The sequence below is a fragment of the Panthera onca genome, chromosome F2 (assembly GCF_046562875.1).
Source record: "Panthera onca isolate mPanOnc1 chromosome F2, mPanOnc1 haplotype 2, whole genome shotgun sequence".
Lineage (NCBI taxonomy): Eukaryota > Metazoa > Chordata > Mammalia > Carnivora > Felidae > Panthera > Panthera onca.
In genome coordinates, this window is record NC_138356.1 from 36,950,959 (window position 1) to 37,514,287 (window position 563,329).

Consider the following 563,329-nt stretch of genomic DNA (forward strand, 5'->3'; position numbering starts at 1 on the left):
ATTCAAAATAGAAAGAACCCATAGTTATTTTACAGGGCCAAGGTTTTAATGCACCAAATGAAAAATAAACCCTAAAGGGAGGATGCAAACTAGCCCAGAGAGAAATCAGTCATATCACTCATAGGTGGTAATTGGATTTGACTGGTGAAATTTGAGTTTGAGAAGTGCTATGTTTTTTATTATGTAAGTGATCACAGCAACTTGAGACCAGATTAACTTTACCGAAAGTTTCTCCCCTTACAACTCAAATTAAATCTGCAATAGTGGTTGGGGAAACTGCCACATATACCCAAATGCTTTGTTCTCTCTGCATATCAGTCGATAAGTAAAAGCATTTTGTAAACCTACCTGGAATGCCATCTATGATAGAAAGTGCCATTGTATCTAGTAAAGGACAAAAATTATCCTTGTTCATCAGAGACCTCTGTATTGGAGACAAAAATTATCCTTGTTCATCAGAGACCTCTGTATTGGAAACTTCTACAGAAACTTACAGTTTTCTCCACATTGGAGTGGACCTCCATTCTTGAATCACTAGGTAGCTTCCTGAAGATGGGATCATGGTGTGTGCAAATGAGTATTCCCTAGATGCCTAATAGAATGACTTGCACACACAGAAAAAGTGCTGTGTGTTGGATGAATGAATGAACAAATGAATTTTCTGGTCTAAATTGTGTTTATATGACTCAAAGCATAGTGACAAGAAAGGTTTGCATTAATTAGTAAAAGCAATACTCTTCCTTTCACTCTGCCCTAGTGGCAATAAGATACCCAGACTGAGATGACCTCTAGACTGTCTGTCTGACCTTATGTGTCAGCTTCAAATCACATCCTCCAAATACTCAGAATAATAAGGGTCTGCATCCGACTAGGAATGTTGAAGGAGATAAAAATCAGACTAAAACTAAGTGAAGGTTTCCGTGAGTGGTTCTTTTTTTAGACAAATAAAGAAATTCAGATGGAGGGGATACACTTATGTTTACAGATTCTTGTTGCCTGCCTGAAGCGTGCAGAATATCCCTTATTTTCTTCTGAAGTCATCCTGACATCAATAGCGCTACCCTCAAAAAATGTGAAACCTAATTTGAGAGAAGATCTACCAACACTCATGGAATATAATATAGCAATGAAATATAAAGCAACAAAGGGGGTAGCACAAAGTCATGGAAAGCTTAATCAAGGAAGGAGGGTTGGGTAAGACCTTGAAAATAAATAAGATCTGAGTGAGCTGGGATACATCTGAGTATAGTCCATGTAAACAAAACAGTCTTTAGAAACCAAGGTTTTGCATTTGCTCCGTTCTACATGCTTCTAATAGTTTCTTCAGTCTCATTCCAGAAATTGAATCTTTATTATTTCTGTATCCCCTCATTTTATGTCCCATCTGCACTGGGAAAAAAAAAAAAAGGCACCTCCTTCTCCTGATACCTGATTGTTCTAAGGTGCTTCAGAGAGTTTTCAAACTGTGTTTTAAGCTGATGCTTCCAAGATAAACAGGACCTCAGAGATAATACAGTTTAATCTCTTTATTTTACAAAGAAAGAAAGAAAGGTCTAGAGATAAAAGGTGACTTTTCCCAAATCACATAATAATTAGTGGCAACTCAGCCTAGAACATAAGTATCTAAAATCTGTTTAGTGGAAAAGTGTAATACTGGCTGTTCAGAATCCAAGGCTTGCTATCTCCCAAGATCAAAGAAAATTCAATATGGTGGCTTATAGCTTTCTTTTCTCTTACTAATTATCATTGTTGACATCATGAGACAGAGCAGGGGCTGGATTAGAGTCCCCTCAACCCTAACCACAAAATCCAGCATTCCTCAAGAGCTGAAACCCAGTGCCTCTTGAGTAACATATCTTGCAGGAATGTGGAAGCAGAATGTTAACCAAAGGAGGAACTCAACTACAAAGACTGGTGGACCGCAGGACTGACGTTTCCTTGATGTTCTCTGTATTATAATACTGAAAATTATGACCAGGGGTGGAGTTTAACAGGCAAATGAGGCACACAATGCATATTCTGTCTACTCTGCCAGTGCACCCAACTTCCTGTATTTCTACCTGTCCTATATGCTTAGATGTCACTCTTTTCCTGCCTTACTAGCTTCTTCAAATTTCCCAGGCCTTTGTTCTGAGAGCCAGCATGAAGGACACTTTCCTTTATGCTGTCTCCTTTCTGCTGCTTTGCCTGGAAATTCCCTTTTGGCCCCAATTTCTATTGCTTGGAGAGCCCAAGGACCAGAGTAGGTAACAATTATATTCTGATAATATAAGTACTATGATTATTGTGTGGTACATATCAATTGCTTGCAATTGTCCCTTCTCTAAACTCTGTATTCTTTTATCAGCATACAAGAATAAAACTTATAAATGTCTAGAGGTTTTAATGTATGTTCTTCAATTATGATGTGATTTCCATAGTTTCTCTATGTCAATTGCATAGATTAATATTTCAGGCATACCCTCTGGTCTCTTTATTTTCTTATGTCTAAGCAGAAATGATTACATTATTTAACTAGCTTCATCTGTCTGTGAGTTTTCCCATGCCATTACCTTTTTGTGTATGCCCTTTGCCTTACTCTGTAATTGTTAAAATATATATAATTGATTGACTAGGTTTTATATAATTTTTCACTTTATTCCTTACCATTGCTTGTCACATTAATTTGCATTTTCTTCACTTAGTCCTGGAATATTTCTATTTCTTCTCTGCACCTGAATTGAATACTATATGGATTCAGCAGAAAATAATATATCTGTCTATGGAGCATCAACTTAAAAGCTTTCATGTCACCCATCCTTACCAAAGGATGCCAATGGAATCCTATGAAAGCAATTGGAGACTGTGTTTCTATACCAGAGCTGCGTAATTCAAGCAGGGCATGACCTATTCAACAATGAGAACAGCCTGATTCCAAGGAACTCAAGGGGAAACATAATTATGTTCCAGTAACCAGTCACATAAACCAGATATTGGTCCCAGGGTGGCCAAAAGCACACAACATTTTCTACTTATTAAAAAATTATATCTGGGGGAATGATTTGAGTGCTCATATTAGCTGCATCAATTTTTTTTTAAAAACTTTGAGAAAAAAAACATAGACTTTATATAAGAAGGAAAAAAAAAGTCATAGAGATGTCTTTCTGGTATGACAGAGATAGCCATATACATGCACTGAAACAAGAAAGCTACAATTCTCCAATCCCTTCTTTATTTAAAGTTTAGAGATAATATTTAATGAGTCATCCAGTGGTCAATGGAAGTTCACCCAGTCTCTTATCTGCAATTCTGATATCCAAAAATCAGAAAATTGAAAAAATATATAATTAATTTTGAGGCAGTCTGAAACCCCTATGCAGTCTGAACCCATTTAACCTCACTTACATTGATATAAACTCATTTATAATATTTATTTGTCCTACCTAGTATGAATATTCACAAATGTCCCTGCAGAAATATTTTATTAATGTGTTTGATTATCCAATGGCACTATTCTTCTCTGCTGTTTGTAGTACATAATAGACTACATTACTTTTCTAAAATGTAAAGATATTTGAATTCCAAACACATCTGGCTATACAGACATATATTAATATTCTTAATGTATATAGCAATATATAGCTTTCAAATCCTTTTCACATGTATGATTCTCTATCCTCTTGAAAACGTTGAAAGTCATAGACACTTTCAGATTAAGAAGTTGAGACTTGGGGTAGCTTGGTGACTTCTCCAGGATTATGAAGCCACAGCAATAGCCAAGCCTTGAACTTATGACTGAATTAAAGTTCAATCATTTGATTTAACCTAACGAGTGCCTGCTGTTGAGTGCCCACTGCACAGTAGGGTTCTCTCCACTTTCCCAAATCTGATTCATTATCTGAAGTTGTTTAGTATTTGAAGAGAAAAGCTATTCACAGATTTTAAGGAAAAATTTCTAACTTCGGCAAACATCAGCAATTATTAAATGTAGGTTCAAATATCATAAATGAAGCTGGTATCCTTTCACTTTATCATGCAAATGTTGAGACTCATACATTGTCTACCACTCAAACAATCCTACTACCTATTGAAATCTCTCTTCTTTATGAATATTTCTGATGGTTTTAGTTAGCAAACAAACTAAATCCTAAAAAACAATAGTTTTCCAATTCTGAAATGAATGTAAGATTCATTTTAAGAAAGTTCTGTATAGTCTGTCTTTGTAACTATATCTCAAATCTTGCTTGTGTTTCTACCTAAGATAATGAGAACAGCCTGATTCCAAGGAACTCAAGAGGGAAACGTGATTATGTTCTAGTAATCAATCACATAAACCAGATATTAGTCCCAGGCTAGCCAAAAGCACACAACATTTTCTACTTATTAAAAAATTGCATTTCAAAGTATGAAAGTTCGTTTTCTTGGCTCCTGTAGTTTTTCTTCTTTGTTAATGGAAAGGATACCACTTAGGCCAGGCATTTTTGTGTAGTGACCACTAAAAAAAACAGTTCCAATCTAAACAGTGAGTGGATCAATTCACCAAAGACGGCAAGACATTCCTCCAGAACAAGTGTCCACCTAACACTTAAGCAGTGTTTCCCCTTTCTTGTTCCACAAGTATGGGTAAGGCCAGCTGACTGCTAGCCTCTGCATCACCATCACAGAATTCCTGAGTTAGAAGTACCCTTGGAGAACACTGACCTTAATGACCTTATGAACAGAAGCCCAGAGAAGAGAGGAGTCTTGCAATTGGTCACATAAACAAGTCACTAAGTAGAAGCAATTGAGTGAGATCAAAAAAACACCCACGCCAAGAACTTTTTGAAATAAAAGCAATTGTCTTCTGAACCCAAACTACTGACTGGAGTAGGGTGGGGAGGGGCACCAAGAATGGGTTTTTCGTAGAGTAATTTGGGGATTCCTAGGACAAAAGACAAGAAAAATATTCCTACCTCTTTCCTTGCTTTCTTTCTAAGAGAAGCAAGCTGATATATAAAGCATAATGGGGAAATAGAAAAATTTTTAAATGTTGTCACTCTTAATGAGCTAGCTATATCAACTAACATATGGGTGAGGAAAAAGTAGATTAAAAATGGATTAGGTTTAGAAGAAACCATGCAAAGTTGGAAAGTAAGAAATACCAACCTTGAGCCCATGAATACTTTCACCACAAACCTGTTTTATTCCAGTTGCCTATATATTCCACAAAATCCGATTCCGTAAAATCTATTCTATTACTTTCTCCTTGAATCTGTAATTTCTGACCAGTGTTTGTACCATTTTTTAACCCTACAAGTCAGGTATCCTTCTTGTATTTTTGGTACAGTCAGCACACATTTAGATTTACCAGTAAGCCTGCCATCCTTGAACTGGTCCCCTCATTTTCTGCCTGGTGCCTGGTCACATGACTGCCCTGAAGCTGAAAATTTAACCTCACACAAATCACCTACATCAAGACAGGGGCAGGGGTGTTTTCACCAGAAAGAAAAATCACCTAGATGCTGATACCAGAGAAAAGGGAGAATGGATTCTGGGCAGGCAAATAGAGCAGATGTCCACTACAGATGGCCTGGCAGAGCTGAGCAGAAGCCCCTCTCGCTGCCATTCTCTACACCACACCTAGATTTAACCAGAGCTGGTCTGCCACTCTCATATGAAGCACCCAGGGTGTTTTAATTTCAGGAGTTTTACAAGATGGGAAAAGGAGACCATTTTGAAATGACTAAGTAGAGGTAACTAGCCCAAGCGGGACTATTATAACCACAATTCCAACAATTTCATGAATATCAAAACAAATGGCAAAGCAAAGAAATGTTCTGGAGGAGATTTAGCAGGTCAGCAATTGGTACCGGTGTAGGCTGGCTTAATCAGCTCCTGCCACCAGAGAGGAAATAACAACAGGCTGTTCTTGAACAAAATAACGGAGAATTACAATTGTCTAAAAAGCCATCCAACCTGGTAGCCCTGAAGTGTCTCCTTTAGTGAATTTCTCAAGTAACAACCCAGCAGGCAACGGGAAAGGGCTGTTTATCTCCCAAGGTTCTGAGCCTTGTTTCTCAGCTGGTCTGCCTGTGGGGGCTTTGCCTGTAAGGTTTGCCTGAAGAAATAGGGTAATGTGATTTTGAATGTGCTGAAACACGTATTCATTAGAGAGAAATAAAATTGTCCGAAATTTTTTAATGGGTATTTTCAGAAACTTTAAGATGTTTAGCCCTTGCCCAGCGCTGGCTTCTCGCTGTACTGCAGAGAAGCTATTAGGGAAATGATTTAAGCACTTTTGGGTAATGAAGGTTTTTGTGTCTATTAGTGTGCTTCTAATTGCATATTTAAAGACGGAGGTACTTGGAGTGATGGTGCTACATACCCAATGACCAAGAAAAGAGCAATAGAGACAGCACGGTCTGTTGGATTAAAAACCCACAAGGTTCTACCATCCACCCCCTGCTACCAATAGAAAGTTGCTCAGCTGTGCCACACCGGAACTCCTCCATCTGTAGGAAGGCATAAATTACTGGTAACATAATGACAATAGGAATGTCATCCACGGGATGTAGACATATTATATAGATATATACATATTTATTATTTATAGTACCCTTATGTGACTACATCAAATATGAAAATTGAATAGGAAAAAATATGTGCTACTCGGTAACGTGGGCTAAGACTGAAAGTCTGAAGCATGATTATTAAAGGAAATGAAACATTCTACTGCTACAAGAGAAAGGAATTGAGAAGATAAATTATGGCCATCTTATGAACAAGCCTAGAATTAAAATGTCCCAAAATTCAAAACACGGGACTCTAAAGGGAACTTGCTGTGCAGGTTGTCTGAGTCAATGAATTTGTCATTGTAGATACATTCACTGCATAAAATGTGAGCCCTTTTAAAAAGGGGAGCTGAAAATACAATGGTTGTTGCTTACCTGGCTCATGCAATGGCACTCTTCCCTGTTACTCCATCTACTCCTCTGATCGGCCTTTATTAATAATTTTCTACTCCTCTGTCTGGCCCTTATGGGCTCAGGATTTTCCTGGGATTCCATTTTCAGGCCACTTTTCATACCGATCTAAACACTTTCTTTGAGGCAATGCCAGTCATCCGTGATTTCAAATCCAGCTCTTTGCTACCTGTGCCCCAGGTGAATACTCCAGATCCAATTTGCCAGTTGCCCACTTGAACTGCAACCCTGAAAAGGCTCAACGGTACTCCACATTTCATCTGTGTTCAATGAATCTCATTATTCTTTTCCCTTCTTCCCCCTAATTTATTCTTCCTATAACTACTAATTTATTAAATAACAGTTCACTCAAAGCCAAATACCACTTCCCTACACAGACACTCTATTCACTCTCAAGGTCTATAAGTGGTATTATCAAAACACAATCTCCCTCGTTTCTATTACAAATGCCTTAGTTAAGGATCTAATTCTTTAAAATTTTTTTTAATGTTTAAAAATAAAAGTTTTTGAGAGAGAGAGAGAGAGGCAGAGTGTGAGTCAGAGAGGGGCAGAGAGAGACAGACAGACAGAATCTGAAACAGGCTCCAGGTTCTGAACTGTCAGCACAGAGCACAATGTGGGGCTTGAACTCAGGAATGGCTAGATCATGACCTGAGCCAAAGTCAGACGCTTAACCCACTGAACCACCCAGGCGCTCCATGATCTAATTCCTTCTTACTTACCCCTCCACCAATGGTCTCTTCTTTCCAATCCACATCTATTTTCCTAAACTGCAAATCTACATCACTGTCTTTATATCTAATATCTTTTCAATGACTACAGAAAAAAAATCAAACTCTTTTTAAAAGGCATTCTATGCATTTTCATCTAGCCCAAGCTGATCTCTGTCTTCAACATGTCACCTAATTCTTTGGACAAATTTCCTCTAACTCTGGGCACAGCATGTTTATCGATGCAGCCATGATGTTATTCCTGGTGTGCTCAGATTCCTTCCCTCCAACCTTCTCCTTGAAGAAAGCTTATCCATTGTTTAATATGCACATTAACTAATACCTCCTTTCCCATGACTCCGCAAATGATTGCTTGCTCCTGGCTAGATTCCTGTTCGTAGTCTCTGTTACTAGTTATCAGGTAGCAGTGAAAGTGTCTGTCAGCTTCCGCCATCTCTTCCTGTTCCACTCTAAGCTCCTCAGTGGTAAAGATAGATTTTATTCATCTGCTATGCACAGACCCTCTCACTCAGTACTGGGTAATGGAATATTAAATAAAAAGCAAGAGAGTTAAGCCAAATACATGACTAAAACAAAAAAAAATTAAGTAAATCAGATCATCTAGGTTTATGTCCTAAATCGTTAACTACCTTAATGATCCTGAAAAATAAGCTTTATACTTCTGTCAGTATGAGTTTCTTCATCTGTCAAAAGAGGGAGTTGGACTAGGTGTCTGACAAGTTTTTTCTCAGCACTTCTATCCCATAACATCCATAATTCATAGTTGAAGTTTCATGCCTAATTTTTTTTAAGTTTTATAGAAATTTACCATATTCACTCATGAAAAGACAGTATTGCAAAGAGTCAGTGCCCCGCCCAATATCAAAATATTTTGTAAAGTTTTAAAAATGTAAGCAGTGTGATCTTGCCATAGTACTAGACAAATAGATTGCTGGAACAGAATAGAGAACTCAAAATTGATCTATGCATAGGTGGTAAGGAATAACAGAATAGGACGCACTAAGCAGTGGTTAAAGAATAAGCTAGTTAAATATGCTGTTAGGAAAATTGATCATCCCTACGGGAAAAATAAACTTATATGACTATAATACAACATACCCAAAAATATATTACAGATGAATTAATGACCTAAAATATGGGAGATGAAACATTTAAATGATTATAAAATAATATACTTCTATAGTGTTCGCTATATCTTAGACACTCTTAAGTGCCATACGGACATTAATTCTATCAATAACCCTAGTAGGGAGGGAAATTCATTTATCATTTTTTATTATTCAATTTACGGAAAAGGATAATTATGGTACAGAGAGGTTAGTAAATTTACTGATAATAAGGGACTGCATTAGGATTTGAATTAAGCATTCAAATTTCTTGCCTCAGAAACTGAGCTCTTAAGCAAACTGCCAGCAATGAGACAGAAGGCTTTCTTTTAAAAGAACTGAAAAGCACAATAGCAAAGAGAAAGACATGCAAATGTAACTAAAAACTTTTTTTTTAAGAATAAGTCAATTTCATGTTTTAAAACAAACCAGCCTGGGACAAAATACTTGCCTCACAAATGACTTGTAAATAATTGCTCTAACCCTACATATAAATAAGAAAAAAAAAATCACCCAACAAAAAAGTACAGACAGTACATGAACCTACAACTTTAGAAAATCTAATCAAATTCTAATAAGTAAATGAAAAGACACTCAATACCACTGATAACCAGATAAATTAAAAAAAAAGGAGATAATATTTTTGTCCATCGGGCTGGAAAAAAGTCACTATAATTATAGTCTAACTACTGACAGATACTCTCCCTAAGAATGGAAATTGATCAACCAATTTGTAAAGCAATTAGGCAACACATAAAAAAGTTCAAAATGTGACTACTGTTAAAAAAAAGTGACCTAACATCTTCTCTTGCTAGTATCTATTCTAGAGAAATCACCAGTACATAAAATAATGAAAATGTACATAGATATTCATTGCTACAATGTTTGTAATAGTAAAATATTGGGAACACTCTAAGCATATATCAGAAGAAGATTGGGTAAATAAAAGATGATATAGATAGATAGATAAATCTAAAAGCAATTTTTGCATAAAAATAAGAGTTGTTCAATAGAGCAAAAACAGAATTCAATTGATATAAATGTGTAAATCACAAAAAACAATATTATAAATTCTCTATGCCAACATATATGTTCATTTACAAGTTTATTTTTAATAAAATAATATATACCAGTTAAGATACGATTGTATCAAAAGAAAAAAGAAGTGGGTAGGTAGAAGCTGGTCAGTTTTATCTCCAATGTTATAATTTTCTTTAAGTTATTGTGTTTGTATATTACATAATTTTGAAAAAACATGAAAAATAAACTATTTTCTTTAATTATGACACAGATCGTATTATGGAAACCTATAGAAATTTCAAGGACTTTCAAAGTTAAATCTTAACAACCAGGTTGATGCAAATTATTGGAATTTTGAAAATATCAAGTAGGAAGCAGAAAGGGATGAAAACTTAAGCAAACATTTTTTTTTCCCATCTATCATAAGGAAGTGTCATTAAATTATATTTTAAGCTACGGAAATGCTATTACAGATATAAAAGCAATCTGTGGTAACTGGAGGAAAAATACATATCCACTAGCACTCTGATAAACTGCTAGGGTTTCTGCTTTTTTATTTCTTATTCTTTGGAAAAGCATAAAGGAACTGATAAGATGGTTTAATTAAAAGAAGTAGAAAAAATAGTGTCCTGGGAGATAGCCTAATAATACTGCCATTACTTCCACATGCGCTCAGCTCTAGGTCTTATTGCCTATCTGAAAGAATACAGCATATTATGAAGCAAAATTCTTTTTTCTCTGTGTTACTTTTATCCCTGAAACATACATAAGAGAAGAAAGGTAAATTTCCTTTTCTGCTCTAATTTTAAAAAATTCTGTTTGCAAGATTCACGTATTTGTTCTAATATAGACACTATGTGTAATTATCTCATCAACTGAGCAAACTATTTACAATCTTAAAAACAAAGCCTTATGCATAATTTTATTTAAGTCAATTTGTGATTCATTCATCTGTGAAAAATAGAGGCATGACATTTATTTAACAGCAGCTAGTGTGCTATGGGCCATTTTTCCTCCCTTGGCCGGGATACATTTTTCTTGTTTGGAATCTCATTGCAGTCTTTTCTCTGGGTAGAGGTGCAGTTTCATATTCTTTTATAGAATTCAGAGTTTGGTCACATGGCATAGAAATATCATTCTAGTTCATGCACCGTATCTTTGCTCCAATATTCCTGGTGATCAGTGTGCGTGCACAGCTCAGTTTCTCTTACGATTGGCACAGCAAACACTTTCTAATTTAGAAATGTCACAGCCAGTTGATATGACCCATCAGTGACTACATCCTATAAGTCAATGTAGATTACCTGATTACATAGTGTAAACACACACACGCACATGCACACACACGCTATGCATATAGTACACATATATATGGATGTATATATTCATTTATGTATTTCCATTTGATTACCGAGTAATCATTCTTACTCTATACTCTGCACACACACACACACACACACACACATACACATTCTTGCACATTTATGGGGTCTCAGGTGGAGTAAAGCAAGAACTGACACAATGAACAAAGCTGAAAGAGAAAAATAGGCTAATTTTATAATTATTTTTTTATATTTATTTTATAATTATAAATATAATTATATAATTATAAATATTTTATAATTATTTATAATTATTATATTTATTATTAGGCATAATTGAGGCTTAAAGAAATTAAATGACTTTCCAAATGCATACACTATACATCTACAAGGCCCAAATCATTCTTCCTGGAGTTAAATCCACATAGCCAATGTATAACCTCTCATTTTATTCTTTATTCAGAATTCTTTTTTAAATTTTTTTATGTTTATTAATTTTTGAGAGACAGTGCATGCTCAAGCCAGGAAGGGGCAGAAACAGAAGAGAACAGAGGTTCCAAAGTAGGCTCTGTGCTGACAGCAGAAAGCCCGATGCAGGGCTCGAACTCATGAACCCTGAGATCATGACCTGAGCCGAAGTCGGATGCTTTAATGACTGAGCCACCCAAATGCTTCTTTATATGGAATTCTTAATGTAGAATTGGGTCAGAAAAACAGCGGGCTCCTCTAATGTTCCTCTGACTTTGAAGGAAACAGGTGAGGGAAGAAACGTCATATCCACCCAGACGGATGAAACAATTAGAAATGCCACAGATGCACGTCAACCTGTGTATTATTTACGTATGGCCATATAATATATCCAAGGAATGTTCAGATTCAAACTGTATTACAGCTATCCTTAAAATTCTTACCTCAGGCAAGTAAGTGGCTCAGTCGTTAAGCATCTGACTTTGGCTCGGGTCATAATCTCACGGTTGGTGAGTTCAAGTCCCACGTCGGGAGAGCTTGACCCTGCTTTGGATAAAAACATGAGCCCTGCTTCAGGGCAGCCCCGCTTCTCTGTCTCTGTCTCTCTCTGCCCCTTGTGGGATTCTCTCTCTCTCTCTCTCTCTCTCTCTCTCTCTCCCTTTCACTCAGTTGCTCTCTCTTTCCCTCTCAATAAATACATACATACATACATAAAATTTTCACCTCATTAAATGTTTTCATCTTTACATGATTCTCTTTCCCAGAAAGACAAAGCAAAGAAAAAATACAGATAAGAAGAAATGATTAAACCACCTGATGTTGATTTTCTTTTATACTGTCTCTTAGACCCGAGTTTACTAAACACAGTTTCAACCAAAATGTTACCATTCAGTATTGGGGTTGAGATTTTGTTTGTCTATAATACTAAAGCCAACTTTCCAGACTCTGGCACAATTGGTGGCAAGACCTCACAGTTGGGCCCCGGGCCTTAGGTAGTACTTGGGACAGAATTTTAGAAACTCTAGAAAAAACTTGAGTTACTTATTGAGAAAGAATCAAGTAAATATTAAATGTTAAAGCTTCCTTTTCTCTTTCTCTTTTTCTTTGAAAGTGAGACCAAGAGTTGAGTTACTAATAAAATCATAACCATTAGCCTGCTCAAATTTAATATACACATTTTCTTGTGGTCTTGGACTTGGAGAGGTGACTTAACACTCACGAGGGCAGAATTTTTCTTTTATTGATGTGGAACATAGCCTTAAACATAGTATATATGCATATAGTCCAAATTAAAATTCTTATTTTGATATGAACACATATAAAAACTAATATTTTGCTGATATTTTTCAGAATTGTCTTCATTGTCTATGGCAAGAGAAAAAAGAGAACATTTTTTTAATGTCTATTTCTTCTTACTTTCACTAAGGCTTTCAACATACTTCCAGAGAATTTTATGGCTGATTTAATGCTGAGGAAAATGTTATCTTATATTTAGTTGAATAAATTATTATGCCCCCAAATAAGCCTTTCCTTTTCCTTTAATTTGCAAACAACAGTATAATAACTTGTTACAAACTTGCAGCAATTTCTTCTCAGAAATTCGGGAGGAAAGTGACCTCCCTCCTGGTAACTATAAAATTTGTTTTGACAACCTCTGAACATGGGCATTCCATAATCTGGAATTTTTGATCATCTGAACTCTTCCTCTCCACAGAAAACATTTCCCAATTGTGTGTTAACTTCCCTTGTACACTGAGCAAAAACAGACCTCAGTATATCCAGAAGCATCTTTGCAAGGATCTGGAGTTTTCATCAGTGATTTTTGTTTATCAAGTTCAACCCGGATGGAATGCCAGTGGACTAGTGTATTATTTACTAGAATGTACTCAAATAAGTATATATGTGATGTCACGAATTTTCCACGCAACACCTTTTCACTGCCAACTGCTTGTCAAAATATTTAGAAGTACAGGTTCCACCACCAATTTCTCAGGTGGCACCAAATTACTTTAGGTAGCAAATCCTTAGCATTAGCAAAGAATGTGTGCAAAAATCTTCTAGAGGACCTGCTTTCATGGCTAACATCATAGCCTACTGTATCATTAATTTCTATATCTGAAAAAGAAAATAATAACACCAGAATAACACAGTTCCTATGAGGTTTTCATGAGGTCAAGAGGAAGAGCTGAGATTTCCAGATGGCAGTGAAACAGAGTCCCAGGCAACCTGACAGCATCTGCCCTCCAGCCCCAGAACAGCTGCTTCTCCAATTTGTTCTTCAACCAAACTTACATGACTTTACCTGCTTAAGGTAATCAAAAGTCAGAATGTTAAATATATGAATACAAAGATTATACTCCATTTCCCTTTTTTGCAAAAATCCTGCAGCTTGTAATGAATGATCTTTTATATACTTCACCTCCTATCAGCTGGCATGTAAGGTCCTTCATGACTGTGACACGATCTCTATCAATATCCAGTAACATTGATTACCTTGCTCTCTTGCAGACACGAAACCTCCAATAATCACGGAACCCAAAAAAAGGCTGGATTTCCTCCTCTCCTACCACCAACACCAGAAGCAACAACAAAAATAAAATACCTTTTATTTTATATATCAGTGTCTCATATCTGCATAATCTTTGCTTCCTTGTTTTTTATCTCCTACTATTCATCATTAGCCTTGCAACATTATCTACAAATATATTTTAAATCTTGCTACTTTTCTCCGCTGCCTTTCAGTGCTAAGACCTAGAGTTTCAACCCCCTCCCTTCCCTGGATCAATGCAAGACTTTGAGTTGGGCTCCTTGCTCCCATTGGCATTTCCAAGTATTGTTCATGCACCTGAAGGGGCACCATTCTTATAACAGACATGGTATATTTGTTTATTTATTACAACACTTTTCTTAGGATGGAAGAATTGTCATATTCTGACAAAATCTTAATAATATGATAATACACATTTTCTGACAGGTAGAAGTGAAGTGTCTTAATAGATACTTTTTTCTAATTTACAAGAAAGCATTATGTGGGTTATTGGCATCTCTATTTCCTGCCTACAATCTATTCTCCACACAGCAAGCTGGAATAATCTTTTTTTAAACAGGTGCGAGATTATGTTAATCCTCTGTTTAAAACCCTGCTATGATTCTCATTATATCCTGAATAAATTTCTAATTCCCCACCATTGCTCCTCAGTCCTTAAAGAACTTGACCCTGGCCTATTTGCACAAGCTCGTCTTAAACCTATCTGCCAAATGTTCATCATAACTTCAGCCAACCTGGCTTCCCTTCATTTCCTCGAACATGAAACACTTTCCCTCGTCAAGTTTTATGCACTTGCTGTTTCTTCTGCCTAGAAAATTATTTTCTCTTATCTTCACATGGCTGGCTCTATTTCAATCTTTTCATCTTTGTTAAAATATTACCTCTTTGGAGAGGCCAACAGCATTAACTTTCTAAAGGAGTATTCTTTTCCCTTCCCAGTTAGTCTACCTTATCACCCTACTTGTGTATTTCATAGAATCTGTTGTAAGCCACAAACACACTTTTATTTAGTGGCCATCTTTTAATCTTTGGCCTTTGTCCGATAAAATATTAACCCATGTAATTAAGAATGTCCCACAATTATCTCAAACACCACAAATGGTGTTTGGCGCTTAGCAGGCATTCACTACATTAAAAAAAAAAAAATATTCTAATTCTTTTGGTCTTTTAGGTGACTTCTATGAACTGAATTATTTACCCCTAAAATTCCTATAATAAACCTCTAATCCCCAAAATTTGGATCTTTAGAAGATGATTAATGTTAAATGAGGTCATAAGGGCAGGGCTCTAATCTGACAGGTCTGATGAATTTATAAGAAAAGTCTCTCTCTCTCTCTCTCTCTCTCTCTCTCTCTCTCTCTCCACACACACATTCAGAGGACTGATTATGTGAGGTCAAAATGGCCATCTTCAAGTCAGGAAAAGAGCCTTCAACAGAAAAGGAGCCTTGTTTGGGGCATCTGGGTGGCTCTGTCCATTGAGCATCTGACTTTGGCTCAACACATGATCTCACCATTCTGGAATTCAGGAGCCAAATCAGGCTCTGTGCTGACAGCTCAGAGCCTGGAGCCTGCTTCAGATTCTGTGTCTCTTTCTCTCTGCCCCTCCCCCACTTGCACTCTGCCTCTCTGTCTCTCTTTCAAAAATAAACATTAAAAAAAATAAGAAAGAAAGAAAGAAAGAAAGAAAGAAAGAAAGAAAGAAAAAGAAAGAAAGAGAGAGAGAGAGAGAAAGGGAGCCTTGCCAAAACCTCAATCTTGGGTTTTCCAGCCTTTAGGGCTACTTGAAAATAAATTGTTGTTTAAGTCACCTAGTCTGTGACTTATTATGGCAGGCCATAGTCTTATTATGGCAGGCCACACAGATTAAGAGAGTGACCAGTGCTAAGCACTGTCTGTATGCCATCTGTGTATTGAAGCATAGAGTTATTGCCTAATTTTTTTCCCACTGTATCCCAAGTGTCTCACTAAGCCATAATAGGACATGAAAAAACAAAATGTGCTTTATGACCATATTTATGATCATATTTGATTTTGATTTCGATTTTGAAAACATTAAATTCTTGAGAACTATAGAAGAAATACAGTCAAATGCTAGAGAAGAACTAGGATGAACTGCTGGTTCATGAGTAACAAAATTTAGATAGCTCTGCTCTCTTCATTCTCACTTGTTGACATGCTTTACATTTAGAGGATCCAACTCAAGTATGTTCTCCTTCTATCCTTCCCAGCACATTTAATTAGCCTTCTTGCACCCCCTAGGCCCAACGCATATACTCTTCTGTGGTACTGATTCAATTCTGCCTTGTCGTTAAGTTATTAGTCAATACCTGATCTCTTCCACTAAGTTGGAATCTACTTTGGAGTCAGGGATTTGCTGTGTCCAGAAATCGTCCTCAACGATTTTTATTTTAAAGTGAATGAGTGAATAAACAAAATAAATGAATAAGCAAATGGGGAAGAAAGAAACACTGATACAAAAGTAAGGCAATTCCTCCCAATTGTTGGAAGTTACATCCCTGAAGATACCTCATTAGCATGCCTGAGATTGGCAAATTTGAAATTCCAGAAAATAAGTAACAAAAAAATATATATATGTATGTTTTCATGTATGTATACATGTGTGTGTGTGTGTGTATATATATATATATATATATATATATATGTTTATATATATGCATAATATGTGTGTATATATGTTATGTAAAATTTACAGTGATATTTTCTCACTCTGACCCTCCTGTCTCCTTAAGATAACTCTTGACTACATTCGGCCCACCCAGGGAATCCAGAATATTCCCATCTCAAGACCCTTAACTTAATCACATCTGTACATTTCCATTTGCCACTTTAGAAAACACATTCACTGATTCTGAGGATTGGGATGTGGACATCTTTCAGGAGCCACTATTTTATATACCACACAGCCTATTGGACAATAGTAGCAGAGCTTGTGACCATGATTTTTTGGAACTGGCTATCAAAAACTAGTGAGGATATCAATTTCTCATGATCTAGAGAGAGTGAGGGCAAAAAACTTTTTCATGTTCTCTTTAAGAGCCTGCACCAAAAGTATATAAATATCAAAATTTAAGTTAGTTTGCAAATATTAAACTGTGTTAAGTTCAAATAAGCATTGATTACAGATACTTAAAAGAAAAAAAAAAAACAAATCCTAGGACTTTAAATAGAATAACACAGGGGTGCCTGTGTGGCTCAGTCAGTTAAGCATCCAACTCTTGATTTGGGCTCAGGTCAAGATCTTGCGTTCGAGAAATCGAGCCCTGGATCACACTCTGTGCTGGGAGTTTGGAGCCTGCTTGGGATTCTTTCTTTCCCTCTCTCTCTCTGTCCCTCCCCTTCCTCTCAAAATAAATAAATTAACATTTTTTTAAAGTTAAAAATTAAAAATGGAAAAACATACACACAACTGTTTAGTTAATATTTATTCAGTATTTTCTGTATTTTATATATACATATATATGTATATATACATGTATATATACACATGCAATATATACAAATATATTCTTTATATATATATGGAGAGAGAAAGACAGAGAGAAATTAACTACAGAAATCTGCTGACTGCAAGCTAGAGAAAAGTCACTGGTGTAATTCAGTCCAAGTCTAAAGGCCTGAGCAAGAGTCCAAGTCCCCAGTATTAGAGGGCTGTGGGAATAAAGCACAGTCTGAGTCTAAAGGCCCCAGAACCAAAAGCAGTGATATCTGAGGACTGAGGACAAAAAAGATGGATGTTGCAGCTTAAGCAGAGAGGGCAACTTTGTCTTTCCTCCACCTTTTTGTTCTGTTCAAGCCCTCAGCAGGTTGGATGATTCCCATCCACATCAGTCTACCAATTCAAATGCTAATCTCTTCTAGAGACACCCTGACAGACTCATCCAGAAATAATGTTTCACAAGCTATCTATCTGAGCATTCCTTAGCCTACTCAAGTTGACACATAAAATTAATTCTTGCAAAGTGTATGTACATGTGTATATTGTAAATCCTTAAAGAAAATATAAAAGAAACAATGCAAAGATAATTAGATAAAATGCCAATCGATGTTTTAAAATGTCAGTAGAAAAGAAATGGTTATATTTGAATAACCAAAAAGAAAAAAGAAAAAAAGAAAAGAAAAGGCAATAACAGGGAACAGGACAAACAAACAAAAGAGATGGGAGAAACTGAAAATATATAAAATTGGTAGATATTAATCCAACCACCTTATAATTACATTTAATGAAAATGGTCAGAACAATTAAAATTCAGTGACTGTCAAATTAAGTAAGAAGAAATCAAGATCCAAGAATATTCTGTCTCCAAGAAAACCAATTTAAACATAATGACATATAGGTAAAAAGTGAAAGGATGGCAACAAATTTAATGATTAAATACAAATCAAAAGAAAGCTAGAATAGCTGTACTGATGTCAGAAAAAAAAGTAGACTTCAGAACAAGGGAAAATACTGAGAAAAGGGGCCAATACATGACTATAAAGGGTCAATTCATTAAGAAGAAATAAAACTTCTAAATATATATGCACCTAACAACAAAGCTTCCAAACTCAAGAAGCAAAAATTTAATAAAACTGAATAGTTAAAAAGACACTTATACCTAAAGACTTCAATACTTCTCTATCACAGATAGAACAATTGGATGGAAAATCCTATCAACCAGCTTGATCTAATAGATATTTATAGATCACTATCCAACAATAGCAAAATAGATATTCCTTTCAAGTACATGTGGAACATTCGCAAACACAGACCATATTCTTAGACACAAAACAAACCTTTATATATTTAAAAGGATAGAAATCATACAAAGTATTCTCAGGCCATATAGAATTAAACTGAAAATCAACAATAGAAAAGCAACTAGGAAATTCTCAAATATTTGGCAATTAAACAACATAATGTAAGTAATTCATGGAACAAAGAGGAAGACTCAAAGGAATTAAAAAATATTTTTAAATGAATGTAAATAAAAATAAAATATCAAAATTTGTGAAGCTAAAGTAGTGCTTGCGGGACATTTGCAGCACTAAAATATCTCTATTGGAAACAAAAGATCCCTGTGGTAGTTTAAAATACATTGTCAAATTCTTTGGTTCTCCTCCCTTTCAAGAGGTGAAGCTCCTTCTTTGAGGATAGACTAACGGTTACTTGATTTCATGATGTATTACAAGGTCACAGTAATTAAGACAGAGTGGTATTGGTGTCATGATAGGCAATCAGATCAAAGGTCCAAAATATAGTCTGGAATTAGACCCACAGACATATACAAATAACAATTGTGACAAAGATACAAATACAATTAGGTAGAAAGAGCATAGATAGCCTTTTTAACAAGTAGTGTTGGCACAATCGGACTTTCATTCATCACAAAAACAATAAAACTTGACCCATACCTCACTCCTTTTACAAAAATTGGCAAAAAATAAATCATACCTAAAGAACTATAAAACTTCTTGAAGAAAACATTGGAGAAAATCTTTGTGACCTCGGATTAGGCAAAAAATGCACAATATATAGAGGCACCTGGATGGTTCTGTCAGTTGAGTTGACTCTTGGTTTTGGCTCAGGTCATGATCCCAGGTCATGGGATTGAGACCCACATCAGTCTCCATGCTGAACGTGGAGCCTGCTTAAGATCCTCTCTCCCTCTCCATCTCCCTTTGCCCCTCTCCCCTCCTTGCACTCTCTCTCTAAAAATAAAATAAATCTTTTAACAAAAATGCACAATGTATAAAAGAAAACCATGATTAAATTTTACCAAAATTAGGAACTTTTGTGCCCTGAAAAGAATGAAAAGAGAAACCATATGTTTGACAAAAGACTAGTACCCAGAATATGTAAAGTGGTTTCAAACTCAACACTATGGTGACAAACAATACTGTTTTAAAAATAGGCAAAAGATTTGAACAGACACTTCACTAAAAAGGATATATGAATGGCATATAAGTCTATGGAAAATTGCTCAACATCACTATTCAGAAAATATGAATTAAAATCACAGTGAGATATCATTAAAGGCTCATTCAAATGACTGAAGTTTAAAGGGAATAAAATAAAATTAACAATAACAAGCACCAGTGAGGATATACAGCTATTGAAACTCTCATACATCGTTGTTGGGAATGCAAATGGAACAGCAATTCTACTCGTAGGTACTCATCCAAGATAAATTAATTTTAGTTCATACCAAAACTTGTATATGACTGTTTAAAGCAGCTTCATTCATAATTTCCAAAAACTTGAAGTAACCCATATGTTCTTCAACAACTACATGAATGAACAAACTGTAGTACATCTATAGGATGGAATACTCAGTAATAGTAGGGGGAAAATGAAGAACACAATGTGGATGAATATCAGACGCATTATGCTAAGTATAGGAAACCAGACCCAGTGTGGTAGGGTCCCCTCCCTAAGGAGAAAAAAAAAAACAAAACAAAACTCAAGACGCCCTGGCTATATGTGTACGTGACAACATCCCTCATGATCTTATAACAGGAGACCAGTTAATCAGACTGCATTTTTCTGTGTGTTAACATATATGGGAAACAAAGAAATATAGAATATATAAAAAATCTATGCCACATGGCGTTCGGGACTCAGTTCTTCGGGTACAAACCCAAGTGAGCGGTGCCGGCACGAATGAAGTTGCTTCCTGGAAAGAAAAGCCTCAGTGTCACAACACTCTGTGTCAGAATCCTGCTACACCAGAGGCTGCATGAGACGTGATTCCATTTAGAAGACTTTCTAGAAAGACAAGACTGTCAGTACAGAAAAGAGATCAGTAGTTTCTAGGGGATATGAGGTAGGAAGAGAGGTTGTTTACCAGGGAGTACCCCGGGGGAACTTTTGGTTGGTGGAACCATAGTCGTAGACATTTGTGACAGTATGAACTTTTCAAAATCCATAGAGAAATCTGTGATGAAAACAGCTTTCCTTTTCTTTTTAGCAAACATTTCTTTCACAGAACAGTTACCATTGAAAAATAAATAATTCTCGAAGCAGATGCATACACACACACACACACACACACACACACACACGCCGTCATTCCTTATTATTCATGGATTCCATATTTGCAAATTTGCCTGCTAGCTAAAATTTATTTGGAACCTCAAAAGCAGTACTTAGAATCCTTCATCGTCATTTATGGGCATGTGCATATACAGTATTTTGAAAAATTTGAGTCACATGGTCTGCACCTTCCCAGATGAGACCGAACAAGACAACACTTTGCCTTATTTCAACTCTCATACTGTAAATGAGCGTCCTTTGGGGGGGTCTATCTAGTGCCACATTTTTCACATTTTTGTGCTTTTTGTTGGTGATTTCATTGTTTACAATGCCCCCCCCCCCCCCCCCAAGAATACTGCTTCAGTGCTGTCTCATGCTTCCAAGGCTGGGAAGTCTGTGATGTGCCTTAGGGAGAAAATATGTGCATGAAATAAGCTTCATTGAGGCTGGAGGTACAGTGTGGTTGGCCATGAGTTCAGTGCTCATGAATCAACACCATCTAGTACACCAAGTATCTGTTTACAAAAACACACATAAAACAAGATTATGTACTGATCATCTAATGAAAATGTTGTGGTCAGAGGCTCCGAGGATTCGCCCTAGGAGAAATGGTTCAGTATTCATTATGTCAGTGTTCACAGTGACAAAGGACATAACCACTGTGGCTAATGAGAGCCAAGTGTATTATATAGATTTATATACATGTATAAAAGATATACATAATTATATATTTGAAATAGCATTACATTTAATTCTAAATCTTACAAAAGTCAATAAGTGACCATTTTTTAAACTCCTAGACTAGGTTTCATACTTGTATAATCTTGTATAACTTGTACAATGCTGAAATCATTTTTGCAGTCATATCCCTTCTGGAGCTTATTCTCAGTTCAAAGACTTTATGTAATAAAGTTTGGCATCACAAGTCACTTTTCTGTGGTCTTCTTCAAATTTCAAGTTGTTCAGTGATTTCCAGAGGGAAGGGTACAGCTTAATTCCCTCTTAGCGGTAGTGTGATTGCAATGGACATTTTGTTCAATTTACATTTTATCAGAACCCCGAATCTAATCTCTCCCTCTCTCAACCAACAGAAAGAATGAAAAGATGAGAAAAAAAAGTCACATATTTCCTTCTATCTAGTCTCTGCTCTTAACTTTCAATAAACAAAACCATATAGTGTTTCTACCTGTATTTTAGGATCATGGTTATCATCATTTATTCTATAATTAGAAAAGCATTATTGATTAGTCTTTCTTAAAAGTAGAGAACTTTTCTTTATACATGAAAGTTCAAGAATTTAACTATGCTCTACAGGGGTTACTTGAAATACACTCACATCTCTCTTAAAAGCTGATGTTGCATTCAGCACCAGTAAATACTTCCAGGCTTCGTTAGTTAAAGGGACAAACACATCTGCGATGGAAATTTAAACATTTAAAGCCACTGAGGTTTTTTTAAAAGGATATTTAAAGTGTTCTCAGAAAATCAATTACAATTAAACTGTGATAATGTTTGAGGAGGTGGCAAAGAAGAGACATCAAAACCAAAGCCTTCCCAGGGAAATGAAACATAGTTCCTTTTTCCTCCCTCCTTCCCTCCCTCCTTCCTACCCCCTTTCTTCCTCCCTTCTTTTTTCCTGCCTTCCTTCTTTTTTCCTTGTTCTTCCCTTCTTTTTCCCCTTTTTTCTTCCCTTCGTTCTTTCCTTCTTATTTTATTCATTTACTGAATGTTTATTGAGCCCTTTGCAAGTTTATATTCCATCCAGTTCAGTCTCTCTAACTTTATTTTTTATAAGCATATTTATTAGGACTAGTTCTGAACCAAAATGGGAAGTTTGTCTTCTCTGACTCTCCCCTTACGGTACCTACAACAGGTATCTCCCGCACCAGACTCAGAGAATCTCTTTTCCTCATGGCAGCCAAGTAGTGTACTTACAGCTTATCCAAGTTTGAAGGAGAAAAATCACGCTGTACATGCTTTTATTTTTCCTCTGTGATGATGATAATACCTTTGTAAACTTTAAATAATAGAGCATTTGTGATCTTTTAAAATTCTGTTGTAATTTCTCTAAGGACTAATGATTGGGAGCATTGAGTCTTTTGGAAATACTAAAAGAGTTGAGAAAAAAAATCTTAGGGAAAACGATAAGGAATTGCTTTGGAAATATCGGAGTACTGAACAGCTCTTGCTTATAAATTGGAAAAGACTTAGGAAATTCCACGGAGATAGAATTGTTTCTGGCTAAGGGCTTTATGTAAGGGATTTACACATTTTCTACTTTTTTTATTGTGAGTCATGGAATACATATCCCGTGAAGAATGCACATATGGGACTGAAACACTTTTACGTGCGTGTCTGGGCGGCACTGGAACTCTTTCAGAAAATGAATACAAACCAGTGAAAATTGTCAAATATTTAACCCATTGTAAAAATGGACCTTGGGGCTACTGAACACACATTGGGAAAATAGCAAGATTTGGCTTAGGACTCAGACTGTGGGAGGAGATGGTCCTCTGTCCAATTTTACATTTCCTGGTAGGAAATGCTGGGGCATGCAACTTCAAAGGCCTTTTGTAGGGTATTACTCTATAAAAGTCCATTTCCAGCCATGCTATTATATGCAGCTATTGAAAGCATGTATAGAAGGGTTTTAGGGGAGAAACGGACACCAACTAGCTCCTTTCACTCTGAATAAAGGTTTGTTAATGCAATTAATTCAACAGATTTTTACTAAAGGACTCCTGATGGAGGCATTGCATTAGACACCAGGAGAAAATGATGAGAAAGCAATGGTCCCTGTCCCTACCAAAGAGCTCATTGTTTATCTAGGCCAAGACATACCAAAAATAAACAACAACCAAATAATTAAATGGCAAAATATATGCTATGTTATTAAATTGATTCAAACATATGTGCTCACATTCATACACGTACTGTGGCTCCAACTAAATTTCACAATCATTTGGCTTAACTCCATGTTAACCAATATGCTTTGCTTTTATCATCAATATACTGTAGCCTTGTATGATAGTTCATATCATCAGAATATGCCATATTTTGAAATCTGCTATAATGTCATTCTGCTTTTTCCCAAAAAGACTGTCCATACTATTATGCCCATTACACTGTAACTTTGATTTAGTAGCAAGAGGCAGAATTTTTCACAGAGTATTAAACCACAGATCTGTAGGTTTGACTTCTAGGCTCAGTCATTCATTCTTGGTATGATATTGACACAATCATCTAATTTTCTGTGGCTTCCTCATCTGTCCAGTAGGAAAATAATACTTTCCCTGCTAACTAAAAATAAAACAAACATAGACAAAAAATATTTATTAACCAATAACAAGACAAAGTAGCAAATATCCTTAATTTTCACACTAACATGCAAAAACTTCTTTTACCAATTTTCTTACCTTGAAGTGTCTGCTTATATTAATATTTGATTAAACAAAATTATATAAATAAATTTGATAAAGAGGTCTCAAAATTTCACATTAATGTGCCCAAATAAATTTTAAAATTGAGAAGCAGGGGTACCTGGATGGCTCAGTCAGTTAAGTGTCTGACTCTTGATTTCATCTCAGGTCATGATCTCATGGTATATGGGATCAAGCCCCTCAGGGGGCTCTACACTGGTGATGCAGAGCCTGCTTGGGATTCTCTATCTCCCCCTCTCTCTCTGCCCCTTCCCTGCTTATGTTCTCTCTCTCTCTCTCTCTCTGTCTCTCTCCCTCTCTCTCTCCCTCTTCCTCTCCCTCTCTCTCAAAAAAAAAATAAGAAAACATTCTAGAAAATAAAAGTTTTAATAAATAAACAAAATTGAGAAGCAAAGATAATATGTAACAGAAGTGACTTTTAAACTATGGTGCTCAACTTGAGATCTTTATCAGAGATATTTTAATTAGTGCCATGAAGTCATTATACTTCATCCTATAGCTTCCCTCGTGTCAAACATGTCAAAGTGCTTTTAAAAGAAAATAGAGATTCAATTCTATCTTTCAAGGAAATATGATTTTATTTTTATGCCAAACTTCTCAGAGCTTATTAATAATCCACAAAGGAAATGCAGAGCCATAAAGCATTTTCACAGAAAGCATCACCTCAGATGCAAAGGAAATAAAAAGCCACCTGAAAACCCACAACTTTTAATGGCTCTTCTTTAATAATGAAAAAGCATTCAATTCTCTGCTCAATAATCCTATTAGAGCCACCACTTTGAAAATTTATACCAAAATAATCAGTTTAAAGTAAACGATTTTTCTCAGAAAGCACTTTTGGTCTGAAATCATATTTCTCCAGTTTTTATCTAGTATGATTTTAAGGGCCAATCCTAAGGCATGATAATAGAATGCTGACTGATCCTTAATCAAATATCAGCTAGTCACTACCGCAACTGTGAGCAGTTCTAATAAAATGTAATTTTGTACTCTCTTTCTCATCTTCTTTGCAGAGAAGGTTGTTACTGCATAGAAATAGTAAATAATGGATTATCATACCAATTGTCCCTAAAGATTAGTGTGTGAATTAGGGAAATAAAAACCTATCAATCCCTTCTTTTTAAGTATTTTTCTGAAATTGAATTTGACTGCAGGACTTTCTAGCTATACAAAACAAAGATTAATTCTTAACTCTTATTTGTTCCATCAACTACAGATCAGGTTGTGTTTTACTTGATATTCTTTCAAGGCCTGACCAGGAAATATGATAAGGCAGAAATTCTAGTAAGCTAAGAAACTGGGTTTGCCAAAACAGCTAAACAATCAGGCAGGGAAGAACATCATGTGCAAGCTGGGCTGGGCTCAGTCAAGATGCTTAGGAGAGAACAGGAACAGCTAGGGGAACATTGGCATACAAAGGGCAAGTACAGAGAGCAAATTTGGTTATGCTTCACATTGGTTTCTATGAACTCCATTTAAAAGGTGCAGAGAGAAACAAAAGGCAACCAAATTGGCAAAGAAGAAATCAAACTTACAATATTTGCAGATGACATGATACTCTATGTAGAAATCACAAAAGACTCCCCCCAAAAACTGCTAGAACTAATACATGAATTCAACAAAGTCACAGGATATAAAATCAACATGCAGAAATCTGTTGCATTTCTACACACCAGCAATGAAGCAGAAGAAAAAAAAATCATGGAATTTATCCCATTTTCAATTATAATAAAAACAAGAGGATACCTAGGAATAAACCTAACTGAAGAGGTAAAAGATCTGTATTCTGAAAACTATAGAACACTTATGAAACAAATTGAAGAAGACACAAACAAATGGAAAAGCATTCTGCACTCATGGGTTGGAAGAAGAAACATTGTTAGAATGTCTATAATACCCAAAGCAATCTATGCATTTAATGCAATCTCTATCAAAACACCAGCAGCTTTTTTTGCATAGCTAGAGCAAACTATCCTAAGATTTGTATGGAATCAAAACAGACACCGAATAGCCAAAGCAATCCTAAAATAGAAAAACAAAACTGGTGGCATCATGATTCTGGATTTCAAGCTGTATTACAAAGCTGTCATCGTCAAAACAGTATGGTACTGGCACAATAACAGACACATAGATTAATGGAACATAATAAGAGAACCCAGAAATGGGCCCACAATTGTATGACCAACTGATCTACAAAGCAAGAAAGAATATCTAATGGAAAAAAGACAGTCTCTTTGGGAAACAGCACTGGGAAAAATGGACAGTGACATGGAAAAAAAAAGAAACTGGACCACTTTCTTACACCACACACAAAAATAAACTCAAAATGGATGAAAGACCTAAATGTGAGACAGGAAACCATTCAAAATCCTAGAGGAGAACACAGGCAGCAACCTCTTTGAACTTGGCCACAGCAACTTCTTATTTGACATGTCTCCAGAAACAAGGGAAACAAAAGCAAAAATGAACTATTGGGACCTCATCAAGACAAAAAACTTCTGCACAGCAAAGGAAACAATCAATAAAACTAAAAGGCAGCCTGTGGAATGGGAGAAAATACTTGTAATTGACATATCTGATAAAGGGTCAGCATCCAAAATCTATTAAGAACTTATCAAAGTCAACACCCAAAAAACCAAATAACCTAGTTAAGAAATTGCCAGAAGACATGAATAGATATTTTTCTGAAGAAGACATCCAGATGGCTAACAGACACAGGAAAAGATGCTCAACATCACTCATCATCAGGGAAATACAAATCAAAACCACGATGAGATACTACCCCACACCTGTCACAATGGCTAAAATTAACAACACAGAAACTCCAGATGTTGGTTAGCAAGGATACAGAGAAAGGGGAACCCTCTGGCACAGTTGGTGGAAATGCAGATTGATACAGCCACTCTGGAAAACAGTATGGAGGTTCCTCAAGAAATTAGAAATAGAACTACTCTATGATCCAGCAATTACATTATTTGTTATCTACCCAAAGAATACAAAAACGCAGATTTTAAGGGCTGCATGTACCCCAATGTTTATAGCAGCATCATCAACAATAGCCAAACTATGGAGAGAGCCAAAATGCCCATAGACTGACAAATTAACAAAGAAGATGTGGTCTATATATGCAATGGAATATTACTCAACCATCAAAAAGAATGAAATCTTGGGGCACCTGGGTGGCTCCGTCAGTTAAGCATCCAACTTTGTCTCAGCTCATGATCTCAGTTTGTGAGTTCAAGCCCTGCGTCAGGCTCTGTGCTGACAGCTCAGAGCCTGGAGCTTGCTTCAGATTCTGTGTGTCCCTCTCTCTCTGCTCTTCCCCAGCTTGTGCTCTATCTGTCTGTCTCTCTTAGAAATAAATAAATGTTAAAAAAAAATGAAATCTTGCCATTTGCAATGACGTGCATGGAGCTAGAATGTATTATGCAAAGTGAAATAAGTCAGGGAAGGAAAAATGCCATATGATTTCACTCACACATGGAATTTGAGAAATAAAATAGATGAATATATGCAAGTGGAGGGAGAGAGGGAGGGAAACCATGAGAGACTCATAATGATAGAGAACTGTAGGTTGATGAAAAGAGGTGGGAGATGGGCTAGATGGGCGATCGTACTAAGGAGGGCACTTGTTGTGATGACCACTGGGTGTTGTATGGCAGTGAGGAATCACTGAATTCAACTCCTGAAACCAATATTGCACTCTATGTTAACCACGTTTTTTTGTTGTTGTTGTTAAAAAAAAGTAATAAAAAACTAAGTAGAAGTTGCAGAGAGTAAATGTGCACAGGCGAGGGAAGGACACTACTTTTAAATCCGCTTTCCTGACATGGATTTAGGAGGAGAACAAAGGGCAACAAGTAAAAATAGTAGAAATGTCAAATATTTATTAATTTAGACTGCCGATTCTTCCGCTGGTCTTCACTACTGCCTTTTCTTTCTCCTCCATGTCACTTCCCTATTCAAAACCTTGAAGTTGCCTGGTTGATAAAGTCCACGATGCCTGAGTTTCAGACTCTCCTGCTTACGTCTACCTACTGATCTAGTCTCAGCTCTCATTACCTCATGCTTCCTAAAATACAGTTATTTAGTCTTACTTCTAAAACTTCCACAAACCAGACCTAAAACTTTAGACAAACTAGAGTGTTCACTTCCCCAAACTCATTTGTTTCCTCACCTCTACACCTTTATTTACACTCTATTTTTCTGCCTGGAAAATCTCCCTCATCAAATGCCATCCGTACTCATAAAGGCTCTGTCCAATGTCACCCTCTTCCAGAAAGCCTCCTGAAATTCTTATCTCAGCCCCAATTCATTTCTGCCTACTCCTCGCATCCACAGTACTACACTATTCCTTTTATTCTAAAATATATAGCATTCTGCACTCCCTCACAGTTACTTATACGCCTTACAACCGGAGTAGTATAAACTACTTGAGAGTAGAAATCCAATGTACACACTTCAGTTCTCCACAGTGGTTAAGAAAGTGCTGTCTTGTCTTAATAGGTTCCCGTGCCTGTTGCATAAATTAAGTCTTGTTCAAAATTATCTCCTCTGAAAAATAAAGCCAATGGACTATTAAAGGAAATATTAGGAAAATAGATGGGTGATAAAATTTTGGATGGGGAGAAAAATATGGCTGCTATCAAAACCAACTACAATTCCCAGGGAATTGTTAGCTCTTTCCTCCTTGGTTTCTTAGGCAACTGAGCCAGACAACTTTTCTATGTGATACGTTTGTTATACAGTGTATCTCACACACTCTGACATTGATTAACTGCTTAAAACTTTACTTTAGAAAGAGGAAGAAATAGCAGAATGCATTATTTTTGGTTTTTAAAATTGCTTAGCATCAATTGCGTGAGGATATTTTTTATGGTAACTACCAGATAAAGGCGAGTGCATCTAGAGTGGATGGATGAAAAGAGAAATAGAGAGAGGGAAACAGAGAACACAGACGAGAGATGGAGATTATATATAGTCATGGTTGACAGAATGACTTACTTGTACTTGCTTCAAGCACAGGTAATAATCTTTCATTTCCCATTGGCTAGAAAATATATCAACTGAAACTTTCCTTTACTCATCTTCATATATTATATATATATATATATAATATATATATAATATATATATGAAGAATATATATATTATATATATATAAGAATATATATATATATGAAGAATATATATGTGTGTGTGTGTGTGTGTGTGTGTGTGTGTGTATAATCTCAAGGCCTTATAGCAACTGTGTGTGTGTGTGTGTGTGTGTATAATCTCAAGGCTTTATAGCAACCAGAAATATCCTACATTTTAAAATATTAATAAGTACTTTGTTGTCAGTACATAAGACAAAATATATAGAATACATACTAAGACTCTTAAGAGCTATAGAAAATTTTAATTCATTGGAAATGAAAGTGTCAAAGCCACATTTTTATTTTTACGTGTTGTACCAAGAACATTAACTTCTAAATTTTCAAATATTTCTTTTTTAAAATGACCAAATGTTAATATTCATTTTGTTGAACATTCTGAATCAATAGAAGTAATAATAATTAATTACACTCCTGAAAGCCATCACCTGTTAGTATTTCTGTGTTAAGTTGCTCTGTAGGTTACCTTCATACTCTAAATAATATGCTTACATGGCTATTTCTTATCACCCTTAGATAATTTCCATTGATTTTCAGTCATGATGGATGAGGATTTATTTCACATGATTCCAACCACCCTTCCTCAATTTTTCTAGTTAGATTGTTATTTTTAGTACCTATGCCTTTATAACATATATTACACTTAACTTTTAATTTTTTGTTCCATCAACCATGAACTATATCCTTGGACTCCTCACTTTGTAAAATGATGCTACATAAAGTAAAATGGTCAAGTTTTCAAATCACAAGTGTAAGATCAAGCCTCTTTTGTTTAATAAAGAGAAGGAAGGAGACTGTGTCCCTACCCTCTCTTCCTTAGGGTGTCACCTTGAAAACCTAATAACTCTGATAAGATGTCAGATCTTTTAGTCCCTACAATGCAAGGTTGTGGACTGCATGATCCTTGAAACTGTGAACATACATGTCCAAGATTAAGTGAGAAGTCTCTGGCAAGTTATTCAGGAGGCAGCCACAAGGTTATTCCTCTTATCTCTCAAGGAGATAAGAGAAGTTTTCATTATTCTCTCTGACTTTTCTGTATAAATCTGTGTGAAAGTCTGTCCAGACTTTGTAAACATTTCCATACTGCCTTTACATTCACATCAGTCTCGCATGTTTACTCACTGATAAATGCATTCTTTCTTTCTCCTATATTGGTATAAAGAGATGGGGGAGAGGGATGTCTTTTCTTGGCATAATTATTTTATCTCATCTTTCCAATAGTTAGGAAGACTTGGACCCTTCCTTCTCCTTCTCCTAGTCAGTATAACTTCACTTTTTTACACTGTCAAGGCTAATAGAATTCACAATCTGTGTTTAATCAGAATATTTCCCATACATTGTCTGTAGGTTGATTAACATTGCAAGTCAATACAATAGTTTAAACTGTTATGAATATGCAGATATTATTCATTACCAAGTAATAAAATGATAATACATATTTTTATGCAATTCAAAGGAGAATATTCATAGCATCAAGATCAAAAGGTCTATCCTTCACGCCAAATTATTTTCCATGTTAATCTACCTCATATTTGACATTTTAGTTTTCTTATATAGTTTTGAGGCTGCTCCTCCCTGTTTTGTTTTCTTTTTGAGAGAATAAACATATATTCTTTTTAGGATATTCCTGATGTCTGTATCTTCCCACTTATTCTGTCTAAATATCAAAATGCTTATCACTATTGAAGACATTATTCTTAGAACCCACTGAACCATTCTAATTTGTACCAAATTTCTAAAAAGAGACCAACTGTTACACTGTGATTTTTTTTTTCATTTGATGCCTGAATCGATTCCACTATTTCTTGTATGATGTATCTTTTTTTTTTAATATCATTTTATGGAATATACCCTCAAATCACTTTGTCATAAAAAATGCATAGATAATTAACTTTCCCAATTCAACATACAGAAAAATGACTTCATCTAAATTGATTGATAATTTGATTGAGATTATAATTCTAATCTCAGAATCATTTTCACTTAGAACTCCGAAAGCCTTCCTCTCCTATATTCCCAAACATGCTAGTTGTGACTAATGAGAAGTCTAACATCATTTGAAAAATGCTCTTTTGCAGGTGGTTCTTTTTGCTGGTGGCTTTGGGTTTTGATGATTTTTTAATCCAGGCTCCCTTCATTGCAGGCATCCAATCCCTGACGTCTTTGTCTCTACTTCATCTGTTAGCTCTCTCACTTTTTATCTTCCCAGGATTTTTTTATGATTGCTAGTGAAGAAAAGGCCAACAATTTGGCCTTGGGGAATCTTTAAGGGCCCAGCCAAAATAGAAAAGGTGCCAAAAAGATATCATAGAAAAGTCGAGGAGGTAAGATGAGAACCAAGAGAGAATGGTTTGGGGGAAGCCAGAAAAAGGGACACCACAGCTGTGTCAAAAGTGAATGAAATTGTATATTCCCCAACTTTGATTTCATCTCTAGGATGGTGAAAGCATCGCCTCAGAATTCCTCAAGGTTTTCCATGATTCTGTCTCTACTGCAATCCAGGAACTCTTATGGCTGCTCTTAGATCATATCTTCACAGAGAACTACTGCACTTCTGAGCTCCTCTAGGCCAATATTCCAGTTTCTGACCACAGCAAAGGAAACCTCACATACTAAGAAATTTTTTAATCCTCTATGTATCTATTGGTTTACATAGGAAACACAGACACAAGAAATAGTCTAACAAGCAGTGAAAATAATACCTACAAAGATGTAACCAATGCTGTTTTTAAAGTAAAATCATAGATTTATTTATATTTATTTTTAAAGTTGATTTATTTTGAGAGAGAGAGTGCATGTGTGTGTGAGCAGCGGAAGGAGTAGAGAGAGAGAGAAAGAATCCCAAGCAGCCTCCATGCCCAGCACAGAGCCCAATATGGGGCTCGATCTCACAACCTTGAGATCATGACCTGAGCTGAAATCCAAAGTTGGATGCTCAACCGACAGAGTCACCCAGATGCCCCTAAATTTACAGATTTAAATAGTCCAAATACTATTTTCAAAGAAAAAACTAATGCCCTTAGTCTTCAGGACAACTCAGAATCTAGTCTATGAATCATCTTGAGTTATTTTTGCACTACATGATCATAGAAAATGTTTCAAAGTAGCTACAGATCTTCTAGATCCCTCTTGGAAATTTAGAAATCGGCTACACGCGAAGTCCTCTTTACCACCTTGTGATTTGACTCAGACACCTACCCATTAGTCTTCATAAGCAAATATATTTGTGTTTAATAAGGATATTCTGCCACTTGGAAAACATAGGCAGCTGAAGAATTTCCAGGATGAGAACATCTTTTTAATAAATGTAACCATTAGAAAACATAGTCAGAATTCTGTGTATGCATTCTAAACAGGTTACCTAAAATCACAGAATGCCTAGTTAAATTCAGATTTCCAAAAACAGCAAATAATTTTTAGTATAAGTATGTCCCATGCAATCTTTGGGATATCTTTCTACTAAAAAAAGTACTTGTTGTTTATCTAAAATTCAAATTTAAATGAATGTCCTTTTTTTTTTTAATTCGGTGACCTTAGTTCTAACACAATTAACATATATTCAGTCAAAATATAACTTTTATATTAATATTGTAATTCTAATTTACCCAACAAACTATGACTACCTATGGGGGTGGAACCATCAAAATGACTTTTTGGAATAGCAAAAGATAACAAGGACCAGTGTCCTAGATTGTTTCATGGATATAGATACACACACATACACACACACACACACACCCTCTAGAATTTCTAGAAATTACTATAAGGGACTGGGATTTCTAAGTGAGCAAGAAGACTTTAAACTAGAGGTAACTGAATATTAGTATTTATATAACTTCTATTTATACCCTTGGGTTGATGGGGCCTATAACCTTCAAGATACCTATATAGTGTTTTAATGTCTGCCAAATACAACCAATATACACCCTATTTTAATAAATGGCACCCCCATCCACCCAGTTATTCAAACTGGAAATTGTGGATGCATCTCTGATTTATCTCTATTCCTCACCCCTCACATCATGCTAAGTCCTATCAGTTCTACTTAAGTAGCTCAAAATCTGTTCTCTTTGTACACTTGCCACTATCAACACCCACAATGAAGTCCCCATCCTCTCTAACACAGACTTCTGATGAGAGCCAGCTCGTTTGCCTCCCTCCATCTCCTCTAACTCCCAATCAATCCATTTTCTACATTGCCATTGCAGTAATCTTTTAAAAATGAGGTTCTGACGGTGGCCCTTCCTTGTTTGAGGCCCTTTCATGTTCTCTCATTCTTCTTATGATATAGGCCAAAATCTTTAAGCTGGCACTGCATGATTTAGGCTCTTTCTTCCTTGCTGATTTTGGGAAAGCCTTATTAGCTTTACTAGTCACACAGACAAGGATAAATCCCATTATTCCACATTGTCTCAGTACCTGTTTCTCTCCCTCAGGGTCACATCAAATCAATAATTAATTATTTAGGTCATAATGTATGTCATATGTTTGTGTCATTATTGTTTGATGTCTGTCTTCCCTATTAAACTGTAAGCTTCTCATAAACCTAGTTGTTATCTGTAGTTCTCCCTTACTACATTGCCAGTGCCTAGGCAATGCCTATATTTATGAGACAGAAGAAAAGTATTTATTATATAAATAAAAGAAAGAAATGTGCAAATATTTGTAGATCCCCCATAAGTAGCTATTACAATGGGGATTTGTTCCCACCTAAGGCACTTGCATTTCCCAGCAGGGAAGAAGTTGTATTAAAGAGATTTAAAAAAAAATTTTAAGTAGATTTTTATATCCTTTCTAGGAATATTCATTTGAATATTCACACGTTCTTCTCCTGCCAACATGTCTCAAAGTCACACACTGAGAAAAAAAATTCAGAAAATTCTGAGAACAGCTGGTTAGCATATTTCTTGATTTTTTAAAACTTATATAGAAAATAAGTAAAGATAAAGTCATGAAGATCAGGCCTGTGTATCGTCTTTTCAAAGAGGGAAACTGAATATAACCCTTTCAGTTGAGTTTGCTTTAAAGAAATCAGTACGTAACAAATTCTAGAAAAAATCTCCTTAGGGAAAGGTTAGAGACTGTCAGGGGACCTCAGTTCCTTTTCCGTTGTTCATTAAGTGAGCTCAAACTAAGGCTATTGAAAGCCATTCAAGCTTGGTGGACCCTGACCATGATTCCAAAAAAGTGGAATTTGTGCACCGGGGAGGAGGAGGGTAAAGAGTCCTATGCTATTTTCAAATCTTGATATTATACTCCCAATTTCTTTGGTTTTATTGCTCATCAGGGCAATTTAAAAGACAAGAATGAGTAAGCAACAAGGCACTGTTTAAATAGATCATTCAAGCTTACGATAAAATCTAATCACTACATCTAATGACAAAGAAAAGGAAATCACTAAAGAAATTATTTCGTGTATTAAGAATAATACAATATGCTAAAAGTTAAACAAGTGGCTGCCATTTTATTGGCACTATTTGAACAGATGTAAACAAATAAAACATCTGAAAAGGAGGAAGGCAGTAACTTCTGATACCTTAGACCGTCTAGCATAAAATATATGCTGCCTTATATAAACGGATCTAAAAGAAATTCAGCTAAAACTACTGAAATTAAGACAGCAAGTATATTCATTTTCGAGGGCTACCATAACAAAGTACCTCAGACTGGGAGACTTAAACAACGGAAATTCGCTTCCTCTCAGTTCTGGAAGCTGGAAGTCTGAGATCAAGATGTGGGCAAGGTTGATTTCCTCTGAGGCCTCTCCCTTGGCTTGCAGATAGCAAGCTATTCTGTGTCTGTCTGTATCCTAATCTCTTCTTATAAGAACAGCAGTCATATTGGATTAAAGCCCACCGGTATGACCTTCTTCTACCTTAACTACCTCTTAGGAATCCCTGTCTCCAAATACAGTCACGTCTGAGGGACTATGGGTTAGGATTTTAGTGTTTGAATTTTGAAGGGACATAGTTCAGCCCATAACAATGCATATCCATTAAAAAAAAAAATCTCCTATTGCCCTTCTACTTCTATTTTTTTTAATTGAGGCATAATTCACATACTGTAAAATTCACCCTTTTAAAATGTACAATTACGTTTAATAGGACTCCTTGGGATGAAAGTCTACATATATTTGCTTCCAGAAGGAATCTGAGTTTTCTTAAGTATGGTTTCATGGAAACCCAGTAGGTTTCAGAAAATGATAAAAGGAATTTAGTTGAGACACTGACAAAATTAAGAGGTGCCATGTATTTTTAGCAGTTGAATAGAATTTTTATACATGTATCAAATTTCAAAATGGTGACTTCTATTATTGCCTTTTAATTTGTTACCTCTTCAAACCAATGGTTTATTTAAAACTTGAAATTCATATATAAGAGTTCATTTGCCAACTCAACCAGATTTATTTAAATGATGGTGGAGCATGGCCAAAAAATTCCCCATCCCCCCACAAGCCCTCCATAATGGGAAGATGGCACCTGAACAGCTTTCTTCCAGAAGGAAGTACACTGAGGCACTCGTGTGTGGAACTGAACCCAAATGCCCCTAAGCATTTGTTTCATAATGATAGGTCCCTGTCCCCCAACTAAAATATCTCTTTGTTAAAACGTAGCTTTTTCCTTTCTCTCTGTGTGATTTGTTTGGAGGTTTCCTGTTCTCCTAAATGATAAACTTTGCTTTTTCTATAATAAAAGAAGTAATATATACTTTCTCCAACAGGAAATCAGATAGTCTATACTCCTTACCCCACCACACACAAATACACATAGGGAAAGAGAGAGATATGTACATTTAAGGAGGATAAATACTCAGCCTATACAATGATTGTAATCTTTTAAAGAAAAATAGGTACATTACATCTACCTGTAGTAATCTTAAAAAAGTTGTCTAATTTTTTAAATGAAATATATACTCCATTTATATTTGCTGTTTGGTTTTATTAACTGTAACATTTCCATATCTGATAACATTTTGCAGAAAAAAAAAAGTTCCACCAAGTAAGTTGCTCTTACTAGAAAATTAGTAAGTCACATCATAATTTTATTGAGAGTAAAATATATTATTGTAATTCACTAGAATTGCCTTTTCCTTGGTCTAGAAACAAGCTATTACATAGCAGCATCCAATTAATATTTCTTTGTATTTTTCCACAGGCTGTTGGTATTCACACAAGAGTAAAAAGGGGCACTTAAATCAGTGCTATTTTTCTTGATGGCTCCATTGATCCAAAGCCCAATGAAGTCAATAGGATTTTGTCTTTAGCAGAAATGTTGCAATGTTGCATTTACATTATCTCCATGGGAAAATACAGCCAAAAAAAAAAAAAATCTCTTAACTGGCCCAAATGGCTCAATTACTTTCAGACACCCAGCCTGGTTTATTTTAAAACATATTAGAGGTTTCACTAATCTTTAAAGCGAAAATAACAATTTTAAAATAATTTAAGTAAAGCTTATAATAGTGCTATAATGCATCAAAAACTCGACTTTTTTTGATATTTTATGAGTTTCCTCCCTTTTTTGAAATATTAATTTTCTTTGGCTTCATGTCAACTAGTTTCCTTTAAACTGATACCATAGTTCCCCAGTACTCCTGGCTGGGAAATAAAAATAAACCAGTCCTGAAGCCTTTCTTCACTGATTGTCAAGGCAGATCTGATTACACTAGAGGCCTTCCTTCAGTTTCAGGACCGAAGCAAATGCTTCTCTACGTGGAACACCAGTTAGAGTGGCACGCATTTCCTCTGATCTGACTCATCGTCACCGCAAGGTGAGACTATAGGAGAAAATAGGAAATGTTCAGAGATGTTTTCTTCTTAACAGCTGAAGTCTTAGTCTTCAAATGATTATCCTGAAGGTCTATCACCTCACAAAAACAATCAGGTCCAGAATCCCACCCATAAACAGGTCTCTCATTTAGGCATCTGGGCTGTAGAATTAGACACATTCCATTTTTTTTCTTTCTTTGGAAAAGTTATTTTCTTTGTGTCTGTCTCAGTATCCTAATCTGTATAGCATCTGTAAGGACTGCTGTGAGGATTAACTACAATGAAACTTTTGAAATACTTCACACACAGTAGCTCAAAAAAAAAAGAAAAAGTTATTTCTAGAATAACTTTACAATTTGTCCTTGCATAGATAAATCTTTTTTTTTTCTTTTCAATGTACAATAGCCCGAACAACTATTGTCACAGCAACATTTGTTTTCCAGAAAGCCCTTGGTTTAGGGTAATTAGATATTTATTAAATATGACAGTCATCTCTTAACATACACAGAGAGTAGACAATATCTGAATTTAGACGATTAGACTCACTCAAGAAGAGAACACTACGTGTCAAAAAATAACAGAATATAGCAGAAAAGACCTTGTAAGCTGAGTTTGAACCAACATTCTCAGTGTAATCAGCTAGGTCAAAAGAGAAATAAATTTCATTTTTTTAATCTAGAAACATGTCAACACTATTGCTCATATGTTGAGTCATATATTTAATTTTTCTCTGCTTTTGGAAAAAAGTGTTTTGTTTTCTTTATCACTGTACAATATCTCTTCCCTTTTATTTTTTTCATTTTCTCATTTTATTTACTCACCAGATAAGGCACTAGACAGAACTGAATTATGAAGGTTTTTAGAAGGGACCTCTGTCCAATGAGGAAGGCAGATAGATAAACCTACTTCCTTAGTGGGGACATACACATTGTGTCCTACTGTTTGCCATGGTTTTTATTTCTAATTGTTTTGCTTTGTTTCTCAAGTCCCAGTTTAAAAAACAAACAAACAAACAAAGCTGATTCAATTGTGTTTAAATCAGAGAACAAACTCAGGGTCACTTACCCAGTCACATATTACTATTCTAGTGCTTAGTCAAAGGTTAAAATTGATTGAGGCTGTCAGGACAACTATTACCACTCCAAAAAATAAATTTCCAAGGATTCCTTTTCAGATGCTAAGGAACGACAATTAAATTATCGATGGCACCATTTCCACCCTCAACAACCATCCCATACCTCAATGGGACTCCTATGTGGCCAATGCATGAGGATCCTTATTCCACTCTTACAGTGACTTCTTTCATTAAAGCAAGTTTCTATGCCAATATACCCTATAGTAGATATTGAGGAGGCTTTAAAAAATGAGTACAATTGGACATTTTTCACAGCTTAGCTACATTATGGCTTATATGATCAGTAGTGTTTAAAACAGGCTTTATACCTTTAAAAGCCAATTCCTTTTTATAAGAAAAAAGAGAAGCAAGATAATATTAATGAAATGCCAGTCCAGGCATAATATATCTTATAAGAAAAAGTGAAGACCAAGACAAAGGTCAGCAAATTGTTCTGTAAATTTAGAGCTAGATAGTAAATATTGTAGGTTTTGGGGGCCACACTGTCTCCGTCACAACTATTCCACTTTGCCATTGTAGCATAAAAATAACCACTGGCAATAAACAAATGATTATGCTGTTGTCCAATAAAACTTTATTGATGGACCCTGAAACTGGAATTTCATATAGTTTTTGTGTCTTGCAATATTCTTCTTCACTTAATATTTTTTCAACCAACTTAAACATGTATACACTATCCTTAGCACAGAAGGTAGAATAAAAATAAGAGGCAGGCCAAATTTGGCCACAGGCCCTCCTTTGCCAAAGCTTGACCCGAGATATAAAGAATTTGCCCAGTCTGAACACAATGAGATCCCTCCTTTCAATAGTCTCTTCATCTTACCTACACCTCTTGCTAGTCCTCTAAAGAAGAGAGATACAGACAGTGATGCGAGAACAAATCATGGGGAAATTGGAAAAATTGCAAGAAAACCCCTAAGAACAAAGGGTACATTTCCAAGTTTCAATGCCTCTTTGGACAGATACATAGTCACAACAGTTAAGAGAAATTGGATAGGTTTTAATATTTGGGTTCAATTTAGTTTGGAATCAGGTGGAGAATAGATAGGAATCAAGTCTGGATCCAGTAGTATGGATTTCAGCAGGAATTACATGTAAGTACAGTTAAACTATAAATTCAGGAACCAGGGTCATCACCTGTCACCTCATTTTTATGCCACCAGCATTTTACCCAGCTGCTACCCATGCCTATATTTCCATCATCTCCAACTCAGATTCCTCCCAATTTTTAAAAGCCATATTAAATACCACCTTTCCATGAACACCTTGTTTCCTCCATACAGAAGAAATAGTTTTCCTCTGTCCTTCAAAATCATCTTACATATTAGTGGAGACACATTAATTCTTGAGATATACAAAAGCCAGGTAGCAGTTAAGCCCTTGAGAAAGAACATCCAAGTGGAAATTAGAGGGAATCAGTACACCAGTGTGACAAATCTGGGTTCAGAACATAAGCTGTAGGTAAGTACTGGAAATTGACCTGAGGTCAAAATATCCCAAGGAAGTTACAAGTTAAGGAATGTTTCAATCAATCTGGATGTTCAGACTGCAGGTGTGACAATGCACTAATAGATCTAAGCCAAAGCTACAACTCCAAAATCAACCAGCCTGCAGCCACAGATCCAGAGATTTTGCTCTTACTAGATAGTAAATAGAGGCTATACAGAGACTATAGTACTAGGCCCCAAGTCATGAAAACTGAGAATAGGGTTCCCAACCAAATAAGGAGTAGTAATTACAATCAAAGAACTAGAACAACTATTACTCCTACTGTTAATTACTACTAACAAGAGTCTTGTGGATTTACACCACGCCTAACACTAAATTAGGTGTTTTATGTACATTAGATCATTTAATCGTCAAAATAATTTTATAGGGGAGGTACTATTATTAGCCCAAATTTACGTATAAGAAAACTAATCCCAGAGCTTCAGTGTCTCTCCCAAAGTTAAACCGCACTGGTGTGCTGGAGAAACCCAAGTTTCCTATAAGCCAGTGGAATTAGCCAGATAAATCTGCCCAGGAGAGTGAATGAGAACTGAATGTGTGGTTTATCTCTGATTCACCAGTTTTCAGATGCAACTAAAATGAAGCATTGGAAGAACCTCAATTGTTTGATTTGTCCCAGGTTTTGGCCATGAATCTTCATTTTCTAAATCCTATTTGTAAGAAAGCCTGGAGATTATGATAGGCAATTAAGATTGGCTTAGAAATTACACCAAACAGGGCCTACTAGTTTGTCCAGTGGGAAAGATTGATATACAAATGAAAGGGAACAATTAAGTAACTGGAATTAAAATAAAAACTTAAAAGAAAGGGAACAATCGGGGCGCCTGGGTGGCGCAGTCGGTTAAGCGTCCGACTTCAGCCAGGTCACGATCTCGCGGTCCGTGAGTTCGAGCCCCGCGTCAGGCTCTGGGCTGATGGCCCGGAGCCTGGAGCCTGTTTCCGATTCTGTGTCTCCCTCTCTCTCTGCCCCTCCCCCGTTCATGCTGTGTCTCTCTCTGTCCCAAAAATAAATAAAAAACGTTGAAAAAAAAATTTAAAAAAAAAAAAAATAAAATAAAAGAAAGGGAACAAGACAGGGTTGATACATGAGATGGGTGAGGGAAAGTAAGTATCAAGGGATGGTTTGCAGATTTCTGGTTTATAACATTAGATGAGTAGCAGAGACTTTTAAATGAGAAGGAATAGTGAATAGTTTTACATTTCTGAAAGATGCTAAGTAACACAAGAACTGAAGAATTAACATTGATAGCAATTCCACTTCTGGGTATTTATCCATGAATACACAATTGAAAACAGTACTTCAAAAAGATATCTGCATCCCCACATTTATTTCAGCACTACGAACAATAACCAAGATATAGAAGCAACCTAGGCATCATCACTGATGGCTGACTGCCTAAAAAATATATACTAAAATATATATAAACACACACACAATGGAATATTATTCGGCCACAAAAAAGAAGGAAGTCTTGCAATTTGTGACAAGGATAGAGCTTGAGAACATTAGGCTAAGTGAAATAAGTCAGACAGAGAATGACAAAAACTGCATGATCTCATTTTTATGTGGAATCTAAAAACAAAAACTCATAAGAAGTTATCAGAAGTGGAGGGTGTGGGATGAGTAAAATGAAAAGGAGTCAAAAAAATTAACATTAACATTGAATTTTTCCAATTAGAAAGTCATTGGTGACCTTGACTTACACTCTTTTAGTGGACTAATTGGGCCAAAATGCAGAAGTAGTGTGGTCGAAAGCAAAATGGGAGTGGAAATAATGAATAAACTCTCAGAAAGAAGTCTCAAGAATCATACCCTAGGCCACATTTTCTCAAAGTGGACAAACAACATTTCCTCAACGTAGACACTACTGAAAGCAAATATGAGGTTCCTAAGATATTTTTGTTTTACAAATAAAAGCATTCAGAACACATACACTAACTCTTCTACAACTGTGATGTCTCAATTTAGATATTAACTCTTCTAGAAAACCGGTGCTAAGACCTACAAGACTAAACCTTGCTAAACCTGCAAGACCGTTGGGAACCCCTCTCATGTATTCCTACCACACCCTGTGATTTACAGCAGTTTAATGCATACTATATTTCATTGAAATATCTTATATCTTTTGTCTCCTTCATAAAGACAATAATATTAATGGTTTCATAGTGTTGCTTAAAAAATAACACTTGGCCCATAGGAAGCACCACATAATGTCAGATGCCTGCTATTATCATTTCATCATGATTACTGGCTGAATGTCAACTACCCTGAAGGAGGGATAGTTTTATCCACGTTACCTAGAAGAAGTATGAGTTTTCAATAAATTTTTGTCAGTTGTTGATGAGCGGGGAAGCAAATTTACAAACTATCAATTAATAAATACTATAAAGATAAAGTTTGAAGTTGACTTTTGAGAGTATTTTCTACTTTCTCAAAAGGAAAACCATTAGTGACATATAGGATTGCAAAGGACAATATTTCTCACTAGAACTATAAAAATCTCTAATGCTCCCAATATCTGTAGAAATTAGGCAAAGGTAGAAGTAGCCATTAAAACATTTAAATTTTTGCCACTAGAACTTACCTTATCATGAGAAAGCTTCTTTCACAGAGTGGAATTTCTAAAACACTTCAAAAAAAAAAGTAGGTGGTTTTATGAATATCTTAAGACATAAACCTTCTGAAGAACAATTTAGCAATATTTATCGGAAGACTTAAAAATGCAGCAATTCCTTTCTAGAAACATCCTCAAACAGTAATAAGAACACGAATACATGTTTGTTTTTAAGGATAATTGTAACAACATGATTTGTAATAGTTAAAGACAGTAAACAGGGACACCTGGGTGGCTCAGTCGGTTAAGCATCCAACTTCAGCTCAGGCCGTGATCTCACGGTTCGTGAGGTTAAGCCCCGTGTCAGGGTCTGTGCTGACAGCTCAGAGCCTGGAGCCTGCTTCGGATTCTGTGTCTCCCTCTCTCTCTGCCCCTCCCCCACTTGTGCTCTGTCTCTCTCTCTCAAAAATAAATAAAAATTGTAAAAAAAAAAAAATTTAAAGACAGTAAAGAATCTAATGCCAATAATAAGATTAAATAAATTATTCCACATTTGTACTACGAAACACTGAGCAATTATTTAAATTGATATTTTTATGCCATGTTTATTATAATGAAAGATTTTCATGACATGATAGGCTACAAAACAATATGTAAAGAATAATGCCATTTTTGTTTTATCGAGAGTAGCAATAACAATAGGGAAAGACAAAGAGTATTAGTAAAATGGTAAGCCCAAAAGCTGATAATCTTTCTGGAGTACTTCTCTTTGTATTCTATCCATCATCTGATCCTGTCCTTTCTATTTTTTAAATGTTATCTACACTTACCATTCTCTTCATCATTATTGTGATAATCTTCACTTAGAAATGGCGTTATTTTTCCTGTTTTTGCAGAAAAACTAATAACTGATGTCTCTGTCCCACTGGTACCCTTCTCAAGCCCACACTCCACAGGGAAGGTAAGAGAATGGTCTTTCTTAAATGCCAGTGTGAATAGCGCATGATGTTTTCAAGGCAAAGTCTATACTCTTTGGTGTCACATATTCAACAATTAAAACTATGATCCCGACCTACTTACCTCTGCAACTCATTTCACATGGTTGCTCTGTCCCTTTACCAGGTGAATTCAAACCAAATTGAACTATTGGCATGTTTCCAAAGTTAACCATGGTCACTTCTGTACGACCCAAAGCAAGATGCTTTATCCACCAGAAACAAGTTGTCTCCTTATCCAGTGGCTATTCATCCTTTGTAGATAAAATCATTGCTGTGTAAAATCTAACTGACTATAGGCTGTTTTGCTAATGAAGGCATTCATTTCAATGATAAACCATAGCTCCACATTCAGAAATGGATAAGGGGCATGGAGACTAAAACTTCAAGGGCTCTGCGTGCTTTTCCATGAAGCTAAACAAGAACCAAAATGAATCAAGCAAATAACCCTTTACTGAATGAACTCAACACATTTCTGATCCTTTGGGTAGGCAAAGAGAGTCCTTATTTGAGAAGGATATTGAGAGTCGATTGTTTTGTATAACATCAAATGTTGATTTGCACTTAGAACCGATAGGACTGGCCAGAAATTGGAGAAGGGAGTCTTGAGAGAAAAATGGAGGTGAGCACTATTGCAGAAGGCCAGAACCGATGGAGGAGACTGACCAGTGAGAAACTGCCAGGTCAGAGTGACCATAGTAGAGGTGGTTGTGTTCTACTTATATCCCCTCTGACAAGAAGATGCAGGTGCTCCCACCCCCACCCCCACCTCTGTGAGCATTGGCTGCTAACAGCTCACAGCGGCACCCTTCTTCTGAAAATCGCCTCTTAATTATGGTAGCACCAATACAGAAATGCCTGGGAAGATATACCCTCCTCTCAGAGGTAGCCTGCAGCTGACTAGCACAGAGGTACAAAAAGACTGGTCCTTTGTCCTCAGCAAGGACAGTAGTGTAGTACCATTTTGGTTCTAGAGCTCACTATGGGGTCAGTTGAATCCATGTTTTTGCCTAGCTTTTCCCTTTGTCCTATGTCTTCTTTCCCTATGTCCCTTGCTTCTTTCCTGTACAAATTACACTGGAGCCTCTCCCTAATAAATCATTGCCCAGGAAACCTTGTCTCAGGCTCCACTCCTAAGGAACCCAGCCCAAAATAGCGGCCTATGACTTTTCAAGGCTAAGAATGTGAAATACCAAATTTTAAGATGTTTTTATTGCAGAGATGAAAACTCTTCCACTGACCTCATCTTATGAAGATTGTGCTACACACACATACCCATCAAAAGGCACCCTACAAAAATGCCTTCTATAAGTTTTCAGAGGAAATTGAAGATAAATGGCCAAGTTCCACATAGGGTTGGCACAAAACAGAAGGAAGAAAATAGCTACAGTGAAATGGTTCACGGGAGTTAGGAACTCAAAACCAACTAAAAGCACTGGGAATTCATGAAAATTATAGGGAGGGGAAGACTTCACCCAGAAAATGGGAATTGTAGCCCATGCATATTGATACTTTCCCCCATATCCCTTAGGCTCACCTCAATTTATCTGCTGCTAGTTCCCAGCATCCTTGCAGCATATGGCTCTTTTAGTCTATCTGAGGGCTTTCTCTAGTACCACAGAAGCTTGTTCCACCACACACAGGTGAAACCAAGAAGTGCAAGGGAGATAAAGTTCCAAGAGGCAATACTCAACCAAAAAGGGGATGGATAAATACTCTGGCCTCCCTGGCCGAATAGGCGCTCCAAGAATCACCAATAGGACTAAGTCTCAGGTGCCCATACTAATTAACTCATTAACACATGCTCTATTGTTTTTTTTTTTCTCCCCATTCCTGTCTCATTTCTTCCACTCCGTCACTTGTGCTTCTCGGAATTACCTCCCTAATTTATTTAGGAGGTAATAATAAATTACTGTACCCAAATCCTTGTGTCAGTGTTTTGGGAGAAAATAAAATTTAGGTAGAAATCAAGCCAGTTTTATTTAAATGTGTATTTCCTTGAAGAATTAATTTAAATATCACTTCTCTAGGAAGATTTCTATAGCCTGCTCTCTTCAAAACCTGTGCTTCCTTATTACTCCATGAATAAGTCTAATACATTGGAATAATGTGTGTGTTCTCTCAAGGATTGTGAGTTCCTTGAAGTTAGGAACAGTGTTTTATATCCATCTATATCCTCAGTGCCAAAAGCAGTGCCATTAATTTTGATGACTGTTCCAGTTAGAATGATTTCTTCGTTAATAACAACTTAAGCCATAAAAGGAGTAGGGGGAGGATTTATTGTATTAAATAAGTAAGGAGTCCAGGCGTAGATATTCAGGCTTATTTTCATTCAAGGCTCAACTGACAAATGATGGCACCAAAAGTCATTTTCTTTACTTCTTTGGAGATGCTACGTTGAAGTTGGCTCCATTTTCCACCTGATTTCACAAAGACTGCAACAGCAGTAGTTACTAATCTTCTAAGGTACATATCCAAAGAGAAAAACAAAGACTCTTTATCCTAGCACACCCAGAAGAAACATCATTGCATCTTACTGACACTCAGATCACACGACCATCCCTGGCCAATCACTATAGCCATAGGAATGCCATGTGTTAATTGGCTGAGATCTGTGTCGCTTATTTCACGGTTGAACTGGAGGAAGAGCCCCACATAACGCAAAGGACTGAAAAGGGATTGGAGATATTTCCTGGAGGAAAATCGGAAAGTTGTTAGCAGAAGAGAGGAAAATATATGCTAGAAAGCAAATAATAGATGTTTAACTGCAATAAAATAAAAAATGATGAATGGTATTATATTGCAATACCACAGAATTTCTCTGTGATTTCCGCAATTGTATATCATATTTGTATGTGTGTGTGTGTGTGTATACATATGTACATATATACATGTATATATGCATATGTACATATATATCACTTTACATAATAATATGTATAAAGTGGCAAACTAAAAGAATCATTTTAGTCTGGAAAGTTCTATCTTGCTTGATTAGAGCTTTCTTTGTTTCCTTACTCAGGCTCAGTGCTATCGTCTGCTTGAGTGGATAGGAACATTTGTTTTAATAAAAACTTGCTTAATACTTGGAACTATGACAACATATTTAAATTTATTTCTCGGACAAGACTGGGTGTAACCTCCAGGGAATAGATTTGCCCCATTAACTAGAGCTCTCATCGACTTCAAATATGGAGAGAGTTGATGTTCTGAGAATGAGTGTTAATAGGTGCTGAAAGAATGGGCACAATTTAATGTTTATAACAAATACAGGAGACTATAATGTGAAAATGTGTCCAGGGAAATCCAACACTTCCTCTGCGGTGTGTATTTTACCAGTTAGAGCATTAGAGAAATTAGTATTGTAGTTAAAGTGGAAAATAAAATCTCACCTTAGTTATAGTCCCCATTCTTTAGATTTCAAAATTAAATGAAAAATTCTTATTGGATAAAATAGTATTCAACTACACTATAATCTCATGAGATTCTTGTGGACATGGAGAGAAAATGGCAATTAAAAAAAAAAAAAACAAACACCGGGGATAATATACATTGGATTTGTTAAAGAAAGACTTACAAAAACAATCCTAAACAATAAAGAAATCCCTTTAAATAGCAAGAGGCCTAGTACAGTTTAGGCCATGTATTATTCTTATATTTTTCATATATATATTCTTTTCAGAAATGTATCCTAAAATACCCAAAAGTGAGAGTAATGAAAGAAAACTTAGCCTGTTTTATGAGTTTCACTCATGTCTCCTTTTTCTTCACCCCATAAGTGCTGGTAAGCCTTCCCACACATTCCTGGAGTGCAAAGCTGGGTCTGGCACTTTCTGATTCCATATGCTTCTATGCACTAAAAATCAGCAAGGATGAAGCTTTATCATCTTCCGCATAAATTAGGGGTGTGATTTGCCAATATGACTGGGCACTAGTCCAGCTGTCTTGAAAAATCAAGAAAAGGAAGTGAAGAAAGTTTTTTTTTTTTTTTTTCTATCTCAACCTGGGAAGGGAAGACACAAGTTCAAACTAAATGGAATCATTTAGTATTTCAAACCCAAAGTACTAAAGTATCTGTGACTTTATGGGAGAAGGAAGAGATCCTTGCTTAAGTTATGGCCACTGCTGGAGATCATTTGATGATATAGTCTATGCCTTGTCAAGGATATTGCCAAATTTTAAACCCAGGTTTCTTGGTCATTGAGCAGAGTAGGGTGCAGAAAGTGAAGGAGGAATGTTCAAGATACAGCATCATTCTCCCTTTGGTTTTTGTATTCCTTAAGCATTATGCCCAAATATATGCATATAAAACTTAGGTAACCTATCACATGAAGAGTCAAATATAGCTGTCATTGAGGACGAAGTCCTAGATATGGAGCACAGGAGAGCTCTAAACCAGGAGAACCCAGAGTTGCGGGCACAGAAAAAAAAAGCTAGTAGATTACTAAATATAACACTGAGAAAAGCTGTTCTCATCGCCAATATTTTATTCATGGACCTAGGAATCCTAACTTTGGAAGAAACAACACCATATTATACCAGTGAATCAATCACTGACTCCGAGCATATACTATAGCCTACAGGACATAATTCCAGCTAGAAAGTGCTGCCACACAGCTGATTGTTCCAAAAAAAAAGCCATTTAACTCATCTATCAGGTCATCTGTGTTCCAGTGATGGGGAACATGATAAGATCAGTTAATTCCATAGGCATGAACCAATCTCATATTTTACTTCTTGTAAAATGAATTCCCATTTCAAAAGCAATGCTGTGTGAGTTACCTTGACAGTGAATAAAGGCAGTCTAAATATTCATGGATGGTAGATTTTGTAGAAGCATTTTGGGCAGGGGTATAAAGTGTATATTGAAAATATTCCAAAAAGAAAAAAAAAGAAAAAAAAAGAAAAAAAAAAGCACTGAGCTTTCCACAATGGAAGTGATCAAATGTAATCAGTTTTCCATAGGTAACTGATCCTCCTGAGGAATAATGCCATATTGGAGCTAAATGTTGGCCCCTGCTATCGGCAGGTAGGGCACTCAGCAACAGCTCTAACCATATTGGTTTCAGTGAGTAAAAATCCAGTTTGCTGAACCCATAATGATTTTATTAATACATCTATTGGGCAAGAACAAGGTAATGGGTGAAAGAGGATGACTGACATTCACAGAACAAGTGATCTTAACCACCTGATTATTAAGATTCTCCTTTGTTAAGAGTACTCTTTACTGAGCATTCACTGGGGATACAAATATCTTCATACTCTGTGCCCACATGGAGACATTCATCCATATACCACTTATGCAGACCACCTCAAGACCAGTTTTCCAATCGTGTTCCCTCTAAACCAAACTATTAGTCATTTCAGATAGTGTCAGCATGTCATACAGGAATATATGTAATCCAGGACCAGAAATATTCTTCCTCACTATATCGGTCATAAGGAACCTCCCATTAAATAACCATAAGTGTGGGATGAGAAAAAAATTTAAAAGTGTAGAAGCAATAGACACTATGAGAATCTGTGTCACTTGTAAATGCAACTCGCTTATGCCTTTAGGACTTGCTCAAGCCTGATCTCATATAAACCACTACCACTTAATGGTGGAATAAAGCACCACGTACTCAAATTTATGGCTTAATAAGTCAGACAACACCTGACTTTTCTGATGGTCAGATCAGGTTACATGATAACTTGATAACCCATGACAGTAGTTCAGGCTCTTCTAGGACCCAGTAGCAAGCTAGAAGTTTCTCGAAAATAGAATTGTCATCTGAAAAGGGTGGCGTGGCATATTCCAAAATCCTAAATGCTTGCACTGTGATTTACCTATAGGTCCTGATAAAAATTCCGTAAAACTTTTCTGTCTGCCACAGACATTTTAAGTACCATTAGCTCTGCCGGGTCATATGGTCCATGCACCTGAATCTTTCTCTGGCCCCCACTAAAAATTGCAACCTTTCCAGTTATTCAATAGTGAGATCTATGTTATCTATATAATCTAAAGAAGCTCTTGAGATAGAGACATTGAGCTTGTTTTTCCACAGAAGTTGCCAGACACAGCAACCTGTCCTTATCTTAGAATGACATATCTTAACATACCCCAGACCATTTTCCTGAGGTACGCTCCTTTAAAATTTTGTGGAAATACAATTACCCTCTGATACACATGTATCCTGCCAAGATGTCTAGGGCAGTTACTACTTTCTGTTCATCAGGTACAAGCATTGATGTAGTGGAGGAGTAGGATGTTTGATGAAATGCAGAGACAATCAGAGTCCCTACAGACTGGTTACAGCCGAGAGCTGGAAGGTTGCCATAGCCCTGGAAGTAGGATGGGGAAGGTGCATTGCTCGCCATGCCAAATGAAAATACACTGTTTTAGGGGGTCTTTAGTAACAGGTAGGAAGACAAAAACGTGTACCAAATCAATAACTGTGTAATAGAGGATGTTTTGATCTGCTCCAGTGAAGAAACCGTATCTTAAACAGCTGCTGCAATTGATTTACCAGATGATTAATTAATTCTCTAACATCTGTCTTCTTCTGCACAGGCCAAATAGGAGAGGTGATTTGGGAATTTATTAGAAATGATCGTTTCTACAATCTTAAGTTTCTTACGGTGGCACTAGTCTTGAAACCCTTCCGAGAATGAGGTGTTGCCATTGGTTTACTATTTTTGTAGCTATAGGTTATTCTAGAGGCTTTCTCAAGTCAAGGAACCAATATAAGTATTCTGGCAATTTTTTAGTATGTCTATTCCAATTAGGCATTCTGTAACTGGGAAACAGCCACACGGTGTATTTGGGGATAACCCTGCATGAGACAAAAACAACCAAAACCTTATTAATATTCTGATCTCCAAAACTCTCCCATCTAATTGATGGGTCACAGTGGCATTTTGTGTCTCTAAGAATTATTAGCAGTTCAGAGCCAGTTTCAAGCAATACCTGAATTGTATGATGACTTTCCCTTTCTTAAGGCACCTGTCACCCTTAAAAAATGGCCAAAGATTCTTTTGGGGAAAGCTAGAGAAAGATATACTGGATGAGTTTATATGCAAACTATCCAGCTAGAGCCACACCTGCTTTATCTGACCTACGTACATCAGGAGGCAGTACTCCTCTGCCTTAATCATCCCAGGCTCAGATACCAGACAACTACAACTCACCCTTAGAGTTTAGAGCCCACTGAAATTATTCCAGCTAGCCAGTCCTCAACTGTTTACATTGCACTGCTTTGCCTTTCCTACAGAAACCCCAATAAAGGCTCTGGCCTAAACCTATCACTAGCTTCTGCTTCCCAATCAAAACTTGGTGTTCCTCCCGTGGCTCTGTGTGGCAAGCTGTGACTCTTATTTCTGGGGGAACTGTGAGTAACATTAAGCTTTTAATGGCATTGACCTCTTTGCAACTTCACTCAGTCTCCTTCATAAATTAAGAGCTGGGCACAAAATACACTGTAAGTGTGAACTGGCACGGGAGTGGTAAATGATTCTTCATTCTGATGATCCAAGTCAAACTTCTATTCACCGGACATAGAGCTTTTCCATCAATTACAAATCAAGTAAGACTTGAATAATGTGCCCGTATATTGCAGTCTTGGGGATGCCGTGATCAACTAGCTAAAGACGATTGTCTCTGTGGTTGAAATCCTCTTCCTGATTACCTGATTACCACTTCAAATGTGCTACTCATAGTAATTCCACCTATATTGTCTCAGTTAAGTGCTATCACTTGGCCTCTGCCACCTTGACACCCCATCATCCCAGCTGAATTCAGAGATCCTGTTTTGATGGCACCACTTCTTACTGTCATTCTTGGCCTGCAGGGAAAAGCTACTGTAGAGATTTTTAAAGACAACGGTCCTCCTTTCATCAATGTACTTCTCAAAGCCTTCCTAAGAGAAATGTCTTCTAGACATATATAGGTAGGTGAGCCAGTCTTATGAGATAAATAGAACCCCTCATTCAAATATCTATAAGCCTTTCCATAGTGTCCTCTATAGGATATCAAAAGAATTCTGGCAACTCAACTTCATTTTAGTCAACTAACCAAGCCCAAAGTTGGAACTACTTACCAGCCACGCAAAGTACACTGAATGAGAATCTCTGCTTAGTGAACAAAACTCAATATATTCAAATTGACCCAACATTACATTCTCCCACCCTGATCCAATACCTTTTCAATCCACTTCCATACATATTCCCAGATTTCATTATATATGAATATAAATCGTATAAATTATTTTGGTGCGTATAGCAGTTCTTTTTCATATCATAATTTTCCTCTGATCCCCAGAAGCATGCCAGAATCTGAGTCTTGCCATGGATCTAGAAAGAAGGAAGCAGAAGTGGTGAGGTATCTTTAAGGAGGAGATCAGCATTATCTGGCAAATTAAGTTCCTCAGGCTAGGACAGTTAAGTTCTTCAGTCAAGGGGAGACTAATTTTCCCAGACTTGGGACAAAAGGTGCTTCTACTGGCAGATGAGGCTCAATAAAATGTAAAGATTCAAGTTCCTCTACATCGTCAAAACCAGCCCATGTATCTCCATCCCAATATTCATGGCCCTACTCCTTCCCAGTCAATGCATTAATTCTAATATAAGAAACCCTGAGAGATTAGATTTAATTGTAATTCAGCTACTCTGCACATTAGACTTTGATCGTCAGAAATTTTGTAGGAAATATGGATTTTTCTTAGAGCATTCGTAGAAGCTTTCTAATCCATTACCCAAACTTTGATTTGGGAATTTAAAACCCTGAGCTCATTTTCATTCTCCACGGTTTCTAACACACTTAGAACCAACCAGCCAACCATTATATTTATTTTTATTAGAAGTATTCTATAGCAGCAACTACTTGGTGACTCAAAGCCTTTTTTTCTATAGTCGTTTGATTATAAGTGAAACCACAGGTGATAATTTAGGAAGCCATTTTACCACAACATGTCATGGACTGTAGGTGTCCCCTTTGCTATTGGCAGCAAGAACATGAATGTCTTTAAATCTAATAAGACCAGAGAATCAATTATAAATTATCATCTTTGGGGCAGCTGGGTGGTTCAGTCAGTGAAGCGTCCGACTTCGGCTCAGGTCATGATCTTGCAGTTTGTGAGTTCTAGTTCTGCAACGGGCTCTGTGCTGACAGCTCAGAGCCTATAGTCTGCTTCAGATTCTGTGTCTTCCTCTCTCTGCCCCTCCCCTGCTCATGCTCTGTCTCTCAAAAATAAATAAATGTTAAAAAAAATTAAAAAAAAATAATCATCTTTAATGGTCTGTTTTCTCAGAACCAATTCTGATACCAATAATTGTAGTAATCAGTATTCAATCATGAAAGTAGAACACATATGACTCATTTGGAATAAGAGATTTATTATAGGAATAAGATTCTATGCAATTGTTGAAACTGAGGACACAAGTTGCAGGATTAGAGAAAGAGACTTTTGGAAGCACTGATGGGAATAGACAAATTGGAGTTCTCTGAGAAATCCAGATCTGGTATATCCAGCTCCTAAAATGGGACCACAAGGATAGACGGTAGAAGAGAGAATGGAAGCCTTTTGATTTTGTATTTGTTGTCAGTCTGGAATCTCTATTGTTCAGGAATGGCATTTGTAATGGAGTTCTTAATATGTACAAGGGACTTGAGGTCACATTTGCAAAACTGTCATTATTAGTGACAATGAAGACCTCTAGCTCATAATGGCTCCTGCTTCCCTTCCACCTTCCAAATATCACAAAAATTTCTCTTTGGGCCAACTTTAACTTATAACCATATGGAAAAAGGAATTCTGGGAAATATAGTTTCAGCTTAGCCAAGTTGACAGTATAAAAATACCACAGCATATTTTCCATATTTAAATCCTATTAGACTTAAATCATGTGCCATTGGTATTAAATCATGGGCCTGTTGGCTTTTAAGTTACGTGCCAACTCTGACTAAAGAAAAATGGTATGGATTATGAGTTTTTTTGGTTGCAAGCCACAAATATTGGCTCTGGCTAACTTGTGCAAAAAGAGAAAAAAAAAAACCTTATTGGAATAATATTACTGGGAAACTCACTATTTTAATGGGAATGCTAGAGAAGATGGTTTGAAATTTAAAAATATTTTTAAAAATAAAAAGAAAGCAGGAAAGCAGCAGGTAACTCTCTACTGCCTCATGTAGCTTTCTTGTCTGAGAGGAATGTACAGTTTTGCTTTTTTTTTTTTTTTTTTTTTTGGCATGGGGATGGGGGTTGTTGCTCTTGATTTTGTTTTCTTGTTTTTTAAATCCCAAATAGCTCTGTTCAAGATTCTAACTCCTTGGAAAGAATGTTTTTGTCTAATTAGGCTTAGATCACATGTTCACTTCTTGGTACTATTGAGAGTATAAGATCTGGCAAAAGTATCCTGCCACAGCCTTCAGGAAGCTCTTCATACTTCATAACTAAATTGTTTTATATAGTTTATGGTTTTACCCACCTTGTGCAAAATGGTGGCAAGGTAACTCCTCATAAGGAAATAGGACTGATGCTAAGAAGGAGGAATAGTTATGGATCAACCAAAAGCTTCTAATGAATACTTCCTAATAAGGGCTTCGAGGCAATGTGCAGAATGAGCAAAAAATTGCATATGATCTATCAGCACTGGCTTTCACAGTTGCAAGAAAGAATACTAATAGCAAGATGGCTGAACATTTTGCCAACAACCCTTGGTTTTGATACAGCCTCTTCAATTCACAAGACAGCTGAAAGAAGGTTATGATTACTGAATGGAGAATGTTCAAACACTTCCTCTGCCAGACTTTGAAGGCCTGTCATAATCTAGATCCAGGTTTATTTTCATTATTTCAATCTTACATTCCACCTGTGGCACATCAGCCCATGGTGGAGAAAGCGATCCTTCAGAGTTGGGCAAAACTGGATTTGAACACCATCTTCACTCTGTGACAGCTGTGTGGACTTTAATGTTTTCTTAAAATTTTTGGCATCCGGTGTCCTCAGCTATCCACTTGATAGTGTCAGTGACAGAATTAAGTGGAAAATCAAGCTAACAAACACAGTGTCAGAGTCAACATGGCGCTTAGTGCACAGGGAACATTCCATATACACTAACTCTTTCTGCCTTTGCTCCCATAGTACCCCTTTCTTAAAAATCTTCTGTTACTTTTACCTAATTGAATCATGCACTCAAAATACAGCTCAAATGTTATCCTTTTCTTGAAATTTTCCAAACAACATAAAGTTTTCAACCTCCATATAGCTTCTTATATGTTGTATAGTATTTATCTATAACTTATAGATAAACACCATATAACTTCACATATAAGTGCAACATTAGGCACTTCATTATCTCTTTATTTTTAAGTTGTTATTAATTAATTATTTTATGCATTATAGCATCTCCATGCTGGGTCATTATAATTTTGAATATCCAAAACCTTCTTAACACTCAACATGTGAATGTTTTTCCTATTTGCTATTTACTATTTGCCAGGTTCTGGCTTGGAAATTGGTAGCACAAAAATAAATAAGGCACTATTGGTGCTTACTAGACACTCACAGCCTAATGGGGGAGATGACTAGGCAAATAGTCAAAATCAAGAAATATTCAAGCATCTACAAAAGAAGAAAAAAAATTACTGTTGGAAAAACTGTAAATAATTTACTACGACTGGAAGGTAGAGTGAGAAAGGGAAACAGCAAGATAAGAGATTAGAGAGGCCAACCAAGGAGCCATCATAAAAGGCCTTCTATATCACCCAAAAGGTTAAGACTTTATCTTAAACTCAGTGAAGAAACACTGAGGAAATTCAGCCAGAAAGAGTTATAATACGTATCCACAAAAACAATAAGAAGAATAACCATAGTAATAGCAGTAACCAAATACTGAGCACCATTTAATGCAAGCACTGTACAAGATAGATAACTTATTTAATTCTCAAGACAATGCTCTGATGTAGGTATTATAGTCCCAATTTACCAATGAGGAAATTGAGGCTTAGAAAGGTTAAACAGCTTGCCCAAAGTTACAGTTAGTAAGTATTGGAACGGGTTATAAATCCATGTCTGTCTCATTCAAGAACCCACAATCTTAACCACAATGTTAAGATTTATGTTTTAGAAAGATCACTTTGGCAGCAGTGTAGAGAACTGATTGAAGGAGGCCAAACCTAGAGGCAAAGACTCCATTTATGACTACTGCACAAATACAGCTTTAAAAGGTTAAAACCCCATTTCCAGAGATAGTAGCACAGATAGAGAGAAAGAGATGAATTTAATAAATGTGAAGGAGATTTCACAGGCAAGAGTTAGTAACTGGCCAGATATGGGGATGAGAAAGAAAAATCAAAGGTAATAACCAAGTAACTGAGTTGATGTTATATCATCAATATACACTGTTTGGGATAGAGAAATTGAAAGATAATGAAATAAGTCTGAGGTGGGGCAAATGCAAGATGGCAAAAGTCAGTGTTGAGATTGTGGCACTTCGAGAAAATTCATATCCAAGTAGGTATCTAGGAAGAGATCTGACAGGCCTCAGGACATAAGTTGTGGACGCAGCCGTGGAGCTAGAAAAAAATGAACTCAGGGAGAATCTATAGAGTAAATAAGATAATGAAATGAAGATATAAAACATTTGAAACATTAATATTTGAATGTATTTTGGGTACAAGATGAAAGTTTAGCAAAAACTGAGAAGGAACTTCCACAGGATTATGAATACAACCAGAATAGTTTTTTAAAGTGGGAGTTGCAAATAATTTGAAAAGTTGTAAATAATGGCGAAAGCCACAGAAAATAACTTTTCAATTCTTCATGGAAGAGTTACAGGTGATTTTATATTATTCTTTATAAGTTACTTAAGTATATTTTTAAAAATACAGATTTTTCAATCGTAGAATGAAGCATTTCTCATAAAAGTTAGCAACAAGATCACTAGTGTTCATGCAAGAGAAGATTCATTGAAGTGCACTGAAGACACAAAGACACATGGCAATTGATGGAGGAAAGGAAGAGAACAAAAGCACAGTTATTTTTTAAACTAAATAGAAAGGAGAAAGAGAGAGACAGGGTAAGAGATGGTCAAGAGTATCTAAAATGTACAAAGAGTGAGTTTTGTGTTTAAGATGAGAAACACTTGAACATACTTATATTGTTAAAGAATAAAAGGCTGGCAGATAGAAAAAACAAAGCTGCATCACTCTGCTTGCCAGCCAAGAGAGAGCAATCTCACTCAAGAAATGCATTCGAATGAGACTTCCCTAACTGAAAACAGAAGGTAGAAGGGGGAGTCGGTTCTGTATTAGGAGGAATTCTAAGAATGAGGAGAACATTGTCAAGCGTCCCTTGGGTTTGGTCATGCTCTGTTATATTTAACGAAAATATGGGCATGATAGAAAGGCTCTATCAAGGTCAGAACCAAGTAGGGACACTCTCCCCCGAGCATGCTTGGAATTGGCAACTTTTCCTTTAACACTATGCTGAGGAGCCAGATTTACTAGATATGAAGAGGTAGAAGACAGCAGAAAAAGAAGCTGACTAACGGAGCCAGGTTCCTGGCCAGAAGCTTTTCAGTGGATTGGACAAGAAGTTGAGAAATTTTCCGTTTGATAGCCTCTATTCTCTCTGTGAAGTAAGAAATTAGACCCTTCATTGGAAGGAAGGAAAATGTAAAGATAATGTCTGATAAGATTAGGATAACAAATACATTCCAGTTTGCCTGGGAATTGCCTGGCTTTTGTACTAAAAATCAATGTCCTCGAACCCTCTAGTCTAGTCTTGGGTAAAGTAGGACACTGGTCATCCCAGATGAGATTGTCATCAGTTATAGTTGTTGAAGAGAATGAAGAAATAATTAGAAGATAAACTAATAATAAATAATGATAAATAATTAGAATCTAACTAAGGCTGGAGATCAATGATTTATAATCATTCCAATGCATTTAGTCCTGTGATTTAGCAATTTCCTGTGCTCAGGTCTGTTTCAATGCATCCCAAATGGTGGAATAGAAAGGCAAATATTTTCAAGAGCTTTAAACACCAAATATCCTTGTTGTTTCTAACTTCTGTACTTCCTGAAGACGAGGTAGGACGAGCTGGGGCACTCAGAGGGAATGAAAGTAGATTCAGAAATTCTGGTGTTCTGTCTTGCCTAAAGGGAAAGGTTCTCATGGGACTCTCTGATGCCATGCTGGCCCTAGAATTTCAATTTATGTTTTCCAAAATGATAAATCACTTATTTCTTCCTCCCATAGGAAGCAAAGCCAGATGAGACCGGTTTTAAAGACTCCAATACTATTGTGTTATTGCCAACGGAGTAGATAAAGAAAGAAAAATAAATCTTCCTCTGTCTTTAAATCAGAAGTAGAGAACAGAAGGACATTTTAGCAGAGAGGCCTAACACTTCAAGATATACGACTGCATCTCTGAGTCAAAACGGCTTGAGGTCATCAGGCATGGTTTTAAAACCTAGCTGTGTGTCTGAACCACCTATGGAGCTTCTTAAACAATTACAGGTGCCCAGGTGTACCTCAGACTTCCTGCAGAATCTCCGGGGGCTAGGCCTTGAAATCAATACTTGCAGCAGGCTTCCTTGGAGTGGTTCTGATAGACCACCAGCATCAGCGTCAAGAGATCTAGGGCAAGATCCAGAACAACATGCAACACTTGAAAGCTGCAATGGGAGCTCTATGAAAGTTTCTGTCCCTAGAGATGGCCCACTCATAAAAGAAAAATAAATTAGAACCATCCTCGAAATGCACTGGAAATAGATTTCTTTCTTCCCTAATCCTTTTTTTTTTTTTTACAATGGGTTTCATTTTCTCATACATAACTGATCAACACTATTTTTAGTTTTGCTCTTTCAGTGGCAAGGAATGGAGACTAATTTAATCTGCCTCAAGAAGATGAGAGTTTATTTTAGGAATATATGTAGACTAGGCCTGGAACTAGACAACACTGAGGAACTAAATCTAAAGCAGCTCTAGGGACCAACTATATAAGATTGCTCTCTAGGGGCAGAGAGACAAAGAGCTATGTGACATAAAATGTACCTCCCTAGAAACAGAGCTTTTGAAACGGGTAGTTTTCATTAGAAGGGGATGTGGGTAGTGGGGTGCAGTGTGCATTTCTAGCACAGATATCTATGCTGTTTTTGTAAAATATTTTTTTACAGTAGAAAACTGAATCATGTTTCCATCTATGTCTTTATAAATACTTGAAGACTGTGTTTGTTTTTATTTTTATTTTTTTCCTAAATGTGCGTCAGATTCACCTTATCCCACATGCATCACTCCTGCTGGGACAATGAGAGCTCTTTTTACAAAATCTTTAAAAATTTCCCATTCAAGAGACTATACTTAAGCAAATCAAACTTACTGGAACGTCTGAGGCATATGCCCAGGTAGATTGTAAAGTACTTGAAGTCAGATTCCTCCCCTACTTCCCCTAAACACATAACTATATGACTAGCACAGCCAGACCAGACAACCTCTTAGGATTTTAGAAATGATAAAGGAAAGCCATAGACACTAACCCACCCACTGTAATGGTGAAGGATGACTATAAAACAAGTCTTCTGTCTCCATAATGGCTTCCTACTCCAAATTACCCATAGAATGAAAATTGATTTGAGTAAGACTCCAAACTTATAGGGCTTCCAACTAATCATATAATAATTTTAGATTTGAGGGCAAAGAGATTTTAATAAAATATTATTTGATCCAAATTCTCTGAAATACAACTAAAAACATTGATTTGTTTGCCTTGTTAAATGGCTGAAAAATTACAAGCTCAAGTAATTTTGTACTATCTACAGATTAATATACAGATTAGCTTTTTGGCTTGTTCTTTAGGCAGTTCCCCTTACATTGCTATTGCTTGAATCTGTTTACTCCCCTAGTTCTTTATCCTAATATCCTCTCAGAAAGCCAAAATATTCTGCCAAATTCAACCTAAAGTCATGTCTTCAACAAATTACTATTGGGCCTATGAATGAGGTAATAATGCTGAATATGGTCTGTGCTCTCCAGGTACTAGCTGTTGATTTGTTGGGAAAACAAACACATAAACAGGTAGCTACATTACAATGTGAAATGTACAATGCTGGGTATTGTAACAGCACTGTAGAGGGGACACTTGCCCCAACGTGCAGAGGTCAGAGAAAGCTTCCAGAGGTATGTGACATAGAACTGAATCACAAGACTTTTTTCTGCTCGGTCCCTAACCTGTGTTAACAGCCTTGTGTCTTTATCGCCATCAGCAAATCCTGGTAAATACATCTTGATTCCATAAATTTCTATAAACTACCATTATTTCTTACCTAGACTACTACAATAGCCTCCTGCCTATTTCTCCCAATTGCATTTTTTATTGCTACATATTTATTTTCCACATGGCATCCAGAGTAATCAATAAAATCATGCTACATGTTTGTTGAATTCTTTCATGACTTCCCATCACATTTCAGATAGCAACCAAATGTCTTCCTGCAGCTGAAAATCTCATAGATTAATTTGGGCCTGCGTGTGTCTTTCCAGTCTTCTTTCCATTTTCCTTCCTCACTACCCTCCAGTCCCACTGACTTTCTTTCAGTCTCTCAAACAAAAGTTCTATATCCCTTCAGGGGATATGCCATTTGCCCTGTTTGAGACACTCTTTCTCCTCTCAGCCTCTTTTTTCCTCAGGCTACTTTTCAATTTTCAGGTCTGAAGGTAAATCCCTCCCCTTCAGAGATTTCTGATTATCTAAAGTAGACTTCCCTTGTATTCTGCCTCCAACCTTTGTTTATATCTTCATAGCACCTATTACCACTTGAAACAGTATATTCATAGCTTGTTTATTACTTGCTGTCTGTCTCCTCACCAGGTTGTAATTTGCTCCATAAAGGCACAGACCAAATCTATTTCATTCACCATTGTACTCCTAGAATATGGCATTAGAACTAGGCATTCATTAAGTTTTTGCTGCATGAGTGAATGAGTAAATTCATGCACTTTTGATTCAGCAAACCTTTGACCACTCACTATTTTTTAGTTGACTTCACTCATGCTCCCACCTCTCTCATGAATACCCTCCACCCAGGCACTGCTTCTGCCGATTGTTGGGGACCAATTCAGAATTCCACTTCCTTCATGAAATCTTCCCTAATTTCGCCAACACCACTCATCACTCTTTTCTATGAACTGTGCATAGGATTTCTGCTTCTTTTGTGCCTGTTTGCATCATAAATTTTTGTGTACTTGTCTATTTCTCTTACTAGATCATAAGTCCATTAAAGCCAGGAACAATGTCTCTGTCACTTTGAATCGACCATAGCACCAGTTTATCTTTACCAGCAGTGACAACTCTGTAATGGTGATAAGTAGGTCAACTAATAAAATAATTTTGGGATAAGTTAAAAAGAGAGACCTTTCTGGAAGTAGAATTTAAAGATGGAACTTAATATGGCTCCAGAATCATTTATTATAGGTCTTAGGTGAGCTTTTGTCACTTCTTATGTTTTGTATTCACTCTTAATATTGGTATCTCGATCACACTGTGTCCTTTTTCAGTGAAGCTGTCAAAACCCATCTGGCTGGTCAGCAAAATGTTGGTGCTGCTGTGACACCTTGTCAACAATGACACTCTCCATACCTGCCATATAAAAAATAAAATAAAATAAAATTAGTGTGTTATACAAAAAGGAGAATGGCGTCAAGAGTAATATGAAGGAGTTGTTACGAAGAAGACTTTCTGTAGTATCTGGGAACAGCCCAAGATAGACAATATTCTATAAATTCCTATGATCAGTTCCACATAATTTGTTTTCGCATAAACACTGAACTCAAACCCAGGTTTCGATAACTAGAGACGCTAAGAGATATTAGCTTTAGCTTTAAAAGAAACCTCAAAAAGGGATTTCAATTAAAGAGTAATATGGTATGTACACGTTTTCAATATAATTCATCTACCACCTACCTTACATATTAAAATCCAATTTATACAATTTAGATTTCATGAAATAATAATGCTAGCCACAGTTATTTGCAGCACAATGAACATTGTTGAAAGTCTAAAACATGACAGTGACCTTTATATTAGTCTGTATTACTACCCAGAAAAGGCAATTTTATTTCATAGCCTATTGAATATAGGAGCCATTTTCAGATACATCTAGTTTAAGTGGCAAAATTACAGAAAATTACACATACAGTATGATAGCTTTTTTCCTACTCTAAGGAAAGCACCTAAATGCCTTCAAATTCTGTAAAATCATTGCTCTTTTAGAATCAGTGGTTCCAAAATTATCAGACGCTGTCAAATTTTGCAACCATATGTGCTTAGTTTATGGTTAATATATCTTTATTGATGACCATTGATTTAACATAGATTATTAGGACTATTACGCTGGACCTAAGCAAACCTCAGACAATAACATCCAGCATCATTCTGTTGAGACGAGAGGGGAAAAGGATGGTAGGAAGTGAAGGAAAATACGCCCCATGAGATCATCAGCAAGGAATGCCTGGAGGAAGACCAGGCCTTAACCACTGTCAGTTCCTAGACACTTACGGGTCTTTCATCTCTAAATTTATCTAAAGTCTCTAATTTTATTAATGTATACTAGTTACATATGTTCCTTGATGGTTCTCTAGAATTGTGATTTGTATGTTTGACAGATAGCTCATAATTCTAATACTGAGAGTTTGAACAAATCTCCCTGTCACTCCTTTTCACTTTTGTGATTGGATGAATGTTGGTCTTCTTTCTCATTCATCAGCATTTGACTTTTCAGACTGGAGTTCAATATTTCTATTCCATCATTTTTCAGAGTTTAGAAATCTCCTTAGTCATTTAAATTGCCCTTCCTGGGAGCTTTCTAGCTGTTTTAGGGTGTTACCATTCTTTTTAACTCTGTCAAAGCCAGGTCATCCCTGCTATTTGAGATCTAAGATTTTAATATCCCAGCATTTAAAGATTTACGCATTTTCTAACAGATGCAGAAATCAATGGGAAATCTCATGAGATCTTGGAAACTATAAATTAGAAGTAACCCAAGGCTCACACTGTAGATAGCTAGGCAGCTAATATCTACCTGGTGGGCTAGTCTTATTTCAGTGTATCAGAACACCTGTCTATATAAAAAAGTCTTTTCTAACTTGTTGTATACCGTGCTATTTCCCATGTTAAAACTACTCCTTAACATGCTAAATTTACCTATCTAGGGAAGGAAGTATATTAGTACATTGTGATCTGATTTAAAAATAAACTATTCTTCAGTCCTGAGAGATTAGTGTGCCAAACAGGTAAAATTTAATGGAATAAGGGTGTCAAAAAGTGGCTGAGTTTAAAGAAATATATGCAAAAGTAGGCCTGGGTAGGGTTTCTCGGGAGCTAAAGTATAATTATGTGTAAGCATCCAGAAAACAGGTCCTCAGAGATAGGGACCTGAAAAGAGGGGTAAAGGTAATAGTAGCAGATGCAAGTAGGTTTAAAATTAGTCCCAAATAAAACATTGCAGTTATCTTAACTCAAATGGCACAGTCGTATAAGAGACAAATTGAGTCTATAATATAATGCACTAAGTAGCTGCATAAATATAAATAATTACTTTAATCTTGATTGTTAACCCTTACAAACTGATAACACATTAAAAAATACTGGCAAAGTAGATCTTCAGTTAAAAGACATAGAAATTCATTCTCTTTTTAAAGGTCATTCTTTATTTTTTAAAATTTACATCCAAATTAGTTAGCATCTAGTGCAACAATGATTTCAGGAGTAGATTCCTTAATGCCCCTTACCCATTTAGCCCATCCCCCCTCCCACAACCCCTCCAGTAACCCTCAGTTTGTTCTCCATATTTATGAGTCTCTTCTGTTTTGTCCCCCAAATGTCTATCAGTGGATGAATGGATAAAGAAAATGTGGTATATATAATGGAGTATCACTCGGCAATCAAAAAGAATGAAATCTTGCCATTTGCAACGACGTGGATGGAACTGGAGGGTGTTGTGCTAAGTGAAATCAGTCAGAGACAGACAAAAATCATAGGACTTCACTCATATGAGGACTTTAAGAGACAAAACAGATGAACATAAGGGAAGGGAAACAAAAATAATATAGGATTCATTCTTAATAAAAAAAAAATTTGTGCAAATAATCAAACTCACTATTAAACAAAGATATACAAATTAAAATAAGAATAGAAGATATTTTTAACCAACAAAATGGCAAGAATTAGAAAACATTATCCTAAAGACAGTAGCAATACACCTGGTAGGAATATAAATCGGCACAAACTTTCTGGGAAATACTTTGACAATACGTATCAAGGTCCTCAATAATACCATAGTGTTTCAGAAATCTCTCCTTTGGAAATAATCAAAGATGCAATAAAGGACATATTACCAGCATTACTTGTAGCAAGAGAAACTAAGAAATAGATCGATATTATTATATAGATGCATAGAAGCATATCCACAGGGTTAGATAAATTAAGGTTGAAATATAAAAGAATATTATATAACTACTAGACATTGTTTTTAAAAATACATAACTATGGGGGGTACCTGGGTGACTCAGTCGGTTAAGCGTCCGACTTTGGCTCAGGTCATGATCTCATGGTTTGTGAGTTCAAGCCCTGAGTTGGGCTCTGTGCTGACAGCTCAGAGCCTGGAGCCTGCTTCACATTCTGTGTCTCCCTCTCTCTCTGCCCCTCCCCCACTCACACTCTGTCTCTCTCTCCTTCAAAACTAAATAAACATTTTTGTAAAAAATGTAATTATGGGGAAAATAGCTGTGAATCTTAAGAAGAAAAGTGTGGAAGAGAACATTAAATCTTATGTGAGATTTTCTCTGAATAATGGAATTGTACTTGATTTTTTACTTTCCCTATACTTTTCTGTATTTTCTACAGAATGATGTACTCCTTACCTATTCTGAGGGAAGGGAGAGTCACATTTGTAAAACAAATGAAACTCCAAAGGAGAACTTCTTAGGTCTTGCTAGTAATAGTAAAATGCTTCCAAGAAAGTAGAATCCAGATAGGAACTGAAGTCTGGACACATTAGGATAGTATCAATGCTAACTTTTCTCCATAGTCTGAAAGTAATTTGAAAGACAAGTGCTTGCATTATTACCTTACAATTTTTAATCTTGAAATTATGGATTCTAAAAGACAGTGTCCCTCTTACAGAACAAAAACTTAAAGACTATTAACCAGAATTGATCGAATATTAAATGCTTTACCTGTATTAATTTTTCTTCACAACCCTATTTCTTCAGATGAAGAAACTGAGTGCCAAAGAGACTAAAGGACACATGGTTGCCAGTAAATAATAAATAACACACAGTTGTCAAGCAACAGAGACAATATTGGAACCCAGGAAGCTAGACATCAGAGCAGATGCTTTTTTTTTTTCAATTTTTTTATTTAAATTCATGTTATTTAACATGGGTAGTATATTGGTTACAGGAGTAGAACCCAGTGCAGAATGCATGCTTTATCCATTAAACTATTCCACCTCTCTGATGGTATTGTGCCTCTTAAAGTTTCTAATTGACTAAATCCATTAGTTGCAATGGGCAGTGATTTATTGCTGACCTACTTACTTCTCTGTGACTGTATTCACCAGGGCTACAGCTTATCTGGTTCCAGGCCCCTGAGACAATCATTTGTGCCCATATCATTTGCATGAGAAGTTTACAAGTGAAGGAGTGGGATGGGGGTGGTGTTAAAAGGGTGACCAAAAAAGAATACTTAATTTCATAAAATAGTTTTAGGTTATTGCACCAATCAGTTCTTTCATTGAGTTTTCAGACGTAGAAGGACGATTGGCTTCTGCAAAAGTCCATATAACACACCCAACACGAGATTGCTTTCCCCTTATCACTTGCTCTATGGGCAAGAGTCTAAAATTCAGGGTGTAACTAACATTTTAATGAAACACGTATTCCTTGTGTAGCTTCAATGTTATGGTTGGTTTAAAATTATTAAATTCTGAAACTGTCTGATTTACTTTGTCTTCCAACTGGACAAGAAACTTTTTCCTATAACTAGGAATCTGCCATTTAATAGCTGTATAAAAATTCAGTTGTCAACAAATTCTCCATCAAAAGCTCTCCTCAACCATCCTATTGCACTTTTAAATAAATCAGAAAAGCATTCTACTTCAAATGAGAAGCAGATTGAATATGCAATAAATTCCTTCTTTTATGACAATTTTCCCTGGAGCTATGTTTATCAATACCACTGAGATGCTGCAAACTTTTGTTGTAAGATCAAAAAATAGAAGATTTGATACAATGACCATAGAAAGCGTTGTTCTCCTTTGTTTGAACTTAACAGAGAGAATGTTGTCATATTTTAAAATTAAAATAAAGGAGATAGGACAACTGGCTAGTCAATTATTTAAGAAAAAATAATAAACCAAGTCTTTTCCTCAGGCCTTCAAAAAAGAAGAACAAGAAGAAGAAGAAGAAGAAGAAGAAGAAGAAGAAGAAGAAGAAGAAAAGAAGAAAAAGAAAAAAAACAATCATATAAAACTTTAGCTGGATTACAGATATAAATTGAAAAAATAAAACCATAAATAATAGAGAAAACATGGTCACATTATTTTATAATCTGGAGACATGGAAGGCTGTCCCTAAGTTCAATATAAACCAGAAGCTATAAAGGAAAAGACTGATATGTTTTATTGCAAACAAATAAAATTTTTTATCAAAACAAAGTCAAAAACAAAGAAAAATGAGGGAAAATATCTTCCAGACCTGTGAACTACATTGAATTATGTCAATTTTTTAAGACCACTTAACAGTAGAGTGGAAAGAAGCAGGATAGGTGAAAGAGACTTCCACATTTTACCAAATAACCTTCTAAAACAGGATGTTTGCCACAAACATGTATTTTTCTTAAAATTCAAAAGTAAAGAAAGAGTGAAAGAGCTAAAAGAAGAGTGAAGGAAAAGAAAATTTTAAATATACCATATTTTCCGTACATATCAAAATTGCCATAGTCTAATATCTTCCACCATTGAATAACTAAAAGAGGCCACAATGATTTCCAGGTGCAAACACATCTGAATTCAATCAACCAGAATGACATTTTGGTACTCTTGACATTCAGAAGTCATATGCATGTTGCTTTTTAGAATTTTAAACCAAGTACCAACCATTTTTACTCCACCTGCTGGTCAGAGTATATGTCATAAAGATGCATTGGCATAAATTATTGCAATTAGGATTTATATTGATTAAATGAGCTTCTTTCAGTTTGTAAACTATACTTTTCCTTCATGACAATGTGTTTTGTTTTTCACTCTGCTAGAAATTGTTCTCATATCATACTTATCAGAGAAACAACGGGATTCTAAACTTTGTAATCAACATTGAAGAGGGCAACATACCTGCCAAGATCAAATTTCCCAATGACCTCCAAAATTCATAGTCACAGATCATAGTCCAAGCTTTGTAAACAGTGTGTATCAGCTACAGTCCGTGTCATGAGGAAGAATAAAGAGATCAACTAGGTACAAAACTCTGTTTTTTTTGTTTTAATATTCTTTTCCTTGTCCACTTACTCTTCGTACGTGTCTTGCAAATGCACAGTATCGTGCTTATTTTTTTAAATGTCTATTTATTATTTTTGAGGGACAGAGAGAGAAAAAGTGAGAGAGAACACACACCCTCGCGAACAGGGGAGGGGCAGAGAGAGAGGGAGACAGAGGATCAAAGTAGGCTCCTTCCACCCTGACAGCAGGAAGCCCAATGCCAGACCCTAACTCTGGAAACAGGAGATCATGATGTGTCCTAAGCCGAAGTCAGTTGCTTAGCTGACTGAGCCACCCAGGTGCCTCCCCCCACAGTATTGGTTTTAAAAATAGCAAAAGAGGAACACATGGCTTTACAAATTTTTATAGTTCGTGAATTTATATTGACTCTTGCAAAAATACAAAAATCAATTTGTATTTTTGAAGCATAAGTAATGCATTATATTAATTTTTAATTTTTTGTTTACATTTATTTATTTTTGAGAGACAGAGCACTAGTGGGGGAGGGGCAGAGAGTCAGGGAGACAGAATCGGAAGCAGGCTCCAGGCTCTGAGCTGTCTGCACAGAGCCCGATGCTGGGCTTGAACTCACAAACCGTGAGATCATGACCTGAGCTGAAGTCAGATGCTTAACTGACTAAGCCACCCAAGCTTCCCTATATTAATTTTTTAAATATGATTCTATGAAACCAATATTATCTTAATCCAGGATTAAATATGGAACAAGATTTATTTCCTCTAGGGTTAATTTTCAACTCTACTAAGAGACATTTCTTATTTTATTTTATTTTGTTTTGTTTTATTTTTTTTAATTTACATCCAAATTAGTTAGCATATAGTACAACAATGATTTCAGAGGTAGATTCTTTAATGTCTCGTACCCATTTAGCCCATTCCCCTCCCACAACCCCTCCAGTAATCCTCTGTTTGTCCTCCATATTTAGGAGTCTCTTATGGTTTGTCTCCCTCCCTGTTTTTATATTATTTTTGGTTCTCTTCCCTTGTGTTCATCTGTTCTGTGTCTTAAAGTCATCATATGAGTGAAGTCATATGATAGAGACATTTCTTGAACAAGATACATATAAGATGAATTAAGGAAAAAAAGTCAGAAGATTGGTTTAGCCATGTACATGAAACAATCTTAAATGGCTAATTTTATAACACTGTTGCTGCATCATCAAATTCTGGTTATATTGAAACAAAATTCCAAGCTAAAGGGATTAAGTATTTAAAATGTATTCTAATGACGAGTATCCAGGATCTATAATTCTTTTCTTGAAAGAATGATAAAGATTGTCTTTTGGAAAAGCTCCTTATCACATTTTTTTAGAAACATCTGAATTCAATTTACATCTAAAGAGTAGACCTCTCTATTCAGTAGATCATATTATCAAAACAAATTTTCATCCATTGAAAGATATTGATATATTATTCCCACTAATACCCAAAAGGAAGGTAAAACTCTTCCTTTCCAACAAGAACATTTAGATTAAGAGCTGAAAAAACCCATCCACTAATATGGCAGCTGATCAAATGCATGATTTTTATTGGAATCTTTTCCCCACTCTGTTGGAAAGTGTCTAACATTGTAGCAGATATTTCCTTTGAACTCTTGCCCAGAACTGGATTGCTAATATATATATTAGCAATGTATATACATAGGCACCACTGACTTTCAGTATTTTTGCTCGAAGACTATACAACATGTTGAGAATTTTTTTTCTAAAAAAACTTCTTTACTTACACCAGGATGTGTTGCATCTTACTTGTAAAAGTGTTGACACCATACCAAAGCTACCAACGATGAAAATTCTCTGACCCTGGGGAAAGCAATCAGTCCGATCACATATTTGAACTGAGTAGTTAAACATGCCAAGGCTCTTCTGTCTGTTTATGCTTAGAGCCGCAAATTTAGAATAAGAAACTACCCAGCTTTGATTATTCAATAATAATTTATTAATAGTTGAAAATAATACCGGGAACCTTGGTACAGATGAATAGAACTAATTCCTCTCCTTGAGGAGCTCCTATTATACAATCCACCCTAGTCTCACCTTCCTTAGGTGTCCTGGTGTGGATCCATGAGGGGAAAGAGAGAAAGCTAGTTGGGGGATGCCTTCGTTCCTAGAGTTACCCTCAAATTTGATGTTTCTCTAGATTAATTCACCTCAGTTTTCCAAATTAATGCCTTTCAGTCTAAAAAGAGACATTCACCCTCCTTTCAAATTGTCCACATTAATCCCTTTAACTGAATAATGGCTAACTGTACCTGCAGGATACCCTCTCTAAAACAGAAAACATTTGATTCTCAGACTGAGGTAGGTTTGTGACAAGTACGTGTGAATTTGCTCTGAGAAGTTACTGGTGGTGGTTTTTCAAAGTGCAATCCTAGCAGTGTGTTGAAGGAAAAAAAAATCTTTTTTGTCGATGATTCAGAGGAGTTCTCAAACTACATGTTCCTGTATTTTAGGTGAGAAGAAACCCACAATTTATTAATTATCAGGTGCTTATTATGGGTTATTTCACATAATCCTCAAAACAGTCTTATGTGTTGGTGTCTTTAGTCCAATTTTGCAGAAAATAGAAAGTTAAAGAGGCAAATAGCTTGCCTGAGGAATTCTAGGATTCAAACATAGGTCTATATTGCTAAAAAGTATGTTTTACTGCTATTATATCACAAGGCCTGAACATGAAACAACAGGTATAAATGCATGTATCTTGAAACCATTTCCTTTAAGGTGATAAAGCACAGATAATGAAGACCACTCTGAACAAAAAAACCTCTGAGCTTATTTACTCACCAGACAAAGGACGAGAGTGCACACAGGAGTGAAGAAATTCTTTAAGTTGGTCATTTAAGGAGAACATATCATGGTGGATGAGGAATTCATGGACTCCTTGTTCAGTTAAGTGCATTGTTCAGTTATCCAGAACTCTGGATAAGACAGAATGAGTCCATAAATCTGTGTGCTGTTGGTTAAAAAATTTCTATTGCATGTGGTCAGGAAAAGGTTTTCAATAAGAAAAAAAGTTTCTGCAAACGGAGAACTCAGAGTTTATAGTCATTTACCAGCTTCAGGTGATTATAACCAGTTATGGTGAAAAGTAGTATTCAGGTTTTTGGTTGTTGTTTGTTTGATTTTTAAAGACGTTAAAGATTTTTGTAATATGTCCATGAGGGAATTAGCAAGGTGGCAAATCTGGTTCAAAGGAGAAACACTTGTATTTATAGCCACTAAAAGAAAGAAGGCTAGGATAAAATTGCTAAATTATGTGCAAAACTGGTTAATGTCCTCTAGGGCAATACTGTGAACTTTATCTTGTAAACTCTTTTACATAAAAAGAAAATACATTTGCATATCTACTAGACAAAATTTATTTGCATCATTGTTTATTGTAGCATTTGCATCATTATGTTTTCTGTGAGTTAACAGCTAAATATATAGAAGGGTAAAACACCCCAATCAACAGTAAACAGTAAGTCAGACAAACCTACATTTTCCTGAAGAATTAGAAAATTCTTAGGTGGACATATAAGATAATGCCTCAGTAAAACATTGAAAAATATGTATTTATCTTTTTGTCTCTTTCCAAATTTAGGTATTTTTTCCTCAATACTCCTCCTTTGTATTAAAAAATGATCACCGATGAATTATTTTGATCACAGAAATGCTGAACACATATGTTTTTGGCTTGCTGTCTGGACACAAGATTTACAATATTTGTTAACTTGTATAAGCCTCCTTATATTATGGCCAAGAAATGCAGAATTAAATGGTAACTAGCAACTACTAGAATCAGGCAATTATCTTCTATCTGGAGATTTTATAAGGAACCTAGGATGGTTTTCACAATGATCTCCACCATCCAGAGGTGTTTTGGTTTTTTTATTTGTTTGTTTGTTTGTTTTTTGAGTAACTTAGCCTTTATAAAGCCGAAAACGAACAAACAAGCAAACAAAAACCTAAAGCAGTAGAGGATTGCCTTACACCAATGGCAAGATATGGACTGGAAGGTTAAATGAGAAGGTATCAGGTTAGGATTTCAACATATGAATTTTAAGGGGACACAGTATTTAAACCATATCAGACCACCTGTTGAGTCACAAAACAGGTATCAGTACATTTGAAAGGATTAAAATCAAATAGAAGATATTATCTGATAACAACAGAATTAATTTAGAAATGAAAAATAAGATAAATAAGTATTTGGAAATCACACCATACACTTATAAATAACTCATCAATAAAAGAAATCCCAAAGGAAATTAGAAAATATTTTAAACTGAGTGAAAATGAAAACATAGCATATCAAAATTTGTGATACACAGTTAAATGAATGTTTACAGGAGTGATTAGGTTTAATATCTTATACAAAGAGTTAAGGTCGAAAATCAGTGACATAAGTTTCTACCTTAAGGAACTAGGAAAAGTAAAGTGAACCTGAGGTAAGCAGAAAAAAACCAAAAAACAGTAAAAATAGGAATGGATGTCGACTAAGTAAAAAACAATCTGAAAGAGATAACTGATAAAGAAAAATTTGTTATTTTAAAGGATTCATAAAAATTGGTAAATCCTGATTAAACTGACCCCAAAAAAAGAGTGATAATTACCAGTCTCGGGAATAAAAAGAAGCTATCACTACAGATTTGATAGACATTAGAATAATATTCAGACAATACAGTGAACAACTTCATGCCAATAAACTCAACAAAAGAGATAGATGGAAAAATTCCTTTTCCCAAGAAACAACTTGATCAGAATATTGACAAGATAGGAAGTTAGAAAAATATGAGTAGTATTCAATCTATTCAATCTATTAACGAAATTGAATACATATTTCAAAACATTGCCACAAATGACTGAACTAGTGAATTCTATTAAATATGTACAGTGGAAGAAAACACTAATCAAACAGAAAACTCTTCCCAGAAATAGAGGAGAGTACTATCCACTAAATTTATGTTTAGAATTAAAAAAAAAAAAAAACACTAATTAAACAGAAAACTCTTTCTAGAAGAGAGCACTATCCACCAAGTTTATGAAATCAACATTGCCGTGTTTAAAAAAAAATCAAATAAGGTCATCACAAGGAAAGGAAAATATAGACCAATATCCCTCATGAACATAGGTGCAAAAAATCCTTAACAACATACTAATATATCTCAGAGATACTGCAAGTTTAGTTCTAAACCGCCACAATAGAACAAATATTGCAATAAAGCAAGTCAAATTAACTTTTTGGTTCCCCAGTGCATATAAAAGTTATGTTTACAGTATACTATAGTCTATTAAGCATTCAATAGCATTGTCTAAAAAAAGTGTACATACCTATTAAAAAATATTTTATTGCTAAAAAATGCTGACCATCATATGAGCTTTCAGCAAGTCATAATCTTTTTTGCTGGTGGAGGGTCTTGCCTCCAAGTTGATGGCTGCTGACTGATCAGAGTGCTAGTTGCTGATGGCTAGAGTGGGTGTGGCAATTTCTTTTTATTTTGTTTTTTTTTATTTTTGTCAATTTCTTAAAATAAGACAATAAAGTTTGCCACATAGATTGACTTTTCCTTTCATGAACGATTTCTCTGCAGCCTATCATGCTGTTTGATAGCATTTTACCCACAGTAGAACTTCTTTCAAAATTGGAGTCGAGGGGCGCCTGGGTGGCGCAGTCGGTTAAGCGTCCAACTTCAGCCAGGTCACGATCTCGCGGTCCGTGAGTTCGAGCCCCGCGTCAGGCTCTGGGCTGATGGCTCGGAGCCTGGAGCCTGTTTCCGATTCTGTGTCTCCCTCTCTCTCTGCCCCTCCCCTGTTCATGCTCTGTCTCTCTCTGTCCCAAAAATAAAAATAAAAAACGTTGAAAAAAAAAATTTAAAAAAAAAAAAAAAAATTGGAGTCGATATTCTCAAACCTTGCCACTGCTTTATCAACTAAGCTTATGTAATATTTTAAATCCTTTGTTGTCATTTCAACAATCTTTGTAGCATGTTTACCGGAATAGTTTCCATCTTAAGAAACCACTTTCTTTGCTCATCCATAAGAAGCAACTCCTCATCTGTTCAAGTTTTATCATGAGATTGCAGGAATTCAATCACATCTTCAGGCTCCATTCCTCCTTCTAGCTTTCTTCCTATTTCCACCACATCTGCAGTTACTTCCTCCACTGAAGTGTTAGCCCTTCAAAGTCATCCATGAGGGTTGGAATCAACTTCTTCCAAATTCCTCTCCTTGTTGATATTTGGATCTCTCCCCACAAATTACAAGTGTACTTAATGGCATTTAGAATGGTGAATCCTTTCCAGAAGGTTTTCAATTGACTTTGATTAGATCCATCAAAGGAATCACTATCAATGGCAGCTATAGCCTTATGAAAAGTTTGTTTCTTATATAATAAGACTTGAAAGTTGGAGTTACTCCTTGATCCATGGGCTACAAAATAGATGTGTTAGTAGGAGAAAAACAACATTAATCTCATTGCACTTCTCTATCAGAGCTCTCAGGTGGCCATATACAATGTCAATAGGCAGTAATGTTTTGAAAGATTTTTTTTTTCTCAGCAGCAGGTCTCAACAATGGAACTAAAATATTCAGCAAACCATATTGTAAACAGATATGCTGTCATCCAGGATTTGTTGTCCCATTTTTAGAGCACCAGCAGAGTTGATTTAGCATCGCTCTTGAAGGCTCTAGGATTTTTTGAATGGTAAGTGAGTACTGGCTTCAACTTAAAATCACAAGATCCATTAGCCCCTAACAACAGAGTCAGTGTGTCCTTTGCAGTTTTAAAGCCAGGCATTGACTTCTCTCTAATCCTAGATGGCATCTTCTTCCAATGTAAAGCTGTCTCATCTATATTAAGAATCTGTTGTTTAGTGCTAGTGTTGTTGTGTAGTGTTGCTTAATTGAATATTCATTAGCTATTATTATTAACTAAATTTTCTCAATAACTTGCTACAGCTTCTGCATCAGCATTTGCTGTTTCACCTTGTACGTTGATTTTATGGAGATGGCGTCCTTCCTTAAACCTCATGAACCAACCTCTGCTAGCCTCAAACTTCTCTTCCTCACCTCTTGCAGTCTTCAGAGAATTGAAAAGAGTTAGGGTCTTGCTCTAGATTAGGCTTTACTAAGGAAATGTTGTAGCTGGTTTGATCTTTTATCCAGACCACTAATACTTTGTTCATATCAGCAATAAGGCTGTTTTGCTTTTTTATCATTCATGTGTTCACTGGAATAGGACTTTTAATTTCTTTCAAGAACTTTTCCTTTGCATTCACCACTTTGCTATTTATCACAAAAGACCTAGCTTTTGGTTTACCCTGGCTTTTGACATGCCTTCTTCACTAAGCTTAATTTTCTTTAGCTTTTGATTTAAATTGAGAGATGTGTAACTCTTTCCTTCACTTGAAGACTTAAAGGGCACTCGTGGGATTATTAATTGTCCTAATACCATTATTGTTGTATCTCAGAATAGGGAGGCCCAAGGAGAGAAAGAGACGAAGGAATGGCTGGTCAGTAGAACACTCAGACACAACATATATGAATATAAGTTCTCTGTCCTATGTGAGCACAGTTCATGGCTCCCCAAAACAATTAACAATGTAACATCTAAGATTCCTGATTACAGATCACCATAACAAATATAACAATAATGAAAAGTGTTGAATTATTGCAAGAAGTACCAAAATGTGACATACAGACACAAAATGAGCAAATGTTGTTGGAAAAATAGCAGTGGTAGGCTTGCTCAGTGCAAGGTTGCCACAAACATTGAATTTATAATACATAGTATCTGAAAAACACAATAAAGTGCAATACACTAAGGTATGCCTATTATGCATACCAAATCCAGCAATATGTAAAAAAAACATCATGAGCAATTAAGCTTTATCCCAGGAATGCAAGTTTTAACATCTTATAATGAAGGAATATAATTTAGAATATTAAAAATAAAGTAATTAAAAATAATAACAAGAAAAGAAAAAACCAGATGATCACCACACTTTATAAAGCACTTTTAATATTCAATAGTCATAAAAGTGGAAAATCTTAGGAAACTATGAATAGAAGGAAATATTTCAGCTGATAAAAAGGACTATCTATGAAAAATATAGCTAACATAATAATTAATGGTTACAAATAGAAAGCTTTCCCCCAAGATCAATAACAAGACTGCATTATCTACTCCCACTTTGTACTGAATTTCCTAGTCAGCTCAAGAAAGAAATAAGGAGAGAGAGACAGAGAAGAGAGAGAGAGAGAGAGAGAGAGAGGTAGCAAGAGGGAGAGAGGTTAGAATGAAAGAGAAAAAGTAAAATTTTCAGGGCACCTGGGTGGCTCAGTTGGTTGAGCATCCAACTTTGGCTCTGGCCATGGTCTCATGGGTTTATGAGTTCAAGTCCCACATTGGGCTCACTGCTGTCAATACAGAGCCCTCTTGGAATCCTCTGTCCCTCTCTCTCTGCCCCTCCCCTTCTTGCACTCTCTCTCTCTTAAAAATAAATAAACATTTTTAAAAAAAGAAAAAGTAAAAATTTGTATTTGTCAGTCAACATTAATTACACTCACAAAATGCCTAAGGAATCTATCAAAAAGATACTGGAACTAATAATAGAACATAGCAAGGTCACAGGATAAAAGGACAATATTTAAAAAGTAATCACACTTCTATATATTAGTAATAAACAATCATTAAGTGTAATTTCAAAATACAATTTATGATAGTATCAAAACCATTAAATACTTAAGGAATAAATTTTTAAAATATAGAATGTACAAAATAGTGGTAAGAGAAATTTTACAAGACCTAAATAAATGAAAACATATATTGTACTCATCAACTGAAAGACTCAATATTATTAATATGTCCATTATCTACATTTGGATCTATATATTTGAAGTAATCTCAATACAAAAATAAATAAATAGTTCTAAATCTCATGAAACTGCAGAGGACCCAAAATAGTCAAATCAAGGGGTGCCTGGGTGGCTCAGTCGGTTGAGCATCTGACTTTAGCTCAGGTCATAATCTTGCAGTCCATGAGTTCGAGCCCTGTGTCGGGCTCTGTGATGACAGCTCAGAGCCTGGAGCCTGTTTCAGATTCTGTGTCTCCCTCTTTCTCTCTCCTCCCCCGCTCATGCTCTGTCTCTCTCTTCTCAAAAAATAAATAAACATTAAAAAAAACTTTTAATAAAAAAATAGTCAAATCAATTTTGAGGAAAAAAAAGAAGGAAAGAAAGAAAGAGAAAGGATGTATGCTACCTAATTCAAGACTTACAATAGTAATTAAATCAGTTTGTATTGGCATAATGATGGGCATGGAGATCAATGAAACAGAACAGAGTTCAGAAAAAGACCCACATGTATATATGTTAAATTGATTTTTAATTAAAGCTATTGAGTAAATTCAATGAAAAAGTATTTTAAATAAATGGTACTAGAACAACTGGATATTCTAACAGGGAAAGACAAAAATTCTTACCTTGCCCTCTGCCACCCACCATACACAAAAGTTTATTCAAAAGGACTCATAAACCTAAACATATAAAACTATCAAACTCCTGGAAGAAAATATGGAAGAAAATCTTAATGACCTTGGATTAGGCAAAGATTTCCCAAGACACAAAAACCACAAAACTTAAGAAAAATAATTGATGAGTTGAACTACAGCAAAACAAATACATTCCTAGCTTTGAAAGATATCAAAATGAAAAGACAAACTGGAAAAAGAGAAAAGATTCATGTATGTATATACGACAAAAGACCGTATCCAGAATATAAAATAATACAGATTGGAGCAAAATTAAATGATAGAGAATAGTAAAATAATAGAAAATATTAACAATGCTAATAATTGTTTTTTAAAGTTTATTTATTTATTTTGAGAAAGAGAGAGAGAGTAGGGGAAGGGCAGAGAGAAACAGAGAGAGAGAATCCCAAACATGTTGACAGTTCAGGGACCAGTGCAGAGCTTGATCTCATGAACCACAAGATCATGACCTGAGTTGAAATTAAGAGTCAGACGCTTAGCTGACTGAGCCACCCAGGTGCCCCAGGAGTTGGTTTTTCAAACATAGACAAAATTGACAAATATTTAGCTATACTAACTGCCAAGAAAAGAGAGAGGACTCAAATAAATAAAATTGTAAGCAAAAGAAGAGATGTTACAAATGATATCAAACAAGTAAAAAAATCATGAAAAATTATATGCCATCAAGTCAGACAACCTAAAGAAATGGATAAATTCTTAGAAATATACAACCTATCAAGATTGACCCATGAAGAAATAGAAATTCTGAACAGACCAATAATAACTAAGAAGATTGAATCAGGGGGTGCATGGGTGGCTCGGTTGGTTGAGCTTCTGACTCTTGATTTCAGCTCAGGTCATGACCCCAGGGTAATGAGACCAAGCCCCATGTCAGGCTTCACACTGAGCATGGATCCTGCTTGATATTTCTCTCTCTCTCTCTCTCTCTCTCTCTCTCTCTCTCTCTTTCTCTCTCCTTCTGTACCTCTCCCCTGATCATGTTCTCTCTCTCTCTCTAAAAGAAAAAAATAAAGGGGCGCCTTGGTGGCTCAGTCAGTTAAGCACCTGACTTTGGCTCAGGTCATGATCTCAAGGTTCATGGGTTCGAGACTGACATCGGGCTCTGTGCTGACAGCTCAAAGCCTGGAGTCTGCTTTAGGTTCTGTGTCTCCCTCTCTCTCTGCCCCTCCCCTGCTCACACTGTGTCTCTCTATCTCTCTCTTAAAAATAAAGAAAGAAAAGAAGAAAAAAAATTAAATCAATAATCAAAAATCTCCCAACCAAGAAAAGTCACCACCAGATAGTTTTACTACTAAATTCCACCAAACATTTAAAGAAAACATAACAACAGCTCTTCTCAAACTCTTTCAAAAATTTGAAGAGGAGAGAACATTATGAAACTCATTTTATAAGGCGAACAATTGCCCTGATACCAAAGCCAGATAGGGACACCACAAGAAAAGAAAATTATAGATCAATATCCTTGATAAATATAGATGTAAAACTTTCCAACAAAATATAAGCAAACCAAATTCAACAGCACAATGAAAGGTTCACACACCATGATCAAGTGAGATTCATGTCTGCAATGGAGGATAGATCAACATATCCAAATGAAAAAATGTGATATCCAACATCACAGAATGAAAGATAAAGATCATATAATCATCTCTATAGATGAAGAAAAAACTTTTGACAAAATTCAGCATCCATTCATTGATAAAAACATCCAACAAACTGGATATAGACAGAACATACCTCAACCCTATAAAGACTATATATGGCAAGTCCACAATTAACATTAAATTCAGTGGTGAAAGTCTGAATATTTTTCCTCTAAAATCAGGAGAAAAAAACAACAATGATGCCTACTTTCACCACTGTTATTCAACATAGTACTAAAAGTTCTAGCTAGACAAGGAGGAGAAATAAAAGGCATCCAAATTGGAAAGAAGAAACTAAAACAGTTTGTGTTTGCAAATAAGATGATCTTATATACAAAAAACCCTAAAGACTCCATGAAAAAAAAGCTGTTAGAAATAATAAACAAGAGGTGCCTGAGTGGCTCAGTCAGTTAAGCCTCTGACTTCATCTCAGGTCATAATCTCATAGTTCATGGGTTTGAGCACCATGTTTGGCCCTGTGCTGACAGAGCCTGGAACCTGCTTCAGATTCTGTGTCCCTTTCTCTCTCTGCCCCTCCCCTGCTTGTGCTCTGTCTCTCTCTGTCTCTCAAAAATAATTAAATGCTAAAAAAAATAAATAAATAATAAACAAATTCAGTAAAGTTGTGGGATACAAAATCACCATGCAAAAATCAGTTGTTTCTATACACTAATAATAAACTATCTGAAAAATAAAAAAAGAAGAGAATAATCCCATTCACAATAGCATTGAAAAGAATAAAATGCTAGAAATAAATTTAACTAAGGAGGTGAAAGACCTTTACACTGAAAAACTGTAAGACATTGATAGAAGAAATCGAAGAGGACACGGATAAATGGGATGATATTGTGTTCATGGGTCAAGAGAAATAACATTGTTAAAATGTCCATATACCCAAAGCCATCTAGAGATTCAATGCAATATGTATTAAAATTCTAGTGGAATTTTTCACAGAAATAGAATAAACTATACTAAAATTTGTATGGAATCACAAACAACCCAAACAGTCAAAGCAATCATGAGAAAGAAGAACAAAGATAGAGGCCTCACACTTCCTGACTTCAAAACTACACTACAAAAGTATAATGATCAACACAGTATGGCACTAGCATCAAAATAGGTATGTAGACGAATAGACCAAAATCGAGAGCCTACATGCATACATGGTCATCTGATATTTGACAAGAGAGTCAACATACTCAATGAGGGAAAAGATAAATCTTCAATAAATGGTGCCGGTAAAATTGGATATTCACATGCAAAACAATGAAACTGCACCCCTATTTTAGACCACTCACAAAAATTAGCTCAAAACGGATTAAAGTCTTGAATGTAATACCTGAAACCATAAAAGTCCTAGAAGAAAACATAAGGAAAAAGCTCCCTAATATTTATCCTGGCAATTTTTTTGTATGACACCAAAGCACAAGCCATAAAATCAAAAATAAACAAGTTGGACTACATCAAACTGAAAACTTCTGCACAACAAAACAATCAACAAAATTAAAAGGCATCCTACAGAATGGGAGGAAATATCTGCAAATTATATACCTAATTAGGGGTTACTATAGAGAGAAATACTTGTAAATCATCTTTCTGGTAAGAGGTTAATACATATGGAACCCATACATCCAGATGGCCAACAGGTACATGAAAAGGTTTCCAACATCACTAATCATTAAGGAAATGTAAATCAAAACCACAAAAAGATATCACCTCACACTTGGGAGAATAGCTATGATAAAAAAGCTAAGAGATAACAATTGCTGGTGAGGATGTGGAGAAAAGGGAGTCCTTGCGCACTGTTGGTGGGAATGTAAATTGGTGCAGCCACTAGGGAAAACAGTATGGAGTTTCCTTAAAAAATTAAAATAGAACTATCATATGATCTAGCAATTCTACTTCTGGGAATATATTTGAAGGAAATAAAATCACTATCTCAAGGAAATGTATGCAGCTCCATGCTCATTGCAGTGTTCTTTTTTTTTTTTTTTTTACAATAGCCAAAACATAGAAACAATCTAAGTATCCATAGGTGAATGGCTTAAGGGATAAAGAAAATGTGATATGGAATATTATTCAACGATAAAAAAGAAGAAAAATCTGCCATTTGTAACAACATAAACGAATACTGAGGGCCTCATGTCAAGTGACATATGTCAGATATGAAAGAAAAATACTATATTATCTCATGTGGAATCTCAAAAAAAATTTAATTTAGTTTAGTTTAATTTAATTTAATTTAAAAAATAAAATAGTAACTTAACCCTGCTAAAGAGGCTCTATCTCTTTTTCCCTCATCTCATATCTATATATGTCACCAGATTATAAAGTGATTTCAAGATAAAAATATCAATTTAGGGTAAAAAATATCAAGACAAAACAAAAGATCAGCCTGAAAAGCTCTATGAGGTAAGTATATTTATAGTACTTAAAGAGATAAAGGAGGATTAAAAATTCTAACAAGAGAGTTCATTATGTTAAAAAAAGGCATATTTATAAAAAAGCATAACTTATAAAGGGACAAAATATAACATAGAAATAAAAAAATAATCTTTGGAAATGAAACTTTGTATTAAATAGCAGATTAGGGGCGCCTGGGTGGCTCAGTCAGTTAAGCGTCCGACTTCAGCTCAGGTCACGATCTCATGGTCCGTGAGTTCGAGCCCCGCATCTGGGCCATCAGCCCAGAGCCTGGAGCCTGCTTCCGATTCTGTATCTCCCTCTCTCTCTGCTCCTCCCCCGTTCATGCTCTGTCTCTCTCTGTCTCAAAAATAAATAAACGTTAAAAAAATAAATAAAAAATAAATAAATAGCAGATTAGTCATATCTGAAGAGTAAATTAGTGAGGTAAAAGGGTATGAAAACAAGCAAGAATGCAAAACAGAAAGACAATTTAGAAAATAGGAAAGCGTTGTTAAAATGATGTGAAATATTCATCCAGAAGGAATTCCAAAAATAATATGAAGAATTGAAAAATGGTAAGATTGACTCCATTAATATCCCTAATTGTTTGCCACTCCCTGTACCATATTCTTTACATACGATTTTGCTGTTCCTCCCATAAAGAGGTTGAAAATATCTTCCTACCTTTCAATTCCGAGGTAAGCCATATGGTTTGATTTAGCCAATGGGTTGTTAGCAGATATAACATGAGCAAAGACTTGAGAAGTCCTTACACTTCCTGCTTATCTCCTGAGCTCTGTGAATGCCAAGAGAACATGCATGACCGGCATCCTGGAAGATGAACAATATGACACAGAGCCAAGTTACCAGCCATCCCAACTGAAGACAACCTAGATCAGGTGGCAAAGTGCAGATCCCAAGTATGGGAGTAAACCTAGCCAAGATAAACAAAGATGCCTAGATAATCCACAGCTGATCACATAAGCATGAGCAGCCTGACCAAATCAATCAACCTTAACCCAGATCAGATGAATCCCACAGCCCATCATTTAAATTAACGTTCATCGCTAATCAAAACACAAGTTTTGTCGATGTTTGTTATGCAACATTATTGTTACAACGGAGAATGCCTGTAAGAAGATAACCCATATTAAAAGAACGGTGAGAATTTTCCAGAACTGATGAGAATGCAGCACGTTAAAAAATGTGACATCTTGGTGAATTCAGGAATGGAAACGTTTAGTGGTCTCGATTTAGAGGAAGGATGCCCAAAGATGTCTCAAGAAGTGTGAACAAATTTTTAAAAACAGGACTACTCTTACTTCACTATAATTTAAAATATATTAATATCAGCCATGCAGTTCTTTGAGGTAGGAGAATAATACCATAAAATCAAATTGTCCCAGGTCTGATATGGCAAATGATTGACAGGCACCAACATCTCTACCTTTTCACCACATACTACTTTCCTAGGGCTGCTGTAACAAAGTATCATGAACAATGGACAGCAATTTATTGTCTCACAAATCTGGAGATTAGAAGTGTGAAATCAAGCCGTAGGCAAGCCTGTGCTCCCTCTGCAGTCTGTAGAGGAGAATGAATTTTCCCTTGCCTCTTCCAAGTTCTGGTAGCTTCCCAGCAATCCTTGACTTTCCTTAGCTTGCCAGCTGCACCTCTTCAATCTCTACCTCTGTTATCACATGGGTGTTTTCCCCCTGTGTCTCTTCTCTTCCTAGAAGGACACCAGTCATATTGGATTAGGGTCCACCCTAAACAAATGTGACCTCATTTTGACCAGACTATATTTGAAAAGACCATACTTTCAAGTAAGTTCACATTCACAGAATGAGGCTTTGGATTTCAATGAATCTTTTTGGGTGACACAACTTAAAACATAGCAAACTCTATTTCCAAAGCTCATAAAATGCATCCACGGTTCTTACGTTGCATGTGCATTCTAATGTGCTCAAAGATCATGTGAATATTCTAAGTGTCAATTACATGTACTTGAGAGTAGCGTATGCACGCTATTAGTACATGCTGGTTCTAAATTAAAATTAATGTACTGTCATTCACGACTATTAATCAATGAATATGAAATCATATTCTTTTGACTAAATTAGCTACAAGTATTCAAGATACATGAGATGAAGTATTTTTCAGAATGTGACGGAATTCTTGGGATAAGATTGTGAATAGAGGTGGACTGTAAGGCTTTACATTATTGGATTCTGAAGGATCATAATATTCTTTAAGATGCTTTTCAAAAGAAGAACTTTTTCAACTAAGAATCAACGTTTATTTTTACATTCCAACCAATTTGTGTGCGTAATAATCGAGATTATTATGAATAAGTTTTAATAAAATGTCTAGCAGAATTCCCACTGACTACATTTAATATATGTTAAATATTGCCTTTTCTGTTCTTGGAGTTAAGATATTTTTAATCTTTGTTTTTGTTATAGAGACAGAGTTTTAGATTGAATTCTGGTGGAAATGATTCATTCCTTTTTAGTCTTGATCTCTCATGTAAACTTTTATAATTATTTATATTCAAAATACTTGGTGTTTTAAGCGCTCTGTTTTCTTTGGGAAAATAAATTTGTAGGAAGCTCAGAGTTCATATTCTCACTAATGACCACACATTTGTAATTAATCAGAAATAAAATTGTTAAAAATTTTGAAACAGAAATGTACACAAAAACCCAGAAACTTCCTCCATTGTATAAGATAGATGTTTGCTGTGGCAATGCCAATAGACATTCATCTGACAGGCACCAACCTCAACTATTTTAAACATACTTCCTAAAATGTTCCATGATAGTAAAGCTCCTTTCCAATGTGACATTATTAAAACATAGAGTTTAGAGAAATAAACCTCAGCATTTCTTCAAAGCCAATTTCCATGAGGTAGCTATTCCAAAGATATCATCAAGAACTCTGTTCTTAGGAGTGGAAATGCAGATGAACAACACAAACAGATTGGACAAGACTGGCAGATCTTGCTGCCACTCAGAGGTTTTGCTAGCTAAAGATGATTAATTAAATACAGAATTGTCTCGGTAAGCAATATGGTAAACATTAATACCATGGGCATCTAGAGAACATTGTCATTTCTTTAAAATTAGTGTATAATAGTCAATAGTCTCTAAATGGATGACAAGTAATTAGCAGGATTTTAAGTGAACTGATCTCTATGTACCAGATGATCAGATAATTTGTTAAAGTATTACAGCATTCCAAGTAGGAAACAATAAAAATGAACGATGAACTTAATGCTTTGTGGGTCAAGCCAGGCCAAAGAATGCTTATTGCTAATAATTTCCTAGAGCACCAGAAAGTATTGCTGAATTTGCCACTCTTGAAAGCTAGTCAGCTCTTTGTTTTTGCGCAGCATTGGTTTCCTATTAGAGGCACCAGATAAGAGTTTACATTATGTTGAATGGTTTTGTGGCTGCCTGTGTTCCAAAATTCTATGTAGTTCTCATTCACCTGAATCGTTATTCATAGATTTATTGAAAGGACAGAATAGCTTTAAGAATGTCAAAGAGGAGGGTGATATCAATCTACAAAATAGACATTTTCCCAGGCACGGTTGCATGATATATTTTAATGTGGTTTATCTAATGTTTAGTACCAAGTCTTTTAATCAATGAATACCTATTGAATGCTTGTGATGAGTCAGTTCATTATGCTTGGTGCTGCAGATAAAATACAGAGTAAAATCCAGACACAGTTCCTACCTTTAGTGAACTTAAATTCAGGTGATGACATCATCAAATCTCAGAAAATGTACACGTGTGCAACTCTGAGAAACGCGAAGAAAGAGAGGTACATCGAGCTGAGAGCATGTTTAACAATAGGAGCTAGCTTTATCAGAGAAGACAAGGAAAGCTTCCCTGAAGAAATGATGATTGCACAGAGATTTAAAGGATATTAACCAGGAAACTAAGAAAGGAAGAGCTCCTAGGCAGATAGAATAGAAAAGGTCAGGAGAAAGCAGTTGTGACCAATGAACCAATGTCAGGAAGACCTACCTTCCTGGGGAAGTCTTGGAGGTAAGTCAGACACATGAGGATTGGTTAGCAAATAATAATAAAGGAGTCTCAGTACAATGAACTAAGAGATTCTATTTCATAGGTGACTCACAGATACAATCAAGGCCTCTGTGCCAAAACTAGAGGCATTCTGTACCATCTCACAAAAAGGATACAAAAAAGAATAACATGTTGCTTAGGAATTGAGAAATATTGAAAAATTAGTACATAAAGGCACAGACCTTTAAAAATAAAACAAAAATGTTTAAGTCATAAAAACAATCTAAACAGATGAATACCAGTGATGTTCTAGCTGTGGAAATTCATTATGATCTTCACAAACATGGCAAATCCTTCCACAATTGAGATACAGTCAAACCAGGAATAAACCATTGGATGAGTGGTATTGGATCAATCCATGGAACATAATAGAAAGTTCACAAAGAGATCCTAGTGTTTATAGAATGATCATGAGTGATAAAGTCAATATACATGCTTAAAAATTCCAGATATATTATAGATTAAATTCATGTATTCATATATTAATTCAAAATTTATTGGAGACCTACTGTGGCTTTTGTAGGAAGAAGGAATACAGTGATGAAAAGATTGACTAGGTCTCTGCCTCGTGGAACTCGGGTCCAGTGTGGGACAATAATTTGAGAAACAAGGAAATCTATAAAATCAGGTGCAGAGTTACTACAATAAAATAACCAGAAGAAGCCTTTCTGAGGAGACACCATCTGAGCTGAGTCCTGAATGAAGCGCATGTGAGAGCTCTGTGAGCGACTAGAGAAAACATTTTCACTAGGAAAAAAAGGAAGTACAAAGGTCTGAGGAGGTGTAAGCCTAGCATGATTGCAGATCAAAAGACAAAAGTGGTGGCTGGAGGGAAGAGGGAGCATGATCTGGGGAAAAGTTTGAGAGGAAGACAGGGGCCCAATCATGAGACACCTCCAAAGCAAAAGTTTGGATTTTATGCCAAACGAAAGGGGAAATCACTGGAAGGTTTTGAACTGTATTGTATATGATTTACATTTTGTAGATATAATATTGGAATGTCTATGGAGGACGGGCTTCAGAGATAAGAGTGCAAAGTGGGAGGTCAGTTGGGGGGTTCCAGAAGCAACGTGATAGCCAACCAGCCAAGAAAAGAAATGGTTTCAAAAATGAAGGAGTGATCAACTCTGTCAAATGCTTCTGATGGTTGGGGGGATAAAACTCTGATGGAGTAGGTACAAGAAAGTAAGTGTAAAACAATTAAACAAATATTTTTGGAAGAAATATAAGAAAATATATCCAGACACTACAATGAAAGATTGAAATAGTTCACAATGGAAGAATAAAAAACAAAACCTTTCAAAAGCAAAAGATACCACACATTTAGTCAAAACAAAAATAGATTGCAAAAATATTTTCAATAACATTAATACGTGTAATGTAAAAAGAGTTTTCACAATCAATGAGAAAAGGCAACCAATAGAAAAAAAACGGATAAATGTTATGCATTGGAAATTTATATTTGAGGTAAATCAAACATCTATGAAACAAATGAGAAGATTCTCATTCTTACTGATGGTGAAACAGCAATGAATATACAATGGTATGTTTTTGGTAGGAAACACAATTTTTGAAAATAATCTGATACTGTCTGATAGAATTTAAAATACACTAATCTTTGGCACAGTTATTCCAGATCTAGGAATTTACCCCATAGGGAAAGAATGCACACACACACACCAGGAAACAATCGAATGTGAATACTGATCAAGCGGGAAATAATCGGACCAACTTCAGTTCATATACCCACATAATATCCTACAGACTTTTAAAAAATGTTAGATTGATATCAAGGGACCTGGATTTCTACAATGTATTGATTGGGGAAAGCAAGATGCAAAGGAGTTTGTATAACATGATTTATATACAACACGATTGTGGTACTGTCACCAAACTATTAATGATACTTCTCTCTGATGAGGTTTCTAGTGATTTTCACTTTTTTTATATTTAAGAGGAAAATTACTAAAACACATTCCAAGTATGATTTGTCACAAAAATTATAAACGCTAGTAGTAATTGACCTTAATTTCTATATTTATCTAATCGTGTATTTAGACAAAACAAGCATTGAATTTCAGATAGGTACCACTTACCATCTAACATTTATATTTAATCCTTTCTTATTTACAACATTCTCATATATGCTATTGAATTCTCACAATCTCTGACTAGCATCATTTCAGATAGAAGAAAAATTAGACTTGGGGAGGGCAAGCATTAAGTGATTTGTAGGGTCCAGATCATTTAATTCGTAAATTAATGCTTTCACATTAATTTCACATGTAAAATTAAACTTACTAGTATGGATTAGAAAGTAAAGTAAAGGCTTGTCATCTCAAGTCTTATCAAGTCTTAGACTTGAACTAAATGATTAGCAAGGCAAAAAAAAAAAAAAATCCTCTTCTAGCAGATGCACAGGTAAAGTACCCCCTTGGTAAAGTGTTTTGGTTCAAAACAGTGATCTGTTTTCAGTTGGAACTCTAGTCCTCATATTGCAGTGTGGAGGAACTTTCCCCGAATAGTACTCTTGACCAATCCTTGCCTTTTACTCAGTTGTCCCTGGCAGATCAGGAATGACGTAACTGACTGGGGAGTCCTAGAAAAGAAAACAAACATATAGGTCTGAGCCACTCTGGGCTCTCCCTTGTCAGTGCTTGCTTGAAGAAAGGGAACACTCAAGTCTTAATCTTGCAGGTAATGGTCCCTTTCTCCATGATGTCTGTCAAAGTTAGTGTAAAATACTGGAAGCCAAAGAATTAAGTCAGGTTCTCTAACCAACTCAGGAACAAAGCTGATGTTTTCTTTTTTCCTGCCCATCTTTTAATTGTATTCAAGTAAGGGGAAGGAAAAACAACAACAGAAAGTATTACAGATTGGTCCCCTTAAACTTGAGTATTTGATTATTTGGGCCAGGAAATTTGCTAATCATATATAAGCCCTGGTATGTGAAGAATAAAGTAACATCTGTGGAGACTGGCTGTTTTTGGCCAGGATGCATGGCTTTAGGCTATGGGCTTATTGCACAAGGCCATAAAAGTTTTCAAACATAGTTGTTTGTAACACACTGTATTACATTTCATAGTTGGTTTATACTTTGTGCATATTGCTTTTATCAGGTACATCTAGGAGAACACCTTCAGTCTTTGGCTTTGTAAGTATGGGCGATACAGGAATTTAATTTTGTTAGGTCAATTTGTCCAAAGGTGAGTAGCTGTTCTAAATAGGCAGGGCTCATGTTAACAGGGTCTTAAACATAGGAGTTCAGATTTCAATATGTATCCTCAGCTGTGGCAAAAAAAAAAAAAAAAAAAAAAAATAGGGAAAGAAATTCTTCTAGCATTCAAGACTTTTAGTTATTAAGACACAAGAACATTTTGCTAAGTCTGCAAAGCAGGCCAGATTTTAAACTTCATAGGCAAATGATTTCTGCATATACTACATACACTAACAAGACTCTAGATTTAAATTTTAGTGGCAGCCATGAAAGGCCATGCCAAAAAGCCCATATTGCTGGATTTATATACTGAGCCTCTATCGTCATCACTCTGCCTTTTCCTGGGCCCAGAGTGTAAGAAATGGGATGAGCAAGGATACATCAATCACATTGTCATCCTGATCGTTGAGTGCCTCCTCTACAGTGAAGGCTTCTGGGGGCATCTAAACACATAGAGCCAACTCCTGAAGAAGCATCCACATACCTTTCCTTCACACGATTTGCCTCCAATCTTTCAATCTTGTTTCTCTCATGTTCTGACCAACAACCATCACTTCACCTCTGCCCAAGACTACTGCATGCATATCTTTACATCAGACAACTTACCCCTCCACACAAAGTTATTCAATTGTTCCTTCCACAGCTCTTCCCAATGGAAAGATTTCCCTTTGCCACTGTTCTCTAGGACTAAAAAGGAGGTTTTATTGTGACAGTAGTCTGTTTTTTCAGCTCATGTCAGAATACTGAGCAAACCTATGAAAGGGCTACACCTGAGTTTCTTCCTGCTGTAAGCTGGTCATAGGGAATGCTCATAAATAAATAGCTGTTGGCTGAAAGAGAGGCATTGACAGAGTTAGGTGACACGTAGGACTAAGCCACTCGTTTATGCATCTGACACTAGTTCACATATCTGAATCACATACTCTGGATCTAGTCAGGCCCAACTCCAAATGATAAACCATGATGGATTGCTTTTGTGCCCACCTGACCTATGACCATAGTGGATCTGCCAGATCCCAGGTCATGATAGGCAACTCATTTTCACAGTAATTTAATACCCGATGGTCTGGTTCTCAGTTGCTACTGGCTCCCAACAGCATGGCAGAGATTGCTTTTCAACTAGATCACTATTTCTCTTCTGCATAAGGCATGGCCACGCTTTATAACTGACGGTAGGACCCTCTCAACCTCTGGGCTCCTCTCAAAACATCAATCAAAGTCACTGAATAAACGGATCAAAGAAGTATTCCTCAAAAATACAAAGAATGAAACAAATACGTTCACCTAATTTTTTCAGTGGTAAGAAGTACAACGTGAAATAATGTCATTCTCTTCAGAGAATTGTTTTAGTATGGCCCCAGATCGTTGGACCCTTAAAATCTTCACTAATTTTATCCATCTTTGAATCATTTTAGGGGGTGTTCCCCATCCTCTGGCACCCATGCGTTTTACCAAGGCATCGAAGAGAGGAAAATTAGTAGAGAAATTGAAGGGTTTTTTTTCAATATGGTAGCAAATTTAAACTTTTAAATAATTTCTTTATATGCTACCATTTGAACTTTCTGGATAGAGATCTGGATATCCCAGCCTACACTGAGTTAGTAGTTGGGTAACCCTCTTAGCATGCCTTTTTTTTCTTCACATTATCTGGAATATTTACTAAAAGCTATCTAATTCCAAAAATCTCTAAAATGACCATTGCTCCCACATTTTCCCATGTGCTATATATTGCTTGAGCCACTGCTTCTATGTCTACTTGTACATTATCCCAATCCACCAAGAAGTGAGAGTTTAAATGATTGTGCTACTGCAAATCACCCACTCACCAACAAAGGGTTTCTTGTTACCATCTGATGGACAATAGTTGCATTTCCAGGATTCTAGTCTGAGGGTGTGCTCTCTAAGGCAACTACTAATACAAACTGTCTTAATTTGGGCTACCCACCTCCAAAAAAATAGTGGGACAAAGAGCTTGGTTGCAGATAGTTTATGTAGAAATGGTCTCATGAAGCACAAGTGAAGGCATAAAGAAATGAGACAGAGAACAGAGAAAACCCAACAAATTATACATTAATGAGTGGAGCCATTAATGTAAATATATGACTAGACTTCATTTTCGCTAAGGACCATCTGACAACTCATTTTGAGTTTGCTTCAGAATTTTCTCTCAACAGATGAGGAAGCTGGAATATTTATCCTCACAGTCTTTTCTCTTACCTACTAAAGTGTGACTCTTAGGACATTAAATCCCTCACTTACAGGCTTCCCTGTGCATGGGCTGCATAAATTTTTATAGCACTACAGAAAGCTCTCAGGCTGAGAGGCACAGGAACACAGGCCCTTAGAGTCAGCATATGTGTAAGATGGGACGGACATCAACAATGTCTACTTATCTTATGACTTCCACATTATTTTTCTTCCAATTAAAAATAAAAGAAAATTCTATTTACACATAATTTGCCCAGTTATACCCATAATTGCACTAGGCTCAGTAGGCATCTGTTTGTCCATATCTTTTCCCCAGAATTGGTATCTCCTTTTTGATACCAAATTTCCTCACATAGCTCTAAAGGCACTTCGTCATATGCCTGGCAACTACTTTTTAGCATTCCTATCAACTATAGTCTTCTACCCAATGAGACATCATGTCCAACCACTCATAATTTTACTGATATGCTCAGAACCATGTGTCTTTATTCATAGTGCTCCCTAAGTCTGGAATAAAATTGAAATCCTTATCCTCCAACATCCAATTCCATCATGAAATCTGCCTGTACACTACCCCTGTAAGAATTAATTGTTCAGCATCTTCTCGTTAAGACATAATTCAATTTGCTTGCCTCTATTGAGGAGGCAAGTTTTTAGAAAATAACTTGTTTTTAGAAAACAAAATAGTCGTTTTATTCTATTGTATATATTATGTCTGCCTCTCCACCAATTGGGACGTTAGGTCCCTTTTTACATTTCCCCTCTCTGCGATATCTAGCGTGGTATACTTCAGATGAGAAGTACTCAACAAAGCATATATAAATATGTATTGAATGAATGAAAGGCAAATCATGTTTTCAATGGGGAAGTGAATAGAGCTGAGAGCTGTTGCCATTTGTCCTGCTGCAGGCACTCTTGGGTCTTTGTCTCTGTCATCAGATAGAGGGCAAGAGAATGAACAACAGTGATATGAGGAAAAGAAACGATGGCGATTGTCACAGGGGGTGCCACTAGCTTGCAAAAGCTAGTTTGTACTCAAATGCCAGAAGAAGCCATTGGGCCTGTTTAGGTTACAATATTTTCAACTTGCTAGCCCTATGGTTCTCATCATGCAAGACAGACTGACATCTTTTAGTAATCAGAGAGAATTGGTTTACTGAGGGACCAAATTTCCTAATCACGTGGTGAAAATTTGTCCAAATCTTTGTTTATAAAAGATGTCAAGAAGAATCAAACAGGAGGATAATAACAACCAAGTGGGGAAGCAGAAGACTACTTTGCAAGCTGAAAACTACAAAGGAAAGTGTGGTGGTAGTTTTCACCAGTTTCCCGTTTTCTCTTACTCAGTTAAAAACAAAAAACTCAAAGAATCTAGGAACTGTATATTATATTTGAGGTACACAAAACATTTTGAAACACAAGAACTCATTAATTAACAGACAAATTGAATTTCATCAATTTTTTTGAAATTCAATTTACTATAAACAATTAAATATGAAAATGCTCAGTACAAGGTAAGTGCTCAAAATATGTTAGTGTTTAGTTTTCTTTAAGTTTAGAAACATATTTAATCTAGTTAATAATATTGAGTTAGCAAAAGACTAGCTCTGTTAATATTTCCACTACTATGTAGATATAGATAGTTAAACACAGATCTAGATCCTCCATTCAAAATTCGTATATTTAGTGTAGGTAAAGTCATGACAGCAAACATTTACATCACAATTATCAATTTGTTACATGTAATATCCAGCTTCCTTAGGGAACTAAAAGAAGCTAAGTCCATTATCCAAAATGTTACATCAGAAAAGAATCCAAGAGATACCACTAGATTTGAAAGAGTATATGTAGGCATCTTATTGTGGTAATATTGACAAGACTACAAAAAAAGGGACATAAAATACCCAGGTTCCAACCCATTTACATATATATATATATATATATATATATATATATATATATATACACACACACACACATACACGTATATATATATATATATACGTATATATATATACGTATATATATATATACGTGTATACACGTATATATATATATATATATATACATACACACACATTATTTTAATTCTAGAATGGTCTCTTACACATGGAATTCACAGGTACCACAGAAACCACAGTTCATGAATTTCCAACGTTTCCCTAAGGGAGGTCATTTATTCATTTCTAAGAATCCCAACAAATTTTTTGACAAAAAGGAGAGGAGAGAGGAAAATATTTCTAATTATAGCAAATTAAGCTTGGAATCTGACATAGCAAAAATAACACAAAATGTTTACTCCAAATAACTTAAGTAGCTGTTTTTATCAGTTTTCTTCTTTCAAATGGAAATATAAAAGTAGGAAAAATATAGAAAATGGTCCATGATAGATTAAATCAAATGATCATCCTTGTTCTCTAACATTAAATGATTTACTGAGATCTGAAATTACCATTATGACTGAGATTTATGTAGGGAAGTCATTAGGCTTTAGGCTTATTTACTCAGTATTACAAAATTACTCTGTAGGTAAATTCTCATGATTCCACATATCTGCACAGTAAATCTCCCACATTTGATTAAGAAGCAAGTGTACAGAGCATAATTTGCCCAAGGGTCCTTCAGAGATGGACCCGCAATTAGAAACCAGTTCTCAGTATCACCTACCAGTCCCTAGCTCCTTCCACTCATCAAGATGATTCTGAAAAGAAATGGTCTTTATATATCAGAAGCATAGTTCTAAAACTTCATCGATGTTTTGTTTTTTTAAATGATAAACCTACAAGAATACCTTTTGCATGTTCCTGATAAATAATGAAGACACATGAAGTCTAATTTTTAAAAATGATCATGAATATAGGGCACCTGGGTAGCTCAGTTGGTTAAGCGTCTGACTTCCACTCAGGTCACGATCTCAGATTGTGATTTTGAGCCCTGCAATGGGCTCTGTGCTGACAGCTCAGAGCCTGGAGCCTGCTTCAGATTCTATGTCTCCCTCTCTCTCTCTCTGCCCCTCCCCCATTCGCATTCTGTCTCTCTCTCTCAAAAATAAACATTAAAAATGATCATTAATAAAAATTTTGAAATTAAAACAAACAAAAAAACAAAAACACTTCCAACCAATCTCTTCAATGAATTTTGAGACACTGATTTCAAATTAAATAATTATTTACTCTAATTAACTGTGGGAATAGTAAATTACAATAACAAGACACAAGTGGTGACATTTTTCTTTGTTTCCTTCCCACTTCTACTATTAGTCCTCAGCCACCACCCCCTCACCCCCCCCCCCACCCCCGTCCATCTTCTATCCTCATGACCACCACGGGCATCTTTTCATAACCTGGCCCTCTTCTTGACATTAACTATCCATAACTGCTCATGTATATTATCTAATAATGCTGCCTATTTAAATTTCACACAGGAGTCTAAAACAAACAAAAGTCATTAAGACCCAAATAAATCGGGGCGCCTGGTCTGACTTCGGCTCAGGTCATGATCTCACCGTCCGTGGGTTCGAGCCCCACGTCGGGCTCTGTGCTGACAGCTCAGAGCCTGGAGCCTGTTTCAGATTCTGTGTCTCCCTCTCTCTGTGACCCTCCCCCGTTCATTCTCTGTCTCTCTCTGTCTCAAAAATAAATACACGTTAAAAAAAAAAATTTTAAAAAAAAAAAAAAAAAGACCCAAATAAATCAACCTGAAGTGGTGCCAGTCTAACATAGTGACACTTTATGAGTATATTTCGGATGTAGGGTTCTATGAAATACCTCTTATTCATAAAAATGATAAGGTTATGTGTGGTATGAAAATGTGGCAGAATAGTCATTCTCACAATTTGTGATTTACCATGTAAAAACTGGTAATGCCTTGCGTTAAGTAAACTCATCCATTTAAATGGTAAATACTTCCTAAGTGTTAGCTATTAGCAATGACATTTGTTCACACCTAAAAGTCCTTCAAGATTCTGTTGGTTTACTTTTATTCTTTATTTGGAATTATAGTAGTGATTCCTGCTTTCTGTAAATATTCAAGGCAAAAAAGAAACATCTAAAGTGAAAAAGACTCTTCACTCCTTTTATCGTGTGGGATAATATCAAATTCATAGATTAGTAAAAGGAAAAAGAAAGAATTGAAATTGACATCTATATTGTGTGGCATCTTTTTATCCAAAAACAAGAAGCATTAAAGTATTTTCCATGCATTCCACACCTCAGTGCAGTAGAATTATAAATAATATTTTTACAGACGTCTATACATTCCTTTTAAAAAATGTTCTTGCTTATTTTATGGTTTTTATTTAAGCAGTATATTTTCTTCTATTTTATTTGTTATATTTCCTTTCATTATATTTGCTAGCAGTATATTTTCTTCCATTTTTTTAAACAGTATATTTTCTTCCATTATATTTCCTAACAGATTTTTGTTTGTAAATGGGAAAACTGTGGTTAATTTTTATGTATATATATTATGTTTGTACCTGATCTTGTTTCTTAACTTTCTTATAGTGTGTAAAATGAATTTTAGTCAAACTTCTTGTGTGATTGCATATAATATTATCTCTTAGTAATATGTATGCTAAAGGCTTTGTATTTTTCTCTGAGGACAGATTTAGTCATATAACATAAACTATGATATTCAGTGTTTTCATTACCCTTATTTTCTAGGTATTTCAAATATTCTGTTTTGAATCTTTGTTCAGAAAAAAGTTGAGGGGCGCCTGGGTGGCTCAGTCAGTTGAGCCTCGGACTTTGGGTCAGGTCATGATCTCACGGTCTGTGAGTTGGAGCCCTGCTTCCGGCTCTGTGCTGACAGCTCAGAGCCTGGAGCCTGCTTCAGATTCTGTGCCTCCCTCTCTCTCTGACCCTCCCCCGTTCATGCTCTGTCTCTCTCTGTCTCAAAAATAAACATTAAAAAAATATATATGTTAAAAAAAAATGTTGAGAAGTTTATCATTTAGTTCTTTTTCTTCTTAACTTTTAGGTAATTGAAGTTTTAGGTTCCTATTTTTGATGTTTAATTTACTGCTACTTGTTTTAATGTTCATTTATTTTGAGACAGTGCAAGCAAATGCATGAGTGGGGGTGGGGCAGAGAGCGAGAATCCCAGGTAAGCTCCACCCACACTCAGTGCAGAACTTGACATGGGGCATGATCTCAGTAGTGTGAGATCACGACCTGTGCTGAAATCAAGAGTACGATGCCTACTCGTGCCCCGATTTATTTCTACTTCTATTCAATCATGGTCTATACCATTTTTACTACTGAAATTTACTGACATTATTTCGAGGCTTAATATTTGGTCAAATTTTGCAAATGTGGTTTCCAAGAAGTTTGCTGTCTGAATTGAGGATACAAATTTTGGTATGTTACTAGAGCTACTTTATTTAGTACTCTATATTCTATATTCATAAGTATTTTTGACTACCCTTGCCATATTTTTGTATTTATTTCAAATTTCCTAAAGCTTTTGCTTTATGAATGTTACGCTATGCTGTGGGACATTAAGATTCATGACAGAGCTCTCTTGTGACCCCTCTTTACCTTGCTGAATATATTTTGTCTTGAAGTCAACCTTGTCTGATGTTTGTCTTTGTGTTCATCTGGTGTATTTTTGGCTTTCGTTTTCATTCAACCTTTACCTTACCTGACTTCCTGACTTTATTCACTTTACCACACTCTATCCTGCTTTATTCTTTTGAGCTCTAATTTCAATTAAACTATAGATCCATGAGGCTTGGTACAATATCTTTTTTTCACCACTGCATCACCTCACAATTAACATAGTATCTGCTGCTTACTAATCACTGTTCAAGACTTTGGAGGCACTTTGTTTAGATGTAGCTCTGAATAAGCATACAGTTGAATTCCTTTTAATCCAATCTTAGAATCTTTTGAACTGATGAACATCCTCTTTTTTATTGATTGATATGATAGATATGTTTGATCAATATTTTGACACCTAATTTTATGTTGTTTTTCCTGTCTTTAACTGGCTCTTCATTTCCTAGCTTTTACTCACTGGTTTCTATTTTCTTGGAAAGTGTAAAGGAGAATTTTCCTTCTATTAGTTAATTTACAGCCTATATTAAATATTTCAGGGGCAATTTCTATGACTTTTAACAACATTTTGGTATCTATTTGTTGATTTATTAGTATTTGAAAGTAAATACCATGAAAGATAATGAAACTCATGCATTTGTATTTCTATTCACCTTTTATTCTGCTTATTGTAACTCACATATATATTTTACATGTTCAGAGTACATTAATTTTATAATATATTCTAAATATATCACATCCACAGTTGCTTACTTCTGTATTTAAATTGATTGATTCAATATAAGTATTCAATATATGACTACTTATCTTTTCACATTACTACACCTGATTTCTTGAGCTTTTTATGTTTCCCCCAAAATTTTTACTTGGAAAAATTTTAAACTTTTGGACAGATAAAATAATATACCAATAAATAGCCATATACTCTTTACTTAGATTCACAATTATGTCCCCACAATGATTTTAGTAATATATACTTCTTTTGCTAGCTATTTATTTCCATTATTTATTTATTTATCATTTATTTATTTTAAGGTTTTTTTTTTGTTTTGTTTTTGCTTTTGATCTTTTTTGAGACAGAGAGAGAGCAGGGGAGGAGCAGAGAAAGAGAGAGACAGAAGATATGAAGCAGGCTCCATGCTGAGACCAGAGAGCAGACACAAGGCTCAAACTCACCAATTGTGAGATCATGACCTGAGCCAAAGACAGACATTTAACCAATTGAGCCACCCAGACACCCCTATTTATTATTTATTTATTTATTTATTTATGACACAGTGATACTTAATCCTAAATAGTGTATCTCCTAAGAATAAAGAATCTCCAACATAGTTACAATGCTGTTATTCATAATATTTAATATCCAGTCCATATTCTAATTTCTTTAATTGCTTCAAAATAGACTTGATAGTTTCACCGTTGTTGTTCTAGGATACAATCCAGGATCATTATGTCCCTTACTTCTCTTTTATTCTAAAGCAGAAACACAACTTGTTTTAGTAACATTGACTTTTTAAAGATTCATGCCAGTTTTAGGCAAAATATTCCAGGTTCTGAACATATCCAATTATTTCTTCTGAATATCATTTAAATTGTTCTCTTAATGGATATTAAGGAATGCATTTGTTGTGATGAGCACTGGGTATTATACGTAAGTAATGAATCACTAAATTCTATACCCAAAACCAATTTTGCCATATATGTTAACTAACTAGAATTTTAACTAAAAACTTGAAATCTGGGGCATCTAGGTGGCTCAGTCGGTTAAGCATCCTAATTCAGCTCAAATCATGAACTCACAGTTTGTGAGTTTGAGCCCCACATCAGGCTCTGTGCTGACACCTCAGAGCCTGGAGCCTGCTTCACATTTTGTGTCTCCTTCTCTCTGTGTTCCTCCCCCACTCTCACTCTGTCTCTCTCTCTCTCAAAAATAAAGATTAAAAACAATTTTTTTAACTTGAAATCAAAATAAATAAATTGCTCTCCTATCCTCTGTATTCCAATAATTTATTTCTACAGAGTTGATTTGATTCAGATTAAAAATTTTTGATAAGAATATTTTATAAGAGATGTTTTGTTTTATATTACATCACATTAAGAAGCACATGATGTTACATTGCCCCATTATTTTCATCACTTGATAAGGTGAATTTAATCAAATAACTAAAGTTTTTTTCTTTTTCTAATAATTCATAGGGTCTTATGCATTTGAGAATGTGTCTGTTGCCATTTTATATGTGTATGTTTTAATTATAGGATATAAATATTTAAGTCATATCTTTTTTAATTCAGACTTTTGTGGACGTTGGTCTACTATTTTCTGGTTTTGTGACATTTCTGTGATTAGGTGGATGCTAGTCTGATTTTTGTCTCTAAAGGCAATCTGCTTTTAGTGCTTAGAGAAAATAGTAATGAATAATCAGAATTTAACTTGGTGTTTAGCAACTATTATGAATTTTTCTTGTGATTGCTGCCACTTTTGCTCTCCCTTTGAGTGTGAAGTTTTGGGGAAGGTTTTTTTTTCTTTCACATCGTTTAATACTATCTCTGTTTCATTTGCTATTTCTCTTATATAGTACTATTTTTTTTTTATTTGAATAGAGTTGAACTACAATGTTACATCAGTTTTAGTTGTCCAACATTGTGATTCAACTTTTTTATACATTATGCTATGTTCACCACAGATGTAACTACCCTGTGTCACCATACAACACTGTTACAATTTCACTGACTGTATTTTCTATGCCATGCTTTTGAGTCCAGGGACTTCTTCATTCCATAACTCAAAGCCCATATCTCCCACTATCCTTCTGGAATACTACTGAGTATATTACATAGTCTTCATCATTCATAGTAATCATTTTCTTATTGCTGGGAGGCAATTCTCCATGGATCTCTCATATTTCTGCATGTATTATAAGCAGAGTTATTAACTTTCTTTTCGTTCCAGACTATTTTCAAGAATACTTATGTAGCAGAAAATGTTGGAAGATAAAGACAGTCTCCCTGCAGAAGAGAAGACAGATTTCGTTGATATCTAGTCCAATAAGGGTACTATTTCCTTCTGGAGCAAAGGTCAGGCAGATTTGGTTACTGCCTATTTTAAAAGATTAGGATTAGTTAAATTCAGCATTCCTCAAACGTGATGTAACCCAAAGCATTTGCAATATCCAACTGAGCTAATCTCAGGACTATGGGTTAAGGTCACACAAAAATAAAGTTTGTACTACTTACAAGGCTGTAAGTAGTTAAGTCGTTTGTCTCTGAACCAAAAATCTTGTGCTTTCTGCCAGCATCCACAAAAATATGATGGGCCAATTAACTTGCAAGAAGGGTAATATCTTGGACTTTTCATAGTTTTTGACTCATCCATCACTTTTATCTTTTTTTTCTCTTCCTCATGTTTTAAATAATTTTTATAACAGTTTTCTAAGACCCATTGTTTTTTAATCAGGTTACATAATCTCTGAGTTTCATTTTTCTTATCTGTAGGAGGACAATAATAATAATTTTGCTTCATAGGGTTATTATGAAGATTAATTTAGATATGTGTCACTGAGAACAGTCATTGTTACATTGTAAGTATCCCAGAAATAATTACTGATTATTTTATGATATTCTCATTCGTATTTTCTACTTAAAACTTCATATCTAATAGTTTCATTTTTCTCTTACATTTTTTTTTATTCTCAAGCAGTTTACTTTTCTTATCTGAATATGTCTTATAACTTGGTAATCTTATATCTGGTTTTGGAGTTATATGTGTTTTTCAATTTTGAATTATGTAGATGTTGTTGACTAACATTTCTTTGTGATGCTCAGGACTAGATATCCTGATATGTAGTCAGAAGTAGAGAGAGTATTCAAAGCAAAGAAGAAATGCTGAAGGTTTTATGGGGGAAAAAAAAAAGAATAAATGAAGATAACTGTATAAAGCATTCTTATAGGAGAGAAATGGAAAATAATGATGAAAAATATTATATTTGAGTTGACTGTGAGATGCCTTCAATCTAAAATGACAAATTTAACTTTAGGGGGAAAAAAAGTAACAATAAATAAATAAATAAATAAACAAATAAAATGAAAAATTTAAACTTTGTCCTGTTAGCAATGGACATACTATGTGGGGTTTTTAAATGTTTATTGCAGAAACAATTAACTAATTAACATGGCATTAATGTATATTAGAACTTCCCAACCAGGATATAGCAGCATACTCTCGCCTTCAAGGCTTGTGTTTCGAAATAACTTTTCCAATCAGCCCTCAGAATGGATGGAACTTTCTGAGCCAGTTGCTGCCAAATGAGCAGCCTCCTCTGTTTATCTCAGGATGCTTTACAAATTTATTATTTTCTATATAAGCCAGGAAGTAAAAATAATTGGGAAGCACAGGTTTGAAGGATGGTCGGGGAAGGGATAGACTAAAGATAGGGGAAACAATGAATAAATAATAAAGAAATAATAAAGATGGGGGAAATAATACATAAATTAATATTTATGTGAATGATGATAAAGGGACAAACTGGTCACAGGCCTTCAGAATGAAGAGAAAAAAGCTAATTCTGAAAATGGATCAAAGTTGAGCTGAATTGAACTTGGTGATTGAATAAAAGAAAAGACGGAAAGCAGATTAAAATTGTACCATGGATTTCCTTCCTGGGTGATCAGTTGGATGATAATACCTACCAGCACGTCAGGTATTAGAACCAAGAATCCAAGAAGAATGATTAATCTAACTATGAGACATGCAAATAAAATAAAAGACGTGGCACTGTAAGGACTTGGAATGAAGAAAATCACAAAGATGGACACGAATATCTGCTATGTGTACATATTCCTTAGGCGAAAACAGGACTCTCTAAAGATATGTAAACCTAACAGCAATGACCAGATGGTCCTGTTCAAATGCAAGTTACCAATCTAAACCAAGTGAAGTACCAATGCAATTTGAAAGCGATTTATTAGCAATGCAAATGTCAAGCTAACTCTGATTTTCCCAAAAGCAGGATAAACAAAATAAATGAGCCATTAGGCGGCACAGGTGAGACACTCAGGCTTCAAGGACCCTGCTTTGATTGCTTTGAAAGGCAGAGAAAGGCAGCATAACAAGTTTCCACTTGAACAGAGTGTGTTTATTCAGCTTGATGCAAGTCAGAGGAAATAGCCCTAATAGTTTCGAATTGCTATAAAAGGTTGCATGCACTTGTCAAATTTATGCGTTTAGGCCATAAAAGCAAAAGAGTCTTACAGAGGCATTTTCTTAATTAAGCAATTTATGTATAAATTCACGGATAGAGAAGAAATGCAAGCTTCACATACATCACAGCATGTGCCCCAAATGACCTCTCTTCCATTTTTCAAGCATAAGATTTCCTTTTCAGTTTTCAACACTAGCTCAAAGATTTCTGCCTCAAGAGAAGCATCTCCTGAACACCTCTGCCCATCACTTCTGCCAGCTAATGACTTCTAGCAACTTGTACATACTTCAGTTGGAACAGTATTTTCTTTCATAATTATTTTTCTATCTCTCTCTCCCCCTATTCTGTGAGTCTGTGTTCTTGTTTTCAAAGGCAAACATTGTACACGATTTGTGTCATCAAATCTTCCACAGAGAGATTCTGTGTCTACTCACAACCAGAATCAAAATAGAAAAAAGATGATCCTTTCCTTAATTCTTTAAAGTTCACTGAATTTTTATTGAGCTCATAATGGCTCTTATAAATTTGATAATAGAGTGCAAGATAAGTATGTTAAAGGAAAATTGTCCATAATGGATAAAATCATGACTCTCAAAAATATATAGTAAATACATATTAATTATTTTATTTAACTAATTATTAACAATGGAATCAGGTAGATACTACAACTGATTCAAAGCAAGTATACGGGGTAAAATTCCCCAGTAAAGAAATGTTGAAATGAATTTACAAATGGATGCAAAACTACCTTTTTCCCGTGGGAGGAGACAGGAGGAAAGTCAATTGAACCTCCACCAGACAGAATTTATTTGCATGTCTAAGAACAAGAATTATTTTGCATTGCTGTCAGTTATCTACTATTTTCAGTGTTGTAAAATAGCTCAGAGGCAATGAAATCCTCGGCTCACATAACTTAGAAATTGTGCTCTAATCTAAACAATGCATAGTTTTCCACTAGAGACATTAGTGATCTTTTTTTCTTATTCTAAATTTCCTTACAATTAGAAGTATCATCTTAAAGATGGAGTGAGGAATCACATGTTCTTAGATTAGAGGATCAATCTTTGATCAAAAATTGGTTTCCTCAGTTTGTAAGAAAATATGCCTAACCTCCTCACAACACATTGAGTTCTATCATTAGCCTTTCCTTAATAACAACAACAACAAAAACAACAAAATAGCATTAATTGAGAGCAGACTATTTTTCAGGGAGTGTGATGAATACTTTGCCTACAGAAGTCCTTCAATTCTTGTGTCAACCTGATGAAGTAAGAATGTTATTATTCTTATTTTATAGAAGAGGAAACTGAACATTAGCAAAGGCTCTACATTGCATAACCAGCATGTACCAGTCCTGAGTTCTAAGCAGAAAGCTCTAGATCTCTACTGTCCATTGTGGCATCTCATTGCCACATTGAACTATTGAAACTTGAAATGTGGTTGGTCTGAACTAAGATGTGCTATAGATCTGAAACACACACTGGAATTTTAAGACTTAGTATCCAAAAAAGTTTTGAAAGATAATAGTTTGGCCATGTACAAGAAGAAATGTTTTCCCTCTACTTCTCTAGCTTTGATGGCTAACAACAAGCAGATTAATAGAAGAAAAGGTATGGAAATTTATTAATTTTTAATATTACATGCCAAGAGGCAACAGGAAAAGAAAAAGTGACGACTCCAAAATGTGATGGGATTTGAGAGGTTCTATACCCTCTTAACAGGAAAAAAGGGAGGGGATGTAGGCAACTTAGGAGAGAGTCAATAATTTTTAGAAAAGGTGAATGAACTCTTACAGGAATAAATGGAAAACATAATAGCTGTGACAAGTTTGTGTGGGTGTGGTATCCAAATCCAGTTTCCTCCTCTGTGATAAGACCCAATCCTCCCAAGTTGAGATTTTTGCCAACTGAATTCCTTTTGGAGGACCTGTCGTTAGCAAACTTTTACCTGAATATGTTGTTTTTCAAATGTTGTCTTCTCACAGATACCATATGTTTTCACTCTTATGTGGATCCTGAGAAACTTAACAGAAACCCATGGGGGAGGGGAAGGAAAAAAAAAAAAAGAGGTTAGAGTGGGAGAGAGCCAAAGCATAAGAGACTCTTAAAAACTGAGAACAAACTGAGGGTTGATGGGGGGTGGGAGGGAGGGGAGGGTTCGTGATGGGTATTGAGGAAGGCACCTTTTGGGATGAGCACTGGGTGTTGTATGGAAACCAATTTGACAGTAAATTTCATATATTGGGGAAAAACAATGTTGTCTTCTCAGAATAATCAATAAAGCACAGCAGCATAGTTTAGGGTGGCATGTCCTGAAATTTTTCAGAAAGATTGGATTAAATAAAGTATATTATTAACGTTACCACCTATTTCTTTTCATATTTTTTTAATTTTTTTAAGTTTATTTATTTAGTTTTAGAGAGACAGAGACAGCAGAAGTGGGGGAGGGACAGAGAGAGAAAGAGAGAGAGAATTCCAAGCAGGCTCCACACCACCATCACAGAGGCCTATGTGGGGCTCAAACTCAAGAAACTGTGAGATCATGACCTGAGCAGAAGCCAAGAGCTAGACACTCAACCAACTGAGCCACCCAAGTGCCCCATATTTTCATCTTTTTAAATACAGCTACTAGAAATTATATAATCACCTATGTAGCTCACATTATATCTTTATTGGACAGCACAACTCTAAAATCTGCATTCTTAGTAGCAGACTTGAACAACAGAGTTTTGTCAGCCTTAAATATAAAATAGTCAGTTTACTAGCAAAATGAATTTATTCAGGTAAGCAGACGAATTGCAGTTCAGGACATGCAAGCTATGATGAACCATAGGCAAGTCAGAAGAGAAAAGGAAAAGTTCAGCTTTGTTAGAAAGGAGGAAATTGGGTGGGTTATTTTAAACAAAAGTTCATTGGAGAAAACAAGAGTTTCAGGTTGTGGCAGTTTTTTATTAACTACAACTGGTGGTTAGTGCATTGTTGCTAGGACAGGGAGGGATCTTTCTAAATGAAAAATGTATTCTCGTATCAAAATAACTCTTATCTTCCTTTTTCCTGCTGGTTATGCAAGCTGCAACTGGTACTGTGGTATGTGCATGAAAGCTCACCTTGCAAGGTTTTCCAACTCCATTTTTTTTTAATTTTTTTTTTACGTTTATTTATTTTTGAGACAGAGAGAGACAGAGCGTGAACAGGGGAGGGTCAGAGAGAGAGGGAGACACAGAATCTGAAACAGGCTCCAGGCTCTGAGCTGTCAGCACAGAACCCGACGCGGGGCTCAGACTCACAGACCATGAGATCATGACCTGAGCCAAAGTCGGACGCTTAACCGACTGAGCCACCCAGGTGCCCCTCCAACTCCATTTTAAATGAATTTACTTTATGTATTTTCACAGTTGCCAACAAAAATCATATAAGTTCCCTTTTTTGAGCAATTAGATGGGTTCTGGTTCAAGATGGCAATGTAAGAAGGTCCTGAACTTACATCCTCCCATGGACATAACAAAATCAATAGCTACATATGGAACAAATTCTTCTGGGGGGAAAAAAAAAAACCAAACACCTGACCTCAATCAGAGCAGAAAAATAGAAAAAGAAAAAAGAAAAGGAAAAAAGTGAAGATTGCTTAAGCGACTTATAGTACAACATTAATCAGACCAACATTTATACTTTAGGTGTCCCAGAAGGAAAAGAGAAAGAAAAAAAGACAGAAAAATTATTTGAAATAATGGAAGGTGGAAACCCATTTAACCTGGGGAATAAAACAGTCATCCACATTCAGGAAGTCCAGAATTCCAAATATAAACTAAAAATACCCATACCAAGACACCATATAATTAAAATATCAAAATTTAAATACAAGGAGAGATCCTTAAAAGCAGCAAGAGAAAAAAAAAAAAAAAAACCTTGTAACATACAAGGAAACCTCCTTAAGACAATCAGCAGATTTCACAGCAGAAACTTTGCAGGCTGGAAAGGAGTGACATAATACATTCAAAATCCTGAAAGAAAAAGCCTTCCAACCAAGAACACTCTATCCACCAAATACTCTATCAATAAGATTTGAAGGAGAGATAAAGACATTTGTGAACAAGCAAAAGCTAAAAAAGTTCATCAACTATAAACTGACCTTATAAGAAATGTTAAAAGAACTTCTCTAAGCTGAAAACAAAATGGTGATAATTAGGGGCAAGAAGACATATGAACGTATAAATCTCATCGGCAATGGTAAATATATATTAAAGATAGAGGATTGATCACTTATAAAGGCAATATAAAGGTTAAAAGATAAGGCAGTAAAAAATAACTGTAACTACAATAGTTAAGAAACATGCAAGATAAAAAAATGTAAAATATGACACCAAAAACGTAAAATATGGTGGTGAGGGAAGAATAAAAATGTAGCACTTTAGAATGCATTCAAACTTAAGTTGTTATGAACTTAAAATAGATTTATAAATAGACGCTGGTATAAGTGGTATAAATAAGCCTTATGGTAAGTACAAAGCAAAAATGTGTAACAGATATAATAAAGATAAAGAGAAAAGAATATAAGCATATCACTAGTGAAGGTCATCAAACCATAAAGAAAGAGAGCAGGAGAAGAAAGGAACAGAGAGGAAGTGTAAAACACCCTGATATCAATTAACAAAATGGCAATAAGAATATACCTATCAGTAATACTTTAAATGTAAATGCATTAAATTCCCTAATCAAAAGATATAGAGTGGTTGATAAAAACAAGACCCATCCATGTGCTGCCTGTAAGAGACTTACTTTAGATGGAAGGATACACACAGACTAAAAGTGAAAGGATGGAGAAAGATATCCAATGCAAATGAAAATATAAAGAAAGCTGGAGTAGCTATACTTATATCAGACAAAGTAGTCTTTAAAACAAAGATTGTAGGGGCGCCTGGGTGGCTCAGTCAGTTAAGCGTCCGGCTTCGGCTCAGGTCATGATCTCGCGGTCTGTGGGTTTGAGCCCCGCGTCAGGCTCTGTGCTGACAGCTCAGAGCCTGGAGCCTGTTTCAGATTCTATGTCTCCCTCTTCCTCTGACCCTCCCCTGCTCATGCTCTCTCTCTCTCTGTCTCAAAAATAAATAAATGTTAAAAAAAATTTTTTTAATAAATAAATAAATAAAACAAAAATTGTAATAAGAGACAGAGAGGGTTATTATATAATGATAAAGGGATCAATCCATCAAGAAGATATAATATTTATAAATATTTATGCACCTAACATATAGGCACCTAAATGTGTAAAGCAAATACTAACAGATCTAAATGGAGAAATTGACAATAATACAATAATGTGGAGAAATAATACAATAATAGTAAGGGATTTTAATACCCTATTTATATCAATAGATCATCCAAACAGAAAATCAATAAGGATATATCAGCCTTAAATGACACATTAGACTATATGGGTTAAACAGATATATACAGAACCTTTGTCCAAAAGCAGCAGAATATACATTTTTCTCAAGTTTGCATGGAACATTCTTTAAGATAGATCACATGTTAGGTCAAGAAACAAATCTTAATAAATTTAAGAAGCTTAAAATCACATCAAGCATCTTTTCCAACCTTAATGGTATAAAACTAGAAATCAATTACAAGGAAAAAAATGGGGATTCCACAAATATATGGATATTAAACAACATGCTACTGAACAACTAAGTCAAAGAAGAAATTAAAAGAAAAATTTTTAAAATACCTTGAGAAAAATGGTAATGAAACACAATATATCAAAACTTATGGGATGCTGAAAAAAGCAGTTCTAAGATGGATACTTTTATTGATAAATGTCTATATCAAGAAACAAACAAGAAAATCTCAAATAAACAAATTAACTTTATACACAAAGAAAAAAAACTAAGCCTAAAGTTAATGGAAAGAAGGAAGTAAATGAAATAAAGACTAAAAGAACTACAGAAAAGATCAATGAAACTAAGAGTCACCACTTTAAAATGATAAAATTGAGAAACATTTAGCAAGACATGCCAAGAAAGAGGGACAACTCAAACAAATAAAATCAGAAATGAAAGATGCAACATTACAAACATTACCACAGAAATACAAAGCATCATAAGAGACTTCTATGAAGAAGTATACACCAATAAATTTGATAACCTCAAAGAAATGGATAATTTCCTAAAAACATATAAACTACCAAGACTGAATCATCCAGAAATAGAAAATATGAGCAGAAATATTCTACAAGTAAGGATATTAAATCAGTAATCAAAAACCTCTTAACAAAGAAAATTCCAGGACCAGATGGCTTCACTATTGAATTCTACCAAGCATTAAAAATAAATACCAATACTCCTCAAACTCTGCCCAAAAATAGAAGGAACACTTCCTAACTCATACCAGCATTACTCTGATACCAAAACCAAACAAGGAAATCACAAGATGAATACTGATAAATAACCCTGATGAACATAAATGCAAAAATTCTCAACAAAATATTAACAAACTGAATTAAATAATTCATTAAAAGGATCATATAGTATGATAAAGTGGAATTTATTTCAGGTTCAACATCCACAAATCAATCAACATGATATACAACATCAATAAAATGAAGAATAAAAATTATATGATCAAATCAACAAATTTGGCATAAGCACTTGACAAAGCTCAAAACCTATTTATGATAAAAACTTTCAACAAAGTGGGTACAGAAAGAGTGTAACTCACATCATACATGCCATGTATGACAAGCTCATAGCTAACATTATACCCAATGTTAAAAGCTGAAAGCTTTCTTCTAAGATCAGGAATAAGACAAAGATATCTACTCTTGCCACTTTAGTTCCACATAGCATTGGAAGTCCTAGCCAGAACTATTACACACACAAACACACACACACACACACACACACACACACACACACACACACAAATACAAGGCATTCATATTGGAAAGGAAAAGGTACCTCTATCACTATTTGAAGATGACATAATATTAAATATAGAAAACCTTGAAAACCTAACCAAAAAACTACTACAACTAATAAAGAAATTCAGAAAATTGCAGGATACAAAATCAACATGCAAAAATGAGTTGCATTTCTTTACACTAATAATAAACTATGAGAAAAATTAAGAAAATAATCCCATTTACAACTGTATAACAAAGAATAAAATATATAGAAATAACTTTAATCAAGGAGGTGAAAAACCTATGCACTGAAAATCATTAATAAAAAAACTGAAGAAGACACAAATAAATAGAAAGATATTCTATACTCATGGATTAAAGAATTAATATTTTCAAAATGTCCATACTGCCTAAAGCAATCTATAGATTCAATACAAGCCCTTTCAAAATTCCAGTGACATTTTCCACAAAAATAGAACAAACCACCCTAAAATTTGCATGAAACCACAAAAGATTCCGAAAAGCCCAAGCAATCTTTAAAAAGAACAAAGATCTCTGATTCCCTACTATATTACAAAACTATATTAATCAAAACAGTATGACAATAGCACAAAAACAGATACAGAGATCAATCGAACAGAACAGAAAGCCTAGAAATTAACCCATGTATATATCATAAATTAATTTGCAACAAAGGAGCCAAGAATATACAATAGGAAAAAGACAGTCTCTTCAATCAATAGTGCTGGGAAAAGTGGACAGCCACACACAAAAGAATGAAACTTAACCAGTATCTTACATCGTACACAAAAATTAACTCAAAATAGATTAGACTTGAACATAAGAACTGAAACCATAAAACTCCTAGAAAACATAGTAAGTTTCTTGACATCAGTCTTAACAATGATTTTCATCAACAGCAAAGGCAACAAAAGCAAAAATAAACAACCACATCAAACTAAAAAATTGCACAGCAAAAGAAACACTCAACAAAATGAAAAGGCAACCTACATGTTTAGAGAAAATATTTGCAACTCGTATATCTGACAAAGGGTTACTATCTAAAATATATAAAGAACTCATACAACTGAATAGAAAAAAAAATTCAATTAAAAAAACAGGCAAAGTATCTGAATAAACATTTTTCCAAAGAAGATATACAGATGGTCAACAGGTACATGGAAAAGTGTACAACATTGCTAATCATCAGAGAAATGCAAATCAAAACCACGACGAGATATTACCTCATACATCTTAGAATGGCTAGTATCAAAAAGAGAAGAAGTAACAAGAACTGAAAAGGATATAGAGAGAAGGGAATCCATGTGCATTGTTGGTGGGAATGCAAATTGGTGCAGCCACTATAGCAAACAGAATGGAGGTTCCTTAAAAATTTTTAAATGTAACTACCACATGATCGAGCAATTCCATTTCTGGATATTTATTCAAAGAATACAAAAAGACAAATTTGGAAATATATATATGCACCCCCATGTTCATTATAGCATTATTTACATAGCCAAGATATGGGGTGGCAGGTGTGTGGGGGGGAAACCTGTGTTCATCAATTGATGAATGGATAAAGCAAATGTAGTATATATTTACAATGGAATATTATTCAGCCCTAAATAGAAACCTTGCCATTTGCAACAACATGGATGGATCTTAAAGGCTTTATGCTAGGTGAAATAAGTCAGAGAGAGAAAAACAAATACTGTATGACCTCACTTATATGTAAAATCTAAAACAAGAAGCTCATAGACACAGAAAACAAATTGACAGATTGTTGGTTCCCAAATGTGGGAGATAAAGAGATGGGTGAAATGGGTGAAGAGAGTCAAAAAGTTTAAACTTCCAGTAATAAAATAAATAAGTCATGGGAATGTAATATACAGGAGGGTGACTAAAGTTAATAATACTATATGAAATGTTGGAAATTTGCTAAGAGAGTAAGTCTTAAAATCTCATCCTACACACACAATTTTTTTATAACTATGTATGATGACAGATGCTAACTGTGGTAATCATTTCAAAATACATACAAATAGCAAATCATTTTGTGGGGCGCCTGGGTGGCTCAGTCGGTTAAGCATCCGACTTCGTCTTAGGTCACGATCTCACAGTTCGTGGGTTCGAGCGCTGCATCAGTCTCTGTGATGACAGCTCAGACCCTGGACCCTGCTTCAGATTCTGTGTCTCCCTCTCTCTATGCCCCTTCCCCACTCATTCTCTCTCTCTCTCTCTCTCTGTCTCTCAAAAATGAATAAATGTTAAAAAAATTTTTTTAATTAAAAAAAATCATTTCGTTACCACCTAAAACTAATATAATGTTATATATCAATTATACCTTAATAAAAAAAAGTTCATTTATAAGCTTTTATTCCACTTACATCAATTTAATTCACTTGTTCTTAGAATTGTGTTTGAATGTAAATTTATTAAACAAGTTTATTAAGCAAAAATAGCCATTAAAATTTATTTTTTTTATAAATCAGGCAAGTTTTAAAATATTATAGAAGCAAAGAACCTAAAAAGTTAAACATATGGCTTTTCTCTTTTGCTTTTTTTTTTTTTTTACTGCTTGGTATAATATACATTAAGCAATTTATTTTTTATTGTTCATCTCAGTTTATTCTTAGTTTCAATTTACAATTTTATTATCTTAAACATCTAGTAGAGATAATATAATCTTATTCAACTAGTAAATCTAACTAGAATAAATGTATGCTCATGTTACACTGAATGTTGATAACTCAGAAGACATATCCATTTTTATTAAGCCAACAATATTAAACTAATCTTACTTCTCAGAGATTTACCCACATCACTTGTGAATGTAAAAAAAATTTGGGTTGGTTTCTATATTTCTAGGAATTTTAGAAATTAATTTAAATAAGTGGCTGTTTATCTCTAATCCAAAGTGAATAGAACCCCTTTAAAAGATTTTATAAAGTAATTTTTAAATTCTCTCTGGAGATAGAAAAATATTATATATACTTAACATATATGCATACATACACACATGCATTAACATATAAACAGATACAAACATGGGTGCCTGGGTGGCTCAGTCAGTTAAGCTCAGCAGGTTAAGCATCAGACTCTCGATCAAGAGTCAGTAAGGCATAGTAATATAAAAATCACTGATTTATCTCTACTTTATCTTGTTATCCAAATGGTGTCTCTGTCAGAAACGTGATGAGTTTACCTATTAAGTAAGGTATAAGTTCTTTTACCAATATTTGTGAAGACTTTTATGACTTTCTTTTGCCCTGATATATAATCTTTCAATGACGCCATAGACTACCTTTTAGGCTGAGGACACAACCAGTGACTGTCTGGATGTCTCCGAAGCCATCTGAGTGGATAAAATATTCAGTCTATTTCCAACCAAACTTTTGGCGTCAAAAATTTACTTCCCTTAAGAGTTCTTTAAGAGACCCTAATGGGGGGCCAGGACCTAAAATTCAAATGACAGAGGGGCTGGAACAGGAAGCGAAACATTCCAGCAGGGTACAAAAAGGGATGGAGGTAAGGGGTTTGAAGGCCATATTAAAGGGTTCAGGGGAACTGGAGGGAAGATCAAAGGCAGCAGTAAAAGGAAAAAGAAGGAATAGAGGTGATAAGAAGAAAGAGGTTTTAAAGGAGCCAGTTTGTGGTGATGACCTTGTTTCTGAAAGAGGTTACTTAAGTTCCAAATTATCTTTAGTAAAACCGTACCAGCAAGAAAGGAAGCAGAAAAAATTAGTTGCATATATAGTCGGTGGGGTCAAAAAGGAGATTCTCAGACGACTGAGAGGCTCCCATGTTCTTAACTAACGGTACCTTTATACTTACGAACAAAGAAACTTGGGATTTTTAACACAGCTTCTGTTCCTTGCTGTGGAACAGAGTCTTATAAACAGACGCCTAAGATTCTAAAGCAAATATTATAGACAGTTTCTTGCCTGAAACTCTAACCCAGCCTTTTACAAACAGAGAAACCTAGAAAGCTAACTCAGGCTCCATTCACCTGGGACTCAAACCCAGCTTCTAGAGTATACTCAGAATCTTAGAAACCAAAATTGTCCTTACCAGTTTCAATAGACATTTGTCCACAGCTATGGTTTAGGAGTTGGACCCACCAGTGGATCCCTAATTAATCAATCAAGAATGAAGACAGAGCCTTCAAACGTGCCCACTTAAGGTCCCGAGTGAATGATCCAGGAGTCCAATGATGAATGTGATCCTATCTGAATCATAGCACCAGAACTTCCAAAGACAAAAACAGAGGTAGACAGTTATGAGGTAAAAACAGATTTTACTGAAGAATAGTATGGAAGGGGAAAAGAAACCCCATAAGAGAACTAAGCTCAATTCTGAATACAGAAAGGGTAAGTGGGAATTTATGGCCAAGGAGCAGGGTTGGAGGCCAGTGGATGAAAAATTACCAAAGAGGAAAAGTTAGAGGTAAGGAGGATTCTGGAAGAACTGACCCTAACAGGATCAGGATTGCTGAAGACAGGCCAGGGTGATCAGACATCAATCAGCTGGGATATGGTGTAGGATGAGGAACCTGATCAGACATTGAGAGTGATCAAATAGCAGACAGCAATGGAGGGAGGGGGTCCTTGCTAGGCTGACTTAGCAGGGTTCTTGCTAGAACTGGATTTTATAAGGAAGTGCACAGATGAGCCTAGAAGTTTCTGGAGCCTGAGTGAAGTTTGTTCAAGCAAAGCATCTTGGTCAATGATATGATTAAAATGTTTATTCCTCAAAATATCTGTTACCATTATATTAGCCACATGTGATTAGCAGAAAATTTTCTGCTTAAATTATAAAATGTTTTAATAATTTCCCTCTCATACAAGAATAGACAATTTCACATTTACTCACCCTGAAATAGCAAGAGCATTATTAACACCAACGTGGGTAGCATGGGGTTTGACATATATTGTAGCAGGGAATAAAGTGTGTACCTGGGTAAGAAGGCCTGACTTCACGTCCCAGCTCCATACTAACTAACAAGTAACTGCCTGAACTATGATTTCCTCGTCTATAAAAAGGAAAACATTTAACTTTGAGGTCTTTTTAGCCAAAAGAATTAATTAGTTCTGTAATCATTCTGGACCTTCACCTGTTACCTTCTGTAGCAAGACTTAGAACAGCTGTTCTCAAACTCGAGCATTAGCAGAATTACCTGGATGGTTGATAAGCTTCCTGTCACAGGGCCCCACCTCCAGAGTTCCTGATTCAGTAGATCTGGGGCAGAGCTAAGAATTTACATTGCTAATAGGTCCCTGGGGATGTTGGGGACCATACTTGGAGAACCAGTGTAATATGGCAACATCACAGAGCCATTCATGTGCGGTGGTACCCCAGGGGCTTCAGGACAGAGTGAACTAAATCCTATTCAAGAGGTTAACTGAAAGTTAGGGATTTCTTAAAGCTTTTTATGGAGAGTGATTCTTTTCTATATGTTCCCATCCAGGAAGGAGAGAATTTAGACCAATAATGCCATGAACGATTATGTTTCCTGCTGGCATTTTGCCTTTCTTTTAAAGAATTATGCGTTCTAAATGGAAGTGTCAGATCAGGTTCTGAATTTTTTTATTGACTTGGTTTGAAACTCTATTGCACTTCACATGGGTGGTGGGCAAAGTCTCCATTTACACTATTACAAAACAGACACACCTAAACCCATGTTTCTATTAATGAGCTGATGTACAATATGTTACTTTCAAAGAAAGGTCAATGATAAAAGGAATAAATTTCCCCCCTTATTTGCTATTTAAAATTTTTATTTATTTTTATATTATCACAAAGTCTGCTTTGTGCCTTTCAGGGTAAAGTCAGCTTGTTCTAATTACATTTATAAAATAAAAGCTTCCTCTGTTCCCCTAATGTTTCAACTTTTATTGCTTCGCATCTGGCTATTTTTAGGGCCTAATATGCAACTTCATGGTTCTTTGAGAACACCAACTGACTGTGCAAATACGCACTGAAGCTGTGGGAATGTAGGTTGCCTTGTCCAGACAATGCTGACAGAAGCACTGTGCATAGGAGATGGCAAATACGATTTTTAAAATCATAACAATGGCAAATGCATTTACCTAGCTGGGAAAATAATGTGGATTGTTTTTGTTGTGGTTCTTTGTTAGGCTTCGTTTTCATAAGTTTATAGCTATTACTAAACGTGCTGTGGGCAAAAAATCTGCCTCAGTTTCTTTAAAAAAAAAAATTCAACCTAAAATTATCTATTAAAAATTTTGTATTTTTAGGTTAATTTCCTCTTAGGGACTCCAGTTAAACCTGATCTTTGTGAGAAATGAAATTAGGAGATATTCAGATCCTTTTTTTTCTTTTTTACCCATAAGTTATAAAGTGATTGTGATTATCCTTAAACTCACTTATTTGGAATTATCGGGAAAATGACAAAGTCAATTACCCAGATGGCATAATGTAGTTAAAGTACCCAATTGACAATGGATTTTGTTTTGTTCCTATTCTTTTTCTGAAGTTTGGTTTATGTGGATATATCTATGTCTCTGGTATGATTGATAGTTCAGCCATTTTAATACTTATTTTTAGGCTTCAGAGCTTTCATGATTATTGTCCCCTATCCTCGTCATTAATAATAGCCATCTGCACTTCTTTTCCTTTAATGAGTGGAGTGATTTTACTTTATCATCAGTATGTTCTGGGAATAGCACCGTTAATGCTATACTCAGACAAAAAAAGTGCCCGAGGTAATTATGGAACCCATCTGAAATTTCAAAATTAAAATATTTCCCCAAGCTTTGTAATATTCATTTCAGGCATAAGCTCACCACCATTTTTAACTAACAAATATCCAGTAAAGCACTTCTATCAAATCAATTCTTTTTTGAACCTGAAATGAATAAAATCAGTGAAAAAATTAAAGTCGGCTGTTCTAATGAATGGTGTTATTCTAACCAGTGCCCCAATTAGAGCTAAACTTTATTACTTTTTAAAATGTCTCTTACTTTTCCTCTTTTTTAAAAATTTAAAGTAAACCTGAAAGTAAAAAGAAAAACTGAGTCATAGTTGCTAATTAATAATACCTAGTATCAGGACTAATGTCTACACATTTTGGCTATGTCTGCACAGTCCTTTAAAGGTCACAGTTTCTTAAAAATCTGAATTCTCTAAAGGGTATATTTTTGTTCTATAGCACCAAATAATGATTTTGGCTCTGTACTTTCCATTGTCTTAAGTCTTTTCATTTATGTCCCTTAAGATCTATTTCTTTTTTTTTTTATGTTTATTTATTTTTAAGAGAGAGAGAGACAGAGTGCAAGTGGTGGGAGGGGCAGACAGAGAGGGAGACACAGAATCAGAAGCAGGCTCCAGGCTCTGAGCTGTCAGCACAGAGCCCAATGTGGGGCTCCACCCCATGAACCATGAGATCATGAAAGCCAAGGTCGGACACTTAACTGACTGAGCCATCCAGGTGCCCCTTAACATCTGTTTCTACTCACAGCAACTCTGACACCAAATGTGTAGAAGTTTCCTTCCACGTCAACCAATTTTCCACCTCTGTGGAAACCAACTGGTTGTCTTACAATTCAATTCAATTCTGACACTTACTACCTGGAGTTAAAGCATACACCACAGGTTAAGGGCTCAGTCCCCACAGGATGGTCCCCCAGTTCGTATGCTACTCATAAATTCTCATCACACTTCTGAGCAACTGCTTATAAACCAAGAATCCCCGTGACCTCCTTCTCAGGTTCCATACCTTGCAGAAAGGCTCACAGAACTCAAGGAAACAGTTTACTTACTATTACCAGTTTATTATAAAGGATACAACTCATGAACAGCCAGAAAGTGACGTACAGGGCAATGGGCCCAGAGCTTTTTCTGCCCTTCCCAGGGGCACCATCCCTTCAGCACCTCCATGTGCTCTCCAACCCAGCAGCTCTCCAAATCCTGTAGTTTAGGTTTCCTATGGAGCTTCCATTACATAGGAATGACTGAGTAAATCATTGGCCATTGGTAATTCCCTCAATCTTCACCCTCTCGCCACTCCCTCGAGGTCAGGTGGGTGGAGATTAAAGCTTTAACACTACTCACATGGTTGGCTGCTCTGCTAACCAGCCTCCGTCCTAAAGGTATCTAGAGGCCCACCAAGAGTCACCTTATTAACAAGAACTAGGTATGATTGAAATAGGCTCCTTATGAATAACAAAGGACACCTCTCTCACCCTATCAGTAAGGAAATTCCAAGGCTTTAGGAGCTCAGAGTCAAGAATTAGGAATGAAGACCAAATACATATTTCTTATTATGTCATACTATCAGTCATCATTAAACTTTACAATTAAGGCATGGATAGGTTACAAATTCCAAATTGCTAGTAGAAGACACCCAAATCTCAGAATTACATTTGAGGAGTAGCATAATGAGCCCTGTAAAGTCAAGTCTGATATGTTCATCCATTCTCTCTCATCAATCAAGAAGTTCTAATGTAACCAACTTGATGTCATATCACACCGTATTATCTCAAAGTTAGTCACATTCAACTAATCAAACATGTTTATTGTTTTTGTTTTTCATTATTATTGCTATGAATATCATCACTATTCCTCTTACTCAAGATGTCACGCACAGTCAGTGCACGATGGGTACCAGACAAGAGTCTAGTTTCCATTTGATAATAGGCACTGCAGCCTTAAGTGAGACTCAGAAAAAAGAACTTGGAACAGTGCATCCAGATAATCTAGAAAGCTTTTAAAAATTGGCACTGCGTAATTCTAGTGTCTTATAGACAGAATCTATGCCTCTGATTATGATTAGAACTACAGCTCTTTCGTTACTCATTTTCAATGTTCCTATCTTCCATGATTATTTTCTATGATTCTGCTTTGATAGGTCTGGGATGCGGCCCAGAAATTTATAGCTTTGAAAGCTCATCAGGTGATTCTTCTGTGCAATCAATTTACAAACTCTTTAATCATATAGGTGGAAAGCTTAAAGCCCAGAAAGTGAAGGGACTTACCCTGTTAAGGTGCCTGAAATTTTACCATCACAATTTTCTACCTCAGAACTTTAAGACTTCTCAGTCTTCAATATTTAAATGGAAATATTTTCAAGGAAGTTTGTGTCAACCATATGACAGTAAGATCAAGGACCAAAACCCAGTATATATAATTAGGGAGAGTTGAGATTCCTAGGGAAACAAGGACACTGAGATTACATTCATTTTCACTTACACTATTGCACTGAAGAGTGCCAATGACCCAGGAAATAGGTAGAACAGGGGGTCTTTGCCCTGTTGTACAGGGATAATGGAACTGGAGCTCTGAAAGTTTCAGTGACTTTCCCCAAATTTATACAATGTTATGCCAGAGCTGTGGCCTAAATCCCAAGTCAGGACCCCATACTCCACATTCTCTCTGCCATTTGTTGCCGAGTGATTATCTAATTTCCACTTTTATTTCAGGATGACCCCTGTAGTGGGGAATAGGTGCATAAGGGAAATCATAGTTAAAGATTTTTTTTAAATAGTTCTATCAGTATCATGCACAAATCCTAACATACGATTAGCGATCAAAATTATTTTATATTTATAGTTGTCAAAATAACCCATAAATGTTTTCATCTTGTTACTTCCCACTTATTTTGCCATCTTTCCTTCAATCGAGTTTACTTAAAATTGTAATCCTGTTATTTGACAGCTTCACTTTCCATATCATAGATATGGATACATCAAGATCAATCTTTGTCCCACTGGTGTGTCATAATTTAGAAACGTAACAATAGGCTAAGCATAAGAATAAAGGAGTAAAAAGTTCTTTCTTGTATTTTGTTTTATTTTGTTTTGTTCTTCAGCAGAATATACCAAGATAGAATTTCTTTTTTTTTAATGTTTGTTTATTTTGAGAGAGAGAGAGAGAGAGAGAGAGAGAGAGAGAGAAAGAGCATGAGTGGGAGAGGGGCAGAGAGTTAGGGAGAGCCAGGATCCTGAGCAGGGTCTGAGCTGTCAGCACAGAGCCCAATGACAAAACGTGACATCATGACCTGAGCAGAAATCATGAATGAGACGCTTAACCGACTGAGCCACCTAGGCGCCCCTGAGGTAGAATTTCTGAAAGAGTTCATAGAACTTCTTAGCCAAAATCCTTAACCTGAAATTCAAGCCCTCTGCAATCTGACCTAGTTATCTTTTTTTTTTTCCCCCAAACTCCTTTCTCATTACTCTTCTCACATCTGCAACATTCCCCTAATGTTATGGAGAATGTGTGCCCCCGCCCACCCAAATTCATATATTCAAGCCCTACCCTTAATGTGATGGTATTAAGAGGTGGAGCTTTGGGAGAAAATTAGGATGAGATGAGGTCATAAGGGTGGGGCCTTCGTGATTTAGGTTAGTATCCTTGTAAGTCAGGAAAGCCTGTCTCCTGTCTCTACTCTCTTCCCTGTGAGGATGCAACCAGAAGTCATTGGTCTGCAACCAGTATAGGGCTCTCACCAGGACCTGACTGTGCTAGGACCCCAATCTTGGATTGCTAGCTTCCAAAACTCAGAAATAAATCTCTGTTATTTATAAAACACCTAGTCTATAGTATTCTGTGATAGCAACCTGAACTAAATCACTTCATCTGAGCAAGCCAGTGTCCCCATGTAGTTCCTGTTCTTTCTTACAAAAGTATTTTTTTGTACATTCTGTTTGCCCTCTCAATTTCTGGGGTAATCATATGCTACCTATTTCCCTTAATGGGAACAATTCTCTTCTTCATATGTGTTACACTTATCATTTCTACTCCAAACGGTAGTTTTTTCTGGTCATTGTCTCTCCTACAGGACAATGCTTTGCCCAGTTGTCAATTATTCCATACACAAATGATTGAATTGATGAATGGATTATTGACCAGATCTTTAAATTTAGGACTTAATTTCAACTGTTTTTATTTTTATTGAGCAACTTAGTACAATTCACATTTTCCATGCCCATTAAAAACAACAATAACAACAAAGCACTGCAAAAAATAAATCTATATGATTCCTAAATACATCATTTTAAGTCTATTTTTTGATGTGATTACTGTAAAAGTCATTGGTACCTACTTACAATTGAAGACTATTAAAAACAAAAAGGAGTAATTCTGTTCTCTCCTTGTATACTTTTGAGTCAATATTCCCAATTCCTTTTTCCCATACTCACATCCAAATTTATAAAGATAGAGTGATCAGGGCACCTGGGTGGCTCAGTCAGTTAAGCATCCGACTTCGGCTCTGGTCATGATCTCACAGTTCGTGAGTTCAAGCCCCGCATCGGGCTCTGTGCTGACAGCTCAGAGCCTGGAGCCTGCTTTGGATTCTGTGTTTCCCGCTCTCTCTGCTCCTGCCCTACTCACACTCTGTCTCTGTCTCTCAAAAAGTGAATAAATGTTTAAAAAAAAATTTTTTTTAAATAGAGTGATCCCTATAAAATAAATAATATTTTATTTAAGATAAGAAACTGCTGCCTTAAGAATTATTGAAATGCAATAATGATTTGTTAGGGTTTCATCTTAAAAGAATCACCCCAATTTAATTAAAAAAGAAATGTTGAAAAAGTAATTACTTATTCTAAATAACGTGAGAGGCATCTGGGTGGCTCAGTAGGTTAGGTGTCTGACTTCGGCTCAGGTCATGATCTCATGGTTTGTGGGTTCAAGCTCCGCATCAGGCTCTGTGCTGACAAACCGGAGCATGGAGCCTGCTTTGGATTCTGTGTACACCCCCCCCCGGCCCCTCCCCGACTTGTGCTGTCTCTCTCTGTCTCTCAAAAATAAATGTTAAAAAAAATTTTTTTAAATAAACAAAAAATTAAAAATGTGAGGGGCACCTGGGTGGCTCAGTCGGTTAAGCATCTGACTTCAGCTCAGGTCATGATCTCGTGGTTCATGAGTACAAGTCCCATATCAGGCTCTGTGCTGACAGCTCAGAACCTGGATTCTGTGTCTCCCTCACTCTCTGCCCCTCCCCCGCTCACGCTGAGTCTCTCTCTCTCCCTCTCTCTCTCTCAAAAATAAATAAACATTAAAAAAAAAAGGAATAGAAAAAATGTGAAAGAAATTTCAAAAACTTCAAGCTGTTTGGGAGCATTTTCTCTGTGAGTTTTCTTAAAGTGCAGTTAAGGGAGATAAGTTTTTCTAAACTAAATATGACTTAATAAGTTTATGCTTCTGCTATTTAACAATTAATCATAAAAGGGAATAAAATTATGAGGTTTATGGGTTTTGCCTAAATATCTTAATTATAGTTTTTCTTTTAACTATACTTCTAAGAAATTCCATGATAAAAGAGAATCTTAATTTTAAATGTAGAATACTAAAATAACAAGGTAATCAGGATATTAGATAATAGGTTGGGTCAAGAAAATGACATTAATTCATTTCTTAGACAAAATGTTGTGACTTTACTCTTCAGAGTTGGTAAGGAGCTTATTGTCCTGTATAGTGAGGATTCTTGCATACTTTTCAGTTAAATTCAGATTAACTGATGGAATGATGTGAGCATCTGGGCATACATTAGAACAAAACTGTTGATGGCTTTGAATGAAACTACAGTTATGTGACAGATTCTTCAGTAATATTAATACATAATGAAGGAAATGCAAACGGACCTTAAACGCATAAAAATGCCATTTTGTTTCTACATATTTATTCTAAAGAAATAACCACAAATGTGAACAATGATTTAGCAACTCAGCAATGTTTATAAACTCAGCAATAAACCCTGTTTACCACAGAGAAAAATTAGAAAAGGCCTGTTTCTAAGAAAGTGAAATCTTTAAATTATGGCTTATTTATACAATGGAAGAGTATGAAAAATGATGTAAAACAATGTAGTGGGGTAGAAAACTGTTGATATACTAATTTTATTTTTTAAATTTTATTTTAATGTTTATTCATGTTTGAGACAGAGAGAGAGAGACAGAGACCACGAGCAGGGGAGGGGCAGAGAGGGAGGAGACACAGAATCTGAAGCAAACTCCAGGCTCTGAGCTGTCAGCACAGAGCCCAACGCGGAGCTGGAACTCAAGGACTGTGAGATCATGACCTGAGCCTAAGTTGGACTGACGCTTAACCAACTGAGCTACTCAGGGGCCCCGATATACTAATTGTAAAATCAGATCGTAAAATGTAACTTCATGATCAGATTTCAAATTAAATTAAATTAAATTAAGTAATACAATACAATAAAATAATTCTCTATTTGTTAGGTACGAACCAAACTGCCGTAACAAAGATACCCCAAAACACAATGACTTAAGCAAGATAAAGGCTTATTTTTCACTTATGTAACATCCATATGAACTAGGACATGCAGTCACCTGATCCCCATGAGGATCTTCAGGAACCCGATATTTCTTCAGTCTTGACAATTCATGAACCCTAGGGCACAGATTTTAATTTTTTCTTTTGAAAATAGGGGTTCACAGATTTGATGAAAGGTTTGAACCCTCACCTCAGAAAAATGTGCATGTGTTTGCCTGTGTTTATGTGTGCATACACACACACACACACACACACACACACACACACGCTTCTACACTGTTTCAGGCTGTCTTCAGGGGTTCACAGATCTCTTACTAGTATCTGCATGGCTGAAGCTAGCTTATGAGCGAATTTATTTAATTCACACTGAAGGAAAGCTTGAAGGGCAGCTGGAAAATGTAGTCACTACTTGGGTAGCCATGTGCCCTCTTAAAATCTCAAAAGAGAGTGGTGGTCTATTTCTATAGGGAAACAAGGAAGAAGAAAATGGGTTCTGGGAATATTTCGCTGCCTCTGCCACAAATTGCATAAAAATACTAAATCTACATATCAGATACTAATACTACGTATATCTGGATGATGAAATAATGAGTTATTTTTAAATTTTCTCTTTCATTCATTGTATGCTTTCACATTCACTTTATGATATTGGACATTTCCATACTCTTCTGAATTCCTAAAGACATCCTTTGTAATCTAGTATGTGAAAATAATTGTAAATGATTCATATGTGCTGTTGAAAAGTATGTTTTCAATTTACAGGGTTCATACATATCTCTTACATTAAGTTTGATAATGAGTTCTTCAAATCTTCAGTTCCTATACTAATTTTTGCCTAATGAGAGAAGAATATAAAAATCTTCTAGTATAATTAGGAAACATTTAAATGTTTTCCTTGCAATGAAATAAATATTTGCTTTCTATATTTGAGACTGTGTTGTCTTTGCCCATAAAAGTATCATTTTATACTCGTGGTGAAACATTTCCTTTGTCATGTACTGACACCATTCCTGTTAATGGTTTTGCATTAAATTGTATTTTGTCTGATATTTATATTGGCACACCAGCTTTCTTTTGCTTAGTATTTCTCAGCAATTTTTTTTTAATTTCCATATTCTTAACATTTCTGAATATTCCTTTATGGATATCTCCTGTGCATTGCATAATTTAATTTTCTCTCTTATGTAATCTAATTTCTGAATAATTTTACTTTTACCATCATTAATTTTTTGTCTTTTATTTACCATTTTTGCTTATATTTTCATCTTTTCTACGATCTGTTGGATTGAGTTTGCTGGGGCTTTTTTAAGTGTTCCAAGCCACCTTTATTTAGAAATTATGCACTCTATTTTTATTCTTTAAGTAGCTAACTTTAAATTTTTAACATGGATACTTAAAAAGATTTAACGTTAATCAATATCTCTATTCTCTTCCTGAATAATTGAAGGGCCTTAGAATACTTCAACTCTGATCTCTCATCCTAAACTACTTCTATATTATTGTAGTCTAATGATCAACCTAATACATAGCTGAAGTGAAAAAGGGAGTTTTCCCAGCTCAGTCTGCCATGTTGACATGAGATCTATTTTAGACCTTTTATCCCATAAATTTTTATACCTCCATATAACAAATAAGTAATAATAAATAATAAATAAATATTTTATATTTATAAGTATTTACATTTATTTAATAATTATTAAATTATTTATATTTATATTAATTTATATTTATAATTATTTAAAATAAATAATTTAAATTTTTATACCTCCATATAATAAATAAGTAATTATTTTACAGGGTATTTCTAGAGAGGAGAGCCAATTAAGTGAAATATGATTCTGGAATTAAAATATATTTTACTGGAATAAAGAGAATATAAGGCAAATGACTAAATATCAAAAACAATATGAAAGTTCAAGTCATTTTTCCTAATTTAAGAAAAAAAAAAAAGCAACTTACGCAACTGATCAACAGCAAACAAGTTGAAGATACAAAAGTTGAGGATGTTTTTGCTGAGAGATACCGTCAAACTTCTCTTTCAGTTATGATCATTATTCCATCCTTATTTCATGATTTTCTTATAAGAAGTAGAACTTTTAAGCATGATTTGTAGATATCAATGTCTAAAGCTGTAAAACATGAAACATACTGAGCTTCAAAAATGAGGAAGGAATTAGAAACTCTGCACCCCTATCTCACCTCTGCTGTATTTTCATCTAATATTTTAGGCATAAGTAAAGAGGTGAGTAATAAAGTGGCATTATCTGAGAGGTGCCAAAAGTTCTGCCTATTCCCAAATCTTCCTATTTAGCCTAAAAGTCTCTAAAAAACCACCAAAAGAGTCACCTTCAGGTTTCAATCATTTTGTTTCAAAAAAAAAAAAAAGATATATGCACAAGTCCAATATATACATTTGGTTGTATTAATACATAAAATACAACTCATGAATTATGTAAATGTTTTCTACTTATCTTCATTTGGTTTGAATCAATGTATCCCTTTTGTTGTTTTCTAAAATTCCTTATCAAAAACAACAGACCACGGGGTGCCTGGATGGCTCAGTCAGTTAAGCACGTGACTGACTCTTGATCTTGACACAGGTCATGAACTCTCAATTCATGAGATGGAACCCCACATCAGGCTCTGTGCTGACAGCATGGAGCCTGTTTGGGCTCTCTCTGCCCCTCCCCCATTCGTGCTCTGCTCTCTCGCTCTGTCTCTCTCAAAATAAATAAACTTAAAAAAAAAAAAAACTCTTAAAAAAACAACAGATCAGCTAGAGTACACTATGATAGAAGTCAAGAATGAGTATACATCTGACAGGTAGGTATATTTATTAAAATCAAGAACCTAAAATACAATCTGTTTCTGGTAGTCTATGAACTGAGGTTACATAAATGGCATTTACCCTTGTTGAGTCTAGAATTCAAAATAAACTTCTAGAGGCGCCTGGGTGGCTCAGTCAATAAAGGTCAAGTGCTCAACTCTTAATTTCAGCTAGGTTATGATCCCAGGGTCCTGGGATGGACTCCTGCATAGGACTCCGTGCTGAGTCTGGAGCCTGCTTCAGACTATTTCTCTCTCTCTCCTTCTGCTCCTCTCCCTTGCTCCTTCTCTCTCTCTTTCAAATAAAAAAAAAAAATAAAAATAAAAAAAAACTAAAACCAAAACAAAATAAACTTCTAGATGTCTCAATGATAATGATGATGATGATAGCAGCACTGAGAGTCCTCCCTGTATAAGTGATTCACATAAACAACCTCTTTATATTTATCACATTCCTATGAGACAGGTAACTATTATAAGGTCATTTCACAGGTGAAGAAACTGAGACTATGAGAGAGTAATTAACTTGGTCAAGTTCCCATATTAAAATATGGTAGACCATATTTTGGGTCTACCTGCTTATTTAGGTCAGGCTGCTTATTTTCAAAGCTATGCATTTAACTATTAAACTAAGAGTATCTCCTGACTCTGCTATGTTTACACAGCATCTATACCTTCCCTTGTTCCACTCTTAAGAGGCCCCCAAGTGTCCATACCATTTCTTTGCTTTCCCTATGGTAAATCCATATGGCACAGCAAGACCTACGAGGTACAATTCTCACATACACTGAAACATGGGTACGATGGGGAAACCTGCTTTAATTATTGCCAGCACCCTCTCAGGGACATTATTCAGTGAAAGGTAATGTTGAAATAAAAGTTGTCCCCAGGTATGAAACAGCCAATTTTGTAACAAGTGTAATCATGAACAGTCAGTGACTGTTCTTGGATGTTGTCCAGCACATGCACCATGAGAATGGCAATTCTTTGTCTATTGCTTATTTTAAATAGCAGCCAGTGAGGATTTGGATAGTGACAGGTTGTTTAGTGTTTTCTTCACATGTACTAAGTAGAAAATGCCAGCACACTTTTTCACGATACCAATTTTATCGTCTTTAAAAGACTGAGATAGCCCTTGCTTATTGTTGAAATCATGTTTGAAAAGAATCTCCAGCACTCTCAGTTTAAAGAAAAAAAAATGCCTGTTTGTTTGTTTTTGACTTCTTATGTTAAAAACATATTGCGTGAAAAGATATGATTTCATCATCTCCAGACAGACTGTCTTCTGCCTCTTTCCCAAGTGTGTTAGCAGAAATCAAAATGAACGATATTTAAAAGTAAAGTTATAAATATTTCTAATGGAGTGAAGAAAAACATCCAGAGAAGAGCTGCTTTCTAGAACTACAGTGACCTAGATTTAGGACCCACTGGGTTCTTAAACTCTGTTCCCACTGTTATATTTACCTTGACCGTCTATTAGTCTTTTAGTACAGTGATTACATAGCATATTTCCGAATAAAAGACCCATGTATACAAATAGTTGGATTTCTTTTACTTTCATAACCTATATTACACAGATGTTCAAAGAAAATTCTATCTTTAACTTCTCTTCAGAAAATGTTTTTACTTCTCTCCAGAAAATGTTTTTAAGGATTCAAAATAAAAGTAATGCCTCACTTGTAATCTTATATTGGAGACTGATGACACTATATCATCTTTTCTCTTATGGATAAAGGACAGGGTTTTTTCTCCTTTTAGCATTTAACAACGAACAAAGGCATAAAATAGCAATGGAGTGTTATAACTCTTTCACACAGCATTTTACTCTCATAATACATTTGTTAGATTGGTAAAGATTAAACAAATTTTTTTGTAAGCCTCATTTTAAGAAGGTGGCATTATCACATAAAATGCTTCAGTAAAATAGTGTCCTGTAGTTCAATGACTGTCATAATATTACAGAACCTTGTTAAAAAGTAGAGATAACCAGAAAGTGTTTGCTAAGGGGAAAAGGTAACTGTCCAATTAAATAGTTGCTTTCATAGAAACAGAAACTTAAATAGTCAATCCGTCTCTTCTAATAAACTTCTTCCAGTCTTAGCAAAAAAGAGTTTGTGTGGTCAAGCTTTCTTCCTGTATTTGGAGAAATTAGAATATGTTCTGAGATTATGCTATAAAATATGGTGAAGAAAATAAGAGAATAAGTAAAACATCAACCAAAGTATAGCACATGACCTTGGGGTGCCTGGGTGGCTCAGTCGGTTAAGTGTATGACTTAGGCTCAGGTCACAATCTTGCAGTTCGTGGGTTGGAGCCCTGTGTCAGGCTCTGTGGGGACAGTGCAGAGCCTGCTTGGGCTTCTCTCTCTCTCTCTCTCTCTCTCTCTCTCTCTCTCTCTCGCTCCCTCTATGTCCTTCTCTCCTGCTCCTCCTGTGTGTTGTCTGTCTTAAAAATAAATAAATGAACTTAAAAAAATAAAAATAAAAAAATGAAGCCCAGCACATGATCTTAATCCAGCATATCCATAGCCCTCTGCACACATAAGCATACCCCCTACTGCCCCACAATTGAATATGAATCTAAAACTCAACTAACAAATACATGCATGTCTCTGGGAGTGGACCTTTGGTAAATCATTATAAAAAAGCAAAGAAAGTAAATAAAATGTTAATTGTTAGTGATAACTCACAAATGTAACCAATGAAGGAATGAAATACCTGACACACTGATGGCTACAAAAATCATGCACATGTATGGGAAACAGAGTTCAATGACTAGCGAGTATATTAGTGACTCATGATGCTGTGTACCTAGATTGTAGAAAGATGCAATGACTTTGAAATGATGCAAAATAATCAGCCTGCAACCCTTGTGATGTCTGTTTCTTTGCAAAAAATGTGTGAGAGTTCAGAAAAGTGTATTGATGTCCATTTAGCTCACCAATGACGCAATCCAGATGGTTACTAGGCAGTAAAATTATCTTCCCAAGAGACAGTTGCACAGATTGTCTTATCTGCTTCTGCAGTCTGAGTTATCTGTTCTCAAAAGTTCTCGAAGTATATTCTGGTTGAGAGGAAAGTTGCCAGCCTTTAAGGTAAAATCTGATGGAATAGTTCACGGGAGAAGATTTTTAAAGGACATTCATTCACTTAACATACACAAGAAATTGCATGTTTTCAGGAAATAGCAGTTGAATGCAAAATGTTAGGGAATCTTCAGAAGATATTGCATATAAGAAATGGCAGTGCTGACCCTTTAGGAATGTGTCTTCTTCTGTATCGTATGAAATGAAGTGTCTACTTTGCCATTCTTCAGTAATTTGATCATGAGACTGTATTGTAATACCCATGGAGATGAAACCTGAAGCTTACGTTTTTACTCTTGGCAATGACTCAGACACTAGAACTGAGAACGTTCTGACAAGATTTCCGAATGATGCCAAGCAATATCTCTATGTGACAGACCTCGATATAAATATATTTTTCTTTTAAATCACTCACAGACTTTTTAATTTAATTTTATATTTAGAAAAAGTAAGAAAGTCACCTCCTGAATGTTAAGTGGCAGAGCAGAAACAAGTGGTCAAGGTTCTGATCTTTCATAGGAAAAGAGTGCACAGCTTTGGAGTCAAAGTTAGGGTCTAATCACAGCTCTGTCATTTACCACGCATGTGATACTAGGCAAGTCTGTCAACTTTATTGAACTTGTTTTCTTATCAATGAAGTGGTAATAATACATGACTTATAGGACTGTTGTGAGGGTTCAATTAAATCACAGATATGTAGGGGCGCCTGGGTGGCTCAGTCGGTTAAGCTTCCGACTTTAGCTCAGGTCACGATCTCGCGGTGTGCGAGTTCGAGCCCCGCGTCGGGCTCTGGGCTGATGGCTCAGAGCCTGGAGCTTGCTTCCGATTCTGTGTCTCCCTCTCTCTCTGCCCCTCCCCCGTTCATGCTGTGTCTCTCTCTGTCTCAAAAATAAATAAACGTTAAAAAAAAATTTAATAAAAAAAATCACAGATATGTGATATGCATGGTATACTGTCTTGTACAAACTCCTCAGATGCATTCATAGTATAGAAAGAAAGTCTAATTGTCTTCAGTACAAATATAAGGTTATACCAAGACTATACCTGAAGTCCAACCAGATATAAAGGGAAAAATTGAGTATCAGGATTGCTCTTGTAAGGCTTGCTTGATGACAAATTATTGGTTTGACTTTGTGCCTTCATTGAACCGATTTTGACTGAGAAATCAACCAAAACAGTTCCTGAGAGCTATATATATATTTTTAATTAATGTTTATTTACTTTGAGAGAGAGAGTGAGTGGAGGAGAGGCAGAGGGAGAGAAAGAGAGAGGATCCCAAACAAGCTCATGCTGCCAGCAAAGAGCCCAACGTTGGGCTTGAACTCAGGAACCGTTCAGATCAAGATCTGAGCCAAAACCAAGAGTCAGAGGCTTAACCAACTGAGCGGCCGAGAACTGTGTTAACACAGATTTCAGTTTTCTCTTTTCTAGGTTCATCTAATATACAAAGGTAAATAAGACCAAAACCCAATATGTATATTGAATGCTTAAAGTTTCTATGAGTTGTAGTATTTATTCAATGAGTAGTCAGAGACAAGGGCTACTCAGCAGATGCCAAGAAGATAACTACCTTGTCTTTTCCAAATTGCACTATTATATTTTAGAGCCTCATCAAAGCCACATGGTCAGTGTTAAAAATTCCAACCATGGCAGGAGGTTAAGGAACAGGCTAGTTAAAAAGGTAGTTCTTACAGGAATAACACTCATTTGAAATTACACTCTAGTTTAAAAAATAAACTCTAAAATGCAGTACAAAACCTCACTATGATGGGCAAATTTTTGTGAGCCTGGAAGAATTTTTGAACACATGCTTTAAAAAAATGATTATGGTCACATCAGTTTAAATTAGACTGAGAAATAGAATACTCAGCTTTGTTCTTAGGAGGAGGCAGTCAGGCAAGAGAAGTACATTTTAGTTAAATGTCCTATTCAGACAATACAATTAAAGTATCTGAAAATGAATAAACATCTTCTTGAGTTTCAGAAGAATTGGGCATAAAAACTTTTGCAGGATCCTGTTGCTAACTAAGATATCAGATTTCAAAATATGCATATTAAAATTAAATGGTTCTTTCAAAACAGTGAAAATAAAAAACCATTTGTATACAATCGAGACAGGTAATGATGCAAAAAATTGCTCCATAAATCAATCAGCTCTCTATACTTGTTTCATTAAAGGATAATATACTGGGATATCGTTTCAGCAACATTGCCAAAGCTTTCCAGAATTTGATTTCAATCCAAAACTTTTAGCAGAACTCAGCACTTTAGAAACAAAGCAACAAAGGGAAAAGGAAAATCCAGTGCACGTGTACATTTCCATGATATTTAGTGTGTAACAGCATAGTTGCAGCATAGTGGTCAACCAGTCCCCCTAAAATACTAAAGAAACTTGAAGGCAAGCTGAAGGGTTCTGTTCAATCCTCCCATAGCAATATTGTAAAGGCCTTAATATTTGTAAACAATCCATTAGTTTCATGTGCATTTATAGTTATGTAACTGCATCTTTCCACAAATTTTTGAAAGTCTGGAAGTAGACTGTGGGGGTTGGAGAGAGGCAATGTATTACTCAATCATCAAATACTTAACAATATGCCCAACAAACCATGAGGCTATTTGAGTGAAACAACTACATCCTTGTCTGTTGTTGCTTCTAATCAATTATCAGGATTCACTGACAAGATACATACACTTCATCGTGTTACTTTTTCAAAGAGTCACCTACATATACTGAATTTAACATACACAATGATGTAAAAACTTAAAGAACTAACAAATGTATCTGAAAAAATAAAGCCTCAAGAACAGTTGAGTGTCAGTATAGCATAAGCAAACACTCGGAATTAGAGAATACTTAAAATCTCAGATCTATCACTTACTAGAAATCAAGTTGAATCTCTGTATTTCTTCTGTTTCATCTATAAAATAAAGGGCATAACATTGAAATGGAATGTCCCTATGCCTTTATTTTAGGGTATGATCATTTCCCTAGAAAATTTAAGGTAATTAATGAAAATATTCAAAACTAATAAGAACCCAAGAAAAGCAACAACAAAATAAATGATTTTCCAATATTCCAGCATGACCTTTGAGAAAAATATAATTAAAAAATATTATGCCATTAAAAATTTTTTAATAAAATAAAAAAATACTATGCTGCAAATATTGAGTATCTAGGAATAAAGCCTATTAGAATTGTATAGGACAAAAATGAAATACATCATCAAAAATTTACTGAACAATATGAATATTAAAGGAGACTAGAAAAAATGGAAAGACCATGTCCCCGATGAAAAAAAATTCAGTACTTCCTAAATTAAGTTTACAAAGTCAAGAATTTTAACAAAAACTCCAACGGAGTGTTTTGCATCTTGACAAGTTGATTTTAAGGCTCATGTGCAGGAAGAAAATGCAGAAGGAAACTGACCAAGACCACCTTAATTTCCCCTCAGCTTAGGCAGGTTCCTTCCTGATTTGAAGACTTCCCCTCACTTAGATCATTTACTTTAGAAAATTTGAAATTATGAATTCTTACTCTGCCATTCTGAGATATAAACAATTTCCTCCAAGCCTCTTGCCAGTTTCACATCCCAGGAATGTATTTGTCAAGAACCTGGAAACCATCCTTTTGAAACATAATCATCAAGTAAGGCAGTACCCTTTTATCCCAGTCTCTGAGGGGAGATAGAGCCAAATTTCCACTAAGCACCTAACAGCAGATACAGGTGGTCTGGTCACATTGACCAACCTCCCCCTCATATCCTGGAATACTTTTCTACCAGCTCACCCCAGCACTTAAAGGTGCTCCCATCTTTTGTGTCAGCACAATGGAGTTCAATCTCTCTCTCCCATTGCAACAGGTATGCCAGTCTCCTAATGGGGTCAAAACTTGGAATCCCCTGGAGAGGTTTTTAAACCACAGACTGCTGGGTCCTACCTTTGGTTTCTGAATCAGTAGGTCTAGCAGGGGCCAAGAATTTGCCTTTTTAAACTTGTTCCCAGATGCCACTGATGCTGCTATTTTGAAAACCAGATTTTGAGAAACGATTACCTAATTTTCATAACGCCACTGTGTTTATACAGTGGATCCTATTGTGTGTCAGATGAAATGTATTTTATAAATTATTGTAATGAGAAGGTACCATGGCTGCTTCCATGTTATTACCGCATGGCCAGGCAGACATTGGCAATCTTGGTGTTGCATTTCCAAAAATATCCGTGATCTTGGATTATTTTCTATTATGCTCTATATTAGTTTCTTAGGGCTGACAACCTAAAATACCATGAACTAAGTGGCTTAAAACAACAGATTTTTTTTCTCTCACATTTCTGAAGGCCAGGAGTACAAAATCAAGTTATTGGCAAATTTGATTCCTTCTGGAGACTGTGAGGGTGAATCCGTTTCATGTGTCTCTCTTAGTTTCTTGTGGCTTCCAGAAATATTTAGGGTTCCCTGGTTTGCAGATCAAACATCGCTCAAATTTCTGATAGCCTCTGCCATCATGTAGATGTTCTCTCTGTGTATTAACTAATCAAATCTGCAAAGACTTTGTTTCCAAGTTCTGAAGCTCTGGGTGGACGTGAATTTGAGGGGACACTATGCAATTCAGTATATGCTCTCACCTGGAGTTTCTTAACTGCTTTGTCGTCCATGATGGCAAGTGACAAAATATGGTCTCTGGTTTTTTTTAGCCTTCAGAATGGCTGGGAGCAGTGCAGGGCAGACGGAGTCCACATCCTCGGGCACTATATCAAACCTCAACTGAGTATTCTGTGTGCCATACAAACATGGTCATTTTCTATGTATGCCACGATAGGAAAAAGATTGGAAAGCGCTATAGCCAACTGAGCTAAATAAATACAAAGAAATGAAGGTAATAATGTTATACTCCTCTTTCACCACAATCAAATCAAATTATGCCAAGTCCTCCTAGGAAGTAAGAAATCCTGTAGGAAAGAATATTAGTCCTCTTGTACTCCCTTCGTGGAGAAAATTAAATGGTCCTACTCCAAAATGGTCTCATTGGAGTTTTATACTCCTTAACAGCTTTGAGGCTCCATTATGTTATATTTCAATAATTGGCAATCTTGCAGGAAACATTTTTTAAACTACTACTATGTGTCCGACTAAGGATGCAAAGATACTATATCAGCTGAAGGAGCTTAAAAATTCAGTGGGAGATGCAATTCAAAAGAGATAATTACAAAACAGTCTGTTAAATTCAGATACTGAGATCTACGAAAGGAGCTGCGCCTTATAAAATGTGTCCACACAGATCTCATTTATTTCCCCAATGCCCTGTGAGATACGCAGAGGAATTATTAAGCCCGCCTTAGAGATGAGGAAATTGAGACTCAGAGAGGTTAGGGAATCTATCCAGGGTCATATAGCTAAAGCAGGAACCCAGGTTTTAGCTCCTCCTCCATTGCTGTTCCACTAACACCACTTTATCCATCTCGCACAGAGGATTTAGGAAACCACAGCAGGGTTCTTTCCTTCTCTGTACAGACAGGGAGGGGAGGAGGGTAACCTCACCAGTGCAGAGAATCTTGCGCGCTGTTACCAAGGCTAAGCTTAAAAGCCATAAATTTATGACAGACATAAATATATAAAGAGCTAAGTTTCTAAGAACAGTAACTTGACCTAGCAAGAATATAGTCCTCTTTTGCAGACGACTGACTCGAAAGTCATCCGAAGAAACCCTGTCTTATTACTGAGTACTCTCCATGGTCTTTTATTCGTCAGGTTCAGAAACAAAATGTTACCACTTCAGGAGTCCGCAGACAAGCCTTTTTGGAGCACCAGAGCCCCAGTCAAGATCGTAGTCCCAAGGTCCTCTGAGGGCAAGTGGTGAAGCCAGGCCACACAGGACTAAAGAAAAGACAGGGTCAACCACAGCACTGCAACACTTTCAGTCTCATTTCTCCTCAAAACTGGCTGCAGTTGTGTCAAATTCCCAGATAGTTCGCACACTTTCCATCCTCACACTCATGCAGAAACAAAAGCAAAAACAGAAACGCTTCTTTTAAATACGTTCCCTATGCAAGCAGAGCTCCTTCCCCACTAGTCCACAACCCCAAACAACTCTGCATTCAAAGTTTCCAAGGAGCAAATGAAGATTTCCCCGAGAGCTATAACTGCTAGACCTACAAAAGAGGTGTGTGTGTGTGTGTGCGTGTGTGTGTGTGTGTGCGTGCGCGCGTGTGTGTGTGTGTGTGTGTGTGTATGTCTGCCTTCCTAAACTCAAACCAGACATGGGAGATGAAGAAAACATAAGGGAGATGTTCTCACTGCTATTAATAACATTTTCACTCTTTAATGTCAATAATGTATGATTTGATGCTTATATAAAAAATTCAAAAAACAGATACCTCAGGAATAAATCCAGAGCGTCGCTGTTCTGCATGCCCACAATCCCAAGTTCTCTCCCTGTCCAGTGGCCAGGCTTTGTGTTCAGCCTTTTGTTCAATTCCTATTGTATACATTTGCATACATATGTGTGTACTTATACATATGTATCTTTGGGGTTTTCTTTTTCATGAATAAATCATCTTTACAAGTTGCTCTGCAACTTGTGGTTTTCAATTTAACAATGTCTCCACAATTTTACTTGTGTCAGGGCATAGGGAGCAATCTCATTCTTTTGTAAAGACGGCTTGTTATTCCAGAGTATAAATGACTCATAATGTGTTTACTCACCGTGTTTACCCTGCAGTGCCACTGCAAAGTTTTTCCATGAAAATCCCACCATCTCTGGTGGACATCATTCCCGTTCTCTGCCTCGTGACTGGCCTTTAAATATATTACACACCAGTGCTTGATATTTGGAAAGCATCCCAGTAAAACAAGATGGAAGTTTATATTTCTTATTTTCAGTTTTGTATAGAGCTACAAATTTATAGACTTGAAGTCTGTGACACCTGAAAAATCAGCCAATAGAAAATCCATATGTTTTAATACAATTGATTCCTATTTTCCATTAGAGTTGCATATATAGAGAAAAACCAATATAATGATCTCTTCTTGAAACAGCACTCATAAATTACCATTGATGGAAAGAGTTTTATTGCTAAAAAGATTACAGAGTATGTAATTTTAAACATTATAAACAATGCATTCTCCCTAGTGTTTAAGTTTTCACATTTTATAAAGTTCTTAAGCACTCCCTCAGAGCCAAAACAGTCTGATCGGGTATTTCTTTGAGAAATTGTTTCAGGATTATTTTTGTTTTCAAGCATCTGTCTTCAGAGGGAAATGGCCCTCCAGCCCCAGGAAACAGTCACCTCTTGAAATTACTATGCAAAATTCACTAAATAGGGATAAATTAATGATTCACAACCAAAACCCTAGATCACTCTCTTTCCAGTCCACAGTTTACTTCTAAAATCTCATCCAGGGGCACCTCAGTAGCTCATTTGGTTAAGCGTCTGACTTCAACTCAGGGAGTTGGAGCCTTGGGTTGTCAGGCTCTGGGCCCACAGCTCAGAGCCTGGAGCCTGCTTTGGATTCTGTGTCTCCCTCTCTCTGCCCCTCCCCTGCTTGTGCTCTGGCGCGCTCTCTCTCTCTCTCTCTCTCTCTCTCTCAAAAATAAACATTACCAATTTTTTTAAATAATAAGAAAATAAATATCATCTAAACCAAAGAAAGGTAGTCCTCTTGCATTGAAGAAATCTTCAAAATTGTATCAGAAAAACAGGCTTTTTGAGATGAGAGAGAGGATTGGTTGAGGATGTACTGCTTAACACTTAGGAAACAGAAACAATAGACCACAGGATCAGATGAACTGATCTGTCACTGGCCAGGAATAAATGGCCTTATCGCTCCACAGGGAATGAAAAAGTCACTGGAGATGGATCTTGTTTCACTGGCCCTACTCTAACTTTGCTAAGGATGATGCTGAAATAATAAATCTATACTTAAACTTTTGTTTCAGTCATATTAATGAGAATCTTAATACTCCTCTGTTGTCATATTTCCAAGAAAGGCATGATCAAAACTGAAAAAAAAAAATGAATGTATACTATCTCCCTCCCTTCTTTCTTTCTTTTTAAATTTTTTTTAAATTTTTATTTCTATTTTTGAGAGAGAGAGAGGCAGAGTGTGAGCAGAGGAGGGGCGGAGAAAGACAGACAGAATCTTAAGCAGGCTCCAGGCTCTGAGCTATCAGCACAGAACCTGACGCAGGGCTCGAACCCAGGAACCATAAGATTATGACCTAAGCCAGAGTCGGATGCTTAACCGACTGAGCCGCCCAGACACCCCTCCCCCTCTTCTTTCATTCCTTCCTCCCTTCCTCTCTCCATCCCTCCTTCCCTTCCCTTCTTTTCTTCCATCCTTCTATCCCTTCTGCCAGCCTTTCTTTTTCTCACCCTTGTTGGGCAGGGTTTCTCAACCTCAACACTACTGACATTTGAGGCCAGATCACGCTCTCCTGTGGGGTAATACCCTGTGCATCACAGGAAGTTTAGCAGCCACCCTGACCTCTACCCACTAGGCTCCAGCAGTACCCCCTCAGGTTGGACAACAGACATGTCTCCACATATGGTCAAATATACCAGGCAAAATCATCCCCTTTGGAAATCACTGTTGTAGTGTTTGTTAATTATGACATTTACTGCTGCAAATTCTTAACCCAACCTACTCTATCCACACACGTTGTCAGCCTAGGAACTGATGTTACTCCCCCCCATGCCAGGTAGTGTCACCTCACGCACTATTCTCAACATCCTGCTCACCCCAGGAACAGCAACATAACAGAACTATTACAGTAAAAGTAATTATCAGCTTCTGTTCTAAGTGCTTTAACATGTTTTAACATAATCCCTGTGTGATTCAGTTTCCTCACCTGTAAAAAGGAAATAGTAATAGTAATTACCTGCACGATCCTGTAAGAACCAAACAAATTAATGTATGGAAAGCATTTAGTTGGGTCTGGCATTTAGTAAATGCTGCCTTAAGCATTAACGATCCTTACCTTTATTGTTATTGTTACCATCTTGCCAATTCAGTCTCACTACTGCCCTGGCAAATGGGGGAACTGGGATGTAAACACGAATCTACTAAACCCCCAAGCCTGGGCTCCTAAGCATTGACGCTGCCTTAAAAAGAGAAGCACTAAAAATAACGTACGAAGAGGTATATTTGTAATTTGTAATTTTCTAGGATCAAGATTTTAGGAGGTAAAGAAAAACAAGAGAAAGTAATTTTATGTTTTACTTTAACCCAGTGTATCAAAAGTATCATAATTTCAACATGCAGTCAATATAAAACATCAATGAAATAATTTACATATGTATTTTTGGTACCAAGTCCTCAAAATCTGGTGCTTACAGCTCATCTCAGTCTGAACTAGACACCTTGCAAGTGCTCAACAGCCGTATGTGGCAGGACTGTTGTATTGGACGTACAGGGTCAGACTCAGGACAGATCAAGGAAACTATACATGTGAAGAGCCCCCTCCGCATCATGTGCCAGTCATGTGGTTGAATGTCTTGACATCCTCACTCAATGGGATCCTCTTTAGTGAAGTGCCTATAGCTCGCTAGTCATTGTATAGCACACACAATTGGAAGCGCTTGATGCTTATTGAACAGAACCATGGATGCAAAAATGAATAAATGCATGAATTTAGGACAGAATGACATAACATAAAAACCAAATAGCAGGCTGCATATATATTTTTTTTAACCTTAGAAAGCAGGCAAGTTGGGAAATTCAAAACCTCTATTGTAAGATTCATTTGGCTGCTGAGAGAAAAGTGTCAGAACTATAACAGATGCATCACTCAAGTCTCCTGCTGTCAATCTGATAAAATCCTGAATTTTTTCACATTAAAAATGCACATTAAATTTTTTTATGTATTCACATCCCGCCTGTAGAATTACATGATTGTATAAAATTCATTTTAAACTCTCTTGAGGATAGAATGTAAGTAAAATCTCTTCAAAAAATTTTACAGAAATACCACACAAGAATGGACGGTTGATAGGAATGCCAAAGTCTGAATTGTGGCTAAATAACAAAAGTAGGAACCTCAGGTAACATGCTTTTCAAAAGTGAGTAAATATTCTCAGTCATTTGAGCTATTTTGTTGAACACGATTCCTTATTCACTTTTTTCTTAAAATATGGAGCCCAAGCCAGGCATAATATTCCAGATCATTGAACAAGCACAGGATACAACGGAATTATTAACTCTTTTAATACATTTTGCAATTATAAATCTGTTCATCATACTAAATTTTAAAACCTCTGCTAACTCACTTCTATGGGTCATTTTCTTTTTTTTTTTTTCCAATATATGAAGTTTATTGTCAAATTGGTTTCCATACAACATCCAGTGCTCATCCCAAAAGGTGCCCTCCTCAATACCCATCACCCACCCTCCCCTCCCTCCCACCCCCCATCAACCCTCAGTTTGTTCTCAGTTTTTAAGAGTCTCTTATGCTTTGGTTCTCTGCCACTCTAACCTCTTTTTTTTTTTTCCTTCCCTTCCCCCATGGTCTTCTGTTAAGTTTCTCAGGATCCACATAACAGTGAAACCATATGGTATCTGTCTTTCTCTCTATGGCTTATTTCACTTAGCATCACACTCTCCAGTTCCATCCACGTTGCTACAAAGGGCCATATTTCGTTCTTTCTCATTGCCATGTAGTACTCCACTGTGTATATAAACCACAATTTCTTTATCCATTCATCAGTTGATGGACATTTAGGCTCTTTCCATCATTTGGCTATTGTTGAGAGTGCTGCTATAAACACTGGGGTACAAGTGTATGGGTCATTTTCATATACAGGCCCACAAATCAAACATTGCCCAACCTCTGCATAAACATATGTAAATGGAAATGCATACTACATAGATACATAGATGTAACACTAAATTTTAACAGTGTCACATGAGCTCCTATAACATGTAATCTTCTTCGATTTCAGTCATAGTTCCAGATTTTTAGGTCAAAAATCATTTTACTCTGATGTCTACCACATTAACTAACTTTTCTAGCTTTCTGGCAATCACAGATATGATCAGCACACCCATATCTTCATTCAAATATTTATGAAAATATTAAACAAGGCAAAATTGAGGAGGAAGTGCTGTGGGGTGGCACTAGGTGCAATAGTTCTCACATTTTGTGTGCAAAAGAATCACCCTGGGGAGCTTCTTTAAAATGCAGACATCTGGGCCTCTCCTTCAGTAATTCTGATTCAGTGGGTCTGGAGTAGGGCCTAGGAATATAAATTTTTAAAAAGCACCTGTGGAAATAAAGGAAGAACACCAAATGAGAGCAAGCAAAGGCTATTTATTCCGAGCTTGCTCTAGCAAGGGAGTTAGTCCCATCTCTTGCATGTGGCAGACAGGCAGCGAAGCAGAAAGCCTTTATTGGGGGGGGGGGGGGGGCAGGGATAGGAACGAAGGCTTCAGGTGCTATGGGCTGAATTTTTGTGTCTCCCTCCCAAATTCAAATGTTGAAATCCCGACTCCCAGTGTCATGATACTAGGAGGTAGGTCCTTTGGGACGTAATTAGATCATGAGGATGGAGTGCTTATAAAAGAGACCCCAAAAGCTTTCTCACCCCTTCTGCCATGTGAAAACAGCAAGAAGGCTGCCTATGAACGGGCTCTCACCAGACACCAAGCTGTCAGAACCTTGATCCCAGCCTCCAAGATTGTGAGAAATAAATGCTTATTGCTTAAACCACCCTTTGTTATAGCAGCCCCAACACCTGAGAAATCAGATATGACCAGATTGAAGGCTATCGGCATGGGAAAGCTGCAGGCAGGCAAAGGAGAAGGGGGACATTCCATGTGACTTGTTAGAAGAACGTATTTGGCTTTCTCCCACTAACCCTAAATTGGAAACAGGGGTAAAAATGAGGACACTTACGGTTATTAATCAAGTCCTGACACCTTGGGGCCAATTGTTATAGGGGTTATTTTTTGGCTTCCTGGGCTGTTAGATACAGATAATAATCTGACTTCCTGCACTAGTTACTCTTCCCAGTAGGTTGGCTTATTAAACTGGTTGCTACAATTTATAGGTCAGAGTTCTATTCTTATATATAGTGTGATCATTGTCTCTGATGCTCCAAGAAATTCTGATGCAGGAGGTTCTCACACACGGCATGCCAGATGTTTAAAGAGCTTATCTTTATCTCCCTGTTTGACTCTGGTTAAACCAGGCTCTCCACCAGTTGACAGTTCCCCAACTGGCCCCAGTCCATACGGATATTAAGATAAAATGACCAGTTGGAATAATAACCACTTCTTTGTGTAGCCCTTCACAATTTACTATTTTTTACATTCTTCTTCACATTTAGTCTTCATATCACCTTCATTTATAAGGGGCATGATTTTATATTTCAAACTAGTGGAGCATGCGTTCCCAAATATTGCTAGCAACAATGAGAAATGGCCCAGTCACTTTGGTTGGCTTCCAGTTGGGAAAACTGTTTCAAAGTTTCTTATGAAGTTAATATTCATCGACCATATGACCTAGCAATGCTACTACTGGATATATACCCTACTACAATGAAAACTTATACTCATGCAAAAATCTGTATGTGAATATTTACAATAGCTTTATTCATTAACGCCCAAAACCAGAAACAACTCACATGTCTTTTAAAATGGGTGACTGGATAAATAAACTGTGTCACACCCAAGCAATGGAATACTACTCAGCATCGAAAAGAAATAAGCTATCGATTCAAGAAACAACATGGAAGAACCTTAAATGCATTTGCAAAATGAAAGGCTACATAGGGTCTGTTTCCATTTATATGACATTCTAGAAAAGGCAGAACTGTAAAGATGGAAAACATCAATGGCTTCTAGTGGCTTAGGAAGTATGAGGGAAAAGTAAATTACAAACGGGAAGCACAAGGAAATTTTGAAGACGGTAGAACTGCCCTTTAGGGAACAGTCATAGTGGATACATGACTCCATACATTGGTCAACCTTCATGGAACTGTATTGCACAAAGAGTAAATTTTACTCTTTGTCAACTTTAAAAACTCAGCCAAGATATTAGAGGAATCTAAAATAGAATGCAGCCTGTGACAAAAGAATTTAATTGTATGAATAATATAAGTACACAGAAGGGAGTGGGTAAGAAAGGAGCTGACCTAAGTTTGCAAAACAGTGACTTGACTAAACACTATAAAGTTAAAGATAAAAGAACTATATACAAACACAGGACTCTAGGTGGTAAATTTGTTTCTCACTGGGGTATGAGTTAGTAGTTCTGACACCACTATATATATATATATATATATATATATATATATATATATATATATATGTGTGTGTGTGTGTGTGTGTGTGTGTGTGTGTGTGTGCATGCAATGAGTCAAACAAATATGCAAATAAATTACAAATAATGGAAAAAAATGCCTGGAGGCCTTACTCTTGAAAAAAAAAGGCAAGGTTTATAACATAAATAAAATATAAAATTGTTTGGGTCCAGGACATGGTAAAAAAAATGTTTGTAGCATGAAATTTGAGTCCTAGAGAATAACACATTAATACAAGGGAACTGGGCATTTCTAAACATGATACAGAAAATACAGCCTGTATTTCTTTCTGCTTTTGGTTTAGAGCTTATCTATAGCAAGAGTGGTCAATGATAAGATAAAAAATATAATAAACCGTTACAAGTATTTCAAAATAGTAGCAATAAGTAAAATCATCAATCAAAAAAATTGAAGGCTTTAAACCACCATGTAACATGATCCTATTACTACCTGTTATTGAAGTCAGCATAGTGATTACAAGAGATAACAAAATATATAAGTGCCAGATGATCAATGGTGATGGCTTTCCAAAGATTGTGCTTTGTGAAATGAAAATAAAAAACTGCTAACCTATGATCAGAATCAGTTTGCTTCTATGTTTTTCAATGGTATTGGAGTATATCAAATGAAGAATGCTGTATGGTAGGATCATTTTAAACCTATCATAGGTGAGGAAGACCACTTCCCTCATTTAACCTCAAGTTTCAGAGATGGGATCTGCTTTCCACGACATTTATTTACGATGTACACTCTCTGGGGTACTGAGCACATTCACTGAATTTTGTGAGCCATCTAGTCCATTTTGAGTCACTGTGACGCTCATTCAATGACAAGATTGAAGCATGTTTTGCCATTCCATGAGAATTTTGCTGTGTAAATACTATGGTCTTCATCAGAAAGGCAAAGAGTTCAGTAAGTAAAGCAGAAAACCTTAAGCGCAACTACCTTGAAATCGGAATTTTGAGTATCAGTCTTGCCACTTCCTTGTTGTAGACAAAGCTCTTACTCCGGGCCTGTTTCTTTGGCTGCCAGATCCTGATATTGATCCCGTCCCTGTTCTTTCCACAGGCCTGTCAGGAGGTCCAAATGAGATTGTGCAAGCATCAGTGCTTTGTAACCTCATTACATTCATACATAGGAGAGTTGCCATGATGACCATAACTATTAACAAGAAAATTCTTGACATGAATGAAAATTGAAGAAAAACTCTTTTTAATGACAGAAACATTACATAATGAGTGATTTTTACATTGATCAAATGATGTCATTCTGAAAATCACCAATATGACCATTAAAATGTTCTTCCAATTATAGAATGTTCAATGATAAAGAAAAATACAAGAAAATTATAATGTAGTAACTCAAACAATTTATGAGTATCAAAAATTATGGGGGCGCCTGGGTGGCTCAGTCAGTTAAGAGTCCAACTCTTGATATAGATAGGCTCAGGTCATGATCATAGGGTCGTGGGTTCAAGTCCCACGTTGAGCTCTGTGCAGAGTGTTGAGCCTGCTTAAGATTCTCTCTTTCCCTCTCTCTCTTCCCCTTCCCCCCTCAAAAAAATTATGGTTTCTTTATTTTGGAAATGGAAGTCATGATACTCCCCTTCTTTCCTTGCTTGACTTAACTAAGAAATAAATAAAGCATGCAAATTCATTCACACAAAGACATTGGAAATTTTCCTCCCGGGTGTACCTCTGTGATAAAAGGTTGTGAAAGCTGAATATAAAAGGAAAGAGTTATTGATGGTAGAATCCTGTCATCAGGGAAAGATTGACCTCTTTTCAATCACAGGAGATGGCAATTATCTGTTCTTACATAAAGCTAGATCTACTTTTGTCAAGTTAATGAAAGTAAATAAAACAAGGATTCTTTTGTTAATCCTGGAGATCAGATGATATAAAGAGAAAACCCTAGAAAGAAGATCAAGAGGCCTATTTCTAATCTCAGTTCTCCCCTGTTACTAGCTACACTGAACTTCAGATTTTTTCACCAATGTAGTAACATTACCCCACCTACTCCAAAGGGCGAGTGCAGAGAGAGACAGAAAATAAGAAAAAAAAAATGTCAAATGAAACAAATGTGAGAGTGCTAAACAGTGGAGGTTATCAAGAGTGAGATTACAGTTTTCCATTTGGGAACTAATCGTACCACTCAGTAAACTCAGTGCTTAAAGTAAGAGTCTGCCCATAATCGAAAGATCAAAGTCTTAAAGACTAAATTCTTGGGAGTGGTGACGAATTTAACTTCTATCATTTCTTAAAAACATCAGTTCCTTTTTCGCAGGAGCACTGTGTCCCACCAGAGAGGCCGTTGTCCTTACCCAGGGTCCACCTCTGCTCCTTAGTCTCAGCCTGACTGAGAAGAAGTGGAAATAAATTTGTGGAACTTTCTCTGTCAGCACCCTCTCAAGAAGTTGAATGTTACGTCCATTGCCCTGGGACACTGTGGCAACTACCTGTACACTTTTCCATAGGTCCACTGCTGAAACAGGACTTAGAGACTTTATAGAGCCATGATCACTCTCAGCCTCAGTTTCCTCACCTGAAAAACGATATTATGCTAGATTATATCTTTGGTCCCTTTCTGCCCTAAAATTTCATGCTCATGTTCCGAATTGACAAGAAAGGAACCATGCTTACTTGGCTCCCAGTGGGAAACACTCCTTTCCCTGCAGAACACGGAGCCACTGTGCAAAGAGGCTTCTGAGTCTCCCAGGAGTGGACCCAGGATTTACGGGGCCTGAAAGTCATACATCTGGGGTGGGGGATTCTGCAAGCAGAAGAACACAATATTTTGAATATAAAATTAAATAAAGAAGACCTGTTTATTTACAATGAGAAAAGGAATTACAACAAAATTATAAATTTTAAAATGCTGACAAATAAACCGCAAAATCAAGACAGCATGTTTTTCTTAATTAACTGCTGATATACCTCATAGGACTTTTTCCTAGTTTTTCAGCTGTGTGCTCTTTCCTTCTTTGTATGATAGTGGTATTTACAATTCTTACATAAAGAGAATAAAATGATAATTTTGTTTTTCCTCTATCGTGGGCAATCCAAAGTTGTTTTTTATTATCGATGCTTAAGATGCATCAAACATGTGACTGCACACACACGTGTACTGTTTACACTACTGCTACCAGTGTGTGCCCTGCAAATGCAAGGCTCCTGAGAACTTCTGTATGTCTCATTACTGTGAATGCTACAACATTTCTGTTGTGGTGAGGCACTGATAAGAACCAAATTCTCCACTTACAGCTTTGCCCACTGATGAATAAGTATTTCTGGAAGCTATTCTTGAATTAGCATAGCTAGCAATAACTTCACTATACATGAAAGTGGCTCCAAATCACATAAATACATAGCACCGACCCAAATTAAGTGTATCCTTAATTCAACTTTCATTAATGAGTTCCAATGCCTATGGTCATTCCAACACCATGTGACAGGAGGAGTCATTTGTAGGGAAAGTAGCATTGGGGAGATGCAGAGGACCTCACAAATTATACCTGGAATGTCTAAATTTTGAAACTTTACAAGGAAAAAAAAATGTCCTCTCAGGGCTTTGGAAAGCACAAGATGAGAGCTGCTGAAGGTTATATGTCATTATATTTTCATGGAAAATCTTCCTCTGTCTCTCTCCAGGTGGCCTCAGCCTGCCCCTGTCAGCAGCAGCCTGGGTTGGAAGGAGGGAGACTCAGATTATTATCCAAAAGAGGACACCTGGGAAAGTCAAGAGAAGGAGCAAATTCTAGAGTATTTGGAATAGCTCCTAAAGATAAGATGGATGTAGTTTGAAAATAGTTACTGCCTCCATCTTGCATGAAGGACGGTAGGAAACTAGACAGCTGCTTTCCTAGGTATAAGAAGAGGAAATGACCAAGACTGGGTTAAAACTGGATTCTGCCAAAGGGGCCAGAGCATTTGTGTGCACCAGAGGCTGCACCAGAGGCTGCCAAATGTGAAATGGGGTAAGAGTGTTGGGAGCCACGACTGGTTAGTGATATCTGTAGGGCACTGAATTCCAAGGTGGTACCATTTTTTTATAATTTTTTTTAATATTTAATTATTTTTGAGAGGGAGAAAGGCAGAGTGCGAGCGGGGGAGGGGCATAGAGAGAAGGAGACACAGAATCTGAAGCAGGCTTCAGGCTCCGAGTTGTCAGCACAGAGCTCGACGTGGGGCTCAAACCCACAAACCGTGAGATCATGACCTGAGCCGAAGTTGGACGCTTAACCAAGTGAGCCACCCAGGCGCCCCAAAGGTGGTACCATTTAATCCAGATATTCAACACCCCCGGCTGGATATGTCAATCCAAAGCAGAGAACATGAGCAAAATGATTGGAGATAGTATATAGAGATTCAAACTACATTCAAACTACTACTAGTATGTAGAGATTCATACTACACATTATGAATATATACATGTACACACATACACACACACACACACACACACACACACACACATAAAACTGTAGGCACGTAAGAACAAGTAGAGAATATAGCTCAGGTGGAAAACACTATGTCCAAGTCAGATACACGTGGGGAGAAATTAAAAAATACCATAATCAATGAAGGAGAGACTTCCCTCCTTCCCTCTCTCCTGGTTTTCAGCAACTCAATGGTATGAGCAGGTAAAAGCAGGTAGTCACGTTCTGTTACGTAAGCCTAAGAAGGGTTATTTGCAACTCATAACCACAGCACTGCTAGAAGAATCTGGAAATTTTTCTGGTTCGCCTAGATAAAAAAAGATAAAACACAATCTCTGCCTTCCCAGTGTATATGTTTACATGGAAAACTATATTAGGTCACAGAACCTGACTTGGAGATTTGCTTGCAGCAATCTTATGGGGAGCGCTCTCAGGAACAGTACCAGTAATGAAATGAGAGTAGCAGAATTGGGCAGAGAGAAGTCAAACCATAGTGCAGTTTCAACAGAGCTGTTCAGGCTATTCCCCAGAATACGCTAGAGTGAGAATAAGTTTTCATAGTTGCCTTGAAGTGAGGACATGAGGTCTTTGTACCCCTCCAGTGGGCCAGTCATTGGATGGAGGTTTCCCTGGGGAGGGGTGTCACCTTGGGTGAAGCAGCTCCCTTCAGGTCCAGGGTGGTCCCCAGAGGGAGGCTCAGCTGTGAGTCCTTTGCAGCCAGCACTCCCCATAGCCAGTAGTATGAATGTCATCATCCTGAACAAGCAATCTGTCCAGCACATCAAAATGTACACTCCAGACGAAGTATGAAAAGAAACGAAAATAAGCTCTAAAACAGTAGTGTAAGATCTGGAATTTAGTCCTGGTTGATGAGTCAATTGCAAAATGAGTGGCATGGACAGCAGAGAGCGAGCATCTTTCTGATCATTCTCCTCTGTTTGAGTATCTTCTCTGAGCTGAGATTACATGTCTCTCACACCTTATGTTAAAATGTAATGAGTCCCTTGAAAATTGTGAGGCACGGAGCTAAGACACCAATGACCACTGGGAGAAGAGAATAAAGATAGGTGTGCTGGGGCGGACCGTGCTGTGAGTGTTCTCATTGGAAAATCACAATGGAGGACCACAGTGCACAGGAGGGCATTTCAAGGGCAACAGCTACCCTCGAAAAAGACGGCAAACTGCAAGCCCTAGGGAGAGGGAGAGAGCTTTTTAAGTCGAATTTGCTATTTCTTCCTATTTTACTAGCCCCTGCTGCTCATGTCCTGTTTTGAATATTCTATTTCTGTTTAACTGCATTCTGTAATTCTGTCCCCCGACAGCAGCTGCTCGGCACTTGGCAAACTCTGTGGGCAATTCAAGGATTTGTTTACCTTTGCTCGGAAGCTCCATGACACTTGTTCTTACATTCCGATAGAGGCAACAGAAGGAGAATAAACGCATAACATAGAGAACCAACTACCGTTACCTCAAAAATAGGCTGGCTCGATGTGTGTTTTCCCTTAACTGCAATTAAATATTTTTTATAATAGTGAATGCCAAATAAGTGCAATGGTCCAAGAGAAAATAGAGAAAACAAATGCTAACAGCCGCCATGTGGCAATCCCAGTTGTATTTGGATATAATCATTAACTTTGATTCTCAAGAATTTACAGGGAAAAATAATGTTATTCTCTCACATTACTCAGGAACCTTGCAAATGAACTCTCTGTCAAGTGATTTCAAGATTTGCACTTGAAAAATGTGGAAAAGGATTAGGAAGTTAGCAGGTTGGGATTGAGGGATATCTTTTGTTTTTCAAAACATACCTAGCCTGAGCTTTTAAAGAAAAGTGGCTAGTGCAGGATAGAAACCTTACAGTCAATAATCCATGGTTTTATAAGGATGGCATTTCCTTGGAGACCATGATTTTGAACGATATTATTTTTATTTTATGTACGTTAGCTGAATTCTTGAATCAATTTTCAATTTCCAGACACAGAGAACCACTTATTTAGAGTACTAAAACTTCTTTTCTCTTCTTCCTACCATAGTATCTTTTTATTTTTACAGACCCAACTAGATCTGCTAAGGCCCTGAATTCATACATACCTGTGGCTTGCTGTTTGACTTTACTGATCTTCATGAAATAAGGATCGCTTTCCACACTGTTTGCATTGGGTTTTTGTTGTTGTTGCTGTTGTTCCTGATAAAAAAAAATATGATGAGCAGTACCTTAAGTGTTTCTTTCAATTTACTTTTATTATTCTGTTAAGTATTCCCTTCCTAGAGAGCCAGACGGATATTTTCAAAAGATTTTATCCACATGACCCAAAATTAGGTGATTTTGTTCAGTCTGGGAAATCCTGATTATCATTTTATATCCTGGGTCATTTTATATTTCACTCCACTTGACTTTTTTTTTGGGGGGGGGGGGCTGGGCGCCTTTCTCTCGGAGTAGATGACAATGGCCACTCTGGTCCCATTAGGACTTTAAGCAGAGCATATACACTGGGGCGCCTGGGTGGCTCAGTCGGTTAAGTGTCCGACTTCAGCTCAGGTCATGATCTCACGGTCTGTGAGTTCAAGCCCCGCGTCGGGATTTCTGCTGACAGCTCAGAGCCTGGAGCCTGTTTCCGATTCTGTGTCTCCCTCTCTCTCTGACCCTCCCCTGTTCATGCTCTGTCTCTCTGTGTCTCAAAAATAAATAAACATTTAAAAAAAAAAGAGCGTATACACATAACAGTTACCCTAAGATTAAATAGGCACTTGTAATATAAAATTCCTCTGTCAATTATAACTTCCCCTTGTGGTTTGTGAATTATTTTATATGTTTGAAGTATGTCCCTACACCAAAGTCAGTCCTTACAAGTTCTTCCCACTTCCTCTTAAGTATGGAAATTAATCATTTGGGACTATAATTAAACATAAGATTCACAAGAAAGGAAATCTAGCACAGAGAGTTTCCTACAGACATGTTAGATAACACTTAATGGAGCATTTTATACCCTGTTAGGACTTTATGCCATGTAGTCTGTGTATAAAGTGGTTATTGAAATGGTTTTAATATTTTAAAAATTATATAATTCCTCATCTAAATAACAAAGTTGGGAGTGACACTATAAAACAGGCCACAGGCAAGTAATGTATGATACTTGTTACTCTTAGTCATTACATTAATATTAATAATACTTATAAGGAATTAAACTATTAATTTTTCATAAGACCTAAAAAAAGTCATATTATTGCAATAATTCAATCACAGAAAACACAAAGGGTGCAGGATTCCAGCTGAATGCAAATAGAATTTAAATATGTATGTTTCAGTTTAACCACATCAGTATTTGCTGTAGATGTGGCTTAGTTTTTATTCTAGCTACGTAAAAGAATTCAACCAACTTTCTTCTTTGCATACAAAGGAAATATTTTTTGCAATATGGTTTTCTGCTTCCCTGAGCTACAGAAATTTCTCCTACCCTGGCCTTTCATCCATCTTTTGAAACATATTGGAGCCTGTCCTGAAGTGAATATCATTCTTATAGAACCAAGATTCTTGCTAACTGAGAAAAGACAACTTTTTTGTGCTTACTCTCACACAATCTGGAGCGTTTGTCATTAGAGAGAGCTGCTAGCCTTACCATAGACACCCCAATCATACCCTCTTTCTTGTAGGGATTATAGTTGTGTTTGACGTAGCTTTTTCTGCCTGGAAGCAAATATAACTGAGTTATCATACCCCTAATTGTGAAAGGGAGGATTGAAACAGCAACACCAGAAGTCAGTTGGTCTCAAGGGTAATTCTTCTCACTCACCTCTGGATAATGCTGGGTGGTATTCACTCGCTATTTCTTTGGTCTGTTTAAGTCATCTCTATGCTCCATTTACACATTCCCAGTGTAGGGTCTGCCTCCAGGAGTGTTGGGACATGCCAAGTGCCTACCTCCTAAGTCAGTAAAGAATTTCCTGACTATATTAGTCAGAACGGGCTAGGCTGAGCTCCGGTAAGAAATTAACCCTGAAATTTCAATGGCTGAACAATACAAAGATCTCACGAAGTCTGATGGCCTCCTGCAGTGACTCAGCGATCCAGCTATGTCTATCTCGTGGTTCTGCTTTCTCAACAATTGCAGAAGAAGGTGTCACCTAAAGATCATACAGTTGCTCGTCCGTGTTGTGGCCCAGAAGTGACACAGGCGCTCGCACCCTGAACCTATTGGCCAGAACTAGTTGTACAGTGTTTCATCTGCAGCCAGGGTAGGTGGGCCAGGGTGGTTGAATTCTTGTTGTACTCACCTTTTTCCCAGTATAAAAGAAATTGTGGGGACATTTACACAGATCAATCTCTTCTGATCCTTTAAAAGAAGAGAGGACCAGGAATATAGGCCTTTCTTGAACTGATTCTTTAGTTTTGATATTTATGAAACAAGCGTAGCCATTAGCTTAATAAAATCTGAAACTTCAATTAGATATAAAATATTTTATAGGTCATTTTTAAAATACTTTTACATTTTACTTTTAAATTTACTTTTAAATTCCACTTAGAAATGCAAAGACTAATATTAGTGGAGAGACACTGATGTTGCAATGCCTCTTTAAATTTTTTAAAAATTTTTTAAATTTTCTTTCTTTATTTATTTGAGAAGGGTGTAGAGAGAGAGTATGAGCAGGGAGAGGGCATAGGGAGAGAGACAGAGAGAGAATCTCGAGCAGGCTCCACACTCAATGCAGAACCTGACACAGGGCTTGATCCCATGATCCTGGGATTATGACCTAAGACAAAATTGAGTCAGACGCTCAACCGACTGAGCCACCCAGGCACTCCTGAAACTTTTTCCTAGAGCCCTGGCTTCTCATCTTTGCACTGGCAACATGACTTTATCATTATTGATGATTAGTTTACCAGTTATTAATTTATTATTAATGTCTATGTTGTATCCACCCAGTCAAGCTGCGAATCAAGAAGGCCTCCTGCTCCTTTGTCTCATCCTTCATATGCAAGTAATCATTAAATTCTGTCAATTCTACCTCTTCAATATCCCTCACATCCATTCATTTCCTGGCTTCTCCACTGTCACAATATCTAATTTCACATTCCTACCATCTCTCCCCTGCATTTCTGTGAAAACCTCATAACTGGTTTTCCCGAATCTCATATTGTACACCTCCAATCCGCTTTCTGCCATTCACCTAGATTCTATAAATAAAGCATTGTATGTGTTTGTGTATTCAAATGTGGTCATATCATTGTTATCACTCACTAGATGAAGTCAAACACCCAGCCTTGCCATAGCAAGACATGATATGTCGTGCTGACCACTCCGGATTTATCACCACCAACCTCACCCGCTGCAGCTACTGAGATCAACTTGTTTTTTCTCTGGAACGCTCTTCTCTCATTATTGGAGAGTCACATGCATCTCCATATGACCTTATGGCTCCCAGTTCTGACATTTCTTTTTATTCTCCAGGACTTGATTTAGCAGTAATCTCTAAACATGGGTGAGGTTTTCTTCCTTCAAGCTTTCATGCCATGTGCTAGCCCCATCATAGCTCTTGTTGCACAAGATGGTAATTTTTCCCTTGATGCGGGTCTCTCCAACTATATTGGAATTGTTCAAATTAGAGTCCAAAGAGCACCTTTATCTGAATCATGTACAGAGCTTGTTAAAATTATAGATCCTAAGATGCCACTCTAGATCTACTGAAACAGAATGCATGGTATGAGGTCCAGGGCTCCATAATTAATTACCCAGATTATTCTGAGGCCTACCAGTGTTGAAGAACCATTACTGCAGGCTATAGGTCCTTTCAGAGACAGACTGCTTTGGTCATTTTCTCCACGTGCGTCTCTTTATGGCTAGCACAGTGCCTGGCATGGTAGGCAAGCAAGGATTTAATGCTAGAATTTAATATTAGTTGTATTCAAATGACCTGATGTTTTCATATTTATCACTAAACTCTTTTACTAAGTGTTTCTAATTTAATCATTGTTTTCTTTATGTTTCTATTGAAGTTTTATTTCTAATATTATTTAACATGTGTGAAATTTTAAAATAAGTTCTGATTTTTTTTCTTCCTAGAATTATTTTATATTTTCCTTAGCACGAAAAGGTGACTTCTAAACATATTTAGAATTTCCTTTCAAAAAGCTCCAATAAAGTTTCACTAAATGGGCTTCATAGGTAACCTGTCTCCAGATGGTTCAGCTATTCCTATGTGTATCTCTAAGATTCATTTATTGGATGAATATTAAAAAGCTCTTACCACATGTCAAGCACAGTGTTAGACACTGAGTATACATTGGTAAATGAGAGACATAGCCCTGCCCTTACAGAGCTTGCTTGTATTATTATTGGGATACAAGCAAACAAATACATGTGTTGATGGAGAAGTCATGTGTATGTTGGTGCAATACAAAATGTTAAGTTCTGGGAAAGAAATAAGTAGGGTGTTACACGGGGATAATGAGATGATGAGTGTGGGGACTTATTTAATGTCCAGTCCAGGCTTCTCTGGGGAAACAGGCAAAGCTAAAGGGTGAGTGGAATCATCTATGAGAGACGAATGCTCCAACACAGAAGGAACAGCAAATGCAGAGCCCCTAGGGCAGGAACTTGGGTGGTCAGGAGCCTGGAGGAAGCCTGAAATGTCTGGCTTAAATCAACAATAATTGCTGATGAGTTCTATGGGGAAAAGTGGGGCAAGGTGGAATTAGGGAGAAAGGAAGGCAAGTTCTGTCTTTAATATTTATGGCATCATTTACTGCTAGCAGAAAGCCTAGGAGAGAAACAAATTGGGAGTGGAGGAGGCCACAAGAGTTTGGTTTAGGAGATGCTAAGCTTCAGATGCCTCTGAGGCATGTAAGTAGAGATCTCAAGTAGGTAGTTGATTAATTCATATAATATTTAAACCACAGAGGAGGCTGACAATGGTATTAACTTTAGGAGTACTTCCATTTTCTTTATTATTATTTTCTTAGCTATCTGTGACCACTTTCACAATTCATGTAGAGATAACCTCTAACTTTACCTTTCTACCCTGCTGTGTCGTTCTGCTCTGAAGAAACTCAGAAGACAGAACAAATTTATTTAAATTCTAAAGTAATTTCATATTTGAACTGGAGTAAAATTATCATCTATATTTAACCCCAAGACATGTCTGTGAACAAAGTATGAATAAAAGAAATTGGCCTTAGAATTCAAGAAAATATATGCATTTATTCTCACTTTATTGTTGAATAATCCTAATGTCTCTTCTTGCTGTTTTACAGACTCTGAATTGACTATAAATTTGCAATGATAGCTGTTTTACATAGGAGAGAATAAATTAGTCACTGAGCTCAAAAAGCATTTACTGAGCAAAATCTTGATGGCAATAGATAATTTCTACTAAGGGGTTACCAAGGTATAGACACCACTGTTTTTACATATAATTTTTAGTTTGAATCTCATAAACAGTCCAAGAAGCAAGTACTATCATAGTCCCTATTTTACAAGTCAAACCGAGGCTATACAGCAATTACATATCTTTCCTTAAATCTCAGGAAGTAGCAGAGAGAGGACTCAATATCGTTCACCTGACACCAAAAGTTCTATTAAGAAATTTTCTATTAAAAACTATGAACCATATGAAAGAATATAGTGCATTTAAATGATTTATAATTCAGTCAAAGGAGGAGAAAGTGAGACAAGGGATGCAATTCGTTGAGTGACTACACCCACTCTGTCATGTCTAAGGCACAGAAGAAACCTTTCTTCCTGGTGAAACCACCTTCCTTTTCCCCTCTGCTCCACATACAAGCATATAAGTAGGGAGCTGTATTGAGCGGCCTCTAGAGCCCTATGGAGGCCATAGTTTACAGAGTTGAGGCTGGAATCCCAGGTGAGGCTGATTTCTAATCCCAGGCTGGACACAGATGGAAGAACCAAAGCAGACTGCTTTGGTGTCAAGAAATTGATGCCTATGAAACTTAGGGAAATGGAGTGTTCCATGTGTATGTGCTCAAGCCTCACTCATTCAGAGTCTTTGTTGGCATTTAGGAGTAAATTTCAGTTGATATGTGTTATTTTTACCTTGACTTCCTTCCTTCCTTTCATATATAAACATTATATATATATATATATATATATATATATATATATATATAGAGAGAGAGAGAGAGAGAGAGAGAGAGAGAGAGAAACCACGAATGGGGGAGAGGGGCAAAGGGAAAGAGAATCTTGAACAGGCTCCATGCTTGGAGTGGAACCCTATGCAGGTCTCAATTTCACGATGCTGGGATTATGATCTGAGTCAAAATTAAGAGTTCAAACACTCAACCAACTGAGCCACTCAAGTTCCTTATTCTTCATTATCCTTAATACTTTTGATGTGTTAGGACTTTGAATACAGTTTATCCTTTTCTTCACAGAGATTATTTACTTTGAAAATATAATTGTGCCTTCTATGATGTGAAGCTCATAATTTGAGACTTCAATAAGCCAGAATTTAAATTTGCCAACTCTGCAAGATTCTTATACACTCAAAAACTACCTTCCTCTAAATGAACACCCTGTGCTAGGGGTGATTGTAGGTATTCTGTAGAGTTAAGAAATAGCTTATGGTTTAAACCCTGGCCTACTAAGTGCATAATTTTGAGCAAGTCACTCAACTTTTCTTTCTTTCTTTCTTTTTTCATCCAAACTTTCTGGGCCTCAGTTACCATAGATATAAAAGGAAAGTGATAGGGCACCTGAGCGGGACTCAGTTGGTTAAGCATCCTACTCTTGACTTCAACACAGGTCACAATCTCGCAGTCTGTGGGATCGAGCTCCACATCAGGCTCTGCGCTGATAACATGGAGCCTGCTTGGGATTCTCTCTCCTTCTCGCTCTCCCCCTTTCCCCTGCTTCTCTCTCACTCAAAATAAATAAATAAATAAATAAATAAATAAATAAATAAATAAATAAAATAGATCAACTTTAAAATGAAAGTGATAATAAGATCATGGTAAGGTTCGAATGATATATACACTGGAATGCTTATACCAGATAATACTGACACACAGTAAGTACTCCAGATGCTAGATCCCATTGCAATATATCCTTTTGCACTTTTCACAAAACCTTTTACCTGCAATTACTAACCTACTAGATATTCTCTTAATTCCTGGACTATATCCCCTCAATTTTCCCTATGCCACTGAAATACACAGCATAATCCATAAAAAGAATATCTATTGTGTCATTTTACTAAGTCTTTGCATCTCATTTCGATGTCTCTCATTTTGATCCATTTTTTTATACATTTTATATTTTATAAAAATTATCCACCTCTATTTCCCATGGTTTCTAGGTGATTCCAACTCTGCACTGCCAACAGCATTTTCAATATATCCCTTTTTCATTTTATCCTCATAAAAACGCTTCAAGATATGTTTTATTATCCCCATTTTACAAGGAAGGCAAATACATACCCAAGGCTGTGTATTAAAAGAGTCACCACCAGGATTCAGATCGAAACTATGCTGTTCCCCAAGTTACTCAGAAAAAATAAACTAGAAATATTAGTTATGTGTTAATTTAAGGGGTGCTTGCCTTGAGTGCAATGTGATCCTAAAAGAGAAGCCCAGAGAAGGTACAATTCTATATGGAAGGCTTCAATGGGAAAGTGAGGCCTGAGTTTGTCCTGAGGGAGAATTTTGATTAGAAAGCAGATTAACGGCAGCATTGCCTAAGCAAGTACATAGAGCCTGAAAATAAAAAGTGGCAAATCCAGGATACCATGAAGAATACTTACTTGAACAAAAGTTGACTCTTGTGAAGTAGAAGGAGATATGGATAAGTAAAAAATGGGCCAAGATGCAGAGGGTTATAAAAACTAAGTGAAGAATTTTGAAATTAGTAAAATACAACTTTTCATTTTTGATAATTTTTAACATTTTGCACCTCTACTAGTACCATGCTTATTCTGCTTGACTTCATTACAATTCTCTTGTATCCCTCAAATTTCAGCTGAAATGTTTTCTCCTCTAGGACGTCTTCTCCAGGGGAAGTGAAGCATCCTCCTCCCATAGATCTAAGCCAGAAGAGTGTAGCACTTCTCCCATTAATACAATGATTTCTCACCTATTTGTGTCCCCCACAGAATTGTGGAAGCGCTGGAAGACAGGAAGTGTGTTATATGTGTTCTTGGATCCCCAGCATTCCGTCCTAATGTCTAGCACACAGCAGGTATTTAATAGATTGTACTTCCAATGCATTGTGTATTACATGCTTTTGCTGAATCGCTGTAATCATACAAGAGTTTAATCCTGTGACCCTGATTCTCCAGTGTTAGCCTATCAAAATCAACAGTGGGAAAAAATACTTCAGTTTAAATAGATTTGACAAACGAGGCAAATGTGATTTCATGCAAATCAAAAGTTATGAGGCAAAAATTTGTGAGCAATTTTTCTAATGAGGCTCATATTCATATGATTCAACAGGAGGTTTTAGAGAATTATTGTTAAACTAAACTGTTCATAACTTTTGGATTTCTTTTTCATAAGCATAGTCTAGAGCAATAATTTTAATTCACCATGGAAAAGTACACATATTTATAATCTATAAGTAAGAAGATTTTACAGCATTACAAGACCACAGTGTCCTGTATCTATTCCTTTTACCCTTTCTTGCTTAGCATACAATGTACCAAGGAAATCTAGCATTCTTTGTGGAGGAAAAAGAAAAAAGAGTAAATTTCCATTGCCTTATTTCTAACTCTGGCCTTAAGCAATGGAAGATTTTGAATGTGCCAAACAATTAAAAGTCTCCATTACATTAAATGAATTGGCCTAAATGAAATTTTATCTATCGTACCTGGTGAAATCATTGCATTGCCCTTCCTGAAGAATGATCCAGTTATTAAGAAGAGATTGAGTGTGGATTCAAGTTAAATTTTATATTAATATTAAAATATATTTCCCTTTAAAATTTTGTACATTTATTAAATCATTTTTATAGGGGAAAAAGAGGATAATTTAATTGATTTCCACCATTGCTCAATGAATACCACCAGCTGCAGGCAAAATCCATTAGAAGAACATCTCTACCAGAATGAAACACAAATCCAATGAACACTTATATGCAACATTTGGAAATTCAGGCTTCAGGCTGATGAAAGTGATTCAAATGACTGCCCCTCATTAAATGTTGAGAGCAAAACAGAGCTGATATGCCACTCTAAATGAGCAACTGTTTCAACTATTATAAAGGGTAGTATAGTGAGTGTCTTACACATTTCTTTTTTTTATAAATGAATTAACCTAATAGTCAATGGCATAACTCAACTATGAATGCATAAATTACTATATCCATAACATATATTCCAAAGTAGAAGACAAATAAAGAGAAGTCATGCTGCTAAAAATAGAACTAATAAATGCCATATTTTTGCTCACAGAATCACTCCCAAGTATAAGTAAATCTAAATTCATTTTTGTTGTATTAAAATGGCATACTATTTGAGAAAAAGATTGCTATTTTTAAATTGTGTGCTTATTGCATTGGTGGAAGTTATTCAATACATCTCAAAGAATAACACTTTAATTCATTTTCCATTTTGAACATTTAACCAAAAAATCCTCTGTTATCTTTTAGATCATTTCAGGAATATTGAACTCAATTAGTCTGGGGAAAAAAGATGGATAAAAATTGGTTAGCTCATACATAAAGAGTAGTCAAAGAATCACTAAATGCCAGAGATAGATTATAGCATGGGTTTTTCAAATAATGTATTTTCGTGTCTGTCAACAAACAGAATTAGAAAAGAGAGTTTTTCCTAAAAGAACATGGGGAAGGAATGGAAGAGAAAGATGTAGGAGTGTTTTGACAGCTGTGACCACTAAAGGGAGTGGTAAGATGAATGAGAATGAAGAAAGGAGAGAAACACTCCAAAAAGGAAAAGGATCAAACAGAGTGCTCGGAAAGTTCACCCTTCACCTCCTGGGATTCTCCCACGCTATATATGGGATACAACCATACCATATCAAGGTTTAACAATTCTCTCCATCCTGGGGACTTTGCCCTTCCCATTTTTTACTAATATTCAATAGAGTAGTTCTTACCAGTGACCCCAGCTCTCCTTGCTCCGGCAACACATGCTCCTCTCTTGCCCCTTCCTACCTATGGGCAGTAATGCTCCCTCTGTGGTCAGTCCCTGATACTTCAGTAGAATTGATCATTCATTTAACCCCATCTACACCACAGTGATCTGCTCATTAACTTCTCCTTAGTTAAACCCACCAAATGTGCCTTCTCTTGACTTTTAGGACCCTTATACAGCCCAGAAACAGTTCTATATTATACATCACATGCTTCTCCCACAGAAGTTCTCGGGCAGTCAGAGAATTGGTTGCTCTGGAAGGGTAGAGCTAGAAACAACAGGTCTATAAACATCATCTCACCTTCTACTGACCAGGATCCACATACCTGAGAAATTTGTCAGAATGATTGCAAGTAGCCCCAACACCTATCATATATGTGATTGACAAAGAAGAGGATATTGCTAATAAAATACAATGGGTTATCAGGGGGTATTTAAAATAAACAAATACAAATATTACTTACAATCTTCACCCCACAAAAATGTTAAAGAAATATTTCCTTTAAGGTCATTCTATGACAGTTCTATGTTTCTTTCTCACAATATTACAAACTATAGAAGTTTTCTTATTTGTTTTTGTTTATGTCTGTCTCCCTCACTTCACAGAAGCTACATGATAGCCCATGTCTGCATCTTTGTTGAGTCTTTCCAGTGTCAGAGCAGAGTACGTGGTACAGAGCAGTAGCCCCAAAAATAATGTTTATGAATGAGTTATTGAAAATAGGTTTTCCTAAATGCTTTTTAGTTTAAAATGTATTTGTTTTTGAAAGAGAGAGAGAGTGAGTGTGTGAGAGGCAGAGAAAGAGGGAGAGAGTAGGGGAGGGGTAGAGAAAGAGGGAGAGAAAGAGAATTCCAGACAGGCTCTGCACTGTCAGTGCAGAGTCTGATGTGGAGCTCAATCCCATGAACTGTGAGTTTGTGACCTGAGCTGAAACCAAGCGTCAGAGGATTAACAGACTGGGTCACCCAGGCACCCCTTTTCTAGGTACTTAATAAGCCCTGTAATAAGAGCTCTCATGGAGCTCATAGCCAAGAGGAAAAACAAAAAGTAAACAACTACAATAGGGTGTGATAAATGTGAGGTACCAGGTAATAAATTAAGAAGAGAATTTCTTCTTAATAAATTAAGAAGAGAATCTCCAAAGAAGAGAAGTAACTTGCCTAATTTCACATAGCTAGCAAGTAGAAAAGTTGAGATTTGAGCCTATATCTGTCATCTATGTCTCTATTCTGTTTTAAGGAAGCTCTGAGTATTCATTCATCAATTTATTCAGTTAATATTTATATAATGTTTGTTTTATACCATACACTGTTTGAGGCACTAGACATATTGCAATAACAAAAGAGAAAAAGCCCCTTCTTTCATTGAGTTGACATTCAAAGTTGCAAAGACAAACAACGAAAACAAATCAATAAGGTATATAATAAAATATCTGAGTCATTGTTTTTGGAAGAAAACTAAAGCAGAGTGAGGGGATAGAAATAGTCAGCAGGTTGCTATTTTAAGCTGAGTGGTCAAGGAAGACCAATCTGAAAGCTGGACAGTTGCATTATAGGGCACATTTGGGCATTTTCCTCCAGGCATTTGTAGCCCTTCCTGGGCACCAGCATGGCTCCCTGTTTCCATAGCAATTACCCTAGTCCTCGTTTTCTCACATTTGATTCAACTGCAAGAGTTTTCTGATTTGTCTGTCTACCTCTTCTGTCCTCTGCTATCAGATTAATCTTGCTTATGAAACCAAACAGAGGCTACATTGCAGCCTCCAATCTTATCCAGGCAGCTATGCCTAAGGGCCAACTCAATGCAGTGGCCTGTTTGAGGAAGGGATGTTTGACCAAAGCCTTGACTAAAATGAGAGACCAAGCCATGAGGACATGTGATGGGAAGAGCAATTAAAAGAAAAATTCCCCTAAAACGAGTGCATGTTTGGCCGGTTGCAGGTAGAACAAGAGCAGTGTGGGAGTAAGCAAGAGGAAAGTATGAGGAAAAGAGATTGGAGACATAGCCCTTGTAAGCCTAGTATGGACTTTAAATGTTATCCTAAGTGTAAGGGAAAGCCACTAGAGTAGGAAGGTATTAATTCGCTCTCTTAGCAGGAAAAAGGTTTCACATAAGGATAAGGAGGTAAGATTTGGCCTGAAGATAGGAGAATGAGTTGGAGTTGTCTCATGGCTAGAGTGTCCATGTAGAAGGAATCTGCAAGGTTGGACGGCATGATCAGAAATAAAATTGTTAGACTACCTAATCCTTGCTCCTGGAAAATCTTACAAACCAGCAGCATCAGCATTACCAGAGATGTTGTTAGCAGCGTAGAGTCTCTGGCTTTTCTCCAGATCCACTAAATTATAATTTGCATTTTAAATAAGATTAGGTAAATTATAAGCATGAAAAGGGATGGTGCATAAGAGGGAATAAATAATAAGTGGTCTGGTGTTGCAAGATTCCAGGGATTAGGCAAGAATGGGAATAGAGGCCCAAGGGGCTGGATAGTTAGGTTGGACCCAAGGGGGAGGGCTTTAAGTACCATGATTAAGAGTCTGGAACATTCTGACAAGTGAAAACATTTCCAGATCACCACAACATAATAACTGCCTCACAATGACTGGGTACAACCATCTGTGAAATTCAATACTTAAAAAAAAAAATTAGAAAAATTCTTGTATTATTTCAAATAAAATCAAGTGGATTAAAAATATGGATAGAAACGTGTTGTTTTTCTTTAAACAGGGCCACATTAACGTCTAATTCAGATAAAAATTGTTATCTGGTTAAATACGGTTACTCACCCCATGTTAGTTTATATCCATCCCTCAGAAGCCCTGAAATATGCTGAACAAAATGAGAAACAAAATAGCCTTTGTAGATGTACATCAGTGAGTTGTTTATTCTTTTCCTTTCTCATGTTCCAGAGGGCAGGTTAAATTGCAAATGTGTTCTTTCTAGGAATGTAAATGTGATCAATTACAGGGCTTTTCCCCTCTCTGTTTTGGTACACAGGCTGTTCCACTTTCTCTTGCTTCTTCCTAAACATGATAAATAGGAATATTCAGAATTCACCACAACTGGAGAAGGGGTCAAAATAACAGAGAAATTGACAAATCCAAAAAAAATGACTTGAATGTTAATTTTACTGGAATAATGTTTTACAAGATGTTTTTTAGTTTTCATTGCTTCTTTTAATATTTTTCCTTCATTGTTATTTCAGCAAGCTTGAGCTTTAAGAAGCATCAGGATGGACAGATAGACATAGTAGATGCCCAAGGGCCTGAGAGCTGCCCAGAGGGAAAGTATGAAATGAAGGGCACCGTAAAAACAGGGAGCTTCAGCCAGGCCTCGTAGACTTCAGAGATAGATGACATCAAGAACTTGGCAGAAATTCAGTGTGCAGGGACAGAAGTTCACTAAGGGAACAGAGTCGAAGGCAGAGAGGTAATTGGGAGCCGGATCAGGAAAGGCCTTACATACGTGATGAAGAGGCTGTGTTTACCTTGACCCCTGAGCCATATGTATCTCTTCTTCTACCCCCTCCATCCAAGTCATGATCAATCCTCATCGACAATAGCTTCCTAAATGACTATATCACTTTCATCTTTGCCCTATCCTAAGGCCCCCAATTTAATCCATTCTTCACAGGGTAGATAGAGGGTAAATCTTGTCACTCTCCTGCTAACAGTCCTTCACAGACTTCCCAGTGCACTACAAATGAAGTCTGAATTCCTTAGTACTTGGTCCAAAAATCTACACACTGGGGCTACCACTCTCCTTCTTGCTTATACAGTGGCCTCTGATTCCTCCAATGTGTCAAATTGTTTCCTATTTCAGAGCATTTGCATCAAAAATTCTCTCTGCTGACATGTCATCCTCTATTCCATCCCAAGATTTCTAGCTCCCCTCTGTCAACATAACATCTCCCCAAGAGAGACCTTTCTTGATTGTTCCATTTAAAGTAGCCATGTTCCATTTAAAGAAGCCACAGTCTAAATTTTCTATAATATCACCTTATTTGTTTCCTTCATGTGTTAACCCAATTCACACTCTTTATCTGTTTACCTGCTTGTTATCTTTCTCCCCGTGTTAGTTTTCTGTTGCTGCAGAACAAACTTAGCAACTACAAACAACACACAGTTGTTATCTCACGGTTTCTGTGAATTAGTAGTCCAGGCAGGCTTAGCTCCATCCTCTGCTAGGCTGCAATTAAGCATGTCAGCCAGGACTGGGGTTACATCTGGAGGCTTGATTCGGTTTCACTTCTAAGTTCACTTATGCTGTTGGCAGAATTCATTTCCTTGTGACTGTAAGACTGAATGAAAGTCGCAACTTCTTGCTGTCGCCTAGAGATGATTCCTTGCCATGTGAGCCTCCTAACATGGCCCCTTCCATCTTCAAATTCAGCAAGGGAGGAAGTCTCTAAAATAAGTCTGCTAGCAATATGGAGCTTTTCATAACATGATCACAGCATAACCATCCTATCACCTTTTCATATTCCATTGGCTAGAAGCAAGTCACAGGTCCTACTTACACTCAAGTGGAGGTAATTATAAAAGGATGTGAACACCAGGAGGTGGGAATAATGGGTGCCATCTTCAAGTCTGTCTTCCATAGTCTGTCCTTTGGCCCCCAATGATTTATATCCATTCCACATGCAAAATACATTCATCTCCCTACCAAGGTTCCTATTATAGCATCCTATCATGGCATCCTAACATAATGTCAGTTCAAAGGCCAACATCTCCTCATCTAAATCAGGTCCAAGTGAGGATGACAATCCTAGGTATAATTCATGAAGTGCAGCTTCTGAGACACTATTTCTGTCCACCTATGGATCTGTGAAACTAAAAGGCAAGTTACTCCAATACTGCCTCCAACTGCCTCCAATACTGTCTCCAATACTCTCCAGTTAGAATCTTTATTCTGTGAATGTGGAGATTAAGCCAATCTTATTCTCTGCTGTATCTTCGAATGAGCTCTATACCTAACTCACTATAGATGTTTAATAAATACTGCTTAATAATGAATATATAATAGAAATCTCAGCAAGCACACAGATCCTGGTCCTGAGGTTTGATAAGAACCCAGAGAATGAAGCTTGAATCTGAGAGTAAATTAGAACTAGAACTAGAGAGAGGGAGAGAGGAAGAGAGAAAGACAGACAGATAACAGGACTGGAATATATGATCAGAACAAGACCAGTAACAAAGTGGATGCCACTGAACCAGGTTCTTATGTTATTTCATTAATCCATTTAATAAGCATTTATATGGCTCTACTACAATGCTAAAAATGGTGGTATCAGAGATACGATAGAAAACAAGATACAGTCCCTGCCTTGAAATAATTTACCGTCTAGTGGGAGAGACTCGATACAAAATGATAAATGTTGAAATAAATAAACAGAAAGTTAATGAAATACATGGGAAGAATAACTACTTTTTCATGGAGGGATATCAGAGAATCATCTGAGGGGTAAATGACCTCTAAATGTAGTCTTGAAGGTTACATAAGAGTTACGTAACAGCTAACTCAACAATTGCTCCCTGGATTATGCAGGAAAGGGGGAAAAAATGATGTCCCAGGAAGAAAAGAAGAATGCATGTTAAAATCCCAGCAGTGAAAGAGAGTGTGGCACATTCAGGAAACTAAAAGAAGGGCTCTATAGTAAAATGAGGAAAAGTGTCAAAAGGTAAGGCTAGGCATTTGATAAAAGGGGACCAGATCATGACATGAAATTTGTACTTTATTTTGACCACAGTGGAGAGGCATTATAGTGTTTCAAATAAGAAGATTAAAAAAATCCAACTTATGCTTTAGAAAGCACTCTGAGTTCAGTGTAGATAACCAACTGGAATGGGAAAGACATAAAGACAGCGACTAGCTCAGAGAAAGCTGTTGCTGGAATGTAAGTATGACATGAAGGAGGCTGGAATGGTAGAGTCAAAAAACACAGAGGAAACAGGTGAGCCACACTGGGGGAGTAGATGGATAGAAGAAGTTAGCAATCATTTGCATGCTGAGGAGGGGAGTGAAACAGTAAGGATATGAGGATGAGTTCTAGGTACCTGTCTTTGAAAAGTGGGTAGAGAGTGATACCATTTGCTGAGGTAGCCAATAAAGCAAGAGAAGAGGTTGGGTGCTGGATAGGATGGGGCTAAGTCAAGCTGGAATATTTTAGTTTTGAGTTGTCTCTGGGAATTCCAAGTGGAGAGGACTGGAAGGCAGTTGGATATACCTGGCTCTAGAGCTCAAGAGAAAGACCTCATCCAAGCTTTCTGACGTCCTTCTTCCCATCTCTCCAGGTGAGGGAAAAGATTAGCCACAAAGTCTAGGTACTAAGGAATGACTGTAATGGAAAAATGAGACATGCACGCTGCCTGTTACGTAATTCAGAGGGACTTAGAGACAAGAAATCCAGCAAATAGTTTCCTAAATATTTCTCCACATTATAGTAGGTAGCTCATCAGTTTAAGACTTCTACTCAAACATGGAAAATTGTGTTTATCTCTGCTCTCAATGGAAATAATATTAAAATATAAATACTGTTTTTAAAAAAAAAAGTATAAATCCTAACGACAAAGAGAAAATGAGCAGGAATGAAAGTGAAAAAATGTCAACAAACGTTAACATGCAGAAAGGAAATAGTGGGGTGGCAGCTAACCTAGTGGGTAAAAGGAAATTGAAACCTAGGCCTTTATAGCTGGAGCCAATACTAAAAAGCAGGTTTTCCCCTACAGATTACTGGAGATTTGGAACTTGAGACACTAGGCATATTGACTGGCCATAGTGAGGGATGGAGCTGGAAATTAGTTGAAAAAAATCTGTATATGGAATAATCAGACATCCTTCTTCCTATTCCCTCAACCTCGTCCTGCACAGCCAAGTTAATGGCTCTTTGTAACTTTTCCAGAAAACCAGATGTTTAGTCTCTGAGAAACTGATCCTTAGGGACTCTGGAATGGAGGGACCAAGAACAATAGAATATGATAGTGCTGAAGTGAAAAAGGAGGATGAAGTGAAAACATACATTTCCAAATAGTAATTTCTTATAAACTTTCCAGCATTATTTCATTTTGAAGTAACATAGAGGTAATAATTCAATAAAAATTTAAATTTGCCTAATAAGAGACTACCAAATCATTCAGGAATCCTTCCTCTGGTAATGTTTTGTTTTACTTTTATTTATTTATTTACTTATTTTTGAGAGAGAGAGAGAGAGAGAGAGAGAGAGAGAGAGACCAAGCACATGAGTGTGAGCAGGGGAGGGCTGAGAGAGAAGGGGAGAGAGAATCCCAAGCAGGCTCCATGCCCACTGCAAGCCTGGAAGGGCTCAATCTCACTACCATGAGATCATGTCCTGAGCTGAAACCAAGAGTCAGATGCTTAACCGAATGAGCCACCCAGGTGCCCCAAGGTAATGTTTTACTTATTTATTTTTTTATGAAGGAAGAAATAGGCAAAACTATTCAGATCTTGAGACACCAACACACCTTAGGACAATGTTCTTCACTTTGCTTGTGATGTAAGGGAAAGAAAACAGGACATCAACTTTGGAATCAACATCTCTACAACGTGGTCTCCTGCCTGATTCTTCTAGGACTAGGAGTATTGGAAATAACAAAAATATCAGCAGAGACTTGAGTCCCTGGAAAATTTGAATGGATCTTCTCAAGTTCCTCATCCCTCCAGTAGAGGATTCTTCCAGTGAAAGGATGTGGGCAGTTCCTTAAATCTGAAGATGTTGGAAGATTAGTACAGAAGAAGAACCCAATCCTGCTCTTCCATAAGGGCTCCAATTATCTGCCCTCAGCTGTTAGAGTCCCTGCTGCATCACCTCTCCTGGGTTCCCTCCTGTAAGACATGGGGAGTGCTCCTGCATTGCCTAGTGATTCCAAAGCCTGCCATACCCCTATTTTCCCAACACTAACTCAGAGACTTGAAGTATGAGAAACACCTCTTTGTCTTTACCCTACTAGCTGGAATCTCTGGGTGGAACCTACTAACCTATCCAAATCCAATTGTTTCACCCCATTGTTTCTCCTCTCCTAACCCAAATCAGCAACACTGCAACAGTGAAATTCTTCTCTAGTATCATGAGACAGAGTTGAACATCTGCTGCTGGTTCTGTGACCCTGAACTATTCAACCACTGTTCTTATACCTTCCTGCTCGACTTCAGAGACTTGAAAGAAAACCCTCATTTTTCATAATGGAGAATTCTAACTCCTGTCCTTGGATGAAGTCTTCTTTTCTTTTTGTTTAAATGCTTTTTTTTTGTTTGTCTTCTTTTTAATCACTTCCCAATTGTTTCTTCATCTCTCCACTTAGATTTTTCTATGGTCCCATTGTTTTCCTTTACCTCAACTGATCCTAGTGACAGTTCATTTTAGCTTCTTCCTTCTTCCTAATCACATGCTTCTGAAATTATATGTTCATGAAAACACACACACACACACACACACACACACACACACACACGCAGAAGTGCTCATTCCCGGATGGCAGTTTCACTGTTACCATAGAGACATATCAGTTTCCTATCAAGTGAGGGAGATGAATCATGACTCATGAATATTTATTTCATTTTATATTTGATTATTCCATTTTTAACATCTGCAGCAAAAATGGATATTTTGTTTTCAATATCTTTTCAGTTCAACTTTTTTCTTTTAAAGATAGCACTTTATTCCCACTCAAAAAAAAAATGCAGTGAAACTGTCTAATGCTATTTGGGCCATTATCATATGAGTTAGTTTCTAAATAAGTTGATAAAGGTTTAATGTGTATAAATTTTGATGTACCACAGAGTATTGTTTTACATTGTATATTTGTTAACCAATATGCTCACTTGCAGAATTATACAGTATTATTAAGGGCTCTTCTAATTAATCACAAGTGTGTGTGCCTGTTGCTTACATAATGTAATTCCTGTGACTTATGTTGATGAAGAATCTTAGAAAATATCACTAAATCAGAGTATCTGAGTAACATTCACCCAGTCTTGAGGGGATTCAGTTTATACATTCCTTTGCATTTCTGGATCATTTTTCAGTTTTCCAAGCACTTTCACATATGTGACAGGATATGAGCATTCAACCTGATTTATTATAGAAACGACTGTTTTGCTCATCTTTCTTTTCTTCCATGCACTTACTTCTCCACACTTCCTAAGAGTGTTTGAAGTTTGAGATTTCCTTGACTTCAAAGAAACGAGACTAGTTTTTTGTTTGATACTAATTCTAACTCTGAGTTTAATGGACCATCAAAGTCTTTATGAAAGCAAATGAAAATAGGGGGTGTTGGTCAGGAGCAGGATTCATGTGATAAAATAGAGAGTCTAGTGAAGGAATTAGAGAGGAGGAACAGGTTACTTTGATGATCAGATGGGACTCTGGGAACCTGAGGAGAAAGAAATGCCTTGGCTCAAGGAAAAACAGTGAATGGACTCAGCTAAGGACCACAGTAAAGGTACTATTGAAGTGTAGACAGATTTATCAACAACTGACCATCAGGAAGGATAACTTTATAAGATACTTAGAACATCTCCAAACCCATATCCCAGAACATCCATAAACCCAAAGAGGGGTCCCTAGGACAAGTGGAAGAATGGTAGTGTGGAAATCCGTGGTCAGTACTTTGAGGGCTAACCTCAATAAGCTGCAGTCTTGTGTGCTGGGATGGATGTCCTAGGTTTGAAACACTGTGTTGATTATTTATTATCTCACCAAGCTTCACAAGAGTACAGTTAACTGGGTTGTGCAGGACTTTGATACCCACCTTTCTATAGATGAAGATAAAGTCACATGACAACATGGTTAGGAGCACAGACTTGGAGGTCAAGGAGATTTAGATTCTGAGTCTGACTTTTCCTCAGGAGCTGTGTGTCGAACACATCACATCTTATTTCTATAAGCCTCTCTTTCCCCATCTGAAATAAAATGAATAAATAGGAAAAGCAACTTTATAGGGTTTTTGGCATGATTAAGTGAGCCCATGAAAGTAAAGGTAACCCCGAGGCTGGATCACAATATGACCCAGTAAGTATGAACTATTACTACCATTAGGTAAAACACAAAGAGATCAAGTCATTTGCCCAAGGTACGATAGCTGGGTGATAACAGCATCAAGGATCCTTCCATTAACCCCTATTGTTTTTCAGCCATCAACAGAATATCTGGAAACCGGAAGCATCTCCTGGGAGCTGGAAGTTTCTCCTGGAAACTGGAAGCATCACTGGGGAGCATCCCCTAGGCTCCACCAACCTAACTGATGATAACTAGAGGGGACACTGGATTTCTTTCTTTTCTCACTCAGTCCCAATCAAGCAAGCAGACTTCTCAGTCATTTCTCCTGCTTCTAATCTGTCTTTCATCCGATAGATAGAGTAATGCCTACAAGAACTATAATTTCTTACCCTGGAAGTCAAGGCCCTTTGCTATCTGCCCATAAACATGTTCATCAGAAATTTAGTTAATAATGATGTCACCAGTGCAACACGACTCCACTAGTCTCTGTACCTTGAGTTCTGCAGATTCATTTCTGCCTCCATGCCTTTGCCTACATCATCTTCTCATGGCTAGGGTCATGTGTCTTTGTTTGCCTGAGACAGTCCCATTTTTTCCTGTTGTCCCCATGTAATTATTAATAGCACCCCTTAAACTCTTAAGAATGTCCTGCATTGGAAAATACATTACATATTCTCTCTATTATGGCCTCTTCAACATGAAAGCCCCTATTTGCTGTTCTCCTTCAACTGGATTCTGCCACTTCTGTATAAGTGAACTCAACTCTACTTCTGCATGGACTTCTCCTGACTATTCTTTATATAATTTTTTCACACTTAAATTTACTTATTGAAGATACATATTGGCTTGAATAACTGAAAAATCTAGGGAGTATAATTTTTTTTTCAGGCATAGCCTAATCAACAGTTCCCAATAACTTTGCCAGAAGTTGGTCTTTGTCTCTTGGTTTTGCACTACTCTGAGTTGGCATCATTTGTGGGTCTCATGTGCTTGTCAACCAGTTAAAGTTTTGTCAAAAATAGAATGCATCTGGGGGCGCCTGGGTGGCGCAGTCGGTTAAGCGTCCGACTTCAGCCAGGTCACGATCTCACGGTCCGTGAGTTCGAGCCCCGCGTCAGGCTCTGGGCTGATGGCTCAGAGCCTGGAGCCTGTTTCCGATTCTGTGTCTCCCTCTCTCTCTGTCCCTCCCCCGTTCATGCTCTGTCTCTCTCTGTCCCAAAAATAAATAAACGTTGAAAAAAAAAAAAAAAATTTTAAAAAAAAAAAAAAAATAGAACGCATCTGTTTTTCAATAGTTCAAACAAAAGTCCTAGTCCTTTTGGATCACTTATTTTTCTTGAATAAATCATTATTATGTGATTTTTTTTAATTGGCCAGGTTTGACATATATACCTAGCCCCGGAGAAAGGGGATTAAGGCGACACCTTCAGAAACACATAGACTCAGAACAAAGAAGAATTTGGTCCCCTAGAATAAAGTTTAGATGTTTATATCAAAATATAAAAACAGTAGAGAATTCTGGATTGCTGGTAGCAATGAAAACTTCATCATAATTTTTGGACCTGCTGGGACTCCAAAGCAAATAGATAGCAATATCAAAAACCCTTGGATGAGATAGTTACAAGAAAACCTAGTGACAAGATATCCCTTGTTGAAATACAAGTAGATGGAGACAAGCCATCAAAAGCCATAAGTCTAGCATATTAGTCTTGTACGAGGAACTCAAGGATAAACACAAGGATGTCTGAATGATGTGAGAACCGGAGAACCATAAAATAACCAATAGCTTTGGAATGCAACAAAGCATAATTTGAGAACAAAAGAAACTGAAAAGCTTTTCCCATTCTAGTAATGGCTTAGTGCAAGCAAAGTCTGAAGAAACTGATATAGTATAGCATATGTGAACCAGGCTTTCTTTTGTGGTAGGTCTAGTGGAGAAACTGCTAGGGGTAAAATCAGAAGTATAGGGGAGTCACAGTCTCATATAGCTTAATCTCAGAAATACTGCCCCAATACTTTTTCTATATTCTATTCATTGGAAGTAAGTCATTACTCCAGCTTCAAGGGATGGGGATTACAGAAGAGTGTGAATACTTAGACGTGGGTACCATGTCTGGGAGCCATTTTATAAACTGTTAACTACAGAATTCATTCTAAAATGTGACCAGAAAGATTTCATAAATGAACTCAGCATCATGTATGTCTTGTAACATGGATAGGTGTTCATCAGGCAGACTAATATTCAAAGGGCAATCTAGACAGAGACTACAGATAGCATAGGCAGAGATAAAACTCTTGAAAACATCTCTTCCCTTCTGGAAAAACCAGAACTACAGAGTAGAGAAACCAAGGAGTTTCTGAAATATGAGGCTGGAGATGTAGGGTGGTGTCAAACTACAGAAGGCCTGATGTATCACATTCTAAGTCTTATGCTTGGATGCAGTGAATTGCCAGTAGTTTCATGAAATTGATTAGCATCGTCAAGTGTATTTTCAGGATGGCCAACTTAACTCATTTTTCTAGCTTTGCTGCTTCCTTTTCCTATTTGCAAGAACATTTCCAAGAACATGGCCATACTGGAAGCACGTTTGGGTCAGGTTTGGGTCACACCTCCCCTCCAAGTTTGACATATTCCATGTTAAACCAGTCTGTTGTAAAAAAAGACAGATTCCCTAATTATAATGGCAAGGTCAAATGTGTTTACCTTTCATCAATAAAGAACTATTTCAGACTCAAATCATGAAATGACAACTAGTATCCATTGCATGATTCTTATATGATTCTTCAGAGTAAAATAATACTTGTAAAATATCATTTGCTATAAATAAAGATATTTCTACAATGATTTTTCAAAGGAACAGAAAATAAATCAGAGGAAAAGATTTTTTAGGACCACCGGCTATCTGAGAACAACAGATTGAGAATCCATGATATGTGCCATGTGCTTGGCACAATTGTGAAAGATAGAAACTCTCAATAGCAATTTACAGAGGAATCTCACTCGTAACATTCGCTTTATGTCAAGAATCTAAGCCTATGATAATACAGTTTAATATCTGACATTAATATTTTCTTCCCCAATACTCCCATAGCATTGTGCTTGTGACGGTGTTAAAACACTTATTACAGTCTACCTTATTAGAGTTGTTAATTAATATGCCTGCCTCTCCCACTAGATAATGAGCATTGGAGTAAAGAGATCTTATCTTATTTGACTTTGTATTTCTGTCTAAGCTCTATGCTTAATACAGAGAAGGCTCTCAGTGAATGGTGAGAACTTAGAGTGAATTTAAATAGAGACTCTTAAAATATAGATTATAAGAAGGTAATCCAAGGAGAATTGCTCTTGTTACCAATATGCTACCACATAATGAAACATTAGTTTTCAAACTTCAGTCAGCCAAACCACCTAAGAGAACAGAAGTAAAAATACTCAGTGATTATACATTTTGATGGTGAGGAAATTATCTTCAACAAATTCATTAATTATTCACTAACTTTATGTATTGATAAACTTAAATGCCCTATATCTGGCAATGATGGAGCATCTATCCTTATATTAAAAATATAAGAATCAGGGGCACCCGGATGGCTCATTTGGTGAAGCGTCCAACTCTTGAGGTTATGATCTCAAGGCTCGTGGGATCGAGCCCTGCATCAGGCTCTGCGCTGACGTCACGGAGTCTCCTTGGGATTCTCTCTCTCCCTTCTCTCTCTACCCCTTCCCTGCTCTCCTCTCTGTCTCTCTCAAAATAAATAAATAAACTTTAAAATTAAAAAAAAAAGAATATAAGAATCACATTTCTGACTACAAATGAGTATTAATTAACACCTATTATTTGCTGAACACTATGCTACGTAATTATGATAAATTCTGATACCAACTACGCAGAGTTAGGCCTAACTTTATAGGTTGAGGGGACAGTCTTACACAATACTACCTTTGCTTCAGACACTAGCACAAGTTCAGAGCTCCCCAGATGGCAACAGAGATCCTCAGAGGTCTGACCAGATGGTTACAAATTCAGGTGTTTCCACTACACTCTCAGGTTCACTAATCTGCTAGAATAACTCATTGAACTGAGGAGAGCACTATGTTTAAAATTACAGTTTCACTGCAGTGAAAGGATAAAAACCAGAATCAGCCAAAGGGAGAGAAGCATAGGGAAAAGTCTGAATCCTAAATGCAAAGCTTCCATTGTCTTCTCTCCTTAGAGTCAGTACACATCACCCTCCAGGCACATCATTGTATGATAACACCAAAAGCACTATACTGTACAATAGAAAAAACAGAGAAGCTCACCCAAACCCAGAATCCAGAGTCTTTGTTGGGGTTTCATTGTGTTGGTATGACTCATGGAATGGTTGGCCATGAGGTTGAATTCAGTCTCCAGCTTCTGTGTCCTCCTTGGGGTGGTCAGGCTAATATCACATGGCTCAAAGCATCAACCCTTTGATCATGGGGTTAGTCTATCTGGTATGACCAGCCCCCATCCTGAGTAATCTCATTAGGTTTAAATATCTAAGGCCCCACCAATTTTGTTAGCATAATTTATCATGGTCTACCAGGAATAAGAAATACTCCTAGTACTAGAAAAATCCCGGTTTAGAGCCTACCTCTCTGAAAACAGGAATAAAGGCCAAATTCATTATTACACAGGAGTGATTTTCATGTATTATTTAATGTAATTCCTCTAATTCATACATCCACCTGTTGAGGCAGGTGGTATTATTCTATACATAAGAAAATCCAAGTTTGGAGAATTTAGACAACTTTTCCAAGGCCATGTAGCTAATGAGTGGCAAAGCTGGGATTTGAAGTGATGTCTTCCTTTTTCCACCTCCTCTCACAAAATTGGCCTTATCTTCAACTGATTGTGCCTCAAGTTCAATATTTATTAATAACATTGTAACAATTTTCCAGTTCCTATATTACAGTGACATGATCATATTTTCAAGGGAAAAAAGTATTTTATATGCAAGATATATAGCATGCTCAGTAATTATCTTCAAAGTCAGAGGAGGCAAAGAAATGTTAAAGACAGAAGAAGACTTGGGTTCTAATTCTTGCCAGTTTCTAAATCTGTGACTTTAGTTAAAGCACTTATAATCTCTGGGCATCTGTTTATATCTATGAATGTTCTCCTATATCCCAAGATTATTATGAAATTCACATAATAGTCATTTTTAAAGCAGTGGTCACTTTTTTCTAATCCTTTATGTTCATTTATTTTTCTGTGACACTTAACACCTTGTAATATTTCATATGATTCAACAATATATGTTCAATAATTAAAACAGACTGCAAACTCTACAAATGGCAGAGAAGCAGTTTTTCAATGATATATCCCAAATTTATTGATTAGGTTATGGTGAGTAATAGAAACCCAAGTTTCTGAACACTTAAGGACACAGTAGAAACACTGCATAGACAGAACTTTCAGATCAATCATCCCACTAGGGAAAACTAGAAATACTAGAAAGAAAGAAAAAGAACTTTTAATAAATGCATTGTCATAAGGAAGATAAGAAAATACCAAAAAAAAAAATACTGGACCAAGAATCAAAAGACAAGTAAGATCAAAGATGTCACAGATTTTAGGCTCTGTACCCTCAAGGGCATCAGCTGATTGTAGAAGGTGCTGCAGAGTGGCAGGGAAACTGTGGACTACTTTTAACAAACTTGCGGTGCTACAGGCCAAGAATCACCAGGAGGGAGCAGGGAGAAGGCTGCTGGATCTCTGTAGCTTTGGACTGGATCCTCTGAGGCTACCCTTAGAGCGTGGGTAAACTGCGAATAGACAGGTTCTTATAGGAATTGCAGCTCTCTGAATCCTGTCAATCCTGGAGATTTTTAAAGTAGAACGGGGATAGTTAGTGTCCCTGAGGCACTTAGTAAATGCAAACATAAATACTCTCTGGATGAAGATAACATTTACAAACAATTTTGCAAATACAATATTTATTATATAATCAAACATAACCAAATACCCAAGGGAACAAAATTGCATGAATGAAAATCAGCGGAAACAGGCAGTAGAAAGAGAAGAACAAAGACTACAACTATTGGATTCTCAGGAATAGAGGTAGAAAAAAAAAAAAAAAGAAGGTAGAGAATAGAAAGGGGAGGGCAAAGAGAAAAACAGTAATATAGCCTAAAATACATGTAACCGGAGTCCCAGAAAGAAAGGAGGGGGAAAAAAAGTGAAAAACAGTAGTACGTACTTGAAATAGAACATTCAAAAAAGTTCCTATAAATCCCAAGATCAAAGAAGTCCTATAAATCCCAAGCAGAATGAATGAAAAGAAATCTCCACTTAATTACATAAAAGTATAAATGCTGAAAATATAAGTTAAAAGATCTTAAAAGTAGCTAGGGTTGGGGAAAGAGGGTGATAAAGATATTACCCTCAAAGGAATAATAGTGAAACTTTCAATAAAAACAATAGAATCCAGAAGGCAATTGAATGATATTTATAAGTGAAAATGGCCAAAAATGCCTTCTCAACCTAGAAATCTATATCCATCAAAAATATTCTTCAGAATGAAAGTGAAATAAAGGCATATGAAGAAAAAACTGAGAAAATATTTCTCTAGTAAACCTGTATCAATAGAAATGTATTATACTAATGATGAAATGTTACAAACTTCCTGAGATCAAGAATATACAAAAATGCCTGATCTGACCACCTCCAACAAAGATTAGAAATGAAGGAAATACATCAATACTATTTGTCAATCATATGATTAAATGCAAACAAAATCCAAAAGATTCTATAAAATTATTAAAATTAATAAGCAAAGATACCAAGATTTCTAGATACAAGGTCAACAATATCAATTACATTTCTATATACCAGTAAAAAATAGTTAGAAAATAAACTTTTTTAAAAGAACCATTACCAATAGCATCAAAATTATCAAATACCTAGAAATCTAACAAAAATTTCAAAAGATGGGGCACCCGAGTGGCTCAGTAATTTAAGCATCCTACTTTGGCTCAGGTCATGATCTCGCGGTTCATGAGTTCCAGTCCCACGTCGGGCTCTGTGACAGCTCAGAACCTGGAGCCTGCTTCAGATACTGGGTCTCCCTCTTTCTCTGTCCATCCCTCACTTGTGTGCATGCTCTCTCTCTCTCTCTTTCTCTCTCTCTCTCTCTCAAAAATAAAAAAAAAATAAACATTTAAAAAATGCAAAAGACTTCTATATAGAAGATTCTAAAATAATAATGGGATATTTAGGGATCCTTTAATTTTAAAGAAGGCCTAAATATATCAAACAATATACTATGTTTGTGAATTTTAAAACTCACAAAGATGTCAAATACCCCCAAATGTGTCAATAGATTTCATGAAATTCCAATCAGAATCTCAGTGTGTATGCGTGTGCATAAAATAAGAACTATCATGACAATCTTAGAAAGAAGAACAAGGAGAGAAGATTTGTCTTACCAAATATCAGAAATTTTATTATAATCCTTTAATAAGATAATGTAATATGAGAATAAGAACAGACCAATAAGATAGAATAAATAGCACACAAACTGACCCCCCTATCTCAGGACATTTGGTTTACAATAAAGGTGATACTTCAGAGCAGTGGAAAAAATCTTTTCACTGTATGATGCTAGGACAAGGGGCTATCAGTACCCAATATAAATGAAACTTTACATCTACCTCACACTGATAACAAATTTTTTTTTAAAAATCAATTCCAGGTAGGTTGTAGGTTTATATATAAAAGAAAGAACAATAAAATTTATAGAAGGTAATATAGGAGAATGTCTTCATAATTTTGGGTAAGAAAACGCTTCTTAACCAGAATATAAAAGCATAGCCAGAAAGAGAAGGATGAATAATTTGGACTACATCAAGAGACACTACTAAAAAAGTAAAAAGACAAACTACTGAGTAGAAGAAAATTATTTCAGTACATACGTAACTTATAAAGGTTTGTATTAGAATATATGAAAAAACCTACACATTAATAAGAAAAAAAGAGAACTCAATTTAAATATTAACCATCATTAATTACTTATTAACCATCAAAAATTAGCTCAACATTTTTAAAAGAGGATATCCAAATGGTCAGTCCAAATGGTCAGTAAGCATATGATAATGCCTTTAATATCATTAGTCACAGAGAAATACAAGTTAAAACCACAGAGAGATAATATGCTATACATGCACCAGAATGGCTAAAATTGAAAAATTGAAATACTAAGTATAGATCAAGATGGGGAACTTTAGAAAAACTCTCACATTGGTGGGATTATAAATTTGTACAAACACTTTGAAAAACAGTTCAGAATTTTCTTCTGCTAAGGGTCAAGTTACACATATCCCATGATTCAATAATTCCAGTCCTAAGTATACACCCAACAAAAATGACAACACATAAGCATCAGGAGATAGGCTCTGAGAATATTTATAGCAGCATTGTTTGTGATAGTCAAAAAGCTGCAAACAATTCAAACATCCATAAACATTAGAATGGATAAACAATGCTATACACATACAAAAAACTTACAACAATGCATATAAACTGCAAAAACACACACAACATGGATGAATCTCACATATGATTGAAAAAAGATGCAGACACAAACTCTAACTACTGTAGTAATCCATTTACATAAGTTTAAAACAAACAGGCAAAGCTAAAGTATGGATGAGAAGATTATAAAGAGCTGCTTGGAAAACAATTGTTATTAAAGTCAGGATAGTACACGCTTTGGAGAGAAGGGAGAGACTAGTGATCACAGGGGTACAACATGTGTTTCTGTGTCTTGGCATTGTTCTTTCCTTGCTTTGGCAATAGTTAGATGATGTTTTGTGATAAATCTTTGATCCATACTTTTTTTAATGTTTTTATTAATTTTTGAGAGAGACAGAGCACAAGCAGGGGAGGGGCAGAGAGAGAGGGAGACAAAGAATCAGAAGCAGGATCCAGGCTCTGAGCTGTCAGCACAGAGCCCCATGCAGAGCTCGAACTCATGAAGGGTGAGATCATGTCTTGAGCTGAAGTCAGATGCATAACCGACTGAGCCAGCCAGGTGCCCCAGATCCATACATTTTTTATTTTTCCCTTTTCTATATCTATAATTTCCCCATAAAGGAAGGTTTATAAAAATATGAAGAGAAGGGATACTTGCCAACTTCACAGTGGTAACTCCCTCTTTGAAGGGGGCGGGGCAAATAGCACAAGCAAGGGTGTATGAAGAAGATTCAAGTATATCTGTAACATTTTATTTCTTAAGAGGCATCTGAAGAAATAATGTCAAAATGTGAGCAGGTCAAGTCTCTTAAGTCTAGTAGATATGGTTCTCTGACCATTTATGTAGGTTTGAAATACTGGAAAATATTTGTTTTTAAAAGAATTTCACTACTTTTCACTCCATTTTGTCAACTGCAAAAGGGCAATTTTAGACCCATCTAACGGATCAGTTCAATGCATAGTGAGTTTGAAATAAATAATTACTCATTAACTGGTTTGTGATTTATTGCAATTGTTTTCCAATTGAGAAGACAAAATATTCTTTTTTTAATTTTTTTAACATTTATTTATTTTTGAGAGACAGAGAGAGGCAGAGGATGAGCAGGGGAAGGGGGAGAGAGAGAGAGATACAGAATCTGAAGCAGGCTCCAGGCTCTGAGCTGTTTGTAGCACAGAGCCCCGACGCGGCGCTAGAACTCACCAACTGTGAGACCACGACCTGAGCTGAAGTCGGAAGCTCAACCGACTGAGCCACCCAGGCACCCCGAGAAGACAAAATATTCTTAATTAGCCCTGTATCTATCCAACACTAGTGGCCTTACTTCTCCTCCCAAATAGGATCCACCCAAGCTGGCCTTGGCACTTTGTTGTTTTCTCTGTCCAAGTTGTTTCTCCTTAGGTTTTTGCAGGGCTGAGGATTTTTTTTTTTTTTTAACGTTTATTTATTTTTGAGACAGAGAGAGACAGAGCGTGAACAGGGGAGGGGCAGAGAGAGAGGGAGACACAGAATCTGAATCAGGCTCCAGGCTCTGAGCTGTCAGCACAGAGCCTGATGCGGGGCTTGAACTCACGGATGGTGAGATCATGACCTGAGCTGAAGTCCGCGGCTTAACCGACCAAGCCACCCAGGCGCCCCAGGGCTGGGGATCTTTGATCAATCAGATTTGAGTTTAAAGCTTCTTCTTTACAGCGACTTTTCTTTCTTTCTTTCTTTCTTTCTTTCTTTCTTTCTTTCTTTCTTTCTTTCTTTCTTTCTTTTTTTAGTGTGGTAGCCATCATTCTCTGATTGAATAGTCAATCATTATCATATCCCCTTTTTACTTTCTTTGGACATTAGTCACTGAAGTTAAATTTCTATTATTTTTTCACTGGTTTATTCCCTTATTCCCTTCATTAATCCACAAAGCCTAAGAGGTAGAATATTTGTTCATATCATTCACCATTGTGAGTGGCACGTAGAGTAACGCCTAACAAATAGTAGCATTAAATAAATAACTAGTTGTTGGATAAATGACTTGATTAAGGTAATCAGAATTTTGTTATGCATATCATTTTATTGTCTATTTATCTACAGTTGATCCTTGAACAACATGGAGGTTAGGGGTGCCAACCCTCTGCAAAGTCAAAACTCCACGCATACTTTTGACTCCCTCAAAACTTAACTACTATGTTGACCAGAAGCCTTACTGATGTCAAATGACATCAAATAGTCAATGAACACATATTTTGTATATTATATGTAATATATACTATAATCTTATAATCAAGTAAGTTAGAGAAAGAAAATGTTATTAAGAAAAGTCACAAGGAAGAGGGGTGCCTGGTGGCTCAGCCAGTTGAGCTTCCAATTTCGGTTTAGGTCATGATCACACAGCTCATGAGTTTGAGCCCCACGTCAGACTCTGTGCTGACTGCTCAGAGCCTGGAGCCTGCTTTGAATTCTGTGTCTCCCTCTTTCTCTGCCCTTCCCCTGCTCATGCTCTGTCTCTCTCTCAAAAATAAATAAACATTAAAAAAAAATCACAAAGAAGAGAAAATACATTTATAATACCATACTATATTTATTTTTAAAAATCCACATATATTGGGGTGCCTAGGTGGCTCAGTCAATAAGCATGCAACTTCAGCTCAGGTCATGATCTCACGGTTTGTGAGTTTGAGCCCTGCATCAGGCTCTGTGCTGACAGCTCAGAGCCTGGATCCTGCTTCAGATTCTGTGTCTCCCTCTCTCTCTGCTCCTCCCCGCTTACACTCTGTGTCTCTCTCAAAAATAAATAAACATTAAAAAAAATTTTTTTTAAATCCACATATAAGTGGACCCATGTAGTTCAAGCCTGTGTTGTTCAAGAGTCAACTGTATCTATCTATCTATCTATCTATCTATCTATCTATCTATCATCCAACCATTCATCCATCCATCCATCCATCCATCCACATACAGACATACATACATATAATTGAGGAATTAAAGATGAACTTGGGAAATTTGGGAAATTTCTCAGGATAAATGAAATTTACTAACAGTGCATGCTGCAAACTACTGTCATTTTATATTAACTACAAGCTAAAATTACATTGACTCACATTTCAGATAAGGTTTAAGAGAAACTTTTAAATGCTTTTTAGACTCAGAAAAGAAACAGTTAAAAATAGTACCATTTGGTACCTAGCTAATACATTCTTTGTACTCAAAAAGATAATGCCATCTATTGGGCAGAAAACATGAATAGACACTTCTCTAAAGAAGACATCCGGATGGCCAACAGGCACATGAAAAGATGTTCAACGTCACTCCTTATCAGGGAAATACAAATCAAAACCACACTCAGATATCACCTCACGCCAGTCAGAGTGGCCAAAATGAACAAATCAGGAGACTATAGATGCTGGAGAGGATGTGAAGAAACGGGAACCCTCTTGCACTGTTGGTGGGAATGCAAATTGGTGCAGCCGCTCTGGAAAGCAGTGTGGAGGTTCCTCAAAAAATTAAAAATAGACCTACCCTATGACCCAGCAATAGCACTGCTAGGAATTTACCCAAGGGATACAGGAGTACTGGTGCATAGGGGCACTTGTACCCCAATGTTTATAGCAGCACTCTCAACAATAGCCAAATTATGGAAAGAGCCTAAATGTCCATCAACTGATGAATGGATAAAGAAATTGTGGTTTATATACACAATGGAATACTACGTGGCAATGAGAAAGAATGAAATATGGCCTTTTGTAGCAACGTGGATGGAAATGGAGAGTGTGATGCTAAGTGAAATAAGCCATACAGAGAAAGACAGATACCATATGTTTTCACTCTTATGTGGATCCTGAGAAACTTAACAGAAACCCATGGGGGAGGGGAAGAAAAAAAAAAAAAAAAGAGGTTAGAGTGGGAGAGAGCCAAAGCATAAGAGACTGTTAAAAACTGAGAACAAACTGAGGGTTGATGGGGGGTGGGAAGGAGGGGAGGGTGGGTGATGGGTATTGAGGAGGGCACCTTTTGGGATGAGCACTGGGTGTTGTATGGAAACCAATTTGACAATAAACTTCATATATTGAAAAAAAAAAAAAAGATAATGCCATCTATTAAAACCAGATTACAAAACATTGCAGAGGAAAACAGAACTTTAGATGGTCAAAGAAAGAAAACACATTTCCTACTGGAGTAAAGTCCTTACAAGTTATTTGAAAAAAAGTGTTATTGGTGGAAATTTTGAGAAAAAAAAATCTATTTTACAAAACATCCACCAAGATTGATCATGAAGCAAAAATTTGTTTTGTAATAGTTGTAAATTCTGCATGCTAAAATTGTAGAATTTAGAATAACTCAATAACAAATCTGACTTTATTTTCTTAGACTATTGTAAGAAAATTACCTCAGTGATGAAGAGTTCATTTGTAAGAATCAGAAAGTTTCTAGGAAGGGAATGCCATTTCACATATTACGAAGCCTATATTTCATCTCTAAGATGACCAGAAAATTGCTGTTTTAAAATAAGGAAGCTACCTAGGCCATTACAGTATCTAACTGAACCAATAATAGTGATAAAATTAGTAAATTAATTGTTGGTTGATAGGCTAAGTTAAATTCAAAATAGCAATTAGCAATAACCAGGAAACATTTGTCTTGCTTAAATCACATATTTTTAAATATAATGAAGAAATCACTAAGTAAAAAAAGCTATAAAATTATAAACATAAAATTCACATAAAATTAATGTATATATAAATGTAAAAACACTATAAAGGGTGTATATAAAATCTTAGCATGGTGCCATAAAATACAAAAAAATAGATGTTTAAAGGGAAAAAAAATTACAAGGAAGATATATAACTGAGATAGTAAACCACAAGGATATCTTGAAAAAAATAAACATTTTATAAAATGACGAATAATTATCTTTTTAAAATTTTGTGGTCATTTTTTAAAGAACCGCTTTCTAGAGGCAGAAATACATGCTTTCCTTTTTCTTTTTGTTTTTCTTTGTGAACCTACAGTTCCTATTGTTAGATTTTTTTTTAAGTTACTTCTTTCAGGGGGTGAAAGCAGGGACCCCTCTGTTATTATTTAAGGAGGTCCTTTCGTATTTGGAGGAAGAAACTAGTTGTTTTCAACTAACAACTGTGATATCAGTTAATATAATGTGATAATAACCAATGTGCCCCAATTGTTTTCATTCAAATTAAAAGCTTGTGCAAAAGTGATTAGCTGACTAATTGTATTTGGTTACAAGTCAGGCCTCATTTTATTCATTTTATTTATTCACTGCATATAGTGGACCCACTTAGATGCTGAGTGATAAGAATAATAAAATAAATAAGACAAGGTCCCTCCTTTCAAAGGAACCAAAATCTACTGGTAGAGTTTGACTTATGAGTAGATAATTATCATACAATGCAGAAAAATGAAAACTAGTAGAAATACCTTCAAAACAAAATGAAACAAAAAAGTTCCTTGGATTTCACTTAATTTTCCGATTACTGTCATATGTCTTTGGACATTTCCCTATCCCAAAATCTCCTAAATGTTGTCTAAACTTTCTGCCAATTCTTCACCTCCCACTTGGTCCAGAACTCTAATTGCAGCTACCTCTTGCACCCATGTGACTCACATGTCTCCAATCCAATGGGCTTGGTTTCAGCTCTCATCTCACCGCCCTTCAGCAGTATTTCATACCTGGACTTACTCACAGACTTTAATCATTGTTTCCCCAGGTTTTTCTGGCTTTACCCTGTAGATTATTTCTTCTAACTCCTCTGTATTCTCATTCTCTGTCCTTTCTGTAAACGCCTTCTCCTCTCCAATCATTATATGTGGGTGTTCCTCGGGACTTTCCCTTAGCCTGGCTTCCTTTAAACTCCACTCTCTTCCTGAGTGATCTCATCCACTACCATGGCATCAATAGCATTAATATTCTAACCACTTTCAAATTTGTATCAACAGCCCAGACCTCAGTTCTGAGAGTTAGATACATTTGTGCAACTTACTTCTAAACACCTCAAAGTTTCTTCCATGGGATATCCATAACTGAAATCACAATGTTTCCTCCAGGAAAATTGTGTCTCCTTCCTTATTTTCTCTTCATAACATTGCACAACATCCATGCAGTTCCTAATGAAAGACACCTGATAGCCACCCTTATTGCTCTCCCTACACTCCCAACAACTCATATCAAGTCCATCACCAAGTTCTATCTGTTCCAGAATCAAAATATCTACTAAGGTAATTTATTTTTCTGCATCACCACTGCCACCACTTTAGTCCAAGCATCCATGATTTCTTTCTTGGACTTCATTAATAACTTTAAACTTATCTCCATACCACAAACTCTTCAATAAATTCCTCTCACTGCATTCAGGGTAATCATTTTTAAAACAGTTCTACCTATATTACTTTGGTGCTGAAACCCCATCAGTGTCTTTCTGTGGCTGCGGAGATACGAAAAGGAACTGGGTTTAGAGATACTTCTGAAGCACAATAAATAGGATTTGACATACGGAATGGAGAAGAGAGAGGAGTCTAAGATGTTTCCCAATTTAGCTTGAGATATGGGGGAATAATATTTTAAAAGATCAAGTTTATAGGGCAAAGAAGAGAATATGGGTTTAATACCAGACCTACCAAACTTAAGAGAATCTATAGGAAATTCAGGTGGGTATCAATATCCATGGAGAAGGTGGCAGCTAGACACAGATTGAGTTGTGGAAGCCATAGACATGAATCCAACAGTCAGGAAATGTTTGTGCAGTAAGAAATAAGAACTAAGAATAAAATCTTGAGGAAAACTAACATTTCAGGGGAAAGGGTGACAGAGGATGAAAAGTAAGTAAAGGAGACAGAATAAGGGGGGAAAGGAAACAGGAAAATTATTTAAGTATTCAAATAAGGAAATAAGTATGTTGCATCTTATACACTGAGCTCAGTTCTAAATTGTGTCTTTTGGAAAAAAAATGAAATGTGGCAGAAAAATGCCTAGTAATTTGGTGTGATCATTCCTTTACTGATTGAACTTTGTGTTCTGAGACCTCAGGTGAACAAGGTTGAGTTAATGTTGCTTCTTATTTTATTATACAATACCATTGACCCAGATAAGGCCCTGTCTTAATTACTTATTTTATCACTTTTTAGCCTCCATACCCACCATTCTAGTAGATAGCCATTCTATTGTGTATAATGCATATCTTTCTCTTCTTTGTGTTCTTATAAAACAATCTTTGATTAATGGGAAAATATTTTTAATTAAATAAGTGATATTCCATGATACATTTGGTTCTGATCCTTCCTTTTCACAAGCTTGGTATTAGATCCACTCATTGCTATGTGTACTGCTAATTCACTACTCCTATTTGCTGCACGGTAACTCATGAGGTACAACCACCACATTTTAACCTCTCTACATTCACTATGATGGACACTCAGATTGCTTCCAATTACTAACAACAACAGCAATGCTGCAATAACATTTCCATTTACATATGTCTCTTTGTGGACTTATTAAATAATTTATTCAGGTTATATATCCATGAGTAGATTGATCAAAAAAAATTTTTTGATTGGTCATTTTGATTGGTCAGAATGCACGCATATACTTAATTTGGGTTACTATTGCCATCTTGGTCTCTGAATGGTGGCTGCCCCAGTTCACACTACCTCCAACGGGACATAAGAGTTCTTGTATCCTCACATATTGATCAAGAGTTGGCACATCAACCTTTGTTAATTACTGCCAGGATAATAGGTGAAGAGTTATATTTTACTTCAATTTGCATTTCTGACCATTCATGATTTGGGGCGTCTCTTCAGATATTAATTTTTTTAGTTTCCTTTTGTATAAATTGCCCATTCATATCTTGTATCCATTTTTTTCTATCTTTTTTTCTTATTGATTTGAGTGCCTTGGATATTCTCGATATTAGTGCCTTGTCAGTTTTAGACTGTGCGTGGTCTTCCATATCATCATACATCTGATATATCTGCCCATGACATCTCTATTTAGTTTCCTAGAGTTGCTATAACAAAGCACCACAAACTAGATGACTTAAAACAACAGAAATTTATTCTCTCACAGTTTTTAGGTTTAGAAGTCTGAACTCAAGGTGCAATCAAGGTCTGAAAGTTCTAAGGGAAGACTTCTTTTCCTCTTCCAGTTCCTGGTGGCACCTGATGTGCCTTGGTTTGTGGCAGCGTCACTCCAACCTCTGCCTTCATCTTCACGTGGTATTCCTGCCTCTGTGTGTGTCTATGCACCTGTGTGCTCACATGGTTCCTTAATCTATTTAGGCTGAATAAACAGCAGACGCCTATTTCTCACAGTTCTAGAAAAGGCAAGTTCGAGATCAGGGTGTCAGATGACTTCTCCTCTCATGTGTCAAACTTCTCACGGAAACCTCATATGGTAGAAATGGCCAACTATCTTTCTGGAGATTCTTTTATCAAAGTATTAATGCCATTAATGAGGCTCTCCTCATGACCTAAGCACCTCCCAGAGGCCCCGCCTCCTAATTCCATAACACATAATTCCACACACACATTTCAACATGTCAAATTTTCAGGGATAAAAACATTCAAACCGTAGCATATTCAGACATAGCACAGGAATACAAACACTCAGACCATAACATATGGAACCAGTTATTGGATTTAGGGCCCATCTTAATCCAGCATGATGTCCTCATGACTCAACAAATTACTTCTGCTAAGACTATATTTCCAAATAAGTCACATTCTGTGGTCCTGGGTGGACATGAATTTTGGAGGGACACTATTCAACACCATACAATACCTTTCTTTAAATAAATTTTAAAAATGTTTTAAGATTTTATTTTTACAATCTCTACACACAACATGGAGCTTGAACTTACAACCTGGAGATCAAAAGTTGCATGCTCTACTGACTGAGCCAGCCAGGTCCCCCAAATAAATGAAATTTTTGTCTAATGTTCAGCATAGCAATTTAGTTAATAATACTGCACTATATACTTGAGAGTTGCTCAAAGAGTAGATGTTAAATATTCTTACCACAAAAAAGAAATGGTAATTATGTGAGGTGATAGAGACATTAACTAACACTACTGTGGTAATCATTTCATGGTATACAAGTATATCAAATCAACTTGTATAAACTTATACAATGTTATGTGTCAATTCTTTTTTCAAATAAATGTGTGGAAAAATAAAAAATATTGGTATTGAAATATAGATAAAATTTTTTATAGAATAACATTGTTCTTCTGAGGGAGGACTTCAAACAAAATATTCATTAGATAAGATAGTTAAAGCAAGATTTTATATATATCTGTGAGAGAAATACAACTATTGACTGACTTCCCAGAATTTATCTGGGATTCATGTAGCTTGAGAGAAACTAACTGTACCTTTAGCTTGACCTTGATTAAGTTTATTCCCATGGTCACAGTAATTGATTTAGGCCTAGACACATGACTCAACGGAGAGAGAGATTTGCTGAGGATGTCTGGGAAAGAAACTTCTTTACTGTTCTAAAAGAACTCCCAGAAGAGATTCTGTCTTCTAGTTAGAAGTGACCAAGGGGACTTGAAGCCTGTGGAGCTGCTTTCTACCATGGAGGAAGTTAGCCTAAGGATGAAACTAATGACAAAGTCGGAAAAGATCCTGAGAAACTGTAGATAAACTGAAATTGTTTCCTAAGCTTTGGACTTTCAGTTATGTGGTGTAAGTTTTTCTAAGTGAATAAGCAGGCTTAGAGTTCTACTATTCTCCAGCTTTATGGCATTAGACAAGTTATTTAATTTCTCTAAGCTTCCCTTTCCTCAACTGTAAAATGGGATATCCATAGTATCTAATTCCTAGAGTTTTGTGAAAATTAAATAAGACAATTGATGTAAGTTACTTAGTCCAGAATTAACCATTTATAAGTGTGAGGTAATTGTGAAATACTATGTTATTATCATCCTGATTTTTGTTCCTATCACTGACATTGTTATTATCAGATTAAGTAGCAAACCTAGGATGAACTCTCATACCTTCTGTCTTGCTTTATGCTTCTTCTTAAGCAAAGTAAAACCAAATTATTTGTTGGTCCTATAACCACTGCATTAATGTCTCCAGTATACTAGTTCATAGTTATTTATTTATTTTGCAGAGAATCCTATCAGATGCAATGCACTAGGCTAAGCACCATAGACACAGCTGTGAACACAAAGATGATTTCTAATTGTCAAGGAATTTATAGGAGGCTAGGAAAACTGGACTAAGATACCATCCACTGCTGATGAGTCAGCTATCCATGAACAAGGCATTTTTTACTAGATAATCAAGTGAATCAGGATTTCCATATTCAGAAACCATTGTTATAAAGCAATTAGTTTGGAAACTACAAGAACAAGAACAACAAAAACAAAACAAAGGAAAACAATTCTAGAAATTCTAGCCGTCTAAAGCAATTGTGTCTTGAGGAGATGATGAAAGATATCTATCATAGATCGGAAGTATGGGGCAGGGTCAAAAAAAAAATGTCCTTTCCATCTGAATTCATTCCAATTCTCTTGAATAATAGGTCTCTTTATGATTGTTATTAAGAAACTGTTGCAAAAAGGCCTTCATAACCTTAACTTATTAATATTGCTCAACATAAAAAAAAGCATTCCACCTAAAAATGGAAATCCAAAAAATATAAGCACAACTTTTTCTTACCAACCTTGGTAAATGAGGCATATCGTAGCAGAATTCTAAAACAGGTTGATTATTTTCATGACTTAAAGGTAAAGCCCATTGTTTACTGCTCATGCATGTATTTTCCCAGGCAGACAGTGGAAGTATTTTATCACAGAGGATAAACATATCAGAGGTGTAATGCTAGGGGGAAAGCTGTTCAAAAACATGTGGGGGGAAAAGTAAGCTGAGATAGAAATATTTTCTTTCTTTATGAGAAGATAGCAAGGAATAAAACAAGCAGGCAAACGAAGGAAGAAAAAAGGGAAAATAAAACACAACTACATACCCTGAGGAGCAAGAGACAGAAAATCTATGTAGCCAATAAATAACTCTCTTGTCAGAGAATCTATACGCTGTCCAAAGAGGCCCATTCGGGAAGTGCCGGCAAAGATAGGGAAGGCTCAATCACACCAGTTATTGAAAAGGAGAAGGCAAAAAGAAACCAATAAAAGAGACAGGAAGCATGCACCTGACTCTTCTGTGAAAATGATTACAAATTGAATCTACTGGTTTCTATGTTTCCAGGGAGTTTTTTATTTTCTGGGCTTGAGATAGGTGAAAAAGGAAGGGCCTTTCCCTTTCCTCCTAGAATTCTAACTCCCTTTCACTGTGAACAGAAATCACACCAAAATACCTCTCAGAGCCACCATCCAACCACCTTCATTTCTGTCCAGTCTTGTGTTTTTCCTTTCCTGACCTATTTCTCCCTGTTGAGAAAGATTGGAAAGAAAATTGGAAGAGAAGAAGTACTGAGATGGGAAACAGAGAAGACTGTATCAGAAGAGAGATGTGGGGAGGCAAGAGTGGGGTGCATGTCTTCCACACTGTGCCCCACCCAGCCTCTAACTCCCCATCACAGAAGTTACCACATTTGGTTTACTTGTCCGTGTTCCCTCTAAAGGCAAAGATCATTCTGTGCAGTTGTCCACTTTCTCCTAAGTCTTGAGTAGGGGAATATCCATTATTTTACAGCAGGAACTTTTTTAATTGTAATTTTAAATCCTACTTAAGAGCCAAGTATCCCAGATGATCTGTGTTAATTGACTATGGCAGAGCTCAGATCCAGTGGAAAGAATCTCAAGCCAAGTAAAACCTTGTCCTCTCATCTAACTATCCAGTGCTCCAGCATCTGAGAGCCAGGTAATCACTAGGTCATGTCTTATCCAGGGCCTACTGAGTTACATTAAATTCATGGTTGATGTAAAATCATCATTGATGTCACATAGGAGCCAGGCCCTGAAAACTTAACAACAAAGTAGAATGAACCAGGCAGTATTGTATATTCAAATTATCTAATGGTTCAACTTAAGGGCTAAATTCTGCAAAACAAATAATTGATGGATATGAATGCATATGGTAAATTCAAGTGCAAGTGCATTGTACATAGAAAATGAGTGCATCCTAAGGGAAGAAGGCAGAAGTTATTGGATATGACTTGGATTCAAAAGATAATTACCATGTAAGGAGATGAGTCATTTGGGGGTGGTTTTGGGGGGGAGTCTTTTCTGCTTTTTTTTTTATACTGTAAGGTGTTTAAAAGAAAGCTTCTGGATGTTGTTTGTAATACTAGAGGATTAAAAAAAGAAACAAGAGTAAGTTTTTTGTTGTCGTTGCTTTTTTATTTTAGAGAGAGGGAGAGAGTGCCCACGAGCAGGAGGAGGAGGGGCAGAGGGAGAGAGAGAATAATCTTAAGCAGGCTCCATGCTCAGTGCAGAGCTGGAAATGGGGCTCAATCCCACGACCCTGGGATCATGAACTGCACCACAATCAAGAGTCAGACACTTAACTGAGCAACTCAGGCACCCAACGAATAGCTTTAATTAAGTAAATTACATTCATGTTTCTTATAGAATATTAACCTTCTTAAGGTATTGGTAGAAATTATGAATCTGAATACATGTAAATATTTTAAATCAGTAGGAGATAAGGTATTGTTCATAGATTATTTAATTATCTCTTTAAAATCTAACCTCTTTCAAATTAAAAATTTTAAATTTAATCTCCTTAAAATTTCCCCTATTCTTAAAATATTCTAATTTATTTGAAAACTTTATCATCTAAAGTATAATATTTATTCAATTCTGGATAAAAATGGAATTTATATTAAGGTATTTTTTATTATACCAGAAACTCATATTCATAAAAGAAATTGAAGAGAAGGCAGATAACGAAAAGAAATTTTAATCACCTATAATCTTACCACTCAGAAAGACATTATTAATACTTTGAAATATATACTCTAGTCTCTATTTTAGAGAGACTATTTGTGCACATTTTATTAAAAAGTAAATCTTAGGGGTGCCTGGGTAGCTCAGTCAGTTAAGCATCCAACTTCAGTTAAGGTCATGATCTTGTGATTCATGAGTTCAAGCCCTGCGTCAGGCTCTGTACTGACAGCATAGAGCCTGGAGCCCATTTTGAGTTCTGTGTCTCCCTCTGTCTTTGCCCTCCCCTGCTCATGCCTTCATTCTCTTTCTCTCTCTTTCTCTCTCAAATAAATAAACATTTAAAAAAAATTTTTTAAAGGAAATCTTATTATATATCTGCCTCTTGCCTATTTCCTTTAACAATTTATCATAAGTTTCAAAAGACATATACTTAAGACCAGGAAAATTTTTAGAATTTTATCTTAGAACTTATCTATACAAAGTTCACTTTCAAATTTAATGTATTACTTATTGGATTTTTTAAGTGGTTCTATTTTTCTCCTTTTCACTTTACTCCATGATACGTGAATATGAGGAGCCAAATAATTTTTAACAGTTATGAAGTCAAAAGGAATCTGAGAATCCTCTTACAATGGAACCAGGTGTGGTGCAGAGTCTGTACCAACCACAAGCACCAAATCAAAAGATAGTCCCAGATGACAGAGATCACTATACATGAGTTCATGTTCTGGCTTTGTTAGGGAACATCGTTGTCCTCTTGGGAAAGCCACTCAGCACTTCAAGATGTACAGATGAGATATTAAATGTTAAATGACCTCTGAAACTGCCATGAGTCTACTCAGAAGGCAGGTATAGGATATTCCAGAAATGGGAATACTGATAAGTTTAAATATGCAGAGATGATGCTGTCATCCTCAAATTCCATTGGCCTTGGTCTGAAGACTGTTTCCATTCTATAGGTTTCTAGAAGGTTTGAGTCTATAATGAAATCTATGCACAAAATGGCAAACAATTTTGGGCAATGTTCTAAAACCTACTCTTTAAAAAAGAAAGAAAGAAAAGAAAAGGAAAGAAAGAAAAGAAAAGGAAAGAAAAGAAAAGAAGAGAAAAAGAAAAAAGCTCCTTTGGAGAATCTATTTTGTTCACTAAAATAAAACCAATAAAAAAATAAAACCAACCTATTTCCATATAAATGACTTTTCCTTTTTAAATATATCTGTCACACTGTAAATAGAAGCCATTTTATAAATATAAGCAAACACCAGTGATATATACCCATATTTTTAGCTTTTAATGAGAAGTACAAACACAAATTGCTCAAAAATGACATGTGAGGGACACCTGGGTGGCTCAATTGGTTAAGCATCCAACCCTTGATTTTGGCTCAGGTTGTGATCTTGGGGTCATGAGATCGAGTCCCATGTCAGGCTCCATGCTGAGCATGGATCCTGCTTGGGATTTCCGCTCTCTCTGCCCCTCCCCTGACCACTCTCTCTCTCTCTCTCTCTCTCAAAATAAATAAATAAACATTTAAAAAAAAATACATGTAAATAATCATCACAAGTTATCACCAAAAAATTACAAACATTCACTTCACTGCCTGGAATCTGACTAAACAGGTTTTTGCTATATAGTGTATCAGTAGATGCTAAAAAAACACAAAAAATATTTTATTTTGCATCAATTATAAATTGATGATCTCAGCTAGCTATCAGCACTGTCCAATAAAACATTCAGTAACGATGGAAATATTCAATATCGAAGGTGTCCAATATGGCAGCCCCTATTAAAACGTGGCTAATGCAAATGAGGAATTGATTTTTTTTATTTTAATGAATTTTAATTAATTTAATTTTAAGTAGCCATATGCCCATATATGGCTAATGGCTACCATACTGGACAGCAAGATATAGACCATATTTGGGACAGAAAATTTAGTTAAGTTCTATATCTCTAAAGTTAAATTTTTAAAAAATATTTAATGAACATTGATGATATTTTCCTTCTGCAAGACAACATAAAATAATTCAGCAAACTTTACAATTTAAATTATTTGAAAAAATCTCCATAAAGAAAAATTATTAAAATAATAATTAGGTTTAGCCCTAGCAAAGCAGATCTTCATAAATCATACATTAAAAATAGAAATATGTAAAATTCTACCTTTATTCTAAAGCTCTTTTTAAAAACAGTGAAATCATGGTTTATCTGAAGAAATGTTAGTAACTTAAAGTATATTTTTTTACAGCTTCAGAGCATTTAATTAAGTATAAGTTACTTTCCTCCCCACCCCCCAAGTGTTAGTATATAAATATTAACATAAAGTATGAGAAATGTTCAGGCAAGGTAATGGGGTTATTAACGCCTCTTATTCATAATAGCATATATTACTTAAATAAGTGGAATTAAGTGTATAACTTGAGTTAAAATAACAATTAAGAGATATAATTAGCATTTAAACTTTTTTAAAGTTAAAATTCCATGAGTTTAAAGCAATTATAAACCATATTTTTCATATATCTTTTAAAAGTACGGTTAATTAAAATATTTCTTGACTCTCGAGTTTTTAACTCACATAAAATATATGTGTTGATGTGCATAAGGAAGTATACAATGTACCTCACCACACAGAACAAGATGGAAAAATATCAAAATCTCCAAGAAAATAAACCATGGAAATTAGTGTGTATTTAACAGTGAATTAATTAGAGGAAAACTAACAGTTTTTTGCTCTCATTCTCCCAGCCCACCTCCATGGGCATCTTAGAAAGAGAAAGCCAGTATTCAAAGGGCCCTCTGAAATGAGAAAAGGGAGGTGGTTTGGATGGGTGAAGAATAGGAGATGGGATTTGGAGCACACCACAGAAGCTAGAAACATAGTGGAGGTGGTTTTTCCTGGTACTAGGGTTAAGTGAAAACCTTTGGAGATTTTAAGAACTGAAAAGATTTAAATGGCCCTACCCACCTATCCATGTTATTCAAAATAAAACAACATGGTAGAACACAAACTTTACAAGTCTACTGAGATTGTATTTCTTAATTGCAAAACCCTAAATAAGTTCACCAAGGTTAGACTTATGCTCATATTTTTGTGCTCCTTTTTTGCCAGATCCCTAAAGGAAACGTTCTGATGCCTTATACCTGATGACTTACTTAGACCTGGAAACACATGCAAATACCAGCTCCCAGAAAAGGATGTCCAAAATGCAATTGTACCTCTGATAGAATAATCTATGATTATTTGGTGCCAAGATTTGGTGCCAATCACAAAATTATGTGGTGATGGAAGATATAAATATTAAAAAAGAAAGGTCCTACCGCCCAAGCTTGGCACAGAATGCTGTCCATTTTCAAGATTTCAAGAAGGCTTGAAAGTCCATCAGAGGTAAACTAGACACCAGCTCACAACCCCAGTTATTTCTATCTACCTAAGACCCAGTGATTCTTAATTTGAGTCAGGGAGAGTGAAGGGAGTCCCAACAATTATTATGATTCAATCTCCTGCTAAGACAAGGAATGGGAGAGAAGCTTAAAAGAAAGATGAACTTGATTTAGGGAAGTAAAGGAATATATTTCTTAAATCCAGAAGTTGGAGGATCCTACTTCCTGATCTGACATTGAGGCTTACTCTGTCTTCTATAAGAATGTCATCACATTAGTCTTAGAGCAAGTCTTTCAATGAAGATATTGATCAATGTATTTGGGACAGGACTATAGACAAGTAGTATGACTCTTATGCTTATTTGGTAATAAACGCCTAAATGTGTAACAAAAATTAATCTGAGATTACTTCTCAGATTAAACTGAGATTACTGAGATGATCATGTAATGTAAAGTTTCAGGGTGTAAATGCATACCCTACTTTGGCATATAAACAATATATATTAGGATATTCACCAAAATGAGCCTCAAATTCACTGAATGAAGAAATTGGCTTGGGTGGCTTGCAACATATTATCTTACCTATAATTTTAATGTTTATTAGTATATTGCACTTACTTTTATTTTAAAAAGAAACAAGAGGAAATGCATGGAAGTCAGTAAAGCAATAGACACTTGCCATCCCATCTTTCTAAATATTTATTTCATGGGGGAAAAAATAAAAATAAAAATAATTCAAATCAATTTGAACACTATTACAGAAAACTTAGGAAAGTGAACCATCAAAGTCCACTGTAATAGAGGGAAGACTGGCCACCCCACTGAGGTGTTATTGGCTAGTCTTAAATATTTTAAGAGAAAGGATAGAAAGAGTGTGCTTTAATGTTTAATGGCTAAATGCTTGTCAGATACAGTAAGAGAGAACAAGAAGAAGTGAAGATAATCATGCTAAAAATCCCAAAGATAAGTAGTTGGGAAAATGATAATTCTTCTTTTTGATCCCTCATCAGCTGACTCATTGCCTAGGGGAGTTTTGTAATGTTGATCTCCTGAGAGACAGCCACCCACTGAGAATATATAAATTAGTAATGAGCAAAGAATCAGCAGATGGAAAGAAATCACAGAAAAGGAAGTAAGGACTTTCACTGCACAAATTACAAAACATAGGGGAAGATATTTTCCCAAGAGAAAGCAAAAGTTGGATTGGCTTGGTTAATCAGAGTTTACACTCGAGGAATGGATATTGTTATACTAACAAAAAATGAAATTAGAATACTTAGTGTCATTCCTGATAATACAAATATTGGGTCACACTTAAGGCATCCTAGAGGTCTGGTTAAATTAAGGAAAGCCTCATGGCTTTGCTATGTGTTTGCAGCCTAGTAATAGTTGCTCTGTAGTCAAAATATCCACCTTAATGGCAAAGAAATAAGCATTCTAGAAACAAAAGACATATTTAATTGGTTGGCCATGACTGAGTTTATCAAGAGATACAAAACTCCATCAGAATTACTAAAAGCACTAAAAGGACCTCGCTAATTAATACATTATGGAATAAAAATATGCTATCACAATCACTGTACACCCTACAATTGGTAGAAGTATGTTCATAGATAACTAGCTTCACTTGAGCCATTCACCAACTAGGTAGACTTTAGCCATTAGCAATAAACTAACCAGAGGAGAGTTGTAGAGAATTATGAGAGAGTGAAAGGTCCCAAAGGATAAAGTTGATGGGCAGTAAAATGAAGCATTTTTAGGATATAATCATGAAACCAACCCTAAACTCCAAAATTAACCCACCAGGGGAAAACAAGTGGGGAACAGTTTTGAAATATAGTTCCCCAACGCAAAATAAATAAAGCTAAAGCTGGCTTGAAAAAGCCCTACCTGAGAATCCCACAGCTCCTTAACACAGAGGTGACAAAGTATTCTAAAATACATATCCCAGATAAAATCTCTTAAGACACACACATATAGGAACTTGAGTAATCAATTTATCAAATGAAATTAATATCTAAAGCATGTTCGTATCAAATAGGTAACTTAAAAATATTTTAAACTACTAATTCCTATTCCAGCCATGACAGAACATTTAGCATTGGGCTTATTCTTTCACCTTAAACAATTATACATACATGAATCAACCATTTAAAATAATCAAGCAACAGTCATCTCAGGTCTGCGATCCTTGGGAGAAAGGGCACATATACATGAGTTCCAAACTGCAGCATAGAAAAGTAGCCTGAACAAAAAAGCAGTGTTCTTGCTGGGTATGGGAAATAAAGATCAGAGCTAAGGGCTGCTGAGACAATGGAAACTTTCAGGATAAGATACTAGAGAAGAGTATGCCATACAGAGAAGTATCTCCAGACATCTGCAGAGATGTCCATTTGAGTCTTTGGATCAATACTCACCTGCATACGTTCAAGACCACAAGACTGCAAGACTACATGAGGCTTGGTGGAGAATTGTTACTACGACTGTAAGGTGAATGAAGGAAGGACTCAGTGATCACCTAATATTGAGAGACACCGAAGTTTTTATTAACTATAATAATATTATTTAGTAAGTGGCTTCACCAAACTCAATGTACATGCAGTTGAGACCCCAGAAAGACAATACATTAAAAGTAGAATTTTTTTTGGTTGCAGGTTAAAGACTCCTGTAAACCTTTCCAAACAGGCTCAACAAGATAAAATTTATCAGACAGGAAATTGCTGCCAGAAAAAAACTCAACACTCTAATAAAGATAAAAAAAAAAAAAGTAGGTTCTCAACAACGGAGTATTCACAATGTCCAGAATAAAACCAAAATTACTAGGCATTCAAAGAAACGGTAATATGACATATAATCAACAGAAAATGTCTATGAAAAAACAACTAAAAATGAATAAATACTGAAATTAACAAATACTATGGCATTAGAAATATATTAAAGGATTTAAAGGAAAATATAGACTTAATAAATAAATGAATAGAAAATCTCAGGAAATAAAAATTTATGAAAAACCCAATGAAAATTCTGTATTTGAAAATTCCAATACCTTAAATGAAAAAAAAAATATTACTGGATCTACTTAAAAACAGTTTGGACACTACAGAAGAAGAGACAGAATACCAGAACCTATCCATACACACAAATACAGAGAGACAGAGAGACAGAGAGAAAAGACTGGAAAGTAAAATAGAGTCTCACTTAAAAAAAAAATCTCATTGACATCTGGGACAATATCAAGGAGGATAGCATACATATATATAATTGTGGTCTCAAAAACAGATGTGAGAAAATGGAGAAAAAACATTTGAAGAACTAATCTTTGAAAATTTTCCAAGTTTAATGAAAACTGTGTAAATGCACAAACCCAAGAAGCTCAATAAAACACAAGCAAAATAAACACAAATAGAACCACACAAAGGTCTATCACAATCACATTGCTGAAAACCAGTGATGAGGAAAGAAGCTTAAAAACAGCCAAAGAGAGGAAAAATTATAGTACATAGGAAAAATGATGAGTTACCTTTTCCTTCTCATCTGAAACAATACATAATAAGTCAATGGAATGACAAATTTAAAGTGCTGAAAGAAAATAAATGTCAACATAGATGTCTATATCCAGCAAAAATATTTTTCAAAAATTAAGGTAAAATAAAGACTTTTTCAGACAAACAAAAATAGAGTGAATTTGTTCCCAGCAGACCTGTACGTCAAGAAATGCTAAGGGAAATTCTTTAGGTGGAAGGAAAATAACACCAAATGAAAAATCAGATCTATACAAAAAAACAAAAAGCACTAGAAATTCTAACTATGTAGGTAAATACAAAACTTTTTTTATTTATAAATTTTCTTAATTGATAGTTCATTGTTTAGATCAAAGCTAATAACAGTGTGTTTGGGGAGTTATGGCATTGTAGAAGTAAAATATATGGCAGCAATAGCACAATGAATAGTAAAAAAAAAATCGGAAATTGTGGCAGCATAATTATAAAAATGTAGTTTTCATTCTCTCATCCCCAAAAGGATTGTGAAAATGATGAGCTATCACCCCATGATTAGCTTCTGTTATAGGGCAAATGATATTTTTAAGTGTAATTAAGGTTACTAACCATTCACCTTAAATAAAAAGATTAACTGTGTGGGCCAATGCTAATTACACAAGCCCTTTAAAAGTAGACAGTTTTCTCAAATTTTCGCAGAAGAGGAAGTCAAAGACATTTGAACACAAGAAGTATTAGGTTTACCATTGCTGGCTACAGAATGGTAGTGGTCAGATGGGAAGGAATGTGGAAGGTCTTGGAAAATGAAAAGTGACCCTCAGCGGACAGCAAGTAAGAAAACAGGGACCACATTGGCACAATAGCACAGGACTGATTTTTGCCAGAAACCTAAATGAGCTTCACAGCCAATCCTTTCCCAAAACTTCCAGATAAAAGCTCATCCAGGCCAATTCCTTGATTTCAGCTCTGTGATAACTTAGCATAGACCCCAGGCAAACTCCCTTGGACTTCTGACCTACAGAACTGTGTGCTAATGAATACGTGTTATTTTAAGCCATTAAGTCCATGGTAATTTGTTAAGCAGTAATTGAAAACCAGTAGAGTATGCTTTGTAAAGTTCTTTTATCATACAGAAAATGATGCAAGATTATTCAAAGATAACATTATTTGTTTTAAGTTAAATGTGCATCTTGTGAGCCCCACAACAATCACACACACATGCGCAAAATAGATATAGTTCAGAATCTAATACTTGGGATAAAATAAAATACTATCTTCTATGAATTCAAAAGAATATTTTGAGCATTCTTGGACGGGAGCAATCACTGTGTATCACTTGTTTTAGGGCAAAGGACAGCGCCTGGCATATAGTGGGCAGTCTTTAAACATCTATGGAATGAATGAATAAATGAATGCATAAATGAATATTCAAGTCCATGAGTTAAGTAACAAAGATCCACCGGTGTGGTTCTAGAACCAAAAATACCTGAATGAAGACATCTTTTTGCCTATGAGCAATATGAAGAATAATCAGAAGGGAAATCACCACTTGAACAGAGAAACCAGTGAAGGCTTAGGCTTTCATTATTTATACCCAACCTGGTTCTAAAATGGATTTAAATTCCTTGACAACAGTTAAAAGACTGCACCAATAATAAAGATAGAAAATCAAGTACATTAAATATAAATGTTGAAGGATCCATTATAAATAAATGGAAACATACAAACACTCCCTGCTTTTAGAGACAGGACATATAGGTTCTGGGCTTAACACTGTTCATACTGGTTTTTTGTCATCATGCTACACACAGTGGGAAAAACGTCTGTATACTTGCAAAAGTTGCAAATCTAATTATAATATGCAAGGTCAAATAGCAACCCAGAAATAGAAACTGAGATTTGAAGAAAGTGCTTATATCTCCAACTAGTGCATAGTGCATGAGGTGAAGCAGCTTTTTAGCAGAATCAGCTAGAGGTTTATAAACTCCACATTGCTCATGTCCTACACGTGTAAGCAAACTTTCCACACAACATAATCTCTAATAAATGGTAAAGTGAAGGGTGAAGGCAAAGGAACAGAGGTATCGTAAGTGCCTGTTTTGGATAGGAGAGGACCTCTCTAAAGACCTTATCAAAGAGTAGCACGTATATTCTGTTCCCTTTGGGAGAATTCCTGGCACAGGGATACAGTTTGCAAGAATGTAGACTAATATACTTGGGGTCTTGGCAGTGCTCTGGTTTATTCTGGATGCTACTGCCTGCGATGTTTCAATTACTCTGTAATCCAAATCCTAGACCTGCACTTTCACATAATTGTGAAAACGGTTGTGGCTGTTCATATGGCCACATATTTCAGATAAGAATCTAAACTGTCTCAAGTTAACATTATTAAAGCATTCAGTCTTTCCCTTCCCCCCCCACTTCACATAAGTCTACCTTTCCACAGACCTACTGGAAAATGCAAGGTATGCGTGGCTCTCTGCATTTATGCAAGCTTGGTCTCCCTCTGAACTAATGAATCTAGATCACTAATTAACAGCCAGGTGCAGGGTGTTTTACTAAAAAACAAAGTGACTTGATTAAATGCAAGCTTTTGAACCACATACAATAGAAGTGCATCTTCTTTAAATTAGTGGTTCTAAAGCACCTTTCTCTGAGGATATCCTACTGGGGAAATGAGCACCATCTTTAACTAGACCTTACATAATTCACACTAATTAAACAAGTAGTTCATGGGTTTGAACCCATGACATCGAGTTATAAATTATGTAATTTAAAAGCTGCATTCACTTCTTCTTGTAACTAGAAACAAAGGAGAGGCTACTTAGCAGTCAGTAGACACAAACTGATATTTGTGGTCCCTTTAATATTTAACTAGTGGCTTCACTTTTTAAGAGGTTACTTACCAAATATGAAAAAAGGAAATAAATTTAGAGATACCACCAAACTTCATTTGGCTGGAAACATAAGGCTTCTATAGTACACCTGAAACTAATATAACGCTGTACGTTAACTAAACTCAAATTAAAATAAAAACTTTTAAAAAAGAATCATGGGGCGCCTGGGTGGCTCAGTCAGTTAAGCGTCGGACTTCGGCTCAGGTCACGATCTCACAGTCCGTGAGTTCGAGCCCCGCTTCGGGCTCTGTGCTGACAGCTCAGAGCCTGGAGCCTGCTTCAGATTCTGTGTCTCCCTCTCTCTCTGACCCTCCCCCATTCATGCTCTGTCTCTCTCTGTCTCAAAAATAAGTAAACGTTAAAAAAAAAAAAAATTAAAAATAAATAAATAAATAAAGAATCATATAGTAACTAATATACACAGTAAGTTAATCCTCAGTTATGTGCTAAGTATTGTGTAATATACCAAGGATACAAAGATGAAAAAGACGTGATTCCTTCTCTCCCAAGTTAGTCTAAAGAGACAGAACAATGAACAATCAGTAAGTTCAGGAACTGCGTTAGTTGCTCCAAGACGTGGCAGTGATCAATGATTTCATAAAGTATAAAACACATGAGCTGGAGCCTGAAATATAATTTAAATTACCTACTTTACAGGCAAAGGAAACTCAGTGAGCAAAGGCAGAATGATGTGAAAATGAGTCCGGTCTGGAAAAGCAGAAAGGATTGGGTAAGTACGGAGAGAAAGAGAAAAACTGCCTGTTGAGGAGGTTGACTCAGTGAATAGACAGAATATAGAAGACCTTGCTAAGGACTTGAGACATTTTCCTGAGGGCAAATGGGAAATCATGGAAGAGTTTTAGACAGTTAAACTAACATGACCAGAATTAAGTCTTAGAACACCATCACAGGAGTGTGGAGGCAGGACTGAGGAGTGAGAGACTATAGGACCAAAAAATGAAACGAAATTAAAAGGCCAATTAAAAGATTTATTACTATAGGTCAGATAAGAGTTGATAGGGGCCTAAAAATAAATGTATAGCTGTGAAGACAAAAGGGGAAACTTAAATTATGTTCCATAAATAACATTTCTAAGATTTTTATACTTACTGCGATTAAATTGCAAATTCCTAAATGCATGGTTTCTATCACATAATCATTAAAAAGACATTATTAACACAAATGGGCTTCACATTAAATAACAATTATATTTATGTATAATGCTTTGGGATGAGATTATTAAATATTTAAGAGTATTAAATTTGATAACTTTCTCACAAACATTTGTTTTTCCCTTATTAGCGAATTCCAACTCTAGTGGAACATTCAAACTCATACTACCCATCTTTGAGTCACTGAACTGATACAACATTTGCTACCACGCTAGTGAACAAAGGAAATAGTAAAGTAGTATCTACACAGTGGATAGTAAGAGGCTACTCACTACTTACCTCTTCAGTATTCATGCGGGGGGGCTCACGCTGATATGGTTTACGCTTACCAAGGCGCTTCTCATACATCATTTAATTGAATCATCCTAACAACCCTCAGAAGTAGACAATGTTACAGGGTTTTTTTTTTTTTTAATTTTTTTTTAACGTTTATTTATTCTTGAGACAGAGAGCCTGATGCGGGGCTCGAACTCACGGACTGTGAGATCATGACCTGAGCCGAAGTCGGACGCTTAACCGACCAAGCCACCCAGGCGCCCCAACAATGTTACAGGTTTTTTTTTAAATGTTTCTTTATTTTGAGAAAGACAGAGCAAGAGCACACGTGAGCAGGGGAGGGGCAGAAAGAGAGGGAGAGACAGAATCCCAAGCAGGCTTGGCTCTGTCAGCACAGAGCCTGTCACAGGGCTCCATCTCACCAACCACGAGATCACGACCTGAGTCGAAATCAAGAGTAGGATGCTTCACCAACTGAGCCACCCAGCCACTCCAATATTACGGTTTTGTTTTTTTTTAATGGACGCTCAGAAATTATGTAACTTCCTCAAAGTCACACAGCTAATAAGTACTGGGACTCAACCCCAGATCACGTTATTGCAGTAAAGACAGCCAACTCTCACTGAGTTCTCATTGGATGTTAAACATTGTATTAAGTACCTTAGTGATATTATGTTATTCCCCACGAAACCCCTCTGAGGTAAATGCTAACACACTTATTCCCACTTTATGAATAAAGGGAAAGAAAAGAAAGGAGTTTGTATAAATTGCCTCTGCTCACCAAACCAGCAATCAGCAACACCAGGTTCCAAACCCAGGCCCTTGAACTAAAGGGGCCACACCCTTCACCACTAAGCTGGCCCAACCACAACCACCTGCATTTGCTCCTATCTAAAGAAAAGCGATTACTCAGTAAACTAAACCCAGACATAATGTTGAATTATCCCCCCAGATCTGTAGCTAAACTGTAGGTTCATATATTCCTTTCTCAATACTTATAAACTAACACACTCCAAGCATTATCTGTAAGGCTTTTCTGGAAGGCTACCATAGCTTGACTTTTTTCCAGAAAAGAAAATCTGACAGTCATTAAAATGAGCCACTCTAAGCTTCTCTTGCTCCTGACTAGTTAATACATAAAATAACTTACAGTCTATACTCAGTAGTTTCCACAACAATCGTTTTACACATATCAGGTAATTGTGATCTTATGCTGACTACTTTCTGCAAAGAGGTTGAAACTAAAACATAGGTGCTTATCAGAATCAAACACTTAACACACTGAAGTGGAATGTGACAAGGTTTTCAAAACACAGATATTAATGGTTTTCTCTAAGAAATGTTCAACTTACCAGGGCATCAAAACTCATAAAGAATATTACCTCCAAAGCCTAACAGTTTAGTAACTTCTCTCTCTTTAATTATAAGATTTTGTAAAATGCCTAGAGGCAGGAGGAACACAGAGCGTGTCCTATTTCCCTGCTTTCCTGCATCCTTCTTTTCCTATGGCTAGAGCAATAAGCAAGTTTCTTCTCATTTTGTTTATCTCTATTTATACATTTATCTCAAGACAGTTATACAAATGCCAGAAATGTCACAGATAGATGTAGGGACGGAACAAGGGCCTTGTGAATGTGAGAGAATTATAAATAACTCTGCCTGCTTGGACCCTATTGTGGAATGGAAGAAGGTCCTCCAGATGGAGCCCCTCTCAAGTGGGTACTGACTTTGGCTGATACTTCTGCTTTTGTGCAACCTCTGCAAATCATTAATCTTTTGCCAACAGTTCTATGGACAGAGGGAACCATGGCCATCGCTTCCTAAAAAAAGATGAGCAATCTGGAGAATGAAAGAAAAGAGTGAGGAATAATGAATTCCTTGGAGGATGTTCTGCCACCATGTTCTAAAGGCAAACTCCAACTCTTTCCGGTTTGTTGTGTCTTCTATGAAGAACAGATATTTCTTTGGATCAGAACATCAGATAATGCACATGAAGACCTGGGCACAGGGCAAATCCTCAATACAGGGTAGGAAGAGGAGGAAGAAGAAAAATAAGATAGAATTATTGCTATACTTTTTTTAGATTCTAGTAGGAAGAGGAGAAAAGGATTTTGGATGCTCATTTCTGATTGAGCATGCTATATAAGACTAACATAATGCTTTTCCATGTGAAAACGTAAGAATTCAAGTTTGTCACTTTTCAAGATGCAAAAGATAATGGAAGAACTACACACTGACATCGAGACATCTTATTTTAAGTCAGATAAACTGCTAAGTTTTTCAAATCATAAATATTACAAAGTTAAAATAAAAATTCAAGAGTAGGACACCTGGGTGGCTCAGTGGGTTAAGTGTCCAACTTTGGCTCAGACCATGATCTCACAGTTCATGAGTTTGAGCCCTGCGTTGGGCTCTGTGCTGACAGCTCAGAGCCTGGAACCTGCTTCAGATTCTATGTCTGTCTCTCTGTTCCTCCTCCACTCTCTGCCCCTTTCTCCACCAGAAAAACGCAGATTTTTAAAGAATACCAAAAGAGCATAGAAAGAGGAAAATACTTCATTTAAATCTCACTAGTGGCATGACGAAAAGAAAATATATGAAAGTGAAGATTTATTTCTTATAAAATAGGGTGAGAAACCCAAGAGTTGTATGGAAAACTTGGCTGAATTATGAAAGAAATGTTTTAAAAAGAGAAAGTAGGTAGCTCTTGGTGATTTAGTGAAACGTCCTCAAAATCCAAGGTTACAGGAAGGATGGAAGACTAATCAAAAAGGATTATTGTGAAAAACAATGGCAAGTGTGTTAAATGATGAGTTTTCAGAAGATGCTTCACCCTGGAAATTTAACATCCTTTAAAGCTTCTCTTTCTGACTCACTGGTCGTAGTTTTTAATAAAGTCTGGGAGAAAGGGTAGATGAGTAATGTTATGAGTCAGAGGTTATTTTTAAGAAAGGTGATATTAGATTTTAAAATCTTGGCGACCTTTAACATTTTATAATGCCTGCTTTTCTAAATTATTCTGAGAAAGTTACCAAGGTTTACAGAAAAGTTGGCTGCTTCATATCCAGTGTGAACTATTAAGAAGCAAAATTTGGCAAAAGGTTCGGTTGTCTTAAGAGCAGTGGCAAAGCACTAAAACGCTTAATGCTACTTGGGTATTATTTTACTAAGTTTAGTTCATAAAACTAATTTTCTCAGTGAAAGAGTTGCTTCTTAAAAGTGCTGCAGACTTTTGGCACGTGCTATCAACCATATTAAATGGTAACTTCCAGACCTTTTTCTCTAAGATTTAGGTCAGGTGCTTTGCTTTAGATAAATCAAGATTTTGTTTCATAATAGCTTTGACAATTGTGATTACATATATATATATATATATATATATATATATATATATATATAATATTTATATTTATATATATGCAAATGAGATACCAGTCTAAGCTTAGCAGTAAATTCTTTTTTTGTTAATAATAGATATTGATCATGTCACTTGGGAGAGAGTTCAGTTGTTACAATTTTATATTTTTAATATCTTCCTGTCAAAATCTGACAGATTTTTAAAAGTTTGTAATGATAGCTTAATACAACGGGCTAAACCTGGGATGCTCGCGTATAGATTTTAGCTGTTTGAGACTTCAGGTTGCTCCCTTATGGTGGAATCTGGTCAATTAAAGCTCATTTATCTAATGGTAAATTGTTCTCCTTACTATATACCTAATGGAAGTTCTTGACCAAATTGAAATCACTTCCAATCTTCATCCTTCATTTTATATGATTCCCGACAAGATGGAACTTTAAGAAACAGATTTGCAGTTTATATCCTTATAGACATTCATACACAGAGCTGCCCACAAATATAACCACACACAGAACATATCTATTTGCAAAAGAGACACTGTTGATTTGAAAAATGACAGAGGAATGCTGCCCAAGACCAAGAAAAACTGTGTTAGAATTTCATATCAATTCAGGTCTTAAAAATGATAAAGTTAATTCCAAAATAAAATTTGGTGAGTTGCAAAGCAAACTGTGTATCACTATATTTTTAATTCCATGAAAACTTTAAGAAATAATTTCTTTGTTTTATAACACACCATCTGTTAACTCAATGAAAGCAAAGTTTTAGAAATATTGTAAACTTGCTTTAGAATTTATTTTTTGAAGCAAATGAGAGAAAATTAATTTTGTTACATTTTCCACTCCGAATCTAGCTTTCTTACACCCCAGTGCAAATCCTTCCAAACTTTTCTACATGGGACATATCAAAAGTAATCAGTTTCTTGATTACTGTTGTGCATGGATGCACACCATCCATGCAAAAGCAACAAAGACTGTGAACTGAGAAAGTCTCCTTGTCGTAGAAACCCTGGCACAGTTAGAATCTTGAGTCGGTAAAGAAGTGGCAATCAATGTGACATAACTTGCGGGGGGGGGGGGGCACAAGGGCTTCTCAAAAATACACATTCCAATGTCAGACATTCATTCATCTTAATATAATTTCTTGAGATTGGGAAGGATCTTCCATTCTCTTTGCAAGAGAATCCATTAAAATTAAAATACATTTGAAAGGAAAAGAACTGATATTTATAGTTGGCATAATATATGCACTATTAGATGTGCTTTACATAAATTGCTTTAGTTGTTATACAGTTAAGCCTATGCCTTAATTACTAGCTAACTTATGCATAAGGTTTAACAGCAAAGCTCCTGATGAACTAGCTCCAGAGAGTATTCACTGGGGCAGCAGCGGGGTGGAGGGGGGGGCAGAAAAATCTAAGAAGGAAAAAAGGGTTCAACCCCAGCACTTAGACTAAACTTAGGCCTGTAATTCTTACCACAGGCAGAGGAGAATGATGGTGACTTTATGATAAATATACCACTTCTTCATTTATGAGTTCATTCCTTTATCACAAAATACTCTGCTATGACATGTGAAAAATATACAAGCGTATCAAACAACCAGGGAGAGGAATACAGAGGATATTTGGAAGGTACAAAATCTGATACCTTTCCATAAGCAATAAACTTTTCCTCGACAGGATTACTTGGCAGGGAGGGAGAGGGTGGGCAGTGCACAAATGTTATTTTGAAATAATGAATAAGATTTCTCTAAGCTTTCAAATACACGGTATTTGTAATTAACCTAAATGTTTCCTAGTAAATGATCTCCCTTAAAAGGCCTTGGAAATTAATGTTCATCAACATAGCAAAGCACTAGCTCAGATAATATGGCAACCACTCTACTTGTACGTGAAAAAGCTATTTCTCCAGTTCTTAAAACTGTAGCTTCTCTTCCATCAGGGAGTGTCTTCTGAAGGCCGGTCACATTTTTCATTTGCTTGGCTATGCTTTTGTGAAAATGCTCAGATGAACTTTCATCCTGTCGAAAATATAAAGTCTCTGATTCCGAATCCCAAGTAATATGTAATGTACCAATCCGGATATGAAATTTCATTCTGCATTGTATATAATTTAGCTTTGCATTTAGAAGATATTATCTATTACGTCATTCATTATCCTGGATATAAAGCCCCACGTGAGAAATTTACTTTAGAATCTTAAACTGAAGGGAAAGTCTCCCCAAAAGAACTGAAATATCTCCTCTTTTCCAATAATGGAGGTCATTTCTCTTTTTGCTCCATTTGCCAGGAACCTCAGAAGCAAATCTGAAGTGCAATCACAAAAAGATCACTCTAACCTGATAGTCACACTTCTCAGTTTCTAGTTTTCTATCAGCTTAATTTTCTGTATCAATCTCTACTTTGTGGGCCAAGGAAGAAGCATAAATGTATTTTATTAATTAAAATAAAGAATAATATACTATACATACCACCAAAGTCATAAAGTTTCAAAATATGTAATAATTGCCCATCACTCTTGAAATAAATGATTAATATATTAACTTATTTGTCAAGCCATATTAAGCGGACTTAAACACCCCATTTTTAAATTAAAGTATAATTGACATACAATATCCTATTAGTTTTCAGGTGTATGTAATAGTGATTTAATATTTTTATACATTATGAAATAATCCCCATGATAGGTCTAGTTACCATAAATCACCTTACAAAGTTACTACAATATTACTGACTATATTTCCTCTGATGTACATAACATTCCTATGACTGATTTATTTTGTAACTGGAACTTTGTACCTCTTAATCACCTTCACTGTGGTGCCTGCCACCTCAACCCCTCCCTGCTCTGGTAACCAACAGTTTGTTTCTTGTACCTATGAATCTGTTTCCATTTTGTTGGTTTGCTTTGTTTTTTAGATTCCACATGTAAGTGAAATCATATGGTATTTGTCTGACTTATTATACTTAGCATAATACTCTCTGGGTCCATCCATGTTGTTGCAAATGGCAAGATTTCATTCTTTTTCGTGGTGGAGTAATATTACACTGTGTGTATGTACCACGTCTTCTTTATCCATTCATCTGCCAATAGACACGTTGCTTCCATATCTTGATTATTGTCAATAATGCTGCAATAAATATTGGGGTGCATATATCTCTTTGGAATGGTATTTTTGTTTTCTTTGGATAAATAGCCAGAAGTGGAATTGCTGTATTTTATGCTAGTTCTATTTCTAATTTTTTGATGAATGTCCATACTGTTTTCCACAGCGACTGTACCAATTTATTTTCACAGCAGCAGTGCATGAGAGGGTTCCCTTGCCTCCACATCCTTGTCACCACTTGTTATTTTTGTCTTTTTGAGAATAGCTAATCTGACAGGTCGGAGGTAATATCTCATTGTGATTTTGATTTGCATTTCCCTAATAATTATGACGTTGAACTCCTTGTCATGTGTCTATTGGCATCTGTATGCCTTCTTTGGAGAAATATCTATTCAGGTCCTCTGCCCATTTAAACACTTCATTTTATTTATATGTAAGTTTATTTAAGTGGAAACCTGAGGATGTGAAAGAGAGTCTCATTCAATCTTAATTTCACTGTTAATGTTTTACCATCATTTTAGACTTTAGAAAATATCTGATCTGCTCCACTAGTAATGTAGAAAGCCAGTATCATTATTATAAATCACTATGCTAGGCGATTTTGTATTAGGGGGGAAAAAAGAGCTTAAACAGAGAAAAAGAATAATTCCATTAACAAACAAAAAACTGCACGAGAGTGAAAAAGCTGACCCGTGTACCTTTCTGAAAAAATTGGAAGCACTAGACACAAGTTCGTATTTCTTAGATATAAAAGTTCATTAATTATGCCCAATAAGGGCTTTTTTAAGGAATAAGCAATAAGTGTAGCAGTAAACTGAATAGTATCTCTATTAACGTAAGATATTTATATTTTTGCTTTGTCTTTCCTTCATTATGAATTACAACAATATAATAATAATGCAGGAAATAATAAATGCAAACAGATTGAATCAGCTATTCTAATGATATGATACTTGCTTTTTAGGGAAAATACGTATGGTTGCAATTTTTGCTGCTAGAATAGTGAAAAGAAAATAGATTGGCAGAAACTAAATAACTTACATGTTCACTTTAGTCACCCTGCCCCCCTCTTTAAACCAAGCTTTCTGAAAAGAAGACATAAAAGAGAAGTGAAGGAAGTGATCTGAGGAAATATAGCCTCCTTTACATTTTATCATTGACACTCAGCTGTAACAATCACTTAACAACTTGGCTTTTCCTTGCAGCTACTTACTTAGGAACACGGCCTCCTGTGTATTGTTAGTCATCTTAGAGCCACTCCTAAGTGGCTCTCCTAAAAGCTCTTGCATTTATCCACTGTCTATTCAAAAATGTTGAAGATAGGGGCACCTGTGGTTTAGTCGGTTAAACGTCCAACTCCAGCTCAGGTCATGATCTCACACAGTTCGTGAGTTCAAGCCCCACGTTGGGCCCTGTGCTGACAGCTCGGAGACTAGAGCCTGCTTTGGATTCTTTGTCTCCCTCTCTCTCTGCCCCTTCCCCGCACTCAATTTCTCTCTAAAAAATAAAAATAAATAAACATTAATTTTTTTTAAATATTGAAGACAAGCTCTCCAAGAGATCAAGATGACCCTGACCAGATTATATTTTTGTCTAGCTTCATTGTCAAGTTTAGGCCATTTTTGAGCTTTCCTGATGTCCTTTACTCTGGCCACTTAACTCTGACCTTGCTTGGGCTCATGCTTCATGGGTCTCTTCTGCCTCCTGGTGAATGAGAGTGGCTTATTACTCTATACCTCTTCTCAATAAGCATCAATAACAATAATGACTAATATTTATGGGGCATAAGTACTTTACATGCATATTCGGTCAACAAAATTAATTGTTTACTATGTGCCAAACTATACTCTCTGCTAAACACTGAAAAAAATTGATTTAATCCAGACAAAAATCTGTTTCCAATAATTAAGGAATATGTGAATACAAACAGATAGAGACACTCTGAAAGAAAGGGTCAATTTTTAAAAAGAATCCATCAAAAGATTTCACCTAACTAGAGAAATAAGAAGATTTAGCCAAGGAAGTGATGCCCAAGCTGAAACATGAAAAATTAGGAGAATTCATTAGGTACCGAGGACAGAAGACACTGCAGATGGGCAAACAGTATAAGCAGAGAGCCTATTATGACAGATTTAGAGGAAATGGTAGAAGCAGAATGGCATGGATCATTTGAAAAACTAAAGAAAATGGGAACAGCAGGAATAGAGAAGGCTGAATCTAAAAAGACAGGTGATTTGAAGGGGACATGCACCCCAATGTTTGTAGCAGCACTATCAATAATAGCCAAAGTATGGAAAGAGCCCAAATGTCCATCGATGGATGAATGGCTAAAGAAGATGTGGTATATATATATACAATGGAGTATTACTCAGCAATCAAAAAAGAATGAAATCTTGCCATTTGCAACTACATGGATGGAACTACAGGGTATTATGCTAAGCGAAATTAGTCAGAGAAAGACAAATATCATATGACTTCACTCATATGAGGACTTTAAGATACAAAACAGATGAACATAAGGAAAAGGAAGCAAAAATAATATAAAAACAGGGAGGGGGACAAAACATAAGAGACTTAAATATGGAGAACAAACACAGACAGAGGGTTTTTGGAGGGGTTGTGGGAGGGGGCATGGGCTCAATGGGTAAGGGGCATTAAGAAATCTACTCCTGAGGGGCGCCTGGGTGGCTCAGTCGGTTGAGTGTCCAACTTCAGCTCAGGTCATGATCTCATGGTCTGTGAGTTCAAGCCCCACATTGGGTCTGTACTGACAGCTCAGAGCCTGGAGGCAGCTTTGGATTCTGTGTCACCCTCTCTCTCTCTGCCCCTTCCCCACTCACTGTCTGTCTCTCTCTGTCTCTCTCTCTTTAAAAATGAATAAATGTTTAAAAAGAAAGGAAATCTACTCCTGAAAATCATTGTTGCACTATATGCTAATTTGGATGTAAATTTAAAAAATTAATTAAATTAAATGGTAAAAAATATTAACTATGCAAACCTATCAATATATCACAAAATATAAATAAATAAGTAAATAAATACATAAATAAATAAAGACAGATGAGTACTTAATGAAGGAAGGCCTGGTGGGTGATGTTAAGGATTATCCTTAGAGTAGCAAAACCACTGCAAGTTTCAGGGCACCTGGGTGGCTCAGTTGGTTAAATGTACAACTTTGGCTCAGGTCATGATCTCATAGTTTGTGAGTTCAAGCCCCACGTCAGGCTCTGGGCTGACAGCTCAGAGACTGGAGCCTGTTTCAGAGTCTGTGTCTCCGTCTCTCTCTCTCTCTCTCTCTCTCTCTCTCTCTCTGCCCCTACCCCGCTCATGCTCTGTCCCTTTCTCTCTCAAAAATAAATAAACATTAAAAAATAAATTAAAAAAATAAAACCACTGCAAGTTTTTAAGTAACAGTGATACAATTATATTTGGACTTTGAAATGATAACCCTCCCAGGATTACAGCTGCAGGCTTGGATTGGAGGTACACAAAGACGAATAAAGAGAGAACAATTAGTATGCTGCAATAATCCAGGCAGGAGATGGTGGTATTTTAACCTAATAATAGCTCATTTTAACAGATTTCATGTGCCAGACATATCTCATTTAATCCTAACATCAACCCTATGTATTAGAGACTATAATGATCTTTACAGACATGAAAAGTGAACTTTAGAGTTGACTTGCCAAAATCACATAGATAGTATGCAAGATGAGTAGGACTTAAGCCCAGGCGGTGAGCAATCTAGCAATAAAACTCATGCTTATATCTGGTGTTCTACATAGATGCCAAGAAATGATAGCAGTACAGTTGAAAAGAAGTGCACAGATTTAAGAGATACCTAGAAATTGAAGCCCCAAGATACCATGATGGACAGTTATGGAGAGTGAGGGGGTGACACTGGGTAAAATAAAAAGGAGATACCAAAGATGAAATCCAGAAATCTGATTTACACAGGTGGATGGATGATGGGGCCATTCACTGAAATAGAGAACACTGAAAGTGGACCAGATTAATTTGCCGGACACTAAAGTGGTAAGAACGGATTTGAATTAGTTCTATTACAATAGGGAAAAGAGTCCAACATAAACTCAGCTCCACTTCAATTTCTACAGAGGTGACTAAGAGTTTCAAGGGGAGAATAAGGGAAAAGGGAGCCAGGTAAGTGATGGCACAGTATAGTTAGGGAAGTGAATAAGTACAAAAGTGGGAGGGGGATGTGAAATAATAAGAAATATAGATATCAGTCTCTGCCCCCAGTTTCTGACAAAGGTCCCCTGAAACTCTTGTAAATTTCTAAGTGATAAGAGCATAGGAGCATCTTTTATTCTAATGAGGTGACTCTGAGTGGGCTCCTGAATGAAGGCTGGTCACCAGCAAGATCAAGCCATAATTAGAAGCTTGGAATTTTCAGCCCTAGCCCCCTCACCCCCCTCCATAGAGAGGGGAAAGGGACTAGAAATAGAATTAATAATTAATCATGTCTACATGAGGAAGCCTCCATTAAAATCCCAATTGTATGGGATTTGCAGAATTTCCAGGTTGCTAAACAGATGCGTGATCCAGGAGAATGATATAACCCAATTCTATGGAACAGAAGCTCCTGTGCTCACATCCCAGACATCTGGCTGTATCTTTTTGTATTTGTCTGTATCTTTTATCATATCGTTTAACAAAACAGTAAACATAAGTGTTTCCCTGAGCTCTGTGAGTGGCTCTAACACATAATTGAATCTGAGGGGAAGGAGGTCATGGGGAACCTCCAATTTATAGCCAAGTCAGACAGAGGCTGTGGATAACCCAGGGACCTACTACTTTTGATTGGAATCTGAAATGAGGAGCAGTCTTGTGGGACTGAGCCCTTAACCTGTGGGATCCGATGCTATCTGTAGGTAGATAGTGTCAGAATTGAGTTAAATTTTAAGATACCCAGCTGATGTTACAGACAATTGCTTGACGAAGGAAAACCCACACATATTTGGTGATCAGAAATGTCAGAAGTGTTGTGAGTGTGATAGTATAGGAGAAACATGGGAGAAAGACAGGTTTTTTCATAAAACAAAGGATCGGTCCATGTGAAACCCATCTGGGTTTGTTAGCTGGAACTAATCAGAGTTAGTCCCACCCCCCAACACTCCCCCCCACCCCCCGCCCACCACCAACAAAGTCTGAGAAAAGGGACCCTATCTTCAGGTATTGGCTGGAACAAACAGTAAATTCCTTTCACAGCCTTGACTTTTCTCAAGAATGCACTTTAAGGGGGTATAGGGTCATTCTACGGATAAGACCTTGAACTATTAGAAACCATGTTAGTGTTTTGTTCACTTCTTTTTGGACCAAGGTTGAAGCCTAGTGGAGAAGAAGGCTCAGAGAAGCCTGGCTAGAGATTAATCAAGGAGAGAATCTTTGTCAGGAGTGTTGAGAGGACTATGAGTTGAATACTGAAAATGTTGAATATGAGGACATTGTGAGACACCCAAATAGAAATACCAAATAGGGGGTTTAATAGTCTGGAGAACAGCAGAAGATCTTGTCTGGAGATGTAAATCTGTAAACTATCAGCATATGGAAGACAATGAGTCACATTATACCTGAACTTACTAGGATGCATTATTTTTCCCATGCTTATGAAACTCACTCTATGGGCCCATTCTTTCACATTCCTATGAGAAAGACTCAGGCAGATCCCATAGCTTTTCTGTCAGAAATGAATAATAAAACGTTACTTACAAGTTTTAAGAAACAAATCCAATATAATGTTCAAAACGCCAAAATCTCTAACCCAGGCCTGCCAGAGCAAAGGATATGGCTGATTTTTTTTCCCTCAGCCCATTTCCTCTCTGTCTAGTGACTGTTGTTTTGATTTCTCCTAGTGAGAACCCAGAGGATTAGTGAGAAAAGAGCACACAGTTGAAGTAGCTGACATAGTTGGAATGTGACATCTGTACCTGCAATGGAAATCCATATGTCTTATTGATTACTCAATAACTCCACTTAAAAGTCTAGTAGACATTTCACACTTAATGTCTAATATCAAAGTTGATTTCCCCCCACCCACAAAACCTGATCTTCCCAGAGTCTTCCCATATAAGCAAATGGCAACTCTTTTCTGTCAGTTGTCTGGACCCAATATCTTAGAGCCCTCCTTTTCTCTCCCAATCCATTTCAAACCATTAGCATATCCTGTCACTGTCTTTAAAATACAACTAAATCTCATTATTTACAGTAGTTATGTTCCATAAAGTCACTGCAAGCATCAAATTAGCCAACACTAAATCATTGCTCCTAGGGGAATTACAGGATTATGTTCCTGCGTGCATTTTGGTCACGTTTTGATCAACCAATCATCAACCATTTTCATCAATCAATATATAACCTTGCTTTATGTGTGTTTCTGTTTAAATACGTATTTAATATATATCATTGATTCATTAACATAGACCTTAACATTAATATAGTGCCAGCAGCACTATAAGTCATGCCTGAACAAACCTTACCTAACACATGTATTTTCTCTATAAGGCACATCACAGCCTTCTCCTGCTTAGAAACACTAGGCAGGACTTCAGCACTATGCTTGGGATGATTTTTAAACAGCAAAATCACCAACAAAGGCACAAAATGCAAAAGATGTGGCACTAAATATACCATGAAAAGGACACTTGTTTATAAGAGCTAAAACAAGAAGGCAGAGTGTCATCTTATTGGGACTCAGCTGGTAAGATGCACACCAGGCAACTCAAATCAAATCTGTGCCTATGCATGTCTATGAATGACCACAAAATAAAGCACTCTGAGTATTGATTTGGGGGGTTACTAATCAATCTTTGCCAGAAGGCAAAATTGCAAACTTAGAATCTGTGAAAAATGAACATTAATTATATACCCAAAATCTGACCGCTTCTCACAACCATCACCACCACCACCCCTGCCCATACCACCATTATCTCTTCATTTGCACTAGACTCCTCACCTGCCTCGCAGGACCTACCCTTTCTCCCAACAGTCTAGCATCCACATGCCTTTTAAAACTCAAATCAAGATCATGTCACCCTGTGCCCCAAACCTTCTCGTACCTTCCAATCTCTTCAGACATGAAATCCAAAGTCCTAGTCATTGCTACCCAAGGTGCTGAATAATCTGAGTCCCTTCAATTTTAGTGGCCTCATCCCTCATTACGTTCTCACCTCCCTGAACTCCATTCTGGATGAGCATGTTCCCACTTGGGAGCCTTTAAATAAAGGCTTGTTTTCTACTTGTGAGGCTTTTTCTATGACTAGCCTTCTACCTTCTTTGAGATTTCTGTTCAAATATCTCCTTATCAGAAATAGGGTTTCCTCAGCTACCCCTATAATAGTACCTCCATTACTTTCTATTTCCCATACCCGCTTTATTTTTCTTGAGTGTACTTACTGCCACCTGACATATATATATTTTTATTCTTGTTCTCTTCTCTTTTTTCGCTGCTGTCTTCCCAGCACCTGGAACATCTTGTACAATATAAGTACACAATAAATATTTATCAAAGGAATGAAGAGTTACTGACTTTCTCACATGGGACACCTTTAGAGATTCTGTTGTAATCTATCTCCTGGTTGGGACTGCCACTCTTCTTCTGTCTTCCGAACCTTGTGCTTAAGCCTCTGATTGGCAGAATCTAGCTGGCACCCTACTGGCGAGGGAGAAAGTAGTTTCCAGGCTTTGTCCTGCTATAGTACAAGCAACATTTAGAATGTCAGAAATGGAACTGAGAATCAGTAACCATACCAGATAGATTCTACTCTTTGGATATTCAATGTTCACTCCCAGTCTTTGGCCCATTGTTACCTTCCAAACAATAATAATATCACAGATGTACTTCCAACTAACATAAATACAACTATTCCTGTACTAACAAAGGCACACTCAACTTTTCTCCCAAAAAAGGAAGATAAAAAGTCCCATGAATTATTGTATTGATGTCTGAATAATGTTCATTTATTTTTTAGCTCAGGAACAATCCCTCTTTCATAAATGATTTGTAATGTAAGTAATGAATAAAATGTGAATCACAACCACTACAAACAATATGAAACAGTAGGGAAAGGGGGAAGAGAAAAACAATATATTCAAGTATATACACAGCAAAGCAGGGATAAAGATATATGCATAGTTATTATAGCCCTTGATTCTGAAACTGGTCACAAAGGCATAATCAGTCAACTTCACTCTACTACATGCCGTTTGCCTTTGTCCTCATCCAGCACCTAAACCAGTGATTGGAAGACAGTTCTCCATGGATCTCTTAAGTTTCTGCTTATCTTGTAAGCAGAACTGTCATTTCAAGGACAGTTGCATAGCAAATAGTCTTTGAAAGACAACATAATATCTTCTTTCCAAGCGAAGAGTAAGTTTATTTATTCTCCAGCATAATAAAGAAAGTGTCTCCCACTGGGGCCAAGGTCAGGCAGGGTTACCATCCATTATAAAGGATTGAGTTTCCCAAGCTCAGAGTTCTTCTCTATGATGCCACCCATGTATGTATATAACATTTTACAAGTGATCACTAAGGGTAATAGTTGGAGGAACTAATCCTACTTGCACCACTTTGTTCCAGGACCTAGCTTAAAGAAAAATTCACATGCATTTGTTGTAGCTCAGAGTATATATAATATCATGTAGAACATGACCTCAGCTTCATAAAGTGCTTTGATCTAACCAGCACTCTGATTAAGCCTTTAATAGATACATTTCACCATTTTGTCTTCAGTAGATTATTCCACCATTTTATTAGGCCAGCTGTTTCTGGATGATGGAATACATGGAAATAATAATGAATCCATAGGCATGAGCCTCTTCATCACTTCGTTTGCTGTTCTTTAGTCAGCAGCAATATTGTATGGAAAAGCAAGGTGGTGAACAAAACATTAGATGATGATGATGATGACGATGATGGTAAAATTTGTGTATGGGAAAGACAAATCCATATCTAAAGTAAATGTCTATGGCCACCAGGGAGTAGTATCATATGGAAGGCTCAGTATTGCTCTTTGCTGTTGGCAGGCTGATCACTCAATAGTGGTGGCAGTAAGATTAGGTTTGGTGACAGAGAGTCTACATTGCTGAGTACTTGCATAGCCTACATCCCTGACCTGTGGCCATTTTTTACAGACAATTATTGAGTAAGCACGGGGTTGGCCAGAGAGAAAAGCTAAATGATTTCTATAAACTGTCTCTTCTTATCCATCTGACTATTGACTGTCCTCTGTACAGTAAATCCCTATGATCACAAGACACAAAATCCATACTCTGTGGCCATTGTGAAGGGGTTCATCCTCACGTACTTCTTCCCTGGCTTCTCTAGTCAATAATTCTTCAATTATATTCCTTTGAAGACCCTGATCATTTGGCCAAAATTTTAGTTACTAGGAATGACATAATATATATCTATACCTCAGGCCATCTTTTCCTCTGGCTGAAGTGAAAATTCAGATGAATGTTTGAACTTCTGCCTTCTAGGAGAATTTTCTTTACACATTGTCTTTTAAGGTCATCTTGAATGGGGCTAGAATATAGCATTATTCACACCAATAATGTCATAGGTTTGAAGGAAAAGTGGTGATGCCATAAGACACAGTGTCACTTGGGTCTGAGCCACATGTTCAAGCAACTTAACTTATATCTTAGCTTCTGCTGAAGTTCAGTGTCATTGATGATACAGTGCAGCTGTGTAGGCCTGAACATATGACTCAATAGATTAGATAATATCCATTTCACAATTAGATAATATCCAGGTGCTCCAAACCTCTGGCAGCCTTCACTACCATTCTCTTACCTGAGGTTCCCTACCTGTACTCCTATCTATCACAGGTATTTCAAGTACTAGTGGATCTGTTATGCCATAAGGCCCAAGTGGTAGATGCATGTATTTCCTTCACTGGCTGCTGAGCCTTCTTTTGCTTTGGGCACAAATCAAAGCTGGAAGCCTTACTGGTTACGAGAAATAGACTGGAGCAGCATTTTCAAATATATTCCAATGTATTATATGTTGACCTATACCCAAAGATTCTAAGTGCTTAATTCTAAGACTTTTTCTAATCTCTTCTATGCCAGAAGTACTGTATATTCTCATCAGAGCAATCTAGATAAATCTTTGGCTGTAGGAGGCACTACTGCTTTACCTCCTGTGAAAGTAAAGAGCTTGAAATCTTATTTTCAATCTTTTGAGAAATTACAGAATACTACTAAAATTTCAAGCAGAATACACACAGGATAAAATGGTATAGTTTACTTCCTGTTTCTCTCTGAGGCATTCTAAGATTAATTTGTATTGAAGATGACAACTGAGTCATCTGTTTGCTGTCCTTAAATTAGAAATGACAAGAAATCTTGGGTACCTTAGAGCATCAGTAAGTTGAGTGTCCAACTTTTTTTTTAATTTAAAAAAAAAAAAATTTTAACACTTATTTATTTTGAGAGAGAAAGACAGAGGTGAGAGGGGGAGGGGCAGAGAGAGAGGGAGACACAGAATCCGAAGCAGGCTCCAGGCTCTGAGCTGTCAGCACAGAGTCTGATGTGGGACTTGAACTCATGAACCATGAGATCATGACCTGAGCCAAAGTCGGACATGTAATCGACTGAGCCACCCAGGTTCCCCTTGAGTGTTCAACTTTTGATCTCAGCTCAGGTCTTGATCCCAGGGTTGTGAGTCCAGGATCTGCGATGGGCTCCACCCTACAAGGAGAAGAGAAGAGAAGAGAAGAGAAGAGAAGAGAAGAGAAGAGAAGAGAACAAGGGAGAGGGGAGGGGAGGGGAGGGCGAGGGGAGGGGAGAAGGGTGGGGAGGGGAGGGGGGAGGGAAGTGGAGGGGACAAGGGAGAGGAGAGGGGAGGGGAGGGGAGGAGAAGGGAAGTGAAGGGGAGGGAGGGGAGGGGAGGGATGGGAAGGGAAGGGAAGGGAGAAAAGAAAGAAAGGAAAAGAAAAGAAAAGAAAAGAAAAGAAAAGAAAAGAAAAGAAGTCCTAATGCAGAAACCGTTTTGAGATAATCACATCTTGATTATAAGTACTTAAGTTTTCATATGCCTGTAGGATTCATCAAAGGTTCCAGAGAATACTTCAATGCCTGAAGTTTATTATTCTGGAACTAACATGATTCTGGGATAACTGGTTCAAGATGATTAATGAGCCAATTAATGAGCCAATTAAGTAATACCATGGCACTATAACTTTTATTCCACCAGGAAAATTCATTTGAATTCTCCTATATAACATCCTCATCTTGGAAATTCGTACTTAATGTCCTTCCTGAAGAAAGCTGAAGACTATCCATACTACATAGTCTTAGGTTGTTAAATAAATCATTGAATTCATTCCTTAGCTCTTGCCTTTGACTCAAAAAAGACAATAGGTCATCATCACTAGGTAAAATATCCAAAAACAAATCATCCTATAATTACACCAGTGATATGGAATGAGGCATTGGTGATGTCCAGTGGTTTTCAGGAAAATGTCAACAATTAGAAGAAGCTTTCTGAGAAGTGACACTGAAATACGACATCTTCCTCTGTATATCAGAAAATTGAGGTCTTTTTTTTTTAAGGATATCTGCAGGCAGTGGTTATTTTCATCCTAACCTATTACCTACTGATTACGTAGTAATGAATACTGATCAGCTTAGTAAGCAGAGAAAGAATTTTCTAAATTAAATCACTCTGACTAGCTGAATCATATTTTGGGTGGGACATCAATCACAATTTGACCTTCTCCAACAGTGCTGTTTATAGACTATAGCCAACTCTCAAATAAGCATGTAAAATAACTCATTCTTAAATTGTCTCATATCAGTGAAGTATGAGCAATGTGTTTCTGCAGAGAGGGTAAATTTTAAAGAACTAATGATGGATTATTGAGTTATAGTATCTATCTTTACAAATGAGAAAGATAACTCACAAATGTCTTTGCCATGAAGATAAATGCTGTGGTAGCTCATTTCATATAGATTATTGAACCTAATATTCCATTCCATTCTTCATTCTTTAAAATTCATTTCCATTGAAAAATATTCCATTTATGCACCAAGACAACAATAACCATTATACACAAGAGGAAAGCACATTAATGAAGCACATCTAAATTGGAAAGAAAAATACACTGAAGCCACTCCAAATGCTTTGCCTTCCTATATATGAAACTGGCATGACTTAAATTAACAAAGAAGTCAGTCATCACGGAGCTAATGTTCTCATCCCTACAACATTGAAAGTAATGAAATTATATTTGTAAGCACTTGTTTTCCTCATGAATTTCCATAGGTTTATTTCAAATAGATTAAGTGGTCTAAAACATAAAGCATAGTTTTTGGCTACTACATTGAAAAGAACATAAGAAAGAAGAAATTTCTGAGTAGCTTCCACAACCAACGTTGTATACAATAAGATTTTGAAATCAGAATTATTTTGCAATGTGTTTTAAAGTAGTTACTACAAATAAACATTAATTCAAAAGAGGTACTCCTCCAAACAGTGCACTCCGTTCAGCTTTCGATAAGGGTCTCATATTCATTATTATCTGCTTTTTTGTATGAATCTAATGTCTGAGAGAAAGTCATCATCATTTTTAGTGTCTAAGTTGTTAAGATAAAACATTTTAAGATAAAAAGATATATCTTAGAACAATATCCTAAGACTTCATTCCATTATTTATAACATGAAACCACCATATCTTAAGAAAGTCTCATCAAAGTTCCTTAAGATCTTAAGAGTATTTGGTAACTCAGTCCTCCTGGGGAGAGCACCTAAGACGAGCTTCCTCATACTTAAACACATCCTCCAGTCTATAAAATATAATGTTATAGCAATGTTCCAAATGTGTCAGAAACTGAAATAGGCCCCCAAATTTATGTTTAATCAGAAATCATATTACAGTAGGTAGCCAATTGAAGCATTACATAAATGTAATAGCAAGTGAGATATGTTCCCAAAATGCCCTCACTCAAATCCAAGAAATAGTATAACTTGGTCGAATAGAAAGATTCCTGGATTACATTATCCCACTTGTAAGTGCTTTAAAATCTTTCTAAAATGTATTGGTAAACAACTGTCTCACCTCAATAAGTTCACTTTCTTAACAAAATGGATAATTAAGGTCCTGTAACATCTACAGAATATGATTATATATATATATATATACATATACATATCAGTTCTTGCTAAAAAATAATTGTAGATGCTGATACAGACAGAGTTAAAGACTGAACCAAATGCCTACTCCACAGCAAATGTTGAAAGTCTTTTAAAAATAATTTCACCGATCTGAATGTATTTTTTCTTCTACTTGCCTACCTCCAAAAATAAATGCATTAGATTGAGGAGTTGGGGAAGGGACTCTGTGATTGAACAATTCCTCTATGAAAGCCATAGTACCTGGAGTGTTACATTATTTCACTTTATCTTCATGAGAACCCTTAGTGACAGGAATCATTGTTCCAACTTTACAAAAATGGAAAGGAAGGTTTAGAAAATTTAGTTAACTTGCCCAGGTCCACAGGCAATAAATGGGAGAAGCAGTTCTGTTTCCCAGACTTGTTATTTCTAGTACATCATGTTGCTTCAAAATCTAGCTAGCTGGATGCTAGTTATCAGAAAGTTTTCAGAAATATGAAAATATTATTTGCAACTGAACATCTGTAGGTTGTTTCAATAATTTCATTCATTTTCAAATATCATTTATTGAGTGACTCCTACTAACTAACTTTGGATCAGGTACCATGCTAGGCACAATTAACAGTGGGTAATCTCTGCTCTATGGAATTTATAATTTAGATTGAGTGAAAAATAGAAAAGTAGAAAGACAAAATAATCACATACTATAAGAACTGCTGGCAAGCAAACAGAAAAGTAGACAAAATAGAAAATAACAATGGGACACCTATATTTTACAGAGTGGTCAGGAATTAGCCAGGGAGTAAGGGTTCCCCAACAATACTGGATACCAGCAACATAGGCTGATGGGAAAAGTAAGGGACAGTTGAGACTCAAATAGGCAAAATAAAAAACAGATGAGCAACCCACTTGCTATTCAAGACAGTGAGAAGGGAAATCTTTATACCTGGAGTAAGAAAAATCCAGAAAAAAATTTGTCTTAAGGGAAATTGAAAGAGATGAGGATCTAAAACCCCAAAAAGAGACATGCTCGAGACTAAGCAGAGTCATTACATGGGTTGCTGTCAAGGTATAACTTTAATCCTAAAGAGAAACTGAGTTCAAGTGCGGTAACCATGCAAAAACTATAGAGGTTGGATCCAATGTGGGCAGTCAGAAACAGAAGGGGTACATAGCTCAATATACACAAGATTCTAGGATTGGCTGTTAGTGAAATAGCCTTAGGAGAGGGAGGGCATGTCAGAACTCTGTAATTAAGACCAAGTTGGTCTATGTCTGATTGAAAATATAAAACTTTTTAGGAGGCAGCCGAGGCCACTCATGTAACCAGGCTCCACTCTCAGAGTTAGATTTGGTTAGTCCAGAGTGGGGCCCCAGCAATAGCAGTTTTTCAATAAACTTCTTACTTTGAGATAACAGAAGATCTACAAGCCATTGTAAGAGACAGGATCCTGTGTACATTTTACTCAGGTTCCCTAAATAAGAATATGTTGCAAAACAAAAGCACAATATTATGACCAGGGCGCTAAGGTTGATGCAGTCAACCTTACAGAACGTTGCCAACGCCTCAAGATACAAAATTTTCCCATCATGTCGCCCATTTATAGCCACACGCACTTCCCGTTCACTCTCACCTCATCCTTAATCCTCCACAACTCAGGTATTCGTAATTTGGAACTTTTTTCATTTCACAGTGTTACATAAAAAGAATCCTAAGTACGCCACTGGTAGGGGTTTGCAATTGTTCACTCAGCATAATTCTCCAGCAATTCTTTTAAGTTGATGCTTGTATCAGTAATTTGCTCTTTTTTATTGCTGAACCGTATTCCATGGTATAGATATACCACAGTTTATTTAACCATGCATCCATGAAAGGATACCTGGGTTGTTTCCTGATTTGGGGTATCATGAATAGAATTGCTATAACCATTTATGTGCAAGTTGTTATGTGAACTTGGGATAAATGCTCGAGGGTACAACTGCCGGGTCCAGGGCAGTGACATGTTTAATTTTTTAAGGAACTGCCAAACTAGTTTCCACAGTGACTGCACCATCTCGCATTCCCTCCAGCAGTGCGTTTCTCCACAACCTGTCCAGCATTTGGGGAGTAGGGAGACAATACCCACTGATACTTACTCGTATGCTACACATACATTCCAGGGGAGGGTTTCTTAACGCTAAGAAATCTATTTTCATTTGTCATCACTGAAATCTGCACATGCAGTCACGTTAATTTTACTGCTTTAGAATAATCTAATAAAATTAGAATAATAAATAAGCCAAATGTGGTTTACAATTTACTATCAGCAATCTGTCATTCCTTAATCATCCTGCCATTTTGTAGAAATGAATAGTTTGAAAAAATACATTAAGCCTGTCACTTTTTTCTACCTTAGGACTTCTTATGAGGCCTAAAGCAACAAACAAACCTCTTAAGTACATGACATATATCAGTGTCATGTCTAAATCTGGCACAAAGATTTTAAGGTCGTAAAGGGTAGAAGCCAGAAAAAAAAGATTATTGTTTAAAAGCAGCAAAGTTTCTATCTCATCAGGGAAAATACTTCTGTTTTCCTTTGAGAAACACTTTCTTCATCCTGAGAAAACCACCTAATAGGCTCCCAAGTTTCTCAGAGTAAAAAGCAAGTACCTGCCCATTTGTTCAGAGGAACAAGTAAAACAGCCAATCTGAAAGCAGATGTTTCACACAGGGAATCTGAGTGTTCTGTCTGACCATATAAATTGTATCGAGTGGAAGTTCTAACCCTTGAACCTGCAGCTTTTGTTGCTTTTAGTGGGAAGAGTGAGAACGTTTCTGAATGGATTGAGTGAACAGAAGAATATCTTTCTCTCTGCACCTTGGAATACTGAAGTATTTCCAGGATGGGAGAGGAAAAAGTGGGGGCTGGGAAGTGTGGGGATTTCTGTACTGGTCGTTGAGGTCTGACAACAGCAGAAGGCTATCTGTTTAGGAAATGCTTGTAAGTGAACGTAAAGCTAACAGAAAAATTTCAAAAGTTAGCTTATGGTCACAGCTTCTTAATGGAGAATTAAGGAAAGCTCCTGTTTCAAGACTGTGCACATGGTGACGTGTCTGAGTGGCTCAGCCAGTTAAGGAGCCAACTCTTGATTTCAGCTCAGGTAACCATCTCAGGCTTCAGGAGTTCCAGTCCTGTTTTGGGCTCTGTGCTGAGCGTGGGATGGAGCCTGCTTAAGATTTTCTCTCTCTCCCTCTGTCCCCCACCCCCACCCCCTCTCTCCAAAAAATGAAAATAAACAAAACAAATAAGATTGTGAGCAAGGTAAAGAAGAGGAACTGCCCCTTCGTGCTTGGTAGCAGTCATGAGCCAGGAGGCATCACTTATGTGGTCAGGCATAGCAGCTCACTGAAGACGCCGAATTTGCCTCTCAGCACATGGAACGCAGTGTATGGGAAACCTCTCAGAGAGAACTAAGGGACAAAATGAGGAGTGCCAAATTCCCGGCTACTCCTGGAGGTCCACTCTGAGGTTACCTGCACTTGTAACGAGCTCTCAGATGATTTCAGTGCAATCTGCATTGGAGCCCCATTTCACTGGAGGTCAAAAGGCTGTGGTTCTGATGCTTCAGGCTGCTAAGAATCTCCTACGTGCTTGCTAAAAGGTAAGTCCCAGGGTTCCAGTCCAGAGGGCGTGGAGTCCCGTTTTAATTAGCTCTCAGATAATGCTGATGCAAGCTGTCCAAGACAACACTTTAAGAAACACCACCCAGGGGCGTCTGGGTGGCTCAGTGGGTTAAGCGTCCAACTTCGGCTCAGGTCAAGATCTCACGGTTGGTGGGTTGGAGCCCTGCGTGGAGCTCTGTGCTGACAGCTCAGAGCCTGGAGCCTGCTTCAGATTCTGTGTCTCCTTCTCTCTCTCTGCCCCTCCCCTGCTCACACTGTCTCTGTCTGAAAGAAAGAAAGAAAGAAAGGAAGAAAGAAAGAAAGAAAGAAAGAAAGAAAGAAAGAAAGAAAGAAAGAAAGAAACATCGCCTAAAAAGTTAAAGCACTTTTGTCAGGTATGTGACACCTCCATAAAAAGAAAAAAGCAAAGTAGTTTTTACATAAAGTAAGACAATACATTTTAGCTCTTTAATTTACATCTTTCAAGAGCTATTAGAGCATTGAGGACCCTGGGCCTCATTTTGGAATAATTATCTTTGGTGTGGGCTCTAGAAGCAATGAGCTTAACAAATTCTTCTTAAATATCAATAAATCATGTTATTGTTTTATATTTTAAAATCAACAATTTTATTTCATTCATTTAAAAATGTGTGTTGAATGTCTACTATGCATGAGAAATAAGGCATTATATAAAACACAAAGTTAATTTACATGAACAAACTTGTTTCAGGTACTTTACCATCCGTGGGCTTTTAGAATGGGTGAATTACACATATCTATTGGATATTCTTATATAGGAAGAATGTTTATCTGATTCCACAGAGTTCAGAAATAAATATTTTCTTGGAGTCCTTGTCGGGCTCTGTGCTGACAGCTCAGAGCCTGGAACCTGCTTCAGATTCTGTGTGTCTCTCTCTCTCTGCCCCTCCCCCACTCATTCTCTCTCTCTTTCTCTCTCTCCGTCTGTCTCTCTCTTTCAAAAACAAATAAACATTAAAAAAAATTTTAAAGAAAGATTTTCTTAAGTAATAATTATGCACATAATTTCTTCTCGTGTCTACTGCAATTGAATTTTAAGTTCTTTATACATTTCTATAAATCTTTCCTATTTGTTATTTTATTGACTGCCTAATTACTTTCAGATTTTATAATTTGTAGTTTATATTGGATTTTTTTATTCAATAACATTGCATAATGCTCAAAAGTTATGCAGTTTATTGTCATTTTTATTTACTTAGCCAAAAAATTTTTAAGGAGGAAAAAAAACACACTTGTTAGATGGGGATATTTGATTCTCTGTTATAATATATGAAAGTTCTGAGTAATAAGAGCTAGTTTTCAAAAGTTAATTCCAAAATGTCAACACATAGGGAGAATTTTAGAGGCTTTCAGTCCATCTCTTATTACAGCAGTACCAGAATTTCAAGGAACAATTAGCTTTTCATCTTAGAGTTCACAATTACAATCAATATTATAAAAACATTTCTGAAATATGCTTCTTTGTTTTGACTTCAAGTAAGATATTTATTTATGAGCTTTTATAGGATTTGGTAAGTTCTCAACTGTTAATACTGGATTAACATTTAAAAGGAACATTTAAATTTTTTAAATAGTTCACAAAATTGTTTAATATATGCTCTAAGGATTTATTTCTTTTCACTTTAATTTCTCTATAAACTGCAAAATTCCATCTACATTATGACAGTAATTACTGATCAGATTATAGGAGTCATGTTGAATTGCAAGGGAAAGGGGACACAATTAAAGCTAAAATTTAATATATGAACAGTCATGGGGGCGCCTGGGTGGCTCAGTCGGTTAAGCGTCCGACTTCAGCTCAGGTCACCATCTCGCCGTCCTTGAGTTCGAGCCCCGCCTCGGGCTCTGGGCTGATGGCCCAGAGCCTGGAGCCTGCTTCCAGTTCTGTGTCTCCCTCTCTCTCTGCCCCTCCCCCGTTCATGCTCTGTCTCTCTCTGTCTCAAAAATAAATAAATGTTAAAAAAAAAATTAAAAAAAAATATATGAACAGTCATGGCAGAGCTACAGAAAAAGATAAGGTAAGTCATTCAGTCAAACTGTTGCTGAAGGAGAGAAAAGGTAATAAAAGAGCACAGAGTTTAGGGCATGAGAAGTAACCTGTTAGCAAAATGGTTAAGAGTCATGTTGATACAAACTTCCAGGAAGCTTTTCCAAGAATCATTGATCTTTCCAAGCATCTTCACCTGTTATACCACTAAAAGTGTTATCAGAAATTCTTAGCTTTATTTTTGGAGTTCTCTAAATTTTGTGTTTGCTTTGATTTCATCAGACTCAATGAAATATAAGAAAAAATGGGTACGTGTAATTTATAAGCAACAGTTTATTATGATTTCATCTCTTTATTATATTAAAAGTCTGACAGTGATGCTCTACATTCAATGCCTGGGGCATCATTGTTTCTAAAACTTTAGTAGAAACCCAACAGTTCTACAAAATTCTAAATACAAGTCAAAACATTAACCATGTAAGAGTGTTGTGTTTCATGTTTTGTGTCATTTCTCTCAAATGTTCTTGCTGGATTTTGGTTTCACTCAGGCAGTAAAAACTACGGTGATGAGTCAAAACAGAAATAAAATCACATGGTAAATGATAGATAAAACCCATACCACATGGGTTCAAAATATAAAACTATGAAAATATGGGCTGTCTGAGTAGAGAAAAAATCATGTTCAAAAAACTTAGAAGTTCTTTTTCGAAGTGCTTGAGGTCAAGTATAATTCAATATAACAAAGATCTTTGTATCTCAATACTCTTAGTAAAATGCATTCTCCTCCTCAAAAGATAAACTACGGGATGAATAAATAAGACACAAGTTATTGTCTTTAGGTCGTAGATCAGTCACACAGGTCTCATCTTCATTTCTGCCTAAAAACAGTAGTGTCATCAGCCCTCTTTTTTACACCTTCCACAACATTTCCCCCCTGACATTTCCATGTCCTAACTCTTCTGGACCCTCCCTCTCTATTTCACTGCCTTCAGCACGAGACAGACATTGCTAGTGTTAGGGCTAGTGCCAGCAACAGATTGACCCTCTATTCTCCCCTTCTTTTCTAACATTGTTTTATATGGGAGGTACATGTGCGAGGTTCAAAGTGCCTACTTCTTGTCTCTGTGGCTGGTGGGGAATGTCTGACTCAGTTCTGGCCAATGAGCTATTAAGCTGAAGTCAGTTGAGTGGGTCTTACAAAAACTGTTGTTTAGATCAAGCGCTGAAACCACTTTTTGCCTTTCATTCTCTCCCTTATCTTCTTAACATGGAACTCGAATGTAGGGCCAGTGCCTAGAGGTAGAATGGCCATCTTTCGAACATAAGAACCAAAGCCTCACGCCAAGGATTGCAGAGAAAGAAGTAAATGGGGCCCAGAAAGTTGATGGTTGCTTTAAACAGCTATAAGAGTTCTGGACTGCCTGCCTCTGGACTTCATGCCACATCAGAAAAATAAAACTGCTATTTGCTTTAATCACTATACACAGGTTTCTTTCATGTGGAATCAAATGTAACACTAACCAATACAACCAAATAAATGATTCCTCTTCTCACACTAACGTGTTTGTAAATATTTACACTGATTTTTTTTATCTTATATCAATAAACATTTTTAAAAAGAAGGAAAAAACAAACATACAGCCAAAAAAGTTAAATATACACAAATTGTTCAAGGATTTTGTTTTGTTGATTTTGTTGTTTGTTGGTTTTTATTTTGGGTTTTTTTTTGTCCTTGGCCAAACAATGTTTAATATTACATGCAATAAAAACAAATCTTGGTTATGATGCTTTTTAAAAAATAGTTGCTAATTCTTTGACACTTTTCCCCCAAAGGTAGGATCTATGTCCCTTTCCTTTAGAATAGGAGTAGACTTGCTTATAACCAACAAAATTCAGCAAAAATGACTGTGTGTGATTTCCAAAGTTATATCAGCAAGGGCAATGCAGCCTCAACATCATGTGCCTGGACATTTATATTTAGATCCCTGAACCAGTCTCTAAGATATCCAACTGCTCTAAGGACACCATAGTATCTCCAAGGATACCAATGGAGAGGTGTTCTTTTAGAGGCCTAATCTTCAAATTCTTCCAGTTTCTAAGCCAAATGTAGGAATTAGTAGGACTTCAGCCCCAACAATGATTGAGTCCTTCTTGGCCTCTGAGTCTTTTCAGTAGAAACCAGACATCATGGAACAGAGACGTGTTCATTTTCGAAACTATTCTCGTACAGACCTGTCCAAACTACTGACCTACAGAATTTGTTAGCAAAATAAAATAGTTGCTTTATGCTTTAAGTTTCGGGGTTATTTGTTCTGTGACAATAGCGGCCACAACACTGGAGAAAGCTGTTCCCCCACATTTAGGCATATGTAAAAAGAGAAGTTTTTCAAAATGGACACAATGATACATGATAATGACAGAAACGATATCCAAGAGGATTGCAGTGATCATGCAAGCAATATTTTACATTTATATTGTGCTTTTGAGACAATGGCATTCAAGACCCATTACAAACTTAACTCCCTAACAACAAGATGCATAGAAACTTGTCTTGGTGTACTGAAATTCACAAGAAAGAGAGTGAATTCAAACAATCAGAAATAAAAATCTAAAATTATCATAGAACACTGAACTTTCAAAACTCATTCAAACTTTTAGTTTGGTAAACAGTACTCTTTTCCAGGGTACCTGATGCTTATATTCCTCTTATCTCCTCCCAATATAAAAACAGCAGCAGCATTATAACCATGATCACCTTTATCTCAATCCCTCAACACAAGTGCTGGTCCAGATGATGAAATGCCATAGATTTCTATATACTGTAATCCATTTCTTTCATTTTCCATATTTAATGACATTTTATTTCATTTTTTCCCTTTTCATATTGTAAACTTAGCAAAGGCAAAGCCAACGTTATGAAAACTTGATCTATCACTAATATTCTTACACTTAGCTAGACTATAGTGACCCATATTGAAAATATAATTTTATTGTTTGAACCAGTTTCATTCTTCTTATTGAAAGGTTAAGGCATCCTGTCTAAAAATCTTATTCTCTGAAAGATTTTCCTTTGCATTTTATTTTTATAACAACAGCAGCATGTCTACAAGATGCTTGCAAATGACTTTGTGTATTTTGGTCTATAATTATTTTTCTCTTCTTCATAGTCTGTCCAAAGAGGCATGCAGATATAGATGGGGTGATGAAAACAAAATGTCATGGAAACCAGACTCACTGACAGTCAGCCAAGAGTTTCCCTTTAAATACTTCTCCGGAAACAGTGTTGAAAATTATGAACTTTTTCTTAAGTCCTGACATTGTCTTCCTCAAAAGAATCCACTTAGGTCTTTCCAAGTGTTTTGTTTACTGTCATATAGACAGACAGTCTATACCCTTCCTGAGGCCTAAATTCCTCAGATTACTGTCAGAAATCACTCAATCTAGTACTTTGTTTGGATATACCTGTCCTAGTGACTCTAACCTCCACAAGCTTTGTACTAAAAAATAGAAATGGGATTCTCTGCTTTGTGCTAACCGTTAAAAGGTACGAATTTCTAAAATCTGAATACAGGATTTTAAAGTTATTAGGTAATAGTAACAAAATTAGAAGAAAATCTGGCAAACTTATTTATGTTAGCTACAAGTATGGTAGGGCTTCGTGGGCTTTGTTTTGTTTTCAGGTTTCTACCATAGCAGTTTATAGGTTTGTGAAGCCACACAAATAGGGCCAGGCTCCATGTGTTAGATCATCGTTTGAGGTTTCAGATTTCATATTAATGGTACAGGTTTAACCATATCTGTTTATTTCTTAATACACTTCAATAATTGGTTAGTCCCTACCTACACTGTACTTTCTTATGCATTTCAAAGCTTTCTAACATCTTTGAGTTTGTCTTCTCCATATACCAGGAGAGACTTCTGAAATATTTCTTCAAAGAAAATTTATTTTTCACAAACATAATTTATGTGGAACTGATTCTATTTGAGTTAAATGGGATTTTTATCCCATGGTTTATATCTAAATTGATATCCAATATCAAATGTCTTGTGCTTTGCAATGTTATTGTTGGCTTTCCATTAAGTTCATCTGTTGGCATGACTCTTGAATGTAGAAAACATAACAAAGTATATTGTTATATTTCATGAGTTGATATTTTCAGAAAGTAAATGCTAAGTAATTAGGGAGTGGACACACATTTGGAAGATTGTTCAATTTTCTAACAGATTTGTTTTAACAGTTGTGGTAGTCAGGACTCTTGAGATCCGAGTGCTATGTAATGGAAACATGTGTTTATTAAGTTTCTGTTGAGTGTCTTCCAGTGCTTTATAAGGAAAGGTGTGCTGCTTTAATTGAGACAGTGCCTAAAACAACACAATAACATTCTCTTACAATAAATGCCTTGACTGCCAAATATAATTAAAGAATTTACAGATTCTGCCAAGAAAATCTAATCAGAAACCTAACACTAGCAAGTGCATGCATTATTAGAAAAGTAAAATGGTGGTCACTACTAAAGCCTGGATTTGTAAACTTTTTCAGGTATTCTACTCAAGTTCTTAATTCACTCACCCCCATTTACCAGGGGTGGTAAATTCCACATTTTTATTCATGCAACTTGTTCCTATATATTGTAAAGCTAGTTGCATTGAATTATAGTCTATATGTATATAGTATGTGTTTGTTCCAATAAGATCTGAAGTTATGAAGGGCAGGGACAATTCTTTTTTCATCCCTGTATTCATCAACTAACAGAGTGTCTGAAAAGGAGAAGGCACAAATATATGGAAATGGAATGGAATGGGGTGAGGTGGATTAAAATCTGACACTGAGAGGCATGATAAGGTAGCCTGTATGGAAGTTTATTATGTCATGACCATTGGTGTCCCCAAGACACATGCTAGAAAGAGTTTCTTAATACTTCACCTCCACCAAAAATTACAAAAAATAGGTACGTTGAGGGATAATTGAAAACACTATTGTTTCTAGCACCATTTTGTATTGTTTGAACATTTAAATTTTGCAAATATAATCAGCAATGTGAAAAGGACAACATTGACTACTTTCCAGAGTAGCACTACTTGCTTCCACACTGTTATTCAGAGATGTGTTTTTATTTTTTTTTTAATTTTTTTTAATGTTTATTTATTTTTGAGACAGAGAGAGACAGAGCACGAATGGGGGAGGGGCAGAGAGAGAGAGAGACACAGAATCGGAAGCAGGCTCCAGGCTCCGAGCCATCAGCCCAGAGCCCGACGCGGGGCTCGAACTCACGGACCGTGAGATTGTGACCTGAGCTGAAGTCGGACGCTTAACCGACTGAGCCACCCAGGCGCCCCAGAGATTTGTTTTTAAAGATGTATTGTGGATAAGCTTGATTATCATAGTGAAAATAATGTATATGTGGAGTTAATCAGCTTAAAAATTTGCTTTCTGAGTAAACTAAATTAGGTATCTGCAATTGTTACAGTAAAGGCCTGCCAATGAGATTCTGTCAATGGACATTTCAGAACTTGAAAGCATACCCCAAATACAAATGCAGGCCATGACATAAAGTCAATGGGATCCTACCCACGGGTCAGCAGAATTTAGAAAATATAGGTTTCAGGTGAACTCAGACCTATGTGTCCCTCCCAGGCTGCCGAGAGAGGCACAAGTGCTCTGCTGACACATTCAAGGATGTGGCTGAAATTTTACCAGTTATTATGTTATTCAATTCATTCCATTAAAATGAAATCTAGGCAGGGGCACCTGGGTGGCTCAGTCGGTTGGGCGTCTGACTTCAGCTCAGGTCATGATCTTGTGGTCCATGGGTTTGAGCCCCACATCGGGCTCTGTGCTGACAGTTCAGAGCCTGGAGCCTGCTTCAGATTCTGTGTCTCCTTCTCTCTCTGCCCCTCCCCCACTTGTGTTCTATCTCTCTCTCTCAAAAATAAGTAAGCATTAAAAAAATTAACAAATAAAATGAAACATAGGCAATGTGACAACAGTTCATGTTACCTAATATTAATTTTTGACAAGAAAACAGTTAATGGATGAGCGTTTCCAGACTTCTTTTCTTGCTTATTCAACTAGAAGGGGAAAAAAAAAAGATTTCTGGACTGACCCATTTGATCACTTTTTTTCTCTACCCCTTTTCTCCTGAGATCCACTCTCTCTGGCTTCGATTGCAAAACTGGATAGAAGCAAGGAGGGGCAGAAGGAGACTAGATTTAAGAGTTCGGGGTGGGGGGGAATTTCTCAGAGAATGTGGGATGTGAGGCATGGCAGCTTTCGTACACAAGGGAAATAAGGAGAAAAGAATGGCTTTTCTTTTTTAGTGTTACTACCATCTGCTTGCTCTTTCTCACCCCAGCCCTTTCACACTTTTTGAAAATCAAGTGCAGAACTCCAAGTTTAGAGGACGGTGGAGCCCACCTTTCAAGGATTACATGGCATAACAATAAAGCCCCGAGGGTTTACATATTCAGGATTCGGCAAGATTCATCAGGATACAGCACAAACTGCCAGACTTCAGAAGAGGCAGCGTTACATAATGAAAAGAAATCCGTGATATAGGGTCAGGAAGACTTAAGTTTGATACCTGGCCCTCCTACATACCACTAAATAATACTGAGCGTGTTGCTCTCCTTCTCTGGTAATTATACTGAGCAGGCAGGCCTGTAGACATGTACCTATTCTGGTGCTTGCTGTAAATACATGTTCATTCTAACTGTGAAGCATCAACTATCAATAAAAATACCCTCCTACTATTTTCTCACTGAATCTTTTGTCAAGTACTGAAAACAACGTGTTCTTCAGGAGTATCATTAATACTACACTGCAAAGCACTTGCAGCTTATAAAGCACTTTTCACAAATCTTTTCCTATAACCCCTACCACAGCTCTGTTAGGTAGGCTACAGTACTAATAACCCTAACATATGGACAAACTGAGGCACAAAGGAGTAAAGGAGTTTGTACAAAGCCAGCCAGCCAGCAAATGATAGAATTAAGGCCTGAATCCAGATCATCTGGACCTAATTTCCATGCTATTTCAGCTGTATCTCCATTGTTGCAAGAAGGCTACATCATGCAAAATGCAATAAAGATGAAGCAAAGTTCCTCGATCTCCAGCATGGGAATCCGCATCTAAGATATTCATATCAATGAAGAACTCCACTTAATTGTTGACACAGTCACTGTCGTATTCCCTAGGCAGAAAGGTAATGTCATTCCATCTGTACAGAGAAAATAAGCAACTTCACAGGACAGGAGTTTTTACTTGAAAGAAGTAAATATCAGTGACTTCATTACTACCTCTGTGCCTAACCCAAGCCCCTCTACCTCTTCTCTGCCTGGATCAATCATTTCATCCAGGAAGCTTTTCCTCATTCTTAGCCACACCCCAAGCAGAGGACCCTTCTCTGTCTCCTCACAGCATTTTTTTTTGGGGGGACACCTCCCTCATAGGCTTTAGATGTACCAGAATGAAAGCCCAACGATGATATTTTGGGTCTTCTGCACTATTCTGTTCCTATCATTAGAATAGTACCGGGCATTTAAAAAAAAAAAAAAAGGCGTTCAATGAGTATATGTACAATAAATGAATGGTGCCTTTCAGTACTTTCGAATCATTCAGTGTCTAGGTCATGAGCGTACATGTGCCTTGAGAATAGAGGTTCTCCCGTATCTGTACACTCAAGATGTACAGATGCCTGGGATTGATTCTGGCACACACAAACATTTCATATGGATTTGCTACATAATATGTACTCAGCACCAGATACTAAGTCCTTCAAGGCTATTCACTCATATTTCTGGTCATACTCTAGGAAGACGGTGCTATTATCCTGCTCATTTCACAAATGAGGAAACCCAGGCACAGAACACCTTTAAGTAATTGCGTAAAGTCGCACAGCCCGGAAGTGACAGGGCCAGAACTACGATCTCAGAGTTCTGGCTTCGGAGTCCATAATCTTAACCACCACACTCTATTAAATAAATAGAATGAACTAACCAACAAAATAAAGATACTACAATGATACATTCAGTAAGAGAGGACTGTAGTTATGCCATAAACACAGATGAGGATATGATTAACTTGGCTTGGGGATGGTGGAAGCCTTCGTGTGACAGCTAACATTTGGGTTCATCATTGAAGAATGAAGTTCACCAGGAAGCAAAAGTAAGTATTTAGTGCTATGCTACACATCATGTATTACAAACAACATATTATCTATTTGAAATCTAGAGCTTTAACCGTGTTTTTCTTCAGCATCGATACTAACTTCACTCACCATTTTTTAGTTCCTTGGGCATTTCTACCATGAAGCATACCTCACATTTTTTTCTATTTTCTTTGATCAAGACAATCTTTTGGGACATGCAGGCCTATATCTTTATGAAGTAGATGATTTTTGCTGATGCTCATGAAATGAACTGGAACAGAGCTGAAAAATATGAAGCGATTTTTCTTCTCCATTGCATAAGATTTGCTTTGGCTTTCAACTCAGAGGAGCTTGACAGCGAAAACTGATCACTCCAAGAACCACCAATCTATCTTACAAGGTTCACGTCTGGTTTTGCCAAACTTCCGTTTGAGACCACGTCCAGACCTCGACCGAGTCCGGAGAAGGGAATAACAGGGAAGGGGTGATAGGAAATGTGGCCTCACTTGTCCAGAGAGTGTGACAGGAAAATGGGAGTCATAGGGCTGATGTGGAGATGAGCTAATGCCACCATGGCAACATGAGGTAGCAAGTTCCCCAAAACGATCCTACCAGAGATTAGATAGGCTAGAGCTGATTCTGCCCTGGCATCCTTTTGGCACGTTACGGCAAATAAGGCCAGCTTGCAAGTGCACAGCTGCCAAGCTTGCAAAAGAGCCAAGAAACGAATGTGAAAAACATCTGCGAGCATGTCACTCAAAAAAGACCCCGAGAGAACTTAACTCTAAATGTGCGGAAGTCGGGACTAAGTGGACAAGTACGTTTTGTGGTTTTACCGTTTCCGAATTGTGTGAGGAGGAAATAAAGTACACGGCTTCAGATCTCGGAAACGCTAGTTCCTTTCCGCTCCAGAGGTCACTGTGCTGAATATTTCTGACAAAGAAATTTCAAACCAAATCTCCATGAAACAAAGCTACTACATCTCAGCTTGATCTCCTAAAAGAGACATTTTATCCCTTATTGTACGACAGAGCATCAGTCTATAATCTCTTGGAGTGGAGTAAGATCACACATTTATCCCCTAACTACCTGCAGAAACAGTAAATAAAACACAGGCGCAGGTCGGGCTGACTCACAATTCTGCAAGCACAGGTGAGGGAAAGAAATTACCCGCAGAGCTGCGGAAGACACCCGGGGCTCTGCGAGACGTCATTAGTACAGTTCATTGGGAAGGACAGGAAACAGCCTTGGAAAACTTACAATGTCCAACTAGTTAAAATGATGCAATGCATTGCTAAAACATGAAGTAAACGTCAGCACTCTGTCTTCCGGCTGTTGGATATTACTCTATTTGGTAAAATATGATAATGCTCAAAAAAAAAAAAAAAAAAACAGTTCAATTAAATAAGCAAAGCAGACTCTTCTCAGACTCTCAGGACTTTCAAAAGAAGCCCTGATCAGAGCAAGTTATACCTTTTGGATTCATATATATTTAGCGTCAGACATTGTAGTTTTCATTCTTCAAATGCTCCAGGCTCAAACGGAGCTCCTAAGAACTCACAATAAACTTTTTAAAAGATCAGACACATACGAACTTTGAGTTTTGATTCCACAAAGAATATAAATGACTATAGATAGATAGATAGATAGATAGACAGATGGATAGATAAACTCATACAAACAAGTGGCAAATATTACTGAGAACCCAATGGAAAATAAAACAAAACTCCATCACCCTGAAGGACATACAACATTAAGATTTTTTAAACAGACACATGGCAGGACTCTGGATGAATTTCACACTTTTAAAGTTTTTCATTTTATTGTTCTACATAATATAATTTACTGTCTTAGGTACTGTCGTCAACAGCCTATATGGTATAGACACCTAAACAGAAAAAAACTAAACCAAGAACAAAGTATCAACTTGCTCAGTTCAGGAATTTCACTAATATTCCAGTTACTCAACATGAAATTATTATAATAGAAAATAATATCAGTGTCTTCAGTGAGGTCTATATTTGATATTCAAATGCAATTTTTTGTTCTTTAAAGCATTTTTATCAGTTTATCTTTATTTGTATTTCAATAACCCAAGAATGAAATGTGAATGTCAGGTAAAAAGTTTCCTCGCTATGAACTAAAACTGTTCTAAAAAAATAAAATTTATTTTAGAAATTAAATAACACATATAGCACTACCAATGAAATAAAATATTTAATGGTTCAAAAAAATCTTAATGTGATTTAAGGGAGTTTCAGATTCTATAGTCTAAATTTTTTTAATTTTTTTTATGTTTATTGATTTTTGAGACAGAAACAGAGCATGGGTGGGGGAGGGGCAGAGAAAGAGGGAGACACAGAATCCAAAGCCCGTCCCAGAATCCAAAGCCCGTCCCAGGCTCTGAGCTGTCAGCACAGAGCCCAACACAGAGCTCGAACCCACCAACCATGAGATCATGACCTGAGCCGAAGTCAGATGCCCAACCACCTGAGCCACCCAGGCACCCCTTGGATTCCATAGTCTAAAAGCTTCACCCAATTGCTAAAATTAAAGGGCTTACCAAACACGTATAGAAGAAATCCGAAATAATATTATTTTCATTCTTTTTACTTTCCTATAATTTCATAAATATTTAAACTAAAGAAGAATATATAATTTTAGTAAAAGTAATCTGGTACTTCATTCTCCACTCTGAATTCTTTGGGTTCAGATCAGAACTTGCCCTCAAGGAGAAAATAAAATCCAACACATATGATTATATACAAAATCAAAAGTATCACAAGCATATAGAAGGAATGCCAAAATCAGCTCTGGCAGAACACTACTTAGAAGAAGACAGCACTGTGTAATAGGTAGAGGTTGAGGCTGAGAATAAGTAAATTTGGCTTCTCTTTAGATTTTGTGAGTAGCCAGATATAACAACTCAGAAAATGAATTAACATCCCTAAATCTTGGGTTTTTTCTCTGCAGATGGGTATAAAAATATTTGTTCTGTCTACCTAATAGGATTGTTGTCATGTGAACCAAATGAAATAAGTCAAAAGATTTCCAAAATACAGTATTACCCAATTTAAATAAAGAAAAGAACACAGGTGCCAGGGTTGCTCAGTTGGTAAAACGTCTGACTTTGACCTAGGTCATGATCTTGCCCTTCCCGAGTTCGAACAAGTTCCACGTTAGGCTCTGTGCTGACAGCTCAGAGCCTGGAGCCTGTTTCAGATTTGGTCTCTCTCTCTCTCTCTCTCTCTCTCTCTCTCTCTCTCTCTCTCAATCTGTCTCTCTCTTTCTCTCTCTCAAAAATAAACATTAAAGAAAATTTTTTTAAAAAAAGAAAAGAACAATAACCTCCCCAACCCACACATACATCCTCCTCCTGAAAACATTACCTGAAATCTTCAGTGCCAGGCTCATCACCAGTCGACAAGGAAAATATATTGATTTTTTTTTCACATTCACCTACAGAAGTCAGGAGCTACACACTCACTTATAAAGTTTATGCATTTATATTCGTGATACATGTTGAAAGCTCTTCACTAATTAGACCAGAATAATTAGAGAATTCAATTCATTCACAATTCTAGACTGCTGGTTTTTAAAAACTTTGAGATTTTCAGCTCTCTGTACTCAACATTTTTAGTAAAAGAATTTTGCTGATTTACTGTATGCAATCATGACTAAGAGTGAACCTGCTTGTTTTATTATTTTGTTCTCTTCCTCATTCTATGTGCTTATCAGTCACTCTCACACCTCATTACCTGGAAAGATGTGTCTGAGAATACACAACAAAGCATCTCTCAGAGGTGCCTGACTTCAGCAAGCCGCAAGTCACTGTTTTCTCTGTTTCAAATGGAAATCAGTGTCACATTAAGGCTGGACAACACTGTCAGTTGTCATCAGTCTTTCACCGGCAACATTCAAAACCAAATTAGAATTTGTCCTTGCCCGGCTAGTCTTCCTTGTATTTTAGAAAAATTGTTTAAGGGAATGATGCTGAAGTTTGGGACTTGTTTTTCACAGAAATTTTTATTTTAAAACACTGGGTCACAGTAGGCTATGCTTTTGCAGAAGTGGCTGCTAGTAAACTAGGCTAATTGTCACAGTTTTAACCATGCCAAAGACTTTTATTTCTTGAATCCTTAGAACCTTTGATCCCAAATATCATTTGGATAGACTAGAGATCCTTAAAGGCACAAACCATACTTTATTCAACCTTGTATCCCCAATATCTAGCCCAGTGCTTGTCACATAAGCAGGCATTCTTGTATAATCAGAAAAGAGGTCCTTGATATTAATTACTAAGGTGACCTACTTCTAAATCATCAAAGCTTCTGGAATATTCTGCCTACTCAGATTTGAACTAACATATTTCAAGAACTGGGTTCCCCACTGTTAATCAACTCTCACTAAAACTAAATAGCTACTGTGTATTTAATTCCATTTTTTTTAAGTTGGTCTGAATAAGGCTGAAATTTCTAGATAATGTGTATCCTGGGGATGAATATATAAATTGGCTGTATTGTATCATTAGTCTTTGAGAAATTTTGAGAAAATATGGACCTATCTTTAACAGATGGAAATTTCCTGAAGAGGATATCTACATATTTTTCAAGTACCAATGCTCTTTCCTTGGGGGAAAGCCTTCTATTCACATTTAGTTGGTGATTCATTACTTAACTGACATCAGTAACTGCTGGGGTTTTTTTTTTCTTTACTTATTTACAAGAATCTTTTGGCCTCCATCTTGATTTTTTAAATGGTTATTAACTTTAAAAGTGGCTCTTTCATTAATAGAAAATAATGCAGAAGTGGAAAGTGGAAGTGGCCCCTGTTGGCTGGGTAACATGAAATAAAGGGAGTCTGAGGTCATGGCCAGTGTGCGAGATTTTCTGCGGTGTAGGAGATACTCAGCATTACCACCACCTCCCCAAATCCGTTTCCTCACACAGTTTCAGGACAGTGTTGTAATAACACGCCCAGTTCCAGTTTTGATGTTTGCCTGGTGACAGCTTTTGAGCCACACCTCTCCCCTTTCCTCTTCCTCCCTACATCTGGGCAAGCTGATAATAAAGCACAATCACACCCTCCTTTGATGCTGGCAGGAAGTGCAAACCATGCAAGCTCCAGCCTGTCTATGTGCAGTAATCATACCAACCCCACTTCCTAACTACAATACGAACCTTCCGGCCTCCTTTCCCTGCTCTCTCCAGCCATTTTTGAACCCCCTTGGTAGCCTCCCCAGAGAGTCTCATGTTGTGAGTAATAAACCTTTTCACACTTTCTTACATGCATGGCTATTATCAGTCTTGATATCTGAACCAAATTTGGGGTGGAGAATCCATCCCATTTTTTCAAGGTGAACCAGAAAGTAGAAAGGGAATGAGATGTCACATGGAGATGGGTGAAAGGAGGATGTATTTTTTCATACATTGTGCATATTTTACAACTTTGTTGAATAATTTGCTGTTGGTTATGCCAACTTTACCAGCCTATCTCAGGTTTTGCAGGTCTTTTTCCTCTTCCAAGGAATCACATGGCTCCCAATTTGTCTCAGCTATCATGCTTTGCATGAGACCTGGCAGGAATGGAGCCCACAGACTTATCTAGAAGAAAAGCCAGCTATGGGTTTATGGAATTTAGCAACAGCGAGCCGCTCCAAAACCTAAAGGTGAAATGTGTTCACTGAAGAATCTCTAGAGATGATTGTCAGAAAGTAAAACCAAGATGAGAACCAACCAACGTATATATTTCTGGCATGCAGTCCCCTTGCGCGTGTTTGCCTGAGTTGTTTGAGCACTGGGTTGCTACTCAAATTGGTTTTAATAGCCATGAAACTCACAAGGAGAGCCTGTCTCTACAAGTCTTTAAAGCTGCTAAACAACTCTTGATGTTTTTAAGTTGTATACCATTTTGCCTAACAGGACTACAGAAATCAACGACTCCCCTCTTACGGTGAATGTTGTACTACTAATTACACTAGTATCACAAACCAATGACTCAAATTTTCATTTGATGTCTTCGCGTAAATATTTCCAGAACGTATCTGCTTATTAGCTTTTCCTGAGACCTCTTCTGACCCTTCTTAACTACATCTCCATCTTCTAATCCAAGGTCAGTGGTTCCTTTTCTCTGAGTGAACGGTGTGTCCAACTCACTCTCGTTTTCTTCCCATTCACTTCCAAGATAAGGAGAAGACACTAGAAATGGCAAGGTATTTTTTATAAGTTTCGAATCTACTGAAAGAGAAGTTATGGGAGAACAGGGCAGGGAAGAAATATTTTGCTTGCTTCAGGCTGAAATCAACTTGTAAGGTACTAGACAAAAATATAAAGTAGACAGCAGTGACCTCATAACTACAAGTTTCCCGCTGAGGTATTAGGTACATCTCTAGCTTTGTCCTTCGCTCTTGAAGATAATGTTGCCATTAGTATTGCCTTCTGATTCCTAGTTGAGCACTATGACCCTCAGTCTGGGACATAGAAACTTCTGAACCAGCAAAGACATGAGTGGTATCATTTAAGCTCCGTCTTGGTGAGGGGAGTAGACAAGATGACAGAAAATAAGCAGAACACTGACAATCAATATTGGTACTCAAATGTTTTAGAAACAATAATATAACACAAATAAATAAGAACGTGCCCCAATCCACACGCAGATTCCTCGCCTGTATGTTCTTTGTTATAGACGCACAAACACAAAGTCATATTCAGTCATATTCGTCCTTTTACTCATGTGCATTTACATGCCACATGTGATAGGCCAAGCAAGATTCAGAAACAGAGCTCCCACAGCTGCTTCGACTGAGGTTTACAAACACACGTGTACATTCAGGCCCACGGCACCCCCACGGACACTCACACAAACATGCCACGACTGTGCCACTGCTGGTATTCAGAATCCCTCAGCCGTATGCAAGGTCCACTCTGTCATAGGCGCTGATCTGCCATGTAAGTGTGTAATGTGACCAATTTTTCCCTGAAGTGTTTTGGCTCTTTTTCACTGATGAACAGTTAAGTTCCCATAGAAAGTTATTTTGACAATCCTATCGATGAAAGATTCACAAGAAAAATTAAAATAAAAACTGAAGCGCACTTCAAATTGCTGAGTGCAAAATATTGAATCATCTTTTACTACCATGAAATTTCCAAGTTACTGTTTAGTCCTCTTGTAGTACTCTTCTAAAAGTTGAATTTTCTGGAGTACTTTTTAGAACAGAGGAGTCATTTGAATGGTAGTATTTTCCCCTCTGCAGAGGATTATGGTCTGCATAAAAGTGCTTTGAAAGCTAGAAATATTTCTACGCTAATTAAAGTATATAAACACTTCAGGCTAAGTGTAGGCATGTGAAGTTGCTATTCAATTTTAGGAACCAAGTACCTTAAAGAAGAAATAAACACTGTGGTATTAAATAGTGTATCATTGAAAAAGCAGGAGAAAAAGGTCAACATGTAATAGAATATATGTTGGGAATTCAGGAAAAGCCCACACTTGCAGAAGTAAAGATCTTCAAGTATAATAACTAAGACTATTGACGCTGTTAGCTATGACATAACAGAGTGTTTATCCAAAGGTCCTTTGTAAGGTTCATTCTAGGTTTTGCTTTGTGTTTAGAAATGGAATTTCATATATGTTAATTATACTATTCCCCTGCTGTTTTTAGCACTAATGCAAATTCATAAGGCTTGATGTCCCTTCAAAGCAATTGAGATTTCAACCTTCAGTTCACCTACTGATGTGTCTGTGTCTCTTGAAGGAGGACGAAATTAACCTCAAAATCCAAGGCACAAATATTAATTTCATATGCTATTCAACACCTACATGAGAGTTCATCTGATTATAAATTATATTCAGAAGGCTCCCTCTTGCATATTTTCAGATTAAGTCCCTGTTATAAACATGTCAAAGTTCATGGTTGGTAAAGTGCTACATCTCAGTACAGTGAGTGGACCATAAAACTGCCATTAGACACAAATTGCTTTGCACCAAAAAGTGCAAGAGCTGGGTCTAAAGCAGAGGTCCTACTCAGTCAGCAGCATCTTATAGACATCAAGGGCAAAGAGACCAAGACGTCAGGTAACCGTTACAAAGTCAGGTAGTTTTCCGTTTTGTGATCTACCAAGATAGAACATCCAGTTGGTAATAATTATTTTGTTTTTAACAAATAATAATATTACCTCTTCCAGAATGGCTTACTTATCATCCATTCTCTTCTTTCAGTTAAGAAGATAGAAAGCCAAAATTTATGTTTCCCAGACTCCCTTGCAAACCTCTGTTTCTCCTGTTTTTACTCAATTGCTTGCAATTGTTTTCACATTTACCACAGCCATCATGTATTATATTTTGTTATCTCAGATTTAAGCTTCCCAAACATATTCTGGGACTCCAGCCTCCTGCACATCAGTACAGACTCTACTTACTTTGAAACTGATGGTTTTGTGTTTATCAGGACAAATGTTACTTAAAGGAAATTATACGGGTGTCAACATGGAATGATCTGGGAGTTACCAGGATCACTCCAAGTGCACAAAGATATGTTTCCCATCCAGATGTTATAGCATCTGACATTTCACTACTAGAGATTCATTCCTTTGAATTGTGTTCCTTACCATCTGTTTTCAGTGTTAGTAACATCACACTAATTCAGACTGAAGAGGCAAAGGGTTTTGTTCCAGCAAGGACTTCATTGCTATAGACGCTTTAGCGAAGATTTTTCTTCATTATTTGTAGCAATACCATCAACCATTTATTGATTGCCTAATGCATACTAAAGTACTAAACATTTCATAGTTCTATTATGTAATCTATACAACAACCCTATAAAACAGGTGTTGTTATGGTCATATTTTATAGATGACAGGAATTTTAGAAGAGTAAAGAGCACTAGCTTTGAGGAGAGAGAGACACGGTAAAAATCTCAAATTCATCCCTTACTAGCAATGTGTCCCTGGAAAATTTACAGCCCCTTCCCCTGTAAAAACAATGGGAATGGTATTTTTCTCCCGAGCTTGCTATAAAGAGTAAATAAATGCCTAGCACTGAGTGGGTCTGAAATACAGAGGCTATATAAAGATACATGAGAAAACAATGATCAGAGGTCAAGCAAGCTGCCCTAGTTACCACTTAACAAGATCACCACAGCCTGGATGCCCTCCATTACAATATGGCAGTCTTTGCGGAGAGTATGCATGTCTGTACCTCCAGGTCCTTCTTCCAAAACAATGTGCATAAATATAAAACTGGAAGGCAATAGTACTTCAGTGATCGCAGCAACAAACGCACTGCAAAATGAACTGGCCTCCCTCAGAATGGGCTGTCCTTTCCTCACCTGGATTGTTAAGGTCAGCTGTGGATTCAACAATGGCAGCCTTCATGTCTCTTCCCTGGTTTCATGTGGTTGGGTCAGCCAGTCAGTCTAGAATAGGCACTGACTCCAGTCTATTAGGAGCTGTGTGAGTCAGTGCCAATGCCAAGGCTGAGTCACGTCAGATAAGTGCTGATGCAGCCTTCAGACACTGGAGATAGCAATTAAAAATGACCTTTGTTGGTGAATTAAGTACCTCCGCACTGCCAGCTCCATACCTTCAAATTAGTAGCAGGAGAGGAGGTACTGTGTGGTTCATGAGGAGAAAATGTAACTGTTGAGAAACATACGGTTATACAGGTGAGGAGAAGAAACAGAGAGAAAAGATTCTTACTCATGCTGTAATTGGTACTAGACACATACCTTCCATTTTGCTTTTCAGTATGTTCAGCTTAGCACTACAGACAGCTGTTTATTTCAAATATGAACTTCTTAAGGGCTCATAAAAAGAGCTCCTTTCTCTCTTATTGACATACTTTTTTCTCATTTAGCCATTTATATTGCCCTTTGTTCTAGTCTATTGTGTCCGGTATTTTGTTAGAATTACTAAAATAACCAAACGTAAATTCTAAGAAAAATATTGTTGTTGTTGTTTTTTCCTACTCGCTCCTATTACCTCCTTTAGGGACACAAGAGAAAGTCTGCCTCTTCATTACCAATTGCAGATTATTTTAGCAAGATCTTTTTCCTTATAACAGTAAGAATATAACTCCCTAATGTTATTCCTTGGGCCTGAACAAGTCTGATAACTCAGCTTCCAAAGTAAAAAAAAGGAAGTAGAAATCATCAACCAGCTTTCTCTTTACTGAACGTTCTGTTTTTTTGAAGAAGAAAACCTTTTCCTTTGGTAGAAAATGCCAGTTGGTTCTGACAAACACTTGTGAAACTTCTGTCTTCTTGAAAATAGCAAATATCTAAAAATTCACAAAAATGTTCACAGATTATAAGAAATTAGTTGGAATAGGTGTGCTCTTAAAGGCCAAGCTTCCTGAGCCCCAGTTCTGCTTTTGCAGCTGTCTTTCCCGCCTCATCGTGTGGAAGTCCTGCCAAAACCTTGCGTTCAACTTGCTTAAAACTGAAATCTCCACCCCACCCTCCAAACTTCCTCTCACAGAAAAGGGCATCCCCAGCTCCCCTTACAGATGTCTGCAGATCCCCACCCCCACTCCCCAACCACTCACACCCAATTCATCACCAAGTGCCAGCAGCTCTTCCTGTCAATAATGGCTCGTACCTCTGCCTCCTCCCTTCCATCCACACTGCTTGGCCCTCACCGTCCTCAAATGACCTAACACAGGTACCTCGTCAGTGGCCTTCTTGCCTCCTCTAATATCCTTCACACCAATCACAGCAGAGTTTTCCCAGATACAGAATCGTCTGCAGCTGCCTACAGAATGTAGTTGGGGCATAGCCTGGCACCCACTTGCTTCCCAGGTCTCACTCATTCTGACATCCTCACACAGCGGGGCAACACCGGAAAACTCACTGTTGCCCAAACACGCGTCACACTTCCTAAACTCTCCTCCTGTGCTGACAGTGCTCCCATTTTCTGGAAAGCCTAACCCATCCACCTCCACTGCTTAGAGTACCCCCTCCTTCTCCATGTACTTCCTGACTTTTTCAAAGAAATATCACTCTCTCTCTTCTTAGTGTCCAGGTAAACACTGTATTTCTTCACAGCAGCCAGAAGCATCTTTTTTACAAAACAAATCAAATAATATCACCTTCCTGCTTAAATCTTTTGGAGTTTCCACTAAACTCGAAAGAATATATTAGACACTCCTAACCAAATGCACAAGGCCCTGCATTTTCTGGCTCCGGTCTGTATCTCCTGATCACATGCTACTCTGCCATCCTCCTGGCTCTCTGGGTTCTTGCCACACAGTTTCATTTTTATTCTTCAAGATTCCAAGCTCACCTCCACCTCATCATCTTTGCACTTGCCATGCCTCTGCCTGGATGATTCTTCCCACACATCTTCCCATGACTGACCTCTTCAGGCCCTCAGAAGCACTGTTCATCGACAGTAGCCCACGTCGACTCAGTAGCACAAACCTCTGCATTTTTTTTCTAGCACATTGCTGTCAATAGCTAGACTTATCTTACCTGTATATATTTACTTTGTGTTCATGCCTGTCTCCTTCCAACGAAACATAAGCCCCTTGAGGACAGATTGCTTATTCGTTTACCACTGAATCCTCAGCACCTAATACAGAGCCAGACCCATTCAATAATGTTTATTAAAAGAACTAAACGAGGGGCTCCTGGATGGCTCAGTCAGTTGAGTGTCCCACTTTGGCTCAGGTCATGATTTCATTGTTCATGATTTCAAGCCCCACATCAAGATCTGTGCTGACAGCTCAGAGCCTGGAGCCTGCTTCGGATTCTGTGTCTCCCTCTCTCTCTGCCCCCTCCTCAGTCACATTCTGTCTTTCTCTCTCTCTCAAAAACAAATAAACATTAAAAAAAATTTTTTTAAGAACTAAATGAAAAACATGGCACTTTATCATGTATTATCTTGTATTTGTCATTATTCATCTTTTTCCCAAGATTCTAACCTTCTTGAGACAAGAAACTACATATTGATTATATTTACATTCCTTCACAGCATCTAGAGAATCTGCTTGTTATAATAGGTATTCAATACCATTTTCTTATTGGAATTGAGTTGAGGAACTTTATCCTTCACTGAACTATCCTATTTCCCCAATTGTAAAGAGCTGTGGATCCAAGAAAACTTGGCTCAGCCTCAGCTCTGCCATGTAAAGGCTGTGTGATTATTGTCAAGTTGCTTAACTTCTCTGCATCTCTGATTGTTCATATGGAATCTAGAGATTATAAAAATGCCTCTGCCCAATTCACCAGGTGCTTGTGAGGATGGAATTAAATTACATGTGTGCTTTTGTCTCTGATTAAACGACAAACTGTTCAAGGACAGAAGCCAAAATTGCTACTTCTTTGCCTCCTCTATATAGAATAGCCTTCTACTGCATGCACGTAGATCAACCAATAATAGTTCTTTATGGAGCACCTACCGTGACAGACACTGTGTTAGGCACCTTTCATATGACACTTTATTTAATCTAATCCTTAAAACTACCATGTGACATTAAATATTGGTATCTCTATACAGAGAGAAGAAAAATTGATACCTACAGAGATTAAGCAGTTTGCATAAGGCTGCACTTAGTCAATGTCAATGCTGGGATTTAATAGTAAGCCTGTGTGAACAACTAATTACAGGTGCTAATAGTTAGTTAGCATTTTTTTAAACTATCCGAGATCTATTCTTTTCCTGAGAATTCCCCAACTACCTTCATAAATTCATATCTGCTAGAAGCCCAGCAAATCCCTGGAGGCTTTTTTCATTCATTCTGCCCACTCATCATTCTGAAACAGCAGAGGAGCAAGTACATGGCCTGAACTTGGCCATGTTCTCAGGGGCACTGAGCCTTGGTCATGGTGAGAGTGGATGAAGGAACGAAGGGGAGTTCATTCCAAGCATCAACAGTTTCTGTACAACTGCCCTCCGGTCCCCTACCGCGAACAACTTCTGGGGCTGCTTCTCTTCTGCTTCAGGTCTGGTTCTCCGGTCCTGCCCTTAATATAGTGAGTTCCCTAATAATCCTTTCAACACATTGTCTTGTCCTTAAATTTGCCAGATTCGGCTGCTAGCATACACAGAACCCCAACTGATATGCGCAAAACAAGAATAATGGGAATCATAACGAATTCTCAAAAAAAGTTATAATGAATAAATAACAAGTATGCTAATGAATAAATATCCCTAATCATATGGCAGCATGTGAAGTGTTAGATAATACACTAAGTAGCACATTTAAAAAATCACCAAAAACAAATGCCACAAGATACTGTATGATTAATTGCCAAATTAATAACCCAGTCTATAAATTCTGAAAGAGATCAGAGAAAGAACACAGCAAGCTTGCATGATCCAGGAAGCCTTCATAGTTAAATAAATACTTGATGAATGAAATCTGGATATTATTTCCTAAGGCAAACCTGAGAAAACTAATGAATGCAATTCTCTTCTCAGAGACACAAAGAGTGGGTTGTTGAAATGACTCAGCACATAGTCATTTGAACTACCTACCATTCTTCAGAGCTACGAAATTCAACAAAGGCCTGTTACAGGAAAAAGAGTCCTCTGCCATACTGCTCTTAAGGGCTTTCAGGAAACAAACTTTATCAAGCTCCAAACCTACAAGAAGCGACCAGTGTCCCAGCCAGTGAAGTGCTAGAAATACAGAGAAGATTAAAATTCAGACATCCAGATGTGCACCATCTAAGTGAGGAATAGAAACACAGAATATTATGAAAATAATGTGCCGTTGCACATAGAGAACTGCCCAACGATTGAGGAAGTTCTCAAAAGGGCCATTTTCTCCAATGGGGGAGGCAAACAGGAAAGACTTTTAGAAAGAGCTGTCTTGCTGGGTCTTAAAGAGTGGGTAGAACTGACAAAAGAAGAGGCAGGAAAAGAAACAAATTCTAGGAAGAGAAACAAAAATAAGCAAAAACACAGAAGTAAGAAGACCAAGTTTCTCACACCAAGTGTGAGGCAGGCATCATCGAGTGGGGAACACGGGCTAGGTCATAGAGGTTCTGGCATGTGATGACACTATACACACAAGAATAGAAAACCCTAATTGACCAGACCTGAGACTCAGGCCTGCACCTTTGGAAGCTGGAGAGGAGTCAATGTCACGCAAGTTACATGCACTGGAGGTGAAATGGAGTGACATCCTGGAGGATTATGGGAAGTTATTTCCAGAAGAGAAAAGAGATGCTTGGTGGGAAATAGCTGATAATACCTATTACTCTATTCTGCTGAAGAAAAGACTAAAAGGGCTTCACTGTAATATACTAGACCAAAGAATTCAAAAATAATTACACTTATTACTTATGAGTCATAATTTAAACTTCACAATGTGTAGGAATCTAAATAAATCTACTAGACTGTAACACCATCAGGGCAAAGACACTGTCTGCTAACCACCATGCTTAGTGCTCAACTAAGTCTGTTTAACAAATAAATGAAAAAAGAGATATAATGCCATATTTCCTGTTCACTATCAATTGTATAAGGTTGATATTTTAATTTCCATTTCATATAGATACATTACTTAAGTAATTAATAACATTTTTGGTGAGAAAATACATACTCAGAGGATTACAAATATGTAATCAGTTATTCTTCTTAATATTGAATAAGAATAAATGATTCAAAATCTAGAAGACAGAATGTGGATTGTATTTACAAAAGAACTTCTTGGCTTTTAGCTTTATAATAATTAGAACTACTTGTCCAGAAAGTCCACAAATCTCCTACCACAAAGATGTTTTAGGCAGAGTAAGATACAGATTTAAATGAAAACCGCTTTCCTCAAAGCAAGGAGATGGACACGTTGAGCGTCAACAAATGAGTCTATAATTTCTCTTGTAATGATGCAGTTTCCTAGGGGAGAAAAAGTAGCCAGCTGAATGGGCTGGTTTCTTTTGCTATAGTGACACCTACTGTTATAGACAATACTTCGTTTTTAAGAAAAAAACATTTGGAAAATATATTTAAGCTCTAATAAAAAAAGGCTGTTAATATGAATACTATATTTTAGTGATTTAAATTGTGAGTTATAATATTTATTAAAGCTAAAAGAAAATGTATACAATTTATGTACTTTTGAAATATATATGAAATATTTATCTAATACTGTTAACTTACTAGTTTAATAAAATGGTCATTACCAGCTCTATATACATATATACACATACACATATTCATATTACGTATGTATATGTAAAGGCACTTTAAAGAATAATTCCAGGGGCACCTGGGTGGCTCAGTCGTTGGAGCATCTGACTTCGGCTCAGGTCATGATCTCACTGTCCGTGAGTTCAAGCCCCGCGTCGGGCTCTGTGCTGACAGCTCAGAGCCTGGAGCCTGTTTCAGATTCTATGTCTCCCGCTCTCTGACCCTCCCCCGTTCATTCTCTGTCTCTCTCTCTCTGTCAATAATAAATAAACATTAAAAAAATTTAAAAAAAGAATAATTCCAATAATTTTAATACTAAGCCTAAAAATCTTTAGACATTTTTGTCAACTTAGTTATAAGCCTATGCCTTTCAAATGGAGTATCAAAATAACAGTGTGTTTAAGGTGTTCAAAATAATCCTACAATGCCCATTTGAATAGTATTAAAGGTAACCTATGCGATCATTTATGTTCACTTCATTTAATAAACACCTAATTCTAAATGTTTTTTTTTTTTTTTTTCTCTCTTTTAAGGACTAGAAAGGCCCCAATTGGATACTGGACCCATTTTACAGGATCTAAGAAACTTGCTTTTAAAATCACTTAAGATGTAAGTTGCTTCTCTATTTCCATAGCTTTCTGGAAATGGAATGTTGAAATGTTCCTCACATTGAAAACATCAATATCTTTAAGAACTCTTTGTGTTTTCATTTTGGCGGAATGAATATAATAATCAACTAAAGTTGTCTAGGTTTGGAGTGAGCTAACATTATTAGCTAGACTTTATTGAGTACTTACTCTGTGACCAGGTCATGCTAACAGCTTTATAAGTTTGTAAGTTATTATCTTGCTTAATGCTCACAATAACCTGGAGAGTTCTACATTCTCCATATTGTAAACAAGGAAACTGAAGCAGAGATATCAAGTAATTTGCCCACGGTAGATCATCTAGTAAGTGGCTGTTGAAACTATTAAACACAGGGCAGTCAGAGTCCAGAGTACAGAGCCCAACCTAGGATCCCCTATATATATTTTGACACATGAAAAATAGCATGCAATTTAAAGGGAAGAAGGGGAAAATTCAGGAAAACTAAAGCCATGTGTAAGGGAAAAGTCCTCAGCACAGCTAGGCTCCCCCTCTGCAAATCTATCTATGCTCTCCTTCTGCAATCTTTGCTCAAATACTCCCAGCAAGATAAAATCAAGTGGGGAAAATACTCGGCATAAAATAATCAATGCCATATGCCTGATCAACTCCATAGCACAATTTTTACTTGCATAAAGACATGCTTTTTGGAAAGCATACACAGTTACAATAGTCAAATAATTCAGAAACAAATAATTCAGAAACAAAGGGTAGGAAGCAAAAAACCAATTTGTCATGATGATCATTGGAGCAATACCACCAAGTGTAAATATCTTCGCATCAGTTAAGAGTGGGACGTAAAGATCAAAAAACTCAAATATTGTTAGAACTAAAATGAAAAAGAGCTTCAGAGTTAGCAATCTTTCCCAGCACCTCAGGAAAGAAATATCATAAAAAGAGGCAAGGACACTTCCTGAGATGCCAGGCTTCACAACTATCAAAATTCTTATTCATTTGAAGGAATTTCCCTAATATGCATTTATAGAGATATCAGTGAATACATATGATGATGAGACCTATACAGATATGGATATCTATATCTGAGCTTAGCCTTCCTGCCTGGTCTTCCATAGTATCACAAAACCATAATAACAAGTAGAAAAATCTGTCAATATGCATATTTTGAAGAGAAACTAGGCAGGCATTGAGAAGGACAGAAAGAAATGCAAGAATGCGGGAGCAAATGCAAGCAAGTTGGCAGATACAGTCTACGTGTAAAAAGTAATTAACAGTATCAGACGGAAGAATTTCACAATTTAAAAATGGAATTTGGGGAAGGAATGACAACTCCTAACTTGGATTGTTACAGAGTATGTTACAGAGTTACAAAATAGATAAGGAATATGAACTAGATTTTTTTTTATTGGTAGTATTTAGAAAGATGAAGAACAGAAAACATTCTGGACAAGGGGGAAGAGTCAAGTGTAGAACACAAGGTGAAGTCAAGACTGCTTAATATACGTTCAGCGACAGTGCTTGGATTCATTTGCCTGCATAGTGGGGATCCTAGAAAGGCTGCAAGATTAGTGTCAGAAATGGGAGATTCATAAGTACCATGAAGTGTGCAAGCTAAAGGATTGGTACTTTACTCTGTTTGGTGATTAGATTTTGAAAGATTTTGATCATAAAGACAGCACTATGCAAACAATATTTTAGGAATAACATCCATAGAAATGTAAAAAGTAGGCTAGGAATAATAGAGAAAGATGGGACCAGCTGAAGTTTGCTGCATTAGGTTCAGGTATGAGATTGTAAGAGTGTGAATTAGACTGGTCGTACCAAAGGCAGTAAGAAAAAACATACATGTGAGTTGCCAAGATTCAATTTAAAGGACCTGGCAAATAGCAAGGATCCTGGTGTTTGACTTTCATGTGGATGCAGGCTACAGAGAGCAAGAAGAAAACAAAATAGAATAATGACTCTGATAGATCAGCTATCCTGCAGCCTCAAGCTTTCAGAACGGCACCCAATCAGGTAGGGGGTAAGTACCTCTAGAAGAGGAAAACAGAATAACAGCAAAATTGTTAAGAATAGACGAGCTGAAAATTACACAGAATGTGCAGCGATTGGTCAATTTGTTATATAGAATGAAAGGATACTCTCTAAATAGTTCGTAATGACTACAAGAGCCAAGCCATTTTGTGCAAAATCCAAGCCGTCTGGACCAAGCAACAGAAAAAGATATAGGAGAGAAAAGAAATAAGAAAAATAAGCAAGTGGCAAGCAGCCAAGGAGACAAGCAAAAGAAGTGGCAATAGAGAATAGAGGCATTGGAAGTGACAAACAGCTGTCACCTTGACGAAAGAGAAAAATAGGGTTAACAGTGGAGATAGAGGTGTTAGTACAGCTCTGGAGTCTAGCATGAGTACAAAATTAAATGTTCATCATTTACTAACCACTACAAGTGACTGTTTCCAGGAATAAAAATTAAGAACCCTGTAGTCACCACTCCAGGTTCACTTTATGAAGGCAACAGATAGAATGCTAGATATTTGATATCTGGGAAGGAAGGGTAGAGAGAAATTAAGGGAAAATAGAACACAAGCCATATGAATAATCTCCCAAGACCCTTGTTGTCTGTTTTATGGAAATGTTCTTCCCTGGGATCTCCCCATAGCTCACAACTTCCCTTCATTCAGTCAGTGCACAAATGTCCCCTCCCTGTGCTCACTAGCTAAATTAACCACTCAGTGATTAACCAATTAATTACTCTTTAACTCCCCAATATGCTTGGCTTCTTATAGAACCCACTGCTCTCTGATATTGTGCTCTTACTTTTGACTATTTTATTTTCTGCCCAACCTAAGATGTAAGCTCCATATATCATCTTTGTTGCTCATCACTGTGTTCTACAGCTTTGAAAAGCACTTAAATATTTGTTGAATAAATGGATAACCATATCTTCACACTGAGGTCCTAATTCACACAAATGTCAGTTGAAATTCTGACTCTGCCATCTACAGGTTTGCAGTGGGCATGTGCTTTCTTTCATCTCAGCATATTTTGGAGAGCCTCTCCTTGTAGTTTCAGTCCAACTGGCTCAGGAGTCTAGCCCCACCTTCTAGCTCCAACGGGGCACCTAATATAGGATGAGTTACTTGCAGGACTCAGTCATCCTGGCAACAATGATTAGTTCATGGATTGGCATGGAATCCAAATTAGGTCAATTCAGACTCATCCCCAGGGCATTTTCTGGAGCTAGCCAATCCACATATTCTCCAGGATCTCTTATAGGTAGAACATAAGCTTGGAACAACCAGCAATCATTTTTGTTACTGCCTGGGAAGTAGCTGCCAAAAAATAAAAATCCACAAAGAAGGGAAAGCTGAGAGAGTTGAAAAAAAAAAGAGACAAATGTCTGATGACATAGCTTGAACCGTTGAATCCAAAGATGCCTAACATTTAACCTTTTCAACTTTCCAGGAACATAAGACAGTCAAAACTCTTCTTAAAGCTAATTTGAATTCCATTTCTCTCACTCGCAATGCAAAGAGTCCTGACTAGCGAAACTGTGAGAATTTGGGTGAGTCTCATATCAGTTATTTGCCAAGCAGTGATATTAACACCTACTGGATGTTCAGAAAATCAGTAATAGTTTAAATTATAAAAAACAAATAGTAATAACAACAAAGTAGATGCTCGATCAATGGGACAAGAGGCTCATGAATTGTTTATAGAAGACATAGCAGGAGTAACAGCAGCAGAGCTCAGTTAGTAAGACATAATTGCTAGTATTCAAAACAAACAATGGAAAAACATTTTCATGTCAGATCTGCGCATAAGAAAGAGGACCGATGTGAGCTAAATTTAGCCATCAGCACTAGACAGGTATCTAAAACAAGCATCACACCAGAAGGAAGAAGACAGGTCATAGACAGATATGGACAAGAGGAAAAAAACAAGAAGGTTAAGACTATCCATCAGGTCAGCAAATTAGAGTCACTGGGTTGATGGGAAGTAACAGAGAAGTCAGGTTATAAACGCTAGAGACAAAAAGAAAAAGGTGTTGAGACACAGGTGACTGAGGGACAATCGAGATAATTTTGCAACTATTTGCACTGATCCTCTCACAGGGGGGATTCACTGGGCTGATTAACTGGACCAATGACATGTCTTTGAAACATCAGAAACTTTGATATATTTTACCGAGTTAATTTACCCAATTAATCAATCAAAGCTAGGTATAGACAACCTCTTGAAATATGAATTCCTTTCTTTCTCAAGCTACTGACCAAGGTTTAAGAAGTTAAAAAGTTCTCTGAAAGAGAAAACAACTATTTGTAAATAACTTGAGAAGAGCTAGCCCTGGAACCAGCTAACAAATCCTCACACTGTACAGTCCCCATTATCTGACATCAAAGGGGCAGCTGGTCACACTATTTGTCACCTTTTAATCAACTAAATATTGTTGAGCATTACTGTACCATGCAATGATGTGAGCAACTCTCAGTGAGAAGATGAATGTATTTCCCTATCATGTGTTCAAAGTTAATTAAAAAATAAATATAGATGTATACATGAGCAAATGCAATTAATTTATGGACAAGTCTTTTCTGACGAGTAATTTGGCACTTTGAAGTAAGACACATCAGAGAGAAAGACTCAGACAACGTTAAAGCCAAAGAATTATGGTTCCCCAGTATATCCAGATTGAAATCAAAACCTCACTCATCTTTTATAATACAGCCCAATGTCCCTTCCTCTAGGAGACCTTTCTGACACCTTCCCTTGGAAGAGCTGATCTCCTTCTCAACCTTATATTGTCCATATGCCTAGTCTGGCATTCTCCACAATGAAGTACTTCCTTGCTTACTTTTGTTTTCCTATCGACCTGCATTACCCCAATCCCACAATTGTGACCTTCTTGAAAACACATTCTTGCAATCCTAGAATCTAATACAAAGCCTGGCACCAGGCAGGTGAGCAATGAGAGAATGGTCACTGAATGAATGAGCACAACCTAATTTGAAGTGTTCCACACTGCTATTCAGATGAATCTATTTTGGCAAACCTTACCATTATTTGGACAGCTGCCAGTGAATCGAGTTTACCTAGATTTGGAAAAGAATGAAAGTGATTTGATTGTTCTAGCATTTGCTCATCTTGAAATTTCTCATAACTTAGAAAATACTATCATCCAGGAGCTTCCAAAGATATTTTCTTCTTGTTACTTACACAGTGAGAGCTAATTCATGGATGAATGAAAAACATTTTTTGTGTTATCATCTTTTCATATGTTTAGTGAAAGTTAATTTCAGAACGAAATGCTTAGCTGAAGATAGCAAAGCTGTTCTACTGCCATAATATTGACGAACTCACCCCGAGGAAGTAGGGTTATTGTCTGTTCATATTTTTAGCATTTTCCTGTTCCCCATTGTTACTTCATTGATTCAACTAATGGACCAGAGTGTTTTTCAAAAGATGAAATGCTATTAAGCAGAATTCTGAGGAAAGTTGATTCATTTGAAGGAATAACAAGAATTCTAAGCTCATTACAATATTAAAGATATTGCAGTTTCTGTCATATTGCTTATACTGGAATTCTAGTCAGAGTCAAATGTTATGGAAAACTTAGGGGGAAGTATGACCTAAGGTCAGTAATGCAGAACTGTTAATAAAGACTAATGAGGGGTTCAGAGCACAGACTAGTGGAGCTGGCGTGCCTGAGCTCAAATCCACCACTTAGAGGTGTGCGACTTGAACAGGTTACTTTATCTCTCTAAATAGATTCATTATTTGTAAAATGAGAAGAACAACAATAACAGCCATGTCCAGATCAAATTCGATAATCCATGTGAAATAGAGCATTCGGTACATTTGTAGCTAATACTGTTATTGTTATTACTCTATGAGCATGAAGCCATTTTAGGCTTGCAGGTTAATCAAGTCATTCTAAAGCATCCTGATGTTCATGTTGAAATGATAAGAGCTATCCCTCCTTCACGTCCGTCAATCCACTCCCGGCTAATAAAGTAGATGTGTGGTTCCCAATTCAGTAAATACTACATAATATAGAATTGAATAATATTAGCAGATGAAAGAACACAGGCATATACGTGGAGGAGGAAAAGAAAAAGAACTTTGGGCAGAATGTGAGAGAATCATTTGACAGAAGGGTCTTCAGCTCGGATCAGACATGCTGTGTTGAGCGAGTACTACCTCCGAACCTTTCCCGGGCCCTTAGCTTCTTCCAAGAGTCACGTGTGTGTGTGAGTGTGTGTGAGTGTGGGTGTGAGTGTGTGTGTGTGCATGCACGTGTGCACACACATTTGCATTTGCATTTAATACCTTTATCTTTTTTCATAAAGGAGCCATGAAATGCACTGATATAGGACCCCTAGATAACAGTCGTCAGATTTAGCAAATAAAAACTGGACAGCAAACATAACACTAGATAATTTTGTCGTGGAAGGATACCCAGGTTGGTATACTGGGTGGGAGTGGTACTCACTAAGTATTATGGGTGGCCCTGCCCCAGAACCAGTGGTGAAAGGGAGAGTGAACTTTGTGAAAATACCCGATTAAATGAGGCTTTCCAAGAAGAGGTCAGCAAAAGCGAGGGACAGAAACACTATAACAGCCTCGGTTGAAAACGTGTTGTACAGAGGTTCTCCAACGTTATTTCTTGCTTTGTGGGCCATGGCATATCACAGAACTTTAAGATTTAAGTTCTTGGCACATAATAGGCCTCAAAAAATACATTTTTATTCAATAAGTAGAAGCAAAAATGTCATCAGGTTTTACAATGAATTCTTTTCTCAAAGTAAATGGCAATATACCTTTGTGTTCAATTGGTACTGAAAATTCAGCAGTTCTTAAGGAAAGGACCCTAAAATTCACTTCCTGCTTCCATATGTTCATATGAAGCTTTTAAAAACAATTCCCCTATCTATACCGAAGCTTCTTTGTGCCCCTGCTATTATATGACTAGAATCTTTCAAAACCATTTTCCCCAGCCCTTCAATATTCTAAGTGTCTGTGCAGAAGTCGAACTTATGCATTTGGAGTTGAGATTAAATTCCCCGAATGCTTTTGGCATTGCTCAGTGCTGTCATCCCCCTCACTGCTCAGCACCAATGCCACTGGATAAAAGGGGGGCAGGGAGGTAAAAAAAAATATATTGCAGCAACTGAATGATATGTGGGACGTAGAGCTGTAATAGTGACAGAGCTTGACACACAGTCTCACTCGATATGACAGAGCATGTGATGCACCTGGAATTGGGCCCCATGTAGTGACTCACAGTTTCCATTTTCTGAGGTTTATAGAATTCTGTATTATGTTTAACAGCTCTGTTTCACACCAATGGCCCATTCCATAATGCTAATGAGGTACAAAGATGAGAAAATGTCTCTCTCTCTCTCTCTCTCTCTCTCTCTCTCTCTCTCACACACACACACACACACACACACACACACACAAAGAAGCAAAAAGTGTATGCAAGATACAAGCTCATAAAACCTAATTTCCTATGGGAAATTACCATTTTCATATTGTTATGACATTTTCAGGGTCCTGAGACTGCAAAATCCGGCTCTTGCCCACATATATACTAAGAAGCTCATTCAGGGTATATAGATTATGGTGGGGGGCGGGGGGGGGGGAGTGAGGCAGGGTGCTGCTGAACCTGTCCATCCCCCCCACCCAGTACATTTTCCTACTCCTTGCCATATTCATTGTCACAACCCACACCTGCTCTTAAAAACCCAGGAAGGTCACATTCATGGAAGAGATTTTTTTCCCCAGTCTGGTTAAAACACAAGGTGAGGTTCTAGCAACAGTGAGACAGGTAACATTCCACCTGGCCCTGGGCAATATCCATAATGTTGAGGACTTCAATACTCATGCTATTCTGCATATAAAAATGAGAATCTAGCTCACTTTCCAATGGCTTGTCTCTCCCCACTGTGGTTCTTACTTCCTCTCTGGTCCCCCCACCTACCCGAGTTACATTATTTCGGGGATGGTCTCCTGTCATCTCCTAGGGCCTACAGTGCAGAACGTACCAGCCTCCTAGTACCACGTTGTCTTCCCAGACGGAACATTCCCAAGGACACGTAACAAGGTAACCGGATCAAAATCTCTTAGCCTACTCCACTCTGCCTCTGCCTTCTCTTCCTTTTCCAACTTTCTTCCTGCTGCAGCCAAATCTACATTGTCTTCCTGGGCCCCCCTGCTTCCCTGGCTTCCCAATTCACAGCTGGTCTCCTTTTTCATGTGCAGCCATTTGTCAGACTGATTAATTATCTGGTAGCTGCTCCTCTGACTGGGCCTCTGGGTCTTGTCTTGTGAGCTGCTCCCAGAGGTAGCCCTGGGGACAGTTTTCTGTCATTTCCTGGGTCTCACCCTCTTGATTCCGGTCCCAGAGCATTGGAGGTAGACACCTGTTCTCAATTCCCTAACAATAACAACTAGTAATTAGAAAGCACTTCATAAGGAGGCAATGTATCATGTTGGACATGGTGCAGGCTTTGAAGTCAATCAAGGGCTTGAGATCCTGACTTGTGCCCTGATTAGCTACATAATCTCGGCAAATTTACTGAACATTTCCAACCCTCAGTTTCTGCACGTGAAAATTGGATTACCAGTGCTGTGCCTATAAGGAGAGCAGTAAAGTGAAGACTCGTAGAGTATGTCGTAGAATTATGCCCTGCAAACTGGATTTTCTGATAAGCAAATACATTTCATTTTATACCTTAACTATCTTTCATCTTCCTTCCTGAACAAATGAAGGGTTTCCAAGTTATGACTGTCCATCCACTCATCCTCCATGCTTTATTTTGCACTCCGATGAACTTCTTTTTTGCAAGGTTGTTGAAGTACACGGGGTTCAACTCCGTGGGAAAATGTACTTTTTGACGTATCATTGCCCAATGGGAATATTTGTGCTCATGAAATGCATTGGCCTCCTGGGTTTCTGTCTCATGCTATTGTTTAAAAATCTACATACAAATGAAAGGTTATTCATTATTAACAGGCAAAGATATTTTATTTAAAAGAGGCAGACTTGGGGTGCCTGGGTGGGTCAGTCGGTTGGGCGTCTGACTTCAGCTCAGGTCACGATCTCAGGGACCATGAGTTCGAGCCCCGCGTCGGGCTCTGGGCTGATGGCTCAGAGCCTGGAGCCTGCTTCTGGTTCTGTGTCTCCCTCTCTCTCTGCCCCTCCCCCGTTCATGCTCTGTCTCTCTGTCTCAAAAATAAATAAACGTAAAAAAAAAATTTTTTTAAAGAGGCAGACTGGTTGTTGCCTATGTGTTTATGTGATCTTCTGAGGTCACTAAATTCTAATACGTTATGGCCACTTGCTCTCTCATACTCTACCTGCATCCCCATCGGTGCCACTAAAGGGGCACAGAGGTAAAGTCATTTGGTACGTCATGCTTCCACAGAAATCCAGGCCAAAAGTGCATCAACCATAGTATGTAATAATGATACAGTGATTGGTCACAGTGTTCAGCTGCCAAAAAATCACCTGCCTTTAGTCCTTTCAAATGCTTAAGAGAATCCCATGTGTCTGGGCCCGGGCCACTTGTCAACCAGTAACAAATGATACATCAAGAATAGAGACCGTGTGGCCAGCAACCACATACCACAGTCGCTGGTGAGAAGTCATTCCCAGAAACACTTCTTAGAAAGTAAGATTCGGAAAATGGAAGTAATCCAAAATATATTGCCGTTGTTACTTATTGATGTTAATACCTGTAACAACCATATTTGTTGTGCTATAAATGTTTATTTTTCATAAAGGAAATTCCATTAGCATCCTGTCTCAACCATGGGTATTTGAAAGCTTCCTTGATAAAGCTATAAAAATTAGGGCAACAGTAATGACAATGTCTACTACTGAGCACATAACATGTACCAGATACCCTTTAATTTAATCCTACAGCAACTCTGCTAGGTAAGAATTCTTATAACGTCCATTTCTTACCACTAAAAAAACTGTTTCTAATGCATTTTTACTTAGTTTATTTAGTTGCTCTTCTTATAACCTTTTTTCTTATAAATAAGGAATTTGAGACAGAAGATATGTACTTGGTCTTCACAGGTACTGCTAAAACCAAACTCAATTGCAGGTTTTAATTATAGAATACAACTACTGATCAAAACACGAATACCATTTTGGTCATTTAGTTAGCCAATTTATGCTCCATACCCAAACCAAGGGTCAAATCTGAAATACATTCAGCCGTCACATAGATAAAGAAACGAGGTTCTACTGTTAAAATGAGAGGTAGTGGAGGGTCTGTGGCAGAACTGGAGAGTACGGATTCCCTGTGAAGACATTCGCGTTCAACGTTTGTGTAATGTTGCTACATAACTACTTGGAGGGGCAGCCTCAGTACATAGACAATGTGCTTAAGACACTCAATTTCCTGACTGATTTTGAGAAAACATCAGCCATTGGGGGTTGCCTAGGTGGCTCAGTCAGTTAAGTTTCCTACTTCGGCTCAGGTCATGATCTTACCGTTCGTAGGTCCGAGCCCTGCATCCAGCTCTGTGCCGACAGCTCAGAGCCTGGAGCCTGTTTCAGATTCTGTGTCTCCTTCTCTCTCTTCCCCTCCCCTGCTCACACTCTGTCTTCTCTCTCTCTCTCTCTCTGTCTCTTTCTCAAAAATAAATAAACATTAAAAGAAAAAAAGAAAACATCAGCCATGGAGTATTTTCAGAACATCCTGTGCTGTGTATAAATACTGGCTGTATGACCACTGGAAATAAAGCAGATAATGAAAACAAAAAGAGAGTGAAATGTTAGCTTTCAAGGCAGAGAAAGTGAGAAAAGAATATCAGTATGATTAGAAATGACTGCGATAGTTTAATTAATAGAAAAGTCACTAGTAAGCAACAAAAATGAAGAATAACTTAATGAGGGATAAAGGTTGGTATAATAATAATAATAAACATCCCCTCATTTGAGAACAATTACAATAATATAAGTCGTTCAGCACATTTACCAACTACCAGAAAAGAGCTTCTTGGTGGCAGGGGGTGGAGAGGCCAGGTTGTGAGGAAGGAACTAACATATATGAAGTGCTTGCTATGTGCCATGCTTTTGCTAGGGGTTTCATCCATTCTAAGAATATCATTAAAAAGACAAAAGAGGGGGCGCCTGGGTGGCTCGGTCGGTTGAGCGTCCGACTTCGGCTCAGGTCACCATCTCACGGTCCGTGAGTTCGAGCCCCGCGTCGGGCTCTGGGCTGATGGCTCAGAGCCTGGAGCCTGCTTCCGATTCTGTGTCTCCCTCTCTCTCTGCCCCTCCCCCGTTCATGCTCTGTCTCTCTCTGTCTCAAAAATAAATAAATGTTAAAAAAAAAAAAAGACAAAAGAATCCTAACAAGCATGTATAAAATCCCGCAGCCAAAATCATTTTTAAAAATTCGTGATAGATACAATTATAATAACAAAAATATCATTAATCCATTTGTTACCTCCTATAATATCAGAGCACATCATTAAAGGAAAATTCAGGAAAACTTGCTACAGAATTTTGGATACAAAAATGTTGTTAATATGTTGTTACAAAAATACTCCATAAACCGGCAGTAGCATGTAATTTATGAAATTAAGAAATAGTTGCCTATTTCACAGCTGCCTTTCAATGTGAAAATATTAAGGCTTCAACTTTTTTCAGGTGTTACCTAATAGCAGACCTGACCAATATCTACATCTTACATATCTATACATAAATGACACATTTTCTTTTTATAACAATAGAAGTCAACAGAGGTCCTGGCATGAGTCCTAAATTCAATGGCTATTGGTATCAGGATCATAAAAAACAAACTAAGTTTGGGGATTTGCCAAACTAAAGAAAATTGTAGGAGGTTTCTTGGATGTTCACCACAACAAAGAGTGAGGGGTATCCAAAACAGATTGCTGGGGAAGGAACCCAGTGTCAGCTGGTAAAAATTTAGATTGTTCATTGTCAAAAGAGAAAGATGGACAAAGTATAAAGAAGAATGTTATTACAGGAAAATAGATCATGAGAAATAATCTTCAAAGAGACGCTCTCTTTTTAATTATTAAATTTTACTAGGCAAAAGAGACTTTACAACAAACCCTAATCTAACAGGTGCAAGGAACTGAACCAGATTTTTTAAAAATTGTCAATACTGTTCTATAATTGTGTATTTCAAAACAATGCTATAAACTTGACTGGCAATTTAATTAGCAACTTGAGGTTAGATGCCAATAGCAAAGTTGTAAATTTTAAAAAAGCATCCTTACAGAAAGCAAAGCCCTCCTTCCTTCTTTTTCCCACACAGAAATAATATATTTTCATTTGAACTAAATAAATCAAAGCAAGTCAAACATAGTCTTGAATCTCAGCTTTAGCACTTTCAAGCTACATGACTGTAGACCTAAACCCTGTGCATCCCAGATTCCTCTTTAATAAAATGGAGACAGTGACAGTTCTCTTAAGAAGTCCCACAACCTAATAGAAAAAACAAAACTGCCTATCACAATGCCTGTCTGAGAGGCATCAGTCTACAAATCTATGTGTGCATTCATTCATGTAATAGATATTTCTTGAGACCCACTGTAGGTCAGACCATATTCCTGATGCTGGGAATGTAGAGGTGAACAATTCATGCATAATATAATTTCAGGTAATGGTAAGTGCTTGAAAAAATAAAGCAAGGTAATGGAATAAAGAATGGAGTGAAGAGAATGGCAGAGAGCAGAATTAGATGGAATGGTGAGGGAAGGTTTTTCTGAGGAGGTGATATTTGAGATGAGATCTGAATTAGGTAAAGGAGAGAGTCCTGCAAAGTCCAAGGGGAGAAAATTTGGCAGAGGGAAGACCAAAAGTTTAATCTTTTAATTCTGGAATGAATTTGGCAAAAATGAAAGGAAAGTTTGTGTGACAGAAACAGTGAATGAGAGGAGAGCAAATGGAAATGAGACTGTTGGGACAGCCACTGGCCAGGTTACAAAAGATCTGCTAAGGGGTCATATTCTAAGAATGATGTGAAGCCCATTAGATGGCAGTAAGCAGCAAAGTTACAAAGTTTGGGGAGCAGTGCTCCCTGAATCACAATTTTATCAATCGCTAACCCTAACTACCTGGTGCATGTGTTTGAAATCTGTGAACGACGGCCCGAGTTTAGAAACGGCACCATTTACTGACATCGTTGTTCAGTAAATCAGTCATTTGTAAGTGTGTTATACTTACATATACTGCATAAGCTAGATGATTCATTAAATCAGACATTCATACTAAAGAATACCGCCTTTAATGTATGTAAATAATAATCGCCATAAAGTGGAAACAGTACAAACAAAACATCTAAAGAAAGAAAATTTCTGAAATTCATAAGCAGGTAACCATGGTCCTTCATCCCTTCTTTCAACTACTACTATTTCTCTCCTACCTGCTGAGAATCCATTAAATGACTGATGTGAAAAAATTCAAAGGAGATCTGAGACAACACTAACAAAACACATGTACAATAGACTTCCTTAGTTTAAAAAAAATGGCTGTTTGTCCCTTCAAAAATATATCTTTACTACCTGAGGAGAAGCAAAATGAAAGAAAGATGTCATGCTGTATAATGTGGAATTCTTAAATGTTTAAAATAAATGAATTAATCTTGATACACTTGATTTATTTAACTAAAGAAAGAGAACCTTAAGACCCTAATAACATGCATCAATGGGTAGGAAACTAACCACAAATTACCTAATTTGGTGGATTTGAAAGTATGGAAATAAAGGCAGTTTTCAAATCAAAGCTATTATATTAACACATCATCATACAATAAAAACGTGAAAAAGTTGATCTCCTTCCCACCCCAGAATGTACCAGAAACACTTGTCCAAAGCAACACACACTTAGAAGTATTGCCAAAATGTGCCTCCATCATTGCTCATTAGCAAGGAGCTCTTGAATGTCTGAATGGGAATCACAACTCCCGTTGGGAAACCAACAACCTCTGCGGAAGCTGGGTAACAGTCAAGGGATGTAAAAGGTGAAGCTGATAGGGTTTCAGGAAACATTGGTCACTTGGCACTTGGACGGCACCACTTTGCAGCAGCATCACATGCAGATCAGAGTAGAAAACACTTGCCCATTCAGATGTGAGTAAATTCTTCGTGGCTTCATGTGACCCCATTCTCCAACCTACAGGACGGGGCTCTGAATTCGTGTAACTAGTCCTGGAATTTACCTAGCTGCAGATATAACTTTTTGAAAACTATATTCTAGGAAAGTGATGGCAAACTATGCCAATATCTGTATTTCAACAATGTGGGGAAATTAAGGATAAAGACCTTTCAGACCGGGAACTAAAGATCTGGGTCTATAAGGAGGTCAACTTTCTTCATGGCTACCTAATAGCCATGAAGAAACTTGAGGCTGCCGGTTATGTAAGACTGATGGCAGCAGCAGCAGCAGCAGCAGCAGCATAATGGGTAACATTTATTGAACATTCAATTAGCCGTATGCACTGTCCTCAACCCTTCACATGTACTGTCTCACTTAATGATCACAATGCCTCTCTGGAATGGTGTTAAACAAAAGCTTATGGTGGATGGATATGTATTGGTGAAAATGCATCATCCATGCATTGTATGTAATATCCTAGGAAAGTACTAAAATCTATTTGCAACATATCTCATCATTCATTGGAATTAATTATAATGCTGGCTTAATATCACCTATAAGATATATTTTATTATTTATCCATCCCTAGTAGGAGTTTCGCTTTTTAAAAAATCACATGTACATCATTAGAAATGAAGGACTTCATGCACGGTCCATTAATACCCAGTCACACACATGGTGATTAGTTCATTAATCTCAATAAGCTCAGAGTAGAAAAGGCCAAAGATGCCAGCCCCAATCATGTTCTTTTATTCATACATTCACTCATTCATTCAGCAAGTATCATCAGAACTGTACTGTTAAAAACAGGAAGAGCATATCTGACTTTGCTGTTATTATAAGCTTAGTGGGGAAACATAATTACCCACTGATCAAGCATAGCACTTTGAATTACCTTGAAGGTGCTTGGGGGAAAAGTAATCCCTCTGTTAGACAATCAGGCAGTAACATAAATTGCAAAACATAACTGTTATTGGTTAGTAGGTGTTTGGCAAAATAGCATTTTCCTTGGCCAGCTCTAAGCATGTAGTATACAGAGGACAAATAATTAAATTGGTTTTTTTTTTTTTTAATTTTGTACTTAAACATGTGTGAAACACCCGGAGACATTTAAGAACACTTTTTTGAGGGTGGCTTTCCACTCATTTAAAGATAGCGACTCTGAGAATGAATGATACTTTATTAGACCTAACTAAAAATATTCATTCTTTACCACATCCTGGCAGTAGCAGTAGGAACAAGGGATGTTTTATGGGTGAGCGTGGTAGTTGCCCTACATGATACCAGCCTCGAAATGCCCATTTATCGTCTCAGCCCAAATGATTCCTTTAACTATCGTAAAAGTAGCACCTGCTATTATTTGTCCTAAAGTGACCTCCTCCAAGCGTTAAGATTTGCAAAAATCAGTATTCTAAAATGTGGTGTGCTTACTTGTATGCAAAGCACGGATATTTCGTGTGTCAGTTTGTATCCAATTTGGAGTCTATCCCGTGAGTGTATAGACAGCAGTCATATTTCCCCCAAGTCATCACTTTTTTATCAGTCCACATGTGGAAACAACCCTAACCTTGATTGATTTGGCTCTTCCCTGAGAGTTTCTTGTACAGTATTTCTTTTTAAAGTGGCAGCTACTCTACACAAGACTTTCCAAATGCACACAGTTCTGGTTTTTACTTAAGCTAGAGTAATGTTTGAAGAACTTTAGAAAAGCTACAGACAGGGCCTAAATAAATAATTAAGGTTATTTACTACCACGGTAGTAAGTGTTCCCATCCTGTAATTCTAAAATATTCAAAACACAGCGGATCTTTATAAGAAGATAACTCTTCACTATATTGTAAACCCCTGCGGGGGGGGGGGGGGGGAAGCCCTCCTTTTTTTTTCACTTTCAGAAAAAAAAAACAGATTCTCAATACATTTTTATCAAGTTAAATTTGATTAATTACGTTATTTTGAAATATTTCAAAATAAAGAATCCAAAAGGTTCATTTTAACCTAAAATGCCAACTGTATCAGCAGCAAAGTTCCGTATCTGACATTTTACTTGATCTCTAAGACCCCCTCATTTTTCAAAAACAAATGGTGGATGAATAAAATTTCTAATAGTTAAGGAACAAGAAAGAAAGGAGGTCAACAGACTGGATATTATACCACAGCATAATCACTGCTGTGACCTCTCCCAATAGTCACCTCTCCCCTTTCATCCTTAGCTGGCTATGAAATTGTCTACTTGTGGCCCATAAAAAGAGCAAGGTAACTGAAAATATGTCAATGGAACTGACCTTTTATAAAGGAAAGACTTCTCACAAAATGGAAAACACAACTCATTTGATGAAATAATTAAGGAAAAACTAATGGAATTTTGGATACAAATGAAAGCTAAGAGATTCTAAAAGTAACACTGGATTAATGAAAACTACTGTGACCTTCTCTCAAAATACATCCATACTACAGAGAAGCAATTAAAAGAGCTCACAAAATGTAGGCTGCATAGCTACTGCCACAGAATGCAAGTCTGAGGAATTTACAGGGTAATAATAAAAATCTCTAATAAGTTGCTGCACTTCAAGTGCAAAGGCAAAAAGACGGTCAATGGGGTTAATCACTAGACTGCAAAGTTTAAAATATTTGCTAAAATGAAAACTAATTAAACACATAAAGCTTTGGTAAAGGCAATCCTGAAAGTACAGGAGCTCGTGTAGAATATAAATTCTGTCTGCCTCACTTCTCCTCCTTTGGAAACTAGGGTACCCACCACAAGGTATGCCAGGGCAGTAAGAAGAACAAGAATGATCTCAGGAAAGACGTGGCAACTCTTCTGTCAGTGATATTATATCGTGATATAGTGTCATGATACCTACGTGATGCTCATATACTGTTCCCTTTTCAATTTGTGATGTGGGGAACAGAAAAACCGCACATTGGTTTATTCAGTCAGTGATGAGAGAAATGATCTTCAACCCCACAAGCTTTACTAACGCATACAAGGGTTATGAGAATATGTTGCTACTCTATATGTCTCATGCAAATAAGAGAATTTGGTGCAGGAGCTCAATGTTTGGACTATTGTGCCTGAATAAATCTGCAGAGAAGAGCTTTCTACCAACTTTTTCTGTGGGTAAGAAAGGATATTTGTCCTCCTTTGTGGATTCAAGTGAAGTGTTTTAATGGGACTCCTGGCAATTCCCATCTCCTTTGGGGGCTATGGTCTAAATGGGATAAAGTTAGGGCAAAAAGTACTAGGCTTGGAAGCTCTAATTCCCACTAGGAATCCTCCTTAGGGTAGAGCAAAGGCCCTCACATAAAATTCCCAATACTCTGCTAAAAACGGGGATAAGTAGAGAGATCTATTGGAGATGGTGCCCAGAGGCTACAAGAATAGCAGGGACTAGGAAAGCAACTCCTGATTTCCAGGAACTCAACTGTCTAAGTGTTGAGCAAAATGTGGAGGGAAGATGATCATTTAGCTAAAACCTAAAAATGAAATGGAAGCAAAGCTATTGCAGCTAAGCAACCTATTCTTTTGAAAATGTAATATTATTTCATTACATTCAGATAATATGCATTCACTATTACAAAATACAGCTTAGCAACAGAAAGAAACATAAAATATGACTAATGTTCTTGTCATCTAGAAATAAGTACTAGTAACAAGTTAAAATATTATACTCTAGGTGTTTTTATACATCTAAAACCCCTTTTGTTTTTGTAAAATGGGATCAGACCATAGATACTATTTTATAACTTCTTTTCCTCCACATGGAACACTTTTCATACCAAGAAATATTCCTTTAAAAGGCTGCATAATATGTCAATTTATGTGTATAGATGAATTTGTTAATTTCAACATTTCCCAAAGTATCTTATGTGAAACCACTAGTTCCACAAGATATAGTTTAAGTGTATTAAGGGGACTATAGCATACTGCATCTCCTAAACATGCAATCATGAAACACTTTTTTTAGAGATCTCTCCGGATTAATGTTCCTGAGAACACATTTTAGGAAACACTCTCTAGAGTGAATTCAAGCACTGATCTGAGTCAATACAAAGAACATCAAGCCCTGTTGCTAGGGAAGGGAACCGTCAAGAGAAGGAAAGATGAGGTTCAGAAGCTCTTGCCTCAGTGTGGAGTAGTAGAGGCCATGATCTATCTCTAACCTGGCCAAAGAAGTCCCTAAAACTCATGGTTCTCCGGAGGAGATAACAGATAAGAACTTGAGGCCAAAGAACTTGCAAGTAAGGAAAAGTAATTTTGTCTAATTTTTCCTCTATTCAAATAATCCTCAGAAGCCCAATGGCAATGTCTTCGGCCACAGTCGGTTGTCAAGTCAGGAGAATAAAGCCCTAACTACCTGTCTTTGGAGAAAGAACCAACAGCTAACTTCTTTCTCAGGTCTCAGAAGGTGGCAGGAAAGAATATGTGACTCAGATTTAGGATCCCAACACTTCTCTCCTTTTTTTTGGAGATGACTATAATGTAGTGTCAACCAACAGAAGACAGCAACAATGTGTATAGGAAAATGGTAGGCCCACAATGGGATCTCAACCCAAAATAACCCTTCTTGTAAGCAAAATCCCACACAGAAGGCAAAGCCCTTGAATTGGAGAGGATTTTGATCTCTGCCTGTAGTTGTGATCTGAAATGAAAAGGAAATGGAATCCATTCTGAAAGCCAGAGCTTCAGAACCATGAAGCTAAGAAGAAAGCTGCAGATCTTGTTGGCAACATTTCATGTGGAGCAAGCAGAAATTGGCCTGGGTAATAATTCAGTTCTGGGACCAGGGAAGGCTGGCCTTGTAGTAGGGAGAGTTTGAGTGTAAAGGCTTTTGGTTTGGTTCACATCAGGCATTTTTCAGATATAGAGATTTCTTACCTTAGCCTTCCCACCCACCCTCCTATGTGTTCTCTGCTGCAGCCAAAGACAAGAGACTAGCATATAGATTTTAGAGAAAACAAATCTTAGACAAAGGTACGGAAAAAGATATTGATATTCAAGTAGCATAGATTATCCAAGATCCATGAGAAGCAGAAGCTTTGAAAAGGTAAGATTTCAGAGAAGAGTCCATGACAGAAAGGATTTCTGTGGACCCTTGACTAACTTCCACAGTAAAACAATATGAACGTTTGAATCCTAAGAGAACCTTAAAAATATAGATGAAATTCATGGTCATCACAACCATGAGGTGTTATTCTCATCCAAACAAAAGCTGTAAGTTTTAACGTCTTCATTGAATTCAGAATCAGGGTATCAGAAATTTGTGATGAAAGGATGAATAGAAAGCCAAATCTAGTAACTCCACATAAATGATTTAAGCAGAAAAAAGTAATAACTACTAATAGCTAACATGTATTGACTATTTTCTATGTGTGAGGCACTATTGTAATTGCTTTAAGGTGGGAACTATTGTTATTCCCATTTGTAGGTGAGGAAACTGATGCATAGAGAGGTTTAGCAAACTGTTCTCTGTTATACCAGTACCAACCAGTAAATTGGAGGCTCCAACCCAGATTGCCTGGCTCCACAACTGAAAGAAGAGGGACTTTTAAAAGACCTGCACATTGGGAATACCACCTCTACAAGTTTCCACTTTGTCAGAAGATGGAAGTGTTTTGACAGCCTCTCTATGAGAAAAGAGACAGTCTGCACAAGTAGTCCACACTTTCCCCCTCATTCCCAGGTACAGTGGCCATCCTATGAACCATGGTGCTAAGAGGCGGCCATATCTGAAAGCAGAGTGACAAAATGGAAGAAGTTCTCACTTCTTCATGGAGTACTCCTATGGAGGATCTTCCCCTCATACTGGGTCATTTCCTTGTGGTGGCTACCACTAGGGTGACCAACCCATCTTGATTTGTTCAGGACTTTCCCGATTTCAGCACTGAAAGCCCTGGACAGGTCAAGAGGGTTAGTCACCCTAAATCATATAAAGTCATTATGACAAGAGACATCTACATTTTCCTCTCTCTTCCCAAATCAAGATGGGGCTCAAAGAAAAGTAGACAAATCCAGAAAAAGGATGTCTTTAGTGATCTCTTCTAATTCACAGGATAGGACACCAGAACCATCTCAAAGGGGGTCACACAGGAAATAGCCAGCAACAGTAAATGCTGGCTGGGGTCACATAGGTATTCCATAGGTTCAAGTGTCTAAGAACCAGGAAGGCTAAGTTGAAGATCTTACTGCAGTCCAGAAGAATCTAGTCAGATGAATGTTTTCTGGATAACAAACAGGGTTGAAAGTTTTGCATGTAAACCTGCCATTCCAATGTTTACCTGAGAAGGGTATTTAGCCAGTACACAAATGGAGGGTCCAAGGGCAATTCAGTAGTCCGTTTATTTAAAACACAGTAACTAAATTAATTCCTCACCATTTCAAGAATGAGTAATAAGAGGCACCTGGGTGGCTCCATCAGTTAGGTATCCAACTCTTGATTTCCGGTCTGGTCTTGATCTCAGGTTCATGAGATCAAGCCCCACATCAGGCTCCATGATGACAGCATGGGGCCTACTTGGGATTTTTTCTCTCCTCTCTCTTTGCCCTCCCTAGCTTGCACGCACACACACACACACACACACACACTCTCTCTCTCTCTCTCTCTCTCTCTCTCTCAAAATAAATAAAAATACATTTTTTTAGAAAAAGAATGAGTAATCAGAAACCACAGGAAAAACATGCTACAAAACATGGGGAAAATAACATTATACCAAGGATACAGAAATCTGAGGAGGCAACCACACTGGGAATATTTGAAAAGTCACTGAATTATATACTTTACATTGTTAAAATGTAATGTATGCAAATTTTATCTCAATAAAGCTATTTTTAAAAAAGAAATCTTAGGATGCAAATAGATGTGGCCTCTAAAAACCAATGAAAACTTTAAAAAGTAAAAAGACTGACATGTGACGATAATAGAAGGATTTAAAAATGCCAAAAGATATAAGGAGAGAACGAAAACTAATAAACTGGGTGTTCATTTCGTGGAGTCAGAAAACAAACCACTAAGGAATGCTAAGGAAAACGAGATAGTGGGAATAGTAAAGAGAAAAGCCACAATCATTCAATTAGAAAACAAATACCAGAGTCTATAAATAAAGCTAAGCTTCTGATTATTGATGATTTCCTCTGTTACTATATTATACCCAAAAAAGCTAAATCTATTTTCATAAATTTAGATTAGCAATATATTTGTGATGGTCTGATTTAAAGGACTGGCTATGTCACAGAACAGAATTTCATGTGGTGTGTGAGTGGGGTCACAGAAGTACTACAAAAACACGGGCAGGGATTCTTAACAGCAGCAGAAATGACATCCTACAACAAATCTGTGTGACTGCCATTTGAGTCCACATAGTGGACACTAAAAAACAACAGTGGTTCTGGGCACCTGGGTGGCTCAGTCAGTTAAGCATCCGACTTCGGCTCAGGTCATGAACTTGCAGTCTGTGAGTTTGAGCCTGGTGTCGTTGGGCTCTGTGCTGACAGCTGGGAGCCTGGAGCCTGCTTCGGATACTCTCTCTCTCTCTCTCTCTCTCTCTCTCTCTCTCTCTCTCTCTTTCTCTCTCCCTCCCCTGCTCACACTCTTTCTCTCAAAAATAAATAAATGTTAAAAAAAAAAACCTACAACAGTGGTTCCAAAATATATAAATCCAAATAGAAAACAATGAGCACCAACCCTCTAGGCAGTAAGCAGTGATCTGCAATTAAGTTGCTTCTCCTGTGGGGAACTCCAAGTAACATGCTCTCCAGTATCAGGAATAACTCACCAGTGCCCCAGACATTAGAACTAAAAAATGTGGTATATAAAAATCTTTGTTTCAAAGCTAGAAATTTTACAGATCTGAATAACTAGAATTATAAAAAATTGTTGTGACACTCACGCTATCTTTTTTAATTAAATTCTATTTAATTCTGGCCTAAATGGGTCTCACACGTAGCATCAGGTAACAAAGTCAGTTGATAAAATAAATTCCAGAGCTGATTATTTTAAAAACAAATAAACATATACAAAACTAAACACAAAGAGGGCCAAAAATAAGAATTAGTAAGAAGATACAACAAAGAAATGTGAAAGAGTTATATCATTTTTAAAGCACAAGGTTTGGATGTGAATTTAATAATTTTAAAGATCTAGAACTTTAGCAGGAATCAGAATCACTTACAGAACTTATTAAAACCAAGATTTCTGACTCAGTAGGTCTAGGGTGGTACACAAAACAGGCTCATTTCTAACAAGTTCCCAGGTGACCGAGATGCTACTGGTCCGGAAACTATAATCACTGATTTTTGTAAAGTAGAGATATTCCTGGAAAAATATGAATAACTGAATGACTCAGGAAGTTGAAAACCTGAAAAATCAAAAAGTTCCTGAGAAATTACTTTTTTAAATGGTACTTAAGCTAGAGAATTTCCCTGTTGTGTTCTTTAAAATTATTAAGGAACATGATCCCTTTGTCAGAGCAACCATTTCTGTGCATCAAAAAATATGGAAATCTATCCAATTCATTTGGAAGTTAGTATAACTCTGAAAACCAAACCTGAAAAGGCACAAAAAGAAGAAAAAAGCAGTTGTTTTACCATTATGTCATTGTGGAACCTCATTCACATGAAATCCTACATGGGAGGCCAATTCATAAAGCCAGTAAAAGCAGAAATGCTTTCTATAAAGAGACTGCTCAGCCCTAACACAGTGGCCACATAGAGGTCACTGTTTTTGTCTAAACACGAATGTAATATAAACTTCAAAATCCTAAGTAAAATAATCGTAAGCTGATAAATAAAACAAACAACCAGATAAGTATTATCCCATAAATGCAGGCATGCTTTAATAATAGGAAAATCTATCAATATAAATCAAATTAATTACTTCAGTAAGAAAAAATGGTTAAAACAACTATTTCCATTAAAAATGCTTTTATAAACTAGAAGTAGAACAGAACCTATTAATGATGATTAAGAATATCAAGTTCAGGGGCCCCTGAGTGGTTCAGCTGGTTAAGCATCAAACCTTGGTTCAGATCATGATCTCGTGGTTTGTGAGTTCAAGTCCCGCATGAGGTTCTGCACTAACAGTGCAGAGACTTCTTGGGACTCTCTCTCTCTGCCTCTCCCCCCACTTGTCTTCTCTCTCTCAAAATAAGTAAATAAACTTAAAAAAAAAAGAATATCAAGTTCAAACCAACACCAACATCCATTATAGAGATGCTATGGATATTTGACTACTTTTTCAAGACCTTAAGACTTTTTTAAGACTTCCAAACTTGCATAAAAAACTGTTCTGGGGCACTGGGGTGGCTCAGCCAGTTGAGCATCCGACTCTTGATTTCGGCTCAGGTCATGATCCCAGGGTCATGGGATCCAGCCCGCATCAGACTCTGTGCCGAGCATGGGGCCTGCCTAAGATATTTTCTCTCTCTCTCTCTCTCTCTCTCTCTCTCTCTCTCTCTCTCTCTCTCTCCTTCTGCCCCTCTCCCCCTTTCATGCTCTCTAAAATAAAAAAAGAAAAGAAACTGTTCTAGACTGGAAACTCTAGTTTTACAGGTTGGGGGGCCCTCACTGGAATTTGCAAAGTTTGTAAGACCTCTCGTCACATGAAACCAAACTTGTTCTCATTGTGTCTAATAAGCATTGTGATATTCTATGCAGTGTATCCCAAAGCTGAATGGCCACATACAATATTCTTTTTGATGAACAACTTATGGAGCACTTTGGGGAAATCCTATGATTTTTTTTAAGTAGACAGGTGGCAGATACAATTTTCCCATTTTATCCCAAAGACTGATTGCCTCTGTAGGAGCTCTCTGTGGCAGCCCTATAATCTAGCAGCACCGGCAAAGCTATGGGTAGCAACAGAGAGCAGTGAAATACCCTGAAGGTTGTGTTTTCATATTACTTCTTGGGATGCTGTACATGTTGTCATATTTGAAATATTGTGGCATTTTCTTGACATTCCAGATACTGACTAAAAGCTTTGCAGACATCTGGGAAGTTCTGTCTCTATCTTCTTGAAAAGATTTCCAAGTAATTCTTTGGGACCTGTCTTATACTTCATGTGACGTTATTTTTAAGTAAATATGATGTGCATATCATTTCATTTTGACAGCTCTGAGAAGCTGTGAGGTATACTATGGAAGTAATGCAAACAATTGCATATCTACTAAGAATTATTTTCCAAACAATAACAAAGATTAAACGATGCATATGTTGGTCCATAACCATTTGTCAGCTCTGTAGGGAAGTAACACTCCTAAATTTTTCTAGCGCACACACACGTAAGATGAAAATTACTTCCCAGATGTTTTGTCCGTCCTCCTGACCCTGGACAGAAATTACCCATTGTGTCTACCCAGGGTATCCAGTACACTTTGCGTTCTCTTCTCATAAGTTATACATTATTGTCTACCTCAATCATGCCTCCTGATACTCTATTCCCTCTTCTAATTTTTATCATGGAAAAGAAATACCTTAATATTAAACTTCCTCCTTAGTGAAATTGGAATGCAGTAAATAATTTCTAATTCCCTTTTGGAATCTAAACAGATTTTCCCCACCATATTTGTTGACCATTCCAGACACTTTCACACTGTAGCTCAATCATTTTCTCCTTTTTCCCTTCTTTTTTTTTTTTTTTTCTTTTCTTGTCAGGGTTATATTAAGGCAAATTTCCCAATATGTAAATCTCTCTTTGAAAGATTTGAAAGACAGTAGAAGACTTAGGAGAGAAGTAACATTTAGTAATGAAAAAAAAAAATGGCACCACATTAGTCTAAAATGTCTAGCTCATTTTCCAAGCATGACTACTAAGAAGTATATTAACCACTAGAGAAATCTTTTATTTATGTGTTAAATATTTCTTTGTATGTCTACAATGGCCTAATATATAAACGGTTTTGGTTTGTTTGTTTTTTTTACCGGGGAGGGGGTGTTTGTTTTTGTTTCAGAAAATGTATTCAGGCAAAAATCAATTATATTAATTATCTCAATAGTCTTAGAATGAAGCTAATCATTCTCTCTTAGTATCTTAGGATAAAGAGCAAATAACTTCAGACAAAAAGGACTGACTAACCAAGCAACAGTGTGCTTAGTAATGTGAAAGATACAAATAAAATAGAAAATATATCACCTGCTCCCAAAAAGCTTACCATCTACCTGAAAAGGGAATACTTAGAAGACTTAGAAAGCAGACACAATATGAGGACAAAGTTCTGAGGCCATAATTCATGTGGATTTGCCACAGAACAGTATCCTATTTTAAGATAAAGCAAATTTAGGTAGAAGCTTTGCTTTTTACATTGACTTCTCAAAGGATATACTAAAGAATTAGTAGGTTCCATTTTCAGACTACCTCAGAAGGCCAAATGTAGCCCTAGACTGGACTTAGAACATCTTCCCTTTCTCCAGAGACGTGGCATATAGCCATATAGGTTGTGCACTGCACAACTCCAAAATGTAGCACTTACATGAAGTTTGATGCAAAGAGTGACCTGAGGGATCATGCAATGGGCCATTCTTAACTCTACTGTCAAACATATCAGAATTCATGCTCTGCACATCTATCACCTCTTATCTTCTGCTATCTTGACGAAGAACACAAAGTTTTTTAAAAATCTTGATTTAAATTTCCCTTGTGCCCTTCTTTTCCTGTGGCCTGTTGTCTGGCTCTGTTTTATGTCACCACTATCCACATGCACACACACACACACACATATATGTACTTCATTTTATACTGAGTCAGGGAATATGTCTCTTTATCACACCTGCCCTTGGATTTCATTATGATACTGCTTTCATACATTTTTAAGTAAATTTTTGTCCGTAGGTTCTCTCTCTAAGACTGACTCCATTTTTGTTGATTCATCTATTCAGCTAAAATGTATTGAGTATTTACTTAATATTTACTACTATCATCTATTGAGTGGGTATGTTTACATATATATATATGTGCATTTTCATAAATATGTGCGTGCCGCACATAATTCTGCGGCAGACATTTGGCCGCCTCCCCCGAACGGTACCTCTTCATTCTTCTTCCTTTCTATTAGAATCAAGCTTCGGTTCAGAAGGAAGCCCTGGCCTTTAGTCTAGATGACAGGTTCTGAACAATGAGATAGAAGAGGAAGTCTGATGGGGGAAGGAAGGCCTCTGGGGAATACTTTCCTCTCTCATATTGGGCCAGGCATGGAGGGAGTTTCTTGCCTCTGACATGATGCCTGGAGCTGCTGAAGCTACCTTGCCATCATAAAAACAAAACCACGTAAATCACTGAGACATTGATTCAGAGCCACACACTAAGCCACAAAACCCATGTCAGAAACCCCACTTTCCTAATATGTAAGGGAGAAAGAAAGTCCTGTTACTTAACACATGACTGGTAAAGCAGTTTCTTAAAGCCTAAAAGTATTCCTAACTGATACAGCTTTTCTCTGGGTGAAATAAAATCTCACATTTGTTAAACAATTTCAGGTTCCAGCGAGCATGAGGAAGAGGACTTTGGAAGACTACGGACTTCCCCTGGGGCGTGATGTCACAGCGCATAAGTACTGTGTCTTTTAGGACTTCTTTAAGGTCATTTATCTTACTACTGCATCTGCCTGTTCTCTGCATTTATCTAGTGAGCCCAGGTTTTAAACAGTCTAGCATGGAGAACTCTCAGAAAAAATGGCAACTCTCTGCAAACAACAATGTGAAAAAGACAAAGTGACAAAGCAAAGTTCTGCAAACAGTGAGTACTGGCCACATACTCAAGATCACCATTATCTGTCTGTGCACAGCTCATATGGGGAGAACTACCCATTGTTTTTCACTCTCTTCAGTCGCATCTGAACAGGAGCGGCTGATCACAAGGAACAGCATCGTTCCCAAGCACAAAGAACTCACACGGTGCTCATTCTGAAATGTTCAAAAAACAAGGTGAATGCATATCGGAGAATTTACTGAATACTGGCTTCTAAGCCAGATGATGTGCAGCTCCTCCCAGAGCTGCGTTCCAGCTTGCTGCTATTTTAAACAAAAATTTAAATGTGGATAAAATATGTCACAGCAGAAGCTGTAAAGCTGTAATAAATCACTCAGAAAGCACAATTCATAAAAATTTGCTTACATGAGCATTATGTTAGTAATTTAGCTGTGGATCTTCTTGACAGGTAGACACTCCTGGGTGCATGATTCTAAGAAGAAAAATAAAGACTTACTCTGGTACTAACCAAGTGTGCTCAGAATTTAACAGAACAGCAAGATGCACGGGCAGCACAGTTACCACAAGGGAACCAACTACAATGATGCCTATTAAGATAAATTATCTGAATCGTGAGCCATGAGAACAATGGCTCTCATTGAACAGACTCTACCATGTCTTAGCACAAATTAGTAGAAAAAAATTCTTGCTGCCTATACAGTGTATACTTTATCTATGCAAAACTCTAAGATCGTGAAATAAGAGTCTGAAAAAGCATAAACTCAAGACCTGGTTCTTCTATTTACTGTTGTATGTCATTGTGAGACTGGGTTCACCACTCTGAGCTTCCATTTCCTCATTTGATATCCTGCAGCGTTTAATCATAATTTGTAATTATCTATCTGTGCTTTTGTCCATCTTCCTCAGTAGAGTATAAGCTGCAAAGAGAAGGATGATGCCTATCCCGGGTCTTTACAGTATCCTTATTGCCTAGCATAGCGCCCGGCCTATTACTCATACTCAATAAATATACTGAATAATTAAATAAAACTTGGTGCACCTGGGTGGCTCAGTTGGTTAAGCATCTGACTTTGGCTCAGGTCACGATCTTGCGGTTTGTGGGTTCGAGCCCCGCATCCTGCTCTGTGCTGATGGCTCAGAGCCTGGAGCCTGCTTCGGGTTCTGTGTCTCCCCCTCTCTCTGCCCCTCCCATGCTCATGCTGTGTCTCTCTGTCTCTCGATAGTGAATAAACGTTAAAAAAAATGTTTTTAATAAGTAAATAAATAAAACCTTATAAGTACAACCAAATTCATTCAATTGTTCTAAGAACTACATGAAATACTGTGCTTCCAGCTGTTTTGTAAACTTTCAAGTTACCCCGAACTTACAGAAGGTAAGGCTATGCTACACATAACTAGTACTGCTGAATCACTTAAACTCTTGATGCCACAGATGGACCTTCTAGAATGGAGATAGCCTAACTCATCCTGATAGGAGAAGAAAATAAAATAATGTGTGGTGGACTGAATAACGTCCCCCAAAGTCTCAATCTCTGGAATCTGTAAATTTAAACTTATATGACAAAAGCGACTTTACAGATGTTATCAAGTTAAGAATCTTGAAATAGAGAACTTATCCTAATTACCTGGGTGGGCTCAATGTAATCACAAAGGTCCTTCTAAGAGGGACATAAGAAGACTCAGACTTAGCAGAGAAGGTGACATGATGATAGAAGCAGAGGCTGGAGTGACATACTTTGAAGAGAGAGGAAGGGGTCATAAGCCAAAGAACAGAGGCAGCCACTGGAAACCTAAAAAAGACAAGGAACTGGATTCTCCCACTCAGAGCCTCCAGAAGGAACCAGCCTTGTAACCCCTTGACTTTATCCTAGTGAAACTAATTTTGGACTTCTGGCCTTCAGAACTGTAAGACAGTAAATCTGTATCATTTCAAGTCACTAAGTTCTAGTAAGTTATTTAAAAGAGAAATAAGAAACTAACAGAAGTATGTTACATTGGTTTTAGTTGTGAATCAGTACATAAGAATAAGGATCAGTATAATGGGATCCTTGCGTTCAAAGGAGCAGTGCACCAGCCACTAAGTGATATAATTTTAAAAGAATTAACTGCTTAGGCCTTTGATGTTGTTAGAAGATTACTGCTAGGATAGTTATTAACCCCCACCTCTCTGACAAAGACATTTTGGAATTATAATTAAGGCCTCCATATGTTGTAGTATGTGTTTTTTGTACATGGCCTCATTTAATTCTTGCAACATCCCTATGTGGTTGGTATCACTGTCCCCATTTTATGTAAAGGAAAACTGTAGTTCAGAGGGATCAAGTAACTTGCCCAAGGTGAAACACATGTCTAGCTGGAGACCAGTTATTTTGGTGGCAACTTGGCTTTGGAATCAGAAGCACTTCTATAGATCAAGCTGAGTGCAGTAAGGAAAAATTGCTTCCTCCTGCTTCCTGCTATATCATTGGTTGCCTAGGGACTTTTCACACACTCTCTCTCTATAGTACCTATACAGAACAATAGAACAAAATGAAATTGGACTTCTGCCTAGAATTGCAGAGTCTCACTCTAAAAATGTCAAAGATTGCAGATTTCTCTATCGGCATTAACTTCCCAGACATTTAATTAGATAGAGAGCCCTTATTCTGTTCCATAGATAAGCTTTAAAGCAGGAATAAAATTACCAGCAAGTAGATTCTTTTTTTTTTTTTTTTCACTTTACTACGGATAGTCTGGGTTGGACATTTGAAATATTTTATCCTTTTCTTGGTCTCTCCCCTTTTGTACATATGGAAATATGGAGCTAACTTGCAGCTGATCTGTGACATCTCTATGCTTATCTCCAGGCACCCCTGCCAGCAGAGATCTGATAAGGGTGACCAAGATAGGGCTGAAATATACTAGCTGGTAATTTGTAATGTGCTCTTTAAATTATGAACGTCCCTTGGAAGCACCCTGTACCAGTTTGCCTACTGGTCTATTGAAAATTTACAGATCGATATTGTACACGTCACTCATCTGCTTACACAGCCTCATTTGGGCTATGTGGCCTGTGGGATATGAAAGATCCCTCAGTAAACTTAAGTCTTGGCTTCACAGATCTTGGTGGACTGTGATCCAGAGACTGTGTGTGTCCTGAAAGAGAACCCTGAAAGTTGCACCTGAGTGTCTCAAATCTCCCTGATCTTCGCCTGTGCCATCTTTCTCCTTTTACAGTTTTGTGTCCTTTGTCTTTTTTAAAAGTTTATGAAAGTATACGTGGTGGAGTCTTGTGAGTCCTTGCAACTACATGACCCTATGTAATTGCTGCAGTATATATTCTGGTCCACTATAACAGAGCCCAGAAAACCAATGGATTTTGTCACTTTTAAGAAAGTGAGAGTGAACAGTATATTTCAAGTGCCCAAGGTTTAAAATCTGCCACCCGGTTCTAGGACTTCAAGGGCATTTTCCTTTAACTTATTGGTTCTTTCTCAAACATTTAGTGTGGACTCACTATGTGCAAACACATATCAACAATCCACGGGTACGTGAACTCACCCCTTGTCTCTACAAATCTCTTCTCTAAACAAAACACACACACCATTTAAAGTCCAGTGTCATTTGATTAACCTCAAGAACATTTGAATCCAACCCCAGAAACAAATGGTAGACTATATCTAACCTCGTGAGTTTTATTCTATGCCCCAGAAGTAGATCTATTAAGTTTAGAAACTTCAAGCTCTCGGGGTGCCTGGGTGGCTCAGTTGGTTAAACGTCTGACTTCAGCTCAGGTCACGATCTCACACTCTGTGAGTTCGAGCTCTGCATCAGGCCCTGTGCTGACAGCTCAGAGTCTGGAGCCCGCTTCAGATTCTGTGTCTGTCCCTCCCCTGCTTATGCTCTATCTGTCTCAAAATAAAATTTTAGGAATTTCAAGCTCTCTCCTTTTATATTCAGTGTCTAAACATTTTTTAATGTATATGATTGTTCAATGAGAGCCAAGCCTCATTATTTCCTATGAATTATATTCTCTGAAAATGTGTTTCCTTTCAACTAAATTAAACAGCAGTAGCTAATTAGTAACATCCTAAGATGAGGACCAAATTTTGCTCACATGCGAACAGTAACTTTCTATCTTACCGATCTTTAAAATGTGAATACTACCAATATTTGGGGCACCAAATAATAACACATCCTGTCACCAAGGATAATTTTGTTGACTTAGTGGCGTGGTGAAACAAACTATCAGGGCAGTGGATCCTGTAGGCTGCTCTCAGTCAGGATACAGATATTTCTATTTACTGGGGCCGATCCATACATCTGTTCTCTTCTCGCCCTTCACATCATGCTCTATTGTTGTCAGGTCATTGCACACGTTTTTTTCTCTACCTAGAATGCATGTCCTTTCCCTTTATCCCCCTTGTCATCCTTCCAAATTACTTGGCCAACATCTTCTTATACTTTAGATCTCAGCATAAGTATGTTTCCTCCAGAATGTCTTCTTGACTCCTTAGACAAGATTAAAGGCCTCTGTCCGATACATTCCAATAGCTCCCTCCACTTCCCCTTTCATTCTATTATCACTTTCTTGTAATTAGCTGTGTAATCCTCTGACATCACCTCATAAATTGTAAGCCCCATCAAGTTCACACTGTTGAAGATTAACACCTAGGATAATGCTGGAAACATGGCCTTAAATATGTTGACTCATAATCTCTCCAAGGTTTCCCCTTCCTCTATTCATGGGGTTTATATTCACTTATCAGTGTGAGCCTGTTTTAGTAGCAGTGCTATGGAAAACATGAAGCTATCAGATTGCACACATGTGCATTTATATGCATAGGTGCTATTAGAAAGGCAATCCAAAGAACTTTCTCTTTTGACAAGTCATAGTGTGTGAGCCCGGCCAAAACTGTAAAGTCTGAAGACCCTCTAGCCCCCAACTTTTATCACTCACTATCCCCAAACCAGTGCTGACATACCTTCATTTTACTCCTCAGCAAAGCATTTCCTTCTGTTCGGTGTCCATCCCCCCCAAAAAAACAAGTGTATCATCATTTCCATGCTACAAAACCTGAATTATTTATATATTAGTAACTCAATTGGTCACACATATTTGGACTCATTTGATTATTTTGTTTGGAGATTTAAAAAATAATTTCTCAAGGGAGCTCACCCTTTATCATAAAACCACACAAGGTCAAAATCTGGCCCATGAAGATAATACTTCATAATGACAACTACTTTAGGCTACTTTAGTAATAGTTAGCTTTGACTGAGTGCTTACTATATGCCAGGTTCTACCATAAACATTCCATAGGAATTTTCTCATTTAATCCCCATAACAAACCTATGAGATAGGTACTATTTCTGTCCTCACTTTAAATATTAGAAAATTGAGATGCAAGAAGAATTAAGGAATTCAGCTAAGATCACCCCATTGACTAAGATCACCCCATTAGTAGAGTGCAGATCTGGGGCTCAAACCAAGGCAATCCAACCCATAGTCAGTTTGTTTACCATTAATACTTCTCAAAAATAAGAAAAGTCAAAGTTTAGAACTTCTGCCTAACCAAATTAGTTTTATCAGTTTTACTATAAGTTTTACCTCTGGTGGTTGGTTATCTTATGAAAATATATAAATTTTTATGATTTTCCATGGCATATTTCCCTATAAGAATATGTTTCAACCACAAACAATTCATGACACGGTTGGCAACACATTGTCTAGAACTACAGCTCTCACTTACATATGAATTTATTAGTATAAGCATGATGCCACAAACACTAAAACTGAATCATCGCTTGGATCCTTTTTAAAAAAAAAAAGCTTTATGGAATTTTTAAGAGAGTACACGTTTCTACTGCAGCAACATTTGTTCACCTATGAATGTCTGAAAGTGTTTAATGAGTAATTTAACCAAGACAAATTTTTCCACGTTTTTAACAGATGTAGTAAATAGTAAGTGAAACCTGTGCATCATGCCAAATACTTTTTATATTATGAAATAGAATTAGCAACTCCACATAGAAAATGTGTAATATGGTGAGTCACGTAAAGAATGTATGAATCTTAATTGTGAAAGGGAATGGGTGAAATAGGTGATGGGGATTGAAGAGTAGATGATGAGCACTGAGTAATGTATGGAATTATTGAATCACTACACTGTACACCTGAAACTAATATAACACTGTATGTTAACTATACTGGAATTAAAATTAAAAAACGTAATAAAAAAAAAGAATGTATGAACCTTAAATGTTCAGGCACAAAATTCATTTTGCTTGTCTTACATATTGCCATGAATGTCCTCTGCAGTCAGGTGAGGAGAGCCCCAGGAAGAAGGACTCTTCAAAAATATGAACCATATGCCCCCATGAGAGAGGCAGCATTCAGCTGCCTGCCATACAAAAGCTCTCGATGGCCAGTAGATGCCAGCTAGGGAAACAAAGGCACTAACAGAGGGGGACAGAAATCCTAGACAATTAAGAAAGGGATATTTGTCCTTTCCCTTTTATTAACCCAACACCAGCAGAGTCAGGCCTTGAAAAAGGGAGGGGAAGAAGTATCCCAGAATCAGACCCTTTACCATACACACACACACACACACACACACACACACACACATATGCAACTTCACCTGGATATCACCTAATTATCCTTTAGGACTCAGCTCAGCTCTCTTATCACTCTCTAGAAAACTACCTGTCCTGACCCCATCCCACTCCCAACACACCTCCCAGCCCCCTCACACCTTCCTCCTTAAACTCCACGATAGGTGTCCTTCTCCAGGTCTCCCAGAGCATGCCTCTAGGGTAACACTCAGCAGCACCCTCTGCACTAAATGCTGTCCTTTTCTCTTACCTCCATCCCCCTTTAGACTAAAAATTCTTGGGGAGCAGAGACCATATCTTCATATTTACAATCTCGGATGCCTATTATGGTGCCTGGAATTTAGTAGATGCTTATTTATTGAATGAGTAAATGATGACTGTTGAAGCAAGTGTAGTTTAGGACATTTTTATCCTGAGGTTTATCATCCTCTACATAAGCATCATGGCAATCTCCCTGCAATTTATGCCAGGGTCCCTTCTCTTTTTATTCTCTCTGCAAGCAATCTTGTCCATCCCTCCCATGGCTTCAATTGTGACATTCATGACTCTGCATGTGTGTGAATTCTAAATCTGTATTACTATTTTTCATCTGAACTCCCAATGGACATTTTCAACTGTACTGAACATTGCCACTTGGATGATAATTCTAAAATCCCTCATTACCTCTCTCTCAACTTCTTCTCCCTCCCCCTCCCTTCAGCTGAGATCATCATTCATCTGTGCCTTCATGTTAGAGACCTTGACCCTCTTGTCTCCCTCTGGCACCATTCTTGTCTAGTCAGGCACCAACTCTTGTCAGTTTCACCTTTTAAATCTTCCTAACTTTCTTCAGCTCAGCCATAACTCCTTCCGTTCAGACCCTCAGCCTCTTACATGAACTATGCTGAAAGCTTCTGAGATAATTCTCCTAACTTTAATTAAACCATCTTGTATTCCATGGAAAATCCTATAGACTCCACCAAAAGTCTGCTGGAACTGATACATGAATTCAGCAAAGTTGCAGGATATAAAATCAATGTACAGAAATCAGTTGCATTCTTATACACTAATAATGATGCAACAGAAAGACAAATAAAGAAACTGATCCCATTCACAATTGCAACAAGAAGCATAAAATACCTAGGAATAAATCTAACCAAAGATGTAAAAGATCTGTATGCTGAAAACTATAGAAAGCTTATGCAGGTAATTGAAGAAGATATAAAGAAATGGAAAGACATTCCCTGCTCCTGGATTGGAAGAATAAATATTGTCAAAATGTCAATACTACCCAAAGCTATCTACACATTCGATGCAATCCCAATCAAAATGGCACCAGCATTCTTCTCGAAACTAGAACAAGCAATCCTAAAATTCATATGGAACCACAAAAGGCCCCGAATAGCCAAAGTAATTTTGAAGAAGAAGACCAAAGCAGGAGGCATCACAATCCCAGACTTTAGTCTCTACTACAAAGCTGTAATCAGCAAGACAGCATGGTATTGGCACAAAAACAGACACATAGACCAATGGAATAGAATAGAAACCCCAGAACTAGACCCACAAACGTATGGCCAACTAATCCTTGACAAAGCAGGAAAGAACATCCAATGGAAGAAAGACAGTCTCTTTAACAAATGGTGCTGGGAGAACTGGACAGCAACATGCAGAAGGTTGAAACTAGACCACTTTCTCACACCATTCACAAAAATAAACTCAAAATGGATAAAGGACCTGAATGTGAGACAGGAAACCATCAAAACCCTAGAGGAGAAAGCAGGAAAAGACCTCTCTGACCTCAGCCATAGCAATTTCTTACTTGACACATCCCCAAAGGCAAGGGAATTAAAAGCAAAATTGAACTACTGGGACCTTATGAAGATAAAAAGCTTCTGCACAGCAAAGAAAGCAACCAACAAAACTAAAAGACAACCAACGGAATGGGAAGAGATATTTGCAAATGACATATCGGACAAAGGACTAGTATCCAAAATCTATAAAGAGCTCACCAAACTCCACACCGAAAAACAAATAACCCAGTGAAGAAATGGACAGAAAACATGAATAGACACTTCTCTAAAGAAGACATCCGGATGGCCAACAGGCACATGAAAAGATGCTCAATGTCGCTCCTCATCAGGGAAATACAAATCAAATCCACACTCAGATATCACCTCACGCCAGTCAGAGTGGCCAAAATGAACAAATCAGGAGACTATAGATGCTAGAGAGGATATGGAGAAATGGGAACCCTCTTGCACTGTTGGTGGGAATGCAAATTGGTGCAGCCACTCTGGAAAGCAGTGTGGAGGTTCCTCAAAAAATTAAAAATAGACCTACCCTATGACCCAGCAATAGCACTGCTAGGAATTTACCCAAGAGATACAGGAGTACTGATGCATAGGGGCACTTGTACCCCAATGTGTATAGCAGCACTCTCAACAATAGCCAAATGATGGAAAGAGCCTAAATGTCCATCAACTGATGAATGGATAAAGAAATTGTGGTTTATATACACAATGGAGTACTACGTGGCAATGAGAAAGAACAAAATATGGCCCTTTGTAACAACGTGGATGGAACTGGAGAGTGTGATGCTAAGTGAAATAAGCCATACAGAGAAAGACAGATACCATATGTTTTCACTCTTATGTGGATCCTGAGAAACTTAACAGAAAGCCATGGGGGAGGGGAAGGAAAAAAAAAAAAAAAAGAGGTTAGAGTGGGAGAGAGCCAAAGCATAAGAGACTCTTAAAAACTGAGAACAAACTGAGGGTTGATGGGGGGTGGGAGGGAAGGGAGGGTGGGTGATGGGTATTGAGGAGGGCACCTTTTGGGATGTGCACTGGATGTTGTATGGAAACCAATCTGACAATAAATTTCATATATTAAAATAATTTAACAAAAATAAATAAATAAACCATCTTGTAATTCCTTTTCATCACAGGGACACATCCCTGTTTGAGCAAGTCAAATCTCATTCTAACATTGTGGATACAATGGTGAGTCAGACAAAGCCTCTACCTCTGTGTTAGCTGAAGTAAAAACTAAGCTTTTTGGAATCATATACCAGCCCCTTGATCTGACAACCATCCATCTTCTAGCCCTAGCTCCTCCCATCCTGCTCACATCCTATGCTTCTCACTTATGCATGCAAGCATTTTATTCTTTCTCAAAATATTTTCCCTTGGGACATGCTGTTTCCTCTGCCTGAGATTTTCATGTATAACCAGCCCGTTCCACGACCTGATAAATGTCTGCTCATTCTTCCAGATAGAATTCAGATGTCATCTCTTTGGTGAAGCTTTTCTCATCGGCCATCGTTTCTTTTCCACGTGGTCATGGCACTCTATACCTGCCTCTCGTATAGCATTGGTCATGCTGTACTACACACATGTTCATATCTGTCTTAGCCTATTTGACAGTGAACTCTTCCAGAGGAGACTTCTTTATCTTTACATCAGAGCAGAATCCAGCACCCTGTTTGTTATACAACAGACCATAATACTTATATGTGGTGTTGAACAAATAACCAGAAGAGTAAAGCAAGTACATAGTCTATCTTTCTTAATCCTAACTTTGAAATAAGAATAAACATTCAGAAACAAGAAATCAGAAACATTGGGTCTCTTGATTCTTTAGCTTGAAATTTCTGTAGTTTTTACCTTAAGTGAATGGCACAACTTAATTTTAACAATTTAATGTTTTTTAAAGGCTTAAGTTTCTTTAAGAAACAGGCTCTTTTTTAATGTTTATTTTATTTATTTATTTATTTTGAAAGAGAGAGCATGAGCAGGGGGAAGGACAAAGAGAGGGAGAAAAAGAATCCCAAGTAGGCTCTGTGCTGATGGCCCATGAAGGGCTCAAACTCAGGAACCCCAAGATCATGACCTGAGCTAAAGTCAAGAGTCAGATGCTTAACCGACGAAGCCACCTAGGCACCCCACGAAACAGACTCTTTTTTTAATTTTTTTTTAAGTTTATTTATTTATTTTGAGAGAGAGAAACAGAGACAGAGAGAGCGTGCACAAGCTGGGGAGGGGCAGAGAGAAGGAAAGACAGAATCCCAAGCAGGCTCCATGCTGCCAGCATAGAGCCTGATGCAGGGCTCGAACTCACAAACTGTGAGACAATGACCTGAGCCAAGATCAAGAGTCAGACGTTTAACCAACTATGCCACCCAGGCACCCCAAAATGGAGTCTTAACCATAGAGAACAACAGATGGTTATCAGAGGGGAGGTGAGGGGGAGGTGGGTGAAATAGGTGATGGGGATTAAGGAGTGCATTTGTTGTGATGAGCACTGAATGTTGTATGAAAGTGTGGAATTCCTATATTATACACCTGAAAGTAATATAACACTGTATATTAACTAACTGGAATATAAATAAAAATTTTGAAAAGCTAAAATAAAAAGGCTCATTTTACCAACTGAATAAGTAAATGTACATTTCTTTATATAGTGCACCATAAAGCAACAAATTGAAAGTGAAAGACCAGAAGTATCTTTTAAAATGGTGAAGGCCAGTATAGTGACATATGTACTGCCTTACTTTACCCCTCCTCTGCCCTAGCAAGCTGGAAGCAGTCAGACATGGCATTTTTCTTCTCTGAGACTCAGATTCATCATCTGTAAACTGACCAGAACAGACCCCGGCCTCTTCCAGTCTGATAATCAACGACACTGTAATACTCCATAGAATTGCCAGAAATGCCACCAATGCATAAAAATGAATACAAAAGCTACAGACCAGAGGAACTCACAAAGGGGCATCCTTGACTAAAGCAAACATGACTTCACAGAAGCAAGAAGACTAAGGTACGGTAATTTGAATTATGCCAAGGGATTCTGGCTGAAATGCCAACAAATACATGCAATTATTTTAAGTGTGCACAGGAGAAAAGAGACAAAATGAGATTGCTGAAGCTTTAAAACGTCTTAAGGAATGTGAATCTCACAGGGCTCAATCAAATGACACAGAAAGGCAAAAGCATTTAATGGCTTAGAGGCAAGGGTTTAAAAGGGCCTACTTATATCATGACATCTCCTCATTCCTTTTCAATTTGATAAAATAGATAATCACAAAATGTTCCAGTTATGTATAGTCTCCAGACTTGCTTAAAGTAATGCATTTTTTTTTTTTTGGAGCCAAAGCCTGGCTCTTTTTCTTCACTAATATCTATGAAAGTAGTGAGGGAGAGAAGAAAATCAGAGGTAGAGTACCACCTATCAACCTATCAATTACCAATCTGAGGAATTAGTTGCACATCTAAATATTTCTAGGACAGATGTTCTTAGCCACAGAGGTACATCATTTTGTTTGAGTTTCCCCCCTTCATCTCCCAAATGGCATGCTCTGTGCCCCCCACAGCTGCTGTATTTTGCCACTCTGTTGGTTTCTAAGCTGCTCTGCATGTGACTGGCTGTGATATGAGAAGAGGGAGAACAGATAAAAGATGAAGAGAGCGTCAGAGCAGAGCAAAACAGCTGCCAGAGGAAGGATGTGTCACTGCAAGGTATGTAAAAGCAGACACTGGAGACAGAAAACTTTTGGAAGGGACTTCTGCGAAAATGAAGATTAGAAACACGTGGAAGGTCAACAGACAGGGGAATTGGGCACAAATCTGCAAATCCATTTTCACAAGTTCTGTGTTCTGCTCATCCTTTTAAAGAAAGGTAATTTCATTCCACTTTAGTCAGAAGGGAATGATTACTTAAAAGCATCAAAGCCATGCCAAGGAACAGTTTGCTCTATTTTTTTTTTTAACGTTTATTTATTTGTGAGACAGAGAGAGACAGAGCATGAACAGGGGAGGGTCACAGAGAGACGGAGACACAGAATCTGAAACAGGGTCCAGGCTCTGAGCTGTCAGCACAGAGCCGGACGCGGGGCTCGAACCCACGGACCGTGATATCATGACTTGAGCCGAAGTCGGACGCTTAACCGACCGAGCCACCCAGGTGCCCCAGTTTGCTCTATTTTAAAGGACTCCTTTTTTTCAGCCTTAGAGACATAAAATCAACAAATTACAATATATTTAAAGAATACAATTAAAGATTTGATATACTTTTACACATTGGAAAAGAATTCCCAGCATTGAGTTGACTAACACATTCATCACCCATTTTGCTTTGCCTTTTTTGTTTGTTTGGGGTTTTTTTGTTCGGGGTTTTTATTTTTGTTACTGAGTTGTATGAGTTCCATATGTTTTAGGCTTTAATCCATTATTGGATGGTTTGTGAATATTTTCTCCCATTCTGTGGGCTACCTTTTCATTTTGTTAATTGTTTCCTCTGCAGAGCAGAAGATTTTAAGTTTGATGTAACCCCTCCTGTTCATTTTGCTTTTGTTGCCTTTTAGTGTCAAATCCAAAAAAAAAAAAAAAAATTATTTCCAAGATCAATGTCAAGAAACTTACTCCCTATGATTGCTTATAGGAGTTTACAGTTTCAGGTCATATGTTCAGTCTCTGATCCATTTTGAATTGAATGTTTTGTATGGTGTAACATGGGGGTTTATTTTCATTCTTTTCTTTGTAAATATCCACTTCTGCCAACATTTATTGAAGAGATTGCCCTTTCCCCATTGTATTATTTTTGGCTGCTTTGTAAAAAATTAATTTATTTTATGCCTGAGTTTATTTATCAGTCCTCTGTTTTGTTCCATTGATCAATGTGTCTGTTTTATGCCAGTACCACACTGTTTTGATTATTATAACTGTGATATAATTTGAAATCAGAGTGTGATGCCTCCAACTTTGTTCTTCTTTCTCAATATTGCTTCAGGTTCTTTTGTGATGCCGTAAGAATTTCAGGATAGCTTTTAAATTTCTGTTTAAAATGTCATTGGAATTTCATAGAGGTTACATCAAAACTACATCTTTTTATATTGTCTATACATTAAAAAATTATTGTAATAACTGCTATTTTTAATGCTTCATTTCTTTTCATCTTTATACTGGTGTTATAAGTGATTTACCAACCATTATTACAATAGGAGAATATTCTGAATTTAACTATATATTTACTTTTACCTATGAATTTCATATTTTCATATGTTTTCAATGTTATTAATTAATACCCTTTCATTTAAGCTTAAGAAATGTTCTATAAAATTTCTTATAAGACTGGTCTACTTGTGATAAGCTCCTTCAGATTTTGTTTGTCTGGAAAACTATCTCCCGTAATTCTGCCAGATGGAATGTTCTTGGTTGGCAATTTTTTTTCAGCACTGTGAATATATCATCTCACTCCTTTCTGGCCTGCAAAATTTCTGCTGAAATATCCACTGATAGTCTTGTAAGGGGTTCCTTTGTATGTAACAAGTTTTTCTCTTACTGCTTTGAAATTTTCCTCCTTGTCTTTAATTTTTGACAGTGTAATTATAATGTGTCTCAATGTGGGTCTCCTTAGTTCATCATATTTGGTAATCTTCAGGTTTCTTGGATCTGGATATCTGTTTCTTTCTCCAGGTTAGGGGAATTTTCAGCCATCATTCCTTTGACTAAGCTTTCTGCCCCTTTTCTCTTTTTTTCCCTTCTGCAACCCCTATAATGTGTATATTGTTCTGTTTAATGATGTCTTCCCTTATGTCCCTTAAGCTAACTTCACACTTGTCCTTTCTTATTTTCTCCTCTTCTTAAAAAATTTCATGCCCTATCTTCAAGTTCATTGATCTCTTCTTTCATGTGATCTAGTCTGCTATTGAACGCTTTTATTGAATTTTTCAGTGCAGTTACTATATTGTTCAATTCCATGATTCTTCTTTGGTAATTTTAAAATATTTTATCTCTTGTTGAAAATCTCAGTTTGTTCATGCACTGCTTTCCTAACCTGGATGAGCATCTTTAGGACCATTAAATTTAACTTTTTACTGGGTAAATAACTTACCTTGAATTCTTGAAGATCAATTTCTAGAGATTTATCTTGATTTTGACCCTATTTCCCTGTTTCTTAATTTTCCTTGACTCTCTGTGTTGCTTTCTGCACATTAGATTAACCAGTCTTGAAAGAGTGATAGAGTGGTCTCATGTAGGAAATGAACCTAGTTAGCCCCAGCTCTTGGTTGCCACTTAAACTTCTGTGATTGTCTAAGTCACAGCTTTGTTCTTAGTGGTTGCCAGTGGTTGATGATATGCAAAGACCCATCAGGGTCTCAAAGGATACGATCATAGTCAGGGCCCTAGGTGCAGACTGATTAAAAACCAGACACCCAAGCAGCACCTGGAAAAGTATGTAGTTAAGCCTACTGGGAGAAAGAAACTGGAAGACGGGCATTTGTGCCTGTACTGAGCCTGAGGCTATATAACCACAGGGGATGCTCCTGCGTTTGTTTAAAAAGTGTTTCTTTGCTACAATTTTGTGGGACTCATGAATGCAAGCCCAGTTGGCTATCAGAGCCAGGCAATCTGGGGCCTATCCCTTCTTTGGCAACTGCAAATAAAGGGGTGGCACTAGATGTGTACAAGCTCCTGTCAGAGAGATGCTGGTGACCTGATTTTCACTTTGGAATAAGGCAAAAAGAGAAGGTGGGGAAAACAGCCACTAGCTCCTCTGAGTTCAGTGGAGGATCACAGGTAGATGTGAGTTAGAAGACAGACCCTCAGTCATCAGCCTATAGAGTATGTAATCAAACCCCTTCCAGGGAAAGATGGAGATGCGCATTTTTGCCTGATCCCCCTGTACTGAGCCCCAGGGTAGGCTGGGGGGGGGGGGGGCAGGGGATGGCTAGGGAGGGGCAGTAGCTGTGGCAAGTGCTCATGCAACCATTAAGAACTGCTTCTTTGTTATTGTCCTGTGGATCTTGGAAATTCAAGCCCCATTGGCTTTCAGAATTGGGGATTTGTGGGGGTTGGCCTTAAAAATTGGAGTGCTAGATGAGTGGCTCAAACCTGTCACTCTTCAGGCATAAACTGGCACCTTGGGGGTTCCACACCTATTGTATGTCTCTGTGCTGGGGGTGATGTTTATGATTAGAGTGTGTCTCAGTCTCCCATTTTGATGTGTATATTTTCTCTTTCACCCAATGTGTAGGAGTCACGCAACTATTTCCTGGATTTCTCTCAAAAGGAATCACTCCTTATGTAGCTGTACATTTGGTGTGTCTGTGAAAGGAAGGAAGGTCATGAGCCTTCTAGGTCACTATCTTGTTCCTTCATAAAGGAAATTTTTAATGTCTTTAATAAAATATATAAAGTTCAATTAATAAAATTACGCTAAATCAAGAACGAAAATAGTGTATAAATAATGTGCTTTACTTGGTTAAAAGGGCTTTAAAAAGTATTTGGCCCCCTCTGCTTCCTTTGGGACTTTATGCAGGCAAAATTCTTATTCTTAAAAGGTAGCAATACAGAATAAAATGAAAATAGTTGATTGAGATGATGAAGTTATTCATACCTAATATTTTCAGAGCAAATAAGAATAATAATATTAACAATATAAGCAAAATTTTAAGAGGACGGACACTTTCAGAAAACAAACCTATCTAACCGAATTCTGCCCCTTTTTCTCATTCAACTCCTTCTATGTGTTTTTGAAATATATAATACTGATTTTTTAAAGGTCTTCAGAGACCACTTTATCCAAAATAAATATCAACTTCCTGTAACATATTTGAGATAATGGTTCAAGCAATAGAAGATAATATGTATATTTTCAATATATACATTTACCCTGTTTACTACTACATATATTTGCCCACTCTATATATTAACCCCACTTGGTTAGAATCTCATTTCCCAAGCACATCTAGTATGTAGTATGCCTGTGTGGGCCATCGTGTCCATGGGGTCTCTGGAGGACCACCTTGTACTTTCTCTTAACCTCAGTCATGAGCCTATTATTTAAGTTCATGGGAACCCTCATTCTATTGTCTCTCTGCTCGACACCCTAGTCCTCAACTAGAGATTAGAATCTTATCTGGAGTTGTCTCTCGCTTGCCTAGCATCCTGATGGCTGCATCCTGCTTCTGTGTCCAAGGTGTTTGCCATGAATAAATCATGAACAATCCTGCCAGACTTTATACCAGAACCTCACCCTGCCAAATACTGCTGCACAGCACCTCCTACCCAATGAGCTCCCTGGCTACATTGACAGTTTCACGGATGTTGGCCTATACTCTCTGGTCTTATACTCTTTTTTTTAATTTTTTTAATGTTTGTTTATTTCTCAAAGAGAGAGACAGACAGAGTGTGAGCAGGGGAGGGGCAAAGAGAAGGAGACACAGAATCCGAAGCAGGCTCCAGGCTCTGAGCTATCAGCAGAGTCCGACATGGGGCTCAAACTCACAAACTGTGAGATCGTGACCTGAGGTGAAGTCAGATGCTTAACCAACTGAACCATCGAGGTGTCCCATTGTTGTCTTATACTCTTATAACCAAGTAAATTTCTGAGATTTATCCAATCTTAGCTCTGTCCCTACCTTGACCACTGAAAGCTTCCTCTTATCCAAGATTATCCCCAATAGGAGAGACTTGTACTTTAATTAAAAATTAAACTTATGCTTTCAATGGCCCCTGTCCCACGCTGTTACTCATCTTTCTTCTGGATTCATGATTTCAATTTTCCTCTGAATGAAAGGGAGCTGGTTTATAAAAATGTGCACAAGCATCTCTAGGTGATGGTTGTACAGAGGAAAAGAAGCATTCTGAATCCTGATCCAAATGTTCTTGAGACAATTGGACAGTGAGTTCACTGGGACAATCTCAAGGCCATCCAAGGAACCAATCTAGCCTCTCCCGTGTGAGTGATCCCCAGGTAGAGCAGCTTGCCCAGCCCAGCCCACTAGGGCAATTTATTCATACAGCTGGACTTAGGCTGCACAATCACCTCTCTCTTAAAACTACTGGTTGCTGCCAGTACCTGCTAATGTGACAGACAGTTCAACCTGTGTTCATACCTAAACTAACCCAACCAACAGAGACTCACTTTCTCTACCGCTTCAAGGTTCAGATGAAGCACTCATCATGGGGCATGTAATCTGACTTTTCTCATGGCTGCTCACAGGGGTTGGCTAGCACAATCCATAAGGGCAGAGTAGTTAAATGCCCTGAAGAAAATACATTAATCAATGAGACACAGGAGATGACAAGGAGATCTAAGATAAATTCATTCCCCTTCTTCTTTTTTCAATTCCAATGGACTTTTCTAAGACACAGTGATTCTAGATAACCTCTCTGGAAATGTCCTATAAGTACACAACTGCCTGTGTTATATATAATGCTTCTAAAGCCTTGCGAATACTGTAAGGAAAGGGTTTTTTTTAATTGTCTTATCTATGTATCTGAGCTCTTAAAACTTTCTTATAGTTAAAACATTAGAACTTATCTGTAGGATTACAGAGAGATAATCCTGCCTTAAGTAGTATGAAACAAAAACAAACAAAACCAGACAACTGATAATACACTTGATATTAAAATCTATTTTTTTCCCCATTTCTTTCTCTTTTCTCTTGCTGCCCATGCTAGGCCTTTATTTTATGAGCTCCTGTTTCTTGCATTTAGTAAAAAATAATTCAATTCTAAACAGTGAATTTAGACAGCATTTTTTCTTAGATTAAAAGTCATATACTTTTTTTTTAAATCTGCTTATTCATGAAAATATATTGGAAACCATTCTGCTGAGCTTCTATTTTCTCTGATGTTTTCGGTCAGTATTCTTTCATCATACAACAGAAAACTTAGCAAAATTAACTAACATTTAAAAATTTACTGATGTATATTTAAAGCCAATAAACTGCTTTGTTAATAACAAACAATAACAACAACATGAGATGTAATCAGCTCAGGAACACGCTGCCTTGTATTTGCTCTCCTTTCTCCACTGCCTCACTTCCCTTCATTCTTGCTGTCCTGGGATTGCAGGCCCAAATAAAGCATGTGTAAATTTTTCCTCCTATCTTCTTTCTAGGGAACTTGGACTAAGACATAGCATATTAATATCAGTTAATAATCCTGACTCTTCCCTCACCTCCAGAGAAGAGCAGAGTCATATACGGAGGCTGGAGAGGTCTTAGTACTTTTTAGCTTGTGGTTAGAAATCTCTCTGGCAGGGATGGGCAGTTCATTATTACCTCTCCACCATCTGCCTGTCTCTCCCTCTTTCTCTCTCTCTTCCTGTCTGCCTTACCCCCCTCTTGGTTCTCTCTCCCTCTCTTTCCCCCCTTTCTCTTTCTCCTGCCCTTCCTTCCTCCCTCCCTCTTTCTCCTGTCCACCCCCTTCATGTTCTCTCTCCCAACCCAAGAAAGGATCTTAATAGAGTCAGATAAGAGGTGACATGAAGAAACTTTTTGAATTTAACCAATGCATGTGAATGACTGGGGTAAAGAGCTAAATAGGGAATAAGAGGAAATAAAAATATTTTCATTGACATCTAACAAAGAAAATTTAAATTTAAATTCTGGGCGATTTTCAATGAAATTCATTTCAATATTCCTATTAGTTTCAAAAGTGTGGAGAGCATAACTTTGAGGAAAATTTTCCCAAAAAATTGTTCTAAATATGTGTGAGATCTGCCCTAAATTTTGGCATTTGATTTTAAAGCACAAAGCGTTCTTGTGAAGAAGATAAGAAAATAGACCATGACCTTCTTAATAAATGTACTATATATTTTTTAATTCTAGGTTATTCTTTTCCCAGAAATTTAAACTCTCCCTTATCTCTTAATTCAGTATTCATCATGGGCTTAGAAATCCCGTTGACTAATACAAAGAGTGAACTGGGCTTCACATTTATAAGTGGACTGCTTGGTAAATTTATTCTCCTGGGTTTAAAATAACCACTAAGTAGAAAATTGTAGCAGCACTATCAATGCAACAGAAGTAGGCTGATAAATTAGGAATTGAGGAGAAGAATTAATTGCTATTGGACATGAAAGGAGAATTTTAGTTCATAAACATTTGTGCTGTAATCTCCTCTAAACTTTAATTAAACTCTCTTGAGGTTTATAATCTTAAAATACATTTATTTTAAATTTACCCACTTGCCAGAAAGATTTATTCAAGCTGTCAGTGTTCTACTTTAAAGCATTTCATTTTGAAGTGACTGATTCCAATCATCATCCCTCTGATGCGGTAAAGTCTTTTAAAGCCGACTCAGGAAACTTCTGCTTTATAGAAGAAAGAAATAAGAAAAGAAAAGAAAAGAAAAGAAAAGAAAAGAAAAGAAGAGAGGAGAGGAGAGGAGAGGAGAGGAGAGGAGAGGAGAGGAGAGGAGAGGAGAGGAGAGAAGAGAAGAGAAGAGAAGGAAAGGAAAGAAAAGAAAAGAAAAGAAAGAGGGAGGGAGGGATGGAAGAAAAGGAAGGAAGGAAGGAAGGAAGGAAGGAAGGAAGGAAGGAAGACTCTTCAACTACAGGTGTGAGTGTAAATTGGTACAACTATTTGTATAACAATTAAGCACTGTTTGGGAAAGTTGAATGTGCACATGCTCTACAATCCAGTAAGTCCACTCCTAAAAGGCACAGAACAACTCTTATGCATGTGCAACTGGTGACCTTAACAGGAAACTTCACAGCATCATTGCTCATGGCAACAAAAAAATGGAAAAACTCAAAAATCCATGAAGAATACACAACTTGGAATATATTCAAATCAAGAATATCATATATAGATAAATGTGTGCCTATATATGATATATATAGATATATACATGTATCAGTGCAAATAACTATAGCCATACATAAATATCTAAGGATGTTAAAAAATTATAATATTGAATGAAAAAAAGGATCGCATTTATAAAATTCAAAAAAGAGACAACATAAATAAATCTACCTGGTAAAAGAGTAAAGAACCATAAAGTAATGATTAGCAAAAAATTTAGGAGAGAGATAAGTTCTATAATAGGAGGGAAAGGAAAATTTTCAAAGAGAAGCACTTAGGGGACTTATAAGTCACTAGGTAAGTACCATTTCTTAACCTGGTGGTGGATATGTGAATATTTATTTTATTATCATTATCAAATTGTGTCTATGTGTATTCCCTTACATTTGCATATATATTCTGGAAAAAAAGTTTTAATTATAATGAAAGGTATTGTTAGCAAAATGATGGTATAGGAATTTCTAATTCACACCCCTCCCAGAACCATCAGTTTGAATAACTATCCATGAAGAAAAATACCTTCACAAAAGCTAGTTTCCAAGTGACAGATTACAGCACTTGGGCAAAGCACAGAAATAAGAAAAAAATGTATTGAGGTTAGGAAAGAGAGATTCATACTACCCCATCACTTTTCCCCCAACCCAGGCAGCCCAGCACAGAGAGAGACACTTTCCCCATGGGAGAAGGACCCACCCAACACCAGACAAACTCCTGTGGTTCTAGACGGCCCCTACCAGACTCCTGTGAACCAGATACACAGCTCACACCAGCACCTGCTGGATTCCAAGCCATGACCTTAGGCTCCCAGAGACTTCCACAAATCCAAGCTCTGGGCACATCCCAGAGCTGGCAGATCCCATGTACCCAAATGGCATTTGTGGCTCCAGGCTCCTAATCAGCCCTTGTAACCCCAGACTGCAGGCAGGTACCTGAGATCCCAAGCTCCCAACTGTGCCCAGCTCCTGGCCTACTACCATGGACTCACACTTTCTCTCCACCCCAGTACCAAGCCAACCCCTAATGACTTTAGGTCCAGACTATCTTCTGTGGATCCAAGCTTCCAGCCTGCCCCAGCACCAGGCCAGCCCACACAGCCCCAGCCTCAAGGCCAGCTCTCATGACTCAGTCTCCAGGCTCACCCAAGCACCAGACTGGCCCCTATAGATTCAATCTCCATGTGAGGCCCCAGGTTACGAGCCCATATCTATGACCCCAGGCTATAGGCTTACCCTAGTACCAAGCCAATTTCCATGGTCTCAGACTCTAGTCCAGATCCCCTAGAACCAGGCTCTCAGTCTGTCTGAGTATGAGTTTGGCCCCCATAAACCTAGATGTCGAGCCCACACCAGCAGTCCCCAGCACTTGGTTGACCTCTGTGGACCAGGATCCAGGTCCACCTATGCAGACCCAGGTCCCAGGTGCCTAAAACTAACACAATTCCAATGACTGGCCCTCAAGAAATAAAGATGTATGAACTGTCTGAAAAAGAATTCAGAATAATATTTTTGAAGAAATCCAATGAACTAAAAGGGAACAAGTAGACAACTAATTGAAATCATGGAAACAATGCATGAACTAAAGGAGAAGCTTAGCAGAAAAATAGATACCATGAGAAAAAACAAACCTAGAATTGAAGAAAATAATGACTGAAGTGAACAATTCAATAGAGAGCTTCAATATCAGACTCAGTCAAGCAAGGAAAGAGTCAACTTTAAGACAGGTCATTTGAAGTCATCCAGTCAGAGGATCATAAAGGAAAAAGAATGAAAAAGTGTGAAGAACTCCTACATGAATTATGGAATACCAAGAGATATAACCTCTGCATTATTGGAGCCCAACAAGAAAGAAATAAAGGGAAAAAAAGAATCTTTAAAGTAATAAAAGAGAACTCTCCAAATCTGGGGAGATAACTGGATATCTGACTTTATGAAGCTAATAGGCCACACTAAAATTTCAACCCAAAATAATCTTCACCCATACACATTATGATAAAACCATCTAAAATCAAAGACAATAGGAGAATTTTAAAAGCAGAAAGAGAGGGGCACCTGGGTGGCTCAATCAGTTAAGCAACCAACTCTAGATTTTGACTCAGGTCATGATCTTATGGGTCAAGAGTTTAAGGCCCACATCAGCCTCTGTGCTGACAGGGCAGAGCCTACTTGGGATTCTCTCTCTCCCCCTCTCTTTATGCCCCCTCCCACTCATGTGCTCTATCAAAATAAATTTAAAAAAAATAAAAATAAGCATTAAAAATTTTAAAAAGAAACAAAGAAAAAAATAGTCACATAGAAGGAAACCCCGATAAGGCTATCAGATTTCTCAGTAGAAACCTTGCAGACCAGAAAGCTGGCATGATATATTCAAAGTGCTGAAAGAATAATACTGCCAATCAAGAATATTTACCCAGCAAAGTTGTCTTTCAGAAATGAAGAAGAGATAAAGACTCTCCCAAACAAAACTGAGGGAGGTCACCATTACTATACATATCCCTTATAAGAAATGCTAAAAAAGAGGTTTTAAAGCTAAAATAAAACTAATTAATAACATAAAAACATATGAAAATATCAAACAAACTAGTCAGGGAATTATATAGTCAAAGTTAGAATACTCTAATACTATATTAAGGTGGTGCGTTAATATCTTAACACCAGTATAAAAGTTAAAAGACAAAAATTTGAAAATAACTATGGCTACAATAACTTGTTAATAAATATACAATATAAAAACAGGTGAATTATAATATCAAAAACAAAATTATGGGGAGAGAGGAGTAAAAGGAAAGAATTTTCATATACAAAGTTAAGTTGATAATCAGCTTAAAATAGACGTGTGTGTGTGTGTATGTGTGTGTATAATGTTTTATGTAAGTATTATGGTAAGCACAAAGTGAACCTAGAGTAGACACAAAAGATAAACAGAAGGGAATCAAAGAATACTACTATGGAAAATCATCAATTCACACAGAAAGATGGCAAAAGAAGAAAGGTACGAGGGAACTACAAAAGAAAAACAAAAACACAATTAGTAAGATGGCATTAGTAAGTCCTTACCTATCAATAATTACTTCAAATGTAAATGGATTAAATACTCCAATCAAAATACATGCATACAGTAATTAATAGATTACAAAATAAGATTCAACTATATGCTGCCTATAAGAGACTCGCTTCAGTTTTAAAGATACAAATAGGCTCAAATTAAAGTAATGGAAAAAGATATTCCATGTAAATGGAAACAAAAGGAAGCAGAGATAGCTATTCTTATATTAGACAAATTAAACTTTAACCAAAAAACTGTAACAGTAGAGAGAAGGTCATTATATAAGATAAAGGGGCCAATTAATCAAAATACACAATAATTGTAGAAATCTATGTACCCAGGGGTGCCTGGGTGTCTCAGTCGGTTAAGTGACCGACTTTGGCTCAGGTCATGATCTCACAGTTCATGGGTTCAAGCCCTGCATCAGGCTCTGTGCTGACAGCTCAGAGGCTGGAGCCTGCTTCAGATTCTGTGACTCTCTCTCTCTCTCTCTCTCTCTCTCTGCCCCTCCCCCACTCACTCTCTGTCTCTCTCTGTCTCTCAAAAAATAAACAAATGTAAAAAAAAAAAAGAATCAATTACAAGAAAATGAAATGGGTGTACTCTTACATAGGAACTCTTTATGTATACTTAAATTGTGTACTTGATGCTACTAGAAAATGAATGTTAACTATAGATTCATTTGTAAAAATTAAAACACCTAACTCTTCATTAATAAAAAAATTGATAAATCATGAAACAAGTTCATACTATTGAATATAATAAAGTCATAGAAAGAATGATACAAATTTCTATTAGTGTTTCTAAAACTATGATCCAATGATCATCTTGATCAGAATCACCAGAGTTTTTGGTTAACAGATTACTGAGCCACACGCCAGACCTACTGAATTCATGGGACTTAGAATTTTAATTAGAACCTCAGCTCATTCTTATTTATGAAAGCTTGAAAATAGCTACTATATATTCCAAGAGGGACAGCTCCCTAAATAAAATTGTTAGAAGAAAAAGCAAGATATGGAATAATATATGGAACATAAGCCTGTGTTTATAAAGACAAAACTGTAGAGTTGTGTGTATATTTGTGTGTACTTGTGTGTGTAGCTGTGCATATGCTTGTGTATATTAATATGTGTATGCATGAATATAAACAAGTGATATGAAAACGTCCAGAGAGCAATATAGCAAATGTTAATAAGTCAGCACAGAGCCTGATGTGGGGCTCGAACCCACAAACCGTGAGACCATGACCTGAGCTGAAGTCAGATGCTCAACCGACTGAGCCACCCAGGCACCCCTCATTTGATAACTTTAAAAGAAGAAAAGCACGCGACTAAAATATAATTGCAGACCAATGAGAAATGTAGAAGATTAGTGTCTTGCCATGAAGGATAGGACAAACTCCAAAGCAAATAATACCAATTTTTTACCAAATGCATATTAAGCTTTTCTGGTCATCAAAGCGCACCACTCAGATCTCCTATTATTGTCCATTTTTGACCCATGGTACCAACAAACTGTGCTCTGAATCCTCCACTGCACGGCCACCATGAACACCATACCTCCCACAGGCTGTTCCCAGCTAAAGAATCAGTGCCTCCAGGGTCCTAAAGCAGACCCATTTCCATGAAATATGATTTACACAGCCACTTGGGCTTGAAAAGTGACCATAAACATTGCCAAAACTTTCTCAGGACTTCATTGCCATCTAGGACTCTTCTTACTGAAACTTCCTGTCATCAGCCCTTTATAGGGATTAGACCTGCGGTGTGGTCTGAGAGCTCTCCCACCTCCACTGACTCTTTCCCCAACTTCCATCACAGGGATTTTAGCCCAATAAATAACTTGCAGTCCTAATCTTTCTTTGGTATCTGGTTCTTAGAGAACCCAAATTAACAAACTATCTGAGTCAAAAGCCTGAACTCTTAATAAGCACATTGTACTACCTGCCAAGTAAAATCTGTAACTTTACAGAGTATTTCCCTACTTTTTAACAGATTATCAGCCTGTCAAATGAACAAACATTTTCCAACACTGTCCCCAGACAAACCCATTACCTCCTCTAGGATGAGGTAATGAACACCACCACTTGACTTTCCAACACCCTGAGTGAAGATTTGCCCAGAACCTCAAGAAGACCAGCCCAAATGACCCTTTCTTCATTCCTTCATTCATTCAGTCAAAATGTATTGAGTACTTACTATATGAGAATTACAGTCCCAGGCCCTGAGTAGGAGGTGCAGACTAGGTCTCTGCTCAAATGTAATTTATAATCTGGAGGAGAAAAAACAGACGTAAAAAATAAACACAAACATATCATTAAAAATGACAAAAAGTAGGGGCACTTGGGTGGCTCAGTCAATTGAGCGTCTGACTTCGGCTCAGGTCATGATTTTGCAGTCTGTGAGTTCAAGCCCCACATTGGGCTTGCTGCTGTCAGCACAGAGCCCACTTCAGATCTTCTCTTTTCCTCTCTTTGCCCCTCTCCCATTTGTACTCTCCCCAAAATTAATAAATATTAAAAAATAATTATAAAAGCCCTATGAAGGAGAAGAAACAGAGTCTCAGGAGAGTATAAAAGAAGCAATTTTAAGATCAGAAGGTGAAAGGCTTTCTAGAGACTATGATGTATAAGCTGAGACAAAGGACGAAAATGAGCCTGTTACATGAAGTTTGGGAAAGCAGTTCCAGCAGAGGGAAAGCCCAGGAAGGCCTGCAATGAAGAGCTTTGTGATGGAGACAACACAGGTGAGAGGCTTGAAAATAGTTACCTGTGGTTAGAGAGGTAAGCAAAGGTCAGATTGTTCAGGGCCTTGGGTGCCATGGTAAGGATTTAAGATTTTATGACATCACTGAAAGGTGTTAAACAGGAGCTGAGGAGGGGGAATAATAAAAAAAGGCTAAGAAGAATATGGTCCCATTTCAATTCTTAAAAGACGACCTTGTCAGGCTTTTAGAAACTGGCTTAGCAGAGCACACAGCAACAAGAGAAATGAGGTGAGCCGCCAAAAGTGGGTACAAAGGTAAAGGTGGAAGGGGTCAAGCAAGAGCAGCATATAATGCATAAAAAAATTGTGCAAATTGTCCCACATGTGAGACGTCCCAAGAGATCCAGCATTTGGATACTTGCCATGCATTCAGAAGATGTTAACAACCACTAGTGGAAATAGAGAGCAGTAACCATCCAAGAGAAGACCGCAGCCACAGTTAGTTAAGTAAGGAGAACATTTTTCTTTCCCTCTCTTTCCTTACCACTCGAACGCACTGAGTGCTAGGGCACTAGAGCCTAAAATAGGTAGGAAAAAAGGCATATAGCAGTGGCTCCCAGAATCAGCATCGCCTGGGATCTTATTGAAAATAATTATTCTCAAATCCTTCCACAGACCTACTGAATCAGAAACTCTGGAGTTAGGGCTCATTGATTTGTGTTTTTAACTAGCACCCCAGGTGATTCTGCTGCATGCTAACGTTTGAGAACCACCACCGTAGAGCTGGGCCGAACACAGAAATCTTAAACTGTACTGGAATGAGCTTTTAATAACTGTAAGTGATCTGAAAGTTATGGGATCTGCCTGAGATGTTATTAAATGATAGGAAAGGGAGATTGGAAAGAATACATTTGAAAGTAGTGGCTTGAGAAAAATGAAACTATTCTAATTTTATCCCAATGATTGATTGAAAGTTACATATTTCTTCTTTTAGGTGCATTGACAAGAATTGCATTTAGGATTTTATATTTGCAAATACCTATTACTTGAACAAGAGTGGAATGATATTTTGTTTTTAATATGAAATCTGATCATAAGCTAGGCAAATGTCTTCCCACCAAAATTGTGTACTCAAAACAGCATGGTCTTCCAAAATGAGAAAGCAGAGGTTACCTAATACTACCCAATTCAGTTCCTCTTCACAACACCCTACACAACATCAAACAGATTTCCTTAAAATAATATAAGCAGTTTACTCTGAAGAGATATGGATTGGTGTGAGAGCATCTGGTCAATTGTTTACATATGTTATTTCTCTACTTCTGAATTTACTGCTTTAATTGCATCTGCTAATAGTTATTGAGTGCCCAGTATATTCCAGATGCTGCCAGGTGAGAAAATGCCTTAGGTAAATTTGCTTCTAGAATTGTCAACTGAATGTAGTTTCCTTACATTTGTCAAAATGTTTTATCCGTAGTAAATCATGAAGACCTACAAGTCATGAACTGTATACATTTATCCTTTGCATATCAAAGCCAGCAGATGTAAAAACAAAACAAGAAAAACAGTCTCCTTGATAAAAATTACAGAAATTATTTAAACAATTACCAAAAAATCTTCTTAGCAATTATTTCCGATATACCTACTATGCATATTTTCTGAGCACAGAGGAGGAAAGACGCTGTCCCATGGCCACTCTGTAACTCTGCCTCAACACTGTTGAACCGGTGACTGCTGTCTTTGTGTGTTTCAGGTAATATTAACAGTGTTCTCTTTATAAAGATACCAGGGGCACCTGGGTGGCTCAGTTGGTTGAGCGTCTGACTTTGGCTCAGGTCATGATCTCATGGTTGATGAGTTCAAGCCCCGCGTCGGGCTCTGTGCTGACACCTCAGAGCCTGGAGCCTGCTTCAGATTCTGTGTCTCCCTCTTTCTCTGCCTCTCCCCACTCATGCTCTGTCTCTCTCTGTCTCAAAAGTAAATAAACATTAAAAAATTTAAAAAAAAGAATTAAAAGATACCAAATGCCACACTAAGCACCTCACTCATAATCTTCACAACAAATCTTCCAGGTGGGAATGATTATACCCACTTCACAAATGGAAAAACCAGAGTTCAGAAAGATTAGTAAACCACCAAGGTCATACCAAACGGTGTATCTAAGACTATCTTATTTCAGAGACCAGGCTCGTAAAGACTACAGGTTACTATCTGAAACATCCTTTTGAATGCACAATTTAGAGGAATGAGGGGTCATAGGCTACCATTATGCCTAAGAGGGTCCACATTATCCCTATCATGAGGGAGAATCAGTGCCATTTAAAGAAGCTACTGAGGGGGGAGCATGGGTGGCTCAGTCAGTTAAGTGACCGACTCTTGATACTGTGTTATGTCGTGACCTCACAGTCATGAGATCAAGCCCCAAATCAGGCTCCACACTCAGTGCAGAGCCTGCTTGGGATTCTCTCCCTCTCTCTCTGTTCCTCTCCAACTCACACACTCGCTCTTTGAAAATAAATAAACATTTGAAAACATTTAAAGAGCTACTGAGGGTGAGCAGGGAAGTGGCAACTAGCAGACAGTGAAAGCACCACATTTCTTCACTTAGCCACATAAACCTGCAAAGACATCTCCCACTGATGGTTTATGATTGCCCAGCCTCTAGCCTGAGGATGGCTGAAAAAGATAAATGACTTATCTTGCTCCCAGGGGCTACTACCACTCTTTTGGTTAGATCAGCTTTTTGCAAAGGTAATTTTTGAAAAATACAGGACTCACAAAATATACCAACAGGGGGGAAAACCAATTCCTAGGTGATCTTAGCAGGTTTAGCAAAGCCACAGAGGCACAGAAATAGGAGAGAATGGGAAAAAACATACTGAAGTCTTAAAAATGCATATAACAGAAACAAACAAGCAAAACCAGTATTTAGGTTTTGTAACCTAAATTCTTAGGAAGATGGATGAATAACAGTGCACTAAAAATAACCCAAATAAGAATCGCAAAACACATCTGCATGATTCCAAGTTCCTGGAGCTACAAAAAAAAACAAATGTAATTGGATTGTGTTAAGAAAGCTCTTTCACTTAAATTTACTTTTCAAACAGATGTGTTGCTTCAGACGTGAAGCTATCCTATCCAACCTTCACTCTGCTTCAGCGCCAGCTCCTAGTAAGAGTCAAAGGGATTTGGTTCCATCTGTATGTCACAACAGTGACATCCAGTGGCTAGTTCACTGAAGTGCATTTTCACGGAAAAATTGTACAACCTCCTTTATAAAAGTGATGAAAATTTTGACACTCAATGTTTTCAGATGCATCTCTAGTATGCACCTTCATAAGGCATGAAAGGGTAGAGTGAAGAATTGTTCTCTTTAAGCACTTACATTCTGTGTTCATGATGAACACTTGTATGAAACTAGAGAAACTCACTACATAAACTGAGTCTGGAAATAAGGCCATATCTGGAAGGCAGTTACTGAAGTCATCTTTTAAGTAAAAACATAGAATTCCTAATAACTCACTTTTATACTACCATTTATTAAGGCAGAGGGAAATGTTTGACTAATCATTTCTTTTTTTAGGGTTTTTTTTTCCTTCAACCCACAGTTTCTACTATATGTGGTTCTGAACTCTAGATTCTACACAGTAGCATAGTGTTTTTCTTTAAGATGAAAAAATAGGGGCACCTGGGTGGCTCAGTCGGTTAAGCGGCCGACTTCGGCTCAGGTCGTGATCTCACGGTCCGTGAGTTCCAGCCCCGCGTCGGGCTCTGTGCTGACAGCTCAGAGCCTGGAGCCTGTTTCAGATTCTGTGTCTCCCTCTCTCTCTGCCCCTCCTCTGTTCATGCTGTGTCTCTCTCTGTCTCAAAAATAAATAAGCATTAAAAAAAAAATTAAGATGAAAAAATAGAAACATTTAGCAAAGTGTTTCAGTTAAAGAATTAGTGCAGTTTTCTGGAGAAGACACAATCCCAGAATACAGCGGCACAATGGAAGAATCTACTGTGTGGTTTCTTGCATTGTGCATATTTTTTTAGTTGGCAGGTGTACAGATTCAGGAAGAGATTTGACTACACAATGTGTTTTGTGTTTTCATTATTTATTTTGTTTTGTTTTTGTTTTGTTTACTGTGTGAAGAGCTAAAGTTCAGACCTGCAAGAAAGAACCAAGCTTATGCGTCGGCCAAACTGCAATGTGTGTGTGTGTGTGTGTGTGTGTGTGTGTGTGTGTGTGTGATGTTGTAGAAGGCCATATCACTATCCTGGCCCATTTCTGAAACATTAGTATAGAAGAAACACTAATCAGATAAGTGTGGTCCCAGTAAAGTGTGTCTCATCTCAGTCATAAGTACATGTAACATAATCATCACTAATGGCATCTTTCCAATGCTAATTAAATCAAGACCTTGCAGAACATCTGATACTGTGAGAAGGGGATGAATAAAGGGAAACTACAAACAAACACACACACACACACACACACACACACACACACATCTTGGATGAATGTATACTCCCAATGTTATCTGCCTCTGTGTTCTCTGGCCTTCCGATCACCCCTTTTTGTTTAGAAGTTGGCGCAAACCTCCCACGCCACATAGGTGAGGAAATATGCTGTCCCTCATCTCCCTTCCCCCTACTCATACTCCAAATGATCCTGTAGGGCTTACGTTTATCTTACTCACCTCCTGTTATCATATCCCTGTCTCTGCTGAATTCTCTCTGTGTCTGCTTCACTCTCAGTGAATTCTCAGCTCTGCTTCACTCTCAATCCAGCTAGACTGAAAAGTAAGCGGCTTAAAAGCAGGAACCCTTTCGAAAAGTCCTGCTCCTTTTCCTATATCAGGACTGGGTGCAGGGTAGTCACAATATCCTCTCATTTTTTTATTCAAGCAAGTCAGCAATGCTTTCATCCGTTCTCTCCTTCCAGACCCTGCCCCTAAGCCCCATCTTGTCATGTCCAAGGGACATAATTATGTCACCAGAATATTCTACCACTTGTATATGATGTGCTTAAAACACATCTGGATAGAGTGGACTGATCTACCAGAAACTAAGCCTGACCTCTTCAACACAAGAAGCCAAAACACCCTCTGTGTAGTTAGGAAAAGAAAGTGACCCTGGGGCAGATCTGAAGCACCCATTTCTGAAAACAAGCCACCTCATCTCTGCACAACAATCCGAGATCTCAGCATAGGTCAGACCAGGCTTGAGACCCAGGGGGTCCTTGGGAGGGAAGCAGTGGTGTGCCGGTCAAGTATAACAAGAGGCTCTCTGAGCTTGAAGGCAGATGTTGGCTTTTTCATTTCTATTAATGAGTAAGATGAATAGAGGTGAATGGTGGAACTTAACTCGTTTGATGATGATGGGAGCAACTACTTTGCTAACAAAGAGAATAGTTTTCAAACACTAAAAAATGATTTTGTGTGCTTGTCTCAAGGCAAAGAGGATAGACACAACCTACTTTTCAGTTTAATCCACATTATTAACATTTTCTCCATCATTTAAGTGTAGACCAAAGGTCAGCAAATTGCAGCCTGCAGGTGAAACCCAGCCTGCCAGGCATTTTTGTGGACAAAGTTTTATTGGAATTTAGCCATGCTCCTTGTTCAAGTATTGCTCATGACTGCTCGTAAGCTACAGTGGCAGCATCAGGCAGTTGGGACAAAAGCCATATGGTCTGCAAAGCCTAAAATATTTACTATGTGTCTCTTTACAGAAAAAGTTGGCCAACCCATTCCTTACTCTCTCCCTTTCTGGCGCCCTCTTTCCTTGATCTTAGGTATCAGCATCCTCCTCTGGCTGATCAAAGACCCTGCTGCTCCCAGTGACAACCGACCCCTTCCATTGCTTCTCTGACCTCCTTTTCACCCATGCAATGTTCATTTTCATCTATTTTAACTAAAAGTTGAGGAATGGGTTATATAATTATTTTTTTTTAATTTTTTTTTAACGTTTATTTATTTTTGAGACAGAGAGAGACACAGCATGAACGGGGTAGGGGCAGAGAGAGAGGGAGACACAGAACCGGAAGCAGGCTCCAGGCTCCGAGCCATCAGCCCAGAGCCCGACGCGGGGCTCGAACTCTCAGACCGCAAGATCGTGACCTGAGCTGAAGTCGGACGCTTAACCGACTGAGCCACCCAGGCGCCCCATATATAATTATTTTATAGTAAGTTTTGACTGTGTATTAGATGCAATCCTACTTTTAAAAAAGGAGCTTGTAGCTTGTTAAAGAAATCTTACTGAAATAACACCTGAAGAACATCAATATGTTCACAGCACCACCAAACAATGTGCCTGCCTTCTCAGCTTCTATCACAGACTCTCCAAGGAACAATAATGGAGTAGACAGCAAGCCAGAGCCATCTACACCTCTGGGACCTAGTTCTGAAAGGCAGTCACTTTTTATCAATTCTCTGTGAAAAGATTGAGACTAGGTCTGGCCTTAAGTGCTATTTTAAAATTGTTTTTAATGTTTATTTATTTTTGAGGGAGAGAGAGTCAGAGGGTGAGTGGGGGCGGGGGGCGGTGGCAAGGGGAGAGGGAGACACAGAATCCCAAGCAGGCTCCAGGCTCTGAGCTGTCAGCACAGAGCCCGATGTGGGGCTCGAACTCACAAACTGAGATCATGACCTGAGCCGAAGTTGGACGCTCAACCGACTGAGCCACCCAGGCTCCCCCTTAAGTGCTATTTTAAATTAAATTTGGTTCCTGTATCTTTTTTTTTTAACTTTTTTAAGTTTATTTTTGAGAGACAGAGGGTGAGTGGCAGGGAGGGGCAGAAAGAGAGAGGGAGACACAGAATCTGAGGCAGGCTCCAGGTTCTGAGCTGTCAGCACAGAGCCTAATGCGGGGCTCAAACTCATGAACCACAACATTATGACCTGAGCTGAAGTTGGCCGCTTAACCAACTGAGCCACCCAGGCACCCCATCTTTACTCCCTTTTCTAAGGTTTTCTCCTACCTCTCTCATTTCTGGGTAAAGATTCTATAGGAATATTCAGATGTTATACCTTCTTTTTTTTTTTTTTTTTTTGAGAGAAAGAGAGAGAGAGAGCAAGGGGAAGAAGAAGGGAGAGAATCTTAAGCAGGCTCCCCGTGGATCCCATGGCAAGGCTCAATCTCACGATAGTGAGATCATGTATGACCTGAGTAGAAATCAAGAATTGGACTCAACCTACTGAGCCACCCAGGCACCCTAGATATTATGCCCTTTGTGTTTATATTTTATATGAAGCAAAATTATCAAACCTTTGATAAATGTCTTTCTCTCAAATTTCCATAACTTGATAGCTGCATTTAGAAGTGTAAGTTATATGTCTGCTTTTTCTTATAATTATTTGCATTTTTAAAAGGACCTTGTTTATTTTATATCATTTAAAAAATATAAATAACAGGGGCGCCTGGGTGGCTTGGTCGGTTAAGCGTCCAACTTCGGCTCAGGTCATGATCTCACGGTCGGTGAGTTCGAGCCCCGCGTCGGGCTCTGTGCTGACAGCTCAGAGCCTGGAGCCTGTTTCGGATTCTGTGTCTCCCTCTCTCTCTGCTCCTCCCCTGTTAATGCTCTGTCTCTCTCTGTCTCAAAAAAATAAATAAACGTTAAAAAAAAAATTTTTTAAATATATATAAATAACAAAAAGAAAATTGAAAACCTACCAGTCAGAGATAGTCATCACGAAATGTGAGGGGTATGCCTATAGTCTTCTCTCTACACAGACACACACATGCATACCCATCATTATTTACTATTTTAGACACTGCTGTTTTCACTGAGCTTTTATATAGCGAAGATCTTTCAATATCACTGAACACTCTTCTACAACATCATTTGTATTGGCTATTTAGTGTTTCAATGTATAGCTAGACAATGATGAATTTTCGAAAATAGTTTTATACACAGTATTTCATGTTTAAAAATATTTTAAACACTGCAACAAATGCCTTAGGAACCTATCCAGTAACTATTTCCTTGAGGAAAACCCTTTCTGAGTCAAGGATTAGATCTCTTTTGATACCAATTGACTTTTGATATAGATTATTAAATTGCCTTTCCAAAATATGGTATTGTGATAATAGTAATGATCCCTGAAGTGGAATTATGGGTGGTTTAAATTTCCTTTTTTATTACTTATCAATTTTTCCATATTTTCCATAATGAACTAATTGAGATACCCAGGAGCAACTCTCATAATAGACAGACACATAGGTACATAAACAGATATACCAAATTGTGTATTTATAGGTATAAGCTGGTTTTTAGTTATAAAATATAAAACAAGTTTTAAATGTAAAGTGCCTCTTTCGTGGTATTCAGCCATTTAAAAGCAAATGGTCTATGTTGTATATATGCTTAAAAGTGTTAGAATAATAGAACAGAATCTGTGTCTTTAATGTGTCCATTAGTATCTCTCTCTAAAACATAAATGAGATCATTTTCCTTTCTACCAATAAATACAAGAGTATGTTTAATGAGTATACTCTCAAGTGTTTCATGACTTATTTCATTACCAGGAGTAACAACCTACTTCTGCCATCTTCCTAATGACAATTTTCATTATAGAGATAAGGAAAGGCATTACATTTAGAAACTCAGCATCTCAGGTATAACTCCTAGATGAATATTTCCATCAGTTCCTCTTATTTTCCTGTTCAACATTAATCAGCTCTTTCCCTGTAAATATGCTATGTTTCATTTAGAGATAATGTTTAAAGTTAATCAACTGCCTACATTGTTGTTTCACTTTCAGGAACCATTTAGGTATGCATTAGGGAAACACAAATATTAAAGCTGTAAATGTGTTTCTTAATGAATTTACAGTAACATTTCATTAATTTAAAGCCCTTTCATACAAAGAAGTGCAGCAATAGAAAAACCTCTTCATTCTATTAAAGTAATCTGTGAAAGTGATTGTGCCCAGAAGGAGGTTTTCCGAGCACAGTTTGAGGAGGAAGGTAAGGAAGATCACCTTGAGTGGGCTTCAGATATTTCATTGCAGTTCCTCAACCTACACGGAATGGTTCCAGTTTGCCAGTTCTCAGCAAATATCCAGACCTTTCCTTTCACAGATAATTCAAAGCAGCATAATTGAATTTCCTACTTACTGGTAGTTTCTGTTCTCAACCTGCCTTTAAACCTGTCTCACCGTTCCTATTTATCAAGTCAGTGTGGTTTGGATGTGACACAATGGACCTCAGAATGATTCTTCAAGGAGTTCTTACAGTAGGAAACTGAAATTCTTAAGAATGGGTTGTAAAGGATCAGCATGCTCCCTGCATTATTCATGCAACAAATATTTGCCAAATCATTACCGAGTGCTAGGCACCAGGCTAAGTAATGCTCCCCCTGTTCCTTGTAGATTGTATTTCCTATATTACTTTGTTTGTTCCAACATTACTATGATCTTTTAAATGTCCATTTGAATCATCCTTTGAACAAGCTGGCTTCTGAGTTCCTTAATTTGGTTTTTCTAAAGCAGATCCTAAAATAAGGACTTGGCTGTAGGTAATTTTTTAGAGAGGTGATTCCCAGAAGTAACAGTGAGGGAGCAAGAAGGGGTGTATGCTACTGTATTAGTTACCAGAATACACAAGAGCTACTCAATCCTTCTGAGGAACCATGTTAAACTGAACTGCCTTCCAAAGAAGGGAAGCTGGGGCTCCATCAACTCCTGATCCCAACTGGTTTAGATTTGTCTACAGAAGTATACACTCCTCCACAATTCCAGACTACCCTTCCCTGCACTTAGAGAGCTCTCAAAGGAAACCCCTGAGGCAGAAAAGCAGAGGCGAGATAGGTGCTCAAGGCAGGAAGGCAAAAACAAACAGGAACCGTTTGCCACAACTGCTGATGAAATCCAAGCTAGACCAAGGGGATGTGACCCAGGGCATGAAAATGTCACTGCAACTTCTTCTTTTTCAGTAACCTTGTTCTCTACCCATTTCAGATAGTCACTTGCATAGTCAACCCCTGGCCTTGTAGTTACCTCTTCCCGACTTGCACTTTTAAAAAATCCCTTCCCCAATCATGGCTTTTGTCTTTCAAACTTACTATCTCTAGTACTCTTGTTTAAATAATTCTTACTCCCTTTTACATCCTACAGTCCATTAATCCTACCACCTTTCTACTGGCCACCACCCTCCTTGTGTCCTCACTTCTTTTCACAGTCTAAATACACCGCCCATCTTTATAATCATTCCCTTGTACGTATTCTCAACTCTTTTGCCTCTCTTCCACCTTCTCATTCTCTTGTAGCAAAACTCTAATACTGGGTAAGTTCATCTCTCCATCTACTTTGTGCCTGCATCCTGTAGCTGGATGAATCCAGAGAAAACCTGACTGTTCTCATTTGAAAGGGATAGTCGTTCTGCAGAAGTAGCCCTCTTGATGCTGCCCAACAGTCAAACCCTATTTCCCTGGTTCCTTCACACATGCATCCTAGATGGTTGTTTCATTTCTCACTTCTATTCTCACTTCAGTCCTCCAAGTTCCTCTTTATCTTCATTTGCAGTTCATAATCTTGCTTCCTGTACCTCTGAGAAAATAGAAGTAGAAAACAGAAGTAACTTGTTTTGAATTCCCATAAGCTCCATCGCCACATCTATCCATCTCATCGTACATATGTCCATACACTCTGAATTATTCTATTAATACAAACTGTCTGTACCCCTATCCAAGGCCAATGCTTCAACGCATTCACTAGATCCCATCAACTTTCTCTTGCTCAAGGATATTGCTACTAGAAACATTCCCTCTTTTTCCTATATCATAGATGTTTCTCTCTCTGATGAATCCTTCCCACAAGCATAAAAACATGTTAAGATTGCACCATCTTAAGTTATCATCACCACCACCATCATCATCATCATCATCATCATCATCATCATCTTCATTACCTTACTACTTCATTACCTACACTTAGTACCTCATTACCTACACTCCATTACACTCCTTTACTTTACAGCAAAAAGTAAAAAATTAGTTTACAGCAAAACTAATTTGGAGTTGCCTCTTCATTATCTCTGACTATGCCCATTCTTTTTTTGAACCAAACCAATGCAGTCCCAGTCAATATTCTCTTGTTCAAGGCAAAATATGAATTGCCTTCATATTTGACTGCTATATTCAATAAGAAACAGTCATTCCTCATATTTTTTGACACATCAACAGCATTTGACACAGATGATCATTCACTTCTTTGTGAAATCCCTTTATCATTTGGCTTCCAAGACATTTCGAATACTCCATTTTCCTTACTGGCTACTCCTTCTGAGTCATTTTTGCTACTTCCTACCCATCTTCCTGGTTTCTAAACATTGCAGTACCACAGTGCTCAATCTTTGAGCTTCATATATATCATCCATTTTCATAGCCTTAAATTCCATCTATATACACATGAGTTACACATGTATCTCTAACCCAGACCTCTCTTAAAAAATTTTTAATTAGCTATTTTGAGGTATAACCTACATTCAATAAAATTATACAATTTATGAGTTTTGACAAATGAATACAGTCACATAACCACCACCAAAAGCAAGATGTGGAACATTTCTTTCATCCAGAATGTTCTCTCCTGCTCTTTTGCAGTAAAAACCTCCCCCCACACCCTGCCTCAGCTTCTGGCAACCACCAGTCTGCTTCCTGTCTTTAGAGTTTTATCTTTTCTAGAACTTCATATCAAGAGAATTATCCATTATGTGATATTTTGAGAATGGCCTTTCACTTAACAAAAAATTTTTGATACCCATTCCCATTATTACATGAATCATTGGTTCTTTCCTGTTTACTGCTATGTAGAATTCCTTGCATGCATACACAACAATCTGTTTATTCATTCCCACTTGAGGGAAATTTGAGTTCAAATAAAGCTACCAAAAATTGGCACATGTGGATATTTCATTGTGATTTTATTTTGCATTTCTTTCATAACCAATAATGTTGAACATCATACATAAGCTATCATACATATGATATCATACATATCATACATACATATGTACATTTAGCATTCATACAACTTATTTGTGGAAGTGTCTACAAATCTGTCACCCATTTTTGTTGTCATATATTTATCTTATTATTATTAAGTTGTAAGAGTTCTATTATGGACGCAAGTTCTTCATCAGATCTACGTTTTGCCAATATTTTCTTTCCATCTGTACCTTGCCTTTTCCTCTTCTTAACAGAGTATGTTGAAGAGCAAAAATTTTACATTTCAATTCATTCTTATTTTACCACCTTTTTAAAAAAAAATGTATGGTTTATACATTTTGTATCCTAAAATGTATTTGCCTAAACTAAGGTTATAAAGATATTTGCCTATGTTTTCTTCTATAAGTCATATGGTTTTAGCTCATATTTAGGTGTATAATCCACTTAAAGTTAATTTTTTAGAGAATGTGTGCTAAGGGTCAAGGTTCATGTGGTTATCCAGTTGTTCAAACACCACTTATGGCAACAACTATCCTTTCCCCATTGAATTAACTTGAAAACTTTGTTGAAAGTAAATTGGCTACACATGTATGTATCTATTTTGGGATTGTCTTTTTATTTCCACTTTCCTATATGTCTATTCTCATGCCAATACCATGGTATTTGATTACTGCAAAACTTTAGAGTAAGACTAGAAATCAGATAATATATACGTTCTCAAATTTTGTTCTTTTTCAAAAATTGTTTTGGCTACTTTAGCACTTTTAATTTGCCTATAGATTCTTGAGTCAATTTATAAATTTTTACCAAATAATAAAAGGTGCTAGGATTGGACAGATTACATTGAATCTATAGATAATGTAGGGACACTTGACATTTTAACAATAATTAGTCTTTCAATCTGTGAATCTGGAATATGTCCCCATCTTTGAGATTTTCTTTACTTTCTTTCAATAAATTTTATATTTTTAAGTGTATAATTCTTGCACATATTTTATAAAACTTAAATATTTCATATTTTAAAACTATTGAATACTTTAATGCCATTAAAATGTATTATTATATTAAATTCAAATCCCAATTGTTGGTTGTGAATATATAGAAATACAATTAATTTATTGAATATTGACTTTGTATCCTGCTACTTTGCTATTTATATATTAGTTCCAGTAGCTTCTTTTTCTCCCCAGTATCTTCTTTGTAGATTCGCTAATTATTGTTTTCAATGTAGATGATCATGTCATATGCAAATAAAAGCAGCTTCCTTTCCAATTTGTGTGTCTTTTGCTTCCTTTTCTTATAATATTGCACTAGCTAGAAATCACAATGAAAATAGAAAAGAAATGGTGAGAGTGGGCATCCTTGCCTTGTTGCCAGTCTTCAGGAGAAAGTATACAGTATGATACTAGATGTAAGGATTTTGTAGATGCCCTTTATCAGATTGAAGAAGTCCTCTTCTATTTCCAGTTTGTAGAGTTTTTATCATGACTGGGTGTTGAATTTTGAGGAAAAAAATGCTTTTACTGCATCGATTGAGGTGGTTATGAATTTTATCTTCTTTATTTTCTGTTAATTGGTGAATTATACTTATTTTTGAATGTTAAACTAAAACTGAATTCCTGAGATGAACTTTCATTGGTCACAATGTATTATCCTGGGGCACCTGGGCAGCTCAGTTGAGTGTCCAACTTCAGCTCAGGTCATGATCTCATGGTTTGTGGGTTCAAGACCTGCATCAGGCTCTGTGCTGACAGCTCAGAGCTGGAGCCCGCTTCAGATTCTGTATCTCCCTCTTTCTCTGCCCCTCCCCTACTTGCATTTTCTCTCTCTCTCTCTCAAAAAAAAATGAATGAAAATTTTTTAAAATGTATTTCCCTATGCAAATTACAGCCACAATGAAGTATTACCTCATGCCTGTTGAAATGGCCAATATCAAAAAGACAAAAGATAAATTCTGGCATAGATGTGGAGAAAAGGTAATCCTTGTGCACTGTTGGTAGGATTATAAATTGGTACAGCCCCTAAGGAAAACCGTGTGGAGGATCCTTAAAAAATTAAAAATAGAACTACCATTGATTCAGCAATTCCACCTCTGGGAATCTATCCAAATAACGAAAACACTAACTTGAAAACATATCTGAACTTCCACGTTCATAGCAGCATTATTTACAATAGCCGAGGCATGGTTACCAGAGGCAGGGAGTGGAGGGAAAAGCAATTGAAGGAAAGTAGTCAAAAGGATTAAGCTTCTAGATATAAGATAAATAAGTAGTAGGGATGTCCAACATGAGCATTATCATGAATACTATTGTATGATATTTAGGAAACTTGTTAAGAGAGTAAATCCTAAGACTTCTTATCACAAGGAGGAATTTCTTCCCCTTTATTATTTTCTTCTTTCTTTTTTTTTATATTGTACCTATATAAAGGTGAAGGTATATGGATATAAAGGTACCTATATCTATTGTGAAGATAGATGTTAGCTGAACCTATTGTGGTAATAATTTCATAATATATGTACATCAAACCATCATGTTGTGTGCCTTGAACTTATACAATGATGTATGTAAGTTATTTCTCAGCAAAAGTGGGACAAAAGACGTATTATCTTTTTTTATATATGGTGGACTATATTTGCTAAAGTTTCACTTAAAGAACTTTTCACTGATGCTCTTGAGTTTACAGTATGTTACTCTAACTACAGTTGAGTTAATCAGCTTCCAAGATGTTCTCCAATGATCTCTGTATTCTAATGTTCAAGCCCTAATATAGTCTACTCCCACACTGAGTAGAGATGACCTGTGTAAACAATAAAACTGACAGTGTGTGATTTCTTAAGCTAGGTAAAAAAGATATTGCAGCTCCCAACTTTTTTTTTCTTTTTTTTTTTTTTAATCACTCATTGAGGAAGCCAGCTGCCGCCCTGAGGACACTCAATATCCCTAAGGAGAGTTCACACAGAAAGTAACTGAGGACTCTGGCCAAGACCCAGCACCAACTTTCCAGTCACATGAGTGGGCCATCTTGGAAGCAAATTCTCCATTCCCAGTAAAGTGTTCAGATGACAGAAACCCCTTTTAATCTTAACTGCAGCCTCATGAGATATCTTGAGTCAGAGCCAACCAGCTAAGCCCATCCTAAAGCACAAAACTATGTGAGATAACAAATGTTCACAGCTGTTTTAAGTTGCTAAACTTGGGATAATTTGTTATTCAGGAATAGGTAACTAATACAACGATCTACCTTCAAATGATAAGTCATTTCATGCACATTATGAGGAACTTTCAACCCAATATTTCTATTTCATCATCCTGTCCTTTGAGCTATTTTATCATATACTTTATTTCTACATATGTTTTAAACCCAAAAATACATTATTTCTATTTCACTTTAAGCAGTCCATTATCTTTTTAAAAGACTTAAAAACTCAGAACATAAAGCATTTTATATTTACCATATACTTACCATTTCTAGTACTTTCCATTCCTTAATAAAGATCCAAATTTCCATCGGGTATTTTTCTTCTGCCTGAATAAGTTCCTTCAGCATTTCTTACAATACAGATCTGTTGACACTAATTTTGTTCACATATGTTTGTCTGAAAAGTGTTTATTTCACTTGCCTTTGTGAAAAATCAGAAAGCTGGCTGTAGAATTCTAGATTGACTTTTTTTCTTTTAATACTGAGGATTGCCGGGTGCCTGGGTGGCTCAGTCGGTTAAGGGTCCAACTTCAGTTCAGGTCATGATCTCACGGTCTGTGGGTTTGAGCCCCATGTCGGGCTCTGTGCTGATAGCTCCGAGCCTGGAGCCTGCTTCTGCTTCTGTTTCTCCTTCTTTCTCTGCCCTTCCCCCACTCACACTCAGTCTCTCTTTCAGAAATAAACATTAAAAAAAAAATTTTTTTTAAATACTGAGGATTGTCTTCTGTGTTGCATAGTTTCTGACAAAAAGTTCCTGATGTGAATATGTCTTTTTTATTCTGGCTACTATTAGGATCTTCTCTTTATCATTGCTTCCTAAAATTTGATTATAACGTGCCTTGGTGTGGTTTTCTTTATAATTTTCCTCCTTGGAATTTGTTGAGTTTCTTGGATCTGTGCACTCAGAGTTTTCATCAGGTTTGGAAAAAATTTGGCCATTTTCCTTTAAATATTTTCTACCCTCTCCCTACCTTGCTTCTAGGATTTCAATTCTAAATATGCATCATCTCCTGACATTGTACCTCAGGTCATTCATGCTCTGTTCACTTTTCTTTCAACCCTTTTCCTCTCTGTACGTCATTTCTATAGTTTCTATTGGTCTGTTCTTTTCTTTTGTAGTTTCTACTCAGTTTATCTAGCCCATTTATTCTTCCTTTTGGGTATCTATTTTTTTTTTATCTCCTGATGTTTGATTTGGGTCTTTTTCATATTATCCGTTTCTTTTCATCACATTCTGCTTCTCCCTACTCTTGTGCTAATATGAAGTAAATTTATAATAACCAATTTTAGTTACTCTATCACCTCTGTAATTTCTAGTTGTATTTATTGACATTTTTCTTGTGATTATAGGTCATGTTTCTGCCTTTGTGAATTTCTAGTAATTTTTACTGAACAGTGGACATTGATTGAGACCTTACATAAATAGGTGCCATATTTTGTTGGGTTCCTTTTAATAGTGTTGGGCTTTCTTCTGGCACACAGTTAAGTTGCTTTGAATCAGTCTGACTCTTTTGAGGCTTATTTTTAAACTTCGTGAGGGAGACTCAGAACATCCTTTAGCCTAGTGCTAATTTAGCCTCACTACTACTTAACTACTAAGGTACCCTTCTGAGGATTCTCTCCAATGCCCCACACAACACAAGGTCTTTCCTCTCTGACTGGTGAAAATGATCCCACTGAAAATCATCCCAGTCTCATGTGAGCTTTAGGAATTATTTGGCTTATTGCTTTGCAGTGGTCCTTCCCCCTGCCTGGGGTAGTTGCCTCTCTCACATGCATTTATCAGTACTCAGACTAAGGTCAAGAGGCCTCTGAAAATTTCTGAATCAATCTTTCTCTCTCCCTCCTCCTCTCTCTCTGTCTCACTGTTTCTCTTCCTCCCTCCCCCCACCAAAAAAGATTCTAACCACCTTAGCCTCTCTGAACTCCTATCTCTATTTCCTCCATTCAGTGAGACCAACAGGCTTTGTTTGAGTTTTCCCTCCCCCCACTGAAAACTGAAAACTGAAAATTGCTTCCAGATGGCAAGCCAAAATAGGGCAATAAGGTTCACCTTGTTTGTTTTTCCTTCTCTCAGGATCCCCAGTGCCTGTTATCCAATGTTTTGAAAACATCATTTTCCAACTTTCTACTTCTTAAAGGTAGGAGAATAATTCAGTCCTTGTTAATCTATCATGGCCAGAAGAAGTAGTTTTCTCCTGAAGACTTTATTTAAATATCAAACCACTGGTTGGACACCTCTATTTGTAAATCTAATAGGTATATCAAATTTAACATGTACAAAGTTTAACTCTGATCTCCTGTGCATGCCCCACATCATGTCCCTCTTTCAATATTCCCTGTCTTCAAAAATATATCCAGATTCTTATCCTACCACAACCATCTGATTTCACTCTAGTTTCCCATCACTCTTTGCCTAAATTATTATACTAGTACCTGCATGAAGCAGGCTTTACTGCATAAAAAATATCCTTCCAAATCTCAGTGGCTTCCAACATAATTTACTTCTTGCTCATAAATCTACAAGTCTGCTGTGACTTTCCTGTGCTTGGCTGAGCTTTGCTGGGTCATCTTGTCTTGGCTCTAGGCTGCTGGTCAAGTTCCTATCTGCTCCATGTCTCTCATTCTGGTGCCCAGGCTAAAGGAACACCTGCTACTTGGGCTACACTTTTGACAAAGCACAACAGGGCTGAAGAAAACCAGCTGTGTCTTTTAAAGCCTCATCTCTAGATTGGCATACAGTAACTTTTCACTCACATTTCATTGGCTAAATCAAGTTCAATGAGCAAATCCAGTTTTAGTGGGTGGGTAAAATTTACTCTACCTAATGTAGAGGATAGGAATGTGAATATTTGTTGAATTGGTCTACGGCAGCCTCTTAGTTGGTCTTCCTGTTCTTTCTCGGGCCCTTTTCAGTCTGTTCTTAACATAAGATTCAGAGTGATCTTTTTAAAACATTCCAGGTCCCTTCTTTCCTAAAAACCCATCAATAGCTACACATTTCACTCAGAGTCCACACAATGGCCTATAATGTCTTGATCAGTCGAGCACCCAGTCACCTTCTGATTTCATTTTCTACCATTGCCTCCTCACTTTCTCAGTCCCTGTAACATAGGCCTCCTTGCTAACCTGGAATACTCCACGCATATTCCTTTCTCACATCATCTCACACCTGTTAGGATGGTCATCATCAAAACAACAAGAGATAATAAATGGTGCTAAGAATGTGAAGAAAAGGGAAGCCTTCTACACTGTCGGTGGAAATGTAAATTGGCACAGACATTATGGAAAACAGTAGGGAGGTTCCTCGTAAAATTAAAAATTGAACTGCCACATGATCCAGCAATTCCTCTTCTGGATGTTTATCTGAAGAAAACAAAAACACTGATTCAAAAAAATACCTGTACCTTTATGTTCATAGTGGCATTATTTATAATAGCCAAGACATGGGAAAAACCTGTGTCCATCCATAGATGAATGGATAAAGAAGTAGTAATGTGTGTGTGTGTGTGTGTGTGTGTGTGTGTAAAAATATTATTCAGCCACAAGAAACAAGGAAATCCTGCCACTTGTAACAACATGGATGAAGCTTGAAGGCATTATGGGGGTTTTTTTTTGACTTTTTTTTTAATAAATTTTTGTTTAACGTTTATTTATTTTTGAGACAGAGAATGAACAGGGGAGGGGCAGAGAGAGAGGGAGACACAGAATCGGAAGCAGGCTCCAGGCTCCAAGCCATCAGCCCAGAGCCCGACACAGGGCTCGAACTCACGGACTGGACCGTGAGATCGTGACCTGAGTCGAAGTTGGACGCTTAACCGACTGAGCCACCCAGGCGCCCCTAAAGGCATTATGTTAGTGAAGTTAAGTCAGGCAGAGAAAGAAAAATACTGTATTATCTCCATTGGAGAAAGGGGAGGGTCAAGGTACAAACTCCCAGTTAAAGGACAAATACTAGGGATGTAATTAATATACAATATGATGTAATTAATATACAATGTATTAATATACAATTGCTGAATGATATACAGGAAAGTTTTAAGACAGTAAATCCTAAGAACTCTCATTACAAGAAAATTTTTTTCTTTTATTTTTTCCTCTCTCTATTGTATCTATATGAGACGATGGGTGCTAACTAAACTATTACTACAATTATTTCACAATATATGTAGATTGAGCCATCATGCTATATACCTTAAATTTATACAGTGATGTACCTCAATTATTTCTCAATAAAACTGGAAAGATAATTTGCCTCTCAGAGCCTTTGCGCTTATATTGCCCTCTATCTAAAACATTATTCCCCCAGATGTCTCACATGCCTCTCATCTTTACTCAAATATAACCCTCTTGGTGAGCCTTCCCGGAATGCCTTATTTATCATTTCAAAGCATTCAATGCTCCCTAGCCATCATTTCTGCATTATTTTTCTCCATAGGACTTATTATACTTTACGTTGTTTATTACCTGTCTCTGCCCACTAAAATGTGAACTCCAGGAAGGTAGGTCATTTTTATATGTTTTATTCATTTCTGTATCCTCTGGAATAGTGCCTTATACATAATAGGCACTCAATAAATATGGGATGAATTAACAGTAAGCTAGCATGAGTAACAATGCTCTATTATTATAAATTGTCTTAATAGGGAGAACCAGTCATTCTACCAGGAAAAGTTTGATGTTCAATCTGCATCTATCCTTTGAATTCAGAGACCACATCTAGACTGATGAAGAAGTTCAGGAATCCCAGGGTAGCATTTTAAAAAATAACAACAACAAAACTTTAAGGAGTTTTTAATTATAAAGAATATCTTTGAGGAGCTTATTGCAAATTTAAAACTTGTACAAACAGGAATTATACAATCTAGGAACCTCTAGAAAAAGTACACATTAGGGCATTTGATGATTTAGAGGAGGTCAACCCCTATTCATTTTGGGTATATATATATATATATATATATATATATATATATATATATATATTCGGGGCGCCTGGATGGCGCAGTCGGTTAAGCGTCCGACTTCAGCCAGGTCACGATCTCGCGGTCCGTGAGTTCGAGCCCCGCGTCAGGCTCTGGGCTGATGGCTCGGAGCCTGGAGCCTGTTTCCGATTCTGTGTCTCCCTCTCTCTCTGCCCCTCCCCCGTTCATGCTCTGTCTCTCTCTGTCCCAAAAATAAATAAAAAACGTTGAAAAAAAAACCATTTTATATATATATATATATATTCAATATATATGATAATTCAATATATATGATAAACTGACTTTTCATCAATTTTAATATGCCTCTCTCCTATGCATATGGAATATAAAAGATGCATATTAAAATTGAAGAAAACTCAGTTTTATGGTCTCTGAAGGGAGTCTATAGAAAGTAAACTTTGAGGACCAATGAAATAAGGTATACAAAAAATGCTTTGCAAAGTTTAAAGGAAATTAAGTTTTAAAAATGCAAAATACATTTTTTCATGTTTATTACGATACAAAAAGTAAGTCAGGGCGTTGGGTTTACCATGGCACCTGTGCTGTCAGGACAGTAAAAGTTTCAATGCCCACCAAGAGGACACATAGACTACTTTGGCCACTGCCGTAGAGGGCACTGATAGCAATGGAGGCATGGAGAAGGGAAAGGAAGAGAAGGGAGCTAAGGTACATAGTTAATTAGGAATAGAAAAATGCTGCATGTCTCTAAGCTAGTGCTCCTCCAACTTTAGTGGGCAAAGGAACCACCAGTTCTTGCTACAAACCCAGATTCCCCCTCCAGTGACACCAGTCATGTTGAGTATGGGCTGGGGTCCAGCAAACTGCATTGAACAGGCACCACAGGCAGTTGTGGTGGTGAGGCGGGGGTATCAGTCTTCAGAAAGCACTGCTTTCAGGCTCAATTCACCCTCTCCCGTGCTCCTGTTTCCCACCTTCATTTTAGATGTGTTCTTAATAATGGCCAGAAGGTGGCATGCATAACACCTAACTCCAGAAATGTAGAACCAAATATTCTCGCAAGAATTGAAGAGTTACGTCATCCAGAATACACGCCTCTGTTCCCAATGGAGACAACACAAAAAGACAAACGTTTACAAATAGGAGCAGCAGAAAGGCAGTACTTTACTGACAATTATTATCTCCACTTGACCACTAACACCACATGAGATAACACACATTCTGAGAATCTTTTTCATTTTGAAATTGTAGCGTGTAACTCTTGGAGCACCTGGGTGTCTCAGTCAGTTAAGCATCCAACTCTGGGATTTCAGCTCAGGTCATGATATCACAGTTCTTGAGACTGAGCCCCGCGTAGGGCTCCGTACTGACAGCACAGAGCCTGCTTGGGGTTTCTCTCTCTCTCCTCTCTCTCCTCTCTCTCTCTCTCTCTGCTCCTCCCCTGCTTGTGCTCTCTCTCTCTCTCTCAAAATAAATAAATAAACATTTTTTTTTTAATAAATTGTCGTGTGTAAAAGTATTGGCTTACAGATTATTCTGGATTTTTTAAAAAGATGCCTGTTGTTTGATTGGTTGCTTGCTTTCAGCCTAAATGTCTGTCAACTGACAAATGGATAAAGAAAATGTGGTTTATACACACAATGGCATACTAGTTGGCAATGAGAAAGAATGAAATCATGCCATTTGCAGCAACGTGGATGGAACTGGAAGATATGCTGAGTGAAATAAGTCAGTCAGAGAAAGACAGATATCCTATGTTTTCATTCATACGTGGATCTTGAGGAACCCAAGAGAAGACCATGGGGGAAGGGAAGGGGAAAAAAAAAAAGTTGCAAAGAGAAGGAGGGAGGCAAACCATAAGAGACTCTTAAGAACAGAAAACAGCCTGAGGGTTGATGGAGGGGTGAGGGAGAGGGAAAAATGGGTGATGGGCGTTGAGGAGGGCACTTGTTGGAATGAGCACTGGGTATTGTATGCAAGCGATGAACCACAGGAATCTATCCCCAAAAACCAAGAGCACACTTTACACACTGTATGTTGGCCAATTTGACAATAAATTATATTAAATATATATGTATAAATATAATGTATAAATTATATATGTACATATATGTATAGATGTATATGTATACATATATGTATAGATGTATAAATTGTATATGTATACATATATGTATATATGTGTATATACATATATATAAATTCAATATGTTAAAAAATAAAATTTTAAAAATTTCTTAATTTTAAAAAATTAAAATAAATTAAAATAAAGGAGCTAGATTTGCTAACAACTATATAAGGATAAAAAATAAAAAAATAAATAAATAAATAAATAAATCATAAATAAATAAATAAATAAATAATAACATAAAATACTGTAACCTACTCAGTTTTCCCTTTGAAAATGGCAGTAATAAACTCTCAAGGCATTTTATTTCAGCAGTTCCCATAATGTAATCTTTACTAGGCTCCTCCCTTCGTAGCAGATAAGCCTCCCAGTTCAAAGCTGTGAAGAAGTGGTTTTTCAATCATCAGAGAACTTCCTCCTAAGTCTGCCAAAGACAGAAGGGACAGCATCCTGAGAAGACCAAAATAAAGAGACCATCCCAAATTGTTCTCTTCTTCCCCGTAGTCTCTGGGGATTGGGGTGGTGAGGTGGGGGTGTGGGGTGATAATGGGTTCTGTGTGTTCTAAAGAGCAAGGCACATACCAGCAGTTACTTGTATCTCATTATATTGTAATTCTCTGTTGTTAGCCCTGAACCTCTGGTAAACATTGTTGGGGGCAACAGAGCGGGCTCAGCTAGCTGTGGTATATTCCCAAAGGGGTGTGTGTCTTTAGCTAGGCCTGGGTGCCAAAGGTGGCAGGCGGCAACATCTTCCCTGAGGGCAAGGGTGGTGCTGGCAATGATGATTAGTGAGATCGTCAAGAGACAGAGGATTTAAGGCCTGGGCACCTGGTCCCATAGTCCCTTCCCCCACAGTTGATTGTTTAAATCAGGTGAAAGGTTATTTTGTGTGGAACAACAAAAAAAAAATTATTCTTTAACTAGGTGTCCAAATATTCCAACTTTTGACACAAGCTGCTTTGTAAACGCTGATTGCAGTGACTTTCTTCATAATACATAATTAAAATAAGATGCATCAAAATCTCTTCCTTTTCTTTACAATCCCAAATATGGGCTTTCTTTTGAGAGGAAAACTCTATTTTCCTTGTGGAAAATTAAGGAGTTCCTGTAAGAAATTGGAATGACATACCAGAAGGGATATCCTTAAAGGGGGATTAAAGAGGAAGTTCTTCACAAACCTAGACTGCAAAATGGATTATAATGTAGCCAGTGTTACAATTGCAGTCATACATCAAAGACTAAATGTATATTCTTTAGCTTGTCAAAACGGAGCGGAAGTAGAGCCAGGGACACAATGGAAGCCAAATGAAACTTGCCAGCATGACTGACTGGTTTGCTTACTTGGAGCCCATTGAAATGTAGACTAAAAATACTTTCTCTTTCCTTCCCAGACTCCTTCCTTCCCCAAAACCCTCCTTCCAATTCTGCCTTCATTTTGTCACTTTCTACTCTTGCTCCTGTCCAATTGTGCCACCTCACCTCTTTGAAACTTACGTTTTTGTCTTTAATTTCTTATTCCAACTCATTTCTTGTATGTCTTTCATGCTTTTCCTTTATCCTGATACCCTCTCTTCACTAAGTTTTTTTTCCTACTTCCATAAAGATTACTCTAAAGCTGTCTAAAACAATAAAGTAAATATTGTCTTACTTATTGTTGATGTTTTGTGGAAATTACATATGTATCTTTACAAGGACAAGATCTTTATTTGTTTGTGGTAAAATGCATCCAGTGCTATATGCACTAGGTACTCATTGAGAAGATCAGGGAGAGCAATTTTACTTAGACCACATTATCTCCTGAGACCCTTCAAATATTCTATCTTGTGCCACTATACCTATGGTGCATATGGGTTAACAGCATTGGCAGTACCTGGGAGCTTCTTAGATCTGCAGGGTTTCAAGCCCCACCCATTCTTGTTGAATCAGAAGATTCCCAGGTGATTCACATATGCAATAAGGTTCGAGAAGCACTACGTTAGAGAACATACAGAAACCTTCGAGGCTTCTTTTCTGCCAGATGATTGTAAATGTCCAGAATTTCATAATTAAATCCTACTAGCTTAGTATAACAGAGCACAGAACTAAAGGCTATCTTGGTGGCTTCAAAGACTTAATGTCATATAATATACATGACATTACAATCCAAGACGATGACTCAGACACAAAGGAGAGTAAAACATGTTAAATGCTTAGTACTATTGCAGTAGGGGATCATGAATAATCAGATGTTGTTCTCAGTAAAAGGTACCCGTTTTATAGCCCTGTACAAGTGTGCATAAACAACATACATATTTCCCTAGTCTTTATTTGGATGTCTGACTAGTTAGAGAAGTTAGACATGTATAACCAGCTTAGTCATAACAATCATGTTCAGAAAACAGTCTCTAGACTTCCACCTAATTCCTCCTCTACGAAAGACCTCCCGTGAGCTGGTAGGAGTCCAAATTCTTGTGGTGCCTTTGTGAATCACTTTGCTTGATTCATATATGTATCTTCATGTAATGGCTTTTAATAATAAGGGATATTTGGAGATGAAAAGATTAGAGTAACCGAGCCCATTCCGTTGGTAGGTTGCCATTTTTTATAAGGATTTACTTTACTGGTATACCATGTTTTCATTACTGGTTTTTTTGTATTCTTTTTGGCTTAGATTCTGAGTCCTGTATTCATGAAAAATCAAATGAAGTCCTTCAGCTATGATGCTTTGTAATTAGGAAGCACAGTGTGAATGCTTGTTATCATTCTCCAGTCACACACCTGCCTAGTGGGTAAAGGGTAGAATTCAGTCCATAATTTGGTGATCCAGGCTTTATTGTCAAGTAAGTTGACTGAAAGATTATAGTTTTGATTGACTAGAAAACTACTCTGCTCTTTTTGAAATAACTATTCAAAAAATTATTCAAAAATTATGGGAAACACATAGGGTGTTAAAAATGCAGAATTTGCATCAACCTTTAAGAAATTTTGTAAATGGGGGACCTGGGGGCTGAGTCAGTTAAGTGGCTGACATCAGCCCAGGTCATGATCTCACAGTTCATGGATGCAAGCCCACATTGGGCTCCCTGCTGACAGCTCAGAGACTGGAGCCTGCTTCAGATTCTGTGTCTTCCTCTTTCTCTGCCCCTATCCCTCTCATGCTCTGTCTCTCAAAAACAAACAAAAGTTGGGGCGCCTGGGTGGCTCAGTCAGTTAAGCGTCCGACTTCAGCTCAGGTCACGATCTCGCGGTCCGTGGGTTCGAGCCCCACGTCGGGCTCTGGGCTGATGGCTCGGAGCCTGGAGCCTGCTTCCGATTCTGTGCCTCCCTCTCTCTCTGCCCCTCCCCCATTCATGCTCTGTCTCTGTCTCAAAAATAAATAAAGGCTAAAAAAAAAAAGTTTTAAAAAACAAACAAAAGTTAAAAAAAAATTTTTTTTAAAGAAAAAATTTCATAAAGAACCAATGGCACCTGGGTGGCTCGTTCGGTTAAGCATCTGACTCTTGATTTTGGCTCAGGTCATAATCTCAGGGTTCATGAGATTGAGCCCCATGTCAGGATCTGTGGTGACAGCACAGGCCCCTCTTGGGATTCTCTCTCTGCCCCTCCCCTAATTGCACACCCATGCGTGCGCGCTCTCTCTCTCTCTCTCTCTCTCTCAAAATAAATAAATAAACATTTTTTTTTTTTTTTAAAGAAATGTTGTGGGGCACCTGAGTGGCTCAGTCGGTTAAGCGTCTGGCTTCGGCTCAGGTCATGATCTCACGGTTTGTGAGTTTGAGCCCTGCGTTGGGCTCTGTGCTGACAGCTCAGAGCCTGGAGCCTGCTTCATATTCTGTGTCTCCCTCTCTCTCTGCCCCTCCCCCACTCATGCTCTGTCTCTGTGTCTCTCAAAAATAAATAAACATTAAAAAATTTTTTCTAAGAAAAATAGAAATTTTGTAAAGAAACAGAAGTATGATTCTCTTTACAAGGAAACATAGGAGCTTCCTTACTCACTAATAATTTGACCCTCTGTGATAGGCATTGGAGAGAGGACCTGTAAGGGGTAAGCCAGCACCAAAATTCCAATATATAACTCCTTTCAAATCCAGAGAGGGAAAGAATTGAGGCAACATCTTTTTACCATCGTTCTGTCTTTGAGAGTGAGAAAAGCAATTACAGAACATGAGGTATTAGAGACATGACATGAGGCCTTCTTGGAGAGGTTTAAGACATCTCTACCTCAAAAGAAGAACAATCTAATTCAGGAGATGCCAGGACACCATTCCAAGAAATAAGGACTCTCAATCAGTGCACATTGCAGGAGAGAGAGCTAAAAGGTTCTCAGCAGCCCCACCAAAAGCAGTTTTCCTGCAGGCACAGACCATAAAGGCATGAACTTTAAGGATATTAGTGTTTATTAATCTTGCTATTTCTGGTATCTTATTTGGCAAATAACGCATACTTAACGAATAAGGAAAAGACTCAAGACATTAAGACCTAAGATCACAGTAGATGCAAGTAAATTAAAAAGTTAAAAATTTTTAAAAGATGAAAGTGAAAGAAAATAGTACTGCTTTACAACAAAATAGCAGATGTATTTAGTAAGGATACCTAAAGGGTACACACAATCATTTGTTTTATCTTGTCCTACTTTATTCTTCCATGTTTATGCCTAGCAAATATTTTAAACAGTTAAATACACATACTATGTATGTTTCATGTTCAGAGAAAAATATATTGATATTGATTGGGTAATTACTGATATTAACGTAAAATGCTACCAATGGCTATCTTGTAGGAGGTAGAAGGATTGATACTTTGAGAATTGGGGAGGGCTTTGGTTTATTCACATCTGTTGAATTTGTATGTACAAATATGACTTTTTATTGGAAGGAAACCTCCACTCCCTAGCTTCATGTATTTAAGTAAATACACTATACTACAATTCCTTGCATCTCTCCCTCTCTGGCAGGCTCCTTCCTAAGTATTATTAGATAGGTGAATTAGAACAAGACAGTGAGACAGTTCTCGGGCCCTTTCTCAATCTTTTCAGAGCTGGTCTGTCAACCAGAAGCATGTATTTCTTTATTGTCTCTGCTGCCTGTGGCACCCTGCTTTACACCCATTCCCCCACAAACAGAAGAAAAAAACATATGGGAGAGCAAGGATTCTGCCTGTCTTATTCACCACTGTGTCTCCAGCATCTAGAACACCATCAGCACTCACAGAGTGCACACTAAATAAATACTTTTTTGACTAGGTCAGCAAATTCCTCTACTCTTTACTATGCGGTGAATTGCCTGCCCTGCGAGAGAGGCTGGCAACTGTCCAGCAGTGCTGAAGACGAGCCCGCTCACCGAATTCAGAGATGAACTTGAAAAGTCTGCTACGGCTGCACCAAGCCTTGTGTTTGTGTTCGATCCCTTGCTGCTTAGCAGGACAGTTGCCATGTGATACCTACCTGCTGACCACTGAGCTCAACTCTTACTTGACTCCAAGTTCAAGAGGAGAGGAAAGATATTGTTTGGTAGGTATACTCAAATCACAATACTTTTATCATGAAAACTTTTGCTTTGAAAAGCTATATAGCTTTTGCTTTGAAAAGCTATTAGGGAGCTATATTACTTTTTAAAAGCAATGTCAACTACACTGTGTGCTTCTACAACTCTCTAACATGCATGAGTAAAGAGCCTGTGTCCAATAAGCAAATATACACGTCACTAAATGCACTGTGGAAAGGGGGCCCATGAGGAATGAGAGCACCACCCCTTCTCGCTTACCCCTCCAGGCTCTCAGAGTATCCGTGGTCCAATAAAACATCCTGACCCTGAGACGGCAGGTGTGAAAGGATACTGGGTTAACGGAAAGGAACACTAAGCTCCACCTAAAAGGCCAACATACTTTTTTGCTTTTTCTGTGTTCTCACAAAGCCAATGACTCTCCAGCATATTTCAGAGGATCAGAGACCTCCACATGTATCTTTGTAAGGCCACTTGCCCAATCTGGAACTACCCACTAAGGACCAATGGGGCAGAGTTGAGCTTCTCTAGGCTTTTTACAAATGCCTCCTAGACTGGGTTGCAGAAGTCTGGGGTCAGCTGCTGTAAATACATGCTTACCAATTAATAACCAGCTCTACACAATGCCTTGCAAAACTACAGCTGCTAAGTGGCCACACATACACATATTTATTTGTTTAGGCCACTGCTGACCTTGAAGATTGTTCATACACTTAAAAAGACAGAGAGGGTAGGGCACAAACACTTTTGAGGATGTTTTGGAAGTTTCTTACAAAACTAAACATACTCTTACCATATGATCCAGCAATCGAGCTCCTTGATATTTACCCAAAGGAGCTGAAACGTTTTGTCTACACAAAAATCTGCACATGGATTTTTATAGCAGTTTTACTCACAATTTCCAACATTTGAAAGCAATCAAGATGTCCTTCAGTAGGTGAATGGATAAAAAAACAAAAAACAAAAACAAAAAACTGCGGTATATCCAGGCAATAGAATATTATTCAGCTAAAAGGAAATGAACTATAAAGCCATGAAAAGACATGGAGGAAACTGTAATTCATATTATTAAGTAAAAGAAGGTAATCTAAAATTACATATTATATGATTCCAACTGTATTATTTCTGGAAAAGGCAAAACTATGGAGACAGTAAAAGATCAGTGGTTACCATGGTGGGGATCATGGGTGGGAGTAAGAAGAACAGATGACTTTTTTGTAATGTTTATTTATATTTGAGAGAGAGAGAGAGAGAGAGTGCTCAAGCAGGGGAGGGGCAGAGAGAGAGAGAGAGAGAGAGAGAGAGATGGAGACAGAAACTGAAACAGGCTCCAGGTTCCAAGCTGTCAGCACAGAGCCCGATGTGGGGCTCGAATTCATGAGCCACATAGCACAGAGCAGCGAAACTATTTAGAGCAGTGAAACTATTCTGCAGGATACCATAAACAGTGGATATATGCCATAATATATTTGTCCAAACCTATAGAATGTACACCACCAAGAATGAACTTCAATGTATGGATTCTGCGTGATTATGTACATTTATCAGTTGTAATGAATGTACCACTCTGGTGAGGGATACTGATAATGGGTGAGATTATGCATGTGTTGGGGCAGAGATATATGGGAAATCTCTGTACCTTTCCCTTAATTTTGCTATGAACCTGCAATTGCTCTAAAAATTAAGTCAAGAAATGAAGGAAGGAAGGAAGGAAGAAATGAAGGAAGGAAGGAAGGAAGGAAGGAAGGAAGGAAAGAAGGAAGGAAGGAAGGAAGGAAGGAAGGAAGGAAGGAAGGAAGGTAGGTCATATTCTTCAAGAAAATAATAAGTGAAAGAGAGGTACATTCCTGTCAGGGAATTATTGGCACTATTTTCCCTTCTACTTAGTGTTCTAAGGCAGCAGGGCCATATATTGCAAAAAACATTCAAACCAACAGAAATGTCAAGACGAGAGAACGGATGTGCTGAAATAGGGCAGGGGTGCTAAATATACCTCCTTCCTTTCCCTGCTGGTTCAAGACACTTCTGTCTTCTTGCCAGATCTTAGCACGCAGGTTGGATTCATACCCTTCCCAAATCTTAAAGCCTAGAAATACATCTTCCAACAAAATCTTAACTCGCGACAAAATAACTACAGTCAAGCAAGTTGGAAGTGGCATAGAATGCATTTCAAGTTGGATATTGGCTGAACATTAAAATCAATAGTTTAAAGGCCCAGAATAATTTTTATCAGTTAAGACTTGGCTATAACTTGAGAGTCATTCATTAACTTATTAAATTCTTAACATTTCAGAGACTATAAAAGCAATACAGCCTGGCTATATATTTCAATTAACATTCAGAGCACTTACCACCACATAGGGTCAAAACATTTTTAAGAGATTGATAAAATGCCTGTGTTGCCTGCTAGAGCAGAGGAGGAAACAAAGCAAGGGGGGAAAAAAGACAAAAACAAAACTGTAAAACAAAACCAGAACTCCAATCACTTGCTATGCTTCTAGATAACAGACCTCCCTCAAGATTCTTGTAGAATTCTTAGTTGATCTGAGTCCCTTGATACATGGTGCCCCTACAGAAAATGTTTAAGTGAGACATCTGTTCATTCTATATATGCCACTGAATGCCTTCCACATATTCTCTCTTGAAACTCAGAGAACAAGTCACAGAGTCTCCCTCAGGGACAAGACTGCCAACTAGGCCAACTTCCTGAGGAGACGTTTATTTTTAACTTGATGGAAACATTGTAAAGGGAGACTTATTTTGTTGTTTTTTATTTGTTTGTTTTGAGGAGACACCTAAGATAGCAAGAAATTGCCTTAGAATTCAAAGTCAAGGCTAGACTTTGTCAGACAGAACAGGAATCTGCCCAGTTCTCTGCTTACTGGCTGCCTAGCATGGGGAAGTAACATTAACTCAACACTATTTAGTAAGGCATTGTTCTACGTGTTTTGCTTGGATTAACCCACCTAACCCTCAAAAAGATCTCATGAGATGGGACCCTATAAGATGAAGTAACAGAAAGAATAAGTAACATGCTTAAGATCAGGATCACAGAGGTGACAAAATAAAGAATGGAGATTAAACCCAGGTAGCCCTGTGGCTAGAGACTATACTCTCAACCACTTCATTGGTGGTTTTTAAAATTTTTAAATATAGCCTACTACAAGAAATATTTTTACTATAACCCACAGAAAGTAAGAAATATGTTCTATAATACAAGCCAGTACTTGCACATACATATGTGTGTATTAGATATATAAATATATATATAACCATTCTTTTATGAAAACCATTTTCATATTTTATGAAACCATTCTTACTCTTACTTCATGTGATGCATTGATATTTTCTACTGTATTTTATTTTTTAGAGCTGCTGATCACTCACCACCAAACCAATTTCAGGATCCACTGCATGTCATAACCTGAAGTTTGAAAAACAAGGCACTACCTTTTTTTTTTTACCACCATATGTGTGCAGAACATTTAGCACAAGGCCTAGTACATACTGTATGCTCGACACATGGTAGTAATTTTTATTTAACTTGTAAGCTAGCTGTAATCCTAGGAGGCAGAGACACTGAGGGGAAAACCATGACTGGGCTTCAGTGAGTATCTATCCCTGGCAGTGAGATAGGGAATTTCCCCAGTATTTTTAACTTGCTCTGTAATGGAAGTCCACATTGGCAAGAGAGCTGACTGGTGGCCAACCCTGGGTTTCCTCTTCTCCACTAGAAAGGGTAATTTACATTTTGCTATGCCTTTCTGCTGGAACCCGCAGTAAACCTAAGTCACTGATCTATGTTTACATCCAGCACTATTCTGGACGCTAGGGGCTGCACAAAATTGGTCTTCGTAAAGGAGTCTAGCTGAGAAGATGCATTCACTTCCTACTGATGCTTTATAAATTACCACGTAGTGGCTGAAAGCAACACAATTTGATAACCTTCCAGTTCTAGAGGTCAGAAATCTGAACTGGGTCTCACCATGCTGAAAACAAGGTGTTGACAGGGCTATTCGTCTCTGGAGTCTCTAGGGGAGAATCTATTTCCATACATTTTCTAGCTCCTTTTTAGAGGCTATTTATATTCCTTGGCTCCTAGCCCCTGGCCCCCTACACCACCTTAAAGCCTGCAATAGCAGGCTGAAACTTCACATCAAACCACTCTGACTTTGACAATGGCTTGTTATCTCATCTCCTTCTCTGAATCTTCTGCCTTCTTCTACCTTTTAAGGACCCTACCGATTGATTACATTGGATCCACCTAAATAATCCAGAATAATCTCTCTATTGCCATGCAAGGTAAATTTCAGAGGTTCTGGAGATTAGGATGTGGACATTTGGAGGAGTAGGAGGGGCAACTACTGCCTCACTTGGGAGACAAACTACCTACAGCAAGATATAACAACAACATAATGACACATAATGTTTATTGAGCATTTACTAGGCATTGTGCTGAGTGATTGACTTGTCTTGGCTCATTTCCTTGTAGAGAAACCTGAGACTCCAAGAGATAATGCAAATTGACTCAATTCGTACAGGTAATGTCAAACTCTGACTGACTTCAAACACCATGCTATTAACCCCTTCCCTACATATAACTAAATATTAAATATGTATATGTTTAGTGGTTAGCAACCTCTCCCCATCATGAACTCTTTTTACTCTTTTCCCCCCCAGGGACCTTATTTTGGAAGATTTTGTATATTAAATGTTTTCTTCATTAATCAAAGACAATTGATGTTACTTGTAACATCTGATAGCTCTGAGCTAATCTCTTTGCCTCTTTTTGGATTCATATAGTTCCAGACAAAATAATGCAACACAGTATTTGTTTAATATGTTTTGGCATCATTTTGGAATACTGAAGATGGGAACTCAAATAACCCTCTTTGTAGATGCCTAGGAGTTCAGAGAAGAAGGAAATCAATGGGGATGAAGAGCTGCCAGAAGAAATGGGGTCTGACTTAAGTCTCCAAGAAGCAGAAATTTCACAGACAGAGAATGGAGAATATGAATGATACCTAGGAAATGGGGAAAAGTCCATGTAAAGATGAGATGTAGGCAGCTTGTTAGGGCGAACTGGAAAAAGAGACTAAAGGAGAATGTATAAAGCACCGATGCTTTGAAAGACATGTAAATAAGGAAAAATTTAACCAGGCAGGAAAATGCAGAGGCTGAAAAGCTTCTGAGCAGTAGCAATTCCTGGGCTTAGAGAGGTTAATCGGTTAGAACAAAGAACAAGAAAGAAGGAATTAAGAAACTGGCAATTGTATTTTAATTTACCTTTCAGGAGGGATATTGGATGGCTGGAAGGCATGGAAGGGGGTGGGGACTAAGTTTTCATATATCCCCTTTTGATTCTTCTAAATTTGTATATAATACACAAGTATTAGCTAGCAAAACACACACACACACACACATATATGTACACACACATACAGTATGTGTATAATCTATATCTGAAATGTATTGATATGGGTATATAAGAGCATCTTTACAGACTCAAAGTGCCATACAGTAAAACCAGGCTTCTACTCTCAGTACACTAAAGAGCTCAGGATAAACCACTTGTCATTCTGCCCCTCCCCGCCCCTGAGTAAAACTACTTCAGCAATTTTCTCATTGGCTTAACAAATTGCTCCTTTTTTGTTTTTGTTTTTGTTCTTGTTTTTTAGGGGTTTTTTTGTTTGTTTACCAACCTCATTCTAAGCACCAACTCAAGGTTGGGCTAGTGCCCAGGTATTTTGCATTACTTTTACATGTTTGCCCAACATGCATGAGAACCTACTTCAGAACTGACTCAGAAATCTCACAGGATCATGTCATTTACCCCCACGATCCATGATCAGTAATAGAGTCATAAGGTCTACACATTCTGACCTGCCTCAAAGATAGTGCCTGCCAGCTGGCCTCATGCTCACACCTTAGGCTCCACTTCATCAACAGTGGATTGGCATCAATACTTGTCTATTAAATTACTATGCAATTTAGGGGTACCTGGATGGCTCGCTCAGTCGGTTAAGGGTCCTAGTTCAGCTCAGGTCATGATCTCACGGCTTGTGGGTTTGAGCCCCACATCAGGCTCTGTGCTGACAGCTGAGAGCCTGGAGCCTGCTTTGGATTGTGTCTCTGAAAGGGCGGGCCTATGCAGGCCGACTCCATCTTGTTCTGTGTCCTTCACCTTGACCACACCTCCTCCCCTTGAGTAACCCCCCCCCCCCTCACCTGCCTAACAGGACTCGGACCCTTCCCCAGCCAATCGGCTGAGGCCATAGCCATTACCTCACCAACTGCCCCTAGGCCCCAATAAAACCTTTGTCCTTTTGAAACTCGCTCTCTCTCCCCGGTATCTCACCGCTGCGTCGGTGCAGGTAGGGGATTGAGCTCGAGCTAGCTCGAATAAAGGCTCTTTTGCTTTTACATCGGACTCGGCTCCCTGGCGGTATTTGGGGATCACGAATTCTGGGCATAACATCTCCCTCCCTCTCTGCCCCTTCCCCGCTCGCGCTCTTGTCTCTATCTCTCTCAAAAATAAAAATAAACATTAAATAACTAAATTACTATGCAATTGAAAGGAATTTTTTTATTGCATAGATCAACAGGTACCCTACTGTGATCTTGTTTTAAAGAGCTAATGAAATAACTCCACCACTGTTTTTGTGGGAAGATATCGAACCTTTGCACTTTATGAATAACCCATGCTTTCTTGGAGTATTGGAAGGCTCAATAGTCAAAGCAAGCACCCTATGATGCTGAGGCAGCCAACCTGCCGCATTAGTGCTACAAGCAGTAATGAAGGCATCTGAAGGCTTTGGAACACTTTAAATGTTTGGGGACTTAGGCAAAGAGTTGCATTAGAAAACAATTCCTTAATCAGGTTGTGACTTACCTGCACTCAAAGCCATTGTATTAATCTCTTGCTAAGAGCTTAGATATTACACAGGAGATTGTATAAACAAAAGACTTACAGCAGGCATAGGAGAGGTAATAAACCAAAATTGACTGGCACAGCTAGATCCCAAAGCCAGTTGGGTTACCCTCTGCACATTTTACCAACTTCCATCTGTAAGAGTACATGCTTTATTGTGTGAATGAAAGTGTTACATCAATTACCTAATCCCCCTGCCTTATGTTAGTCAGTGCAGAAACCTTTATTGAGGTCCCCACAGAAGAGAAATTTTAGAAACTATGTTAACAGGAAAAGACACAAGGGTGAATAATTGCTAAGGCTCTAAGAACTGTTGTCTCTTCTCTTGGAACTCCTTGAAGGCCGGAAATACTGTGTTTTTCTATATGTGCCTAGCACAGCGCTTGCCTTCAAATGACACTAAACTAGAATAAAGAAAATCTTAAAGCAGAGGCATGATTCAAAACTAAAGTAAATGTGTCACAATTCAGGAAGCACTTCCACATCTCTTACCTCATTCATTCCTCTCCTAACCCTTATGAATGAGGACAGCAAGTTCAGTAAGGACAGGCAATGTGGATACTAAAATAGAGACTGAGCTTGAAATTGAGCACAATACTATTAACATGTTTTTATATGTGTGATTAAGGTCACACACACATTATACGGAATTAGAGCCTGTGACCATCCACCCATATATATAGATATTACAAACTCATATTATGGAACTCAACTCTTAAAACATTTTATTGTCCCAGAGTATAGTAGAGTACCGACTTGACTCACTATGGTTTTTGCTCCCTTGCATCCTGCAGGCCTATGAGTGGTCCTGAAAGGCATGGTTTTCACTCTTGAACTTTGTAGTCCTCTCTTAATGTACAAAAAGTTTCTGGGAACAGCTTTTCTCCTATCTATAATACCAAAAAATGGTTCCTTCCTTTGAACTGCACCTTCAGATCACCTCTTGACATGTTTTCCCAATCATTTATACTCCACAAAATAATAGTGATTCAATTTGTCATTCATTACCTATCTAGCAACCTCCATGTTTTAGCTTGAATATTACTGAATTTCCTGAAGTATTTCTTTTTTTTTTTAAGTTTTTAAATGTTTATTTATTTTTGAGAGAGAGAGACAGAGACAGAGAATGAGCAGGGGAGGGGCAGAGAAAGAGGGAGACACAGAATCCCAAGCAGGCTCCAGGCCTAAATCTGCTGGGAGGAATAAGCTTAAGTCAATATCTAATTATGCTTAAAGTAAAGTATCTTCCATCCAATGTTTTCAGCTGTACATGGTTTATTTTTTAATAGTTAATAAAATTTTAATTTTCTAAGTAGTTGACAGAAAATACTACTGCACTGGATACAGTCTAGAGTTTAGATAATTATTGGAATACTGGCTGCAAAGATTTTTTTTAAATCTGGTACTTTTTTCATAACTTTACCTCTGCCAACTACAAGGATTTTTAAATGTGAACTTATAACTTTGAATAGACAAAAGCCTGAAATGAGCACATCAGATAATTCTGCATGCTTTTAACCAAAGAATTGCAGCCTTTGACTGGCTATAACAACATCTTTCCACAGCTTAAAGTGATAGTAGGTGAGTTATTATCACGTTCATTCATTGTCCTAAGCACTGGTAAACAAAACAGACATGGCCCTTGTCTTCACACATTTGAAACAAGAGCACGACCATATACTATACTTGTGGTGAGCACAGAATAATGTATAAAGAAGTGGAATCACTATGTTGTACATCCAAAACTAATGTATCATGGTGTGTCAACTATACGCAAATAAAAAAAAATTATTTTAAAAAAGAGCATGGCTACATAGGTTTCAAATCACTTTTCAATTTTTCACAAACCAGGCTTAATAGTCATCTTACAAAGTTGCTAATTCCCACTTAAACTAAAACTGGCTAGGTTCTAAATGCTTCATTTTGAAAAGGGAAACAAATATTTATTGGATACGACCTTATACACATAATCCTGATTTGATTCTTGTAACACCTTTAAGAAAGGTTCATTGAAATCACATGTTGCCAAAGAGGTCCTGCACACTGGTCAATGAGGAAGAAGAATTTTAACTCAAAGCCATCGGATTCCAAAAGCCCTTCTTTTTCCTGCTAAAATGAATCAGTTAATGTCAATTATATCCCAAGTCAGAGTTGTTATTATAACGAGAAAGACTTTTTTTTTAAATTTTTTTAACTTTTAATGTTTATTTATTTTTGAGAGAGACAGAGACAGAATGCGAGTGAGTTGGGGCATAGAGAGGGAGCCACAGAATCTGAAGCAGGCTCCAGGCTCCGAGCTGTCAGCCTCGGAGCTGAACTCACGAGCTACAAGATCATGACCTGAGCCGAAGTCAGATGCTCAACTGACTGAGTCACCCAGGCGCCCCAAGAAAGATTTTTAAAGGATAAAAATGGTGACCATAAAGACTTCAGTCATCAGCTTTGTAGGCAACTATGTAGGGAGCCTATTTATCTCTTGGTGTCCCTTATCATATACCAAAGATCCATTCACATCATCGACACTCAATAAATGTTGGATTAAATTGTTAATACGTAAAAAGAAAAAGCAAATTATACTCAATAGAAATGGTTCCATAAATTCTACGTTATTCCTAACAGTAAGCTATTATTAAAGAGATACACCGACATCTTTATAATTGTTAGACTGAACTGTTTTAAAAGTTATTCTTGCTCACATATAAAATAACTCTTCATATAATAGTGTGTTGAGCTTTACCAAATCATTCACACTCCATCTCTCAGTAGTCTAGTACCACTTTGTGAGAGCAGTTGAATAGATTCAGGATACAGCAATATAATTTTCTTGATTCAGATCCAGGCTGTGCCACTTAAGTAATTAACATCTCTGTACCTCAGTTTCCACATCTTTAAAATGAGAATAACAACGGCATCTAATGCTCACAATGCTGTATTAAATGAGTTATTATATATAAATTATTTGGAAAAGTTCCTGACACATAGCAAACATTAAATAAGTGTTCTGTTATGGCTATTGTTCTTGTTTTAGAAATTTGGCACCTGATGTCTACATCCCCATAATCCACAAAGGACTTGAAAGATGAGATCGTGGAGATCATGGCCAAAGTCTCTTCTTCAGGACTTCTGGAGCACCAACACCATAGACAAGACACTAGAGAAGTCACAGGAGTCAGCTCTCTGACTGAAATGCAGATAGTGAGGACTCCTGGCTGGGTATAACTGCTGTATGAACTTATCAAGGTTCTCTGGCCAAAGACCACCACGACCACATCTGCAGTTCTAGAAAGCTGGGTATATTGACTCACTGCAAGGAGAAAGAAATGTGTATCATGGGGAACCATAGGACATCTCAGTAAAAAGATGTTAGAAAAAAACATTATAGAATTTGGCCTTGTGTTAGGTGATTTGTTGGGGTAGGGGGGCAGTATTCAGGAAAACAGTCATCTTCCCCACCTTGGATGCTGTCTGCAAGTGGGGGCTATTGTCTGATTGAGTATCTCAATAATTCTTATCCATGAGAAGAATGAAGTTGAGCTAAAGTAATTAGTAAAAAAAGCAGTGGTCACTCATTATTAACCAGGAAAAGAGGATGTTTACTCTCTTTTGTGGTTTGGACGATGTTCTTATGTCTGTTTAGACATAATCATGAAGTGGTCCTATGTTGGTCTTGCTCCACTGAGTCACAAAGCAGTGTTGTCTGAGGTTGATCTTTAGTGAAAGTGCTTATACTCAACACGAGAACTTTACAGGTTCACTGTGAGTGCCAGGCCAGCTCCCAGTAATAGAGGCTGCCTTTCTCTTTCTCAAAAGAGAGGAGAATGTTTTGCTTGAAGGGCAGGGCTGGCCAGGAAAAGAACAACTATTACTGTTATTATTTACACGTATTGACAGGTTTGTAGTTTATAAAGTCCTTTTATATTCATTGTATAACTTGAGCCTCTCAGAACAATCCTGGGAGATAAGTAGAACCTGGGCCCCCATGCTGCACAACTCCAGGGGGCCCATTCATAATATATTCCATTGACTGGTACCTCTCCAATGTGAAGTGTCCCCTAGAGTTGTGTAATATGAATACATCTGCCCTATTCCTTTTTGCAATTATGAAGACTGAGTCAGAGAAACTTCTTGAGTGTTCTCTATTTCCCAATAAACCCTAGAGTTCTCTCTGGCAACCTGTTCAGCTGCTGTTATTAGATCCTTGATTCAGTCATAGTTTCCATTTCCTCACAATTTCTTCAGCCTGCTCTGTTACAACCTAGACTACACTGGCTACTAAATAAGAAAAGTTCTGCCTTCTGCCCTCTTCCTCTACAACTTTGTGCCTGCCTAAAACAGGATGCTAGAAAGTTTACTGAACTTACAACCAACCTCTTTCACAGTCACTTCCTAGAGGGGGAAAAAAAAAGTGTGTGTGTGTGTTGCCTAAAGAGTTAATATATCATAGTATACGTTGCTTACAATATCAGAATGGCAGATGGAAAACATGATTTTGAGTTCTGAAGAAATTTTAAAAAGCAGAATATCCTGTTAAATTCAGGGGCTGAAATTTTTGAATGCAAACTGAACTGCTAAAAACATATCTTTCCACAGTTCTGAAAACCAGACAAGGAAAATGTCAAAGGAAAATGGAATTTCCCATGAAATGTCCATTTATAGTGAATTTTTGTCCAGCATTGTATTTCTGCAGCTGGGAATTTCCCTCTTGCTATTAAAGTTCTCTCCTGAAACATTATATAAAGTGAAACTGAAAATAGAATACTCTACTGACATATCAAGCAGTTCTCGGAAAGACTACGGGCTCTGATTCAGATTTGTTGAGGAAATCCTGTCACAGTAACTCGCAAGCCCTGTGACTCTGGGCAGTTCATCTAACCTCTCTTTCATTAAGTTACCATGCATGCTTCTCTCCTCTATGACCTGAGAGTACCCTGGACTTCCCTATGAGAACATTTATCACACCCTATGTTCAGGTTTCTGTCCCACTTAGAACACTAGAAGCATCTAGAGGGTAGGGACCATATGTACTTTTTTACCCTTGTACTTCCAGGACCTAACGTTATGGCACATAAAATATTTGTAAAATGTATTTGTTGCCTTAGGGGAAATGAACTGGAGACCTGGAGAATCAGGAAGGTTTACTTTTCTTTTACATACCTCTTTATAAATTTTGAATATTTTACCATACCGACTTGGTACAAGTATTTATTTTTAATGAAAAATAATATTTACATGAAAAGAAAAAAGGGAGAAAATGTTTCTTGCCAACAAATCGTTGGTAAAGGAATAGTAGCCAGTCAGTACTGTTCAGTTGCCTTTCTTGTTTAAGCATGGGATCAAAGTTGGTGATTTTAGGCAAATTATTTCCTCTATATTCTTCTACATAATAAACCATATGTATAATTTGAGGACTAAAATGTAAATTTACGTGGATGTAATTTTTATTTTATTATGAAAAAGTGACAGACCAGCCAGTTCTATCTTAAATCCAGAACATTCCAGTTTGAGGTTAGGTGCAGGAGGACAGTGAGGGGAAAGATGAATTGCACCTTTTGCCTAGTGCTCCAGTCAGCTAATCAGAGCCTTGAAAATATAGTATGACTTTTCCTTCTTTGCCACGGTTCCTTGTGTGTTTGGCTTCTATCAGGACACATTACGGAACAAGATAGCTGAGGCATGATATAGCTACTCTTGAGTCTCTTTTCCAAATATTATGAAATAGCACCAAAATCCCGAACTCCACCCACTAGCAATTTGCACTTTTTAGTAACCAATTTTCCCTGCATGGAATACTTCCAAAGATTTCCATCGCTGATCATCTTACTCTGAATGACCACAATAAACCCTTTAGTCTTTCTAAAGGGTTTCTGTTTCTTTAGCCATACATGTAAGATCATGCTGATGTCAAAAGATTTGAGTCAGAATTTATACACTAATTGAATATTTTCTGCCAAGTCATGCTTTATATTTTCACTTTTAAAAACATAACGATAAAATAAAATGAAGTCTTAACAACATGATCTGTTTCAGTGAGCAAATAAAACAAGCAATTTTCCCAGGCGATAATCTAAAATGTAAAAGATACTTTCTGTATAGCATGATCTAGAGGTTTGTGGGTTTGAGCCCTGCATTGGACTCTGAGCTGGTAGTGCAGAGCCTGCTCTGGATTTTTCTCTCTCTCCATCTCTGCCCCTTCTCCACTTCCACACTCTCTCCTCCCCTCTCTTAAAATAAATAAATAAACTTAAAATAAGATATTTTCTATATAGTAATTTATCTGGTTAACTAATAAAGAGAGGTCTCTAGTAGTCACCTCTAGATTCTGAACTTGTTTTGTTCTGGTCTACGTTTTTGTTGAATTAAAAACACAGAAGGGAATGAACATAGCATCTACTGAAGATATGCCATATACTAACCATTTTGTTTAAAATGGTTATTTTAAACTTCATTAAAGTTTAAATTTAATTAAATTTAATTAAATTAATAAATAAAATTATTTTATTATTAGTTATTATTAAATAAATAAAATTAAAATTAATGTTAAAAACTTCATATTTAAAAAATTTGTTACAGCAATAATTTCACAAAGGGAGAGAATAAGGCTTAAAGAATTTAAACAGGCTACCCAAAGTTACACAGTTCATAAATAAAGAAGCAGAGAACTGAGTCAGATATGTATAATTCCAAACATCACGTTTCCTGGAAAAGATTGCCAATATGGCAAAGTACACATTTAAGAGAATCATGGAAGGGTAGAAGAACTGACCTACAAAGATATGATAAAATATGATTAAATTCAAAAATTGAACATGGGTCTACAAATGAGCTATTACTATACACTTATTAGATAGCCAAAATAAAAAAAATAGAGAAAATACAAAATGCTGGTAAGGATGAAGAAAAATGGAGTCTCTCCTATAGTGCTGGTGTGAATGTTAAATGGCATAGTCACTTGAAAAGGAGTGTGGCAGTTTCTTTAAAAAAACTCAGAAATAAAAATGTATATCCAAACAAGAACCAGTATGTAATTATTCATAGCAGCTTTATTTGTAATAGCTAAAACCTGGAAAAGTGAAAATGTCCTTCAATAGGTGAATGGTTAAAGAACTTTGGTATACCTGTACCATGGAATACTGTTCAGCAATAAAAAATAATCAACTACTGATACAAGAAAAAGTTGGATGGATCTCAAGGGCATTATGCTTAGTGAACAAAGCCAGTCTCAAAATATCACATACATATCAATAACATAACATTTGTGAAATGACAAAATTATATATATGGAAAGCAGATTAGTGGTTACCAGGCTTTAAGGATGGAAGTGTACGGGGAAAGGGAGGTGGGGGGTGGGGGTGGGGGAGGGAGATCTTGTGGTAATGGAATAGTTCTGTATTTTGACTGAGGTGGTGGTACAGGAATCCATGCATGTGATAAAATGACACAGAGCAACATACACACATTGGATGAATGTTAAATTTCTGGGTTTGATATTACATTGTAATTATGTAAGATGTAATCATTGGGGGAAACTGGGTGAAGGATACTGGGGCCACTCTGTATCATCTTTGCCACTCCCTATGGATCTATTTTTATCCCAAATAAAAAAAAAAAAGTCTTTAAAAATTGTACCTGTTAGTGTCCTGGGGCTGCCATAACAACGGACCATAAACTTGGTGGCCCAGACCACAGAAATGTTGTCTCACAGTTCTGGAGGCTAGAAGTCAATATGTTAACAGAGCTGGTTCCTTCTGAGGACTATGAGAAAGAATTTGTTCCAAGACTGTCTTCCTTTGGCATTCCTTGGCTTATATATAGCTTTCTTCCTGGGTCTTCACAATATCTTCACTTTATATATGTCTGTCTGTGTCAAAATTTCCCTGCTTATAAGGGGTCATATTGGATTAGAGCCCATCCTAATGACCTCATCTTAACTGATCAGCTGCAAAGATACTATTTCCAAGTATGGTTACATTCACAGCTACTGGGGGCTAAGACTTCTACATCTTTTGGGGGAATACAATTCAACCCCTAACTCTGTGGTTAAAAGAATCAACTGCACAAATGCAGGAGAGAAAACCTGGCCTAAAGGCAGTTTATATCAAAAAGCAAGCAAAGAAACAAGTTAACAAACAAAACTCTCCAGTTTTAGTTGACCACAGGTCCAACCTAAATTAATAGTTTAATAAGACTGCTTTTAAAAAATAAATATTGTTTTTCATTGGACTAATAGATTCAGATCACAGACAGGCATAGCCACATGCCCCTCTCACCTTTGAAACTTCATATGAAATTTTCTAATCTATATGGATTTTGGAGAATACTGATGAAGTGAAGGAGGTTCATAGGAAAACCACCATGAGTCTGAAAATCAAACTGAGGTAAATGAGATACATTAAGATGCCAAAAACTAAAGATGACAAAACTGTTTTCCAAGTATTCATTTTTTTTAAATCCCTCATATCACCTTAAAAAGTGGTATCCCTTGGGGTGCCTGGGTAGCTCAGTCAGTTAAGCCACCAACTTCAGCCCAGGTCATGATCTCATGGTTCTTGAGTTCAAGTTCTGCATCGGGCTCCTTGCTGACAGCTCAGAGCATGGAGCCTGCTTCGGATTCTGTGTCTCCCTCTCTCTCTGCCCCTCCCCAGCCCACGCTCTGTTCCCTCTCTCTCTCTCTCTCTCTCAAAAATGAAAACAAACAACAAAAAACATTAAAAAAAAAAGTGGCATCCCATTTGTGTTTGTTTAATGAATGACAAAACTCAAATTGTCTAGGTAGAAGAATTAGGGTTATTCAATACAGCATAAACAGCTAATATGAAGACCAGAACTTCGTAAAACTCAATGTTAGAGAATTTTAATAATAGAAACTTACAACTAACGAAAACATCTTGTTCAAAATGTAGTTTATTCCCTACTGCCAGGAAACGCTCAAAAGAAGCCAGACAACTCTTTCCTAGGTGTTGTTTAGAAAGGAGATTGTACTAGTTCAGTGTCTTCCAACTTTTTTCTTTTTTTAAACTTTTCAGCACTTTCACAGAAAGTCATGTTAACTTAACTTTTTAGGAATTTCTAAAAACCATTTCACTTTTCTCTGACTGCTAAATGATAAAGATGCAAGTTTAGATTGAAAAAAGTTTGAGAAAACTATTATCTATATTAACTATACTTATAGGTTGACTTTAATGTTCTTTATTAATAATTCTAGTGTGAGAAATGCTTACTTTTTTCCAATTGAGATGAAAATTTTGTTTAACTTAGCTTAATTACCAGAAAAAGCATCATCTTCAACAATTTTAAAATTACATGTTCAATTTTAGGACTGAGCACAATTAGAATGCTAAATGAGAAACATGATTATGCTCATTAACTGCAAAAACATGTATTTTTCTGACTTCATAATTACAGACTCCATGTCATTACAGAGTTTATCAGGTTTGTTTTTGAGATTTTTGGGGGGGAAGATATACTAAACGTGCCCTAAATGTCAGATTTCCCATGCAAAACTTACTAGGTGCTTTCAGACTGAAAAAAATAGAAAAAAATTATATATGAGATGTTTGAAATTCTTGGATTTAAGTGGTTTATTTTTCAATTTTCCATCTTTTTTCTAATTAAAGAGATATTAGGGATTTAAACTGCTATTTCCTAAAATAGCACTTGCAGTATGAATAACCTTAATTCTCAGTTAATGGCAAAACAATTCTTAATGTGATTTTACAGAATTTTGAACAGATGAATTCAACAGACAGATGTGATACTTGTCTTCTCATCTAATTTGCATAATTTTTTTTTCACTTAGTTGATGTAATTCAGCATCACTATTCTTTAAGTTTTCTGTCTTTAGCCAATTAATTATGGAAATTAATTTAACAATATATATGACTAAGAATACATTTTTAAACCGCATAATGGTGAACACTATCATGAAAGCTAAAGGCGTGTGGTCATGACAAATAAATTGAACCCAAATATTTAGAAGTTTTGCAAGAAAAAGAATCTTAGCATTTAAGATTAAGCACTGAACTCCAGCAATCAACAGGCCAACATTGTAGCATCTATCTCAAAAGAAAATGAAAGCAACTGCGTGGAGGAACAGCACTCTTATTGTTTGTAGGAAAAAAATTGGTACAACCTCAGTGAAGAGAAATTCAACAGAAACCAAAATTACACATAGGTTTAACTCTTTGGTCCAGCAATTCAGCTTCTAGGAATTACATATGTAGATATTTGTGAATGATATTTGTGAAGATTATTTATTGCAACATTATTTGCAATAGCAAATATGTGGGAACAATCTGAGTATTTGCGAAGATTATTTATTGCAGCATTATTTGTAATAGCAAATATGTGGGAACAATCTGAGTATCCACCAATGGGGAATAAATTATGGTATAGACACTAACCATTAAAAACAAAGGATAAGGAAACATCTTATGTATTTTCATGGAAAGATATCCAAGATAAATTGTTAAGTAAAAAACAAGCAAGGTGAACATAGTGTGAAACTAATTACATAAAGTGAGAGACATAATACATATCCACATATATAGTTATTTTATGTTGAAACCTATTAACTTTTTGTTGAAGGATAACGATATACAAAAAAGTGCATGTTCAGTGTAACCCCAAAGAATGTTCATAAAGTGAACACACCCATGTAACTGGCATCTAGAGTCCACGTCCTAGATCCAGAAACAGAACACTACAACCAACCCAGAAGCCTCATTATGCCCCTTCTAGTCACTACCCTTCTCCCTACGAGAGTAGGAGTAGTCATCAGTATCCTGATTTCTAAAAGCACAGATTAGTTTTATTTTTATACTTAACAGAAATGGACTCATACAATCTATTTTGTTTTTTTCATCCAACATTGTATTTGTGTGATTAACTTGTACATTGTTCAATCTCATTGCTGTTTAGTGTTCCACTGCATAAATATGCCACAATTTATTTACCAATCTACTGTTTATGCATATTTAGGTAATTTCCAGTGTGCGCTGTTATAGATAGCACTTCTATGAACACTAGCATTTGTGTGTCCACATAACTAGAAGAGGAACCGCTGAGTCATAGAATCTGCACAGCTGCAATTTTAACAGAAACTGCTCTACAGTTTGCAAAACTGGTTGTACCACTGACACTCGCACTAGCAGTATACGAGTTCCAACTGCTATAAATCTCCACCCACATTTGGTATATTCTATCTTTTTGATTTTAGCTAGTATTTGTATAGCGGTATCACACTGCGGTTTTAACTTATAGTTCCCTGATGACTAACAGTGTTGAAAGTGCCTCAACTCCTTCATTTGCTATTTGCTATTAAGATACTCTCTTTTGTGAGCTGTCTGGGTCTTCTGTCCAGTTTTCCATGGGATTATGTTTTATACTGTTAAATGTTGAACCACATGATTACTTTTTAAAATTTTTTTTAATGTTTATTTATTTTTGAGACAGAGGGAGACAGAGTGCGAGTGGGGGAGGGGCAGAGAGAGAGGGAGACAGAGTCCAAAGCAGGCTCCAGGCTCTGAGCTGTCAGCACAGAGCCCGACGCAGGGCTCGAACCCACGAACCGTGAGATCATGACCCGAGCCAAAGTCGGACGCTTAACCAACAGGCGCATTCCAGGCGCCCCTATGTTACCTATTTTTTAAGCAATGTAACTAAAATATAAATTTTATAGTGTTCTATGCTTCATACTCTCCCCTTCTTGGACATTTGTAAACTACTAGCATTGCAAAAGCTCTGAAGTCTTATTCTTTTTACCATCACTGAACAGTCTGTAGAAATGTTTTTGTATAATTTTTATTTCTCAACAAATTGCTGCCTTTTCACTTGGAGTTTTGTAAGTTCTTTTTCCAATTTTATCACATATTTCATTTATCAAACATCTATAATATAATTTCCCCAAAACTCAAAATTAGATAATCTGTAAGTTCAATTTTTTTAACTAGAGTCTTTCTCTGGGAGTCTGTCATCTCCCGCTCCAACAAAAAATGATTGCTAATTCTGCCATATCCTGGGCTTACCTTCCTTTTCTCTTGATCCTCTTTTCCAGATCCCATGTCTTTCTCTTTGATTTAGTCCCATGTTTTGTTGGAGCACATCCTCCAGTAGCTTTCTTTATTAAAAAAAAAAAAAAAAAAGTCGATGGAAGGAAAGGAAACATTTGTATCCTTGTATATGTGGAAACATTTTTTTATTCTGCCTTTATACTTGATAGTTCGGCTGACTATAGAATCGTAGGTTGGAAGTTACTGTCTTTCAGACTTTGAAGAAATTTCACTTCACTGTGTTTTAACATTACTGTTATTGCTGAAAAATTTAATGTCATCCTAATCCCCATCACTTTATTCTTGTTTCTTCTTTTTGAAAACCTATAGAATCTTCTATTTATTCTCAGGGTTTTGACCTTGTTAATAACGTGCTTACATGTAGGCTTTTTTTTTTTTTTTCATTCACTGTGGGTACTTGGTGGCCCTTTCCATTTGGAGACCCCTGTCCTTTGATCCTGCCAAAATTTCTCGAATTATTATTTTGATCATGTCTTCCCTTCCTATTTTTTGTTCTCTTTTTCTGGAATTCTTAGTTTGTTAACTGACTGGAAAAAAATGAATGAATGAATGCGTGAATGAACGGGAAAAGGTTTCTGAGCACTTTTTGTAGAAAAAAGCACAAAGCATCAGACCATATCTTTAAAGCTAAGCATTTTATTTTAAATGACCGAAATTTTAAAACACGGTGTTTTCAGGTCATGTGGGTGCCTCAGTCTGTTAAGCATCGGACTCTTGTTGATTTCAGCTCAGGTCATGATTTCAAGGTGGTGAGATAGAGTGCCCGGTCCAGGGAGCCTGCTTAGGGTTCTGTCTCTCTCTCCCCCTCTCCCTCTGTCCCTTTCCAGCCTGACCTCTCTCAAGAATCAAAAACAAACAAACAAAAAACAACAACAAAAACACCGTGTTTCATTACAACTTCCCAGTATTGTAGTAACATTGCTACTCTCATCTCAGGCAACACAAAAATACAGGAAACACTGGTTCTCTACAGGCAGAAATCCCCTATCAAGTCAGGTATTCCTTATTACTGTGGCCTTAGAATTCATTAAAAATGACTAGTATGGGACGCCTGGGTGGCTCAGTCGGTTGAATGTCCCACTTCGGCTCAGGTCATCATCTCGGGGTCCATGAGTTCGAGCCCCGCATAGGGCCCTGTGCTGACAGCTCAGAGCCTGGAGCCTGCTTCGGATTCTAGGTCTCCCTCTCTCTCTGCCCCTCCCCCACTCATGCTCTGTCTCTGTCAAAAATAAATTAAAAAAAATAAAAATAAAAAAAATGACTAATATGGGGCCACCTAGGGGCCTCAGTCCGTACAGCATGGGGACTCTTTATTTCTGCTCAGGTCATGATCCCAGGGTCATGCGATTAGGTCCTGAGTGGGCTTCGTGCTGAGAGGGAGGAGCCTGCTTAGGATTCTCTCTTTCTCTCTCCTCCCCCTCTCCCCCTCCCACCTTCCCCTACTTGCTCTCTCTCCAGAAAAATAAAAATAATAATAAAAATAAAGAAGTAAAATGCCTAGTATGGACTTGATATTGTATATAATATTTGCACTCACACTCTACAAGAGCGTCATCCCAGTAGAAAAGGTGTTTCGTTCTAAGGTAAAAAAAGAAAAGATTTCTGGTTGCTTTGGGTTGACATTCAACGTTAATTGCGTTCCTCCCAGATGTGTGAGAAGGAAATTTTTGCAGTCTTACCTGGAATCAGAGGGATTGACTCTTCTCCGTTATTTTTCACCCTCTATGTAGTTATGGACAGCAAAAGAGAGAAAAGTAGGTCCCTGGCAGAAGAGCACGCAACAGGAGCTCAACCCGCGATTTGTTGACCGAGTTCAACCGTGACAAGCTCTCTCACCCACCTGTCCCTCCTGACGCACCTGGAAGCAACACTGGAAGCGAGGGTAGGCAGGTGCATTTACACCCCCACGGGGTTCTCCCCACTCACTGAGGGGCGCCAGGCGGTCACCGCCACGCCTCCTCCCCACCCAAAGCGTTTCCTGTGCAGGCGCGGGGCGGGGGCGAAGAACCCAGGGCCCTCCGACCCACACCCTGCCGCCTGGGGGTGAGAAGAAAAGCTCGTAGAAACGAGATAGAAGGGGCCAGATGGCCGAGGCTAGATCCTCTCCTTGCATTCTTTTGGCTTCTGTAATCTCGTTTGCCTCCTGTGTCCACCACCTGGCCGGAGCACCGGTGATAAGGCTCCCTCCCCTTTTTCTCGGGTCTCTCAACCCCCTACCATCCCAGCCATAAAAGGAGGCCGATGCCAAGGTTCGGGGGCTCAGCCTTTGGAGGTGACTCCGCTGGGAGGGCACACCAGTGGCCAACACACAGTTTTTTGTTGTTGTTGTTGTTGTTCTGATTCCCCGAGTGCGCCTGGCTTGTTTGTCTCTTCCCGGCACCGAGTATTTGCTGCAACATATGGGGTCGGGCCACTCCCCCAAGACGCCATCTCAGAGGAGATTCCTCCCCGGTTTGAGAGCCCACAGGCCCACCGGACGGCAGGCTACTAAAAGGAACTTTTTGCCCTCAGAGAAAACTTTTCCAAACCTGGGAGCTGGGGGAAAAGAAGACAAATAGCCTCTCCGGCTCCCTTCCCCACCCCAACCCCCCGCCCGCGCCCCTGCGGGTGTCGCCCAGAGCGGCTGGGATCCCGGGGCCCGGGGGAGGGGGGGGGGGGAGGGGGGAGCGCCCTCACCCCGCCTCAGTGTCCGCCGCTGACGTCGCCCGAGAAGTTCGGGGAGGGAGGAGCTCGGACCGCCGGGGCTCGGGCGGCTGGCGCGCCTAGGAGGGCCAGGTGGGGCGAGGAAGCTCCTCCTCGACGCGTCGCCGCAGCCCAACTTGACCCCGGCCCCCGGGAAAGTCCGCTCGGGCTCCAAAGAGCAGCGGCTGGCGTGGGCCGCGCGGGCAATGGGCTGCCTCGTGACCTAGTCCCCGGCGGCTGGCAGGGCCCGGCCGCTCCAGCTCGGGCACGGGGGGCGGGTCCCGGCGCCCGAGCGCGGCCGAGGAGCCCCGGAAGCCTCCGAAGCGGCGGGCACACCCAGAGCCGGCCGGCGGCCCTAGCGCCCGCGCCGCGCGCGACCATGAGCCGGGAGGCCATCTGCAGCGCCCTGCCCACCATTCCCTACCACAAGCTCGCCGACCTGCGCTACCTGAGCCGCGGCGCGTCGGGCACCGTGTCGTCCGCCCGCCACGCAGACTGGCGCGTCCAGGTGGCCGTGAAGCACCTGCACATCCACACCCCGGTGCTCGACAGGTAGGGCGCCCGCGCGCAGCCCCGAACCCCGGGCTCTGGAGCCCACACGGCGGTGACACTTGGGGTCGGCCCCACCCCTTCGTCGCCTCTGGGCAGTCCTTCGAGGCTTGGGGCCCCGCGTGGTGGGGAGAACTGTGCTGTGTGGAGGAGCTGCAGCCGTCGCATTCCTCTGCTGCTCACCTCTTCCCTCCACCGCCCTCTCCTCCTTCCCTCTTACTCTGGGCTTCGTTCCTCCCCACACCAAAGTCTGTTCGGCGTGGGTTTGCTCTTGTTCTTGTTTTGTTTGCGGTTTACTACGTGTGGTCGTGAAAGTTTAGATACCAAACTTGACTTGGCTTAGTTTCTCTTCTGACTCCGGCAGGGAGGCCTGTCCCCAGGGGGTGTGGATTATTTGGCTAACAGCAAACCGAATCAGAAGACTATTACATGGTCAGAAATTTTGAATGCCTCTCACATCCTGGAACCATTTACATGCACTGTCTAGGTTTCAGAGGGGAAGGCTAGCATTAGTTTCTATTAACAGGAAAACATTTCAACCCTATACCATTGACCTGTGAGCGAAGGGACTGGTCAGTAGGGTCTAGTCGTTAGTCTTGTGTACTTTCCCTTCCAGTAGGGATATAACTGAGTCCCGCATTCAGTGAGTTAACATCCATGATTGCAACATTCGCCTCACCTCCCGTGTATCTAATGTCAGAATTCATCATGCTAGATGCCTGATTGGTCCGAGGTTGTTAGTATCCAGTGTCAGATAAATTCCTCAGTTTCAGCTCTGCCAAAGTTACTGTACTTTCATCTGCCTGTGGCTTTTCTTTGCTGTGTTGCTATCAGGCTTGGATGGGCCACTCTCACAGTAGATTCGAGACTGTTCCCGCCTTTTGTATATCCTAAACCAGGTCTAGTGATTAATAAGATGTGGTGTCTGTTTCACCGGGGCCTGAGTTCTGTGGGGCAAGTGCTGGGCACAAGTGAGTACGTACATGTAGTCGACTTTGAAGAGTGGTTGTTGGTTACAAGGGGTGAATGGAGTTTAGAATCAGCCATGTAGATTACGGATATCTGGCCCTGGTGGACCCTTGTGGTATTTTAAAGCAAAGTGATCTTCCCGTCTTGGATGCAGCTGCTCAGGATTTTCGTTTATCCAAGTTTTGTGCTATTTGAGAGCAAAGGAATGAAGAGGGGGGTTCCCTTTCTATTCTTTTTAACAATTTTCATAACCTAAAATTCTTCAGTAGGAAATTCTGTTGTCAAAGAAGCCATAAGGACCAGTTAAACCCTCTGGCATTACTGCATCACGTTCTTTCTCACACTTGTTGCCTATGATGTTAACATTAGCAGTATTTATGTAATCTGAGCATAGGGCTGGGCTATGCATTGACTCACAGGGTGTCCATTTCCTCACTTACAAAGTGGGAATAATAAATACATGTACATCTCGAGCTCTTGTGTGGAAAACGTTTGCATTGTTCTCTGAGACCACCTGGAAGAAAAAAGTTTATTTGCAGTTACGTGTTCTCATTTTAATGATCGGTGGTGAGTCATTCTCCCAAGCCTGACTTCTGCTCAATGAGTGGGCCTTCCCCAACAATCTCCTAACTCCGTATGTGTAGATGAGTCTGATTGGTTGTTCAAACATCCTGTGTGGATGACATAACTGTTTTGTGATTCAAATTTTGATCTGGGTAATATTGGTGATGTACCTATAAAAGCTGTATTTTTATTTTACATTTTTGTTTTTTTTTTTTAATAAAAACCTACTTTTCACCTTTTTTCTGTTTTGCCACTCACTCAATCTTCCTGAAATCTGACTTCAAAAACTTGATTCTTTCTTTTCTCTGATCAGACACCAGAATGGAAAGAACACAGGCTTTGGAGTCCTACAATTGTGATTCAAATCTGATTTCAACTCTGCCACTTAATGTTGGCCTATTAGAAAATTATTTATCTGAGCCTCAGTGCCCTCATATGTAAGGTGGTGATATAAAACCAGGTTTAGAGGGTTGGTCTTTAGATGATAGTCCATAAACAGTGGCTGACACATAATAGGATGACAGTAGAAGGAAGAATGCCTGATACTCTTAATGGGAGAATGAACAAGTGTATTAAGTATCACTGAGACTTCCCCAGCATGCTCGTGCTCCTTCACGCGCATGTTCTCTCTCTCTCTCTCTCTCTCTCTCTCTCTCTCGTTTTTTTTTTTTTTCAATGTATCCAAAAATCTTTAAGTCCATCCTCTGTCTCCCTGTAAGAGTGCTGAACAATATGTTGTTTTTGTTGATCTACATCTCTTGAGGCAAACTCAGAACTGTTTAACTTTAGGGAAGATAAGTTTAATTAGGATAAGCTTCATAAACTGATATAACTGGTTGCCTTACCGTTGGGGTCTTAAGAAGGGGGCTGAAGGAGTTGGGGGCTGAAGAACAGGGAGAAGTAAAAAAGTTTTTTACTTTATGATAACTTGTAACTCTTGAATTTTAAAATATGTAAGTATATTACCAAAGTTTTGCTTTATTTTGCTTTTTTGTTTTTAAAGCAAGCCTTGTAGTCTGGTCTGGAATGTCTGTTGTTTTCTTATTTCAACAGCCATTCATCCAGGGCTTGGGTGGTTTAAGCACTAACTAATCATCATTGCTTACTTAATAAGCTTCTCCTGGAGATGTTTTTATTATTGCTGCTACAAACATACATCCATCCAGGGTAAAAACGGTGATATCTCCAATTCCTTTGCCTTTTTTTTCTTTCTTCTTCTTTTTTTTTTTTTTTTTTTTTTTTTTTTTTTTTTTTTTTAATATATCCACCTTAGTCAGTCACCACAACCTGGGCATTCTATTCAGCTAGTGTTTTTCTTCCCATTTTCACTGTGATCTGTATAGTTTCAGACTCTCACTGCTGCACATCTTCATTAGTATTATAATAATCTAATATTATAGAATAGTAGAATATTCTGCCCCTTTGTGCTGATCCTATATCTTTTTGCCAACTTAATCATCCTAAAAGTTTGTTCTGATGATGCCGTTACCCTGCTCGAAAACCTGCAGTCATGATTTGGTGACTACCAAATAAAGTGTAAACACCCTCACCTGGCTTTAGGCTCTGAGATGAGGCTGTAGCCTACCCTATTCACCTTCATTCCTTTTACATGCTCTGTTACATATCCTGATTCATATGAAACAATTTGCCATTTTCCAAACACAATCTTCACTGCAACTCCCTTGAGTACGTTTGATACATATCTATTACATATCTACCAGGTGCCAGGCCCTGTTTCAGGTCCTGGGGACACACAGGTGAAAAAAAAAAAAGTCCCTCCCCTCTTGGAGACCACATCCATCTTAACTGCCCATTTACCAGTAGTCGATAGTCTATCCATCCTTAAAGTACAGTTGAAATCCCTCTCTAAAGACTGACAACTCCTCTAGCCCTCAGTTTACTCTTTTTCCGAGTTTCCTATAGTTATTTATTTGCTTCTTATTTGTTTTTGGCAGCACTTACCACATTCTACTTTATATGTCAAGTATGTATTCTCTTTTATATGCTTTCCTTTTTTTAAGTTTGAGGAATAATTGACAAATGTAATTATATATATTTAAAGTATACAACATGATTTGATGAACATATACATAACATATACATATTACCAAGATCAAGATAATTAACATATCCAAAGAAGACCTACACATGGCCAATAGGTATATATGAAAAGGTATTCAACATCACTAATCATCAGGGAAATGCAAACCAAAACCACAATGAGTATTTGTTTCTCTTAAAAGATTTCTGGGCAGCTTGAGGACACAGACCATGTTTATCTTTATATTCTCCATAATGCTGAGCATAGTCCTTTATTCATAATAAATGTTCAATACTTATTTATTTGTTTTGTGAATGAATAGGCAAACCAACCTGAGATCCAGAGTTACCCAGGGATCTGTTACAAGCATTTACTTGTTCTAAGTGTTCTTTTCCTGAATTCCATTGTATAATTTCTAAGTATTTTTGACCTTTATGCAACTATTATCATCTAGTCATTTAAATCTACATCTAGTCATTTAAATTATATTGTTTGAATATCTGGAAAAAATTTACATGGTATGCAACCATAAAATTTAACATAGTACTGTAATACAACATAAACTTTAATTCAAACAGCAATCATGCTAATATAGACATTATAAACTTACTAAAATATTGTGTCCTTTCCCTTTCCTAGGAAAGTATAATAATAATAACCTGTGTATAGCACATTTTTTCTATCACTGGCTTAGAGAAGTTATTCTGATTTGTAAACAGACCTGTGAAATATATAGGACAGGTGTTATCCCTTCTTTAAATATAAAGAAAGGGACAGAGAAGTTGCATAATTTACATGAGGTCAATTAATGAAAAAAATCTAGGCTTAATTAATACTATAGATATGATTATTGTGTATTTTTCATTACCATGAAATAATTATGCATTTTCTTTCTTTAGTGAAAGAAATGATGTTTTAAGAGAAGCTGAAATTTTACACAAAGCTAGATTTAGTTACATCCTTCCAATTTTGGGAATTTGCAATGAGCCTGAATTTTTGGGAATAGTTACGGAATACATGCCAAATGGATCATTAAATGAACTCCTACATAGGGTAAGTATTGTGTATTTTCAGTAGCTATAATTCTGTTATTCAAGTGATCTAGTGTTTTGGCTTTACATATGATCAGATTATTTAGAGATATATAGATGAATCAAAGTAAGAATAATGGAAAACAATTACAGTAGTAAAGTTACACAATTTAAGTCTTCTTTTGTTTTGTTAAAAATACCATAGAGTCAGGTCATGCATTCTATGGGACCTAGATTATTTTGCTTAGGTTACTGAGTTTGAGGTTTAAACTGAATTCCAGTATCCACATGTGTATATACAGAGAAAGGAGTAGGAGAGAGAAGAGATAAACCCTGCACACTATATAATACCCTGTTAGGTAAGCCAGATTTTATTTTATGTTAAAAACAATTTAAGATTCAGATTAAGTATTAATAATACCAGCCCATTAAGTTCTGAATAGGCCAAATAAATCTGTCTCTGAGTACCAAATATATTAGTTTTTCCAATAATAGACAATGGCACGTGCCATTTACCTTTCTATCAAGGTACCAGTTACTCAGGCTTTGATTGCAAATCCCATCAGTGAGCCAACTAGACGGGCAAATCCTACCAGTAAGCAAATTTGGATCCTTAATCTCAAACTATGTGTATTCATCTATTATTGTTTGCTTGATCTTATATTATTAATATTATCTGCGTGAAGCCTGCTTAACATTGTCTCTCTCTCCCTCTGGCCCTCTCCCCCACTGGCACCCCCCCTCTCTCTCTAAGGGGAAAAAAATACGCATATATATACATGTATATACATATGTATGTATGTATATGTGCATATATGTGTGTATATATATATTCTGATATTTTCTTCCCACACCCCAGTACCCATTAGATACTCTGGTACCCAAATTTGGAACCCATTAGAAATTATAGAGCCTCCTTCAGTGGACTGCCAACTCCTAGAAGGAATCAGAACATATAGAGTGAGTGCTCTTCTATTTCCATCTCCATGATCAAAACCCTCCATATGATACCATTCTGCACAGAGGCCTCGTTACTCCTTTGAACTACATAATTTTCAGAAAAAAATGACCTTTTATAGATTAAAAGATTCAGTTACTCACCAAGATGGGGGTCTGTGTATACCAAAGGAAGTAATGTTTTATGTCTCTTTTGGTTTCCTGTGTTGTACCATTAGGGTGGGATTTACCTTGAAAGTATTCTTCCCGCAACCTCAAAAAAGATTGTTGAAAAAAATCAAAGTGCAATGTAAAACCGAGTATTTTGAGACTGTCAATGAGTGGATTAACATGTGATGTCTAATCAATGAGCTATAAGCTTACCCATTTGTAGAAAAAATTCTCAAGAACAGATTTGAGCTTTTAGTAAAAGCATACTTGTTCGTGTCATTTAAAATGTATTCAGTAGCTTGGTGCCTGATGATTCATTGTCAGATCTTCCCAAATTACCAAATTTTTCTGAGTTTATTCATTTTCCTTGGAAGCTACTCTAACTTTTATGTTCTAAAGTTCAGATTAATATCACTTGTAAGTACAAGGAAATATAAAAGATTCTATTTTAAATATGTCTGTATTATATATGCTTAGAAATGGAGATGATCTTTGTCTCTTTCACAAAAGCAAAATGTCCAAAGGCTAATTTTTCGTTAGAATACAAAAATTATGTAAGAAGCATGAGATATTAATATATAGTAAATATAATATGGTCCTAATTTTAGTTGATGTAATGATAATTATAGTAAAGTATGATTTCATAACAATAGGAAAGTTAATATATAAATTTTGTATTAGTAGTTTGTTAGGTACTAGAAGCAAATTTTTTGTGTGTGTGTTTGTGTGGGTACATGTAGGTTACTTGATGTAAACCATAGAATGAAGAGATAGGTGTGAGTATATGTGTTCAGGTATTACACAGAAAAAAATTGAAACTGTGTTAAATGAAGAAAGAAGAGCCTATACCAAGTAGTTATATTACTGACATAAACCAAAAGGAAATATCAGTATTATAAAGCCATTTTCTCTAAAAACTGAGGGAAATAAGATATAAGAATATTAAATAATAATTGATAGCATGATACAATGAAATAAAAATAAGTATATGTTTTGACCTGAGTTTATGCTGTATTTCCACACGGAATATTTAATTTTCTAAGTGGAAATGTAATGAATGTGGTCACTTATTTTGGTTTTATTTTCATATATATGAAGAAAATGGAATATCCTGTTGTTGCTTGGCCACTGAGATTTCGCATTCTGCATGAAATTGCACTGGGTGTAAATTACCTGCACAATATGAATCCTCCTCTACTTCATCATGACTTGAAGACTCAAAATATCTTATTGGATAATGAATTTCATGTTAAGGTAATTTGGAAAAAAGTTTATCTGCATCCTTGAGTTTAATAGTGTTGAAGACTTTTTAGGATTTTTTTCACCCTACCTAGCCGATTTAATATCTCACTTTTCCATAGCCCGCAATTCTTTTCTTCAGTGCCCCTTCTTCCTGTTGCAGTGGCTTAGTTCTTTCTAGACTCCAGAGGTGATAGAATTGTGGTACGAAATACAAAGTCATTATGTCCTTAATTGAAATTGTCATGTAAACCTTTTTTTTTCTTTTGATTTTGAAGTTCTTACAGATTCATGTATGTAGTTCTATGTCACTTTATCACATGTGTGACCGCCATAACAATCAAGATACAGCACTGTTCTGTCACCACAAAGCTATCATTCCTGCTACCCCTTTATATTCACACTCACCCTCTTCTACTATCCCTAACCACGGACAACCACTAATCTGTCTTCCATCTCTATGATTTTGTCATTTTGAGAATGCTGTATAAATGCAATCATGCAGTATTTGGCTTTGTTTACTTAGCATAACACATTTGAGATCCATCCAAGTTGTTGCTTATATCAGTAATTGGTTCTTTTTTATTGATGAATGGTATTTCATAGTAGGGGTATACCAAAGTTGTTCAACCATTTACCTATTGAAAGATACTTGCATTGTTTCCAGTCATTGGAAATTACAATAAAACTCCTATGAACAATCCTGTGCAACTTTTTGAATGAACATAAGTTTTCATTCTTCTAGATAAATGCCCAAGAGTGCGACGGCTGGGGGGTTTGTTTAGTTTTTTAGGAAACTACCAAACTGTTTTCCAGAATGACCATACATCCTACCAGCAATGTATGATTGACTCAGGTTTTCCACATTCTCACCAGCATTTGGTATTGTCACAGTTTTTTATTTTAGCATTGTAATAGGTATACCGTGATAACTTATCATAGTTTTAATTTGCACTTTTCTGATGGTTAGTGATATTGAACACTTTCTCATTTGCTTATTTGCTCTCTCTATATCCTTTTCAGTGAACTGTCTCTTCATGTCTTAAGCTGTTTTCTATTTGAATTTTTTGGCTTTTTACTATTGGGTTTTGAGAGTTCTTTAGATTTTTTAGAGAGAAGTCCTTCATCAGATATGTAGTGTGAAAATATTTTCTCCCAGTTGATGGTTTGTTCTTTTCATCTTTTGAAAAGGGTCTTTCTCAAAGGAAGTTTTAATTTTGATGAAGTCCAGTTTATCAATTTTTCCCCTTTATGACAATGCTTTTCTGTCATATCTAAGTAGCCTTCATCAAGCCATAGGTATTGAAGGTTTTTTTCTATGTTACCTTCTAAAAGTTTTAGAGTTCTATGCTTTATATTTAAATCTAGGATCTAGTTTGAATTTTTTGTATAAAGCATGAGATTTAGGTGCCTAAAGGCACCACATGTAGTGATTCCATAGTTTACATCTAACTGATGACACCAAATAAAAAGTAGTTGCTAAGTAGCTAATACTAAATGTAACTTGCTTTGTTTTTATGTTATTTTGCTATACCTCTTACAATAATATATATAATTGAAGATCATTGTAAATATCAAAAATGTTCAAAGAAAAAAGTAACAGGGAAGTTGGAACCATAGAAAATTAATACAAAAAGTGTGAGAAAAGTTAAAGGAAAAACTAAACCTCTGTTAAATGCACTTCCTCTCCCTAGAATAAAATGGGAGCGGAAAGGAAACAGAAGCTAGGTGCTGCCTCAGTACTACTAAAAAAAAAAAAGAAACTAATCTGTCACAACAGTTATAAAACCATGCGGGTAGAAGTGCTTTAATGGTCAGCTAGTCCCCTGAATCCTCACTGCGATAGTCCCTTGTCTCCCAAGGCAAATATCCTATAACAGGGAGTCTTAATATCCATCCTTAAATGACTGTGACATTTTCTTATATGATCTATCAAAACACCTTCCGTTTGTTTCTGTCCATTGGTCCTGGTTTTACTCTTTGTGATAACCTGAGTAAGTCCAATTCTACTTCTGCGTGACAGCCCTTTCAATGTTTGAAGATGACTTTAATCCCCCTGCCACTCACATACACTTGTGTTTTGTTCTCCTTTCTAAACACCCTTAGTTCTTTCAACCAATTTCCTTATTACATGGATTTTAATCACAGGTGCTGTCTAGATGCTTCTGTGGGTAAATCTCAATTTTTATCCTCACAAAGAAAATACTCCTGATGTGACCTGATGAATGTACTTTTCGATGGAAGTGTCATTTCCCAGGTCCCTAAATAGCATTAACAACAAGTCCTGAGAGGTTCTTTTTTTTTTTTCAGGTATTGTTGCTTAAGCCATATCACATACTTTGCAGAATACTTTTGAACATCATCACATTTTGTCTTGTTAGATTTGATTGATTACTTCAGCCTCTTAAGATCTATTTCAGTTTTACTTTTCTAGTCCAGGCGTTTTAATTTTATTTCCCAGATTGGTGTCACCCTCAGATTTAATTAGCTAGTTTTTGTGTCTTTAATGATTATGTATTAACCAGTATACAACCCAGATCAGAGCTGCACAACATGCTGCTAGGACTCATGCTCTAGGTCACTATCAATCTTTAATTAGTACTTTTGGAGAATAATCATTAATTTTGTTTGGAATACTTCTAAGAGAGCTGTTATACAGCCCATATTTCTCCATTTTGTACTTAAGAATATTATCAGAGTCCTTAGTGGACTGCTTTCCCAGGTATCCTCCTGGCTTATTCCCTTACCTTCTTCACAGTGGCTTTCCCTGACAACTCACCCAATTTCTCTATGTCTTTGTACCTTGATTTATGCTCCTTCATATTATTTTCACCACCTGTCATAATATTTTTGTTAATGTATTTATTGACTGTCTCCCCCAATTAGAATAGAAACTCCAGTAAGACTGAAATTTAGTCTATTTTATTAACTGCCACCTGCTCAGTACATGCCATATTGAAGTATTAACTACGTATTTGTTGAATAAACAAACGAATGAATTCTAGATCTGCTCTGTATACCAGATAGGCCTGATAACTTAATAGTCAAACATGTTACTTTGAATAACAAAGTGTTTTGTAATATACAACTGTTTTAACATTAATGCTTTGACAGTCGTACTACTGTCAAAAAAGGAAATGAAATTGGTCATTGTTTTATTCAGTAAATGTTTATGGAGCAACAGTAGTATGGCAAGCATTGTGCCAAGCACTTGGGATATATCAGATTAGATTTGAAATTGACCACCAGTCAATATAATTTGTTTTTCATGACTTCTTGCTGGATCTTCCATTAATTACTCATAACATACCCCTTTTATTAAATTTTCTAAATTTTTTTAAACAAGGAGTAAGCACAGTCTCTACCAGTATGTAGATTTGCAAAATCAACATTTTCTTTCCTTTTTATTTTTTTAATTTTTTTTTAAATTTTATTTTTTATTTTTTAAAATTTATATCCAAATTAGTTAGCATATAGTGAAACAATGATTTCAGGAGTAGATTCCTTAATGCCCCTTACCCATTTAACCCATCCCGCATCCCACAACCCCTCCAACAACCCTCACTTTATTCTCCATATTTATGAGTCTCTTCTGTTTTGTCCCCCTCCCTGTTTTTATATTATTTTTGTTTCCCCTCCCGTGTGTTCATCTGTTTTGTCTCTTAAAGTCCTCCTATGAGTGAAGTCCTAAGATTTTTGTCTTTCTCTTACTAATTTCACTTAGCCTAATACCTTCCAGTTCCATCCACGGCGTTGCAAATGGCAAGATTTCATTCTTTTTGATTGCTGAGTATTTCTTTCCTTTTTAAAAGTCAGAATGACATTTAGTTTTCTCATATACTATCCATTCTGTCCCACAAAGAGCACTAATAGCACCATGGAGGTATTTGCAAGTACTGTAAAACCTTGGTTTGTGAGTAACTTGTCCTGCGAGTGTTCCACAAGATGAGCTAACATTTCTGATAAATTTTAACTTGATAAACGAGCAGTGTCTTGCAATGTGATTAATACATTACATTGAACGTTGCATGATCACAGCTTAGCCAATGGTTCTTGAAATTTGCTTTGATATACAAGTGCTTTGGGTTATAAGCATGTTTCCAGAATGAATTATGCTTGCGAACCAAAGTTTTGCTATTCTCAATAACCTGAAATATATATATAATAATCTGAGATTTGCCCTTCTTGACCTTTTCAACATCCTTGAACTTGAGTTTCTTCATCTCAGTCTGGAAACTAAATAGAGAAAACAGAAGCAAAGTACTAGGTAATGATTCCTACTTTCTTCTTTTCACTGATCAATAGGGTATCCTTTCTTGGTCTTTCTTTGATATGAATAGAATTTAAAATAGTTTGACTTTATTTAGTTTGTAATTTTTATTAATTTTAGTACATAGAGAGCTGTGACCTTTCTAATACTATTCTTATAAATTAGTAGCATTCTTTTACATGTATCCTGTATGTCTCTATTTTTTACTTTATAAATGTCCCTTAAAAGTCACAGTTCGGGGGTGCCTCGGTGTGTCAGTTGGTTGAGCATCCGACCCTTGGTTTTGGCCAGGTCACAATCCCAGGGTGGTGGGATCAAGTCCCACATCAAGCTTTGTGCTGAGAGTGGAGCCTGCTTGATATTCTGTCTCTTTCCCTCACTCCCTCCCTCTCTCTCTGCCCCTCTCCACCCCTCTCCCCTGCTGGCTCACTCTCATGCTCGCTCGCTCGCTCTCTCTATCCCTCTCCCTCTCAAATAAAAAAAAAATTCAAAGTTCATCACTGACTCATAAAAAAGTAAGTTATTTAACCTACCTATCATCTTGGAAAGGCATTTAAATGAAGTATGTATCTTTAAAAATACTCAATAAAATTAAATAGATGTTTACACCTTGCTACCATTTTCTGAAGTAAGTTTTTTCACTGGAATGCTGGCCAGAAGCATAATAGCTGAAAGAAAAATATTTACTACTGATTTAGATCAACTGAGACTTTTCTACTTTAAAAAGAATACATTAAATTTGGTTATCTGTCAGGTGTTCATTAGTGTACCATATATACAAATGAACCAGTGATAGGCTTCTTTGAAATGAAAATATTTATATGTACCATACTTGCTTTCTCTGCTCTTCTGTCAGTCTTATGTAGAAAACAGAATACTTCAGGATTAATCTTCAAAACATTTTGCTGATGATGATTTTATAGTTTTATAGATATGAATAGTATATGTAAATGAAAGTAGCTATTCTAGTAGGGTGGTAGGATTGTGGATGATTTTTATAGTAGTGTGTTTTAATTTCCTCTAATTTTTAAAATAATCTTCATATTTAAAAAGAAAGCCTTTAGCTTTAAAATGCATGTTAAAATCTTGCATAGTATGGGAAAGTTCTTATTCTCTGTCTTCATGGCTGAATGATTGATTTAAGACCTTCAAGAAATCATTCCTTCCCTCACATTGTTCACTTTTTTCCTGTTGAAGATCCAGATTTATTGCATCATGCCTTTTGTAATGGTATTGTTTGTAATAGAGAAAGGGGAGAAGTATAGCTCCATGTGAAAACCAAACTAAATCAGCTCAGAGAGAGAATTCTGATTTAGGTTTTTAGGTCAGGTTTGAAAAGAGGAAGATGAAAATCTTAGGTGAAAAAGCACATGAGGAGGCAAGCTCAGGAATACATTTTCTCTAATGCTGTGTTCAAACCAACATTTAACCCAGGAGTTTGCAAATTATGGTTCAGGTATAAGTTGAGACAACATCTCAGATTTTTTTTTCTTAGAATTTTTCACTTGTGGCACAAAAATAAACTCTACTTATAGTAATGCTTATTACTCTAGCAAATGTGCAACTGGAGTGCTGTTTTTGCTCTTAGAAGGTAGGTGGGAAGAGCAGATTGTATTGAATAAGAGCAACCTATATACAAAACACTAATATTAACACATATGGATCACTTATTGTGTGCCAGATATTGTTCTGAGGGCTTTGCTTAGAATAAGGCATTTAATTTTCTCAAACCAGTGATATGGTGTTGTTGTCCCCACTGCACATATGTGCAGATGGGTCATCTGAGGCAGAGAAATTTAAAAACTTGCTCAAGTTCACACATAGTTAATTAAGTGGTAGTATTGGAATCTAAATCTAAATAACCTAGGCTCCAGAACCCGTGTTCTTAGCCACATGGTATATTGCCTTTCACAGTCAATCCAGCGTAGCTCTTCATGTAATGGCACCATATTTTCTCTGGGTCTTTTCTACTTTTTTTTTTCCTTAGACTTACCCTTTTACTTTAATAATGTACGGAAAATTTCATATAGTCTACCCCCTCCCTTTTTAGAGTGGAGCCATAATTTTTTTTTAATAATGAATTTAAACACTGAACAAATTGTTTCTTCTATTAAAACTAGTAAAAATGGAAGAGTTAAGTAATTGAAACACAAATGATGTGCTGGATAGAGCTCATTTCCCTCTGTTGATCCTAAATTATGCAGTGTGAAGGTCTAAGTAATTCAAATTAAATGTTTTTAGAGTCCTATACCCTTTTGTCCATAAAATACTATTTCTGTTATTTTGTCTTCCATTTAAAAAAAATTTTTTTTAACGTTTATTCATCTTTGAGAGACAGAGACAGAGCATGAGCGGGGAAGGGGCAGAGAGAGGGAGACACAGAATCCGAAGCAGGATTCAGGCTCTGAGCTGTCAGCACAGAGCCCGACGTGTGGGGCTCGAACTCACAAACTGAGATCATGACCTGAGCTAAAGTCGGATGCTCGACCTACTGAGCCACCTAGGTGCCCCTTTTGTCTTCCATTTTTAAAAAAAAATAAGGAACCTTTTAAATAGAGAGTTATAAGGTGTTGTAGAATATCTGCATAAAATTTACAAGTGAAGCAAAACTTTAAAGGATATATCAAAAGCACAGAATGTCACCCATAATTCTTCAAGCAGTCCTTGTCATGGACATAAATATGCTTTATATGCTAAATAGACTCTTGCCAACAGATGTGATTCTTTTAGCAGTAAGCATAAATCATATAATAATGACCTATACTATATCGAAATTTTACTTCACAATTGAAGCTTACTATTTTTAGGGCATTATAAATAAGAACATATAAATCTGAGTTGCAAACAATACCCAGTTGCAATCATATTAGATACCAGTAGTTTAGCAGTTCTTTGGGGTGTGGGTGAATTTTGAAAGCACATGCTATAAAACTACTTGTCTTAAAAAGTAGTGTTTGGTGTATATGCTCATTCAGAATTTAAGGCACAAAATATTCCTGCTTAATTTTTCAAAACTCATTCTCCATTTTAAAATCTGTGATATTATGCTGAACTTCAAGTCAGTATCTATTGCTTCTAGAGTTATTGGGCTCAGCACTCTAGAATTAATAAAGAAACTGATAGAATATATAGAAATAAAATATTAATATAGAACATTTCCTCTAGTCTCATATCTAAATACAATGAATATAGACAAAGAGAGTCAATTCTTGTTTTTTTAAAGGAAAAAATTTTAAATTCAGTTATTTACTCTTTTCCCTTACAGATTGCAGATTTTGGTTTATCAAAATGGCGTATGATGTCCCTCTCACAATCACGAAGTAGTAAATCTTCACCAGAAGGAGGGACAATTATCTATATGCCACCTGAGAACTATGAACCTGGACAAAAATCAAGGGCCAGTGTCAAGCATGATATATATAGGTATAATTTGTTACTTTTGCTCAGAGTTAACTTTGTATAAAAATAAGATTAACCAGAATTTCAAAGCTACATTTTAAAATGTGATTTTTACTCTTCTCTCATAAGTGTGGCAAAAATAGAGACCACAGTGATTAATATTTTTCAAATAAAAGATTCCTTCCTTGAAGCTACTTTTACATCCTTGAAAAAAATTTAAGGCACATTTTTTGTCCTGTCAATTTATAATATAGTACTCAAGGTTTTTGTTTTTTGTTTTTTTTTTTTTTAATCATATCTGACATTGATGGAGGAGGGAAGGAAACAGTGTGGCCAACACTTAACACTACAAAAGGAGATAGTATTTAGACCAAAAAAAGTCAGTAGAGTAGGGCTACATAAAACCATCTTTTTTATTGCTGTTTATTTTGTGTGAATAATAGAATCATGTAATTAGAGGTCTTTAAAGAATCATCCACAACAAATTATCCTTTAACTTCAAATTTTTATTATAGTAATTTGCTAATTTTTCAAATTGGATTAATTCCCTTTCAAAACAAACCTGTATATAAATATTCCTGGTCTTGGTTGTATATGGTAGTTCTTTATACAGTATTTCACTACCTTGTCCCTTTCAAAAATGATCTCTCCGTAGTCAGCTTTTAAAATCAGTGCTATTTTAGTTTATTATGCATAGTTAGTTTATAATGTACTGTATGTATATTTTTATCTTAAACAGCTATGCAGTTATCACATGGGAAGTCTTATCCAGAAAACAGCCTTTTGAAGGTAAGTGTACTTTTTTTATTTTTTATTTTTTTAAATTTTTTTTAACGTTTATTTATTTTTGAGACAGAGAGAGACCGAGCATGAACGGGGGAGGGTCAGAGAGAGGGAGACACAGAATCTGAAACAGGCTCCAGGCTCTGAGCTGTCAGCACAGAGCCCAACGTGGGGCTCAAACTCACGGACCGCGAGATCATGACCTGAGCCGAAGTCAGCCGCTTAACTGACTGAGCCACCCAGGCGCCCCTGTACTTTTTTTAAATCTTTAAAAAAAAATTTTTTTTTTAATGTTTGTTTTTGAGAGAGAGAGAGACAGGGAGACAGGGTGTGAGTGGGGAAGGGGCAGAGAGAAGGAGACACAGAACTCGAAGCAGGCTCCAGGCTTTGAGCTGTCAGCCCAGAGCCTAACATGGGGCTTGAACTCACAAACTGCAAGATCATGACCTGAGCCAAAGTCAGATGCTTAACCGACTGAGCTACCCAGGTTCCCCTCACTTCCTTGTTCTAGATGACATCATGTTGCTAGGCCACATTCAGAACTATCTAAATAAAGCCCATCTTATTTTGAATCTGCCTACCATTCATTTTGTGGAAACATACTATAAAAGCATAATAGTTTATCAATTCTGAATCCACTGTATATTGGAAACTATACTGGATTAAGGGTCAGAAAAAAGTAGATTATAATTCTTGTTCTGATAGTAATTAGCTGTGTGATCACGCCACTAAATCTCGAGTCCTCTTTTTTTTTCATTTGCAAAATGAAATTTTTGAATATTTATTTTTGATTCAGTCCAGTTCTAAAATTCTTTATTTGAAAATTTAATTCATGCTTCTTCTGTAATAACCAGCAATCATTAAAGAATAATTTCAAAGTTTTCTGATAATATTGTCCATTTCTTTATTCTGATTCTTCCATTCTGTTCGTAAGGGTCGGTTTGATGTGTAACAACCTCAGAATCTCAGTAGCTTACTAAATAAACGTATATTTCTCATTCACATATGATGTGAGTGGCCATCCTTAGCTATACTAGGTTCTCCTCAGTTCTACTTGTGCTCTGCTGTATTCACATTCCATTGGCCAAATCAGATACATGACCAAGCTTAAAATTAATGAGCTGAGGTGAAGCTATAAACTCCACCACAGGAGGCAGACAAATCTCAATGACTGGAATATATAGTTGTACATATATACTTCTTTAACAGAAAGGGGGGGGGGGGTAATGCATTATTCCCAACAGTTTAAGTTTCCCTCATATTTAAGTAATCTATTAGATCATAATATATTTCTAATAAATGAAATATATTTGTTTTGACAGAAGTCACCAATCCTTTGCAGATCATGTATAGTGTGTCACAAGGACATCGACCTGACACTAATGAAGAAAATTTACCATTGGATATACCTCATCGAGCACTCATGATCTCTCTAATAGAAAGTGGATGGGCACAAAATCCAGATGAAAGACCATCTTTCCTAAGTGAGTGTACAGTTTTAATTTGGACATTTGGAATTAGAAAAATAGTGACTATACTATGAATAAAATATTCCTTGAAAAATTACACAAGTTAGATGGCAAACTTACAGGTTTTGTTTTCTTTTTAATTCACGTGCTGTTTTTATTTTATGAGATGAGATTAGAGAGATAAGGAGAAGCTGTTGGGCTACCACCAAAAGGTTATAAATCTATTCCAAGTACAATAGAATAGCATTAATATGTGCATTGTATGGAAATGACATGATCTAATTTAAGTTTTGAAGAGAGCACTCTTGTTGCTGTGTGGAAAATTGACTGAAGAAGGGCAGGAGTGGATGCAAAGAGACCAGCTAAGAGACTGTCAAGAGTTTACTAATTAAGGTGGTAATCCTAGATAGAAAAATTAGATAGAATTAAGATTTATTTCAGAGGTAGAATGGATCATCATCTAAATGTAAACATAGAAAATTTTTACGACCTTATGGTGAGCAAAGAACTCTCTGTATGACATCAAAAACAAGATACATGAAAAAAAGGATAATTGGACTTGGAAAAAATTGAAAATTTTTGCACTTCAAGAGATGTGATTAAGATAAAGTGAAAAATAAGCCACAGACTAGGACTATAAAAGCAATGAAATATATTTTTTACTCGCAATTTGTGTTCACTGCTTATCATTACTATATTTAAAAAATCAAAAGTTGCTTGTAATGGATTCACATTTATTTCCCAGAGCTATCTGGGAGGGTCTATATCTCCCTTGTCCCCAGTGCCACTTCCAAATACTCATTTCTTTTCCATTCTCTAGAACTTATACCTCCTATGAAGATCATACCATTAGGCAATACTTACTTTTCTGTAGACTTCCTGGCTTTTCTTTATTGTTCTTTGAAGACTTTGACTTTTGGCTTAATGATTTCTCTACCCTGCATTGATCAGTACTTAAAGGAGCCCTCTGCAGATCACAGAGCTGTCTCTCTGTGTTACCTCTCCCCTCTCTGGTACTGTCCTCTGAACTCTATCTGCCTTGGTCTACCCAGACTCTCAGCCCCCTCTCCTCAATTAACTTTCCACTCAGTTGAGAAGTGAGGTCCCACCTTACTTCCCCTATAAGCTGCAGCTGGGAACTCTCTCTAGGCAGCAAGCCTGGGCAGTCCTAGGGCTCACCTTATTTGTTTCCCACCTCAGAGATCTCTGTCCTTTGTTGCCCAGTATCTAGTGTATTGAAAACCACTGTTTCGTGTATTTTGTTTGGTTTTTTTTGGTCATTTTAGGCAGGATGGTAAATCCTACCCTATTGCTCCAGAAGTGGAAGTTATTGGTTTCTATTTAAATTAGTGGCCAAAACTACACACTAAACACTACTTAGCAATTCTATTATGCTTCTCAAATACATCTCTAGTATTCCATTCTCAGAGATCAACTGTTCTTAAGGTGTGGTACAAGGACCCCTGGGGTGGTTGGTTCCTGAGACTTTCACAAGGATTCACAAAATCAAAACTGTTTTCAGAATAAGAAATACTAAGATATTAATTTCCCTTTTTATTCTCATTCTCTCATGAGTACACGGTGGATTTTTTCAGAGGCTAAATCAGGTATGATGGTTTCACTGCTCCGGCAATTAATGGAATGTGTTCTCATACACTCCGATGTTTTAAAATTTTCTCAGTTATAATTTCTAATATAGTAAGTATCAATAGATATGACCCACATATACAAAAACTGGGATACTCAATAATTTTAAAGAGTCCTGAGACCTAAAAGTTTGAGATTTGCTGTCTTAATCAGTGATTATATTGTATTACTGTCGGAGACACACAAGTCCCATTTTTTTATGTTTCCAAAGTGAAGATGAAATTCCATTTCAATCCCCAAAAAAGCAAAGTATAGGGAGAATATTTTCTAGCTTCTATGTGTCCCTCAGCAGTCTTCCTCAGACTTTATCTTATTTGTTAATTTTGGAGAAAAACTGAGCATGCTTACCTGGTCCCTTCTCAGTTTTTTTCCTTCTTTTAGAAGTCAGCCTATCTAAAGGATATATACATTTTCTGCTCCCCCATGTGGAAGTAGATGTAGACTCTGGCTGAGTAAAGCTGTGAATTCTTTCCAAGCCCTTTGGCTACAGATCTAAAGTTAATTTCTCTATTAATCTTTATTGGTCATAAAGGTGATACTTTAATCATCATTTATCATTTTTTTGTGTGGCTTTTCTTGGTAGATTCTGAGCTTAGGAAAAGAAGACAGGGTTAATACCTTAGCCTCCCTTCTTTTAAGAAAATTTTTTTTTTTTTATTTTAGAGAGAGAGAAAGTGCAAGTGGAGAGAGGGACGAGGGAGAGAGAATCTTAAACAGGCTCCACAGTCAGCATGGAGCCCTATGCAGGGTTCCATCCCACGACCCTGGGATCACGACCTGAGCTGAATCAAGAGTGGGACGCTCAACCAACTGAGCTAAGCAGGTGCCCCATAGCATCCCTTCTTAAACCTCCTTCGTCCCATGCTCCATCTTCCCTTTAACAGATCACCTGTTCTCACACTGCACTAAGAAATAGAAACCGTAAGAGAGTACTACCTCACAGTTCCACTACCATATCCACAAACTTGGTTGTCCTTGTATCCATCTTTCCTGCCTTATCTCTTTTCCAGTGGAAAAAAGTGTCCATATATATACTTAACACAAATGTAAACGTATCACTTGTGCTCTGGATGCAATTCCCAAGCCCTCTTCAGCTTCTCGTCCTCATATTCTGTCTCTGTTCTTGAGTGTCCATCTCAGCCTATCTAGTGGGTCATTCAGCTGTCATACAGATATATTCCATTATTATCTCCTATCTTTATACAGGAAAAAAAATCTTAACCCCATATCATCTTTCAGTGTCACCTCATTTTTCTGCCCCCATTGAAATCTAAACACCTTGTAGGAATTACCCGTACTTGTTTTCCCTGCTTCTTTCCGTCTAATTCAGTTTTTGACAAACTTACATCAGTCTTCTGTTTTCATATCTCCACGAAAGCTACACTGTTGGAGTTACCAAGGATGGTAATGTTAGAAAATCCTGCTTATCTTACTTGGCTTCTCACCAGATTAGACATTCCCTCCTTGAAACTTTCTTTCTGGTTGCTTCAAGACAGAAGAAGCTACACTCTCAGCATCCTCTCTTTCTCAATCTTTTTCACTTCCTCTACTCAATTTCTAACTGTTGGAATGCTTCAGAGCTCTAACATGGATCCTTTACTACCTATTTACTATCTATACTCTCCCGTTACATCATCCGTTAGTGATGCTCAGTTTTATATCCGGAGCCCTGGCCTCTCCCTTTGGCAACAAGTTTATATGTTGTTGTTGTTGCTGTTGTTGTTGTTGTTGCAGTAGTAGTAGTGGTAGTGATTATGATTGTTTCTATTTCTTGGCTATTAGGAATAATGCTGCTGTGGCTGCTCATATGCAAGTCTTTGTGTGAACATGTTTTCATTTCTCTTATATTGGTACCTATGAGTTGAGTTGCTGAGTTGCATGGTAAATTTATCTTTCATTTTTCAGAAACTCCCAAATGTTTTCCAAAATGGTCGCATCATGTTATATTCCCATTTTTGAATTGGTTTATTTGCCTTATTATTGTCAGAGCTCTTTATATATTCTGAGTATAAGTCTTAGCCAGATCCATGATATGCAAAAAATATTCTCCCAGTCTGGGGCTTGTCTTTTCATTTTTCTTAATAGCAGCTTTTTGAAGTGCAAAAGTTTTCAGTTTTTTTGAAGTGCATTTAAAATTCTTTATGGACCCTGTTTTTAATGTCATATCTAAAAATTATTTACCTAACCAAAGGTCATGAAGATTTTCTCCTGTATTTACATTTAAGTGCACGATACGGTTCAAGTTAATTCTATGTATGGCATGAGGTAAGAGTCTAAATTATTTATCTTTTTTCATGTGAATATCCTGCTGTCCTAGCACCACTTGTTGAAAAGATGATCCTTTTCCCATTGAATTGCCTCAGCAACTTGGTCAAAAAGCAATTGACCGTAACTATAAAGGTTTATTTTTAGACTCTCAAGTGTATTCCATGATCTATATTTCTATCTATATGCATATGTAAAGGCTCTTAACAGAGTTGAGTGTCATCAGTTTGGGGAAAAATTGACCTAGGGCCTTATCAGGTAAAAATTAGCATTTATATTTTTCAATTTAATGATTAGATCTGAACTCAAATAATTTTTTTTTTCTCATGTAGAATGTTTAATAGAACTTGAACCAGTTCTGAGGACATTTGAAGAGATAACTTTTCTTGAAGCTGTTATTCAACTAAAGAAAACAAAGGTAAATTGCTAAATGAAATAATGGAAATTGAACTTTAAATAATCATATATAACTCATGGAGATTTTCAGCTTAGTTAAATTCCGTTTTTATGTATCTACTTTTCACAAATACAGGCTACAGTATTAGGGCGATAGAGTTTACCAGAGACTATGAATACTGTTTTCTCTGTCACCAAAGAGCTTTTCCATTTCATTCAAATGGCCAATTCTAGATTTCAGAGACATTTCTAGAACTCCCATATATCAAATGTAAATTTAAGACGTGTAATGAATACCAGTTATGTACAATGAATGCCCTAAGTCACTAGAGTTTTTTTAACCTATATTTCTTCCCTACTGTTGTAATATATACAGAGTAAAGAAGTCTGGGTTCTTTCACTTCTTTTTATTCAATGTTCTTGGGCTTTTTTTAGATTTATAAAAAGTTAAGCTATAGAATTGTATTAATTGAGACTAAAATGTGTATTTTTTATTGCTTTGTTTTGGTTTGTTTTCCCACTCAAACACTCCATGTTACATAAATCAAAGTAACTGTTGCTAAGAATTACTTAGAACAATTGTCTTATTGACTCATTCTGGCTTTTGTAGATCAGAACAATTGAAGAGCCCTATTACTGAAACGTTTTCTTAATATTATAGATTTGAGGGATGTCTGGGTGGCTCCAAGAGTTGGTTGAGTATCCAACTCTTGATTTCATCTCAGGTCATGATCTCATGGCTCATGGGTTCGAGCCCCACATTGGGCTCTGTGCTAATGCGTGGAGCCTGCTTAAGATTCTCTCTCTCTCTCTCTCTCTCTCTCTCTCTCTCTCTCTCCTCTCTCTCTCTCTCAAAAATAAATAAACATTTTTTAAAATTTATCAAAATGTATTAAAAAGTAACCATATAGTACTTTAGGGACAAAGTAAGCATAGATGAGCTCAGCAAGTGCTGAGTTTCATTAAATTGCATTTGAGATATAATAATAAAAATAATCAGCTATTAACCAAAGTCTTAAGTTGTGAACAAGCATAGTCTACAATTTATGTATCACTACATGACCTTGATTGCTTCTTGCAATTTGCTGTATCTTTGACATAACCTTGGTTTAAAAGGGAAATGTGTGAAGAAAACGACTACCTTTAACCAAACTGAAAATTGAAGATAGCAGTATTAGTGCCTCTTTTTAAGGCACTAAAGAACTGTGTTTTAATTCTTTTGATAGCTTTTCACTGACCTTCCTACTTCTCAGTAGGTACAATCTTTTTTAGCACATTCCAGTGTCTCCACTTCTTAGTAGCTACAGACTTCTGTAATGCTTATTTTTGCTTTATCTTTTCAGTTCTCTTTGTCTCCTTCCAGCTTTTTCTTCTTCTGCCAAGCAAAGGTGAATAGAGGAATTGGTTCTCTTGGTTGTAAAGTGGAAGAGAACCGTATCAGTTTTTTTTTTCTTGTCCCCAAACTACTTAAATACTATGACCTATATTCAAAATGGTTAATTTTGGGATGTGGCTCAGTCAGTTAAGTGTCCAACTCTTGGTTTCAGCTCAGGTCTGGATCTCTGTGAGTTTGAGCCCTACGTCCAACTCTGCATGGTAGCGTGGAGCCTGCTTGGGATATATTCATTCATATTCTCTCTCTCTCTCTCCCTCTCTCTCTCCCTCTCTCTCTCCCTCTCTCTCTCCCTCTCTCTCTCCCTCTCTCTCTCCCTCTCTCTCTCCCTCTCTCTCTCCCTCTCTCTCTCCCTCTCTCTCTCCCTCTCTCTCTCCCTCTCTCTCTCCCTCTCTCTCTCCCTCTCTCTCCCCCTCTCTCTCCCTCTCTCCCCCGCCCCCACTCACACTGTCTCTTTCTCTAAATAAATAAATTTTTAAAAATTAAATAAACCTTAAATTTTAGAAGAAATTTTGTTTTTTTAAATAAAATAGTTTAAAGTACATATTTTCAAATACCTGAATACCCTTTGATGATAGCATTGCTAAATTACTAAAACAGCATTACTTTCTTTGGTGTTTTTAAATAGCTATGTTGTTTTCACTCGAAATTTTTTTAAAAAGAAATTCTGTATCAATTCTGTGAAACTAGTAGGGAAAGAATATCATTTCTATTTGATGGATGAGGTAACTGAGGTATAGAAAAGTTACATAATACCCTACGCAGCTGGTTAATGGCAGGGCCAACAATAGAATACAAATTTAATAAGATTTTTCATCAAGAAACTTCTGAAAACAAAGACCACCAGTTAAGGTGACTCGTTTGAGGTTCCTTCATTTTTTTCATTTCTTTGAACCAGGTCCTGTAATTTATGTTTTCACAGATAGCCTTTCTTATAAATTAAATAATAACAACCGAACCAAAAGGAGTTTCTCCTTAATATTCCATTTCATTTCCTTCTAGGGATTGATTTACTAGTTCATAAATAACTTGAATTATCATAACTGATTAGTTATGAAAAATAATGTTACTAATTCAAGGATATTGCATTATCAAAAATGTTTCAGTAAGTTTAAAATCACAGAAAAGCCTTGTATAACAGAGACCCAAAGAATAACTCTAAAGGTTCACATAAAAATGTATTTAACAAATGTTCATTGGACTACTTTGTGCAAAGTGCTATGGTAGGTAGATTATATATACAGATGAATAGTTGCTTTTCTTCTAAAATTCCTTACCTGGTAATGGAGAAGACAGTAATAAGTATGAATAATGGAGGGCTGGGAGCAGTTGGCATTATGTTGGTTTGGAGAAAAAAAAGCATACTGATAGGTTTGTTTTTTAAATCACTCACTAGTGATGGCAGTTAATCCAAGATTGCTTTATAGCGATGGGAATAAATCACTAAATGAGTTTAATAGAGAGGTATAGCATGTATGTAACCCATCTGCTTAATAGCTAGTAGCATTTATTGAAGGCTAACTAAGTAATCTTAGGGCTTTTTTGTTTATAATCCTCCTTACAGTATTCCTGAAAAATAGGTATTCTTATCTCCAGTTTGCAGATAAGTAAACTGAGATTAAGTCTCACACCTAAAATCCAATGGTTAGGTATCCTGAGATTCTAAACCAGACCTGATTGGCTACGTAGCCCCATCATTCCATTAGTACCCTCTGCATCCTTTACTTACTCCAGCCCTCAGTTTCTTATCTGTAAAATAATACTGTACTTACAAGCACAGTGCTTAAAATATAGTAAATGCTTAAGAATTATGGATAGATACATACACATACATAAATTGAAATTTATTAAGTACCTAGTTTGTATCACTTTATATTCATTACCTCACTTAATCTCTAAAACGATCCTGCATGTAGGTATTAGTCAATCTTTAAAGATAAATGTGCTCAAGGTAACCAATTAATATAAGGCAGGATTCAGTTTGTTTCTCTATAAAGTTATTGCTCCTATACTACACTGTCTCTACATTTAGATCATATATCCTCAAATGATGTAACTTTACTTTCCATTTGTTTTGTATAAACATAAATTATGTTAAGTAGATTGTATTTTATTCATAAAGCTTCCTAATCACTTCCAACTAAAGTACATGTATGCATTCATTCCAGTTACAGAGTACTTTGAGCACTATTCACTTATGCGACAAGAAGGAAATGGTGTCATCTCTGAACATACCTGTAACTCATGAGCCACAAGAGGTAAAATTATGTCGATAAACTCAAAATGTGAGAAGAATATGAAAAATCATTAAGTCTTGGGGTGCCTGGGTGGCTCATTCGGTTAAGCCTCTGACTTTGGCTCAGGTCATGATCTCACGGTTCATGGGTTCGAGCCCTGCGTTGGGCTCTGTGCTGACAGCTCAGAGCCTGGAGCCTGCTTCACATTCTGTATCTCCCTTTCCCTCTGCCCCTCCCATGCTCACACTCTATCTCTCTCTCTCTCAAAAATAAACATTTAAAAAAAATTTAAATTAAAAAAACAAGTCATTAGTCTTAATTCCTTCCTTAATATGTGGGAAGCTAAAGCTAGGGAGATTTTAGGATTTATTAGGTAGCCCATGGCAATCTCCGGTTTGAAATCCAGTGCTCCTAATTCTCATGCCATGTTCATCTCATTGAATCATACATAGTCCTTGCTTTTCTGTTTGCCATTAACTTTCATCCTGTCATTGTTTCATACAATGAGCAGTATTCCTGTGTGGTATATAGACAAATCATTGATTATAGTTTTACCATTATATTTATCCAAATGTAAACTATCCAATGTACACCCTTATCCTTACCTCCTACGGTGATTACTGGAAGGAAAATGCCATTTGCATGACCATCTAAATGGAAAGATTTCTTCAGTAGCATTCATTCATATTTCAAGTTAATAATTTCTCCTAAGAATATGTAAAGCTTATTATTTTATATATGTGTTTCTTTAATTTTGTAAGGTATAAATTGTAATAGTTTTGTTCTTTTTTATAGTAAACCAAAAGCAACAACTGTTTAGAAATTAAAACCGTATAACTTTTAAAATGATTTTCTATTAATCTAAATCATTTATCCTATGTTTACTTTAGGAATCGTGTGGATCCTCTCAGTTCCATAAAACTAGTGGTTCTACTGGAGCCTCAAAGTCCCTGTCAGCGTCTCAAGACAGTGATTTTTTACCTAGTATGTAAGCTTTTCAATCAGTATTGCTGGCAAAGTTTCCTTTTTTTTTTTTTTTTTTTTTTTTAAGATCATATCATTGGTAAGCAGTCATGGTTTATATGGAACATGTCTTTCATTTGCAGTCGTGACTCATTTTTTTTTAAGTGTCAGAATCTAAAGATATGAAAATAGTACTGGGATGTTCTACAAATACATTAAAATATTGAAGGCATTGTGTTAGACTCTAAAAAACATATCTTCTAAGGGAAGAGTAATATTTCTAAATAACCATAGTAAAGAGATAGAAAGTGATTTGGATGTAGAGCTGTGGTAATACACTGGAAAAGTAACAGTTTTTACAAAGTATTTCACAACAACCTTGTGAGGGAGATATTCCTCATTTTACAGATTTTTAAGATCAAGACTTCCTGGATCACATAGTTAGTAGCTGGCAAACCCAAGACTCGAAGCCAGGTCTTTTGATAAATATTTTCATGTCACTCCACTACACCATGTTGTCATCATGAAGAAATTGTTTCTGACTGAAGGTTGGACCTATAGTTATAAAGATGGGCCTTCCAGGCAAAAGGAACAACATAGAGGCACAGAAGCAAGAAAACACAAAGAACAGTGAGTAGTTGGGTTTAGCTGGTGAAGAGGATATGAATTAATAAAGATAAAAGATCAGTAGGGTAGAGTCATACCATCACAATTTCTAACACTAGGCTAAACTATTTGGGCTTTTTCTCTTGGGTGGGAAGCAACTATTGCAAATTTTTGAGCAAGGGTGTGACTTGATAAAAAAACTTTTTGCTCTAGGAAGACTCATCCTGTCTAGAATATGTGGAATATTTTGGAAGGAAAAGGAGAATGGAAGTGGGGAAACCAATCAGTTAGACTTTTGGCCTGTTACTGCAGTACACGAGAGATTATGAGACCTCAGAGTAGAAGAAGGAAGAAATAGTGAAAGGGATGTTATGGAGAGCACACTGAGGGGCTTTATAGCTCTTCACTTGTGGGAAGAAAGAATTTATAGATCTCCACTTGTAGGAAGGAAGACAAAAGAACAAGTTATCAAGCCTGGTGACTGGGAGAACATTGGTGCTATTAACAGAAATAGTTGAAACGGATTTTAGAGTTAGATGTGTAATTTTTTAGTGTTTTGTTTTTAATTTGAGGTGCTTAGCAGCACACATGAGGGTGATGTCCAGTGGGCTGTTGAAAATTTAAGGCTCAATGAAGACAGAAAATTTAATTACAGATTTGGGAAGAGAGGTGACAGTTGAGGCCCTGAGATTGAATAGGATCACCAGAGAAGGGTGTAGAAAAACACACATCATAAATAGATTTAGAGGACACATTTAACGTGCTGAAGGAGAAAGAAGACACAGAAGAAGAAATGTGGGATTATGTGAAGAAGTAAAATTCCATAATTTATAATTTACATAAACACAAAAGTATGGTAAAAAACTTTCATAAACCCTTTTTGTTCTAAAATGTATTTACTTGTGGATTAGATTTATGAACCAGCTTTAATTCCAATGAAAATGTAAAGACATTGAATACTATACTCCGTATGATCCAGATGTTGATATTTTAGCTAATAAGAATAGCTAAGGACTATTCTGCCCCTAACGAAGATACTGTGTTTTGTAGGAAAAACTCAAGACTTCTCTACGCTGTATCACTCTCCAGTAAATCACAGTTGTGATAGTCACATTTCTGTAGCTCAAAAGGTGACCTGTTGTGATCACAGGACCGCCCCATGCTCTTTAGCGGTAATAAATCCACTCTCAGCTGAGGGAAATTCAGGTAAGTATACAACACTTTGTAAATGATGCCGTTTACTTCACAGCTATATGTTCAGTAGATTTGCCATACAGGAAGTTTTGTCTTTATTTCTTCAACATGATAAATATGTACCTTCTTAAGAAAGAAAGCACTTCCAATCCTGGAAGCTGTGAGTGCCGACATGTAATAATAGGCCCACATGGTATTCCATGAACACCTATCTAGTGAGGGACTTCCAGGAGGAGGTGTGACTTAATATGTTACTAAAGGTAGAGTTATTTTTGTTTTTTTAAAAATATGCAGGTATCTTTTATATTAAATATATAGATAGTTATAGAAATATAGATATCTGCAACAGAGTGGGGCTTGCTCCTATGGATCTATAGCTTATAAAAAGGCTTTTTCTGGGAAGGGAACTGAAGGGAAAAGAAGAGAGAACCCAAATATCTGTATGTTTCCTGAAAATTAACAGCATCCCCCAAAGTACTTGTATTTCATATTAGCCTAATCACAGTAAAATTGGGTTTTATTCCTTACTGTTTCTTTTTTCATCCAATTTTTTTCATAGCTGTCTATCTGTCCTCAACTCATTTGTCATCCCTTGCTCTCCTACAGAGCGATTACAGCCTGGCGTAGCCCAACAGTGGATCCAGAGCAAAAGGGAAGACATTGTGAGCCAGATGACAGAAGCCTGCCTTAACCAGTCGCTGGATGCTCTTCTGTCCAGGGACTTGATCATGAAGGAGGACTATGAACTCATTAGTACCAAACCTACAAGAACCTCAAGGGTCAGACAGTTACTGGACACCACTGACATTCAAGGAGAAGAATTTGCCAGAGTTATAGTACAAAAGTTGAAAGATAACAAGCAAATGGGTCTTCAGCCTTACCCGGAAATACTTGTGGTTTCTCTATCACAATCTTTAAATTTATGTCAAAATAAAAGCTTGTAAGTGACTCTCTTTCAAGAAGAAAAGTTATTCTATGAGAGTATTTTATATTTCTGTTGCCTTTATCATATTGTTTTTACAAAATCCACATGAGTATTAGAAGCTTTAATGGAGTTTCTTCCTCAGGTAAATATTAGTCTTCTCCTGTGACATTACAGTTTTTTGGTTTTTTTTAATTAATATAGTAGAAAGTTTGCATTTTGCTAGATAGTTCAGTTTGTCTCTTTGGTTAATTGAAATTAGTTTTCAAATATAATGTCATTCTTGTACATAACAATGTCTTACGGTATCATGCATTTCTCATGGAAGCCATTTTCATATTCACTTTCTTTTGGATTATTTATTACTTGTCTCAGATACAGTTTGGCTTTTTGAAATGTAACCTTTAAATTAGAGATAGTGCAGCATTTCTCATGCGTAGTCCCAGGTTCAAATCCTCTCCAAAAAAGTTGTTCATTAAACTTTATTATCCAGATTACATTTTTAAATCTTATTCATTGGAATCTCTTTAAAAAAATATTTCGAAGGTAAAATACAAAATATATGAAGAAAAAATGTATCTTTCAACATGTTTCCACCCTCATTTCTAACCACAACCAGCAACCAAGGTAACCAAAGTTAACATAATGTGTATCCTTCTTTACCCTTCTTCCTACTCCTATGTAAAGTATATGCTCATTTGGGAAAGGGTCTTTCATTAGTATTATCATTTTAATACATTATACGGCACTAATTTTTGCACTTAATAGTACCTCATGTGTAGCCTTCCAGATCATACATAAATCTAACTCATCCTTTTTAATTGCTGCATAATATCAAGGCTGCATCTTTATCTTATTAATCTGTTCACCAGATTTAGCCAAAACAATAAAGATAGAGCATGAGTTATTTTTATGTTTAACAGCTTATGTCACTAAATGAAAACTTACAAGGAATAATCTCTCTTCTGAAAATGTTTATTACCAACGTCAGCAAAAAGTGTGATGCAGGATAAATTCAAAAGTACAGACTTTCAAGAGGTATCAGACCCACAGTATTATAAAAAAGAATAAGAGTCAAAATGATCAGAAGGTCCTCATAGGGCTATGTGCCATCAATGAGCCCACTTCAGATCCTCTGTCCGTCCCCCCCCCTCTCTCTCTGCCCCTCCCTTCCTCCCTCTCTTTCCCTGTTAACATCTTTTTTAAATGACCAGAAGGTATTGGGGCAATTAAATATTTTATTAAGATTATACAATGAGTGTTGTAATCTCCATTTGGAGCTTGACACTAACTGGTGGTGCCTCATTACTGCATCTCTGAGAAATACGGAAATTACTAGGGAAAGATGGAAACCAATTAAGTATATGAGTTATCTATTCTACCTCCTATTTTTAAATGTTAGGATAAGGATTTAATTTGGGAAATAAGTTGAGAAAATGAGATTGTCTTAGGTAGTACATAGATACAGCACCAAATAACATTTGAGTCATATGGTACAGAAGTTCTTTCAGTTCTTCCTTGAGCCTTCTAATTAAGTAAAGGAGAATGTCACAGTTGTGCTGTCATGTCTTAATCCCCCTTGTTAAGAAAAAGAATAGGCTTCAGGCTCAGAACTTCAGAAACAGTATTTAGCAAGAATTTTACAGTTTTTTTAAAAATTGTATTTTATTTGAAAATGATCCACATATCACAAGTGGTACTAATTGTGTATGTATAATATATAATCATTTTATAATCAAGACAATCCAAAATACTGAATTATAGGTATACACTAATTGTGTATGTATAATATATAATCATTTTATAATCAAGACAATCCAAAATACTGAATTATAGGTAGAATGTGAGTGTACCAGCTATCATTGAAGCGTAGTAGAAGGATGATAGTAAGATTCAGTCACTTAAGGAAGGGCCCTAATAATCTATAATTATCTCTTTTTTAACTAGATAGTACTAGATAATCTGAAAGTGGCATTCCTTGCAGTGTATTTTTTTTTTGTACTTTGGTTTTTGTTTTTTTTTTAATGTTTATTTTTGAGAGAGACATTCCTTTGTACTTTTTTTTAATTTAATTTTTTTATTTTTTAAAGTTTACATCCAAATTAGCATATAGTGCAACAATGATTTCAGGAGTAGATTCCTTAATGCCCCTTACCCATTTAGCCCGTCCCCCCTCCCACAGCCCCTCCAGCAACCCTCAGTTTATTCTCCACGTTTATGAGTCTCTTCTGTTTTGTCCCCTTCCCTGTTTTTATATTATTTTTGTTTCCCTTATGTTCATCTGTTTTAAAACAGTCTTACCCACAAATGTAGTCCACAGAACAGCTGCATTCACATCACCTGGAACTTGTGAGAAAGGCAAATTCACGGCCCTTATCTCAGACCTGGACTAATCTCAGGTAGTAAGGTTCAGAAATCTATGTCAATAAACCATCCAGACCATTATGTGTGTGCTAAAGTTCAAGACCCTTTGTTTTTAGGAAACAAAATAGAACTATGCATAAAATAATTCCCCTTTAGTTCACAGATCAGTTTTCCTTGTCTCTGCCACACTTGTCTTCAGGAGGTATAGTCTCAGAACTGAGGTGTGATTAGGAAATTTAACTTTTGGTTTTTTTTACATCCACTTGAATTCCCAAAACAATATTAGACATGTTTTGCATGTTGGAAAGATTGCTTAAATATGATAATCAGATCAGTTGATTGAATCTATCACTCAGCTCTTTAAAGAAGTACTTTAGAAGGGATCAGACACTTGAATTACGACAGCAGAAGAGCAGAGCTGATGTGGGGAAAGACAAGAAGCAAGACTGGATGCGTTGAAAGTTACACTAGAGAAACTGGCATCACGGTGAAAAGACCGGGGAGTGGCAGCGGAGGTACCCAGCAGCGGCAGCTGGTTTTTATCTCCCTTCTGTCGGTAATCCTCTGTTCACCCTCCCCCACCCCAACTCAATTTCCTAATTTATGATGAAAAACTATGACCAATTGGGAGAACAGGAGAATCAGTAATCTTGCATGTGTAGCCATCCTCAAAACCTCTCACTGGTTTCAGAAATGTGTTTTTTCTCTATACTCTCATCTCTCAAGCCCAGTTCCCAAACAACCTCCTGCTTTTCCTCCCCTTCCCTGGACTTTTTTTTGTTTTGTTTTTTCAAAGTCACACACCCAGATTTCTTTTAGAAACAAAATTCTTTGATCTGTCCCTTCTCACCCTTTTCCTGGAAAATTATGCTTCCTTTAATCTTGTTACCAATTTCACTCTTAATCTTTTAAAATTTGATGTCCTAGGATTAATGAATGTCTAGGTTGAAAGGAACAATTATGCAAGGTTATGCCTCAAATTCCTCAAATAAAGACTTTAGATAGATAAGTATCTCATGATCAGAAACTTGTATTGATGAGGGGGGGGGAAACATTTACCTATTCAGGCAATATGCTTCATCTCCAGACAGGTCACTTCTTTCCTACAGTGATTTAAAAATCTATTTCCCTATTGTTTATATCTATTGGTCATGGTTCCAAACATTGGGATAGTATATAGAGTACATCTATTCCCTTACCCATATGGCAACTCTTTATATATTTCCAGGTAACTTCTGTTCCTGATGGCTTTTTTTGTACTTTAAAATAATCCCTTCCTTCAATGGCTATTTAAGAGCTATGATCTGTATTTCTTTTAACATATGGTACCCACAACTGCATCTGTTACTTCTAATCCATTTAGGTCTTACCAGCACAGTTGGGATATCTCCTCCCTTGTAATTAATGTATTAAAAGCCCATTTTTTTAACACTCACGTGATGCTGATTTGATATTTATGAGCTAAAAATCCTGTCTTTTGTAACTATGCTGTTTTGCCACCTTCTTTTCTGTACTCAAAGTTGAGTTGGGTTTGGGGCCCATATATAAGGCTATGCCTTTATCCCTCTTCATTTTTCTAAATTCATTCCTAGTTCCACCCACTCAGTATAGTTTTGGTTCCTAAATCTGGAATCTCCCAGCTTGTCATCCACAAATTTGACAAAGTTGCTGTTTGTAATTTCCTCCAAGTTACTAATTAAAATGTTGAATGGTACTGGGCCAAGGAAGAGTCTGCAGAATGCCACAGGCTTCCTCCCTTAACTTGACAGAGCTCAACTAATCATCACTATTTAGGTACAACTATGCACCTACTCACTAATGAATATAATGGAAATATTCTTAAAGTGTTACATATTATCATAAAAGACTATGTAATCTACACGTTTAACCAAAATAATATCTATTTCCAGGTCAGTTTTTAGAGCATATTTTTTCATCTAAAATGTGTGTTTCAATGTAAGCATACTTTTGTTGGGTGTTTGGGGGATAAGTACATTAAATATTAAAAAGGAACTTGTCTCCTGTCCTTACATAGAAACAATATGGTATTGTTCAGGCTCTGCTTATGAAATCTAGGTGCAAGGCACTGTGCCCACCAAAATCTCATGATTTAAGTAGATCAGCTGTATAAAGAATCCCCAAATTCAACATCTGAAGAAAATAAAAACCAAAGACTAACGAGAAGACAACCTTAAAATAGGTATAAGTAATACCCTTAGAGAGATTTGAGTGGGAATATCTTTAAAAGTAGAAGTTGCTATGACGTAGACACAAAATAAAATCTAGAAAAATTTCAAGCTATGATCTTCAAAATAGTAACCCAGCAACTGTTTCTTCTTGAAAAACGTCCCACTTCTCACTCCCACTTCTCATTCCTAGGGAGTTTGTTGTGGTAGAAAACGGAGAGCTCTGAGAGATTTCCCCTAGGGAAGAGGAGGAGTCTGCCAGGTGAAGATGAGAGTGAGTGAGGCCAGTGTTATTGGAGGTGGTGACTGAGGACAAGGGAGCTGTGAGCTGAAGCCAAAATAGTAGGCAGAGGCCAGAATCACACAGGACTTTGGGGAAGAGTTTGGGTGTCATGTTATGTGTAATGGAAGCCACTAGATAAATTCAAGCAGAGAAATGATATGATGTCTTGTGGTTGATATGTTTGAAGATTACTAAAGATGACTGGAGAGGGGCTAGAGTAGGGAGAGCCATTTAAGAGACTGTTCAGTAGATGATGCCTTGACTACAGTGGATAGAAATGGCCTGATTTCAAAATTGAACTGCTGGAATTTAATACATTTTTTTAAATTACTGTAAAGAAATGCCCTGTCATTCAATGCCAGACTTCACCTTTCTGAAATAGAAATGTATCATGTCACACCTGTTTAATCTTCAAGGGTCCCCCAAACATCCACAGGAGAGAGGCCAATCTCCTGATGGCAAGAAACCATTTAAGTTATCAGCTATGTAGCTTTTCAGGCTCTGCTTCTAGCATCACCCTCTCTATGCCCTAAACTTCAGCTACACCAGGCTACTTTTTTGTTTGCATTTTTGTTTTGTCATTGCCTTGCGTGTGCTGTGAACTTTACCTGGAATACCACTTACTCTTCCTCTCATGCACCCCATGGACACTGAGTCATCATTCCCAACCATAAGGACACTCTCATAAAATCCCAGACAGGTTAGTTCCTGCTTCCTTCATGAGCTCATTGCAGCCCAAGTGATTTTTTCATTGAGTTCTTTCTGACTTTTTGCAGCAGACTGAGAGCCCTGAGGGCAAGGACTAGGCTTTGTTATTTGTGTTCCTAGAACTATGCCTCCTGAGTTCTTTAACTGCTTTTCGAAATGAATAAATGGGTGGATCATGCTGAAAATTGACTCATAGTGTATTCCCTCAGTGACACCATTTCAAAACTTTCTCCTGGATATCCTTCAACCATTCTTTACGTTATTATGGTTTGAGTCAAAAGTTGTTTTTGTCATTCTCTTGTGTCATCTCATGAATAGCATCATTTTTTTTTTCTTTTCACCAACCCACAGGAATGTTCCAGCACAAAATGGCTGGTCATTTTTCTTTGTGCTGTGGTAAACATGTCACACTCAGTAATGGAGAACCAGCAGAAGACAAGCAAGACAAGGACCAGGAAGAAAAAGTCCAAATTAAGCATAATATTGTACTAACTGGCATCTGTCTCATAGTGGGATATATGAGGCTCGGGCACACTTGTATCACCCACAGAGGTTCTTAGGCTTTTCCTGAATGTTTGAGCTATTACTAGACTTTTTTCACTGTTTGGGGCTTCATATTATGGAAAGCGCCACCCAGTAGTCAAGGACAAGCTATGCATACATCTTGGAAGCATTTTGTGGATTTACTGTCTTCATCTGACTTTCGTCATCTTTACTCATTGAGCCAATAGGATAGACAGCCCATAAAGACAATCACATTTATGAAATTTGTTATCACACCTCTTTGGACAAATTGTGAGTCGCTTATGAGGAAGGGAAATGGATCGTGACTGCCTGCATATGTAAGTATATTACTTTTCCCTTCAGACTCATAAAATCTTATTCTAATCAGGGAGACTTCGTAGGCTATTTTAAAGCCCTGCCAACCTAATACTTCAAATTTAGCTGACGACTAGTCTATTTGTGGAAAATAGTCATTTGTATTTCTGATAATACTAGATTTTTTAACTTGGGGCCTTCATCTCCCTGAAAGTTACATTCATTTATTTCATATTGATTTTACAAATGTTATGAAAAATAACTGGTAACTCCAGGTTCATCACCCACTAACAGTTCATGAACCTGGACTGATAGTTTAATTCTGTTCCCTTCTATTCAGTTATGAACCTTCTACACATTAGAAACTGTGGGGACATAGAAATAGGGTCTTCCACAATTAGCATATATATCCTAGTGAGAGCATAAGACACATAAAGAACAGCATAAGCAAAAATGACATTCCATCAGAAAAGTATAAACAAGTGCTGTAAAATTTCAAAAGTGAGGGAGCTCATATTTGCACTGGGGGTCAGGAGAAGTTTCTTAAAGAAGGTCACTATCAAGATAGACTTTGCAACACTGGATTTTGGCAAACACAAGGGCGTGTACAGTAGACGATGCCATCTGTAGAAAAGAGCCAAGCAAAGGTCTGAGGACAGGCAAACAAGAGAGGTCTTCTGTGGGAATGTCCTCCCTAAGGGGTGCAACAGGTGAACTCCACTTTTCCCACAAATGCAGAAAAGAAGCCTGGTGAGATGCAGGGAGGCGCTGCGACCAAGTTCTACTTCAGGATCATTTTCCGAACTCATCAAGCCACTTTCACGATGGGTTGTAGATAGATAGGAAAATAAAAGTAGATAAAGTTTGAAAACTACCGTGTAAACGGAAAGTGTAGGATTTTTGTTTTTTTAAACAATGGACTTTTATCCTGTGGAGAGTCCTTCCTGAACCCTGATTCTTGTGAGGGCCCATGCCTCAGATGTGAGCAGCACGTTGTATTTCACTCACTACACTCATTCTTTCTACAGGAACCATAGCATTTACTAACTGCATGAATGTGAAGTAGGAAAGCTGAGTGAAGGATATCTTCATGTACGCGAAGATCTTGATGTCCATCTTAATTATATCGATGAATGGCTATTTTGTTTTTAAAGGTAAGACCAAAAGCTGGGCATATGTAATTAAATAAACAAACAAAAAACACCTATGAAGTAGTTAAACGAATACAAACTACTGTATTACATGAAATTAACCTACAATATAGTTCTCAGAGACTAAGCTAGACTGTTGAGGAGGCTCCAGGTTACGTTATGCAGTTTCACATGTAGCCACTATGAAATGTTCCAGCCCTGAGAAAAGTAAATTTATCTAGCTTTTCAGTTCTCGATAGCTTTTCATCATAATTGTCTCATTTAATCATCAAAGCCAACCTGTGTTACCTGATGGCCATTTTAGGAAATCCAAATATTGTTTATTCACAAAAGACATCTTAATAGTTTTGTTTTTCTTTTTTTAATTTTGACTACAGGGTCTGAATTTGGGATAGGCAAAATCAAAAATATTGTTAAGAAGACCAAATGTAAGTCATAAATACTTAAGAATAGGAAATATTCACAGGCAACATTGTCAAAATACACAGCAACAAACAACAATGGTTATTAGAAACAATATTTTTAGAAATAATTTTTTTAAAGTAAGGAATCTTTGACAACATGATTTGAGAGAATGTCAAAAAGCGCTAACAGTTGTGTGGGATCAAAAGGAATTTTTACTATTTCAGGCATAAAATAACTTAGTCATTTTACAGAAAAGAAAAAAAAGACCCAAGTTCTGATTGTAATCCTTTATCCTTTTGTTCATTCATATAAAAATTTGCAGTAAAAGATTTAACAATGCACTTTTATATGTTTGTATTTAGCTATATTCAGGTATATAAATATATGAATAATTGATACATATAAATCTTTAAAATATTAACTTATTAATATATCAAATAAAATAATGTATATATCTTTTCCTATGTATATAAGTATGTATTTTTCAAAATGGTAATTATATGTATGCCATAATAAAGTTACCATTTTGAAAAACTATAATAATTTTCTTAATAAGAAAACATAAATATATATTTTAAAGCAACCTAGGAGTAAATAAGGTGAGTTTTGTTCCCATTTTATGGATCAGGAAGTGAGACTTGGGAAGACGAAGTGATTTCCCAAGGTTACCCAGGGAAGACACTCATGAAACCTCTCATTTGACAAATGCTGACTCTGGCCCAGGCATGGTGCTAAGCTTTAGCTAATCAAAGATCAATAGGCACATCCCTGTCCTTGAGGAGCCACATCCCATCTTGAGTGCAAGTCTTCAAAATCTTAGATATGTAGGAAAATTTTTAAAATGCTATAACAGACTATGGAAAAGGTACTCTAATATCAAGTCAGGAAACTTAGATTCCAATTTAACTCTAGCAGCACAGAGCCACTTGAGAAAAGTACTGAAATATACCAGCTTGCAATTTTCAGAGCCATTAAACGAGTGGCTCTCAGGTGAAATTCCTAAGGTCCTGCCAGTACCAAAAATTCAATGAACATTAAGAATTGCTACTTACAGGTCTAAAGTCAACATTCACATCATTGTGTGATGAATATAACTTTTCTTATGAGCTTGCTATTTTTGTAAAGTACCTACTTTTTAAAAACCTTCTGGTAATAGCATTGGTTTTATTTACTACTAATGTACTTGTAAGCCATGCATATTAGTGCCATCCAAAGAAGCTCCAATACCTCAAAGTAAGTCAAAACCTTCACAAAATTATTTTTCAACAAGCATATATTTGAATGCTTAGGAAAAAAATGAAAAAGAAGCATTCTTGCCTTTAAAGAGATCAGACTCGGGATAAAAGCAGAAAACCAAAACCAGAGCAATTATCCAAAATGTACAAAGCATGGAGCCTGATGCAGGGCTTGATCTCACAGCCCTGAGATCATGACCTGAGCCAAAATCAAGGTTGGAGGCTCAACTGACTGAGCCACTGAGGTGCCCCTCATACTTTTTAAAGGATATGACTGCGTTCATATATGTAGCACTGTATTGGACATAGCACACTATAGCAGAGAGTGAACTTTATTATTTTATTCACGTAGGTATATATGTGTGTATTTTATTATGTTTGCGTGTAAGACCCCTGATACAGAGCTCACAAGGCTAAAATCTAGGTGTAGGCAAAGCTGCATTCCTTTTTAGACTCTAGGAGTGAATCCATTTCCTGGCTCATATAGGTTATTGCCAGAATTCTGTTCCTTGCAGTTGTAAGTCTGAGGTCCCCATTTTATGCCATTGTCTTCTGAGAGTTGTTCCCAGCTTCTAAGGGCTGCCTACACTTCTTGGCTCATGGTCCACTTCCATGTTCAAAGCCAACAAGGACAAGGAGAACCTCTCTGTAAATTTCAGCCTCTCCTGCCCCTCTTCCAAATGATACAAGGTGATCTCATCAAGTCTGACTGGCACCCTTAATTCCATCTGTAACCTTAATTTCCTTTTGCCACCTATGCAGCATATTCACAGGCATGACACTGGGTTTAGACTGAGGGGGACAAAATCTTTCTTCCACACTGTTAATGCCTCAGCATATCTTCCTTTGTCACCTAGCAAAAGTTTAAGGGAAGATATTTTCTCTGATGGGAAGCTATAAATATGCTTGTAGGAAAGAGAATATAATTGACGTTTTTTAAAACAGATCATACCAGATTATTTATTTCAGGATGACAGTTTCTTAATGAATTAAAGAGAAAGTGAGAGAAAAGATGTCTTGGAGAAAGTGCTCTAAACTGTGAGGAGAGTCATCACCTTTGCCCACAGGAAAATCTTCCATTTGGATGCAATGCTTATATTCTTGGGTTCTTTTCAAATGTTCAAACAGTAAAATGTCCTTTTCTTTTTCTTCTTTGGACTCTACCAGTGTCCGTTTCTGTATCCATGCCCGTTGTGACCGTCCTTTATTTGCTGACCAATGTGGCTTACAATGTCATCTTACATATGCCTTCTTTCCCGAAGCTGTTGCTGTGGTAAGTTTGAAATGATCCACTGCTCCTTGCCTCCATTGAGAATTTTTTCATAAGAGGAAAATATGGGCAATTTGTACCTCTCTGTGTTAGATTGGTTGTTGGAAAAAAATGAGGAAAATAATAACATGGGAGCACTGTGAGAATTAAATGAGCTAATACATGCATGTCTTACCACAAAGTGTGGCACAGGAATAAAGGTTCACTGTCTTCTATTCTTGTTGTTGCACTAACTCCAGATCAGGATGAGACACCCATTAATGTCACAATTATCCACTAAGGACCACATTATGCATACCAGGCAGCATCAGGAGGGGTGGTTCTGTTTCCCTGTGGAAACTTAGAATGGACCCACAAAAACAGGCATAGGATTTCCTCATCAAATCTGCTTACAGCCAAGGTAGTCACCAGAGTTGAAATGAATTTTCCAGCCATGTTTACATTACTGTATTGGTGACCTGTGTGGTTTTCAAAGGGCCTGAGTTAAATCATCTACTTTCCTGCCCAAAGACTAAGACTGCATTTATAACAAATTCATATGAGGCGATTGGTTGATAAGACTTGTGTGAGGAATTGATTGTGTCCACAATATCCTAATATACAGTCTTGTTTAGCTATTTTTCTTTTCTAACCTTTTATTTCCACCTTTGGAAAAACTCCAGATTATATACCCCTAGATCTGATTCCCAAACTGCCACATTTTTATAAATAGATATTCTAATTTCCTATGAAATCAAGAAAAAAAGAAGGAAGAAAAATATTGGGAGGCTTCACATGAGAGTAGTGTTGGCCTAGTATGAACTTATAATTCAGTGTTAGTTAGTTGAGGGGAACTCAACCTAGAGACATAGTTGCAAACATGTGTGATATAGGTATTATTTATCTTTTACATTTTAATTGACTGACTTACAGTTCATTGATACTTCTCGACACAAACCATAGGGATCATCAGTCTCTTAATTAGTATTGAGTCCATTTCATTCCAAATTTCTGTATCCTGAGGTTAGTGCTAAAAATAAACCAGATTCCCAATATTGAGTTTTCTTTTCACTAATAACTTTCTTTTCTTATTCCCTCCCTGCCCCCAGACATTTGGTAATAAGGTCCAAAGCCATGTTCAGGGACTAATTCCTATTACAGTGGCCATTGCTTGTGTCAGTGAACTGAACTCAATCAGTCATTACAGCATCCAGGTAAGAAAATCAAATGTGCTGTAGGTTATTTGTGTTTTCAAAGCTCAGCTAAGGGAAATCAATCACTGCTTATGTTTAATGTCACTAATGAACAACAGCCAAGCATTTTGATCACCTCTTGGTCTTGCTTTTACCATCAACCTATTTCAGGGACTTCAAATGCTAAACTAGAGATTCTGTTTGGTCATGTTTGTCTTTTTCACCAGTCAGTGCATAAATGCAGCCCATTTTAAATAGACTCTAAAAAAGAGTCAATCTTTTCCGGGATGTGGGAAAGCAGGGTTTGCATGAAAACTGTTTAGTAACATCACATACTGCAAATAGTTGTTTGTCAGGGATAATTGCAAAGCAAAGTACAAATGTGGAAATGTGCTGAGTGCATGAATCCAAAGGGAGAAGAGCCAACTGATGAACACAGCAAAACAGGCTGTGAAAAATCAATGCTAATACACACCCGCTCACCTAGTGTACTTAAAATCAGATCCCTCGGTTGGCCACCTTAGCCCTACAGCTGGCTAGCATCATGATGGGCCATCAGAAAACTGCTCAACAAAGCAATTGTAAAGAGAGGAGAGATTACAGTATAGGTGTGCTGGAAGGAGATTTGGGGAAGATGTTTCTAGTTTGGGATGGGGTGTAGTAAAGATGGAGCAGTTCCCACCTATTTTTATTGAAATGATAATAACAAATCAGTTTTGCTAATCTTGTTTCATTTGTGTTAACAAACCTGCGAAATTGTTGCTAAAGATAGTATCATTATGAGTTGAGTAAACCAGCTCATTCAGTGTGACCTAACGGATTTATCCAAGGTCATATCAGTAAACAGCAGAGCTGGGGACTCACATCTTCTGACTCCAGTCCCTACGGCTTTTCCACCTCACCATGCCTCCCCTTGCTATTAATGGCTGAGTTCTGCTTCCATCCAGTGAAAGACAGGATTTGGCTCCCATTTTCATTTTCTCTTGGTTGTGTTATTTAGTGGTTGCACAAAACCTCAGTGGCAGCACTTAGTCCTATCTGCTCTTTTCTCATCCTTTTCCTTACTCGTAATAAGCAACTAAACAAAATGAGAAGTACAAGGGGATTTCCAGTTCTACTATCTGGTTCCTGTGTGGCCTTTGATTTTTCTGGAGTAATCAGAAAAAAAAAAAGTACCTCATTATGTGTGCCATCTGAATTTCTTTCTTTTTCTTGCCCTAAATATTTACAATAGAAATGCCAATTGCTATGTTTGCAGAGCATCTAACTGATGGCAGCCAAAGCCTCTCATTCTTCACACCCAGTTTTCAGGCTCCTTTATGTGGGCCCAAAGGAAGGGCACCTTCCCTTTGGTTTAAGCATGATCCCTGTGGAATGATTCACACTGGTCCCTGCTCTTCTCTCCAAAGTAAGTGAATCCAATGTACATCTTACAGAAACTGTTATTGTCAAGAATTCCTCACTTGTCCCACTCATTTTCTATATACATTTACTGGAGAATATTCAGCTCTCCGCCCAGCTATAAAATAAGGAATGCAAGGGCCTATGTCTTGCTGAGTCCCGAGGGAGAACAGCATCTTAAAGCGTCTTATTCTATGAGGGAACTAAGACCCTGGGCCAAAGACTGAGCAGGGGTAAACAAGATGTAGATTCTAAAGATAGGAAGGCTCCCAGGAAGAGTAAGTAATGCTTTCGCTGAGTTGTCATGCATTGGAAATTTCCCTGTAGTCAGGGAAACAGGAAAAAAAGGGATAGTCAAAAAAGAGAGATTCTATTGGAGAAGATATTGAACATAAAACGGATAATTTGTACTTAGTTGTTCAGTGTTTCCTATGTGCTAGATAGTAGATGTCATCGCCAGATGGGTAAGTGATTGACCTGGGACAAGACATACAGCAGCCAGATGATCTTTTAGCACATCATTCCATTCTCCTATTCGAGAACCTCCAAAGGGAGGTTCTCCTTACAAACAAAGTAAAAATCCAAATTCCTTAGCGTGACCCACAGTGCCCAATATGATCAGCCCTGAGAATTTCTTCAAGCTCATCTCCTGCCACATCGACTACACTCCAGTCCCTCTGGCTTTCTTTCTATTTTACAGGACAAACCTTTGCTTCTCCTGGGCATTTGCATTTATTGTTTCCTGGCCCCCTTATCCCTCAGCTTTCAGGTCTTAGTTCAAAGGCTTTGAGAAGTCTTTCATTAGCACTCTAAGATAGAAACCATCTATCCCCAACCCACCACATGACTATCTTTGTCCAATCTCCCTATCTTACATATAACCTCATAGTACTGATTAAACCGAAAATGACTATTTGCTTTGTATTATCTGCTTTCTCCGACAATACTGTAAGCTCTGTGGAAACAAAGATCTTAATCTGTCTCTTAGACACTGCTCTGTTCTCAGTATCTAGAGAACTTGGCAATCATCTGTTGGATAAAGGAATGAATCACTGTCACGAGGATGAGTAAGCTGATGAGTGTTCATAATCAGGAGAAATGAGATTATTTTAAAGAGATTTCCTGGGTAGGGTTTTCTAGAGTAGAAAACTTAAAGGCTGAGTTGATAAGACATAAATAATAATCCATGAGGAACTATGTTATAAAAGGTTCTTAAGAAAGGATCTTAATATAGCAAGCATTACTATATTCATTGTGAATATATTCATTGTGAAATCCTGGAAATATAAACCAATGAACTCAAATATCATCCATATAACACTAGAAATACATTCATTACGTTGGTAGAGCATGGTAGCCATGATGAATCTTCTGGTGGAAGACATCTTTCAACTCTCATCATTCCTTCTGCTACTGGTTCTATGCCAGGCTCTCCATTATAGTATTAATGAATGTAAGGAAAACACAGTCTGAAAGACCAAGGCCAATCAGAATGAGCAACATATACACTATCTGGAAATGTCTTACTACATTTCTTGATAATTTTTTAACTAGTATAACGCATTATTTATATAGTTTATTTTTAAATTTTTTATTATTTATTTATTTTTTTAACGTTTATTTACTTTTGAGAAGCAAAGAGAGGCCATCAACAGGGTAGGGGCAGAGAGAGACGGACACAGAATCTGAAGTAGGCTCCAAGCTCTGAGCTGTCAGCACAGAACCCTATGCAGGCCTGGAACCCAAAAACCATGAGATCATGACCTGAGCCGAGGTCAGATGCTTAACCGGCTGAGTCATCCAGGTGCCCTATTTCTTGTTAAAATTTTTAAATAAAATAACTTATGAGAAGCATAGACAACTTTTTTTTTCTAATATATGAAATTTATTGTCAAATTCATAGACAACTTTTGAAGACACCGTTCTTTACTCAACATGGATATAGCTAGGAATTTATTCTAAAGATAAAATTTAACAGAAATAAAAGCATATGTGTGACAATGTCAACTATATCTTTATTTGCAAGAGCAAAAACAAACCAGAGAAAATATCGATCAACTTGGTGGGGAATTATATGAATAATAAAAATAATAGCCATATAAATGATAGAAATACTTACATGACAAAATATTTAAGTGAAAATAACATAAGATAGCATTAGTAGTATGATATGTTGGGTCAAACACAGATTTTTGAATATGACATCCATATTTATACATCCAAATTACAGGTAGTTACTTATGACCCATATGACTTGGGTATCTCCATTAACCTTACTAAGCTACTGTTTTCTCATTTATAAACTAAGAAATACCAGGCCACCTGGGTGTCTCAGCGGGTTAAGTGTCTGACTTCAGCTCAGGTCATGATCTCATAGTTCATGGGTTCGAGCTCCATGTTGGGCTCTGTGCTGACAGCTCAGAACCTGAATCCTGCTTCAGAATCTGTGTCTCCCTCTCTCTCTCCCTTCCCCTGCTCATGCTCTGTCTAACTCTGTCTCTCAAAAATGAATAAATGTTAAAAAAAAATTTTTTTAATAAATAAATAAACTAAGAAATACCAATAGAGCAATTCTATTTCACAGGGACAATTTTTTGTTAACTAAAATTCATTTATAAAAATTTTATTGAAATGCCTCATTAAAAATATTCATGTGAAAGCCATGGACTCTGAAAAATTGTGAAATATACATTACATTGTAGACTTAACTTTTATATCTCAACACCAAAATAATTAACAGAACCTGCGACTGTGTTATGGGGTGCTTTGCAAGCCTAACTATTCAAACTTCCTGATGAATAATACATAAAAATTAAGAACTAAGACTAAGCAATATGAAATAAAGTACTAATAACAGAGCAAAGTTATGGCTTTCATTTGTTTTCTTGAACTGTTTTCTCATTTACTGTCATAAGCCATTTTTTCTTCAGAAGAGCGTATAATGAAACCTCATTCAGGTATAAGTAAGAGATGTTGAACTGTTAATAGAGATGAAAGAAGGAGATAATAAATCACAAAGAAGAGGAAAAGAAAGCAAAAAGAGTGAAAGAACATTGCTAAAGAGCACAGATGCAATGGGTTGGAGCAGTAAATCTGGGTATAATTTTCACAGATGGCTGTGATTCCCAACAATGGTATAGGATATCTATGAACAGCATTTAATTTTACTTGGTAGTTTCATTTCAATTCAGCAATTCTAAATCTATAAAATTTACAAAAGTTGAGATAATATGGCGTGCTGTGTCTGGCTCATGATTTACACTGAAGGCTGTGACACAAAATATATCACCGCACTTACACTGTCCCTGCGTTTTAGGGGTAAGGCTCTGGCAATATCATATTTAACCACAAAAACTAGCTAGCTTATTGGTTTCTATAACATTAGCAGCACTTGACGAATATTATAAATACTAGCAGCCGTTTTTATCACCTCTTTTGTAAGTTTATTGGGAGATTTATACTCTTACCTAAAGATGTTTTTGTTTATAATTGGTATTACGAATTTGAAATATTGCAGTAATACATCCCAAACTATTTCAATCCAGATAAGAGGTTAATATGCTTTTTAAATGTAAGGCACAGATGAAATGATTTTAGCTTCCCATTGTCTTCATGCTTTTTATGACCAAATGAAGTTTGGGCTAAAGATTTCAGTATTAGGGGGTTACCATAGGCAGTCAAGAGTCATGTATTCACATGACTCAGTTTTCCTGGGTTTAGGGTCATCTTAAATGTCACTCCAGTTCTGAATTTGTCACGGTGTTAGCAAAACTAAAATACCTCTTGACCCACTGCTTTTGTTTCTACCATGAGGTGAAATAGAACAGGGGAGACAATATGGAAGCAGTTGTAGGCACTCTACATGGGGAAAATAGAGCTGGTGCAGCAGAGCAAGTGCTCAAGAGAATAAACCAACTGGTAGTTCCTAATTTACGTACTCATTTATTTTTGTTTCCTTTTATCCTAGCTAAGACTCTTCTTTCCTGTAGTGTATTGCTTGTGTACCCTCTCTATGAGATACAGTCAACTCCTCAATTGGAATTGCAATTTATCTGGAATTCCTGCATATTTCTTAAGAGTATATTTATCAGCAAAAATGACCTTCAAATTTACAAAGACTATGGTAAGAAAACAAACTCAACTTTGTTTCCATTGCACTCTGTGACTTGCAATGCCAACCATGTAAATGGAATAAAAGCTTATATGTGTAAAATGCAAGGACTTCCCTCTTTCACTCCACTCCAAAACACACTCACACCTACGTATCTGTGAGCATTCAGCAGTGTCAGGCACTTAAAAAATATTACTCTCCCCTTCCTTTGTATAGAACTGTATACATCACCAAAAATTGGTTTAGCGAATTAATGGCTAAAGCAAAAAGCAGGGAGATAACTCAACTGTTAGAAATGTGAGCTTTGGTATCAAAACTGGTTTTGAATTCTGATTTCACCGTGTAGCAGTTCTCTGTCCTTAAGAAAACTACTCAAACTCCGATTCTCAGTTTCTTCAAACACAAAGTAAGGATAATACCACTAGGCCACAGGATGGTTGTTAAAAGTTATAAGCTATTGCATACAAAGCACTTAACACAGTACCTAGCACATAGTATTTTCTCAATTATAAAAACAAAACATTTTAAATTAAAAAAAATAGTGCATACTTACTAATCATTACAGAAATGGAAAACAGAATGCCAATGACACATTAGGATGGCCACTATATTAAAAAAAATAGAAAATAACAAGTTTTGGCAAATATGTAGAACCTAGTAGGGAAGGTTCTCAAAAAACTAAATGTTAGAATTGCCATATGATCCAGCAATCACACCTGCGGGTATATATCTAAAAGAACTTAAAGCAGGATCCCCAAAAAATATTTATACACCCATGTTCATTGCAGCATTATTCACAATAGCCAAGAGGTGGAAGGAGCCAAATGTCCAGTGATAGGTGAATAAAGAAAATGTAGTAAATATAAATAATCAAATACTATTCAGCCTTTAGAAATTAGGAAATTCTATTACATGCCACAACATGGATGAACCTTGAGGACACCACGCTAAGTGAAATAAGCCAGTCACAAATATGAGATGTCTAGGATGGTCAAAATTATGGAAGCAGAAAGTAGGAGGGTAGTTGCCAGGGACTGGGGTGGAAGGAGAGTAAAATGAGGAGTTATTCAATGGATATAGGGTGTCAGCTTTGGGAGAGAAGACCTCTAGAGATCTGTTACAATGTAAATATAGTAAAGGTACTATACACTTGAGAATGGTTAAGAATTTTACATCATGTATTTTTGCAATTAATTGTTTTAAAAAATAGGATCCCTAAAAAAAAGAGCATGTCTGTAAGGATGTGCTTTCCAGTGCTTCTCCAGTGCCAGAATAGAAAAATGGGAAGGAGAAAGGAGAAACATAGTTGAAGAAAGAAAAGAATGACTTTCAGTACTATATATATGTTTGTGGCATTCCTTCAGATTAGAGGGAGAGGAAAGGATATGTAACACTAGAAAAGGCTGATCGGAAGCAGCCTTTTCCCCTCAGTTTTGGGAATACTCAAAAGAGGACAGTGGAAATAACCCATCGTGAGTAAGCAAGTGTCTGTCAGTGTATTTGTATAAATGCTTTGCCTCAGAATTGGAAATGAGAAGTGTTGTGAGGAAGGACACACAACTTTGAAAAGGAGGGAAGGAAGCAAGCATTGCAGAAAAAGCCTGTAGTGTGGTGTAAGGATGATGAGTGTGACTCTTCTTTCCACCACTTGCTTCTCCTCCCTGGGAATGACCTTATTCATTACTAGAAATGGGGATGATCATGTTTTCCTAAGAAGTATTGTGAGAATTAACTCAGGATATTGTGCCTGAAACATTCTTTTTTTTTTTCTTTTTTTTTTTTTTTTATCCCATGAAACAATATACATTTTGCTTGTGTTTATTACAGGTAATCAAACCCTGGTTAACAACCAGAACAGGGAGGGGCACCTGGGTGGCTTAGTAGGTTAAGCATCCTGTTTCATCTCAGGTCAGTTAAGCATCGGACTTCGGCTCAGGTCATGATCTCACGGTTGGTAGGTTTGAGCCCTGTGTTTGGCTCTGTGCTGACAGCTTAGAGCCTTGAACCTGCTTCGTATTCTTTGTCTTCCTCTTCTCTCTGTCCCTCCCCCCACTCTCACTCTGTCTGTCTGTCTGTCTGTCTCTCTGTTTCTCTCTCAAAAATAAATAAACATTAACAAACAGAACAGGGAAAAGCAATAAGTAATTCCACATGCTTATTCACAGGGCTAATCATTTATTATTTTTATATCTCCTATTAGTCATGTTTATAGATGTCAATACTGATTCAGTAGGGGCATGTGGGATAATTCTTATATTCAAACTGAAAATGTGACAGCTGGCTCCTGTGCATTGCAAGCTCTTATTAAAACAAGGATGCATACCTAATTTTAAGACTATAAACTAATGATCTTAGGAAGTTCATTAACAGAAAATTACTAAGTAGCATTACAATCATAAAGTAAACAAGTTAACGAAAGTAAAGCTCTACACTAAAGTAGTTATCGCTTATTTAGAAGCTCAGTTTCATGTCACAGTGCGCGGGGTATTTTTGCCAATGTTGCCTGAATATAAACAATAATAACATTGTTCCATGGTTTCCACTTCACTGATCTACTCTTGATTTGTATCAACCGTGAACCTTTCCACATAGGTACCTCTTTGAACTTGCTCTCAACATATCCTGTTTCTGTGCAAACAGTAGGAAGAGAAAAACTTGCATGTGTATGTGAGAAGAAAGGGAAAGATGAAGAAATAAAAGGCTATCAGGAAAAGTAGAAATTTCTATGAAAATCTCCAGCACATTTTTTAAAAAACATTCTAAACAATCTTCCTGAAACATCCAACCTGAGTGTTAGCTGTTATGCAACAAATACTTTAAGATGAGGAATTTCAGGGGCACCTGGGTGGCTCAGTCAGTTGTGCATCCGACTTCAGCTTAGGTCATGATCTCATGGTTCATGGGTTCAAGCCCCAGGTCAGGCTCTGTGCTGACAGCTCAGAGCCTGGAGCCTGCTTCGGATTCTATGCCTCCCTCTCTCTTGGCCCTCCCCTGCTCGCACTCTGTCTCTCTCTCTCTCAAAAGTAAATAAACTTTAAGAAAAAGATGAAGAACTTGAACATTTAAACAGAAACAAATGACATATGCTTTGTCACATTTCCTTACTTCTCTAAGTAAACCGAGAGTATGTCATGGTCTTCAGTTAGGTTCAACATCCAAGGTGTTCTGGTTTAGAGGAATGAGCACTAGAATTAGAGTCTGAATTCTAGGCCTATCTTTGTCCAGTGATGTGACCATGGGCACTTTAACCTTAATTCACTGGCTTTACTCTTCAAAGTTGCCTAAAATTTCTACCATTAAAGATTAGGAAATACTGCATTTTACAAGAATTCATAAGTCTGAATTTATCCTCTAGAAATAAAAAAAAAAAGCCTGCTTTGGACTCTCATATGAAGACATCATATGAGATGATGCCTTGGCTTGTCCAAGTGGATCAGGAAGTCGAGAAAGCCCCACTGGGAGGTGTGGAAACAAAGAACAGATACAGTCGTTTGAGGCTGAGTGTCTCTATGAAAGGAGAAATATGGTGGGTTATCCTGTGTCCTTATGCTCACCTCTTTTACTCCAGGCCATGGCTGACTGAGATCTGGAAGTGACATAGACTAAAGAGAGGTTGTTAAACGACGGCAGGAGAACAGTTGCTCAAAGGTGTCACCAGGAAGCAAGAAGAGAGACATTTCCCTGGTACTTTTCAGTGATGTTCAGGAGTGAGGATTATATCTGAGATTACATTAGAAAAAGAGAAGGTCGGGAGGAGCCAAGATGGTGGAACAGCATGGAATTGTATTTTTTGCATCTTGCATCCATGAAATACAGCCAGATCAACACTAAACCTTCCTGCTCACCTAGAAAACTGATCTGAGGATTAACACGGCAATCTGCACAACATGAACCAAAGAACTCAGCAGGTACATGGCATGGAGAGGTGAACTGGGGGAAAGAGAAGCCCTGCAGGGCAGGGAGCTGTTTTTGCTTGTGGACAGAGGATGGAGGGGGGAGTGGGGGGTGGAGAATACAGGAAAAACACCCCCCCCCCAAAAGCAGCTGGAGAGAAAGTGGTAAAGCAGAAACAGGCACAGGGACTGAACTAAAAAGGGAGAAAGGAGAAAGGAGAGGGTTTAAATTCCATTAAGACACTATAAACGGGGGAGCACAGAGTCTGAAACAGCGCAGCTCAAACCTGGTGGTGCTCTGGTGAGAAGGGCGAATCCTCAGGAGCAAAGTGAAGTCCGGAGGTCTTTGGGCCACACGGGGAGAGCCAGTTCCCCTGCTGGGAGGACACCTGGTAGAGGCTGTGTGGCTCTCCCACAGGCAAAGGCCCCAGTGGACCCGGGAAAACAACCACATTCGCTGGTGCTGGAACAAGGTCCTAAAGGGTGAAACCTAGTGCCAGATGTGTGTTGTGATTTTCCATAATCCCTGAAACACTGCTGCTACATGATCACTTGAACTTTTTCTGGGGTTGACTGGAACCCAGCCGCAGTCTCTGGGCATCGGCAGCAGCACAGTCCTGCGAACATTCCTGGGTACAGCCAGCACCCAGGCATTGCTCGGTGAGACCCTCCGGCAGAGGGGCAGAACAGGTCAAAGCCACAGTCCCTCAGAAGTAAGGGGTCGGGAAAAACAGCCGCATCTGAGATAAAACTCAGGAGGGAGATGCTGCCTGGGGCTGGATCACAGACAGTGTGAAAGCAGGAAGTGGATGGAAGCCAGAGACAAAGGACAGGTGCGTGATTGCTAATTGGAGAAAACAGAGCTCTGATACTAGAGACTGGGTAGCTGGGTGACACCATTTTCACCACTCCCATGCATGCGCATATGCACATACGAGCGCCACAACAATCCACCCCATTAAGCTAAGCAGTGCCATCTAGTGGAGAATGGAGCCATTACACTAAGCCCCGCCCAACTGGACCAACTTCGCTCTTCAGGAACACAAGTCTCTGCCTGCTGAGTTTATGGACTATAAAGTACTTCATAGTTTGACTTCTAGGGGAAAACAAAGTAATTTCAATCATATTTCAGTCTGTTCGCTGGTCCATCTATTCAATTTTCTTTTTTTTTCTCTTTTCCGTTTTTCTTGAATACAGAAAGAAAGTATTTATTTTTATTTTCAACTTTTATTAAAATATTTTAAAAATTTCTTTCAACTATATTTTTTTACTTTTTTGTAAATTTTTCAAATTCTATTTGACTTCCATAATTTCATTTTATTCTATTTCAGTGTACTCGTACTCATTTTTTCAAATTTTCAAATGGTTTCCTTTTTTTCCCCCCTGTTTTCTCTAATCTATCAAGCCCCTTTCAACACCCAGACCAAAACACACCTAAGACCTAACATCATTTATTTGATCTGTGTGTGTATGTTTTTTAAAATTTTTTAATTTTAATTTTTTTAATTTTAATTGTTTTAAATTTTTTTACCTCATTAATTCCTTTTCTTCCTTCAAAATGACAAAACGAAGGAGTTCACCTCGAAAGAAAGAGTAGGAAGAAACAACAGCCAGGGACTTAACCAACACAGATACAAGTAAGATGTCTGAACCAGATTTAGAATCACGATAATAGAACACTAGCTGGAGTCAGAAACAGATTAGAATCCCTCTCTGTAGAGAAAAAAGAAGTAAAAGCTAGGCCGGATGAAATTTAAAAAATGCTATAACTGAGCTGCAATTTCGAATGGATGCCACAGTGGCAAAGATGGATGAGACACAGCAGCAAATCAGTGATATAGAGGACAAACTTATGGAGAAAAATGAAGCAGAAAAAAAGAGGGAGACTAAGGCAAAAGAGTACAATTTAAGAATTAGAGAAATCAGTGATTCATTAAAAAGGAACAACATCAGATTCATAGGGGTCCCAGAAGATGAAGAGAGAGCAAAAGGGGTAGAAGTGTTACATGAACAAATCATAGCAGAAAACTTTCCTAACCTGGGGAAAGACACAGACATCAAAATCCAGGAAGTAGAGAGGACTCCCATAAAAATTCAACAAAAACCGACCATCAACAAGGCATATCACAAAATACTCAGGCAAGGAGAGAATCATGAAAGCAGCAAGGGAAAAAAAGTCCTTAACCTACAAGGGAAGACAGATCAGGTTTCAGCAGATCTATCCACAGAAACTTGACAGGCCAGAAAGGAGTGGCAGGATATATTCAATGTGCTGAATTAGAAAAATACGCAGACAAGAATTCTTTATCCAGCAAGGCTGTCATTCAAAATAGAAGGAGAGATTAAAAGTTTCCCAAACAAACAAAAATTAAAGGAGTTCATAACCACTAAGCCAGCTCTGTAAGAAATTTTAAGGGGGACGCTCTGAGGGGAGAAAAGAATACATACATACATACATACATACATACATACATACATACATACGTACATACATAAGTACCAAAAGCAACAAAGACTAGAAAGGACCAGAGAACACCACCAGAAACTCCAACTCTACAAGCAACATAATGGCAATAAATTTATATCTTTCAGTACTCACTCTAAATGTCAATGGACTAAATGCTCCCATCAAAAGACAAAGGGTAACAGAATGGGTAAGAAAACAAGATCCATCTATATGCTGTTTACAAGAGACCCACTTTAGACCTAAAGACACCTTCAGGTTGAAAGTAAGAGGATGGAGAACCATCTATCATGCTAATTGTCGACAAAAGAAAGCTGGAGTAGCCATACTTACATCGGACAATCTAGACTTTAAAATAAAGACTGTAACAATGGATGAAGAAGGGCATTATGTCATAATTAAGGGGTTTATCCACCAAGAAGACCTAACAATTGTAAACATTTATGCTCCAAATGTGGAGCAAAAAAATATATAAATCAATGAATCACAAACATAAAAAAACTCATTGATAATAATACCATAATAGTAGGGACTTCCACACCCCCACTTACAACAATGGACAGATCATCTAATCAGAAAATCAACAAGGAAATAGTGGCTTTGAATGACATGCTGGACCAGATGGACTTCACAGATATATTCAGAACATTTCAACCTAAAGCAGCGGAATATATGTTCTTCTTCAGTGCGCATGAAACATTCTCCAGAATAGACCACATACTGGGACACAAATCAGCCCTCAACAAGTACAAAAAGATCGAGATCAGACCGTACATATTTTCAGACCACAACGGTATGAAACTTGAAATCAACCACATGAAAAAATTTAGAAAGGTAACAAATACTTGGAGACTAAAGAACATCCTACTAAAGAATGAATGGGCTAACCAAGAAGCTAAAGAGGAAATTAAAAAGTACACGGACGCCAATGAAAATGAAAACACCACAGCCCAAAACCTCTGGGACACAGCAAAGGCGGTCATCAGAGGGAAGTATATAGGAATCCAGGCCTTCCTAAAGAAGGAAGAAAGGTCTGAGATACACAACCTAACCTTACACCTCAAAGAGCTGGAAAAATAGCATCAAATAAAACCCAAAACCAGCAGAAAACAGGAAATAATAAAGATTAGAGCAGAAATTAATGCTATCGAAACCAAAAAACAAAAACAAACAAACAAACAAAAACAGGAGAACAGATCAATGAAACCAGAAGCTGGTTCTTTGAAACAATTAACAAAATAGATAAACCACTAGTCAGTTTGATCAAAAAGAAAAAGGAAAGGACCCAAATAAATAAAATCAAGAGTGAAGAGGAGAGATCACAACCAACACAGCAGAAATAAAAACAATAATAGAATATTATGAGCAATTTTACACCAATAAAATGGGTATTCTGGAAGAAATGGACAAATTCCCAGAAATATATAAACTACCAAAACTGAAACAGGAAGAAATAGAAATTTTTAACAGACTCATAACCAGTAAAAAATTGAATTAGTAATCAAAAATGTCCCAAAAATCAAGAGTCCAGGGCCAGATGGCTCTCCATGGGAATTCTACCAAACATTTAAGAAGAGTTAGCACCTATTCTCTTGAAGCTATTCCAAAAAATAGAAATGGAAGGAAAACTTCCAAACTCTTTCTATGAAGCCAGCATTACCATGAGTCCAAAACCAGACAAAGACCCCACTAAAAAGGAGAAATATAGACAATTTCTCTGATGAACATGGATGCAAAAATCCTCAACAAGACATTAGCCAACCGGATCCAACAATACATTAAAAAAATTATTCATCACAACCAAGTGGCATTTATACCTGGGATGCAGGGCTGGTTCAATATCTACAAAAAAATCAATATGATTCATCACATCAATAAAAGAAAGGACAAGAACCACACGATCCTCTCAATAGATGTAGAGAAAGCATTTGACAAAATATAGCATCCTTTCTTGATAAAAACCCTCAAGAAAGTAGGGATAGAAGGATCATACCTCCAGATCATAAAAGCCATATATGAAAGACCCAATGCTAATATCATTCTCAATGGGGAAAAACTGAGAGCTTTCTCCCTAAGGTCATAAACAAGACAGGGATGTCCACTTTTGCCACTGTTATTCAACATAGCTTGGAGGTCTTAGCCTCAGCAAACAGACAACACAAAGAAATAAAAGGCATCCAAATCGGCCAGGAGGAGGTCAGACTTTCACTCTTTGCAGATAACATGATACTCTATATAGAATACCCAAAAGATTCCACCAAAAAACTGCTAGAACTTACTCATGAATTCAGCAAAGTTGCAGGATATAAAATCAATGCACAGAAATCGGTTGCATTCCTATACACCAACAATGAAGCAACAGAAAGAGAAATCAAGGAATTGATCCAATTTACAATTTAACCAAAACCCATAAAACACCTAGGAATAAATCTAACCAAAAAGGTGAAAAATCTATACACTGAAAACTATAGAAAGCTTATGAAAGAAATTGAAGAAGACAAAAAAAAATGGAAAAATATTCCATGCTTCCTGATTGGAAGAACAAATATTGTTAAAATGTCAATACTACCCAAAGCAATATACATATTCAATGCAATCCCTATCAAAATAACACCAACATTCTTCACAGAGCTAGAACAAACAATCCTAAAATTTGTATGGAACCATAAAAGACCCCGAATAGCCAAAGCAATCTTGAAAAAGAAAACCATAGCAGGAGGCATCACAATCCCGAACTTCAAGCTTTATTACAAAGTTGTAATCATCAAGACAGTATGGTACTGGCACAGAAACAGACATTCAGATCAGTGGAAGTGAATAGAGAACCCAGAAATGGACCCACAAACGTATAGCCAACTAATCTTTGACAAAGCAGGAAAGAATATCCAGTGGAATAAAGACACTCTTTTCAGCAAGTGGTGGTGGGAAAACTGGACAGCAACATGCAGAAAAATGAACTTGGACCACTTTCTTACACCATACACAAAAATAAACTCAAAATGGATGAAAGACCTAAATGTAAGACAGGAAACCATCAGAATCCTCGAGGAGAAAGCAGGCAAAACCTCTTTGATCTTGGCCACAGCAACTTCTTACTTAAGACATCTCCAGAGGCAAGGGAAACAAAAGCAAAAATGAACTACTGGGACCTCATCAGAATAAAAAGCTTCTGCACAGCGAAGGAAACAACATCAGCAAAACTAAAAGGCAACTGAGAGAATGAGAGAAGATATTTGCAAATGACATATCTGATAAAGGGTTAGTGTCCAAAATCTATAAAGAAATTATCAAACTCAACACCCAGAAAAACCCAAATAATCCAGGGAAGAAATGGGCAAAAGACATGAATAAACACTTCTCCAAACAAGACATCCAGATGGTTAGCCAACACATGAAAAAAATGCTCAACATCACTCATCATCAGGGAAATATAAATCAAAACCACAATGAGATACTACCTCACACCTGTCAGAATGGCTAACATTAACAACTCAAGCAACAACAGATGTTGGCAAGGATACGGAGAAAGAGGATCTCTTTTGCATTGTTGGCGGGCATGCAAGCTGGTGCAGCCACTCTGGAAAACAGTACAGAGGGTCCTCAAAAAATTAAAAATAGAACTACCCTACAACCCGGTAACTGCACTACTAGGTATTTATCCAAGGGATACAGGAGTGTTGTTTCAAAGGCACACATGCACCCCAATGTTTATAGCAGCACTATTAACAATAGCCAAAGTATGGAAAGAGCCCAAATGTCCATCGATGGATGAGTGGATAAAGAAGATGTGGTGTATATATATATATATACACAATGGAGTATTACTCAGCAATCAAAAAGAATGAAATCTTGCCATTTGCAACTACAAGGATGGAACTAGAGGATATTATACTAAGCGAATTTAGTCAGAGAAAGACAAATATCATATGACTTCACTCATATGAGGACTTTAAGACACAGAACAGATGAACACAAAGGAAGGGAAGCAAAAATAATATAAAAACAGGGAGGGGAACAAGACATAAGAGACTCTTAAATATGAAGAAAAAACAGAGGGTTACTGGAGAGGTTGTGGGAAGGGGGATGGGCTAAATGGGTAAGGGGCATTAAGGAATCTCCCCCTGAAATCTTTGTGCACTATATGCTAACTTGGATGTAAATTTTAAAAATTAAATTAAATTAAAAAGAAAAAAAAGGTCAAATATGGAAGCATGGAAAACATAAAAATTATGTTTTTATTCAAGTAACACGTGCACATTGTGGAAAAGTCAAAAGGTGTAGATAATCACAAAATAAGCTCGCTACCAATAAGCACAAAAATAAGTACTGTTGACATTTTCCTGCATATCATTCTAGGCTTCTTACGTATAATCTATACATAAATATATGCCTGTTAAAAATAGGCAGAATCAAAAGTGCCATCAAATTTTAGGGTTAGTATAAATTGCATTCTGTTGACAAGAGGTTTTTTTTTCACCATGTACAGAAGTGCCCTTTAAATTTGGGAACTTCTGTATCACTCAGATGTGTACTTTAGCAGTTGTAAAAAGTATCAGATTCTACTCTCTGTGGGCTGCCTGTGCTAGACAAGGCTTAAATTGTGATTTTAAAAAATTTTTATTTTAATCTATTTTATTTTGAGAGAGACAGAGAGAGAGAGAGAGAGCACACAAGCAGGGGAGGGGCAAATAGAGAGAGAGAGAAAGAGAGAGGGAGAATTCCAAGCAGGCTTCATGCTATCAGCACAGATCCCGATGCAGGCCTCAATCCCATGACTGTGAGATCATGACCTGAGTTGAAATCAAGAGTTGGATGCTTAACTGACTGAGTCACCCAAGCACCCCTTAAATTATGATTTTTAAAATCAAGGTTATGTAATTTCTTGTAAATCATTGTGAAAGGGTCAAGAACTCAGGATAGCCATTCCTCTAATTTCCATTTAAAATCTATTATTTTCATGTTAGTAGAATTATTAAGTTGTTACCAAGCAAAACTATATTTAAAACAAAATTTTAAACTATGTATAGGTATATATTCATATGCACCTATGTATTTAACATATTTAATCCTGGTTAAAAATAAAAGTTTATTTGTATTTAATCCTGGTTAGAGATAAAACTTTAAAATGCTGTGAGTTTTTTCTTAGGTGTAATTGACATCTAACATTATACTAGTTCAGGTATACAGCACAATGATTCAATATTTGTATACACTGAAATAATAATGAGAAGGATGTATAAATGCTCTCAAAAAAATGGGCTCCCTGTCTTGGCACAAATGTTCTCTTTTCTATAAGGCTTTACCCATCTTTTTAAATTTTACCAGACCTCCTCTCTTTGCCAAAATAGTAATCTCCTTTACCCTCTTCCCTGCTGTTTCTCCACAGCAAATACCACTGGACAGCATACAACATAATTACTTCCTTGTGTTCGCTGCCTCCCTCTCCTCACTGCAGAGTAAGTCTCTTTCAGTTTTGTTCATTGATGTGTCTCAAGTACCTAGAACAGTGTGTGGCCCGTAATAAATACTCAAAAATATTTGCTGAATTAATGGAAGTGGGAAAGGAAAGGATGTACTACCAGGGATTGATGCAGGTTTTGTGAGACCTCACACTTGTAAAATCGGGGAGGGTTCTCTTTAAGAAAAAAAATGTTTTAATATCTTATTTCTGCAAATTTTACAAAAACATATTATGACTATGTGAACACATCTGTAGCCTGTAAACTTAACTTGAAAGTTAAGTTTATTAGTTCCGTGGTAATAAAAACTAGAATTTTGAGGATTACCCATTTCATGCTTTAGATATTGATAGATTTAGATTTAGAGATTTTTGTCAAAGGATAGTAACAATATTGCTCTGTGAAAGAAACAAGTTACAAATGGGGTGTATATTATGACACCATTTGGTACAAAATGAATGGAAGAATATAGAAAGTATATCTGTGGGTGATGGGATTACAGGTGTGATTTCTTCCATTTGCTTGTCTATATTTTCTAAATTAAATAAATGAATATGGATTACTTTCATCATGAGGGAAAAAGTTATTATTTTTCATTATAAAAGCAGATTCAATGATAATTAGAAGGGTGTGTTCTAATTCCTTTTAAAGTATTGATGTAGGGTTCCCTAAATTATTTATGCTACTTCTCCTCTTCCTGATGAAAACATAACATACCTTTTTTAAAGAACTGGTCAAGATCTGAGAACGCTTCTTGGCCATAGCTATAACCACTACCTGCCCAACCCCACCCCCCAACTGACACACATCTTTGTTCCTGTCCCCCATCCCCACAATCACTCTAAAAAGTTAAGCACACTAGCTAAGTGGCCCATGAAAGGTACACAATAAAATTCATTTCCAATGAAATTTAAAGAGTTAATATATATATGGATATTAGAACTGCCCTTTATATCAATAACAACATGGACATACAGACTTGGCAGGGAGATAATGGTCTACTCTTTGCACACATTCAGGTAGTTCTTAGCATTTCCAATGAGAGTTCCTAATTTTATCTACAAATGGTTATTATTAGTCTGAATTGTATTAACTAATTTGATGTAGCCAAAAATGTTTTTGAATGCAATTAGAAATAGGTTTAAGCAGATTTTATTTTTAATTTATTTTTTCAAGTTCATTTATTTATTTTGAGAGAGATGTGAGTGGGGGAGTGGCAGAGAGAGAGGAAGAGAGAGAATCTCAAGCAGGCTCCATACTCAGCATAGAACCCATCAAGGGACTCATCCCAAGACGCTAGGATCATGACCTGAGCGGAATTCAAGAGTTAGTCGCTTAACTGACTGAGCCCCCCAGGTGCCCTATTTTTACCGGATTTTAAATGGATTAGTAAAAGCACTAGGACATTTCTGCCATTTGTTAAGAAGCCAGTTTTATTTTCAAATTGTGAGGAGCTATCTCAGCACATTTTTAACCTACCACGCTTCTGGTTCCTTTTCTTTTCTTTCCAATTCCAACTTTCATTGGGAATAACCTAAAAGTAAACTGTTTTGCACATGGCAAAAATAATGTTCTGAGTTAAGTTCCATAAAAAAAAACAAACAAAAAACACCATTTTGGATGCTGCAAGCTTTTGCCTTTTCAAAAGGATTCAAGTTCTAATGGGCAAAAGGGAGTAGAACTAGCAAAGGAGGCTGAGAAGGACTAGAAAGGTAAGAGGAAACTCAAGAGAACATTGGACTAATTAATCCAAGGCAAGGGTTTCAAAGAGAGGAAGAAGGGGTTATAAAACAGAGCCAGGGAAAGAGAGTACTTACTGCATATTCCCAACACCTTCCTCTGTGCCTGAAAATAGCCAGTTCCTACCTGGCTAGTAACTTCCTCCTTCCTTTCAAAGAATTGTTATGAGAGGCACCGGGGTGGCCCAGTCTGACTTGGCTCAGGTCATGTTCTCAGGGCTTTTGAGTTTGAGCCCCGCATTGGGCTCTGTGCTGACAGCTCAGAGCCTGGAGCTGCTTAGGATTCTGTGTCTCCCTCTTGCTCTCTGCCCCTGCCCCACTCGTGCTCTTTCTCTCACTCTCTCCAAAATAAATAAACATTAAAAAACAAACAAAGAATTCTTATGAGAATAGCGGAGAAACTGAAGTACAAAACGCAAACATGAAGGAGCTTTGCAATCAGTAAAATGCTGTGTACATGACTAGTCAGGTGAATAGTCTGCTGGTCTAGGTGATTCAGACATGTCCCCTTTATGGGAAAGAGCTATTGCAACACAGGTCAGAGGTGATGGATGGAATCTAGTGCCTCAGCAGGGGAGCTGTTACATAGGAGATATTCGACCAGCAAGGTCTTCAGAATTTGCTGTTCATGCCGCCTGTATTTCATCACCAACGGTTCACTATTTATTCTCTGATCTTTAGTTTCTCTTCTACCTTAATGCCCCTGAGCTGCTAACATTGTGCATGGAGTTCTTTCAAACACTCAGACTTTAAAAGGACAGGTACATGGGGCCCCTGGGTGTCGGTTGGGCAGCTGACTTTGCCTCAGGTCATGATCTCGCAGTCCTGTCCGTGAGTTTGAGCCCTGCGTCGGGCTCTGTGCTGACAGCTCAGAGCCTGGAGCCTGCTTTGGATTCTGTTTCTCCCCACCTCCCCCCACTCATCCTCTGTCTCACTCTCTCAAAAATAAATAAATGTTAAAAAAAAATTAAAAAAAAAAAAAAGGACAGGTACAAAAAACAGTAGTGGTATAAAATCCAAAGCAACTTTAGAGTTGTGGTCAGCCCTCTATGAATAATGACAGGAATGCTGAAGCTTTAAATGAGGTTAGACTTGAGGGAAAAAAAAAGGAAAAAGGCCAGAGATAATAAAGACAAAAGGGGTTCCTTATCCTTATTGATGAGGTCCTGTTTAACACTTAAAAAAAAAAAAGTAGAATACATAACTTCCATCTGACTTTCTTCTTTCCTATCAAGAAAAAGATAATCAATGAAAAGTTCCCAACACTTGAAAAGATAAACCAAACACACTTAACAAGGAGCTGAAGTCCATTTGATAGGTGAAGAATGATAAGATCATTTAGCTATTTTCAGTGTTCAAGTGAAATACTTTCCGGAGCACTAAAAGGAGTGAGTTGTCAGTGTCGGCAAAGGACTACCGTCAGTAATCTTTGAAAATTGCAAAGAATGGTTGAGATGCAAGAGAACCAGATACAGAGATGCCCTAATTTAAGAACAGAGAAAAAAATGCTCTCTTCTTAGAGAGAATTGCCCCATATGCGGGGCAAGGTTGCTGTGATCCCTGTTAGAACTTTCTAACCCTAGGTTATCACAGAAGGTGGGGGGGGGGGGGCAGTGATGGCTTCCCACCAAAGCTGGCTGACTAAACACACACATTTACCTCTCTTCCCAAATCCCAAAGGAATGTCAGAAGAGTAGCATTAAAGCAAAATAAATCTAAATAAGTTTTAGAAAATTCAGAAGGGGGTTACTAATAGTCAACCTGAACAGTGAGAAATTTCTGGAATATATAGATGCTGAAATGAAACAGAGCTAGTAACCCACAAATCCAGACCATGAAAGAAAACTTTAAAAATACGAGTTTTCCCTTAAAGACCTGAATGTGAGACCTGAAATCATAAAAAATCCTAAAAGAGAGCACAAGCAGTAATTTCTGACATTGACCATAGCAACATTTTTCTAGACATGTCTCCAGGGGCAAGGGAACTAAAAGCAAAAATGAATTATTGGGACTACATCAAAATAAAAACTTCTGCACAGCGAAGGAAACAATCAACAAAACTAAAAGGCAACCTACTAAATGAAAGAAGATATTTACAAATGATATATCTGATAAAGGGTTAGTATCCAAAATCTATAAAGAGCTCAAAACCCAAATATGTATATAATTCAAACCCAAAAAACAAGTAATTCGATTAAAAAATGGGCAGAAGACATGAACAAACCTTCAAAGAGATATATAGGTGACCAAAAGACACATGAAAAGACGCTCAATATCACTCACTATCAGGGAAATGCATATCAAAACTGCAATGTGATATCACCTCACACCTGTCAGAATGGCTAAAATCAAAAACAGAAGAAAACAAGTGTTGGCAAGGATATAGAGAAAAAGGAACACTCATGCACTCTTGGTGGGAATGCAAATTGGTGCAGTCACTGTGGAACACTCTGGAGGTTCCTCAAAAAGTTAAAAATAGAACTACCCTAAGATCCAGTAATCACACTGCTCAGTTATTTACTCAAAAAATACAAAAACACCAGTTCAGAGGGAGACATGCACGCCTATGTTTATTGCAACATTATTTACAATAGCCAGAACACGGAAGCAGCCCAAGTGTCTGTCAATAGATGAATGGATACAGAGGAAGTGGTACATATATACAACAGAATACTATTTGTCAGTGAATAAGATTGAAATCTTGCCATTTGCAAAAACATGGATGGAGCTGGAGAGCATAATGTTAAGCAAAATAAGTCAGTCAGAATAAGATACATATTATACGATTTTACTCTATGTGGAATTTAAGAAACAAAACAAATGAGCAAAAGGGAAAAAAAAGGGGAGAAAGTCAAAGAAACAGACTCTTAACTCTAGAGAACAAATGGATGGATACCAGAGTGGGGTGGGTCGGGTGACATGGTGATGGGGCTAGAAAAGCACACTTACCATGATGGGCACTGAGTAATTTATAGAATTGTTGAGTCATTATTTTGTACATCCGAAACTAATATGACACCATATGTTAACTATACTGGAAATAAAATTAAAACCTTAATTTAAAAATTACAAGTTTTCCCAGCAGAATTCTGCAAAGGCCTTGCCATCAAAATCAGAAGTCGGCTGGAGGAAGTGAGCCGTGGCCAGGCGGGAAGCTAACTTGTGAAGCCAAGCCGGTCCCTGTGCTGTCTAACGCTGATGCTGACACATGGCCCAGGCTGCATACGGTCACTTTTCAAGTAAGATTCTCTCAAAAAAGGATCTCACGTTCTCTCTGGTGCAGAGAATTAGGACCTTGTCACAGGCAAAGGAGAGCCGCATGTCTTCAACATAGACCATACTCACATCTTAAAGGAAAGCCCACCACCACTGGAGTCAGAGCTGATTTAATCTAAACGTGAGCTTCTAGGGATGCCTAGGTGGCTCAGTTGAGAGCCTGACTTCAGCTTGGGTCATGATCTCACTGTGGGTTTGTGGGTTTGAGCCACTGTGCTTGGAGCTTGCTTAGGATTCTGTGTCTCCTTCTCCTGTCTCTTTGCCCCTCCCCTGCTCATGCACTCGCTCTTTCTCTCTCTCTCTCAAAAATAAACATTAAAAATAAATTAAAACAATGGAAACCAATTTGACAGTAAATTTCATATATTAAAAAATAAAAAAAATAAAAAAAAATAAAAAAAAAATAAAAATAAAAATAAAAATAAATTAAAACAAAACAAATAAACTTGAGCTTCTAGCCAAGCAAACAAGAATTCTTACTGTCTCCAGCCACCAATAATGTTCAAATTAAGATCTCACTTACAAATATGGCCAAACAACCAAGAATAATCAAACAACAAAGAAGCTGGCAAGGAAAGCACTGAACCCAATAAGCAGAAATAACCCCTGAGAAAACACAATATAGGCCAGAGAATAAAATGCTAAAATAGTCATGTTTGATATTTTCAGAAAGATTCTAGAGAGTTCTGAGTCTATAATAAAAGGAAGTACAGAGAGTTACTAAACATTTAGGAAGGTGCTTAAGATTATTCAAACATTCAAAATAAGAAAATGAGGAGAAAAGAGGAAGCAGCGATCACTCTGAGGCAGCATGACCTTATGAACACAAGTGCTGGCTCAATTTCTTCATTTCCTTCTTTGCGAAGTCATCAGACTGGTAGATCGGGGAATGCCAGGGGCATGGGGTGTCTGTCTGGAATCTAGCAGGCCATTAAATTGTTTCATGATAGGGGCGCATGGGTGGTTCAGTCGGCTGAGCGTCCGACTTCAGCTCAGGTCATGATCTCTCGGTCTGTGAGTTCGAGCCCCACGTCGGGCTCTGTGCTGACAGCTCAGAGCCTGGAGCCTGCCTCCGATTCTCTGTCTCCCTCTCTCTGCCCCTCCCCCGCTCATGCTCTGTCTCTCTCTCTCTCTCTCTCTCTCTCTCTCTCTCTCTCTCTCTCTGTCAAAAATAAATAAACATTAAAAAAGATTAAATTGTTTCATGATACAATACCCTGACAACAAATTATGTCCTACCAGTGACTGATAAAACAAGCTGATAGAACTTTATAACACCTATTTTTTTTTAATTTTTTTTATGTTTATTTATTTTTGAGAGAGAGAGAGACAGAACACAAGCGAGGGAGGGGCAGAGAGAGAGGAAGACAGATTCCAAAGCAGGCTCCAGGCTCTAGGCTCTGAGCTGTCAGCACAGGCCCAACACAGGGCTCAAACCCACAAACCGTGAGATCATGACCTGAGCCGAAGTCAGACACTTAACCGACCAAGCCACCCAGGTACCGCTCACCTATTTTTAAATCTCTCATTGATCTGTATTTTTCTCCAGATAGTAAACTTCTTAAGATAAGAAACCATTTCTCTTGGGGCACCTGGGTGGCTCAGTCAGGTGCCAACTTCAACTCAGGTCATGATCTCACATTTCATGGTTCAAGCCCCATGTCAGGCTCTGTGCTGACAGCTGGGAGCCTGGAGCCTGCTTTGGATTCTGTGTCTCCCTCTCTCTCTGCCTCTCCCTGCTCACCTTCTGTCTCTCTCTCTCTCTCAAAAATAAATAAACATTAAAAAAAAAAGAAACCATTTTTCTTTATTACGTTCAGCCTATCTCCATTGTCGAAGAGATATTTAGCAAATGACAGATTCTCAATAAATGTTTATTGATTGATAATTAAATTTAATATTAATTATCACAAAGCCTCAGCTTAAAAGTATGTATGAGGAGAAAGGGGAAGAGCTAGTTTCTCCGATCATTTGGAAACAAAGTAGGGCTTTTAGCTGATTACTTACTTAATGTTGTCACCATTGTGGCATGGCTGACAAGAGAAGCATAAATAAAAGGCTATAGTAATGAACAAATAGTGAGGAACAGAAGAGTTGTGGCAGATTGTAGTTTGCAAAGATGACCACAACAATATCTCTCACCCTACATGTATTTACAATGTGACTTTGACTTTTGACACTCCACCCATTGAATGCTACGGATTATGTTCCCTCCCCTTGAATCTTAGCGTGTTCTTTACTATGGCAGAAATGCCACCATAGGACTTTCTGAGCTTAGTCTTAAAAGACAATATAGCTTCTGGGGCACCTGGATGGCTCAGTTGGTCGAACGTCCAACTTTGGCTCCGGTCACGATCTCATGGTCCATGAGTTCGAGCCTCACGTCAGGCTCTGTGCTGACAGCTTGAAGCCTGAAACCTGCTTCAGATTCTGTCTCTCTCTGCCTCTCCCCTGCTTGTGTTCTGTCTCCTCTCTCAAAAATAAACATTTAAAAAAATTTAAAGACAATACAGCTTCTGCTTTGTTCTCTTGGGACATTTGCTCATAAAACCCAAGAGCTGGACAGCTCCAGCTGAGGTCTGAACTGCCAGACATGAGTGAATAAGCTTTCAGATGATTCTAGCCTTAGGCATCAAGTAATTTCAGCCTTCCTATCTTCCCAGCTGAGGTCTCATACATTGTAAAGAAGAGAAAAGCCATCTGTTTAAGAAAAACTCAATTTTCCTCCTTTTGTGTAGGGTAAACCCCAGTTATTTCTTATGATGTTTCTTTTCTGTATCTCTCTTCAAAGACAGAGAATGCTTCTCTTCTGGGTCACCAAATACATGTAGGTTTTTCCTCACGCCAAGCAATTATCTGTGACTGGATGTGTTCACCAACCTGGAAGGTCCCTGAACATCCCACTATTGGGATTTTATGGAGGTTTCCTCATGTAGGCATGATCAATTATAAATTCCATTTTTAGACCCTTTCCCTTCTTGGGAGGTGGGGGATAGGGCTGAAAATTCCAAGCTTTTAATAATGGCTTGGACTTTCTTGTGACCAGCCCCTATTCAGGAGCCCACCCAGAACCACCTCATTAGAGCAAGAGATGCTACTTATGTTCTTATCACTTAGGGATTTACAACATTTTAGAAGTTCTGTCAGGGACTGGGGCAAAGACAACCATAAGAATAAGAGATACTCCTAGTATTGTTATTACAAAAGAAATTATAAGGGCTTTAGGAGCTCTGTGTGTGTGTGTGTGTGTGTGTGTGTGTGTGTGTGTATAGGTGTCCTCATTGTTCCGTTCTTAGTTCCCTTGGTTTTAACTTCTGATGATGTCCAGAATTCTATCTTCAGCTCTGGTCTCTATCTTGAGCTCCAGACTTATATATTTGAATAGTTACCTGCTCTCTTCAATTGGATATCCCATAGGCACCCCAAACTGCTAGTGACTGGTGCTAATACCTACACATCCAATCCAGAACCAGCAACCTAGAAATCAGGTGGAGATTTCTCTCTCGCTCCTCACCTCCCACCACTGAACAACCCCTGCCTCCACAGCCAGAGAGGCCACTGAGCCTGCCTCCTGTTATCTGAATCAATCCCTTTTTCTCCAATTCATCACCATTCCCTGGTTCATGTCATCATCACTGCCTCCTTGGGTTCCTTGATCTTCCTTCCTGCCACCACATGACCTCAAATTTATACTAGGCGATGCTGTTATGTTGTTTCATAATATACAAATATGATTATGTTACCATCTTGCTGCAAATCCTTCACTTCCGAATAAAGCCAAAGATTCTTGTCATTGCCATATAAATGGTGGGGAGGTACAGAACAACATACACAGTATGATGTCACTTCTATATCTCTATCCTTGTACTCATATGTTTATATACATAGAGAAAGATACTGGATGTTCAGTGAAATGTCATAGTTGTAATCTCAGAGTGAGAGAGAGTAGTGCAGGTGGTTTTTAGTTTCTTCTTTGTACTTTTATGAATTGTTATCATATATATATATATATATATATACATATATATATATATATATATATATATATATATACATATAAGAATCCTTTTCAAAAAATAAACACATCTCACTTTTACAGAAACAATAAAATGTTTAAAATATTAAATAAAGAGACTCTTCATTATCTGGCCTTCACTTATTCAGCTTTCTCATTTCTCTTCTCTCTTCTAGTCCTTCCCTTGGCCCCTGCTTCATACTATGTTGATTCCTTCTGTTCACTCAGCAAACCATGGTCTTTCAAGCATTCATACATCCGATTTCCTCTGCCCAGAGGCACTTTCCTCCCTCTTTGCCTGTCTGATATGTACTCATTTATCAGGCTCAGGTCAGATATTGACTCTTACAGGAGGCTTTTCCTAACCAATGCCTTCACCAAGCTCCTGTGTTGACTTCTACTAACACTTACCACACTGCCTCGTATTATCTTTGGCCTCCATCTTTGTAATGAGTGAATCCAACCCCTGGTATCCACAGATCCCTTACGAGGATGACACAATGAAATTGTTCCATACAATGTTTCCCAAGGAAATCAGTGAAGCACTGTTTAGGGAGATAAGAGCTGAAGGGCGAAGGTTTTGGTATTGCACTCGCTGGGTTCAAATTTCCAGTTTTGTCATTTGCCAGCTATGGAAGTCTAGACAAGTTACTTAACTTGCACCTTAACTGTACCTTAGTCGCCATATCTATAAAGTGAAAATAATGCTAACCACATCATTGGGTTGTGAAGATTAAGTAATGTCAAGTGTAAAAAAGTTTCACGTAGGGTAAGAATTTAATAATAATAATAATAATAATAATAATTATTATTATTATTATTAATATTATTTGCTCTTCCCCTTTGACCTATAATCTCCCTGAGAGCAAGGCTGTGTTCTTTATAACTGTATCTCCGGAATCTTGAATGTAATAGGTGTTTCATGGTTTGACAAATAGCTATATGAGCTCATATATTCTTGAATGTTCTGAGAAATGTTTTCCCTTTATTTAATAATTACTTCATGACTATTTTCTCCCTGGAATCAATCCTCCCCTAAGAGCAGCACGACAGAGTCTGCAATACTGGAAAACCCTCATATCTTTCCAGAGCTTGTACGATGCCCAGATAACCACACCCGGCTTTGAGAACTGCTGATTGTGCATTTCCCTGTCTTTCCTCCAGAAGGTCCTTTGCTTCCACCGTTTCTGATGTGTGTTATATTTTTCTGAATTTGAACATGTCTCTCTTCCTTCCTATGTCTTTCCTCCTCTGCCCATACTCTGCATCTTTGATGAGAGATGTTGAATAATAGCAAAAAGAGTCACACAGGAAGGTGTGGAGACATCCAATCCAGCCTTGGGTTTCTGAGATAAGACCTGCCTTAGATCATTCAAAGGGAATCAGTGATTCACATAGAGTCCCAATGAAAGGATTCCATTCAGGGACCCATTGGGACCTTCAGAAGTTAAATATGCTTCTCCAGTTCTCAATCCTGGTCACTTAAAGCCCATTTGAAAAATAATTTTATTGAATTTGTAGGAAAGATGAAATGAAATGATAGATGTGGAAGCTCTTTTGAAAAGTTAAAATGCGAGACACTGGGGCAGTTAAGTGTCAGACTTTGGTTCAAGTCACAATCACGGTTTGTGAGTTTGAGCCCCACCTCAGGCTCTCTGCTGTCAGCTCGAAGCCTGCTTTGGATCCTCTGTCCCACTCTCTCTCTGCCCCTCTCTTGCTCACGTTCTCTAAGTAAACATAAGGAAAAAAAAATTAAGTTAAAATGCATAGATGATCATGTGAAATTCTGAGGATAAATTATCCTGTTTGTGTCTTCAGGTAATCAAACTTGGCAATTTTAACCAATATTAATTTGAAATGCCAAATGTTTCTAAATTAAACACAAGAAAATCTACAAATAAGTTTTTTTGTGTGTCATATTCTTAGAAGTATCAGGGCCTATTAATTTTGACAAAATCAGAAACTTGGGAAATATTTTGATGGTAACCAGGCAACCTCTGGTGAGTAGTAAGCTTGGCATCCTTTCCCACAATAGGAGTCACCATGAAAGTGAGAGAGCTGGATTCTTTCCGCTCTCCACTCAGAGGCAAGTCTGTAAGTGTGGTCTTCCTGAGACACCCCAATATCACACAAGTGCATCACAATATTTTCAAGTTAGCTGCTGAGAGATGCATATAGTGTACTTTATACTCCAGAGTAACTTTCCTGAGCTAAATGTCTACTGAGGAAACGGTGTTTTAGCTAATCTGTAAGGATAGTGACAGAGAAGATTGAGGTACAGGCCAGTCCAGAAGGAAGAAAGGAAGGAAGGAAGGAAGGAGAGAGGGAGGGAAGAAAGAAGGAAGGGTTAAAGAAGAGATAAGGGTATGTCTGAGGACAGTGAATAAACCAGTTTGGCAGCAGTAAAGAATCTGTATTCAAAATAGTGGAGTGTTCTTGGGGCACCTGGCTGGCTCAGTCGGTTGAGGGTCAAACTTCAGCTCGGGTTGTGATCCCATGGTTCGTGGGTTCGAGCCCCACATCAGGCTCTCTGCTGTCTGTATACAGCCGGCTTTGGATCCTCTGACCCTCTCTCACTCTGCCCCTCCCCTACCCGTTCTCTCCTTCTCTCTTTGTATCTCTGTCTCAAACATAAACAAACATTAAAAAAAAGAGTGGAGCGTTTGTTTATAAAAGGGAGTCTCGGAAAGATGGTTGAGAGATTTTAGCCACGTGCAAAAGAATTTAGACTCCATGGAGTCAATAGGATCAGGTAGGAAAAAAATTCGGTTTTTGTCTTGTTACTGAGGACACTCTCACAAACCTCTTTCTTGAAACAGAAAAAGTACTGTTTGGGAAAGCCTGCTGCTGAGAGACCTATGTAAAATAACCAGCTCAGGAATTGGCCTCTGCCTTCTTCATCAGACAGCGTATCACCTTGCTGGGGTTTTGTTACATGCGAGGGGCTTATTTAGTCTTGCGAAGTAGGTACTGTTATTATTTATCTTCATTTTTCAGACAAAGTGTACCAACTCGCCCCAGATCATGCAGCCAGCAAGGGTCACAGCCAGGACATGAACCCAGCAGTGTGACTCTGGATCCCTAGCTCCTGTCACTGCTGACTCTTCCTTCAGGCCTCGTAAGTAGGGCAAGATGGGGCTTTTCAAATGTCATTCTGGTGCTAAGATGGGGGAAGATAGGAGGGGAACAGCAAGTGTCCAATAGATGTTTCTGTTCTAGTAACTATTTTAGGTTGCAATTTTCTTATATTGAATCATGAACACAAGATTTGAGAATAGATGATACGTAAGATGAGTGGTTTGGGTGTAGAAAATCAAAACTCACAACCAGTACCATGTTGGCCTCTTTGGACTTTTGAAAACACATTAAAAAGGGGCACCTGGGTGGCTCAGTCGGTTAAGCATTTGACTTCGGCTCGGGTCATGATCTCACAGCTGGTGGGTTTGAGCCCAGTGTAGGGCTCTGTGCTTCAGATCCTCTATCCCCCTCCCTCTCTGCCCCTGCAAGGCTTGTGCTCTTTCTCTCTCTCAAAAATGAAAAGGGGCGCCTGGGTGGCTCAGTTGGTTGAGTGTCCGACTTCAGCTCAGGTCATGATCTCGCGGTCCGTGAGTTCAAGCCCCGCATAGGGCCCTGTGCTGACAGCTCAGAGCCTGGAGCCTGCTTCAGGTTCTATGTCTCCCTCTCTCTCTGCCCCTCCCCCACTCATGCTCTGTCTCTCTCACTCTCAAAAAATGAATAAATGTTAAAAAAAATTTTTGAAAAAAAACTGAATGAACATTAAAAAAAAAATTTTTTTAACACATTCAAAAGGCATAAATAAGCAAATAGTCTCTCCTTTGCTGTCCTGCCCCTGCTCCCTTCGGTATATTCAATAAACTTTTATCTCCTTTGTTCTGCCTTGGGTGAATTCTTTCACCACCCATGCCACTGGCCTCCACCCAATCCGGTTGCCCCACATTTGGTGGCCCGTACATGGAGGCTTTGCCAGCCTGGGGCTCTTCTCAGGTTCTCTGGGATTTTCTCGGGACTTTCCCTCAGTGCACCGACTCTAGTAGTCCTTGGGGAACTGATGACCTCTAGGGGAGGTTACTCCTTGGTGAGGACCTTAAGCCCCAAAAGGAGCCAGTAGGATCCTTCTTGCCCCAAATGGTGAGGGATTTCCCCTCTTGCCCTTCAAAGGGATCCTTCTCTCCCTCTCCTTTCTCTTCTCAGCCCTTTGGTGGTTTAGCTAGTACTCCTCAGACAACTGAAGGTCTCTGGCCAGGATGACTCCTTCATGTGATCTAAAGGTCCGAAGGCCAACAGGTTGGATTGCCTGCACCTGTGAAGGGAAGGACCCCTTTTCTCTCCACTCCCACTCTGTCTATGGATCACCTGGGGCAAATCTGCACATGCCACAGGCTCACTTGGGACCCTTTCCTAATGCTAGCTGACTCTCAGCTACCTCGATTCTTTCAGGCCCCTCCTTTTCCTTTGTTCCTGTGCATCCAGCCGCCATCTTGATCTGCAGGCAAAACATGTTCCTATGTGTCTGAGTGAATCCAACAATTCCATATCCGAATGGTGGTTCAACAAGGATCCCAGCCCATACCATCAGATGGTCCCCTCACCCCTAAATCCCACAGACCTGGCCACCAAGGAATTTCACTCAAGATGCCTATCATCACATTAATACAATATCATGCTCTGGTCTAAAACTGCACAAACCCCCTGATGGACTGACCAGTTTAGGTAGGAACAGGGTGCCCCCTCCCTTTCCAGCATGAAGCAGTTACAGAAGATGAGACCTCTGTCTAAATGCCAAAGACTTGTCATTATTGATATGTGTGTGGGGGGCGGGGAGATGTAGAGACCGCTTTTAGGCAACAGGCCTGAGCAATGCAAACGCGAGTAAGGTAAAAGCACCCACAGCCACCATAGCCACCACAGCCACCACCACCGGCCTGAATACAAACAGGCTCATTAGGCAGCCCTCCTCAAAATAACCATGGGCCCTAAATGACCAATGGGCTACTTACCACCAGGCACAGCTACCAAAAAGGGAAATTCCGTGTGTTCCCATACCTCCTCACTTCCCCCTTAACTGTAGCCCCTCTTCACCACTGCATCCGGGCAGACAGTCTCTCCTTTGCTGTCCTGCTCACTGCTCCCTTGCAGTGTTTTCAATCAATTATATATCTTTTTAAAGAAAAGGCATGAACATAGCCCTAATGGTTCATCAATAAAACATGCTTACAGGATCTCTGTTTTTCCTATAGTGGTAGCAGTTATTCCCTCCATATCCAGGGAGTAACCCACATCTTACTCTCAACATGCAAATGAAGGAGACCCCTATTTGTTGGACATCAAGGAGAGTATATTGAAATAGAACTGGTGTGTGTGTGTGTGTGTGTGTGTGTGTGTGTGTTGTTGTTGTTGTTGTTGTTGATGTTGTTGCAGGGAGAAGGGGTGTCTTATACGAACACAGTATTCTGGAATATTCTCTTATTTACCCTATGCTATAATCACACAAAACGTTTTTAGTTGTAATTTCCATTTTTAGTGATGTTTTCAAATTATAGTTTATTAAATGTTTCTTCACAAAATTCTGACTCAAGAAATAACGTTGCATGGGAGCACCGGGGGGGCTCAGTTGGTTACACATCTGACTCTTGATTTCAAATCAGGTCAGGATCTCACTGTTCCTGAGATCCAGCCCCACATTAGGCTCTGTGCTGACAGTGTGGAGCCTGCTTGGGATTCTCTCTTTCGCTCCCATTCTCTCTGCCCCTCTCCTGCTCGCACACACTATCTCTCCCTCAAAATAAGTAAATAAACATTTAAAAAAGGCAATATGTTGTATAAAATTAAGCAGAATGGAAAGTAACTAAATTTAATGGAATTAAAAATAATTGACTCATACTGTGAAATATGTACAATATCCAAGTTCTTAAATGCTGGCTGTATCGTGACACTAGAGGGAGCTCGGCATTTAATTTGTATTCTGAGTCCAGCACCCTAGCAGTCACATCACGAGGCAGCTTGCATCCTGTTGGGCTGTGTGTAAAAGGGCTTCCAAACAAACCAATGTCGTTATTTTTCCTAGTAAAGAAAAGTGATTGAAAGCATTAGCTCTCCTGCTTTTCATGGTATTTGGAGCAAGGAGAAATGCCTGTGTCCCTGTGGCACCACTGTCAAAATAACACATACACTTCTTTGAATGCCCCCTCTGAAGTGACTCATGCTCTTTGCAACCGTCCAAAAAGGAATGGATGAGTGAAGACTAGAACACAATGCATGAAGTGTGCTGCAGCCTACTGTCTCAGGACGAGGGTCTAGAATGGTCAGTAACAAGATGTGAGCCTCCATGAAGCTCCACCTTGAAATCCCCAGTATTATAATGTATCAACTGCTCATAAATACACCTCTTGTGATAGATGCATTTTTTAAAAAACAAGGGAGACCTCAATTTTGTCACCACTGTTCATGGCCAAAGCCACTGAACTTTGGAGTCAAGCTGTTTAAAAAAAAAAAGAGATTAGATGAGACTTTTAGAAGACAGTAAACATTTACCAAGTCCTGCAGCTGAGGGCTTTTGAACAAAAATAAAAGATAATTCTGGGTCTCAGAGAAATAATTGGATGAGACTCGTAAAAAAGAATGAAAAGGATAAAGGGGCACCTGGGTGGCTCAGTCGGTTAAGTGTCGGACTTTGGCTCAGGTCATGATTTCACGGTGTGTGAGTTTGAGTCTCACATCAGGCTCCAGACTAGTGGTGTAGGGCCTGCTTTGGATTTTCTCTCTCCCCCCGCCCCTCTCTGCCCCCTCCCCACTTGCTCCTCGCTTTCTCTCTCTCTCAAAATAAATACATAAACTTAAAAAAAAAAAAAACGAAAAGTATATTAACATCACATGTCTTTTTCACAAGCCTGATTTGTAGTGAGGAATTAAAACATAATGAAAACAAGGGTTCCAGTGTCCCTTTCTGCTTTCCAAGCGGGAGCCAGTAAATAAGAGCCTTAAGTTTCTCAGGACATGGTTATTTGCATGTCCTGGGGGAAAAGCTAAAGTTCATAAAGTCACAGACCCTTCAGTTTGGAAGGAACTCAGAAGCCATTGTCTATCTCTTACCCACACGGGAAACGTCCTGCGGCCTCTAGTCTGCGCGGTGCTCAGGTGCACGGAGGAGATTCCCACCGCCTGCTAAGGCAGCTTCGTCTCCTATCGGATAGCTCCAATTCTGCAAAAGAATCTATCTTCAGAACTTCATCTTTCTGCTATATAACATTGTACTTTTAGTCTCATTCTGCCCTTTGGCTGAAAGTCAAAAGTCTTTTTTCTTGGTTCTCAGGAAAGACATTGTGGACGTTTTGTCCTTCCTCCTTTCCCAGTCCCACCCCCTCCCCCAACCAAAGCTTCTCATAGCCAGCCAAGAGAGTACCCGCTCTTTTGCAACACTTTTAATTAAAATACACTTTTCTCATTCTTCCCTTGGGATAAAACTTTGTAGAGAAATTAGAAAATTCAGACTTCCCAAACAAAGAAAAATGACATTACTGCTCATAATTTATTTTTCTATGTCATTGTATACCTCTTTGTTAAATATGTTTGCAAAAATAGAGGATCATCCGTTTTGTTCAAAAACGTTTTGTTTTTATGTAACCAACCAATAAGTCATCTAATAGCAACATTTTTAACGTTGAATAGTACTCCACTGTGTTCTTGTAGCATATTTATTTAAATAATCCACTATTATTGGATATTGAGGCAGTCTTGCATTTTGGCTATTAGAAAACCCACTAAAAATTCTTGCAGATGCATTTGTGGCAAGACACTTGTGTTATTTTCTTATGTTTGAGTTTCTTAGTATTTTGGAAGTTAAGATCTTTTCATCTTTTTACTTTTTTTTTTTTTTTAACGTTTATTTATTTTTGAGACAGAGAGAGACAGAGCATGAACAGGGGAGGGGCAGAGAGAGAGGGAGAAACAGAATCCGAAACAGGCTCCAGGCTCTGAGCTGTCAGCACAGAGCCCGACTCGGGGCTCGAACTCACGGACCGTGAGATCATGACCTGAGCCGAAGTCGGACGCTTAACCCACCGAGCCACCCAGGCGCCCCTCTTTTCATCTTTTTAAAAGGGACTTGTTTCAAAAGTAGAATATGTTTACTTCCTCAATAACTTCTTATGAAACATTGTCCAAGTCTATCATCACCTTTGCCAATCTTAAAATTGAGAAATTTACATTAAATTTAAATTAAAATTTTAAAAAAATTGAGAAATTTATTTCTGTCTGAACACTTTTTCTCAAAAGCCGTCCCCTTCCCCCAACATCATTTTTCTGTTTTCTGAGCCCCCGGTCTAGGTTAGGTCTCTGTTATAATGTCTCATTGTACTTTTTACTTGTCCTTCCTAGTACTTTTCATGATTGTAATTACATGGTTCACTGTATGATGGTTTGTTTAACTCTGTTGGCCTGTTAAAAGCACAAGGACAGAAATCCAGTCTGCTATTTCCGCACAGCGTCTCCAGTGACTCACACAGTACCTAGCAAAAACAGGTCCTCGAAACCCTTCTTGAATAAATGGAGTCACAAATTTTCAGTGACTGGGTTAACAAAGTTCACCATCTCAGGTAGACAAGAAATGTGATTTAATATTCTGTCTTCTGAGTCCTTATTCTACAGGGCTGGCAGAAGACTTAACCCCGGTCATATTGACAGGTTTCTACATCTTGCCCACCTCACACCCTACTGATCCATAGACACTGGGTCCACACAGGGCAAAGGAATTGAGAGAGGAACTGCTTGTTGGTCCACATGTTACCTGTCCACTGTTCTTTCTGCATGGCCTCACTAGGTCTAAGGCTCTTTCCAGCTTATGTGACCTGTCTGGGACATGTGTACCTTCTCAGAAGGCTGCCTGCACAACGGTCTGCACCCCCAAATCAATTTCTCAAACAAAATGTGTATAAGGATCACTTGAGGGCTGTTGTTAAAATGCAGATCCCAATCCCCAAAATCCCAGCAGGTCTGGGGTGGAGCATAGGAATCTGTCCTTTTTAACAAGAGCCACCCACCCAAAGTGACATATCACCTTGGTAGATCACAAGTTGAGACACATTAATAAAGGATTTTTTAAAAACTACTTGTAGATAGGGGCGCCTGGGTGGCTCAGTCGGCTAAGCGTCTGACTTCAGCTCAGGTCATGATCTCACAGTCTGTGAGTTCGAGCCCCTTTGCTGACAGCTCAGAGCCTGCAGCCTGTTTCAGATTCTGTGTCTCCCTCTGTTGGGGGTATAGCTCAGGGGTAGAGCATTTGACTGCAGATTCTGTGTCTCCCTCTCTCTCTGACCTCCCCCATTCATGCTCTGTCTCTCTCTGTCACAAAAATAAATAAACGTTAAAAAAAAATACTTGTAGATATATCATTTCATCCCCTCAGTTATATTTTAAAGTAAGGAGGACTCGTATTGTCTTCATCTAATAGATCAGGAAACTGAGTGTTTAAAACATGACAGGGGCACCCCAGATCTTTTCTACAGGCTGGCCCTTTAACTATCAGAGAGATTGAGTTTATTTTATACAGAAAACACATAGATGTTTATGCACTAAACTGTATATACCTTGAGGACAGCAAGTCTTATCCATTTTCCTATTTCTAGTACTTAGCAAAGCACAATAAATATTTAATGAAAGAACTAATTTTTGAATATCTAATATTTCAAACAAAGCATCCTTTGAAACATTTTTAGTTTTTCTCAATCAACAAAAGTTCCAGAAAAAAAAAACAACACAAAAACAAAAAACCCTTCAAGCTACAGTTTTCACAAAATATAAACCTTTCTTTGTTTCTTAATAGCTGAGTTAAAAGTAACTTTCTCACAGTTGGGGAAAGATCGTGAGGTCACACACTGCCACCTGGAATGGAATGGCCACTTGTTGCTTGTTCATGGAACTGATGAGGCCAACAATCCTTTGTTTCTGGTATAATCAGACTCTGAAGTTCGTCCAGGCCTCTAGGTCCAGGCTGCCCATGCTGGCTGCCTCGCTTCCAGATAACCGACCTCGCTTCTGCTGACTCATAAAGACAACTCCCAGAGTCACACAGGGCCCCTATTCAGATGGAACCAGTTTCTTAACCTTTTGTGTGTGTGTGTGTGTGTGTGTGGGAAGGGGAGACATAAAACCCTTTGAAATAAAAGGGACTCCTTTGAATCTTGCAAACAGTGTCAATGGACACCTTAAACAAGATTTTTGAACCATTTTGCAAAACCAAATATTTTCTGATTACTCATAAAATATTTTCTGCTGGAAATAATTTGCGTAAGGGTATGGCTCTAAGTGGTTTATCTAGTAAACTGAGAGACAGCAAAGTGATTTTGATGCTTATTATGACCCCCAACATAGTTTATTCAGCAGCAGCTTGTTCAAGGCTATTTTTTTCATTCTACAGTGGAATGTTTGGGGAAAGCTTGTATTTCCCTCAAAGGTAAACACAGAAATCATATGGAAGGAAATTTGGTCTGGAAGTTTGTATAGTGACAGTACTTAATGCGAAGAAAACTGCTCAATATAATTCTGTTTTCACTGACAGTGGAGCTTGGCAATATATCACAAATTAAAACTTGAGGTGTAATGTGTAAAATGTTAATTATCAAGGGGTTACAGTCTCTTCTCACACATTTAAAGGTAACAATACATATCAAAGTATGAAATAAGAAGAGCCTCTCTCCAGCTACTCCTAGAGTCAAGACGATGCCCTGACCAGTGTTTTTGACTTTACAGTATCTGCAACTACAAATAGCATAGACTGTCCGCAAGCACTTTCTTGGCAAAACCAGTTTGCAAACTTTTATCTTACCGGTAAGACATGTTTCTCTTTTGTAATACAGCACCCTGTGATGATTCACAAGGACAGGAAGAATTGTGCCCTGTATGAAATTTCTAGGTCAGAGGTGGAATAACATAGGAATACCAACTAATGAGACTATAAAGATAAGATGTTTTACCAAGCTGTTGTTGAGTCCGATTGTAGTGATCCAACAAAAGGACTGCTGTTTTCTCTGATAAATATTTTCATTTTATCCATTTTACAATCAGGGAAACCAAGTTTTGGGGAATTTAAATAACTTCCCCTAACCAGCAGTGAGAAAACAAAGTCTGCCATATGACTCCATATCCCAATACCACACTAACCCCAACACACTTTCTTTAACTGAAACGTATGTGAAAAATACTATGGTTTAGCTAATTCGGGTACTCTGGGAAGCAACATTAGTGTGAGTAATACAGAGTGAGAATAAAAGACAAATTTTCTTAAGCTTTGGAATAAGTTTCTATACCTATGTCTGGACATGGGTGTTGTTAATATTCTGAGATTTGATAAAACGGTCTTGTTCTCCAAAGCCAGGATAGATAATTTGCTATCTTGATTTTGAAACAAACATCATACCTCCTTCCCTTTCAACAACTTTTGGATTGGAATTCCAGAAAATGTAGTTACAGGGATAAAAGAACAGATTTAGAGGCACGTGAGTGGCTCAGTAGCTAAGCGTCCAACTCTTGATTTCAGCTCAGGTCATGATCTCACAGTCGTGAGATTGTGCCCCGTGTGGGGTTCTGCACTGAGTGTGGAGCCTATTTGGGATTCTCTCTCTCCCTCTCTCTTTCTCCGCCCCTTGCCTGCTAGTGCTCTTTCTCTCTCTCTCAAAATAAGTATATATTAAAAAAAAAAAAAAAAAAAAAAAGATTTAAAACCAGTATTATCTGAAATACCTGGTCGCTTTTTTTGTAACATATAACTTAGGGGTATAAACAGGAAAGGTGATCATGTTAACAGGTGATCAGATTAAAACTGACTATTAAAACTGCCCAGATGAAAGTACCATAGGAGAGTTAAAGGCATGATTTATTTGGTATAAGTCTGTATTGTTCATGCATTCCTGACTAGAGGACGAGGCAGGTGATATTTCAGCAACAACATACCTTGCTATTTCGAGATCACCGAGGAGACAGAAAAATGCTTGCAACTAAAACGCAGCTGAACTAATTAATTTGCAATGGTGCTTTCACACTGAAATGTTATATCCTGAGTTTCTAAAAGAATTACTTTGTTGTCAGCTAAAGATTTTGGAAAGGAACACACATATTAAACATTCTGATAAATATTTTCCTTTACAGGGTTTTTAAATCACTAAAATGCCTGCAGCTGTGGTAACAAGGAAAGTCTAAACAGCAAGAACTGTTTTATGTAATATGGGGTTGTGATTTTCATTAAATAATAATAAAACATTAAATAATATTAAACCAACTATAAAAGTAGTGTATATTTTTGGAAAATTTAAAAAGAAATTTTAGGGGCACCCGGATGGCTTAGTCAGTTAAGCATCCAACTTCAGCTCAGGTCATAATCTCGCAGTTCGTGAGTTCAATCTCCGTGTCAGGGTCCGTGCTGACAGCTCAGAGCCTGGAGCCTGCTTCAGATTCTGTGTCTCCTTCTCTCTCTGCCCCACCCCCCACTTGCACTCTGTCTGTCTCTGTCTCTCAAAAATAAATAAACATTAAAAAAATTCTTTTAAAGATGTTTAAAAAAAGAAATTTTAAAAAGAAAATTTTAAAGTTCAATATACTGAAAAGTAAACAGCAAAGACAAACCTCAAACCATCTAAGAATAGAAATAATGATAATACTTTTTAAAGTTTTTATTTGAATACTAACGTTTTAATGTATTTTCTTCCTATCATTTTTCTAAACATTTTTATAAACATTTGGGGCATTTTAAAAACATATATAATTGAAATGCACTCTGCGTGAATTTATCATATCTTATTTAACTATCACTTTGTAGTCAGAGAATATTTTAATTTTTATGATTATAAATAACATTGTTGTGAACATCATTTTTCTTTTTTTTTAAACATTTTTAACATTTATTTGTTTTTGAGAGAGAGAAAGAGAGAGAGAGTGATTGGGGGAGGAGCAGAGAGAGGGAGACAGAGAATGTGAAGTAGGCTCTGCACTCAGAGCGCAGATGTGGGGCTCGAACTCACGAACCATGAGATCATGACCTGAGCTGAAATCAAGAGTTGGACGCTTAACCAACTGAGCCACCCAGGTGCCCTGTGAACATCTTTGAATACAGACTTTTCTGCATTTATTGTTATTTATGCGAGATAGAGTCCTAGCAAAAGAATTGTTGTTAGCAATTGGATCAAAAGATATAATTAGTTAATTTCACTTAATATATAATCAAATATAACTTTGTTCACCATTGCAAATAATATTTTATTGGCTCTATGATGCATTTTAATATATCTGAAATCAGAAGGCAACATAAAATCCACGGTGTCAACATCATGGTTTTCCAAGCCCGGACCTGGCTGTCATTTCCTGTGTATGTGTGAATGTAGTGGTTATACCTGGTGGCGACAGCTGGAGCCCTGTGACCCTCCCCAACTCAGTCAACAAACCTGGTTGAGACCATCTGAAGAAGAAATGAGCCCTGGTTATTCTCCAAACACTTTCTCTTGACACCCTCTCCCGGGTGAGGAAAGCACATGTCTCAAAACTTAGAAAACAGTTTTTAGCCCCTTCGAGCTCACTTTGAAGGAAGGTCGTTAACATCTCACCCTTGATAGCACAGAGGACAAAATTATGCAGAAAAACATGTACACAAACAACTCCAAGTGCAAGAGTGACACAGAAGAGTTGAATTCTAAATTTAAAGAAGTTGGCTTATATTTTTCTTTTCTATACATGACCTACAATTATAAATAATACAATTTCGTGCCTAAAAACATCTAAACTCGTTAAGTATAAAATCAATGTTATACATGAAAGAAATCATTGGATCATTGTGTATGGCAGGCTTTATTTCTTTCCTTGTGATAAAACAAAGTTGTATCTTAAGATACATCTTCACTGTACCAGGACACTTGTATTGCCAAATTAGTTTTCATAGGTGTTATATCAATTTACAAGCCAGCAGTTTATTATGGTGGGAAAATAGCTTAAAAGTTTTAAGTTCTATTAAATATAGAATACATTAGAATATAATTAGAGTAATGCAGCATATAAAAAAATTATGAAAGGCTACTTAAAAGATAAATTTTCACACATTTTTCACCTTGTGTGAAACAATAAATAATTGGTGATGATAATGCACTTATTGCTGTAGCAGCAATTTTAAAATATAATATTATTAAGGTAATATTAAACATTAAATGTTTAAATGTGAAACTATTCTTCTTTTCAGAAAAAAAAATTAAAGGAAAACTTACAACAGATTTACCTTCAACTCCTTCACAACTAATATATGTTAGTTTTCCTAAAATGTGTCTCTTTATTTTATTTTTAAAAAATTTTAATGTTTGTATTTGAGAGAGAGAGAGAGAGAGAGATTGCATGACCAGGGGAGGGGCAGAGAAAGACAGAGACGGAATCTGAAGCAGGCTCCAGGCTCTGAGCTGTCAGCACAGAGCCCGACGCAGGACTCAAACCCACAAACCGTGATTTCATGACCTGAGCTGAAGTCGGATGCTCAACCGACTGAGCCACCCAGGCGCCCCTTAAAACTGTGTATCTTTAAGTGTCAGAACAATAACAGTTGGGTTCAAATCAAGATGAAACAGTATCTGGAAGTTCAGGAGACCAAGATAATAAAAATGCACAACAAAATAATTTCCCTTATTGAGCATCTACAGAACCAGGCCAACTACATGCACCACAGCAAATAGGAATTTCATGCAGTAGGTATTATTATCCCTAGTAAACAGAGAAAGAAACTGAGCCTCAGGCCAGGTGTTTAGTGTGACTGGTGGTCAGTGACAGTGAGAACTATTTTGAAGCCCATGATTTATACCATTGTTTTCTCAATATATAATAAAGTATTAAGTCTTCTCTAAAGCCAAGCAAAGTTCCAATCACTGCCTTCATAGGCATAAGATCTAAACAAAATATTTGCAACATGCAAGACACATGATTTATATCCTTTATAAACAAATTACTCCCATAGACAGTGTAATTAAAAAAAAAAAAAAAAAAGATAGTTACAGATAGGACCAATGCAGGGCAAGAACTTTCTCCATTATCCTCTTAGCATCGCAAGCTGGGCCTAAGAATTTTATTGGTATAAGACAGATTAACAGGAGAAAAGGATACAAATTCATGTAATTTTTTTGTGTGTATATGGGAGCCTTCACAAGGGATTGAAGACCCAGAGAAATAACCAGAGCAGGGAGTTTTGATATCCCTTAGACAAAGCAACAACATACCTGTAAAGAATTGACAAGACAAAGGAATGTAGGGTAGGGATAGTAAATGGTGAGGAATTAACCAGGAAGATAAGGATTCATTTAACAAGGTTTGTACAGATTTCTTGGCTCCAGATTCCCCATCTATGATAAAAAGAATGTCTTCCTTCCTTCTGGTAAAGGGAGGGTACTTTTCACATGGGAGTTTTATCTCCTGCTTTCAGGGGGGAAAAGGTGGGTCAGAGCATCCTTCTTGTACCTCCTGTTTCTAAGATGTCTTGAATTTAAAATATTCAATATGCCAAAGTGGCAAATTCTGGGGTGAGAGATTCTGTTCTCCTTTACCAGGCAAGTCTAGGAACATAAATGCAAATGTCTAATAAACATAGTTTAAAATACTTAACCTTACTAATAAATGGGGATGTGAAAATTAAGGTAAGATATCGATTTTCCTTATCAGGCAAAAATTCAAAATATCACAGTGGAGAAAAGGATACTCTCATATACTATTTTTAGGAGTGTAAAATAGTACCTATCAAAAAAAAAAGTCAAAATACACATATCTTTTGCCTCAGTAAGTGCATTTCTTATTATCCCTTAAGCAGAAACATTCACATAAAATGGGCAAGGATATCTGTTCAAGACTATTCTTAGTAGCATTTTTGAAATTATTAAGAATTAGAATAAATTTATTATTTTTTATTTTTTTAATGTTTATTTATTTTTGAGAGAGAGAGAGAAAGACAGAGTGTGAGCAAGTGAGGGGCAGAGAAGGAGAGAAAGATATAGAATCCGAAGCAGGCTCCAGGCTCTGAGAGCCTGACACAGGGCTCGAACCCACAAGCTGAGAGATTATGACCTGAGCTGAAGTAGGACACTCAACTGACAGAGCCACCCAGGCGCCCCAAGAATTAGAATAAATTTAAAGTTAATCAGTGGAGGACTGGTTTAAAAAGCTGTGGTACATTCTTTCACTAGAATAAAATTCAGACTTAAAATAATGAAGCAAGTGTATAAGCAGTTGAAAGGTACACGTGATATGTCACTGAATAAAAAAGCAAGTTTCAGAATAATATGTTAGTCATGATACAATTTGGTTAAAAATAGATATGTATATCTTCATTTGCATAAAGAAAGGTGTAATAGGATAAAAATTGAAAAAAATGGTTACATCTAAGGAAAGAGGGCTGTAGGAAAAAGTAGATAAGGAAGAAACATTACATTTTGTAAGATTTGATAATTTTTCATTACTTCCAACTTTTTAAATGAAAATATGTTGTAAGTCAAAAGACAGAAACATTTTAAGAAGTGAGAGCAACACATTCCTCAAGCAGTGTTGCCTGGATAGACTTGAGAAAATCTCAAAGGGAAAGTCAAACTCAAGCAGAGCTGGAAACCACTCAGTCCAATTGTTTCTCGAATTGCTTCCAACCCTAAAAACTGAAAAGTGCAACATTTTGTCTGCTTGATTTGTTTTTCATTTGAATTATTAAAGCGCAATTTACGGGGCACCTGGGTGGCTCAGTTGGTTAAGTGTCCCACTTTGGCTCAGGTCATGATCTCACGGTTCCTGAGTTCAAGCCCCGCATCGGGCTCTGTGCTGACAGTTCAGAGCCTAGAGCTTGCTTCAGACTCTCTCTCTCTCTGCCCCTCCCCTGCTCACCCTCTGTCTCTGTTTGTCTGTCTCTCTCTCTCAAAAATAAATAAAATTAAAAATATATATATAAAAAAAATAAGACTGCTAAAGGGGAGATTGTTCATCTGTATTAAAAAAATAATAAAACAAAACAAACACTTTTCATTATAGAAATTTCCAAACACACCCCAAAATAAAATGATATAATGAATCCTCATTATCCAGCTTCAACAATTACTAATATTTTGCCAATTTTATTTCATTTATTCCCCCCGATTCTTTTTTTTTTTTTTTTTGGCTAGCATATGATGGCAAATCTCAGACATCATATTATCTTATCAAAATCATACATATATATAGTGGATAACGGTAGATAGTATGACAGCTCTTTTTTATTTTTTAATTTAATTTTTTTAAGTAGGTTCCACACCCAGCATGGAGCCCAACATGGGGCCCAAACCCGCCAACAACTCTGAGATCAAGACCTGAGCTGATATCAAGACATCGACACTTAACTGACTGAGCTACCCAGGTGCCCCTGACAGCTCTATTTTTAAATGTCAATATTTACAAAATACCAGAAAGTCTTGTATTTTCTTATTCTGAGATATTTCAACATATCTGAAATTGGATAAAAAAATAAATTGGACATTTATTTCTTTCCCCTTTTAAATGAATTCGCTCTAAAAAAAAAAAACCAATACCTTTTTTTTTTATGTTTATTTTTGAGAGAGAAGGAGAGCACAAGTGGGAGAGGGGCAAAGAGAGGGGGACACAGGATCTGAAGCAGGTTTGGCACTGAGAGTAGATAGCCTGATGCAGGGCTCAAACTCACAAATCTCAAGATCATGACCTGAGCTGAAGTCAGATGCTTAACCAACTGAGCCACTCAGGCACCCCTAAAACCCAGTAACTTTTAAAATATGTATTTTATTTTGGACATAGCATAGATTATAGCTAGAGAAAAATATAATATTTTGCCTTATGGCATCATTATAGGTCTGTTTTCCCTTCAATTCCAACATGCAAAAATTCTGTAGCTTTTTTATAATTGTGGTGTGAACTCATTAGACAGCAAACCTGCCTAAAAAGATGTGAGGTTATTTATAGTCCTTATTCATTTCACTTAGTGTGAATATTTATTTTGTTGTGAACATATTAATGTGTTTGATTATAGGGTGATTCCTCAGACCCTGGTAAGATTATTATGTGCATGATGAAAGGCATATGTTTAAAAAAGAGTTGAAAACACATATGAACCCAAGTGTTTCATATAAGGGATGGGTATTTTATTTTATTTAGCTGCAGAAAACTTACATTCTGTATTTTTAATCCACTTATTACATTACTGACTGCATCTCATGGTCTCTCTGCACAACATATTCATATGGCTGAGGCCCATAGAAGCAGAGAAAACTATGTTTATAATTAAAAATACCGAGACCTTTAAATAGAACTCAGCTAACACATGACAAGTTTTTTCCTTTAGAATTAAACTTGTTTTTTTCCAGAATAGAATCAAATGCTAAAAGCTTGCATGTATTATTAGAGCCATTTATGTTACTTCCCAAACTCACCCTGATTTCATATCATTACACTCCCCAAGGTCCACAGTCCCTGCCCCAAATAGAATAAATGGGATGGTTATAGATAAGTAAACAATGAAGTATATTTTGTCTTTTAGGAAAAAAAAAAAAAAAAAGGACCAGTTCTACAGGAATTTTCCAAAATAGAAACAGTATGTCTTCCTCACATTTTGACTTTTGACCTTTGGAAGTGTTTTATTTTTACAATTTGAAAAAAAGCCTCCATTGTCCAGTGTAATCTCAGTCCACAAGAACCAACACTATAGTGAACATCAAAAATAGTCACAGCAGTGGGGCACCTGGGTGGCTCAGTTGGTTAAGCGTCGGGCTTTGGCTCAGGTCAAGATCTCACGGTACGTGAGTTTGAGTCCCGCGTCGGGCTCTGTGCTGACAGCTCAGAGCCTGGATACAGTGTAGGATTCTGTGTCTGTGTCTCCCTCTCCCTATGCCCCTCCCCCACTCACACTCCGTGTCTCTGTTTCTCTCAAAAAATAAACATTAAATTTTTTTAAAAAAATATATAGTCCCAGCAGTAAGCGTGTGAATCATAGAAGAATCATTTGAAATTTGTTTACGAATTAGTATAACACTAAAAATAACAAAAATTAAAGAATAATTGTTTATGCCAAAATATCGGACTTAGGCTTTTTCTTCAATGTTCAAAGATCAACTCCTTAATAAGGCCTTATTATCCAAATAATCCAAATTATCCAATAATCCAAAGATCAGGCCTTGATAAGAATTATACACATTATAGAGTTTTGTTTATGAAACTACCTAAAAAATAGGTAAGCTCTTCATCAGAATGTTAATCAAAAGTTTTCAATTCTAAGATCAATTTAAACTATAAGTCTTTAAGGTTTTATCTTTTCCTTTGGCTGGCAGGGGGTCTGGTCATTATTTATGACAATTAATTTCCTCTCTCAGAATTGTTACAATAACTGAAAAGGCGTTTGATCAGAAAGAAAGAAAGATCATCTTCCTCTCTTTTTTGTCTAGTCTAATATTCTGGTGTAAACATGTATTCTTTAATTTTTGAACAATTTTTAAGTGAGTCTTCTGTGATTCACGTGCTTACTGCTGTGATTTTGCTTTTGATTGGGTGAGTTACCCACAGTCAAGAGCAGAAGTTGTATCTATCCTGCTTCTAGTTCTCCTTCCCAGTGTACCTCCCCCCCCCCCCCCCCCATTTCCTCATAACTGAATCATCTTTCCCCATCATTGGGCTCCAACCTGTGGCACAGCAGAACATAGTAAGGGCAGGGTCCACGGCAGTCCGAGACGCCAGGACAGATGCAGTAGCAGCCAGCCACCTATCTGAAAAGAGCCAGGAGATGGAGAGTACAGCATAGGGATATAGTCAATAATATTGTAATAATGCTGTACAGTGACGGGTGGTAGGGACACATAACGTGGTGAGCGTTTTGTAATGTATATACTTGTCAAGCCATGTTGTATACCTGACACTAATATTGTATGTCAGCTATACTTCAATTAAAACAAAAATTAAAAGTAAATAAAATAAGACCGGGAAAAGAAGAACATGAACAGCAGTAAGCCAACCAGCGGAAGTATAACCACGCTCTGCGTGACTGCTGCGGCACCGCGGGTCACCTCACTTGCGATTCACCTTCAGTAGATGAAAGCTGTAAGGGGTATCGAGCCCAGGTCCCACCTCCCCAGTGTCATCTGGAAACAGACACTCTGAGGCCGGCTGTGTGGAGTCAGCATCAGGAGTTCCATGGGAGTAAAAGGAACTACCGATACAATGTTATCTTTAAGGGGAGATCTCACAACTGCTAGAGCTTTGTGCTTAAAACAATGAAAAACAATACCTTATAGTGTTATTTACACATTCGCATGTGCTATATCATTTTTCACTCTCAAACAACTAAGGTGGGTAAATCAAGGAAAGGAAAACAGAGAAATTGAGAAATGCAATGATGTATTCAAGCATTCACGTCCAGATGGGCATAGATCTGATATTCTCAGAGAACAGTCGTTGACGGTGTGGGTTGGAGATCCAGGCTTGGAAGGCTGGAATCCTGACTTCAACATATCTGAGCTGTGTGGTGTCGTGTAAATGATTTAACCTCCCCATGTTGTCCGCGGGGATTTTCACAGGGCTGTGTTCTGGAATAGCTGTCAGGCTCTGTAGGTGTTCACTCTTATTCACCTCCCATGTAATAGCATTTTCTAATCTCTTGATGTGTTCTTAAGTAAAAGGAAAAGTCAACATTTTTGCTTCTGGTTGATATTGCTTATCTAAACTTTGAACCAATAGCCAGTGACATTCTAAACTAGGGGAATAACCTGGGAGAAACAGCTGTCCTAGAAAGGCATTACATGTAGAGGGTTAAAAAGTAATGACTCACCAGTGATAACCTGTCAGAAGCCCAAACCCACCTTCTCTCAGAATGTAGATGAGCAGCCTGGGAACTTGGAGCTGTTCAGGCCTTGCTTGCCTCTAAGCAGTTATCAACCTGCCCTTCTTTAACTACCTTTTACACTCCTCCCCATTGCCTAGATGTAACTCAAGAATTAGGTCTTCCTCTGCTTCATTTATGTGTAATGACTAACAGGCAAACATTACTCGTTATAATGTAATCAGAAATAAAATATATTTTGTAGTGAAAAAATTTCCTTGGTATTTTTATGAGGTTTAAGTGGATTGATACGTAAAATGTTCTTAGAAGTGCCTGACAAATACTCTGTATTAGTTATGATGTTTCCCTCTTCCTTAATTCTCACCCATTGACCCTTAGGATCATGTCAGTCACACATTCTGCATTTGCTTTCACCAAATTAACACAATATCTAAAGGGCCACAGTCCAAAGATGTGGCTCCATTGGTCTCACTTCCACATTATCCCAAGCCTCATTACATTCATCTGAGGGGGGGGTGCCTGGGTGGCTCAGTTGGTTAAGTGACTGACTCCGCATTTCCACTCAGGTCACAATCTCTGAGTTCATGGGTTCGAGCCCCACGTGCTCCGTTGGCAATGCGGAGCCTGCTTGGAATTCTCTTTCACTCCCTCTCTGTCTGCCCCTCCCCTGCTCTTTCATGCTCTCTCTCTCTCTCAATAAATAAATAAATAAATAAATAAATAAATAAATAAACAAAGATTCTTAAAAAGTTTACCTGAGGAAGAAGTCTTGGAGAGAATCTTAGCTCTGCACTCTCTGGGCCTTGGGTGTGGGACATTGGAATTATTTGGAAGTGGCTATAGGTTCGCGGTATGAACCCAGAGCTTGTCCTAATGGTAGAGAGCTCGTCCAATTTCTGTGAGGAATGAAGGAGACAGCTGTGGGCTGTGGGAACGAGGGTTGTGAGCCTCTTCCTCACCCTCAGTTCCCAGCCCACCAAGCGCTCTGCGCCCCTATTACCAGCTACGTCTCTAACTTTTCATTAAGATTGTAATGTTGCTGACCTAGCCTAGCTAGCCAGTAAGCTCTGTCTTATTTACATAGTTACGAGGTTGGTTTTTCCTAAAATATAAGGGACATATGATTCTTAAGTTATTTTCCTTTACAATTTTATCCAGCTGGTGTTTCTGAGTCTACATTTTCAGATCAAATTAGTTTTTCTTAAAATATCCTCTGTAGAAAGTACAACATTGCATCTTCAGCTTCTTTCATTCAAGATTGTTTGATTCCAGATAAAGACCTTGTTTTTCTGGTAAAGAATTACTTACCTTGAAAGAACTTCCCTCTTAAAGCAGTGACCAGTCTGATGCCTAATACAATCTGTGAGCATGCGGCATCCATTGGAATACAGTATGGTTTGCTTTCCACTCTTTCTTTGGAAGAACTCCCTGTCAGCCCATGGTCATATTTGGCAAGGAGGAAGAGAACTGTGATAGCTGGGGCCACAGTGACCTAGCTGTCTGCAGACAACTGGATTTGATACAAAAAGACATCAACAATCTGAGCCAACCCAAACTTACATTGCACTGGGGGATAAACACACACACGTACATACACACACAAAGGTTCAGAATGGAATTTGCCTGGTTTAGATGATTAAGTAAGTCCCATGTTTTATGCCCAAATATTCAACAAGAGGGAATACTGTTAAATATGTTAGGTATAAAATATAGGGTATACTATTAGGAAACTATTAAAATATTATCTTCAAAAACTATTTAATGAAAGCAGGATTTTAAAAGTATGTGTGTGTGTGTATATATATATATATATATATATATATATATATATATATATAATGAATTTATATGAATATATGTATGTATATTACAGAATGGAATGTGCAAATATATTAACAGTGGTTACATTTAGTGGTATGATTCTTATAATTCTCATTCTTCTCTTTATAGAAATGTATACACTTTTCTTAACTTTATGTAATAATCAGGTATTATTTCTAAAGTAGAAATTCAAATATATATTCTTAAAGGAAGGAGGTTTTTAATTTTAACATGTTTGAAAAGTATTTAGATATAAGTGCTTTTAAAGCACCCAGATATTTGATAAACCCCAAAACGCCTAGTCCTAATAACATTAGTTTTTTAAAAATTACTAAATTGCATGTATCTGAAATATCCCATTTTCCCTTTAATATCTGTCCAGTCTTTGGGTATAATAAAAATTTATACTTTTATAAATTTATTCATTTTATAAATATATCATTCATTTAGCTTAAACATTTATTTGTTGCTTGATTACTGATTTACTCAGATATAGCTATCAGCCTAAGTAAGTACTTTAAGTAAAATACCAGTGACCTTGGAAATCTTCGCTCCCACGAATCTCAAAACGTGAGCTCTGTGTTTACAACTTAAATCCATGCCTTATCTTTAACAAGGATCAACTTTAGCTCAGCATTCCTCAAAGTGACTAATGTTGAATCCTACTTGCTTTTCACTAATAATGTTTTGCAGGAGGTGGTAGAAATTAAATGAACAGCTTTCACAATTAGAGTACTTAAAATATCTCACTACCTCTTATTTTATACTGTGTCCCTGCTTCCCCGGGTACTGACTCTGGCACTTTGCCAAAGGACCAGAAAAAGCATAGAGTGATTGACAATAACGAAGATACAGAGGCTTAGAATTGGAAAGAACATTAGAGACCAGATGGTTGAAGTTCTGTCCAACAGATTCCTTTGCACAACATGCTGAAGGCTGGTTGTCCAGCCTCTGCCTGAATAACACCTCAGGAAGCAGGAGGCTTCGTTCTTCCTGAGGCAGCACATTGAATGCTGACCAGTGCTAATTTCTACACCTATGTTTATTTTTATCACTACTGCTTCTGCTACTGCTCTTACTACTGCTAATTCTATTGCATTTGCACAGACCTTTCACATGTATTATCTCATATCACCTTTACAAAAATCCTTTGAAGTAGAGATATGACAAATTATTATCCCCATGTTATACATTAGGAGAAAGAATTTTGAGAGTTTAGGTAACTTGTCTAGATCACATCGTTAGCAAATGCCAGCCCACAGCTGAGTTAAAAACCCATCTTTTCCTTCTACATGAATCATTTTGCTCTTTGTTGGAAAGTTTTCCTGTTCTGAGCCAAAATTTTCTTCCTTGTAATTCTCCCCTACATTAATACAAATCACCCTCCCCACCACTAAGAACTCCATTAATGTTTCAAATCCAACTCCTTCAACTTTGATATAGACTATTAGAAGGAAATTAATGAACCAAATTCCCCCAGAGGTTAAGAAGAGACAGGCAACATACTACGATGTGTCTGTTTGGATTGGTATCTAGTTCAGCTACGAGAGAGAGAGAAATTCAAAATAACTGGCTTAACTTCCCTTCCATGAAATGTGGAGCAAAGTCATCAAGGGTTGATAGTATGACTTCACAAACTATTGCACATCTTTATTGCCCCAGGGAAAACCAAGAGGAATGAATTGAGTAGAACCTTATATAGAGAAACTCTATATAAAGAACCTGTACTCAGAATCTAAATAAGCAGATAAAAAGATGCTCAACAGTATTAATCATTCATGAAAAGCCAATTACAACCAAAATGAGATGCTCCTTTCCATACTGCCAGAATATCTAAAATTAAAATGACTGACAACACCAAGTGTTGTTGAGGATATTAAGCAACTGAAACTGTCATGCATTGCTGATGAGGATGGAAAGTAATACAGCCTCTTTGGGAAACAGTTCTGCATTTTCTTCTAAAGGTAAGGATATGCTACCATTTGACTCAGCTATCCCACTCCTGGGTATTCCCCAGAATGAAACGAAAACACATCTACACGGATGTTTACAGCAGTTTTATTTTTAAATTCTTGTCCATGATAACCCCAAATGGGAAATAACTCCAATTATCCATCAACTGATAAATAGTTGTGTAGTTTATATAATGGAATACCATACATGGAATACCACTCAGTATTTTTTTTTTTTTTTGAAAAAAGGACATTCCAGGGAAAGAATAAAGCTGACACAAAGGCTCAAGACAAGAACTATCTTGGAGTATTGCCATAACTGCTAGGATTTGGATGTCACTGGAAAGTTAAGTGGAAGGAGTTAACCAGCAGTTAAAATAGACCTCGTACCCTGCATTCTCTGCAAAGGCTTAAGGTTGATATTTTTGGTGAAGGGATAATTTCTGCAATTTGTTTTGGTCAGGATATGGAAAACAGGCAGGTATTGAGATCAAATAAATAGAAAAGAAAATGTTTATTCAACAGAACATGAACTGACTTATTGTCAAGGAATCCTAACCTGTGTAGGTAGGCTAGGGAGTCAAAGACAGGGAAGAGAGCAGTGGCACCCAGTGGAATTTTCTGGAGTGTGTGGTTTAAATATGGAGGATAGGTGAGATCCACAAGTATATTTCTATGTCATTTCTGTGTGGTTGTGTTAAATGTATAGTTTCTCTTTCAATGTTCAGGTTAACATGGTTAACACATTATGAAAATCGGAGAAGTGGTAACTATATCAACACTATCAGAAAAACGATACTTTTTCAAGTAACCAAAAGTAACCAAAAGTAACTTTTTCAAGTAACCTCTATCTATAGAGGAAAAAAAGAACATAATATTTTCTTCTGTCAAGAGAGTAAATAAAGCTTTAACTCTATTTTATTTCAGGTTTTGGCTCTAAAATATACCTTTAGAAGATGAAGCCAAGAAGTGTAACACATCGGTGAATTGCATAGGGTTTGGGGCATTCCTCAACATAAGAAAGTAAAAAGCTTTGTTGAACAAAACCCACCAGGATGGGTTGATGGTAGGAGAGCCCCAGATAGAAATACAAAGCAGGAAGAAAACCTGGGTTATGGTCACTAGGGAAAAGTTGGAACTGAACTAGTGGAGGAGGTAGAAAAGGCAGTTGCCAGAGTTGCAATAAAGCCAAGTTGTCGTAATGGAGGCTTGTTGCCAACTGCTTTCTTTGCACCAGGTTTCTCCTTGCCTGAGTGCTCTGCCTGGGCCTGTAAGTCTTCAGAGGGTAACCAATGATCATGTTGGAAGGAAGGGATGGATGTCTGTTCATGTCTGAAGGCGTGAATAACAAAGAAGGGACTGAAGAAGAGTGTAATGAATCCGCTCCAGTAGCCTCTTCTCTGGGAGCTCGTGGCCCACTTGGCCTCATTTGATTTGTAGCTGTGCCATGAATATCGAAACTCAGTACACGTGTGGACTCTGCCTGATGGGTTCAGCTCACCTACCTTGTGACTCAGTTCTGGTAACTAGATTTTTGTTGTAGGCCAAAAACCTACTGCCCATTTTGACTTAATGCAGATTGAAAAACAGGCCTGCTTTGTTCACATGTGTCAGTGTTGTTTTTCTGTTAGTTTTCTCGGTCTTCGGTCTATTCAGAACTTTCTTGGCTTTTGCTAGTCCCGCTCTCATAGAATGGTGTCCTGACTCTAAGCAATGAGCAATTAGGTGTGAATTCTACTGCCAAAGAAGTTTTTCTGGCTGTAATTACGTGTCAAATAGCAATAAAGTATTATTAAGCATTGGGCACATCAGTAGTAAATTCAAGTTTAAAGTACCAGTTTGATTCTCTGAAAGAAATAAAATAACTATTTTACGTTACCCTAGGAATGATGAACATCCAGAAACCATACAGTACTAGACAAAATTCAGTCAATATTTCAAGGGGAAAATTATTTACTACCTTTGTACCTAGGATACAAGTAAATGTGAGTATAATAATAGGGAAATCGTTAATAAACTCAAGTGGAACTCACAAGGAGCAGGAAGACTTGCATATATTAAAGATATTCATAACCATAGGTCAGCGTATTCAGAACGAGTTGATATTGGAAGGACCTCTTCCTCCTAACACGAACACATGGATCACCCCAAACAATGGAAATTGTGTATGTACTATCAAGCTAGAAATTGACAGGAAATTCTCCAGATTGTAGAAATAAAGAAATGGAAAACATGGGGCAGTGATTAGAGAGTAGGAGCAGAAGCCAAAATAGCTTACACTTCAGAGTAACACATGTACTGGTTTGATAAGGATAGGCTTGCTTTGCACCTGCTGCTTCAGAGTAGTTAGAACAATGTCCCCTTCCAATTTTCTAAGTGCCCTGATCTGGATGCTAAGTCATAAGGTCCTCCCAGCTAATGGACATGTTGAAACCAGATATGATGCTTGAGAGCAGGGTGCTGGGATTCTGAGAAACATAATGAAATATGTCCTAGCCAAAAGACTTACCTATAAACTTCCTGCCTATGAGCAGGAGTCATAAGGAGCTGATCTTTTCATGAAATGGAAAAACTTCAGCCACTGATCCTGCTTAGGAAATTGCAAGGAAATGGGGCGCCTGGGCAGCTTGGTCATTTAAGCGTCCGACTTCGGCTCAGGTCATGATCTCGCACTTTGTGAGTTTGAGCCCTGCATCGGCTTCTGGGCTGACATGTCAGAGCCTGGAGCCTGCTTTAGATTCTGTGTCTCCCTCTCTGCTCCTCCCCCACTCGCACTCTATCTCCCTCTCTCAAAAATAAATAAACATTAGAAACAATTTTTTAAAAAAAAGAAACTGCAAGGAAGCTGGGTGGAAAAGAAGTCACCCCCAGGAACCTATCTCAGCCTGTGGGTAGCTCGAGTCAAACTTCATTCTCTCTGCTTGGCTCGAATGATCCTCAGCTGAGATATTTCCATTAAAACTGGTCTAGATTTGGCCCAGTCTAAGCAGAAGCAAATGTGCAACTAGGCTGTGGTATCTACATCCTGAGACCCCAGCATAAGCTCCCAAGCTGGCTCCTGCTGGAGATGAATTTATAGCTAGAGATCATATTCTTCTTGAGGAAATCAATCACTGGAGAAGGTGCTAGCAGACACAACAAATAGAAGAATTTGCACACCAAGGACTAGAAAAAAGGTCACAATCTAGTCTGAAAGATACTTTGACGTGTTTATAAAGAAGGAAAGAATATAAATCACAATGAAAGAACAAGACAGTACGTTAAATAAGAGCAGACAGATTTGTAAATAAGCCAAACAGAATCTTTCTGCAAATAAAATATATATTCATAAGAAAAACAGTACTGAGTAGATAGATTTCAAATTTCTTTATTTAATTAATTTCTGTAATGCTCCGGTATCTTTTGTTAACTCTGGAGATCAAACCTTGCAAATGCAGTATTTTTAAACAGGAAAGAAAATTGATCCTCCCACCCTCCCTGGAACTGCATGTGGAAGCTAGATTTGTTTTACATGCTTCTACAGAAATTGATTCCAAATTCTGATTCTGGGCTCCGGGTGCCGCATTAAATTTCTAGCATACTTTGCTTGAGTTTTTATTGACTTCTATTATTGTTCCTAAAAATAAAACACAAATAAGCACAGTCCTTGGCCACCTTCCAAAAGCACAACCCTATCAAACATTCTAGTTATAGAAATGGAACAGGCAATTAGTCGATAAAAGAATAATTTAACTATGTTATGACTGGTACATACTCTAAAACAAAACTTAAGAAATAACTATATGTTCACATTTATGGGCAAAGCAATTATTTCTGGGATTTATAATAACCTGTTTTAAGATTGAGAGCAAGGACAAATACATAGTTATTTTAGTAATGCTATCTGATGATATCCCTGTTACATAAATAAAGGGTATTTGTCTTATTTTAAAATAATTTTTAAGTCGTAAGTGCTTTAAAATGCCAGGCTTGCAATTCCTCCTCTTTTATCACTGAAACATATCAAGAAGAGATTATATAATGTTGGCTATTCAACTTTTCTTTCCAAGTAATCTGATCTTGATGTATTTCACTTTACAGCTCCTTCTTTCAAATCTATAGGGCATAAATGCAAAATAGCATTGGATGTTCAAAAGGAGTGAGAATCTTCAACCAAGTCACTGTTAATTGTTAAGTAACTCGAAAGAGTCTAAGATCCACACATGCAAAAGAACTGCTATATCATATAACTACACATACAAGAGTCATACGTACATAAGACTCTCTTATTAACCGAGAAGGCCAAATAGTCTCAGAAAATGAGAGAATAAAGTTAGGAGCAAAATAACAAAAATCCATTTTAAAGTAAAAAAGCAATGTCAGTGCCCTTATGAAATTATCCTATTGGGGGCATAAATTGAAACGCTAAAGCCTCTGGAGAGAAATGTCAGAAATGGGTCCCTTTCCAAAAATAACTTTGCCAAGCTCTTAGAATTTCCTCTAACTTAATGAGCAAACAATCACTGAAGATGATGAGTAGGTAGAGAGGATATCTATAATTATATTTATTCTAATCCTTTTTTATGGATAAAACTGATTAAGGGGAGGTAAATATACTTTGCAAGATGTTGATTGGATAAGTTTATATCAACAAAATATCAATATTTAAATCAAGTAAATAACTGATCTATTAAAAAAACTACAACAATCTATTTTCCTGCAGTCACTATTCTTCATAACCTTACTAATAAGTCTCAGCTACTATCATCATCCAGATCGAATCTCCTTCTGGCACTAAAATGACTCTTAGTGGAAACAAAGTCTGAAACTACTATATCGATGTAAATTAATGAATTGAGTTAATTAAATTGCCCAGATTTAATATTATTCTGAGATATTAAAAAGCCTCATTCAATGAAGGAAATTAAGTTTTTACTGTATTCTTATAAATCTGAGAGACTGAATATGCAAACAGACGATGATCAAACCATATATAAAAATAGAACTTTGGGGGTGCCTGGGTGGCTCAGTCAAATAAACTTCTGACTTTGCTCAGGTCATGATCTCACAGTTTGTGAGTTTGAGTCTGGAGCCTGCTTCAGATTCTGTATCTCCCTCTCTCTCTGCCCCTCTCCCGCTTGTTCTCTCTCGCTCTCACTCTCTCTCTCCCTCTCCCAAAAATAAATAAACATTTCAAAAAGATAGAACTTTGACCCACAACCTGCAGCAACTTGCTCCGGGAATCCAGCCCCCTATCGATAATTAATAGCCCAGGAAGCCAGCCTGTTTTGTCATACTTACAGGGAGCTAGATTGCTATCTTTCATGACAATCCAGGAAGTTATGGAAAGTTACAAAATAACTTCTGTAATAATTGGCTCCAAATGTCCGGGACTTGCTAAATAACTGCGAGCTCCCCTATTTTTTGTTCTTGCTTCTGACTTAGTAGCAAGCATAGAAAGCCAAATATGTACCCCTAACCAGTCACATGGATGTCTGGCTTCTAGGTAGCCTGCCTAGAAGTTCCCCTTGCCATCGGTCTCCAACCAGAGGGGCCTGTCTGAAAACTCCCCTCTTTTCCACTGAAAGCCTTCCCACTCATCTGCCTGCCTTTGAGTTTCTTCCAAAATACAAATGACGGTGGCCAACTCTTCTCTACAGAAAGCTCAGAATAAATAGCCTTTGCTTTTCTCATCTGATTAGTCTTCATTTATTTCCACAAACCCATGCAACAGAAAGTATTGCTAAGATTAATATTTCATAAAAAGTTAATAACTAACAATTATTGAGGCCTTCTCAAGAACCATGTACCATATTAAATGTTTTGCATGGGTTATCTATTTTCACAGTAAATATAATGACTTCTGAAATTGGCACCATTACTATATTCATTTTACAGAAGAAGGGACCTGAGGCTGAAAGGTGTTTAATAACTTGTTTGATACATAGGTAATGAGTAGCTAAGCAAGGATTAAAATAAGGACAATCCAATTCTACGGAAGATAACTGTTAACCAACCACTCTACAGTTATATATAAATTTTATATAAATTCATCTTGTAATGTGGCAATAGGTGCATATTTTAACTGCTTTTATAAGAAAATGGAAGACAACACAAACTTTACATTGTGTTTCAGTCTCACAAGTGGTAATAAAATATTTTATGATGGAAGAGGAAGAAAACTTGGAATTTCATTTATACCAATCTCCTTTTGTAGATTATGTAAGTGAGGCTAAGAGAGGTGAAGGTAACTTGCCCAATAGAATATACCTAGTTAACGGCCAAGACTAAAGCCCAGGTTTTCTGACTCCCAGCCCAGATATCCAGCATGCTCCACTGGGAGACAGAACATTTGTGGATAGATTTACAACTCCACAAAGACTTTATGTAACAGCGTAAGGCTAGCATGTTCCAAACACATCTTATTATAACATGGCTGAACACATATCTTTTATAGAGATAATGAGCTAAATGATATTTAAGAGCCCACTGAAGCCCAGCAAATATTTATTGAGTGCTAACTATGTGATAGGTACTGTTCTAGACACTCAAGTTTCATTCGTGAAAATGGAAAAGACCCTATCTTATTGGTTCACTTTTGAGGGGGAGGGAACAAACATTAGACACTCGATCCATTTAGCAGGAGTATTATATATTAGAAGGTAATAAGTGCTATGATAAAAAGAAGAGTAAGGTGAGATTGAGAGTACCGACTTGGGACAAGGAGAGCAGGTTATAATTTTAAACGAGGTGTTCAGAGTCAGCCTTATTGAGAAGGCGATATTTGAGTAGACTTCGAGGAGGTGAGGGAGTTACACGTGTGATATGGTAGGAAGAGTGTTCTAGCAAGAGCGAAGGAACAGTCCATGCAAAATCCTAAGGAGAGATTGCTTTGGTATGTTTGGAAAGAACAGCATGGCGGGGGGGGGGGGGGGGGGGGGGGGGGGCAGCGGGGGGGGGGCGGGGAGACACTGAGAATAAAAGGTCAGATTAGAACTGTAAACTGCTATGTGTGTGTAGGGGGCTTTTGACCAATAAGTTAACTTTATTAATGAAATATAAGCCATTCATTTTCTATTTACACTATAACGATGTATTATGGGATCAAAGAAGTGAGTGTAGTTCTCCCTCAGACTCACTATAGCATGAATATCAGGATGAAAAGTGGTTTGAGGCTCTAATTTGTTTTGTCAGTTCGACCAGTTATGCAAACACTGTTGTGAATTGCATGTTAATGACTTGAATCAGGTGCCTGGAGTCTCTTGGCCAAGGACTTTTCATTTCATCAGTAGTACTTCATACTACCTGGGCATTGTTTTTTAAATGCTTCCAGGTGATTCTTTTTATTTTTTATTTTTCCGCTTCCAGGTGATTCTAATATGCAGCCATGCTTGAGAAGTGCTACTCTGGTATATGTGAAAAAGAGAAGGCTTTTCTTACTCTTGCTCCCAGGTAGTCTGCCCAATACCTCATCATGTTTGCTCCATGCTCATGTCAGTTTGGGACTCCAAAACCACAGATCGCCTCCACAGAAATTGTGGGACCTCTCCCAGTCCCCAAACTGGTAGAGAAAGGTAAGACAGGCTTATTTGTCCTCTGCTGTCCCATCCCCAGGTTCCCCACAGCACCAACAAATAAGACTGGATGTGGGGGTCAGATGACTGAAAAGTTTATGGTAGAACATGACAAGGTAAGAGGAAGGGTTTTAAAGAGAGGGGAGGAACAACATGGTTGGAATCAATTGCCTAATAATTTTTTTAAGAATAAGGCTAATGTTCTATTTTAAACTTTGGCATTGTTGTGATAGAAAATATACGGTGTCTCCAAATCTTCTGTTTCATTTGTGTGCCTGGCACATTTTTGGTACACAATACATATCTGTTATATGAATGAATGGATCAGGTCAGGTGGGTTGAACACAAAGCAATGAGCCCCAAACCCATCCTTGCCCAATTCCCCCAATCTTTTTTTTTTAATTTTTTTTACATTTATTTATTTATTTTTAAGAGACAGAGCACAAGCGGGAGATGGGCAGAGAGAGGAGGAGACACAGAATCCGAAGCAGGCTCCAGGCTCTGAGCTGTCAGCACAGAGCCCGATGCGGGGCTCGAACTCACAAACCGTGAGATCATGACCTGAGTCGAAGTCAGACGCTCAACCAGCTGAGCCACCCAGGTGCCCCCCAATTCCCCCAATCTTGTTCCCCAGAGGCAATCACATTTACCTCATTGGTACCCTCTTCTCTCTAAATATTATTACCTATAATAATTATTTATTAAAATAATATTTATTAATAATATTATTAATTAGCAGCTTATGCTGCTCATTCTGAGTTTACCAGTTTAGATTTTGCATGCTCACTTCCTGCCCGGAGAGGTAAGAATTTAGTAAATTAACCACCTCAGATTTTCCCTACCTGCAACTCCTAATAAATTATATGGCTATCATTAGCTTTCCCATGAATTACATTTATGATGTTAAATAATTATTGTATTTTATTTTCAAGTTTATTTATTTATCTTGAGACGGAGAGAAAGAGCGAGTCAGGGAGGGGGAGAGAGGGAGAGAAGAGAATCCCAGGCAGGCTCTGTGCTGTCAGCACAGAGCCCATGAACCATGGCATCATGACCTGAGTCGAAGTCTGAAGCTTAACTGACTGAGCTGCCCAGGTGCCCCAATAATAATTTTAAAAAGATATTTCTTGTTTCAATTATAAGCAGTATCTCTTTACTTTGTCAAATAAGAATATTGTATTCCATACTTTTCACCTCTCTTGGTCTCTTTACATTGTCATGATTAACATTTAAAATACATTTTATAACCATTGTTTTGAGATTCTTGCTTCGTCTACAGGTGAAGTGTAAATCTGAATACCCGTAAACAATGTTTACATCTACATTAGCATTGTCCACTTATCCACTGCCCTGGTGAGTTGCATTCCATGACTAGACTATACTTGTTTTTTGTATACTTTTGGTCATACACCCGCTTGACTTCTAATTGCCTTTTTACTTTTATCTCAAATTGTCTGCTTTCATGGCATCATTGGAACAGGTTCTTCCAACATTTCCAGGATACTGTCACATCTAAGGACTCTTTTCTTTCTGTAGGCAGTTCTCTTGCAGCCCTGAGGTCTTCCTTCAATTTGGATGGGGGGCTCTCAGGCCTGCTGCACAGTTGTCATCGTGGGACTTGCCTTCATTGCTTTTGTGAATTAGTTCTATTGTTCGTACATCCAACCTGCTCCAATTTCTTGGATAATTCCCTTGTTTTGCCAGCCCACATTCTCAAGAAGCATCCTTAAAAAAAAGAGTATTTGGGAGAGAAAGCTTTCTTGGTTTATGTTTACCTTTTTTTTTCATTCTGCCCCCATATTGTATTGATAGTTTGGCTTGGTTTGGAATTCCAAGTTCACAATCATTTTCCTATGGAACTTTCAGGCTTGTTCATCCCAACATCCAGTTCTGTTGATGGAAAGCTAGCCTATTGCTAGCCTGATTCTCATTCCTTTATGGAGGATCTGTATTTGCGCTCTGGAAGCTTTTAAGATCTTTTTATTCTTGCTATCCTTAAATTTTAAGATATGCCTCCATGCAGACTTTTTCCTTTTCAGGACTTAATAGGTCTTACACATTGCAGATTCATGTCTCCCTTTCGTTCTGAACATTTTTTTCTTGTAAGTTTCATCTAACCATCCTCTCTGCTCTCACTCTCTGGATCTTCTGATGTTGAAACCTTGATTAATTCTGTATGACTTACCTTTTAGGTTATGCTTTCTGTCTCTGGCTACCGCTCTCTATTCTCTACTTTTCTCCTTTTCTTTAATCTTGGAGAAATGCAAATAGAGTCTATTCAGTTGACCTTACAGGCAATGACTGACAAATGAGTTGTAACTCATGTTAATGCCTTCCATTTAAAGGCTTATCCAACGTCAGCCCCGCTGGTTTACTGGATGAGTGTTAACTTATGATGCTGTGTGTTTATCCCTACTACAAACCAATATCTGTCCTCAGTGCTGTGGTATATAACCGCGAACAGAAAAACTAAGTTCCTTTGTGGTAGAGGGAGACAGACAACAGGTAAAGTGTTGCAATGTCAGGTATAGTTCTGGAATCAGCAGCTGTAGGCAAAGCAGCCAATTTGGCAGACAACATCTTGGTCACAGACAGGAGGCAGCTCCCTTGATGGCTTACCTTTCATTGTGACTTCAGGTATTTTTCTCAGAGTTGTACCTATGTTTCTTTAGTCTACTTATGATTCTGTAACATGTTAATATCCTGTAAGAAATTCTTTTTTTTTTCCTTAGAGTGAATTCTAGGAGTTCTGTCCCCTGCAACAGAACCTGACTGCTACAATATTTACAAAAATAAATTGCATTTTTAGCAAGCAGCCTTTTTGGTATTTTTCCCTCTGTCCTAAGTTCAAACTGCAGGAACAAACTTCAACTTAAGTATCCAGCACCAGCTTCTGTCTCCAGTCTTCTGTGGAGTCAGGAAAACCCTCCTACGATTTGCCATCGAAATAGAGAAGTGAATTAATAAGAATTGCAAACTAACAGCTAAACAGAGGTGTTCACTGTACCAAAAAGTACTGAAGGCTTGAGGATAAGAAATCTGAAAAGTGTCTGAGCTTCCCAGAGCTTCAATAAAGGAAGAAGTGTTTTTTTCTAGAATGTTTTCTAAAATGCATTAAAACTGAGTATCGGGGCACCAGGGTGGCTCAGTCAGTTGAGTGGCCGATTGTGGCTCAGGTCATGATGTCACAGTCTGGGAGTTCGAACCCTGCATCGGGCTGTTTGTCAGCATAGAGCCCACTTTGGATCCTTTGTCTCCCTCTCTCTCTGCCCCTCCCCTGCTCACACTTTCTCTCTTAAAAATAAATAAAACGTTAAAAAAAAAAAAACCCGAGCATTACACTGCCAAACTACTGCATGAGATGGTCCATTGACAGATATACCTAATTTATGAAATGCAATGGTTTATTTTGAATAGTTTACATTAAATTTTTTTTTTGTTTGCTTCTAGAAAATGCAAAAGCATACTGTCTTAGTGAGCCTGGGCTGCCTTAACAAAATGCCAGAGACTGAGTGACTTAAACAACAGACATTTATTTTCTCACAGTTCTGGAAACTGGGGAGTCTGGAATCAAGGTGCCTGCCAGTGAGGTTCCTAATGAGAACTCTTCCCGGCTTACCACCCTCTGCTGTCAGAAAAAGGGAGCTCCTCTTTTTATAAGGTACCAGCCTTTCTGGATTAGAGTCCCACACTTATGACCTCATATAGCCTTAATTAACTCTTCACAGGCCCTAATATCACAAATAGTCACACTAGAGGGTTAGGGCTTCAACATATGAGTTTGGCAAGAGGCACAATTCAATCCATACTTTCTGGATTTCTGCTTTAGAAAATGTAAAAATAATTTACACTGTTATTATGGGTAACAAGGAAAACTAACATTTATTCAGCGACTAACATGAGCCAGGCACTGTGGTGAGTGCTTTATAAGTATTTTCTTATTTCATCCTTATAACCAATGAAATTAAGTTCATAACAGATTAAGAATCAAAGCCCAGAGATGCTAAGTAACTTGTCCACGATCAACAACAGAAGACTCCAACAGACAGTCCTTTTAGCCACTGTTTTATAATTAAATGTATGAAATACTGGTACACTATATACCAGTAAGAAGAGTCGTTCAGGAAGGATTCTACCACCACATAACACTAGGAACCCACTGGGTACCATGGAGTGACAAGGTTACTGGTGTGGTATAGACTCCACCCTCAACCTGCTAGTGTGGACACTGAAAGGTTGGCTGAGGTGCTGCTCTGCAGGTGAGGGAGCGTTGGATTACATTCTAATTTACATTCTCCCCAGCTGTATCTGAGTCTGTTGCCCCACAACGTCACCTGCAATTTATATATATATTTTTAATACAAAACCTGGGCTTTCCATTTAAATAAGACCTCACCTACAGTTCAGAATAAAAATACAAACACTCTGACATGCCCCATTTGCCGTAAGAAAAATCCTCTGTGTAGTCATTGTGACAGGATTTCATCACAAGCCGTTATCAAGTGTAAACCACGATAGCAAGTTCACAAGGTTTAAATACAAACCAGAGTCAGCCTAAAATCTGAGATGCCCGCTCGGCTCTTTGATCTGAAATACTACAAGAAAACTCCTAAAAACAAAGCCATAAGGGAAAAATTACAGAAAATAATTATAAACATTCTTGTAGTTTTAAATATTTCAATTCTCTGGGTTGGCATAAATTTTAGGCATCTAGGCCCTTTAAAAGGATAATGTTATGAATATTAACAGAAAAGTAACTTCATGCTTCACTCTTCGAAACATTAAAACGAACTGGACGTGTCAAATTTCCAGTAACTTAAAAAGAAAAACAAATTTTTTATAGTCCTGGAGGCAGGCTGAGTCCTACAACTTTCTCTTAAGCTTCACAAAATCTAAAATACCTAAGTGTAAGTTCGTTCAATGACAACATTCAGCAACACTTGTGAACTTAAAAAAAAAAAAACACAACTATTTAAAGACAGAAATGATGTATCCCACATTTTAATCGCAGAAATACTTGGGGTTTTGTTTTTGTTTTTTTTTTTTTGAAGTAGAGCTAGAGACACGTGTGTGTAACAGTACATGCAATTAACCACTTCTAGGAGTTTTTCCCGCCTATATTTTTTGACAACATCGAATAAGGACAGGCGGTACTTTTCTAACTCTTCTTGCATCACCTTCACCTGGAGGGACTCACGATACACCTTCCTGCCATTTCCCCCTCCCGGAAACGGGCTCAGAGAGTCTTGGGCGGGGCTAAGCACTGGTATTTTTAACCAGCGATGCAGGTGATTCTCACACTCTTGCAGACGGGTGAGCCGGTCGAGGCTCTCCCGTTCCAGAAGCCAGACTTGCACAGTCAGAACAGCGGGGGTTGGAACCCGGGCACCTGTGGTTCGGGGTATTTTCAGCCCCACTCTCCACCCCTGGCGATGGTGATGGAGGAACGGGAGCCAGAAGCGCGCAGAAGCTCCCAGCCTTAGTGAGGAAAGGCGCTAAGGTGGGTGTCCTGGGTGGGAAGGTCGGCCTTTGCGGACCTCCTGGGGGCGAGCCCGCCTGGCTCGGGCCGCGGAAGCCGCGCTGTACGGCGGCTGTCTGTCCCCCGAGCCGTTCCGCTGCCCGGGTTAGCAGCTCTCTGGTCCCCTCACCACCACCCCCTCTCCCTCCCTCCCTCTCCCCCCGCCTCCCCACGCGCATCCGCCCAGCCCTGCCAATCCCTCCCGGCGCGGAGAGGGCGCACGCGGAGGGCCGCGGGGCGCAGGCCGAGGCCCGGCCCCCGCCCGCCGCCGCAGCCGTCCCGCTTGGCGCGCGGCCCTCGGTCCCCGGCCCGCGCAGCCGCCGCTCGCTCAGGCCCGGCCCCTCGCCCCGGCCGCGGCTCCGCCAATCGCCGGCCTCGCCCGCCGTCGCCGCACCTGCGAGGAGGAGCCCGCGCGCCTCCGCCGCAGCCGTCGCTGCGTCCCCGCCCCGCCCCCACCACGGCGCCCCCAGATCATCCGTCGCCGGCGTCTGGCTCCCCCCGGGCGAGGAGCGGAAGCCGCTATCCCGAGGCGGAGTTCGGGGCGCCGGAGCCCGGCCGGCTGCTCAGCCGCAGCTTCCGGGCAGCGCCGGCGACGCGCGGGGCGCTGGCGCCCCGCGACCCCGGGCGAGTGGGCGGGCGCCCCGGACGGGCAGCCCAGCCGGCGCAGGCGGCGGTGGCGGCGGCCGCGGTGGTCGCGCTCAGACGCCCCGTGCGCCGCGCTCCATGCCGGTGTGGTGCTGCCGCTGCTCTCTGGCCGGTCATTTCAGGTGACTTCTCTGCCAGGGAGGGGAGGGGACGGGAGCGGGCGGAGCGCTTCCCGGCCTGGATGCTGCGACCGAGATGGGCTGAGGCCGGGCGGCGTCGGGACGGGTCTGGGATGGGGGGCGAGCGCCTGGTCTGCAGCGGCCTCCCGCCTCGGCCGCAGCTGCCTCCTGGTTCCTGCCTGGTCGGGGTTCCCGCCTCGGCCGCCTGTGCTTGGGGGCTCCGGGGGACTGTCCTCTGTTGTCCCCTTTTCCTTTCGCTGGACTGTGCCAGTCATGGGACTTCGAAACCGGCTAGGCCCGGAGTGAGTCGGTTACCGCGACCTGAGACTTCTAAGTGGTGCAAAGTTTTAAGGAAGTATTGGCGAAGGTTCCTCCCTACCCCACCTTTACTATATATGTATACATATATACCTATACCTATATCTATGTGTTTATTTTAAATGCGATAAGTTACGGTGTTGAAGGGAGGTAGGGAACTCTTTTAACTGGAATGATCTAGTAGATGCTAACTTTGTTCTAAGATGTTTGTCCTTGTGAGCCATATATTGTGGAAATTTGAAATAGGTGGCCATTCCAGACTCACATTATGGCAAAGTTTGTAGGGATGATCAGGTTAATGCATTTTAAAATAAAAGTGAGTATATTATGTGTTCTAGATCTAGCACACTTGGCCAGTGCTTAAGTCAGTTGTGGAAAGACCAAAGACGCTTGGAACTGGTTTTAACCCTGTGGTGAAGAAATGTTAGACTTAGCAAAGAGTAGTAAAGCACCTTACTTTGGCGTCTATGAATGTGCTAGAATAATGCTGTATAAATTTTTTCTAGTAAAATATGAAACTCAGATCAAGGGTTTTTTTTTGTTTTTTTACGTTTATTGTGGGGGGAGGGGGAGAACGAGCAGGGGAGGGGCAGAAAGGGAGAGGGAGACACAGAATCTGAAGCAGGCTCCCGGCTCAGCCCTGTTGGCACAGGGCCTGATGTGGGGCTGGAACTCACAAGCTGTGACATCATGACCTGAGCCGAAGTTGGACATTTAACTGACTGAGCCACCCAGGCATCTCTCAGATCAAGAGTTTTAAAATTGGAATTCATGGGTAGAACTCACATGGTCATGAACTTGTATGTAAAGAAAGGTACAACTGATACATTGGCTAAAAACTTCAATCAAAATTTCATGTCCTTCAACTATGAATATAAGCAACAAGCAGCATAGTATTTGTGACCTTGTCACCAATAGAATGCACATTTTCACTTCATAGTAGTAGATTTCTAGGAACACTGTATACTTATTTCCTCAAAATTACAGTACTTACACATCACTAAACTTGTTTTTTAATACAATAGAGAAGTGCAAATGTGTCACAAACTTTTTGTAACTGTATTTTAATGTAATTGGTTTCCTTGTAAATTCTGTGTATCTCTTATGTGTTTAATATATTATTCAAAGAAGAGGTTCAGAGGCTTCACCAAATTGTAAATGAGTGTAAGGCACAGGGAAGGTTCAGGACTCCTTTAATAGAGAGCAACAGTCCAGGATTGCCCAGCCTCTCAGTCAATGAGTTCTGTAGGGATTTCTAAGTTCTGGCTATTTAAAAAACATTGTTTTATTTAATAAACTGCTGAATTTTGGGTTCTAGGCAAATTAGTTTGTTGACTGCTTGACAGACATTGTTTTGACAGTATCAGATCCACTTTGGAGAGTTTCGAAAACCCGTTCCTCTAGTGAAAACTTGTTAAACTGAAGCCCCTGAGAAGTTAAACATGCCTTGCAGAAAAGTGCTGTCCAAAAGTCTTTTGACCGCTTTTGGTACAGTTGAACTCTAAAGACACAGGTTGGGATTTGTATCCATTTAACCCTAGGTTGTGGATACCATACGCTTACCTCTTTGTACAGAAATTTGGAGGATTTGTCTTTCCCAAAAACAAAGTACTTGATCTGTTTTGATTTTGAGGGTTAAAGGAAAGCAAGACTTGCTAGCCAAAAGGTGAAAATTATGATTAGTAAATAATATACCCATTGTAAAAAAAAAAAAAAACAAACTGTATTGTATCTCATTTAAAAAAATAAAACATCTAAGATGGCTTCTTTAGGAAGGTGTTATAATTTACTCATGCTATTTTTTTTTTTTTGAGTGATTTTATTAGGAACCTACGTTTTAAACAGGTGATAACTTCTGTATTTTGGATCTTACACAATATCTGAAAGGAACAGGTATTCTGAGAACTGTCCACTGACTTCTCAACCATCTAACTGTTCCATGCTTACTATTTTGGAAGATGAACAGTGTGGTGAACATTTGTAACTTTAGAGCCTTTTTTTCCCATATAGTAGTATAAATTTGGTAACAGTTTAGGATAATGTTTCCAAAGACTGTAAACACTCTGGTAATATTGCTAGATGTGAGAAAAGTCTTCTCGCTACCCAAATTTTATGCCTGTGCCATCCTCTTAAATTTGTTTTGAGACTGGACTGTAATATTTCAAAAATAAAAGATGGAAGGTCTCCAAGATCATATTTATCAAATAGTCTTTTTTTATTTGTATTGAGGACTAAGAGCATGGGGGTGGGGGACAGAGAGAAAGCAGGGGAGGGGCAGAGAGAGAAGGAGAGAGAGAATTCCAAGCAGGCTTTGTACTGCCAGCACAGAGCCAGATGCGGGGCTTGAACTTAACAATCGTGAGATCATGACCTGATTCTTAACCAACTGAGCCACCCAGGGGCCCCTCAAATAATTTTTTAACTTGATACCTAATAGTAGGACAACTATTTTTGCATGTGTGTAAAATGTTTTTACACTATATCCTATATTGTAATTTTGTATTTTCTAATTTAGTGTTCCAAATGAAGGAAAAGGAGATTTTTTTATTAGAAAAAATACTTGTTTTAAATACAACATTCATCAAATTGGATATCTCAGGTAGAAACTGAAAATGTTGATAGACCTGTGATACACTATGCATATATTATAAAACTAAATTGTAGCTGAATTTTTTTAGCAAGAATACTTACCAGTAGGCCTTTGTTTTATCATTGCTTTATCTAAAACCAGTGAACCATACTTTTGGTTTTTGTTTCTCTTAATTCGGTTTTTTCTCTCTGTTAATCTGTATCAATCAAATACCATGCAAGTTTATTGCAAATAGTTTATGCCAGTAGTATAGATAATACACATATACATACAGTTTATACTAATGACCAGTAGGAAATCAGAACAAATTACTTACACTGTACACAGGAGTTAGATAAGCTAGGATGCTGGCTCTCGTTCATGTATTAGAGTATTGGAACAGACCGGTTGAGTTGTTTGAGGTCCACACACAAGACCTATTAGACCTAATAAATTAATTAAGCAACATTGGAGAATACAAGATCAACATACAAAAATCAGTCATTTTTCTATACTCCCTAGTGATGAACAGTCTGACAATGAAATTAAGAAAAAAATTCCATTTACACTAGCATCAAAAAGAATGAAATACTTAGGAATAAGTTGTAAGACTTGAATAGTGAAAACTACATGACATCATTGAGAAGAACTATAAAGGAATCCCATATTCATGGATTGAAAAGCTTAGTATTCTTAATTAAGATGGCAGTATTCCTCAAACTGGTCTATAAATTTAGTGCAACCCTATCAAAATCCTGGCTGCCTTTTTTTTTTTTTTTTCCAGAAAGATAAGCAGATACTAAAATTCATAGGGAATTACAAGAAACTCAGAAGAGCCAAGACAACTTGAAGAAAGTTGGAGAATTACTGCTTCCTAATTTCAGAACTTAATATAGAGAAACAGTAAGCAAGACAGTATGGTGTTTGCATAAAGATATAGATCAGTGGAATAGAATTAAGAGTTCAGAAATCCATACATTTATGGTTGGTTGGTTGGTTTTCCATGGGATCACAAGATGAAGGGGAAATTCCAGTCTCCTCAACAGATGGTTTCAGGACAAATGGATATCCACAAGCAAAAGATGTCTTACCTGACACCTCATGTGTATAAAAATTTAATTCAGAATGGATGAAAGACCTAAACATAAGAACTAGAAATCTAAAACTTACAGAAAATAGTAGTCCGTCTTGGTGATCTTGAATTAGGCACACAGTGGTTCCTTGGACACCAAAAGCACAGCAGCAAAAGAAGAAGTAAATTGAACTTGATCAGAAATTGAAACTTCTGTGATTCATAAGAAAACAAAGAAAGTGAAAGACCATCCACAGAATGGGAGAATATACTTGCAAATCATCTATTTGAAAAGAGACATGTGCTCTACACATGTAAAGGATTTTTAAAGTTGAACTATAGGGGTGCCTGGGTGCTCAGTCGGTTAAGCATCTGCCTTCGGCTCAGGTCTTGATCTTCTGGCCCATGAGTTCAAGCCCTGCATCGGACTCTGTGCTGACAGCGTGGAGCCTACTTGGGATTGTCTCTCTCCTTTCTCTGCCCCTACCCTGCTTGTGCTGTCTCTCAAAATAAATAAGCTTTAAAGCAATTTAAAAAAAGAAAAATCTCAATAACAAAAAGCCCAGTTTGAAAGTGGGCAAAAAATGGAAGATTTCTACAAAGAAGGTGATACAAATGGCCAATAAGTAAATTGAAAAGATGCTTAACATTATTAGTCACTAGGGAATGCGTTAGGGAAATGCAAGTCAAAACTGCAACGAGATGTCTCTTCACACCAATGAGGATAGCTAAAAAAAAAAAAAAAAAAGTGTCGGTGAGCGTGTGGAAAAGCTGGAACCCTCTTACATTGCTGGTGTGGTTGTAAAATGATACAGCCACTTTAGGAAACAGTTTGGCAGTTCCTTAAAATGTTACAGAGTTTATGATCTAGCCATTGCATGTACTCGTAAGAGAAATGAAAACATTTGTCCACACAAAAATTTATATGTGAATGTTCACGGCATTATTTGTATAGCCAAAAAGTGGAAACAACTCAAATGTTTATTAACTAGTGAATGGACAAAATATATTCTATACATACAGTGAAATGTTACTTAGATGTGAAAAGGGGTGGAGTACCAACACATCCTACACCGTGGGTGAACCTTGAAAACATGCTAAGTGGAAGAAGCCAGACACAAAAGGCTACATAATGTATGAGAGGTTCCATTTGTATGAACTTTCCACAATAGGCAAATCCAACAAGACAGAAAGTAGATTAATGGTTGCCAGTAGCTAGGGGGAGGGAAGAATGGGGACTGAGTTTTAATGGGTGCAGTAGTTTACTACTAACTAGTTTACTATTATTAACTCGGTTTATCACTTTTAGGGTGATGAAATTCTAGAATTAGTGATTGCAAAAATTTGTCTAGATTGGTGATTGCAAAAATTTGTGATTATACTAATAACCCTGAATTGTACACTTTAAAGTTTATTTAGAGAGAGAGCAAGAGAGGGGCAGAGGGAGAGGGAGAGAGAATTCTAAGGAGGCTCTTTGCTATCAGCACAGAGCCCAACATGGGGCTTGATCTCCTGAACTGGGAGATCGTGACCTGAGCAGAAATCAAGAGTTGGACGCTGACATGACTGGGCCACCAGGCGCCCTTGAATTGTACTCTTTAAAAGGAAATGTTTAAGGTTTGAAGGAGACCTCTCCTTAACAAAAAGAGTGATTATCATTTTTTTTTATTTCCCAGATTATATATATGGGAACAACGTTTGAGATAGGGAAATCTGGAAGAGACTGAAGGTGAGGTGTTCATCTTCAGACAAAGAATTGTGGCCTTTACAGCCTCCACAATGATATTAATCAGGCCCGGGTATCCAAAAGGACTTTGGTCAGAAGCATCCGAAGTGAGCCAGGGAACCTGCCCTTGGCACGCTTTTTGGAGAAATATCAGAAACAGGCATGAATATAATGCACTGATGTTGAGTTCTGTTAACAAGAAGTGGAAGCAGGCCAGACAGCTAGTATACCTGGATCTGATCAGGGAAGTAGTTGGAATGATCTGAAAGGGATAATTTGAGTATAAGACACTTCTTCCAGGAGCAGTCTTCACTTTGAGGAAGAGGGTATCTATTCTGGCCCAAAGAGCCATGTATCCTTAGGGGAGTCCAGATATTTGGGGTGGAGGTTATACCTTCAGGAAGGCTGTCGGTGTATTCTGGAGAAGCCCACTCTATCCTGGTGCAGACTGGGACCTTGGGAGGCTATAGGGAAGCAGGAATTTTGGTTTTTGCCTCATCCTCTCCATTTATCGTTGTCCTCCAGGATCTGTGAGGCCTATGAAATAACTGACCCATCTCATGTTTATCATTTTGGAAATGGTAATAAGCGTACTCACCCATAGTTGGTGCTCAGTTTAATATTTCCAGATAGTGGCCTTTTACGGACTATATGAAGATGAAAAATAATTTGGGGATTCTATTCTGAAATAATCACTAGTGTGATGCAAAACATTTACTGTGTTTGGAGGATATTCCATTTATTGCAGAAGCGTGTCAGAATGTTGAAATTAGTTTCGGGATGCCTGGGTGGCTCCATCAGTTGAGTGTCCGACTTCAGCTCAGGTCATCATCTCACGATTCAGGAGTTCAAGCCCCACGTCGGGCTCTGTGCTGACAGCTCAGAGCCTGGAGCCTGCTTCGGATTCTGTCTCCCTCCCTCTCTCTCTGCCCCTCCTCCCACTCATGCTCTGTCTCTCTCTCTCAAAAATAAATATTAAAAAAAATTTTTTTTAATTAGTTTCTAGGGAGGTAACTGGGGAATAAGGTAGATTAGAAATGAGCATTAATACCTTTCCGTATTTCGGGGTGCCTGGGTGGCTCAGTTGGTTGAACGTCCAACCTCAGCTCAGGTCATGATCTCACGGTTCCATGTTAAGCTCCGACAGCTCAGAGCCAGGACCCTGCTTCAGATTGTCTCCCTCTCTCTGCCCCTCCTCTACTTGCACACATGTTCTCTCTTTCTCTCTCTCTCTTTCTCTCTCTCGCTCGCTCGCTTTCTTTCTCTCTGACTCTCAGAAATAAACATTAAAAAAAAAAATGTGAGCTCTTTCTGTATTTAAAAAAAAATTTTTTTTTTAATGTTTTATTTATTTTGGAGACAGGGAGAGACAGAGCATGAACAGGGGAGGGTCAGAGAGAGGGAGACACAGAATCCGAAACAGGCTCCAGGCTCTGAGCTATCAACACAGAGCCCGACGTGGGGCTCGAACTCACAGACCGTGAGATCATGACCTGAGCCGAAGTCGGCCGCTTAACCGACTGAGCCACCCAGGCGCCCCTCTATATTTCAATATTTAAGAATTAATAAGATGTATAAACCTGTCTTTTACCAAAATGCAGTTTATAATGTATAAAAACAGTAACTTTTCCTTAAAATATTTTATGTGACTTCCCAATATACCACCTCTAGTGCACTTGTCTTTTTATTAACTAGAAAAAAGTAAGAGAGAAGCTGGCCATTCCTAGGAAATCCCAGAGAATTATAAAAATCCCCAATACAGTGCTGTCTCTTCTGTCTTTGAAGATGGCGTCTTATTTAGAACTTGTCTAGGACTTGGCCTGCTGGTAACGGAGACCTTAGCGGACATTTAGGATTTCTGACTTTAACAATGGTACAGATTGACATGCAAGCTAATCTACTAATTTGAAAGCATTCCTTTCAGAAAGGACTTCCTTTTCTCCTTTTATGGGACTTGAATATTTTATGGCTAAATCTGAAGAAAGACTTTTATAAAGGCTATATTGACTATATCTCTTGTTTTGTTTTTGTTCCGTGTTTGTTTGTGTGTTTGTTTTTAAAGAAACTATAGTGACACTGAAACCGAAGGAGAGATTTTTAATTCCTTAGTGCAATATTTTGGTGATAATTTGGGGCAAAAAGTTAAAGCTATGCCATTAGTTGAAGAAACTTCTTTACTGGAAGATTCATCAGTGACTTTGCCTGTGGTAGTAATAGGTAAGTTACTAAATTTTGTCTCTTAAAATTATGGTCCTTACTGCTACTCTCTACTCATAGTTACATGGCACAAGTTCTTTGGATTGTCCTGAAAAATACTCTTAGGTTTTTTGATATGTTTAACCAATAACCAAATCTTTGGAGAGAGTAATGGGTTTATCTGATACTAGATTCTGTGTTAGAATGTAACACTCTTTTGTTGAAAGACTGATATCACTCTATTATGTTATAATACTATCAACTGAGTTAATTTTGATAGCGTAACGGCAATGATGATAACCAGTATTATTAGAGCTCTATACAGAGCATTCTGTGTGCATTGTTGGATTATGCCTTACAACCTTAGAGCCCTCTGTTGTAGGGTGGATACAGTCAGGGCAACTCAGAAGTTGAGTAACTTATGCAAGTAGTAACCAGTTCTCAGTAATGAACGTTACGGTATTCTGCAGTAATGTTTATAATGACCTTAACCAATAGCTAGTGTTCTATATCCTTTGTACCACCTCAACAGATAGTCATATAAGATACTAAAAATTAAGCTATTAATAAGATCTAATTACTTCAGAACTACAGAAATCTTTATGGTAAAGTTTAACTGCATGTGTTTAACTACCTGTCACATATATCTTGCATCTAATATTCAGACTTACCTGGTCAGACAAGTACTACAAGTACTGCTGCAGGAAAGCATTATGGGGCATAATGTACCTTGATGTCCCATAGTTTCTTTAGTTTCTTTGATAGCCCCTTTCCAAAGTTAACAGGAAGGGGAGAAAAGTCCTGTCCTCTGACTGGCATATGGGGGATGCGGGGAAGGAAGGAAGGAAGGAAAGGAGGAAAGCAAGATTGTTCTATCCTAGGTTTCTCTCTCGGGGAGATGGGAGAGATGACCGTGTCTTTAGTGGCTTGCATCCAGGGTATCTTAGAGACCATACCTCATGTTCCATTTTCTCACTTTCATCCAATCCTGAGCCCAGGATTTTCCTTCGCAAATGTATCGGCATGAGTAAAGAAACCCTATTTTTGTTTCAGCTGGGCTGTGGGAGCATCAGAAAAGGAAAAAGTACCGTGATCTGTGCCTGTCCACCTCACTCCCCCCAATACCATCTACTCGTGTTTTGCCTCAGCTAGCCAATGAGTAGCTTAACCTAACACTGTAGGACTGTTCCCTCCGCCGGAGCACAGAGCAAGAGCTCGTTTCCTTAACATACGGGTTTTCTGTTGCTGTCAAATTCCCACAAACGCTAGTGGCTTTAAATGATGTAAATTTATTATCTTACTGTTCTGTAGGTCAAAAGTCCAACACTGGTTTCACTGGGCTAAAATCAGGATGTCTGCAGAACCACATTCCTTTCTGGAGTCTCTAGGGTAGAATGTTTCCTTGCCTTTTCCAGTCTCTAGAGGTTACTCTAATTTCTTGGCTCCTGGACCTCTTCTCCATCATCTAAGCCAGCAGTGTTGGTTCTCTCTTCATCTTCCATCATCACCTTTCCCCCCTCACCAGAGCTGGGAGAGAGTCTCTGTTTTTAAGGACCTGTATAATTAGATGGGGCCCACCTTTGTGAACCAGGATATTCTCCCCATCTCAAGATCCTTCATTTAGTCACATCTGCAAAGTTACCTTTTGCTGTATAAGGTAACAATCTCAGGTTCTTGGGGTTAGGATGGAGACATCTTTGGGAGTGAGGAAGCATTCTACTTACATATTTATTTCTCTCTGAACTGCCTGTGTGCATTTATTGCCAATGTCTGTTGAGTGTTTTTTCTTTTTGATTTAAGGAACTTCGCTCTTTGCCTCAGATCCTAATTCCCGCTATTTTGCGTTTATTTAATATTTATTTTAATTAATAGATTTTATTTTTTAGAGCAGTTTAGGTCTACATGAAAATTGAGTACAAAGTACAGAGAGTTCTTTTATATTCCCCTTCTGCTATCTCCAGTTTCTCCTATTATCAGTATCTTTTTATTGGTGTGGTGTATTTGTTATCACTGATGAAACTGTTTATATAGGTTACTATTAACTAAAATCTGTAGTTTACATTAGGGTTCCCTCTTTATGTTGTACAGTTCTGTAGGTTTGCTGAGTGTATAATGTCACGTATCCTCATGTATCCACAGTTATAGTATCTTACAGAATAGTTTCACTGCCCTAAAAGTCTTCTGTGGTCCACCTGTTTGTCTTTTTCCTCAACCCCCGACCCCTGGCAACCACTGATCTTTTACTCTGTGTGTTGTTTTGATTTATCTAGAATATCATATCCATGGAATTACACAGTATGGAGCCTTTTCAGACTGGCATCTCTCACTTAACAGTATACATGAAAGTTTCCTCCAGGTCTTTTTTGTGGCCGGATAGCTCATTTCGTTTTTGTCACTGAATACGATTCCATTGTATGGATGCTTCAGTTTACTTATGCACTTATTGAAGGACATCTTGGTTGCTGCCTGTTTTTTACAATTATGAGTAAAGCTGCTGTAAACATGGATGTGCAGGTTTTTTGCACAGCCATTAGGTTTTCAGCTCGCTTGGGTAAATACCTAAGTGCTCATTGGATCATATCATAGGACTATGTTTAGCTTTTTAAGAAACTGTCAAACTGTCTTCCCAAGTGGCTGTATCATTTTGCATTCCTAACAACTGTGAATGAGAGTTCCCATTTCTTTAAGTCCTTGTCAGCATTTGGTATGGTCTATGTTTGGGATTTTAGCCATTCTGATAGGTGGGTAGTGGTACCTCATTGTTTTAATTTGCAGTGCTGTGATCATACGTGATGAGTGTTTTTTCATATGCTTATTTGTCATCTGTTTATCTTTGATGTCAAAGATAATTTGTTCAGATCTTTTGTGTACTTTTTAATGGATTGGGTTATTTACTTTCTTAAGGTTGAGACTCAGTAGTTCTTGGAACAAGTTAGAAACAAGTACATTATCAAACAAGTTTTGCAAATATATTCTCCCAGTCTGTGACTTATTCATTCCCTTAAGAATGTCTTTTCCAGAGTTGAAATTTTAAATTTTAATGAAGTCCTGTTTATCAGTTTTTTCTTTCATGGATCCTGCTTTTGATGTTATATTTAAAAACTTACTACCAAACCCAGGGTCACCTAGATTTTTCCTGTTTTGTCTTCTAATTTTATGCTTTATTTGTATTTAGGCCTCTGATCTATTTTGAGTTAATTTTGGTAAATGATGATATAAGGTTACTATCTAGATTCAGATTTTTGCATGTGGATGTTCAGTTGTTATGGTACCATTTGTTGAAAAGACTATCCTTTCTCCATTGGATTGCCTTTGTTCCTTTGTCAAAAATAAGTTGACTATATTTGCGAGGATCTAACTCTGCTCTGTCCTTTTCCATTGATTTGCTCCTCTTTCATAATTTCCACAGTTTTGTTGACCATAGTTTTATGGTAAGACTTGAGTTTGGATGGTGTTGGTCTTGACTTTCTTATTCAATATTGTGTTCGCTATTCTGGGTCTTTCACCTTTCCATTTAAACTTTAAATTTTTTTATTATTTTTAATGTTTATTTTTGAAAGAGACACAGAGTGCGAGCAGGGGAGGGGCAGAGAGAGGGAGACACAGAATCCAAAGGAGGCTCTAGGCTTTGAGCTGTCAGCACAGATCCTGAAGTGGGGCTTGAACTCATGAACTGTGAAATCATGAGCTGAGCCGAAGTCAGATGCTCAACCGACTGAGCCACCCAGGCGCTCCTCCATGTAAACTTTAGAATTAGTTTGTCAATATTCACAAAGTAACTTTCTGGGATTTTTATTTGGATTGCATTGAATCTGTAGATCAAGTTGAGAAGAGCTAACATCTTAAAAGTATTGAATCTTCTTATTCGTGAACATCTATTTAGATCATCTTCAGGCTCTTTCATCAGAGTTTTGTGGTTTTCCTTGTACGCATCTTCTATATATATACTTACCTTAAATACATATAGATTTATACCCAAGTATTTGTGCATGTGCGTGCATGCGCGCACACATGCACAAATTAAATGGTGTTGTGTACTTATTCTAAAATGCCACTTGTTTATTGCTGGTATATAAGAAAGAAATGACTTTTGTGTATTAACCTTGTATCTTGCAATCTTGATGTTCTAGGAGTTTTTTGGTCAGTTCTTTGGGATTTTCTACATAGATAATCAAGGCATTTGTGAACAAAGACAATTCTATTTCTTTCCAGTCTGTCTTTCCTTTTCTTATTACATTAACTAAGACCTCTGTCATGGTGTGTGTTGAGTAGGAATGATGAGAAGAAATATCCTTGTCTTGTTCTTGATCTTAGAGGGAAGGCATCTAGTTTTTCACCATTGAGTATGCTGTTAGCTGTAGATTTACTGTACTCTTTATGAAGTTGGAGAAGTATCCTCCTTCTGAGTTTGCTGAGGTTTTTTTATTTTTATTATGTATAGATGTTGGATATTATTAAATGCTTTTTCTGTGTCTTTTATTTGTATTGATATTATCATATGATACTACTTCCTTAGTTTTGTCTCTTTGGTTTGATTAAAGGAAATTAACTCTGCCTCAAGTCTTAACTTCTAGTATTTCTTGTTTGATTTTCATTTTTATAAGTCACATGGTTTCATTTCTTTTCTGTCTTTTGAGTTTTGTGTCATACTTAAAGGCTTCAGCATTATAAGTAGAAGAATTAGCCTATATTGTCTAATACTCTTATGAGTTTACTTTTCATATTTACATCTTGGAGTTTATTTTATTTGGGGCAAAACATTAGAGATGGAAGAGGATTTCCTTCCTGATAGCTGGCAGTTAGCATAGTTGGATTAAATTTTTGGTAGTTGGAGATAATAGAGAAGTGGAAACCCGGACTAAAGGAACTACAGAAATGGATGCAGTTCACCAGGGTTCAACAAAAAATCCAGTTTAGTTTTAGTTTAAGCAAATAAAAATATAGGAAGATGGTATTAGGAGATCAGTCTGGTCTGATTGAGACCAGGATATGGTGAGCACTGGATAGCTAAAAGCAAGCAGTGAAGGCCTTCCAAATGGAGGGGGGGTAGCATGATGAGGATTGTGTGTTATCAAAATTCATCTGAATGTAGAATGTGAAAGGATTTTGGAATAGAAGTGTGTTCAAGTCTCTTGAGGAGAATCAAGAGACTTTTATCTTCTGAGATTATAAGAATTGACACTAACAAAGACAGCTGAATGGATATAGTGATTAAATAGATTTAGAATCAGAACCTGATTAATTTAGGAGTTTGTTAGCACCAGACTTTGAGAGGGGTTGATATTTAAAGGAAAGGGCACCTGAATGAAGGAACTCATGAATATGCTTTTGAACACATGATGCACCTGTCTCCACCTTTTTTTTTTGTTTGTTTGTTTGTTTTTTGGTAATAGGAAATGGACCCTCAGGAATCTGCCTTTCTTACATGTTATCGGGCTACAGACCATATTTATCATCAGAAGCAATACATCCAAATGCAATCTTACATAGTAAATTAGAAGAAGGAAGACATCTTTCCATTGTTGATCAGGTATTTATTTCTTACATGTTAGTGCTTTTGCCTTTTTTTTTAATACTCAAGGTTAGTTTTGTACTTTTATAAGCATTGTATTTTTTTTTTTTTTATTAAAAAAGTTCTTTTTTAATGTTTATCTTTGAGAGAGACAGAGACAGAGTACAAGGAGGGAAGGGGCAGAGAGAGAGGGAGACATAGAATCTGAAGCAGGCTCCAGGCTCTGAGCTATCAGCACAGAGCCCAACACTGGGCTCAAACTCTCAAACTGTGAGATCATGACCTGAGCCAAAGTCGGATGCTTAGCCAACTGAGCCACCCAGGTGCCCATAAGTATTGTATTAACTTAATTGAAAATTCTTTCTTCTAGACAACATTTTCTAGCATTTTTATTTTCGATTTGTAAATATAGTCTGCCAAGTTACTTCTGTTTATTTTCCTTTGATTAAAGCAGAATTTCCCAAATTATTTCCTGGTGGGAGTTTTAGTAGGTGCCCTATGTTCAAATAAGTTTGGGAAGTGCTGCTTTTTGTTACTGGAATGTTACAGTAAATACTAAGGCATATTAATGTATTAAGTGCATCTTCAAGATTCTCAGTAAAAGGATCTGATTAGCTTTGTTTGAAATCCTGTCTTCTATTCATTTGACCAAAGCATCTATGAAGATCTCAAGGTGTGTTTTGGAGCAACACTCTCTAGGAAGTGCTGGATTTGAGTAATGGCTTTCATTCACTGTTAAAATAGCTGGGGTGTTTTAGTTTTAGTTTTCTGGTTTTTCCTTCCAACTCTGTCTGCCTTTTTTCTTTTTTAAAAAATTCATCCAGGACTTAGAATACCTGTCTGAGGGCCTTGAGGGCCGATCGTCCAATCCAGTGGCAGTCCTTTTTGACACACTTCTTCATCCAGATGCTGACTTTGGGTACGATTATCCATCTGTTTTGCATTGGAAATTAGAACAACATCATTACATCCCTCACCTAGTTCTCGGTAAAGGTCCACCTGGTGGAGCTTGGCATGTGAGTATGTTTTTCTTAGCATTTTAGTCCGTGTGAGTTATTGTATGTCATCTTGAGAAGGCTGTTTGAATTCTGAAATATTACAACATGAAGTACAGTGTTTACCACGTTTGTATCTGAGAATTTTAATGCTGTTCAATACAATATGGGTTACGAGAAGGTAAGCCAAATTTGATTGCTGATAGTCTTAGCATAAGCTTCTCTATACTGTTTTACAAGAATTCAGTAGAAAATACTACAGCAGTGGTTTGCACAGTAAAAAGTTTTAAATTCATTTTAGACTTTACAAAATCTCACACAGCGTCTCATCTCAATGAAGTTGTATTATTGGGCTGCTATAATGATATAACATAGACTGAGTGGCTTAAGCAACAGATAGGGTTTTCCATTACCTCAAGTTTTACTGTCACCTTCAATAACTACATATGTGACACAGAAGCAACACCCTAAGCTCTTAGTCTCTTATCTCTTCATTCTTAACGATCTCTTCCATTCCTCCTTAGACACAAACTCCTGGGGTTCCACTGTAACTCCTCAGTGAAAATCTAAATTCTCAAATATCTTTGTGACCACACCTCTTGATGCTTCCAGCTCCATTACCCAGTTCATACTGTACCCAGTTTTCAAACAGAACGTTTGAAACTCTGGCCTTAACCTCCTTACCTACCCCAGCTTAGGTTCTATAGTCCCTTGATTTTAGCCATTCTCCTTAATTCCCTTGCCTCATTGTCCTTCTGCTACACAGGCTTGGCAGTAAAAGCAATTCATGTAACTGTCAATTTTATCTTTTCCTATACTTGTGCTATTAAGTATTGCCAGAAAAAAAGTTGTACAACTGTGAAAAGTATCCTCCAACCTCATTTGGGTCCTGAACACTGTTTGGTAATCCTTTGATATTTACTTATTAAATGTTCTTCTCAAACTTCTATTGCTTTTTTAACTTTCCTATTTAGAAATATTCTTAATTCCTATGTGATGGATTCTATTTTCTAATTTTGTACTCAAACCTACAAACTTATCTCCACTCATACTGCTTCCTTGTTTCTTATCCCCTGTTAGAGTGGAAATGGTATCATTTCTATCTGAGGCTTATGTTCCGACTGTATCCTGTATCCCTGTCTTCTCCAGAGACATTGTATCTTGAGTTTCTCTGCTGGCTTCTGTTCATCAGTATATGAATATACTAAAATTATTATCCTTTATTGAAAAGTTTTTAGGGGCGCCTGAGTGGCTTAGTTAAGGATCCGACTTTGGCTCAGGTCATGATCTCACAGTTCATGAGTTCAAGTCCTGCTTCAGGCTCTGTGCTGACAGCTCAGAGCCTGGAGCCTGCTTTGGATTCTGTGTCTCCCCCTGTCTGTCTGTCTCTCTCTGCCCTCCCCCCACTCATGTGCTGATTCTCTCTCTCAAAAATAAATAAACATTAAAAAAAAAAAATAAAGTTTTTATGTGGAGCGCCTGGGTGGCTCAGTTGGTTGAGTGTCTGATTCTTGATTTCTGCTCAGGTCATGATCCCAGGGTCATAGGATTGAGCCCCATGTCAGACTCTGTGCTGAGTGTGTAGCCTGCTTGAGATTCTCTCTCTGCCGCCCTCTGCCTCTCTTGCCTGCTTATGGCCCCCACCTCGCTCTCTCTCTGTCTCAAAAATAATAATAACGATAATAAAGTTTTTATGTGCCAGCTTATCTGTATCCTTTGCTTTAGAGCCAACTTCTTGAAATAGTTACCTATCCTTTATTTCTCTGCCTTTGCCTCCTATTCCTTAGCTCACTTGACTGTAGCTTCTGTCACTGCCTTTTCTCCTGGAGCTTCTTTTTGAAGGTCAGTAACTTCCTTTTTGCTCAGTCTGAGTCTCAGAATGTATCCCTCCTGACCTCTGCAACATTTGGTAGTGTTGATATCCCTCTTAGATTCTCTGAACCTTTCATCTCCTTGTTTTTCTTTCTGTTTCGTCACTCTTTCTCAGTTACCTTATGTACTCTTCTGTAAACTCTGTCCCAGGCCAAGGTCATCTCTTTATATTCTTCATTCTCCCTGGCTTTCCTCATATAACTCCACTGTCTTGCACTGAGTGATTCCTGAATCAAGAACCCTAGCCCAGATTGTTTTCTCTTGTATATTCACCTCGTTACCTTCCCCTGATTATTCCTTGGTGTTCTCAAACTCAACATGCCTAAATAGTCATTTTTATTATCAGGTTTCTTAAATTCCTTATGGAAAAGCACTGTAATGTAGTTACTCAAGCAAGAAACCTTTCTTGATTATTCTTTCCTCAACTCCCACTCCAAACCAATTATCCTATCTTTTCCATATTTTTCATAAACATATGGTAAGTCCGTCTACCCTACTTTTCCCCATTGTAATTATAATTTTGCTCTATTGGCCATCGTCATCTTTGACCCATATTATTGGAAAGGCTTCCTACTTTTGCTGGGGGGGTCCAGGTTCACCATCAGACTCAAGATTCACTAGGATTGACAGGATTCCTTAAAGGTCTTGTGCTCATGGTTATAGTTTATTATAGTGAAAGGATACAGATTAGAATCCTTAAAGGGGAAAAGTTCATAGGATGAAGTCCAGGAGAAAACAAGCTCCAGTTTCTAAATGTTCATTTTTACTGGAGTTTTACTGGGGATGCACTTAATTCTCCCAACAATGATTGGTGACAACGTGTGCAAAGAGTTGCCAATCAGGGATGCAGGGATGTTCACCCACACCTTGGTGTCCACGATTTTCTGGGAGCCAGTCATGTAGAAAAGCAGTGGCCACATGACTGATCTCAGTAACTGATTGCCTTGCCTCTCAGAGCAAACATTGGTGTTTACCATAAATCTTGTTGTTAGGATAAACTACAGTTATACTGGTACAGCATGGCCCAAGTCCTCTGGCCTACAAAAAAAAATCACTCATTATGTAGAATAGTCAAAGCACTCAGTGTTGCTTTCATAGGAGGCAGACAAAAGCCAGTCCTAAAGACAGACCTGAGTAATGTGTACAGTTCAAGCAGCCCAAACCTGTTAATACTTTCCTGCATAAGGCTGACCTTCTTTTAATTCCTTGAAGGCACTCCTGTTCTTTCTCTTTATAAATTGTCACATGATGTCTTTATCCAATCTAGAATATTCTCCCTTCCTTTTTAAAAGATATTTTTTTAATTTTTTTTTTTAATGTTTATTATTTGAGAAAGAGACCGAGTGTGAGCAGGGGCGGGGCAGAGAGAGAGAGAGAGAGACAGAGACAGAGAGACAGAGAGAGAGACAGAGACACACAGAACCTGAAACAGGCTCCAGGCTCTGAGCTGCCAGCACAGAGCCTGATCCGGGGCTCAAACCCACAGACCGCAAGATCATGACTTGAGCTGAAGTTGGCTGCCTAACTGACTGAGCCACCCAGGCGAGCCCCTAAAAGATATTTATTTTTGAGAGAGAGTGAGAGTGGGCATGAGTGGGGGAGGGGCAGAGAGAGAGGGACAGGAAGAATTCCAAGCAGCCTCCGTGTACTCTCAGTGTAGAGCCTAATGTGGGGCTCAGTCCAGGAACTGTGAGATCATGACTGAGCCGAAATCAAGTGGGATGCTCAGCGGACTGAGCCACCCAGGAACATCCTCCTCCCTTTTTAATATTACACTCCTCACAGCCCATTTGTGTCCTTTAAGAAACAAGCTTCTGTTTCTTCTTTTTCTATATGCTCCTGTCAGGTTTGCATCTCTTAATATACCAAGTGTCCCTGACAGCAGGCATTCATGGCATTTAGATCACATAAGGGAAAACAAGGCAGATAATGAGAAAAGAGATCAGGGACTAGGGCTCTCAATTAACCGGAAGAACTGGTACAGGGGGAATAAAGTTGAGATTATTGACAGAAAGTGGACTCTTAGTGCCCTAAGGGTTTTGAGTTCCAGATAAGACAATTATGGCTCCAGATAATTTCTGTATACAATAAATTCTTTAGTTTCCCTTCTGATGTTTTCCGTCTTCTTGGTTGTGATCATAGTATCAGGCCCAGCCTGCCTCAGAGCAGTGACCACTTGCTGCCTTCTCTCCCGGTGGTGACCTACACACAGTCATAGATAATGGGCTTCACATGGCCCAGCATATAGTAAGTGCCTGGAAATGTTAGTAAAATAAGTACCATTCCCAGTACCGGATTGTTCAGAAAACAGGACAAGAAAAGTTAAGAAAAAGCCATAGCCTAAAAGAAATGGTTGAGAGAGATCATTGGGGTCATTGGGACAGGTGCTGTTGGCCCTTGGGCTTGTTGCTTTGAAGTGAGCAAAGCAGACGGAAGTGGGACAAGGGAGCTTGAAGGGCTCACTTCCTTAAAGGCAGCATTAGCCTCAGCTGTGAGTCTGTTCTTAATCAGGTAACCACTGCTTATTTCCTTAGTTTTAGAAAGAGAGGCTGCTGTATCCAAGCCAGCTTGGACTTCACAATTATAATTGATGGAGGGGGAAAGGCTGTTTCACTGCCCAGTTTTTAGAAATCTGTTAGGGGTGCCTGGGTGCTACGTCAGTTAGGCATCTGACTCTTGGTTTTGGCTGAGGTCATAATCTCGTGGTTTGTGGGTTTGAGCCCCACATCGGGCTTTGTGCTGACAGAATGGAGCCTGCTTGGGATTCTGCCTCTGTTCCACTCGTTCTCTGCCTGTCTCTCAATACATAAATAATTAAATAAATAAAATGAAGAAAAATTGTTAAAATGGGTAGACATCTAAAGTGTTAGAAATTAACTTTTTTCCTCTTGTTTAAAAAGTGAAATTACAGGGGCGCCTGGGTGGCGCAGTCGGTTGAGCGTCCGACTTCAGCCAGGTCACGATCTCGCGGTCCGTGAGTTCGAGCCCCGCGTCAGGCTCTGGGCTGATGGCTCGGAGCCTGGAGCCTGCTTCCGATTCTGTGTCTCCCTCTCTCTCTGCCCCTCCCCCGTTCATGCTCTGTCTCTCTCTCTGTCCCAAAAATAAATAAAAAACGTTGAAAAAAAAAATTTAAAAAAGTGAAATTACAGACTTCCTCTAACATATTCTGTATCTGAATTATTTTATAGGCCGAAGCTGTCAACATTGTATACGCATCTGGCAATATGATAAACTTGTTTTATAAACGTATAACTTTATGAAAGAAGGAATATAAATACTACAGAATGATAAAAGTATTTTTAATTTACACAACTACTTCTTTCAGCTCTCCTTATCCACATTCTTAATGATAGTGAATGAAGATGGGTTTGGTTTTTTTACAAATCCATGTTACTGCTTAAATGTGTTTGTGCACTTTTTATTCAAATAGAATATGGAAGGTTCCATGTTGACAATCAGCTTTGGAAATTGGATGGAGCTACCTGGACTTAAATTTAAAGACTGGGTATCCAGCAAACGAAGGTAAATATCGAACTGTTAGAATCCTTTGATGTACAGTGGGAAAGTCCATTGGCAGTTTCCAAAATATTTGTGATCCTGTCTTGGAATAGTATAAATTCATGTGTCTTTCAAATAAAACCTCTTCATAGCCAGTCATCATGAGCTAGTTTCCATTTAGAGACTAAGCACACACAGGTAAAGGCTTGTCTACAGATTGGGTTTCTTTGACTTTTGTTAGTTATGGATTTATCCCACTCTCCTGTTAAACCACTGTTTAGTTTCTCATCCACCCACAAATCCTTTCTACGCTTATTCTTATCAGTGGATATACACGTTTGTGTATGGATAGCTCACGTATACGTACTTACAGTGTTTGGCTTTCAGAGTAGATGAGTGTATGTGCTTAATAATTCAGAATGATGGAATAAGCCAGAATCTGTGATGTGATTGGCTACACTGTTGGCTACTATAGAGGTAAATATTTAATAAGAAATATGAAAATAGAAGGAACTGAGAAGAAATCTCTCCTTGGAATAATATAATTTTATTTGGGAGGAAAAAACCCAAAATTTAAGAAGAGAAATAATATGAAAAACCTTATATTCAAGGATAGTATTAAATTAGATAATATAGAGAAACCTAATTTGCTCACAGAAACAAAGTAAAGCAGGAAGTTACTTAACCTTTGCAGGGTTGTAAACATTGAGTGCTTGACTTTTTGTTAGATAGAAACCATATTACTCCATGGAAATTATCCTTAATTTGAGAAGATTTAAGGAGAACAAATTCAGACCGGCATGGGCCATAGAGATTAAACCTTTCAAATATTCCTGTTGGGAGGTTTTTTTAAGTTTTATTTGTTTAATCTCAGCATTCAACATGGGGCTCAAACTCACGACCCCAAGATCAAGAGTCACATATTCTGACTGAACCAGCCCTGCTTTTGGGTTTTTTTTTTAAAGGAGTTTTATATTGGTTTGAAAGGAAAAGTAGCAAAATCAAGCAAGTTGTACAATTTGATTTTCATAAGCAAGCAAGTGAAATTGCTCAACATTCTTCCTTTTGTGATAGGGGTAAAAAAGGGAAGCCTTGGGGCACCTGGGTGACTCAGTTAAGCGTCCAACTTCTGCTCAGGTCAAGATCTCAAGGTTTGTGAGTTTGTCCGCCGTCAGCGCAGAGCCTGCTTTGGATGCTCTGCCTCCCTCTCTCTGCCCCTCCCCCACTTGCACACACTTTCTCTCTTCATCTCTCAGAAATAAAAACATTAAAAAACTGGGGGGGGGGGGAAGCTTTATGAGTAGATGCCAAAAGTATTCATTCTTTTACATTGGGCACATTGTATATCGAAGCAATATGTGAAGAATCTTGTAATTAAATACTGGCTTTGGGTCTGCTGTCCGGCACCTTTTCCTGCCCCTCCCCCACGCACATGCCTGCACACCCACTTACATGTGCTAGCTCTCAAAAAAAAAAAAAAACTTTTATGAACTTCTAGTTACAATTTGTAATGAATTATGTGAAATGATTTGGTATGTTTTTACTGCTACTTATTCTCTAACTGGGGCCCAGTGAGGGTTACTAATGCCTATTGCTTTAACGTTCAAGTGGAAGATGAATATGCTGTTTTTGAATAAAAGTACATAAGTGTATTTATAGACCTCTGTTAATAGGAAAACACAGAATTGTTTTATCTACTTAGATATAAGATGATTTTATTCAGAAGACCGATAAGAATTCTTTTCAGTCATTAGGAGAAAATAGCAACTTAGAAAAAATCATGTCAGAATCCTATTATCTTTAAGAATCATGTATTGTAGTTAGACCTGCAGTGTAATATCAATGTTATAATCTAAGTCATTCTATTATAGTGTGTAGACTGAATAGTATATAGACTGGATTATTTATAGTTGTGAGATAGATTGTAGTCTGAATTTCCACATTTTAATTCATTTAAAAAATTCATTGGTAAAGGTGGCTAATCTGAACAGATTCTATGCAAAGCCCTGGGGAAACATGCATTAAAATACAGTCTCTACCCTGGGGGGACTGACTGATAAAACTAATTCTTTAGTTAAAAATGTTTAACTTTGTTAAAGAAAGCTTTCTCTGTTAAAGGATAATTTATACTTAAGATAGGCGAAATTAAAAAGATCTATATCATAGCTTACTAGATGGAAAAGGAATAGTCATGGAAACTATCAAAGTACTATCTTCATAGCATATTTTTCCTTTTTTAGGAACCTAAAAGGGGATCGTGTTATGCCAGAGGAAATAGCTCGTTACTATAAACATTATGTAAAGGTCATGGGTCTGCAGAAGAATTTCAGAGAGAATACTTATATCACCTCTGTATCAAGACTCTACAGAGATCAAGGTGAGGGTGATGGACAAGACAGAAATATTTCAACGCAGCATTTACAGATAGAGAAGTCAAAACTTATCAAGAGAAATTGGGAGATCAGAGGTTATCAGCGAGTAGCGGATGGTTCCCACGTTCCCTTCTGTCTCTTTGCTGAGAACGTAGCTCTGGCAACTGGAACGCTGGATTCTCCTGCCCATCTGGAAATTGAAGGGGAAGATCTTCCTTTTGTGTTCCATTCAATGCCTGAATTTGGAGCTGCTATAGGCAAAGGAAAGTTGCGTGGCAAAGCGGACCCAGTGTTAATTGTGGGTTCCGGGCTTACTGCAGCTGACGCAGTACTGTGTGCGTACAACAATAATATTCCTGTGATTCATGTATTTCGCAGACGAGTAACTGATCCAAGCTTAATTTTCAAACAGCTTCCCAAAAAGCTTTATCCAGAATACCATAAAGTCTATCATATGATGTGTACTCAGTCATATTCTGTAGACTCCACTCTTCTTTCTGCTTATACCAGTTTTCCTGAGCACCATGTGCTTTCCTTTAAGCCGGACATGAAATGCATTCTTCAAAGCATCTCTGGATTGAAGAAAATATTTAAGCTGTCTGCAGCAGTAGTACTGATAGGTTCTCATCCCAATCTGTCTTTTCTGAAGGAGCAAGGGTGTTACCTGGGCCACAACTCAAGCCAGCCCATCACATGTAAGACTAATCCTGTGGAAATAGATGCATATACCTACGAATGTGTTAAAGAAGCCAACCTTTTTGCATTGGGTCCTTTGGTTGGAGACAATTTTGTTCGATTTTTAAAGGGAGGGGCATTGGGTGTTACACGCTGTTTAGCTACGAGGCAGAAGAAAAAACATTTATTTGTGGAAAGAGGAGGAGGAGATGGGATAGCTTAAAGTGAGTTTACAAGTAATTTATATGGACAGTTTACCATTAAAGGTTTTTTAATAGTGGTTTTGCAGTGTACTGGCTTGAAGTTTCTGGACTTGAATGAACTGAAGAGAGCCTCAAGCTATCTCTAGTAACTATTTTTTACAGTTACAAGAACTTGGCATCCTGATTTATATAGTATCAAAGGTATCACTGTCAGACCAATAGAAACACTGCCAATTTGGTATACTTTAAGTGCTTAACAAAAACGTTCTTTTCTTCCAAGACTTATTTTTGGTGATCGTTTGTGGTTATGTTTGATTCCAAAATCTGACAGCCTTGAATAATGGATAAAACCATACAGTCCCATTAAACCAGAAATTGTCTTCACTGTATATTCGAGCAGCAAGGTGACCTAAGGGTGGTCTAAAGACCAACATTAGCTTCATTTGTAGCTTGGTAGAAGTGTGGACTTTCAGGCCCCACAACAGATTACTGAAATCAGAAACCGCATCTAATGAGATCCTCAAGGAATCTGTATGCTCATTTAAGTTTGAGGCATATTGGTGTAAAAGAACTATAACTTAGGTGTGGTGGGGTGGGCAGAGTAGGAAGCATTTATAACTCAGGTTTAATTTATTTTGAAGGATCAATTCTATAAATCTAATTTATTACCAAATATGGTATTTTAAAAATATTTTTATTGTAAACTTGGTAAGTACTTCATATTCTTAGCTTCTAATAATTTAAAGAGTCCAATAATGTTGGCATACACTTAAACATTCAGAAACCTGCCAAAATATTTTTGGAGATTTATTCTCTCTTTAACATAACAATCTAACTTGCAATTCAATAAATTGTGAAAACTACTTATCCCTGTGTCAATTTTGAGTTACTCTGTCATTAAAACTAACATATTTGGGCAAAAATACTTACAGTATTGTACTATTATTTGGGTATTCCTAGAATTATTTAAGGTTAAAACCTTTCTTTTCCATTCTCACATTTATTTAGATGTGCTTAATGTCTGTATTTTCACACAAGTCCCCAGAATTTGTGTTAGGCAAAAAACGTCCGTCTTCTGAATTTCTTAGTTAACCTTTTTGTAGTGGGTTTATTGAATAGCTATTCCCTTTTCCTTAGTATAAAAAAGGACTAAAATGTCCGTATTTTTCTGTTCAGTTGCAATGTTACGTGCTTACCAGGATCATAATTCACGTTAAAATATAATTCATAATCTACTTCTCCAAGGAGCTGTTTCAGATGAATTCTTACACTCTTCTATGTCCCATAATTCTAAATCTTTTCCTTATCACTGTCAACCAGCTATTTGGGGTAGAGGAAAACCCTAAATTTTAATTGACAGTTATAATGTCTCCTTCACCCCTTAGGAGTCTAGCTCTGGAAAGAATGTTTAAAAAGCAGAATCACTTGGGCACCTGGGTGGCTCAGTTGGTTAAGTGTCCGACTTCAGCTCAGGTCACAATCTCATGGTTTGGTGAGTTTGAGCCCGTGTTGGGCTCTGTGTTGATGGCTCAGAGCCTGGAGCCTGCTTTGGATTCTGTGTTATCCTTTTTGCCCCTCACCTGCTTGTGTGCTCTCTCAAAAACATTAAAAAAAAAAATCACTTTGGGGTTTGAAAACAAGATTTAGGCATGGCTCTTAGTGGTTTTAGGCAGTCTTGAGTATGTGAACTTAGTTCAGAACCTTTTAGTTTTGAAAATCCAAATATTTAAAAACAAGTGGTCAACAGGCAGTAGTAAAAACTTCCAAATTAAATCTATTAAATGAGAGCAAGTCCCAGCCTGACAATCACTGAGGCACCCAGAATGAAAATTAGACTGAAAGGTCATTTAAAAATTTAACTTGGTTACAAGCTTTATTGCATAAAGCCATTTTGATCAGATCATACAGACTTTTAAACTACATTGTATACATTCCTGGGAGAACAAAGGGGCCATGATCCCTAAGCCTAACCTGAAAAGAGTACATGGAATAAGGACTGACCAGACATTATGTTGCTTCTGAATGTCCCTGCCTTCACCCCAGTGTACTCAAGAAAAATGGTGGATGTGGGGAAGTAGCAGGGCAAAATAACTAAAAATAGCCGTCAAATTTAAATTTAAAAATAAAAGGACAGCTTCCCGTTTCAACAATGATGGAGTAATGGAGTATGGAGGAATGATTACCCTTCACTGTAATCAACTATTACACCAAAAACACAAACTGATGTTTTCACACAATGGACAACAGCCCAGGACTGATTTTTAGAACAGAAGAGGTGAGTTATACAATTACCCAGACTGCCCGAGGGCATTTTCCAAACGGACGCTGGAAGTGGTGTCTCTAGATGGAAGAAAACATTACAGTTTAGGGTTCCTTGCTGCAATCTGATGAGGTTACTGGAGAGGAGGGAGGTGCACACAGAAGCAACTCCAGAAATCCGGATTATTCTCTTAAATGTGTCTCAATGATAAACAGTACAAGGTGACGGCCCAAAAGGCCTGGCAGAGAAGAGCAACATCAGCTGAAACTGAAGAGACCTGGATGCACGCAGTTCTGTGAGACACTGGAGTTCTGTACAGAGTAACAAGACCTTGCTGATCCCCCAGGCATTCAACAGATGCCTCAAAAAAAGGCCAGGCTTTGGGAATAGTTACTCAAGTCCAAGTTAGCCTAAAACTAAAGACAACAGGATCAACTCGATCTGCCAATAAGTTAACTGCCTGCCAGCACAAAACTGACACTCTTTAAAGGAAGACAACAAATGCAGATTCTCAGCAACATCAAACACACAACAAAAAATTATTGGGTATGAGGACAAACAAGAAAATATGGCTAAGGAGAAAAATATAAATATAAATTGTATATATTATATAAATATAAAAAATATAAATTATATATATGTATTATATATATATGATTATATTCAGCATTGTAAAGGAAAAGGTTAACAATGAACAGGTAGTGAATCTCAGAAAAAAAAAATGAACACTGTATAGCTGAAAGATACATTCTGAAATGAAAAACTGATTAGATGACCATAAAAATATACAAGAAGATAAGATGAACTTGAGGGCAGATTAGAAACTCCAAACTGAAAGCACAGAGGTAAAAGGATTTAAGAAACCAACAGACCTAATAACATAGGATAAATAACAAGGGGCCTAACATGTACAGCTGGAATCCAGAAGGAGAAGAGAGACTAGGGCAGAAAAATACATGTGGAGTAATGAAAAATGTCCAAATTTGATTTCAAAAAAAAAAAAAAAAAAAAGCACAGATCCAAGAAACTCAAACCGCAAACAAGACAAAGGAAATCTCACCTATGCATATCACTATCAAACTGCTGGAAAACAGAGTGGAAATTTTAAAAGCAGACAGGAAAAGACTCATTAACAATTACAACAAACAACTGACCAGAAAAAACGTACTGAAGACAGTGGAGCAGTGTCTTTATAGTGCATAAGTAAAAACCTGTGGAGCTTTATCTACATAAAATTCTAGATCCTTTAAATTTTATGAAAGCTTAGAAAATTTGACTTCAGAAGACCTGCACTACACAAAATATTAAGTGAAGTTCTTCACATTGGAGGCACATGAGATCTGATGAAACATGTATCTTCATGAAGGATAAAAGAGTGCCAGAAATAATTTAGGCCCCAGAAAAATAATTTTTATTTATTTAAAATCCAATTAACTGTTTGTTGAATGTCATAGTGTATAACCAGAAACAATAGAAAGCAAATTTAAGATTTAGGACATGGATTAGTAAAATATAATTACACCATAAATAATGGGATAGGTGGAAGTACATATTTAAAACACACATTATACAGGCATAAATGGTATGTTAAATTAAAATTTTTTTAAGGTTTACTTTTCAGAGACAGAGCATGAGTGGGGGAGGGGCAGAGAGAGAGGGAGACACAGAATCTGAAGCAGGCTCCAGGCTCTGAGCGGTCAGCACAGAGCCCAACGCGGGGCCCGAACTCATGGACCATGAGATCATGACCTGAGCTGATGTCAGACACTTAACCAGCTGAGCCACCCAGGCGCCCCATAAATGGTATGTTATTTAAGGTAGGCAGAAATAAGTGTATAACCTTACAACAGTAACCTTACAACTGTAAGAATCAGTACAGAATTAGACACACCCTAATGCTCTTGTCTCAAGTCTCTCCCTGAAAGAAGCCTATTTGCGTATTATAAAAAGCTGTAGCCTAAGGGTCAGGCTTCTAATTTATCTTGCACCTAGGGAGAGACTGCCATCCTGCTTAGAGACTAGGGAAGCCAGCAGACACCATGCCTGCATTCTCCCTGTAGCCCAACCCAAATCACTAACCTCACTAGAAGGAGCTTGTGTTCAGGGGTCACACAGGATTGTAGCTAAGAAGAAACAATTCTTAACTAGCTACTCCTCTCTACGTTCAGCACAAAAAAAGACAAACATCCAGCTCACAGGTCCATGAAAGCCAGCCACTTGAATACTTTAAAATACTTCTGAGGGTCCAGCTTCTAAACAGCCTGCATCCAGATGCTAAGATTCTCCTCTTTAGGACACTTACAGAACTTGGCACACCCTCAACTATGTTATCTAATACACAGAAATCAACACAGAGTTCAGGAAAATGAAGAAATATAGAAATATGTTCCACATAGAATAACAAGATAAAAATTCAGAAGCAGACCTTGGAGATTAGTAATTTATCTGATAAAGAGTTAAGATAATGGTCACAGAGATGCTGACCAAGTCAGAACAATATGTGCAAAAAATGATTATTTCAACAAAGAAAAAAACATCACAGGGCTGAAGAAGACAAAACTGAACTGAAAAATTCAACAGAGGGGTTCAAAAGAGACTAGAATAAACAGAAGAAAAAGTGAACTTAAAGATAGGACAGGGAATTAATCTAATTAGAGGGGAAAAAAAAAAGAATGAAAAAGAATGTAGACAACTTATGGGACTCATGGGACCAAGATCTGCATTATAGAGATCTCACAAGAAGAGCTAAGGAGACAGAAAGCTTATTCAAAGAAAAAAATATCTGAAAATATCCCTAACCTGAGGAAAGAAACTGGCATCCAGATCTAGGAAAACCAAAAAGTTCTTTTTAAAAAAAAAAAAAAAAAAAAAAGTCATTTAGAGAAAGAGACAGCATGAGCAGGGGAGGGACAGAGAAAGGGGAGACACAGAATCCCAAGCAGGTTCTGTGCTGTCAATGCAGAGCCTGTTACGGGGCTCGATCTCGTAATTGTGAGATCATGACCTGAGCTGAAACCAAGACTTGGATGCTTAACTGACTGAGCCACCCAGGCACCCCAAAAAGTTCTAATTAGAAGAAGCTCAAAACACCCACAAGAACACATTAAATAACTGAAGAGTCAAAAGTTGAAGAAAGAATCATAGGATGCCAGGATGGCTCAGTTGGTTGAGTGTCTGACTTTTGACTTCAGCTCAGGTCATGATCCCAGGGTTGTGGGATTGAGCCCCTGTGTCAGGCTCTGCGCTGAGCATGGGGCCTGCTTAAGACTCTCTCTCTCAAAAAAAAAAAAAAAAAAAAAAAAAAAAAAAAAATCTTAAAAGCAGAATGACAAAAGTCATTTGTTACTTACAAGGCAACCCCCTACAAGATTATGAGAATTATTCATCAGAAATATGACAGGCCAGAAGGGAGTAGAAAGACAGATTTAAACTGCTAAAAGAAAAAAAAAAAAGTGCCAATCAGGAATAGCCTACCCAGCAAAGTTGTCCTTCAGAATTGATGGAGAGATGGAGTTTTCCAGATACAAAAACTGAAGTTTATGGTCACTCAACTAGCTTTACAAGAAATGTTAAAGGGACTTCTTCAATCTGAAAAGAAAGAATGGTAATTAGTAACAGAAAATAAAAATCTCACTGGTAAAGGTAAATACATAAATTGAAAATAATGTTGTAATGGTGATAGGTAAATCACTTATAAATCTAGCACGAATGTTTAAAGACAAAAGCAGGGATGCCTGGGTGGCTCAGTTGGTTAAACATCTGAAACTTGATTTCAGCTCAGGTCATGATCTCACCATTCTTGAGTTCAAGCCCCTTGTTGGGCTCTGCCCTGAAAGCATGGAGCCTGCTTGGAATTCTCTCTCTCTCCTCCCTCTCTCTCTGCCCCTCCCCTGCTCTCTAAATAAACATTTAAAAAAAGATGAAGGATTTTGTAAAAAAAAAAAAAAAAAAAAAAAAAAAAAGTAAAAAAATAGGTACAATTTGTTAATAGTTACACAAGGTAAAAATATGTAAACTGTGACATCAGAAACAGCATAGAGGAAGAGTAAAAATGCAGAGTTTTAGTATGCATTCAACTTTAAGTTTTTATCAGTTTTAAATATACTGTGTGTCTATAAGGTATTTTATTTAAGCCTCATGGTTTACACAAAGCCAAGAATCTACATTAGATGTGAAAAAGATAAAAGGAAAGGAATCTAAATATACCACTACAGAAAATTATCAAACCACAAAGGAAGAGAGCAAGAAGAAAGGAATAAAGGAAATATAAAACAATTTACAGAAATTAGCCAGGTAACAGCCAAATGACAATAAGTTCACACGTATCCATAATTACTTTAAATGTACATGGTCTAAATCCTTCAATGAAAAGACATAGAGTGGCTCAATGGATTAAAACAAAAGAAAACAAACAAGACCCAACTACATGCTGCTTATAAGAGACTCCTGTCAACTTTAGGGACATACACACTCTGAACATGAAGGGACAGGAAAAGCTATTCCATGCCGATGGAAACAAACAAAAAAAGCAGTAGCTATACTTAGATAAAATAGAGTTATATCCTGAGTATAAAAAAGCAAAAGATCATTATATAGTATTAATGATCAATCCAATAATAACACATAACAGATGTAAATACTTATGCACCCAACATAGAAGTAGGATATATATAGGCTATAAATATATCCTATAATATATAGGATACATTTAATAGACTTGAAGGAAGAAATGGAAAGCAATACAGTAACACTAGGGGACTTCAATGTAATCGATAGATTTGACAGAAAATCAATCACAGAATATGGAGCTGAGGTGATGCATGAGATTAGATGAATTTAAACAGACATTTACAGAACATTCCATCCAACAGCAGCAGAATATATATTCTTCTCAAGCACACATGAATATTCTACAGGGTAGATCATATATGTTAGACCACAAAGCAAGTCTTAAAATTTTTAAGATTGAAATTCTTGTATCAAGCGTCTTTTCTTATCACAATGTGAAACTAACATTCAATTACAAGAAGAAAATTGGAAAACTCACAAATAGGTGGAGATAAGGCAGCACACTACTGAACAACCAATGGATCAAAGAAGATATCAAGAGAAATGAAAGTACCTTGAGACAAATTAAAGCATAAAGAAAGCATACCAAAACTTATGGGATGCTTTCTAAGAAGGAAGTTCATTATCAGTAACTGCCTGCACCAAGAAACAATAAAGATCTCAAACAACCTAAATTTATACCTCAAGGAAACAAAAAAATAACTAAGCCTAAAGTTAGTAGAAGGAAGGAAACAAAGATCAGAGCAGAAATAAATGAGACAGAAATACAAAAGATCAATGAAACTAAGGTTTTTTTTTTTTTTAAGGATTAACAAAACTTTAGCTAGACTTAAAAAAAAAGACACAAAAAAGTTACATTAGAAATCAAAGAGAAGACATTCCAACTGATACCATGTAAATATAAAGGATCATAACAGAATATAATAATGATAGGCCAAAATCTGTAGAATTTAGCAAGAGTGGGTAAAATTCCAGGACTATACAATCTAAATATGCAATCATAAAGAAACAAAATATCTGAATAGATTAAGTATTACTAAGGAGATTGAATCAGTAATCAAACATCTCCCCAAAAAGAAAAGCCCAGGACCAGGTGGTTTTACTGGTGAATTCTAGAGAACATTTAGAGGAATTAAAACTAATCCTTCTCAAACTCTTCCAAAACACAAGAGCGGAAAAAACACTCATTGTTGAGGCTAGCATTATTCTGATGGCAAAAGCAGAAAATTACACTGCAAGAAAATACAATTACAGGCCAGTATCTCTGATGAACATAGATGCAAAAGTCTTCAATAAAATATTAGCAAACCAAATTCAACAATACATTAAAAAGATCATACACCATGACCAGGGATGCAAGGATGGTTCAACATTGGCAAATAACTCAATGTGATACTTACCTTTAAGAAAATCAAGAATACGAGAAAAAAAAAAAAAAAAAAAAAAGAAGAAAATGAAGAATACAAACCAGTCATCTGAATAGATGCAGAAAAACTATTTGACAAAATTCAATATTCATTCATAATAAAAACTCAACAAAGTAGGTATAGAGGGAACATACCTCCACATAATAAAGCCATTCATGACAAGCCCACAGCTAACATCACACTCACTGGTGAAAAGCTGAAAGTTTTCCCTCTAAGATCAGGAGCAAGACAAGGGTGTTCACTCTCACTATCCTATTCAACATACTATTAGAAGTGCTAGTTAGAGCAATCAGGCAAGAAAAAGAAATGAAAGGTTTCAGAATTGGGAAGAAGTAAAATGGTCTCTATATGCAGAAACATGATTTTATTTAAAAATACTAAAGACTCAACAAAAAAACTGTTGTATCAGTGAATTCAGTAAAATTACAGGATACAAAACAAAATTAACTTACAAAATCAGTAGCATTCTGAAAAAATAAGTAGATCCCATTTGAAATGGCACCAAAAACAAAATACTTAGGAACATTAACTAAGGAACATTAACTTAGGAACATTAACTAACATTATCTACTCTTAAAACTACAAAATACTGATGACAGAAACTGAAGATACAAATAGAAACGTATCCTTTGTGGAGTGAAGAATTAGTATTGTTAAAAGTGTCAATACTACTAAAAGGCATCTAAAGATTCAGTGCAATTCCTATTAAAATTCCAATGGTATCTTTAGGATACCATTGTAGGAGTATTGTAGAAGAAAAAGCACTCCTACAATTTATATGGAACCACAAAAGACCCCAAATAGCCTCCCCCCAAAAAAATCCTAAGAAGAACAAAACGTTAGGCAACACATTCCCTTATTTCAAGCTAGATTATAAAACTATAATCAGTACAACAGTATGGTACTGATATAAAAATAAATACATCAAGACAAATATAGAATCAAGATCCCCAAAATAAACCTAAGTATATATGGCCAACTAGTATTTGCCAAGGGAGCCAAAAACAGTCAATGGAGAGGGGTCTCTTCAATAAAGAGACTGTTATAATTGTTATAATTGGATATTCACATGTCAAAGAAGAAAGCTTGGACCCATACTAAAACTCTGAACAGCCAAAGCAGTCGTGAGAGGGAACAAAGCTGGAGGCATACTTCCTGATCTCAAAGTATATTACAAAGCTATATTAATCAAAATTATTTGCTATTGGCATAAAAAGACACGTGGATCAATCAAAAATGATAGACCAGAAATAAATGCATTTATGCTCAATTTTTGATGAAGGATCCATGAATATATAACAGGGAAAAGATAGTCTCTTCATAAATGATTATAGGAAAACTGAACAGCCACATGCCGAAGAATGAAACTGGACTACTATCTCGCTCCATACACAAAAATCAACTAAAAATGGATTAAAGACTTAAATGTAAGACCTGAAACCATGAAAACTCCTAGAAGAAAACATAGGAGTTAATAAGCTTCTTTGTATTAATCATGACAATGATAAGTGCAATTAATTACATCAACCTAAAAAGCTTCATCAAAAGCAGCCATCAACCAAACAAAAAGGCAACTTATGGAATGGGAGAAAATATATGCAAGTCATATATCTGATAAGGGGTTAATATCCTATATAAAGAATTCCAACTCAACAGCAAAAAACAATCCAATCTAAAAAACAAGCAGAGGAGCTGAATAGACCTTTTTTCAAAGAATATATACAAATGGCCAACAAGTACATGAAAAGGTGGTCAACATCAATAATCTTCCATGAGGATCTAGCAATAGTACATTTATTCTTTTTATTTTGATTGGGGGGGGGGGGGGCAGCAGGAAACAGGCAGAGAGGGAGAAAGAATTCTAAGCAGGCTCTGCACCAGTAGTACTGAGCCCAATACAGAGCTTGAACCCACGAACCATGAGATCATGACCTGAACCAAAACCAAGAGTTAGACACTTAACCGACTGAGCCACCCAGGCACCCCAAGGCTATTACAATTCTAATGTACAAGGTTGTCTTTATACAAAATTTGAAAAAAGGCATTTTTTTCTGTCTCCCTTTAACATGGAAGACAATCTTATCACTTACCCTTTGCAGATAGGAAAACTAGGACTCTAAGAAGCTCAAAACAGAGGTACACCCAGCTCAGTAAGATCACCAAGTAAGTCTTCCCATTATACAAGCTTGAAGAAGTCTTCCATATTGTCTTTTCTAGTACTAGAATGATATGTGGTGACATCTTCATCACGGAAATCCATTTCATTTGGGTCACTTCAGCTCAAGGAAGGCTATGGTATAGTGGGGGGGGGGGGGGGGGGGGAAGTATGCTCTGATACGTGTATGATCTTCCAATCTATTCAGCAAGGTGCAGAACAGTGTATATATTATGCTATCATTTTTGTAGGAAATTACTGAAAATAATATGCATAAAAATTTTAATAGGAAATCTCCAGAAAGACTCATAAGAAAGAAGCATCGTCGTAGAAGGGAGACTTTAATTTCTTATCCTTTTATAGTTTTAGCATTTTGAATTGTGACTATGTTAAGTATTCAATAAGTAAACAACCACGTTTAAAAATGAAAAAATTACCATAAGACATGAGATGACAAAGACTGGAAACTGAATAATACTGTCACACACAAAAGAAATGGGAATTCTGTGCATTTTATTCAACAAATCTAGGGCCTAAAACATTTGTAATTTAAATCTCTTCTATGTACTTTACGTATATATCCTAGAGGAAAAGGACATAAATGCTTGATGGAAATGTTTTCCTGTGACTTCTTCATAAAATCCTCAGTTATCTTCTCCTCCTTACATTAGGATTGTATCTGCAAAGAAAAAAATAAAGTTAAAGGATTAGATAAATGATGGCATTTCTTTCACTTTTAAAGTTAAAGAGCTTTCAAAATATAGTTACACTCTGGCAAACAATGAGCATGCCAATTTTATCCTTAGGATCATACATTAAGCACTGATATTTTTACTTTCTTTTATCCTTTTGATGTTGGTTGGATGAATATTTGGTAAAAATAAAACATCATCAACAATAACAAAAAGTCCTGTAAAAGCATTAAAATAATTAATGAAAACAGTTTAAAACTAAGTATGTTTCCACCTTTCCCAGTATGGCTTCAGACTCCTCCAACTCCCAACTAAAGTATAACATCTGCATAAGAGAGTATAATGAGCCAAAAGTAAGACTTATTTATAAAATTTTCTCCTACAGTATTTCAACAAATTTAGCTGGCAACCATATATTCTCCTTTAACTACTTAAAAATCAGCACCATATGTCACCATTTTCACCAATGATATATAATGTTAATAGTAAAATTAAAGAATCAAATTGGCTGCAAAACAAACTCTGAGACAGTACTTCTCGGTTCTGCCTTTAAGTAAATTTGGGAAAATGTTATTCTCCCCTAGCCAGTATCTACCTAGCAGTAGGAAAAGTAATTTTATTTTATACTATTTGTGAGTATTTGAGAGCTAATTATTATAAGGTTTCCGGCCTGCAGGAATGCTGAAAATGTGTTAAGTCAGAATTAAATTATAATCATCCATTATAAAGCCTCTAAACCTCCCACAAAAACCTGATTTGAAACTCTAATCCAGCCTCTTGTTTTTATGCTTGTGCCAACTAAAACTAAACAAATGCTCTGGTATTTTGTCTTAACTCAAAACCCATTCATTCATAATTCTACTCAGAGCTGAAAATCTCACAAATGTATCCAGCCAAATTCACCCAGTGCGGGACCCTTCTTTTGCATGAATGCCCCCATACAAATTTTAAATATCATGTGATACAGGTTCAACTGAATCAACCCCAAACCTCAAAGACATATCTAGCAAACCTAATTAAGAGGTGCTCAAAGTAAAAATACATACACTAAAAACAAAACATTATTTAGGTGAAGGGACTAAACGTCTATTTCTAAAGTCAGAAGAAATGAAAATTTAATCTCTGAGTAAAATGGTATTTTATATACATCTCAAAGATTCAAGAGAAAACAAATTAAACTTTACCTAAAGAGATCATCAGCAAGTGACTCTTCTTTTGCATGTTGATTTTGTACCTGTCAAAATTGACACAATATCAAACATTTGTTTAACGACAAATGTATGGTTCATCAACTGCTATATACTGGGTAGTCACAGTTATCTTTGAGATTTCAATATCCATAAGGTCACCAGGTTTACGAGTTCTTGCCTCTACCAGTATCTCCCCCATTCACCAGATCCTCTCCATTTTCACTTCCTGCCAAAAATTCTGCAAATGTTCTCTAATTAAACAGCATTCTCCAGTTAATCCCTTCCCAAAGGCAACCGACATAAGTATATATTGCTAGCTTATTGAGTTTTTAAATATTTTTTTCCAACAAAACGCTTTAAACAAATTAAGTGTTTTGCGGTCACAGGACTACTGAAGGGGCTGAGATGGCAAAATCTACCCCCATCTTCAACCAGAGCAGCCTCCAGCTGCAATGGTTTTCTTCCCCAAGGTCCCAAGTCAGACTCTGAGGCTGATGCTTAGTTACTTCACTGACAAAAAAGTATTTTCAACATAAACTTGCCAAACTCCTAATGAACCGCTGAGAGGTAGGAACAGAAAAACTCTGTGCTGGGTCCCTCTTTCTAAAGTGTAGCTATGATCCTACCATGTGCCATTCAAAACCCTTCAGTGACTTCTTCCACCTACCAAAGGAAACACAAACTCTTGAGTTTGACCCCTAAAATGGGAAAAGACCTTCATAATCTGGCTCCATTCTACATTCTCAGTCATTTCTTACCTCCCTCTTCATAAACCCTGTATGTCTGTTAAAACTCAATCACAAAACAACCAACCAACCAGACTCACCTCCCAACAAATATCTCATCCCTCTCTGCTTTTGTTCATATTTTTCTCTCTGCCCGGAAGATTACCTCTTTTCTTTCCCTCTTCCCATATCTGACAATCTTTCAGTGTGCATTCATTCAATAATAATTTAGGGCCTACTATGTGCCCAGGAACATGTTCACCTCTTTACCAATGATTATCCAATCCTCTTCATTTAAAAATAACGTCTGCTATGAAGAACCCCCATAAAACTTCAGCTCTACAACTCAGATTTGTCGTATCAATTTCCACCCTGTATCATATCTTCCCTAAAAGACCAGAAGTTCCTTGAATGTACATACTGTTTATTTTTATGTTAATAACTTACATTTGTGTATTTCCAGACACTATCTTAAAAGTCTTTATAAAAAAATCTCATTTAATCTTCATATAACTTCATTACTACTATTAGACTATTATCCTAGTTTTAACCAATAAGGGAACAAAGAGTTAGGTTAAGTAACTTAAGGTTGTCGTATGAAGAACAGGATTTGACCAGGTCTTCGTAAGTAAGAAGAGCACCACCAAGTCTTAACAGGCTATTACAGAGCTTCTGAATCTGTGGAAAGGGCCTAGATGAAGGACTTGCAGGGATTCTTCCAGAATGGTTTTCTATTCATACAGGGAAATATCAAAACGAAATTACATCTTTCCACATTTTCTAATAGGTATAGCAGCACATAAATGGGAAGATAATGATTTTTATCAAGGAGCTGTCAAAAAAGTGGATAGTATCATTATCATAATTATCCTTAAAGGCTTCCCGGCAGGGATGCTAATTTTAAAGTTATAATAAAGAACAATTGTAAAGAAAAATCAGCTTTATTTTATGTGTCTTAGTAGAAACATTAAGTAAAATAGTATTAAGAAATAGAAATCCTCATATTACTGACATTTTTTTAAAGGTTTGGGAGAATGACATCTCCAGTCTTTCAAAATTCCAATCAGGTTGGATAATGTCTCAAAGAATTATTATGTTTAATGCACAGAATGAAAATATCCTAAACTGAAGAACACTTCAGGAACAGATTCAGTGATTATGAAAAAAAAGACTGGTCTACAGCAGAAGCACCAAAGGAAGAACTGACAAAGAATGAAAGAAAGGCAAAAGATACTTAAGAACAGTGGCTGGGACCAGCCTGGGGAAGTATGATGTCAAAGCAGTAACATACTTCTATACAGACAGTGTAGTTGCACAACAAAGTCAACTCTATTATCTTAAAGAGTGAATCCAACCTAGTTCACCTAAAATTGTTCTAGCAAAGAGAGATTTGGTGGAATAAATCTGGAACACAGACTCTACTAATTCTAATCAAATAAACAAAAGACCGAAAAAAGTCAGCAGCTACACTGTCATTCTCTCAACCCTCCCCGTCCAAGAACAAGTAAAACCTTACAGCCATAATAATCAAGGAGCCACAGCCTTGAAAAAAGTGGCCTGCAAAGAACCAAAAGATTGATGCAGATGTTTCTAACACTGCCCCAGCACATGAAACAATGCCACAGAACTAAAACCAACCTGAGAATGCTTACCAATACTCCAATTTTGGGAAAAAGCAGCCTGAGCAGGCAAAAGAAAACACCGCTGGTGGGCTGCTGGGAAGGGACAAATGGCACGGGGAAGTGAGTGGTACTAACACTGACCAGGCACAGGCTCCACACATCCCTGACAAATTAGGTAAACAACCTAAAATGGCAGGTGATTGTCTTCTGGGAGAAGATACACTCCCTGGTACACATTTAATTCCAACCCCAGGAAAGCGATGCACAGGTCCAGCTGAGCCTTTCCTTTCCTGGATTCAAAGTCTCCAGGCAACAGAAACCAGATGCGACATGCACTGCAGCCCCAAGCACACTGCCACACTGACGGTACAGAGGCACGAGGGTCATTCCGTTCTCCACCAGAAAGCTAAGAGCTCGGGTAGAAGTAATTTCAACTACATTCACTTTTTGCCTCACAAACTGTCTTTAGATTGTAATCCCTGCATAAAATAGCACAGGATGCTTCGCAAAGCAAACAGTATCTGGACAGGGTATTTCACTCCAAACAGCTGCCAAGATCATAGAAAACCACAAACTGCTCCACATACCAAAGGGGAAACAAAGGACAGCAACTGGAAGAGAACATGCAAAATAAATGAAGAACTTAGTCTGCAAGAAATAACAATCCAAGGATCAAAAAATAAAGTTAATAAGAACATGAAAGCAATAAAAGGAGAACCAAAAAGTGAGATGACAAAACACAATGACAATGAGAAGGGAACAAATGCTAAAACACTGAGACCTATTAATAACACCATTTCAGAATCAAATAAATTAGAAATAGCTAACACTGACTCTTTCCATGGTTATAAATGCTTTATAAATAGCATCTTACTTAATCCTCACAAAAATTCTGTGAAACGGAGGTACTATTATTATTCCCATTCTACACAGGAAGAAACACAAGCATAAAGTAATCAAGTAATCCACTCAGGATCATATAGCTGACAAAGAATAACACAGACACAACTGAAATTTGAATTTTTGACACAGTGAAAGAGCTTAAGAAAACCACAGGGAGTGCGGAAGAAATGGGTATAGAGAGTAAAGGTGATCTAATAAAAGGATGGTTACGTCTTAAATATACAGAACCCAGCAAATAGAAAAATGCTTTCAAAGATGTAACAGAAGAGTTCCTTGAAATAAAAAGAAATGCATCTGCAGATCAAAATAACATACTGTATTTCAGGGAAAACAAATGGAGAACTGGGCAACACCAAGGCACATTCTCACTGCTTCTGACTTGCAAGTGCAAATCACCTTTAAAAGGGAGGTAAGAAAGGACTGTCAGAAGATGGGCGGGGGCGGGGAGAATGGAGGAAGTACAATCTCCTCACTGTTGACAGCAGGGAGCCAAAAACCATCTAAAATCAAATAGGCAGTTTGAAACAAATACTGATTCTAATCTGATAGTGGTTTTTTTTTTCGTATCTATCACCCCTTGGTCTTAGACGCATCTCAGAAAACAAAATATCTTGAGAAGAAACATTTGCACAAATTCAGCAATGCTTTCAGCTTTACTTTCTTCTATCGATCCTCCCCTTCTCTTGCACGCTGTCCCAGCTATTACTCCTCCTCAATAAAGAGACATCTGGAATAGTTTACTGAATTTACATGGGTTATTTCTGGACTTCAGGATTGTAACTTCATCATTCTTTTGGGCAGTACCATAATTCTTTGAAATGCACATTTTAAATAGTAAGGCCATTTATTCTTTCAAAAAAGAAAGGAGGAAAGATGTCATTTTCATTCTTCCATTTTTTGACACTACATATCCTGAGTGACCTTAAACAACCTCCATTTTGTGGTGACCTTTGTAACAATTTTTTAATTAAAAAGCATTTTTAAAAACAAATTGCTAAAGACATTAAACCCACAATGAAGAAGAATAAAAACCCTGAGAAGTTAACAACACAGCCAGCTTTTGCCCTCCTCTGTGGGTATCCACAAACCATAAAAAAACTGGGCTCTGCCTTTGATGTCTGCATGGGTGATGAGTGATATGAAAGAAAATCAAAGATGAGGAATCTAAGAAAAGACTCCAGCATTTAAGGGAGAAAGAGGAATAAAGTCTACAACACAAAAGAAGGTAAGAGAGAAACTTGTCTGCCCTGACCCTAGCACAGGGTGAAGGAAAGAAAAAAACTATCAAGTTTATAATGACAAGCTGGCCTTCACTCAGGTTTCTGAGTACTTTAGGTGATCCTAGGAATTAACTACCTAGGTAATCCAAGAAAATCACCAGCTGAGGCTAAAGTGGTTTCCTAGTAGTAGAACAAGACTGGCAGACACAACATATCTTTTCTGGAGGATTAGAACTCAAGGAATTCCCACAGATCAAACTACAAGGAAAATGAGTGGTTCACATAAAAAGATCACAAAATATGTACTTGGAAACAAGGCTCCATAGGAGATGATTAGCACAAACATAAATAGCAACAAGCATTTTAGGCACAGAAAACAAAAGAAGAGCTTACAAATATCAGCAGGGAACAAGAAGATTTAGAAATGAATGAAACAGACATCCAAAATTGAAAAAATACAATAGGCTAAGTGAAAACTTAATAAATGGGTGGGAATACCAACTAGACAGAGTGGAAGGGAAAAGTACCAAACTGGAAGACAATGTGGAGAAGTTACCAAGAAATAAATTTCAGAGAGGAAAAAAAAAAAAAGATAAAATATATATAAAATAAAATAAAGAAAGGGATATAAAATTGTAGAGTTCAGGGAAGAGTTATTATCCTCACCCCTCAATTACCAAGTGGCCCTACTTCAAATAGCCTGCTGAGACAACTTATCTGGAGCCCACCTTTGGGTTCCAGGAGCACTGGACAATCAGGCAATACAAAGACTAAGAAGAAAACATTCTAACCCTAGAGGAGGCCTTTGATTATCTCTCAATTCAATAGTCCTATGTTTCTGAAATCTTAACTTCCATGCAGTAACTTCCTCTATAGCAGAAGTTGTCCACTTTACTTAATTTTATTAAATTCTCCAGTTAAAAAAAAAGTCAGGGGTTGAAAGAATTATGAATCAGGTAGATGGTCTTTTTACATAATATCCACTAGGACTCAAAACACCTAGGAAGAAAGTAAAAAAAAGAGAAGCACAGGGGACCCTGAGGGGGCTCAGTCGGTTGAGCGTCTGTCTGACTCTTTATTTCAGCTCAGGTCATGATCTCACAGTTCGTGAGATCGAGCCCCATGGGACTCAGCAATGACAGCATAGAGCCTGCTTGGCATTCTTTCTCTCCCTCTCTCTCTGCCCCTCTCCCACCCCCATGCACACGTGCTCTCTTAGAAAATTTGAAAGAAAAGAGAAGCTTATTTTTTTAATCTTTCCTGTGAGTTCTCATTATAGCAGTATATAAATATATACAGCTGTTATGTGTAAACAGTGAGTTCTTGAAAATCACATTCTAACATGGAGAGCTGTAAAGCAGTTTATATTTTCCCAAAAGAGCAATGTCATAACTGAGATTTGGTTTCCTGAGACTTAGGCAACATATTAGTTGTAGATATGATTGAAGACATGCCATAAGGCAAGTATGCGAAATTATAAAACTTTAAAGCAATTTCAAGTATCAAAATTATGCTGCTGATCCTAGTTTAGGGTTTTGAACATGAATTGATTATATTAAGTATCCTACTGTAAAGTGATAGGAAGACACACTCTGACATAATATGTGCTTGATCAGAAATCTGTATGTTTGAACATATAAATAAAAATGAAATGAAAAATGATTGGGATTTGCTTTAAAATATTCCAGAAAGAAAAATACTCCAGAAAGAAAAAAAAGTTGAGAAAGGCAACAGATGAAGCAAGATGTGCAAATCCTGATATCTGTTGAACCTGTGTTTGAGGTTTGTTTCATTCCTCTCTTTGTGTATGTTTGAAAACTTTTCATAATTAAAAGTTTTAAGAATATGAACTAAATGTAAATAATTACTACTTAATAATCAACCAACATTATTTAAAGATTTCTCTTACCTTCTTAAAACTTAGACTCTGGGGAAAAATGAGATGGATCAGTAACAACTGCCCATGGGAGGAGGCATTAAGGCAAGGTTCTCACAGCAAACAGTTGTCAATAGTATAACTGGCTTGAGATTCCCCCACTTCACCATCGAGATGGTATGTTCATGTATCATTGAACCAAAGTGTGAAAGTGTAACTAGAGAGAATGAAGTTGGACTCTAACCTTACACCCCTTATGAAAATTAACTCAAAATCAAAGATCTAAATATAAGGGCTAAACTATAATACTCTTAGAAGAAAAAAGGGAAAAACATCCTGACATTTGATTTGGGAACGATTTCTTGGATATAATACCAAAAGCACAGGTAAGCAACAACAAAACTGATAAACTGAACTACATCAAAATTTAAAATTTCTGTGCATCAAAATACAAAATCAACAGAGTGAAAAGGCAACCCAGAGAAAGGGAAAATACCTGCAAATCATATATGTGATAATAGGGACTAATATCCAAAATATACAAAGAACACCCATAATTCAAAAACAACAAAAGATAAACAATCTGATAATCAGAAGAGATTTTTGAATACATATTTCTCCAAACAAGATACATAAATGGCCAATAAGCATATGAGAAGATGCTCAACATCATTAATCATTAGGAAAGTGCAAATCAAAACCACATTGAGATTCACACCAGTTAAATGTGCATTATCAAAAAAAAAAAACTAAATGAAGTGCTAGAGAGGATGTGGAGAAACTGGAACCCTTGCACATATTAGTGGGAATGCAAAATGGTGAAGTTGCTATGGAAAAATTATGGCAATTCCTTAAAAAATTAATATACAAGAAAAAAGAGATACAATAGAAAAACAGGAACAAGGTAATACTAAAATAAGGACTGAGAAATTCTCAGAACTGCTGAAAGATAATTCCAGATTTGGAAAGCCCAGTTCATCCACATACTATATAACTGATATTACTTGTAATATCCCCCGTATGACTGTACAACCATCTTTTAACAGTTATCTTTTAGTATTCTTTTATTTTTTGCTGGTTAAATCTCTTTTCTCCCCTTTACATTAGGATGTAAACTTAACTCATTTGTCTGGGTCCCATCTTTTTTAACTAATAAATCTAAAAGTCTCTAAAGAAGCATTATGTAAAGATACAAATTAACCTTAATGCTCTGTAACTCAGGAATTTTCCTTAATGAATGACCTTAGGCCAATTATCTTAAGTTTGGTTTTACGAAGGATGTGCTCTAAAGAAACCACAAGGGACCAGAATGTAAACCAAGCAAGTTACTAGGCCTCACTTCCTACTAACCTCCATTTCCTGCTTTAACCACTCTTCTAATTCTGTATTCTTCCGAGCATGATGAGCTATTAGATCTGATCCTCCAATGATGTGTGGAAGTTTTCCTGCTCCAGGAAATATGACCTGTTAAAAAAAGTAAAAGTAGTAAGATTAGGGGCAACTGTGTGGCTCAGTCAGTTAAGCGTCCAACTCTTGATTTTGGCTCGGATCATGATCTCACAGCTATGAGACTGAGCCCTGAGTCGAGCTCAGTGTGGAGCTTCGAGCCTCTTGGGATTCTCTATCTCTCCCTTGCTCTTTGCCTCTCCCCCATTCACCCACCTTCAAAATAAACTTCAAAAAATTTTTTTAATAAAATTTTTCCAGACTGCTTTCCAGAAGTTTGTACTACTTTATAGCTCTTGGCCATCCCTGGGCCAACAGGCATTGCTTTATCTTTGGTAACTTCATTAATAAAAAAATATGTATCAGGGGTGCCTGGGTGGCTCAGTCGGTTAAGTGTTTGACTCTGTGATTTTAGCTCAGGTCATGATGTCACAGTTTGTGGGTTTGAGCCCTGCGTCGGCTCTGCATTAATGGCACGGAGCCTGCTTGGGATTCTTTCTCTCTCTCTACCCCTTCCACGTTTGCGTGCTCTCTCTTAAAATAAATAAATAAACTTAAAAAAAAAAAAAGGTATGTCTTTTGAATTTTGATTCAACAATGAGACTTGGTAACATGACACTGAACATGAAATAACCATGCGGTTAAGAATAAATAACCCTGTGGTATTCATGTGCTACACCTGTGGGATGGAAAAGAATTAAGTGGGTGCTATCTAACGGGAGGTATTTCCATCTTCCACTCTAAGTAGAAGAGAGGGGAGTTCAGAACCTTTTACACATTGTCATAGTAGGCAAAAAAATTAACAAATGTTAATAGTAGCTCACATTAGAGAGAAAAAGCTACAAAATACCTCATAGCCACAGCAAGAATCAAACAGATCATATTCTAGTGAAAGGCAGTCTTCCACAGAAACCACTTTTGAAAAAATTAACTGTATTCTGATTAACTGCTTAAGCAAAAGGTAGTAGTAAGTAGTAGGTATGGAACAAGAAGCAAATATCCCAGCAACAGACAACAAAATACAGACTGGATCGGAAATATCCTTTTAGTCATATTGACAAACTAAATACCTTATCAGTTCCTTAAAAAGAAGAAACTCTGGGCTGATGGTAACACTCAGGTACATATTTATATTTTTTGTATATACACATAACAGTAAAATGCCTACTTTTCATTATTTAATGTGCTCAGTTATTTTAAACAGATCTATTATCTTCATAAAGTCCTGAGTTAAGGACTTTCAGGTAGCCAGAGATCATTATTATAAGTAGAAGAACCCTTTCAATATAGCCCAAAGCCTGCCCCTTAAGGTGGAGAAGACCAGGTAAACAGCACCCTTTAAAGAATTCAGTCTCAATGAAATGTGTTTCCATGTATTCTTTATATACTCAACATATATTTATTCACATATTCATTAACTGTCAGTTTATGTTCTTACTAGAATAATTTTAACTGTTTTAAGCAGAAGAAATAGTATCAGTTTTCAACATGAACTGCTTTTACTATTTAGCATCAACAGTATTTCTAAAAACATTTCAAACGCTGCCCTCTGGTGATACTGTAGTTAAAGGAATACCGTACCTTTTTGAATTTCTTGAAATTCTTTAATTGACCATAATCACTATTTACACAGGATGTATTTCTGGAGGTAAAGTTACTAACCACCAGTGATCTAAATTCAGTCAGTAACACCTTCCTTGGAAACATATCACCATCACCCTGAAGCTCATCTTTGATCTTAAACGGGGTTACGACGGATACATAAGCAGAAAAGATAAGGAAAAGAAAATTACTTGTTTGGGCATCTACAGAAAAAGTTCAAATACCTGATAAAAAAAACAAAACAAAACAGTAAAAAAGGTTTATTTCTGGCACCCAAACTCTGTATTTGGAAATCAAATCATAACTACTTCAAAACCAGAATATTACTTACTCAAATACTCTATACACTCATCTATGACAGAAGACTAAAACTATCTAGCATTTTTAATTTAGTAGCTTATTCCAATGAATATCATCTCAATACTTCATATTCTATATATTTTCTCAGCAAGGAATCTGTTTTGTCTACTTCTTATCATAAAAACCATGAACTAACATTAGTGTAACAATCTGTTCTACAAGTTCTCATCTATTATATTTAACCTTCCTTGGATTTTCAGTAACATTATTTTTCACATCTCCAAAAATCATTAGTTCTGGACACACTCATTACTCATTAACTGAAAGCCATTTTTTAATTGCAAATTGACAGTATTAAATCAGCCTGAAGATTCCTTCCTGTTACTGGATGAGATTCTTTAGGTCATTTTCTATTAACCAACTAGTTACATATCAACATTGTCAGAGCAACTCAAGGCTGACCATCCAAGTTTTTTACTCTTTTACTGCCTATTCAAATGGAAGTTGCTAACAGGACTAAAATAAAGACAGGGAGAGAAAGAAAAAAAGTGGAAAGTCAAAAGACAAGGTTCATCTATTAGTGACAGAATGTAATTAGGAACTCTAATAAATTAACAATGACTTAATACTTTTGTAAATGTGTTTTAGCATTTAGAAATAATTCACATCCATTCCTCTATCTGATATAAATGATCACCCTGTTGGAAAAGTGCTGACCTGATTTTATAAAGACCTGAGGTCCATAAATGTGAAAGTGACTTGTTCAGGATCACACATTTATGCAGAAGGCAGGGAATTATACTCAGGCTTTTTTCTATCCTCTTTTTGCTATATCATGATTATAATATGATCAAATTATTCCTAGAGTAAGCGTAACTATGAAATAGATCAAAATTACACAAAGGGAAATAATGAATCCTAAGAACGTAAACTAATAGTAATTGATCAGATGTTGGTCATGAAGTCAAATCTTTATAAAAATTAAAGAAAAATTTCCTTACAGATAGTTCTTCTTTAGTTGACCACAGTGTATCTTTCTTGAACTCACATTTCTTTCCAATTTCATTTTCTTGCTAAAGAAATAAAAAATACTGTTCATAGAAATTATAAAATGGCAACTTTAAAAATATTCATGTTCTTGACCCAGTTATTTGATTTTCAAGTATCTTTCCTAGAAAAGCTGAGATGAGAATAGAAATCTATGTAAAAAAAGACACTGCAGTAGGAATTACAAGAGCAAAGAGGACACAATCGAAGTTCATACCAGTTATTTTACAATGAGAAGTGACCATAGTATAAATGAAAAAAATGGCTATGAAATTACATTAACAGTTGATTCTAAGTTTGCAGAATAAGAATAAATAAAATACAATATTATCGATGGTTATCTACAGATGGTAGGTAGGATTATCAACAAATTGTTATGTTTTGATTTTCTATATTTCTACATAGCTATGTACTACTTTTATACTCTAAAATAAAAACATTTTTAAAGGATTCTATCTAAATTTACACTTAGTATTTAATTTTAAATTGCCCTTAATCCAGGAAAAAGGAAATAGGGTTACGTTAATTACACTATATGTCTGCAATAAAGTGCAAACTGCCTTGTAGTTTCCTTCACATCCAATATCCAGACCAGGTTCCAGACAAGAGCATATTACATAGATGGCTTTCTGACGCTGTCAGTAAAAACTATAATCCCTTGGGTACACTAGGGGAGCATACGATTTTACATCAAATTTTCAATGATTCAATATTAAATTCAGAAAAACTGTAATAAAAAGTTGGAAAGAAAGGACAGAAAAACAAATGTACATTACTTTGTTTTTGCTTAGGGACTAAAAAGAATTAATACTTTTATCAATAGTAAGGTTAAAAATTTATACTAAGCCTACCATGTGCCCTTTCACTACTTTCATATACATCACCCACTGCAAGTTAATCACAATCAGAACATTTTACACCCCCGCCCTTTCTCCCTTATACTGCCCCACTCCTTCAAACTTGCTCACCCTCTTGAGCAGTTATTTCCCATCCCAGAGAATCATGTTACAACGCACCCAAGCACTCAAACTCTAAACTTGGGAATTACCCTATACTCTTTTCTTCTCTCTCCATTTCTCATGCTGAGTCAATCACCAAGTCTTGGAGATTCTTTTTTCTTTTTTTTAATTTATTTATTTATTTTGAAAAGGAAACAGAGTACAAGTTGGGGAGGGACAGACAGAGAGAGAGAGGAGAGAGAGAATCCCAAGTAGGCACTGCACCATCAGTGCAGAGCCCAACACGGGTCTCACACCCACAAACATGAGATCATGACCTGAGCCAAAATCAAGAGTTGGATGCGTAACCGACTGAGCCACCCAGGCGTCCCTGGAGATTCTACCTTTTAAAGGCCTATCAAACTTATCCTCTCAGACAGCCTTTCATGTTAGCATGCCCGATGCCTGGAGTAACTGGATAAATGAATGTCATTCTAAGAAAGCTGATAAAAGGAATTGCCAAAAGAGCAGAGTAGCCCTACGTTTTCGTCCCAGTTCAAAACCTAGCTAAGCAACCTTGCCAAGTTACTTAATACCTTACTGTCAATTTCCTAATCAGTTCAATGTGTATAGTACTGCTTCACTGCAGAATTGCTATAAACAGAATGATGATATCCAGTAAGTGGTAGGTATTACTGCTAGGTTTTGGAAGATACTGTAGTTAAGAGAAATGGAAACCTTAATTTAGAACAGGAGGGTAGAATGAGGTGAAGAAAAGATGCTCTGCACTCAGTGGGTGCTATTAAGAAGAGGAAATGTTAAGAAGGATGAGTCATGTTTGCATTTTGTGAGACTACGAAACTGTAAGGCCACGACACAGGCACAGCTGTCATATATGTAAGGATAAACTTCTAGCAGGAATATCTAGTCAAAAGTTTTCTATTTCAGCTTATAAAAAGTATTATAAATGTGCTAGAACCTATATTTAAATCCCAAAATAGAAAGTTCTATCATCAACAGATTTTAGAAATCTAAGGAATCCAATGTCAAAGAGAAGTTTCACATTTTTGCCTTAAAATTGCATTAAGTTTTTTAAATGAAAGGATTAAGAATTTTTTTCCTGATAATCACTTCCACAGCTAAAAAAATTAAGTGCAATTCCTTTATTTCATGAACATCTCATCTACAAGGACTTTCCAACAACAAATTCTTAAAACAATAAAAGTGAAAAAATTAAAAATAATCTCCCATTGTTTAAGGTTGATGAACTGCATCAATGTCAACTTCCTGGTTGTGATATTGTACTGTAATTATACAAGATGTTACAATTAGGGGAAACAGGATGAAAGGTATACTGGATCTCTCTATATAATTTCTTACAACTGCATGTGAATCAACAATTATCTCAAAATAAGAAGTTGTCAAAAATTACCTTACACTGAAAGCAAAATAACAGGCTCTTACTAAATATGTACAGTGTTAGAATACAGTGACTGAACTTTTAATGTACCCAAAAGTATATCACAATCAAATCACTATTTACTCTCCAGAAGATTTCTGTAATTTTATTTAGAATGTTATGAATTCTAAAGTAGTAAAGTAAGGACAGAGGAAATTATGCTACAGAACCACAGAACAAAATAAAGTAACTGTATGCCCTAGTATCAATATACAGCACGTAAAGCTCAGCTATTAAATGAAAGGTCTTTTCAGATACACAAAAGACTGTTTACTAAATCCCGTATCACTGGTGTATAATGATCACTTCCTGTCTCTCCCACTCTAGGATCAAATGCCCAACCCTGAGTGACCATGAACCCTAGGAGAATGTGCAGTCAATGCAGAGTATTTCAGAATATTAACAGCCATACAGGAGGGCCAAAGAGTTCTGCTATTAAAACCATAACCATTTTCACACAGAGCTGTAGCCACTGTGAACAGTGGACCAATCTGGGATAGAAGAAAAAAAAAAGGCTATTAAAAAAATGAAAGCATGTAATAGCACAAGACTAGAGAAAGAAAATAAGAACATACCAGAAAAAACTAAAAATGAATACAGGAGGAAAGATACACTGCAAGGGAAATGCATTTCCACGGTGTAATGAAAATAATATAAATAGAGTCTAACTTTCTAAAGATTAAATGTTTATAGTATTAAGTAGTCTGAACACAAATTTTGGAATAGCCTGGAGCTAAAATAACATTGTAAATTCATAATACAAATAAACATACCTTTATAAAGAGACATAAATTTATTAAATGTAGTTAGGAAATCATCCCTTGGACTTCACCAATACCACATGAAACCAACGTGAAGTTCCACTCTAGTGGAAATTGCTAAGCAAGTAACTTACAGAATACATAAACTACTTGGTTCAAGTAACCTCTTCTGTAAAGTGACAGCTAATCTTTGATAATAAAGAACCTCCCTTTCTCTGAAGTTCTCAATTTGGCTAAACGGGATCTCACTGTCTATTCTTTCTTCCTTACTTATCTAATGCTAAATTTGTTAGGGACAGCAATGTGTCAAGCTTAAAACATTTCCCATACTCTCTTGTAGACTAAAGGTGAGGGATAGGGAGTCATGCAGACCATTACTAAATTCTGGCTAATAACCAAAGTTATAAAGTGAGGTTTCTGAAAGAGCTCCTTAGAATGTGAGGAGGAACTTAGGTGGAGAGGCCTTTTTACCCTGTCCCCTTCTCCACCTTGTTCTTCCTCCCTGGAAAGTTGACATGATGGCTAGAGGTGCCACCTAGTAGAGAGAAAAAGAGACACCTAAGAAATTAATACCACGGAACTTCCAAGCAGCTTTGGTTACCTACTTCTGGGCTTATTTTATTATTTTTAAAAATTTACATCCAAGTTAGTTAGCATATAGTGCAACAATGATTTCAGGAGTAGATTCCTTAATGTCCCTTACCCATTTAGCCCAACCCCCTTGCCACAACCTCTCCAGTAACCCTCAGTTTGTTCTTCATATTTAAGAATCTCTTATGTTTTGTCCCCCTGGGCTTCTTTTATAGGAACAAAAGAACCCTATCTTATTTAAGCCACTGATTTTAGAATTTTTAAAGACAGCAAAAGGAATTCTGAACTCAAAATGAGGGAGCATTTTCTGGGAAGAAAACTGGATGTATCAGAATCTTTGGGGATTTTGGTCTGGGTATCCATATTTTTAAAAAAGCTCACCAGCTGGGGTGCCTAAGTGGCTCAGTTGGTTAAGCGTCTGACTCTTGATTTTGGCTCAGGTCATGATCTCGTGGTTTTTGAGTTCCAGCCCTGAGTTGGGCTCTACTCTGCACTGATGGCATGGAGCCTGCTTGGGATTCTCTTTCTCTCTCTCTCTGTCCCCCTGCCCCCCCTGCTCACATGCACCCTATTTCTCTAAAAATAAAGTTCAAAAAAAAAAAAAAGCTCACCAGCTGATTCTGATGCATCTGGTCCACAGAAAGGCATTTAAGATTCACTCAAAATAAACAAATAATGAGGATTTTCTCTCATAGGAAGATGCCAATATATAGGCTAAACAGGACACCTACTTTGTTTTCTCAACAGTAGTTATAGATTTACAGTGCTTGATACACACTAGGTTAACAAATACTTATTAAATCATTACACCTTCCAACCACTTAATCTTTATCCTTTTACTCAGTCCTGTCCTTATGCAGTAGCCATTTACAGGAGGGGAGTGACCACAACCATGAACAAGAGTAGAGCTAATCAACCTAAATGAAAGATCAGAATATTATATTTCTACTTCATAAGGTCCATGCTCTCACCTAATGACCTAACTATTCTACGGAAGAGGGCAACTTAGGCATAAAATACAAAATAATCTGAAGACTTTTCTTAGATCAAAGTGCTAAGACAAGTTATTGACATTCATGAAAATAGGATATTAAAGACCAAAATGAAAATAAAAATTCCTACTGATGTTATACCTGATTTATCTAACAATTTATTTCATAGTTTGTTTTACTAACTTTCTTCATTTTTGTATGTCTGCTTGCTCTATTAAGGCATCTCCTATACTTACCATCAGTGCCAAAGGTCTCATATGATAGTATAGTAATAATACAGCCTGGAACTATATTAATCATGAACAACAGTTTGTTGTCATTTATTATATACTGTCAAAGAAACACTATTTTTAATATTTACCTTATCCACCAACAAATCCTTACACTTAATACTGGGTGCTGAACACATGAACTTTTTCAAGGAAACAGTGGATGCTTCTACTGTCTTAAATTTCTTTTTAATCTTCTAAGTTTCTGTCTGTGATACTTCTCATTAAAAAAGGTTACTTACAGATATTCTGTTACTTTCTGGTATTGCTTCATCATAATTAAAAGTGCCATTTGTTTCTATATCCAATCTTGGCCTTTTCCTAATATTGACATCTTCCTCTTGTTTTTGAACTTTCACTCCAATTTCTAACTCTGATTTTGTGTTGAGTAACTCTTCCAATATTTCATCTTCAATGGCTAAATCATCAATTTCTTTTCTTTTTTCTGATCTTAGTTTGTCTGTAGAAAGAGATTCATTGGCAGAACTTCTCACAGTGGATTTTAAATCTGTATCTGTAAGTAAGTTATCTGGTTTCTTTTCCAGAAGCTCACTCTGAGATAGAGACTGTTCCTTATTTTTCCATACTGAGGGTGGAGCAGGTTGTGTCTGTTCTAACAGAGAACAAGACATTTCTATTCTTGCTGATTTGGGTGAAAAAATTTCTTGATTTTCTTCATCTCTTTCCCTTAGATTTAAAATAGGAGAAAAGAAAACAAAACAGAAAATGAACGCAGCTAATATCTGGCAATATTCACTTCCCCCCATTTAATGCACAATATTCTTGATTTTATTAATATTACTGGGAATAAAAAAAAAGGACATCTGAAAAAAGTACATAATTCATATAGACTACTGCTTTCATAGGACTGCCAACGCAACAGCTAAAACAATAGGGAGAAGTCTATCTTCTCTGCTAAGGCAGCAGTAGCTAATAAATCAATGGAGACGAAAAGGTAGGAAGATATAAAAATACAGAAGATTTGTTGCCGGGAAACAACGGCTTACTTTATAATGTAGGGAACTTGCAGGCAGGGAAAAATTACCTTGGAAATAAAACCTGATGGGTTAATGAGAGCTAATTCAAGGTAATAAGAGTAGCTCTATCCACAATACAGTACAGACTATACACTGCAAGTAATATGTGAATACATGGGGCGCCTGGGTGGCTCAGTTGGTCAAGCGTCCGACTTCGGCTCAGGTCATGATCTCACAGTTCATGGGTCGAGCCCTGCATTGAACTCTGTGCTGACAGCTTGGATCCTGAAGCCTGCTTTGGATTCTGTGTCTCCCTCTCTCTGCCCCTCCCCAACTTAGTGCTCTCTGTCTCTCAAAAATAAACATTAAAATTTTTTTAAAAAAGTGACTATAAGAGTTTTCTATACAATACTGTTTAAGTACTGAATAGTTTATTCATTTATATACTGTACTTCTAACATCCACAGGGAACATAAAAATGTGGATCTCTGCTTCCCAAAAGTTTACTGAATTCATGCTAATTTGGAATAATCAAGGTGATATTTTAATAACACAAATATAGTATCAGGGTACTGGACAGATTTATCAAGAGGTTTCTGCAATAATTTACGTAGTCAGAGTTTAAATCAGAGAGCTGGCAATACAAACAGATGAAAAAGGAGGAATTTAGGAAGCAATGAAAATAAGAATTACAATACTGTTTTGGGGGGGTAGAATAGAGAGTCAAAGATTTTGACAAAGTGAACTACTAATAGAAAAAATACATAATCGATGACAGAGGAGGAAAGATTTAGGTGAATTATTTGGGAAAACAGCAGAAAATTCCTGTGGGAAAGCAGAAGTGAGGTTTAAAGGTTAAGTTAAGGCCAAATATATTGATCATCTGTAATAAAGTCATGAAACTCTGAAGGTACCACATACAACACATAAAAAGCAGTAGTATGAAAATGAAAGAAGTCCTCAAAGGGGGCAGAGAAGCAAAACAACCAGAAGCTACTACTACTTCCGAGAAGACACTGTAAGGAGAATAAAGATTCAAGAGTTGAGTATACCAAAGGCCACTAGAGCTAGCAACTGTGTCAATGGTTACTTTTCAAGGACATCATGTCAAGATGAAATATTGCTGGTTAAGAATTATTTCATACAGCAATGGGAGCAGTAACAGTAATATCTTTTTTTGAGAAGTTTAATAGTGATTGTGAAAGACAAAAGGCATTTGCTAGAGGAAAGAACCAAGTCAAGGGAAGGTTTCAAAAAATAAAAGGGACAGATAGCTTTTGAAAAGAGAAGGACCTAGAATAATTAAAGGCACTGGAAACTGAGAAACTAACTGAGAGCATGGTCTTAGAGGAGGTAAGAGAAGTTGAAAGAATGAGGTGTGGGAAAGCTCTTTTTCAAAAGAAGCGTGGTAAAATGAAATGACAGGTAAGCTAAGCTATCTAGGAAAAAAGAATCTATCTACAATGACCTTAGTGAAGGAGGAGATTTGGACATTTCTGAAAGGGCATGAGGTCAAAGAGTCAGTTTTCCACAGAAGCATTTTCAAGCAGAACACAGACTAAATGCCATTCTATAATCATATAACAGATATTAATATTTTTCAGAGACACAGAGGCATTATTTTAAAATATACCGTTTTTTGGTAGACGGCTGAAAGTAGTTTTTGATGGAGTTGGTCTGCTGCTGAGAAGCCCGATCTCTACTTTTATTTACACCTGAGAATTTATTTGGTGAAAGCTGATAGGTTGGGATTTTCATCCTAACCAGAGTATTTGATACTGTATTATTATCATTAGAGCTTATTTTGTGGGGTTCCTTCGCAGCGGATATTTCTTGTGTAGACATTCTGAATTTCTGTTCCACTCTGGAGATTTTGATTTCTTTAGGTCTTTCACTCAAATCCATGCTGTAGCAAAAGAAAAGAATGCAAGGTAAACAAGTGGATTTACAGCAATTTTTATCTAGAAACAAAGTCCTCTAAATAGTACTAATGTGATACAGCTTCAGAACATAATTATCTTTAGACAATAATTAAATGAATATATTTCACTACCTCAAGAAAGTCACTCCTTTTTCATCAAACCTCCCTAAAGACAAATGATAACTTTCTCTTCTTCATTCCTTACAGCACACAATGTCCGGCATACTCTATTATAAAAAACTACCATACACACATGAGTATCACCCTAGTATTCTATTAAAAATTAAACTAGGTGATAACCTAGGTAATTATTACTTTAAAATTTCAGAATTATTTTCATGCAAAAAAAATAATTAAAAAAAGGAAAATCAGAAAAAGAACAATCTCCTACAATTTCAGAATCATCTATAAGGAGATATTTAGATCCCCTTTAGAACTAAATTAGATAAATTTAGATTCACATGAACTGATATGGCTATATTCTACCCAGATGACAAGAATATAGATGAACTAATAATGGTTATATTCCATCCAGATGGTAGTCCCTAGAATAGCACTCTATTCTCTACCAGAAAAATATTGAAAACACACACATGGTTCTACAATGTATGGTTAAACATATACTGCCTTTAATACTCTTATTTCACACACACACAAATATTCTTATTTCACAAAAAACAACTAAAGTGGTCATACAGATGACTTTCAAAACATTAATAGTTTCTCTTTAAAAAGTTACATCTAGGCTGGGGCACCTGGGTGGCTCAGTCGGTTAAGTGTCCGACTTCGGCTCAGGTCATGATCTCACGGTTCATGGGTTCAAGCCCTGCGTTGGGCTCTGTCCTGACAGCCTGGAGCCTGCTTCGGATTCTGTCCCTCTCTCTCTCTGCTCCTCCCCTGCTCATGCTCTGTCTCTCAAGAATGAATAAACGTTTAAAAAAAAAAAAAAAAAAAAAAAGCAAGTTACATATGGGGCGCCTGGGTGGCTCAGTCGGTTAAGCATCCAACTTCGGCCCAGGTCATGACCTCATGGTTCATGGATTCTAGCCCCATGTGGGGCTCTGTGCTGACAGCTCAGAGCCTGAAGCCAATTTCAGATTCTGTGTCTCCCTCTCTGCCCCTCCCATGCTTGCGCTCGCTCTCTCAAAACTAAACAAACATTAAAAAAAATTTCTAAAGTTATATCTGACCTCAATATAACAAAAGGATATATTAAAGTTTTAAATATGATCCAATATAGTGATATCACAAATATCTCAATATGAATAGTTTATTATGGATTATTTAAAATATACTATCTTAAATGAAAAATACCGAAGAATATATATAAGTTGCCCTTGCTCAAAAAAAACCCCAAAGAACAAAAAAGGTCTCTTCAAATAGAGAACTACTAGAAAACTGTCTTTACGAACAAATATTAATTGTTTAGATAGCCAGGTAGAAACATAGAAAGGATCTCCAAGGGGCGGCTGGGTGGCTCAGTCGGTTAAGTGTCTGACTTCAGCCTAGGTCATGATCTTGCTGTTCCCGAGTTCGAGTCCCACATCGGGCTCTGTGCTGACAGCTCAGAGCCTGGAGCCTGTTTCAGATTCTGCATCTCCTTCTCTCTCTCTGCCCCTTCCCCACTCACACTCTGTCTCTCTCAAAAACAAACATAAAAAAAAAAAAAAGTATCTCCAAAGTTGTAATATTCAGATAAAGGCAACATTATACAGTACACATTTATTTCAAAGTTATTTCACCAGTCACAAAAAAAGTACATAATTCTTTTTGGTCTTCCATGTACATTTCTAAGAAACAACAACAAAAAAACTTTGTAAGACAGTGGTTAGCAATCTATGGCTTACGGACCAAATCTGGCCTCCCACTTATTTTTGTAAATTAAATTTTATTGGAACACAACCACACACATTCATTTACATGTTGTCCAAGGCTGTTTTCATGCTACAATGACAAAGCTAAATAGATGTGACAGAGATCAATGACCCACAAAGCCAAAAATATTTACTCTCTGGTCCTTTATAGAAAGTTCACCAATCTTGCCCTAAAACATGACATCCCATTCTCCCATACTTTATCTCCTAAGAACTAATCTGCTAATGGCACTGACTTTACTTCTTAAATATACTATTAACTCACTGATAGAATTGTCTGTTAACAATGAAGCTTTACCATGTATCTGCTTGCTCTGATTCCGTATCAGCTACATATGTTGTAGTATTCACTGGGGCACTTAGCATTAGTTTTTCATTGACAGACAAGCCTTGGGAAAAGCTTGGCCCTGGAGTCATCTTCAATGCTGTAAATCACACAAGCAAAAGGAAGAATCATAACTGCTAGACACAAGATGAACATTTTGTCACTTAAAATGGTTAGACTGTTCCATGCCGAGGGAAGTAAGTTGGTAACATAGAACAGTTATCTTCAGTCAGTGGAGCCAACAAATACTTAACGAAATAGCCTAAAAGCAGCCTGTTGGCATTTGTAATGGGCTTATCTGCATCAAATCATTTTAAAGCTACACCAAATCCTTCATGAAGTATTATAATCTTAAATAAAAATAAAACCAACAAATTATAATTCAAATTATGCTTTAAGTCAGTAGGCCAAAAAATTGCATTTCTTCCCCACAGAAAGAATATCGACCCTACTTGGTCTACACAAATCAAAATTAAAGTGAGTTTCACTTTCTGAAGGAATACTATCTGAAAAAAAAGACATAAATAGTTTTAGGCACAAATTTTGTGGTCACTCCAGAAAACCATAATGATTACTTCATCTTTTCATTAATTAGAACAACAACTTAATTCAAGTGCCACTCTTCCAGCATACTTTTCTGAACCTCCCACACTGAATTAGGTAGCCTTCATTTCAGCTCCCATACCACCCTTTACATCACACTGTTAACTTTTTGCACACTTACCATCAGCTACACGACCTGCATTAAATTATTTAACCTCTCTATGCCTTAGTTTCCTCATTCATTAAATCTGGATCATTTTGTTTTGAGACACAATGAATTGATACATGGAGAGCACTTAAAAAAATGCGTGGAAACAGTAAGTACTATGCAAGTACTGTATTGTATTAGCTGTTATCATCACTTTATATTACGCTTGTTTACTTGTTACTTTCCATTAGACTTGGAATCTCGAGAGTAGGAACTGGCTGTTGTTCATATCTAAATCTTTGGTACCTGAGCAACGTTTCAGACACAGTGCATATAAATAAGTTAATGGAATTAAATTATTAACAGAAAATTTTAAAAAGTTGACATCTACTAAGTAAGTTAAATTATCACTTGTTAGGTCCTCATGACATAGGATGTGCTAAATAAATGTTTATTGCTGATTCCAAATTCAGGTATATAAATGACTTGTCACTTTCCTTATATGACCTCCTTAGAAGCTCATTGGCATCTCCTTAAACACACATATCCTTAGAATACATGTCAGCGTGCACTTCAGTTTGTAAAAAATAATAATTACAAATACTTACATTATTACCAAAAGAAACTGTAAGTAGAATGTAAAGATCCCAAATAAGTGATGTTTGTCAAAAAAAGATTTATAATGTTCTCCTTGCTAAAAATACTATATAGGAAGGAATCTGATTGGCTCACCTCTTTATTCCAAGTGATTAGATTATAGGTATGTTACAAATATTCAATAAATATCTGAATTAATAAATGAAAAAATATGGAAGGAAGAAAGTAAGGAGGGGAGAAAGGGAAAGATACATGATTTTGTCTATTCCCCCACAACGGGTTATGGTGTAAAATTGTTTATAAGTCAGATGTCTAGGACTTGGAATCTATATAGACCCACCTATGTGTATTTGCAAGAAGTAATACTACTGATTGTAATGTTGATTTTTACTCCTTATGACCCTGTTTCTATATGAAATGATACAATAGAAAAGGTACTAGTCTAAGTGTTCAAAACACCCAAACTTTAGGATTGGGCTGAACATGAAGTATTTACGGAACCTTATCTTTTCTCAGCCTTGAGAGCTCTCTTACCTTTTGAAAGTAAGACAGATTAGATGATCTCTAAGGCCCTTTTGGCCATAACACATTTCCAACAGTGGATGATAAAACTTTGTTGCTCCACACTGGCAAAGATAATCCTGTGTACCAACAATTTAGTTCAATTAAGGAAATATTCATACCTGGTACAAACAAGTACTATGCGTGGTGCTGTCAGGGAATCCAAAATTAGTAACAGATAATTAATCTAGTGGCTGAAAGAGGCATGGAAACTGGTTACATTTCAAAGTAAGAAGAAACGCTAACTGGAATGCAAAAAAGTTACGGTACAGAAGACACAATAATTCTGATTTGGAGAGTTACGGGAGACACAACAACTTAGAAAAACTTCATGAAGTAGGTAAGCATTTGTGGAATGAATCAAATTTTGAAGAGCAGTATTGACATTCTAGAACAGGGACCATGATGAGCAAGATCAAGGAGTGTGGAAACTATAAATAATATGACACATATATACTGTAGGGAGATGTATTTTTAAAAAGATGAGGATGGGAGAAAGGCTTTATCAGCTAAACTGCTGAGGGCTCAGAACTCTTGATGAAGGGCTCAGGGTTTTACTTCATAAATAATGAGCTAGTAAAAGGTTTTAAGAAAAGGTAAGCTGATTCTATTGGCAAAGTGAAATGTTAACAGTAGAGAGGACTATGGAGACAGGACCATCATTGGTGCAATTACAACAGCCCTCAGGAAAATCAGACAACAGAAGGTTCAAATGGGGCACTGGCTGTTGAGAAGGAATGGCAGCAGACCTCGTGAGTAGAAGTTACAGAGAGAAAATTTCAGGTCTTGTTTTAGCTTTCTCTTTATGCTTGGCCTTACATGAACTTGTCCCATGTGTTTGTTTATTAACTGAATCTTGACCTTTAGAATATAAAGTTCACAAGAACAGGTATCTTGTTTTACTTTATTCACCACTGTATCCTCAGCACTTAGAAACAGTGCCCAGTACACGGCAGCTACAAATATTTATCAAATAAATAAACGGATAGAGAAGTGTTAAAAGATGGTGAAAATGGTCATCCCTGACAAGTACAGAGTAATATGCATACAGTCTATCATCAAGTTATGAATAAAGATGTTATAGAATCAAGAAAATAATGCTTTAATTACCTGTATTTGGCTGGCCGTGAGGATCACAGTAATTCTCTGTAGTCATGAAAATGACTGCCAGTCCAATTTCTGCTTCAGGAATAGGTCTAAGACCCTTCCTGTGAAAATAAAACAGATTAAATATGATAGTATACTGAAACTAACAACTCTTATTAAAGTGGTATCAAGTTGAATCTTTTTATTCCTTCCTTAAAGAGGTATCACAATTTTACAGTATGGAGAAAATTTCAAATACACTGAGTACTGGCCTACTAAATTGGGGCAATGCTACACTGGGCAAGCCCACCACCTTTTAGTAACTCGGTTATTTCATCTGGAAATAAAGACCTAGAATAAAGGATATAGAGACTTCCAGTTCTGAAATTCTGTAATTTTTAGAATTAAAAACAAAACAAAAACAAATAAAAAACAGTAATGCCCCAATGAAGCAATAAATTATTCTTTAATTTTTAACATTTATTTATTTTTGAGAGAGACAGAGAGAGAGACAGAGCACAAAGAGGAGAGGAAGACAAGAATCCGAAGCAGGCTCCAGGCTCTGTCAGCATAGAGCCCGATGCGGGGCTTGAACTCACAAACTGCAAGATCATGACCTGAGCCGAAGTTGGTCACTCAACTGACTGAGCCACCCGGGAGCCCCTAAAAGAAATTTTTATAAGCAAACCTAATACTAGGATCCAAAGATAAACTTGAGAGACAGAAGACGGTAGACAGGGAAGGAGAGAGAAAACTACAAAGAACTATCATAAGCTGAATGTATACATGTTTTATAATTTAAAGTTTAGTAAATAAAATCATTTTACCAAATTTACATGTATTAAGCAAACTTATTAAAGAATCATACAGTGAACGGTACGTACCTTCTGTTTTCTGTAAATGAAACAATAACTACCATATAGAAACTCTACTTCAGACTTTAAGAACTATAAAACTCCTTTAAATGCTTCTTGTAAAGATGTTTTAAGTGGTTGTAGTTTAAAAAGTCTTTTTCTAAATTTTTTTTTTTTTCAACGTTTTATTTATTTTTGGGACAGAGAGAGACAGAGCATGAACGGGGGAGGGACAGAGAGAGAGGGAGACACAGATAGGAAACAGACTCCAGGCTCTGAGCCATCAGCCCAGAGCCCGACGCGGGGCTCGAACTCACGGACCGCGAGATCGTGACCTGGCTGAAGTCGGACGCTTAACCGACTGCGCCACCCAGGCGCCCCTAAAAAGTCTTTTTCAAATGCTAAACATTTTGTTTACGTCCTAGGTTTATGTAAATAAAATTCAATCGTATGTGCAATTATGACAATACCATATTAAAATATATTTTTAAAGCAGAATAGGGGCGTCTGGGTGGCTCAGTCAGTTAAGAATCTGACTCTTGATTTCGGCTCAGGTCATGATGTCATGGTTCGTGAGACTGAGTTCTGTGCTGGGCTCTGTGCTGACAGTGTGGAGCCTGCTTAGGAGTCTCTCTCTGCCCCTCCTCTGTGTGCACACGCTCTCTTTCTCAAAATAATAAAACCATTTTTTGAAAACAAAAAAATTTTATGGGGCTCCTGGGTGGCTCAGTTAGTTGGGTGCCCGACTTCGGCTCAGGTCTGATCTCATCGTTTGTGAGTTTGAGCCCCGCATTGGGCTCTGTGCTGACAGCTCAGAGCCTGGAGCCTGCTTCGGATTCTGTGTCTCCTGCTCTCTCTGACCCTTCCCAGACTCATACTCTGAGTCTCTCTCCCTCAAAAATAAAAAAACATTCAAAAAATATTTTAAAAATATTTAAAAAATAAAGTATTATAATCAAGTGATCACATATCTATTTATAATTCAGGTAATTCAAAATTGATATTTTATTACCCTTTTTTGAAACTGTAAATTATGTAAATTAGTTATAAAGTTTAGCTCCATAAAATAAAAACATTTTTTTTTTTAATTTTTTTTTTAACGTTTTATTATTTATTTTTGAGACAGAGAGAGACAGAGCATGAACAGGGGAGGGGCAGAGAGAGAGGGAGACACAGAATTGGAAGCAGGCCCCAGGCTCTGAGCCATCAGCCCAGAGCCCGACGCGGGGCTTGAACTCACAGACCGCGAGATCGTGACCTGAGCTGAAGTCGGATGCTTAACCGACTGAGCCACCCAGGCGCCCCAAAAATTTTTAACATATAATTAAAAATGCTATACAGATACTACGTCATCCTAAATGGGGAAACACAATCCTTTTAAAGTCAATAGTGAGATAAATGTGGCTACTAACACTAATTCAACACTACTCTAGAGGTTCCAGTAGGTATGAACAGAGAAAGATAGAAAAGGAGAGAAGTATCAGAGGTATAAGGCTCTAAAAAAAAGGACAAAAACTTTACTTATAGATGAGGATTTCTAAAAAAAAAAAAAAAAAAAAAAAAGGACCACAAATACATTAGAAATAAAGGGGAGGCTAACAAAGGTAACAGGATATGAGTAATATCTAAATGTCTACTGAATTTATATTAGAAAACGTAATTAGAAATAACATATTTATGTTCTACTTCCCAGACATATAATATCTACCAAAAAATATGTAGTACTGAGGAATAAATCTAATAAAAGGTACTCATGATGTCTATAGGGAAATTATAAAAATTGTTAATTCTCCCCAAATTGATTTGTAAATTCAATGGCATTCCTAATCAAAATCCCAGCAAGGTTTTTGAAGATGACTCAAAATGTATATGGAAAAATACAGAGCAAAGAATGGACAGGACGATTCTAAAGAAGAGCAGAAAGATTTACCATAGTAGATTATGAGGACTTAATGGATGTTATAGTAATTAAAACAATGTAGTAAATGTGGTGTTGGTACAAGAACAGACATACTGACCAATGGAATAAAGCCAAAAGCATCCCTATGCATGTATGGAACTTTGGTATAAAACAGAATCAATTCCAGATACATTAAAAATAAATTTCAAAAACAAAATATCAAAACACTAGCAACAAATTAGTAAAAAGCATAGGCGAATATCTTTTTAATCTAAGAACAGAAAGATTTCTTAAGTTTTTTTTTTTTTTTTTTTTTTTTTTTTTTTAACATTTATTTATTTTTGAGAGAGAGAGGCAGAGCACAAGTGGGGAAGGGACAGAGAGAGAGGAAGACACAGAATCCGAAGCAGGCTCCAGGCTGTCAGCACAGAACCTGATGCGGGGCTCGAACTCAAAAACTGTGACATCATGACCTGAGGTGAAGTCAGACGCTTAACTGACTGAGCTACCCAGGCACCCCTAGAAAGATTTCTTAAAATACAAAAAGCACTAAGAAAGAAAAGGTTATTTAATGTTAATTTTTAGTATATTAAAATTAAGGGCTTTCATGTATCACCAGTAAAACGCTAATGACAAAGTGGTAAAAGATTTTGCAATACATACAAGTGAAAAAAGGAATAATATTGAGAAATATATAGAACTTATACAAATAAAAAAGGAGAGCATACAAATATGCAATTACCACATGATCCAGGAATTGCACTCTTGGGCATTTATCCCAAAGAAATAAAAACTTATATTCAAAAGAAACTTGTACATGTATGGTTATAGAGGTTTCATTTTTGACAAAAACTGGAAAAATGCAGATATCCTTCAATAGGAGAATGACTCAACAAACCGTAGTATATACATATATTTATACTTAACACTAATGAGCAAGAAGAAAGGATGAATGACTGATACGCATAACTTAGGTGAATCTCCAAGGAATTATGCTAAATAAGAAACCCAGTCCTAAGGAGTATATGCTATAGGATTTCATTTATACAACATTCTTTTAAAAGACAAAATTTTAGAAGTGGAGAATAAGTTAGTGGTTTGCCCAGATTTGGGAACATGGAGTGGGAAGTGAGGACGGAGAGAGGAAGGGAGGGAGGGAAGTGGGTGTGGCTACAAAAGAACAACAGGAGGGATCCCTGTGGTGATGGAACTGTTCTGTGTCTTGACTAAGGTGGTGAATATATGAACCTACAAATGTGATAAAATTGTATAGAACTAAAACACATTCATACACACACACAACTGAAAAATCCGTATTTAAAAAAATATAACAATTACACCACTAGAAAATGAGGTCAAACACATGAACAGCTATTTCAGAACAGGAAAGACAGATGTCCAATAAACATCAGAAAGAAATGTTTCTCACTGGTGATGAGAAAAATAGAAATCAAAATCATAAGACATGAATATACATCCATTCAGTTAACAAAAATGGTAAGTCTAAAAATATCAAGTGTTGAAAACAATGTGCATCTACTTGATCTTTTATATACTGTGGGTGGAAGTATAAAGCGGAAAAGAGTTTGATACCACCTCCGGAGGTTGAGTGTTCACATAACCCATGACCCAGCAGTCCTAACTCTAAGAATATTCTCCAAAGAAAATCTTGCATTAAGGACAACCAGGAAATATAAAAAATGATCTTAATAGCAATGTTTACAATAATAAAACCAGAAATAAGGTATTTTTCAATGTGGAATAAATGAATGAACTGTGGTCTATTCGCACAATGAAACATATTTTACCATCAAAACAAATTACAGCAACATGCAACAAAATGGATGAATTCTTATTAGCAATGTATCAAGTGAAAAAAATCCCCAAAGATTACATGCAGTATGAGGACCAGGTTATCAAGTTAAATCAACTAAAACATACATACACATATTTTAGGAATATATTAAAAAACAATAAATCTGTATATAAAATGATAAGCAAAGGATTCAGGAAGATAGTTATCCCACGTAGGGGGGACAGTGGGCTAGGAGTATCCTATTTTAGAGGTAGGTTATTTTCAAGTACCTAGCTTGTATTTTGCAGAGCAGATTCTCAAATATTTATTATATAATTTAAGGGGCGCCTGGGTGGTGCAGTCGGTTAAGCGTCCGACTTCAGCCAGCTCACGATCTCACGGTCCGTGAGTTCGAGCCCCGCGTCAGGCTCTGGGCTGATGGCTCGGAGCCTGGAGCCTGTTTCCTATCTGTGTCTCCCTCTCTCTCTGCCCCTCCCCCGTTCATGCTCTGTCTCTCTCTGTCCCAAAAATAAATAAAAAACGTTGAAAAAAAAAAATTTAAAATACTACTGGGGTGCCTGGGTGGTTCAGTCAGTTAAGTTTCTTGACTTCAGCTCAGGTCATAATCTCGCGGTTTGTGGGTTTGAGCCCTGTGTCGGGCTCTGTACTGACCACTCAAAGCCTGGAGCCTGATTTGGATTCTGTGTCTTCTACTCTCTCTCAAAAATAAACATTAAAAAATAAAAAAATAAATAACTACTTAACTAGTGAACAAAATTAAGGTGTATTAGTTATGATTCCATGATGACAGTGTATCATGAACCAAGGATTATGACTCATCCAATTTTGTGCAAAGCTGTGCAACAGGTGAAGAGAGGAAAAGGCAAAGAGGAGGAAAGGATAAAGAGAAGATAACTAAATTAGTAACAGGAAGAGTTCCCAAATTTGAGCTAAGATACTGGGAATATACCTTAGCAAGGACAAAAATCATTTCCCTTAGACTTTGAAATTTTCTTCACAAGGTATTTAATTTTAACCACTGATGTCCAATACCCACTTTTTACAACTAATCAATATAACTATGGCAGTAGCCAATCCCAGTGTTGCCTTGTTGTCTGAAATTCAGTTAATAGCTGGCTTTACTGGCCACCTGCCTGATCTAACTGCACGTTCAATGACTATCAGTGGCTTGGACTAAGTGGACACATGTTACCTTAAGTGTCGGTCTTTCTCAAATTATAAAACTGCCTTCCCTCCAAAACCAAATTGTAATGGGGCCAAATGTCACCATATGATGAAGGCACCAGCCTCTGATCAACTTTGTACTCTAGCTACTTTCTTACCTCGGGGTCACGGTACATGCTGAGAAGCAGTGAGATGTAATGGTGAAGAGCATGGACTCTGTATCCAGGCTGCCTGGGTTCACATCCCGGCTTTTGCTCACTCCCTGTGTTCTACCCCTTTTGTCTTATCTATACAATGGGTACCATAACAGTAAATAATACACAGAGTTGTGTGAGGATTAAATGTCTTTATATACGTTAAAACTCTTAGGACAGGATCTGCTATACAGTATTCTGTAAGCATAGCTTTCACTACTGCTGTTTTGCCTGGCTTTCAAAGACTGGTCATAGGTAAAGTATTGTCTAAAAGAGGCCTTCTCTTCTTTATGCTATTTAAAATAAACTTCTTCCCCTTGCCTTGTTATTCCGCTTCCTTTATACACATTTATAATTATCTGGTTACTCGTCTTAATCTGTCTTTCCCTCTAGACAGTAAGCTCCAATGGTGGCAGGGACCACAGCCACCTTGTTTACCACTATATTCCCAGTGCCTAAAACATATGAGAACAATAGTAAATTCTGGATGTAGTAGCAAGATATCACCGTTTTTATACAAGTATTTTCTTTTTGTAGCAGTTACTACATCTCCATTAAATAAAATATTTATGGGACAGATGACTGAAATATTAACTTTTGTTTCAGCAAACATATAAATAAAAGCAATCTCCATGGTTAGAAGGATTATTGGGACAGGAAAAATGAGTATTGTAGGGAATAGCTATGGACTTTTTAGATATATTAAATACCCTACGTCGTAACTACTTTTTGGTAGGTGAATAGAAATTTGGTCAGCAGATTGCCAAGCCTGACATTTTTACAATACTTTTAAGCTTCAACAATGCTAAGATCATTAATATCAATAAAAAGTTTACGAAAAAAACCCTTTGTTTATCTCTTTCGCACCCTCTCTCCCCACTACAAATCCTATTATTGAATATATAGCATTTTTTCTTGCTTTTGCATGGTAGCCTATATGACAGGACTTAAGATTTTTATATGCACTGACCAAAGAACAAATACATTTCAGTTCTAGGCAATTTCAGGAAAAAAACTTACATTTGTGTTATAAAGATATTCTATTTCTAGCATACTAAGTTACAATAAATTTTTAGTTATAGATAAAATTGCTTTTTTTTTTAAATAAAGAATCATTCTGTACCTTTGGAGCATATCCATAATTGAGTGAATCCATGTTTTCTGAGAGTCAGGAATTAGAGTTTGTGAATTTGTTACTCCTACATCAACAACACAAATTCCAGGAGCTGAAAAGAAACTGTCTTCTTCTTCATTTTCTTCTGTTATCAACCTAGCATCTCCTCCTCCAAAAATAACTGCTGAACTTAACTTTTTATGCTAAAAATGGAAACAAAAAGTAATGAAATAGCCCCAATTTGTTGAGTACATTCTTTTTTTTAATTTATTTTAATTCTAGTATAGTGAACAGTGTTATATCAGTTTCAGGTGTACAACATAGTGATCCACACATCGCCCAGTGCTCATCATGACAAGTGTACTCCTTAGTCCTCTATCACCTATTTCACCCCCACCTCCTCCCCTCTAGTGACCATCAGTTTGTGCTCTACAGTTAAGAATCTGTTCCTTGGTTTGTCTTTTTCATTTGCTCATTTGTTTTGTTTCTTAAACATCACATATGAATGAAATGATATTGTATTTGTCTTTCTCTGACTTATTTTGCTTAGCATTATACTCTAGACCCATCCATGTTGTTGCAAATGGCAAGATTTCATTCTTTGTTTTACAGCTTAGTAATGTGTATGTACACATACACACACACATATGTAGGTATGTGTACATGTATGTACACACATCTTCTTTATCCATTCATCTCTATTAGGGAAGTAACATAAAAGTACAATTGATTCTATTTTTTGAGAAGACAATCTGAGCTTCTACTCAGAAAATCCCTAGTTCACCAGGTATCTCTTCAGCTGTGGAACTGTTACGCTGTTTGCACTTCTTTATCATAATTCACAGTGCTCTGTGGGTTTGCCTGCATTTTTGCACCTACAACTTAAACTCCTTGAATGCCCGTTTTGGCACACATAAGACATTCAACAGCTGTTTACTAACTGACCAAGTAAGGACTTAAATCAGTTTTCTGTCCCCACTCCCCCACTTATATATTAACATAGTCTTAATTATCCAATTAACATATGTCAAGAAATACCATAATCACATACATCAGCAATGGGAAAGTTCTGGTGTCTGGGCAGTTTATTTCACTTTGCGCTTCTATACAAAATCTCAAAAAAAAAACATTTACTACTGTTAACGTCATTAATTTATCCTAGTTTATAACATCTTCTTTAGGAAAATTTAGCCCATTACCTGTTTGGCATTTAGAAATACAAATGTTTTCCCTTTGAAGATTTGCTTTCTCTCCTGTCGTCCTGACAGATCAATGTTTTTATTTCCAATAACTGGTTCATCAATAGGTGGGTAAAAGCTGTAAAAAAAAAATTTTTAAAGAATATTCTAATTATATACTATTCTGTATGTGTACTGTTAAATTTGTAAGCAGAGTAGCTATCTAGACACTAGAAAGGCTTAATTTCCATAACACCATGAAAAAACATTTTTTTTTTTTTTAAGTTTTATCTGGGACAAAAAGGCAAAAAACATCTAGAAAAATTGTGACGCATGCCACATAAAATAGCAGAACTGTTCTCTATTTTCTGAAATAATATAATCCAAGGGTAGACAATCATAAAATACAATTTAATAAACATGAATCAAACAAGTTATGTGAATTACAAAAGGTTGAAAAAGACAATGTCCATAAAGATCAAATTCTACTGGCATCTCGGGTTTCCTGGGAACCAATGTGTGTTAATGTTCACATCTAATTCTGTGAACTACTATTGTGTTTTATTATAAGTCCATTGGAGAAGCTCAGGAAATTTTAAAACTTATTTTTGTCAGTTTAAATAAAACTTCCAAAGTGAGATTAAAAAACACAATCTTTTAGCTCTTTAACATAATGCTGTAAGAACACCTTAATCATCCATGAAAATGGGGGAAAAGAAGAAAATACAGAAGCAAAATCAACAGATAATTCTTAAGCCTTCCACAGTTCCAACTTTCTACATAATCAAATTTTTGCTACAACAATTCATAACGGACCAGCCTTTCAACTTATCCACTTTCAAGTAAAAATTAATTACTAATATTCATGAATAAGAAGACTCAATATTGTCAAGATATTAGTTCTTCCCGACTTGATCTATAGATTAAACATAATCCCAATAAAATTTCCAGCAAGTTACTTTGTGGATACTCACAAACTGATTCTAAAATTTACATGGAGAGGCAAAAGATCCAGAAGGCCCAGCACAATATTAAGGAAGAACTAAGTACGAATACTACCCAAATTCATGATTTATTATAAAATTACAGTAATCAAGACAGTCTGGTATAATGAAAAAATAGACAAAAGAGACTAGAGAGCCCAGAAACAAACTCACATAAATATACTCAACCGATCTTTGACAAAGGAACAAAGACAATACAGGAGTTCAGTCTTTCCTTTTTTTTTTTTTTTTTAAAGGTTTTTTGTTTTTTTTTGTTTTTTTTTAAGAGAGAGAAGGAGAGAGAATGAGCATGGGAGGGGCAGAGAGAGAGGGAGACACGGAATCTGAAGCAGGCTCCAGGCTCTGAGCTGTCAGCACAGAGCCCGATGCGGAGCTTGAACTCATGAACCCCCAAGATCATGACCTGAGCTGAAGTTGGATGCTTAACTGACAGAGCCACTTAGGAGTCCCGAGATCAGTGTTTTCAACAATGATGATACTGGACATTCACATGCAAAAAAAAAAAAACAAAAAAAAACCCCAAAAAAACCAAAAAACAAAAAAACAAATCTAGACTCAGGCCCTGCAGTCTTCACAAAAATTAACTCAAAATGAATCATAGACCTAAATATAAAAATAAAACTCCTAGAAGATAACATAGGAGAAAATACAGATGGCCTTGGTTATGGCAATGACTTTTTAGATACAACATCAAACATGATCTATGAATGAAATATCTGGTAAGCTAGACTTCATTAAAATTTAAATTTTCTGCTCTCTGAAAGGCGATGTCAAGAAAATGGATGACAAACCAGCGACTGGGAGAAAATATTTGCATAAGACATATTTGATAAAGGAATGTTATACAATATATACAAAGAACTCTCAAAAGCTCAACAGTAAGAAAACAACCTGATTAACAAATGGGCCAAAATCTTAACAGCTACCTCACCAAAGAAATACAGATAGCAAATAATCATGAGATGCTCAACATCATGTTATCAGGGAAATGCAAATCAGAACAACGAGATACTGCTACACACATAAGAGAATGGCCAAAATCCAGAACACAGACACCACCAGAAGCTCGTGAGAACATGGCATGACAGGAACTTTAACTCATTGCTAGTGGGAATGTAAAATGGCAAAGTCACTTTGAAAGACAGTTTGGTACTTTCTGACAAAAACTAAACCCATCCTTACTGTACAATGCAGCAATCACACTCCCTCGTATTTATCCAAAAGAGCTGAAAACTTATGCCCATACAAAAACCCACACATGGATGTCAACAGCAGCTTTATTCCTTGTTTTTAAGTTCAGTTATTTTGAGAGAGCGCGCGAGAGCGCACAAGTTGGGTAGGGGCAGAGAACAGAGAGAGAATCCCAAGCAGGCTCTGCACTGTCAGCACAGATCCCAATGTGGAGCTTAAACTTACAAACCATGAGATTGTGACCTGAGCCGAAACCAGGAGTTGGACGCTTAACCAAATGAACCACCCAGGTGCCCCGACAGCAGCTACATTCTTAATTGCCATAACTTGGAAGCAACCAAGATGTGCTTCAGTAGGTGAATGGATGAATAACTGTAGTACATTCAAACAATGGAGTATTATTCAGCACTAAACAGAAATGAGCAATCTAGCTATGAAAAGACATGGTCAAACTTTCAATGCATATTACTAAGTGAAAAAAGCCATTCTAAAAAGGCTACCTACTGTATCATTCCAACTATATATGACATTCTGTAAAAGGCAGAGATAGTAAAAGATCAGTGGTAGCTGGAAGCTGGGGGAGTGGGAACAATGAGGGTTTTCAGGGCAATGTAAATACTACAATAATATAATGATGAATATGTATCATTACACATTTATCAAAACCCACCACATGTACAACACCAAGAGTAAACCCTAACATAAACTATGAACTTTGGGTGATTATGATGTGTCAATGTAGGCTTGTCAACTTTAACACGTGCCACTTTGATGGAGAATACCCTTAATGGGGCAGGCAATTCATGTGTAGAAATGAGAGGTACATGGGAAACCTCTGTACCTTCCTCTCAATTTTGTTATGAACCTAAAACTGTTCTAAATAAAAATAAAACCTTAAATAAAAATAATTTACTAACACAGCAAGGTGATGATGAGGAGACAATGCAGGACAGGGGAAATTCACAACCTGGACAATTAGTCACTAAAAAATCAAGAATTAACCATCTGCAGAGAGCAAACAGTCAATGTAGTAAAAATATTTTGGTCATGAGGATCACCATCCCACATTAAAAAAAATTTTTTTTGAATGTTTATTTTTGAGAGAGTATGAGCAGAGGAAGGGCAGAGAGAGGGAGACAGAATCACGAGCAGGCTCCAGGGTCTAAGCTGACAGCACAGAGCCCAATACAGGGCTCATACTCACGAACTGTGAGATTATGACTTGGGCTGAGTCGGATGCTTAACTGCTGAACCACCCAGGTGCCCCTCACCATCCCACATTTTAGAACTAATTTCTTTATGTATTTTTTCTTCCCTTAGAGTCTTCCTTGGCCACATACATATTTCACAAAGTCAGCTAAGTCATGATTAAACAATTTTTTAAAAATTCTGATAACTGATTGAAACCACAAATGTACATGTTTCAACCTGCTACAACAGATGTTCTAAAATTATGATTCCTAGAACTTGCAATCTCAAATGAGCTATCTGCGGGGAACAGCTGACTTAGCCAACAGGATGAAATGCAACCCACTGCATTACTCTGATTTTTCTAGATAAGTGACATTAAAATTCTATTTACTTTTTTTTTTTTTAACGTTTATTTATTTTTGAGACAGAGAGAGACAGAGTATGAATGGGAGAGGGTCAGAGAGAGGGAGACACAGAATCTGAAACAGGCTCCAGGCTCTGAGCTGTCAGCACAGAGCCCGACGCAGGGCTTGAACTCATGGATCGCGAGATCATGACCTGAGCCGAAGTCGGCTGCTTAACCAACTGAGCCACCCAGGCGCCCCTTTATTTACTTTTAAAGTTACACAGAGAAAAGTGAAAACAATTGTAAGTGTTAAATTTTTCTTTTTCTTTTTTTTTTTAAAAAAGGGCATTAAGCCCAACACGCTTGAAATCAGACCCTGAGATTAAGACCTGAGCTGAGACCAAGAGTCAGAAGCTTAACCGACTGAGCCCCAGGCGCCCCTAAGATAAATTTTTAATATGCCTTTTATCCTCTCCTTTTTAACAAGAATTCTTCCATATTTCACTCTTCTTTCAGCGCGAAAGGCAATTAACACTTCACTTACACACAAGGGCTAGTTTATGAAATTAGCGTACACAGTAATGTTAACTGGAGGATGGAGCCATACCCAGGCAAAAATGGTACGCACGTTCAACACATACACATGACTAAAGAGATGTGAGAGTCTTACTGCTTTCCAATGACATAAAATGATTTTTAAATTATCTACATACACCATTGTGTTATTCATACTTTCTTAATTCTGCCACAAATAGTGGTTTATTGTACCCAAAGATCAGTTAACTGTAGTTTAGTTCAATAAAGAGTGAACATTTGTTGGAGCACCTGGGTGGCTCAGTCTGTTAAGTATCCAACTCTTGGTTTTGGCTCAGGTCATGATCTCACAGTTATGAGTTCGAGCCTCCTGTGGGGTTCTGCGCTGACAGGGTGGAGCCTGCTTGGGATTCTTTCTCTCCCTCTCTCACTGCCCCTCCTCTGCTCACGCTCTATCTCTCTCAAAAATAAACATTAAACGAACAAAAAAGAAGCGAACATTTGTTAAACCTTGAGCCAGGCTCCTAAAGACGGGAGCGTGATACACCCTTTGTTTTCCTTGATGGCACTACCAGAGTCCTAACTTTAATGTGTGTCATTTTTCAATATCTGGCTCTTCTACCAAGTGCCATAAAGACAAACTGTAATGCTTTTTGGCTCATCACTATATCCTCAGGTCTATCTTGCTTAATTCATGGTAGGCATTCAGAAATATTTGTTAATAAACAAACTGATACTACAAAATATAAATTAAAAACTCATCTAATAAATTAAAAGTATAAACATCCCTCAATTTCCTCAATATATAAATTTGACCATTAAAACTCTGAGACTGGACAAAAACATAAAAGACTCTTAAATATGGAGAACAAACAGGGTTGCTGGAGGGGTTGTGGGAGGGGGAATGGGCTAAATGGGTAAGGGGCACTAAGGAATCTTCTCCTGAAATCATTGTTGCACTATATGCTAACTAACTTGGATGTCAATTTAAAAATAAAATTTAAAAAAGTAATAAAATAAAAATAAAAATAAAATAAAATAAAATAAAATTAAATTAAATTTCTGGAACTGAAGGGGTGCCTGGGTGACTTGGTCAGTTGGGTATCTGACTATGGCCCAGTTCATGGTCTCATGGTTTGTAGGTTCAAACCCTGTGTCGGGCTCTGTGCTGATGGCAGAGACTGCTTTGGATTCTGCGTCCCTCCCATCTCTGCCCCTCCCTCACCTGTACTCTCTCTCTCAAAAATAAACGTTAATAAAAAACTAAAAAATTCTGGTACTGAAAAAATGTATTTTAGTTTTCTTTTAAAAACACTGGTAAATTAGAGCCACTCAGTAAGACTGATCTTAAAAAAAATACATCACTGTATTGTGAAGAATCTAACCAAATGTTGGAGTCATGTACAATACATATATATATGTATGCATATGATGTATAGAAACAATTGATAATATAGTGATAAATAATACATATGTTCTGAACTTTACATACCTAGACAAGTCTTTTTCTCTTTAATAGTGTATGGATGAGAACAAGAAAGGAAACTAATAACAAATGTGAGAAAACTTGGGGTGGCTGTGTGGCTCAGTCCGTTAAGCGTCGGCTTCAGTTCAGGTCATGATCTCAGTTCGTGAGTTCGAGCCCCGCAACGGGCTCTGTGCTGACTGCTCAGAGGCTGGAGCCTGCTTCGGTTCTGTGTCTCCCTCTCGCTCTCTGCCCCTCTCCCACTCGCACTGTCTCTGTCCCTCAAAAATAAATAAACACTAAAAAAATTGAAAGAAACATAAAGTGAGAAATCACTACTAAAAATCAGTATTTCTGAAGCAATACATTCTAGAAGTTTTAAAGCGTTTCTGAGACTACAGTGATTTGATAGCTAGTAAAAAGTTTGGAAAAGAGTAAATTAACTTGGGAGAGATCAAGGTCTCTGAATACTAGGTTACCACAAATATAATCTAATCTCCATTTTCTATAATGAAAAAATTAAAACAATTTGGCCCACTTCTATAGAAGCTTCAAGAGCTACAAATAGTTATGTTTTATTATATAGTAACTACTACATATAATTCACAAATTCTATAAAGTATTAATCTAGAAATCCTGACTTTCCCTATGTACATTTTATGACTTTTTAAATTCTTTACATCATCGTCAATAAATTTCATCTAACTCAAAGCACATCATCTTCATTTTTGTCTCAAGATTATCCAAATACAGAATTTTTCTCAATTCACATACAATTCTGGCCAAAGATACTGTATCTCAAGCCACAATGTTCATTTGCCCAACATCTGGATGGCTCTTTATTTCATTAGTCCCATAGGCATATGTTCATGATTTGTATAAGAACTTACTATTCAGCTTTCTTTTGGTGATCTTTAAAAGGCTTGAATTACACTGACATACACAACTTGTAAATGTGAGGTTTTATCGCCAGTAAAAAATTTCTGCTATATGTTAAATTTCTTTGCCTTGAATTTTGATTGATTACATATAGTCAACTCCATAAACTTCCTAAACTAAGACTGTTTCAGACTAACATGTTTCTTGGGTCTGATATTTGATTACAAGCCAACAGCCTGTTCCTGTTTCTTGGGTGTGGGCAGAAGACACAAGACTGCTGGGTCAGAGACAAAGTGAGCAGCAAGCCTCAGCGTATTTGTAGCATATCTCCTCTCAGACCAGTCCTGTGGGTACAGTATAAAAGGCACAAACAGTAGATTGCGTTACAGGAGAGAGGAACACTGAACTTAAGAATCCACTGAGTTTCACAGCAAGCTCTAAGGAGACCTGTTCTTTGTGCCTGGAGGGACATTCCTTCTTCCCTCAAGGCTTCTCACTGCAAACCATGAGAAATGGTCTGGGTATAGAGGGTGGTCAGGGCCTTGTATTCTTGGCACATTCAGCAAGTTGCATATGAATGCATATACTAATTTTCTCCCAACAGTGTTTTCCCAAACACAATGCTTGTTATTTGAAATATAGTAACTGAGAGGGCACTCCACAATATGAGAGACTAAAAATTAAAACAAAAGGTAACTCCTTCTCTTTTCTAAGGGGTCATTTCTTAACATTCACAAAATATACAATATTTTAATGAGCTTCCTTTAATAAAGTATAAATAATCAAAATTCAGTACTTTTAAATGGAGTCTTCTAAAAATGACTTCATCAGCATTGGTATTTTGATGACAATACAGGCAAGTAAGATCTCACAAATCATGTCAGGTACATGAAGCTTAAACTCTGTCTTACCCTGAGTAAGTAACAGTGCCAAGATGAAGACATAACCGCACTAAATAGAATTGTACTTTTTGTTAGGTTAAAAATATACTTTTTATTCAATTTTTTTTCAAAGTTTATTTATTTAGAAAGAGAGAGGAAAGGAGGGAGGGAGGAAGTGGGGCAGGGACAAAGAGAGGGAAAGAAAGAGAATCCCAAAGCAAGCTCTGTGCTGTCAGTGCAGAGCCCAATGTAGGTCTCAAACTCACAAACCATGAGATCATGACCTGAGCCAAGACGGAAAGTCAGATGCTTAACCAAATGAGCCACTCAGATACCCCAAAACTATACTCTTATTTTAAATCCAGTGATAATGATGTTTCAGAACTAAGAGGTAGTTACATTTTATTAAAGAGCCACCACAATTTCATAAACCTTTTGTAACCCATCCTATTTAATATTTAAATTTAATCCTTTTTCTATTTGATAGCTGAGTATATAGTCAAATAAGACTTCAACAAGGATATCAGAATGGATCCCAATAGGTACACAAATCTAGTAAGGCAAAAAACTACATATTTTAAAACAATATTAAAATTTGATCAGTTGCCATTATCAAACATGGCTAATGTAAATGCTTTTCATGGTTAACAATGAATTAGAAATTACTGAATAACCTTATAGCTGAGAAGTTTTATTATAATCATCTAAGTTAATACAGTCACAAATTAAAGCCAGAAAAACTTATGACGAACCTAAATTCAAAAACAGATCCAGGTTAAACACACCTAAGTGAGTCTGAACAATAAGTAGAAATCAATGACTAAACCTAAAAACTTCAAGACCATAAAACATGTATTATCAGTAGTAGAAACCTATCAGACCCCTCCAATCCCAAGTAATACAGAATTAATAATTGTTTATTATCTGTAGCAAAGATCATTACTTATAGGATTTATTGGGTTCCCCAGGGAGGATCACAAATAGGCTTCAGGAAAAAATGTGATTCTGTTGAAATACTTTGCAAGTTGGTAGTATGTAAGTGAAGTTTCTAGAGGAAAGACTAGTGTTTTGTTGCTCTCAGAGGGGTCTAGGATTCAAAAAAGGTTTTAGAATCATCTATTTTAATACCTAAGGACCTCTTTCTAGAGTCCAAAAACAATACATTATCAGTTAACCTCAATATAAAAGAAACCTTCCAAGGGAAAAATAAAAACAAGGAGAAATGTCTTTCAGTTACTTTTAAAAGCAGATACATAAAAAAAATAAAGCAGACACATATTATCAGGTATAAATAGTCCCTAAAACACACACACACACACACACACACACACACACACACACACACACAAAACCTGTGTTGGGCAAAATAGTTTATGTAACGATATTTTACAAATACTAATACAATTCTTAACTTGCATAACATTTCAGATTTTTAAAGCCTCAAATACTCAAAGTTATCCTATAGAGATTCAGATGAGTTTATAAAGTATACCTATTATGTCTAAACGCTATAATCTAGAGACATATATTTTAACCAAGCATGTTCATGTGCTAGGTTGACTAAAAACACCTACTCATTTTTACAGTCACCAGCAATTCAACCATGCAATCTGAAAATAAAAATCCAAACATCTTTCCTCCTCAACTGTAGCTTTATATTACTTCAAAGCATCAGAAAAACAATATATACGGTAGATAGATCCTTTAGTCGGGTGGTTCACAAATTTAGCAGTTATCTAAAATCATCATCACCAGCAGCATCATCATCATAAAAGTTACTACGGATCCTACCAGATATTATTGCAATTAGGAACATTTCTTTTAACAAGCACCTATCGTGGTGCCAGGCAACATCCTCAGACTCTGTATACTCTATTACTTAAAATAATACCACTCCTAAATACTTAAATACAGGACAAATATTAACCTCATTTTTCAAAGGAGATAACTGATGCTCAGAAGAAATAAGCTCATTACCAAGGCCACAGTGCTATTAATAGTCTAGCCCAGGACTATGTGACTCCACAGAATGACATTGCTGCACCACACAGTTCCAGGGGTCCTGCATGCATGATGCCAAGCACTGGAACATGTGGCCTCTGGACTGTACCTCTGTGCCATTTGCTGTCCTTCAACTATTTTGTTTAAATACTGGCATATATGGGAATGCAAGCTGGTGCAGCCACTCTGGAAAACAGCATGGAGGTTCTTCAAAAAACTAAAAATAGAACTATCCTACAACCCAGCAACTGCACTACTAGGTATTTATCCAAGGGATACAGGTGTGCTGTTTCGAAGGGACACATGCACCCCCATGTTTATAGCAGCACTCTCAACAAGAGCCAAAGTATGGAAAGAGCCCAAATGTCCATTGATGGATGAATGCATAAAGAAGATGTGGTATATATATACAATGGACTATTACTCGGCAATCAAAAAGAATGACATCTTGCCATTTGCAACTACGTGGATGGAACTGGAGAGTATTACGCTAAGTGAAATTAGAGAAAGACAAAACTCATATGAATTCACTCATATGAGGACTTTAAGGGACAAAACAGATTAACGTAAGGGAAACAAAAATAATATAAAAACAGGGAGGGGGGCAAAGCATAAGAGACTCATAAATACGGAGAACAGAGGGTTACTGGAGGGGGTGTGGGAGGAGGAGATGGGCTAAATGGGTAAGGGGCATTAAGGAATCTACTCCTGAAATCATTGTTGCACTATAGGCTAACTAATTTGGATGTAAATTAAAAAAAAATTAAATTAAAAAATAAAATACTGGCATATATGTCACATTTGTTTCACTCACTGAGATTGAAGACAACAAACCGTTATTTACATACTAACAAAAAAAACTTTGTAAAATTGAACGCTATATCCTGAAACAGTCTTCAAGAGTTTTTATGTTTTACATTTATATGTTTTATAATTTATGTTAAGACTACATAAAATCAGTGCTATCACATTCTGTACATATTACATTTAAAATGCACAATACAGGAATTTCCAGGTTGGTGAACACATGAAGGTACAGGGAGGGTGGTGCACCTGGAGAGGGTGTGCAAGCTCCTTGCCCTTTCCCCATACTTTGCCCTGTGCATGTCTTCATCTGGGTGTTGGTTAGCATCCTTTATCATACCCTTTAATAAACTAGTATAAGTTAAAAATATATACATAGGATATACCTTTCAATTTGTGGAGGCTGTTTATTGGTCTTAACTGCTTTAAGAAATTCAGTAAAATATTCTGGCTTTACAATCGGACGTCCACAAATGAGTGCACATATTGTCTGAAAAGAAGAAAACATATGTGAATACATATACCCATGTTCTAGCTTTTCTTTTTTTTTTTTTCCAGAAACTACAAAGGGGCTGTTCTATTATGTTTTCCCTTTCATCTCTCTAAATTTATAAAGGAGCCACAATCTATAAAATTCAAATCAATATTTGGCCACTAACTTAGTTTTAGTAATACAAATCTCTGTAGAATGATTTGATTTTAAGAAGCCACCAATTACAATATTAATTTAAAAACTGCTTTGGGGAGGGGGTGCCTGGGTGGCTCAATTGGTTAAGCATCCAACTTCGGCCCAGGTCATGATCTCATGGTTTTTGAGTTTGGGCCCTGCATCAGGCTCTGTGCTGACAGCTCAGAGCCAGGAGCCTGCTTCGGATTCTCTGTCTCCCTTCTCTCGGCCCGTCCCCTGCTTGCGCTCTGTCTTTCTCCCTCTCAAAAAATAAACATTAAAAAAAATTAAAAAAAAAAACCTTCTTTAGGGAAGGCAGAACATAAGACATAAATCAATTTTAAAATGTATTCCAATTTAAAAGACATTAAAATATTAAAAAGTAGATCATAGGACTAAGTCTATCAGGTACCCTAGAGATAAACATGAGTTTTAAGACCTTTTCTGCCTAAAAAAATGCCTTTTGAACAGATTGTAACTATGGATTCAAGTATTTTTGAGAAAGTAAATAAAAGAGTAACAGTTTGGGGAGGGATAAAAGCTCAAAATATACAGAGATCAGGGAGGGTGGGGGTGGAGAAACCGCAAATAGCAAGTGAACTAAACTATCAACATCAAATATATCAAAACCTGAAAAAGATTAGAAAATACCACTGAATATAAAAATCAAGATTCATCATAACTTTAGGGAATAAAACAACTGAAAAATTTCTAAATATGTTTCTAATAACAAGAGGTAGTACTTAAATATGAGCAAGCAGCTTAGGGTGTCTCTCAAGAATGAAATCTGAACACACCAACCTCAAATGTGAGTGAAATAACTGACTTCTGGCAGGAAGCAGTGATGTGCAACTCAACACTGGACTGAGTAAGCTCTGATACATGTGATCCTGGGCAAAGGATTTAATTGGTCACGCCTTAGTTTCTTCTTCAGGAAATAAAAATTGAACTGAATGTTCCTTAAGTTTCCTTTGGGTTCTGACATTTAATGATTTTAAAAATATAAGATAACTTGTACTTTTGGATAATTTACCCCAAAAAGAATACAACAACTAGGTTTTCTTTTTTGGCACATGACTGATCAAAAGTATCTGAAAAAGGACTGCTCTACAAGTCAATGATGGTGTATATCCAGTGACTCTCTAATAACCGCTGCCATTAGTATCCCACTCACTGGAATAGTGTGTACTCTGGTGAATGAATGCTAGTTCCAGGTCTGTCACAGACTCAGTAAATCTCTCTCAAGACCTTCCAACTGCCTTTGCTCTTATTTCATAACCACCAAGTGAAAGCATGACTACCTAAGTTTCACTTCTCAGGTACCTTAATACCTTCAAGGGAAGTCCACACATAAATACGTGGTCACTATAAAGGTGCATCCTTACGGTAAGCTAATAAATGGACATTTTGATTTACTAGCATAAATTGGTTAATCACTCTGAATTTATAAATCTATTTCATAAACTTGCAAATATGGAATGATCCTTGATCAGAGATAACCCCACCAACATAAAAGTTTAACCTGAGGTTCAATCTAAGCAGCAAGTCTTTCTCTATGATACCTGTTTAGCTAAAATACTTATATTCTAATTACATTAAATATTAATGGATTTTTGCATCTAATAAAGGAATCTAAATATTTTTTGCTTTTCACTATAGATACTAACCTAAAACAATCTCACATTATCTAGAGTCAACCTGTTTAAAAGGAGACAAATCACCTCCCAATGTCATTCTTCAATTAGCTTTGGATACGACCAAATCTGATGAAGATGCAAAATCTGAAAACACACCAAAATATATCACTGCTTTAATGAAGAGTTGGCACCTTCTAATGGTGTGTACCTACATACATGTCTCTAGATTGTGAAGATAATATTAACTGGTAAGAACTTAGAAAGTCTGTGATTAGGGCATTATAGAAAATAGAAACTAAGTAAGAGAGCATGAGACCATGAGATGAGCTGGAGGAAGACAATCTGATAGAAGAGACTAGAGATGCTAACTTCGGAGACTGGCAGTTGACTTCCATCACTTTGCTTTTAGACTGAAGATATCAACTATAAACTTATTGGTGAAAAGTATACCATAAGTCATTTTTAAAATGCTAAATCAAAACCTGAAATATAATTTTATGTGCTTTTGCTTGTCTCAAATAATAAGAGTTACCTCAAATAATAAGAGTAACTTTTCAAGTTACCTGAAAAGTCATTCTAGCCTATATGGTATACAAACGCATGGATTAACATATATAAATCCACAACGAACAGCCCTGATAATTGTAAAGTAAATGGCTTGTGTATAGTGGGAGAGTAAGCTTAAATTCAAGAACTTATTTTAACATAATAACAAGGCATTCAACCTACTTTAATGGTAACTTTGACTGATATCATGACAAGATGAGTACATTCTTCTGTCCAATTGTTTACAGTAAGTCCTCCAAGTTGCAATATAGCTTGATTTAAAGCAGTTTTCCCAGAAGCATCTAAACAAGAAGAGCATGCAACCAAAGCCTCATATTCTACTCTGTAAATGAGAATAAGTTACATACAGTTGTATTATCATAGCTCCAGAGAGGGCAACTTATAGTACTGTAAACTTTAAGCTCATGTCACATTCTGTTATTTTAACTTTTACGTGTTATTAAACTTCCTAATTTATTAAATTATCACTTCCTAAGTCTTAAGTTGCACTTAGGAAAAACAATGATCAAAGTTAACATTATGCTTTCATTGATGTGGAATCAAACAAACGTAGCTCCCATTAAGGTCCTCAGAGACCAATCACACTCTTATTCACCCTTGGCACTACCTATGATTGGCAAAGAGCACTAACCACACACGATGCAAAGTTCACTAACATGCTAAGAAGGAACTAAATTAGACAGTTTTCAATTTATTATCTATAAATAACGTGTCCTTTAAAATTTGAGTAGTGCAAAGCAAAGCCATCCATTTTTAGTATCAATTAAAAAAATCCTTACCTGAATTTACTTTCAAACACTCCAAAAGTAACTCTGTCCCCGGTCTTCAAAGCTTGGGAAAAGCCATTCTGCATTTTTTCCTCATTAACAAAGGTACCATACTTAGAATTATCTTTTATTGTCAATATAGGAGTTTCATCTGTTTGACTCTGGGGGAAAAAAAAAAAATCAATACCTAATTTAAAGTCTTTTACCACTCAGTAAATACAATTCTCAGGGGGGAAAGGTTTCAAAATAAAAAGCTGGTAACTTTTGAATAGGTAATTGATAGATGGCTAACTTCCTAACACATTAGGCAATAGTTATTGTTTTGGTTACCTGCATAGAATCATCACTCAGCTAGAAATTAATGGCAAATATCTTAATTCCAGGATCACCCCTCTTAGAACATGCATTTTTGTAAGTCAGTGGAGATTTTTCTGACCCCTGAATTTCACACATTTGACAATTCCTTGTTTTTGTATAGTCTGTTTCACAGCTTCGTTCCTAAGGGTTGTTTTTTTTTTTTTTACATTATCAAAATAACATAGTAAAAAATGGTCCAATGAGAAAAGGGTAGAGTCTCTAACCTGCAGTAACAATTTTATTTTCCCTTTAGGAATTTTAACAATAATCTTCTATACCTAAAAGAATACAGACACAAAACCTAAATATTACTGAACAGATCCAGCATTTGATAGTCTTTGCTCAAGATAATGGCTTTTCTTCTTATTATCACCAGCATTATGAGCGCATATATATATATGTATATATTTATATGTGTTACTTTCAACACCCAGAGTTGTAATTAAAACAACTAACCAACCAAAACAAACTGAAAGCCATTCAAAGGAGCTATGGGACATAAGCAACAGCTGTTTTTCCTAATAAAACAAACCAATTCCCACTGTGAAAACCTACATTATATGGGAAATGCCTATCTTCACATGGCTTACAAACTCTCTAAATAAAACAGGAGTTCTGACTTTGGCTCAGATCTCGTGGTTTGTGAGTTTGAGCCCCGTGGACCCTGGAGCCTGCTTCGGATTCTGGGTCTCCTTTCTCTGTCCCTCCCCGACTAGTTCTCATTCTGTCTCTTTCAAAAATAAACATTTAAAAAAAAAAATTTTTTTTTAAATGTTTATTTATTTTTGAGAGAGAGAGAGAGAGAGACAGAGCATGAATGGGGGAGGAGCAGAGAGAGAGACAGAGAGGGAGACACAGAATCCGAAGCAGGCTCCAGGCTCTGAGCTGTCAGCACAGAGCCCGATGCGGGGCTTGAACTCACGGACCGTGAGATCATGACCTGAGCCGAAGTCGGGTGCTTAACTGACTGAGCCACCCAGGCGCCCCCCTCCCCCAAAAAATTTTAAATAAAGCAGGAGTGTGACAGTCTGTCACTGCTTCACTGCCAGGCTTGGCACATTGATGGACACACAGTAAACACGTAATGTTCATCAAGTAAGTATAAATAAATGTGTTCTACTTCCTTTGACTTTCTAAATTACTACAACAGAGTAAAACATGGGAACAGAAACTTCAAATATCAAACTAAACGAGTATCATTTGTACGACTACCAAAATGTTAAGTATTTAACATTTAAAGAACACCTTTATGAAATTAAAAATCCTACAAACTCTCTCACATACCCACCAAAGTAATCCTGTAATTTCAACTCCCTTACTATATAAACTAGTGAAATAAAATTAGTAACATACCGGCATGGTTACTGAAAAGTTAGCAGTTAACACAGCATGATTTCGACTGATTGACTGATCACCTTCAATTAGAATGCCACAGTTTTTCCTTCCAACAACGTATTCAACACCAGTCAACAGTCTGAATGGTTCTATTAAAAAAAAAAAAAAAAGTAAATGTATAGACACACATCCAGATACACATATATATGCAGGCAAATATTTCAATATTCTTATTTTACTATTTAAATGTTAATAATCAACTTTATATAAATCAAACTTGGGTTTTCTGGTAAAGTCTCACTGAAGAATGCAAAAGATTAGATAAATGGAAAACTCTAGAATTTTGTAAAGAGAAAACAATATTAAGCAGTGTCAATGCTTGCCCAAATTAACTTACACATTTCATACATTACCCAACAAAAATCACAATACTACGTCTGGAACCTGATAAATAGATTCAAAAATCCACTGGGAAATAAATGTAAAAAACTGTCAAGAAAAATATGAATATTACAGAACCTCCCCTACCAGATGGTAAGCTATGTCATAAAGCTATAGTAATTAAAATGTATGGTATCAGGAAGAAACAACATAGATCAATGCAAAATTCAGCCCTGATTTAAGTGTGTATTTGGGGGGAATTTTGTTTTTACGTTAAAGATAGCATTTCAAACAAGCGGGAAAATGTTATTAGTTTTGTTTTGTTTTGTTAATGTTGCAATCACAAATTATGGGTTGCAAAAGCATTTTGTTGGAAGCTAAGTAGAGTTTTTGTATGCGAACCCAGGAGTCCATTACCGGAGTGGTAGGGTAATTAAGGCAGATAAACTCGCCTAAAAGTCAAGAATGCTGGCCATTGACGATAGAGGCATTTTTGTACTGCTACCTACCTTGGCTACAGGAACTCTGAGAGCCAGCCACAGGGCACGGCTGTTCTTGGAAAGCAACTGAATCGTACTCGCCCACCAACAGCTTACGTTCTACCTCAGCACGGCTCCAAGTCCACGGTGATGCCTTCATCTTTAGTCTTTATAGTACTTACTTTCCTAACCATTCGTTTTGGCCTTCTTCACACACTGTCAGTAAACTGAGGTAGGTCTTTGGCCCATCATAATGTTGCCTAAGGGCGACACCTAATCATAGGCTACAGCCGCTCAACAAGGACTCGGACACACCAGGCAACCAATTAACGGGACATAACCACCTGCCATGGCTGAAAATACACGGCAGAAAAAAACATCTACTTTGTCAGTTCTGATGACAAAAAGGGCCCTAAAACAAAACTGAAATTACGCTTTCCTGTGGTTGCCACTTACCCGAGTCATGGCCGGTTTTTCGCAAGATTGAACAATGCGCTCGAGACAAAAGTCATCTGTTGCCATCACGCGGTCTAGCCTGCGTTAACTTCATTCTCGTGTTTCGCCAAAAGCTCGAAACACTAGAGGACGCAACAAGTGGCCGGCCAAGGCTCAATTCGGCAGGGCCTGCAAGCCGGGTCACAGCCCGTCCCAACCCCCGACCACTAGGCGGTAGGCCGGGTGAGGGATGCCGCCGCCCCTGACAGGTCCTGAGCCCAACGCCCCCTCCACCGAGCACGCAAAAGCCGCGTTCAAAAGCACCGCGCCGCCCGGGAAGACACCGCGGTCCCCACACCCCGCTTCCGCAGCCTCCCGGGGCGGGAACGAAGGCGGCGCCGGAAGGCGGGGAGAAGGCCAAGAAGAACCGGAAGCATTGCTCCTCGGGGCCCCTCTCCCCACGGCAACTGCTCCCGGGAAAACAGTCCCGGGGGAATCGCTCTTCCGCCCTTACCTCGGGCCGGGCCCGCCACGGGGACCAGCTTCCACATGGGTCTGGGTCTTCTGGGGGGATGGACGACGTGCTGAAGCGTAACAGCAGCTGACCGACGTGCGCGGCCACAGCTCCCGCAATCGGCGTGGACTCCTGGACGTGCGCGCTCCCGGGAGCCGGTCCGCCTAGGAAGAGGAGGGATAACCAGGAGTGCGACGTGGGCTGCTCGTCGCCACCTGGTGGTGAAGGGATTGAACAGCGCAATCTGTATCGAAATGTGCTGTATTAGGTTACGAAGTATGGATCCCATTGTAAATAAGATTATCTAACCTTTTGTGATTGTGAATGGAAATAATTTTAAAAATTAGCTACAAAGCAACCTTGACATAGTAACCAATCATGTAATTTCATGCATTTGCGATTTCTTAGATTGCAGTCATTCCTTTGTATGGATCCAAACGATGATGATAATTACAATGAAGATAAAGATTTTACCCCGCGTCAACTCATTATTTTTGCTCTTATCCAAGCCTTAATCAACTTCTCCTAACTTCTCTACTTCACAACATTACCCTTCCATCTAATCGGGAGCTAAACACTGGGGAGTCTATGCTTCCTTTTCATTTCTACTTGAACCAAACTGGTCCAAGCTCTTCTCTTAATACTCCAGTAGCCCCCTAATTCTTCACCACCCATCTCCTGCATAAATCCATTCTATATCCTGTACACTACAAAATAAACATCCTAAAGCACGCTTGGGATCATATAATTTCTGGCTTTCTAAAGCATTTGTAATGAGAAGGAAAAAAATGTTACTTTAAGAGGCTGGTTTATCAATCTCCATTATAAACATAGATGCAAAAATCATAAACACAAAATTAGCAAATTTAATCAGGTGGTATATAAAAAGGATACTCATGACTTAGTGGGGCTTATTCCAGAAGTGGAAGGATGGGTATTTGGGGGAGAGTCCAATATAACTCATCAGAATAACTGGGGGAAAAAAAAAAGAAAATTCATATGATCATCTTGGTAGTTGTGGAAAAAAGAATTTGATAAAATTAAACATTTGCTCATGATAAAGACTCTCAGAAAAATAGGAATAGAGGGAACATCCTTGATCTGATAAAGGGCATCTATGAAAAACTACAGCTTATGTTATACTTAAATCATTGAATGTTTCCCCCTGATGTAAGCAATGAAACAAGGACATATTTGCTATTACCACTTGTTTTTAACTTGTTATTGGATGCTCCAGCCAATGCAATAAAGGAGAAAAATAAAAGGCATATAGATCAGAAAGGAAGAAATTACACTGTCATTCATAAGACATATGACTATATACAGTTAAAATCCAAAAGAATCTATCAGCAACTTAAATTAATAAGTGAATTTAATAAGGTCACTGGATACAATGACTATATACAAAATTTAATTGTATTCCAGAGAATAAATAGAAAATGACACATAAAATATACAATCATAATAGTACCCAAAGTCATCAAATACCTAGTAATAAATCTATAAAAAGATGTGATACAAAACATTACTGGCTGCAAAACATTGACAGAAATTAAAATAAATACTAAATAAATGCAGCTATATCCATATTTATGGATTACAATGTCATTTCTCCTAAAACTTATCTATAGATTCAAAGCAATTTCAGTAATGTTCCAGAAGATTGTTTGAAAGGAAATTGATAAGCAGATTCTAAAATACATATGGAGATTCAGAGGCAGAGAATATCCAAGGTAATTTCAAAAAAAAAAACCAAACAAACAAAAACGGGAGTACTTTCACTGCCAGATATTAAGACCTATTAAAAGGTTATAGTTATTAAATCAGTGTTCTATTGGCACAAAGATAGAAAATAGGCAAATGGTCGAGAGAGAGAGAGACCTAAAAAAGATGCACACATGAAAGGTAATTTGACTTTTCAAAGGTGATACTGCAGAGCAACGTAGGAAGTTGTTTTTGCAGAGGGAGGGGTTCAATAAAAGAACTTGGGGATATTTATTAACACTACAGAAGAAATGAAGGCTGACCACCTTCCTTACCAACAAAATACAAAAAAAATCAATTCCAGATGGATCATAAGTCTAAATATGAAAGTAAAATAGTAAATATTTTTATAAGAAAACATGACTGAGAAATAGACAAATATTTCTTTTTTTAATTTTTTAAATGTTTTTATTTATTTTTGAGAGGGGGGGAGGGGCAGAGAGAGAGAGGGAGACACAGAATCTAAAGCAGGCTCCAGGCTCTGAGCTGTCAGCACTGAGCCTGATGCGGGCCCTGAACTCACGAGCTGTGACCTGAGCCAAAGTCGGACACTTAAGTGACTGAGCCACCCAGGCACCCCATGGCAGATATTTCTTAAACAGGACACAAAAAAGTATTCTCTGGAACCCATAATTCTTAAATTTTACTGATTTGGTGGATCCCCAACAATTCGTAGGGTTTTTCTTCTTATTCTTGTGGAGTAAACATGTTTCACCAAGGCCTCCAATTTTTATCAATCTAACTCGATTAGCATAATACCATCAATGCGGTAGACCAGTGTTGTGTTTTGTGAGATATCCAAACATTTCAAGTCTCTTAGGACTATATTATGACAGAGGGTAGAAAAGACAACATAGCCCTGGGGGAAGACTATCAATATTTTCTATTATTTTTTCTAAGTGAATGCAAACACCTTCTAATCTTACTTTCTGATAAGGTTGGAAAAGAACACATACATCATATCAACCACTTCAAGCCAGTTCCCTGAGGTCATGTTGCGTTGTTCTTGTAAAGATACACCACATGCGGTACAGCAGCTCTAATTATAGTTATGACTTGGGAGTTCAATTGCAGTGGTCTATTATTTATTCTCCAGGAGCTGTTGGGTCTCTGGAGGCACATGAATGGTGAATTAAATGGATATGATGGGAACCAAAAGTGGCATTAATATCTACCATTCTCCTGTATTGTTTTTATTTAATATATTGGCTGTGCAATTTCAAAGGCTCCTTGTGGCCTTTCGCACTTTCATAACCCTTATCCCATAGGCCAAGAACCAATGTGGGTGTTATACTAACTACCAAATACGTCCTTTCCAACTATAGGTTTAGGAGTGGGGAAACAACCACCACATTGGTCCATGTGCTCAGTGGACCTGCTGTATGCCAGATCTGGGCAAAAATTCCATTCATTACCTGGCTCCTGTATACCTCTACTCTAACTGAAGGCCATAATAATATTCAGGGTTCCTAGGTATCGATAATTGTGCCCAACAGTCTTCAAAATATTTAGGCATTGTCTTTTCTTCAGTGTATGGTTTCCCAAGGGAATGGCCGTAGGTCTCTTTGGAGAAGAATTGCTGGGGGCATGGGTGCATCACTGTATATTCTCACTGTGGTGTTACAGGGTCCTCCCTCTTGGTGTTCCTAGCTCTCCTTCAACCACTAGGATCTGGAATGATAAACTGGTTCAAGTCAAGAAACAGGGGAAGAGACTGAACCTTTTTATAGAGGCTGCCGCTCTCAGCCTTGTGTTCATCCATCCCTGACTTTTCGTTTTCATTGAGTATGCTTTCATTGGCTAGCTTCTGTCTTTCCCCTGAGGGGTGCCATGTTCTATTAATCATCTTCAGAGCTCTCTGTAGGTCAAGACCTTTGGCTTTCACTCCATTCTTGCCACGCAGTAAGACAGTTGCACCCTTCTGATGCTGCTACCTGGCCTCTATTGTTTCAAGATTCAGTTATCTTTGTTGCTATCTTTGAACCTATTTTGGTAACAGCATCTTTTATCATCAGCCATGAGGTATGGAGGAGAGCCCACCAGTGAGGTTGGTACCCCTCTCACCAGATAATTCCTAGTCACTTTCATAAATGGAGAATTTGAATCAGAACTTTGTCATCTGGTGGAGTTTCCAGCTTTACGTGCATAACCGCTCTAGCATGCCACTTTTCTGAGCATTTTGCTCCCTGCTTCCACCATCTGCCATGACAATTCTATTTCTACTTCTTTCAGCGTGGGCCACCACTTTCTTCAAGCCTCTAAGAGCCATCATGGAATTATGACAGTCGTATTTTCCAGGGTCCTTTCCAGGGCATTCATTTATCTCTTCCTGGTGAGTGCTCCCAAATCGATAAACTCTCCCTTATCCAAATTTATTTTCCATTTGCCCCTTGTTCAGGATCCTCAGAATATAGTCCCAAAGGTACTCTCCTTGCTCCCACTGACACGTTGATGGCCTTGCAGCTCCTTTTACTGTAAAGTCACATCTTCTCTTATCAGGCCATGTCCTTCCCCAGCTGGGTTACACTATAACTTAGCTCTATTTATTTTCTGATTGCCAGGAGGGGTCACAGGGCAATGTTAAAGTGATAAAGGAAAATTTATCTGTCGCTTGGCAACTGCACAAGACTGATGATCAGAGCTTAGAAATTTTTTTTTTAAGTCTTTTTTGTATTTAAAAAATTTTTTTTTTAACATTTATGCATTTTTGAGAGAAGGAGAGAGACAGAGCATGAGTGGGAGAGGGTCAGAGAGAGAGGGAGACACAGAATCTGAAGCAGGCTCCAGGCTCTGTGCTGTCCGCACAGAGCCCAATGCAGGGCTCGAACCCACAGATGGTGAGATCACGACCTGAGCTGAAGTCGGACACTCAACCAACTAAGCAACCCAGGCGCCCCTCTTTTTTGTATTTAAAAAATTTTTAATTCCTTCATTTATTTTTTTATTTTGGTGGGGGCAGGGAGAGAATCTGAGGCAGGCTCCAGCCCCAGCATCAAGACCTACTTGGGGCTCCATCCCATGACCGTGAGCTCATGACCTGAGCTGAAACCAAGAGTCCGATGCTCAACCTACTGAGCCACTCAGGTGCCCCTAGAGCTTAAGAAAAATTTTAAAGGGGGAGACAATGCAAATAGAGTTTAAATTGGTAGCAGATTGGTCTGCTTACTATTCCAGGCCCCCTGCTTTGTGTAGCTTGCTGGCATCTACTGTAAGCAAACACTGCTAGACCTTTTAAGTCTTCATGAAAACTTTCCTCTATGTCCTGCCTTAAGTGAAACGTAGCTCTCACCCTAGATCAGTTTTTCTCAACCGGTTCTGGGATAATTGCTCCAAAGCCTCTCCCATATTTACTGACCAGTAGGCTATCCACCATATTTATTGGCCAGGAGGATTACTATTTCCACCTAAACCTACACCTTCACTTTCCATTTTAGTGTATTACTCTTCCCTGCCCTGCAAAATCTCTCCTAGGTCCGAATCATTTTGTGTGAATACACACTCTTTATAAATTCTGTTACTGTTACCTATTGGAGGTATACCCATGTCACTTGTCCATATTCGTTGAGGACATCGCCACCTACAGGAGAGTTTTCTGCTCCATCCCAACTCTCGCCAGTATTTTCAAGTAACTGTTAAGACACAAATGGAAAACTCATTCTACCCATTTCTCCGACTTTCTCAAATCCTAGGACTTTCACCTCTACTCCCCACACACAACCTCTTCAGGGGCCACCCCTTAGATCATTTCATCACCAGGACCTTCCCCATCTTTAACATGCTACTTTCTGACAAGCTGCCTGGCCTTCTAGGTTTCTTACATGCTCACTCCATTACACCTGTTTTCAGCTTCCTCCAGGTCTCTGGCACTTGGTCCCTCCACTTTACCCAGGTGATCAGACTCCTTTTATCCTCCATCATATCCTGGTAAGGCTGGTTACCAGGATCGTAGCTTGAACTACTTTTACTCACAGCTCTGCTTTCAGTGCTGGGAGCAGCTCTCAGCACTACTTTTATTCTCAGAGTCTCTGTAGCTCACTTGTCTAGGAGCCTTAACTAACCCCAATCATGAGCCAATTATACAACCACCTTCTATACTGAAGCTTCTGGGTTAAATCTGCCTATCTTTGAAAATGTGAAACCAATGAAAATTCACAAGCTCTAATATCAGTTGAATTATAGAACAGGACTCATTAGTTCCACCTCTTGCTTTAAAAAAAAAACAAAAAATCCATTCTTGAGGCACCTGGGTGGCTCAGTCGGTCTAGCATCTGACTCTTGATTTCGGCTCAGGTTGTGATCTCATGGTAGTGAGATTGAACCCCAAGTCTGGCTCTGCACTGACAGCATGGAGCCTGCTTGGGATTCTCTCTCTCTCTCTCTCTCTCTCTCTCTCAAAATAAACATTAAAAAAACCCTCCATTCTCTGAAACCCTGAACAACTATTCTATACCTTTGCCAGTCTCCTCAGATATGACCATCTCCTGTCCTTCCAAAAATAGTGTTTCACATCTTACAGAGAAAATTTTTATAAGGATTTATTTACCATTTCTGCCGAACTCTGCTTTTATCCCTATCATAAGATAAACTTCTTTTCTTTTCTTTTTTTAAATGTTTATTTATTTTTGAGACAGAGAGAGACAGAGCATGAGTGGGGGAGGGGTAGAGAAAGAGGGAGACACAGAATCCAAAGCAGGCTCCAGGCTCTGAGCTGTCAGCACAGAGCCGGATGTGGGGCTCGAACTCGTCAACTCCAAGATGATGACCTGAGTCATCCTGAGTCGTACTGAGTTGGACGCTCAACTGACTGAGCCACCCAGGCACCCCGACAAACTTCTTTTCTTTTTTTATTTTTAAAAAATTTTTATTTATTTTTGAGAGAGAGAGAGAGAGAGAGAGAGAGAGAGAGAGAGAGAGAGGATGAGTAGGGGAGGGGCAGACAGAGAGGGAGATGCAGAATCTGAAACATGCTCCAGGCTCTTAGTTGTCAGAGCCTGATGTGGGGCTTGAACTGTGAACTGTGAGATCATGACCTGAGCTGAAGCTGGACGCTTAACTGACTCAGCCATCCAGATGCCCCTACACTTCTTTTCTTTTAAAATCTATACTTACACTTCATCCTTACCTTCTTATCTCTGGTTTCAGGTATGATTTGACCCTTCAGCTTGAGATCAATTCTTCCATTTGTGCTCAACTTAAACCTGTCTCCTCTCATTTCTCCCAAGGCTTTGCGTTATCAGTTACCTCCTTCTCCTACGTATTTTCAATTTCTCTCTGTTTCCTTCACCTTACCTTAAAAACATTTAAAAGATCGTCTTGCGCATAGATCAATGTAACAGAACAGAAAACCTAGAGATGAACCCACAACTATATGGACAATTAATCTTCAAAAGAGCAGAAGAGAATACCCGATGAAAAAATTCTCTTCAACAAATGGTGCTGGGAGAACTGGACAGCAACGTGCAAAAGAATGAAGCTGGACTACATTCTTACACCATACTCAAGAATAAATTCAAAACAGATGAAAGACCGAAGTGTGACACAGGAAACCATTAAAATCCTAGAGGAGAACACAGGCAGCAACCTCTTTGACCTCAGCCATAGCAACTTCTTACCAGATATGTCTCCTGAGGCAGGAGAAACAAAAGCAAAAATAAACTGCTAGGACTTCATCAAAATAAAAACTTCTGCACAGCAAAAGAAACAATCAACAAAACTAAAAAGCAACCTATGGAATGGGAGATGATATTTGCAAATGACATATCTGAGAAAGGGTTAGTATCCAAAATATATAAAGAGCTTATAAAACTCAACACCCAAAAATCAAATAATCCAGTTAAAAAATGGCAGAAGAATGAATAGAAATTTTTCCAAAGAAGACATACATATGGCAACAGATACATGAAAAGATGCTCAACATCACTCAGCATCAGGGAAATGCAAATCAAAACTACGATAAGATATCACTTCACACCTGTCAGAATGGCTAAAATGGACAACAGAGAAAACAATAGGTGTTGGCGAGGATGTGGAGAAAGGGGACCCTCTTACTTTTGGTGAGAATGCAAACTGGTGCAGCCACCTGGGAAAACAGTATGAAGGGTCCTCAGAAAGTTAAAAATAAAACTACACTAAAACCCAGCAATTGCACTACTAGGTATTTATCCACAGAACACAAAAAAACTGATTCGAAGGGGCACATGTACCTTGATGTTTATAGCAGCATATCAACAATAGCCAAATTATGGAAAGAGCCCAAATGTCCCTTGACTGATGAATGATAAGCAACATGTGGTATATATGTATGTGGAATATATGCCACATATATATATACACACACACACTAGAATACATATATATATGTATATACATACATACAGTGGAATTACTCATCCGTAACAAAGAATGAAATCTTGCCATTTGCAATGATATGGATGGAGCTAGAGTGTATTATGCTAAGCTGAATAAACCCAAGAGGGCAAATACCATATAATTTCACTCATATGTGGACTTTAAGAAACAAAATAAATGAATACGGGAGGAAAAAGAGAGGTAAATCAAGAAACAGACTCAACTCTAGAGAGCAAACTGATGGTTACCAGAGAGGAGATGGGTAGGGGGATGGGCTAAGTAGGTGATGGGGATTAAGGAAGACACTTGCTGTGATGAGCACTGGGTGATGTATGGAATTGATGAATCGCTAAATTCTACACATGAAACTAATAATAACATAGCTGTATGTTAGCTAACTGGAATTTAAATAAAAACTTGGGGGAAAAAAAGATAAATAAAAAGACAATCTGGGGCACCTGGGTGGCTCTGTCGGTAAAGTGTCCGGCTTCAGCTCAGGTCATGATCTCACAGTTTGTGAGTTCCAACCCTGCGTCGGGCTCTGTGCTGACAGCTCAGAGCCTGGAGCCTGCTTCAGATCCTGTGTCTCCCTCTCACTCTGTTCCTCCCCTGCTTGTGCTGTCTCTCAAAAATAAATAAATGTTAAAAAAAATTAAAAAAAAAGACAATCTTGTCATCCTCTAAAATTTCATTAACTTGGTCATCAACTTCTAATTTAAGCTAAAGCATAGGTTTAACAGGGCTAGGATTTCATTGTCTCAGGATAACACACAAGTACCAATAAAGGTAGCTTAGTCTCCCTTTACATATAGGTGGGCTTAAATTATATCTACCTTGCAATATTGTTGTTAGTATTAAATGAGATACTACACTATACATCATGGGTATCAAACAAATATTGAGTTCCTTTCCTTCCTTTCTAGTTCCTTAAGGGTAGGGGCTGCATCTAAATCATATTTGGGTCCCTACTATCTAAATCACTTTTGTATATCTAATATTTACCATAGTGATGGATACCTGATGTAACTGTTTATTAAATTGAACTACTCATCGAAACTTTTTTACACTTGTTTCCAATATTTATGTTGAACTGTGAAAGCAGGTGCAGTTTGGGGAAATGAGAAGCATGTGGAAAACCAGTGTTGACCCAAAGTGTACCTTTTTTATTATGAAGATTATCTGAGAGTAAGGAACAAGTGAGTTCTATTTTTATAGCTCGACCCTAGTTTCATTTTGCTAGAATTATTTTACTGCAATAATTCTATTGTATATTTTACTAGAATAAAAAATTTAACTTCTGTGTCTTAATTGTTTTATCTTTATATGGGAGTATACAGTATATATCAAGTTAGTCTGTGAATTGTTAGTAGAGTTACCCAAACATCAGTGGATTAGTTGAATTAAATTGGCTGTTTAACTTTTATTTATTTATTTATTTATTTATTAATGTTTATTTATTTTTGAGAGAGAGAGAGAGAGACACCGAGCGTGAGTGGGGGAGGGGCAGAGAGAGAGGGAGACACAGAATCCAAAGCAGGCTCCAGGCTCCAAGCTGTCAGCGCAGAACCTGACGCAGAGCTCGAACTCACAGACTATGAGACCATGACCTGAGCCAAAGTCGGACACTTTACCAACTGAGCCACGCAGTCACCCTGTATAATTTATTTTTTTTAATTGGAAGATAAAAGGACGTCAGACCCCCAAATTGCAAAGTGTAAGACTTGCGTCTATGGCACAAGAACAAATAAGCCTTTGTTTGGGATCATGGGCAAACCTCCCTTCCAGAGGTCATTCAAGAAGCTAATTGAGATTGCTAAGCACTTTGAAAATATGAAGTTTAATAGTCACCTAAAATGTGTAAAATTAGATGAGGTACTCAAGCACCAGAGAAGCATAAGAGCTAATATTCTGAAGGAAGAATATTATCTACCAGGTTTTTAAAAGTCTTAATAGCATTTCACAATGACCTTCTTAGTACCTCACCAGGTGGCCTATAATAACTCTGCCAAATCTAATTTATTTGTAAAATCACAGATTTTTAGAACTACTAAAACTAGAACAGAAGTGATTTTAGAGATAATTTACACCAACACCCCAGTTTTATGATGAGGAAAATAAAGCTGGTAAAATTTACTTGCCCGGTAGCTGAAAGCCAATCTGCAGTGGAGTCAGGACACAAACAAGATAAGCAGATCTTGTGCTTCTCAGTGCAATCTCTTTGAAGATTTTTTCTTAATGTTTTTATTTATTTTTGAAGGAGAGAGAGAGAGCATGGGGGGGGGGGGGACAGAGAAAGAGGGAGACACAGAATTAAAAGCAGGCTCCAGGCTCTAAGCTGTCAGCACAGAGCCCGATGCAGAGCTCGAACCCACAAAGTGTGAGATCATGACCTGAGCCGAAGTCGGACACTTAACCGACTGAGCCACCCAGGCGCCCCTCAGTGCAATCTCTTTAGATCCCTGCAACAGCAGCCTGGACCAAGTCCTCTGAGCACTCCTGTGCACTAACACTGCATTAGGTGAATGATGTCAGCCTCCTGTGACCCTTTCAAGTCACCTCAAGAAGAAACGGAAAACAAGAAGAACCAGTAAACCAGATGAGTGGAGGCATGCACGCAATATTTTTTATCAGACATGATAGAAACATAATGAATGTATTAAGATGAGCTGAGGGTCTTCAACGTGTCTATGTGGAAATTAATAAACATTGGTTTTTACAACTGATCGAATTATATCTTGTGACGGGCAGACCTTGGGGAACTGCTTACAGATACCACTACCCTTTAACCTTTTAATATATAATGCCCTGGAAACTGACATGCTTTGGAGCAGTTCTTTCAGAGCAATGTGAAATACTGTCCCCTGGACTATCGTTCTCAGTAAGATGATGAATCAAGCATTTACTAACCTATTTTGAGGTCGGCTTTTCTTTTCAGTTCATGCTACCGTTTAACAATCCCCATACTATGCAGCCAGGAGTGAATGCTGGATCGAAAATGGAGGTGGGAGCATTTTCAATTGTTGTTCCTCTTTCTCAGAATCATACTTCTACCTTTAAGGATGTTACTGATCCCATGGCCAGCGCCTCCCACCTAAAGTACTCAAGAATTTCCCTTTCAGGTGGGCTTTCTTCCAATTGTTCAGTAGTGAAACAAATCGGTCAAAGGATTTCTCATGCCGTCTCCCAGACAATGCTAAACAACTCTCTGGCCTTTTCTGGAAGACATGTTTTTTTTTTATTTCCCTGGCAGTGAGGCCTGAGGCCAGTGTAACTATGTGACGTTAGGGCTGGGCACTAAGGGGTTTGAAGTTCATTGCCATTGGGGAAACATAGTTAAAACAGAATCTTCTGGCATACCAGAAACCCTTTCCACAAATATAGAAGGGAAAGGGAACTGTTTTATTATCGAATAAGCATAAGCCAGAATTCCAGACAATCTACTCAAAAGATCGCTGAGAGAAATCTCACCCTTTTATATAGGCAAGCAGATAAAACTCATTCCATAACATGTTCTCCAGATAAACAATGGCTAGTCCTTGAATAAGAGGACTTGACAGCCTCATTTGTCACACATAGCTCATCTTAGGTTCACCTGGCAATTAGAGTAACCATTGTGTTAGCTAATTGCCTTTATCCAGAAGACAAACTCATATCTTTTTTTTAAAGTTTATTTATTTTTGAGAGAGAGCATGAGTGGGGGAGGGGCAGAGAGAGAGGGAGACACAGAATCTGAAGTAGGCTCCAGGCTCTGAGATGTCAGCACAGAGCCCAAAGCGGGGCTCAAACTCACCAACTACAAGATGACCTGGGCAGAAGCCTGATGCTTAACTGACTGAGCCACCCAGGTGCCCTGACAAGCCCATATCTTTATGACAAGAGATAGTTTTACAGGTTGAACTAGGAAATGGGGTCTATCTTTCTTGATTGTTACATTTCAAAGAGATGGCCCCCTGGTCCTTTAGAGAGATTACTGGGTTGTAAAGGTAGCAGAGTTTTATTTAGCCTTTTAAAGGATCTACATACAATTCAGAGGCCACGGAAGAATTTACAATGACAAGTTCTCTGAAGTAAATGCTCCAAAAAAAAGGGGAGTCATTTCCCCTATTTTCAACCGAGAATTGTCTTCATATTAATTCATATTCCCACTTGTTAGATCAAAAAAGATGTGACCACCAGTTGACCCATGAGATGGACCAGGGCACTTCAAAGGCATTTCACCCCTGCTCCTGCCCTTGGAATGTGGGTTCAACTTGTCTTTCCTGCTCCCAGAGGCTGCTCCAAGGACACAGCCTTGAGATGGTGATGTGATGTTGAAAACACCTGCACAGTATGCATGACTGAGCCCGCTTAGGGCCTTTTTATAAGCTTTTAAGATTTGGAGGGTGGGTGCAGGGATCGATTCATCTTGCCACTCAAGACAAGCCTCATATGTAAGTTCCTTTGCTATTATTAAAACTGCCACCTACCAACATGGAGAGGGCTGTCTCTTTCTTCAGTCTCTCCCCGCCTCTGCATAAGGGGGCTGGGTTCCCATTCCACCACTAAAGCTCCCAGGGTGGGTGAGAACATACACCACTTAAATTGCCAAACTGATCGAAACTGATCACCTTCTTCAATCTCTTCCCCAGGGACAGAAGCTGTGAGCCTTGATTTCATCCAAACACAATTTTGTTTACTTATTTTGGACACTTCATGTTAGGTGTCTATAGAACTCTCTAACAAAAATATGAAACAGCAATGATTGCAATTTCTAGACAACACAAGAACAAGGCATTTTGTAGGCTTTTCCCTTTTTTTTCTTCTTCCCTGGGGTAGTTTATCTTCTGGATAATAATCTTGTTGAACTTGCTAAATAGTCATAGCCTGTGGTTCCATGAGAAAAATAAAAACACATTATATAGTGATTTCAGGGGTTTCCCTTAACTCTGGGCTACCTACTGCTCAGTCTCTAAGTACATGATCATAATGAGTGTTTACTGTTCTGTATGTATCATGTCCTGTTGCAAGTGCTTTAAATATATTATTTAAACCTGAGTAAAACCTTTTCAAGTTAGCACTCTTAATATCTGCACTTCACAGATAAGGAAATGAAATGGAAAGAGTTCTTGACTGCCTAAACTTGACATATCTAGTGAGCCATATAGCTCTGCTTGAGCCCCAACAGTCTGACTCCCATATCTACACCCCACTAGCACAGTGACAATGCACTGGCGGAGAGCTGGCCCCGGGCTGGGCTCGGACTCCATCACTGTTAGTTAATAGCTGGGCAGTTTGCCTAATTGTTCTTTGCCTCAGTTTCCAAATGAGGATAGTAATAGTATAAACCTCACAAATGCTTATGAGGACTAGTAGACATGTAGGGTGCTAAGCACAGTCTGAACACAAAACAATTAAGAAATACTAGCCTTCAGGAGTAATATATCCTCAGGCATCCAGTACCATCTAGTAATGGTACTGCCTTTAGAAGATGGCAACAGCCTCAGTGCTTATTCATTCAACAAATCTGTGCGGAAGGCTCACTATGTACCAAACATTTGCTAGATGTGGGGGATAGAAGGATGTGTAAAAAAAAAAAAAAAAAAAGACTCCTCCCACACCCTACTGTATAAAAGAGAGACACAACCACAATTGTATTAAGAGCTGCAAAAGGAAAAACCTGAACTCTACGAAAACATGTAGCAAGGGCAGAGGTGGCTTTACCAGAAGCTGGTAAAACTCAGGGCCCCTTAAGTGCACAGTCCTTTCATCACACTGGGCCATTTATTTTTCAGTAAAATTTGCAAGAGTAAGATACCACAACATTAGTGGTTAAAATAAGTCTTTTCATTCCTACTTTTATTTGTCTTTGGGCCCTGCTTTCTCCTTCCCTCTCAAGATCATGAGAAACGCCCCAGGTTTGACACAGGCCTTTGAGGAGACCTCTCTGGTTTTTAGACCACAGTGGTTCTATTTTCCCCTAGCTGACTTGTTCTCTTGAAGCCCAAGCTTCTGCCAGGGTGTACCAAGCTTGATGCCTGAACACTTAAGCTGAGTGCCCAGTGCCTAGCCTGCCTAAGTGTATTTTATAGCTATTCTCTTCTGACTAGTGGTAGAGTGTGGGCCTACCTGAAACATTTGCAACCTCCTTTCCTTCCTATGGATAGCATAGTGGTTATGGTAGGCAGAATTCTAAGAGGTACCCATAATCCCTACTACCCGGTGTAATCTCCTCCCCTTGATTATGGATCAGATCTGTGACTTGGTTCTAGCCAACAGAATATGGCAAAGGTGAAGGGATTTTGCACATATAAGTAAGGTTCTAAATCAGTTGGTTTTTAGTTAATCAAAGATTATAATTATTCTCAGTATGCCACACTTGATCAGGTGGTTATCCTTAAAAGAGGGACTGGGTCCTTCCTGAGATGAGAGATTCTCCTTGCTAGCTAGATGTAATAAGCAGTCACATTGGAGAAGCTCATATAGAAAAGAATTACAAGTGACCTCTAGAAACTGAGGGTGGCCTCCAGCCAATGGCCAGCAAAAGCTGGGGGCCTCAGTCATATGGGCCCAAAGAAATTAATTCTGCCAACAACCTGAATGACCTTGGAGGCAGATTCTTCTCCAATTTAGCCTCCAGATGAAATCTTGGCCTCGTGGACAACTTTATTGCAGTCTTTTGAGAGCCTAAGCATACCTGGATAGTCATAGAGTTTGTCTAGGACTGTCTAGGACCATATCTGGACTTCTGACTCATAGAAACAGTGACATAATAAATATATATCATTTTAAGACCCTAATGTTGTAGTATCTCTGTGGAAACAAGATGGACTCCACCCAAAATTTGGTTTGGGTATCAAGACTGATGATGCCAAACACACACACACACACACACACACACACACACCACCACCACCACCACCACTACAACCATCACCACCACCACCATCATGAGAATACAAAAAGCTTTATTATTTATGTAGTGAGATTGGTTGGGAGGACAGAGAAGTCCTCCTGAGCTAATCTAAAAATGGTTTGAGAGAGCAAGTATTATGGGCTGAATTGTGTCCCCTTCAAATTCATATTTTGGCGTCCTAACCCCCAGTACCTTAGAATTTGACCAATCGATCAAATCACCCATTTTAGAGATATGGCTTTAAAGAAATAATAAGGTTAAAATGAGGTCATTCTGGTGAGCCCTAATCCAGTGAATGACTGGTGTCCTCATAAGAAGGAGACATTTGGTCGTAGAAATGTAAAGAAAGAAGAGCATGTGAAGACAGTGGAAGAAGACACAAGCTATGAGCCAAGGAGAGAGATTTCAGAAGAAACCAACCTCAGTGACATTTTGATATCAGATTTCCAGCCTCCAGAATTGTGAAAAATGAATTTCTGTTGTTTAAACCACCCAGGCTGTGATGCTTTACTATGGCAGCCCCAGAGAATTAATACGGTAAGGAAAAAAGAGTGGCTTGGGGGTTTTTAGAGTTGTTAGGGGCTGGTTAGGGGTTAGAATGAGGATGCCCACAGATGACAAGGGGCTTGCTGCAGTGCCAAAGGAGGGTGTGTTTGTGCTTTCTTGTCAGCTTGCCCAGCTGACCCAAGACACAAGGGAAGGGGTGGGGGTGAGGCTGAAAACTGAGCATCAACAAGTGAAGTCAGACTTTTGTTACAGTGAAGTTGGTGGTACTTTGTCACAGGAAAAAGAATGTACTGGGAAAGAGCACAGGCTCTAGGTCTGGACAGCTACAATCACGTCCCAGCTCTTCCTCTCCAAGGCTGTGGAGCTTGAGTCAAGTTCCTCAACCACTCCGGTATATGCCTCTGGGACGTAAGGGAAAGGATAAAGCAAACCTTACAGGGTCGTGAGAATTAGATGAGGGTGGGTTGACAATGGGGCATCCCACTGGTAGACCCTGGGGCCTTACCACTTCAAGGTACCATCTACCAACAACTACAGTGTCTGCATTTCTTCTCTTGAGGTCCTTCTCTGAAGCCCCGATGCTAAGCCCACAGGACAAAAGGGCTGGAGAATGAACATCTAACCCCAGCAGCCCTCAGCTGTTTAAAAAGGAGTGGTGTGTAAATACCCCAGCTCCCTCACTTCTAGGTGAGATTTCTCTGAGACGTGTGTTAGTCTTTGGGCTGCTATAACAAAATATCATAGACTGGGTGGCTCATAATCAGCAGAAATTTACTGCTTGCAGCTGCAGAAGTGGGAAGTCTGATGCTAGAATGGTCAGGTTCTGATGAGAGCCTCCTTCTGGGTTGCAAACTGCTGGCTTCTCATTGCACCTTCATATATTGTAAGGGACGAGCTAGCTCTCTGAGGTCTCTTTTATAAGTGCCCTCATCTAGTCACTTCCCAAAGGCCCCACCTCTTAATACCATCGCCTTGGGGGTTAGGCTTTCAGACTATGAATAGTCCATAGCAGCATGTTTTCTCTGAGTTTCCTCTGTGGCATTGGCTCTAGTTGTCCACAGTGTTAGCTAGCTGGATAACCTTGTATCACTTGCCTCTCTTCTCTACTGGTAATTCCCAAATGAGTAACTTGCACTGGATCCTTGTTCCATAATCTGCTTACAGGGAACCCAAAATGAGACAATGAGTTAATATAGTAAAGGCAATGTCAATACCCTCCAGCCAGAGTCCACTAGGGACACACCTACAGTTGAACTGATAGGATTCATTATTTTGCATCAAGGGAGGACACACACCATGGGAAACCATGGGGTGTCTTAGTAAAAGGGTGTTCAAAAGAATCTATTATAGGATTTGGACTTTTGTTGGATAATTTGGGAGATGTTCTAAGGAAGTGGTGGGTTCACTCTAGGTTGGATGCTGTCAGAAAGCAAGGGCAATTCTAAGAAGGACGATCTCAGTAAGTTTTATCTGGAGTGAGGGGATACTAGAATGAGATAAAAGTTGTACTTGGTAAGGAAACAGTCACTCATTAGAGCCAAGAGACAGGTTGTTAGATGTTTTGTGGGTAACAACCGTGATCTTGTTTTTGTGCATAGACAAAATTATGAAGTCAGCTCACTTTGTCTCACTTTTTGACCTCGGAGCAAACTTGTGCAGTTTGTATTCTGTGAGAGAGTTTATATCCAAAAGGAGATTAGTATGGACTACACGTGAGTGACAGGTCAGGTTCTGAATGCTCAGGCTGCTTTTTGTTTTTCTTTCTCACTACTTTGTGAATTCTCAATATCACCTATGATCAGTCTGAGCTTGGGGCTTCACATCCATCCTCTTTCAATCTTCACAATAATCCTAAACTAGGTATGAAAATTCACATTTTAGAAATGAAGAAAGAAGTGTGATCTGAGTTCATGCATTGTGTCAAGAGGTACATTATATTAAGATGGAGAATGATGAACTAAAGATATGCCTTTCTTTTAACGTGTGTAATATTCCTTTTGCAAGAAAAGCAAAACGTCCGACCGGCAGAGCCAAGCTGCCTCTCAGGGATAGGGGGCAGTGTGTCCTACAGAAAGTCACAGCTGCCTGGAAGCTGCTGCTTTTGTTAGATTTCAGGTGCTTTGCCCCTGGACAAGGGAGGCTGAGTTTTAAATTATTATTATTATTTTTTAATGTTTAAATATATAGAAACTACACCAAGTGGTACTCAGTTCTTCGGGCACGAATGACCTCAGTGGTGCCGGCAGGAATAAAGTTGCTTCCTGGAAAGAAAAGCCTCAGTGTCACGACTCTCTGTGTGGGAATCCCGCTACATTACTTGGGGGCTCGTCCGGGATTCGGAGACAGTACATTTGCCGCCTCTTTGGCTGCAGGGATACAAACCTCGGAGTGCCAGGAGAGGTGGGCCTCACCTGGCACCAGCAGACCACTTGATCCACAGGAGAATAGCCCTCTTGGACCACCAGGGCAAGGACCTTGTGTGCACCAACAGAACCTGTGAGGCCCAGGAACCAGCTCAGGGAATGCCGCCTATCAGACTAGTAAGAACCTGGGTTTGTTTTGGCAGACCTGCCCCTAACAGGCAGAGAAGGAGCCTGATCACCTCCCAGAGTGGCCCTAGTAGTTCCACAAGGGATGAGGAATGAAGTTGCAACTCTAAGGCCCTGGGCGCTGGGCAGCAGGTTGGAGTCACTGTATGACTATGTGTGGCAAATTGTCTGTCATTTATTTCCTGGATCAATGGCTATGATAATTAGAGCCAACTGTCTCTGGTTATTCTACCTCAGAATGGGGACTTTAAGGAATATTCCCAAGCAGCTGCCAAAACTCCTTTTGTTTTGAGGAAATTCCTTGTCTTCTCTAGACTGACATGGACTGCCTAATTCCACTAGTGGAAAACAAAACAAAACAAAACAAAACAAAACAAACCTGGAGTCTGCTCCTCTGTCTGAGCTGACAAGATTTAATACTGGTAATTCTTTCTCTGCCTTTTGCTGGCACCTTGCCTCTTCTGCCTGCCCTTCCCCCCTTCCTGTTTCTGTACTACCTGGGGTACGGCCTAAATAACTGGCTCCTCAATGCCTCAGGCACCATCAGCTCCTCCTGCCACCCTAGAGGTCATGGAGCAGAGACCACCCATTTCAGATTTCCCCACCAATGCTCTAGGTAAAAATTAACCATGGGGAACAAATTGTCTTAAATGGATCCAAGTAAAACATATTCACTGTTTAAGCTAATTTAACTCTGTTGGCTCAAGATAGACAATGTTTTTCAACATTAGAAAAAACTTTTATTCTACCTAGATTTGCTGAAGGTCAAATAAGCTCATGTTACCTCTGTTCCAATTTGTTAGCAAAAAGATGACTTAAAGTAATGGTTAACTTGGTCTGTCTCACAGTTTTCCTGGGTAATTGTTAAGATAGCTTTCAAAGTCTTTGGTAAAATGTTAAAGTTTTTGCTTGCAAGATAAGTTGGGATTAAATTCATTGGATATTTAACAAGAGGCTAAAACACTAATTACTAGACGTAGGTCTGTGCTTTTGACTTGTTGCAGAAAAACCAAGGATATTTGGATCTGTTGAAAAACATGCTTTGGGCTTAATTGATTCATAAGTTTGCCATCTAAGAAATTCTAATGTAACAGTTCACAATTGTTTACTACTTAGTTTTCACGAGAGACTAAAGTTTCTAAGAGTTAAAATGCTGCTAAATATAGTTAAGACTAATAAAAACAAACAAAAAACAAAACACAACTCTACATATAAAAGAGTAGATATATATTTAAAAAAGAGTAAATTTGTCCTAAATGAGACTGGTTGTTTGAAAAAAAAAAAAAAAAAAAAAAAAAGAGACTTACATCAAAATCTAAAAGCAAACGAAAAGTTGTAAAAAGTTTGTAAAAAAAAAAATCTTTAAAAAATTTTATATATTGTCAGGAGGTCTAAGGTTAAACCTTTAAATTATGCTAAATTAGCCACTATTTTACAGACACAAAATAAAATCCTGGTGGCCTTCCTGGAAAGATTAAGGGAGGTTCTTATTAAATATATGGCTATCTCCCCTAACACTCCTGAGGCTGAGACAATTCTAAACGTCAAATTTGTCACTCACTTGGTCCCAGATATTTGAGGAAAACTGCAAAAACTTGCTGTTGGTTAGGAAAGGACCCTGGAGGAGCTCTTATGAGCTGCCAGTTGGGTATATTACAACCAAGATCAAGGGGAGAATAAGAATAATAATTAAAAACAAAAAACAAAAAAACAAAAACCTGAGGCCTTGTTGTGGCCTGACATACTATGTCAGACTAGACTTCTCAAGGTCCTGGAACCAAGTGCCATTTTTATGACCATTCTGAGCACTAAAATGAAAAAGTCCTCAGAGGGGACAATCAAAATGAAAACCTCATAAGCCATGCCCCTTATGTGGAGACAATCCCTAGAGATCTGAGTGCCCTCAGGGACCTCTATCTGTGAGAGCTCAGATAAGGGACTAACCAGGTCCTGGGGCTCTTCACGGTGGCTCCCCTAAACCAACTGTTTATCAGAAACTCAGAGCCTCAGGTAACTCTAAATATAGAAGGAAAACTGGTTGATTTCCTTCTTAACACCAGAGCTTTTTCTGTCCTCTTTTCCATTCCAGGCCAACTATCCAAAAGCAGCATGACGATTAGAGGCATCTCCAGAAAACTTATAACTAAATTTTTCTCTCAGTCCCTGGGATACATATGGGAAAAACTAATTTTTTTCTCATTCATTCTTGATAATACCAGAGAGCCTTACTCTCTTGCTAGGAAAGGACATTATAACTAAATTAGAGACTATAGTACTGCTAACTCGAGAACGAATAAACAATTGTATGAGTTTTGGAAAATTACTGAATATTATAGGCTGTAGGTACCAGGGTTCAGGAAAATAACTTGCTTGCTATATCAATTATTAAAGGAAACTCAATCCCACCTAGTCTCCCAGAAAAATAAACTGGGGTTATGAGAGATTCCCTGATATACGTTGTTTACAAAGTCAGGGTCTCTCCTAGATTGACAGGTTTGGAAACTGCAGATGCCATTTTAAGATGCCATCTTGTTGGTCAGTAGAATCTTTACTTTGTGTTTTTCTCCTTGTGTCTGCTTTTATGTTGCCTTATGTCTGCCAGTCTTCCTGTAAAACCATACTGTGGGCCACTGGACTGACCCTTGGGTTGACTCTAATTGGTGTACCCCTACACTGTCCCTTATCAGCTTGAAGAAGCCAGAACGGTCATCATCCTGTTCCCCAACAGCAGTTACAGGCCCTATTCCAGGGGAGAAAGAAATAGGGAAGGCGTTAACATTAGGCAGGGAGAGATAAGGGACCTCCAGGGAGGCAGACTGCGGCCGCAGGTGGGAGCCTAAAGCAACAGATGGGGTTCTCCCCTTAATAAAAATCCTTTATGGTGCCCCCCCCCCATTATCAAGAGCATAAGGGGGGGATCGAAATGAGATAGGCAATCTAACCCTAAGGCAACAGATGCAGGCCCCTTGGTTCTACCCTAACCATCTTACACCACTGGGTCAGGGAGCGATTACCTGTGAGTCTTACCACAGACGCTCACCCCTTTAAACCAGGAGATGCGATATGGCTAAAGGAGTGAAATGTCCAACCCCTAAAACCCCTCTGGAGGGCCCGTTCAGTGTCATTTTGTCCACCTCTACTGCAGTAAAGGTAGCCGAAGTGGGTACCTGGATTCACTACAGCAGAGTGAAGCCAGCATCCTGAAACCTGGAATGCATTCCTAACCCATCAATGCCATGCAAGCTGACCATACGGAAAAAGCAATCTGCAACTCCAGAGGCTCCAAGAGACTACAACCCGGCTTTAGTCGCTCAGGAAGCTGACTATCTGTGCATGGCAGAAGCTTGAGGAATTGACAGTCCGGTGAAACAAAAGACTGTCCTTGTTTTCTGTATCTGTTTCCTTACTGTGATGCAGTCACACCTTGTTTCTCACGATTATTGTGATTCGTGCTCCACTCTTTGCCATAGGACTGGCCGAGGCTGCCCTGGCCGGCTGAAAATGTGGTGAGAGGTTTCTGTTAGCACTCACCTTCCTTTTGTGTATGGGATACTTCGTTGGTACCAACAAGGGGAAACAATGGCCGTAAGAGACTAGAAAGTTAGATCCCCACAAACCTTATAGTAAAACAAAATACCCCAGTACCACTACCGGGGATTGGCTCCCCCAAAGTGCAATTATTGGGAAAAACCGTCTTGCCTGGTGGGGAAAAAGTTCATGGTCATCTTTATTAAAAACTTAACATGCCTAGGCCAACGATTTTATAACTCAACCGCCTGGAAAACCCAATGGTGGGGGACCTCAGATCACCTTGAGCCAGATCCCCACACCCTGTCTAACTTCTCTCATCTCTGAGAGGCCTGGGACAGTGTCAACGAAGCCATCAAATGGCGGGACCCAGGTGGACTATACTAGATATGTGGAAGGACAGCCTATATAGTACTTCCCTCAATCTGGTCAGGGTCGTATGTGCTGGAAACTATTTGTCCAACTTTCTTCCTGCTCCCACTTGCCAGACGGAAACATTTGGGAGTCCAAATGTATGGGGACAGAGAGACTCAAAAAAAAGTAGCATGCCTCACAAATTGGCGATTAAAAAGATGATGAATGGCCTCCCAAGCGTATAATCCAATATTATGGCCTTGCCACCTGGGCAGAGGATGGGTCCTGGTGC

At 37.4% G+C, this 563,329-nt stretch overlaps 4 protein-coding genes and 2 long non-coding RNA genes across 18 annotated transcripts; 3 read left to right on the forward strand and 3 right to left on the reverse strand.

The window, feature by feature from the left end:
- Positions 1-61,078: 61,078 nt before the first annotated feature.
- LOC132664271 (uncharacterized) lies at positions 61,079-127,574 on the reverse strand. Of its 2 annotated transcripts, none has more exons than XR_013553357.2 (3): positions 81,530-81,674; positions 70,048-70,181; positions 61,079-61,350 (listed from the first exon to the last, which is right to left on the reverse strand). It is a non-coding gene; the product is annotated as an uncharacterized LOC132664271 (long non-coding RNA). The 2 variants fall into 2 exon arrangements; XR_013553358.2 differs by lacking the exons at positions 70,048-70,181; positions 81,530-81,674 and adding exons at positions 123,243-123,412; positions 127,050-127,574 and having other exon boundaries at positions 61,082-61,350.
- A 10,180-nt stretch (positions 127,575-137,754) lies between these two features.
- On the reverse strand, positions 137,755-351,023 carry LOC144615080 (uncharacterized). Of its 5 annotated transcripts, none has more exons than XM_078441631.2 (7): positions 349,770-350,650; positions 348,188-348,279; positions 301,043-301,115; positions 166,799-166,949; positions 147,020-147,113; positions 141,436-141,651; positions 137,755-138,450 (listed from the first exon to the last, which is right to left on the reverse strand). In XM_078441631.2, exons 4-6 carry the CDS (start codon positions 166,832-166,834, stop codon positions 141,458-141,460), a joined length of 324 nt encoding a protein of 107 aa, XP_078297757.1. In that variant the 5' UTR covers positions 166,835-166,949; positions 301,043-301,115; positions 348,188-348,279; positions 349,770-350,650; the 3' UTR covers positions 137,755-138,450; positions 141,436-141,457. The 5 variants fall into 5 exon arrangements, with proteins under 5 accessions (XP_078297757.1, XP_078297756.1, XP_081648418.1 ...); XM_078441630.2 differs by lacking the exon at positions 137,755-138,450 and adding an exon at positions 350,909-351,023 and having other exon boundaries at positions 138,626-141,651; positions 349,770-350,269; XM_081792292.1 differs by lacking the exon at positions 137,755-138,450 and adding an exon at positions 350,909-351,021 and having other exon boundaries at positions 138,626-141,651; positions 349,770-350,090.
- On the forward strand, positions 350,952-408,876 carry RIPK2 (receptor interacting serine/threonine kinase 2). Of its 4 annotated transcripts, XR_014136612.1 has the most exons (16): positions 350,952-351,466; positions 355,937-356,090; positions 358,274-358,429; positions 365,950-366,107; positions 366,823-366,872; positions 368,189-368,350; positions 372,580-372,665; positions 376,205-376,294; positions 377,164-377,257; positions 378,893-379,048; positions 379,643-380,103; positions 382,679-382,837; positions 385,851-387,472; positions 390,277-390,382; positions 391,468-400,971; positions 408,807-408,876. XR_014136612.1 is itself a non-coding variant. In XM_060610865.3 (11 exons), the coding sequence occupies exons 1-11, from the start codon at positions 351,294-351,296 to the stop codon at positions 379,978-379,980; spliced, it is 1,617 nt and encodes a 538-aa protein (XP_060466848.1). In that variant the 5' UTR covers positions 350,952-351,293; the 3' UTR covers positions 379,981-380,457. The 4 variants fall into 4 exon arrangements, 1 of the variants encoding a protein (XP_060466848.1); XR_013553472.2 differs by lacking the exons at positions 385,851-387,472; positions 390,277-390,382; positions 391,468-400,971; positions 408,807-408,876 and having other exon boundaries at positions 382,679-384,335; XR_014136613.1 differs by lacking the exons at positions 350,952-351,466; positions 385,851-387,472; positions 390,277-390,382; positions 391,468-400,971; positions 408,807-408,876 and adding an exon at positions 356,928-357,028 and having other exon boundaries at positions 355,976-356,090; positions 382,679-384,335.
- A 4,743-nt stretch (positions 408,877-413,619) lies between these two features.
- Positions 413,620-430,489, forward strand: LOC144615079 (uncharacterized). Its single transcript, XR_014136614.1, has 3 exons — positions 413,620-413,857; positions 420,907-421,027; positions 428,674-430,489. It is a non-coding gene; the product is annotated as an uncharacterized LOC144615079 (long non-coding RNA).
- Positions 430,490-455,165: 24,676 nt separating this feature from the next.
- On the forward strand, positions 455,166-480,383 carry OSGIN2 (oxidative stress induced growth inhibitor family member 2). 2 transcript variants are annotated; one of them, XM_060610864.3, is made up of 6 exons: positions 455,166-455,574; positions 464,104-464,258; positions 469,631-469,767; positions 470,574-470,765; positions 476,047-476,138; positions 478,355-480,383. In XM_060610864.3, the coding sequence occupies exons 2-6, from the start codon at positions 464,192-464,194 to the stop codon at positions 479,382-479,384; spliced, it is 1,518 nt and encodes a 505-aa protein (XP_060466847.2). In that variant the 5' UTR covers positions 455,166-455,574; positions 464,104-464,191; the 3' UTR covers positions 479,385-480,383. The 2 variants fall into 2 exon arrangements, with proteins under 2 accessions (XP_060466847.2, XP_060466846.2); XM_060610863.3 differs by lacking the exon at positions 455,166-455,574 and adding an exon at positions 456,209-456,359.
- A 9,885-nt stretch (positions 480,384-490,268) lies between these two features.
- Positions 490,269-541,236, reverse strand: NBN (nibrin). Of its 4 annotated transcripts, none has more exons than XM_060610853.3 (16): positions 541,096-541,229; positions 539,305-539,435; positions 537,607-537,755; positions 536,990-537,149; positions 534,343-534,446; positions 523,682-523,799; positions 522,492-522,685; positions 515,465-515,562; positions 512,479-512,605; positions 510,019-510,291; positions 507,651-508,095; positions 502,353-502,424; positions 501,031-501,186; positions 499,354-499,467; positions 491,652-491,701; positions 490,269-490,454 (listed from the first exon to the last, which is right to left on the reverse strand). In XM_060610853.3, the coding sequence occupies exons 1-16, from the start codon at positions 541,130-541,132 to the stop codon at positions 490,424-490,426; spliced, it is 2,259 nt and encodes a 752-aa protein (XP_060466836.3). In that variant the 5' UTR covers positions 541,133-541,229; the 3' UTR covers positions 490,269-490,423. The 4 variants fall into 4 exon arrangements, with proteins under 4 accessions (XP_060466836.3, XP_078297818.2, XP_060466838.3 ...); XM_078441692.2 differs by lacking the exon at positions 541,096-541,229 and adding an exon at positions 540,603-541,055; XM_060610855.3 differs by lacking the exon at positions 541,096-541,229 and adding an exon at positions 540,177-540,579.
- Between the last annotated feature and the right edge of the window lie 22,093 nt (positions 541,237-563,329).

Bases quoted from the DNA above. Each gene is read 5' to 3' on its own strand.
- LOC144615080 (XM_078441631.2), bottom strand. From the start codon at position 166,834: ATGTTGTCATGTGACTTTATCTTCATCTATAGAAAG. The intron at 147,114-166,798 runs GTGGGTATCAAA...TTTTTTTATCAG, and splicing joins TTATCTTCATCTATAGAAAG to GAACAACAGCAACAACAACA. The intron at 141,652-147,019 runs GTATGTATGAAT...TCTTGTTAATAG, and splicing joins AGTCAAACAGCAAGCCACAG to TTATGGTCATCATGGCAACT.
- OSGIN2 (XM_060610863.3), top strand. From the start codon at position 456,316: ATGCCGGTGTGGTGCTGCCGCTGCTCTCTGGCCGGTCATTTCAG. The intron at 464,259-469,630 runs GTAAGTTACTAA...TTTTGGTAATAG, and splicing joins TTTGCCTGTGGTAGTAATAG to GAAATGGACCCTCAGGAATC. The intron at 470,766-476,046 runs GTGAGTATGTTT...TTATTCAAATAG, and splicing joins CACCTGGTGGAGCTTGGCAT to AATATGGAAGGTTCCATGTT.
- NBN (XM_060610855.3), bottom strand. From the start codon at position 540,306: ATGAAGGCATCACCGTGGACTTGGAGCCGTGCTGAGGTAGAACGTAAG. The intron at 502,425-507,650 runs GTAAGTAACCTT...TTATTTCTTTAG, and splicing joins CAGAAAGTAACAGAATATCT to CAAGAAAATGAAATTGGAAA. The intron at 501,187-502,352 runs GTAAGGAAATTT...ACCCCGTTTAAG, and splicing joins CAACTAAAGAAGAACTATCT to ATCAAAGATGAGCTTCAGGG.
- RIPK2 (XM_060610865.3), top strand. From the start codon at position 351,294: ATGAGCCGGGAGGCCATCTGCAGCGCCCTGCCCACCATTCCCTACCAC. The intron at 358,430-365,949 runs GTAATTTGGAAA...TTTCCCTTACAG, and splicing joins ATAATGAATTTCATGTTAAG to ATTGCAGATTTTGGTTTATC. The intron at 376,295-377,163 runs GTAAAATTATGT...TGTTTACTTTAG, and splicing joins TAACTCATGAGCCACAAGAG to GAATCGTGTGGATCCTCTCA.